At 40.4% G+C, this 487,587-nt stretch overlaps 1 protein-coding gene and 1 long non-coding RNA gene across 4 annotated transcripts; one reads left to right on the top strand and one right to left on the bottom strand.

Annotated features, from left to right (window-relative positions):
- Positions 1-4,463: 4,463 nt before the first annotated feature.
- LOC138757548 (Kv channel-interacting protein 4-like) lies at positions 4,464-295,765 on the bottom strand. 3 transcript variants are annotated; one of them, XR_011353670.1, is made up of 9 exons: positions 295,594-295,765; positions 57,116-57,240; positions 35,553-35,622; positions 22,532-22,602; positions 18,386-18,493; positions 9,153-9,257; positions 7,968-8,030; positions 5,153-5,345; positions 4,464-4,687 (listed from the first exon to the last, which is right to left on the bottom strand). XR_011353670.1 is itself a non-coding variant. In XM_069925072.1 (8 exons), exons 1-8 carry the CDS (start codon positions 295,691-295,693, stop codon positions 5,298-5,300), a joined length of 690 nt encoding a protein of 229 aa, XP_069781173.1. In that variant the 5' UTR covers positions 295,694-295,765; the 3' UTR covers positions 4,464-5,297. The 3 variants fall into 3 exon arrangements, 2 of the variants coding, with proteins under 2 accessions (XP_069781173.1, XP_069781174.1); XM_069925072.1 differs by having other exon boundaries at positions 4,464-5,345; XM_069925073.1 differs by lacking the exon at positions 295,594-295,765 and adding an exon at positions 150,838-150,970 and having other exon boundaries at positions 4,464-5,345.
- A 33,657-nt stretch (positions 295,766-329,422) lies between these two features.
- Positions 329,423-352,396, top strand: LOC138756226 (uncharacterized). The gene is made up of 2 exons (XR_011352883.1): positions 329,423-329,554; positions 352,214-352,396. It is a non-coding gene; the product is annotated as an uncharacterized lncRNA (long non-coding RNA).
- The last annotated feature ends 135,191 nt before the right edge of the window (positions 352,397-487,587 follow it).

Below are 487,587 nucleotides of genomic sequence, written 5' to 3'. Positions count from 1 at the left end.
TCTCACTCACAATGGTTTCACTACAAATCAACCAAAAAAATGTTGAATTAAATTGCAGCATCATTTTGAAAAATAACTTTATAATATTAGCGTTAAAGGTGAAATATATATTAATACTCGTGTCCCATGCATATGCCTGTGCCAATATTAAAGGAGCAGAACATTTAAAGGAATTATTGGTTAGATAATCATGTATTATGTTGGCCTATATTTTCAATTTTCCCTGTGGGATAACCCGTCATACCATGAAAAATGACTGCTCTCATTGACTTTTGGGTGAGTATAGCTGGTAAGTGTGGTACTTAAATAATAAAAATTATTTTTTCATGTTAAAATGTTTTTCTAAGTCATTTATTATTTATGTTCCTTTTACATTATTTCAATACATTTGACAATTTGTTATAAAAGTCTATGACATACATAAATCAGAAGTGTTACGGCTTCATAAGCAACATTCTATTGTCACTACAACCAAATGGGGCCTGACAGAATAATTCTATCAATATTAGCGCTGAGATGCTTTGTTTGGTTTGCATGAGATAAAACATTTTTTCTGTATTTTCTGTATTTAGGCCTAAAATCATTCAAGTGTGAAATGAAAAGAGCTCCTTCGAATCTCAATCTACTTCATTCTGGCGTCAGGGTCTGACCAGATTTCAGATTCAGGGTTTACTTATGCATGAGGAGAATATCTTCTGAAACATCTTCGTGATACATTGCCTTATCTTTTGGGAAGGCTTAACCAGGAATTTAGAGAATTAGCTGGGGTCAATATATGAAAAATCATAGAGAGGGCACACCTGAATTCCAAACTGTGAACAGATTAAACATATTTCAAACAATGTTTTATCAGTGCTTTGAAGCATCATAAATAACGGGGCAGTTGGTGCTGACCTTGTTCCATCCCTAATGGCATCGTGAAGAAAGTACGTCAGTGGCTCTACTTCCTCAGGAGTTGCAAAGGTTTGGTCTGACACCAGACACCAGATTAATGATGGAAAGTGTGCTGACTGACTGCATCATGGTCTGGTATGGGGACACCAATACCCTAAGCGTAAAGCCCTGCAGAAAGATAGTGGACAGAGCCCAGGACAACACAGGCGATACTCTTCCCACTATCGAGAACATTTCCTGCTGCCATCAGGAAAGAGGTGTAGGTGCCACAAGACTCACACCACCAGGTTTAGGAACAACTGCTACCCCTCCACCATCACACTCCTCAACAACAAACTCAATCAGGGACTCATTTAAGGACTCTTACTTGTGCACTTTGATTTTTAAAAAAATTCTCTCTGTATTGCACTGTCAGTTTGTTTACATTCGTTGTCTGTTTAGAGTTCTTTATTTGTTTACATATTTACACTGTGCTATTTTTTGCACTATCAATAACTGGTAATTCTGCCTCACCCACAGGAAAAAGAATCTCAGGGTTGTATGTGATGTTATGTATGCACTCTGACAATAAATTGAAAATCTGAATGCAATCCTCAATATCAGTAGCAATGGCCTCCTGTTGTTTATCACACCTGGACTAGATACAGAGGGCATCCACTGGCTATCCAAAAACTCCAGCAGAGGGGGTTGGACCTCAGGCAATGTGGCAAGGAGGCCGTACCTACAAAAATGGTTGTCATTCATTTCAGATAGATAAATGTAAAACAAAAGTACTTAAAATTGCTACAGTGCCAGCGATCAAGACCTGGGTTCAAATCCCACACTGCCTATAAAGAGTTTACACATTCTCCCCGTGTCTGTGTCAGTTTTGTCCAGGTGATTTGGTTTCCTCTCATTATTCAAAATGTATCAGGGGTTGAAGGTCAATAGGGTGTAACTGGGCAGCATGGGTTCATGGGCCAATCTGGCCTGGTACCGTGCTGTGTGTCTAAATTTAAGTAATAAAAATGATGACTTGGATGAAGATGTAGCGGGGTGGGTTAGTAAGTTTTCAGATGGTACAGAGCTAAAGATGTTGAGGATACTGCAAAAGTTTGTCGTAGGTTACAACTGAATATGGGCAGGATGCAGACTTGGTGAGAAATGGGTGATGGAGTTCAATCTGGATAAGTGTGAAGTAATGTACTTCAGAAGGTCAATCTTGAAAGTTGATTATGAGGTTAATGACAGGTTTCCTAATAGTTTGGAAGAATACATGTGGAGTGGGTGGCTTGAGATGCTGGAGCATGCAGACTGATGGGCGGAGAATGGTAGTCTCACAATCAAGGTTTGCCCCCTGCGGGGAATGACCTGACCTGCTGAGTGTTTCCTTCAATGATCTTACAACTGGCAGTGATGCTTGGGCTACAGAAAAGTACAACCTGTACTTTAATCCGCAGCAGAATAAAGAGCAAGAGAATGGCCACCCCTTCTGGCAATAACACCTGGTTTGTCAGTTCAAGCTCATTCCATCCTCAGTGCACCCAAGACGTCCTTTAACTGAGTATTTACATAAAAGCTATTCTGCAAAGAGTTAATTTGTAATAATCTGTAAGTTACCATGGCAGTGCCGATGTGTGTGACTTTGGAGCCAAGTCCTGCTGTATATTCTGTTGGAGAGGTCTCATTCATGTAATGATACATTCCAGGCATATTCTGTCCCCTAAATATTACCTTTTATTTCGCTCGGACGCTGCAGGACCTGCTGAGTTTCCGCAGTGTTACCCTTTACTTCCCATAGATGCTGCAGGACCTGCTGAGTTTCCACATTACTTTTCAGTATTGTCTCCTAAAGAAACTTGGTTTTGATACGTTGTATGCTGTGTACAGATTAAAGGCCACAATTACAATGCAGTCACCTTGTGATGATATTAATTGAGCCATGAATTCCAGAACTTGTATCCCGCTGTCTCTCTCTTCCTCGTACAATCTAAAGCCAATGCGATATCCATGGACACTCAGTGTTTCTGAAGGGATTCTCTATTGCTTCTCTTTCTCCTATAGATACGGGTTCCAGGCAATGCTTGTGGTACCCTTTGTTTGCCTTTCAGTTGTCAAAAGTTGAAATACATCATGTATATTACATTTTTAATGTATTATTACTTGACAATAAAAATGAATCTTTGACTTTTAACAGAGAGGCCTTGGGATTCAAGTCCATATTCCTCAAGATGTCGTGCAAGGTGTGTAAGAAGGCATATGGTGTGCTGGTGAGTTCGAGCTGTGAGGTAATGTAAAAATCTAGTTAGACCATACTTAGAGTACTGTGTTCAGTCTGGTCCCCTCATTACAGGAAAGATGCAAATAATTTAGAAAGGGTGCAGAGAAGATTTACCAAGATGCTGCTTGGATTGGTGAACATGAGACATGAAGCAAGGGTGACAGAACTAGGGTTTTTTTTTTCATGGGAGCAATGAAGAATGAGAGGTGACTTAACAGAGGTCTCCGCTCCATCCTCAACATTCATTGGAGCGCTTTCATCCCTAACGTCGAAGTACTCGAGATGGCAGAGGTCGACAGCATCGAGTCCACGCTGCTGAAGATCCAGCTGCGCTGGGTGGGTCACGTCTCCAGAATGGAGGACCATCGCCTTCCCAAGATCGTGTTATATGGCGAGCTCTCCACTGGCCACCGTGACAGAGGTGCACCAAAGAAGAGGTACAAGGACTGCCTAAAGAAATCTCTTGGTGCCTGCCCCATTGACCACCGCCAGTGGGCTGATCTCGCCTCAAACCGTGCATCTTGGCGCCCCACAGTTCGGCGGGCAGCAACCTCCTTTGAAGAAGACCGCAGAGCCCACCTCACTGACAAAAGACAAAGGAGGAAAAACCCAACACCCAACCCCAACCAACCAATTTTCCCCTGCAACCGCTGCAACCGTGTCTGCCTGTCCCGCATCGGACTTGTCAGCCACAAACGAGCCTGCAGCTGACGTGGACATTTACCCCCCTCCATAAGTCTTCTTTCGCGAAGCCAAGCCAAAGAGAAGATAAAAATATGAGGGGCTTAGGTAGGGCAGACAGCTAGCACTTTCTCCCAAGGCAACAATAGCAAATCCCAGAGGACACTATTTAAGGAGAATGGAGGAAGTTTTGGAGAGTGGTAAACTTGACACAGAGTGGTAGAGGTTGGTACAATAAGGACATTGTGCTCTTAGATAGGCACATGGATATTAGAAAAAAATAGAAGGTTATGGGCTCTGGGAGGGATTAGATTGTAGTTTACATAGGTTGGCACAACATTGTGGGTTGAAGGGCCTGTACTATGCTATAATGTTCTATTCTATTAATCTGAACAATCGAAATAGGAAAAAAATGCACTTCATCAAATATTAGTATTTTTCCCCAACTTAAATTTTAAAGGTAGGGAAATTAAGTATGTTCCATAGCCATTCAGCCCATTGGAAAACCCCAAGAAGGGAACATTAGTTATAAATTATTCTTACTATTTTTGTTGTGTGGTCAGAAAAGTCTTTCCTGGGTTGAAACAAAACAACACCAGAGGTTGTCCTTGATAAATTTACTCTCTTTATTTTTGAGGGCTGTTTTGTTACAAAATGTACACATGAATACACAAAGACATTATCATAAATTGAAGATGTAATGAGGCCACGCTGTTCCTCAACTGGAACATGGTAAATAAATCAGAGCAGGTCATCTTTTACATGTCTTTAGCATTCCGTCTATGTATCTGAAATAGTTGTGTGACTTCAACCTTGCCAATAAAAGGTTCTGTGATTACTCCAGTTAAGAAACTGTAATGTACAAATGGAAAGAATGTTACATTGCATTTGTCTTTTATTCTCTACATTGCTTTATTAAATTATACAATTAAATGGGCTCTTAAATCATGTTTGGTTCCAGTGCAGCTTAGTTCAGTTTGTCAACATTCTGCAGCAAAACAGAGGTGCACACCCTGTACATTTGAACCAGTCTCACACTCACACACACACACACACACACTCACTCACTCTCACACTCGCGCACACACACACTCACACACTCACACACACACACACACACACACACACACACACTCAAAAGTAGTAACATAACCATAATCATTATCAGAAGGAACTTTCATCAGATTTTGAAAGCAAGCATCTTACATGTGCAACTACTGTAACTCAAAAGTTGTTTCTAAAGAAGACTCCATTCTTAATGTTATGACATTGGCTATGTTCATATATCTAAAAATATTTAATAGTTGAAGGCTTTACATCTGAACAAAGCTGACTTGCATAATCCATGGTTTCAGCATTTTGCTGAGTTCTATTGTAGTGGTAGTTTCTCCACTGATCACAGTCACTCCTGTACTTTAGAATCTTTGAAGCTGTCCTTTAAAGTGCTTGATTGGTGCTGTCATTAGATAATATTTTCAAAGAGTTGCATGGATTTCATGATATTCTCATCCTATTTAAAGGAAACAAAAGACTCTGAATCTTGATATACTGTACAGCAAGTATAGTTAGTAGAAATGAAATCCTGCAAAATGACATGGCTAAGTTGAAATAAAAGTAATTTAAGACAAATAATTTTAGAAACCAAACTTTGTAGCATATTAAATAATTTGCTCTCTCAATCCTGCAAATGTTATGTTTGTAGCCACTGCATTGACAGATAATCAAGAATGATTGATTATACCTTTATACATCTGTAAATTTTAGAAACTTAGAAAATAGATTTATTAATGTACAAGAATGATTTGCAGTTATAACATACATTAGAAGCTAACAATGCTTTGGCTTCCAGTGTTCATCACTATAACTGCATAAGGGACAGAAACAATGTAATTCAGTTCATTATATAATGTAATAAACCAATAATTCACAATATGGTGTTTGATTTGTTGCATGATCACCAAATTTCATATCTATAGATGGAACTGATAAATTTCAAAAATAACATTAAAAATATAAATATTTTGAAGAATAACATTTCAGCTTTCAATATTCAACAGAAATGTGACCTAAAGGTTGAATTATAGTAGCTTTACACATTGGCTACCCCCTATCTCCACCCCACCACCACATTTCACTTCTAGACATTAATAAAAGAATCCTGGAAACCTTTGAGGTGGCAATCATTTTTTTGTCAAGTCCTATCGAATCCAAAGTTTCTATTCTGGAGTTTAGAGCTTGAGAAAAAAAGTAGTGAAAGTCAAAGGAGTCCCTTGGCACCTGCTCTCTCTTTTGCCAAGATCACGGCCAATTTACTACTTCAATACCATATCCCATAATTTCCACAATATACAAAAAATGTATCACTCTCAGTTATGAATAAAATCAATATCTGATTTCCACAGCTGTCTGTAGGTCAAATTTTAAAGAATAGTGCAGGATTAGTGGCTGTTGTGGTCTTGTTGGATTGAAGGATCTGCTTCAATACAGTATGACACTTAGACCTTGACTCTTCGGTCATTTGAAGCTTCCTGCGTTTTCCCACCCTCTTAATAATTTTGTGATTTCAAGAAGTTCATCTCTCATTTTTCTAAACTCAGCTCAACTTAGAGAATCTCTCCTTGTATGACAGATTTGAACAAAACAGATCTGCAATTCCAGGAACCAGGTGGGTAAAACTCCACTGCACTCCCTCTTTGGAAAGTATACCCTTTCTTACCACGGTCCTTTATATTTGTAGCAAGACATTCTGGTAGTTATATCCTCATTTGATTAAAGCAAATTGCCTTTCAATTTGCCTGTTGTATCTGTATATTAACTTTCAGGGACTTACCTTCAAGAACACCCTTTGCACATCAACATTTTCTAATCTTTTAAATTATTTTTTAAAATTAATTTAGACATACAGCACAGTTACAGGCCATTTCAGCCCATGAGTCTGTGGCATCCAATTTACACTAAATTAGCCTACACCCTGGTACGCTTGGAACGGTGGTAAGAAACTGGTGCCCCCGGAGGAAACTCCCACAGACACGGGGGAATGTACAAACTCCCTACAGATCACTTGTCCAGATCACTTGTCCAGATCACTGTAAAGGTGTTGCGCTAACCTCTACACCAACCGAACCATCCTAATCCTCTAAAAACACTCGTTTTTTTTCAACTGAAGTAGATAACTGCGCATTTTTCAACATTCAACTAGCATGTGGTTTTACACTCATCCAGCTTACTTATATCTCCTTGAAACTACTCATCTTCCCACTTCATATTTAGTTACCAGCATACTTGGGTTTGGTCCCTTCTGCTAAATTAATGATACAGATTGAGGACATGAAAAGTCAAAGTAATATAGAGAATTAATTTTAGGAATTGAAACTGGTTGTTAAGGGAGGGGCAAGTACAAGAGACTATATCAAAGAAAATCAAGAATGCAGGAATGAGAAAGATAGACTGGAGGGAAAGGTAAAGGCTGGAGAAATTGATGGATTAAAGTAACAGGAATTTATTGGCAAGGACAACTTTGAATGTATCCATATGCTGTTTAAAATAACCTTATTTTCAGAATTATTAGTGTACTTTATATTTCATTGAATTAAATATAACTTCTAAACCCATGTACTTAATGGTATAGTTGAAAAATGCCTTGAGGCTTTTGATTTCTAGGTTGTTAACATTAATTTTATAAACTCTGACATGTAGAAATTGCAGTGATGGGAGGAAATAAATATAGCAACCAACTTTTTTCTTATGGGATCCAAATCCTGCTTGAAATTGTTCCTAATGAGTATAATAATCCTAAATTTCACTAAATAAATTTATCACCAATTTCATTTTTCTTCTTTATCAAAGTTTAAAATAAAAGGAAAGATTTTCTAAACATGAACACTTTAAATAAGCCTGTCATGGTGCAGCGCTTAGAGATTGATCTATTTTTTTTCTACATCAATTGTTTTGTAATAATCCAGATATTTTACTGATTTCAATGCGCAACTGCAAAATATATCTCTAAACACAGGGTGGCTAAAGCAACAGTAGGTAAAACGTTGACACTTTGAACAGGGAAAGAGAAAGAGAAAATAAAGAAAAAGAAAAAAATAATATTGAGAATTATAAATAACACTGAAAAATCACTCACTTTTTGGCAGGTGTCAATGAATTCATCGATGGTCACTACCCCATCTTTATTCTTATCCATCTTCTGTTAAAAACAGAACATAAAAATAAAATAATTTAATTCTATTGTGATTTAAAAGACAGACAAAAATATATTAGTGTGGCGAATGATGTTTGTGATCATACGCCATCATGTTGAAATAACGAGACCACACCTGAAGTTGTCAGCTAGCGAGCAGAGCATTTATCAGGCTTAATATATACACACTACATGTGACGTGGCATTATGACATCTGAAGTGCGAAAGACCTCATGACATAGCTATATTGAGTAGGCCAGGGCTTCTCAGTCGACCTATAGGTGCTGCTGAGTCACTATGCCTCATGGCTGTAGAGGCTAGTTGTCAGTAGATAGGAGGCTGTTGTGTCTAGCTGTCACAAGACAGGAGCTGTTAGTGCTGGTTCTGCCCACTCCCTCCAAGCGTACTGCTACACAGCTCCCCCCAGCACCAGCGGTAAGTGACCAACTGGTTTAGCGGATCTGAATTAGTGCAGTCATTCTGCCATAGAACCAAGCAGGGAGAATGAAACCAACTTGCCATTTGTGGTGCCATGCCGGAGCATCGTGTATGAAAGCTGCTGGGAGATCCTAACAGGGCTCAATCAAGTGGAAAGCCGAGAAACAATTATTGACAACACAAATAAATACAGTAGGAATCATGTGAGACACTTAACATATGCAAAAGGGAATCACAGAAAGTTGCAAAAGGTCAGATAATTACAGTTAAGGCAATGAGAAATCCGGACAGTATCAAATATTTAAGACTGAAAGTCCATACTGTAAGCAGGTTGTTGGTAATTATGAGAGCCTATATAGTGCTAATCTCAAAGTCTGGTATGAAAGAGTTAACTGTAGAACAAAAATGTACAGGGTTTGTCATTTAATTGGTTAAATGGATGTATTTGGGTAGGATGACCCAGAAGTGCCTGTTACCGTGCTGTCTCTCAAAATTTAAAAAAATATTTTTTCTCTGATGCCTCTTTTCCAGACCTTTGTTTTTGTAATTTTTGGGATTTGTCAATTGTCAATATGAAACTGCAGAATTGGTTAGCTGATATTATTTAATTGTTAACAAATGAAAAATGCTATTAAAAGTTCTCAAAATAATTCTATTATATTTCTGTTCTGTTCAGCATGCACCATATACCTGAAAAAAATTTTCAACATGTTGTCTGGGCGTTTCGTCTCTAAGAACTGGATAAGTGTATTTTCCCATCATATCATAAATAGATTTCATAATGTCCAACATTTCCTGCAAACCATAATCAGAAGTCATATATTAAATCAGACTTAAATGTGCAAAAATATCTATTCAACATTGATTATACTAAACATAAATATTATTGTAGGTTTTTCAGGCAGAAGTTTTTATAGATCTCATTTCCTGAATCCTTCTGTTGTCTTTTCTTTTGTCTTGAGCCTTCAATAATCCTGCCCTGACTCTGATCCTTTCTCCTGGGTTGGTGCTTTTTTCAAATACATGTTTATCTCCTGGTGTGGTGCCAGTCCCAAGCAACTGCGACTGGGGGACAAAAATGCTTTTAGTGCCTGGATTGGGTGAGAGGAGGATTTTTAAAATATATATCTTAATGATATACTACATGGTAGGCAAACCTTTCAGCCTTTAAAACCAGTGTCACATAATTATCCTTTGGTCCGTGGGACAAAACCCATGCAGGTCACAGGGAGAACATACAAGCTTCTTATAGACAGCACCAGATTTGAACCCCAGTCACTGGTTGTGCCAACTGTGTGGTGATACACCACTAGCCTACTGCAGGGGTGACCACTGCACCTGCAGGAAGATCACTGGAGGGCAGACAGACCTGGCCGGCTGTCAATCAGTTGACCTCAATGGATCAAACCCCACCCGGTCAGCTGCCAATCATCCGTCTAGAATATAAGCCACATCCGGCCCATCTTGAGGTCAGGCACTCGGGAGTAGGGCACAGCTAGCCACAGCAGAGACTTTAAGCTGATAAAACCTGTTGTTCAGTCTTTGATTCTTGTGTCTGCTTACTGTCACGACGGTACATCATAATTTATTCAGCTGAAATTTAACCTGCTATGGAGAAGCACCTGAGCGCTGGGAGCCTCAAAATCGGCCCTCATCACCCGAAAGCGCAAGCATGCTTTGAAATCTGGAGGCACATGGTTGAGGCAATCATCAAGGCACACTCCAACATCCTAGACTCTGACAGGAGGAAGCTCATACTGCTCCACTCGAAGTTGGGTCCCTGAGCCTTTCAGGCACTCAAGGACTGCTCAGAATACTCAGAAGTGATGGACACCTTGGAGGCTAAGTACAAACCCCCAACGAACACTGTCTATGCTAGGTACCTCCTGAGTATTCGTGCCCAACAGCTAGGAGAGACAGCTGAATCCTACCTGGGAGACTTGCGTGAGCCTAACCGTGTCTGGCAGAACCTGGGGTAAGTGAAAAGGAGTTTGAGAGGTTGATCAAGGATACCTGTGTTCGAGGCCTGTGCTTGAGAACTGTCCGACAGAAGCTGCTAGAGGACAATATCTACTCCTTGGTCCGAACTGTGGAGGCAGCAGCCCTCCACACGGAAGATTTTGACTCCCAGCTCCTTCAGGCCTCTGTGTGGACAACCCAGACCACAGCTGTGACCAAAAACCAGCTGGTCGATGAAAGCATTGCAGCCACAGGCGCCCCATGCCCGTGTAAGTACTGTGGGTCCCAGTGTGGGTTAGATCAACGATTGCACCGAAACTGCCCAGCCAGGAATCAGTACTGCTCAAAGTGTGGCAAGAAAAGCCGACTGGTCAGTGGTCCTCGATGACCAATCCCCCTCCTACCCAGTCCCTGCTATGTGCGAATGCTGGGCGGAACCATTGTCCCCGCAGCTACTTCTGTACTCCCCAGCCTTGGCAGCACCACTTCCAGCCCCATTGGGAACAACCGCCGTCTGCTCACCACAAGCACCGCACCGCCCACGGTCATGCCAGCCCTGGACTACAATGACATCACTTCCACCTTCTAGAATGATGTCACGTCTGCCTCCCGGGACCACCACTACCAATGGCCAACGCGATGATGTTACCTCATTTGATGAACAATGTGATGATGTCACTTCCTCCTGCATGAATGGCTTGACCGACAAGGCAAAGCCAGCTGTGACACCACCACGCGCCCCTACATGGCACTGCCATCTTGTGCCAGGCGGGCGACGGTGCCACCGCCACCTCGGGCCACCCGGGCCTACTTTACCCACACCAATGACTCTACTTGCACTGATGATGATGGTGACAATGTGGTCAACATGGGCACTGACCAGACCACCCATGCCTTCAGACACTACGGATTGCCACTCACTGCACTCCACGCCTACAGAGGTTGCCACCGGCCCCCACTCACCTCAACCATCGGGGAGCCGCGACTCAGACCCCAAGATGGTCCTAGCGGCCACCACACTGATGAGAGACATGACCTGAGGCACTCCATGATGGATGTCGCTGTCAATAGTCAGGTAACAAAATGCCTACTCAACAGCACCAAGAGCTTCATACACCCAAATGTGGCCCAAACTTTGAGACTTAAAATCTACCCCACCGTGCTGTGCCACGCCGGCCACTCCAGCACCCACCTCACCCCCCCCCCCCCAGCTAGCCCCCACACACCCTTGCCAACCTTTGACCAGGAGCCAACCATGCAAAGGTCACAGAGACTCTGACAGTCACCGGACCATCTGAACTTGTAAATATGTAGGGTCCTGTGGAAGACTGTCATATAACCACCCCACCGGGACAATTTTAAAGAAGGGGTTGAATGTGGTAATACACCACTAGCCTACTGCATGGGGCAACCACTGTACCTGTAGGAAGATCACTGGAGGGCAGACAACACCTGCCCGGCTGTCAGTCAGTTGACATGAATGGACCAAACCCCACCCAGTCAGCTGCCAATCATCCGCCCGGGATATAAGCCACATCCGGCCCCTCTCAAGGTCAGTCACTCAGGAGCAGGGCACAGCTAGCCACAGCAGAGATTTTAAGCTGAATAAAGCCTGCTGTTCAGTCTTTGAATCTTGTGTCTGCTTACTGTCACTACAGTGGATCACAAACTGCTACACTAAATATGCTAGATTTCAGGCCTTCACTGTCATACATTTGGGGTGGAGCACTAAAAATCCAATCACCTTGCATCTCTACCACAGTACAAGGAGGAAAATTTTCAGTTAAGATGGGAGTACAACCTTCCTATCCGATTACCATAAATGTTCCGCCACTTCTAAATCTGAGCAGAATGTAATAATGCTTACTGACCAAACTATATGTTCTGAACAACTCACTGATTCTTTTCAAAACATAAGCAGAATTTTCCTCTCAAACTATTTCGTATTGTCTGTAAGGAGTTTGTACATTCTCCCCATGACCTCTTTTCTTTCCTTCAGGTGCTCCAGATTCCTCCCACATTACAAAAATGTTCAGGTTAGTAAGTTAATTGATTTGTATATATATAATTGGACAATGTGGGCTCATAGGCCAGAAGGGCCTGTTATCATGCTGTATCTCTAATTTTAAATTTAACTTCCCTTTCTCTTTCTCTTCAAAATTTGGCTGAGTCTTCTAAGTAACTCTGAGGGGTCTAACCTGTCATGGAATGTTGTATTGTTCTGTAGATGAGAAAAAACTTTATTTTAATACATTGAATATTTTTCTAAACCTTGCTTCTAAATGCTCCTTGCACATTCTGACCAATTTCTCTATCACATCATATGATTCTGTTGAAACAAGCTACTGCTTAATACCAGGGATTCATTTTTACTTCCTTAAACATTTAAATAAATATGAAGAAAACTTTGATTTTTGTCATTGTTCCTCAATGAACATGGGACTGGTCAAGGTTTGTGGCATACTGATTCTGCATTTAAATTTTTGTGAATATTAGCCTTGTTAAATTTGGTATTCTTGGAACACAGAATATAACAACACAGTACAGACCCTTCAGCCCTCATTGTTGTGCCAATCTATATATTCTTACCAAATAAAAGAAAAAAAGTACTAAACCCTTCCTACCTTGTAACCCTCTGTTTTTCTTTCATTGATATGCCTAAGAGTCCCTTAAATGCCTATCATGTTTCAGTCTCCACCACCATGCCTACAGGCATTCCAAGCATCCACAACTCTGTGTAAAAAAAAAAAAAACCCAATGTCTCCTTTAAACTTTCCTCCCTTTATTTTGTAACGATGTCACCTGGGCGGTGTGTCCTGGGAAAAAAAAATGCACTGAATCTCCACCTTATCCATATCTCTCAAAATCTTATAGACCTCTATTAAGTCTCCTCTCATCTTTCTTTGATCCAAAAAGAAAAGTCCCAGCACAGCTTACCTTGCCTCTTAAGACTTATTTTCCAATCCAGGCAACATTGTGGTAAATCTCCTATGCACCATCTCCATAACTCCACATCTTTCCTATAATGAGGTGACCAGAACTGAACTCAAGTCTGATCTCACCAGAAATTTTGTAGAGTTTCAACATGAGCTCTCTACTCTTGAATTCAAACCCCCCATTAATGAATGCCAACATCTCATAGGCCTTCTGAATTATCCTATCAACCTGTGTGGCAACTTTGAGAGAAGTATGGATTTGGACTCCGAGGTCCCTCTGTTCTTCCACACTGTTAACTATCTGACCATTAACCCTGTACTCAGCTTTATGGTTTGACCTTCCAAAATACATCACCTTACACTCATGCAGATTGATCTCCATCTGCCACTCTTCTGCCCAACTCTGCATCCTATTTATATCCTTTTTTAACCTATGACAAATTTCAGCACCATCCACAACTCCTCCACTTTCATATCATCCACAAAATTACTGACCCATCCTACTGCTGCTTCATCTAGGTCATTAATTTAAAAAATGACAATGAGCAGAGGACCAAGATCAGATCCCTGCAGAACTCCACTAGTTGCTAACCACCAGGCAGAATACTCTCTGTCCATTTCTACCCTCTGCTTTTTACATTCAAACCAAATTTTAATCCAAACAACCAAGGTTCCATGGATCCCATGCTTCATGACTTACTAAGGATTCTCTCATGGGGGACTTTGTCAAATGCCTTACTAAAATCTGTATAGGCTACATCTACTGCCCAACCTTCATCAATTTCTTTTGCTCCTTCATCAAAAAACTCAATTAATCTTGAGAGGCACAACCTTTTTTCCCACAAAGCCAAACTGACTATCCTTGAGTAGACTATAATTCATATGCTCATAGATCCTACCAAATTTCCCTTAAATGTTAAAATTGAGCCTGCATTCACCACTTCAGATGGCAGCTCATTCCATACTCCCACCACTCTCTGTGTGAGTAATTCCCCCTTAAATTCTCCGTAAATTTTCCCATTTCACTCTTAACCTATGTCCTCTGATTTGTATCTCACCTCCCCTCAATGTAAAAAGAAAGTCTACATTTACTCTGTTTATCTCCCTCATAATTATACATGCCTCTGTCAAATCTCCCCTCATTTTTCTATGCTCCAGGGAGTAAAGTCCTAACATGTTTAACCTTTCCCTGTAACTCAGTTTCTGAAATCCAGGTAGCATCCTAATAAATCTTATTTGCACTTTGTCTATCTTATTGATATCTTTCCTGTGGTTCTGTATCCAAAACTGTACACAATATTCCAAATTTAGCCTCACCAATGTCTTGTACAAGTTAACATAACATCCCAACTCCTGAAGACCAATATGCCAAAAGCTCTCTTTACAATCCTATCCATCTGTGTCACCACTTTCAGGGAATTATGTATCTGTCCCTCAGTTCTACCACACTCCTCAGTGCCCTATGATTTACTGTGTATGTCCTTTCTTGGTTTGTCCTTCCAACTGCCATTTTTTTCAGCCCATTTTTCCAGCTGGTAAAGATCCCTCTGCAAGCTTTGAAAACCTTCTTCAATATCCATAACACCTCCAAATTTTGTGTCATCTGCAAACTTGCTGATCCAATAAACCATATTATCATCCAGATCATTGATTTAGATGACAAACAACATGGTTCACCACCAATCCCTGAGGCACACCACTAGTCACAGGTCTCCAGTCTGAGAAGCAATCATCCACCACTTCTCTCTGACTTCTCCCATCCAGCCATTATCAAATCCAGTTTGCTACCTCACCATGAATACTGAATTACTGAACCTTCCTGGCTAACATCCCATTTGCGACCTTGTCAAAGGCCTTATTAAAGTCCATGTAGACAACATCCACATCCTTTTCATTACCAATGTTCCTGGTAACCTCCTCAAAAAAACGCTATGAGATTGGTTAAACATGGCCTACCATGCATAAAGCCATGTTATCTATCACTAATCAGTCCCTGGCTATCCAAATAAGTGTATGTCAGATCTCTTAGAACATCTTCCAATAATTTATCTACTAATGACATCAGGCTCACCAGTTTATAATTTCCAGGATTCATTTTAGAGCCATTTTTAAACAACAGAATAATGTGAGCTACTTTCCAATCCTCCGACACTACACCCATGCCTAAGGACATTTTAAATACTTCTGCCAGAGCCCCTGGAATTTCTACACTAGCTTCTCTCAAGGTGCAAGGGAATAGCTTGTCAGGCCTTGGGGATTTATCCACCCTCATTTGCGTTAAGACAGCAAGCACCTCCTCCTGTTTAATCTATGTAGGTTCCATGACCTCACTAGATTTCCTTACTTCCCTTGACACCCATTTAAGATCTTCCCCATCTTTTTTGGTTCCATACTCTGTTCTTCATGGGGACCAATTTTGTCCCTTACTATCCTTTTTTCTCTTGAAGAAACACATGATTTTCTTTCACATTGACTACCAAAGCTAACCTCATGTCATCTTTTAGCCTTCCTGATATGTTTCTTGAGGATTTTCTTGCATTTTGTATACTCAAGTACCTTATTTGCTCTGCTTTGCCTATTTCTACTACCCACCTCTCTCTTCTGAACTAGATCCACAGTATCCTTCAAAAACTAAGGTTCCCTAAGCCTGCTAACTTTTCTTTTAATCCTGACAGAAGCATACAAATGCTGTAGTCTCAAAATTTCACCTTTGATGGTCTCCCACTTACCTCACCCATCCTTGCCCAAAAACAACTTAACCTAATCCAGACATTCTTGATCCTTTCTCATTTCCTCAAAATTGGCCTTCATCTAATTTAGAATCTCAACCCAAGGCCCAGACCTATCCTTCTCCATAATTGTCTTGAAACTAATGGCATTATGATCACTGGACCCCTATGATGTTCCCCTACATTAATCAAAAAAGAACACTTTGCTCCAGTTTACCTACAATTTTCTGAATGATTCTTTTCACCTGGATTTACTCAAAAATCTTCAATACTTTTCCTGAAATTATTCTGTTCACTTTTCCACTGGTGGTGCATATATTTTGCATGCCCTATCTTTCATTATTCCCATCAATAACACAGTGCATGCTAAATCCAGGTATGAGGATAGATTACACTGGACAACAATTTATTTTTTCCAAAAGGTTTGCTTCCTGAAAATAATGGGGATTATGATAGGCAACTTTGAGGTGAACACAAAGATAATTTCAGATTTGCTGTTTCACTTAGGAAGTTGGAGAAACATTAAATTAAGTTTCATTGTATTCAGCATGTTTAATCACCTAATGTCTACTGAGCTAATCTCTCAGATTGATTGCAATGTTACCCAACAAATATGAGGAGCCCAGTGTTTTCTTCGTCATCAATTTTACAACTGAAGTAGAGCTCATAAGCTTTCTTAATAAGTGCAGTCATGCTGTGTTTTTGAGCCTTAAGTGTACACTTGCCACAAATGCAACAGAATGTATTGTAGCTGTTGCAACATTGATGAGGCATTTCTGCTGTATTGAATCTTCCTGAAGATAATAAATGCTATCATTAAGCACATTCACTATGCCTGAAGAACATGTATATCAATATGCATTCAATCTACCTCAGTCTAAGGAACAGGGTTTGGATATGTGAGCTGCTTTTATAGTCTTTCAGCATTTGTCCTGACGAAGCATACCCAGGCCTAAGATAACATTTGCATAGCACCTGCACTGCTTGCCCAGGCATGCTTGAACTAACTAAAACAGCTCGCTTTGTGGACAATATACTAGTAAACTTAAAATATGACAGGAAATCACCAAGTAGATTATATATTAAAAAAGGTACATGATAACAAAATTATAAGGGGATTTTTGTGATCAGCAAGTACATAGAATACACCCAAAAATGTTCAGGAAGCAAAATTTTAATTGTCCAGTGTTATCTGACCAGCGTTCCTGGGACAGCATAAACAAATCACAAAAAGCAAGAGGAAGCCAGAAAATGATTAACGATTGTATTTTGGAAGAACCCTCGAAAATAAACGTGAGTTTCTTTCTTCTTTGGCAAACTGGATTGGGAAATCCACTGTTGTATGGAACCATTTGATCCTGATGATATCTGACATGACCATTTCAAAGAGAGTTTGGGGATGAGGTAGTTGTTGGACAGGCATCATCCTATATGAAGCACCTTTATCCACTATCAACTTTAATGCCACATCAGTATGACTTATTTTAAAATTGTATATTTAATTTTCAGACTCCAGAAATCCTAATCTAAACACAAGATTTAAGTGAATATATTCTTGGCAAACTGGTTTGCACTAATTAATATTTACCTCTGATGTTTTCACTGGTTTTAGCAGACAAAATATTTATCTCCTCACAGACACTCTTTGAGTGAAGTTAATTTCAATGAAAAATGGTTGCAGAACACCGTAGTATAGTTAGGCGGTCACATTACTGGAAGGAGCAGGGATACATTGGGGCTTTTATTTTATTTTAAAAACACCATAATAAATTTGACTTAACGACCAAAGTAATAGGTTTAGTGAAACATCACAAATACTTTGTAATTTAGATTAGATTATTGTAATCAAAATATTGAGTTTGAATTTATTTTTCTAAACATGTAGCCAACATTGCATCCTTACCTATTTATTCATCATACACATCATTGTAGATACAACAATTAATGGTACGTGGTAGGAGATTTTACTGTGGTGAATGGAATCCAACTGTCTTATTGAATTTAATTTTAGTCAACAGAAAAGAAAGATTCAGGAGAATGAAAATCTCCACTCATTAATAAACATAGGGAATTGGTATCCAGTTCACAGCATGTTTCAGTATGTTAAGAAACCCAACACCCAACCAACCAATTTTCCCCTGCAACCGCTGCAACCGTGTCTGCCTGTCCCGCATCGGACTTGTCAGCCACAAACGAGCCTGCAGCTGACGTGGACTTTACCCCTCCATAAATCTTCGTCTGCGAAGCCAAGCCAAAGAAAAAGAAAAGAAAAGAAGAACATGTTTATGGAATATCTTACCTCCTTAGTGACATATCCATCCTTATTTATGTCATATAAATTGAAAGCCCATTTTAGTTTATCCTGTATTGTCCCACGAAGTAAAACAGAAAGACCCAGTACAAAATCCTGAAATTATGAAGAATTAGGGATTAAATGAATGCTCAGCCCAGTATTTCAACATTCTCCATCAACAGATGGCTCTGCGAGGGCACATCACACATATATGCCATAAGGCCATCAAAAATTTGGAATCAAACCAAATATCACCACAGGGAGGCATTGCACCAGAGCACTCCTGGAGAACAGAAATGTGAAACCCATTCCACAATACTCATCTCAGAGCACCTGACCCACCCCCCCCCCCCTCCAAATATTTTGGATAATTCTTGTCCTGCTGTGTGTTCCATTCCTAGGAACATTCTGCTTGCTAGGTCCCATCTTTTAGCAGTGTCATTGGTTGTTGCTGTTGCACCATTTTAATATCTTCAGTGTAATTAGATTGCTTCTCCCAGGCACCCGATATTTTGCCCACTCTTATCTGCCAATTGTTTGATTGAATCAAAGCTGGTCAGGCTGCACACTGATCGCTTTATTTCCATAATGCACAGAACCATGACAGTGCTTGCACCTGAGAGACATTTGAAACATTTCTCAGAGATTCGACATAAAGCAAGAAAAATGGCACCAATTAAACACATGTCCTTTCACAGGCATTTCATAATCTTTTCTCTCATGGAACCAACTAAATCCTATTTAAATCTTTAGCAATGCCACTCACCAACTTTTATTGTGTAATTTTATTCTCTTCAACTCAGTTTTACATTTAAACTGGCATGAAATGATGGGACATTAAAGCAGTTAAAAATGCAGTAATCTAGAGAATTTATAAGGAAAGCACAAAAGCTGCGGATGTTAACTTCTTCTGCAGACAAAGAATTGCTAGGAGAACTCTGCAGGTCAGACTCCATCCATGGATAGAAATGGTCAGTCAATGCTTTGGGTCTGAACTCATTTCAAGAAAAGTTGTTTTCTGCAGGAAACAAGATCATCCCAATAACCCTGTTCTCCTCCACAGTGACTCTACTTTTTGACTATCTGTGGAGTTTCCACAGCATCAACATTTTTCAAGATATTGATAGGCTTGGAATTCATTCTGATCAACACAACTATTTGGTGAATATAATTGACATGGGACAAGCTGGTTTAACCTGATAAATGATAAGGAATAAAGTGGACACAGAGGGACATGTACCAAGATTCAAGATTTGATTTAGCGTCATGTAATTTTAAAATGTGTCATATTATACAAAATTGCCTTTGCCTGAGGCAGACAGATTCACCATCAGCAGGAATTGCCTGAAGTGCCTCTTACTGTCAGAGAATGAAAAGAGAGCTCCCCGAGAGTCACCAGGTATCCATGGATTCACCTCCAGCACTCCCACAGCCCCTGCAGTCCAGTCCAAATAATTTGCAATCCGAGCTCCAGATCTGAATCTCTAACACGATCAGGAGCCCTTTAACACCTTCGGCCCCCCTCTTGCATCCCAGTTTCGATACCTGGTACCCCTTCAGCTAGGGTTGAGCCAGTCCACAGCCTGGTGCAAGTCCCTTAACTGCAATGTTCAGCATCCCACGGCCTCCGTGGGGCCCTCGCCTCAAGTCACCAGCAGCCCTTGGCCTGTGTGGGTCTTTCAGCCTTAGAACCCCTCACTGGACCACCGTCCCACGGGACATCTTCTCTGCTTCTCCTTCTTAGACAGGGGAAGATGCCCCCATTTTCTGGTGCCCTGCGCCAGTCCGCTGCTTCCCTGGAGTCTGTAACCCCTCATGACCTGCTGCTGATCATGGCCGCTGTCATCCTGGGTACAGACCACGCGGTCACAATACTTTAAATAAAAACCACTGTTAACTCCTTTAACGGGGTGTTCAAAGCCTGTACAGAGCTGATTGCAGTCAGACTGGGTGGTTGGACCTCACAGGACTGCTGTATCTCCATTCCTTGCTCTCCATGGGTCCATGCCAGAGGCAGTACTATTGTTGCAGCATCTCCAGCTGCTGTATTTTATTTTATTTTTTTAAAAAGGGAGTGGTTATATCAATAAATTGTCATTGGTGTGATTCTTTTGTGTTTTGAAAGGGAGGGGTTGGGGCAAATCTTTGTAGTTTACAAGGACAGGCCAGTACAATTAGTAGCTTGCTACATCATTTGATCAACATGATTGGTGCATCTAGAATTGGAGTGAAATATTATTATATGGGAGTTGGGACTACAGTTAACCTTAACCCTAAAAGTTAAAACTTGTGTAAGATTATTGAAATACAAAGGCTGTAGCACTGAATATTTTATTATAATGGTAACATTCCCTACCATATCATATATATCCTTTGTTGTCTACTGTAATATTTAATGTTATATAATTTGTAGGATATTATAGGATTTTACATTTACGTTAATTGTAATGTTATGTAGTAATAATAACCTTTTACAATATCATGATTCACTTGCTCGGTTAGTGTGAGTTAGTTTTACCTGACCTAATTGGGTTCAGGCTGAACACAAATAGAAGTTATTGGAAGGTCCCAAGGAATGGCAATTGAATAATAATCCAAGGAAAATAATTCTCTATCCATGATTGTGTTTGGATGTTCTCATGTAACTAAACTAACATGTTATGATATTCTGAGAGAATAACATTTCATTTTGATGATCTTTCAAATTCATTTATCTTGCTTCATCATTCAGATATATCTCCTTTAATTTTATTTTTTTTCCTTGATATGATCAATCATTCATTTTCTTTATAACTTTACCTGTCTCTTCCTGGTACATTTTGCTCAAAGTTATTGGTCAATACTAAAGGATTTCTGTTTAACTTGAGTGGAAGAAAGTTTAAGGTGATGACAAAGCTAAGTTTTTTTAAACAGAGGGTGATAGATACCTTGCATGCAAGGTATGGAATTTGGTGGAATTTGGAACAATGGGGACATTTAAAGGACTCTTAGATAAGCATAAGGATGTAAGAAAAGTAGAAGTTTATGGGCTGTGAGGTCGGGAAGGATTAGATTGATGATGGAATAGGTGTATATAGGTCAGCACAACACTGTGGGCTGAAGGTCCTGAATTGTGCTCCACTAAAACGATGTTCCACTTCTCTGAAAATTTAAATTTATCTCACTTGAACACCCCTCACCTTAGGTTAAAATCCTGTCTAGAGCCCTTTATTTAATTATTCAATTAATCCAGACACTGACTGTAATCTGACCTATGCAATGAAGCACCTCACACTTTCCCTGATAGTCAAGGCAACATTTCATGCTTTGAAACCTATACTTCCCACACCACTCTTTTTGTAATGTCTTTAATCTTGTATGCTCTTACAATCTTTGGCTTGGCTTCGCGGACGAAGATTTATGGAAGCAGTCCAAGGATTCTGAAGTCCTAAAGGATTCTGTTTTCTTCTTTGGACTTATAAAACAAAATTTTATTCCTGGTTCTAGCAATGGTTTTGGTTTCCATTTAATGACTGGATCTTTCACCCTCCTCCAAGTTCTTTTTCTGGTGATAACCTTAACTCTGGTGCTAACCAGACAATGATAGCCTTCACAACTCCTGTTTTATAGGGAATTGTTGCACTCCACTCTTCCACAATAGCTCCAATTATAACCTCTTTGTACTTGAATTATTATGTATTCCATGGTGCAGTGGTCACCTGTTCCATCATTCCAGAAGACTCAGTTCCCTTTCGAGTAGAGAGTAAATTGCTGAATATCTATTGGCTAAAGTGAAGGATGATCCTGCTTCAGCAGATGTATTTGTATCGTTGGTATAACAAGAGGCTTTGCATTTACTCCACTGTGCAGTGTGTTGGGGAGATGATGGGTCCAAACATTTCTTCCCTTGCATTGCTCTAGCTGGTTCTCGTCTGGAGTGAATACTCTTGTGACTGTGAACAGAATTGCAGCTACAGCCTGATGTTTGTTGGTTGAACAGCTTTTTGGGGATAAACACATGGGAAACTGACATGATATGTCTATTTGAGCGAACATAGTTTGAAAAGGAACATAAGTTATGGCACTTCCACTTTGCAAAGTTTTAAATCTTTAGGTTGATGAAAAGTTTGCAAATCTCAGATTCAGTAAGTTATACAAAAAAGCCACACTCACCTCAAAACTTACTGAACCATTGTGGTCTGTGTCAAAGGCATTAAACAGAAAGTGTGCATATGTGGATGCATCTGGAATAGATAACATTGTATTACTCAACAATATATTACATGCTCTTAAATTTTCAATTATAATTAACTTTACTTCACTAGATTTGACATCAAAGTGAACTGACACAATATCAGATCCATGAAAGAAAGAAATTGAAAAAGCCCTGACTGTCTAGTGAAATTTCACCCTGCAAAGTAAATAGCCCATCCTATTCATCATATTTTTGCTCACTGACATTTTCATTATCACCCAATGAGATTTTATCAGGAGGTTTTCAAGAGAGATGGAATTCTTTTCTTGTTGAGACATAATGTCTATCCAGCCAACAAAATAATGAATTGTTCCTCAATTAAAGATTGCCACATCTGTGTGATTTACTTATGATGCTATGTCAAATTAAATAGCTTTCTATTTTTGGGAACATCTTTAGAATTTTAAGATCCTAAGATACAGAAGCAGAAATAAACTATTCAGCCCCTTGAGTCTGCCCTGCCATTTAATCATGATCAGATCCATTTTCTCACAACCCCACTGCTTGGCTTCTCCAATCTCTGCCTTAAATAAACCCAATAACCTGACTTCCACAACCACCTTCAGCAACAAATTTACAGATTTACCACCTTCTGGCTGAAGAAATTCCTCTGCTTCTCTGTTCTAAATGGATGCCCTTCAATCCTGAATTTGTGCCATGTTGTCTCTCCAACCAGGGAGACAACCTTTCTACATCTACTCTGTATACACCTTTCAACATTTAAAATGTTTCAATGAGACCCCTCCTCATTCCAAGTACTGGCCAAGAGCTGACAAATGCTCCTCATATTATAGCACTTTCATTTCCTGATATCAACCTTATGGACCTTCTCTGAACCCTCTCCAATATTAGCACATCCTTTCTTTATTGAGGAGCCCAAAACCTCTCATATACTCCAAAGTGAGGTTTAACGACAGCCTCAACATCATATCCTTGCTCTTATATTCTATGCCAACATTGTCTTATTCACCACTGACTCAATATGCAAATTTACCTTCAGGCTATCCTATACAATTACTCTCAGGATCTTTTGTATCTGAGTATTTTCACTTCTCCCCATTTATAAAAAAGTTGTATGCTCATTTATTTTTTTCTACCAAAATGCTTGTCTGTACACTTTCCAATGTTGTATTTTATTTTCTACTTCTCCTAAATTTTCCACTTCTCCTATCCTGTCGAAGTATTTTGTAGCCTCTGTTTCGTCAACACTACCTACATCCTCCACCTACCTTTGTATTATCTCCAAACTTGGCCACAAAACAATCCAATTCATTAATATACAACATAAAAAGAAGGAAGCTAACCAGACTATGACCCCTGTATTCTGACTGTCTGCTTCCTGCCAATCAGCCAATACCCTACCAATGCTGGGATGTTTCCTGTTATTCAATGGGACCTTGTCTTGTTCAGCAGCCTCATGTATGGCACCTTGTCAAAGGCATCTGAAAATCCAAATAACAACATTCCCTGCATCTCCTTTATCTAGGTTGCTTGTCACTTCTTCATAGAATTCCAATAGGTTTGTCAAGCAAGGGAACCATCCATGCTGGCTTTGGCCTATCTTGTCATGTACCTCCAAGTACTTCATAACCTCATCCTTGACAATCAACCCCAACATCTTCCTAACCACTGATGCCATTCTAACTGGTTCTATAATTCCTGCTTCCCCTCCTTCCTGAATATTGAGGGTAACATAAGTGACTTTCCTGTTCTTCAAGGCCATAGAAGAAAAAATTGATTGCTGAAAGATCGTTGCCAATCTTTGTTACCTTTACTACCACTTCTAGGGTGAAATCTTTAAGAATTCTGGTTTTATAATTCTGAGGATATATTTCCTCATGTTTGGGAATTCAGGGATAATAAAAGGAAATGAAACCCCCAGACCATTAATTGGGTTCATCCTGTTTCAGAGAGAAAGGGAGCAAGGGCAGAATTTTCCAATTTGATGTCTTGAATAACCAGTCTGTGGTCATATGATATAAAATTCTATGATGATTGATTCCATGATTCTGGTCTATAATTTTCAACATACTGTGGAAATTAAAATTACAGAAATATGAGACATTGATGCCTTTGGCCATACAGTAAAATTCCCATTTTCCAGCCCTCAACCAACCATAAACACAAACAACTACCAAAATAAAAACGATGAGGAAATAAATAAATAGAAAATAAATAAATAAACTTTTTAAATTGTAGAAGTAAACTCCTTGGGAGTAAACATTCAGTCAGCAGGGCGCCTTGGTCATGCCCTGCCTGCAGCAGGTGATTGAATAAAGTTCCAATAAAGTTGTGTTTGAATAAAATGGCAGTGCCCAGGATGAAGAGCAGGCCGAAGCCACTTGCTGCTGGGCCAACTCTCCTAAAGCATCCTCCTAACCCTGCCTGGTAAGTCTTTATCTTTATTGGTATATTATTAAGTACATTAATAAGGCTTGGGGGATGGGTTTTAATTATAACATTACATTTTGCACTGACATTTGTGTATTCTTAATGCAGGTGTATTAGTTAGGCATTGTAAGAATGAGCTTCAGTCAACTCGAAAATTTGCATATCTGGCATCTGCGATCCATGTAGGTGACAGATAATGGGGATTTTACTGTACAAGGCTGCTATGACGTTCAACAGGTCCATCGCTGATATTTATTTGGTCCTCCTTCGGTTTAACAGGGTGGTAAACAAGGCTTTGACACACTTGCCTTCACTGCATGGGGTACTGAATATAAGAGTTAGGATCTCATAAGCAGCTTTAGAAGGCATTGGTGAGACCACATCTACAGAAACTACATCAATAAGTTGGAAGGGATGCAGAGGAGATTCATCAGGATGTTACTGGGACTGGAGAGTTTCAGCTACGGGGAGAGTTAGATAGGTTGGGTCTTTATTCCCTGGATCAAGGGAACCCAAGGGATGGACGTGTAGATGTTCTCATAAAATCATGAGGGGCATGAATAACATAAATGCACACAAGCCTTTTTATAGGATAGACCATTCTGGAATCTTTTAAGGTGAGAGGGGAGAAATTTAAGGCCAACCTTGGGGCCAAAATTTTTATTCAGAGGATTGTCTATATCTGGAATGATCTGCCAGAAAAAAATGATAGAAGATTTTTGGATGACTATGTGGATAGCAAATGGTGGAGAAAGATATGGACTAAGTGTAGACAAATAGGACTAACTCAGAATGCCAACTTGGATAGAATAAAAGAGTTGGGATGAAGGGCCTGTTTGATGCTGAATGACTATAATTTTATAATTCTCTCACCTAAGCCTCATATTTCTTGATCTTTTTCATGCCTTTAAATATATTTTCAGCTCTGAGATTTAATGATTGATTACCTAGAATCCTCTGTGAAAGGATTCTAAATATTTACATTCAAAACTGAAACAACGTCTCTTTACCTTTATCTGAACTGTCTCTCCTTATCCTGAAATTTGGATTTTCTAGTCTTTGCATCTGTCTTGTCAAATTCTCTCACAATCTTGTACATCTCAGTGTGATTACCCAAATCCTTCTAAGCACAACTGCCCATTGAGCAGTCTCACTCAATTACATCACAAGCCCCTACTGCCCTTTGGTCAACCCACTTCAATGATTGGTATCTCATGCTCAACAAATTCTAATTGTGGCAGCTACATGGGAAATTTTGCACACTGTCTCTCTTTGTCAGACAGCACAGAAATGCTGAAGGAACTCAGCCGCTCCCACAGTGTCCATAGGAGGTAAAGTTATATTACTGCTGTTTCGGGGCCTGAGCCCTTCCTCAAAGTATAAGTGACAAAAGACTGGTATCTGAATTCATGGCTGGAGAAAGGGGGAAGAATGGGAATGACAAACAGACAAAAGGTGTTCATGGAATATGATAAAAGGAAAAGTGAAAATTGATTTTGACTCCGTGAAAGGAGATAGAGGTAAAAAGAAAAAGAGAGAGAGAGACAGACAGAGCTAGAGGAAAGGAGACAGGGGCAGAAGAGTGGGGGGGGGGCAGGTTTTAATTGAAACCAGAGATCGATGTTAATGCTATCTGGTGCAGTGATCTCTATCTGGCTGAAGCCAGAAGACAACTCTCAGACACCTCCTCTCCTTACCCCATATAACAGGACTCCACTAAAACTCATATCACGGTATCACGCATTCTCTCTCAACTCATCATTTCCAGTCACCTCTCTAGCACAGCCAATCCCACACTGTCCATTTCAGTCTCCTACCCAAGATCCACTAAACTAATTGTCCCAGCAGACCAGTCCTTTCTGCATGCTCCTGCCATTCTGAACTGTTATCCGCTTACCTTCACTTCAACAGCTTCCAATTCCCTGGAATAAATTGCCTTATCTTTATCATGGACATCCAATAACTATACACCTCCATACCCCACTCTCAAAACCCTTAGTTTCTTTCTCACCAACAGGCACAATTAGTTTCCCTTCATTAGCACCCTTCTCCAGCTGGCAGAACTTGTCCTCACTCCCAAAAACTTCTCCTTGACTCTTTTCACTTTCTCCAAGTCAAAGGAGTAGCTATGGCTATCTGCATGGAACCCAGCCCTGACTACCTTTTTATTGGCTATATGGACCAATCGGTGCTGCAAGTACTCTGCTACATTAACAACTACTTTTGTGCTGCCCCATGCACCCATGGATGAGATGATGATCTCATTGACTTTATCCACTTTGCTGTTAACTTCCACCCTGACATTTAATTCACTTGGACCTAGCAACACTCTCTCTTTTCTTGATCTCTCTATTGTGACAGATTACGTTGGTTTTATATTGTATATAGATATTATTTTGGGAGATAAATTGGGGCAGTTTTTTTTTAGTGTAGGTCACATACAAACACTTCAAAACAGATCTCATTTAAAATATTGGAGCTCTGCTCTAGCCAGACAGGGCAGCTCCTTGGGGTCTCTGCAAAAACTTTGGGGAGTGCCAAGGGACTTGTTGTTTTGAAAAGCAACAGATGAAAGAGATCGGAGGAGTAGTTCTGAGCCACAGGCTGTCTGGGGTGCAGCTTGCTGTTCTAAGAGGGTCATGTGGTTTTGCAAGCAGAGAGAGAGAGAGAGAGAGAGAGAGAGAGAGAGAGAGTCAAACAGACTTTTTCTCTGAGAAAGAGAGAGAAAGAGAATTCAATTTTGCAGTTTTACAGTCAGCAGCAACATCTGGGACTGGAACAGGACAAGCTGGCAAGCTTGTGGAAAAACCCTATTTTGAAGATGGATTGTGAGTGCTTAGTTCAGCCTGGTCAAAGCCCTTGTGGTCCATACAAGAAGAGAGGACTAGCTGCCTAATGTTTCACTTGAAATAAGAGAAAATAAAGGAACTCTGTGGTGGCCAGAATTAAAGATTATTGTCAGCAAAACCCTGATGGGGCAAATTTCTTCGGCTAGACACTGAAGTAGCTGATCAGAAGGAATCAGTTTGTTTCCAGGAACAACAAATCTCTCTCAAAAAACCAACAAGAACCTTCCTGAGTGGTAACCATTTACCTTCCAAGCACCAAAGCCTGGTGAAATTCATAAATGTTAAATTCTGTGCACAGTTTAAGAATTGCCTGCAACGAGTGAACTTGGAGGATTGAGAAGTGAGATTGGACTGTGAATCAAATAACTTTTCTAAACTTACATACACATTACATACACGTGTGCTTAGAATTAGAAGAGGGTTAAGTTAGGTGAAGTAAATTAATAGTAATAAGTTAAAGTTTGATTCTATTTTCATGTTTAAAGATAATTAAAAACAACTTTTGTTTAAGTAACCATTTGTCTTGGTGAATTTCTATTGCTCCTGGATTTTGGGGTCTTCTGGGCTTGTAACACTATCTCCATTTTACCATAGACATCTTGTACAAACCCATCAAATCCAACAACTACATTGTGTAAGGAATCCATTCCTTTGTCACAAATCTCTGTGTCCGTCGTAACTCCATGAGGTCTTCCATGCTAGATCATTAGACATGTTCTCCTCCTTCAAACAATGTGGATTCCCCTCTATTATCATCAATTTTGTCTTCAACCGCATTTCCTCCATTACTCACATATCTGCGCTGGCCCCCTCCTCTCCCACAAGCAACAAGGGCCTTGTGCCATTGAGTGCTCATCTTTAGGCTCCTGTATTCTGGGAAAAAAAAGATTCTACCTGTTTACCCTTATCAATGGCTCTTATAATTTTATAAATCTCCATCTGGTCACTCATTGGCTTCTGATGCTCCAGAGAAAACACCTGGTCTGTCTAACTTCTCCTTTTAGCTCATAAACTCGAATCCAGAAAACAGTGATAAATAACTTCTGTACCATTTACAAAGCCTCCACATCCTTTCAGTAATTCTGCAACCAAAAATGCATCTGGTATTCTAAGTGTGGCTTAACCAAAATGTTAAATACTGTAGCTGTGTGGCTGTTAGCCAGAATCAGACACACGCAAAGATAAAGACTGCACCACAGACTTTAATCCACAAAGACTTCCACAGAGCCAGGCTGGCTGTGGCTGCAGCAACTCTGAGTGAGGCCTCGGGAGGCCGGCGCAGGCTTATAACCTGGAGGGTGATTGACACCCGACCGGGTGGGGCTTGATCCATTCAGGCCGAGTGATTGACAGCCAGCCAGGTGCTGTCCTGTCCCCTTACACTCTTGCAGGTACGGAGATTGCCCCCTGCAGTAGGCTGATGGTGTACCACTGCAAGCTGAAAAGTAAAACAGAGCAGTTTTCTTCCATATTAGAGCTAGGTTTACCCAGAAAGTCTATTGACTTTCAACAGGATAGGGTTGGCAAGTGTACAATGCTTTAGGGGGATTGCTTATCCCACCATGCACATGGACACGTGTTGGCAATATGGGCACAATTTCATGTACTATCTGCATAAAATATGTAACAACATTTAAAATTCACTCTGTGAGTTGAAGGATGGGTGGGGCAGGGATAAATAAGACAGGCAGTAAAGAAAAAAAAATAAAGTGAGAGATTAGTAGGGAGGCAATCCAAAGAACTTAACTAATGACAATAGGAGAGTTAGGATAAACCTGTTGTATGTTTGGTCCACCTTTATGATTTTTTGAAATGAATTGCTTTGTTCGCTACTGCCGCTGTGTTGATTGCTGCTACTATAGAATGTTTGGCCTGAAGTTTTGTTCTGTTTATTTGTTTTAATATACAGAAATATAGGGAAGAACCTAAAAATCTATGAATTGCAAATCTAAAATGATTCATGCTCCAGCCAAAATATAAACATCTGCAAATTAGGAACTTTGTTTACATGCTTTTAAAATTCATTATGTTCTGAACAACTATCATTATTTTGATTCAGAATGTCAAGATAGTCAGGCTACATAGTCAGGCCTACATTGTCAGGCTACATAGTCAGGCCTAATTGTCAGGCTATATAGTCAGGCTATATTGTCAGGCTACATAGTCAAGCCTACATTGTCAGGCTACATAGTCAGGCCTAATTGTCAGGCTACATAGTCAGGCTATATTGTCAGGCTACATAGTCAAGCCTACATTGTCAGGCTACATAGTCAGGCCTACATTGTCAGGCTACATAGTCAGGGTACATAGTCAGGCCTGCATTGTCCCCATGATTGGGTAGAACTGCTAAAATGTCTCCACTTTCATGATACAGAACTTAGCTGGGTTTGATACGGATGAAAGTTATCTCAAATCCTGTCAGAATCTTCAGGGCGAGAATTTAATCAAGTTCTTTCTGTTCTCATTTGATGTTTGCATAGATCAGTTTTTAGAAAATTTACACCAATGGTTTTCAGGACAAAGAATTGTTAGCTATTGTATTTTTCTTAAACCAGGTACATTATTCTGACCATGCAGTTGTGTTTTGAATAGTCGGGCACAGAAGAAGGGTCAGTCTTTATGCTTTCATAGTGTTTAGGAATTGATGCAAAAGCACATGTTGGAATTACCCACTAACTCATCATGCAGATAAAACATGAGTTCAATTTCATTCTGGTCGGTTCACAATGACAAATTTTGAGAAATATGGTACAATTTGTTTTGTGCTTTATTTTGAAACCTTTCCTTTATCTTTCTTGTTTGTCCTGATGCTGCTATCACTTTTCTTTGTCAAGTGACTATTCTTCAAACCCAAGACTGGTCAAAACAACTTTAACTACTTGAGATTTGAGTAGGACACCCCTTTAGAAGATTGGCAAACAGCAGAGCAACAATACCAATTTGCTATGGCAAAATAGTCTTCAATGACCTCTGATTTCAAATCCATTTGTAAATGGATAAGGATTCATTCATGTTCATTTTGATCCATAAGCTTGTGTTAGACAAGGGAAGAGTTATTTCATCAACTTATTGCAATTGGATAATGAGCATGTAGAAGCCTCAGTATGTAAATGTTTCTAGGCTGGATGAGTCTGAAACTAGAGGCCATAGGTTCTGGGCAAGGAGAGTAAATATTTGAAGGGGGAAAAAAGGGGCATTTTCTTAATGTTGGCTCTCGGAGTGAGGAGGGCATGAAGTTAGCTGATAGTTAGGAGGGAAGGGGTTGGTGGGGGGTTGAGTTGCAGGTGGGATAATTGAGGCCTTCAGAGGATATTTGGACGTGTGCATAATGGGGCAATTGAAAAGGTGTGAGCTGAATGTGATCAGATGGGAGTGATTTGGGTGGAACAGCATGGTTGAAGGGCTTGTTTCCCTGCTATTAAATGCTAATCCACCTCTGTTCAATTTATACTGTATATGGACACGTTAAGTACAGTTAGCCTTTCATAATGATAAATTATGATTTGACTTGCATAAAATATGCAATTTTAAATAGAATTTCTGAAATTCCTTTATCCATTTTGACCCATTAGTAAGGTTTCTTGGATATAGAAATTATCCATAAAACCTGACAGAGCAGTTCTCTCCTATCCAAAATTGCACCATCAAATAAAGTGACTAGTCCTGGATTTTGTTGCTACTTTAAAGTTTCCCATTGAGATGAAGTACGAGGAGTTGTCATTGAAATCTGATTGGCTACAGTAAGCCCAATCAAGTCAATGAGGGCCATTTGTGAAGGATCTGAAACTTTAACTCTGTATCTCTTTCCACAGATGCTGCAATCATTCAGCCGATCAGGCAGTAAAGTATCACTGATTGGCTGAGTGATTCTAATTTTTGCAGTTATTTCAGAATTCCAGCATCTGTAGCATATTTTTGGTTGATGAACTATGAAATGCATTTGCAGGTGATTTAGGTTTGAATTTGTTGATTAATTTATATCTTCCTTTCTATTTCAGGAACATCAAAGCCCACTTTTGTGCACTGCTCAAGATGCGATCATTTGGATATTTTTGACTGAATGTATCAGAATGAGACTACCTGGGGTGCCTATTGTGGAGAAGTGTAATGGACTGTCAAATTCACCTCCCAATTAAATTTTGCTTGGTTGCCTGTCAAAATATGCCACCTGTTACAGTGTACATCCTTGCTTTTGGTATAAATGCTCCTGAGCCAAGATCATCGGGCGACTGGGACAAAGGGACACAGGCAAGTCCAATGTGCCAGCAATTGATTCTATATGCTTCTCCTTGCATTATAGGGGAGACACAAAGAATTATTCATAACTGCGAACAGCAGAGTAATTGACTTTCACAATACTGAGTTTGTCCTCTTCTTAGTGTGAAGGTTACAGCAAGATCGGGAAAACAGCTGAGCTGAGAACGCCAACGAGTGGACTTAGAACTTTAGTCCCTGCCCCTCAGCAATCTTTTACCTTGCCAATTACTTAGCTAAAAAGACATTTGATTCAACTCAAGGACTGTATTTCATCATTGATGCGACTTATTAAAAAGTCATATATCCCATCTTCAATACACAAAATAATTGTCAAAAATCAACTCATAATTAGTTTCATTAACCAGTTGAAACCTGGCTGTTATAAAGACTGCAGGAGAGTCAACACCTCTTCCTTCACCTCATTGCTTCCCACCACTATCCGGGGACCCAAATGGACCTTCCAGCCACAACGGTGATTTAGCTGCATTTCTTCTCATCTTGTCCTACTGCATGCAGTGTTCACAATGTGGCCTCCTTTACACTGAAGAAACCAAGCACAGCTAGGGTGATCACTTTGCTGAGAACCGTTCTGTTTGCAGGAGCTATCCTGACACTCTAATTCACTCTCCTGCTCTTACTTTGCCCTCTTTGTGGCCTTCTGAACTGTTATAATGGGCCTAACTGGAAAATCAAGGAACAACATCTGATCTTCGTCCTTTTGCTCATCTCCAACATCGCTTCTCCTCTTAGCCATTCCCCTCCAGCCACCTACCTGGTCTTCATATTTTCTTCTCTAGTCAGGAATTTCATCGGTTATCTCCCTGCCTACAGGTTGAACTGGATAGCTCTCCAGCCTTATACCGCTCATTTCCATTTCCTATCTAAGATGCACAAACAGGATTGCCCTAACTGACCCACATTTTCTCTCTGTCCTTAACCTATTGAACAGATGTCTTCACACTTCATCACTTTGATTTGTACTTGTCCAGTCCATTCGCAACTACATCCATGACACCTCACTCCTCGCAACCAATTCCCTGGCCCCCACCAACCCCTTTATGCTACCGCTATCCAGAAGGAAAGTTTCAGGGCCCTTTGGTTTTTATTTCACAAATGCAGAACCATTCAGTCCTCCTCTACCAACATTTTGTCCATTTACTTATTCTTACCCTCAACAACTTCTCTTTTGACTCCTCCCATTTTCTGCAAATCCAGAGTGCATCCATGGACAGGAAGTGGGAGTACTCATCAATGATGAAGAGGAAGAATTTGTTCCCGTTTGTGGAGGGGAGAAGTAATTAAAAGCTATTTGGGATTTTCATGTCGTTTTCCAACCGCCACCCTCAGTCAATGAGTAGCGCAGCCGGCAAGCTCTGGCGAGTTGGGGGCTGAGGGAGATGGCTTGGGGCTGGAGTCGGAGTTGGGAGCTATGCAGGCAGTGGATTTCCTAGGGGTCCCCTTCACGTGGCAGACCTTCGACCAGTGTCCCCTCTTACAGCAGCTGGAGCAGACAGAGTCAATAGCTGGGCATTGAGAGCGAGGGTGCTGGCTTCTACCACAGAAGAAGCACTCCCTAGCATGGGAGGGCTCCCTATCTTGGGAAACGACTGACATTAGGGCCGGGGCAGTGGGAGTTGCCGGTCCTGGAAAGGGTTTGCTAGGGAGTGCTTTGTTGTTGGCCTTGAGGTCGTTGATCTCAAGCTGGGCTTGTTTAAGAGGCTTGGTCAGTTCAAAGTGGCTGGCCAAGTCTTTCTTACCCGATTCAAAGAGTTGCTGCCTCATGTATCTCGAGCGGACCCCTGTGACTAGGGTGCTCCAGATCTGCTCTTCCTTATAAATGTGGTAGCCGTTTCATACTGGCACTTCTTGGTGAGAGTCCACAAGTTGAGCAGGTAGACGTCGATAGTCTTTCTTGGCCACTGCTGACGCAGAGTGAGCTGATGCCTCACTAGGATCTCATTTTGCGGCTTCAGGTACTGAGCCTTCAGAGCCTCAATGGCGGCATCATAGCTTACACAGTCCCAAATGACAACATACCCTTTAGTCCCTTCTCTGGAATCGAGGGCTGAACTCCTGAGTTCATCTGTGTTGAACACGTCCTTGGTCACATTCAGGTAGGCCTGGAAGCAGTCTGGCCAGTAAGCAAACTCCTCGGACAGAGGGTCAATTAGGAGCATACTTGGCTTAGCAGCTCTTCCATCTTTTAGTTATTAAGCTAATAAAATTGTAGCGCAAATAGCAGTTCTCATGACCGGAGGGAGAACACATACTTTTATTAGCTTACAACAAGGAGTAGGTCTCACAGTAGTCTTTAGTAAGGATCAGGGTTTATGTGGGAAACCTGGGTTATATGTGGGTAGATAGGGGAGGAGCACAACCCATTACCAGTGAATCTCAGTTCACTGCACTAATATAACCAATGTTTCAGCCCTGAGCCTTTCTCATAACTTGATGAGCAAAAAGCAGGCAGATGCCTGAATAAAAAAAAGGCTGGGACAGGAGGGAGGAAAGGGCAGGGGGAGGAGCCACAAGTCCATTATTGAACATGGATAGGAGGACAAGAGAGGAAAGTTGAGAATGCAGAGCTGGAAGGAGGGAAAGTGAGAGAGACACACACAGAGAGGTAGAGGAAAGGAGACAGGGATGGGGGAAAGTGAGGGGTGGGGGGGGGGTGATGATGGAAATCAGAAAATTCGATGGTTGGAGGGTGCCCAGATGGAATATGAGGTATTATTGTTCCATTTATATTCCATCTGGGCACCCTCTAACCAGATATTTTAAGCCATTTTACTTCTACTTTAAAGGCACCACATAAATGCAAGCTGATGTTATTATTAATTGCACAAATTTGTAAGAACCTTTTTTGGGTGGACAGACACATTTTTCATTTATATCTAGAAAATAAATTTGATTTAGCTTCAGGAAATTAACATTTTAAATTTCTAATCTCTTCCTTATTGTTCAATTCCAGCATAAAGTTTCTAGAAGCAATTTTATATTGATTTAATTTCATTATAACTTTTATATATTCTGATGTTCTATTTTATGTTTGTGAGGTACTATTGAGTTGCCAGTGAATTCATAGAACAGTTAATTGCACAAGTAAATATATTCTTTTCTGAGCTACACTTTGGCCTTCACCTAGTCTTGGTTTCACTCCTGCAGTGTCAACAGAAGGATATTGTTGACAATCTGATACAGACTTATGCATGTAAAATACTATTAAACTTCAGCAGATTTTTAGCTTACTTGGCTATTATTCCATAATTATTTGTAAAACATTGTTGTGTGCAAAATACGGGTGTTATATTTTTTTCCATATTCCAGTAATTATTATTTTTCCAATTTTTTTTCACATTGGTATTGAGAAACATGAGAAACTGTGATATAAATGCATTGTTTTGCATTAATATAATTGTGGGTTAGCTCTATTAATACTCACCACCTTGGGGAAAGAACTGTGCATAAATCTCTTTGAATGTTTCTTCATTAACTATCCCACTGGGACACTCCTGTAGATAAGCATAAATAAAGTAAGTTTACTGAAAACATGTAATCTTAAATTAATCTCTATTAATGTAATAGTCACAGTAAATCAGTCAAATATGCATCAATATAATTGCTCCATATAAAATAATTGTTACATAGAACTGCAATAGGAATCATTTAATATTGTTGTGTTTTAAAATCAATTTAAATTTTGATTTGTTTCTGGTAAAAGGTGATTTTCAGGCTTATGATTCCAAACTAAGAGCAACAAATGATTTGTGGCATGACAATTGTGAAATTGCCAACCATGACAGCAAACAAGTGAAATATTTTCAATGTGCTTTGCAAATTGTGTAGAAAATCAGTTTTTCAGTGAATTAATTATTAAATGGGATTGATGTTCATTCATTGGACAACTGAATAGATCTTCTATCAAAGCAGAAATATGACTGATTATAGATTGTAGTAACATTTAAAATAAGCTCTTTTTTTTAAACATCCATTTTATCTACCTGAAAATGAATTTTTAAAAGGGCCAATTTCTATTCAGATTTTTCATGGGTCACAATGATCAATTTCTAATGAGAGCATTGACCTGAAATATTAACTCTGTTTCCTTCTCTAAAGATATTAACTCTGTTTCCTTCTCTAAAGATACGAGGAAGCTTGTTGAGTCTTCAGTCTTTTTATCTTCTCATTGAACAAGTTATTTTATACAATGGATACCATCATCAGGAATTAAATCTGCCTATTAATATTTGCCCTTTTTCCACCCAACAAATGGTCTAATTTACATATTGTGCATAATTTTGAGAGCAGCTTCACAGTGAAACTATGCAGTACATAATGTTACACATTTATAATCCTATTTTCATCTATTTAACACTAATTATTTCTCATTGATGGATCCATGAAGGATATCAAAAGCTAATCAGGTAGCACAGTTACTTTGACTCTATTCTTTTCCAACTTATTTCCTGTAAGGATTCAATTCCTTTCCACAGTTCCTCCGTCTCCACTATATCTGCTCCCAGGAGGAGGCTTTCCATTCCAGAACATCCAAGGTGTTGTCCTTGGAAAATATCCCTTCCTCCCTATTGTCATTAATGCCCTCATACACATCTCCTTCATTTCCTACACATCTGCTTTCACCTCATACCCTCTCAGACATAATAGGGATAGTATTCCCTTGCCCACACCTGCCACTCACCAGCCTCCATATCTAACATACCGTTCTCTGCAATTTCCGTCACCTTTAACAGGATCCTACCATCAGACACATCTTTCCCTCCCCTCCTCTTCCCATTTTCCTGAGGGATTCTTCTCTTTGTGATTTCCTTGTCTATCCTTTCCACTAATCACCTACGGCTCTTATCCATGTTACTGAAATAGAAAGCTGCACCTGCAGCTACCCTTCCTCCCTCAGTACCACTCAGGACCCTAAACAGTCCTTCTAAATGAGCCTACATTTCATCTGTGGATCTGTAAGGATGGTTTACTGCAGCTGATGCTCCCAGTATAGCCTCCTCTATACTAGAGAGACTGGACGCAGGTTGGGAGATCGGTTCATTGAATACCTTTGCTCTGTGTGCTATAAGGGCAAGGACCTACAATTAACCAACCACTTTAATTCCAAACTCCATTGCCCCACTGACAAGCCAGTCCACGACACGTGAACTGCCAGGTGGAAACCCTTATTAACTTGAAGGAACAGCACCTTGTATTCTTTCTCAGCAGGTCTCTAACCAGACAGCATCCATATCGACCTCTCCAATATCCAGACACTCCCTACCCTCAGTTTTCATTCCTCCCTTCTCTTTGCTTTCCCTTATCTCTCTGACTCATTTCCTACTTCTCTTTTCCTTCTCTTTCCCCTCCTCACCCACTTTATGTTTTGGACATACACTCCTTCCTTCCTTCCTCTGTGACCACTCCCTTCCCTTCCTTTCTTCTAACAGAGTGCATCTTTCTCAGCCCTGTGCCCCCTCCCACGTCACCTCTCAGTTCCTTTCCTTTCTCCCCTCTTACCTGAATTCACTTATCATATGTCACCCTGTGCTCTCCCTCCATCCCCACATCCTGTTATTCAGGCCACTGATTTTCCTGATGAAGGGTTCCAGCCTAAATTGGCGACTGTCAATTTCTTTCCACAAACGCTGCTGACCAGCTGAGTTCCTCCAGTACTTTGTTTACTGTTTCAGAAAGAACTCAATTTTAATCCTAGAAAAATTGAGCAGATGAAATTTTTGACTATGATATTGTAAACTGAGCAGCTTGAGTTTCACAAAAAAGGACAACTTTTTAAATAGAAAATGAAGCTGCTATGTAATTGACGTAGAAATATGTTGGGTTGCCATTGCTCATTGCTCCGTGGATCTGGGGCAGAAAGGCTTTTAAATGAGCTTCAGATAGTTTGTGTTACTGGTAAGTTTGTTTAATGTTTGTCTTCCAAGTCATTACAAAAAACAACTGAACCATAAAAAAATATTAATTTCATTTTCTTCAGTGGCGTGTGGGGCAGGTCAAGGGATTTTAAATCAAAACTAACTTTTATTCGATACTTTTCACGGTTAGTTGCAGTTGGATTTTTGAGAAAAGTGGAATGTTCTCTGGCATTTAAATAATTTTATATCAGTATTCTTGGAAGCAGGCTTCTACACTTGTTAGCATTTGGAAATTAAATTAGAGATTAAGCTAAAACCATGAGGAATTTCATGCAATTAAAAAAATAGGGAATTCCATTATTGATTATTTTATTATGTCATGTCATTGCGATTATTAATGCAGATAAGTGGACATTTCATTTGGTTTTAATATTCAGGAAAATTTGGTAACCCTGCTTTTTTGTTTACTTGGAGTCCCCAGTGCAGAAAGTGTGGAGAAAGCCAATATCATTTTCTGTTCGTTAATATGGAATCAGAGAAAATAAACCAGTTGTCACATCATGTTTTTGCTTGTTCTGAAGGAATCATGCAATCAACCCACAGTAGAAAAAAATGACCAATTCCTGCTCTTTCCCTCTAAGTAGCTATCTAACTCCCTTACAAAAGTTACCGTGCAGTTTCCTCACATCTTTTAAGTACCATATTCCAAAAAAAAATCAGTTTCTGTCCCATGGTTACATTATTCCAAATTTGACCCTGATGCCAATAGAAGTCGTTTCAGTTTGTCTTGTCCTATCCAAATCTTTCTGGCATGGCTAAATGTAACAGGGTATATATCAGAAGTCATAGGTATTGATCTTGTTGAAAGGGTGAACTAGAGACCAGACGGGAATCTGTGCTAAAATATCTCTTTGAATGTTAGATAAAATGTTGATTACACTGGACAATGAAGATTTTCCTTTCTGAACACTTTTGGGTATATTTTATGTATTTTGAGCTGGTGATCAAAAAAAATCACCTGAAAATTTTCCTTTCACATACCGTTTTTTAACTATAACCCATGCTTCAGGCATACAAAACTATGAAGTGCAAATGTCATTGAAAACTCAATTTTCTGCATTTGCACTTGAACTTCTTCACTACTGATCTATCAATAACGAACGTTGTGAAATATTTCACCAGGACATTGAAACTATGGAAAAGTGGAATCAGGGCAAGTAGAATTCACCAAAGCTGGCCGACTAGTGTTGAACATTGACACGAGAGGAAGTTGTCTATCATATCTCTATATTTTTTCAGGGAGCAAACCTTTTGAAAGAATTGTTGTCCAGTGTTACCATAATTTGAATATCCCCAATAATTAAACGGAGATGAGGGCGGCAAGATTGGCATAGCGTTAGCATAACGCCTTTGCAGTGCCAGTTCGAATCCCGTGCTGTCCGTTTGTATGTTCTTCCCATGTCTGTGTGGGTTTCCCTGTGGGCTTCAGTTTCCTACTACCATTCGAATTATACCGGGGGTGTAGGTTAATTGGGTGAAATTAAAGGATCAAATGCATCACTCTTGCTGCAACATGCAGGTGGTGACACAATTCCCTCCAAAGAATTGTCAAGTAGACTGAGGAAAACTGGGATCCCAACCATTTTACCCCAGGTGATTTCAAAATGAAATGGCCAGAAATGATGGAGGATATCTTTAAACAAGCAAGTAGATACATGTTCACCAGGTCAGAAATTAACGAAAAAACATGAGAAAACAATTGAATAAAGAGAGAGCATTAAAAACTTTCTATCTCTAGACAGCTCTGAATGTGGGAAGTATTCCTAAAAGTTTCATACAGTAATGCAACCAAGTCTCTGGGAAGTGTAGGCCAAGAATGAGTGCATACATCAATGGTGGAAGAGGGATGGTGACAGAGACTCCCACAGCCTACATGATACACTATCAATAATACCAAATGGCTGGAGTTGCAGGATGACAGGCTTTTAATTCCATAAGATGTGACCATGCTCCTGTTCTGGCCCAATCCCAGGACTCTTTCAGAAGGAGAGACTTGACTTAACTGCCTTTAATAGGGGATTCCAGGGGGTGGAGTCATCAAGGGAAGGCGGGCCAGCCATACATATGTACCATACATACAAAGTGTGCCAATAGCTAAGTAACAGTATACGGTGGTGTATCACCACATTCATCCCTCTTTTAAAAGAAATCCCCAGGGCAGAAAAATCCAGTGTCCATCACAAGTTCAGCCGGTCTGGTGGTCTTCTGTTACTTGTTGGCCATCATAGTGCTGGCTGTAGTGCAGCTGACGGTTCCTGGTCGGGTCGGAGTATATCAGCAATTGGTGTACAAGGAGGCGGGGGCAGGTGGATGGTACAGGAGTCAGGGTGGGGGTGGGGGGTGGCGATCGGCTGTGCTGGTCATAGCAGCTGGTGCCTGGATTGGGGTAGGGTGCCCGAGAGTGGGGGTGGTGGGGGGGGGGTCAGTGGGCATGGGAGGTTGTATTGGGTTAGTAGTTGTCTTGCGATCTCCTTCTCAGGGCAGGAACTGGACAGAAACTGTGTCTTCATGTCCGTCCAGGTATGCCACATAGGCATAGTGCGGGTTGGTGTGGAGGAGGTGGACCTTTGAGATCAATGGGTCAGTCTTGGCCCCGTACAAGCCTACTGAGCAGGACTGGGCCCAGGGACATCAGCCAGGATGTTAGCATTTTCCCTGAAGCTAATTCCCTAGAGAAGAAAAAAGTATTTTGTGAGGAGTGGCGTGGTACACAGGAGGGATCAATGTGTGTGGAGGGCATTGGGGAGGACTTCCTCCCACTGGGAGATGGGTAGGTCCCTGGACTTCAAAGCTAGGAGGACTGCCTTCCATACCGTGGCATTCTCCTGCTGCACCTGGCCTTTCCCCTAGCAGATATAGCTTGTGGTCCTGCTGCTGGCTATGCCCTGTGCCAAAAGGTACCGTTGCAGCTTGTTGCTCTTAAAAGAGGACCCTCTGATCACTCTGGATGTAGCTCGGGTACTCAAATAGGGTGAAGATATTGTGTAAAGCCTTTGTAACAGTGGCAGCGGATGGCAAAGGGGAATCAGGAGTACTCATCAACAATGTTGAGGAAGCACAGGTTCTGATTGGAAGAGGGCAGCAGTCCCTTGAAATCCATGGTCAGGCGCTCAAAAGATGGAGTGGCCTTCATCAGAAGGGCCTGTAGAAAAGTAGTTTGAATTCGGCACAAACCCAGCAGTTTCTAGTCAGGGCCCAGATGTCGTCGATGGAGTAAATGAGGTTTTTGGCCTTGACAAAATGAAGGAGCCTAATGACACCAGGGTGGCAGAGGTTGTTGTGGAGAGATTGGAGCCAGATGGACTACGAGCATGTCCCCAGGATAGGGCATCTGGGGGCTCGTTGAGCTTCTGGGGCCCATACAGGATGTCATAATTATAGGTGGAGGGTTCTATCCTTCACCTCAGGATTTTATCATTTTTGATTTTACCCCGCTGTTTGTTGTGGAACATGAATGCAACTGCATGTTGCTCAGTTGGCAGGATAAATTATTTACCGGCCAGGTAGCGCCTCCAATGATACATTGCCTCAACGTTTGCCTGGGCCTCCTTCTCAAAAAGGAGTTTCAGACCTCAGGGCCATGGACGGTTGGAAGAAGAAAGCCACCAGTAGCCTGCCTGCTTGGTTGAGGGTGGGTGCTAGGGGAAAATCAGAGGCATCACTCTTCACCTGGAAAGGGATAGACTTGTCCATGGCATGCACTGTTGCCTTGGCGATATCCCCTTTGATGCGGGTGAAGGTTTCCTCACCTTCTGCCAAGAGTGGGAAGGATGTGACTTTTACCAGAGTTTGGGCCTTGTTGGTGTAATTGGGAACCACGGCGCATAATAAGAGAAGAACCCAAGGTGCCTCTTCAGGGCCTTGAGGCTGCAAGGCAAAGGGAGTTCCATCAAGAGCCGTATACAGTCAGGGTCTTGGCTAATGACACCGTGTTCCACAACACAACTGAGAATGGCCAGGCGTGATTTTTGGAACACGTACTTTGCTTTGTTATAAGTGAGGTTGAGTGCCTTGGCTGACTGGAGGAATTTCTCCAGGTTTGCCTCAAAGTCCTGCATGTCATGACCACAAATGGTCACATTATCCAAGTATGGGAACGTGGCCTTGAGCCTGTGCTGGTCTACCATCCAGTCCATTTCCCAATGGAAAATGGAGACACCATTGGGGACCCCAAGAGGGACCCTTAGGAAGTGGTAGAGGCAACCGTCTGCCTCGAATGTGGTACACTGATGGTCCTCTGGGAAGATGGGGAGATGGTGATCCGCCGATTTTAAATTAATGATAGAGAACATTTTGTATTGGGCGATCTGATTCACCATGTCAGCAATGTGGAGAAGAGGGTACACATCCTGCTGTGTGAAACGGTTAATAGTTTGACTGTAGTCAACCACTATAAAGAGTTTTTCCCATTCTTGACCACCAGGGCCTGGGCCCTCCAGGGACTTGTGCTTGGTTCTATGATCCCATCAGCCAGAGCCATTGCACCTTTAACTTGATAAATTCCCTGTCCCCTGTACTGTATTTTCCGCTCTTGGTGGCGATTGGCTTGCAGCCAGGTGTGAGGTTACAGAACAAGGGTACCCAGAGGGTGGACAGCCCACAGGTTGGATGTTGTGGGGCCATGCGGGAAATTGTGTGCTGTGTGCCTCTGTGATTTTTTGCCAACGCAGCTTTCATGTCCACATGTGGATGGGGCATTGCATTGCACTGTGTCGTAAAATGCAGATTTTCACAGAGGGGACTGTGAATGCAGACACCTTCCTGTCAATCTCACCTAAATTGAATTGGCAGTTTAGATTCAGAAGGAGCTGACCCATTGAAGACAGAGGAGAGTGGCTGGAGCTCCATGACCTGTAATGTTCTGCAGGGGGAGCATGAGGACCCTTGTTGTTTGTGATACAAATAAATGACTTGAATGGAAAAGTGGGTGGGAGGGTTATTAAGTTTCAGATGACATAAAGTTTGGTGGAGTTTTAAACAGTGTAGATGTTTGGCCTGGAAGTCAGCCTGAAGAAAACTGAGGTCCTCCATCAGCCAGCTCCCCACCATGACTACCAGCCCCCCCACATCTCCATCGGGCACACAAAACTCAAAATGGTCAATCAGTTTACCTATCTCGGCTGCACCATTTCATCGGATGCAAGGAACGACAATGCGATTTGCAACAGACTCGCCAAGGCAAATAGCGCCTTTGGAAGACTACTCAAAAGAGTCTGGAAAAACAACCAACTGAAAAACCTCACAAAGATTAGCGTATACGGAGCCGTTGTCATACTCACACTCCTGTTCGGCTCCGAATCATGGGTCCTCTACCGGCATAACCTACGGCTCCTAGAACACTTCCACCAGCGTTGTCTCCACTCCATCCTCAACATTCATTGGAACGACTTCATCCCTAACATCGAATCCACGCTGCTGAAAATCCAACTGCACTGGGTAGGTCACGTCTCCAGAATGGAGGACCATCGCCTTCCCAAGATCGTGTTATATGGCGAGCTCTCCACTGGCCACCGTGACAGAGGTGCACCAAAGAAGAGGTACAAGGACTGCCTAAAGAAATCTCTTGGTGCCTGCCACATTGACCACCGCCAGTGGGCTGATATCGCCTCAAACCATGCATCTTGGTGCCTCACAGTTCGGTGGGCAGCAACCTCCTTTGAAGAAGACCGCAGAGCCCACCTCACTGACAAAAGACAAAGGAGGAAAAACCCAACACCCAACCCCAACCAACCAATTTTCCCCTGCAACCGCTGCAACCGTGTCTGCCTGCCCTGCATCGGACTTGTCAGCCACAAACGAGCCTGCAGCTGACGTGGACATTTACCCCTCCATAAATCTTCGTCTGCGAAGCCAAGCCAAAGAAGAAAGATGGGTGTCAAACAGTACAAAAGAATACATCAGTAACAGATAAGGGCAGAGAAATTGATCTTGGAGTTTAATCCAGACAAATGCAAAGTGTTGCACATTTGGGTGGTCATATGCAAGGGGAAAGTGTGTAGTTAATGGCAGAGCTGTTCAGAGCATTGATGTCCAAGGCTCCTTGAAAGTAGATATGGTGTTAATATGCCTTCATTGATTGGGTATTGAATGAGGAAGTGATGTTGCAGTGAGTGGCTGACTATTAGATATTATTTGTTTTGGGGAGAAATTGGACAAACTTGGTTTGTTTTCTCTGGTGTCAGAGACTGATGGGTGACCTGATTGATGTTTATAAAATTCTAAGAAGCATAGGGTAGACAGTCATAATCTTTTTCCTATGGTAAAATGGTCACATTCTATGGAACAGGCATTTACGGTGCGAGGCAATTACATTGGAAGGAAATGTCTGGGGTTTGTTTGTAGATTTTATCAGAATCAGAATCAAAATTTATTGTCATGAACATATCATAAAATTTGTTGTTTTGCAGTAATATTACAGGTGCAAATATTGCTATAAATTACATTAAAAAATAAATATTGCAAAAGAAGATAGACTGTGGTACATAAATTAGATGGCAGAGGGGAAGAAGCTGTTTGCCTTCAGGCTCCTGTACCTCTTTTCTAATGATATCAGTGTGAAGAGGGCATTGCCTGGATGAGGGTCCTTGAGGATAGAGACTGCTTTCTTAAGACACCACCTCTTGTGATGTCCTTGATGGAGTGAAAACTGATGCCCATGATGGCATTGGCTGGGCTCATAACTCTCTGTAATCTGCAGTAACACCTCCATACCTGACAGTGGTACAACCAGTCAGAATGCTTTCCACAATACACCTGTAGAAATTTGCAAGTCTTTGATGACATACCAAATCTTGTCAAACTCCTTTTATTTTCTTTTAAAAGGTTTTCTTTTTGTTTACCCATTTAAAAACAGAAATTGATAGATTCCTAATGCAGTATAGCCGCTGGTGAGCCTTCTTTGTGATTGCATCTATATGGAGGCTCCAGGATATATCTTCAGAGAAGTTAAAGTTCTTAACCCTTTCTGCTGTTAACCCCTCAATGAGAAAGGGTTTGTATCCTCCAGATTTCCCCCTCCTGAAGTCCACAATCTTTTCCTTAGTTTTGCTGATGTTGACTGATGTTTAAAGTTGATTAAAAATAAGTTTTGTTTTAAAAATCACTTGTCTTGGTGAATGTCTATTGCTGCTGGGTTTTGGGGTCCTTAGGGTTCGTAACATATATCTATGCTTCCTCGTTGCCATCTGTGATTCTGCCAAAGAACTTGGTGTCATCAGCAAATTTGTAGATGGCATTTGAATTGTGCCTAACCACATTGTCATGGGAATAGAGAGAGTAGAGCAGTGGGCTAAACGTGTATCCTTGAGGTGCTCTATGTTTACTGTCATTGAGGAGAAGACAATTCCAATTCATTCTGTCTGTGATATTCCGATGAGGAAGTCAAAGATTCAGTTGCAGAGGCCAGGATTTAGAGGTTTTGGACCAGAACTGAGGGTATGATGGTATTGAAAGCTGAGCTGTAGTTGATGAAAAGTAGCCTGATGCATGTGTGGCTGATGTCTAAGTGATCCAGGATTGAGTGCAGAGCCAAGGAGATTGCATCTGCTGTAGAGCAATTGTGACGGTAGATGAATTGCAGGGAGCACAGATCTTTACTTACAGTAGGTACATTCGTACCTAATTCTGGCCATGACCAACTGCTCAAAGCTTTTCATCAAAGCTTATACTTGTTTTTAAGAGGCTTCTCGATATACACATGACTATGCAGGGAAAAGAGGGTTACATAACATGTTCATGGTTTTTTGATTATTAGTTTAATATGAACATCACGTTTGGCTTAGACATTATGGCCTGAAGGTCCTGTCCCTCTGCTGGATTGTTTTGTGTTCTGTAAGTGCAGTTTTCAAGTTGGAACTTCCTCTCGTATTTCCCTTTTGGAAATATGCCATGCTTCCCAGCTGCTCCAGCTTCCACTCTGCCCATCATTCCTGCATGCCCTCAATGCCTGCAAACAGGAACCACTAATTGAAAGACTGATTGTGTTGATATGACCTCTATTGGCTACGTTCTCAGGTCAGAGCAGTGAGGAATTGTTCTACAAAATTTGACCATGAATGTCTTCTGTTCCTAAAACAGAGTTTTGCAGGTGGTGGTGGTGAAGTTTTCTTTTTAATTAACCCATTTAAAAACAGCATTTGATGGATTTTTAATGGAGTTGTAACAGCATAAAAATGACTCACATCAATTTCTGCTTCACTCTATTTAAATAAAAAGACCACAAATGATGTTGTTGAGACTTTATCACAACTTGGTCAGGGTTGCAAGGTCTGCTTTTGAGTGTCAAAAGTCTCTTTCAAACCTCCATGGGTACCAACCCAGACAGGTGATGACCTTAAAGTGGATTTGAATTATCCAGTTAGATAGTCATAAAATCATAGAATCTTAGAAAATAAGTGAAGGAGGAGGCCATTTCACCATCTGAGCCTGCACTATCATTCAATATGATCATGTCTGATCAAATGACTTCAGAAGCCTATTCTTCCTTTGGCCTGCATAGCCCTTGATCTCTTTAGCCATAAGGGACACATCCAACTCCTAGTGAACTGCCCCAACAACTTTCTTAGATAAGAAGTTCCACAAGTTCATGACTCTCTGAGTGAAGAAGTTTCTCCTCATCTAAGTACTAAATAACTTGCCCCTTATGCTTTGACAGTAATGTCTCATTCTGGACTTCCGCAACATTGGGAACATTCTTCCTGCATCTAACCTATTCAGTCATGGTTAGGACTCAGTACAGGTCAAAAGATTTTTACTAAAATGCATTTCAATATAAGAACATGAGAAGTAAGTGCAGTAGTCCTCTGCCTTCTTTCGCCCTTATTCAGCAAGATCATCACTGGCCTTTTACCTTTTATCTGAATATTCTCAGCAATTGAGCCTTTGCAGGTCCATGAGCAAATGACTTCCACAAATCCTCATTAATAAACACTAACTGGCAATGGGTGCTCATCTGAAAGCCACACCCAGCATCAACTTTAATCCCTTAAGCAAGATAGTATTTTGAGTCAGGTATGGTCTAAATCAGTGATAAAGATCCCATTTTGACAACTACATTCCACTGCTTGGTTTTAAATGGAGAGATTAACCAGTTTAGGCTAATACCTCCATTAAAATAATGGATATGGGAATGTCAAATCGGCCTTTTATGTATTCTTTTCATAGATGCAAACTGTGTCTTGTATTGTGGAGTTTGAAATCAGAAAGTATCTCAACTGCACAGTAGGCTGACTGACATTTCATAAAGGAAAAGGCAAGGCTAATGATGGATACGTACCTTCATCAGATCTTTGTTTTAATACTGAGTCACTCAACATAAAAAAGTAAACAGGCTGAATCTTTGGAGAAAAAAATAGTACCGTGGATGCAGTAAAATTGTTTATTAATACATAATTAGGCAGCCAAATTTGGGGAATTAAAAGTATACCATGAAATGTGAATCTCCAGAATTTATTGCTGGAAAATATGAATGTAAGAAACATTTCAAACAGGAACATAAGATTTGGACAACCCCTCAAATGATAAGACCATGACTTAGGAGCAGAATTAGACAGTTCAGTCCATCAGATCTGCTCAGCCATTTGGTCCGAGGCTGATGTACTTTTCCCCTCAACCCCATTGTCCTACCTTCCACCTGTAACCTTAGACACCCTGTAAATACGGAAGTCTGCAGACATAATGATTGAAGTAAAACACAATGCTGGAGAAACTCAGTTGATCAAACAATGTATTTTATCTAGCAAAGATAAAGATATATCCAACGTCTTGGGCTTGAGCCCTTCAACAAGGTATGAACAAAATGTAGGTATCAACTCCTGATTTAAATATGGTCAAAGATTACAGTTTCTTTTATCGTCACGTTATAATACATTAAAAATGTAACATACGTGATTAACTTTTGCCTGCCGTAAGGTGGACAAAGAGTCACCATTCATATTGCCCAGTTACCCTTGCATTATGAGAGAAAGACTCTCAAAAGACAGTCCCTTCAGAATCACTGAGTGTCTGTGGATTTACCTTCAGCACTCTTGCAGCCTCTACGTGATCCATCGGTAACCCGAGCTCCAGATCAGGATGTCTTCTGCATCTGAGGACCTTTGGGAGGCCTTCTTGGCCTCAGCACTCTCTCGAATCTTAGCTCCGATACCTAGTTCCCATGAGGTAGTGTCTAGCAACTAGCAGCCTGTGTATCCCCTGACCACAAGTCGCTCGCAACCTTTGTGGGTCTCTCAGTTACTGAGTCCATCGATGGTCTGCTGCCATGGTCACTTCCTGTTATCTGTTCTGCTTTTCCTTCTCAACAGGGGATGCTATCCTATTTCTGTTGCCCTGTGATAGTACAGAATGCTATCACCAATGCATATGTTTGTATATATTTACATATAGTAGTAGTGATTGGCTGAGAGCCGTAGCCACGCCTACTGGCAGGTCATAAAGTGCTGCTCCTAACCAGACCCAGGTCAGTCTGGTCTGGTTGACCTCGATGTAATACGCTCCAGCCTTTTGCTAATAAAAGCTTTTTGAGACAACAAGTCTTTGAGTCATTTGATGCGCTACAATTTTATTATCAAAAATTTCAACAAATGGAGCAAATGCTGCGACCAGAACGCCTCAGCGTCGACATGTAATCAGCTACTGCCCAGAGTGACATTAGGCACTGGGTGAGGTGCTTTGAGGCATACCTGGAGCAATCAGACCCCGTCGTGGAGGAAGACACAGATAAACTACTAGTCCTGATGTCCATGATATCCACGAGGGTCTATGAAAACATCCAGGACGTAACCTCCTACATGGCTGCCATGAATGTGCTGAGGGGACTCTACAAATAGCCTGTGAATAAGGACTATGCCAGATACATGCTAGCGACCAGGAGGCAGCAGCTCAGTGAATCCTGCAGAGCCTAACTCCAGGCACTGAGGTTACTGGGTAGAGCTTGTGCGTGCACCAACAAGACAGCGGCTGGGATCACCGACGACCTGATTTGGAACACTTATGTGGCAGGGGTCCGTTCCAATAAAATGAGGCAACGATTGCTGGAGCATGGGGGAGACAGCCTGACAGAGACCGTTCAAATCACTGAAACGATGGAGGCTGCAGCCCTAAGCATGGAAGCCTACACGCAGGGCTGGTGCCCCTACTACGATGTGAGTAGAACGCCTGCATTTAATCCAGTCTCCCCACACCCCGTCGATGGCCTCGCCACCGCCACCATATTACCCGATGCAGCCCCAAAGTGCTACTTCTGCGGGAGGGAGAAGCACAGTCAATCCCTGTGCCCTGCAAGGAAGGCCCAATGCCAGAAGTGTGGAAAGAATGGCCATTTTGCCACCGTCTGCTGGTCCAAAATGGCCTCTGCTATGTACGGTGGGTTGTGCAAGGCCCAACCGCCTTCCCCAAGTTCAAATCACTTTTCCTCAGACCTCTCATCAATGAGAGTGAGAAATCGATCGCGTGGCAATGCTTAACATCACGACACAAGCACCGAGCGCGGAAGATGCCGCCCTTGCAACGCTACATCCTCACCACCATAACACAATGCTCCACCCTCACTGCTGTGATGCTGATCCCCGATGTGGTACCCCCCCCGCCCAATGGGACTTTCAAGCCAGCAGTCCTCAAGGGACTGCCTACGCAGCAACGGCCGCCACCTCCACAGCCTGCTGCTGCTGCCGACTACGACCGGGTCCCGGCACTGGAAGACCCTGCCGACCTGCCTGAACCGTGAGTATCACAGCCTCCACTGCTTGCTACTGACTCCAGCGAACACTGCCACCTCTTCAACTCTCCGCCGATGGCCCGCCCTCGCTGATAATGTCACTGCGTGAGCATAGCACCACCACGCAGAGTCCCCACGATGCTCTGCCCCTGCTCCAGCAACACGAGGATCCACTGGACGGCCCACCCAGCGACGAGTGACGTCATCATGCCAGCCCTCACAGTCTCCACCACAAGCAGCAGCCTGACTCCCTGTATCGGTTGCTGCATCAGTGACATTAAACCAGGACCAGCCACACCCCCTAGCTAAGTCTATGGAATCGATTAAGGTGAACAATCAATATGCTAACTGTCTGTTTGATTCAGATTCAATGGAGAGCTTCATTCATCCAGACCTGGTCCAACGATGCACGCTAGCAGTTCACCCAACAGACCAGAAGATCTCGCTGGCCACAAGAGCCTACTCAACGGGCATCAAGGAGTATTGTGTGATGACCTTGAGAGTTCAGGGCATCAAATTTACAGGGTTTAAGTTGCTGGTCCTATCTCAATTATGTGCACCTGTGTTGTTGGGGTTGGATTTCCAATGTCATTTTAAATCGGTGTCACTGCACTATGGGGGGTTCCCACTCTCCACTCTCTGCCTGCCACCACTCTACCGTGGAGACCTCCTGCCAGCGACAGCCCATGCCAGTCCCCGTGCCCTGACGCTCCACTTGCAGCCTCTCCACTCTCCGGGTCGCTCCTCCAGCACTCTTCACCCACCTCATCCCTGGCTGGAAATTGATCGCCATTAAAAGCAGGCAGTACAGCTTCGGGGACAGGAAAGTTATTAAAAACAAGGTGCACAGACTGCTGAACGAGGGCATCATCAAGCCCAGAGCAAGTTCCTGGAGGGTGCAGGTGGTAGTGGTGAAGAATGGGGAGAAGCTGTGGATGGTGGTTGACTACAGCCAAACGGTCAACCGCTTCATGCTCTTGGACACTTACCCTCTTCCACAAATCATGGATGTGGTGAATCAGATTCAGATTGCCCAATACCATGTGTTTTCCACCATCGACCTCCTATCAGACTACCACCAGCTCCCAATCCACATGGAAGACTGCCCTTTCACGGCCTTTGAAGCAAACAGGCATTTGTATCAATTCCTCAGGGTCCCCTTTTGTGTCACAAATAGCGTCGCGGTCTTTCAGCGAGAGATGGACCGGATGATAGACCAGAACGGCCTAACAATTACAGTCTACAGCCTGTATCTGGACAATATTCACCATCTGTAGCCATGACCCGCAGGACCATGACGGCAACCTTGAGAAATTCTTCCAAACGGCGAAACGGCTGAATCTGACCTACAATTTCGATAAGTGTGTCTTCTGGACCACTCGCCTCACTATTCTAAGTTGTGTGGTGGAAAACAGGGTGGTAAAGGTGGATCCCGACCGCATGCGCCCTCTCATGGACCTTTTGCCACTCCAAACCCAGAAGGCACTCAAACGCTGCCTGGGGTTTTTTCTTATTATGCCCAATGAGTCCCACAGTACACTGACAAGGCATTGTCACTCATTAAGTCCACTTCCTTCCCCCTGTCAGCGGAAGCCAGAGCGGCCTTCAACTGCATCAAGTCGGACATTGCCGTGGCCACTCTGCACACCATTGATGAATTCATACCTTTCCAGGTGGAGAGCGATGCGTCCGACTTTGCACTGGCAGCCACCTTAAACCAGCCTGATAGGCCTGTTGCTTTCTTTTCTAGGACTCTCCAGGGCCCAGAGAGATGACACTCCTCTGTCGAGGAGACTGCCATATGTTGTTGGAGACACTACTTCTCTGGCAGGCGCTTTACACTGCTGACTGTCTCATTTATGTTTAGCGGCAACCAACGGGGTAAGATAAAAAATGTCAAGATTGCCAGGTGGAGAATCGAACTCTCTACCTTCAACTACGACATTCTGTATCGGCCTGGCAAACTCAACAACCCGCCCGACTCCCTTTCCCGTGGGACATGCACCAGTGTACAACTGGACAGGCTACAGAGACTCCATGATGAGCTCTGTCACCCAGTGGTCACCAGGTTCACCCACTTTGAAAGAGCCCACAACCTGCGCTATATGGTTGAAGAGATCTGCTCCATGACCCGAGCCTGCCCAGTATGGGCTGAGTGCAAACCCAATTTCTTCCGGCCCAAGAAAACCCACGTCATTAAAGTCCTTCTAATGTCTCAGTGTGGTCTTCAAGGGGCCCCTACCATCGATGAACCATAACATTTACATTCTCACGGTGATCGACGAGTACTCCCGCTTCCCATTCGCTATCCCCTGCTCAGACATGACTGCCTCCTCAGTCATAGACACACTGCACAGCATCTTCACTATTTTCGGGTACCCTAGTTACATCCACAGTGATTAGGGGTCCTCATTTATTAGTGCAGAGCTGAGGCAGTATCTTCTGGAGCACAGAATTGCTTTGAGCAGGACCACTAGCTACAACCTGCGCAGTAACGAGCAGGTCGAAAGGGAGAATGCCACCATCTGGAAAGCGGTCATGCTTTCCCTCTGGTCCAAAGGCCTCCCCACCACTTGCTGGCAGGACATCCTCCCAAACGGCCTACACTCCATCGGGTCCCTATAATGCACTGCCACCAACGCTACCCCACACGAACGTATGTTCTAATTCCCACGGAAGTAGGAATCGGGAACGACCACATCGGCTTGGCTGACAGTCCCTGGACCTGTCCTGCTGAGATGTCATGTCCGCTACTCGAAAAACAGCCCCCTAGTTGACCGGGTTACACGCGAAACTATGCCTATATCGAGTACCCGAATGGGCGGGAGGACACGGTTTCAGTAAGGGATCTGGCCCAAGCCGGGTCTAACTTTGTCACGTTCCAACCCCAACCTCCATCCAATCCTCCCCTAGGTTGCATGCCAGGACAACGGGACCAGCAGCACCTCGCGGATGAAAACAGCAGTAGATCGACGAACGGCACCTGCGGACTAGGCGAAACTGCACCCATACCCAAGGACCCCAGCGATGATACTCTGCCAGCTACCCCAATTCTGATGCCACACCAATCGCGTTAGACAATCAAGCCTCCTGACCGTTACAGCCCGTGAACTCTGCATGCTACACCCCCATTTTTTTCTCTTTCTCTCACTTTCTTTCCCTTTTCCTCACCCCGGGGTCAATTCAATTCCTAAAGAAGGGGTAAATGTGATAGTACAGGATACTATCACCAATGTATATATTTGTATATATTTACATATAGCAATAGTGATTGGCTGAGAGCCGAGGCCACGCCTACTGGCAGGTCATAAAGGGCTGCTCCTAACCAGACCCAGGTCAGTCTGGACTGGTCGACCTCGATGTAATACGCTCCAGTTTTTTGCTAATAAAAGCCTTGGTTTGAGTCAACGAGTCTGAGTCATTCGACGCGCTACATGCCCTACGATGGTCTGTTGCTTCCTCGACTCTGTAACCACTTGTTGTTGCTGCTGAACACAGTCATCGCCATCTTGGGCACAAATGTTGAAGTTCCAGCATTTTATTTATAAACAGCCTTGGCTCTTTTAACAGGCTGTTTGAAACCTGTACTGACATTAGGACTGGACAGTCGAAACTTTCTGAACTGTGCTGTGTCTCCGCTCTCCACTCTCACAGATCCATGTCAGTGGCGGTGCTACTATTACAGCAGCTCTGGCAGTGTTGTCGTTTAAAAAAAAAATGACTTGCTTGGCTTCCACAGCCGCCTGTGGCAATGGATACTTCCATTCTCTGGCTTAAAGCTTTTATCCACATCTCTTCTAAAGGGACATCATTTTATTCTGCTTTATGGTCCTAGACTCTCCCATTACTGGAAACATCATCTCCATGTCCAGTTGATAGAGTCCTTCAAGCTTGCGCCACCATTCAGGAAGATCTTGGCTGATCAAATCCTGGTCTCAACTCTGCCTTCCCACTTGCCTTCTCGCCCATCCCACCTACAGGGGTTTCCTGAAGTTTAAATGTCCGCTTATGCCACTCTATCATTTGCTTCCATTAGAACAGATCATTCCCATTATTTTTAAGAATTTGTTGTTAATTGTCTTGACTGTTAAATTCTCCACAGAATGTTGAGTCTGGCGACACAAAGCAGTGTTAATTGTTTTGTTGTGTTAATTGTAAAATAAGCTCTTATCCATTTTGCTGACAAAGATTTCATGAAGTCCTTATATCTCGGGTCTTCCTGCAGGTTAGAGTGTAAACATTTTGTCGAGGTGCAGAAAACAAGTCTAATTAAATGTACACATCTCAGCACAACACTGTACAATATTTCTTTAAAAAAATGAAATCAGTGTAGTCCAAGGTATCTGCATATGTCTCAGCATGGAACATAGAACAGGCACAAATGAAAGCAACACAAGTTTTGAACATATTGAATATTCTGCCAGTTGCACTTATTATTGGTGACTTGACAATTTTCAATTCATAAATTATTATGTTGCACATGGGATTAGATTCACAATGAAAGAATTTCAATTCTGTGAAATTGTATCAATGTATAACATTTATTTTATCTCAAAGTATATGTAATCTTTTCAGGAGAAATTTCCTGAGTTGTAAGATCAAAATGCTAGAAAATAGAATGCCAAAAAACTTTTTGGATTTTCAGTACACATACTCCTTCATGTATTTCCAAATTTACAATTACTGAATGCTTTAAGTTACAGGACTTATTATTTCCTAAATGCTTCTGCAATTCAGCAAAGAATATTTTCTCACTCTGGCTTTCCTGGTTTTTGATCATTCACGTTAAGCACTGATGAAAAGATTGACTGTTCATCTCAGCACATTGAGCTTCACAGATGTCAGTGCAACACCAAGTTAGTAATGCTGACGGTCAATATTCTCAAAGTTTTCATGATGGTGGGCATTTTCTTTCAACTCCTCTTTATATGCCTTAAGGATAACCTCCTTTGCTCATCTTATCCATTTTTTTGGGGAACATTTTATTTAATTTCACATATGCATTAAAAAACTTGTACATGAATTTCTTATTCAAAAATAATGAGAAAAAATTAATACAGTGATTTTTTTTTAAAATCCCCTCCCCCCCAACAACCCAATAGAAAAGAAAGAAAAAAGAAGAAAGAAAACATCTGGTAGCTGGTAACATAAATCTAGTAAAACTGGTGCCTCAAAGGAAAACTATAAGATCACAGGGGAATGCACAAACTCTATAAAGATAGGATTGGTGTTCAGAGTTGTACTCATTCCCCAGTAGCTGATGGAGAAGCTGTTCTTGCTGGGACTCAAGAGCACATTCTGCAACTGGATCTGGGCCCGTAGCAGAATGTTGAGCATTGTTACGCTGAGAAATGGTGCACCTCAAGTCTGTATGCTATGTCTGCTCTTGTTCATGCTACTGACCCACAACTGCATCACCAATCCAGCTCCAACAGTGTTATAATTTGCAGATGACACAACAGTAATTGGTCTCATCAGAAACGATGAGTCAAATGACAAAGAAGAGGTAGAAAATCTTGTGATAATACTGCGAGAGTAACAACCTGAGTCTCAACATGGACAAGACAAAGGAGATAATTGTGGACATCAGGGTGATCAGGAACGAATACCCTTCACAACACATCAATAACTCAGTAGTGGAGAGAGTGGAGAGCACCAAGATCCTTAAAGTCAATTTAACTAGTGATCTATGGTGGACACTCAACATCTCTTCACTTGTCAGGAATGCATGCCAATGACTACACTTTCTGAGAAGAATGAAGTAGACAAGGCTATCGGCCACCATCATGTCAACCATCTACTGGAGCTCTTCCAAGTGTGCATGGTTGTTGAAGAGCATTTGATTTGAGATCAATTCACTGAACTATAGTGGCAGAGAGGATCACTGGAGTCTCCCTCCCGCATTGACATGATCTACCGGGATTGTTGTCTGAAGAGTGAACGCATAATTGTTGAGGACCCCTTCCACCCTGCACACAGATTCTTTCAACTGCTTCCGATAGGAAAGAGATTCAGAAGTATCACAGCCAGCACCACCAGGCTGAGAAACAGCCAGGGTTGGCGCCAAGGGGGAAGCATCTGCAGGCATTTCCCCCCAAATGAGGTGCTGTGTCCCCTCATATGGTTGCGGCCATCCCTGGCCATCAGACTCACCTCCATACACTCCCGCATCAGTAGCATCGAGGTTGATGCATGCTTACGATTCTCCACCCACTCCTGGCTCCGTCACTAGTGTGCGTGAAGTGTCAGTAGTGTCTAGTGATGTTTGACACAATAAAATGAGCATCCTCATGTCCCACATCAGAAGGGTGGATGGCATTAATGACATAAAGTAGGTCCCAGCTACCCCCGCCCCCTGTTGAATGAGCCCCCCCAACTCACTAATGCCTAAAAACGTGTTTTGATGCCGACCCTGGAAACAGTTTCTTGCCGTTGGCAGTGAGACTGCTGAGCAACCAAAGAAAATGCCACACTAATCACCCTAGACTTTCATATTTACCAAATAGTATTTATTAATATATTTGTATATATGAATTTGTGTCCTGCATATGTCCTGCTTGTCTGTATGGACGTGTGTTATGTCTGGTTGTGTGTCTGCATGTTTTGCACCAAGGACCAGAGAACACTGTTTTGCATCAGATGATAATAAACTTGACTTGACTTGACACAGTAGTGCTACTAGCTGACCCATCCTAGAATTTATATCGATCTTCCAGCTGGTATTTGTGTAATGTTATGACTTGAGTTCAGGTTGATCTTTGTCAAATCAAAGATTTAAGGACAAAACATAACTCAAAAAGTTTGAAATAGAAGTCCTCAATGGCCAACAGAGAAACTGCTTTCCAAGATGATAAGATTCACTTTATATTGAAGACACATTCATCTTGTCATTGAGAAAGAACATGTACTGAGAGCACTAATCCACCAATTTCCCTTCTAAGTTATTTCAAAGTGGGAGAAAAACATGATGAGTCAAAGTTGAGGACTCTACATCAAATTGAAGAGCACAAATAATTATTGAAAAATGAACCAAGGCTCACAATCATAATGAAATACGATTTATACCATGCTTTCAACAAAATTATGGCCCTGCGTTTTCCCATTCTCAGAAGCTAATTAATATTTGAATATGATTAAAATACATACACTAGAAGAAGAGAAATGAATTGCTATGAAAACGAGCTTCATGTTCAAGAGTAATGAAAATGAGCTTCATCTTTCCATGGAGCACTCACATTAAGGATTAAGAAGGAAATTCATTATCCAACTCATTCAAAAACATACAAAAAAAAACTTTCTAACTAAGATTGCAAAGGAGGTAGATTTAGGTGCTATTCTGACATTTCAGTTATTACTTACATTTTTAAAACCCCTATAGAGGATCTGAAGTTCTTTTTTTGTGAATTTAGTTTGTGCCTCAAGCTGCTCCAGCCCCTCGGGACGATGGCAGATGGTAGCCATTTCCAAATCATCCTCAACACTATCTGTAAATAAGAAAAAGACACGTGAATTGATGGAAGGGCTGCATTTCAAAAAGGCTGGTGTCATATTGGCTAAAATATGGGTTGCAGGGTTGGGTTATACCAAATCAGTGGAAATTAATTGTAGGTAAGGATGCATTTAGCATAATTCTGAAGAGGAGGTCTTGCTTGATCGATGTCTCTTCCCTTTCCCTGGCTGTAAATAAAGGACAGGACCAGGAATATTTTTTGGACTCATCATCCTTTACAAGTCTCCTCCAGATCTTAAATGATGAAGAACTGGACATGCATTATCATTCCCATATTCCACAATTATTGTGGAATTTACAATCAAATGCAATGGTGTAGTAATGTCACTAGAAAGATGGCCAACTTCACTGAGACCATAATTAATTTTTCAGTGTGACTAGAGTTGGACAATATATGATAACAGAAAGCAGGCTCTTGAAATCTAAAATAAAATATAATTTTAAGAAAACGCTCAGCAGGTTGATGAAGAGTTAATGTTTCAAATCAATGATGTCCCTTTCTCCTTTTATAACGCTGACTGACTAAATCTCCTTTATTTGGGCAATATATGTGGTTTTATGATCATTACTTACAGCCTGGTTTTTTTTTTAAACTTTAGGTGAAGGCTAATGTAATTGTGCCTCGATCCACCCACTCTAACAAGACACTGGCAAAGTAAATGTATTCAGAATAAATTTGGTACTGTCAGATTTGCATCTCCATATTTTTGAACAGAAGTTTATCAAACTTTTCTAAGGAGTTACAGCACAACACTTTTTTTTCCTATTTCTGCATCTGTACATACTGACTCCCTCCTGCACTGAGAAAGTTTAGGAGAAACGATTGCATGTCCACACGACATAATTTTTCTCCATATGTAGCCAATGGAATTTTCCATTTTTCCGCACCAGGATGATTCTTTTATTAGTTTGCAAACATTCACTTTACATCTGAGGGATCCATTGTGAACAGGTCGAAAAACAGGAAACGCCCTAACCTTTGATTGCTGAACTACATGCAATGTTAATCTCATTGTCATAGATTAATATGGAATCAATATATGCAATCAAATACTGTCATAAACATAGTCAGCAAAGGATTTATTGATTTTCTTTGGTCTCTCTGTATTGCACAGTCAGTTTATTGACATTTGTTTTCTGTTTACAGTTCTTTTATTTGTTTACATGTTTAAGCTATGAATAGTTTATATTTTTGCATTACGGATTAATGGAAATTTTGTCGTGCCTGCAGGAAAAAAGGAATCCAGGGTTGTATGTGATGTCATGCGGAGTCTGAAAATAAATCTGAAATCTGAACCCAATCCTCAATATCAATACCATTGGCTGTTTGCTGTTTGCATGTTGTTCATTTTATATTGAATTTATTATGATGCACTCGTATGAAGAAGTTGGTGCAGTGAAGTGCTGTCGGGCATGATTTGATGTCCCATCTGTAAAACATTCCTGTGAATATCAGTGGCATGTGCTACTCATATGGTCTTTACCATAAAAGTGAAAGGGTGCTTCTGTGCCTTTTAAAAGGTCCAGTCTTACCTGGTACTGTCAAAATCCTCATGTCTGGGTTTCCTTTAAGATTTTTACTAATGCTCTTCTTCCACCCATCCCATCACTGTATTAGTTCTTAAGATCCATAGCCAATGGATCTTCGTTTTTGTTTACATTCCAATCATGGAAGTCACAAGCATCCTTCTGCACCTGTACCACATCTATGAAAAGACTCTCAATGTCCATTTAAATGGCTGAAAGTGTGACCTCTCCCATACCTGTAGACTATGAAAACCTCCATCATCGTCTCTACCTCCTCTTCATCCCTCACAGGCTGTCCTATCTGAATTCCAGAACTGAGTGAATGTAGGAGAGGACTTTGCATGCATTTTACTATTTGGCTGGCCTGAAATGCATGAATGCTTGATTCTTGTGTTCAGTGGGACATTACTGTCAGAAACTTATGGTTTAGATCCCTTAACCATGACATTAAACCCAAATTTTGAGGTGAGGAATAATTTTTAGACCATTCAAATTTCCTAGCTGTTTTTTGTAAAATGTTATGAAGAACTGGATAAATATTAAGGCACAAGCTTGAAATTAAAGCTGAAATATCATAAAAGTTAAAACAAAGAAAATATTATTTAAGACACGATGGAAATTTGAAAGAATTATATGAGGATACAGGCATCATACAAAGCACCAGTGAAGTTGTTAAGCAGTAATTACAGGCAAGTGCACCATCATAAATTTACAGTTCATTTAACAAAGTGCAATATCTTTAGGATTTTATACAGTCAGAATAATTCACAAATGGTTCTGGAGGATTGAAAGGTCATAAATGTAAGTGCATGGCATGGTAAGTCCAAACCAACATGGTTTCCATAAAAGTAAGATCCTGCCTTACCAACATAATGGATTTTTTTTGAGGAAATCTCGAGTAGGATGGATAAGGCTGTGGATGTTGTGTATTTGGATTTCCAAAAGGCCTTCGATAAGGTGCCGCACAAGAGGCTGCCTAATAAGATGAGAGTCCATGGAATTACAGGAACGATATTAGATTGGGTGGAGCATTGGCTGATAGGCAGAAAGCAAAGGGTAGGAATAAAGGGACCTTGTTCTGGTTGGTTGACGGTTACTAATGGCGTTCTGCAAGGGTCGGTGTTGGGGCAACTACTTTTTACAATGTATATTGATGATTTAGATCAGGGGTGTCAAACTCAAATTCACGGAGGGCCAAAATTAAAAACTTGGACTAAGTCGAGGGCCGAACTAAATATTTATTGAAAATTTTCAACAACATCTGCATGTTTTCTCTTCTTTCAACATATGTAATGTTAAACTTTTTCTTATTAAAATAAATGTTTAATAATAGTTTTGGATAAACTCTTTCCAGAAGCATTAACAAATGAGAAATAAAATATTCAATAAATAATATTTCTCTATAGAGGATTTGTCAAATGTTGCTAGTGTGCTGTTGAATAGTAAAATCTGAGGGCTATTGAGAATGTGGGAGAATAACATGATTCCTGAAACAATCAAATGGGTGACTGATTGTGGGCATGAACTCTAGCAGGGTTATTTGCCATGCCCTTTTTCCATTGGTTCAGATATCCTTTGATTTACACATTTTTCAAATTTTATGCCTAATGAGCTTGTATCCAGTTGCAGGACCATTTTTAACCAGGAATATATTTATCGCTGTGACATGAAACTATTGGAAGATTGTTTTATCCTGAGATTAAAGTTCATAATACTTACTCAGGCCTGTGTGCGGGAGGGCGGGGTATGCGGGTGATCGCGTTGGACAACGACAGTGCGGGGGCATCGGCTCTCGCTGCAAGGCGGCATCTCGGCGGATCAGCGGCCCCGTCACCGTGAGTCGCGGGTCGGCCTGCGGCAGGGAGGGGGAGTGGGCAATGGTCATGGCGAGGTCAGGCCCCCCTGAGTTTCTGCCGGACCCCCCTTGACCTGCTGAGTTTCTCCCGGACCTACCTTGACCTGCTGAGTTTCTCCCGGACCCCCCTTGACCTGCTGAGTTTCTCCCGGACCCCCTCCCCTTGACCTTCTGAGTTTCTCCCGGACCCCTCCCCCTTGACCTGCTGAGTTTATCTCGGACCCCCCCTTGACTTGCTGAGTTTCTCCCGGACCTCCCTTGACCTGCTGAGTTTCTCCCGGATCCCCCTTTGACCTGCTGAGTTTCTCCCGGACCCCCCCTTGACTTGCTGAGTTTCTCCCGGACCTCCCTTGACCTGCTGAGTTTCTCCCGGACCCCCCTTGACCTGCTGAGTTTCTCCCGGACCCCCTCCCCTTGACCTTCTGGGTTTCTCCCGGACCCCTGCCCCTTGACCTGCTGAGTTTATCTCGGACCCCCCTTTGACCAGCTGAGTTTTTCCCGGATCCCCCTTTGACCTGCTGAGTTTCTCCCGGATCCCCCTTTGACCTGCTGAGTTTCTCCCGGACCCCCCCTTGACTTGCTGAGTTTCTCCCGGACCCCCCCTTGACTTGCTGAGTTTCTCCCGGACCCCCCTTGACCTGCTGAGTTTATCTCGGACCCCCCTTTGACCAGCTGAGTTTTTCCCGGATCCCCCTTTGACCTGCTGAGTTTCTCCCGGATCCCCCTTTGACCTGCTGAGTTTCTCCTGGACACCCCCTTGACTTGCTGAGTTTCTCCCGGACCTCCCTTGACCTGCTGAGTTTCTCCTGGACCCCCCTTGACCTGCTGAGTTTCTCCCGGACCCACCTTTCTTTCCGTGCCGGTGTCCCAGGACCTTTCCAGGGCAGTCTCCGCGCTCAGGACCGCACTGGGATCCCGGTCAGCGGTGGAGGAGCAGGTGAGCGTGGCTAATCCCGATCCAGCCCACGCCACTCCCGAGATTGGCGGGGGGTTCCACCCTGCCTGCCCGACTAGCCTCGCTCTCCACGTGTACTCCGGGCACCCGCCACTGGTCCGGTGGGAAGGCGCAGGGCGGCCGGCGCTCCCATCGCCCGGCGGGAAACCCCAGTCTTCCCTCCGGCATCCCAACTCCATCTGCAGCTCCAAGAAACGCTGTGCCACTGGGGTTGCGGGCACTGGGAAGCGGTCTTGGCTTCCCCTGACACCGGCCAGGCCGCGCTACGGTGGAGGGGTGGGCGGGGGGACATGACAGCGTGTTTATAAAACCACCCACCACTACTTTTCAAGGACCAGGATTTTTCTCTCTCTCTCTCACCCTGGGACACAGCGGTTACTGTGCATGCGCAATACTGGTGCGGTGGCCAGCGGGCGGCCTCTAATACATTTTTGATATGATCTTGCGGGCCAAATATAATTACATCGCGGGCCAAATTTGGCCCGCGGGCCAGAGTTTGACATGTGTGATTTAGATGATTTGCATGCTCTTTTAGAAGTCAATGGGTTGCATATGGTGGAAGTGTTCTCAGTACAAGGAGTGTTGTAGGAAAGGCAGTCAAGTTTAGAATATAGATTGGCATGTGGAATTATGACATTGTGGTCATTAGTGAAACTTGGTTGGAGGAAGGGCAGGAATGTTCCGGGCTTCCCTGGCTTTAGATTTGATAGAAATGGGGAGGGGGGAGGGGCATTGTTCATCAGGGAAAATATCACAGCTGTGCTCAGGCAAAACAGACCAGAGGGATCATTCCCTGAGGCTCTATGGGTGGACCTGAGGAACGGGAAAGGTACAACTATACTTATGGGGTTGTATTATAGACCTCCCAATAGGCAACAAGATTTGGAGGAACAAATCTGCAGAGAGATAGCAGACAGCTGCAGGAAACATAAGGTTGTGATAGTCGGATATTTTATGTCTCAAATTCTGTAAAAGGGCTAGATGGCTTGGAGTTTATCAAATGTGATCAGGAAAGTTTTCTTAAACAATATATAGAGATACCAACTAGAGAGAATGCTATACTGGATCTCCTATTAGGGAACAAGTCAAGACAAGACATGACAGAAACATGTTTGTAGGAACATTTTGGGTCCAGTGATCATAATGCCATTAGTTTAAAGTGAATTAGGGAGAATGATATGTCTGGGCCTCGGGTTAAGATTCTAAATTGGAGAATGGCCAATTTTGAGGAATGAGAAAGGATCTAGAATGCGTGGATTGAGATAAGTTGTCTTCAGGCAAAGATGTGTGAAGTAAGTGGAAGACCTTCAAAGGTGAAATTTTGAGAGTTCAGGGTTTATATGTTCCTGTCAAGATTAAAGGCAAGGTTACCAGGCATAGGAAACCTTAGTTTTTGTGGGCTAATGGGGATCCCGTTTGGAAGAAGAAAGAGGTGTATAGCAGGTATAGACAACATGAAGCAAATGAGGTACTCAAGGAGTATAAAAAATGCAAGAAAAAACCTCAAGAAAGAAATCAGGAAGGCTAAAAGAAGACTTGAGGTTGCTTTGGCTGACAATGAATGTAATCCTAAGCGTTTCTACGGGTATATTAAGAGCAAAAGGATAGTAAGAAAGAAAATTTATCCCATTGAAGATCGGCTTTGTATGGAGCAAAAAAAGATGGGGGAGAGCTTGTAATTTTCTTTTACATTTCACTCAGTAAATGGGCACAGAGTCATGGGAAGTAAGGAAAATAAGCAGAGACCTCATGGAACCTATACAGATTAAAGCAAGGAAGTGCTTGATATATTAAAGTAAATAAGAATGGATAAATCCCCAGGGCCTGAGAAGATATTCCTTTGGACCTTGAGAGAGGCTAGTTAGAAATTGCAGGGGCTCTGGCAGAAATGTTTAAAATGCCCTTAGCCATGGGTGTGGTGCTGGAGGATTAGAGAGTAGCTCACATTGTTCTTTTGTTTTAAAAAAAGATCCAAAGTAACCCTGGAAATTATAAGCCAGTGAGCCTGATGTTAGTAGTAGTTATTATTGGTAATAGTATTTATTAGTAATAGTATTTATTGGTAGGTGTTCTAAGAGATCAAATATACAATTATTTGGATAGCCAGAAACTGATTAGGGATAGTCAACATAGCTTTGTGTGTGGTAGGTTGTGATTAACCAAACTTGTAGAGTTTTTTGAGGAGGTTATCAGGAAAGTTGATGAAGGAATATCTGTGGATGTTGTCTCTATGGACTTTACTAAGGCCTTTGACAAGGTCTCACATGGAATGTTCAGACGCTATATATTCATGGTGAAATAATGAACTGGATTTGACAATGGCTGGACAGGAGAAGCCAGAGAGTACTGGTGGATGATTTCTTCTCAGACTGGAGGCCTGGATGATAATGTGGTAAATGGATCGGCTTGTTTGCAGATGACACTAAGGTTGCAGGTGTTGTGGACAGCAGGGGGATCTGGACCAGCTGGAAAAATGGGCTGAAAAATGGCAGATGGAATTTAATGTAGGTAAGTGTGAGATGTTACATTTTGGAAGTACAAACCAGAGGGATCTGGGAATACAGATACATAATTCTCTGAAAGTGGCATCAGAGGTAGACAGGGTTGTAAAGAAAGCTTTTGGCATATTGGCTTTTATAAATCAAAGTATTGAAATCAGGAGTTGAGATGATATGGTAAAGTTGTACAAGACATTGGTGAGGCCAAATTTAGAGTATTGTGTGCAGTTTTGGTCACTTGACTACAGTAAAGATATCAATAAGATAGAAAGAGTGGAGAGAAGGTTTACTGGAATGTTTCCTCGACTTCAAGAATCGAGTTACAGGGAAAGGTTAAACAGGTTAGGACTTTATTCCCTGAAGCATAGAGAAATGAGGCGATATTTTTGATAGAGCTGTTTAAATTTATGAAGGAGATAGACTGAGTAAATGTAGAAAAGCTTTTTTCAGAGGGCCGATGAGATACAAAACCTAATGACATTGGTTAAGGGTGAAAGGGAAAAGGATACGGCAAACATGAGGGAGGGATCTTCTTCACACAGAGAGTGGTGGGAGAGTGCAATGAGCTGCCAGCTGAAGTGGTGAATGCAGGCTCAATTTTAACATTTAAAAAGAATTTGGACAGGTACATGGATGGGAGAGGTATGGAGGGCTATGGACTGTGTGCAGGTCATTGGCACTAAGCAAAAACAATGGTTTGGCACAGACTAGAAGGGCCAAAGGTGCCTGTTTCTGTGATGTAATGTTCTGTAGTTTTATGGTTCAAAGATGTCAGAGATAAATTTTTACACGGTGGTGGGTGCCTGGAATTCATTGCCAGGATAGTGATGGAGGCTGGTACACTTGGGATATTTAAAAGACTCAGATAGGCACAGGGATTTTTTAAAAAAAAAGAAGGCGCAGTGATTTCTTTTAAATGAGTGTTATGGGTGTGAGGGAGGGATGGATTAAGGCCTTTATTATACTGTAATGTTCTATCTCTTTAAAACTACCACTATTGTTCATGGACTGGAATGTTTAAGCAGTGATATCAAGGTATTGAGGGACATGATTGGTTATTTTGATGTGCTGGAGCATTTACTGTATGGATCCAGTCCCCTGAAGTTCTTTCTGATCACTGGAGCTGTCTGTGTCAAGTTGATCCACTGAGAACTAAAGTTGGAACCTCATCACAGGAGTAGGAGAATACAAGTTCAAGTGTTGAAATAAGTCTGGAACTTTAAAAAGTGCTAACTATGGGATTGCGGGACTGCCATTACTGCCCACATGAGTTGTTAATGTGCTTCAGGAGGTGAAAATGTCATCATTAATTTCTCTGGTCTATATGTAACTCGAGACCTCCACACACCACACCCCCTCTTTCAAAGTAGTTGTTTCTTAATTGCCACCTCAGTTCTGGTGCAGGGGTGGAAACAGATATCACAAGTAACCTTCAAATTCTTTGAATAAATAAAAGGAAAAACTCTAAGATTGAAATGAACTATTATTAGAACAACAGCAGGAAGGGCTCAATCAAATGTTCATCCACAAGGCCAGAAAGGCAGGCAGAACGACAGGCCATTTCCTCGGATCAAAGTTGTTAAACTCATTAAGATGACTTCACTGATATTTTTGGGAAGACAAAGCATCGTTGTTACAGAACACAAAGGCACTCTCAGTGGATCAGAATATTTTTGAAATGTTTAAATTGTGAAAGAAAAAAACAAGGCCATTAATTCAAATTCTGTTTTGCAAGGCTAGAATTTAAATCCCCACTTCTCTTCAAACAGAACAGCATCAAAAGACACCAGAGGCAAAGGTGCAATCTCAAACTCATTATTATCAGATTTAAGTAAAAGGAATTACATTATATCATGCTTTGTCATCATTTGAGATTTGACTTAATTATGTGCATCATTCTTTACCTGTAATCACTTGGAACAGCAAAAGTTTTGGGGATGAATGAGAAATAAGTACTTGTAGCCAACTGCTACAAAGAAACACACACACACTCACAGTGTGGGAGGTTAAGCTCTGAGATTTATTGAGGTTGGAAAAGCTCCTTTTACACAGTTGGAATTCCCGCCATTTGTTTGATTGGCTGACATCAGCTGCATGAATAACAATAGCGGGTGGGAACATTCTTGCATGAGAAAACCCTTCTTCCTCAGCCTGCACTGGATCTGTTAGCAGGGCGGATTGGCCAGCACCATATTAGGGCTGCTGGTCTTGTACTGCTCTGGCTTTCAACCACACCGGTTCGCTGTGTTAAGGGAATGTGTTACAGTGTGTTATACTTTTGTTTACTACTACACACACCACACAATATGCCGGCTCGATCTCTGTGGTGGAGGAGGGCCACCACATGATCCTCCAGAACTGGCGCTAGTCACCTGTGTCGAGGTGCTGGCATCTCCACGGGTTGTGTCAGATCCGTATGTGCCTGCTTGAGCTTGTCTGCAATGAAGACCTCAGGTTTGACACCAATGTCCAGTTCGAAGGTGGCCCCATTATTCCAGATGACTCGGAAGGGGCCTTCATAGGGCTTCTGCAGTGGTGGATGATGTGGCCCTCTGCGCACGAACACATACTCACAGTCTTGGAGTTCTTTAGGGATGTTAAACTTGGCTTGCCTATGTCTGGAGGGTGGGATTGGAGCCAGGTTGCTGACCTTTTCTGGCAGTTTGCCCAGGAAGGTGGTTGTATCCTCCTGTTGACCTCTGGCCAGAGGGACGAAATCCCCGGGGTCCATGAGTGGAGTCCCATAGACGAGCTTGGCGGAGGGTGTATGGAAGACCTCCAGTGCTGTACGAATAACCCAACAGTGCACATGGCAGTTTGTCCACCCAGTTGGGGCTCTTGAGGCTGGTCATAAGCGCAGCCTTGAGGTGCCCATGGAAGTGCTCAACCAGCCCGTTAGACTGCAGATGGTATGCTGTCATGTGATGTAGCTAAGCACCCCACAGGTTGGCAAAGTCAGTCCACAGGCTGGAGGTAAATTGAGTTCCTGTTGGAGGTTATGCGGCATGGTCGCCCGAGCCTTGCTACCCAGGATGAGACAAGTGCCTTGGCACAGGATGTTTTGACCAAGGTGATTGCTTTTGGCCACCGGGTGAAATGGTCAACCACCATGAACAGGTAGCGGAAGCCCTGTGAGACTAGTAACGGTCCCACTATGTCCACGTGAATGTGGTCAAACCTTTTTTCCATTGGCTTGAAAGGATGGGGGGGAACCTTTGTGTGCCACTGTACTTTGGCTGTTTGGCACAGCGTGCATGTCTTAGCCCACCCACTGACTTGTTTCTGCAATCCATGCCACGAGTACTTGGTAGCCACCAACCTGATTGAAGGATGTGCCAGCCCGTGGATGGAGTCGAAAACTTGTCGCCTCCATGCCATTGAGATAATAGGTCAAACCTGCCCAGTGGCCATGTCGCACAGGAGGATAAGGTTACCTGTGCCGACTGGGATGTCCTGAAGCTGCAGCCCTGTGACAGTGGTCCTGTACTGAGGAATCTCGTCGTCCTGCTGCTGTGCCTCTGGCAATGCCACGAAGTCTAGTCTGTTGGCTCTGTCTTGAAAGGCGACCACGACCATGTTGTCTTTTCCTGAGATGTGCCTCAAGTCAATTACGTACTCCGAGACGTAAGACAAGTGTCTTTGCTGACGGGCTGACCAGGGGTTGGAGATCTTGGCCAGGGCGAAAGTCAATGGCTTGTGGTCCATGAAAGCACTTCCCTTGAGGATGTACCAGAAGTGGTGGATGGCTAAGTGCAGTGTCAGTAGCTCTGTTGAAAGCACGTGGTAGTACTGTGTGGTCTCAGATGTGATTACCCGAATCTAGAACTGAGCCTCAGCCTGGTCGAACCACACTCCGGGTTGAACTGTCCAGAAGGTCGGGAGCTTGATGCCGATGGTGCTGATCACTGCTTTGCTATCCATTGCTGGATTTAGATACCATCTAAACTATCGGGGTCACCAATTATAGCCGACTGCTACAAGGAAACACACACACTCACAGTGTGCGAGGTTAAGATTTATTGAGGCTTGAAAGGCTCCTTTAATACAGTTGGAGTTCCCGCCATTTGTTTGATTGGCTGACATCAGCCGCATGAATAACAATAGCGGGCAGGAACATTCTTGCATGTGAATAGCCTTCTTCCCCAGCCTATTATTGATCTGTTAGCTGGCCAGCTTGGACAGTGCCATTTTAGAGCTGCTGGTCTTGCACTGCTCCAGCTTTCAACAGTGCCAGCTTGCTGTGTTAAGGGAGGTGTTACAGTATGTTATGCTGCTATTTACTACTCCATGTGCCGCACGATGTGCCAGCTTGAGATCCACGCTGGTGCACTGCCACATACTTAAGTTTTATTAGACTAACAATTGGCTTCTGGATCTCAGCAATTTTTAGTGATGGTAATGAGAAATGACAAAAGGCTTCCCTTTCTTTCAGCTTGGGAGTATAAAAAATGCAAACGACTATCAATTATAATACATTTGCATTGTTTAATTTAGCTAAATTCATCCAGAATAAGAGAGGGCAATGTGCACTACCAAGATGCTGAGAGTTAGAGCTGCAAGTCAAGTTGGCTTAAAAGGAATTTGATCTCAATCCTGAGAAATGCAATTTTTGAAAAATGTCCAAGCATCACACTTAACGTAGTAGTCAGTCCTAGGCTATTACAGCACCAGTGACATGGGTTTGAATCCAGCACTATTTGCAATGAGTTTGTACGTTCTCCCCGTGTCCCTGTGTCAGCGTGGGTTTCCTCTGTGTGCGCTAGTATCCTCCCACTCTTTGAAATTTAGTGCGGTCGTAGGTTAATTGGGGCATATAGTCTCATGGGCTGGAAGGGCCTGTTATTGTGTTGTATGTCTAAAATGAAACTGAAAATAAAAACAATCCGAATCTGAATATATTGTGGACTCTAGGATGAAATTCAGTGTCAGGAATTTGGGAAATACTAAAAACATCTTCCCAGCTACCTACAGTATCTCATGTCCTGATATAACTGTGCATAAAATTCTGTATCACAACTGGTTATATTTTTATGTTGAATTTCTCATTTTACATTTTGCAGTTATGCTGTACATTTAAATTTTGTGTGTCAACTTATAATACCCTGGTTTTAGAATATAAACTGAGTGAGAAAAATCAGGGGAAATCTCCAATGCAGAGGTACTCTGCTCTGCATCACTTAGGTAACCTTGACATTTCTCCACTTCCGCTGCATAATCCATGTTTCATTTTGATCAGAGTATCCTTTGTTCACTCCATTAACATTTTTGTAGTCTTGAGAGTTTCTTCAGTTGACAGATTTTCATATCTTCTAACTTTGATCATTTCAGCATCTCATCAATGAGCAATTCAAGTGCTGAATGCACAAAATTTAATCTGCCTCATCTTTTTCTCCCACGTAATTTAATTTTGCATAATGTATAACAGATCCACAGAGCTTAGATTGCATGGGTGTCATTTACATGCCTACTACATTAATTCCTTTTATTCTAGTGCAATAGAGACACTCTTTCCTCTGAATCAGAATGTTACACCTGCAAAGACTTTCCTTCACCTTTCACTTTCTCTGCCCTTGTCAGATGAATGCACTTCCTCATCTTCTCCGTGGATTGTTACCTTGTTGTGGTGAAGCTGAGATCCCGAGAGTGATGCTGTCTGGGGCTATGCTCCTGGTAGATCCACCCTTGGAACTAAGGTCGAGGGCAACTTTGAATTCTGACGGATAACCCAAACTCAGACCGACCAGAGAGAAGAACTGCCTTTGTTGCCCGGCAACTCCAGAAATTCAACTTGACATTGTTGCTCTGAGTGAGACTCACAGAGCTGGAGAAGGGCGACTAAAGGAAGAGAAAGGCCAATATAACTTTTTCTGGAAAAGTCTTGATTAACTGCGGATCCATGGAGTAGGTTTTGCCATCTAAAATAGCCTACTTCAGAAGCTGGCAGAGCAACCACTGGGAATTAATAAGCATCTCATGACTTTGTGAATCCAGTTCATCAAGAACCAACATGCCACCATCCTCAGCACCTATGCCCCAACTCTGAATGATGAAGATAAAGTCAAGATGAACTTCTATACCCAACTTGTTGACGTCCTTTCCTCTGAATGACAAATTCATTCTCTTGGAAGACTTCAATGCCAGAGATGGGAAAGATCATAGGCTCTGGACTAGAACAATATGCAAAGAAGGAGTTGGGAAAGTCAATGGCAATGTAACACCTCACTAAATGTGCTGAACATAACCTGGTGATTACAAAAACCCTATTTCACTAGAAAAAAAGGCAGAAAGTTTCCTGGCAGCATACATGCTCCAAACATTGGCACCTCATTGACTGTATCATCATACAATCTCAGGACTAACAAGATGTATTGGTATCAAGAGCTGTTACTGGTGCTGATGAGCACTGGACAGACTATCATCTCATCTCGTTCACCATGAGAATGAAGATTCGGCCAAAAAGGAAACATCAAAATCAGAACACTATTAAGAATTCAATGTTGACATCCTTCAAGACATCAACCATCTACAGAAGTTCTAACAATATCTCCAAGAACAGCTGCCTCAACAAATCCCATCATCTGTAGAGAACACTGGAATCGATTGAAGAATGCTATTATCATCTCATGGAAATAAATAATTGAGTTCAGGACAAAAAAGCCCATCAGAATTGGAACAGCTTTTGGACGTCTCCAAATAAGATCGCACAGATTGTGACATTTGAACATACACCAAAATGTTACTGTAGAAGGCAGTGGTGATCCAAATGTTTCTACATGCATTGGAAACCTGGACAACATACCGACAACAACTAAAGGCACTTGAAAAGTTTCATCAACGCTATCTTCGAAAAATCTTAAATATCAGCTGGGAAGATAGAAGAACTAATGAGAGTGTGCTAAATGAAGCAGAATCAACAAAAATTGAAGCCTACATTATTAAGAACCAACTAAGATGGAGCGGTCATGTTGTTCAGATGGAAGACGAACATCTGCCGAAACAAATCCTTTACTCCTACTTTAAAGAAGGCAGATGTAAAAAATATGGACAACAGAAGAGATACAAAGGTGTCTTAAAAGCCAACATGAAGAAATGTAACATCAACATCAATAATTAGGAAACCAATGCCAAGGACAGGAAACTCTGACAAACCATCATCCGAGAAGAAACAGCTACTTTTGAAGCCAACAGATGTGCAGAACTAGAAGGAAAGGAAAGTAAATGGAAAGAGGGGCAGCAAAAACCAAAGCCCAGTTTGCCAGCTGGAACTACCTGTCCAAAATGCAGAAGATCTTTCAAAGCCAAGATTGGACTCATAAGCAACTTGAGAGACCATAAATAGATCAACAGAATGAAGTCCATCATCTTCAACCTTGAAAGATTACCATGACAGTGACTTCCTCATACTTTTAGATTACAGCAGAAGTCCGAAAATCCACACTGATCAAATGTTTGGACTTCATGGATTCTTAGGCAGTGCTTTTAAAATTCTAATTTAAGGAGGAATAAATAAGAGATTAACAGGTAATTTTTGATAGTTTATTCATTAGCAAACACAGCATGCTTAATTTATAAAAAAACATGCAGATTTAATGAAATATGAAATTGCCGTGCATCCGTGGCACTTATGCATGCACACATGTACACAAAAGTGGGCTAGATTTTTTTTTAATTGAGAATTTTTCAAAAAGTTCAGATTTTAGAGTGGTCTAGATTTCTGACATCTGAATTTTTGGACTTGGATGTTAATACTTATCATCAAGCTTTGATGACTGCAGTCAATTTGTCCCTTGTCAGAAAGAGACAAAACACATTAAATTTACCTCAATATATCTTCTGGTATTTGTGGCCTTATTTTTTTCCAAAACGATTTGAATATTTCCTCTAGTGTGGAAAGAAAAGTGAATCAGTGGGGTTGACAGACTTTAACTGATGTAATCAGGGAAATTGCTGCACGTGCTCAGATGGTACAATTCAAATTTGCATTGCAATTTGAGGCAAAAACTTCAATTCTCAAGTGAAAACTCTACTAAAGATAGTGAAAGCCTCAAAGGGCTTTTAATAAATATACTTTAAAAATAAAATCTGAAATGTTTTGGATTATTTTTTGATCTAGATGTTAGAAATGTCAGAAGTGTATGAAAAAGATAATTTTTGAAAAAAAAACTAAAGAATTATGAACAAAATAGGAACCTGTTAAATACTTGCATTTTTCTAAACTGTGTACAAGAGATATGGGTATCATTGGTAAGCCCAGCCTTTATTACTCATCCTTTTTTTTTAATATATATATTTTTTCACACTGTGAACCATATCAACCAAATTACATACAAACATTTCCCTCTTAAATAAACAGTGGCATTTTCTCCCCCTTTCCCCCCCCTACCCTCCCTCCCTCCTTCCCACCCCACTCCAAACCCATTAAACGTTCAACATGTACAATACAATAAAATCATTAAACAATGTCATCACACAATGAAAATAAACAAGAAAAATGTGTCATCTACTTTTACACAGTGGATCAAGTTATTTTGTCTTCTTATCATTTTAGGGGGTGGAGGTCCGAGGCAAGCCTTCTCTGTTATGTTCCATGTACGGTTCCCAAATTTGTTCAAATAATGTGACTTTATTTTTTAAATTATATGTTATTTTTTCTAATGGAATACATTTATTCATTTCCATGTACCATTGCTGTACTCTCAGGCTCTCTTCCGATTTCCAAGTTGACATTATACATTTTTTTGCTACAGCTAAGGCTATCATAATAAATCTTGTTTGCGCTTCATCCAGTTTGAGGCCTAATTCTTTACTTCTTATATTACTTAGAAGAAAGATCTCTGGATTTTTTGGTATGTTGTTTTTTTTGTGATTTTATTTAATACCCGATTTAGATTTTCCCAAAATTTTTCACTTTCTCACATGCCCAAATTGAATGTACTGTTGTTCCCATTTCCTTCTTACAGTGAAAACATCTATCTGATAATGTTAGATCCCATTTTTTTTAACTTTTGTGGTGTGATATATAATTTGTGTAACCAATTATACTGTATCATGTGTAACCTTGTGTTTATTATATTCTTCATAGTTCCAGAACATAACTTTTCCCATGTTTCATTTTTTATCTTTATGTTTAAATTCTTATTCCCAATTTTGTTTGGGTTTATAGCTTATTTCATCATTTTCCTTCTCTTGCAGCTTGATGTACATGTTCATTATAAATCTTTTAATCATCATTGTGTCTGTAATCACATATTCAAAGCTGCTTCCTTCTGGTAACCTCAGTCTGTTTCACAATTTCACAATTTATCCTTTAAATAAGCTTTCAGTTGATGATATGCAAACATTGTACCATGAGTTATTCCATATTTGTACTTCATTTGTTCAAATGTTAATAAATTATTTCCCAAAAAACAATTTTCTATTCTTTTAATTCCTTTTCTCCTCCATTCTCTGAAGGAAAGGTGATCTATTGTAAAAAGGATTAGCTGATTTTGCGTCTATAATAATTTTGCTAATTTAACTGTAGTCTGATTAGAAACCAGCAGTTTTTTTTTCCTTTCTAAGTGAATCTTCTTCCATATATTGAGTAAATGATGCATTACAGGTGAGCTTTTATATTGCATCAGCTTTTCATCCCACTTATAAAGTATATGTTCCGGTACCTTCTCCCCTATTTTATCTAGCTCTATCTTAGTCCAATCTGATTTTTCCCTTGTCTGATAAAAATCTTAATTGTGCTGCTCTATAATAATTTTTAAAGTTTGGTAACTGCAAAACACCTTGTTTGTACCACTCTGTTAATTTATCTAACGCTATCCTTGGTTTCCCCCCCTTTCCATAAGAATTTCCTTATTATTCTCTTTAGTTCATTAAAGAATTTCTCTGTTAAGGGAATTGGTAATGATTGAAATAAGTATTGTATCCTTGGGAAGACATTCATTTTAAAGCAATTTACCCCCCCTATCAACGTTATCGGTAATTCTTTCCAATGTTCTAAGTCTTCCTGCAATTTCTTTATTAGTGGCTGATAATTTACTTTGCTCAAGTGGCTTAAATTATTATCTAACCTAATACCTAGGTATCAGATAGCTTGTGCTTGCCATTTAAATGGTGATTCTTTTTTAAATTCTGTAAAATCCGCATTACTCATTGGCATCACTTCATTTTTATTTGCGTTGATCTTGTACCCCGATATTTCTCCATATTCCTTCAATTTCTTATGTAGTTCTTTTATTGATATTTCTGGTTCTGTTATGTATACTATGATGTCATCTGCAAATAAACTGATTTTATACTCCTTCTCCTTTATTTTTATCCCTTTTATTTTATTTTCTGTTCTTATCAGTTCTGCCAATTGTTCTATTGCTAAAGCGAAAAGTGAGGGAGATAATGGACATCCCTGCCTAGTTAATCTACTTAATTTAAATTGGTTCGATACATATCCATTTACTGTTACCATCGCCAATGGTCCATTATATAATGCTTTAATCCAATTAATATATTTTTCTGGTAGATTGAACCTCTGTAATACTTTGAATAAATAATTCCATTCTACCCTGTCAAAGGCTTTTTCTGCGTCTAAAGCAATAGCCACTGTTGACTTCTTATTTCCTTGTACTGCATGAATTCGATTAATACATTTACAGACATTATCCGCTGTTCATCTTTTCTTAATAAATCCAGTTTGATCTTGTTTTACTATTTTTGGTTCACAGACGGCCAATCTGTTTGCTAATAATTTTGCTATTATCATATAATCTGAATTAAGTAGAGATATTAGTCCATAAGATGCTGGTGTTAGTGGATCCTTCCCCGTCTTTGGTATTACTGGAATTATTGCTGTCTTACATGAATCTGGCAAGTTTTGTGTTTCTTCTATCTGGTTCATTACTTCCAGGAGAGGAGGAATTAATAACTCTTAATTTTTTTTATAGAATTCTATTGGGAATCCATCCTCTCCAGGCGTTTTATTGTTCGGCAGCTTTTTTAATATATCCTGTACTTCCTCTATTTAAAATGGTTTTATCAGTTCGTTTTGTTCCTCTTCTTGTAAATTTTGGCAATTCAATTTTAGCTAAAAACTCTTCTATTTTATCATCTTGCCCTTCGTTCTCAGTTTGGTATAAATGTTTATAAAATTCCTTAAAATTCTCATTAACCTCCATTGGATTATATGTAATTTGTTTGTCCTTTTTCCCTGATGCCAATACAGTTCTTTTAGCTTGTTCTGTTTTAAGTTGCCAGGCTAATATTTTGTGTGTTTTTTCTCCTAGTTCATAATACTTTTGCTTTATTTTCATTATGTTCTTCTCCACATTTGTAATGTTTCATATTTTATTTTTTGTCCGCCAATTCTCTTCTTTTTGTTATATCGTCCCTTGTTGCTAGTTTTTTTTTCTGTACTTATTTATTTCCCTTTCCAGCTGTTCTATTTCCCAATTGTAGTCTTTTTTCATCTTAGTTACATAACTTATTATCTGCCCTCTGATGAAAGCTTTCATTGCATCCCATAATATAAATTTGTCTTTCACTGATTCCGTATTTATTTCAAAGTACGTTTTAATTTGGTGTTCAATAAACTCTCTAAATTCCTGCCTTTTAAGTAGCATGGAGTTTAACCTCCATCTATATGTTCTTGGTGGGATGTCCTCCAGTTCTATTGCTAATAACAGGGGTGAATGATCAGATAGCAATCTAGCTTTATATTCAGTTTTCCTAACTCTCCCTTGAATATGGGCTGGCAACAAAAACATATCAATCCTTGAGTATGTTTTATGCCTACTCGAATAATATGAGCATTCCTTCTCCCTTGGGTGCTGCTTCCTCCATATATCCATGTTTCATTTCCTGCATTGATGTAACCATAAATTTGGCCACTTTATCCATTTTGCTAGTCTTTTGTCCAGTTTTATCCAACATTGGATCCAAATTAAGGTTAAAATCCCCTTCTATCAATATATTCCCTTGTGTATCTACAATCTTCAAAAAAATAGCTTGCATAAACTTTTGAACCTCTTCATTAGGTGCATGTATATTGAGCAAATTCCAGAATTCTGAATATATCTGACACTTTATCATGACATATCTCCCTGCTGGATCTATTATTTCCTCCTCTATTTTGATTGGTGCATTTTTATTAATTAATATAGCTACACCTCTAGCTTTTGAATTATATGATGCTGCCGCTATGTGCCCTACCCAGTCTCTCATTAATTTATTATAACTTCAGTTAGATGCATTTTCTGCACAAATGCTATGTCTATTTTTTACTTTTTTCAGTAAATTTAATAGCCTCTTTCGTTTAATTTGGTTATTATGGTTATATAATTCAACATGGCCATCTCATACCCTGTTTACATCTCATTTCCGCTCCCTCACCACCACCATCCCTCTTCACCCCATTTTCATCTCTCAGTTTTCCCTTTTTAAACTCAATGTATGACAACACATTTAAAACATAAAATACTTCAACAACTCCCACATCCAATATTCCCTTAGCCCCAAATGTTCCCCCCCCCACTGAGTTGCCCCTTATCCCTTGCCGGGCAACCTCAACTCCCCTCTCCATTTGGATTACAAACTGACTCGCAAGCGTCAACTGATTTCGCAGTGACGGTTATTCTCTCCCACCCAACCCTCCCCAGAAAATACTTTTATTTTACACATATAACACAGCTCACCCTCTTTTTTTCCCCCTTACTTCCTTTCTTCCCTTCTCTTTCCCTTCTTTAGTTCTTACATATACATTATTTTTACATCTTTATATATATTTTATCATCGTTCTTCATTTTTGTTACATCTCTTCATCTCTCCTTCTGTCCTGCAGGCATTGTGAAAATTCTTGTGGTTCTTCTGGATCTGAGAACAGTCTGCTTTGCTCCCCAGGAATAAATGTTTTAAGCACAGCTGGATGTCTTAACGTAAATTTATAACCTTTTTTCCATAGGATTGATTTTGCTGTATTAAACTCCTTCCTCTTTTTTAAGAGTTCAAAACATGTCTGGGTTTAAAAAATATTTTTTGACTCTTGTATTCCAATGGTTTATTGTCTTCTCTAATTTTATTCCTTGCCTGCTCCAGCATATTTTCTCTTGTCGTATATCTCAAAAGTTTTACTAAAATGGATTTTGGTTTTTGATGTGTCTGTAATTTCGGAGCTAGTGTTCTGTGTGCCCTTTCTATTTTTATTCCTTCCTGTATTTCTCTCATTCCCAGGACCTCTGGGATCCATTCTTTTATAAATTCCTTCACATCTGTGCCTTCTTCATCTTCCTTTAGGCCCACTATTTTTATGTTGTTTTGCCTACTATAATTTTCAAACATCAATTTTCTGAGCTAACATCTCTTGTGACTCTAACTTTTTTTATCACTTCCTTCCAATTTTCTTCTTAAGTCATTCACTTCCATTTCTACAGCTGTTTCTCGTTCTTCCACATTTTCTAATCTTTTCCCTATTTCTGTCATGACCACCTCTATTCTATTCACTTTTTCTTCTGTACTTTTCATTTTACTTTTCATTTCACTAAATTCTAAAGTCAACCATTCTTTTAATGTTCTAATTTGTTCTTGAAAAAAAACTTTATCTATATTCTGTCCATCTGTTTTACCTTCTATTTCTCGGTGCAGATCTTGGTCTTCTTCTTCCTCTTCTTCTGTGTCTGCACCTGTGTTTATGTCTTCTTCTCTTCCTTGTATCTGTGCCTCTTCTGTCTTTCCTGATGAGTTGCTTGTCTCACTTTGCTGGGCTTCTTCTTGCTTGGTTTCTTGCTGTTGGTCCTCTTCTTCTGGACTACTTATCTGTTGGGCCTCCTGCGCTCCCTTCTTTCCTTTCACGCACTTTCCTGTTGCTTTCCTCTTCTTCCAGCTGAGAGCTCTGGTGTCAGGCATCCCTCAACTGGTTGTGTTGTGTTTGCCTGCTCCTCAGCTGAGTCCCCCACCCTGTTGGTGTTCTCGTTCTCCTTAGTATGTGCAGTTGCGCACTTTTGTTTGGCTCAGAGAGCCAATTTTTTCAGTCTAGCGGTTGGGGGGGTCACAACTCTGCAGGGTTGTCACCAACCTCGGAGAATGGGTTCTCTTCTCCACGATGGGTCCCTGTTTCTTCATGCTGGTAAGTCCTCCTCCTTTCTCTTCCGGCATCTTTTCTTCTTTTTTCCCCATTGTTTTTACTTTTTCCTTCTTGGGTGCCATTTTCTTTCTTTTCTCTACAACTTTATCTTTTATTTGTTATGTTTTGTGTCTCTTGAACTTTGTATTTTCTTCACTTTATTTCTTCTTTTCTGGAGTGACCTGGTATTCCCCTACCAGCCACTACTCCATCACCTAACTCTTCATTACCCATCCTTATTGAGATTCCAGTGGTGAGGTCTCTTTTTGAATCATTGCAGTGCTGTTCATGATTGAAGTCCCACAGTGCTATAGGATTCAGATCCAACAACTGTCCTTGTCCTCAAAGAAATTCTCCTTGTCTCCATGAGTTATCTTTACCTCATGGGAGGGGTTGCCATCTGCCCTGCATAGTACAGAACCTCCCCACATCTGAAAGGGCAAATTGTGTGCAATTCTGGCAATTTCCCCATAAAGCCCAAAGGCTGAATGGGTGGACCAGAAATTTTGAGGAAATTTACAAGATGGCTCACCACACCACATTCTTCTTAAAAGCAATTGGACATGAACATTTTACGCCAGTCTAGCCACCAAGCAGAAGTTCCACACCCCTCATCCCCCCTCCCCCACCCCGTTCCAAGGAAAGGGAAGCCGAAGGATTCTTTGCATTAATATGCATGCACAGATTTTCCTCTTCTTATAAGCAGGTATGTATACACAAATCTACGGGATTCCAAGATAATGTTAAAGCAATGAAGCTTTTATAAAGGACATGGGATTTTTTTTCATGGTTCTTGGCTAAGAAGGAAATGTTTGTCATTTGAACAGTTATGTGAGTAGATCACTTTTAGTAAAACATATTTTGTTATTTTTGACTTTATTCTTGGAGTAATGCTTGTAGAAAGTGCTTGTTTGGAAAACTGAAATTCAAAAAATAGTTATTTTAGGAGTGGATAACTGACAGATCTTGGTTATGTTTTCTTCCTTCTCTTTCTCTTGTTCAGTACTATAATCCCTTGTCCATGAAACAAATTATCCATTTGTCATGAAGCATGGCTTGTTGATTCCCCACCCACTACCAGCCATCCTCACTCCCTCCCATCTACCACCAATCCGAAATCATGACCTGCTAACAACCGTTGTGCCAGGAGCTGAGGGAGGAGAATATTGCAGACAGGCAGTCCAATTAGATGGGTGTCAGGATCCAGACCAGTTGGGCCAGAGGGCTTGGGAATCAATGGTTGAGACCATTTGTGAATGATGGAATTTAGGACTGGCCTTGCTTGGGGAATGTTGTCACCCCACATCTCTGTATCATGGAAATCACAGCAGGGTGCCAGGATAACATGCATCAGCATTTGTATGGTTGCATTTCTGAAGTGATATAAAACCTGCAAATAAAGTTATCTTATTCTGGATCACAATATCTATATTTAATTCATGGTACTGCCATAAAAAGTGTTATGCAGTTGAATTTCCAGACAGAGTCTAAAATGTGGAATAGTCAGTTCATGATTTTATTCTCAAGGCTTTTAAGGATATTTCCATAGAAATACCTCAGGAAACACATTTATCTGCCATGCTATTTTCAGAAAATGTAAATTCACTTTTCAGCTGCAGTTGCAAATGACTGAATATACTAAACAAAAAATGTTGAAGCCTCAGGGAAAGCAAAGCTATCAATATGAAATGCAATTTGAAGGATCAATTCCAAGGGACAAGAGATTAGTTATTTTTGAATTCAAGATTCAGGTTGTTAACGATAAAGCCTCAGTGAAATTCAAGCCTTGTGTTTAAAACCTCTCCAGGGTACACAGGAGTAAAGGTGCACAGGTGCAGTCCAAATTCAAAGGTAAATTCAATTTCTTGTAACAGGAGGTTGATATTATTCAAATAGTTTCTGAGCTCAATTTTATTTATATTTTCTGGGGAGCTTGGAAATTATTTAAATTCTCTCCCTTGTCCCACCTGGTCAGGGGTTTGGTTTCAGATAACAACATGTTTCTGAAACAACATAAATGAGATCTTGCTCCCCGGAAAAGGAAGTCTGCCCAACTCAAGGAATCACTCTAATTTAAACAGTGATTGCACCTCAGCAACGCTAATTTAACTGTAGTCTGATTAGAAACCAGCAGTTTTGTGAACAACGCAAAGATGACATGCTGTTCACAAAACTGAGCTTTTGAAATCCCACGCACCCAACCTGGTTGGGAACTTTGTCAATTACTTTCCAATGTCCCCAATGTCCCCTCTTCCCATAACCTTCGGCCCCCCTCCCCCACTCCATCCCTGAACCCCTGCCATTTTTCAGTCCCACCGGCAAGGGTTGATGTTATCCCTGACTACTTCTTCCTGTGATGGTCATTATTAGGACAGTGAAAAGAGCTAATGTCTTCTGGTTTTCACACTTTGGGGATGCAAAGGATGATAAAATGGAGTTATTATTTCCTACCTTGGCCATTGGATACTCAAGTTACAATTGAGAATCATAACACTGCTACCCTGAAACTAGAACATAACCAAAATTATGCTTCCAGATGTATATATAGCCAAAATTAAATATCAGAAATGACATACAGCACATTTTTCTAGCATAAATATTATTTATATTTATCCTCAGAGTGTTTAAAAATAAATATGCATTCCATTGACTTGAAGCAATTAAGGATATCCTCATTCTAAATGACAAGAACTTCATTTCCAAACATTAAATGGTGAATTGTTTGTCTAGAATAATGTAAGGACGTGTTGAAAGCACAACAAATGCCTAAGTATAATATAAGTGAGTAAAGTCCAATGGTGAAAGTTGAAGTTGGGATGTTTTTTCATGCAGATATTTTATTTATTTCTGTGTCTATGTGATGCTTCTTTGGAGATGAATGTCACCTCATTTTTAAAAAAATGTGAATAAAGCATTGATTCAGCTTCAATCATCTCACTTTGTTTATAACAAGCCTAATGTTCATCCACAGTGATGAGAAAGTATTCTAGCACATATTCAACTTTACTGCTTTAATTTCCTGTACCTAAACATTCCAATAATGTAAAGAATGAATACAGCCTACTACAAAAAAAACCTGAAAGAATAGTCAGCAGAAATAAAATAAAAGACACAGCTTGACACTGAAAAAATGTTTGATCTATCACCAGATTATGGACTTTGCACATGGAAGGAAAACTGGAATAAAGGGATGCTGTTCAATTTCCATCCCAAACTGTTGAGCCCATTCAAAGAAAAATGCCAGTGAATCAATTTAAATGTGGAATGTTTTTCTCATTTGAACGTTGTAATACATGTGTAATTGTGTTCATTTGACAGGTGGCAAATGAATACCTGCTCTCTGTTCTTGAGGTCTGAAAATACATTTAATTTCTCTCTGCCTTGTGATGCCTGCTAAAATATCCAATTTATTTTAGTGCAGTGGATTTACTAATCAGTGCAGCCCAGAATATTTGATCAATCCATTGTGTTTCATTAACCTTGTTAATCTTTAGTGGTCCCATGAAGTTGTTCAATCCCTGTGGTCGAGTGAATTTGGCCAATCCCTGGTGGGTTATTCAATGTATCTGTTCCATGAATTTGGGTATCATGTAGCACAGTGAACAAATCTACATGTATAGTTTTCATCAATTTTCTCTGTTGGGTGTGAGGACATTTGGTATAGAGATATACAGGTATGAATTCGTCATCCACAAAAACAAATGGTAAAACAATCTCTAAATCAGGATTAAAGATACCAGATGGATATTGTTGCTGTACTTCATCAAAATACAAAAAGGAAAACAAAATCACTGGGTGGAAAAAAAAAGAAATTCCATTGGGATGAAGGATCATTGATCTGAAATGTTGATTCTTTTTCTCTCTCCACAGATGGCCTGCTGAGTGGTCCTGGCATTTTCTGGTTTGGGATTGAATAAACACTTTAGGGGAGAATGAATACATAGGGTTTTCTGGATGTAGCATCAGATTTGAAGTATTCGTTTTCACCAGTCACACAAAGGTAAATGTCTGGGAATGGCAGCAGTCTCTGGCACAATTTTCAACACCATGAAGTTGGAGACCATATGTGTCCTAACACTTTGGTATGTATCACGATGTCTGAAAATGAATCATTTTTGGCTTCTCAATGAGATAAACTCAACCCATACCCATCCAAGATGAGGAGAGTGTCTTTGTTTACATCAATGCCTGAATAACTAAAGAGGTGCCATCTCCAAACTATATTATTTAATAGTGAAATGTCAAACATTAGGAAACCCAAAATTAATAAAGTGTTCATAAACAGCATCATAAAAACAAAAAAAAAAGGACTTGCTTTGAAAATTGGTAGATGGCTTTTTGGCAACAGAACAGGGGAAGAGCTTCCTGAGACGCTCTTTTATGCTGCACCTGGTACCATTCTGTGTGTAGATGAAACCTAGAAGATATATCATCATTATTTGTTAATTTTCGGGACGTCAAAAATAACTTTGTCCATGCATCATGCAGTGTGACATTGACAATGATTTGAAGCAACAGCATGCAATGATCAGAAATATCTTAAGATTGAGGATATCAGTTTTGGGGAGCAGGATGCCTTCAAATCTTCCATACCTACTTGCAAGAGCACAAAATCTTTGAAGCTCAAAACTTTCAAATGATGTGTTTTATTTACTACTTGGAAAAAACACACCAAACAGTTTGAAAATAGTAAAGCTCATTGAAAAATTGATCATTTTTATTTCTTTTTGAGTTTATGGTGAGATATCACTGGCAGACAAAATAATCCAGAAGCTGGCCTGGAGCATGTTTCCTGATACATAAAAAAATAAAGTCTGAAATTCTGTTGAGTGACATCAAAGAGCAACCTTAATAACTAAAGATTTATTTTTTCTTATGTAAACAAAGTCAAAATTACTTGAAAGTTAATACCATAATGATTTAGGGACAATTCCCTTTGTGTTTCTTACTCTGGCATTATATTACCAGTTGGAAATTTGTGCTCAAAATTCAATGATCAAGTGTCGTAAGTACCTTGTAAATCAGCGTGTATTCTTCATTGCAGTTTCTCCTTGTCAAGTACATCAATTTACAACATCAGGGGTGTGAGATAATGTAAAATGTTATGTTTACAGTAAATGCTAATATGCCCTGATGTTATATTTTATAGAAAAAAAAATGAACAAAATTTGGGAATTATATATCCATTTTAATTCTATTATATTATTCTGGAAAATTATGTTTTAGTTTTTCACAGAGGGTTTCAAAGCAGTAAATTTTCGATTCACATTTGTATATGGTGAAGCAAGCAATCCTGCTATTTGTGGGGAGAAGAAGAAATGGGTTAATGAGCGTCAATGGATGAAAACCATAGATGTGGAAGGTAATCGGAAGGTCCTGCTGAGCATAACAATCCCATGTTTTTCTTCTTCCATATCTTCCAGCTGGCAGCCAGTTACATTGAGTCAGTCTGTTGCCATTTGAGGATTACCCGTGCACCAAGCTGCATTTTTTGGCGGGGGAGCAGAGGGAAAAACAGGACAGGGATCAGTGAGACTGGGGGAAAAAAATATATATATAAAAAAGTCAAAAGACAAGAGAAATGGTGGGTGGCGACGAAATGTGGAAGATTGAGTGAAGCAGTTTAACTTGTGGCAGAGTTTTGTGGCCAGTGGGGGGGGGGGGGGGGGGGAGGAAAGCCCCTTCCTTATGGGCAAAAGAAAAGTTGCAAACGTATTCAAGTGATAAAAGTTTCTAAGATTATGAGAGGCATTGATAGGGAAGACAGTTAGAATCTTTTACCAAGGCGAAAAATGTTACTTATTGAGAACATGCAATGAGGATGGGTGAGACAAAATCTTGAAGGAGATATATAAGTTTAAAAAAATATATATACACAGAGTGGTAGGTGCCTGAAACAGCATTTTGAAGGTGGGGAAATACAAGGATACATATCCATATGTAAGCAGCAGACTTTTAACTTAATTTGGGCTGCATGTTTGGCATTGAAAAAAGGGCTGTGATATACTGTTTGATCTTTGATAGCACTGGCCATCATCACTTCCCTCCTGTTAGATTTTCCAGTGACAAACTACAAAGGAGGCAGGGGTATGGGGGAGCAGAAAAGTGGTGGTGCCATGATTCATTTAGTCATTATCTGAAACTGATTGGCTGACTCCTGTTCCTATTTTATATTTTCAACTTATATTTTTATTCTAAAATTATATCTATAAGGCTGTTAAAATTTGAGGTGCTCAACCTCTTTAAATCTTGTTAAATTAAACATGTGCCAATATAGAGTACATCGATCATCCACTCAGCAACTAAACTTTTTTGTACTGGCACATGACATGTTGGGAGGAGGTTAGGGTTAATTTTAGGAACAAACTCATCTTTACCTATCACATCCATCTTGCAAGTTTAAATTTTCATAGACTTCCAGGAGAAAATTAGATATGGTCAGATGTTTGGTAATATTAGATCTTGGCCTCATCATTTTAGCTGCTCAAAGTCATATGTTTTGAAACTTACTAAAATGCACATGCACATATGTGATCCACCTTTATTTGGAATCCATATACAGTACACATTTTCCAGATTAACACAGCATAACATTTTGGGCTCCGCACCAGTACTTTTGCCTTCCAGATCGCAGGTGCAGTTTCAAAAAAAAATTCAACCATCTACCAACCAATGCCTGCACATAGTCACCTGAACCTTTCACTTTGTCATCGATATTGCCAATATTTAATCAATTTACCTCATTACATTCATTGCTGCAATAAAACTACTTATTCGTAAAATGGCACATTGACAGACAACATTTCATTCTGTAGAACTCCAATGATATTATGTTTGGTAAGATATAAACGACAGTATTTATTCAATACATTTGGTTGAGACTAACCTGTGATGAAACTTTCTTTTGCTGAATGGCTACAACTTCCATTATACTTTCCAGTTTCAAGATATCATTCCTAGTGTTAGGTGTCCAGAAATGGTGCATAATACTCCAGGTGTGGTCTCATCATTATCTTGTAGAGTGATCACATGATGTCTCACCTCCTGTACTCAAAGTCCTGATTGATGAAGACATGTGTGCCAAATGACTTTTCACTAACTTGTCTTTCTGTGTCACCACTTCCATGGAACTATGTACCTGTACTGATCTGATCGGATCTGCCGTACTCTCAGGGCATTACCACTCATTGTGCGAATCATGCCCTGGTTTAACCTGCCAAAATGCAATGTCTCATGAGTCGGAATAACCATTCCTTGGCCCACTTTCCCCATTCATCTAACTTCAGCTGTCTTGATGACCATCTATCTATTATCACATGAAACTTTCTGCAATAATGGATCAAAATTTACTTTTACTAAATCCTCCAGTTGGGGGGAAAAATAATACCTCAATATCACATACCCTTCTTGGACCAATAAAATTGGCAGGGGAACAAAAGCAGATGCAGTCAGCAGTAATGCTTCTGATTTTGTCCAATCAACCTTATAACCTGAGAATCTAGAATAAGATTTTATAATATTCTAAAGATGTGGCACTGATGACTAGGGACCGACACAAATAATAAAATATCATTTGCATAAAGCATCAGTTTATGAACCTGTCCTCCCACAGAGCAAAATTCTCATGCTCTGTAATAGTTGCTGCCGGGGGCTCCACAGCTAGACAGAACAACATTGAGAAAAGTTTGAGAGAAATAAGGCAAAATGTAACCGCTAGTTTGAACCACTGCTTCAGGGTTATTATAACAATCTAATCCATTTTAAAAAGATGTGTCCAAATCCAAAAAAACAATGAAGTATCTTAAACAAATATCCCCATTCCACCTGATCAAATACTTTTTCATCATTGTTAAAGAGCTGCTGTAGGTGATAGTTTATTTGCTACTGACCACATAATATTCAAAAAACGTCTGATATTATCAGAAGAGGGAAGCAAATCAAATTGCAGAAGCTTCAGGGGTATCTCACTGCTGTCCATCACAGGCAAGGTTTTCGCCTGCGTCCTCCTGAACAGACTTGTCACCCTCTCGGAAAGAAATCTCCTGGAGGCACAGTATGGCTTTTGGCCAGAACAGAGTAGAGTGGATGTAATATTTGTCATGAGATAGGTTCAAGAGAAGTGCATCAACAGAACAAGCCTCTTTACCCTGTCTTCACTGACTTGACAAGGGCATTTGACACTGTAAACAGGGAGGCTCTCTGGATCATCCTGAGTCATTACGACGCCCAAGGAAATTTGTAAAAATGATTCAGCAGCTCAATGATCGAAAGACAGGACAGATCCTCTGCAGTGGTGACACATCAGCTGCATTTGCCATTTCTAATGGGGTGAGGCAGGGTTGTGTGCTAGCCCCGGTCTTGTTCAATCTGCTCTTCACTTGCATGTTGTCACGTGCATTCCAAGGTCTGGAGGAGGAAGTGTACATCAGGAATCGACTGGACAGCTCTCTCTTTGATCTTCACTGCTAGAATGTACAGACGAAGTGCCTCCACACGGTCATTCAAGAAACCCTTTTTTGCTAATAACTATACGCTCTTGGTGCACCAAGACAGTGATCTACAGTTAATGCTGAACAAATTCTCAGACACTGCTATGTTCTTTGGCCTGACCATCAACCTGAACAAGACTGAAGTACTCCATCAGTCTGTGCCAAACACCAACACCATAGAACCAAAAATCACTGTTGACAACACCCAGCTGACCAATGTAAACAGCTTTAGATACTTGGGGAGCATCATGTCAAGTGATGGGTCTTTGGACAAAGAAATTGACTCCATGTCAGCAAGGCCAGCAGGCTCTAGGGAGGTGCATACCAGAGTACTCAATCAACACAACGTCTGCACCTCCACGGAGCTGTGGTCATCCCTTCTCTCCTATAAGGATGTGAGACCTGAACTCTGCATTGACATCACATCAAACAACTGGAAAGATTTCACATGTGCGCCCTCCTTTCCATCCTTGGCATCCATTGGCAACCTGGTGGTCTTGGGTCGCAACAAGCTCCCCAGCATTCAGCCCAGATGCCATGGGTGGGACACGCCATCAGAATGGACCACAACCGTATGCCTCGCTAGATGCTCTATAGTGAACTGAAGACTAGAAGGAGACCTCAAGGTCATCCAGACAAGCACTATAAATATGCTGTGAAGGAAACCCTATACTACTGTGGGATCCTGCCAAGAGAACTAGAAGCTGTGGCTACTGATGGGTCGGGTTGTTGAGCCCTACGCGATGAAGTCTACACCAGTTTCGAAGACAGGCATCGTCAAAAGCTGGTGAAAGCAACAGCCACAGTTATTACAACAACAGACTTCCCGTGCCCCCATTGTGCTAGACTTTGTGCTTCCAGACCGGAACTGCAAAGTCACCTTCGTGGCCACAGATGTTTCTTCTTCGAACTGAAGGGCAACCAATATATCAGATGAGCTGTGGCCCCTTATTAATTCCACCTGATCACTGTGTATCAAGTAAGTTATTACTTCATTTAAATGTTTTGTAAGAATATTTGATAAGATTTTCACATCTATTGGAATTAGGGAAATTAGTCTAAAATTCTTACATTCACACAGGTCTTTACCCTCTTTTTGAATCAATGTAATTAGCATTTGTGATCAAGTAGGAGATAAATGACCCTATTATATAGACTCATTATAGACATTCACAGTAGTGGGTCTAGCTCCTCTGCATAGCATTTAAAAAATTCTGCAGTAAATCCATCTGGACCAGAAGCTTTTTCCTGTAGGTAACATCTTAATCACTGATATAATTTATTCCAATGTTATAGCGGAATCCACATATTGTTGCTGTTCTTTTGTCAATTTAGGTAATCCTAATGGTCTCAGAAAACTATCAATTTCATCCTCACAAGAGTTGGAGGTAGATGTATATAGGTCCTTATAAAACTCTTTTGGTATTGTCAAAATATTACCAGTTGCTGATCCAATAGCTGGGCTGATAGGCATTGATTCTCTCTGTTTTATACACCTTACCAGTGTTCAGTCTATGGATTTCTTAATACCATCTTCCACGAAATCTCTTTCACATTGCAGTAGAGCTTGGGAATTTTACAAAATATGGCCCGGTCGCATGTCTCAAGGTTCAAGCTCAGAAATAAGACACACACAATAAAGAGTGCAGTTGACGCTGATTTAATGGACTGGCTGCTCTCTTTTATATGGTCAGGGAGACCCTGGCTACCATGTGACTGATGGGTATAACCCATGCTCCCTCAGGCTCTGATTGGTGTCCTTATGACCTGCCATCGGCGATTGGCTGGATTGGCCTGTTTTACTGCAGCATTGTCGATGGGTGTGGTTTGTGTCACCCCAGGAGCCAAATGGCCCTTTTGCAATCTGTTGCTGGCAGTGAACTGGCGAAGCCCGTTTTGCAGCAGCCTATGGGAACAGGCCACTGATGCCTCGTACAGCTCGCTCGATTGGCGTCTTCTGTGTCAGCCTGAAGCGACGACTTTGGGCCGCTACAGCCTGATATTTTCTCCAAGTAGTGAGCCATGATACAGAATAATTGTTATATGAATTACTTTACTGTGTTAAGGGGCAGCATGGTTGGAATAGTGGCTAGCGTGCCTTTACAGCATCAGTAATAGGATTGGGGTTCAAATCCCACATTGTCTATAAGGAGTTTATATGTTCTCCCAGTGGCTGTGCAGGTTTTCCCCGGGGGCTTCAGTTTTCCCCCACCATTCAAAAAACATATGGCGGGGTGTAGGTTAATGGAGTGTAAGGTGGGTTGCATGGACTTGTGGGAACAAATGGCCTGTTTTGTGCAGTATAGCTAATGTATAATAAAAAAATAAATTATGGAATACAATTTGACAGAACATAGATGGCATAAATAAAAGCCATAAACTTCAGAAATATTCACTGCATCATTAAATTAACCAACTCTTTTTGAAATGGTCATCCTTTGTCCTTAATGAATAAGTAGACATTTGGAAATCACACCAGAAAGAAAATAAACAAATTTCAAACAGTTTTTTTAGTGTGTAAAAGTGTAGCAATGGTCTTGGACAAAATATTTTATCAAACACTGTCTATTTTCTATGCTGTTAGGTGTAATAATTCCATACTGTTTACATTTCAAGGTTGGCTTGTTGTTATTTTCCAAATATACGATTTTTACTTTTGGTTCAATCGTAACATTTGTCAGTAGCGTGTTCTGATTTTCTAAAAAATAACACCTGCTGTCCAGACCTCCACCACTTTGTGTTTATTCCACAAACCCATTACGCTGCCAGTTGCTGCTTTGGTAGTGTAATCAGCTAGTGAGGATAACCTTGTCTATAAACAGACTTTTTGTTTTTGTATAATGAAGCTGGCACCTACTCTGTTAAACTCGTATGTCTTCACACTGTGAGTCCTAATGACTTGTCTGCAGACTATCTCCAGCTTATATCCCTTGAATATTTGAACCACCTGCCCTCACAAAATGCTTTGTAGTTATGGCTGATTGTTTGCTCCCTCGGAACTCATCTCAATTCCATGCTGTAAATAGATTTCTTCATATTGCCGCTTATACAGTGATTGACAGATTCAGGTCAGTGACAGCAATTGGAGTCTATTTGTATCAGTTGGTTTCGTGTTATGTGAGATTGCTGGGATTTTTCCTTCCTTTCATTGCCATTGAAACATAGGAACACAGAAAGAGGGGTAGAAGTATACTGTTTAGTTCCTTGATTCCCCATTCAATTAGATCATAGCTGATCCATGACCTAACTCCACCCACCTGCCTTTTCCATTCATTATTCAATAACTTTTATTGATGACAATCTACGGTTCCAATATAAATTTACCATTTGACTTAAGATCAATTATGATATGTGGAAGAAAGTTTCAAATGTCCATTAAATTCAATGTACAAAAGTGTTTCCTAGCCTTCCTCCTGACAAATTTGGCTTCTAAATCAAGATTGTGCCATCAATCCCAGGCTAACCATTCACTGGAAATAATTTCTATTCATTATTTTAGCTTGATATCTTTAAAGCTTCAATCAAATCACCTCAATAACTTCTAAAATCAAGTGAATTCAACCATAGTTTATGCAATCTCTCCTCATAATCAAACTCTTGGTGTGCAGGTATCATTCTGGTCAATCTATGTTCCATTCTCAGCAAGGCCTATTGAGCATTAGTGCACCAAATAGCTCACTGCACGCAAGGTTTGTCTAACCAGGAGTTTTATATAACTTTAGTTTATCCTCTATATCCTTAAAAAGATGTGACCTCCTGCTGCAAAATACATTCCAAGATATCTATAATTGGGCTGAATTTTACAGTAATCAACCAGTAATTCTTGTGTAAGGTTTGGCGAGGATCAGATTCATGTGCCAAGAATGGTCCCTGCTATGAACAGTAAGGAATTTACATGGGGAAAAATAAAGCTCCAGTTTAAACCTGGCACGGGCCAGTATCTCCTTTCATTTGCATGGTGAGGATAGCAAGCTTTAGTTTCTACTTTTAAAACATATGGTCACAATGTATTAAAAAAAATATTGCCACACAACACTACAATACATTAAATTGGCCATTCAGCCCTTCTAGTCTGGGCCAAAACATCCATTCCACTAGTCCCACTGACCTGCACCCATTCATAATCCTCCAGATCTCTCTCATCCATGTTACAAACCAATATATTCTTAAAACTTAAGAGTGAGCCCACATTTACCACATCAGTTGGCAGCTCGTTCCACACTCCCACCACTTTGAGTGAAGAAGTTCCCCCTAACATTCCCACCTAAACCTTTCCCTTTTCACACTAAAGTCACATCCTCTCATATCTATCTCTCCAAATCTAAGTGGAAAGAGCCTATACCTCTCATAATTTTGTAATTGTCTATCAAATCTATCCTCATTCTTATACGCTCCAAGGTATAAAGTCCTAACCTGTTTAATCTTTCCCTGTAACAACTCCCGAAGACCCAGCTACATCCTAGTAAATCTTCTCTGCGCTCTTTCAATCTTACTGATATCCTTCCTGTAGTTAGGTGACCAGAACTGCACACGACTTCTCTGTGGATTGTCATCTTGTCCTGATGATGAAGCTTGTGTGGTCTTGAGATCCCAAGAGTAATGCTGTTTGGAGCTCTGCTCCTGGTAGGGCCACCCATGGTGGTAAAGTCAAGAGTGATTTCCCTGACAAAGAACAAACCAACCATAACCTCAATGGTGGAACAGGCAGACAAAGTTACTTTGAACTCAGCTGCTGTGAAGGCGGAAGAAGGCTGCAACAAATCCATAATCTCCAATCATGGTGGTTATCATGCCATTGGAATTAGTTGATTGATTTGTATTGTGTACTTCTTGGAAAGCAACAGTAAGTACGCGTTAAACAAATACATGCACAGGCGTCTTCACTCTGTGGATCAACAGAACGAAGGCCATCATCCTCGACCTCGAGTGATAGATGCGACTGCACACAATACTCCAAATTTGGCCTCACCAATGTCTTATATAACTTCAACATAACATCCCAGCTCCTGTACTCAATACTTTGATTTATGAAGGCCAAGATGCCAAAAGTTCTCTTTACAATCCTTTATACCTGTGATGCCATTTTCAGGGAATTATGTATCTGTATTCACAGATCCCTACGTTCCTCCGCACTCCTCAATGCCCTACAATTTACTGTGTATATCATACATTGGTTTGTCCTACCTTGGTTTGTCCTTCCAAAATGCAATACCTCACACTTGTCTGCATTAAACTCCATTTGCCATTTTCTGGCCCATTTTACCAGTTGTTCCAGATTCCTCTGGAAGCTTTAAAAGCCTTCTTCGCTGTCCACAATGCCTCCAAACTTAGTGTTATCTGAAAATGTGCTGATTCAGTTTACTACATTATCATCCAGATCATTGATATAGTCAACAAACAGCAATGGTCCCAGCACCAATCCCTGATGCTCACCACTAATCACAGGCCTCAGTCTGAGAAGGAATCATCTACTACCATTCTGTCTTCTCCCATTCATCCATTTTCAAATCCAGTTTGCAACCTTTCCATGGATACCTAATGCCTGAACCTTCTGAACTAATGTCCCATCTTGGACATTGTCAAAGGCCTTACTAAAATCTATGTAGAAAACATCTACAGGCCTTCCTTCATCTACTTTCTTGATAACTTCCTCAATAAACTCTAAGATTCATTAAACACAACCTATCACACACAAAGCCATGCTGACTATCCATAATCAGCCCTTGGTTGTCCTAATACTTGGATATCCAATCTCTCAGAACACTCTCCAATAATTTATCCACTACTGACATCAGGCTCACCAGACTATAATTTCCTCCTTAACTTTCATTTAAATCAACGAAACAACATGAGCTACCCTCCAGTCCTAAGGCACATCACCTTTTGCTTAGGACATTTTAAATAATTCTGTCAGGGCCCCTGCATTTTCTACACTCATGTCCCTCAAGGTCCTAGGGAATATCATGTCAGGCCCATGGGATTTATTGACCTTTATTTACTGTAAGGCAGCAAGCACCTCCTCCTCTTGCTCCATGCTATTACTGATTGTTTGCCTTCCTTCCTTATACACTATGCCAGTTTGCTGAGTATATTCTGATGCAAGAAAACTGTTTAAGATCTCCCTCATTACATGAGGCTCCACACATAGACAACCACTCTGATCTTCTAGGGGACCAATTTTGTCCCTTACTATCCTTTGACTCTTAACATATTTGTAGAAACCCTTTGAGTTTACCTTCACATTAACTTCTTTTTGCCTTCCTGATTTCCTCTTAAGTATTTTCTTTCATTCTCCATAATTTTCTAGTAACTCTTTTGCTCATTCTTGCCTGTACCTACTATACATCTCTCTCTTCTTCTTAACCAGATCGCCAACGTCCCTTGAAAATCAAGGTTCCCTATGCCTGTTAAATTTGCTTTTAATCATGACAGGAACATGTAAACTCTGCACTCTCAAAATTTCTCCTCTGAAGGTCTTCCATTTACTGAAGACATCCTTGCCAGACAACAACTTATCCCAATCCACTCTTCCTAGCTCCTCTCATTTCCACAAAATTGGCCTTTTTCCAATTTAGAAACTCAACTCGAGGAGCAGATCTATCCTTATCCATAGTTAACTTGAAGCTAATGACATTATGGTCACTGGATCCAAAATGTTCCTATAAACATGTTTCTAACATGTCCTGTCTTGACTTGTTCCCTAATAGGAGATCCAGTATTGCATGCTCTCTTGTTGCTACCTCTATATATTGATGTAGAAAACTTTCCAAAACACATTTGAAAAACATCATGCCATTCAGCCCTTTTGCGGTATGGGAGTCCCAGTCAATATGTGGAAAGTTAACATCTCCTACTATCACAACTTTATGTTTTCTGCAGCTGTTTACCATTTCTCTAGAAATTTGCTCCTCCAATTATGGTTGACTATTGGGTGGCCTATAATACAACCCCATAAGTATTGTCATACCTTTCCTATTTTTCAGCTCCACCCATATGGCCTCTTTAGACAAGCCTACTGGGGTGTCCTGTCTAAATATAGCTGTGATATTTTTTCCTGAGTAGCAATGCCACTCCTCTCCCTTTCATCCCTTCCTCTCCATCTGAAACTGCTCTCTCAGTCTATTCCCCTTCTCTCTTCTGATAGTCACCCAGCTACCTGCCTCTTGTCTTCCTGAAACTCCTCTCTATCACCCCCTCCACCTCCCGAATGATCCAGATTTCAACCAGCTCCAGTTCCAGTTCCCAAACTCAGTTTATCAGGAGCTGCAGCTGGATGTACCTTTTTCAGGTGTATCTTCAGGGACAATTATGCTGTCCTAGATTTCCCACATCCTGCAATCAGAGCAATCCACTAGCCCAGCTGACTCCATTAACTACTCCTAATTTAATTAAAGGATTAAAGCACCTCACCTCTCCTTACATCACTGGAAGCAAGCTCATCCTCAGCCTCTGCTCACAAAAGCCTCTTGAGCCAGAGCCTCAAAGCTCTACTAATACACTGAGCCACTCACACACTGGCCACTCCTCTTCAGCTTCCTCTCCTTTTATTTGTTCCTACTAATTATCTCAAGTACTCACTCCCACAAATCAACATTTTGTTTAATCCTTCAGTTGCCCTCTTTGCTCTTTTTAAAATTCACTCACCAAGGCTGGATCCCCCCCACCCCCACTCACTGCTCTCCCGAGTCCTTTGCTCCTTCATGTTTGCGATGGTCCCAAGATTGCAAACTATTCTGATTACCAATTATTTCTTAAAATATTTTAATAGTTTCTGAATATGTATTTTATGTTGGAAATATTTGTTGTGTTCCGAGGGCTTTTTCAGCTGGGTAAACAGGATTAGAGGACATTGCCTGGGAACTTATTAATATTCTTTTCAACAGTTTTACTAGATGGGCTAATTTCCACTTCCCTCAGATTCCTTTCCCAGATCCCAGTCACCAGTCCATGTAATGTGATTTTTAAGCAGAAGACACTGCACTACACAGAGCTTTCCTATGTAAGACAGAACCATATTTGCCAAGCAAGTACCCTTCCAGCGATCCACACAAGGTTTTAGTTTTGAGGGTAATCAGTGGACAACCCGCAGTTGACTGAATATTCAGTGCTACAATTTTCTGTTTTCTTCTACTTTTAGTCATTTAATTGAGGGGTGTTCATTCATTCCTCATACTCTTTAGATGTCCAGTTCTCCCTGCTTTTCACCATTTAGAAAATTATCCTAATTTATATTCTAAGCAGATAGTTTTACATGTTTTTAACCTTAACATCCTCTTAGTATAGTTAACCCCATTCATTCAATTAACTAATATCTTTGAAGATTAATGTTTCCATCTACCTTGCTTACTTAAGTGTAAGGACCACAAATAATTGCAGGAGTTCTTTGCACCATATGAAGTTGGCCTACATTAATCAATACTATATCTATCTTCTTAGAACACACTAACATATTGAATACCATCCTATTATCCATGTCCTTCATAAATATGAAGAATAGGCATAGTCCAGCACAGATGTAGGATACCACCATTTACATTCTGGTACTCTGACTGTCTGCCTTTTATCTCCACTCTCTGTCACTTTATTGCTCATCTTATTGACTAACCTTGTCAATAATACTGGACCACAAGGATTTTGCTTCCTGAACACTTTTTGATGCCAATCACAAAAATCACGTGTTTTTTTTTAAATATAACATTTTTTTTGTGATTTCCTATCATATTTTAAATCGACTTCAAGCATACAAATTCATGAAGCACAACATGTCATTGAAAATTCATTTTCTGCATTTGCATTTGGACTTCTTCCTGTTGATCTTGGTGTAGTCTGTGTTGAACATAGTGAAAGGTTTCACCAGGACATTGCAATCATGGAAAAGCGGTTTCAGGGCAACTGGAATCCATTAGTGCTGGCTGACTATTGTTGGTCGCTGACATGAGAGGCATCAGATTCTAAGTACAAATGGAAATCATCAGCAAAATATTCTTAAGTTAGTCGAACTAATGTAATGTGTCTGTATTTTTTTGCAATTAAACATGCTAAATTTAATAAAAGATCATTTAATTTTTGCACACTTCCTACGTGATACACCAAACCTGAAATTATCTTTGTGTTCATAGAACAGAGAGCATTGCTCCACAGTATAGGCCCTTCGGCCCTTGATGTTTTACCGTCCTATATATTCCTACCAAAAAGAAATGTACTAAACCCTTCCTACCTCATTACCATCTATTTTTCTGTCATCCATTTGGCTAAGAGTTTCTTAAATGCCCCAATTGTTTCAGTCTCCAGCACCATCCCTGGCAAGGCATTCCAGGCACCCATAACCATTTGTGTAAAAAAAATTTACCCCTGAGGTCTTCCCTAAACTTTCCTTCCTTCACTTTGCTGTCGTTGCCCTCGGAAAAAAAGGCCGTGACTGTCCACTTTATCTATGCTTCTCATAATCTTGTGAATCTCTATTAAGTCTCCTCTCATCCTTCTTTGCTCCAAAGTGGAAAGTCCCAATCTTGCCTCATAAGACTTATTCTCCAATCCAGTCAACATCCTGGTAAATTTCCTCTGCACCCTTTCCATAGCTTCCACATCCTTCCTATAAAAAGGTGACAAGAACTGAACACAATACTTACTCTAAGTGTGGTCTCACTAGAGATTTGTAGAGTTGTGACATGACCTCTTGACTCTTGAACTTAATCTCCCTATTAATGGAGCCCAACATCCCATAGGCATTCTTAACTATTCTATCAACCTGTACGGCAACCTTGAGCGATATATGGATTTGTATGCCAAGGTCCCTCTCTTCTTCCTCACTGTTAAGTATCTGACCATTAATACTATACTCAGTCTTCAGGTTTGACCTTCCAAAATGCATCACCTCTCATTTATCCAGATTGAACTCCATCTGCCACTTTTCTGCCCAACTCTGCATCCTGTTTATATCTTTCTGTAACCTACAATAACCTTCAGCACTATCCATATCTCCTCCAACCTTTGTATAATTTGCAAACTTGCTGACCCATCTTTCCACTGCTTCATCTAGGTCTTTTATAAAAATCACAAAGAGCAGGGGTTCCAGAACAGATCTCTCCCTGCAGAACTTGAAGCTAATTATCATAATCATTGTTCCCTCTAAGGTGTGCGCAAGTGCACGCTGACGCACATTTTGCAAGCTGCACACAAAGGAAATTAATGTGCGCATAAAAGGTTAGTTACCTAAAATAATGTAGTTCAAAGTATAGAATAAAGTCTTAACTAAATATGTTACTTCATACAATACAATCATACTTGTATTATATTAAAACATGCCAGTATAGTTTTATTAGCCATGAGAGAGAGGCGGTACCAAAATTATCTTGAAACTATTTCAAGTTTATATTTGCACAAACATTCAGGGCACACCTCATTTTGTCCAAGGAAAAATTTGCACAACATAAGATTTTTGTGCGCCCTAACCTCTAAAAATTAGAGGGAACATGGATCATAATGCCCAGTTTTATTTTGGCAAGCAAAAATTTTGAAAAACTATTGTCAAGTGTAATTTGCCTTCGGCGTTAGTTTATGAGAGACTTTACTGAATGCCTTCTGGAAGTCCATTTAACTTGCATCACTTCACTGAACTTCACAAAAAAAAACATGCCAGTAAGTTTCATTAGGTTTGACCTTCCCACTCCAAATCCATGTCAGCTTTCTCTCATCAACTTCAAAAAAAAGTTTAAAGGTATTTCATCACTCAAAAGATATTAGATGAAATGGTCCATAAATCCTGGTTTTACTCTATTATCTACTGTAAATTAGAATGTAAAATGCACATATATTGTCATAAAAGGCCAGTTTGTAAATCGAGAGCACTTTAAAAGATTATAATTCGGGGAAATGTAAAATTTTCACATAAATCCTTTCAAATCCTTGATTTCAACCAGCTGGTCCTGACAAACTCTTTCTCTCATGTTAAAATTTCATAAAGGTTCAGAGCACCTATTTAAACCAATCATATACATATATTCCCATATCTACTTCCCCATCTATTCCCAGTCATATTTTACCAGTCACCTGTACACTAGAGGCAATTTAGTGGTCAGTTAACTTACTGAGTCGCATATCATTCTTGCTATTGTGCTTACGATGATTTTGGTGTGTGCCCATTAGTAGTGAGCTGAGCTTGTAGTTGGTGGGCAATCTTCAATTACTTGGGTGTTGCAAACAGCTCCCATTTAACATTAAGAAAGCAAGTTTTAGCTGCCAAAATGTTCTTCTATCTAATTTCCCATTCAAAAGAAAGACACTTGTTTGTTTTTTCGATTTGTGTTAAATTCAAGCATAGACTTAATCTACTGTTGTTTCTCACTGGAAGAACAAGAGAAACATAATCACATAAGAAATAAGAGCAGAAATAGATCTTCTGACACATCAAATATGCTCTGCCATTAAATAAGATCGCAGCTGATCGGGCTGTGGATTCTGTTCCACTTATTTTCCTTTTCTCCATAATCCCTAATTTTCCTACTATACAAAAGTGTATTTAACCATGACTTTCATATATTTAATGAGACAGCCTCTACTCCTTCCTTAGGCAGATTCACCAGTGGGAAAAATCCATTTCTCTTCATCTTGATCCTAAATCTGCTCCCCCCAATCTTGAGGCTATAGTCCCTTTCCTGCCTCCATCTTAATAATTGACATAATTTTCTATGTTTTGATGAGATCCCCTCCCATTCAGTGAATACAATTAAAGGCAAACCCATTTCTTCTCACAGGCTAACGTCCTCATCTCTGGAATCAACCTGGTGAACCTCCTCTACCCTGGATCCACAGCCAGTATATCCCTTTTTCAACGGAGGAGACCAAAACTGCATATAGTACTCTAGGTGTATCCTCATCAACATAGTGTACAGTTGCAGCATAATCTCCCTGCCCTTAATTCCAATCCTTCTAGCAATAAAGGCTACCATTCCATTTGCATTCTTGAAAACCTGTTGCATCTGCAAGCCAACATTTGGGCATTTATCCACAATCAGTTCCAAGTCCCTCTGCACAACATCATGCCTGTCACCATTTTAAAAAAAACGGATCTATTTTCTCTTCCATTTGCCAGACTCTTTTCCCACTCCCTTATCCTATCTCTATCTTTCTGCATACTCTCCATTGCATATTTTACTTTTCCATTCAGGTGAGTATCAGCATAAACTTCTCTTCAAAATTATGAGTGTATATCAGTGCACATTTATGGGCTCAGCACCAATTTCTGTGACATGACTGTACCACTGATTGCCAGGCAGATAAAGACCAATTTATCCCAACTTCCTGCCTTCTGTTATTTAGCCAATCATCTATCCAGTCTAAGACACTATCACCAGCTCCAGGCATCTTTATCTTATTGGTCATTCTTTTATTCTTTGTTTCATATATGATCCACTTTAGAACATAGGAAAAACTGGAATTGAGGCAGGCCATCGTTATTCCCCAAGAACTGCATGTTAGGGGTGGCACGATTAGTGTAGTGGCTAGAGCAATACTGTGAGGCCAACATGGCCTGTTTCCGCTCCGTAAATGGTTATATGGTTATATGGTTATATGGTTAAAGCACCAGAGATCGGGACTAGGGTTTGAATGTTACACTGTCAGTAAGAAGTTTGTACGCTCTCCTTGTATCTGCATGGGTTTTCCCCAGGGGCTCCAGTTTCCTCCCAATGTTCGAAAGGTACCGGGGTTTGTAGGTTAATTGGATGTAATTGGGCGACATGGGGTCATGAGCCGAAATGGCCCATTACTGTGCTGTATGTCTAAATTTAAATTTTAATTTGGAAGAAGAAAAGGAATTCCAATTCTGTTTAAAATAATGATTGAACCTCTTTGGATTATGCAAGACACATTTGGTCACTCAATTAAATGGACATGTAGGGATGGTATGTGAGTTTAACTTTGGGAAGGGTTGGGCTTTGAGAGTTGGGAGAAAGACATTCATCAATAATTAGAGCCTGGTGTGGGAACTTTACTGAGAATCGAGGGTTTCAGCTATAGAGTAATTGACTTTAAATGATTTGGAAATGGTCAATACCACACTTCCCTCTGGCTCAATTTAATTTTGGACATGATGCAGAAAGAAGTGTTATTACTTGACATATGTATTAATAACATGATCTAAAATTCCATTTTCTTTTCAGCACAGAATTTATTGATTTTGTTAAGCCGTGGATGATTTATATTTCAATATGTAAAACTTTACTGTAATAAATGTGCTTGTAAAAGGTGGGCACAGCTCTTTAATAATAATGAAAGCAAAAAAAAAATCTGATGCTGGAAATCTGAGTCAAAAATGCAAAATGCAAGAAACATGCAGCAGGTTTGGCAACTTCGCCAGAAAGAGTTGTCTGTCTCTCCTACCACCAAATGTTGTTTTTTATTAAATATTCTTAAACTGAGTTTAAGGAAAAAAATAAATCTATGGCAGTGATTAGATGGGATGAAGGCATTCGAAAAACACTGTCCTTTACATACATGTCCCCAGCATTAATTAAGGCTCTGTTTGGGCCTTTCAAATATCCTAGATCATCAGAACAGTTCACATTCATAAAATGGTATTTGACACAACAAGCTAAACATAATAAAATGAACCTTTTCTGCCATTTCTTGACCAGCAGACTCATCAGTTCTAATTCTGGATCATCAGTTTAATAATGAAGATGGAGAGCTGTACTCTGCTATCTAATGATGTAAAACTTTATTGTGTTAAAATGGGCTACCATTTTTGGAAAAATTATAACGATGGCTGTCCCGGAGCACCGTAGGGCAGGGTTCTTAGCCCCTGTTCAACGCACTTTACATCTATGACTACATGTCTCAGTTTGACATCGTCTACAAATTTGCTGATAGTACCACAATATTGAATTATATTAGGGGGAGGGAGGGGAAATGATGATTCAGCATACAGGAATGAAATTAAAAACAGCTGAATTGTCACCAAAACCAAAGAACCGATTGTATATTTTAGGAGGGAAGAACAGGAGGTGTACAATCCAATGATCATTGGGGCATCAGAGATCGAGAGGGTGAGTAAACGTTAATTCCTGGGAGTACTATATCGGAGAACATTTCCTGAACCCAACACGCTAATGTCATCATGCAGAAGACACGTCATCAGTGCCTCTACTTTTTCAGGAGTTTGCGAAGGTTTGGTATGACTTTGAAAATCTTGACGAATTTCTACAGATATGTAGAAGAGACCGGATGCAATATGGCCTGGTGCAGGGGCATAGGTGGAAAGCCCTGCAAAAGGAAGTGGACATAGACCAGTACATCACAGGGAAAACTCTCCCTACCATCGCGAACATTTACAGGGAATGCTACCATTAGAGAGCAGCAGCAATCTTCCAGGATCTACACCACCCAGGACATGCTCTGTTCTCACTGCTGTGATTAGAAAAGAGATATAGGTGTCACAAGACTCACACTATGAGCTTCCAATGCTACCCCTCCACCATCAGAGTCTTAAACAATAAACATTATCAGAGATTCATTTAAGGACTCTGTGTTAAACGACTGTATGTATTTTTTTTTTGTTTGGGCACACCTATTGGCCGGCTGTGCCTGTGGCTCATCCCACAGGCTCAGTGTTCCACAGCCCCCTGCCCAGTGCAAAACAGTCGAGCAGCATAGATTTGCTTTTATTCTAAAGCTAATAAAAGCCTATCAGTTTGTTCAACTTCAGTCATTGATGGTGCACCAGACTTTTAATTTGCATATTATTTATTATTGAACATTAATTTTCTGTATTTGCACAGTTTGTTGGCACATCTTTGTTTACATTTCTTCCCTTTGTCTACGTATCTTTTCTAGAGTAGTTTTTTTTGCACTACTGATAAGTAGAAATTCTGCCTGTCCCACGGGAAAAAATATGTGATGTCAGTATGTGCTCTCACAACAAATATGAACTTTGAACTTTGATATTTAATTGAGCAAGACCCAGTTATATTTGAGGGATTTTTTTTTGTATCCTGCTGGTTGTTACAGGCAGGCTTTTCCTCTTTCATTACTTTATAGTACCAATTAAAGTTCAATGATTTTTCTGTCATTGTTTATATTAACCATGGCATTTTTTTCCCATATACTTTGTTATGTCATTTTAGATGCCAAATTGATATGCCTTTCTCTCTGCTAAAAAATGTTGCTCACTTCGAAAACAACAGATTCAATTTGGAGAGTGAATACTGTGCTACTTTCCTTAAACATATTTTAGTTTAGATCGTTAGACAGTTTTAATGCTTAGTCTCAATGCAAAAGTACAATAAGATAGTACCACACAGAAGGCCACCACATTTGTCCAGTGCTACTTATGTAAAATTTTCATGAAAAGATCATACATTTAAGCAGAACAAATGGTAAAGTTCTGCCAGCCATAACCATAAGCATTGGGTGTATTTGACGGAGAGATTGATAGGTTCATGGTCAGCCAGCACATCATATGCTATGGGGAGAAGACCAGGCAGTGGGATTGAGTGGGAAAATGGATCAGCTCATGATCAAATGGCAGGGCAGACTCAATAGGCTAAATAACCTATTTCTGGTTATGGTCAAAGTTCATGCAATTGAAACTAACCTGGACCAACAAAAGTCTGGCTGTACTTCCTCAACAACGTTGACCATTGCAGGTTGGGATGAACTGTTCTGAATTGCAAGGAGAAAGCCCTCAGCTTCTCTCGGGCTGATATTGCTGAAAATATGAATAACTGGGAGAGGCAGATTTCTGCCCAGAAAGCCCTCATGGGTAAAAATTCAGAGGTGAAGGGAGGTGACCAGGAAAGTTACTGCGCATATAGCAATACCTATTGTGTCATATACTGTAGTTTAATGCTCTCACGTGTGTGATATCCTGTACATAAACAATTTACCAGCAAATGCAGTCCTGTTCTTGCACCCTTCTCTTTGACGCACACTTACCATTTGCTAACAATCAACACATATTTCTAATCTTCATGTAAAAACATCACTGTTCTTACCAAATCTTGAATTTTATCTACAGTTCAATCTATTAAATTATGACAGATATTTTATACTGCAATTCACATAATAAGTCTATTTTCACTTGCAGAAGAGATGATACAAAAAAAATGCAGCTGACCATATATGTTTGCTTGGTTTAAAAAAGTCAGCGGCTACATTATGTTGAGGAGAGATCATGATTTCTCTGTCTGTTTAAATACTGTTGAGCAAAGACGAGATTTCACACTTGCATAAAGAATTCAAAAGTGTAGGAAATATGAAAGTTTACACTTCCACACAAATACCATGCAAAAAAGAATGCTGGCCCCATTTATGATTTGCTAACAGAGTGGATAAATATGATTATAAATCTGTATGCTCACTGATTTAATTACAGTATACTAATGCACGTTATTCAATTCTTGTATAGAAACTTTCTGTCAGCATTGAAAAGCAACATAGATTGATTGGGCCATAGAATCTTCTACTGTCTTGCAACTTTTATTCAAATTAAGCACATCCTTCTGATCAATGAATCAGGAAAATTCCTATTCTTCCTTTCCCTCTTTCCAGTCTAAAAATATGGTCGGTCTATTGAAGAGAACTGAAAAGACAAATTAACCTGAATTTTAATACCATAAAGTTTCTTTTCATAATATTGGTCTCAATTAATCTGCAATCAAACAAAGAATTATCACCATTTTTGAATGGAATTATTTATAGTGTTATTCCAAGAAGATCCTTGGTTAACTCTGGACGATATGTTGAAATGGTAATCAAGAACAATGCTCTTATCATAGGCAATGGAATGAGTAACACTGAAATTAGCAATAAAGATGGACCTCTTAAGACTGAAATAAAGCTTATTTCATTCAGAGAGGTACAATTACTTAAAATCTAGGTTGTAGCCTGTGATGGCATGCTGAGCTAACTCCAGACTATAATCAATCTATCAAAGGATGTAATGTAATTACCCCCAGGTATGATCTCTGTCTGCATATATTAGCATTCACTTTTTCACAGTTGCAGTAACATCAGGGATTTTGTTACATCAATCACGTTTTGTTGATCTGTTTCATTCATCATTTACTATGCTTCATCCTTTAACGTTTTGCCGAGCAAGAAATTAAAGTCGTATTGAGCAATCTATAATTTTCTTGGGTGAGATTAAAAAAACACAATGCTGAATATTACTCTTACCTCTATTGATGTGAATTATAACTTGTGGTTTTTCATGTTGCAGGATGGATGCAATCACATTAATAATGCAACTATAATTTCTGCACTTTTATTAGAGAGACAATGATTACGCCATTTAAGAAATATTGTTATATCCTTTATAGATAAGAGAGCTGCAAAAAATATTTTCATAAGACTTATGGTAATTTGTTACTGGAATATATTAATGGTGACAACTAATGTTCTTTCATCACACACTGCACCTATATTCCCTGATAATGCAGTTCTTCTTCACTGTCCTCTGCAATCTGCTTGGATTTGTGGCCTTTAAACAATCTATAGAAAAAGGAAGTTCTATTAGCAGGGTTGGATCAGTATTTCTTTTCCTGTAGAACACAAAAGGGGGTCTTTAAAAAAAAGCAATTACATTAATGGAGATATTAGACCTGTCACTTTTTATGTTATCTTGAGGGGACGAAGCAGTCTTCAGTTGTTTCATTAAATTCAGTATTCACTATGATGGGGAAATGAAAAAGTAAGCCTGTAAACTATTGTAACTTCAGATGAGTTGATTTGAATAAGATCAGTACAATACATTTCAGCCATGTGGAGTTGTCCTCATGAGTACAAAGGGTTAAATGGACAAAAAACATGGATACTTTTCAGCAGCTGTGAAGAATTATTAAAAAATAATCTTGCTTGATATATTTCTGTGTTATATTAAAAAATGGCTTAAGGACAGTGTGAAATTGAGAGGTGCAAAGATTGATATAAGATCGAAGGTTTCCGACAAGCTAGCAACCTTGGCTAACTTGACAAGACAACAAACTACAGACTAGGCATCTGTAGCGGCATTATGGTGGGACCACAAGTCCCAGGAGGCATTGAACCGGCCAGGTGATGTCAGTGCCTGATGACGTCAGCGTGTGTCGAGCGTGTGATTCTGGCTTTTAAAATGTTGCACGGGTGATGAAGAGTAAATCTGTTTGATTCACTCTAAAAACTCCTTGGGTGGTTATTTTGTTGTGACCCCGATGAGTCCAAACATGTATTTTTGGACAAACATGGACTCTACAGGCATTGCTGTAAATCTACCATCTTTCTGGATAGCTGAATCTGAACTGTGGTTCTAACAGGCTGAAGCACAATTTCAAATTTTCAAAGTAGAATTGGACACCCCTCGTTATTGCCATCTTGTCAGCGCCCTGGACCAGGCCATTGCTAAGAGGGTAAGCGACTTCCTACAGGATCCACCACATATCAGCAAGTATGACGCTTTAAAGCACTTTTATTATGTGAATATGGTATGTCTCATAGGGAAAGGGCAGCCAAACTACTACATCTTGATGGGTTGGGAGACTGCACCCCTTCAGAACTAATGGATGAAATGCTGTTCCTTGCAGCTGGTGAGAAGCCCAATATATTAGTCGAGCAGCTCTTTTTAGAGCAAATGCCAGATGATATTAGGCTCTTGTTATCCAAGTGTTCATTTGAAGACCCAAGGGCTGTAGTGGCAGACGCAGACATTCTATGGCTGGCTAAAAAGCTCAGCAAGGAAAGACAAGTCTGCACAACCAACCCCTCCGATATTGACCCCGTGTCACACTCTAGTGCTCTTAGCACATCACTCCCTAAGAGCAGGCAATGCCCTAAGACAAGCAAGAAGCCTGTAGACACCTTGTCTTGGTGTTATTAACACAGCCGCATGTGCTTCCACCCTGCCCGAATGCGGGAAACACACAAGCCAACCACCAGCAAGGGCTACGGCAGTTGGAGAGACAACTTTAAGCCAACTGTATGTATGGGACCAGTTGTTCCAGTGAAAATTTCTAGTGGACGTGGGTTCAAAATTTAGTGTATTTCCACCCACCGGTTTTGACAGACCCTGGACCTGCAACTACGAGCAGTTGACAGTTCCAATATTCCAACTTTTGGCACCAGGAAGATGAATGTCAAGTTTGAGAATCATCTCTACACTTGGCCATTTACTATAGAAGCAGTATCCCTTCCTTTGCTTGGTGCAGATTTTCTTTGGGCTCTTTCATTCCTTGTTGACTTAAAAGAGCATCAGCTAATAGAAGGAACTATTTTTCTGACTATCCCTCTGGCAGATGTCTATACCCTGCTGTGCGCCTTCAAACATAAATTAAACCAGTAGATGAATTCTCCAAGCTGTTGGAAGATTTCCTGAGATTACTACTCTACAATTTTCTGCCTCCACTGCAAAGCACAGTGTTATTCACCACATTTGTACTAAAGCCCCTCCTATCCATGCTAAAGCACGTCACTTGCCTCCAGAGAAGCTGCACTAATCTAAGGAAGAGTTTGCCAAGATGGAGGAACCAGGCATAATTCATAGGTCCAACAGTCCCTGTAATATAGTGATTGCTGGATGTGTGGCCATTGGAATCGCAATGGACGTGACAAAATAACTACACAAGGCATTTCTAGAGTGAATCAAACGGATTTACTCTTCATCACCTGCACAACCTTTTAAAAGCCACAATCATGCACTCAACACGTGCTGACATCATCATGCATTTTTGTCACATGGCCGGTTCGATGCCCTCCCCCCCTCTATTACATATGTTCTTGAAATAGAATGGAGCTTGGCAACCTTTTGGCGATTACAGACAGCTTAACAACGACACCATCCCGGATCGTTATCCGATATCTCATATTCAGGATTTCTCAGCTAATTTGCATGGATCAAAGACCTTCTCCAAAATAGATGGTGCATAGCTATCACCACATGCCAGTAGAGCTAGAAGACATTCCAAAAACAGTAATAATTACTGTTGGTTGTTCAAATTTTTATGAATCCTATTCAGATTAAAGAATGCTGCTCAATCATTGCATTGTGTGATGGATGCTTTAGGATGTGGTATGACCACTGTCTTCATTTACCTCGATGACATTTTAGTGGCCAGTGGGACAAAGGAAGAACATTTGGAACATCTTCGTACACTTTTTATTCATCTTCAAAAGTTTAGGCTGACCATCAATCTGGATAAATGCATTTTTGGACAAGCAATTATTGATTTCTTAGGGCATAGGATTACTCAGGAAGGTGTGACTCCACTGCCATCAAAGGTTGAGCCCATTACCAAGTACGTAAGACCTGCTATGGTTAAAAGCCAGTAGGAATTCTTGGGAATGGCAAATTTTTACTGTTGGTTTCTTCCAGGAGCAGCTCATATTATGAAGCCCCAGTTAGAGGGCCTGAACTGGGCTGATAAGCTGCCCTGGGTATTACTGGGCATTAGAAGAACTCCAAAGGAGGACCTTCAAGCTTCCTCTGTGGAGCTCATGTATGGCGCACCTTTGGTGGTTCCAGGGGAGTTTGTCCCCTAACATTCCAACTCCAGAGATAATCCTAAGGAACTGTTGAGCAGACTATAATACAACCACTGTCACATGGAGAACACTCTTCTTTTGTGCCCAAGACCTCAAAAACTGTGAATATACCATTGTCCAAAGGGGAAAACTTAGTTAACCTTTACAGACACCTACGAATGACCTTATAGGATACTGAGACAAACTAAGTTGACCTGTTCTTTTGGACATTGGAGGGAAGCCACAGTCTTTCACTATTGACAGGCTTAAATCAACTCAGGCGGACAAATCTTGCCCACTGCAGCAGCCAACAGTCTGTCGCAGAGGTTGACAACCTAAAAGACAGACAAACCTTTCTGCTGGTTCGGGAGTGGGGGGAGGGTGACTTCAATGCATGATGACGTCAGCACGTGTTGAGTGTGTGATTTTGGCTTTTAAAAGGTTGTATGGGTGATGAAAAGTAAATCCATTTGATTCACTCTAGAAATGCCTTGTGTGGTTATTTTGTTGTGCCCACTACGATTCCAGTGGCAACTCGTCCAGCAATCACTGTATCACAAAGCTGAGGAACTAAACAACTGCTCATGTGGTTGATTGTTCCCAAACAGCAGGATAAAAAGTGGGTTCTGTTATGGTCAGCAGAAGTCAGAACTACAGCCAGAGGCAATGGGATGAGACTGATTAGCCTAGGAACAGTCATGCACATCAACTCTCCACCAAGTTGCAATTTTTGGAAGTACAATAGTTCAATTGCTTTCAAAGTGGAAAATAGATTTGCAATTGTGATAACAACAGTGGATGAATTTTTAATCTTTGTAAAAATGAAGTGGTAGAATATTTTCCAAATGGTGGGCAGACATTAGGAAGTTTATGGACGTTGACACAAATAATGATTTGTAATTCTTGTGTAAGTCGGGAGCAATCTGCAAGAAAGGTTTTATATTTGAATAAATGCAAAGTACTCATAAATGTTTGACAGGGATCTCAGAAGGCAATATTATACCATTTTTGAGGAGATTAGAAAAACATTAGATAAGGAAACTGTAGTCTATGTAATGAACATAGACTTTCAGAATACTTTTGAAAAGGTGCCAGACTAGACAGTGGTGAAGATGTATGGATTTAATTGAAATGGAAGTTAGTTGGAGGGAAGAGACATTATGGAGTTACAGTAGTTTTTCTGACTGAATGGAAGGAGGCAGGTGTGCCTGTTATATTTTGGCTATATCATTGACTTCTACATTTGGATAGAGTAAGTTGTGGTAACATTTAAAAACTAGATGAGTATATTATTTATTTTTAATAAGTAGAGTCTGCTGGAAAATATTATTAAAAATTAAATGGCTAAAACATGGCAGATGGAACATAATGTTATTCCCTGTGAGTGTAAAGATTTTGATTAACAAATAGATAAATGTGAATGATGGGAGAACAGTGGGAATTAGAATTTAATTTCCACCATATTAAAAATAGCAACTGAAGTGGAAAAGGTTATAAAAGGGCACATTAAATATTGAATTTTTTGGCAAAGATGAAATAATTAAAAAGACTGCATGAATCCATATAAAACTTTAATGAACCTGTTGATGAAATATTGGTCCAAACTTGCCAGAGAAATACCATAAGCCTCATGTAAAATTAATAGCATTTCTGCCTGTAGTTTTCAGAATTATTGAAACTCCTGGGCAAGTGTGTACAGGCACAAGGGTCCAAACTCTGATTGGTGGTTACTGGGAATTTTCTGACTGTGTTTTTATATTGGAGTTGGACTCCACAGTTGGTGCAAATTTCCTGAAATACTACAGGAAGAATTTGCCCACAGCAACTGCATTTGTTCAGCAAAGAACAATTATTCCAATTATTTAAGTTAACTTTAAGTATTCTACATTGATGCAAGTGTTACATTGTTTAAATGTTAAAATATTTTAATAGCCTAATTAAGAGATGGGAAAGCAAGTTCCTGTTCGAGTGAAAGACAAGACTGGCTGGGGTAAGGAACCCTGGTCGATGAGGGATATTGAGGCACTGGTTAGGAAAAAGAAGGAGGTGTATGCCATGTAGAGCTAGATGGAATTATGAGGGTCCCTTGAGGAGTAGAAGGCTTGAGATATTCACTTAAGAGAAAAATTAGGAGGGCAAAAAAAAAAGGACATGATATGGCTTTAGTTGATAAGGTAAATGAAAATCCTAAAACATTCTAGAAGTATAACAAGAGCAACCGGGTAACTAGGGAGATAGTAGATTTTCTTGAGGAACAATGTGGTCATCTATCCACAAGAGATGAATGTAGTATTGAATGAATATTTCACATCTGTGTTTACTGTGCAGAAGGTCATGGAAACTAAAAATGCTAATGTTGTACAACATTGTGGTGAAAGTTACCGATCTATGTTCTAAGGAATTAAGGGAAATAATAGCCAGGCCTAAGAACAGATCCATATAACAAAAGAGGTACTGGAGGTCTTAAAGCTGATAAAGGCTGATGTCTCCAAGGCCTGATTGAGTGGATCCAAGGACATTGTGGAAAGGTAGGGAATAAGGTGATCTGAGGTTACAACAGGATCTGAATGAACTGGGAAATTAGGCCAAGGAATAGTTAGCGGAATTTAACTCATAAATGCAAAATGTTGTCATAGAGAAAGCAGATATGATTGTTCTTTATTGCAAAAAAGGTTTGAGTATAGAAGCAAGGAATTCTTACTGCAGTTGTATGGGGCCTGGGTGAGGCCACATCTTAAATATCGTGTGCAGGTTGGTCTCCTAATCTGAAGAAGGACATACTTACTATTGAGGAAGTGCATCTACATCTCTTGGTAAAACAGCCAACATACTAAAGGACTTGCCCCATCCCAGATACATTCTCTTCTCCCTCCTCCTGTAAGTAAAAATATTCAAGAGTGTGAAATCATGCACGACCAGAAAATAATTTTCCTACAACTCTCAGACCACTGAACAAACCTCACACCAGTAAAATATTGTTGCCTTTACTCGGTTTGACCTGATTGTTCAAAGTAATTCTACTCACAGTACTGTGTTTTATTTTGTTATATGGATAGACATGCTGGATAGAGTACAAACCTTTTTACTGTACCTCAGCACAAGTAATAATAAACATAAACTTGAACTTGCATTTGAACAGGGTCATGAAGAAAGCCTTTAGCAAGCTTGCTTTTGTCAATCAAAGCACTGATCACTAGAGATGGAGCATCATGTTACAATTGTACAAGATTTTGATGAGACTAGAGTTGGAGTATTCAATCCAACTGGAAGGAAAATATCATTAAGGTGGAAATGATGCAGAAAAAGATTCACAAGTACGCTAACTCAAAAAAAAAATAGAAGGAAAGGCTGAATAGGCTGGGAGTTTTCTCCCTGAAGTTAATGAGAGTGAAAGGTGACCTTATAGCGATTTAAAAATATCATGAGGGGCCAAGGTAAGGAATATGGTCATAAGGTCAAGGTAAGGATAGGGGACTCTAAAATTTGAAGCCATAAATTTGAGGTGAATGAGAAAAGATTTGTAAGTGATCTGAGCTCCCTTTATTTCCACAGTATGTGGAAGGCATGTACAGCAAACCACCAGAAGAAGGGCTAGAGGTAGGTACAATTGCAAGGTACCTACAATTTAGTCAGGTACATGGATAGGGAAGGTAGAGAGGGGTGTAATACAGTCAGATGGGACAAGCTTTGATAGATACCTTAGCTGGTATGGACACAGGACATGGACACATCTGATTCTTATCTTTTATATTCCAGACTGTTGAACTGGTGGGGTGACAGGTATGAATGGGAATGATCCCTGACATTTTGGAGAGATCAGGACTCAGTTGTTCAGTTGAAGGGGTGATGCTGGAAATGACAGCCATCATATTTGGAAACAGTAGAAGGGAATGTAATGGCTTGTGAGAGGAGTTGGGAGAGGATCCCTGCTGTTCCAAGTCCACAAATAGAACCAATTCACTCTCTATACCAGCTACTCTCAGCTGCTGCATCCCCAAGACTTTGGAATCCTTCACAACTTCTCTCAGATTCAAAATGACCATGTACCTGTGCTCAAATATGGTTAAATATTGTAATGTGCCTCTCCTCATTGATACAAATAATACTTTGTGCAAACTTGGAGGCAGTGTGAATGTGGTGAACTGGGGAGTTCCCTGATTTCTCATGTTTAGCCACAACAAAGACTTTCACAATTCTCAGAAGTGAGGAGGTAATGGTTAATATTGGTTATTATGCATAGCTTTATTTTGCTTTTCTTATTTTCTTCAATCCCAACTTCCTGGTTAGTTGGAGAAGTCTTTCACCAAAAGCATTTCCATAGCAACATAGATCCAGTTCACATCACCAGATTTCACAAATTTTAAAAGACAAAGGCAGCAAATTATTGTTTTAAAACTTATTAGTTCTGATAGTTTGTGGTTTGATGAGTTAACGCCTGGCTGAAGTTAAATGAATGTCTCTCTGAACAAACATACATTGCAAAGGCAAAAATTCATTTGCAGCATGAATGAAAGTCTGCATCAGCTGATAAAAAGGAGCAGAGAAGGAAAAGAGACTACCTACAATTTTTTGATCCTCTACCTGTGGGAATATTGCCAGAGGATGCTAATGTTGTGCTGTTGTTTAAAAAGAAAGAAAGGTATAAATCAGGTAATTATAAAGCAATTAGTTTAACCTCAGTGCTCAACCTCAGAATAAACTTTGGTTTATGAAGGTACAGATTAATTAAGAGTAGTCAACATAGATTTGTTATGGGTATGTTGTGTCTGATTAATTTGAACAAATTCTCCACAGGAGATCACACAGAAGTTTGATAAAGGCAGTTCATTTCATGTGGTCTAAATGGAATTTCAGATTTCAGATTTATTGTCAGAGTACATGCATGACATCACATATAACCTTGAGATTCCTTTTTCCTGCAGGCAGGGCAGAATCACCAGTAATTGGTAGTGTAAAAAATAAAATGCACACAGCAAAACATGTAACCAAATAAAGAACTGTAAACAGATAATGAATGTAAACAAACTGACTGTGCAATAGAGAGAGAACAAAAAGAGAATCAATAAAGTGCTTAAATGAGTCTCTGAGTTTATCACTGAGGAACAAGGCTTGACTGATCAAAAAGTAAAAGGTTCTAGGGTAGTGTCGTAATGTCATGGTCATATAACACAGAAAGAGGACTATTGGCTGACCACCTTCATGTCATGTATCTATTTACACAAATCTCATTGACCCATTTTAAGACTGTGGCTTTCTCTGCAAAGAAGGGTGTCAAATTGGATCCCAAGTTGCCTCTATACAGGAAGCAGAATGTAACAGGTAAGTCAGTGACTGGAAGGCAAGTATAGCTGGAGTTCCATGGACTCAGATGTTAGTTCCTTGTTTGTTGTGACATATTTTAACGTTTTGAATCTAATAATGTCGGAGAATAATAAAAAAGTTTGCAGACGATATGAATAGTGATTGTAAGACTAGGAATGGACAGCGAGACAACATGGTTGGTTTAGTTGGTTGGTTAGAAAAAAAATGATTCAGAGGGGTGTGAGGCAATGCATTTGAGGAAATGCAAAAAAAAAATTGGCAATAAATGAGAGCTATTGAATGCTGAGGAAAAATAGACCTTGGAGCATATGATCTCAGATTTCTAAAGATTGTAGATGAGCAAGAAGGTGGTTAAAAATATCCTTCCATTAATTATATGAAGCAGAGAAGATAAGAGGAATAGTAGCTAGGTAGTATGTGCTAGAGGTGAATACAACAATAATTAGATCAGTACCTAAGTATTTCATTCAATACAGGTGAAGGAAAGATCTTATTTGACAGAAGGTAAAAGAGATTTATAATAAGGACAAGAAAATCACATCTACAAAGAAAAATTGGGATAAATATGATTTTTTTCTTTGGCACAAGAAGGATGAAGGTACACAAAATTATGATATGTACATATGGAATATAAATCCAACAAACACACAAGTAAAGCTCATGATGGAGGGATGACAGGGGAGATAAAGTGAATATTTTTTCACTCAAAGAGTGGCCAAAGTTCTCTATTTGTAAGGGTGGGTAAGGAGGATAACTCACATCACATTTAAAAATTACTCAGATTTCAAAATTACAAAGAGCATTGACCTACATAGTTACCGACCTATTGCAGGACAGGTTGGTAAATATTCAACGTCAGAATGGCTGGCATATTTTTGACAGGCATCAATGTAATGAACCAAATGGCCTTCTTCCATGTGCTAATTTTCCCATAATTCTGTTTTTTTTCCATCATTTTAAAAGATTCTAAAATTCTTTCATTGAATTGACCTGAAATTGACACGACAGTCGGGAAAGCACATGAAGCCTTGATTTTCTTGGAAGACTAAGGAAGTTCAGCTGATCCACTATGTCCCTTAACAACTCTACAAGTGCACCATTGAAAGTATCCTAGCTGCATGCATCACAGTGTGGTATGGGAGCTGCTCTTTCCTAGATCGGAAGCTGCAGAAGGTGGTGAATGCAGCCCAGCTCAACACACAACCCTCCTCACCATGGACTCTTCTATACCTCCCACTGTCTGGTTAAGGCAGTCAACATACTGAAGGGCACATTCTGCCCTGGACACATGCTCTTCTTCCTTTTCCCTCCTCCCTCCTCCCATAGGAGTGAAAGTACAAGAGTCCCAACAGGTTTCAAGACAGTTTCTTCCTTGCAGTCATAATGCTACTGAGTGCATCCCATGACAGTTCTCTCATGCTGTTCTTGCTATGCGCTAATTGATCTTTGATTACTATTTTTTCAATGTAACTGTATGCTCTATAATTGTTCTCTTGTCGTCCTACTTTGTAGAGCTTCATGGTCGCAGTAGAATGCTTATAACTGTACCAGGTATGTTGTAATCACAAACTTGAACTCGAATTTGCAATGATCTCTTCCTTTGAAGGTGACACACTGGTAAGGCTTTTGTCTTTCCTCAAAAGTAGTCAACTCAGGGTTATAGTACATATCAATTACTGGTCAAGGTGAGCAATCATGTGCACCCTCATTAAATAAATATTATGAGAGGCCTTGCACACACCATCAATCAATCTTCTGAACCTCAATCATTAGGTGTTGGCATAGTATAGGCTCCTTCAACAAGAATAAATCATCACAGATTCCTTTCAGGATTGGTTGAATTGGTTCATGGCAAATGGATTAACTCATAAATTATGCTGAAAGAATTGTTTTTATTTCAATTGTAATGACTATTAAAATGGAAATAAGGAAGAATATATTTTCTCCGATCTGATTATGAAGTTGGGGAGTTGAGGAATGCACTGATCATATTAAGTAGCAAAATAGTTTGCGATAGCTCAGAAATGTTGGCATTGGTTTGGGTAAGGACAACCTTTCCCTAAAATTTTCAAAGATGTACAATAGTGTGGTCCTCTCTTCATCTGAATTGATAGAAACCAGAATTAGGTCATATTGTGGGTGAATAGGCATCAAAGTTTCAGGCACATTGAATATCAGAGGGAAAAAAAACCTCCGTTTTTTGAAGAAGTGACAAAATAGATTGATGAAGTAAAGTGATAGATGTAGTGTATATAGATTTTAGTTAGGCATTTTACGAATTTTCCCATAGTAGGCTTATCCAGAAAGCCATGATGCATGGAATCCATAGAAATATATCAGCATGGATTTGGAATTTGCTGGCCAACAGAAAGCAAGGGTGGTAGTAGATGGAGCGTGTTCTTTCTGGAGATTGGTGTATTGTAATCTGTTCTGAGACCCCTGCGTTTTGTAATCTTTATCAATAAATTAGATAAGGAAGTGAAGGGGTGGGTCAGTAAGTTTTCAGATGACAGGAAAGTTAAGGTGTTGTTGATGGTGTAAAGGGTTGTTGATAATTACACCCACATATAGGCAGGATGCAAAGTTGGGCAGAGAAATGGCAGATGGAGTTCAATCCAGGAAAGTTATGCAGTTTGGAAGATCAAAGCTGAAGGTAGAGTACAGGGTTAATCCACACACCCCTCAAGTTTATAGAATGGCTAAGAAGGTGTATGGTGTGCTGGGCTTCAATTGTCAAGGGATTGAGACAAAAGCCACAGGTAATGTTGCAGCTCTATAAACTCTGGTTAGACCACACAGACTATTGGATTCAATTTTCGTTGCATCATTATAGAAAGATTTGGAAGCTTTGAAAATAGTGCAGAGGATATTTACAAGATACTGCCTGGATTAGAAAATATGTCTTATGTTGAACAATAAAATATGAGAAGAGGCTTAATAGAGGTTATAAGATTATGAGAGGCATAGAATGGGTGAACAGCCTGCACCTTATTCCTAGGGCAGCAATGACCAATACCAGAGGTCAACTGTTGAAGGTGAGTGGAAAAAAGTTTTGAGAAGATGTCAGTGGTGGGTGCCTAGAAATTACTGCCAGGGGAAGTAGTGGAAGGTGATACATAAAACAAATTTAAAAGATAGGCACATAAATATAAGCAAAATAGTGTGGGGGCGGGGTGTAGAATGTGAGGGAGGTAATGTGGAACAGGTTTATATTGTGTTCTAAGTGACCCTTTCTCACATTCTTGACAATAAGATTGCCTATATTAATGATTGCACGAATACTTCAGAATATTTAGATCCAGTATGAATTTCCTATTCTATTTTTAGTTAGATATTTAAACATTACCTTTGGGAGAAAAGACTTTCCTTCTCATGGCATAGATGTTCAATGTATCTCCTTACAACTTAATTGGGCTCCATGTAGCTTTCTGCTCAGAGGGAGTCTGATAATCATTACATAGGAAACTACAGTTTTTAGCTTGGTATTCCCACATTGATAAGGTCATCTTTATATAACCTACCAATCATTATAGTTTGCAGAAGACAAAGGGATATAAAAAGCAAAGAACTCATGTCAAGAAAAACATGATTTTCAGTTAACCTTTTTAATGTCAACATTTTCTTAAAATTGCATGATGACACCAAGATATAATAAAGATAAAATTGCATAACAATATGCAGTATTTCTTGATATATGAGTGTAGAGCTCGTCGAAAGAACCAAAGACTTGTTGATCCAAACCAAGGCTTTTATTAGCAAAAGACCGGAGCTCTTCACAGGTGGCCGACCAGTCCGGAATGATCCGACCTGGCTAGGGACACAACCCTTTAAGGCCCAAACAATAGGTGTGGCTTAGCTCTCAGCCAATCGCTGTAAGCACAGTCTAGATACAGTAACTATATACACTATGTACATTGGTGATAGATCTGTACTATCACAATGAGTGAATCAGTGTTCTGTAAGTACCTTAGTTTATATTTATCCATATTTAAATTTTCTAAAAATTCAGACATGCAGCACAGTAATGGGTTCTTTCAGTCCAAGAGCCCTTGCTGCCCAAATCACCAATTAACCTACAAACCTCATACATGTTTGCAGAATGGGAGGAAACCAGAGCACCCAGAGGAAATTCATGCAGTCACGGGAAGAGTATATAAACTCCTGATGGACAGCACCAGATTCGAACCCAGGTTTCTGGCACTGTAATAGCACTGCACTAATCGCTACACCAACCCTGCATTGTGCACACTGTGTAAATGATGGTACTAATCCTTTAAGGTGAGAAGCACTATGAACACAATTTTTGGTGTCTAGTGGATGATACTTTCAGCATGGCCCAGAATCTCTGTGCATCTTCTTCTGTAGGTGACTGGTCAAGAACACTATGCCAGACAGGACACAGTATGGTTAGGTACATCAGAAACTAATAAACTCTTCCAGTGCCCTGATAAACAGAACAGAATCTTTGCAAAAGCCATTTGTTGGGAGTAATTGTAAGGATGCAAAGGTATTTATTTAAGTTTCTAACTTGATAATAAAAGTAAAAATTACTTTTACTTAACCTTTATAATTTCCTCTCACAAATCATAATTTTGCCATGGAAATTCCATGTTAACTCCATTTCTTCCTCAGAACCACCCACAATAATCTGGTGAACAGTGGGCCTGTGACAATTACAAAAGAATCTGCAATCAACCAACCTCATTGAGTCGCAAGACTATGAATTCAAATCCCTCTTGGAGTTCCTGAGCACAGAGTCACCTAACGCTCCAGTAAAGGAGAGATGCGCCATCTGAAGACCAACCTTTTGAAAGACATTGAAGTAGGACCTGTAACCCTCATAAATGGCTGTAAGTAATCTCATATCACTATCAGTAAATTGATATCTCGTACTAAAACTGCTCTGCCTTAGTTTGCATCATTGCCCAGAGCTAGTTGTTCTCCAATTCCTAGCCATGAATGATGTCCAGTGATTTAAATATGTGCAGTTTTGGTCACCTAACTGCAGGAAAAATATCAATAAGATAGAAAGAGTGCAGAGATGATTTACTAGGATGTTGCCCAGACTTCAGGAACTGAGTTACAGGGAAAGATTAAACAGATTAGGACTTTATTCCCTGGAGTGTAGAAGAATGAGGGGTGATTTGATAGAGGTATTTATATTTATGAGGGGGATAGACAGAGTAAATGTAGAAAGGCATTTTTTTCCACTGACATATTAACTAGAGGACATGGGTTAAGAGTGAAAGTGGAAAAGTTTAGGGGGAACATGACAGAGGAACTTCTTCACACAGAGAGACAGAGAGTGGTGGGTGTATCCAGCTGAGGCGGTGAATGCGGGCTCAGTTTTAACATTTACGAGGAATTTGAACAGGTACATAGATGGGAGAGCTATGGACTGGGTGCAGGTCAGTTGGACTAGGAAAAGAAAATGATTTAGTACAGACTAGAAGGGCCAAAGAGTCCTGTTCTTGTGCCATAATGTTCTATGGTTTTATGGTTCTAAATGATCTCAACTTCATGACATGGTGATTGTGACTCATTGAAGGAAAGATATAGTTGGATTGAACTCACCTTTTTAGACCTCAAGTAGGTGGGGCAGAGCAAGCCTCTAAACATACATATGCAGAAATTCAGGTCCATCCACTCGATGGTACAGCAGAGAGACACCAGTAACCAATTCAGCTGCTGGTCTTCCACAGAAAATTTTATTCAACCCAAGGCTCAAAACATGTGGTGCAAATGATCTGACATGGCAGATTATTGAAAATACGACATGTTACTTTCTATTCTGCCCTGAGATTTGGGCTGGGAGTTGGGAAAGAGGTGTGGCTTGTTGTGAATCAATGTTCAAGGTTCTTCTTATTGTCATGTAATAATACATTAAAAAATAACATATGTGATATAGTCTGCCATAAGGCAAACAATGAGTCAACATGAGCATCGCTCAGCACCCCTAACAATAGACTAATAAATTAACAACTGGACCAACTTTAGTTGACAATGCATGATTGGAGGGCTGGATTCAAACCATCTTAGTCTGAAGTATTTGGGAGATCAAAACAAGCATTATTAATAATGGGGGTAAATTTGGGAATATATGAAAGAGTCCTTTCAAAATTTGGTCACAGCGAAATGGGATTGGAAATTTCAGAAACAGAATTTATTGTCATGAACAAGTCATGAAATTCAGTGTTTTGTGGCAGTGAGAGGAGTGCAAGCATTTATTTATTTTATAGCCATCTTACAACATTACTAGCAAAAATAAAAATAATAGTACACAAAAGGGCAGTATCTTTGGTTCATTCATTATTCAAGAATCTGATGACAGTGGGGAGGAAGCTGTCATTTTGCCATCAAGTGCTTGTCTTTAGGCACCTGTACCTTTTTCCTGATGGCAGCAGAGTGAAGAGGGCATGGCCTTGGTGGTGGGGATCATTGAGGGTCCTCGATAGAGTGAAGTCTGGTGCCTGTGATGTCGCAGGTAGAGTTAACAACCTCTGGAGTTTACTTGTCCTGAGAGTTGGTGCCTTCATATCAGGCAGCGATGCAACAAATTGAATACTCTCCACGGTAACCTTAGAAGTTTACTAACGTCTTCGGTGGGATACAGGATCTCCTCAGACACCTCACAAAGTATAGCCATGGTGAGCCTTCTTTGTGATTGTGTCAATGTGAAGGCTCCAGGACAGATCCTCAGAGATGTTCACACCCATGAATTTGAAGTTCTTGACCCTCTCCACTACTGAGCCCTTAATGAGAACTGGGTCGTGTTCCCATGATTTTCTCCTTAAGTCCACAATTATCTCCTTGGTTTTGCTGATGTTGAGAGCAAGGTTGTTGTTGTTACACCATTCAACAAGCTGATCTCTCTCCCTCCTGTGGACTACCTCGCTGCCGTTTTGATTCTGCCGACAACTGTGATGTCATCGGCAAACTTGTCGATAGCACTGGAATTATGCTTGACCACAGAGTCATGGGTGTATAATGAGTAGAGCAGTGGGCTAAGCACACGTCCTTAGGGTGCGCCTGTTTTGATAATCAGTGAGGAGGAGGTGTTATTTCCAATTCATACTGACTGTGGTCTTCTGATGAGAAAGTCAAGGATTCAGTTGCAGATGGGGATACAGTGGAGTAGTTTGCATAATTGTATGTGTTCAGATGGGCGACGCGCGAATCTGGCCTTGGTATCCCTCTCACCCATGGAAAGTGTACATATAATACATCATCTTTCCTTTCTCAGTGTAGTGATCACTGTGTGGCCACTGTCTGGCTTGCCAGGCAGGAGGTCACTGCAAATGGCCTCTCCTACATTACTACATCCATAGCAACATCTCAATGTCCTCCGTTTTTACTGAGTTTACTACATCATGGTGCAACCGAGTGTCCGATGGTATAACTGAATAAATAGGCTGGGTTCATTAGTCTTGGTTGGCAGCCAGCCAACTCTGATTTCAAACCCAGGCACATGGGACTCTTTAGACTCGTCAGGCCATCCATCTAGGAGAAGGACAGTCAGACGTAACACCTACGATCTGAGGAGCTGGTTGCCACTGTCCTAGCTTGCTAGGCTGTGGCAGATAAACCCCGGGTGTAAAAGGTGGGGCCAGTACTGTGCACACTGCACTCCACCTAAAAAATACATTGTGCAAGCTCGAAGGACATGCCTATGACTACGATCATCCCTAAATCTTCATTAATGAAGCCAAGCCATGAATATGAATATGTGGGGATGGGCTGGAGATCAAGGAAGGGGTGGTGGCTTGATTAGTAAGTTAGATAGTGGGTTGCAGTGGTGAAAATTTAGGATGAAAATAGGTAATTTATAGGTAATTTATTTCCCCACTGCACTGATAATGACAAATGATGGTCCTCCTGGGGAAACTAAATTGAACTCTCCTGCCATGTTGTTGAATGAACATTGTACTAGTTGAATTTCCAGACTAATTTCAATAAAATTGGAAATGGAGGTTATCACATTTCACTAGAGAATAACAATACCTTTCAGAATATTTGTTGAAAAAATTTGGGTTTCACCTATGGCTGTGTGGCTTGGTACGACAACAACACCATTTACAAATTTGTTGTCAGTGCCACAGTAGTGGGTTGGAAAAAAAATGATGAGGTGTGAAATTGAAAACTGGCTGAATGATGTACAAACAACAACCTCTCACCCAATGTCACCAAAACCAAGGAGCTGATTTAGAATATGTTAATATTTTGGATTGCAAAATAGAAAGTGATTCGTCAGCCATGCCAACCTTAAGTTATCTTTAAGCCAGGTAAATATTACCTCCAAGATGAGAATAATGGGTGCCACACCAGCAGGAGTCATTGTACTGAACTCTATTGACCTGGATGTCTGTTTTTCCAGGTGTAAAGGATTGGATGAGCTGACCATCTGAACCAAGAATCTATCCCCTGATACAGGGCAGACTTCAAGTAGTACCATAGCTTCAGCCAATGTACCACTAATTTTAGATGCCTCTGACAATCAGAGACAAGTAAAAACTATCCAAATGGTTGTAAAAAAGTAAAACAAAAAAATGGACAAATAACATCTTAAAATACTACATTGCGATTAAAGTAAATGAATAAAGAATAAAATAAAGTAAAGAATAGAATAAAGTAAATGAAAATACTTCAGGTTTTCTGCAATCAAAAGCTTTATAACAGAGTCCCATCTTAACTCTTAGAAGCTCTGCATTTCCAGTGTTATTTTTTAATATATTTTTCCGATATTGCAGAATACTTTTGTTTAATCAATCAAAGTCTAATCCACTTGGTTGGGTAGACTGGAGCTGTATACTTCTCTATTTTTAGATTTTCAACATTTCCTAAGCAGGTACAAGCTTATTGAAGCTGATCGTGATCTGTTGCGACAGTGTTATTAATGTTTAAATAAGGAAATGTTCTTGTTGGAAATGAACCTGTAACATTCAGCAGAAGTATTTAAGAGCTACAGTCAACCACCTCCCCTGTCGTTTTAAGCAATCCGTTGAAAGACACTTTGCTCTTTTGTCTTGATCTTAATTGCTCTATAATTTCTATCACACCAGGTAGTTGGCATCATAATGAGTGAGGTGTGCAAGGCATATAAATAAAGTTGAGGAGGTGGAAATTTTGTAGAAATATATAAATTCAGAAAGCACAAGATTTTTCTGTTCTATCACAGTGAAATGTCACCTGTATCGCTTTTAGTCATTGGTGCTTGGGTTCAGATTTTGTGCGAATAGGAAGCAGGAAATGAGCATCAACAAAGCTGCAAACAACATTCATAAAAATGTCATCCAAAGGAAATGATGACTTTGCAAAGGGAGAGAGAAGATTCGAGATGGATCATTTGCTCATGAGTTAAAATATGTTACTAGGACAGTTTAAACAACAGGATTATCTTAACCTGATCATCAGTTTTCTGAGATATTTGCAGGAGTCTTTTGGTAATATTTAATAAGTATTAGAAATGATGTCATTAGTCATTTTTCTTAATCATATACAGCAAGTGCACATTTCTGATAGATATTGGCTAATAGTCAAAAGTGAAATTAAACCAGTACAAAGATTAGAATGCAGTTGACACAATCAGTGTATATGAGTTAAGATGGCAATAAACTATTGATAAATCTTTAATTTAAAAAAAATTAGACATACAGCATGTAAAATGCCCTTCCTGCAAATGAGCACATGCTGCTCAAGTACCACAATTAAACTAAAAGCCCCATGTTTTGATGGGTGGAAGGAAACCAGAGGACCTGGAGGAAATCCAGACAGACATGGGGAGAATGTACAAATGATGTATAGACAGTACTGGATTCGAACCCAGGTTTCTGGCTCTATAATAGCATTCAGCCAACCACTAAACTAACCATACTGCCTGCAACTCTATGAGTAAGAAATTGAAGTAACTTTCAACTATGATATAGTTAATGAAATTAGCTTCTGACCTTGGCCCTTAGGAAAAGAAGTAAACACACCAAAAGGCTGGAGGAACTCAATTGGTCTTTTTAGCATTGAAAGGAGACAAAGGACACCCCGAATGGTGCTGAGGGAGGAGGTATGGGTGCAACTGAGCAAATTTGCGGTCACAGGGGGTATGTCCCAAGGGGGACGATTGCTGGGGCGGAAGGAGTGGACAAAGGAGTCCCTCAGCATCATTCGAGGCTCCAAACAGTCATTTCAAGTGAAGCAACTTTTCACTTGTGAATCTGCAAGGGTCATCTACTGCATCCGGTGCTCCCGCTTTGGTCTCCTCTACATCAGAGAGACTGGATGCAGACTGGTAGATCACTTTGTTCAGCACCTCGGTTCTGTCAAGTGTGGATGTCCCAGTAGCCACACATTTCAATTCCCCATCTTTTCACTTGCTGACATGTCTGTCCGTGGTCTCATGTACTGCCATTCTGACACCACCCATAAATTGGAGGAACGACACCTCATCTTCTGACTTGGAACCCTCCAACTGGGTGGCATTAATATCATCTTCTCTGGCTTTTCTTTACCCTCCCCACCTCCTTTTTCCCCTGTTGTCTTTCCATTCCCTGTCTTCTTCGCACAGACATATAAATTCTACTTAGTCCTTATCATATCCAATTAACACCTTTTGTTGGTCTGGATTCTTCTCCCATTGTTTGAATTCTGAGACTTTCTGATATCTCCTGCTTCTACCTTTTCTGATTTTTCCTTGAAGAAGGGCTCAGGCCCGTTATGTCAGCAATGTATCTTTGTCTCCTACAGATGCTGAAAAACCAGCTGAGGTCCTCCAGCATTTTGGTGTGTTTACTATAATCATGGCATTTGCAGCCTATTGTATTTCCCTTTTCCCTTACAAAAGGAAATATGTTGCACTTAATCCTCATGTGATTTCAGCACAATGTTGTTGACTCTTCTCAGGCCCAAGGCAGCATGAACCAATGCTCCGAAAAGAGTGTGATGCAAATACAGTAGTAACATCCTCATTGGTAGCTTTATACACAACTCACATTGGAATCAGAAAAATCAATCACAAGAGGAAGTGTCATGTATAATTTTTAGAGTGATGCAAATGAAGCTGAAAATGATGGTATCTGTCATGCAGCCAGGATAAAACTGATCTGCAATTCCCAAATGAGCAAAAATACTGCGTTATGCAATTGACTTTCCAGATTTTCATCTGGACTTAGGTTTTTATCAAGTTTTTTTCTTTGGTAAGATATAAGGAATTAATCTCTCCTCTCATCATTTCTGTGGTTAGGTACAGTTGAGTTCAGGAGCTCTAATTCGGATCAATCACTGGCTCTGAGAATGTTTAAGCTGTGAGACCCATTTATTTCATCCTGACTTGTAACTTGAGTCTTGTATTCCTTTTCTGTGTGGAGTCAATCGAAAAACCACTCGATACTTCGAGGTATTTCTTCGGAGCACACCGACATTAATAACAAATAACCTCTGAAGTTAGATAGCGCTCTATGAAATGTGGAAGCCTTGAATACAGAAAAACAGTATCTTGCTTCACTTTGCATTGTACATTCATAAAAGAATGTAAATTCACTAATGACAAATTTAAACTGTTCTCTGATTATACCAAAAAATGTATTTAAAAATTGGCATCCATAATATCTTCATATTGATGACTCCGGTTCTAAAATAAAGTGGAAATTATACAAAATGAAATTGTGTTGCCCGATAATAAATAGTTACCTGACTAAGTATTGATAAATTAGTTGTGGACTGACAGCAATTAGGGTGAAATAAATGCAGCCTTAAACTCTGGTTCATCAAAGTTAATACTGCATAAATATCACTAGTTCAAAGGCTGTTGAATTACTTCATGGATCATGAACTGAAAAGAAATTGGTCATTCACTTCTTAAATTACATTTGGATCTAACAAGGATAAATATTTGATTGTTTGGCTGCAGACAAAAGTGTTGGTAAATGGGATGAGTATAATATTTAATAGGCAGCATGAACATAAGGGGCAGAAGGGCCTGTTTCTGTGCTGAATGACTCTGTGGCCCTTCAAATAGTAAATATAGGAACATAGGAACATAGGAAGTAGGAACAGGAGTAGGCCAAAAATGGCCCATCGAGCCTGCTCCGCCATTCAATACAATCATGGCTGATCTAATTTATGACCTAATTCCACCTACCTGCCTTCTCCCCATATCCCCTAATTCCTATATCATGTAAAAATTTATCTAACCGAATTTTAAATATGTTTAATGAGGCAGCCTCAACCACTTAACACTTAGTAATCTAATGAAGATTCAAGGTAAAGGTAAAAGTGCTTGGAAATGGCAAGCAATGGCAAGGAAAGATCTGACCTTATTATCCATATCATTATTCACTGGAGTTGAGCCACTGAGACAGATTGCCTGTAGGAAGGGGTGAAATAACAGCTGACTACAGGAAGATCTGAATAGAAGGGGGTCAAACAGGATGCGTGCTGGAAAGAATACCTCTGCAAATCCAAGACAAAATCTGATGGAAATCATCGAAGTATCCTCAGAACAATTGGTTGACAGTTTCTTGATGCTCTTTTAGGACCTTCAGACACAAACATCTGGACTTTAGATTAATGCTGATTTCTCTGCTGGGGAAGGTGGGGGGGAGGAAGGGAATGGGGGCTAACTGGGAAATGGAACAAGAATGACAAGTGGAAGAAATGGTTCCTGAAAAGGCTCCAAATTTTTACTGCAGAGCTATTTTAGGATAGGTTCTTCCACTGACTGTTGGCCTTTTGATGAGGATGGTTCATGAGGTCAAATCCAACAAGCGTAGTTAGGTAGAAGAAAGAGAGGTCAGGGAAGAGGAACAGAGCAGTTCAAATTGAGCAAGGAATTTAGTAGCTCTGGATTGTGGTGGGAGGGTCAGTGGTGGGGAGGGTCAGTGGTTGGGAGGGTCAGTGGTCGAGATGGTCAGTGATCAGGAGCCTCAGTGGTCTTTGGGTCATGGTGCAGAACATCAGTGGTGTTTGGGTTGTGATGAGGAGGATCAGTTATGTTCTGGGTTGTGGTGCAGAGCGTCAGTGGTGGAAAGGGTCAGTGTTGTGCTGGTTGAGGAGAGGATGGTCAATGATGGGATGGTCAGTGGTTTCTGGGTTGTGATGGGGAGGTCAGTGGAACTTGAGTTGTGCTAGCGAGTGTTAGGGGTCTTTGGGTTGTCGAGAGGAACGTCAGTGATGGGGAGAGTCAGTGGTTTCTGGGTTGTGATGGGGAGGATCAGTGGAGCTCAGGTACTGCTGGGGAGCATCAATGGTCTTTGGGTTGTGGGGGCTATAAGGCAACTAAGTGCCTATTGCTCTTTTACACACCTCATAGGAAGGTTATTGACTATTATTTTGCATTAATATGCAAAACAAGATCTTGAAAGTATGACAAAACATAACACCACACTTCCACTGAAGTTCAACTGATTAATCCACAATTAAGCAGCTGAAGCAAGCAATGAGATAATCCATTGGGGGGCTTTACTGATCTTGGGAAGAAATGGTTAAAAAATGACCTGCTTTTAGTTATAATGTTCCACTTTTACACACAGGAATGTGTCCTATGGGAATCATAATGTCCTGAATCCTTGTTTAGAGAAGTCTCGGTTCAGTTTGATAAGATGCCTCTGTACCACAAATGCATGTGACACTCACTGCCAAGCACTAGAAACAGAGAATAGAAACCTAGGAGGAACTCCATGGAAAATAGTGCAGCAAAAAGATGATACTTCAAGATATAGAGAGAGTAAAATATCTCACATGGCTTAATACTATCAAACAAAATTCTGCAGAAATGAAATAGGTGCAAACTCAATAACTTGAAATGTAGAAAATTAGATATTTTCTAAAATAAATCTTCATTTGCATGTTTTAGCTTTTTCACTATTCACAAGTTAATCCAAACAATATAAATAATTTTCATTTTCTGATTGAACAGTTTTGATTTATGCTCATAATTAAAATTCAGTTAAATATAATAAAGCTGATTGCTAGTTTCATTTGTCTCTGAAGTAAAAACACAATGCTAGAGAAACCTAGCAGGTCAAACAGTGTACTTTACATAGCAAAGATAAAGAAACATAACCAATGTTTCAGGCTTGAGCCCTTCGTCAAGATGTGAGCAAAACGTGTGCAGGCACTTGAATAAAATGGGTGTGGGGGAGAAAGGGCAGGGGAAGGAGCACTGGCCACAGGCAAGAGATAATAGGTGGATAAGGGATGGAGGGCACTTCAGTTAACAGGAGGGAGGGGGGATAGCTCTGTAAATGGAGAGGGAAGGGGATGGAGAGTTGAAGGAAAGGAAAGAGGGATAGGGAAGAGAAGGAGAATGGGGAGTGGTGTAGCAGAAACCAGAGAAATCAATATTAATGCCACCCTGTTGGAGAGTTGCTAGATGGAATATTATGTGTTGCTCCTCCAATTTACGGGTGTGGGTGTGGGAGTGGAGCACAGAATTGAAATGATTAGCCACTGGGAGATCTCAGTCATTGATGCAGACTGAGTGAATGTGCTCAGCGAAGTGATCTCCTAGTCTGCGTCCACTCTCTCTGATGTAGAGTAGACCACAATGGAAGCACCAGATGCAGTAGATGACTCCTGCAGAGTCATAAGTGTTTCTTCATTTATAAAGGTTATTTGGAGCCCTGAATAGTGGTGAGGACAAAAGTGCAGCACTTCTTATGGTTACAGGGGAAGGGGGCTATTGGTGGGAAGGGATGTGTGCACAAGGGAATCACTGAGGGAGCATTCCCTATGGTAGGCAGAGGGGGGAAGATGAGTCTGGTGCTGAGATCATCTTGTACATGAGGGAAATTGTGGAGGTAATATGTTGAATGTGGAGCTTTCTGCTCGTTGCTTATGTATCTTTATCTTTGCTGTATAAAGTTTGCTGTTTGACCTGCTGAGTTACATTCTTACTTCATTCACTGCATCTGCAGACTTTCGTATTTTACTCAGGTAGTAAAGTTATGGATGGCCATTTCTTAACCCCACCAATAACTCCAAATAAAAATCCAATGGGAGCCTGAAGGGTTATTTTTTTTTTATTTTGATGAGTTTTTTGTAGTTAGTTTTATAAGGAGCCAATTGTATAAGATTTGATGCCATTTGGTAAGTTGCAATGAATAGTTTAAATTTTGCAACTTTTAATGTTAAGGGGTTAAATCATCCGATTAAAAGGAAGCGTGTTTTAGATTATATTAAGAAGTTAAAGGTAGATATTGCTTTTTTGCAAGAAACTCATTTGACAGAAAAAGAACATTTGAAATCTATTATCTCTCATGTCCAAAAATATCTTACAGCAAATTAATTTTTACTTGCAGAACAAGCATCGTTGTAGTTTTGGAAACACTGCAAGTTCTCACAAAGAAATAATGACCAGTGATCCCAGTTTTAGTTTTTAAGGTAAATATTGAAAAGGAATCTACATACAAGCTCTTCTAGGTTGATTATAGCTCAGGGGTGGGCAACCTTTTAATTTTTAATTTAAAGATGTACACTATAGTAACAGACCATTTCAGCTTATGAATCTGTGCTGTCCAATTAACCTATACCCCCCAATATGTACTCATGGGCCAAAATACTCTGTTTACATGCTGTATGTCTAAATTTAAAAAAATTAAAAATTAAAAGGTTGGCTATCCCCTGTTATAGCTGATTGCCCAAATTCAGCACGAGGTTCCAGCTCTCTTCCCAAAAGCCCTCGATCTCTGTAGTCTTACAAACAACATATAACTCGTTTTTGAATACTTTTATTAAATTCTCTAGCTCTCAGCAGGTTCAATATTCTCTAGAAGAAGAACATTTTCCTTATCTCAATCTTCAATGCTTTGCCCCTTATTGTGAGATTGCAACTCTTGGTCCTGACTCACCCTATCATCAGGAATATTTTTACTGTATGTGAACAGCAAAACTGTTTGAATTTTGTTGGTTTCTTTGACATTCTCTCCCAATAGGCTAAACTGACTCAATCTCACCACATACCATTCTCATATTCCTCCACTTTCTCTTTCTATATTCATGCCATCACCTTGTTCACTCAGGTAACTGTTGTTTTGTTTTTCCATTCCCACATAGTTTGTGTTGGGTTTTCATTCTTCCAGCGCCTTGGCACATATAGGAGTTTCCAGGTGATTTTCATTAATCCTCATGCCATCATCTTGACTCTCAGTAATGAGAGGACATTCACAACAGTGGAGGGAGCAGCAAGTCTCAGGTACAATATGTGGTTTCTTTGCAAGGCATGAAAACAATGGCATGAAGTAAACTACTGCAGGTCCTGGAAATCTGAAATAAGCATTTAATCAGGCTGTATATGCGAAGAGAGTAAAAGAGTTGAAGTTTCAAGTGGGTGATTTTTCATGACAAAGGCCTGAATCATTAACTCTGCTTCTGTTTTCACAAATAGGGCATAGATATTAATTCATATTATTACCATTTTATTATCTTCAATTATTACTCAGTGCCTAATATCCAGAGTACAGTAAAACTTTGATCATCTATCACACATGGGGACCTTGGCTGACTAGCAGATTTTCTCAGTAATTGAATGCTCATCCAATTAATACCTGACACACACTTTCACTTCAGGAAATATACAAGCAGTCTGAACCTGATCTCTGAATCAGATGCCAGATTATCAGACTTTTCTGTTATTTTTTGAACAGTTAAAAAAATCTTTAAATGGAATTAATATGTCTGAATTGGAATAAATTAATAATTATGTAAACATGCATAAGCAGGATTCTAATCTTTTAAAAATATACTTCTGATATATTTTCCAGATATTCATCATCCTTCTTTGAATATTTATTTGTCTATTTATTTAATATTTATTATCTCTTTTTTCTGTCTCATGGTATATTGTGATAATTTAATTAATACTATTGTTGTTGATTAAACAATACTCATGCCATCATCTTGGTACAATTTTCTGAAGAAAAGTGTACAGAAATTTGGTAAATCTGTACATTATGCTTTTTATTTGGTAATAAACTCTCACACCCATATTCCTTTGTTAGACAAAACTAGACTGCATTTTTACTATGGGGAAAATCCTTGGTTGAAATGAGACTAGATTTCCTTTCACTGACGACACATGCAGACAGACACATCTACTCAGAATAAACAACTAAACTTGACATTGAAGGTCACCAAGCACTGGATGCTGCAAAATAGGTAAACTTGATGTTAAAGTTGAGCAGAGACCTAATGTAGTGAATGAGTTTGAGGTGATTTCTAAATTATTGATATAAAAATCCATGGTATCACCACAGGAACTGAATCAGATTGAAGAGCAACCTAATAGTGAGGATTATTGGATCACAAAATGATCAGGGTTGACCTGTGAATTGATAAGGTGATATCAGCAGCCAGGTGGTAGATTGAGTCTGCAAAGGAGATGGGCTGGCAGTGCAGTTCTTGCATCGCCTTTATAGCGCCATTGATCGGGACCTGGGTTCGAATCCTGAGCTATCTGTAAGGAGTTTGTGCATTCTCCTTGTGTCTGTGTGGGATTTCCCTGGGGGTTTCGATTTCCTCCCATCATTCAAAATATACCACGGGTGTAGGGTAATTGGGTGTAAATTGGGCGGCACACATTTGTGGGCCGAAATGCCCTGTCACCATGCTGTATATCTAAATATATCTTTTTTTTTAATGTCAGTGACCTGAAATATTAGCTTGTTTTCTTTTTCACAGACCTTGCTTGGCCTACTGTGTCCTTCACAGAAATGGTGTAAGACTCAACCATCATTTTGTGACTGGGCACTTCTTTATATCTCCTATGGACACTGCGAGACCCTTTGAGTTCCTCCAGCATTATTGTACTTTTACAGCAATCAGAGCATCTGTATACTTTTATGTTGCACTGCTGTGTGACTTCAATGTTTTCTGGCTTTATTTTGAAAGAAACAAAAGTGGTTTGTGTAATGATAGTGATGATGGTTGCAATGCAACTAGCCATGCCTTACCATTTGATTATACTTGACTGCCACCAGGGGCTGACACAGAGCAGGGTAACAGAATGCTTTATCTGTAATGGAAGTTTGCAGCCTCATGGCATGTCTCATGTGCTATTTACATCAACTTTAAAGTAAATAACCTTTTCCTTCATCCACATGATGTCTTAAGAACTCACACATGTGAATACAAGATGAAACATGATGTCAGAAGTGGGATGTAGGAAATTAAAAGGAAATACTTTTAAAGGAAATATCTAAAGTCAGCAACTGATCAGTGAAGAGAATCTAACACAGTGAAACATGAAGGATTACATCCACCAGCGAAACTTCAACTGACAGGTAATGTGGCTGAAAAATGGAACAGATTTTAAACAACATTTTTGATTGTATTTAGTGGCAGTAGGAGCTGATGAGAAAAGTGATAAAGTGAAAGCATATGTTTTCTTACATGTCATGGGTGGTGAAGCCCTGGAGGTGTATAATAACTTCACGTTTGCTGCTGAAGGTGATTAAATGAACTGGAAAAAAATAATGGAACAGTTGGAGGCATATTGCATACCTAAACATAATGTGACATTTGAGAGGCACAGATTTTTCATGTGTACAGAAAAAGAAAGGAAGTAATGATCAGTATGTGACTGAATTGAGAAACATATGCAAAACGTGTGAATTTAGTAGACTGACCGACTCATAAAAGACAGACTTTTGTGTGGTATTCCAGATAAGAGTCTAAGGGAAAGACTGCTAAGAAAGCAAAATCTAGACCTGGAAAAAGCCATAGCACTCCGTAGGGCTACAGAGACTGTAAAATTGCAGACAAAAAAGCAGTTCAGTGAAACTAGCTGCAATGTGGATGCAGTGAGCAAGAACAGACATAAACCGTTTAACAAAAAGTGTGCCAAATTGCAAAAAGAGGCATAGCCAGTGAATATAAAATGAAAGGGACAATCAAAAGCCATATCGTTGATATGAAGGAACACAACACCTACCAAAAAAGTATCCAGCATGTGGTAAAACATGCTACATGTGCCACAAGAGCAACCATTATGCCCATTGGGAACCAAGTGCAACAAACCAAGTTTCATGCAGTAGATGGAAGGGAGATAGAGGAATTCTATGTGGATGTTGTGATTGAAAACAAGAAAGTAAACAGAGACTGGATGTTGAGATTAAAAGTGAATGACATACACATTTCAGTTAAATTGAATACTGGAGCACAAATTAATGTAATATTAGAGACTGATTTTAAGAAGATTTTACAGAGACCAAAGATGTATGGAACAAAAGTGAAGTTGACAGGATATTCAGGTACCGATATGCCAGTGCAAAGAGAATGCATGGCCAAAGTGAAACACAAGAACAAAGAGCATATGCTACCATTCATTGTGGTACCAAAGGATGTACAGACCATATTAGGATTAACAGCCTGTGAGAAATTGAACCTGGTAAAAAAGAGTCCTTGTTGTGGAAAGAGGAGGGGAGACAATCTATGATGAACTCATGAAAGTGTATAATGACCTGTTTCAGGGTCTAGGCTGTCTTCCTGGAGAACACAGAATTAGAGTGTATAAACCTTTAACACCAATAATAGATACATGCAGAAAAGTTCCATTTGCGCTTCAAAAACAACTAAAAGCAGAGTTGGACAAGATGAAAAGCCTGAACGTGATTCAGAAGATAGATGAGACAACAGAGTAGGTGAGTTCACTCATTGTTGTGGACGGAAAGAAAGGAAAGCTTGATCCAAGCTAAACAGAGAAATAAAGAAAGAACACTTTAAGCTTCCGACGTGAAGAAATTATGTCAGTTTTCAAATACAAAGTTTTTCATCAAGTTAGATGCATCATCAGGATTTTGGCAGTTAAAATTGGATGAAGCAATTTCAAGACTTTGCACATTCAAGAGTCCATTTGGCAGATACAGAACCATGAGAATGGAGCATGATGAGAGATGAAGATGAAGGAAAGTGCAGGAAGTAACAAGGAAAGTAAACCTGAATAGAGAAATGTCAGCTCAGGATGACAGAACTAACATTTGTAAGAGATATGATTGGCAGTGAGGGCATCAGACCATATCCGAGAAAGATGTCTGCCATTGAGAACATGCTAAGGACATAATGCAAGAAGGACGTACAGAGGTTTAATGGAATGGTCAACAAAATGGGTAAATTCTATCCAACCTCTCAGAAAAGATGGCTCCATTGAGAAGATGAACAGAAAAGAACATTGAATGGGAGTTGGAATCATGAGCATGAAAAGTCATGGAGGGAACTAAAGAAACTGCTCGCAAAAGAACCAGTTCTGAGGTTTTACTACCCAGTGAAACCAATCAAGATATCATCAGATGCATCACCTAGTGAGCTTTGTGCAGTTCTTCTGCAAAAATATGATGATTTGCAAACCATTGCGTATGCATCACGTTCAATGACAGACGTGGAGATGTGTTACGCTCAAATTGAAAAGGAGCTGCTTAGCATCACATACGCATGTTAAAGGTTTCATCAGTTTGTGTCAGGACAAGCAATCAGTGTAGAGACTGACCATAAGCCCTTGATTGCATTGTACCAAAAACCATTGTTCCAATGAATGTCCACTTAGAATACAAAGAATAATGATTAGGCTGCAACGCTATAAATTTGAACATAGCTATGCACTCTGGGAAAGCTAATGTACACAGCAGACACATTGTCTAAAGCTGTTGACATGAGAGAGCCTGCAAACACCAAAATGGATGTAGACGTGACACTTTCATGGACATGATCACAAATACACCGCCCATATCAGATGCAAAAATGGAGTTCATAAAGTCAGAGACAACAAAGATGAAACACTGAAACAACTGATATAAAACATCTTGGATGGATGGCCCAAAATGAAGCAGGACTGCTCACCTGACATTTCAGAGTACTGGGCTTGCAGTGTGGAACTATCAGTGGTGAAAGACATCATCTGCAAAGGAAGAAAAATCTTTATCCCAAAGAGTCTGCGAAAAGAGATGTAAAAAGAATCCATGGAGGACATCTCGGAATCAAAAAGTGTAAGAAAAGAGCACAAGAGGTGATGTACTAGCTAAGAATCAACAATGATATAACAAATGAAGTATCAAACTGTACAATATGCCGGAAATATCAAGCAAGCAATCCTGCAGAACTACTAAAGTCACGCCCAGCACCATACAGACCTTACCAGAAGGTAGGTGCTGACCTATTCGAATGTCAAGGGAAGGACTATCATGTAGTCACAGACTATTACTCCCTGTATCCAGGGTTGTGTAGACTGAACACCACCACTGCAGATACTGTAATAATAGGTATGAAAGTCATATTGTCCAGACATGGCATGGCAAGCGAGATCTTCACAGACAATGGACCCCAGATTTGCAATTTAAAGTTCTGACAGTTTGCCAAAGAGTGGGACTTTGTACACACCACATCATGTCCTCATTTTGCACAATCCAATGGTCTAGTGGAAAAATCAGTACAGACAGCGAAAAGACTGATGAACAAGACAAAGGACAGCGGAACAGACTTCTACCAGAGCATGCTAATATACCTCACAACATCATTTGAGTGTGGTATGTCACCAGCACAACTCCTTATGGGTCTAGGCTAAGATCAAACCTGCCCATTCAGGAGGACCTCCTAAAATCAAAAAAGGGAGAGAAGGTAAGGAAGTTCAAAGAACAACAGAAAGAAAAGTAAAAGTATTATTTTGACAGAGGAGCATAAAACCTACCAGAACTCCACAATGGTGACCAAGTAAAGCTAAAAGACAAAACAAACTTATGGACTCATAAGGGAACTATCCTTAGTGAAGTCCAACCAAGATCATACACCATTCAGACAGATGAAGGTGCTGCTCTGTGAAGAAATCATCGAGACCTTCAAATGGGACCAGCCACAGTAGGTGGAAAGATGGATACTGTTGAACTACCTGAATGCACATCTGAGAAGACATCATTTGAGGCAACAACTCAGATTCAAGGACAGTCAATCCAGAGATCGTCAAGGTACGTGAATCCTCCTAAGAGACTCATTGAGCAAATTTAAAGACTCCTGTTATAGAATGAAGTAGTGATATCCTATTCGCTCTTCAAGGTTTAGTGTTTGCAAATGTGAATGCACAAAACAAGTTTTTTAAATGTTAACAATGTTGATAATAATGAAAATGTAAGTTATTGATGTTAAAGTTAAAATTGCAGAGTTATACAAAGAAAATGTTAGTTAAAAGTAAGCTACTTTTGTTTTAAGAAAGGGAGATGTAATTATAGAGATTGTGGTTGTAATGCAACTAGCAATGCCTTACCGCTTGATTATACTTGGCTCCCACCAAGGGCTGACACTGAGAAAGATACATAGTATGCTCTATCTGTAATGGAGATTTGAAGCTTCATGACGTGCCTCTTGTGTTTTTTTCATCAACTTTAAAGTAAAGAACCTTTTCCTTCATTCATGTGTTGCTTTAAGAACTCCCACATACATTTTAATATTTTGGAAATATGGGTCAAAATCCCAAAATCTCTGCCATGCCCTGCCTCAATTGGACCACCACCCAAATATGTCTCCACAACACCTTCCCTTCCACTGATGAATAGTTCACTGACTCAGTGCTCCAAACTCTCCCCTGCAACCCTGCCTCCCCATCCTTTGGCCTCATCTACTCACCTCAATTATCTTATTTTCCCCTTCTCCCATCCTAGCCCTTTCTATATTGATGGCATATTTTCCTGTTCTTGCTCTTCCACATGAACAAAGCCTTTGAGCTAGACATACCTGCAAACACATTCTTTATTTTTTACAATGCTTTGTTAATAGGACTTTCAGATTTATTGACTTTCTAGGTCTTTTGATTTGCTTTAAGAAACTGGCATAAATGTATGATTTGAACTGTAATTTTGACAAATCACTTCTAACTCTGCTCTCTTGAAGCAGCATTAATGCAACTGAAGAACTGGAAAGATAGTTCAATGCATTACACTTCATCTCAAATAGATTTTAACATAATTTTCTTTCTGTTAATTGATCACTTCTGCAAAGTGCATATGTCCTTCTGGATTGATAGCTAAGTAATATCAATGTCTTGATAATTCTGGCACCTTGTCAGCAGGACTACAGTTTTTACCCCTGCAATATGGACTCATGCCTCTCTCTTTCAGATATTAATCTTTCGCCACTCCTCCATTCATTCCTATCCCCAGCATCTTGGTCAGCTTTTTTTCCAATCGTATTGTTTCAGATCACCATAGCAGGACACCATAATCCGCTAATCCTAGATTGTGACCCCCCAACCCCGTACCCTCTGCTTCATAATTAAAGATTGTTTTTCATCCATTGTGTCCTTTCGAACAAAGTTCCCAAGTAGTTCACTGACTCTTTGCTCGTTTACTTCAAATTCTTCTTGAAAACTAATAAAGCATAAGTTATGAATGTGCCATATATGACCAGAGCGATAATAAATTTGCGATAATAAATTTGAATACTTTCCTGATTCTGATTTAATTTGAAGTCAGGAGGAGGAAGAACTGAAAGAGATTTAAAGTAGAGTGTTGACCTGAACTCACCAATGTTTCACTCACACATAATTACTCTGTTCAAATTTCTTCTTCTTTGCTGTTCAGTTCCTCTTCTGTTTTTGCCAAGTATTCCCGATGAATAACATGTAACAACTTTGAAGAAGGTAGCTGATATGTGGCTTAATTGTGGAATTTGTACGCTCTTTCTCAGTTGCAGCAACAAAATATGAGCAGTGTTAAGAATAGGAAATACAGTTGTAATATACTCTGATCCGTTTGCTATTTGCCATTGTCATTCAAAACCAGTGGACTGTCAAGGTAACTGTCAAATTATTCATTATTCTCCACAGGATATAAGGGAAATGAAAAATTGTCCTGTATAATAAAAAGCTCTAAAGATAAACTATCACTTTTCAATATAAAAAAAATGTTGATGTAATGAATACGTCTCATTTTGATTGAAAACTGTCATTTTCCCTTTGATTGCATGGGCAAAAGGAAATAAAACTACGATGAAATTCAAAAAAAAATACAAGTACTAGGAAAGAGAAAATATCACTGAAACATTAAGTGACAGAAGATCATTACTTATGGATTGATAATGGAAGAAAGTACACAGAAAATGTTGCTGCCACAATTTTAGAAATAAATTTCACTTTAGTCCCTTCAGTTAAATGATGAGCATTGTGAAAATTTAACGTACCCTCTTGTACGTTATCCTAAAATTCAACTCCTTTCTTTGTGCAACTCAACTAATCAGATTATGAGGCACCAGCCCAAAGAGATTGGTTTTAGAGAGGCGAGAAGAAAGATGTAAAAGCAGAGACAAAATTCCAAGTGGCTGGAAATAAATGGCTGAATTAACAGCTTCCAATGAAGACGTGAAACTTATTTCAAAATATGGCCAAACTAAAGTAGAACAGATAAAACTGTAAAGATTGCGACCAAGGTGAAGAGCATTGAGGTATTGAAATGCAAATATGACAATTAATGTTAGGCTTTCTGGGAACAGGAGTCAAAATTAATCAGCCACTGCTGATCCCATGGATAGATTTAACATTGCTAGACTAAGATACAGCTGGCAGGATTTTAGATGAACTGATGGAACACAGAAACTGAAGAAGGCTAATGAGCACCATGAGTCTATACACCTCTGGTTATCAACAATTGATCAGCATTCTGCTGGAGTGATAGGTAATTCTTGCACCATTCTGAAGATCTGGTAAGTCTTGAATCAAGTAAATGCTTGGAGACACAGAGAGTTTCAGAACATGTATTGTATGAATTATGGACTCATGCAACACAAAGCAGGCTTTCACACCACCCTGTTCATGCCAACCTTCAAATGCCTGTCTATACTAATACTGTTTACCAGGTTTTGGTCTGCACCTTCTATGTCTGACTCAGATACATCTCAAATATTGTGAGAGTCTTTGTCTCCACCATTCTCAGGCCGTTTATTCCAAACTCCAACCACCCTCTGGGTGAAAATGTTTTTGCAATATTCCCTCTTTTTCTTTTTGCCATTCCTGGATAGCATACAAAAGTAAGATTTTCACTGTATCTCAGGACACATGACAATAAAATAATCAGTATTTTACTCCTTACCTTAACCTTCTGTCTCTGGTAATAGACACCTCTGTTGTCTATGGCTCTTATCATTTTGAATACCTCTTTCACCCCTATACTGTGCTGACCAAAACAGCACAAAATATCCTTTGATGAAAAATAACACTACATGAGCTTGTATGACATTATTACATTATTATTACATCTATTGTATCAATGACATTATTATCTTGCAAGGACATATTTCATTTACATAGGGTCATTGACCCATTCTGTATGGAAACAGGGCCTTTGGTCCTCTGAAGGCAAACTATCAAGCAGCTATTTATGGTACATACTGATCACACTTGATTCTCCTCACATTCCCAGCAACTCCCCTCAGATTCAATGACTCGAGGACACACTGGCAACATTCTGAAATGGCAAAGAGACTGACTGTCTTGCATATTGTAGTGCAATACCAGTAACCACAAAGACTAGGCTGAGGGAATGATAGGCTTTAATAAACAGAAGAACCTTGCTGGCCCGAATCCAGGTATAGGAATGGAGGGAAGGGAGAGGTGGCTCAACCTTTATGGCCAAGACCACAGGGGAGTACGAGTCATCAGTGGGAGGGCCAGCTCCCTATATACAGTAGTCAACAATAATTATATACAATGGAGGAAAATGTTGGACTCTGGCTTTAATTTATTTACTCTTAATTTAGTCTATGTGTGAGCTGAGTCCAGCGCGTTCGTTGAATGAAGTGATAGGAGAAGGTATTCGGTTCAACAGTCAGTTTATTACACCACACAGCACAGCACAGCACAAGAATAAAACTTAACAGAGCTCTGGGTCAGTCTGTTAGTTCATAGGTCACCTGCCAGTGAGCTACTCCCCGAGACTGACCCCTATTGTCCAGTTGGCACAGTTTATATAGGTCAATCTTATCACACAGAACAAAAGTTGTTTTCCCTGCTAGATCTTTTTGCATAAGGGTTATCACAAGTCATCTCCTGTTTTGCAGATTTCTGGGGTGTAGCATTCCCATGTTAATCCTCCAGGCCAGACTATCCTGTTGTTTAGATCTGAAATTAATTCATCCCCAGATATTTCTAATCACCATTCGGTCCCTGTCTGGCCAATTTCTGCTGTTCTCTTTAACACCTCCTCGTGCCTTAATCTTCCTCCTAGACTGGTTTTCCATTCCCTTTGATTCTTGCGGGCCATTCTTTGTTCTGATCTGGCCTGTGTCTCCTGTGCTACTTCCCACCTCCTTCAGTTGAGCATTCCTCCTAAATCGTTTTATGCATATCCTCTCCCTGTATCTTGGGAGCAGCCAATTTTGTTCAGCCAACTTTGCTCCATGCTGTGACAGCCACTTAGCCACATTCCTCTTTTCCTGACTCATGCAGTCCAAATAAACTTATTGATTAATCATTTATTTCATACTGTTTTAACCCCTAGATTCCAACAAAACATACCACCGCACACATTTTTTTGGATATGGAAAACAGATGCATCCAATCAGAATAAGCAGCTGAACTTTATATTGAAGGTCACCAAGCACTAAATACTGCAAAATACTTAAACTTGATGTTAAAGTTGGGCAGAAGACCTAATGTAGTGAATGAGTGTGGGCTGACTGCTAAATTAATGATATAAAAATTCATGGTATCACCACAGGAATCAGAGTGAAGAGCAACCAAATAGTGAGGATTATTGGGTCACAAAATTGTTAGGAATTAAAGTACCTTTAAAGAAATTGCTCGAGACAAAAATTGAGAACAAAGAACATTTATTACTACAACAATGCAAAGTTGGGTGCTTCCCCTTACCCTGGGAATACACACACACACTGGGGCTCACCCAACTTTTATACAGTTGATTTCAGTGTAGGAATACCCTCCCCCTTACATTCTTCTGCCTCCTGCTGGAGAGGTTTGGCATTAGGCAATCCTGCCTGCCTACGTGCAATTTCAGTATACTTGGAGAACCAGGGGGGGGTATCCTGTCGGTGTCCCTTCATGTCATTGTCCTTATTCACACCTTCCTGATTCTCGGGGCTACAGTCTCTTGATATGCAGAGTTGACTCATTCTATCTAGGGTTGGCTAATTTCATATGTATAAATCTGTGTATGGTTAGCTAATTAGAAATGTATGACTTGGTACTTCTGTCCAGGGCTAGGAGACCCTTATCTGATCCAGACTACCTCAACTTCCTACATTCTATTGTACCTTACCATTCCTTATCTTAGTCCTATGGTCTTGTCACAAAGACTAGAAGATTCTTATGTTAATCGTGCTGACTCTGCTTTCCTGCATCCTAAGCCCCAAGCTTATCCTGTTTGAACTGGTTACAGCCATTTTACTGATGAACTTCAGTTTCTTCCATGTTCATAATTTTAGATCAATTTTCCCATCTCTCACAATCCTCACTTTTCTTTTAGATCAGTAATACTGATCTTTCACCATGATCAGTGTTACTGATCTTTGGCTACTAGTGTCAGTGTGACTGATCCCCCCCCCCCCTTCCTCACTTTTCTTTTAGATCAGTAATACTGATCTTTCAAGTGTAAGGTGTAGTTTTACCCAGCTGGTCAATAACCGAATTGTAACACCTGTGTAAAGTCTTTAGGTAGGGGAGCACCATGAAGGTCAGGGGAGTGAGTCCAGCTGCTTATTAGGGTTTGGAGTATCAGGCTCCAGTTCTCAGTAAAGAGTCTAGTCCATCCCATACGTTGAAATATTGAAGCAGTGTCTTTGAAGCACACGACCTTTGTAAGTGTTGTCCCGACGAAGTCTGTGAGAGGCGCTGCCTTCAGCAGCGAACAAGTAGCAGTCTATGAGAAGCGCTGCCTTCAGCAGCGAACGAGTAGCAGTCTGTGAGAAGCGCTGCCTTCAGCAGCGAACGAGTAGCAGTAGTCAGGCGGTTCCGTTTGATTGTGGCTCGTATCTGATGTCCTCTTCAGCCCCGAACCCTAGGGCCACCGATCTCCGAAGGCTGTTTGGAGCCTGATATTAAAGTGTCAAGCAGCTCACGTTGTTGGAAACTGGTGCTCCCTCTCATGGGGTGATGAAAAGTGACCAAGCAGGGGGGGGATTGTTTCTTGTGATTTAACTGTGTGTTGCAGCTTGTCTGCTAACATTAGCATATGTATCATTGAACTTGTGAGTTGCAGCCTGTCTGTGTACATTAGCATATGTATTAACTCTCTCTCTCTCTGTTACATGTACAATCCTGACTACCATTCTGTCTGTCTTTGTCCCACCATGTCCTTTGTGCTATCGCTTCAAAACTCCTGTCTTTAATACCTGTGTAGGCTATGATACAAATTAGATGTACTCCACTAAAGCTGTTTAATTCCCCTGGTCCGTATTGGGATCCCTTATATCCCATTATGACTATACATTAAATCTATGCCCTGTCTACATTCTAAAGGAGCTGAATTGTAACCTCTGCTGCCCCTATTCCAGGGGGCTTAAAACATTAACGAACAATATTCCAAAGAAATTAGTAAACAACAATGAACAATACATGTAAAGCTCATTAAAAACAGCATTAAAATACAATAAGAACTGAATAAAGCACAATAAATGTAAAGCTCATTGAAAACTGCAATAAAATACAATAAGAACTGAATAATCAAAAGACAAGTAAAATACAACAATAACTGAATAAACCATTAAAGAAACGAAAAAAAATGTTAAATTACGGCACTTTGTAACAATCTGACTTTCCTTTGTGTTAGTGTAAAAATTGTAAAATGAAACACAAACCATATTTGCATGGGTTTTGAATATGTTAGACCTTATTAAAATGCAGTTGGAGCTGCTTGTCTGTATGGGGCACAACCCTCCAATTTGTTAGAGTGAGTACATAACAGACATTGCAGCACAAGAGCCCCTGCAAGAGAACTTGAAACATATTCAACCTTTAGTTCTGCCTTAAGTAAAATGCCTTGTGCCACAGCTCACAGGAGCTGGCCTTATTTAAAACAGTCTGTAAAACAGGCACCAAAAAAAAGTTAAAAGATGTTCTTATGAAGATTGCACACACAATAATTTAAGTACAGGCTAGTTTCTATTATATTCCACTTAAAAGTTCTGCTGCATGAATCCTGGAGCTTGTGGAGTCATTATTGAATCAAGAAATATTGGTGCCATGCCAATCTCATTCTAACATGCCAATTTCTCCAGTCCTTAAGTCAAGATGTACTGAATAGCATCTGGTACAAGATCTGTGAGTTCTCAATGATATTATTATTCTTATGCACCCAATTGTTCTGAACTATGCCACCAATTTAAATCATATTCCACCTATTGCAATACTCACACAGCACCATAGACCAGTTCGCAGGTTTATTTCTCCATTAAGTTGAATCCAGTTGCGCAGGGTTTACCTCCGTGATTATTTACAATGTAACTTCTGCACTACCGGATTTAAATATAAACCTGATGAATGGGGAAAGTTATCATGAATTAAATAACAGCGGCAATACAGAGAAATTGTGCTGAGGCATTAATTTCACTCCAGAGGAAAATGCACCAGAGAAATTAATGATTAAACTTATAGGAATCCCCATAGGAATCCCCAGAGGTATCTTTATTCTCCAGAGGTGGGTGATTTTTAAACTCACGGACCTTGACTGCTGAATGTGTAGAAGAAATGTATTAAATGTGTTGATAGGGCTCCATACCTCTAACTGCAAGACAAGAGCCTGAAGCCTCAATTTCAAGTGCCACAGTGCACTTAAAGGGACATGCACACTCCCCCTTCAACTGGCTGATCCAGCCACTTTACACATCAGATCCTTTCTTTATCTCACATACACTTAAAGTTAAGATGTATAGAACTCACCCTATTTGCGCAAACATTTCTCCCTGCAAATGTTATAACATCACTCAACTCTCAGGTACTCCCTGTGCAAAATCACATTTAAATACAATTTATTTCATAAATTGGAATTAACTGGTAGTTAAATTCGCTAATTCTACAGTATTGAAAAACGATCATTTATGACATTTAATTTTTAGCATGAATTTTAATCAATATTGGTCAGTGACTGAAGTGGGAAGTCGTGATTTATGAAATTATCTCTGGTCTCTACTCTCCCACTCCCTGCACTTCTCCCAACATTCAGGAGCTGGCACACAGTCCCTGCCTTTTTTTTTCATGTTACTCATCTACTATTCCTTTAACTGCTTGCATCAGAATGTTAGCCTTTGCTTTCTGCTTATCCTCAGATGTCTGGACAAATGCTTTTTGTGTGATCTGTAGAAGCTGGGTTATTCCCTGCTCATGCCAATTTTCTGTCTTTTGTAATTTTCTCTTAATGTCTGGGGCTGAGTTGGTAACAAAACCTGTTAGTACCAATTGTTCCCCTGCTGGGGATTCTATGTCGAGACCCCCATATTGTATATATATTTGGTCCCAAAAATTGGTCTAACTGTTCGGCACATCCCTGGGGATCTTCTATCAGGGAGGTCAGTTCTTTCTTAAAATTTCGTACTTCAGTGCTGGTCAGGGGCACATTTACGAACCCAAGACCTTCTCCTACGGGAACCTCCCGTAGGGGTCGCATCCAGCTAATTTCTGGTTTCTTTGATTTGTTTTCCTGTTCCCTGAGGAATACATCGCAAGGTTCTGCCACTTCTTCCTGAGGGGTCTCACGCTGTTCGGAGTAACAATGCTCTACCTCTACTGTTAACGGGGGTGGTAATCGAGCGCTTTGTGAGCGAGTCACCATACCACTCCGGTTCTCCTCTCTCTTCTCTAGTGGTATGGGAGGAGGAGGGGGAGGTGCAGAAGGGTAGGCAATAGGAGGGGAAGGAAAGATAGGAGCCGGCATAGGAGGAACATAAGGTGGAGGGAGGGAATGTAACACATCCCAACCCTGTGGTTCAGGGACAAGAGGTTCCTCCTCTCTCTTATTCCTGAATTCTTTCTCATTCAAAACCAGCTGTTCAATGGATCCCTTGAGCCAGCAGGCTGCATATTCCCTGCTCTCAACATTGTCTGGCTGGTTTTGATAGAGCCATAAGTTCAAAGCTTCACACATCCATTCATCCTCGGATCCGAATTTTGGCCAGTACACGGAGCTCCCTTTAACCGGGTATCCCACCCATTCATTACAACAATACCTGACCGTCGTCAGTTTGTCTTTACCGCGGGTCTTTCCTGTGCCCCACTCAGATAACATCATCCCAAGCGGGCTGTACGTAGCTATCTGGTGGTCACGTCCTGTGTCAGGACTCTCATCTCTACTGCCCGCTATTCCCATACTTAGGAACAAGTAAAATACTCTTACCGAGTTCTGGCAGTACTGCTGTAGCGCGCGTCCTTCCGCCGTTTGTTCTCAATGCCTCTTCTCGGATATCACTTGCTTCTTCCACTGACCAGCCACCCGTCGCCCGTGAGTCCAGCTGAATCAGCCGGGGTGCACCTACTCTCGTCGTCGGGGTACTCTGTCAGTGGAGGGAGTGTGATCCCGGACGAGCCCCCATTTGTTAGGAATTAAAGTACCTTTAAAGAAATTGCTCGAGACAAAAATTGAGAACAAAGAACATTTATTACTACAACAATGCAAAGTTGGGTGCTTCCCCTTACCCTGGGAATACACACACACACTGGGGCTCACCCAACTTTTATACAGTTGATTTCAGTGTAGGAATACCCTCCCCCTTACATTCTTCTGCCTCCTGCTGGAGAGGTTTGGCATTAGGCAATCCTGCCTGCCTACGTGCAATTTCAGTATACTTGGAGAACCAGGTGTCCCTTCATGTCATTGTCCTTATTCACACCTTCCTGATTCTCGGGGCTACAGTCTCTTGATATGCAGAGTTGACTCATTCTATCTAGGGTTGGCTAATTTCATATGTATAAATCTGTGTATGGTTAGCTAATTAGAAATGTATGACTTGGTACTTCTGTCCAGGGCTAGGAGACCCTTATCTGATCCAGACTACCTCAACTTCCTACATTCTATTGTACCTTACCATTCCTTATCTTAGTCCTATGGTCTTGTCACAAAGACTAGAAGATTCTTATGTTAATCGTGCTGACTCTGCTTTCCTGCATCCTAAGCCCCAAGCTTATCCTGTTTGAACTGGTTACAGCCATTTTACTGATGAACTTCAGTTTCTTCCATGTTCATAATTTTAGATCAATTTTCCCATCTCTCACAAAATGATCAGGGTTGACCTGTGAATTGAATTGTGTGAATGAGAATTGTGAATGTCAGCAGCCAAGTGGTAGAATGAGTCTGCAAAAGAGGTGAGGAAAAATTGTCAGTGGCCTGAAATATTAGCTTGTTTTCCTTTCCACAGATCTTGCCTGGCCTGCTGTGTCATTTCGCCATTGAAATGGTCTAAGAACTCAACAGGTCTTGAAGTGTCCATAGGTGATAAAGATATATAACCAATGATTTTAGGTTAAGCCCTTTTTCATACCTCCTATGGGCACTACAAGACCTGCTGAGTTCCTCCAAAATTTCTGTGTTTTTGCTGCAATCACAGCATCTGCAAACTTTCATATTTCCATGCTGTGTGATTCAAATGTTCTTTAGTTTTATTTTGAAAATAACAAAAGTGGTTTGATCTTTTGGAAATTTAGATCGAAATCCCCAAATCTCTGCCATGCGCTGTCTCAATTGCAGCACAGATCCCCTTCCTAACACCCAACTGTATCTCCACACGCCCTCCCTTCCACTGATGAATGATTTACTGACTGCTCCTTGCTGAACTACTTCCTGAATAACTTACTGAACTACTGTGCAGCGTGATACTATCGACATTCAAATGCAGTGTAAATTCAGATGTAAGATGACCAGATGACCTAGGGTTGGTTGTCATTCTGAAGTGAACTTTCAACAACTACTACTTGATGTTTCCTATTTTCAACTCAGAAAGATCTGGCTCTAAATTCTGACTCTAAAATCCAGGCTCCCCAGGCCTGGACCATTTAGCCAGAATAAAAAGTTTCTTTCTCTTATTTGCTCCTGATAGCCTGTAATTGTCAGGAAAATCAGGACTCCATGAAAATATACATGACTTCTGAAACTGACCATTGTCAGCTTTCTGTCTGCATTGTGGAATCCAGGGGAGGAGCATTAATGTTCTGCACTTTCCTCCCAAAATATTTCCATGCACGGAGCACTTCTAGATATGATCCCACAACAACTGCTGAGACTGGAAGGATTGGTCCATGCAGAAGATTCCTGAGCTCGCTTTGTGGGCAAAGTTGCTACTCAAAGTTCTTCACAAAATAGCAGATTTGAGAGTGTGATTTTCTGGATTAAAAATTTCTGTTAAAACTTTCAAAATGATGATCAAATAACCTCATGTTACATGATTTCTCTTCACTATTTAATTGCAGACATCATTCTCACAAATCTATATTGTTGTTATTCCTTCCTAAGTTTGAGGGCTCAATTCGTTTGTAAGTTTGAGGGCTCAGTTTGTTTGCAGCATTCTTGATGTGTTGTAAACAGGCTTGGTGTAGTTGCTATGTAATTTCCCAATGTATTTAATTCCTCTGGATATATTTCATTACATTATATCCCATACTTATCCATGACTTATTAATTACCTGTTTACACATAGCTACCCAATCTCTTGGGGTCCACTTCCTCTAGTGTTTCACCATTTAGTAAGTTCTTGATATCCATTCACCTAGTTTATTAATATTTCACATTTTTAATATTTCTGTTTATATCTCCATCAATCATTGTATCACAAGCAAATTTGGAATTGTGACTTTCTTTTATTAAATGGGCATGTTTAAGGCTCTGATGCACAGTGTCCCAAAACAAGTGGAATGCGACCTGTTGTACAGGTCTCCACTTGTCACATTAATTCGCTTTTTCTTTCCACAGATTTGATCTGCTGAGTATTCCCAATGTTCTCTTTTATTGCAGATTTTCAGTATCTGCATGTCACAACTTTAATATTGTTTTGTTTCTTCTCTGCTGCCCTCATTCATCTTCCTCCCCAAATGTCTCCAGAGAGACAAGGTGAGATTAACGAGAGAAGCTGGAGATATTCAACAGGTCAGGCAGCATCCATGGAGGGAAACTGGGCCATCACCATTTTGAGTTTGGACCTTTTCTCTCTCTGTGAATTCTGCCCAATCTGATGAGTTCTGCTAGCATCTTAATGTTTGCTCAAGATTCCAGCATCGATGGTTTTTGTTTCTCTGTGATTAACAAGCATTCCTTCTCCTCTCTTAGATGACACAACAATGGGTTCCTGAACAACTTTGTTCTCCACCACATCAGACACTGACGACGTTCCCTTTCCTCTTTTCTGCTATTTAAAACTTTCTTGATCTCCATAAAGAAGATGAAATGGTTCAGATGATTTTTTTAAATGGTAAAAAAAAAACACAAATCCTGCGTTACCCTCTGACTGTTTCCAGAAATTCCCATTTTCATTTAATGCTGAGCAAGGATGTTCACAGATGCTTAAAAGTAACCTTTTTTGAGGGTAAAAAACATACATAATAGGTGTCCTTACTGGGCATCACCATTATAAAAGACTGGGTCACAGTTCCTGCTCACTCCAGTGGTAAAGGATGTATTTGTAACACCATCATAATTAAAATTCCATGCCTTAACTTCAAGTTTCCTTCCCCTTTGCTCATTCTGGTCTATTAGCTGCATTAGTTGATGGTTGAACAAGATTTAAAATATTATTTAAAATTTCTCATGGCCTTGCTCCCTGACTTTATAACCTCCTCCAGCCCTACAAGTCCCTTAGATTCTGCCCTTCTCTAATTCTGGGCTCTTGATTGGAATCATTGCACTACTGACAGGCATGTTTGCAGCTGATGGGCCCTTATGGATGGGTTTATCACCTATGGACACTGCAAGACCTGTTGAGTTCTTAAAAATAATAATTTTATTTGATTTAATTTAATATTTAGATCCATTTCATCTTCTTTATGGAGATCAGGAATTCAGTAATCTTCACTTTTAAATGTTTTATTTAATTAACTGCAAATTAAACCACACAACAAAGATATTTTACCTTAAGTGCCCCACAATTTGCTAATCCATTGGCATTTACCCCAGGTTCGACATTAACCACTGATGTTGGAAGTGTAAACCAAAAACAGGAAAAGCTGAAAATACTCAGCAGCTCAGACAGCAAACTGCTGAGAGAGAGGAACAAAAAGGATGTTTCATCTCAGTGCTCTTTCTCTCTTTGGCTTGGCTTCGCGGACGAAGATTTATGGAGGGGGTAAAAAGTCCACGTCAGCTGCAGGCTCGTTTGTGGCTGACAAGTCCGATGCGGGACAGGCAGACACGATTGCAGCGGTTGCAGGGGAAAATTGGTTGGTTGGGGTTGGGCGCCGGGCCCTTCCTCCTTTGCCATTTGTCAGTGAGGTGGGCTCTGCGGTCTTCTTCAAAGGAGGTTGCTGCCCGCCAAACTGTGAGGCACCAAGATGCACGGTTTGAGGCGTTATCAGCCCACTGGCGGTGGTCAATGTGGCAGGCACCAAGAGATTTCTTTAGACTCTTTATAATGCTGGTTAAACTGTCTTCTCAGTGATTCCTGAAGTTTCTGTTTAATTTTGGAACTAATAATCCCCTCTAAGGAGATAGTGTTCAGGACAGGAGATACTGCATATTTGCCAACAAAAGGAGAAAGTTCAGGATTCTAATCTAACTCATGTTTGAAGCAGAATTTGAATAAAGTGATTCCATCAACGTGATTAAGAAATGCAGCCCTTTATAATACATGATGGTATATTGTCCCATCCTCATTTTATCCCTTTTTATGTATTTTTTGATGACTCATCAAACATTTGTCTTTATTTTCTGTGTGGCATGGGATCTAGGCAGGCGATTTATCAAATAAAGTGAACTTTTACAAATCTCTCTCTGATCTACCAATAAATATCACTGGATAGAATTGTGGAGAAGGAGTGTAAGCCCATGTAACTTCCCTTTCTCCAAAGGCATTGAATGCAAGTCTATCCCACTCAGTGCAGTTGGTGAGCAAACCTCCAATATTCCTGATATGTAGCTGAGCTGGTATGAGTGACTATTCCTGGTTATGTTTTACATTTATTTCTTCCATTGGCTTTATCACTCTGAAGCTCATGACAGTACACATTTATATGATTACAAAATCTTCCATCTGCATTTATCAGATATTAAACAAAGCAACTATTCTCCTCTGTAATCCTGTTTCACTTGCAGATTATATTTTGTCTCAACTCCCTGGATACAACAGAATGGCAATGACTTCATAATTTACATCAGCACATGTTCCTCACCTGCCAAACCTTATCCATTGACAATTTCTTGGGTCATTTTTATCCATTATAAATTTCTACATTGACACATATGGAGATATGCATCAATCTGTCATTACATAATCCCACTAGGGAGCTTCACATTTCTCAGCTCCTCCCTTCAGTGCAAAAAAAATCTAGGTGACAAAAGGTGTGTGAATTACTATATATATATCACAAATTAATAATATACAAGATAACATCAAATCTATTACTGTGTTAGGTAGCAACCTAACATTCAATCCTTGGGCTATTGCAAACTCATTTTATAATTAAAGTTAGAATTCCTTTCCAAACAGTGTTGCACAAACAACACAAAGTTATTAATCTAACCAAAGATCCCACTTCATTAAACAAAATGTTTTCAGTGAATGTTGTTCACTCATACCCTTGAATTCATGACTCCAAAGTTATATTTTTTCACTTGTTCTACCACCTGTTACAATGGAAGATGTAATATCAAGCTTCCATTTTTCTTGCTTAACAATGGATATCAATCAGATGTTCTATTTAGATGTAGCTTTGGTATACAAGAGTTGCAATCTGATCTACTTAAAACCCTTTATGCTTCTCCCCTGGCATTTCATTCACTATATTTATGATGTTATGCTTGAAGCACACTTCAATTTATTATTCAAATCCATCCTTTCAATAACATGACCAGTCATCTGCAAACACAGTTCAGAGGATGTACAAATTCTTAATCTCACAGTTTTGGTCACTTGAGGTGTTGTGCAAAAAGAGCACACGATGAAGGATTGCAGAATATAATTGAGTAATTCTCAAAATGGCTATTTAAAATGCTATTTTTCACCATTTTAAAGGAGTCAGTGATATATATAAATGAAGTGGAAAATAATTTAATGGGGAAATTCAATAACTTACACAAAAATGCCAACTATAGTAACTTCTAGGGGCTGCTTTTCCATTTGTATTTGACCAAGACTTTTAAAGTTCACCTGTGATTTGGGATGTACTAATGACAGGGTACATTTGTTTGTAAAGAAACTAGAACATTGTCAGACAGTAAACATATATTCACATAAATGCTTTTATCACATTAGCATAAATGCTGCTAGCCATTCATCAACACAGAGCTCTTTGCCAACTTTATCTATTCTTGGTCAAACTCTCAATATTTAACAATATTTGGATGGTAATATCAAGTCAACAATAAACCAATCCATTTCTCTTCAAGTAAAGTGAAGGGAATCACAAATGAGTGAAGATTCTTTCTCATAATATCTTTTCTATTTGTACTTCTTCACTTTCCACTGCAACCATTCCCTAAACCTCATATTACAAGCACTGCAATCATTTGCCTTGGGACAAGAGCAGTCATGCTGCAGAAACTCCCGAGAGGATTGACGTTTTCAGTAATAATTTCAATACCAAACTATTTATTTATAAATAACAAAATCAACAACTGCTTGCAAGCTTTCCCTAGTATAAAACAGTCTAATGCAATAATTTTTAGTTCTTTTGGTAATTCATTTTCATCTTAGAATTTTACTTTACTTTGTGATAGCTGGAAACCTGTATTTAACATTGTTTACAGAAAGGCAAAACGTAATTGAAAGGAGCAATTATGTATCAAACATGAAAAAATTAAAAATGCTTTTTTTGGAACATTATATTTTTATATTCATAACATAATTTACAAATATTCCACATAGGAATAAGAGCAGGATCTCAGGAGCTAAAGGATAAAATCTGAATATCAATGCAGATGCATTCACAACTCTCCCTGTGGTGTTAAAGCAAAGACCATCTAAAAGGAAATGAGATATTGACTCCAATGACAGTGAGCATATCGCATCCAAAGAAATAAGCTGCTTCAAGATCAGGAACTAAATTTAGCACCACTAAATCCAACATTGGAACATAAAACTATTATTTCAGGTTCCATAACACTAATATTAAAAAAAAACCCCAAGCAGTAGTCAAGGAGTTAAAGATGACTGCTAGTGTAAATAGGGAGACTGAAGGCTGGCAGTTCAAGCCTGTATACTGAATTTTATGGATGGAAACAGCAATTTCCTTACCTTCAGAAAAATCGACCAGACCCAGGAAATGGAACAGTTTGAGGGATGCGCAGATAATTACAACAATGGCAACAGTTTGTAGACCTTCTGACTCCCATTCCACACTCAACATTTTCCAACTAAACCAATCATGCCACTGCTGCTTTTACAAGACCCGAGTGATCCAGTGCTTCTGGTAAAAATAGTTAAAATGCAAACAGAACAATCATGAAGTGGAGACTACCTTTCCATTGCTGATCCAAGAATAATTAACCACAACGTTTGCTCTGAAATGTCATCAGAACTATGCATAATTATGCTTTCACCAGCAGTTAATTTTATTAGCATTGAGTGAGTTCTCTTGTGACCAGTAACCCCATTACACAACATTGCATCCAGCAGTTTCCTACCTCCCTGCTATTGGAAACATCTGTTAAGTGGAATTAGCAAGAAATATTGGTGTGTCAATTTGAGAAAATGGACAAATAAGTAAACCTTCCTCTGGGCAACATCCAGCAACTTGCTTTAAGATTTAAAAAAATTGTTCAAACAAAATAAAACATAATCTCTTTTACCCTTGAAATGCCATCAGGTTTGATAAGCTTTCGTGGTTGATTTCTGACAGTTTGAAAGACGGCAGATTTGGTTCAGTCCACCAGCAATCTCAACAAACTGCTTCTCATGGAACATTACATTCACATACATCTGTTGTTTGATCATTAAATGCTGTGGTTGCATCTTGCTTCGCTTTACAGTAATAACATTAAAAACCTCAGATGGGTTCCCAGGTAAAATAGGATTCAAATGTGCAAATTGCCAAGGTCTATTAAATCATTAAATGCTTTGTAAACCAATATACGAACAGCATGTGCTGTCACAAGCTCTGAAAAATAACTTTATATATTCACACATGAGATTACTGGTAACTCCTCTGAGTTTATAGTCTTGGAGCACAATTGTATTTATTTTTTGTACATCTTGCCTGGTTTTCTGCATATTAAAATCCACTTTTTAATCCGCTGATTTTAAATGAGACATTGAAACAGTTTAATTCATTGAACCTCCTGTGATTTACATGTAGAATATTGTAACTCTCAATAAGATGCAAGTGCAAAACTACAGTTACCATAAAATGAACACAGATGTTGACAATATGAAATTCACTGCCAAACTGAGAGATAAACAATTAAAAAAATAGTTCCCTGCTTTTCTCATTTATTCGACACTGATCTGCATTTAATGGGCATACTACGAAGAGGAATGCTAAATAGAAAAATACACAAATAAATCCAGGCTGATTCTACCACTTTCTTCAATGAATAAATAGAACTAAAATATATTCACAGAATTGTAAACAGATGCACTAATTATCAATGAACATGAACACTACCTATTGGCAGTGACCAGGAAAGTCAAAATAACTTTTATTTTCAGATAATTCTTTGAGGAGCAGAAAGAACTGAAGAACTCTTACTGAATCATCTATTCCATCCTACTCTTCTATCTACATTTCAGCATACATTTGGAACCCTGAACTAACACCAGGGCATACATTGAGTCTGTTATTTTGCCTTGTTCCCACCCATGTTCCAAAACCTGTCTGCCTGTCTTGACGACCTTCCTACTGTCTTGTGAGAGGTGAAAAATGAATTTGAGGACTGGCAGTTAACATGTGGTAAGCTTTCGTCCTTTCTGACCCTTGAGAGATGCTTACCCATTTATCAATCCTGTCAAAACTGAAAAATAACTTGTGAATATATGTTTACAAGTTTTCCATGTTTTCCAGTTTTCCATGTTTTCCAGTATAAGTTCATCAAGGAGGTAAAATGCTGCCACTCTTTAGAAAAGATAACAGAAAAAAAAACTAAGTTGCTAGGTTTTAGACCCAATAGATAGGTAATAAATTCAAAATGAAGTTGTTTGTGTGATTATGGCCCAACATCACTTGCCCCTAAAAGCCTCAAATCTGTAAGCTTGATGGTCTTGAATCTTAAGTTATCCAAAGGATAATGTCCAATGCATCACCAAATTTTCATTGCAGTTATATCAGTCAAACTGTGTTCCAAAAGATTATGGAGTTAAACAAGAAAATCTGCAGATGCTTGGGTCAAGTGCAATGCACAAATGTGTGCTGGATAAGCACAGCATCTGTAGGACATAAAGGATAACCAGCATTAAAAATTATAGATTCCCCAATATAACACAAATGAATCACCTCTGCCACCCTCTGCCTGACAGATCTGCTATGGACCTGCAATCCAATTGATTCCCAATGGTTTCTACTTCTGCAGATTAAAAGCAATGCTGGGAAGGAATTAATGTGTATGTTTATTTTGCCTTATTTTAACAGTTTAAACAATTTCTAAGTGCAAGATTTGTTTTTATTTAATTTTATCTCGCTAATGATGTTTCTTCTTAGAATTATTTTCTCCAGTTTTAATAGTTTTCATATATTGGTGAATCTTTGGCTTGGCTTCGCGGGCGAAGATTTATGGAGGGGGTAAAAAGTCCACGTCAGCTGCAGGCTCGTTTGTGGCTGACCAGTCCGATGCGGGACAGGCAGACACGATTGCAGCGGTTGCAAGGGAAAATTGGTTGGTTGGGGTTGGGTGTTGGGTTTTTCCTCCTTTGCCTTTTGTCAGTGAGGTGGGCTCTGCGGTCTTCTTCAAAGGAGGCTGCTGCCCGCCAAACTGTGAGGCGCCAAGATGCACGGTTTGAGGCGTTATCAGCCCACTGGCGGAGGTCAATGTGGCAGGCACCAAGAGATTTCTTTAGGCAGTCCTTGTACCTTTTCATTGGTGCACCTCTGTCACGGTGGCCAGTGGAGAGCTCGCCATATAATACGATCTTGGGAAGCCGATGGTCCTCCATTCTGGAGACGTGACCCATCCAGCGCAGCTGGATCTTCAGCAGCGTGGACTCGATGCTGTCGACCTCTGCCATCTCGAGTACCTCGACGTTAGGGGTGTGAGCACTCCAATGGATGTTGAGGATGGAGCGGAGACAACGCTGGTGGAAGCGTTCTAGGAGCCGTAGGTGGTGCCGGTAGAGGACCCATGATTCGGAGCCGAACAGGAGTGTGGGTATGACAACGGCTCTGTATACGCTTATCTTTGTGAGGTTTTTCAGTTGGTTGTTTTTCCAGACTCTTTTGTGTAGTCTTCCAAAGGCGCTATTTGCCTTGGCGAGTCTGTTGTCTATCTCATTGTCGATCCTTGCATCTGATGAAATGGTGCAGCCGAGATAGGTAAACTGGTTGACCGTTTTGAGTTTTGTGTGCCCGATGGAGATGTGGGGGGGCTGGTAGTCATGGTGGGGAGCTGGCTGATGGAGGACCTCAGTTTTCTTCAGGCTGACTTCCAGGCCAAACATTTTGGCAGTTTCCGCAAAGCAGGACGTCAAGCGCTGAAGAGCTGGCTCTGAATGGGCAACTAAAGCGGCATCATCTGCAAAGAGTAGTTCACGGACAAGTTTCTCTTGTGTCTTGGTGTGAGCTTGCAGGCGCCTCAGATTGAAGAGACTGCCATCCGTGCGGTACCGGATGTAAACAGCGTCTTCATTGTTGGGGTCTTTCATGGCTTGGTTCAGCATCATGCTGAAGAAGATTGAAAAGAGGGTTGGTGCGAGAACACAGCCTTGCTTCACGCCATTGTTAATGGAGAAGGGTTCAGAGAGCTCATTGCTGTATCTGACCCGACCTTGTTGGTTTTCGTGCAGTTGGATAATCATGTTGAGGAACTTTGGGGGACATCCGATGCGCTCTAGTATTTGAACAGTTAAAAACAGTTCAAATCCATGACAGCTTTGAGAGGAGGCAAAGCTCAGCATCCAGTTTAACCATCTGTCAGGGGATTGTCAGGTATGTTCCAAAGGCAGAGTCTCATCAATGTGCCTGTCAAGGTCTAATGGCTGCTTCACTTGATGATGCAGAGATCTAAAGAGATTGGCCTCCCTCACATCAAGGATCTCAGGTGCATTTCCGGCTGGCAGGCAGGTCTAGAAAGATCCTCACTGATAATTGCAGCCAAGAGAGCTTGGGTTGAAAGCCACTTTCCCTCAAGATAGATTCTTTAAAGTTGCCAGAACCAAGCCCTCTTATACAGATGACTTATAAAGAAATAAAATATATTAAGAAATGCACACACAAGAAAAAAATAATAAGCCCAAGTGAAGTAAGCATATAAATGATATTATGTACTGGTGAAGCTGTGATCCATTTTGAAATATGTATTCTTGTTCAAAGAATACATGATCATTGATATCCAAAGTTCTAAACTGTTCTATGTGCAAGGCATACTTAATTGAACCTTAGGAGCACTTATGGTCTTTTTCTTTGGAAAACATTTTGGGATTAATGATGATTAGCTCAAACTCCAGTTCTGTGATGCGGAAAATGCCTGCACATGAATCAGTGCACAAGTCGCAACATGAACTTGGCAGAGTGAGAAATTAGGAATTATTGATAATGATGTCCCAATGAATGGAAGCTCTGTTTCACAAATTAAGCACACGCATATGTGCATGCCCACAATCAGATGGACAGATAGGTGCGTGCATGCACACACACACACACACACACACACACACACACACACACACACACACACACACACACACACACACACACACACACACACACACACACACACACAATCATTGCTATCTTGCACAATATCATCCTGTCTTTACTCCTCTCTGAGACCTTCCACCTTTGTCCTGCTCCCTTTTCCAACAACTTTCCTCTTAACACATCATCCTTTCCATCCCTCTCAATTCTACTGCTGTCTCCCCCACCCCTCCCTCTCTTGGTTCCTGATTTTCCCCACCATCCAACTGTTGGATATTTGATCTCTTCAGAATGAGGCCACTCCTCTGATCAGCACCTGCTCTCTTTTCCGAGGCTGCTCCTAGATTGGTCCCTACCTTAGTGGGAATGCACTGAAATGCTGGAGGAACTCAACCGGTCTTTCAGGGTCCATAGAAGACAAAGATTAAAAAAAAGGAAATATCAGAATACAGATAGTGCTGGCTGGGGGATAAGTCTAGACCAACAAATTGGATAAGGGGAGAGGCCACCCATTTCAATTCTTCATCTCATTCTCTCACTGACATGCCTGTCCATGCTCTCATGCACTGCCAAACTGAGAGCACCAGTAAATTGGAAGAACAACACCTCATCTTCTGACTAGGCAACCTCTAATTGGCTAGCATTAAAATCGACTTCCCTGGCTTTTGTTAACCCAGCCTGCCCTCACTTCTTCCCCATTGCCTTGCGCCCAGTTGTGTCTCTCTCCCTTTTCCCTGTTTTCTTTCGCCTAGACATAATCAATTCTCACCTCTCCCCTTATCCTAGCCAATAAACACCTTGTGTTGGTCTGGACTCCTCCCCCAGCCAGCGTTAACTGTATTCTGAGATTTCCTGTTTTTTTGCTCATTCTGCTTATTCATTGAGGATGGGTTCAGGCCTGAAACATTGCCAATATATCTTTGTCTCTTATGGATGCTGAAAGACCGGCTGAGTTCCTCCAGCATTTTGATGTGTTTTTAACTACATTCACAGCATCTGCAAACTTTTGTGTTTCATCCCCTGCTATGGTGGGGACCATACTCATCAAGCCTGACTGAGAAAACTTCAGAACAGTGCTTTTCAAACTTTTTCTTTCCAATCACATACCACTTTAAATAGTCCCTTAGTAAACACAAAGCATCTATGGCATAGAGATTAGTTAAAGTGGTATATGAGTGGAAACAAGTTTGAAAACCATTGCTCTAGAAGAATCACAGTCATCCAAACTCCCAACTACCATTGTTCAATGTCAATAGACCACAGCCCTCCTCAGCTGTAAGGACACATTGCCAAAGATTGATGGCCTACAGTGCCACATGGTTATATGCCATTAAACCTTTTGCACTATACTCAATTTATCTGAAATGAACAAATAAACAAATAAAGTTCAGTCCACTTGATGCACTCAATGACACTGAGACAATCTAAGAATAAACCATCGAAAACAAAAAGAGTCAAAAGTGAGATGAAACAAAAGTTGTTCCTTGGACCTAAACAGGTTTAACAAACACAGAAAGGCAACTTGATGTGTGGCAGCAAAGGGAGAAATATCAGAAAGAAAAGGAAATGCAATAAAGTGCAAAAGGTATTTATAGTGTACTTAGATGTTTGGATGTATCTTATTATGGCTAACAATATTGTTCAAGCAACAAAGAGGCTGCAGATGCTAGGATCTTTACTAAAAAAATGTGTTGCTGGAGGTCAGACAGCATTTGGGGAAGGAAATGGGGAGTCGATGAGACCCTTCATCAACATTACATGCAGAGAGGGAAGACTGAAATATAAAGAGGAAGGACTGCAGAAATGAGATAGGGGCCAATAGGTCAACTGAGTCAGGATGAATGGTGATGGACTGAAGGAGTGAGGTGGGGAAGAGGAAGGCTTGTCATGGAGTTGGGAGACAGGTGGAGGTGAGCCATTGGGTAGCAGACAAACAGAAAAATAAATAACACCAAAGGGGAAGCAGAGCCAGGTTGTAGGGAGCCAGAAGGGTGAATGTAGAGTTTCTCCTGGAGGGGGATAAGCACAAATGATAACAATGTTAAAGAGTGATATTAAGTGATCATTTTACAGTTAATAGGCATGTGCGGACTAAAGGCAGACTGACAGTAATGCAACTCCTGCAAACTTTGGCATCATAGAATGCAACAGATGTCCCAATTAATGAGATGGGTGAAAAGCTAAAAGCACACTTCAACTCAGCAGTGTGTTGAATCTTTCAGAAATACAAGATTGAAACGTGTAACCAGATGGTAAAGGAGGTAATTGGGGATTTGTTTGTCAGTCTGAGGAACTTGGCAAGAGGATCATTGTTAGATGGAGAATTGAGGGATATTCATGTGCAGCTGTGACCAAACATTACAGGCCAATATCTTTAACACCTAAGATCTCATTTTGAGGAGGAAGAATTAGTTTCTGCAAATGGCACTGAAAGAAGGAGAGTTTTGGTCAGCTCAAGGTGCAGATTTGAGCTAATTGAGCAAAACAACAAGGGCAGGGATGTGGCAGCATCTTCCATATCAGGTCTTGAAGAAAGGTTGTGTACTGAAAAATTGATTCTGCTCGACTCACTGATTTCCTCCTGTATGCCTTCTGCATCAAAGCCTGGTCATGTGGATGTCTGATGGGAAAACTGCGGGTCACATGATTACACAAGGTGGAGTCTCCGTGATTGATATCAGGGAAACCCAGCAGTTTCTATCACCTTATTTAAAGCAGCTCACTGTGATAACTATTATAAAAAGAAACTGGACACCGGCATCCTTTTGTAGAAGCAACTAAAATACAGCTGACGCACAGGGGATCCTAGTCCAGTTTGTCCAGATACAAGAAAAACCATACACAAAACACAGCTGGAATTTACTCTGAACAGGATTGAAGCCAATACTGATATCAAGGAATGCACATTCCTTCATGCTGTCAACTGGGACAGTGAAATGACCATGAGAACATCTGGTCAGGGCATCAGAATAAAGGTGGTCACTGTAGCAGACAGTAGATGCAAAATATCTATGGACATTATTTTGGATGCCATGCTTATAAATAGCAGGGACCTTTCATACATATAGGCAGAAGAAGTGTTGCAGAGACCGAGAGAAATGAAGTCACTGTGACCACAGAAAATCAACAAATGTTGCTGGTGTTAATTATCGGAGAGAGGGTTGCAATTGGATCAGATTAAGGATCTCAGTGAGTATATTTTCCAGCTACTCACAGTGGAAAATAGAGCAGAAGTACACAGGTCACCATCACTTGGACAATTACAGCCTTCACCCTTAATTCTTCCTGTTGAGGTGGCCCAGTGATGTTTCAGGCAGTCTGGCACTGCCAGATACAGTGTTAGCCTAAGAAGCAATAGAGGGAGCTTAATCAGACTAATCTAAGATCATGACAGAGCTGACCATGTATAGTAATGTGTGTTGATAGGACGCCATCACACTTAAGGTAGATGACATCGGCTGACAGTTTGCCACCATGGATGTTGTCCCACCTGTTGAGTTCCTCCAGTCGTTTGTTGTTTCTTGCTGGATCAATCTGGTATTCTCCCTTCCTCTCTTCTGCTGAACTCAGCAGCTTTCCCACCTGCTCTCTCCCCTGCTCCGTTTGGTTGCATTAGATCCTTGATCTAATATGGTGTCCCAATAATTGATTATTATAAATTACAGATGAAAAAGTACAGGGATTGCAGATGACACCAAGGTTGGAGGTTCTGTTGATGGTGTTGTCTCTTCCTAGACTCCCCTATGTTGAAAGGCCTGGACAGAGTAGATGTGGAAAAGTTGTTTCCCATAGTAAGGGAGCCAATATGTGAAAAGTTAAAATACCCTACTTGCACAACCATATGTTTTCTTTAACTGTCTGCTCTCTCTTCATATTTGCTCCTCCAATTCTGACTATTGGGTGATCTACAATATAATCCCATTAAAGTGGTCAATCCTCCCTCATTCCTAATTTCTACCCATAGAGCCTCAGTAGATGACCCCTATAGTCTGTCGTGACTGAGCACTTCAGTGAGATTTTCACTGAATAGCACTGCTACCCCTCCCCTTTTAATCCCTCCCCCTCTATTATGACTGAAATAATGGAACTGCAGAACATTGATTTGCCAGTCTTGTTCCTTCTGCAACCAAGTCCCATTAATGGCCACAACATGAAAATTCCAAGTGCTTATCCAAGCTCTAATCTTATCTGCCTTTCCTACAATAATTCATACATTGAAATAGATGCAACACAGAATATTATTCCTGTGGTGATACACCACCAGCCTACTGCAGGGGGCAACATCTGTACCTGCAGGAGTGTAAGGGGACAGGACAACACCTGGCCGGCTGCCAATCAGTCGGCCTGAATGGATCAAGCCCCACCCGGTTGGGTGTCAATCACCCTCCGGGATATAAGTCTGCGCCAGCCTCCAGAGGCCTCACACTGAGTTGCTGCAGCCACAGCCAGCCTGGCTCTGTGGATTAAAGCCTGTTGTTCAGTCTTCACCTTGTGTGTGTCTGATTCTGTCTAACAGCACACCATAATTTAATCCACAAAATTTTCCCACAGCTGCCATAGAAAAACTCCTGAGCGCAGGGAGCCTCGAGGTCAACCCACGCCACCCGGAAGCCCAGACACGCTTCGAGATCTGGCACCACGTGGTCCAGGCAATAATCGAGGCACACAAGGGTGACATCCTGGACTCCAATCGGAAGAGGTTGGTCCTACTCCAGTCAAAGCTGGGTCCCCGTGCCTTCAAGGTAACCAAAGGCTGCTCCACGTACAAGAGGACAATGGACACTCTCGAGAACTTGTACCACCCCCCCATGAATGTGGTCTGTGCATGATACCTCCTCAACACCCAGCAACCCAGGGAGACGCGGCTGAGTTTTACCTGGGACACTTGTGAGAGTTGGCCCGACCGTGTCTGGCTGAACCCGGGGTAGGTGTAGAGGAGGTCGAGAGGCTCATCCTGGAAGCCTTCATCCGAGGGCTACGCTCGAGGGCCATCCGGCAGAAGCTGTTGAAAGACAACATCTATGCCCTAACCAGGACTGTGAAAGTGGTCCAAACCCTGGAAGCAGTAGCGCTGCACATCGAAGCCTTAGATTCCAGGTTCCCCCAGGCTCCTTCATGGCCCTTTCACACTGCAGCTGCAGCCCCAGGCCGAGCTGGGGAGGAGAACATTGCTGTGGCAGGTGCCTGGCAACCCTATAAGTACTGTGGGTCCTGCTGTGGGTCAGATCAACAATTGCGCCAAAACTGCCCAGCTAGGAATCAGTATTGTACCCGATGTGGCAAATAAGGCCACTTTGCAAAAATATGCCTCTCTAAACCTGCTGGCAGCTCAGCGGCCCTCTATGACCTTCCTACCTCCCCCGTGGACTCTCCCACGAGCATGTGCTGGGCAGCACCATTGTCCCCGCGACGACTTCCGCCTTCCCCGATTTTGACCATGCAATATTCGGCCCCGCCAGCAACCGTCGCAGCGTGTGTCCCAGGCATCTGCACCAGCCCTCGCCCTCGCTGAGAACTACAGCGACGGCATTTCCGGCTCACAGCGTGATATCACTTCCGGTTGACGGTGTGACGCCACTTCTGGCTGACGTAATGACGTCACTGTAGCCGACTGTGACGATATCACTTCCCCCTGTGCAGCGGACACAGCTGGGGAAGGAGGCCAGCCACTCAGCGACTTCCCACATGCCGTTGCCATCTTGGGCCAGGCAGCACCCGACACGGGGGCCCCCGATGACGTTGAGAATGACGTGGTCAACACGGGTGATGACCAGGCTGCCCTACCGACACTCCCCACGCCTCTGGAGGCCATTGGCTACCGCATGCTGCACCTCACGACCGATGTTGACGTGGTCAACACGGGTGATGACCAGGCTGCCCTATCGACACTCCCCATCCCTCCAGATAGCGACGACTCCAACTCCAAGATGGTCTTGGCTGCCACCACGCTGACCAGGGACATTCCCCACGATCTCGGGCACTCAATGATGGACGTGCGAGTCAACAGGCAGGTAACAAAGTGCCTGTTGGACAGTGACAGCACCGAGAGCTTCATTCACCTGAGCATGGCTCACTCCCTAAGGTTAAAAGTCCACCCCACCACCTGCTCGAGCGCCCTCGCCACCAAGGTTAAGACTCTTGGTACCCTCGGGCGCTGCTCAGTCAATATAACGGTGGGAGGGGAGACTTACACAGGATTCAGACTCCTGGTCATGCCCAAACTCTGTGCTGCACTCCTCCTGTGCCTGGATTTCCAGTGCCACCTGCAGAGTGTCACCCTTCCCTTCGGGGGTGGGGGGGCAACCTCCACTCACATTGTACAACACGCCAACTTACCAGCCCTGCCCAACTTGCGGCCTCTCCCCACTGCGCATCATCCCACAGGCGATCTTTCCATACCTTGCACTAGGCTGCAAGCCGATCGCCTCCAGAAGTAGGTGCTATTGGGCTGCAGACTGGGACTTCATCTAGGCGGAGGTGTGGTGACTCCTGGCAGAAGGCATTATAGAGCCCAGTAACAGCCCTTGGAGAGCCCAAGTCCTGTTGGTCAAAGGGGGAAGTAAGCCAAGGATGGTTGTGGATTACAGTCAGACCATTAATTGGTACACCCAGCTGGATGCCTACCCCCTGCCAAAGATTGCCAACATGGTCAATGAGATTGCCCGCTACTGGGTTTTCTCCACGATTGACCTGAAATCGGCGTATCACCAAATTCCTATCCACCTGAAAGACAAGCTCCACACCACCTTTGAGGCGGACGGACACCTGTACCAGTTCTGCCGGATTCCTTTTGGGGTCACAAATGGGGTTTCCGTCTTCCAGTGGGAGATGGATTGCATGGTAGACTGGCATAAGCTGAAGGTGAAGTTCCCATATCTGGATAACGTCACTATCTGCGGCTGTGACCAGCAGGACCACGATGCTAACCTGGAAAAATTCCTCCAGACTGCCGCAACAACAAAGAGAAGTGTGTGTTCAGCACCACCCGCCTCCCCATCCTGGGGTACATCGTGGTCCATGGAGTTGTCGGCCCAGATCCGGAAAGGATACGCCCATTAATGGAGTTACCCCTCCCCCCACATGCTAAAGGCCCTATGCAGGTGCCTGGGGCTGTTCTCTTATTACTCGCAGTGGGTCCCTCACTTCTCGGACAAGGTCCACCCACTAGCCCAAGCCACAACTTTTCCCCTCCCACCTGAGGGGCAGACAGCCTTCACCCACATCAGGCAAAACATCGTGGACACCACGGTGCAGGCTGCGGATGAGGACACCCCCTTCCAGGTGGAGAGCGATGCCTCCGAGGTGGCCCTCGCTGCTACCCTCAACCAAGGAAGGGTGCCCCGTCGCCTTCTTCTCCAGGGCCCTCCACGGCTCCGAGCTAGGGCATTCCGCCATTGTAAAGGAGGCCCAGGTGATTGTGAAGCGGTCCGCCACTGGCGCCACTACCTAGCCGGCAGGAGATTCACGCTCTTCATGGACCAGCGGGCCATGGCATTCATGTTTAACACTACCCACAAGAGCAAGATAAAGAACAACAAGATCCTGCGCTGGAGAGTTGAGTTGGCAACCTACAGCTTTGACAAGTTTAACGACTCCCCTGATGCTCTCTCTCGCACCAGTGTGTCTATGCATGACGACAGGCTGCAGGCATTGCATGAGTCCCTCTGCCATCTGGGTGTCACCAGGTTGTACCATTTCATTAAGTCCCAAATCTGCCGTCCACCATCAGGGATGTCAGGGACATGACCGAGCCCTGTCGGGTCTGTGCAGAGTGTAAACCCCGTTTCTTCCACCCCCCCCCCTCCCAGGCCCACATTGTAAATGTAACTAGGCCTTTCGAGCATCTCAGCGTCGACTTCAAAGGGCCCCTGCCTTCCATGAACCGAAACGTCTACTTCCTCATGATAGTGGACGAGTACTCATGCTTCCCTTTCGCCATCCCTTGTCCGGATACCTCCATGGCCAGCAGCATCAGGGCTTTGGGGCAGATTTTCACCATGTTTGGTTACCCCGCCTTCTTCCACAGCAACCGGGGGTCCAGTTTCATGAGCGACGACCTGCGCCAGTACCTGACGGAGATGGGTATTGCGACCAGTCGCACGACAAGCTACAACCCAAGAGGCAACAGACAAGTGGAACGCGAGAATGGGGTGGTCTGGAAGGCAGCACTCCTGGCTCTCAGGTCAAAAGGGTGGGCCATTGAATTCTGGCAGGACGTCCTGCCCGAAGCGCTCCATGCCATTTGTTCACTGCTGTGCACGGCTACCAACGAGACCCCTCACGAAAGTCTGTTCTCATTTCCCAGGAGGTCGGCGACTGGAAGTCACACCCAGCATGGCTCATGTCCCCGGGACCAGTGCTTCTGCGTAAGCATGTAAGGACACACAAGGCCAAAGCCCCGGTGGAGCAGGTTTTCCTCCTTCATGCAAACCATAACTACGCTTACGTTCGGCAGTGGCAGGGAGGACACCGTCTCAACCAGGGACTTGGCACCAGCAGGAGCGCCCACCACACCAAGCCACCCTCCAATGCAGGATGGCACTGACCCGGCATACAACCCCGTCCCTATACAGCTATGGGGCATGCAGGGCCTCCTTGACAACTAGGGGCCCGCTTCAGCCTTAGGAGATGAACCTGCCTCCCCACCCATCCAATATGACCTGCATACGACAACCCCGTCCCCCCAGCCACCCCTCTGCGCAGCTCCACACCAGCCACACACACCCCTGCCGCCAGCCCTACCCCCCCCCCAACTTCCCCTCTGACCAGTGACCAGGAGCCAGTCCTATGACAGTCACAGAGACCCCGGCAGCCGCCGAATTATCTCAACCTGTAAATATTGTATGTACATAGTCAGTGTGATTCTTTGTTACTGCCCCCCCACCTCCGGGATAATTTTAAAGGGGGTGAATGTGGTGGTACACCACCGGCCTACTCCAGGGGTCAACCTCTGTACCTACAGGAGTGTAAGGGGACAGGACAACACCTGGCGAAATGCCAATCAGTCGGCCTGAATGGATCAAGCCCTACCCGGTCGGGTGTCAATCACCCTCTTGGATATAAGCCTGCGCCGGCCTCCCAAGGCCTCACATAGAGTTGCTGCAGCCACAGCCAGCCTGGCTCTGTGGAAGTCTTTGTGGATTAAAGCCTGTTGTTCAGTCTTTACTTTGTGTGTGTCTGATTCTGTCTAACAGCACACCACAATTCCCACTATACACAACCTTTTGTTTCCTGTCTGACTGTAGGCTTAATTTTTTTTTTATCACAACCACCTCACTATTTGCTCTGGTGCATTGGTTCCCTGTCCAATTCAGTTTGGACAGATGCATGGATGGTAGGGATATGGAGAGACTTGGATTGGGTCAGTGTAACTAGGCAGTGAGACTAGGCAGAATGGCAGAGACTACATAAGGGGGCCTAATGATTTACATCAGTAGACCTTTTCACACTGCAGGCGAGCAGTGATCCGACTTGGACCTAAGTGAAATTCCAGAGAAGGCAGGACCTTGCTGGTCTTTCACACCGCAGTCCAAATTCCATGTAATTTGCCATCCCCAGCAATTTGGTGGGGGGGACTGGAAATTTTAATTGTTTTTTTTCACACTCAGCCCTGGATCATCTGAACAACAAGGACAGCTACTCAAGCCACTACTTATCGAAGACAGCTCTGCTTTTAACACAATAGCACTGAATAAGCTACAGCACCAATCTTTGCAATTGGATCCATGACTGTCTAACTCACAGGCAACAAGCAGTGAGGATTGGTGACAGCACTTTCTTCACGGTTGTCATCAATGCCTGAGCACCACAAACCTGTGTGCTCTGTCCTCTACTTCAGACTTCCAAATGAACCCATAATAAGAAATCCTCAGCATCCACCCCACCTGCCTCCATATCCATAATTTCCATTTCCTACAACATGATCCCACCACTCTCCTCCCCTCTCTGTCTTCTGTAGAGACCACTTATTCCATGACTCTCTTATCCACATCCCTTCCTATTAATCACTCCCTTGGCACCTTCCTCAGCAGCCGCCGGAAGTGCCACACATGCGCCCACATCCTCACTCACCGCCCTTCGGGGTCTCAAACAATCCTCAGAATGAGGCAACACTTCATTTTTGAATCTGCGGGTATCATCTACTGCATCCGGTGCTCCTGTGTAGGCTTCCCTACATTAGAAAGACTGGATGCATACCAGGAGATCTTTACTTAGTATCTTACACTCCACACATTGTTCTGGTGATTGATTCCATGCATTCAGGTTCAGTACAAAGTAATGTTATCTCATCTCTTTCATACATTGCATCATTACCACTCATGTGACAAACTCTTCCATTGTTTGAGGGTCTTTCCCACCAGACTCAGCCCCTCAATGTCCAGAAGCAGAGAGATCATGGACTGTGGTCCTTGAACAAAAAAGCCTTTGACTTGGCTGCACCAAGCTCCAGTGCCTCACCATGCATTCCCACAGTCTTGGAATCATGCACCAGGATTTAATATTGTTTCTTATTGCCCCTAAACTAAATCATTGATCCTAAAATAAATACCATTTTGGAGAACATTTATACTTCAAATTAAAATGTTCCTGGAATCATGTTGGCCAGTTTGAATTCCTTAAAAATGTAATTGATCATTTGTCAACATGATTAATTTTATGCCATATTAATTCAAGCTCCCGAACTTATATTTCCTATCTGCCATTGTGAAATGTCTACATTAGGAGTAATTGCTCTATCACTCTGTTCAAACCACCTTGCTCCCCTCTGAACTGAGACCCATAGAAGTCTTTTTTCTCCTCTCACCACATGGCAATGATGGCTTGAAGACAGGACTGAACTTTTTGAGTATATCCTTTCTACCTGGTTCTCTTAACTCTATGACACTTGGCCTCATCCCTGAACATATTTCACAAAATAATGCATTCAGATTTCTTTAGTACATGAGGACTTGAGTTTTCAACGGAAGATCTTTTGCAGTCTTCTTTCTCTTTAAGAATCCTTTCGTACCTTCAGGTGAGGCAACAAGGTCCACTTGCAGACAAAGATCCCTGCAGGAGCCAGTAATTGTTTGGGCTTTCGTTTTGATATGAAGATAGTTGTACGATATTAAAAATGCTTTTCCAATTTTTTTTTCAGTGCTATGTTGGTTACACCTTTTTATATGTAATTTAAAAACTCTGAGTGCTGACTTTGTTCAAAATCTGATTCGTTCGTAAAGGGCAATGTACAAATACCAAATAGACTTGTTTCAGAAATCTGTTCCCAGGTCTGTGAATTGAATTAATCTCTATCTGGCCTGTGCTACACAAAAAATAATTTTCAATTCAACTGGATTTGAATTTAATGCTTTTATGAGCTGAGAAGGTTTGTCCTGCTATTATACACATTTGCTCTTTCAAATTATAGAAACCAGGAAAAGGAACATTTTCAGGAATTGTTTTCATGAATTCATGGTTCCAGTTGGACCTTCACTGATAATTCAAAGGAGATCTCAGGAAGCCCACGGGCACCTTCAGGTAATGGCTTCGTGAGAGGGGTGCAAATTTGTGAGATTACCCTTCCTGAATCAATAAAATAAATCACTGTCTGAAACAAGTCATGATTCTTTTGCACTATTTTTGTGCTCCAGGATAGGTGATATCAGCTATGGAATATTTATTTGAGGAACAGCAGAAGCCAGAAAGAATATCATATTGTGACAGAATATATAGAAATATTTTTGGGAGATGAATTGGGAAAAGTTAGAGAAGGTTACATACACACACACTTTAAAACAGATCTTATTTGAAATACTGGAGAATTCATGTTATGTGTGATTTTACAGAAACTGAAGAATGCCTATGGAAACTTCACAAGTTGGTGTTAATTGTTGAATGAATGGACTATTGTCTTTAAAGCAACAGCAAGAGACATACTACTGTCTCCTAATATCTTTTTTGCAAGGCTTTTGAAGAGTGCTCATTACATACACGTGCACTTAGAATTAGAAAGGGTTAAGTTAGCTAAGTTAAAAATAGAGATAAATTAAAGTTTGATTCTGTTTTCTTATTTAAAGATAATTAAAAGCAAATTTTGTTTAAGTAATCATTTGTCATGGTGAATATCTATTGCTGCTGAGTTTTGGGGTCCTTTGGGCTCGTAACAATATTGTCTGCAATAGAATTTCACGCAGATATATGCTAGAAAGGTCACTAATGGGTTCTTGTTTATCTAAAAACAACAGAAGTACCAGAAGACTGACTTCTGTTGTTTGCTGGAGAAGATGATGTTGTTTTGCAGGCACAGGGGGCCAGTCAAACAAGCTGGCAATCTCTAACTGTATGAGTCAGAGCAAGAGAGAGAAAGTGGTCTCGGTCAGTGTGTGGGACACTGAAAGCTGTAACAAGCAGAAAAGCTTGCTGAAACTGAAGCAAAAGCTGTTGGAACTGAGACAGAAGCTCCAGAATGGCAGTTGGCTGAAAATATCAGCTGTCTCATGTTTCTCTTGGAATAAGTGGAACAGAAAGGAACTCTGTGATAACCTGAAAGAAAGAGGTTATCATCTGGAGAACCCTGATGGAGCAAGTTTCATCAGCAAGACATGGAGGGGACTAATAGTTTTGCCTCAGTTGTGGAAATCCTGGAACAACACATCTCTCTCTCCACAAAGCCTACAAAAACTTTCCTGAGTGGTAAACATTTAACTTTCGAGCACCAAAGCCTGGTGAACTTTGTACATGTTAAATTCTGTGCACAGTATAAGAATTGCCTGCAACCAGTGAACTTGGAAGAATGAGAAGTGAGATTGGACTGTGAACCAAAGAACTTTCATAAATTTACACACACATTACATACATGTGCACTTAGAATTAGAAAGGGTTAAGTTGGGTTAAGTTAAGTAAGTTAAAAATAGAGATAAATTAAAGTTTGATTCTGTTTTCTTGTTTAAAGATAATTAAAAGGACATTTTGTTTAAGTAACCATTTGTCGTGGTGAATATCTATTTCTGCTGAGTTTTGGGGTCCTTTGGGCTCATAACAATATTGTCTGCAGTAGAATTTCATGCACAGAAGTATGCCATTTGGTTCATCCATGCAAGAGTTTACCTTTCAATTAAACCTTTTCATTATCCCTATCAGTGTATACTTTTTCCCTACTGCACTCCCTAATCTCCATCCATACTTTTGACTTCAATCACATGCAGAGGAGCATTCACCACAGTCTCACTAAGTTCCTTCTAAATTCCCTCCCACAATGTAATAATGACCACCTCTCCTTTTTCCCCAGAAGTGGAAACATTCCCTTTATATCCACTAAAATTCGTCATATTTTGAATGACCTGTACAGAATTGCCTTTCATTTTTTTTCTTACGTAATGTCACCCAGTCTGTTCATTCTCTCCTGACACATTTCTTCATCATTCCTGTAAATATTCTGTGCACCCACTCCAATTTCCTGTCATTCTTTTTACAAGATGACTAAAACTGTCGAAGTGTGAACTAACCAAGGTGAATACAGATTTAGCATAAATTACCTATTTTCAATTTTATTCATCTTTGACTAGTTCCTTTTAGCCTCCCTTGTGCTGTTGTTTATTTTGTTTTTGTCCTCTGAACTGTGCAGTCTGAGATCCCTTTGTTCATTGATTTTACCTAATTACTCACAGCTTCTAAATAATGTATTATGTATTATGAGATCCCTCTTCTTCCAATCAAGATGTCTTGTCTTGCATTAAAAGTTACAATTTTATACAGCAAAGTTAGCCCTTCAGCCCAACTCATCTATGCCGACCAAGATGCCTTCCTAAATTAGTGCCATTATCCCTCTCAACCTTCCCTCCAAATGTCGTTTAAACATTGTAATTGTACTTAACTCTACTGTATCAAATGGCAGCTCTTCCTTCAGGAACCCTTTAAATCCTTTTCCTCTCATCTTAAAGCTATGGCCTCTAGTTTATGAATCCCTGATATTGGGGATAGAAGACTATGACCATCACCCTTATCTATGCTGCTCGTGATTTTATAAACCTCACCCCTTGGTCTCCTTTGCTCTAGAAAAAGCAATCCAGCCTATATATAAAAAAAATGGTGGTGCTGCTGGAGTGGCCATTACTGATGAAGGTGTAAACCTGAAAGAATGGAGACACAGTTCTGCCTCAAGAAGTTCAACTGCCAGCGGCTAGGTTACGGGCATTAAGCGGTCTGTTCGAGGAGACTCAACTGCCAGCGGCTAGGTTACGGGCATTAAGCGGTCTGTTCGAGGAGACTCAACTGCCAGCGGCTAGGTTACGGGCATTAATCAAACTGTTAGAGGAGACTCAACTGCCAGCGGCTAGGTTACGGGCATTAAGTGGCCTGTTCGAGGAGACTCAACTGCCAGCGGTTAGGTTATGGGCATTAATCAGCCTGTTAGAGGAGACAGCAGTTTGTTTTTAAACTAAAAACCTACTGCCAAGGGTCTATTCCCAAGATGGGTGCTGAGGGCAAGAAGGGTTTCCTAAGGACCTCAGCCTTTGAAGGCTTCCTAATCATGCCGTAGGTATGGATGTGGAGCTCTGGTGGCCTATGGAGCAAAGAGGAGTCTGTGCAGCTGCAGAGGCAGCAGGAGCGCTGGAGGCAAATCACAGATACTCAATTACCCTGAAGGGACTCTCTTTTGCTTCTCTTTCTCTCATATTGTAAGGGGCACCAGGTGACAGTCGCAGTTGCCTACTTACCTTCGTTGGGAGGAAGAGAATGAGCGTCAGGATCACCATGTGGCAGTGAGCCATTGAGAAGGTCAGAGGAGTTTAGCTGGGTGGTGTTTGGGGAATTGAAGAATGCAATGTTGTGTCTAGTGAAGAATAAAAAAGAAAGTCGACTTTATTGAGTGCTGAAAGAAACAAGTGAGCATATTATTTGTTTGTAAGCTGTGTTAAATCAGTGCCGTTACAACACTAATGGTGACAGGCAGAAAGCAATTTTCTGTAATATTACATTGTGTTCTATTATATAAAAATAAAGGATTCTTGAATCTCTAATTTCTCCAGTCCTGGCAACACCCTTTATGCAACCCCTCCAGCTCAATCACATTCTTCATAACAATTAGAACTATAACTGTATGCAATATTCTAGGTGCAATCTCACCAGCTGTAACATCATGTCCTAATTCTTATACTTAATGTCCTGCCCGATGATCACATGCATGCCATATGCCTTCTTCATCACTTTGTCTACAGGTGTTGTCATTTTTTCAGAGACTAAGCACTTGTACCCTTGGTATCTCTATTCTACCACACTGTGCAGAGCTGTTTCATGTGCTTTAACTTCCCAAAATCCAACATTTTACACTTGTCTCAGTTAAATTCCATCTTCCACCCCTTTGCTCACTTCCCCAGTTGCTCTACATCTTTTTATAACCTTTGACAATCTTCATTATCCACCACACCACCAATTATGGTGTAATCTGCAACTTACTAAGGAAAATCCTTACATTCTTATGCAAAATTACAATGTGAATGATAAACAGGGGATTCAGCATTGATCCCTGTGGAACATCACTGTTCAAAGACACAATCTGAAAAATAACCTTTTGACTCCTTCCACCAACCCAATTTTGTATTTCTTTTGGGACCTTATCAAATGCCTTGGTAAGGCTAACAAGAAGGCAAATAGAATGTCGCATTATACATGAATATTTACGGTACTCTCTGGCGTATAATTCCTCAATTTGTTCCTGCAGCGATTCTAAAATGAAGACACAGTATTAGCCACCTTCCAGGCTTCCATTAACTCATTTGTGGATAAAGAAGACATATAAATCCCACTCACAGCCCAGCAATTTCTTTCCCTGCTCCCGCACCATCCTAGGATGTGCTTGATCAGGCCCTTGGGTTTCATCCACCTTTATATATCACTAGTACCTCCTCTTTTGTAATATCGATGTTCAACACATCATTATTCTCTTTCCTGAATTCTCTAACTTCCATGAGTTTTTCCATGTCAATTCAGATGATGTCTTCACATAAAGCCTCATCCATCTCCGGTTGCTCCACACAGAGCTGACCAGGCTGAATCTAAAAAGGATCTCTTCCTTCCCTTGCTACTCTTTTGCTTTTAATATTTTCACAGAATCTCTTTGATTTCTCCTTTATCTCATATGCAAGATTCCTCATTTCCCTTTTTGACACTCCTGATTTCCTTCTTTAGTGTACTTTTACATTCCTTACACTGCCCAAGGGATTTGCTTGATCCCAGCTACCACATGCCTGCTTTGTCCTGACCAGATAATGTTTCATCCTGTATTCATATGTGTGAGTTCTTAGAAAACACATGGATGAAGGAAACAGTTCTTTACTTTAAAGTTGTTGTAAACAGCACCATGAGGCATGCCATGAGACTGCAAGTCTCCATTTCAGATCTTGCATGCTGTCGGTCAGCTGCCTGCTGGCAGTCAAGTGTAATCAAATGGGAGATATAATCCTTAAGGCATTGCTAGTTGCATTGGAACCACAATCACTATCATTATATCTTCCTTTCTTAAAACAGAAGTAGCTTACTTTTAACTATCTTGTTTTCTTTGTATAACTCGGCAATTTTAACTTTAACTCCAGGAACTTGCATTTTCATTATTATCAACTTTGCTAACACTTTTTAAACTTGTTTGTGTGTTCACATTTACAAACACTAAAACCTGAAGAGTGAATAAGATAGCACTACTTCATTCTATAACAGGAGTCTTTAAATTTGTTCAATGAGTCCCTTAGGAGGATTCACGTGTCTTGATGATCTCCTGATTGATTAACCTTGATTCTGAGTTGCTGCCTCAGACAATATCTTTCAGATGTGTATTCAGGTTGTTCAACAGTATCCGTCTTTCCATTTACTGTGGCTAGACCCATTTGAAGATCTCGACAATTTATTTGCAGAATAGCACCTTCAGCTGCTTGAATGGTGTATGATCTTGGTTGGACTTCACTAAGTACAGTTTCCTTGTTTTGTCTTTTGGCCTTAATTGATCACCAGTGTGGAGTTCCAGTAGGTATTTTTTTGTTCCTCTGTCAAAGTAATACTTTTGCTTTTCTTTCTGCTGTTCTTTGAACTTCCTCATTTTCTCCCCCTCTTTTGTTTTTAGGAAGATCTCCTGAATAGGTAGGTTTGATCTCCTCCCATAAGGAGTTGTGCTGGTGACATACCACACTCGAGCAGCATTGTGCAGTATATTAGCATGCTCTGGTAGAAGTCTGTTCCACTGTCTTTTGCCTTGTTCACCAGTCTTTTTACTGTCTATATTGATTTTTCCACTAGATCATTGGACTGTGGAAAATGAGGACTTGAAGTGGTGTGTACAAAGTCCCACTATTTGGCAAACTGTTGGAAGTTTAAATTGCAAAATTGGGGTGCATTGTCTGTAAAGTCCTCACTTGCAAAGCCTTGCCTGGAGAATATGGTTTTCATACCTGTTATTACAGCATCTGCAGTGGTGGTGTTAACTTTGCACATCTCTAGATACAGAAAGTAATAGTCTGTGACTACAAGATTGCCCTTCCCTTGACATTCGAATAGGTCAGTGCCTACCTTCTGGTAAGGTCTGAATGGTGCTGGGTGTGGCTTTAGTTGTTCTGCAGGATTGCTTGCTTGATATTTCCACACATTGTAGTTTGACAGTTCATTTGATATATCATTGATGAATCTTGGCAAGTTCATCACCTCTCGTGCTCTTTTCATACACTTTTTAATTCCGAGATGTCCTCCATGGATCCTTTTTAGCATCTCTTTTCTCAGAATCTTTGGTGTAAGGATTTTTCTTCTTTTGTCGATGATGTCTTCAACCACTGACAGTTCCACACTGCAGTTCCAGTATGTTAGGTGAGCAGTTCTGCTTCATGTTGGGCCATCCATCCAAGATGTTTTTACTCAGTTGTCTCAGTGTTACATCTTTGCTTGTCTCTGACTTCACGAGCTCCATTTTTTAATCTGATATGTGCAGTGCACTTGTGATCATGTCCACAAAGGTATTTATGTCTTCATCCATTTTGGTGTTTGCGGGCTCTCTCGTGTCAACAGCTCTGGACATTGTGACTGCTGTGTACATTAACTTAGCCAATCCTATGCCACATTCAGTGTATAGTGTTGCAGCTTAATCATCATTCTTTGTATTCTAAATGGACATTCATTTTGGAACAATGCAATCAAGGGCTTATGGTCCATCTCTACACTGATTGCTTGTCCTGACACAAAACTGATGAAATCTTTCACATGCGTATGTGATGCTGAGCAGCTCCTTTTCAATTTGAGTGTATTGCGTCTCCGTGTCTGTCATTGAGCGTGATGCAATGCAATGGTTGCCAGTCATCATATTTTTGCAGAAGAACTACACCGAGCCCACTATGTGATGCATCTGATGATATCTTGATGGGTCTCACTGGGTCGTAAACACTCAGAACTGGTTCCACTGTGAGCAGTTTCTTTAGTTCGTTCCATGATTTTTCATGCTTATGATCCTACTCCCATTCAATATTTTTTCTGTTTGTCTTTTCAATGGAGCCATCTTTTCTGAGAGGTTGGATATGAATTTAGCCATAAAGTTGACCATTCCATTAAACCTCTGTTCGTCCTTTTTGTATTGTAGCCTTGGCATCTTCCCAATGGTGGACACCTTTCTGGGATCTGGTCTGAAGCCCTAACTCCAATAATATCTCCTATAAATGTTAGTTCTGTCACCCCGAGCTGGCATTTCTCTCTATTCAGCTTCAGGTTTGTTTTCCTTGTTGCTTCCAGCACTTTCTTTAGTCTCTCATCATGTTCCATTCTTGTGGTTTCCCCATACTATGATGTCATCCATTGAGGTATCAATTCTGTCCAGGTGCTCATAGACCATATGGATAGTTTCGTGATACACTTCAGGAGCTGAGACAATTCCGAATGGTAACCTTAGGAATCTGTATCTGCCAAATAGACTATTGAACATGCACAGTCTTGAACTTGCTTCATCCAATTTCAACTGCCAGAATCCTGATGATGCATCTAACTTGCTGAAAAACTTTGCATTTGCAAACTGTGACATGATTTTTACACACAAAGTGTTCTCTCTTTAATTGCTCTGCTTTTGAAGTGGAAGTTGAAATTTTCTGCATGGATGTATTATGAGTGGCACACCTTTATCCACTCTGATCATGTGTTCTCCTGGAAGGCTGCCTAGACCCTGAAATAGGTCATTATACTCTTTTATGAGTTCATCATAGACTGTCTCTCCTTCACTTTCCACAATGAGGAATCTATTTACCAGGTTCAGTTTTTCACAGGCTGTTAAACCTAGTTTTGCCTGTACATCCTTTGGTACCATGATGAATGGTAGCATATGCTCTTTGACCTTGTGTTTCACTTCGACCTTGCATTCTCCTTGCACGGGTATATCGGTTCCTGAATATCCTGTCACCTTCACTTTTGTTCCAGACATGTTTAGACTCAGTCTAATTTTCTTAAAATCAGTCTCTGATATTACATTAATTTGTGCTCCAGTATCCAATTTAACTGAAATGTATATGTCATTCACTTTTAATATTAACATCCAGTCTCTGTTTTCTTTCTTGTTTTCAGTCACAATGTCTACATAGAATTTCTCTATCTCCCTTACATCTACTGCAGGAGCCTTGCTTTGTTGCACATGTTTCCTACAGCAACGGGCATAATGGCTACTTTTGTTGCACCTAGAGTATGTTTTACCATATGCTGGACACTTTTTTGGTAGGTATTGTATACTGCTTCGATGACATGGCTTTCGATTGTCCCTTTCATTTTTTGTTCACTAGCCACCCCTCTCTTTGCACTTTGCTGTGCTTTTTATTAAACAGTTTAGGTCTGTTCTTGTTCACTGCATCCATGTTGCAGCTAGTTTCACTGAACAGCTTTTTTGCCTGCATTTTTACAGTTTCTGTAGCCCTACGGAGTGCTATGGCTTTTTACAGCTCTAGATTTTGCTCTCTTAGCAGTCGTTCCTTTAGACTATTATCTGGAATACTACACACAAGTCTGTCTTTTATCAGCAAGCCAGTCAGTCCACCAAATTTACATGTTTTGCCTCTGTTTCTCAATTCAGTCATATACTGATCAATACTTTCTTCCATTTTCTGTATACCTGTGAAAAATCTCTGCCTTTCAAATGTCATGTTATGTTTAGGTATGCAGTATGGCTCAAACTGTTCCATTATTTTTTCCAGTTTCATTTTGTCACCTTCAGCCGCAAATGTGAAGTTATTTTACACATCCAGGGCTTTACCACTTATGACAGATGACAGGTAAGAAAACTGATGCTTTTCCTTTATCACTTTTCTCGTCAGCTCCGACTGCCACTAAATACAATCCAAAATGCTGCTTAAATGTATTCCAATTTTCAGCCACATTACCTGTCAGTTGAAGTTTCACTGGTGGATGTAATCCTTCCATTTTTCTCTGTGTTAGCATTTCTTCACTGATCAGTTGCTGACTTTAGATTTTACCTTTTAAAATATTTCCTTCATCTCACTTCTGATATTATGTTTCTTCTTGTATTGGTATGTGTGAGTTCTTATACAAAACATGGATGAAGGAAAAGATTCTTTACTTTAAAGTTGTTGTAAACAGCACTATGAGGCATGTCATAAGGCTGCAAGCCTCCATTATAGATCTTGCATGCTGTATGTCAGCCCCCTGCTGGTAGCCAAGTGTAATCAAAAGGGAGCTGTAATCTGTAAGGCATTGCTAGTTGCATTGGAACCATGATCACTATCATTGCAGACCCCCAATCTCGATAAAGGTTGCATCTTGAAATGTTGACTATCTGTTTTCTCCTACTGATGCTACTTGACCTGCTGAGTCTTTCCAGTAGTTTGTGTTTATCCTCAATAACCCTTGTGGGTCGGGGTTCTCTAAATTGGACAACATTGCCCTTTGCTCCAACAGAAACATGGTGACCCTGAACTTTACCTATCTCACATTTTTAAGACTTAAATGTGTTGAACTTTATTTTCATTCTCTGCATTGTCCTCCTATCATTTGTTGCAGGCTTCCTCCAGGTTGACGGCTGCCAGCCCAATTTGGTATCAACAGTGAACTTGGGATGCATTTTTTTTCTTTTTATACCAAAATATGAATTGTTATTGTAAACTGTGGGGAGCAATGGTCCCATCCTTAATTTTTGTAGTGTGTTATATTTTCTGTTTTGAATGGTTCCCCTTATTCCCTTTCTTGGCTTTTAGTCTTAAAGAATAGACAGTAATCTATTCTATGAATTGTCCTCAGCCTCTGCATTCTCTAACCTTGTACTTTTCTCTATTAATGGAAATTCTATCAAAGGCCTTTTGAAGGTCTTGACAAATGACATCTACTCATCATTATTAACTATTCTCTCTGTAACCTCTTTAAAAATTAATCAGAGTGGTCAAGCAAGATTTTCACTTGTGAAATCTATGATTGCAGTCATTATAACACATTTTGCTTCCAGGTATCCTTCTTTCCTTTGGCAGGAATTTCATTATTTTTCCTATCACTGATAAGATGACCTCTATAATTCATTGGACATTTTTTAATATATCCACATAATTTTACCTCTGTTTATTTCCTAATGCTTCTATTATATATGTTTTCTCCAGATTCTTGTAAAATACATTGATGGAATGAATCCAGATTAGGACATATATCTCCTTAGAGTTTGATTAGTTTATGTAATACATTCTATTTCACGATTTTAAATGATTTTTTCCCCTTTAATAAACTCATCATCCAATACTTTGTCTACCTGTTCAATATCCTTGGTAAATATCAAAGTGAAATAATGATTTCATACTTCTGCCATCTTTCTTTTGTTTTCTACAGTCATGGTCTTCCCTAAACAACCCCCAATTTTTAATTGATACATAATATATTTTGCCATTTCCTTTTATGCTCCATTATAGCTTAAATTTATTGTTCTTCTTTGCCTTCCAGTTTTGGTTTTTCTTAACTTCTCTCCTAATCCCTTCACATTTTTCCAATCACTCCTGTGCTGTCTGCATTTAATGTGTGTTACTTCCTTTAACCTCGATTACCTTCTTGTATCTTTTCTCGCCAACAGTGTCTTCTTGGTGTTTAACTTGTTCTTTCATTTTAGAATTATATATTTTTCATGCATTCTGTTGCATTTTAATTTAAAATGTTTCCTATTTTTGTCCTGCATCATTCGGCCATTTGTGCTGATCATTTTAATTTCCTCAGGCTTGTTCTTAGCTTTTCAAAATCAGATTTTATCAATCAAAATCTATTGATCCCTTTTTAACCCTATCTGTCTCCATATACTGTACTGAAAAACAAATTTTCATGTCTATGTCTTTTGAAAATCTCAACCCTTTCTGTTAAGTTTTAATATTGGCTGCTGACTTAGGATGGTTGTAATTCAATTGTTCAGAAATATTTTACCCCAGCTGTCCAGGTAGATATGGAATTAAGAGAAAACCTGGTATTCCATTAGCACCTGCTTCCAATGTGCCATTTTTTTCCCCACAGGCATCTTTAATGTGTGCTCAACTTGCTGTTAAATCTGGCGGAAGGTGTCCTGCTGTGTAAGCGATGAACCTCATATCCTCATAGTTGACCTTCAGTGAAATGGGTTCTAGGACTCTTTGTATTCTTCAGAGGCTTGGGTAGAGATCAAAGAATTTTTTAATGTATTTGTTTTAATTTTATAGAGCTGGGAGGAACATTTTCCTTAAATATTCCCTTGAGGTTAAGGATCATTTGCTTCCACTCTAAGCAGGCCCCGAGGTAGCTAATGAAACCAAGGTGGAACTTATAGGCTCTGCCGTAGGTGAGGTAGGAGGATGAGTTAGTAGTATGGAAGTCGACATACTCCTACTCTTTCACACCCTTACTCCACTAATCCTCTCTTACATCTACCATGTATCTCCCTCTTTCCTTCTTAGTTTATTTGCCTCTCTCTCTCGTTTCCTTAGGCTCTTGGTTCTTCCCCTTCTTGATCCCTGTCTTCTCACTGCCTCTTGCATTCCTCCCCACACCAACTTGTGAACTGACCTAGAAAGTTGTTCACTCAGATGAGAGGGATATTCAGTGGAATGATCATTAATGCAGATCCAAGAAATATATTTACCATGGATGCCAGAAATGTTGATATTTGATTTTCCTAATGATGAAAAGTATATTTCTTGTATTTGCATCAGTATCCCTCTGTCCATTTGAATAACAACAAAATACTGGGCTCCCCTGTGACTAAATTTATATCAAATAAGGTTTTTTTTTGCTATTTAAAATTACTTACTTGAAATTAGCTTGATTCTACCTTAAGTTATTGAAAGTATAACATGAATCCATAAGTTTATCCAAAGCTAAACTTTGGAGGTAAATAGATAGTACGTGTTAGATGAATCTAAAACTTGAGTAGAATAATGTAAAAATTATTCAAAGAGACCTGGGCAAAATGAACAGCAACTGATAGAAAAGTAAGTTTCAATTCTAATCAGACAAGTAATTAACGTTACTTTTTTTTGTTAGTAATGAACATAAGGACAGGCTATGACCCATAACATTGTTTAATTTGACAAGTTAAAATGTAAATAGCTCTGATATGTATCTTTAATGGAAGGAAATTTATTTATTCAGACAGTCACCATAACACTACTATTTTGCTGTCAAAGAAGGTTATGATTACTGAATAGGATTGGCCAGGGAACAATTGCTGCATATTGCAAATGACAATGACATGAAGCTGAATGCTAAACTTTATGAATGTCTTTGAAAATGCTTTTACTTCACTGAATACTGTGATTCTGTGATGACTTTGTCAGACAATCAGTGCAAATTCTACAAGTTGCTCCCAGAAATTCACTTAAGGGTTATCTATCTCTGCAACTGTAAGGCAAAATTCAAGTCTAGAGGTGTTCATATTTGATGGTACATGTCAGTAAATCTTCCTTCCCCCCTCACCCGCTCACTTCCACCCCCCGCCCCCCACTTCATAAGTTTTCAATGAAATAAAATGGTAATCAATTTAGTTTTTAATTATTCTGAACAAGATGAAGAAGTGGAAGGGTGGGTTAGTAGGTTTGCAGATGACACAAAGATTGGTGGTATTTTGGATCAACTGGAGGGTTGTCAGGGGTTACAAACAGACATTGATAGGTTGCAAAATTGGGCTGAAAAGTGGGAGATGGAGTTTAACCCAGAAAAGAGTGAAGTGGTTAATTTCAGTTGGTCAAATTTAAAGACAGTGATATACAATAGTTAATGGGAGGAACTGAGAGATCTTGAGGTCCATGTCCATAGGATTCTCAAAGCCGCTGCATAGGTTGATATTGTTTTTATGGTGTATGGTGTGCTGGCCTTCATTAACTATGGGATCAAGTTCAGGATCCATGAGGTAATGCTGCAGCTATACAAGACCTTAGACTTCACATCGAATATTATGTTCAATTCTGGTCACATCATTACAGGAAGGATGTGGCTGATATAGAGAGGGTATGAGGTTGCTGCTTGGATTGGAGAGCATGTCTTATGAGAATAGATTGAGTGAACTTGGTCTTTATTTTTCCTCCTTGGAGTGACAGAGGATAAGGGGTGACATGGTAGAGGTGTATATCATGATGAGAGGCATTGATCATGTTGATGTTCAAAGACTTTTTCCCAGGCTGAAATGGCTAATAACTGGGGACATAGCTTTAAGGTGCTTGGAGTAATTAGAGGGGGGATGTAAGTTTTTTTTCCACACAGGACTGGTGGGTGCATGGAATACACTGCCAGCAATAGTGGTGGAGTCAGGTACAACAGGATCTTTTAAGAGACTATTAGAGGCACATGGAGCTGAGGAAAATGGAGGCATATGCAGGATGGAAATTCAAGACGGTTGTTCGAGTACATTACAGTGATTTCTATGTTTTATGTTCTATGTAAATTCAGATGCTCAGCTTAATTATGTTTCAAAGATGAACCATTTTAGATTATATCATTTAGGATAGATGAATAAAGTGACAATTGAAGTTTGCAAGAATAAAATAAAATTGAATCAGACAGTAAGGTTGTACATTTTGGAAGAGGAAATAAACATGCAGATTATTACTGGATGAGGAGAAAAGTACAAAGGGTGTGTTCATGCAGGATAACCTAAAGGTTGACCACCAGGTAGGATCAGCAGAAAAGAAGGCAAATGCCATTTTTGCATTCATTTCAAGAGGAATAGTGTATAAGAATAAAGAGATGTTGATGAGGCTGTATGGGGCACTGGTGAGAACTCATTTGGAGTATTGTGTGCAGATTTGGACCCCATATCTTCGAAGGGGTGTAATGATATTGGAGAGAGTATAGAGAAGATTTACCAGGATGATTCCTGGAATGCAGGGGCTAATATATGAGTATAGAAGAATGAGAGGGGATCTCATAGGGACATTTCAAATGCTGAAAGAATTGAACAGAGTAGATGTGAATAAGATGTTTCCCTTGGTGGGTGAATCCAGGACAAGAGGACACAGTCTTAGAATTAGAAGTTACCCTTTTAAAACAGGGATGAGGAGAAATTTCTTCAGCTAGAGGGTTGTGAATTTGTGGAATTCGTTGCCACATACAGCTGTGGAGGCAGGATCATTGGGGAGTTTAAGGGGGAGATTGATAGGTATCTAATTAGTTGGGTATCAAGAGATATAAGGAAAAGCCTGGAATTTGGTACTAGATGAGAGAACGGTTTAGCTCAGGGTGGATTTGCGGAGCAGACTCAATGGGCCGAATGACCTACTTGTGTTCCTTTATCTTGTGATCTTGTGAATCTATTCTGCAACAATAACATTTGGTGTTTTATACATGTAATAATAAATTTTGAGGAATTTCAAGTTAAAGGCTAGTGAAAGATTCAATTGTATATGGAATTAACCTAAAATCTGGAGTACTGCTACTTCAATTAAATTGCTTTATAAATTCACTGTTTTTTATCAAATTATTTTCGTAATGAAGTTTAGTACTAGCCAAGTTGAATAATATCAGAATTTGGGAATTCTGAAAACTATATTATACTGATCTCAGATTAGATTTTTTTTTTAAACTGTGTTTTCAGAAGCAAAAGGGCACCAAAGCAATCAAAAGATACACTTAAACCAATGATTCTGAAATGCTTTAGTTTCCTTGACAGACAGGTAAGCATCTTCATGTAATCTGGTATCTCAACTTATTGATTTGTCCTGAACATAGGGGTTACTGGGTTGAACATAGGAATATAGGAAGTAGGAACAGGAGTAGGCCAAAAATGGCCCATCGAGCCTGCTCCGCCATTCAATATGATCATGGCTGATCTAATTTATGACCTAACTCCACCTACCTGCCTTCTCCCCATATCCCCTAATTCCTCTAATTCCTCTATTGTTGCACAGGATAATCCTGTCAATTTGCTGAAAACAAGACCTCTCTGGCTGGGCATAAGGTTTGGATTTTAAATATTTAATGCCACCAGTCATTCGTCCCATTCTCATGCCAACTCCCTATTGTTTATCAACATAAATTGAATTGTTTAACATTTGCCATGACTCAATAAGATAAATATCCACCAACATTTCCAGTTTGCTATCTCCTCTCATCTTTGCCCAGTTCGTTGCCACCTAATACTGTTATATGCCATCTTTGTTTCACTTCTCTCTTCTCTGTTTTCTGGGCACCAGAAAATGTCTTTGAAAATGAAATTTTGTTTAAAGGACCAAGTTACTTTATAGTTTAATCAAATGCTATCTTAATTGTAAATCTATTGATGCAGACTTAAGGCTTAATTGAGACAAGCAATGCAATAATATTATTCTTTCAAAGCTGTATGCCCAATACACTAATTAGATTATATGGAACAAATCATTTAAAATGTTTTAAAATTAAATAATGTTTAAAACAAGCAAGGGAATGTGATAAATGCCCAATCACCACAGGGATATTAAATTAAGCAAATGATTTTTCTCCTTGTCACACAATAATTAGCATTTATTTACAATGTTATGCAGTGAGAAAAGCCTTAAGGCTGGGGCAGGAAGTAGAGAACTTCTTTAATAATTCCGAATAGAAAATAACCTCAAACCAGATTTCCTGGTCATTAATTATTGCAGGTAAGGCAGTTTAAATAAACATCTCTTGAAACAGATCTATTATAATCAATAGAGAAAATAATTCAATGAAATGCAATATTTCTTCACGCAGAAAAGAAAGATTTTTCTGGACTATTAGGCTCTTTCAGGTAGCCAGAATTCTCTGATGTAAAGCCGCATACTCTACCCCTTTGTGGCTGTCAGGGTACCCACCTGAAAGAACCTGACGTGCCTCTGAGGCGCACTCACTAACCTTCCTCCAGGAGAGATAATCTGCAGATCTGCAAAGTCGAAGTCGACACACCTGAGAGCGGCTGCTAAGGTCGGGCTGATGACACTATCAGCCGGCGACCCACTGCCTGCTGCCTGACAGCCCCCCGCCACACGACTTGACAGCCCCCCTCACCACCTTCCCTGCTCCAACATTCCCCGCCTGCCGCCCCTGCCCCGATGTACTGTCGACCACCCCCCCCTTCCCCAGTAAGGCAGAGTCTGTCAGGCAGTAGGGAGGGGGGCTGTTGGGCAGCGGGGAGGGGGGTGACTGTCAGGCAGCGCGGAGTGGGGGGCTTCAGGTAACCGGGCGGGGGTGGCCAGCAGGGGCCATCAGGGCAGGGGAGACTGGCAGGGGACGTTAGGGCAGGAACGGCTGGCGGGGGATGTTGAGAGGCGGCTGGTGCGGGCTGTCAAAGCCCATCTGGTCACTCCTGCACCGGGGCCACTCTCTGCCACTGAAAATGCGGAATAGTAATGGTGGTCTTCCATACCCATAAACCCCCACACAGCTGGAACTGTGTGGGAAACACAGAGCAGTTCCACCTGCATGGGAGATTATGGGTAGGGAAGACGGTCATTGCTATGCTGCATATTTATGACAGGTGGCACGAGCGCCCTGCCTCCTTCAGCTGCGGCGGCACTACGAGACATCTGTAAACACAGGCCCTTTCAGGTGGGCTGTAGCAGCCTTTTAGGGCTGCCACCTAAAAGGTGAGTCTTTAGGGTGGGATCCGCTCCTGCAAGGTGGAGGATGCCCCTGAAAGCGGCTATTGTTCACAACATATGCTTTAATGGAGTGATATGTAGGCAGGTGGTATGCATTTTGTCCGACACCCAGGCTCTAACATTCGTAGAGCATGAGTTCTACATAGTAGAATAGATCTTACCAATCTGCTGGTGGAATTCAACTGGTTGATTAGCAGCAGTGGGAAAGCTGTTCATCAAGACTGAGAGTGCAGAGGGAAGATATTGAGTATAATGAGGACAGGGTGTAAGAGGTTATATAGTTGATGCTTAGTGAATCAGGGAGGGGTGAAGGATGACAGACAGAAGCAGTTGATTAGCAGGTTCCAGACACAGAGACAAGATGCAAAAACGTGGAGCAAGATGATTAAAACAGTATGGAGAAGGGTGATGTGGAAACAAGGGCTGCTGGTGTTTCGGAGGGTGACAATATTGGTTTAAAGAGAGCTATAAGGACAGTGGGGGGGGGGGGGGGGCGGGGAGAACAGATGGAAGCAGATGAAACCAAAGAGGGGGAAGAGACAGAAGAAAACTATGGGGGAAATGTGTGTGGAAGAGTATGGAACCAGAGGGGGGTGGGGGGATGAGAATGAATGGGGGGGGGAGGTGTAAATGGGGTTGTTGAAAAGGCAAAGGAAAAGGGGGGATGGGGAAGGGTGAAGAATTGAAGTGGAGGAACAGAAGAAAAAGAGATGAGTGGGCAAAGGATTCATGGGGCATTTGCTGCAGAAGATGGAAGGGTTGGGAGCCATTTGCATCATGTAAGTCAGCTATATAGTTGGATTGTTTAATCACTGTTCTTGAATTTGCATTTCAGCCTTTTGCAATGTGATTAAAACATTGTCCCTTCTTTCTGCCTGTGACAATTACATTTTTTTAAAGTCTCTGCTTCTGATGGGATCTATGTCTTATAGATTTATTTGAAACTGTAGCACTCCATCACCACAAACTGTTCTCAAACTTCTTTGTTTCATTGCCACCAATGTTTCAATCTGAATCAATCTTACCACTGAGTCAGAACGTTATGGGTACAAGTCTTACTCCCAAGTATTTCAGCTGTGAAAACCGGGTACCGTACTAAACAATACCACACCATTGAATAAATCTTGAATGAAACATCAAATACATTTGCTCCCTTAGATGGATCTAAAATATACCATGGTGCCATTTTGAAGAAGATCAGGGAAAATCTTCATCCAACCTTGACCAATATTTATCCTCAACTGATATCATGAGAAACAGTATCCAGTGGTTATCACATTACTGTCTATGAGATCTTTCTGTGCACTGATTGGCTGCTCATTTCCTATGTTAATCAGCGGTTATATTACAAAATGACTTTATTGATTGTTCATTAATTTTAGCTGTCCTGAGACTATTAAAGATTTTATCTAAATAATTTACTTCTAATTAACTTTTGTTTCATGAAAAGGAACCAGAAATTTATTTGTGAATGCATAATTCTTGGATTTCTATAAGTTCAACAGTGCTATTCGGATGCAGCACTTGTCGTCACGGTCAATCGATATCATAAGTATTACATTAAAATCATAATACAAAAGTCATGCCAAATGATTTAGATTTTAAAAATCTTGTAATATTTCTTGATGTAAAACACCAGAGATAGCCAGCAGTGATCCTAAAGCAAGCTTTCAAGCTACTTTTCAAGTCACAAAAGATTGTGCCCATTTGATCAATTTCATTTCAGTCATAGTCAATCCATGATGAATTTAGTGCAATTAGTATGAGATATAGGTTCATAGCTTAAGGAATCCTTGTGGAGATTATTAGAAGAACAGCATTTATAAGGACTAATGCCAGACCTGATCAGAACACTTACATTTCTAATAAGTCTACTGTTCATTTCCAATTGTTTCATAATCCCCTGTCAAGTTGATCTATAGGCAGGAAATAACAATTGGGCTTTTACACTACCACAAAGACCTTATTGGAGGTTAAAGCACATGAGTTGAATGATTGAATTTAGGACAAAGACTCTGATTGAAAATTATAATTACATTGTTAGATAAACCATTAGTTCAAAGATGCTGCTAAAAGAATGAGGCTCATTCAAATTGAAATTGTGAAAGTTGAGCATTAGATAGTCCGCATCACATGTACTCATTGGTAATAATGCATTGTTCATCCCTGACAAAAGCAAGGCAGAAATGCTCCCCATCTGATCTCTCACAAGATTATGGACATAAATATTTTCCATTTTTCATTTTCTAATTATTACAATCCAATAGTTGAAATATAATAAGAAAAAAATATGAATACTACGTTTTAAAAATCTCTTCAGTGTTTATGGTTTAATAGTCCGTAAAAGTTAAAGAAACATAGTAGAGTCCACTTGTTCGTTATGTGCAACAAGAACAAATTAAGTTTTAACAGCACTAGTAATGGAACAAAATGTCCAAGAGCAAACTGAAGATGAAAAACCTGGCTGATCTGAGGCAGAGCTAATAGAGATGCTACCACACCAATCCACCAACCCATGATCAATCCTTACCTCTGGTTTAAACAAATGAATTGTCTTTGAGTGATAATTCTTCTCACAAGTGTTCTCTTCTCTTGATTGGCGAGTTTGTAATCTGCATTTGACATGACGAATCTGCCCTCTATCTTAAAGAGACAGTCAGAAGTGGCCTTATTTTAAAGCCACTTATTTTTGTGTTCCCCTTTTCCAGGAGTGACATACAACAGTACCTTTTCTGGTTACTGTATCTTCAATTCCAAAATAGTCCTCTTTATTCAAAGAGACAGTGAAGTGAATCTTCTTTATGGCCATTGATTTTGTATATCTCCTATGATAAGGATCATACAATCCAGAGACTACTGTTTTACCCCTGTGTCTTTCACAGGGAGGGTCAATTTCTCCTTCTGGTTTCAAAATGTCTCTCTGCTTTCAGTATATAGTAGTCCAACATCATGTGAAGTGACATCACTATGGTTTTAGTTACGTTTCTGTAAAACCTCCTGCTTTCCATCCAAACCACTCACTATCCATAACAACCTCTGACCTCATCTCTGTGCTATAGAGCGCGTCGAAAGAACCAAAGACTTGTTGATCCAAACCAAGGCTTTTATTAACTAAAAGACTGGAGCATATCACAAGTAGGTCGACCAGTCCAGAATGACCTGGTCTGGCTAGTAGCAATCCTTTAAGACCTGCCAGTAGGTGTGGCTATGCTCTCAGCCAATCACAGTCATCCTACTACAATCTGTACATATACACATTGGTGATAGAATCTGTACTATGTGTACATGTGCCAAGAGGTTTATGATGCTGGAAAATCTGATGACCACAGCAAAAACCTGTTTTTGTTTAAACATATGGCCTCCTTCAGCAGTTCTTCTGAAGTAATTGAATATTTCAGTTTATAATAAACACTCCATTTTTCTAGAATCAATCAAAACCCACTTCAGTTCCACTAGCTCTGCCTTTCCAAGACATGTTGACTCCAAAAATGACATAATTTCTTAGTGCAAAGGTGTATCTCTCTGTAAATGTGTGACCTGTGTGTGACCCTGTACCAGCCCACAAACTAGCTTACTTTATTAAGAAATATATATTTTATAACTGAAGATTTTAACTTTAAAGATTAACACAAATCTGTTAGTGTGTTTATATCTATGTGTGTGTGTGTGCATGCAGATGTATGTGCACTCTTGTGCACATGTATGCATGCATGTAGGTGTGTGTGTAAGCATGAGTCCATGTTCACATGCATGTATGTGTGTGTATGTGTGCAGGCGTGTCAGTTTGTGTGTGTGTGCATGCATGCAGGTGTATGTAAGTGTGTATTCACACGTGTGTGTTTGCACGTGCAAGGATGTGCATGGTAGGAGGTGAAATGCCCATTGCAATTTAGTCCCAATGTATGGATTATTTGAATCTGGGAAGAGAGGTAATGGGAAAGTGGAGAGAATAAAACAACTTGAGTGCAGAATTCGGGCAAAAATGGAAGCTTGAGGATGGGGAAGAATTGAAGAGTGAGAGGACTAATTTCCATGCTGCATCTCCCCATGTTTATTTAATGCATCAAGGACAAACGAGGTTTTAACAATACCATTAATTAAACAAAATTTCCAAGAGCAAATATAAGAATGAAAGTAAAAATGAGCATTTACATAAATTCCTATATTACTGCAGTCGCAAAGATATTGCAAATAAATTTTAACCACTACATAAAATGTGACAGGCATCAATTAAATGAAAAATTTATTGACAAAGTGGTCTCAACTTGATATTTTCATAACTTCTAAAAATCCCATGGAGCTCATTAACTGAATATTTGAGGTGGAATTGGGTTGCAGAGAAAATCTATATAGAAATCCCTTTGAGAAAATCCACATTTGACACTGAAGGAAAATGTTTAAAGCCCATTTTGAAGTGAGGTAAGGTACTTTCCCATCTCTAACACCACAGTAATAGCTCTGTATTCACTTTCACTCTGACATTGTTTATGTTTGCACCAAAATGTAAGGTCATTTCAATTTATTTTCATTGTTAATTCTTTGGCTTGGCTTCGCGGACGAAGATTTATGGAGGGGGTAAAAAGTCCACGTCAGCTGCAGGCTCGTTTGTGGCTGACAAATCCGATGCGGGACAGGCAGACACGATTGCAGCGGTTGCAAGGGAAAATTGGTTGGTTGGGGTTGGGTGTTGGGTTTTTCCTCCTTTGCCTTTTGTCAGTGAGGTGGGCTCTGCGGTCTTCTTCAAAGGAGGTTGCTGCCCGCCAAACTGTGAGGCGCCAAGATGCACGGTTTGAGGCGATATCAGCCCACTGGCGGTGGTCAATGTGGCAGGCACCAAGAGATTTCTTTAGGCAGTCCTTGTACCTTTTCTTTGGTGCACCTCTGTCACGGTGGCCAGTGGAGAGCTCGCCATATAACACGATCTTGGGAAGGCGATGGTCCTCCATTCTGGAGACGTGACCCATCCAGCGCAGCTGGATCTTCAGCAGCGTGGACTCGATGCTGTCGACCTCTGCCATCTCGAGTACTTCGACGTTAGGGGTGTGAGCGCTCCAATGGATGTTGAGGATGGAGCGGAGACAACGCTGGTGGAAGCGTTCTAGGAGCCGTAGGTGGTGCCGGTAGAGGACCCATGATTCGGAGCCGAACAGGAGTGTGGGTATGACAACGGCTCTGTATACGCTTATCTTTGTGAGGTTTTTCAGTTGGTTGTTTTTCCAGACTCTTTTGTGTAGTCTTCCAAAGGCGCTATTTGCCTTGGCGAGTCTGTTGTCTATCTCATTGTCGATCCTTGCATCTGATGAAATGGTGCAGCCGAGATAGGTTTCATTGTTAATTAAGACAATGCAAATTACATTCATGCAATCATAATGTAGATCAAACTGTAGGACACAAAATATATCATCCTTAATGTATGATTCCTTTTCCCTGCCAAGATAAGCATTAAAATATTTCCTGAGTACATTTGATGAACAGCCTGCAGAATATGGGGAGAATGAAATGCGATTAATGTCAGTGGGTATTTGATAACTGCTATGGAATTAGTGAGTATTTTTCTGTGTTGTCTGACTCTGATTCTGTGACAAATGTGCACAGAAACTTCATGGAGGCATCAGAAAGAAAAGTAGATTATCAAAGGAAACAACATTAGGAGGAATGAATGAATGTTTGGCTCACAAGATGAGTTCTAGACGAAAGTGAAGAGAGGAAAGCTCAGCTTTGATCCTAGGCAGTTGATATTACAGCTGTCAACGATGAGAAAAATTTTGTTGGTAGCAGTTGCATTTGAGGTGCCAGAGGAAACAGCAGAAGATAATTGTGAAGGAGAAGATATCAGGGTCCATAGCACCATTTTAAATGGATGCACCAGTCAGATTTATTCTGCACCACTGAGTGGAAGGAATGCTTTGAGGTTTGAAATTAACAGGAAGCTGTGTTTGTGTTGGGGATTGAAACAATGTCTTTAGTAATGTTAATATTTAAACCGAGAACTCCATGTCCCATTAAAAACTTGATTTTTTGGCACAAAAAATGGATGCAGTACAAATGTGCAAAATTGAAGACTATTTAAAAAAATCAGAAACTATGTTACAGATAATAATATGTAAATCTTACGGGAACAAAAATTAGATGTGCTGAAAATTTGAATTGTGATTTTGTTATTTTCTACAGGTCTGTGACTCAGTGCTTCCCTCTAACAACTTACGAACATCTCCCATACACAGATGTTAAGTGTTACAATCCAATATCAAGGGTTCAACTCACAGATTAAGTTCAAATTATGATAAATGGACCCAAACACAAAATGTGCTAAGGACATTAGTATTTAAGATTTTGGCTTCCCATTAATGGACCATTTTTCAGAAAGTTGGTGTACAAGATGGTAAAAGTGTTTCCGATTTTTATTTAACATTAGCATATGAAGATTATAAAAGAATAGTACTATATTCCTCTGGAAAAAAGAGAGCAATCTTACTAGCAATAGAAGATAAATCCCATGGTAACATTTATTTGTATTATCTCTTTTTAGTTGGCACTATGACATACCTCAATTATTTAACAGATAATAAACAGCCTCTGTAAACTTTTAACACATGTTTAAAATTTAATGGTTTAATTAGTATATTTTTACCCTGAGCTTTGATTCAGTTTCAGATAGGTTTACGAGTGTCAAATTAACAGGCTGCTACATAGGACATCAACAGTGTGCCATGTGTAATTTCTGCTGCTCCAGTAGTTCAGGTGATATTGAATCAACTTTAGTGTGGTTTCTGGTGCTGAGTGTGCAAAGGAACCACCTAATATTGGGCTACAGCCAGGCCTAAGGGTAATTGGATGGAGGTTTCATGGTTGGAAATTGGATGAAAGATCAGATGATGGTGAATAGTGCTTCAGGAGTTGTGATTGGAAATGTGTTCTGCAGATTCTGGTGAAATGGGGCCCTTGATAACTGTCGAGGGAGTGGGGAATACCTTGGGTTAATGAACAGTTGGATATGGTATGCTGTTCTCATTGCCAACACCAAGATCTGAAAAACAGGTATTCCACTCCATGTTCTGCTATAGAAAGGGAATACCAGATGGACAAAGGAAAGGAATGAAGGGTGTGCTTAAGGTCTCTTGGAAAAATGCAGTACACCCCTTGGGAATTTCTGGCTCAGTCATGCTAGAGAAGGAACATTTCGGATGGTATTGAAAACCTGACAGGGAACACACAGTAGCTATGTGTGGATGGCAAAAGCTTTGCATCATCTCACAAACTTCCCACCCACTGCAAGCACCCCCTGTCCTATTTGTGGAAGAGTCATGGTTCTCATAAAGATGAGGGAAAACAGGGATTAAAAATTGGGAAATCTCTGAAATTCATATATTTTAATGCCAGGTGTATTGTAAAAAAGGTGGATGAGCTGAAGGTGTGGATTGATACTTGGAAGTATGATGTGGTAGCGATTAGTGAGACATGGTTGCAGGAGGGATGTGATTGGCAACTGAATATCCCTGGGTTTCGTTGTTTTAGGTGTGATAGAGTCTGAGGGGCAAGAGGAGGTGGGGTTGCATTGCTTGTCAGGGAAAATATTACAGCGGTGCCTAGGAAGGATAGATTAGAGGGCATATCCACGGAGGCTATTTGGGTGGAACTGAGGAGTAGGAAAGGAGAGGTTACACTTGTAGGGGTGTATTATAGACCACCCGGAGGGGACCGAGACCTAGAGGAGCAAATCTGTAGGGAGATAGTAGATATTTGTGATAAGCACAGGGTTGTAATTATGGGAGATTTTAATTTTCCACATATAGATTGGGAAACACATTCTGTGAAAGGACTGGATGGGTTAGAGTTTGTGAAATGTGTGCAAGATAGTTTTTTACAACAATATGTAGAGGTGCCGACCAGAGAAGGAGCAGTGTTAGATCTACTGTTGGCAAATGGGATGGGTCAAGTGACGGAGGTTAGTGTTGGCGAGCACTTCGGGTCCAGTGATCATAATGTCATCAGCTTCAATGTCATTATGGAAAGAGAGAAATCAGGGCCAAGGATTGAGGTTTTTGATTGGGGAAAAGCTAGATTTGAGGAGATGCGAAAGGACTTGCAGGGTGTGCATTGGGACAATTTGTTTTATGGGCAGGATGTAGTAGAGAGATGGAAGTCTTTTAAAGATCAGATTTTGAGAGTGCAAAAGCTTTATGTTCCTGTTAGGTTAAAAGGAGGGGCAAAAGGTTTGAGAGAGCCGTGGTTTTCAAGGAATATTGGAAACTTGGTTCGAAGAAAAAGGGAGGCGTACATTAGATATAAGAAGCATGGAGTTAAGGAGATGTTTGAAAGATACATTGAATGTAAGAGGAATCTTAAGAGAGGAATTAAGAAAGCTAAAAGAAGGTACGAGAAAACTATGGCAAGCAGGGTGAAAACTAATCCAAAAGAGTTCTACAAATATGTTAATGGTAAGAGGAAAGCTAGAGACAAAATTGGTCCCTTAGAAAATCAGAGTGGAAAACTGTGTGTGGAGCCTAGAGAAATGGGGAAGATATTGAACAGTTTCTTTCCTTCGGTATTCACTAAGGAGAAGGATATTGGGAGATGTGAGATAAAAAAGGCAAATTGGGTAAATATGGGGAATATAGAGATTACAAAAGGTGTAGTTTTAAGGCTTTTGAAGAATATAAAGGTGGATAAGTCTCCGGGACCAGACGGGATCTTCCCCAGGACATTGAGAGAAGTGAAGGAGGAAATAGCAGAGGCTCTGGCGGTAATTTTCCAAATGTCATTAGATATGGGGATAGTGCCGGAGGATTGGCGCATTGCGCATGTGGTTCCGTTATTTAAAAAGGGTTCAAGGAGGAAGCCTGGCAACTATCGGCCTGTAAGTTTGACGTCTGTGGTAGGTAAATTAATGGAGAAAATTCTTAGAGATAGTACTTATAAACATCTGGATAGACAGGGTCTGATCAGGAGCACTCAACATGGATTTGTGGGAGGAAGGTCATGTTTGACCAATCTGATTGAATTTTTTGAAGAGGTGACTAGGAATGTGGATGAGGGTAGCGCAGTAGATGTTGTCTATATGGACTTCAGTAAGGCCTTCGATAAGGTACCACATGGAAGGTTAGTTAGGAAGGTGCAGTCTTTAGGTATAAATTTTAAGATAGTCAAATGGATTGAACATTGGCTGAAAGGGAGAGGCCAAAGAGTGGTAGTGGATAATTGTCTGTCAGGTTGGAGGCCGGTGACCAGTGGTGTGCCTCAAGGATCTGTATTGGGCCCATTGTTGTTCGTTATATACATTAATGATCTAGATGATGGGGTGGTGAATTGGATTAGTAAATATGCAGACGATACTAAGATAGGTGGAATAGTGGATAATGAAGAAGGTTTTCAAGGATTGCAGAGGGATTTGGGCTGCTTAGAAAAGTGGGCTGAAAAATAGCAGATGGAATTTAATGCTGATAAGTGTGAGGTGCTTCATTTTGGTAAGAAGAATCAGAATAGGACATACGTGGTAAATGGGAGAGCATTGAGGAATACAGAAGAGCAGAAAGATTTAGGAGTAACGGTTCATCGTTCCCTGAAGGTAGAAACTCACGTGAATAGGGTGGTGAAGAAGGCTTTTAGTATGCTGGCCTTTATCAATCATTGCATGGAATATAGGAGTTGGGAGGTGATGTTGAGATTGTATAAGACGTTGGTGCGGCCTAATTTGGAGTTCTGTGTGCAGTTCTGGTCGCCTAATTATAGGAAGGATATAAACAGAGTGGAGAGAGTGCAGAGAAGGTTTACCAGAATGTTGCCTGGGTTTAAGCATCTGGAGTATGGGGAGAGATTGGACAGATTGGGTCTTTATTCTTTGGAGCGTAGAAGGTTGAGAGGGGATTTGATAGAAGTATTTAAGATTATGAAAGGGATAGACAGAATGGATGTGGATAGACTATTTCCGTTAAGAGGAAGAAAGATTAAAACAAGAGGACATGAGTTAAGAATTAAGGGGCAGAGGTTTAGAGGTAACATGAGGGGGAACTTCTTTACTCAGAGAGTGGTAGCCGTGTGGAATGATCTTCCGGGAGAAATAGTGGCGGTGGAGTCAATTGTATTATTTAAGAAAAGGTTGGACAGGTATATGGATGAGAAGAAGATGGAGGGTTATGGGCATTGTGCAGGGAGGTGGGACTAGAAAGGGGTGTTTGGTTCGGTGCGGACTAGAAGGGCCTAATGGCCTGTTTCCGTGCTGTAATTGTTATGTTATGTTATGTTATGTTATGAATATTTCAGTCTTTTCAGAACTTGGAAAGTGGAGTGGGAGCAAGTCATCTTCAGTACAGAGGGAATTCAAAAGAAGAAGAGTACACTATAAATGTGGGGGTAATAGAGGTGTGACAGATTAAATAAATGTTATGGGGAGATAAATTGGGGCAAGGTTTGTTAGTGTAGGTCACATAAAAACACTTCAAATCAAATCTTACTTAAAATACTGGAGCTCTGCTAATGCCGGGGTCTCAGAGACTTTGCAAAAGATTTGGAGAGTGCTCAAGAGGCTTCACTAATGAAGTGTTGTTTACAAAAAGGCAACAGAAGAAAGAGCTTGTTGGAGCCACATATTGTCTGGAAGAGAACTTACTGTTCTAAGAGGGTCATGTAGTTTTCCAAGCGGAGAGAGCAAACAGGTTTTTTTTCTCTCTGTGTGAGAGAAAGAGAGAGAGAGAGAGAGAGCGAGAGAGAGAGATCAGTTCTACAGTGATATAGTCAGTAAAAGCAGCTGGGACTGGAACAGGAAAAGATTACAAGCTTATAGAACCCCATTTGGAAGATGGGTTGTGTGTTTTTAGTTCAGCTTGGTTAAAGTCCTTGTGGTTCATGCAAGAAGAGAGGACTGGCTATCTAATGTTTCACTTGGAATAAGAGAAACAAAAAAGAACTCTGTAGTGACCTGAAAGAACAGGTTATCATCTAGAGAACCCTGAGGGGACACGTTTCATCAGCAAGGCACTGAAGTGGCTGACAGAAGTAAATCAGTTGTGGATGTCCTGAAACAACATATCTCTCTCTGAAAACCGACAGGAACCTTCCTGAGTGGTAACCATTTACCTTTCAAGACCAAAGCCTGGTGAACTTTATAAATGTTAAATTATGTGCACAGTATAAGAATTGCTTGAAACCAGTGAACTTGGAGGAATGAGAAATGAGATTGGACTGTGAACCAAAGAACTTTTCTGAACTTACACACATTACATACACGGATGCATAGAATTAGAAGGGAGTTAAGTTAGGTTAGTTAAGTCAATAGTGATAAGTTATAGCGTGATTCTGTTTTCATGTTTAAAGATAATTAAAAACAAGTTCTGTTTAAGTAACCATTTGTCTTGGTGAATATCTATTGTTGCAGGGTTTTGGGGTCCTCCAGGCTTGTAACAGAGGACTCAGTGGTCATAAAGGTGGACAAACACTCCGGGCCTGAATAGATTTGACCTGGGTTACAAATGAGAACCAAGAAGATGTTTGTTGGGGCTTTGGAAAAAAATCTGATCATTTCTGACAACAGAAGTGTCAGAAGCTGGAGGAAAGTGAATGTGAGACATTTATTCAAGGAGAGGAGTAGGGATAAACATGGTAATTACAGGCCAATGGATCTAAAGTCTTGATTGGGAAATTAGTGAACATATGGATTCCTGAAGCCAGCAGCATATGTAGAGAAAGTGGTTCAGAATGCATGTGAAATATTTGTCTTCATTTATCAGGGGACAGAATAAAAGCAGGGAGGTTATAATACACCAAGATACATTATTAGCAAGGCCACAACTGGAATGTGTGTGCAGTTCTGGCCATCACATGAGTTTCACCAGGGAAGGAGTGTTTCAGTTATGCAGGCTGATTGGATGGACTGGGCTTGCTTTCTTTCATCTAGAGAAGGTTAAGGGGTGACCTTACTGAGATATACAAAGTACAAGCAACTTTCTTGCTTATAGGAAATGTATATAATCGGAGGGGATTGTTTTGAAGGTAAGGGTAGGTGGATTTGAAAGAATATGAAGACTTTTTATTTCATCCGGAGGATTCTTAAAATCTGAAAGAAATTGAGCGGCTGGTGGAAATAATATTTAAGAAGACACTTGAAACTTCATGCCTTAGAGAACATTGAGCTAAGTGTTAGGTAATGGGATAATTGTGCACAAATACAGTGGGCAGAAGGGCCTGTATGCATGTTGTGAAGGTGGCATTTGCTTAGGCCTGGTCCATCCTGTGATAACTCCTACAATACTGCTATGAACTGATGCACTACAACAAATTAATTTGTGTGGATGCATCTATAGATATGTACCTCAAATTAGTTAACTCGTCATCTGCTGCACACCCAGTCTGGGTGTCATTTCCTTCAGAGGATTGCCATCTGTTAATGATGGTGCTATTGGACTGCATTTGGTGATGGAGACAGATGTTCTAGAGTTTTCTGTGCTTCTTCATCATGGTGTTCAACATACAGCAATGTTAATTCAAAATCTGAGGGGGGGTGGGGGGGAAGCAATAATCATTAAGAAGTCTCCTTGCCTGTAATTGAACTAGATTTGATTGGGGTGGCATAGCTCCAGTGACCCAAGATTGATCCTAACCTCAGGTGCTGTCTGACTGGAGTTTGCAAGTTTGCCTTGTGACTGCGTGTTTCCTTGGATGCTCAGGTTTCCTCTCATGTCCCAAGGCATGCTGGAAGGTTCCTTGACTATTGTAAATTACCTCAATTTAAAGGGTTCAGCAAGAGATCTGAGGGAGCTTATGGGTATGTGAGAGAGATTGGTTTGAAGGGAAGGGAGTCAACAAATAAGTGTGATGGGTTCTGTGAGAGTCAGCCTGGACTGGATGGGCCAAATAGCTTTCTTTTCTTAGTTCAATGTAGAGCTCGTCGAAAGAACCAAAGACTTGTTGATCCAAACCAAGGCTTTTATTAGCAAAAGACAGGAGCTCTTCACAGGTGGCCGACCAGTCCGGAATGATCCGACCTGGCTAGGGACACAACCCTTTAAGGCCCAGACAGTAGGCGTGGCTTAGCTCTCAGCCAATCGTTGTAAGCACAGTCTAGATACTGTCACTATATACACTATATACATTGGTGATAGATCTGTACTATCACATTCAACAAGTCTAAAAAAAAATGAACATGAAAGAATGGCATAGACAGTTTCAATTTTCCTCCTCAAATCAAGTTATGACTTTCCAAATAAATGATGACAGCAGCTCCAGAGAAGAGCCAAGGGTATTAAAGGTTACGGAGGGAAGGCGGGGACGGGGTACTGAACTTTAAGATCAGCCATGATCTCATTGAATGGCGGAGCAGGCTCGAAGGGCCGAATGACCTACTCCTGCTCCTATCTTCTATGTTTCTATGTTTCTATGAGTACTAAATTTTCATCCCTTGTAATGTGGTACCAGGAGCAGAGCATATGCAAGGTAAAATGAATAGATACATTTGCAAGAAAAGTGATTGCCACAAAATATTTAGGTTGAAAAAATAGTGAATGCATAGCAAGTTAAAATGTTTCTAGAACATATTCCTTGAACAATTTATTAATTCATTGAGGATTTTTGATGAAATGACATTTACAGAGCACATTTTTTTCTGTGCTCAGCCATTAAGTTCATCTATCTATTTCAGAGAATGTAATGATATTGATTTGCAGACATATTCATCCTTCTGCAAATAAACTGAACAAAGACTATTGACCTGCATAGTTGACATTCCAGACCAGACACCTCTGCTGAAAGAACTTATTTTCAAGTTACACAAATTCAAAATTGTATTGCCACCCAGTAAGACAGTCATTGGGTAAGATTTTCAGATACTTTTTGCAACAACAATCCATGGTCTAAATCCTGAACACTCTGCCCAGCTCCACTGTGGCAGCACCACCACCAAACACCTCAAGAAGGGTTTGACCATCGGGTTCTCCTGGGAGAATAGGGATGGGATCAATTGCTGACCTTGTGTGTGCCTGCAGGTCAGGCAACAACTATGCTATTTTAGAACATAAAACATTGCAGCCCTTCAGCAGACAATGTTGTGCTGACCTATGCAAACTGTTGGAAATAACAGAATAACTTGGTCTCAGGCGTGCATTTCCATCCTCCACCTATCTGTTATCCATCATGCAGAATCTCCTCTGAGATTTCAGTTCTGCACAGCAGAATCTTCTGGACTTGGAATGGCAGTAAGTCTTTGCTACTTGTTGTCCAGCCACTGTCATATTCAGCCAAAGAACCAAACCACTGGAATAACGGAAGATTCATCTATACATTTTTCCTCAGAGCAGAGGGGGTTATTAAAAAGGCATGGTGGCAGAAGACAGGGTTTGAAGCTTCAGCTTAATACATATTCACCAGGCAAGCTGCCGAACATCAAACAGGCATCCTGACGCAATGCACCAAGTCAATGTTTGAAAACTGGGCTGGAGTGGCACCAGCAAGCTTTGATGCAGAGTGTGGAGATCACAAGATGGTCACAGTCTAGATTTTGTTTTGTTCAATCCTTATCCTCAAAGCACAATATATCCATAAAACTGATCAAAGCTTGCACAGTACAGATCACATCCAATTCCCAGCTGAAATTCGACCAAAGTATTACCCCATTACATCACAGAGCCGTGGCAGCATATGATAGTGAGTTAACCTGGGGCTTCTCTGATTATCAAATTCACTCAGGACAGAGCTGAACATGTATGGTCAGACGGGCACTGCACTAGAAAAGACTTTGATGATTACCTGGAAAGTGGCTTTCTGTTGAAAGATTGACCCCAGGACAACCCTGGTGAAACATTAATTCTTCAGATTATTTTGGTCATTGGGAGATCCAGCCCAGTTATCTTATTGTTTACTGCTAGGCTATCTTTTTACTAGATTATTAACAGTGATATTACACTACATTCTGCACCTTGGTTCCTCTATGCTAAGATAACAGTCTTGATATTTTTGTGTTTTTAATTATAAATGGAAAAGGTAAATGGTGCCATTGATGCTTACATCTATGGATGTAACTGTGCTGGAGCTTGGTGAGATACTAGAGAAGGATGCTTCCTTCAGAGAATAAAAACCTCGCAATAAAGAGAATGGGTTTGTATTGAACACAGCACTGCTGCTCTCTCCTGGTCATCAGTAAGTAAAGTACCACAATTCTTTCAAATATCAGATTATAATAATTCTCCAGTTATTTTGTGATAAATTAAATATGTCACAATGTAAAGAAAGAAATAATCAATCCTTGCAATCCTGGCAAGGCATTCCAGGCATTCACAACTCTGTGTGTGTAAAAGAAAATAGTCCCTGATGTTTCCGCTAAACTTCCCTCCCTCAACTTTGTACATATGTCCACTGGTGTTTGCTATTCCTGCCCTGGGAAACAGATGCTGGCTGTCCACCCTATCTATGCCTTGTAGACCTCTATCAAAACTCCTCTCATTCTTACAGAGACAAGTCCCAGCTCTGCTAACCTTGCCTCAAAATACTTGTTATCCAATCCAGACAATATCCTGGTAAATCTCCTCTGCACACTTTCCATAGCTTACACATCCTTCCTGTAATGAGGTGACCAGAACTGAACGCAATACTCTAACTGTGGTCTTACCAGAGATTTGTAGAGTTGCAACATGACCTCTCTACTCCTGAACTCAATCCCTCAGTATCACTAGGGCCTTCTCAACTATCCTATCAACATGTGCAGTGACCTGGAGGGATGTACGAATTTGAACCCCAAGGTCCCTCTAGTCATCCACAATCTTAAGTATGGATAAGGATGTTGTAAATATTTCTGCCAAGGCCCCTGCATTTCTTCCTCTTTAATCTCTATATGTTTCATGTCACTACTGCTTGTTTCCCTTCCTTCCTCATGCATTATGCAAGTTTCCTGAGCAAATACTGATGTAAAAAAACAGTTTAATATCTTCCCCATCTTGTTAGGCTTCACACAAGGATGACGACTCTGATCTTGTAAAGGATCAGTTTTGTCCTTTACTATCATTTTACTTTTAACATCCTTGTAGAAACCCTTCAGGTTTACCTTCACATTATCATCAGTATTTGCTCAGGAAACTTGCATAATGCATGAGGAAGGAAGGGAAACAAGCAGTAGTGACATGAAACATATAGAGATTAAAGAGGAAGAAATGCAGGGGCCTTGGCAGAAATATTTACAACATCCTTATCCATACTTAAGATTGTGGATGACTAGAGGGACCTTAGGGTTGAGTGTCATCATTTTGTCCTCCTAATTTCCTTCTATTACCTCATTTGTTCCTTGTTGCCTATACTTGCTCTACGCCTCTCTTCTTCTTAACCTAGATTGCCAATAACCTTTGAAAACCAAGGTTCCTCATGCCTGCTAACTTTGCCTTTAAACTCTGCACTCTCAAAATTTTGCTTTTGAAGGCCTTCCACTTGCTTGGTTAATTAATTAATGGACAGCTATTGGAAGTGTTCACAATGTGAATGGATAGACTTCTAGCATGAGAGTACACATTACAATATTTACAGACTGTCTCAGTGTCTCATGCAAGTAGATTTTCAATATTTACCTATTTGCTGGAAAGATATTACAGTGGAAACGTTGATGTCTGCAACGCAAAGGTCAACTATTGGCTCATCATGTCCACGTTGGATATTTTTAAGTACATTCTAATTTAAATCTTAATGTTCCACTCTGTCCTGAAGGTTAAAATCTCATTATACTTAGAAAATCTGCTGTCCAGATGTGAGGTGTCCTTTCATTTCATAAATTAATAGCATTATGGCTCATTAACAAAATAAATCTGACGTCACTATTTTCCTGAATTCCCCTTGCTTTGTTATGTCACTCTTGAATCCTATTCCTGATGGGAGGTGGATGAAGTGGGTGTGGCCAGAGTGGCATGACTCTTCCAGTGTGTTGACTGCTTTTCTGAGGCATCAGGAGCTTTATGTCGAGTCAATGGAGAGAAGGGAGGTTTGCCTGATGGTCTAAGCTAATTTCAGAACTCTCTGCAGCTTCTTGCAGCATTGGCCTCCCATAACATTAGTCCCCCTCCAGTTCATATGCGACCGCCCCACCATTACAAGTCCCACCTTTCCTAGAAGAGAGCCAAATGTTTTCCCAAAGTCCATGACTCACTCCTTATTTTTACTAACATCATGGGAGAAGTTGGTGACCTTAACAATAAGCCATGTGTCCCTTAATCTCCTTTCGCTATTCCATCTGGAGCTCGTTTGAGATCTGACCTTCAAAGGTGGTGCCTTCTCCAAATTTATAAATGGAATGATGGCAGTACAGGGAGTATATTAGGGGCGGAGCACGCAGCCTTGGAGGGCATCAATGGTGAGGGTGATCGAAGAGGAGATGCTTTTCTGTAATCCTCACTGCTTGCAGTCTATTAGGCAGGAAGTTGATTTCCACACTTACAGGGCAAGATGAAACTCAAGCTGAAGGTTGAGGGAAAATTAGTATGCTGCTATAAAATACTCTATTCCCAGACTCTGACTTATACAAAAGAGGTTCAACAATGAGCCTGACATACAAGATTTCAAATTCGAATGTTAAAAACACTCAGCAAGTTAAGGCAAAATTTGTGGAAAAGAGAAAGTCTTTCCAACTCTATGTCTGAGTTGGAAAGCTCTTCATCACAGCTGGGAAGGAGAGAAAAAAAAGTATGAAGAAGTTTCAGGGAAGATGGAGGAGGATGGACACACTTCTGAGAAGGTCTTAAACATGTGATATGGGCTGGAATAGTTATAAATATTCAGAACAGGAGGTTTGCAGCAGGAAGAAATATTTCTTTGAAACAAAGGTCCTGCAGAGTTCAGAAGGATATTATTTTCATCTTATGAAGCACCTTTCCCATGCTGACTATTCAGAAAAGATCTCAGCAGCCTGGTGGCTTGGTAGGGAGTATTGAGAAGTGTGGCTATGCTTTGGGGGAGGGTTGGTAGTTGGGAGGTACACAGGTGGGAGGTTGAAGGGATAGCTGGTAGACTGTGGCCTTGACTTGACCTTGAGAATGGAGATGAGGGTTGGATGTAGAATTGGCAGAATGTCCGCAGGAAGAATTGAGAAGTCCTTGCTACTATGGAATGTCATGGAATATCCTGATAAGCTCTCAGAGACTCTTCTCCCTTTCTTCTTGCACAGTTGAGCCTCTCAATTTATATTAAAAATTTAAGCCATACTTTCCAAGCTGCTCACCACAAAAGCGACTGTCTTAATAATGACCATCAGTAGGTGGGAAGTGGGTTGAGTATATAATTTCATTTGGGTGGATTAAAATCTGTCTTGTCCAAGTCAATGATATGGTGTCACTGACAGGTGCAATATAGTTAGCTAAACCTTTCATAACTGGTATTAATATGTGGAACATACCACTCTATCCTGAATCTAGACCTTGGAATGTAGCTCAGTCTTCTTTATCTTATTTCTGATATTCCTTCTCTGTTCCACAACAGTCTTCCTGTTATTTTTACAACATCAGTCCACCCTTTCCCTCCTGCAATATTTTCACATACCTTATTTCACATCCTTAACAGCACTTTTAAAACCATTGTGCCCCTTCTTAAACTCCAGCCTAGTATTTCTCCATCTTCCTATAACATTGATCCAAGTTTAGTAAGTAGGATAATATTAAGATTTTGAAGCTCACTTATTCTATGGAGTAGATCTGATAGCGACATCCAGCGGTATGTTTCATTTGGTCATGATATTTAATTGATCTTGAATGAAGAAGTCAATTAGGAGTAAATCTGGGTCATATCTTGGCCACACAAGGTACAGACATCAGTGAGCCAGATGGCTTGTCTGATGATCATCTGGATGTTTCATTATTATGATACTGGTTATAGTTTTTCATGTTCTTGAATTAAATCGACCATCTGCTGTGGTGAGATTTAAACTCAGGACTGCTGTTCAGTGGGCAGTTCCAGCAACATAATGATTACAGCATGCAGAAGTGTAGCGATCAGAAGTTTTGTGTATGTGGTCCTACTTCACCAGCACCTGCACTTCACTGAGAATTTCAACATGTATCTCTCACCCACCTGAAGAAGCAGAATGAGAATGCTTTCAGGTGTAAGTGCATAATTAAGGGGAAATCATTTTAAATTTTAATCCAAAACTCATTCTTACCCAAAAGCAAAACTTCATGATTACAAGGTATATTTTTCTGCTAGAGTTAAAGAAATAACATTTAAGATTTTGTTACTTTTTCTTTCTGTCTCTTTAATATTTCTATTACCAAATTGTTAGCAAGAGCAGACCACTAAGTACCTTAAGCCTGCTTTACCTTCTAATAACAACATGCCTAATCTGATTGTAACCCCACGTCCACATTCCCATCAATCTACAATTACCTTTCAATCCATTGATTACAAGTTATAAATCCACCTATCTAAACCATTTGATCATTGATTTCCAGTTTTCTATCTCTCTCCTTTTTTGATTTAGTATTACATCCACAATTTTCTGATTCTTCTCGTATTTCCTTCCTTATTCAGATGAAAATTGCTTGAGATGAAATTGGATAAATGGGATGAACTATGGAGGGATTGGGTGCAGGGAGGATGGTGGTTGCAGTGGTTAGGATACCCAAAGAGAAGCCAATTCAATAGGTATGCTTTTAAATGAAACTAAGCTTATCAGTTGTGGGTTCCAAGTGCCAATCTCTATGGCCCTTATGTTGATGTGGGCCTCCAATGTAGTAAAGTTCTTCTGAACAAATGACATGTGGATGTGTGCATAAACATCACGTATGTGGTGCTCAGCTGGGTGTTGGACAGAACTACATGTGTCCAGACAACTTTGCATATTACCATGTCAAACACACCGGTAATATGCGAGGGAGACACTCTTTGAGGAGTGGGTGATGTTGCAGTCTGAGCTTCACAAATGATTCCACGAAAAGAGATCATGCTAAACATTTGTGACATGCCTCTGGGGAGGCAGAAGAGTGGCTTCGTAACTGTCTGAAGTCAGTAGACTGGGCCATGTTCAAGGACTCTGCAGGAGATCTGAGTAAATAGTATAGTTGTTACTGACTTCATCAGAAAATGAATACATTCCTACCAAGATTTCCAGACAGTATCCCACCCAGAAAGCAAGGATGAACCAAGAGATCTGTAACCTGCTGAAGACCAGATGTGCTGTGTTCCGATCAGGAGATTCAAAGACATACAGGAAGTGCAGGTACAAACTCCAGAAGGCCATAACCAATGCAGAGACAATTCTGGACCAAGCTTTAATCTCACTCAGATGCTCAACAGCTATGGCAGGGCTTGAACGATATCCTACAAAGTAAAACAAAGCAGTATCCTCTCCTTCAGATGGGCTCAATGCCCTCTATGCTCACTATGAAAGGGAAAACAATGATGTGCCTCACAAGTTCCCACAGCACATGGCAACTCTGTGCTCCTAGACTCTGAGGCTGAATTAAAAATTAACTTCAGGAGGGTAAATCCTCAGAAAGCATCCAGTCCAGATGATGTTACCTTAAAACGTGCGGACCACGTGGCTGGAATCTTTGCAGACACTTTCAACCTCTCACTATTATCACCTGCTTCAGTAAGATATCCATTAAATTTGTTTGTTATTGTGTGCTGAATAACAAGACGTCTACTGAGATTGATGTTAAACAAACTGTTTTACTATGTATTCAGAGGAGTGGGAGCTTCTTACATGGCGTACATTCTGTGCAGAAGCTCTATTTTTTTTTACTGCCACGCCTTCACAGAGCTCGTGCATGTGCAGTGCACTGTTGTGAGTACGATGACTGCAACACAATTGCAGCGGGTACAGAGCAGCTGATGGCAGCAGCTGTCTACGTCCCTTTTCTTGAGCAACCCCCCCCCCCAATGTACCACTGTTTAAGCTAATATTATACATTACATTGATTACATTCAAGTAACAAAACAGCCAACCCAACTCTGTCTCTGTACTCAGGTTAGGTTTACAGATATGCCAGAACTGTGTACTGTAGTAGGATGTGGAGGCTTGGGGTGTCTCCTCCTGAGAGTATGTGTTGCCTTTTGTCTCATTGTGGTCTCTGAGGGAGTCCCACCAATCTCAGGCTCATGTTCCAAACCATGGAAAATGATCTCATTAGGATTAATTTGGGATGGGGGTGGCTCCCTTACTCGTTGGTTTCTACTGTACACCCTCCCTTCTGATCAATGCATCAGAAGTCACTAAGGATCACGAGACCATTGGACAGGCTGAACCTATGATGAACACTATGAACTATAGTTACGAGCCCAAAGGACTCCAAAACCCAGCAGAAATAGATATTCACCATGACAAATGTTTACTTAAACAAAAGTTGTTTTTAATTATCTTTAAACATGAAACAGAATCGAATTTGAACTTATCTCTTTTTAACTTACTTAACTCTTCTAAATCTAAGTGCACGTGTATGTAATGTGTATGTAAATTTAAGAAAGTTGTTTGGTTCACTGTTCAATCTCACTTCTCATTCTTCCAAGTTCTCTGGTTGCAGGCACATCTTATACTGTGCACAAAATTTAGCATATATAAAGTTCACCAGGCTTTGGTGCTCGAAAGGTAAATGGTTACCACTCAGAAAGGTTCTTGTAGGTTTGCTGAAAGTGTCATGTAGTTCCAGGATTTCCACAACTGATGTGCTTCCCTCAGTCACCTCAATGCCTTGCTGACAAAACTTGCCTCATCAGGGTTCTCCAGATGATAACCTCTTTCTTTCAGGTTATCACAGAGTTTCTTCCTGTTCCACTTATTCCAAGAGAAACACTAGACAGCTCATTTTCTCCTCTTGCGTGACACACAAGAGTAGGCCATTCTCCACTCTGGAGCTGCTGCTTCAGTTCCAACAGGCTTCTCCTGGCTGACACTGTTCAGTCTCCCTCTCTCTCTGAGACACTGACTGAGAGAAGTTGTTTCACTCCTTCTCTCTCTCTCACACACACACACACACACACACACACACACACACACACACACACACACACACACACACACACACACACACACACACACACACACACACACACACACACACACACACACACACACACGCAGACCGAGACTGCTTGCAAAGAACACCTAACCGTCTCCATCAAACAATAGAAGTCAGACTTTTGGTTCATCTGTCTTTAGGTAAACAAGAACCCATCAGTGACCTTTATATGCACTCTTCAAAAGCCTTGCAAAAAGGTAACAACAGATTGCATGTCTGTGCTTTTGCTTTAAAAGACAATCGTTCATTCTTCAGTTCAATTAACACCTACTTGTGAAGTTTCCATAAGTTCTTCACAATGTCTGTAAAGTCACTGTGGATATGAATTCTTCAGTATTTCAAATAAGATCTGTTTTAAAGTTTTTTTTCCAATTTATCTCCCAAAAATATTCCTAAATATTCTGTCACACTATGTATATATGTAACAAAGTACAGTATGTGCTCTGTGTCACCATATCACCCTGCCAGGTTTTATCTCAAAGAAGAGGTCAATGTGGTGAAAGGCATTTGTATGGACTGGCCAGTCCGAACCTCGTTGACCTTCCCTAACCCCTCCCTTGGCTCTTCCCTGAATTTACCAATAAAGGCTGGCATGGCCAGACTTGCCCTTTCTTGCTCCTGTACCTGGAACCTGGCCAAGTAGTGTATCAGTAGCAGAGTGTGAGGTGCCCCATGCAGCGAAAAGTGTCACTTTAGCTTGGTTATAATCTCTGATGAGGTAGTGTCTATTTTGAACCACCGCGAATACGAATCGATTAGTACAAGTATAGCTGACTTCACTATTTGAAAACATCCATTGCCATGGTCGACCAGGGTAGGACTGGCACTGGGTGAAGCTACAGTGGTTTCCTCTGCTGGTGTGGCTTAGTGCTGTTGCACGCAGAGCAAGTTTGCACTTCGTGATCAATGTTTTTGGTCATTTCTGGCCAAACAAACTGTCTCTCGGCCTTTGTTTTGTTGCTTCTGTACCCGGATGCTCTCTGTGCAGGATGCCAATGTATATGTTTTGCTGTGAATTCTTGATTACTGCTCTCTAGCCCTTCATTACGATTCCTTAATTCATAAGTTGCTCATCACAAAATAGGAAGTAGGTTTACACTTCTGGAGGCAGATTGCGCTGCTTGTCCAGCCAACCACACCTGATAAAAGTGCCTAGTGTCCTTAAAGTGGTGCCTTCAGCTGTGTGTCTTCTTAGCTGCTCCAACTGGGATGAGGAAATGTACATGACAGTCATTATGTCAAAAATGTCCTCTTCCTTGACCTTTTGGACTGTGTATTTTTTTGGAAGCACAGGATAGCACGTTGGCTAGGTGCATCTCTTTTCCACACAAAGTGAAGTTCTACTTCTAAAGTCTGAGCATCATTCTTTGTAACTTCGCTGTATTGACTTCTTCAATATTGTGACCAATATTGTGGTCGGTCTCTATGGCTACTGGTCTACCAAAGACATTGTCGTTGAACTTGGAACAGGCAAAAACCACTGCCAATAGTTCCTTTTTGATTTGCGCATACCTGGTTTCCACGTCAGTGATTGACCATGATGCATAGGCCACAGGTGTCCTGTCTTGCAGGCATCCTGCACCTGGGCAATACTGCGATGCGTCACAGGTCAGTACTACTGGTCTTCATACATCGAAGTACAATAAAACTGGTGGCCATGACATATGCCTCTTTAAAGCAATGAATGTGTTCCGTTGCTGCTTGTGCCGTGTCCACTCCACATCTTTCTGAGCCAGCTGTCACAGTCGAGGTGTGAGTTTGCTTGAGTTTAGGATGAACTTGCCCAGGTTGTTAACCAAACAAAGGAATATTTGTAGGGCTGTCACGTCCACCGGCACTGGCATCTCGCTGATTACCTTGGTTTTTGAGGGGTCTGCCTTCAGGCCTCTGCTAATAAACACATGGCCTACTTAGTTGACCTGATTCAGCTGGAATTTTCACTTCCGGGGGTTGAGCCTAGGTTCACCTTCCTGGCTTGGTCAAGTATCTTCTTTAAATTTGCATTTTGTTCTTCTAAATTCCTGCCATCAACAAGTATGTTGTCAACTATGATGGGACAGGGGTACCCAGCAAAAACTTGCTCCATGGATCTCTGGAAAGCTTCACTGGTAGAAATGATCCTGAATGGCATCTGCAGAAATCTGTATTGACTGAACCCAGTGCTGAATGTGGTAAGTAGTGAGGATATGAGCTTGATCTGCCAGAATGAGTTTTTCACATATGGAACTGAGAACACAGTTGTGCCGGCCATTTGTGTGGCAACTTTGTCCATGGTGCTCATCAGATGGTGCAGTCTCTTCTGGGCTGTATTGAGGTCTCGCTGGTTTATACATACCCGGATCTCTTGCCCATCTTTCTTCTTGGCAGCTACCATGGAGGATACCCATTCAGATGGCAGGGAAACTAGGGTAATCACAGCCAGCTCTTGCATTCTGTGCAGCTCCACCTTGACCTTGTCTTTCATCACCACCAATATATGGTGCGCTGGATGAACCATGGCCTCACTTCTGGGTCAAGCCACATGGAGTACATTATTGGCAACTTCCCCAGCTCACCTGCGAAAATGTCACTGTATTCTGAAAAAAAAACTCTCTGGGACAAATGATCTTCGGAGAAGCTTATTTGGTGTACTTCTGACAAATGAGACAAGTTCCATGTCCATGCATACGCTTAGGCACAACAGAGGTCTGACATCTTCGTGGACTACAAAGAACATTAGTATGTGTAACTGTCTCTGTATGTAGCCACACTGTACCATTGGCTTTGATCTTACTGTCTCCATACATCACTAGACTTGTTGACCTGATGCATGGCTTAATGTGTTCCATTTTCTTCAGCCAACTGAATGTCTTCTGTTACATGATGTTGCATCGATGTAGTACTCATCATCTGGGTTGCTTTCCCCTTGCTCCATCTCCACCTGGTCAATTGTCCTCCTAGTACTGGGTCTAGTGTTGGACTGCTGCCTGGCTCTGCAGCATCTGCTGAAACAGTTCCATTTTCAGCAGGCTCTACACTGCTGGTCGAATGCCAGGCATATTTCTCATCCTGCCACGTGGTCGCCTCCGCAGTTGTTGCACTCTGCCCTGGACAAGAGTGTGGCATGGCCTGGATTGCTTTTCCTCCTGACCTCCAGCCATTGTCTTTTCACAAGTCCCATCTGGACTGAGTCAACGCTTGTGGCACATTGCTGTGGAGGAGCTAGCTTCTTGCTATTCTCCTCCATGGTTTCATAACCCAAGCAGGTAGAGATGGCCTTTGCTAGTGTTAAGTCATTGACGCACAAAAGTGTCTTCCTCATACTGTCATCACAAATGCCACAGACCATCCTATCTTTAATTAATTCTTCACAGACCATTTCAAAGTTTCAGGTCTTTGCCCTGATTTTCAAATCACTGACGTATGAATTAATTGACTCGCCAGGGTTTTGGTTTCTAGTATTAAACTTGTGTCTCTCCATCGTTACATTTCTCCGTGGGTTGCACATTTCCCTATATTTTTGATTTAGTCACTCTGGACCCTTTCTTGACACAGCCAGGCTGGTTACAAGTTCCCCTTTGCACACTTCGTCTATGTGCATGAATGACCTTTCCCTTTCAATGACTTCCAGGCCTGCTCAATTCAATAAAATATCAGTTCTGGTGTGGGCAGGCTTGTCACTATGTGCTGCCTCGTTAAATATGTTGTACTCTTGCTAAAAAATATGCTATTTCTTAACTACATTGCCCTTGAACATGAGTGGGTTGGGCCGTCTAAATCTGTCCACCATTTTGGCGAATGCTTCAATGTGGTGTCGGTTACTAACTTTTCGCCAGTTGGAAGGATTCACGATCTCACTTCTGACACCATATTTGTTATTGTGTCTGAAGTACAAGACGGCTACTGAGAGTAAAGTCAAGCAAACAGTTTTGCTATGTACACAAAGAAAAGGGAGCTTCTTACATGCCGTACACTCCATGCATATGCTCAGTTTTCTTTCACCACCATGCCTTCACAAAGCTCGCATATGCACACAGCGCTGTTGCGAGTACAGTAGCTCAATACAATTGCAGCGGGTACAGATATCGACTGTGAAGAAGTGCTCGTGACGTTGGTTATGGATAAAATCAATTTTTGTCTCAGGAAGGAACTGAACCCATTTTATTCATCTATCGTGACAACAGGTCAACAGCTGATGTCATCTCCATTCTGTGTTAGACACCTACTTCATTGACTACAGCTTGGCAGTCAATATCATCATACCAGTAGAACATGATCATACTAAAGAATCTGGGATCTGCACATGGATGTTCATTGACAGACAACCATCCATGAAGATCAGCAGCAATCATCCCCTCCTCACTCACCAAAACAACGGGCTTAATTCCCCTTCTCTCTTCCCTATATCCCCAAAACTGCATAGCAAAGTTGGCTCTAACGTGATCTATAAAGTCACGGACAATACCACAGATGGAAAGTGTTAGAACTCTCAAATTCCAGGTGATGGATTTCTCCTGGAGCCAGCACATTGAGGCATCTGTGACAAAGACTCACTAAGGGGTCTGAGGAGGTTTGGCCATGTTGTTAAATATCTATTAAACTTCAGCAGGTGTACTGTCGAATGTTTATTGACTGGTCGGATCATGGCCTGGTTGGATAATTCAAGTGCCCAGGAATGCAGAAGGCTGCTGAAAGCAGCAGACATAGCCATTTCCATCACCGGGTCTGACCTCACAGCCATTGAAAACATCAGTCTGAAACACTGCCTCAAGAGGTCAGCCAAAACCATAAAGAAGGACCCACATCACTCTGGTCACAACCTCTTCTCGCATACGGTGTGAAGTTTGAAAACCAGCATTTTTAGTTTCAAGAACGGTTTCTTTTCAATGGTTATCAGGCTCTTGAACTTCCTCTTACTGCCCTATTCACAAACTACTCGGACACGATAGAAATGATCTCTCTGCACTGATGAAATGCTAGTTTTCTTTTCTTGCACTACGGTAACTGTGAATATTTATTATCTACACTAACTTTTATATTTATTAGCCCTTTCCATTCTGGGGGAATTTAATGTATACTACTAGAGATGCTTTTTGAGTAGGTACCTGTTTAGTTGCAATGAATAAGGATTTTAGGCATATGTACATTGTACTTAAGCATATGACAATAAACCCCCTCTCATCATATTTTCATTCTCTTGCTTCCCCCAGATAGACTAAAGGTGCATTTTATATGCTACACAGTTAATTAGAATTAGAATTAGAATTAGAATTTCTCTAGGCATCAAAATTTGAAAACCCATTTTATACAAGTATTCTAAATTTCCTTATCCTGAAAGCCAATTTCTTTTTTATTGACAACATTTGAACTGGATTTAATTAAGTTAGTTTATTATTTCAATAAAGGTCGCTTTGTCAATGGTGGATTTCAGATATCACTCTACATAACAGAATACAAATAGGTCACACAACCCTCTTTACCGTCTGTTCACAGTACATGCAAAGGACTACTGAGGGTTGAGTTTTCTTTTGTAATGGAGTGGGAAAGGTTGCTAGAGCTACTGTTGACCAAACCGCACCAACTGAGTCTTGCCATTCAGTGCATTTAGCTCAATGTTTTGGGCAGTATTTCTGGCCTGAGAATCAAGTTATGGTTAAATATTGTGTGGAAACATGGAATGAATATTTTATTCAAGTGAATTTTTAAAATGAATCAGTTCCAACGGTGTACCATATAAAATGCACCTTTAGTCTATCTGGGGGAAGCAAGAGAATGATAATATGATGAGGGGGGGTTTATTATCATATGCTTAAGTACAATGACCATAATAATAGGAAAAATATGCACCTAAAATAGTTATAAAACCTTCAGAACCAGTAGCCCTTCCCCAGTGGCTATTTCATCGATTACTCTCTCTACATAGATCATAAATGTATTGTTTCATTCAAACTGGCACTGAACATGGATTAGGAAAGGGTTCATTCCCATGCACAAATCTATATGATGGAACAGCAAAAAAAAAACTGCAAAGAGGAAGTCCAATGAAATGAATTGTTTTTAAGAAAAATTCCATGAGTTTTACCATCTAACATCAAAAAGAGTTTTGAATGGTTGAGTCTACTGAACTCATAGACTGTGAGGAAATGGTTGTTTAACATATTATTCTGGTGATTATTATACTTTTCTCAATTTTTTTTTACACATGTCATCTTCATATTTAACCATATCTTACCCACTGGGATATTGAGACTCAGACCCAATTTTCAAAATTGCTCAGCTCAACGGTGCTGATTGTGTTAATGCCATCATTCTGAGTGACGAGTGCAGAAGTATTAACTTTTCTCTCATGACTAATGCCGTTGCTGAAGCCAGTCAGTGAGATGCTGTTGAGCAGCACCCTTGCTTCAAAAGCAGGATCACAAGACTCGACCCTAGATAACTTTGATGCCGCCAATGGCAATTTGTGATGTCAAGGACCACTCCAGCTATTCTCATCTTTTAGCTGTCTGTACCCCATTTAGTAATCCAACAGGAGAGACATATGCACTCCTATGGCCTGACCCTGGCTAACTTGGTCCACTACTGTGGTTTCTTTTCTCCGTGGGGATCTCCAGTGCTCCATCTTGAGGTGGGGAATGTTCTCTTGCTCTGATCCACTGCTTCAATCCACCGCATCTTCTGCGCCACAATCCTTGATGTTTGAGTGCCTTGAATACAGGCCTCCAAAATCTTCAATAGCATTGGACCTATTCTACAGGCAACTAAACTGCACCAGGGACTATCATGCAAGACAATCAGGAAGTAGAACCCTGCAAAGAAGCTCCTCCTGCATCCAAAACAACAGCTGCACTGCTACCGTTACAGTAGCAGCAGTGTGCTGCCATTATAGATATTGGGGGAATAAACTATGATTTAGGGAAGTTAAAGGTTCTAAGTTCCATGATAAATTTTAAGATTATTTTCAAGTAAATTCCAGATAATATCATGAAAGATGAATTAGGAGCTGTATTACAAACTATAAGCAATCATTAATGCAGGACATCTACGTGAGGCACTGCCTCAAGAGGGCAGCCAATGTCATGAAGGAATCCATTACCCTGGTCACTGCTACCATCAGGCAGAAGGTACAGAAACCTAAAATTCAGCATCTCTAGGGTCAGGAAGAGTTTATTTTCACACCACTATAAATCTTTTGAACTTCCCATCCACATTAACTCTAACCATAAATTGTTCTGAGGTTGCCAACAGATCTGTCTTCACTGTTGACGTGTTAATTTTATTCTTGCATTAATTGCAACAGTGAATATTTATTGATCTCTCCTTTTATAGTTACCATGTATTGTCTATTTTGGCATATTGTAGAATTTTAATGTTTGATATTGTAGTTGGTGAACCTAATGCCACAAAAAAATCTCTGGCTCAGTATTTAAATAATGAAAATAGACCCTCACTTCAATGACATGGGGAAGAAGGGCCATTGATCTTACTGCTGCGCTACTCTAGTGAAAGATCTGAATCTGCTGACAGACCATACTGAGAATTCAGCCAGAAGCTGCTCTCATTAACCCAAGAGCACCCACCTGTGAAGAGAATGGATGCAGGTTCCTATTTCATTAAATGAAAATCCAGTTATGAACAATACCCAGCAATTTTATTGTATGGGAACTGATTATCATGCAGTGAGCACTTGTTATTCTGACACGAAAGAGGAGAAATTAATAACTGCATGACGAATATCCCTTGGTAAATGCTGGCTTTAAAAACCATAGGGTAGCAACTTGAAATCTTATCATCTCCAGTCTCTGAAGATCTCCACAACCAGAATTTGGAACCAGTTCATTGGAAGTTAAAATGACAGGCAGGATGTCAATTCTTTTGCATTCCACATGGTAAGGGCACAAAATAAATTTTATTATGGTTATCAAGAGATTCGTCTACCAGGAGATAAATCATTGAAATTAAAGTTTAAATGTACACTATTTGGAACAGAGTTCAGGCTCAACTAAGTTTATGAATAATGTAACAGGGCATTGGAGAGAGTGCAGAGAAGATTCGGTTGATGGAATTTGGGAGACTTTTTGTTTGAAGGAGAGATTGGATTCGGTAGGCTTGTTTTGCATGGAGCAAAGGAGGGTGAGTTGTGACTTGAAAGTGCTATACAAAATTATTAGAGGTTTTGAAAGGGCAGATAGTCAAAGTATTTTTTCCCATTGTAGTAGTGTAAAAGCAAGAAGGTACAAGATTAAGGTGAGAGGAAGAAGTTTCAATGGAGACCTGACATAAAGAGTGTTTGATATCTGGAACAGACTGTCGGATTTGGAAGGGGATGGAGTCAAATACAGTGACTCTGCTGAAGAGGCACTTAGACAGACACTTGAATAGGCAAGGCAGAGAAGTATATTTCCACATTATTTTTTCTAAATCAATTCTTGACATCTTACTTTTCGAAAGATATTCACGTATTATTTTATTCAAGTTTTGAAAAAAAATTTTGGTATTTGAATGGGCAATGATTGAAACAAATATTGTATTCTTGGAAAAATATTCATTTTAATACAATTCACTCATCCTATTAACATTATTGGTAAATCTTTCCATCTTTTCAAATCCTCTTCGAATTTTTTAACAATGACAAATAATTTAGCTTAAACAAATTACTTCTATTAATTTTAATTCCTAAATATTTAATTGCTTCATTTTGCTATTTAAATTTTGTCAATCTTTTACATTGAGAGTAATCTATACCCACCATAGGCATTACTTCACTTTTTTCAACTTTATAATGTGATACTAACCCATACTCTCTCATTCAACTTATTTAAATATACTTCTGGTTTCATTAAATATACTATGACATCATCTGCAAATAAATTAATTTTATGTTCTTTATTAACTACCTCAAATCCTTTAATTTTATTATCAATTCTAATTAATTCTGCTAATTTTTCAATCATTAATGCAAACAAAAAAGTAATAATTGACAACCTTTTGTAGAAGACCTTTTAAGCAAAAAGGGCTGTGAGATTTGTTTATTCGTAATCACTTTTGCTTTTTGTTGATCATACAGTGCCTTTATCTAATTTATAAAAGTATTTGGAATCCCAAAAACATTAAGTGTCTCAAATAAAAAAATCCCACTCCAATTGATCAAATGCTTTCTCTGCATCTAAGGTTATTGCTGTGGTGGGAATCTTCCTATTTTGTGCTAAATAGATCAAACTTAAAAATTTAACTATACTATCTGCTGCTTTTCTATTTTTAATAATACCAGTTTGATTTTCATCTTATATTCCCTCATAATTTCCTGTTATTTGGCCAACAACAATATCTTTAGTCAATCACAAAAATATGTGAATGCCCACTAAGTTCAATATTTTATGCTTATATCTTGTGATTCTGGAACTTTTAAGAATAGTATTTTAAAGAAAATAAATTTCATTGTTAAACTTCTGGATTCACTGGTAAGAAATCAGGAAGATCAACATGAAGAGACTTTTGCAGCTATGCAATTTCAAAATTAAAATGCTTTGAAGGTCAACATTAAAAGCATTTTTTGGAAAACTGAAAATAATTAAGTTTCTGCCTGCTTAGCATATCCCAAGATTGCAAAATGTCTCCAGACACATACGTGAACAAAAAGCAAATATCTTATGTAAAGTTCAATTATTTGAAGAATACTTTCGAAAAGGTATATTCTAAGTCTGTCAGTCTTTGTGACATTACAAAGAAATATTTGCAAAAGAGTGGAGAAATCTCAAAATGATTTACATCTCAAAGGTTTTATGGGTCATCAAATTATAAATACTTTTGGTGGTCTCCTGGGCAAGAAATTATACATCAGAGATCACTGAAGTTAATCTGGATTCATTATAATACACCAACCTTTGGCTCTCTGAGATGTGGTTGTATATTGTAATAACAACTGGTCTGCTGCAGGCATATGGAACATCACATTTCAAAGTTTGCTGATGAATAAACTGAAACCCTTAATGAAATGCTTCATCAACAGATTATAACAGTCCACAACTGTTTTGACAACAATATTTCAAAAAATACTCTACCTTGACTTCTTTGGGACTATGATATCTGAACTAGACAATGTTGAATAATGGTAGAACAAATAGGTTTTTTGAAGTCATTTGAATTGAATTGTTACACACTATTTTGCCTAAGAATTATAAAGAAGTTTTTTTTTGTGTGGGCCATATTAATGGAAAAACACTACAATTATTGTAATTTCCATGTTATAACATGATATTATGTAGTGAATATATAATAAATAATGTATGAAGATTTATAAGACTTGCACTGACTGTATTACAAGATTTGCTATCATTGCAATTCAGTTGTTATGCAGTTTGCAGTTTGAATTCTGGTAAATAATGAAATATTACACCACTAAGCAAATTATAAAATTACTCTAGTCACTTGAATGATTAAAAACATTAAAAAATGTTTCCTACTGCCAAAGAACAACTTGAGAAGCTTTTGATTACCACTGAATTGAACTCCCTGTCTGCATGAGAGTTGTCACCTTTCCTGGCACAGCATAATACAATCTGGCAATATAACTTGAGCACATTAGCTCTATATTGCTGCAGATATGAAGCTCAAACATGTGACATCACAATGCCATTACATAGCATTACTAATAACAATTTAGATTTAACCAGATTCATTAACATAATAGTACATTCCAAAGGGATTCAGAGGAATATTAGCAGAGAAAATTAGACACAGTGATAACTTACAAAAATCTTCGCTGTAAACATAGTTTTGAAGTAGAAGAGTGAGATTATGAAGTTTATTGAGGAAATCCCAGGAATGTAAGGTCTTGACAAACATAGGGAAAGCCACCAATAAGGTTGCCAGGGAGTTCTTGGTGCTGCAAACAAATTTCTAATGGCTCTGCGTCTTAAGACATGGAAACTTGTACCAGTAGGTTTTAACTACTTTTTTTAATCCATGAACGGGTCAGATCCCAAGGTATCCATTAGTTTAGGTGGGGTATTTCAATTGCATTTTCATTTTTGTCAGAATAGCTAGTTTTGATGAAAGGTCATCACATTTAAATATTAACTTTCCCTCTCCATAGATGCCGAATGGTCTGCTGATTTTCTCAAACACTTTCTGTTTTATTATTTCAAATTTCTTGCACTTTTTTTAAAAAGTCTCTGAGATATGTGCATCCATCAGGCATACCTTTCATGACATGGTCATTTTCCAGGTTGAGTAACTTTGGCTACAATCCCTTCCTGCTCCATCTCCAACAGTTCTATTTCAAATTTTCCTTTCAAATATATTGGTACTTCTCATGAGGAAGGTGGCAGATCTGTGCATTACTAAGGGATTGAGATATTCAAAATCCTCAAAGGATCCAATAATTTAATCTAATCATTATAGGGGAATTTTGTGTTATAGATACAACATTCACATCCTACGCAATGTTTTATGCCCCAGTGATTTTGCACAATTAGCAGAAATAGCATTCTTGCTCTTATAGAAATGTTGATCATTATCTATTCCTGAAATAATTAAAAAAGATGCTTACTGAAGTGAATCTTTTGGAATAGCTCACCAAGCGGCCTATCTTCTTGGTCAACATGGCCTTTGAGCATCTTATTTTCCAGATGTATTCATGAGTGATACCATCTTTTCCTTGTGCTTTCTTTACATGATGGTTCCATTTTCTGTAAGTGACACCTGCTGCAATTCCCCATGTTTTTACTCATCCACCTTTACTTACCACTGTCAGTCCACTGACCATATATACCACAGACAAGTCAGTAGCCTCTCTGTGATTCTGACAATCAGATCCTTCATTTTCATATTCTTTAAAACTGAAACATTCAAGTCATGAGATGCACTGAGTTAAAGATTCAAGATTTCTTTATTGTCATGTAATAAAAACAGTATAATATTACACAAAATTGCCTTTTGTCTGCTGTAAGGCAGATGGTTTCGCCAACTGCAGAAATCGCTGGGTGCCTCTTATAGTCAGAGAAAGAGAACCAAAAGAGAGATCCTCTCAGAGGCACCGAGTGACCATGGATTCACCTTAAGTGCTCCCACAGTGTCCGCAGCCACACAGACTCCAGTTCAAAGGATCGGCAACCTGAGTCCCAGATCCGAACATCCAACATGATTAGGAATCCTTTCGCACCCTCAGTACCCAATTGCTTCCCAGTTCCAATACCTGGTACACCTTCAGCCTGTCTCGAGCCTATCTCCAGCAGTCCTCAAACCGGTGTGAATCATTTGACTGCAGTCTCCAGCCTGTGTATGTTCCTCACCCCGAGTTGCCAACAGCCCACCACTTGTGTGTTCCTCATCCACAGAACCCATTGCTGGTCTTCCACCATGGTCACTGTGCTGTGGGTCATCTCCTCTGCTTTTTCTTCTCAAACAGGGGATTCTCCCCATTTTCTGGTGTCCTCTGCTTCTTCAGTGCCTGCATCCCTTCATGGCCTTGCTGCTGATAATGGGCACCACCATATTGGGTCTAAACCCCCGTGGTGGCAGAATTTTAAATATATACCATATCTAATATTTTCTCCTTCTAATTAATTGCTCCTGAAGTTCACATTGACTGAAGAATCAAAAATGTAGCTTTGATGAATTCATAGGAGTGTTCTTGATAGTCACATAAATATGGCTGCCCATGGGCCCCATTTCCTGCTACTGCTTCTCTTTCATTTGTTCAGCATCTTAAATAATAACAATGGTATTAAAAATGAGCTGACAAACCACTTGAAAAGCATACTCACATATGCAAAATGACACATCTTGTATCTAACCTCACGGACACTGGAGAATGCCTGTCGCTAATTCTGTTTCGTTCTTCATCCCTTTGCTGCTTGTCTTTCTCTTGTCTAACATCAATAAATCTGTATTGTTTTAGCCTTTTCCAAACATGTTATGATCCGTATCTTGTTTCTACCTCCAGGGAATAACCAGTCTCAATCATCAACTTGTCCATTAAGCATTTCCTGCTATTGTCACCACTAGTTCAACAGAATGCGCTGTTTTTCTGCTTCCATTTGAAGTGACATTAGTTTCACACTCTTCTTTTCATAAACTCTGATGCCACTCAGTGGACTTATCCATCCCAATCTCTTAACTTGGCTGAGTTTGGTATGGGATGTGAATGGCAAGAGTGAAGCTCAGGAGGCTTAACTGTAGCCATATCTCTAAATTTAACTCCATTGTGCCATTTCCAGTTGTCAGAACGCTTCCTACCTTATCATGACTTGAATTAAAAACTAATTGATGGACACAGAAATAAATTGGGCATCAGTTTGGCTATAGCGGAGAATATAGAACACACAAAACACAGTATACTTCCACATATTCCGAACAGATCCATCACCCCATGTGTCTGCATCAAATATGATGCCCAACTTAAACTAAGGCTCCAAGGTACATGATCCAAATCCCTCTTTACCTTGCATATTCCCATGTCTATCTAGAAGTCTTTTAAATACCAGTGCCATCTGCTTCCACATTCCGCCAAGACACCTCGCAGCCCATGTATATATATATATATCTTTCTTCTTCTTCTTTGGCTTGGCTTCGCGGACGAAGAGTTATGCAAAGAAACTTCCCCCACATATCTCCCTTAAACTTCCCTCCATATTAAATTCATGTTGTCTCGTTTACCTTTGGAGAATGATTCTGAATGTCTATCCAGTCATAATACTGCATTACAAACTTCTGTCAGATCTCCCCTCAGCCTCCAATGCTTGAGAGAAAACAATTCAAGTTTGTTCAACCTCCCCTTACAATTCATACCCTCTCATTCAAAGAACATCATGGGAAATCTCTTCTCTCCAAAGCCTCCACATTTTTGTAATGGAATGACCAGAATTGCACACAATATTCCGAACCAAAGTTTTATGTAACTGCAGCATAACTTCCATTTCTTCTGCACTCACTGTCCTGACAAGTGAAAGCAAGCATTCCTTACAAGTTTTTTTTAACCATCTACTTGCATAGCCACATTCCAGGATTTATAGAGCTGAACTTTCAGATCCCTCTTCTTCTAAGAATCCTGTCATTAAGTATACATGGTCCCTTTTCATTTGACCTCCCAAAGTGCAACACATCAGACTTGTATAGATTAAACTCTATCTGACATTTCTCTATCCATAACTGCGATTGATCCATATGATTTTGTATTCTTAGATAGTCCTCTACACTGTCCACACCTCCATTAATTTTTGTGTCATATGAAAACTTACTAACCCACTGACCCACCTTTTCATACAAGTCATTTATGCACATCAGAATCAACCCTCTGGATCACTATTAGTCATGGGCCTCCACCCTTCCACCACTACCCTCTATCTTCTTTGGACCAGCCAATTCTGAATCAAATCTGTCAACATCAATTGCCCTACCCTGAAAGCCACCTTTGTCACTTACGCAAAAAAAAACTCATTCAGTTTTAAGACACAACCTGTTCTGCACTAATCCATGCTCACCTCCTTAATTCCACCGTGATTTTATAAAGCCACGTTACACTCACTTCCAAACTAATTCCATTCTTCCTCCTTTCCCTTATCCTTCCCCCATCATTTTTATTCCCTTTCTAATCCATCCCCACCAAACCCACTGCCCATTCTCACCCCTTTCCCTTGATGAGTCCTTGCTCTTTTACTCTTATCTCCCCATTGGAATAATCCCTTCTACCCCTCTCCCTTTGATCTCTCATTATACTACTATTGTCATTTTCTCTTATTATCAGACTCAAGCTCTGGCAGCTTTTGTCCCTCCCTATCACCCACACGGCCCTGTATGACTCAACTCCATTCACCTCACCCCTTGGCATCTCTTTCTTCTTTCTCTCTCTGTCCAGCACCTGCCATTCCTCTGTCTAGGAGTTCACCTCTCCCTGATTCACCAGACTCCAACTGGCCCAGGTCCAACCCCTCCCTCTCTGATTTCATCATACCAGCTCTCTCTCCTCCACACTAATTGCCGATGAAGGGTTCCAGCCTGCAAGTCTGACATTTTATTTCACTCAGGTCAACCCAATGAGTTCCTCCAGCAGATTGTTTATTGCTCCAGATTGTGTGTCTCTTGTGCATCTCCAATAAACTTTGTCTCTCTGTATATACAGATAAGTAATAACATGTACAACTAACACACTGATAAAATCCAGACCCTGTATTATTTTAAGAAATATGCCAACATTCCATCATGTTAATTGATATCATTAAAACTAATGTCGAAAGATTACCAAAGTTCTGATATCATCAGCTGACTGAACATTTTTGCAAGAAACTCACAACATAACTTGGCTTACACCACTGTGACCACCACATGCTCGATATACCTTCAGAAAAGTACAAAGTAAATTCAAATTTAAGCATTGGTCTTCAATGTTTATCCAATTAGGGCTGTAATTTTTAAGGGTCATTCTTAACTGATGCCACGGTATTTAAAATTGATTATTGGAATTTATCTGAACAACTAAAATATCTTTCTGCATGCTGACCCATATTCCTTAGGGACTGAAACATGTGTATTGAAAACAGCTGAGCTATATTTATCTTTATTATGCACACTGGAAATTGCATGGGGCTCTGCTACCATTTTCCTTCCCCTTGTAGGAAAAAAAATTGAATTGCTTAATTTAAATCAGTGGTTCTCCACCTTTTTCTTTCCACTCACATACCACTGTAAGTAATTCCTATGCCATCAATACTCTGTGATTAGTAAGGGATTTCTTACACAAAGATCAGCGTGTACAGAGCCGTTGTGATACCCACGCTCCTGTTGGGCTCTGAATCATGGGTCCTCTACCAGCATCACCTACGGCTCCTAGAACGCTTCCATCAGTGCTATCCCCGCTCCATCCTCAACATTCATTGGAATGACTTCATCACCAACATCGAAGTACTCGAGCTGGCAGAATCCGCAAGCATCGAATCCACGCTGCTGAAGACTCAACTGCGCTGGGTGGGTCACGTCTCTAGAATGGAGGACCATCGTCTTTCCAAGATCGTGTTATATGGCGAGCTCTCCACTGACCACTGAGACAGAGGTGCACCAAAGAAGAGGTATAAGGACTGCTTAAAGAAATCTCTTGATGCCTGCCACATTGACCACCGCCAGTGGGCTGATATCACCTCCAACCGTGCATCTTGGTGCCTCACAGTTTGGCGGGCTGCGACCACCTTTGAAGAAGACCGCAGAGCCCTCTCTTTGGCTTGGCTTCGCGGACGAAGATTTATGGAGGGGTAATGTCCACAACAGGTGCAGGATCATTTGTGGCTGACAAGTCCGATGCGGGACAGGCAGACACAGTTGCAGCGGTTGCAAGGGGAAATTGGTTGGTTGGGGTTGGGTGTTGGGTTTATCCTCCTTTGTCTTTTGTCAGTGAGGTGGGCTCTGCGGTCTTCTTCAAAGGAGGTTGCTGCCTGCCGAACTGTGAGGCACCAAGATGGACGGTTTGAGGTGATATCAGCCCACTGGCGGTGGTCAATGTGGCAGGCACCAAGAGATTTCTTTAGGCAGTCCTTGTACCTCTTATTTTGTGCACCTCTGTCACGGTGGCCAGTGGAGAGCTCGGCATATAACACGATCTTGGGAAGGCGATGGTCCTCCATTCTGGAGACGTGACCTACCCAGCGCAGTTGGATCTTCAGCAGCGTGGATTCGATGCTGTCGGCCTCTGCCATCTCGAGTACTTCGATGTTAGGGATGAAGTCGCTCCAATGAATCTTGAGGATGGAGCGGAGACGGAAGCGTTTTAGGAGCCGTAGGTGATGCCGGTAGAGGACCCATGAATTGGAGCCGAACAGGAGTGTGGTTATGACAACGGCTCTGTATATGCTAATCTTTGTGAGGTTTTTCAGTTGGTTGTTTTTCCAGACTCTTTTGTGTAGTCTTCCAAAGGCGCTATTTGCCTTGGCGAGTCTGTTGTCTATCTCTTTGTCGATCCTTGCATCCGATGAAATGATGCAGCTGAGATAGGTAAACTGGTTGACTGTTTTGAGTTTTGTATGCCCGATGGAGATCTGGGGGGGCTGGTAGTCATGGTGGGGAGCTGGCTGATGGAGGACCTCAGTTTTCTTCAGGCTGACTTCCAGGCCAAACATTTTGGCAGTTTCCGCAAAACAGGACATCAAGCGCTGAAGAGCTGGCTCTGAATGGGCAACTAAAGCGGCATCGTCTGCAAAGAGTAGTTCACGGACAAGTTGCTCTTGTGTCTTGGTGTGAGCTTGCAGGCGCCTCAGATTGAAGAGACTGGCATCCATGCGGTACTGGATGTAAACAGCGTCTTCATTTTTGAGGTCTTTCATGGCTTGTTTCAGCATCATGCTGAAGAAGACTGAATAGAGGATTGGTGCGAGAACGCAGCCTTGCTTCACGCCATTGTTAATGGAGAAGGGTTCAGAGAGCTCATTGCTGTATCTGACCCGACCTTGTTGGTTTTCATGCAGTTGGATAACCATGTTGAGGAATTTTGGGGGGCATCTGAGGTGCTCTAGTATTTGCCAAAGCCCTTTCCTGCTCACGGTGTCGAAGGCTTTGGTGAAGTCAACAAAGGTGATGTAGAGTCCTTTGTTTTGTTCTCTGCACTTTTCTTGGAGCTGTCTGAGGGCAAAGACCATGTCAGTAGTTCCTCTGTTTTCACAAAAGCCGCACTGATATTCTGGGAGAAGATTCTTGGCAACACTAGGTATTATTCTATTTAGGATAATCCTAGAGAAGATTTTGCCTGCAATGGAGAGCAGCGAGATTCCCCTGTAGTTTGAGCAGTCTGATTTCTCCCCTTTGTTTTTGTACAGGGTGATGATGATGGCATCACGAAGCTCCTGAGGCAGCTTGCCTTGGTCCCAGCAGAGCTTGAAAAACTCATGCAGTTTGGCATGCAGAGTTTTGCTGACAGCCTTCCAGACCTCTGGGGGGGATTCCATCCATACCTGCTGCTTTGCCACTTTTCAGTTGTTCAATTGCCTTATATGTCTCTTCCCGGGTGAGGACCTCATCCAGCTCTAGCCTTAGGGGCTGTTGAGGGAGCTGGAGCAGGGTGGATACTTGGACTGAGCGGTTGGCACTGAAAAGAGATTGGAATTGTTCTGCCCATCGGTTGAAGATGGAGATCTTGTCGCTGAGGAGGACTTTGCCGTCTGAGCTGCGCAGCGGGCTTTGGACCTGGGGTGAGGGGTTGTACACAGCCTTTAGAGCCTCGTAAAAACCCCTGAAGTCGCCAATGTCCGCGCTGAGCTGGGTTCATTTGGCGAGGCTAGTCCACCACTCATTTTGGATCTCCCGGAGTTTGCGCTGAAGATGGCTGCGTGCGTGATGGAAGGCTTGTTTCTTCTCTGGCCAGGATGGCTTTGCAAGCTGAGCCTGGTGGGCAGCTCACTTCTTTGCCAGCAGCTCCTGGATTACCTGGTTGTTTTCGTCGAACCAGTCCTTGTTTTTCCTGGAGGAGAAGCCCAGTACCTCTTCAGAGCCCACCTCAATGACAAAAGACAAAGGAGGAAAAACCCAACACGCAATCCCAACCAACCAATTTTCCCTTGCAACCGCTGCAACTGTGCCTGCCTGTCCCGCAATGGACTTGTCAGTCACCAATGAGCCTGCGGCAGACGTGGACATACCCCTCCATAAATCTTCATCCGTGAAGCCAAGCCAAAGATGTGAGTGGGAAGGGAAGATTGAGAATCACTGCTCTAGACCCAATTGTTACGGAAATATTTTGCTTGAGAAAAATTGTCATTGGCCCATTTCCTTTCGAGTTATGAAACCATGCACATAACAAGTCATCAGGCAGGATTAAAACAGTGGTTTTCAAACTTTTTCTTTCTGCCCACATACCACCTTAAGCAATCCCATACTAATCACAGAGCACCTATGGCATAGGGAATACTTAAAGTGGTATGTGAGTGGACCACTGATTTAAATATAGGATTAATTATGAATTATGTTTGAATTTATTTAAAAGTCATTACTCAGGATCAAAAGAAAAGAGGAAGTGACAAAACAATGCTCAACCTACAACTGTTCATCCATTCCAAACAAAAGTAATGCCTTTTTTAATGTTTTTTCCCTCCTAAATCTTTTTGCTGAGTCTCCAAGAATGTATTAAATGTGTTCCTAGCTGGTTGAATAGTAAGACAGTCACTTGAGTGCTCCATGATGGAAAGGAAGATGAAATATTAAACTGATTTTTTTTTGTACTAGTTAGACTGACACAATAATTCTGAACACACCAACTTACATTTTGCCATTATGTCTCCTGCACCACTAGGGTGATCAAACATCCTAGTGTCCTGCTGTACTACCATCGAGAACATCTACTGCTCCATTCCTCACCAGCATGTTGGAAAGTTGGACCACCTGCTGTGCTTCCTCCTGCAGACCAGCAGAAATTGAAAGGCACTGTATCGGTGGAGAAGACAGTACAGAGATAATCTGGGGAGGCAGGAGAGGAGCCTCATCACTGACTGGAGTTGAGGGACTGGGCCATGTTCGAGGACTTGGAAGCAGACGTGAAAGACCAGGTAATAGTTGTTATCAAGTTTATTAGGAAATGTGAGGATAAGTGTATTCCTACCAAGACTAACTAACCAGAATCCATGGATGAATAAAAGGATCCACAACTCATTGATGACCAGATGTGTGGTACTCAGGTCAACTGATTCGAAGACATGCAGAAAGTTCAGGGATAACCTCCAGCAGGCTAATACCAATGTAAGAAGGAATTGTGGACTGGATTCTCAGATGGATGCTTGACAGCCATGGGAGGGCATGCACACCATTACATCCTACAAGCCAACATGAGGCAATGTAATTAATTGTAAAACAGCCCTCCTGGATGGGCCAAATGCCTTCTATGGGAAAACAATGATGCAGCCTGAATAGCCCTCGCGGCCCCTAGTGACCCTGTGCTCATAGTTTCTAAGGCTAATGTAAAAAGAACTTTCAAGAGGGTGACTCCTCTATCTGACCCAATCAATGTAACTGACAGTGTCCTCAAAACCTCCATTGTGGGCCCTATTCTCTTCTCCTCATACATTCTTCCTTTTGGCCAAATCATCCAAAAATACGGCATCACCTTCCACTTCTACGCTGATGATACTCATCTCTATCTCCCCCTGAAACCCAATGATCAAGCAAAGATAACTAAGTTCAGCCACTGTCTGGAGGACATAAAGTGCTGCATGGCTCAAAACTCCCTGCAGCTAAACGAAGGCAAATCCAAGATTGTCCTATTGCACCCCCAAACTCCACCAAAAGTATCCAATTCTCTTGGTAACATAACTTATCTACTCTCATCAAACTACATGTCAAATCACTTGTTTTATTGATCTTATGGTGTTTAATGTGGAGATGTAGCCAGTGAACAATGGTCTTATGAAGATGATCCTGTAATCCAGGTGATCTAGCACAGAGTGGAGGTTCAATTCCACCTTCAAGTTTCACAAATAAGCCAATGCAGTAGTAAAAGTTATCTTTTCCCAGCTCCATACTATTGCCAAAATCAAATCATTCCTGCCACTGAAAGTCCTCGATGAAGTTATGCATGTCCTCATTTTCTCCCATTTAGATTACTACAATTCTCTATATATGGGAATTAGTCATTATCCCGTCTGCAACTTGTGTGCAGAATGCTGTAGCAAGGCTCCTGACAGGAGCTAAGAAGAGGGACCTTATTCTTGCCTCCCTTCACTGGCTGCCAGTATGGCTCAGAATAGATTTTAAAGTTTTTCTGTTTGTTTACAAAGCCATCAATGGACTAGCCCCCTCGTCCATCACCGATCTCCTACTTCCCAATTCCACTTCAAGACCCCTCAGATCAGCCAATTTAGGGTGCTTGGTTGTTCTGCATTCAAATTGCAAACTAGGGGGAGATCGCGCCTTCACTTTTGCAGCCCCCAAATTGTGGAACAACATTCCACCCTCCATAAATTCAGCCCCTTCCTTTATCTCTTTTAAATCCAGGCTGAAGTTGTATTTTCACTCACAAACATTTTGAGGTGATTGTTGATTACTACCATGTACAATTCTGAACCTCAGGTACCCATTTTATACTGCACTTTAAATAGCTGCTTAAGTTAAGATGTAATTTATGATCTGTACAGTACTTTGGTCAATGTCAGTGGTTTAAATGTACCATATAAATAAACTAAACTAAGTGGAAGGTTGTGTAAAATATATGGATGAAGTTGGGTTTTATTTCTTTTTTTTTACTGATTTACTCATTCACAATCTGGACATTGCTAACAAGGACCAAATTTATTGTCTGTGCCTAATTTCCTATCATCATATTGGTGTCTCATGAAGGCCTAACCATGTAATAAAGTGCCTTATGGAACAATGTGTTTTTCTTCAATATATTCACCAATGATGAGAAAAGCATAATTATTTTCAGTTAATTTAGTAAACTGCATTGAAATTTTCCACATGCTGTGGTGGCATTTTTACTTTAAAATATGTAAAATTTGACATGATAAATATCAGTTTGGCCTTTCTTCTAAATAAAATGTTCTCTTGTCATTTTGCACTTCATTACGTGCACTTTAGAAATCGTACAATTTTCTTTTACACAGCTGAAGCTGTTTAGGTGACATTTTCAATTCTCCACCTGACAGCTTGTATCTAAAAATACATGAATTGCTCAGATGTTGTCTTTTTCTCATGGGGTGGACATACTTCAAACAGTTTGTATCAAAGTACAGAAATAAAGCTGACATAAAAAAAGAAAAAGATTGAATGTAAAATTGTGAAGGGATAGTTATTGCACAGATTTAACCCAATGAATCTCAGCATCTTCTTCTTCATTCCCAATGTGAATAGCAGAACACAATTATGAAATGACTATTATCAGTCATTTTAGTTCAAATATGTAACTTGCATGATATATCTCAACTGAAAGATGAAAACCACTTCAAGTATGATTAGACTGCACATAAACAGCATTGCTCCTTAGATCGTAAATAACATTCTTATTTCACTGACAATGACAGCTCAGTCTCAGAATGATGTGGTGAATTTCAGGAAATAAAACTTTTCATCTCAATGGGAGATGCAAGGTCCAAACCAAATGAGACAGTCAGACCGTAGATCTTTGATGATAAAGGCCCATTGTCTTTCAAAAGTCAGTAAATTCTGTCTTCAGCTGCCTTTGATCAGGTAAGTAAAATTTATTATTAAGTTAATGCAAACTAACTGAAGAGGCTCATATTAGGAATGTCCTCAATTATTTTCTTGACTAATTGCCATAACTTAGACAAAAGCTCAGAACACGTTCTGGGCCCCAAAACTCTGTAAGATATGAATCATCTGCAGATTATATTAAACTACAAGTATATGAATGAAAAAAATGACTTTTTTTCAACTACAAGAAGCTCATTAGAACTGATATGAAGCATCGCACAAATCAACCATAAAACAAATAGATGCATTCCTCAGCAATCATAACATGAATATCCACCATTCCACATCAAACAGTTGGAAATGAAGAACTTCAGCAGCAGATGTTTGATTCTTTGCATGGCACTGTAAGTGAGCCCTGAATCAATGAGCATATGTTGTTACAACCAGCCTCCTTGTAAATGCCATTGAGCTAATTCTCAAAATCTCAACGGCTTTATAGCAGAGCCATTTCAGCACACTGTAAGAATCTATTCAGGCAGTTAGCATCATGTTCACCACAATAATATTCCAGATATTCCCAGTGCTGCAAGCCATCAATCTATCTTCTGTTGCATGTCACGGTCCCTTGAGTCTTGGAAAATAATTGCCTGCGTACTGCTTAATAACTTAACCAGTTTGAGAAAATGTTGTCATAATTCTTCTTTACCTGTTCTTATCATGGTACTGGCATATCTGGTTACATTTTAAATTATAAGGCACTGAGTAAGTTGAATAATTGCTCTTGGTAACTATTCATTAATATTTTGTCAAGGGCCAGAAAATTCATAGCACAGCACACATCACCTGATCCCACTAATTAGCATTTGCTAATGGTTTGATTGTAAAATTCCCATTATGCCTGGAAAAGACTCTTCATATCTCTACTTTTTGAAGAAATTTATCTGTTTTTCCCTATCATATTCAATGAAGACATTGAATATGATAGGGAAAAACAGATAAATTTCTTCCTTCCTCTGTAGACTGAAGCTTGCTGGGAGAGGCTTCCATTACTTTGCAAGCATCTGTTCATCCAATTGCATATTCTGAATAAAATCCGCAGCCTGTAGATTCTTCATATTTTGTTAAAATCTAATAAAATAAGAGTGAACATTATATGTGTCAAGAGTGAAACACCCAAATCTGCAGACACAGTGATTGAAGTAAAACACCAAAAAAATGCTGGGGGAACTTAGTAGGTCTTGTAGCATCCATATAAGGTAAAGATATTTTATTACCAAAACTACACTTTATTGACATAGATCATTTTACAAAAGGAAATTGTTCAAAGTCTCTTCCCACCTTTACATCACTCTATATTATTACATTTATTCTTGTTGTTACTCCCCACCTTTGTTGTTTGAGCAGCTTCCCTTTGATTATAGCCCCTGAATACCTAGAAATGGAAAGACTATAGGTGGAGCCATCCCCATCCCCTGATCAATTCTCACCTTTCCTTTTCTGTCCTCCTGTCCAGGTTTGATTATCACCTCTTGCCTGTTGGACTGCACTCCTCCTCCCTCAGCCTTGTTATTTAGGCACCTGCTGATTTTTGCTCATACCTTGATGAAGGGCTCAGGCCTGAAATGTTGGTAATAAATCTTTACCTCCCATGGATTCTGTGAGACCTGCTGAGTTCCTCCAGTATTTTTGTATTTTTAATTATTATGTATGTCCATTTTTCTTTGAGTTTTTGGTTGGTCTGCAATGTAAAATTATGTTACCACCTAATCTACAAAATCCTCAAAAGAACAAAAAGTAGAGAATTGCTGCTACATTTAAAAATGATTAAAGATGCAAAGAAGAATCTTAAAATGATACGTTTTAGGAGAAAACTTTGAAAAAAATTGTTTTGACAGCTGTTCTGAAAGAACAGTCTTGGCTGACTCCTTCGTGTCTGACAAACTGTCTTATTTCCTTTGCTCTAATCTACCTAATGGATTTCTCATCAAAATGTAAAGTATTTTAATGGCAATAATTCAAGATTGCTGTCGTGTACTTTGACTAAATTTTGAAATATTCATTTATGACTCAGTTGGTTTATTGTTGGTTTTCAAATGCACATTCTTAACTTGTTCTCCCATTCCTAACATCATCAATAATATAGTCGGTTACGGGGAATTTATTAAATAGATTTTAACCAACAGCAGTAGAATTATTTTCACAAAAATCAGGTTATCAATAAACAGAACTAATATATTTGACCTCTTTTTAATGGATGTAATGTTTTTAATTGAATATTTATCTATATAATACATTACAAACACAACAGAATGTTGCTCTGAAGTGCTGTACACCAATTAATAAAAGAATGGACAAAGCACAAAAATCAACAAACACGAAAGGCTAGACACTGGACAAAAGAGTCATCTCGCGGAATAATAATGGGTTGGATAAACACGTGGGTGGCGACAGGCTGTCTAAACACACTGGCGCGGCCGATTCAGCATCATGTCCTACAAGCCCAAACTATCTGGGCGGGTGTTGCAGCTCCCTAGACAACTAGGACAAAAGTGAGGCCAAGACTTTTATCTGAGGTCAAGGGAATCAATACAAATTCGAAGCTGCGGAAGTTATAATGAGCAGCTGTAAAAAAAGAGATAACACTCTTGGAGACTGGTGCATCATTAGGGTAAACCACAACAAGACATTTTAGACTAAACACAATTTAAACTTTAGACTCAAAACATTACATAAAATTACCTAAATTACAAGCTAAACTTATTATGCACAAAGCACTCAGTTGCCACTATATAAAAAAAATGAAAAATCTGTGCCACCAATACTTTGACTAGAAACCAACACTAGCACCATAGGGTTGAAAGATTGCAGCAGCCCTCAAGTAAGGTGTTTCAAGTAAGGTGTCTTTCCATTCATGTTTTCTGGCGCCTGGGGTTATAATATAGGCACCTCTATGCCCCACAGGCACTCACATTGCCACCAATCCCCACAATCTGGCCCCCTGGAAGGCCCCACCAGAGTGGAGAAGTCCCAGCCCTGGTGAGGCATCCCCTCAAGCTTGTCTGCTAACTTCACCAAGTGACAAACCCTGGGCTCCACCTTGGTCGCCTCTGCTCCTCATTGGTCATCCTAACCCCAGGCTGGGTCGCCCCGGCATCCACACCGGTCGACGTAACCATTTCTATATCAGTGCTTTTAAACTTATTTACTATAATTTACCAATTCTCTCTATTTTTTGGAGCTTCATTAAATCAAATTAAAAAAGAAGTCTAGATGGGAAAATATTTCAAGAAAAAGATTGCAGTTAAAATCTGCAGCTTCATTTTCAGGTAAGGAAAGATATTTCTTTATCCATTTAAATTCCACCAGAGTAGACATATTAAATGTGGCTTTTTGTAACAAATAATGAATCTCAGTTTCATTTAACCTTATAGGGAATTATTTCAAGATAATGCGCTTTTCACATTTTATAAGAAAATTGAATTCTTCAACAGCGATTTAGACATATATAAAAGATTGAGTACAGTCATTTTGAAATCAGCCTGTAAAAGAAAAATAAGAAAAAACTATATACAGGCTTGCAAATTTTAAGAACATCACAGAATTGCATTCCAAAGCTGGCACTTCGTCGTGATAGCATGAGAGAGTAAAGAAGAGAAAGGCAGCCTACTTGGGCTGGAATGGATCTGAAGTCAACAACATTCTTTGGTAACATTTTAAAAAAAATTGTTGCTGACCAAGTTGACATTCTGGGTGCATCTCATTTGCCTGCATTTGGTCCCTATCTTTTTAAACCCTTATCTACGTAAACGTCAAAATATCTATTCTAATTATACCCATTTCTGTAGCTTCCTCTGGAAGCTGGTTCCAGATATGGACCATCCTCTGAGTGAAAATAATTGTCCCTTTGGTCCCACTTAAATCTTTCCCTTAATCCTAAATCCATTAGTTTGAGCATCATGTTGCTTGGGAAATAGATGGAGAGCATTCATGTTACCCATACCCTTCACAATTTTATAAACCTCTCAGGTTCTTATCCTCTGGGGAATAAGTAATAGGTTATCCAATCTCTCCCTCCAGTCCCAGCAAAATGCTGCTTCAAAATTAATATATTTCCAATAGCTGGGTGAACAGAATTGTACACAGTACTCCAAGTGTCGCCTCACCAATACTGCTTACACCTGTACTACAAGGTTGCATCTTCTGTATTCATTACTCTGCTCAATGAAAGCAAGAGTGCCATACACATTCTTCATCACCCGGTCCACCTAAGTCATCAATTCCATGGAACTATACACCTGTCCTCCAAGCTCTCTCTGCCCTACAACAGTAACCCAGGCTTGTTGTTTACCATACAAGTCCTACCTTGGTTTGATTTACCAAATCGCAGTTCTTCACACTTGTCAGTTAAGTTCCACTTGACCCACTTTCCCAGCTGATCTAGACCTTTTGCTGTCATTCCTCACAATCCATACACCACTAATTTTTATGACATCTGCAAATTTTCTAATTGTATTAACTATATTGCCATCTAAATCAGTAATATTAAATACAAACAAAACTGTAAGGCTGCAAAGGTGCTGGTGGTGAATCCATGGACACTCAATGTTTCTGGAAAGATTCTCTTGCTTCTATTTCTCCTATTATTGGGGAATAAAAGGATAGTAAGTGACATAATTGGTCTCCTAGAGGATCAGACTGGTCAACAATGTGTGGAGCCTCACGTAATGGGGAGATTTTAAACAGTTTTTTATTAAATCAGTATTTATTTAGGAAACCAGCATAGTGTATTAGGAAGGAAAGGAAACAAACAGAAGTGTCATGGAACATATAGAGATTAAGGAGATGGAGGAGGTGATTGCTGCCTTTCAGCACATAAAGGTAGATAAATACCCTGGGCTGGATATGATATTCCCTCAGACTAGTGTAGAAATTGCAGGGGCCCTGGCAGATACATTCAAATGTCCTTAGCCATGGATGAGGTGCCAGAGAATTGAAGGGTGGCTCATGTTGTCCTGTTGTTTAAAAAAAGGCTCCAAAAAGAAAACAGCTAATTATAGGCCAATGAGACTGATGTCAGGTAAATTATTGGAGGGAGTTCTGAGTGATAGGCATTTGGACTACCATGAGCTGATTAAGGAAAGTCAGCTTTATGAGTTGCTAGTCATGTTTAATGAATCTTGTAGAGTTATTTTGAGGAGGTTACCAAGACAGTAGATGAAGGAAAGGCTGTGGATGTTGACAAGGTCCCACATGGCAGGTTAGTTCAGAAGATTAAGACATGGGTATCCACAGAGAGGTTGTAAACTGGATTTGAAATTGGCTGTGTGGGAGAAAACAGAGAGTGGTAGTTGATGGTTGCTTTTCAGTCTGGAGGCCTGTGAATAGTGGTGATCTGTGTGGGACAATTGTTGTTTGTTGTCTATATCAATGATCAATGTGGACAATTGGATCAGCAGGTTTGCTGGTGACACAAAGATAGGAGGCATTGTGAACACTGAGGAAGATTTTCAAAGCTTACAGAGGAATTTGGACCAAATGGGAGAATGGGCCAAAAAAAATGACAGATGGAGTTTAATGCAGACAAGGGTGTGAAGTGTTGCATTTTGGAAGGGAAAACCAAGGTAGGTCTTATACAGTAAATGGTAGGGCACTGTGGAATGTGGAGAGCAAAGAAATCTTGGAATACAGGTACATAATTCTCCAAAGGTTGTGTCACAGGTGGACTGGATTGTAAAGATTCGCATCTTAGTCTTTATAAATAAAGTATTAAGTATAGGAGTTGGGATGTTATGTTGAAGTTTAAGACATTGGTGAGGCCAAATGTGGAATATTATGTGCAGTACTGGTCACCTAATAAGTTTGAAAAAATGCAGAGAAGATTTACAAGGGTGTTTCTGAATCTTCAGGAGTTGAGTAACAAGGAAACATTAAGCAGGTTAGGACTTTATTCCTTGGAGCGAAGAAAAATAAGAGGAGATTTGATACAAATTTACAAGATTATGAGAGGTATAGGCAGAGTGGATGTGAGTAGGCATTTTCCACAGATTAGGGAAATAAATATGAGAGGTTTAGGGGGAACATTGGGGAAAGTAGTGGGAGTGTGGAATCAGCTGTCATCTGATGTGGTGAATGCAGGCTCAATCATAAGTTTTAATAATAAATTGTATAAATACATGAATGGGAGAGCACTGAAAGGTTGTGGAATGGGAGCAGGTCAATGGGACTGGCGGCATGATGGTCAGTGAAGACTAGAAGGGTTAAATGGCCTGTTTTCTGTGTGCTGGCGTTCTATGGTTCTAACACTTAATATTCCATCTGGGCACTCTCCAACAAATGGCATTAACATTGACTTCTCTTGTTTCTCTTTGGCCTTTCCCCTATCTTTCTCTCTTTCCCTATATCTCTATCTCCTTTCCTCCAGCTCGCCAGCCCCTTTCCTCTTCATTCAGGGAGCTACCCCATCCCCCTATCACTTCTTAGCTTATTTTTTCTCTTCTGTCCTCTCACCCATATCCACCTATTGCTTATTGGCATGTACTCCTGCCCCTCTTCCTTCTTCTCTCTTAACCCCACCTTTGTATTTAGGCATTTGCCAGCTCTTTGCTCATACCTTGACAAGGGTTCATGCCTGAAATGTTGTTCATATCTCTTTGCTTCCTACTGATGCTGGATGATCAGCTGAGTTTCTCCAGCACTTTTGTGTAATACTCTATAATCACAGGGTCTGTAGACTTTCCTGTTTAGTAACATCCTCTCTCAATCAAATTCCTGCCTAATGCCTCCAAAATTGCCTTTGCTCCAATTCAGGACTTTAACATTAACCTGTCCTTTTTTTCTTCATAACTATTTTAAAACTATTGGAAGTAAGGTCACTGGTCTGAAAGTACTCCACTGACATATCAGCCGCTTGCCCTTTATCATTTCCCAAGAGGAGATCAATCATTGACCCTTTTTTGTAGGGCCCTCAATATATTGATATAGGAAATTTTTCTGGACACAATTAACACATTCCACCACATGTAAGGAATCTTTGACCAGTATTACCCTATTAATTTTGATAGCTATCTGAAATCACCCTGCACATCTGCTGGTCTAATTCCCATTGACCATTGGGAAGCCTAGAGCCTATTTGTTTCTAACTTCAACTAATATAGCCTCATAGGATAATCCTCCTGAAATATCCTGTCTAATCACTGCAGTTTCATGTTCTCTCACTAAAAAGACAAGTTCCCTTTCTCTCCTAACTGCTCCTCCATTAACCTTGTTGTACCTGTACCCTGCAACAGTGAAGTACCAGTCTTTCCCTTCTCTCAGCCATGTTTCTGTTATGGCAATAAAGTTATAGCATTTAGCATGACACTATTACAGCATTAGCTGTAAGGCTAGAGCTGGATGAGGTCCTCACCCAGGATGAGACATATAAGGCAATCGAACAACTGAAAAGTGGCAAAGCAGCAGGTATGGATGGAATCCCCCCAGAGGTCTGGAAGGCTGGCGGCAAAACTCTGCATGTCAAACTGCATGAGTTTTTCAAGCTTTGTTGGGATCAAGAAAAACTTCCTGAGGACCTTCGTGATGCCACCATCATCACCCTGTACAAAAACAAAGGCGAGAAATCAGACTGCTCAAACTACAGGGGAATCACGCTGCTCTCCATTGCAGGCCAAATCTTCGCTAGGATTCTCCTAAATAGAATAATACCTAGTGTCGCCGAGAATATTCTCCCAGAATCACAGTGCGGCTTTCGCGCAAACAGAGGAACTACTGACATGGTCTTTGCCCTCAGACAGCTCCAAGAAAAGTGCAGAGAACAAAACAAAGGACTCTACATCACCTTTGTTGACCTCACCAAAGCCTTCGACACCGTGAGCAGGAAAGGGCTTTGGCAAATACTAGAGCACATCGGATGCCCCCTAAAGTTCCTCAACATGATTATCCAACTGCACGAAAACCAACAAGGTCGGGTCAGATACAGCAATGAGCTCTCTGAACCCTTCTCCATTAACAATGGCGTGAAGCAAGGCTGTGTTCTCGCACCAACCCTCTTTTCAATCTTCTTCAGCATGATGCTGAACCAAGCCATGAAAGACCTCAACAATGAAGACGCTGTTAACATCTGGTACCGCACGGATGGCAGTCTGAGGCGCCTGCAAGCTCACACCAAGACACAAGAGAAAGTTGTCCGTGAACTACTCTTTGCAGACGATGCCGCTTTAGTTGCACATTCAGAGCCAGCTCTTCAGTGCTTGACGTCCTGTTTTGCCGAAACTGCCAAAATGTTTGGCCTGGAAGTCAGCCTGAAGAAAACTGAGGTCCTCCATCAGCCAGCTCCCCACCATGACTACCAGCCCCCCCACATCTCCATTGGGCACACAAAACTCAAAACGGTCAACCAGTTTACCTATCTCAGCTGCACCATTTCATCAGATGCAAGGATCGACAACGAGATAGACAACAGACTCGCCAAGGCAAATAGCACCTTTGGAAGACTACACAAAAGAGTCTGGAAAAACAACCAACTGAAAAACCTCACAAAGATAAGCGTATACAGAGCCGTTGTCATACCCACACTCCTGTTCGGCTCCGAATCATGGGTCCTCTACCGGCATCACCTACGGCTCCTAGAACGCTTCCACTAGCGTTGTCTCCCTCTATCCTCAACATTCATTGGAGCGCTTTCATCCCTAACGTCGAAGTACTCGAGATGGCAGAGGTCGACAGCATCGAGTCCACGCTGCTGAAGATCCAGCTGCGCTGGGTGGGTCACGTCTCCAGAATAGAGGACCATCGCCTTCCCAAGATCGTGTTATATGGCGAGCTCTCCACTGGCCACCGTGACAGAGGTGCACCAAAGAAAAGGTACAAGGACTGCCTAAAGAAATCTCTTGGTGCCTGCCACATTGACCACCGCCAGTGGGCTGATATCGCCTCAAACCGTGCATCTTGGCGCCTCACAGTTTGGTGGGCAGCAACCTCCTTTGAAGAAGACCGCAGAGCCCACCTCACTGACAAAAGGCAAAGGAGGAAAAACCCAACACCCAACCCCAACCAACCAATTTTCCCCTGCAACCGCTGCAACCGTGTTTGCCTGTCCCGCATCGGACTTGTCAGCCACAAACGAGCCTGCAGCTGACGTGGACATTTACCCCCTCCATAAATCTTCGTCCGCGAAGCCAAGCCAAAGAAAAATAAAGATTACAGCATTAGCAAAATGGGTTCGAATCCAGCGCTGCCTGTAAAAGTTTGTATGTTCTCTCTGCTTGTGTTCCTCTGGTTTCCTACCACCCTTCAAAAACATATGGGGTTGTAGGTTAATTGTTGTATTCGGGGATCATGAGCTTATGCTGTTATCGTGCTGAATGTCTAAATTTTTAAAAAATTTAAATATCCCAGAAACCAAATTACAGCTACTTCCGTGATTAAAATATCCTCGTTCTCAATATATGACTATGTGGGCCATACTTAACCTGAACTATGTAGAGTTGGAAGGCAAAATAAAAAGTGAGTTGGCAGCAATATTTAAAACAATAAAAAGTGTTTGATATTTGATTTGTATTTTAGAAACTTTTGGGAAATTTGTTCTAAAACTTTAATCCTCTTTCAAAAGAAAAACAATTGGGTGCCAACTCAATCATCAAATACGTTATGCCTAATCTTGCAATAGAACAGCAGATGGGGTGGGGGGGCAGTAATAAACTAGTATAATCATGGTTGGAATTAATTATAGACAAATTATAAGTAAATTAAAGCTTATTCAATCAATCATTTATTCAGTTAAACAGGATAATACTATTATGTTTTATGATGAAGGATAAGCTGAACTGAACTAACTTGTCAGCTTCCTGACAAATATACTGCTTCATTGTCATTGAAGACAAATATTTAAGAGGGTTTATGTGAAATATCACATTAGAATGAAATGAAACGAATGATTTGGAAAAATTGTTGAGAGGCTACAAAAGGCCAATTTCAGATAAATTCACCACTATGTTCAAAGAGGTGCCCACTTTTTTGTGGAAGCAGCAGTGGGGTGAATGAAGCCCCAGTGAAGGTTCCATAATTGCTTTTGGATAATGTGTCTTAAATATTAACAAAACACATTCATATAAACATGCTTATAAATAATAATAGAGGTGCTCAAATGAAGCAGATAATCTTGACCTTTGCCGACTGAATTTTTCAAAATATAGGGTGTTATACATTCAAATAATACCTCGGTAACTTGGCTGATATTATGTTGCATGAGAGGATAATGCTAATAACTACCACATACAAAACAACTCAAACCCATAAATCTTCATATTCCAATAGACATTATCAAAATGTAATTATGTAGACAAGAGCTAGGTACCAGGCTTGAAAACTGAGTTATGAATTCATCCAAAGGACAGTGTTAACTTATTGATTTAATCAAGCCTCTCCAATGTACATATGGTGTAAATTAGACATCGTAAAGTAATTGGAAGCATAATCTATCAACAGATACTCAATAGTTTCTATCTACAATTTTTTTTGTGCTTTGGAAATGTTAATTATTTGAGTGCATCATTGTTCCACTGTTTGCACTTTATTTATTACTCGAGCACTCAGCTACTTAATCTCATTGTGCTGTCAATATTACTGCTTCACCAGACATTTTGCTGAACTTCATTTTGGGAAATGACAGCCTGAACAGGCCATTGTCAAGCAACATGTCTCACTTAAATGGATATTTGGAAGGTTCAATTTAAAGCTTTCAACTATCAGGACAAAAAAATAATTGGATTCCTTTGGTAAGATATGTAACTTGGAGCAATGAGCAAGAAAGCAAGGTGTAATCTTTTTGTGGAGCCTTTTGGTGATCAAACCATCCAAATATATATTGGCATATCCCCCTATGGTATTCATCGGATATAGTTAGGAGCCAGTCTAGTTGAAGAAGTGACCATGAGGGCAGGAACAGGTTTCAGGGTGTGATTGCAGACTGGGGAAGAGATTGAAGGTAGATTGAAGGTGGAGTGACCAGTAAGTTAGGGCCAGGATATGGATGTGATGGCAATGACGGGATTGGTGTCTTCAAGAAATAATTTTTAGGGATGGGTTTGCATTTGCAAATTAATATTGTAGCAGGGGCTGCAAGTGTATTTTTAGTCCCTTAGCTGCAGAATCAAAGAGCCTAATACCTATTTTGGGTATGGCAAAAGAATGGTCCACTTGGCCCTCATCCAATGTAGCAAGCATATTCAGCTTAACAATGAACAAAATCTTGACTCATGTTTGCTTTTTTACTGTTAATCAATTACTCATTAACATTTTGATTTAATGTGCTTCTTATACTTTACGTACATTGTATAATATGGACATTTTCCAACACCTGGGCATCATTGTAGTATATAGGAGATAGTGCTAGTACTTCACAGCTCAAGCATCCTCGGGTCAGTCATGATTTCTGGTGCTCTCTCTGTGTATTTTATATATTCTCTCCATGATGATGTGGTTAGGGTTAGACATCAGGCCTGATGCACACAAATGCATCTTCCCATATATCTGCAATGGGACAGGACTATCTGGAGATTATCAGAATGTGTCAGAATCTGAAATCTCAGACTTTTGTGTCTCCAGGATTCCCAGTAAGTGCAATGAACAATAGCATTAAACAGACTCAGCTGCTTTAAAGGCAAATTGAATTTGGAGATAAAACCAGAAAATTCTGGAAACAATGGTAACAGCAGTGGAAAGAGAAACAGAGTTAATATTTCAACTCAGAATGTAGACCTTTGAACTGAAACATTAACTCCATAGATATTGCCAGACCCTGGTGAGTATTTCCATATAACCATTTATAGCACAGAAATAGGCCAGTTTAGCCCTTCTAGTCCATGCTGAACATTTTCTCCCACCTAGTTCCACTGACCCACATTTGGCCCATAACCCTCCACATCTCTCCCGTTCATATACCTATCCAACTTTTCCTTGAATATTAACATCTGACACATACACCTGACACACTCTGCGTGAAGAAATTCCCCCTTATGTTTCCCTTAAACTTTTCCTCTTTTACTCTCAATCTATGCCCTCTTGTTTGAATCTCCCCCACTCTCAGTGGAAAAATCCTATCCACATTGACTCTATCCATCCCCCTTATAATTTTGAATACCTCTATCAAATTACCCCTCAACCTACTACGCTCCAGAGAATAAAGTCCCAGCCTGCTCAACCTTTCCCTGTAACTCAAACCCTGAAACCCTGGAAACATTCTCATAAACCTCTGCACTCTACACTGTTTATATCCTTCCTGTAATTCGGCAACCAATACTGCAAACAATATTCCATATTTGGCCTTACCAATGCCTTATAAAATTATTTTATACTCTGATTTATGAAAGCCTAAATGCCTTCTTTACCACCCTATTCACGTGATTCAACTTTCAGAGAATTATGTACCAAGACTCCTAAATCCCTTTGTTCCACTGTACTCCTCAATTGTCTACTATTTAACATATATGTCCTATTTTGATTAGTCCTACCAATATGTAATACCTCACATTTATCAGTATTAAACTCCATCTGCCATCTTTCAGTCCACTCTTCTAACTGTCCTATATCACCCTGTATGCTTTGATAATCTTCCTCACTGTCCACAACACTGCTAACCTTTGTATGATCTTCAAATTTACTAATTAAATTTACCACCCTTTCATTTAGATCATTAATATATATGACAAATAGCAGTGGACCCAGTACCAATCCCTGAGGCACTCCACTCATCACCTACCTCCAATTCAACAATTTTCCATCACTACTATTTGGTATCTCCCATCCAACCATTGCTGAATCCATTTCACTACTTTAATCCTTCCACATTCTTTACTAATCTCTTGTGGGGATCCTTATCAAAAGCCTTACTAAAGTCCAAATGGACAACATCCATCGCTTTCCCCATATCAACCTTTTTAGTAACCTCATCGAAAAACTCTATAAGGTTTGTTAAACATAATCTATCATGTACAAAACCATGCTGACTACTCCAAATCAATCCCTGTCTTTCCAAATAGTTGTATATACCATCTCTAAGAACACATTCCATTAATTTACCCACCACTGACGTCAGACTTACAGGCCTATAATTACCAGGTTTATGTTTGGATATTTTTTTGAACAGCAGAACAACATAAGCCACCCTCTAATCCTTTGGCACTTCCCCCATGGCCAGTGACATTTTAAATATTTCTGTCAACATCCCCACTTTTTTTTCATCAACCACCCTCAAGGTTCTAAGGAATATTTTGTCAGGACCTGGAAATTTATCCACCTTGATCTTTTTCAATATAGCCAACACTACCTCCTCATTAATCCTTATATTATCCATGAGCTTCCTACCATATTTCTTCACTTCACCTGGCTCAATATTCTTTTCCTTAGTGTTTTTATTTCAGTGATATGACATCTGCAGTTTGTTTCTACATTTTCATTGACTGTTGAATTTGAAATGTTTGGGATGTGAGTTGGGCATAGAGCATGGGTAGCTTCTGGACTTAATTAAGTCTGCTGACATTATTGCTGCACAGGTAGACGAAGAGGATGAGGAAGAGGTGAGCTGAAGAAGGATGGTATGAGGGGGAGGGGGGCAGTGGTGGAAAGATGGAGAGACACATATTACCATAGGAAAATGAAGAAATCTGCTGCTCTCTCCAAGTGGCATTGGTTAAGGGGGTTAATGCAGGGTGCAGGATTGTGGTGTTCAGAGCATGAATACAACATGAAAAATAATCGAGCAAGGGAGGAAATTGATATCTTTGCTGATTTAATCCTCCAGTCATTAAAGTGTAACCCCACTTTTCTGCATCAGTCAAAAAAATTTCAGCTGCATCAAGCCTTTATTTTATGCTCCTTTTGTCTTTTGATTAACTCTGTCAAATTTGTTGGATATGTGGAGGTAAATAATTACTGTCTCTCACTCTTTTAACCCCTACTGGGAGAAGATGGCGCAAAATGTAATACTGAGGAGAAGTCTAAAAATGGACAGCACATATTCCAGCTACTTATCAATGAAGGAAGCCCTGGAGGCATTGGGCACATCTGCAGCCTAATGGATTGGAGATGGAAATACAGGGAACTCACTGATTGCTTGTCACAGAATTACAAATATTACTGACAACATTTCATCCATGACAAATTATAAGAAGAGCGTATACTTCGGTGTACAAGTTGAGTCGTAAAACCCAAAAATATACTCAAAAGATGTGGTGGGGTGGGGGGGGGGGGGGTCGACTTATTCGCCAGATATACTTTTGAGACCTTAAATTCACGGAAAAAAAAACAGATTGACATCGATGCTGGAAGCTCCTCCCTACTGCTGGCACTACATAACCACTTCTACCTGGGACCCTGAGGTCATCGTCTCTGGTCCTGCTTCTGCTCCTGCCTGGAGCACGATGTCACCACTCCAGCTCTGTGGGCCATTGCCATTGCTGTCTGGTAGGCCAAGGTTTTTTTTTTAACTTACTTAATTTACAGCTTTGCTACTTGCAATTGGGGTGTTTAAAAAAAAAAAATTGGATTGTTCCTGGGAGGCCCAGACAGCCTGAAAAATGGGGATTGAATTATACTTGTATGCCAAAATGGATGGGTAAGTTTTAGTTTCAAGTTTATTCTCACATTATGGGTAGTACAGTGAGAAGGGTTAATTAGCTGTCCAGCAGGTAAATTCTAACTTACATGCAGAAATATAAAGTAGAAGATAAGAAGTGTCCAATTAGTACATGGCAAGGGCAGTATTGAAGACCTATTGTGAGGTTCAGTCAGGAGCCTAATGACTTCAGGGAAGAAACTGTCCTTCTTCACTTCAGCACCATGGAGGAGAGTGGAGTGGGTTCTTCCCCTCCTCCTGAAGTCTATGATCAGTTCCTTTGCTAATATAAATCAGATTTTTTTTCTTTTGGCTTCCAGAGCCTTCAGACACATAGCATTGGAGCTGAACATGATAGAGGATGATTCCTCAGAGGATTTAATTTCTTCTCAGGGTGCTGTCACATGACCTACTGCTATGCACCAGCACACTTCATTGGATTGAGTTAAAGAGCCAGATTGTTTTTTTTTAACCTGATGATTCACAACACATAAATGAGCAGGAGCTGACACTGATGGCAGGACAGCTGCGCGGAGTTTTAATCAGGTGACACAATTATCTTTAAACTTTGCATAGTTAGAGACAGATGCTGAATACTGGAGAATATGGTTAAGAATAAGTCTGCTAGTTGTGCATCAGCTGCTTAGTCAAGTGTCACAGACATCCTACATGCATCCTTTCTCATTTGTGTTTAAGAATATAACTATCACCAGTGATTGGTGGCACATGCAGAGCTTACCTATTTATTACAGCATCGGGTTTATGCTATTTCTCAACAGAGTTACTCTATCAATCCCATACCCTCTCTTTTTATTTTTCTTCAATCTTGCAATGTATTCATCCTCACATGCCCTTCAACTCCTCTTTGATTCTGTTTCCCTCATTCTGACAAAATTCTGTCATTCTGACAGTCGTCATATAACCTGCCAGCAAATATTTGAGATCTGGGAGAAAACTATAGCACCTGGTGGAACCCATGGCGAGAATGTGCAAATTCTCACAAGCATCAGTGAAGGTCTGGCTCAAAACTCTGAGGCATCAAATCTAACCACTGCCCTGTCCTTCTGATCAAAATTATGAGATGATCTGCAAAGGAGAGAGAGCTTCTTCACCATCCTGTCTGCTTGTGTCATCACTTTCATGAACCATGTAATTGTACCCCCAAGTCTCTTTGTTCTGCTACACTCCCCAGGGCCCTACTACACACCATGCAAATCCTGACCTGGTCTAACCTACCAAAGTGGTTAGAGGGAAGATATTTGGTTGGAATTTGGGTTGTGGTGATTTTCTTTTTACACAGATTTGTTGAAGTCTGGAATGTGTTGCCTGAGGAGATGGTGAAGGCATAAAATTTAACAAGCATGTAAGCAAACGTTCAAGTCGCCTCAACATTGTAGGCTAAAGACCAAATTAGGGAAAATGGAATTGTCTTCTTTGGCTTGGCTTCGCGGACGAAGATTTATGGAGGGGGTAAAAAGTCCACGTCAGCTGCAGGCTCGTTTGTGGCTGACCAGTCCGATGCGGGACAGGCAGACACGATTGCAGCGGTTGCAAGGGAAAATTGGTTGGTTGGGGTTGGGTGTTGGGTTTTTCCTCCTTTGCCTTTTGTCAGTGAGGTGGGCTCTGCGGTCTTCTTCAAAGGAGGCTGCTGCCCGCCAAACTGTGAGGCGCCAAGATGCACGGTTTGAGGCGTTATCAGCCCACTGGCAGTGGTCAATGTGGCAGGCACCAAGAGATTTCTTTAGGCAGTCCTTGTACATTTTCTTTGGTGCACCTCTGTCACGATGGCCAGTGGAGAGCTCGCCATATAATACGATCTTGGGAAGGCGATGGTCCTCCATTCTGGAGACGTGACCCATCCAGCGCAGCTGGATCTTCAGCAGCGTGGACTCGATGCTGTCGACCTCTGCCATCTCGAGTACCTCGACGTTAGGGGTGTGAGCGCTCCAATGGATGTTGAGGATGGAGCGGAGACAACGCTGGTGGAAGCGTTCTAGGAGCCGTAGGTGGTGCCGGTAGAGGACCCATGATTCGGAGCCGAACAGGAGTGTGGGTATGACAACGGCTCTGTATACGCTTATCTTTGTGAGGTTTTTCAGTTGGTTGCTTTTCCAGACTCTTTTGTGTAGTCTTCCAAAGGCGCTATTTGCCTTGGCGAGTCTGTTGTCTATCTCATTGTCGATCCTTGCATCTGATGAAATGGTGCAGCCGAGATAGGTAAACTGGTTGACCGTTTTGAGTTTTGTGTGCCCGATGGAGATGTGGGGGGGCTGGTAGTCATGGTGGGGAGCTGGCTGATGGAGGATCTCAGTTTTCTTCAGGCTGACTTCCAGGCCAAACATTTTGGCAGTTTCCGCAAAGCAGGACGTCAAGCGCTGAAGAGCTGGCTCTGAATGGGAATTGTATGGATTGGTCAAATAGTGGACGTATTTCTGTGCTGTACTCCATGATATCCTTTGCTGTAAAGGTTCAACATCAGATCTTCTTATAACCTTTTAGCTCTTGTCCTAAACCTATGATGCCAAGTTCAGATATGTCTGCCAAGGAGAAAAGGTTCTTACCATCAACCCCATCCATGTGCACACTCATTTCCCATCTCCATCTGATTCTGTTTCTCTCTTTCTGTGCTAGACCAACAAAGACTAATTATTATTTTACATTCATTTATTAAAAGAAATTGTTACCATGGAAATATTAAGGCGGGCTATCTCTATTGTTGCAAAGGAAAAAAAAAGGAGAAATAATTAGTTTTATTTTAAGAAGCTGAATTTTCTGTTCTCTTGCCTGGCAAACACAATTGTGTTTGTAGGGATAGCTTGTCTTTCCACATTGAGCCATGGTAACTTTGGAAGGGCACTCGACACTGACGACCACAGCTACCTAGTTGATTGCAATAATATGACATCAAAAGCAGTCTGATATTGTTTATGGGGTATGCATTCTGATCAGCTCCCAGAGCAATCTAGTTGAAGAAGGACACAATTTGGATTTCTCTTTGTTGTTTGTGCATCTGGGAGGGTTAGGGGCAGGGTTAAGGTTATCCTAACCCTAACCCTTACTCTATCCCTAATCTGTTCCTCCATGTCCCACTCATTTAGCTTAGGATACTCATACTCTGGCTTCTCTCTTTCTCCACTCTAGATTATGGACCTCCCAGGAACTGATCTTCTTTCTACACAAAGGGAAGTGGTGGTTTATATCAAATGGTCTACCTGGGTCATGAATTCCAGCCATAGCTGAGTAGCCTGAGATAATCAGGCCTGTCCTAAAAAAAGGTGTTCTCCCAGATAAGTGTTTGGTTTGGGGTTATGGTCAGTTCTCATTCCTTTATTATCAATATGCACAGGACTGGAAAATACTGCTTCACTTGTCCTAATAACAAGGAAGTATATATTACAAATCCTGAAGCAATGTGAGTCCCAATATTTTCCGCAGTTCTTGGCCTAGAAATTCATTTGCATAGCAGAATTATTGAATACAATTGATAACTGAATGTGAACAGGCCCTAAGTGCACCTGGCATTCATTGAACTATGATTATACATTCTGTGCATGAAAGACACAGGACACACTTGTGGTGACAGAACACTCTTGCGGCGATATTAATTGTCATGCTCTATTGAAGTCACATTGGATTATGCATGAACTGTAAAGTAACTGTGGAGGGGGGGGGTGGGTTGCAAACACACACCTAACTAGGAACCTAGATTGCTCAGTCAAAAAGAAAATTAATACACCAATCTCTGGATCTTTGTTTAGAAGTCCATTACAGGTGGCCTCAAGCTGTCAGCTAGGCATTCCATCTTTAAACATACTGATGAAAATAGTTCTCTAGATCCTGAACAAGATGGCTTGCCTCTCTTCCCTGTGATATTTTGGCACACATATTTTAAACAAATAAATAAGACTGTTAGGCCTGTACTTTTTATTCTCTTTAATGAAGTGTAAGAAAGATTTGTATTTATAAAGTGCTCTTTGATATCTTTCAGCATGCCTGACAGTGTGCAACAACAAATGAAGTACTTTTGAAGTGGTATCCCTGACATAACAACCATTACAACGCTGTAATACAGACCTGAAACTTAGTTTAAAGAATATTAGTTGAATGATAAATACTGGGCAACAAAACAGGAATAACTCCACGGACCTTTTTTTCAACTTGTGCGATGAAATATTTTACATCCATTTGAGAGAGCAAATATTGCCTTCATTTAACATCTCATCCAAAAAGCAACACCTCTGAGAATGCAGTGCTCATACAGTGATCATAGAGGTAGGATCATTTATTAACTCTTTAACTTTGATGCGGATGTACAACTACATTCAGGATCACAATCCAAGCATAATTTAGGCATAGGTTTTTCTAAATCTGTTGTTTTGTAAATTTTCCTTCAGCTTTTTTTTCTAATTTTAAGTTTATTCCCTTTCCATTTGCTTTGGTTGGTTGTCACATTATTTTTCCTTAACATTTATTCGTTTCAACCCTTTGTGCATTTTTTTTTCCTCTCACTTCTCTCCTCAGGGTTATTTTCATAGCCACTAAAATGTTATCAGATTTATTGCAGAAGAAATGATTCCTAAGGCAAAAGATCAGTATCAGCAAACCTTCTGAGGAACGCAGTCTTGTTGCACATTCCCACAACCTTTTAGACAGGAACTGTTTTTGACATCTAACCATTTGCTAAGTTACAGGATTTGTTGTTGAAAATATAAAATTACAGCTACCTGTTGCAGCAGTTCAAAAACACCAATAAGTTTCCATTTTTAACCAACTGTCTGAGCTTGCAATGGATTGGTACAAATGACACCTAATAAGTGGCGATGAATCTTAATACTTTTTCATAATAATCCATGAATGCCATTTTCGATTATGCGACTACAATTTGATTTTAACAATTGTCAAGTGAGGAGATACAAAGCTGGTAAGTTCCATCTTATTATAAGTCTCATCTAAATAAATGACAGCATGTAGAATGAACAATGTAGTCACTGAAGGTTCTATTAATAACCTCACAATAAGTGAAGCAGTTCCTCATTGAGCTAACTGACAATCCAATTCAATTTTTTTTTCTCAAGCAACAGACTCACGGGATATTAATTTTACTTGAACAATTGCTTCTGATACTTTGAAAAGCAGATGTGGTAGCTAGAAATCCATTTTTTAAATGTGACAATAAAACATAAATGTAAATAGAACCTTTTAGACTATGCACTGATTGAAATAACCGAACTTATATATTGCTAAAAGATGTCAGGAGACATTTTTGAGAACGACAAGTTTAACCTATCAACCGAAAATAAATCCTCTCCATAAAAGTTTAAATGTATGTTTAACCCCATATATTATAAATACCACTTACTTAATCATATAATCCTCATGTAATTATGAGGAAATCTCCTAGCAGCAAACTTAAAAAATTCGCAGAGTAAATTGTTTTCTGAAATTCACTGCATTGTGGCAACATTTTTGATCAAGGAAACCACTTCCAAGGTAGAATGATGAAGGTTAGTGTTCACTCATTTGAGAACTACCTCATGAATTTACAGATATGATCAGCAGCAGGAACTTCTGGGGTCTGACACGTTAGTGACACCAAGAGCATAGTAGCACTCATTGGAAGGTGAGAGAAATACTTATTTTGTGTATTTTTTAAAAATGATAATTTATGCAAAGGAGGAAAAAATGTAAACATTTTTTGATAAATGCTACTCTCCCCACAAACACATGTAATTATATTTAGAAAGCACTGGGACAAAATGGCAAAAAAAATCTGGGGGATGAATACTGGATTTGGTTCTCTGTCGTCTCCACACCCTTCCCTATGTGTTTATGGAGCCTGCTAACATTGAATTGGCTAGAATTATCTGACCAATACTGATGGTTCCAATCAGCTGTCAGTGATTTGCTGATGGATTGGAAAGACTTAATCCATCATCTTGTTCTGCTCTTGATTCCCTGTAGAATCCAGCAGGGGAGCTAATTATGATAAGATTCCCCAGCATTGTGCTGCATTAGAGCTGGATTAAATCTGATACCCAACCATTTTCAATAAGGATTACACCACAAAGACTAAGAAAATGAAGGGAGTTGTTCATGTTATTAAATTATTTATTTTCACTTTAGCTTGTTTAAGTTAACAATTTTTTAATGTCTTAATTTTAAAAAGATATACTTAACTCAAATATAATGATTCTTAAATGCTCTAATCTCAGGGCTGTCAAAGATTACTGAAGGTTAGGAGAGCTCCACAGAGATGAGCAAGAATGGTCCTCTTCATTTGATCTAGAGGAGGCACCTGCAGACTGTTGGGAGACAAAACTAAAGAGATCTGATCTTTAGCCCCGGTTTTGTTTTTAATCACTCTGGGAAAGAAGTTCATATGCTATTTGATAAACTGTGTCAAAATGTTAACATTTGGAATGCTGATATGCACAACACTTTGCACATCAACGATGGACAGATACTCTTCTGCTGACACCTGACAGCACGACATTCGAGGTAAGTAAGCATATCTACATCATTCCTTCATCATTTCACAACTCTAAAGACAAGTTTTATACTCTGATTCTACATAGATTAGCCTCTTACTGTTAATTGGTACTGTATATGCAGCAAAATGTCCACAAAGTGTGGGAAATACAAAGAGAAAAACCTAAATGGATAATTCCTCACATAATGAAGTCACCCGTATCCCCATCCAATAGGTCAGCACAGTTTCTCTTTTTAGGCTGACAGGTATGTACTACATGTCCTAAGCAACAATTTCAGAAAATGGATTTAACTACTTCATCCTGACAACCAAAGGTATTTACATCACCATATTCCCCATCGCCTTCATCCTAAATTCATAATTGACTTGAAAAGTCAATTGGATCAGCAACAAAAATGTTCTGCCTGATGGAACAGATTACAAACAATGTATCTTACAGGAATATTTAATCTCCTGATACCCCAAAGTCTCTTCACCACCTGAAAAGTTCAAACATGTGATACAAGAACTCTCAGCATTTGCAAACACAGGTGAAACAAGAGTGTTTCATAGAAAGTTCAAAAAACAAACTGCTAGAGCATCCTGACAAGCAGGTCAAAACTCTGCTTCAGGACTGAGCAGAATTTTGACTTGAAACATCAACTGTCTATCTCTCTCTATGGATGCTGCCTGGTTGTTGAGTTCCTCCAGCTGTTTGTTTTCAGCTCTGGATTCTAGCATCCGCAGTCTCTTGTATCATCGAAGTTCAATATTATCCAGTGTAAAATAGTCACCTGTCATGTTAAATATCCACCCTCTCAATCCCAGCAAATTTGTGGCTGCAGTGATGAAATGCTACAACTCACACATTTCCTTAGCAGCTTTAGCTTCTGAAGTTGCACCTTTCCCCATCCAAAGGGTAGAGGGTAGCTGAAATGAGGAAACTGCTTCTTCATAACTTGGATTTCAGCTCTAAAAGGCAGTTCACCATCACTGCCTCAGTGGAAACCAAGTTAATGCTAGTCTTGTTAGTGGCACTCCAAACTTGATGAATGTAGAACTAATTAAACTGCACCACCACCCTGTTACTATAATTTGTAGCTCTTTCCCTAGGTTTACTTCTTCACGTTTATTAATATGGTTCATTGTCTTCACCTTGCATTTTAAAGAATTGATTTGGTATCAGATCTCTCAAGTGCTAACGAGATCAAAGAAATATTGTGAAAGTGACTGGTACTAAAAATATCACTCCCTTTTCCATTTTCATGAAAGTTGAAATGTAATTATATCTTAATAAATGCGCAAAACAAACATTTGGTTCAAACATAGATGAGTCAACAAGAAATCCAAATGGCAGATGGTCCATTTGGAAATAAGCCCAGTTTTTATCTTGGTTTATTAATTTTAACTCAGCACTTAATCTGATTGGTTTAGTTTTGGCTTCTGTCCAAAGGCTTATGGTCGGATAGAGGGAATCAAGCATGAAAATATGAACAACATTTTTTCTACTCTTTACAAATGCCTTACACTTAATATTTATTTCTAACATGAATTAATGATCAATATAATTTTTCATTAACTCATATTTTGACTGCACAATGTGTAAACCACAAAATAGTTCAGGCAGATAAATAAGAAATCTGCAGATGCTGGGGTCTCATGCTGCCCACAAACGTGCTGGAGAAACTCGGCATCCAAAGAAAGCAAAGCATTGGCTGCCAAAATATTTTGTGCATTATCTTTCACACAAACGATCAGTCAGACCAGATATGAAAGCTCTGGTGATATTTATCCTTTCCCTACCCCCCACACTCCTTTCTCTCTCTCCTCCAAATCAATTTGCTGAGAGGCACAATAGCAAGTAGTTAAATATTGTTCTGGAAATGGCAACTCAGTGAATCATGAGCATTTATTCTCTGGATGGATTAGTACAACATCACCACATCTACTTATCCATTCATTTTAATGTTTTTGTCACATTCAGCTGACTCATTTTTTCATGCTACACATGTTTGGGTTAACTTTACTTTGTTTGGCTGTTCTATTGCAAGATCGAGCTGAAACTGTGATGTAATCTACATTGTGACCATGTCATGCTGCTGCCGGAGAACAGCAGCAATCATGAAGGATCCACACCACCCAGGACATGTTGTGTTTTCTGTTCTCTGTTTACTTTACTCTCTTTTCCTTGAGTACAGTCAACACTAACAATGCACTTTGCATCCTGAACACTTTTGTATGCATTTTATGGATTTTGGGCTAATCACGAAAATCACCTAAAAATGTTCCTATCTCGTATCGCTTTTAGATACTGTATAACCTCTTGTTGTGATCTCCTTTTAAATTAAGTCAACTAGTATATTGACCACAAAGCAATCTATTTTGGTCAGTCCAAGCATGCCTGGGCATGCACTCAGTGAAGGTGCTAGCCAAATGTTTTCTTTGGCGTGGGCATGCTTGGAAGGCATTTAAAGGTGCTGTTGTGAATTTTCTTGGCTACTACAGAGCACCAAACTACATCCAGCTGATTGACAACATGCTTCAAGCAGGCAAAACCATGAAGTACAACACATCTTTGAAAATTCACACTTGGATTTCTTCCCTGCTGATTGAAATAAAAATTAAACAAGCAGCACGGTAACAGATCATTTCGACTCATGTGTTCATGCTGCCCAATTTACACCCAATTAACCTACACCCCAACTATGTTTTAAGTGATCTTGGTTCAGTCAGTGATGAACATGGTTAAAAGTTTCACCAGAACATTGCGACCATGGAAAAGTAGTATCAGAGCAACTGGAATCCATCAATACTGGCCAACTATTATTGAACACTGACACAAGAGGCATCAGATGCTGAGAGAAAATGAAAATCGGTGGCAAAACATTTTTAGGTCAGTTGAACTAACATAATGTGTCAACATCATTATGTGATCAAATATGCTAAATTCAATTAAAGTTTATTTACTGTTTCTCCAGCATCTTACATGAATCAAAAAAATCTGAAATTATATTTGTTGTTGTCTATCATAATCTTTGATTTTTTTTTCAAGAAGCAAACCTTTTGAAAAAATGTTTTGGCCAGTGTAAGTTGGTATTCTGTCTATCCACAAGAAAAAGAATCTCGGGATTGTAGGAGATGTCATGCATGTACTCTAACAATAAATTTGAACTTTGAACTTGAACTTCTCAGTTTGTTCAATAAAAAGTATGGTGCCATGGAAGAATGTAATCATATAGCACAGAAATAGACCCTTTGGCCCTTCATGTTCATGTTAATCATCAAATACCATTCTACAGTAATCCTATTTACTAGTTGTCCACTCCTTAGCAATTCAAGTTCTGTCTAAATGCCTCTTAAATATTGTGAGGGTACAGACCTCCACCATCCACTCAGGCCATGCGCTCCAAATACTGAGTTAAAAAAAAACAATCTTAGCCAAATCCCCTCTCAACCCATTACCTCTTATCTTAAACCCATTCCCTCAGCTTTACTATTGAAAAAGTTTTCCTACTCTCTGTCTTATCACTTCTTCTCAAAATTTACCCCACCGTCTGGTACCCTCTTTCACTCCAAGGGACACAAATCAAGCCTTGCCAGCCTTGGTTCAAAACTGAAATGCTCCATAGCAAGCAACATCCTGGTGAATCTCTACTGCATCCTTGACAGAGGAATCAAGTCTGTTTTACAGTATGCCAACCAAAATTGTATCCAGTACACCATCTATGGTCAAACTTATATTTAAAATTGTTTTAGCATAACCTATCTGCTCTTATATGCTCTACCCAGGCTAATGAAGGCAAGTACCATCGATTACTTCTTCACCATCTTATCTATCAATGGTGTCACCTTCAGGAATCCTTAGATTTATACACCGATGTCCCGCTGTTCCTCAATACTCTTAAAGTCCTTACCATTCATTGTGTATACCCTCTGCATATTATTAAAATCCACAACTTCACATTTACGGCGATTAAATTCCATCTCCAATTGCTATACCCACCTTACCAGCAGATCAATATCATCCTGTAACTATCCACATTAGCAACCATATGACCTATTTTCATGTCATCTGGAGAATTACTAATCATACCACCTACTATTAATGCATATGACAAACAGTAAGTGTACCAGCACCATTCTCTATGAAACATCACTGGTCATAGACTTCACAAAAACAATTCTCCACCATAACCAATGAATCCAATCCTTTATGAATATAGAATAAAGCGGAGAAATATTCATCCAAGACCTCACTTATGCCTTCCATATGTATGCACACATTACTATTTTGGACCCTAATGGGTTCTATTGTTTCCCAAGTTATCTTCATTCCCTTAATATAGCTACAAATGCATTGGGATTTTCCCTAATCTTACCTGGTCATATTATTTCATGCACCTCTTTGTCCTCCTGATTTCTTTTCAAAGTACCCTTTTACATTGTCTGAACTCTTGCTGGCCTCCCCTATGTTCAATTCCCCATTCCTGCATTTTTATTTTCTTTCTTTGTCTTACCCTTGATAATCTTCAACAGCCAAGATCCCCTGAACAGATTTAATCTTTCTGGGGTACACATTGGTTTGAACTTTTCTTTCACTTTTTAATGCTTCCCACTTGTGCCCGGTGCAGACCCATCAACTCCCAGTCCACTTTTGCCAAGTTCTATCTTGTGAGATTTGGCCTCTGCCCAATTCAGGATGGTAATTTCCCCACCATCCTTGAATTTACAGAGTAAAGGTTCACTATATCTGAAACGCTCTCCCACTGGCACTGTAACCATTGCCTACCCTCATTTCTGATTATTAGTTCCAGTACTGCTCCTTTTCAATCAGAACTATCTATGTACTATACATGTCTTAGATGTGCTTTATAAATTCCATCTCCTCCCCTATCTGGAAAACCTCTACCATCTTCTGTTTTTTTTTTTCACAATGTTCTTCTTATTCAACTACAGACATACTTTAAATATGCTGCCTTATTTTTGAACCTTGTCATAAGGAAAATATAGTTTTCCTATTAACTGTTGAAATCCTTTATAATGACATAATAATTTGTCTTGTGACGGAATATAGATATGATTTTGGGAGGTAAAGTGTGGCAGAGATTTTTAGTGTAGGTCACATAGAAACACTTCAAAACAATCTCATTTAAAATACTGATGCTCTGGTCAAGCTAGACAGTCCAGGCACCGAATACCTTTGCAAAAGCTTTGGGGAGTGCCCAAGGGACTTCACTAATGGATTGTTGTTTTGAAAAGCAACAGATGAAAGAACTTGGAGGATTAGGTTCAGAGCCACATGCTGTCTGAGGGGAGGTTGCTGTTCTAAGGAGGTCATGTGGTTTTACAAGCAGAGAGAGTAAAATAGGCTTTTTCTCAGAGAGAGAGAGAGAGAGAGAGAAAGAGAGAATTCAGTTCAGCAGCAGCAGCTAAGACTGGAACAGGACAAGCTGGCAAGCTTGTGGATAAACCCCATTTTGAAGACAGGTTGTGAGTGCTTAGTTCATCCTGGTCAAAGCCCTTGTTGTTCATACAAGAGGAGAGGACAAGCTGCCTAATGTTTTACTTGAAATAAGTGTTGACCTGAAAGAAAGAGGCTATCAACTGGAAAACCCTGATGTGGCAAGTTTCTTCAGCAAAACACTGACGTGGCTGATTAAAAGGGATGTGGGTATCCAGGAACAACAATTGTCTCTCTGAAAACCAACAAGAACCTTCCTTAGTGGTAACAATTTACCTTTCAAACACCAAAGCCTGGTGAAATTCATAAACATTAAATTCTGTGCACAGTATAAGAATTGCCTGCAACCAGTGAACTTGGAGGAGTGAGAAGTGAGATTGGACTGTGAATCAAATAACTTTTCTAAACTTACACACATATTACATACATGTGCGCTTAGAATTAGAAGGGAGTTTAGTTAGGTTAAGTAGGTTAATAGTGATAAATTAAAGTTTGATCCTGTTTTCATGTTTAAAGACAATTAAAAGCAACTTTTGTTTAAGTAACCATTTGTCTTGGGGAATATCTATTGCTGCTGGGTTTTGGGGTCCTCTGGGCTCCTAACAGTCCCTTTGACTCTTTTTATTCCCAAGAGTTATTGCTTATCTAATTAGATTACAACTTTAATCAGTTAGAATCTTTCAAAATTCTTTTGATTTAGACATTTCCCTTTCAGATTGGGAACAAGGAAATCTATTCTTGTTGTAAGAAACTTGGAAATTATAGGCATGTCAATTTATTATCTCCCATAATTTTTTTGTGTGATTTATATCAAGTAATTGAGCACCTAGAGTAATTAGAGTTCATTGTAAAAAGTCAACATTCTGTTGTAATGGATAGATCATGTGTAATAAATCAGTTGGAGATTTTTGAACGAGCAACTGAAGTTATAGGAATGAAAATTTCTATGTAAATAGGTGGATTTGCAAGTCAACATGACTTGGTTAAGAAATTACGAGTCAGTGTTGAACAACTCCATTATTCACAACATTTTACTGATAGGTCAGTCTATAGATTGAAGACAAAAGTCCTGATTTGGAAGGAAGTAAGCAGATATGTGGCCCCAATCAAAAGTTTCTCTCCTGTCTCCTTCGTCCCACAGAGGCATTTGTACTGGTGCTTCGGCCATTCACCACTAACTTTAATTTGGACAATGTAGTGTGACAGAGTATATAGAAATGTTTTGGGGAAATAAATTGGGAAAGGTTTGTTAGAGTAGGTCACATGCAAACACTTTAAAACTGATCTTATTTGAAATACTGGAGACATAGTGGTTCCTCACAACTTTTTGTAAGAGTTTTGAAGAGTGCTCTAGAGATGTCACTAATGGATTATTGTTTATCAAAGGCAACAGATGCAAGAGCAGGCTGGAACTGCTATTGTCTGCAGGAGAGTTTTGCTGTTGTAAGAAGGTCATGTGGTTTTACAAGCAGAGAGAGTCAAACAGGCTTTCTTTCAGTCTCAGTGTGTGTGTGTGTGTGTGTGTGTGTGTGTGTGTGTGTGTGTGTGTGTGTGTGTGTGTGAGAGAGAGAGAGAGAGAGAGAAGGAGAGATCACTTGACTGTGTTTCAGCCAGCAAGTGCAGCTGGAACTGAAACAGGAAAAGCTGGCAAGAAGTCCCAATGTGGAAGATGGCCTAGTTACAAATAGTCCATCATCAATTGCCATTGATTCAAACATTGATTGAAGCATTGTAACTAGTGACCATAAAAATGCTGTGAGACATTGGAAGATTAAGAAACCAGGCAAACTGTTGAAATAGATTTCAATGTAAGGATGTGTTGTGACTGATGAAGGACAGAAATAGACACTCTCTTCCATGTTGTAAAGGTGGAATCAACATGGAAAGAAAGAGAGTTTAAGATTCATGAACACAGATCACAGGAATCTGATCTATCCCATTACACTGTCACCTCTCAGCTTCTTCCTCTTCTAAGTGTTGGATCTTCTTAAAATAAACATCAAGATTGATAATCACCCAGGGCTAGATGCGATATACCCCAGGCTGCTGTGGGAAGTGAGAGGAGAGATAGCTGGGTCAGTATCTATAATCTTTGAATCCTCTTTGGCCACAGGGGAGATGCCAGAGAAATGGAGAATAACAATTGTTTAAAAAAAGAAAATAGGAAGAAACCTGAGAATTATAGACCAGTGAGTTTTATATCAGTGGTGTGTAAATTATTGGAGAGGATTCTTAAGGATGGGATCTATGAGCATTTAGAGAAGTACAGGCTACTCAAGGATAGTCAGCGTGGCTTTGTGAAGGGAAGGTCATGCCTTGAGATTTTTGAGGAGGTAACAAAATAAATTGATGAGGGTAGGGTGGTTGATATGATCTACATGGATTTTAGCAAAGCATTTGACAAGGTCCCGCATGAGAGACTCATCCAGACAGTCATGACTCTTGGGATCAGTGGAAAATTAGCTGTGTGGGTAAAAAAATGGCTTGTAGGAAGAAAGTAGAGAGTAGTAATGGAAGGAAAGTATTCTGCCTGGAGGTCAGTGATGAATAGATTTTTGTGATTTTTATAAATGACCTGGATGAAGAGGCAGAAGGATGAGTCAGTAAGTAAGTGGATGACACAAATGTTGGAGGAGTTGTGGATGTAGCTGATGGTTATCGAAGGTTACAAGAGGATATAGACAGGATGCAGGGTTGGGCAGAAAAGTGGTAGATGGAGTTCAATTCAGATAAGTGTGAGGTGATGCATTTGGAAGGACAAACCAGAAGGCTGAGTACAGGTTTAATGGTCGGTTACTTAAGAGTACAGATGAACAGAGGTACCTTTGGGCCAAAATCCATACATCCCTCAAGGTCGCCACACAGGTTGATAGGATAGTTAAGAAGGCCTATGGGATGCTGGTAAGACCACACTTAGAGTATTATATTTAGTTCTTGTCACCTCATTATAGGAATGATGTGGAAGCAATGGAGAGGTGTGAATGTTAGTGAGTGCCTTACATTTTTGCTAACATTAACTAACTGGTGTTTTTTATCCAAGATTAATTTCAATCTTTAGATTTCTTTACATCACCCATGTTCCTGGCCCTTGCTGTCATGTTATGGATCTCTGAAACAAAATTAATAGATTTGAAATAAACAAAAATGTCTTTAGGTTATTGAAACCAGTTTTTCAATTTCCTGTTTCATAGTACCATACTGACAGAATCTGGGCTGCTTTGTCACCATATCAATATACAGTATTGTATTTCTTAAAAATTTGGATCATTCTTAATCACCTTGTTTTTTTTAATCTACTGAATTATATATTTTTATCTTCAATTATTTTGAAAATAGTTTCCATTTTTTTAACTATCTGCATAGTTTGCCAATATTACCTTGAATTTGCTACATAAATATTGTGTGAAACACAAAATTCTGCAGGCGGCCTGATTGTAGTAAAATCACAGAAATGCTGGAGGTACTATAGGAGGTAAAGATATATAACCAATGTGTTGGGCCTGAGCCCTTCTTGAAGGTATGAGTAAAATGCAGACAGGCCTGAAATGTTGGTTATATGTGACCTCCTGTGGATGCTGTGAGACCTGTTGAGTTCCTGTGTTCCTGGGTTCCTGGCATTTCTGTGTTTTTACACAGTTTCTGTTACCTAGATTATGACCAGTAAATAGCAAAATTTATCTTAGCAGCAATGAGTAACCGTTTCCTTATTTTTTTCCCCTTCTGTACTGTCCATTTGATGTTTCTTGGGCTTTGATATTCACCTTTTCACAAACTGATCTTTAAAAGTAACAGTTTATGTATCATGATACCCCAATCAATAGAATAAATATCTGGGACTGAATTGAAGACTACACATTGATATTCGTAGATGACTTCTCAAGAACTATATTGATTTCAGGAAAAAAAAACTGCAAATTTTTGACAAAACTTTTCAGGAACATAATATGCAAGATGATTAGTTTATTTTAATTTGCATTTATTCCCATTTTATCCTATTATGTAAATGCTTATTATGTGTATATAACATTAATTATGTTGGAATAGCTATTAATTTTGAAGATCTAGTTTTCCCTTATGAACAATTAAATAGATTTTCAAGTCATCGGCAGTGTACCAAAATAGATCTGTTGACAGTACCCCAGTGCTGATCTAAAGAAAAGTTAGGAATAAATATTTTTGTTAAGCCAAAGAACCTAAATACATATTGAAAAATACATTTTATTCCCAGCTGAATTTTTTGATATTTCAGCAAAACATTACAGCTTTTCATCCAGCTTTATTAATAAATGTTTAATAAGACATCACTAAAAAGGAAACACTTCTGCACATCTATGACAAATGTCTCATTTGCACAAAGGAATAAATAGTTTTGATTTCCACAGACCCAACCTATCCTCTCAATTCTTATGCTTTCAACATGCAGTCCTACATAACTTTTCCTATTAAGGTTCAAATTATAGAGGGAACTAAACTGGATAATTCATATAAAAAGTGGATATATGGATCACAAAAGGGCAATCAACTTTTGCCACATGTGTGAAAAATAAACAGTGAGTTGATGATTGGTTGTATACAGGAATTATGTGAATTGATTGCCTCTAACCACATTTGGTCAGTCTTGCCTAAATGTAGTCTGAAGCTCTTGCAGGGGAGGAACACTGAGGTGACATCAGATGACAGCAGACAGGGAGTTGTGCAAGAAATGAAAACACAGAAATGTTGAAAGAACTCCGCTAGTTTTGCAGTATCCACAGGAGGTAAAGGTATATTAAGTGAACTTGAGAAAGCAAAAGTGAAAAGAAATGGGTCAAATATTTTAGACACTCCAATATGCTGCAAGACTTCGTACAGGAAGTAGACATTAGCAGATAAAATCTCATTTCATAGGAGTGCCAGGAGCTCACATCAGATAGTCTTCAAAGTCAATGGTTGGGGTCTGGTCCTGAGAAAATGGATGAAGTGTCACAAAAAGATCCAGAGTCTTGCATGTGTGGATTAAGCAAATGGAAGCTTCTTCCAATACGCTATTGTACCAACTGCACTACACATCTCAAGTACCAATCAGTTCATCAGATACCACAATTTGCGTTTCCACAATTACTATCAACCAGGACTTATGGCCAATAGCCATTGTGTTAGCAGATATTAAGACAATCAGAGCTTCCAGAATAATTACATCAATTCACACAAAATCCCATTGATCCAATGATGACAGCCACATAGTTGTTCAATCACAAACTTCAATGTTCATTGGCTCATTTTCCAGTCCATTTTAGATTTTAAAAAAAGTGAAACATAAAAGGGTTGTTAATTGGGATGAGATTTGAGAAGAAGGATGAATATAAGAAGACCATCATTTCTTCTGGACTTCATCGCAATGCTAGCCATGGCATCAGCTTGACAAATACAGAAAAGTCCCCATTATCTGGCATTCAATCAACCAGAAACTCAAACAACCGACAAAAAAAAAAGAGGAAATAAATAAATAAGTAGACTAAAATAAATAAAGTTTTAAATAAAAGTTTAAAATTGTAATATTAAATGTTCTCTGAAGTAACACACAACACTTGGAAGCAAACATTCAGCCAGTGGACACCCTGGTCATACCCTGCCTGCAACAGCTGTTTAAATAATGTTTCAATAACATTTTGTTTGAATAAAATTGTAGCACTAAGATAAAGAGCCAGCAAATATCGCTCTCTGCGGGGCAAGTCTCTCAAAGTGTTTCCCTATCCTTGCCTGGTAAGAGTCTTTAACTTTATCAGTATTTTATTAAGTTTATTAGTGCGGATCTATCTGTAAATGTGGGGAGGAGAAATTAATTATGACGGTGGTTCAGTTAGCGTAATGCAGATACAGCGCTTGCAAATGGGGTTTGAATTTAAAGGAAGGTGCGAAAAGGACACAGGAGTGGAGGTGAGACAGGTTGTGCCAAGGAACTGAGCAGGACATTTGGAGGTGAGTCAGGTAGTCAGCACAAGAGGAGGTGGGTTTAATTATGATGGCAGCACAGTTAAAGTATTGGCTGGCATAACACTGTTGCAGCACCAACGACAAGGATTCATTTTTTTTTCTTTTATTTGCTTTATTGTAATAAAGAAACTTGTGTTCTTTTAAAACAACTATATTTATTCACTATAGATCTCATGACCATGTGGAGGCATCCATCTGGAATCCAACCAAGCTGAAACAAACTTATCTCTGACTCCCTCTAGTGGTCAGGAGTATCACTAGCGCTCTATCACTACCTTTCCTTGAGATGTTTAATCTAACAACATGACACACTTTTACAGTATTCATTTAAATTTGTAGTTCTACATAAATGTAAACACAAACATCAGCAGCACAAATTTTTTTTTAGAGATTGTCGATCAAGTGCTTTGATAACGCATGTGGATCTTCGTAACACAGGTTCTTGTGTCCGCTCTGCTGGTCCATTACTGTCTAGCACTGGTGGTGTTTCCTCTGTTGTTGTGCAGGCTGGATCTTCTGCATGTTTCGATTCCTGCAGTGTTTTTTTTTGCATTTTCAGCAGGCTCCTTCGATTCCTCCTCAGTATTTGATCATCCTCTGTTCTGACAGTGTAGGATCTTGGATTTACTTCTACTAGAACAATAGCCTTTTTGTCTAATGTATTGATTGTCTGAGTCTCACTATGTCATGTTGTGCCAATGGCTCTAAGTTTCTTGCTGACTTATCATAGTTTGCTTTTTGTCTCCTTTGCAGATGCTTTTGTTTCCGCTCGATAACTTTGACATTACTGATCACTGTTCTTGTTTGGGTCTGCAGAGTAAGGGAGTGCAGTGCATAATCTATGTCCCACCAGAAGCTCAATGGGTGACATGCCATATTCAAGTGGCAAAGCTCTGTAACTCAATAGAGCTAGATAAGGAACTGAGCCATAGTCTAATGCTTTCTTGAGAAAATGTTTAACTATGTGAACTCCTTTCTCTGCTTTACTGTTTGACTGTGGATGCAGGAGACTTGAAGTCATGTGTCAAAAATCATACTCTTCTGCAAAATTCTGGAATTCTCTACAATTGTAGTATGGTCCTTTGTCACTGTAGATAATTTGAGGAATTCCATGCCTTGCAAAGATTGATTTCATATATTTGATCACACAAGCAGCAGACATATGAGGAAACAGCGCAATTTCTGGATAATTTAATGGATAATCATTAACCAGCAAGTAATTCTTTCCATTCATGTGGAAGAGATCAGTCCAACTTTCTACCATGGTTCTGATGGTAAGTTAGTTATTATCATGGGTTCCTCTGCCTGCTTTGCATGATGTTTCAAACAGGTCTCACAGCTGGAAACCATCCTGTCAATGTCAGCATTTATCCCTGCCCAATAAACAGCAGTTCTGCACTTTTCCATTCCAAAGTGTCCATCTTGCACCCTTTTCAACATCTCTTGTCCCAGGGATTAAAGAATGACAATTCTGGTCTATCTGTGTAGAAACCCATTGACAACACTCAGCTCAAATGTTGTAGTATGGCTGACATACTTCATTCAGATTCTCGATGACCATCTGTAGAAACTGTGTCCTTTTCTGATTCAGCTGTGATCTGTTTGGATTTCACATTGGATAAAGGAAGAGTTTCAGTGATCAGATTCACGTGGAGATTCATATCTGACTCTGTGGAACTCTCATTCTGTGCTTCACTGTGTTGTTGCCTTGGATAATGCATCAGCTAATACAATAGGTTTCCCTGGTGTGTACACCCTCTTGACTAGGCTTAAGTTTTCACATGCTTTGTCACCAAACAGTGATTCATGTCCATCTGGGACTACTGCGAACCTGAGGTGGTGCTCTTTATCTTTAACTTTCACCTTGAGTTTACATGTACCTTTCATGTCTATGCTCTGTCCATCAGAGGCATTGAGCTGTACAGGATTTGCATGGATGTATGACTTTATCTTCATTCCCCTGATGTCTTGCTTACAGATCAAATTGACCTTTGCTCCTATGTCCAGCTTGAAAGGAATATTTGCTCCATTTGTATGCAATGATACAGTCCACCTGTCCTGCTTGGCTCCGTTCACAATTGGCTGTTAGTTTATAGTCTTTCTGAACTACCATGCCAATGAAAAGTGCATCACTGAGAGCAGTTTCTTCTATGTGTATACAGTGCCTATGCTTTCACTTCTGTTTTGTTTCCCTTTGGAAAAACATTGTTTTGCACTTTTTGCAGACTTTGCCATTGGCACGGCATTGTTTTGGTACATGTTGAGGGTCACATCATTTGCAATTAAATGTCTCTCCATATTTTTCTTGCTTCTTATATCTTATTTTTTTGTTTATATATGTGACGAGACACTGTGGCTATGGCTATGCCTTCATTTTCACTGATTTTGAACTCTACTGATCTTTTTTCATGTGCTGCAGAGCTAATTCACTGGTGCAGCATATCTTCACAGGTCCAGCTAAGGTAAGCGCTCTCTCTCGCAGCAACCTCTCTCTCACTTTCTTATCAATAATCCTGAACCCAATTTGATCACAGACCATTGAATCTTGCAGCGATCCAAAATTGCATGTTCATGCTTGTAATTTCAAAAGTATCAAAGCTCTCTCCTTGCAGCTGCATCCACATGTGAAACACATACCTCTTGAACGTTTCATTTTTCTTTGGTGAACAGTTTTCTTCTGGCTCAGCAAAAACAAATCCCAGCACGCTATGTAACAGTGCAATCTTCTGTGCACCAGGTTTGCTATTGAGTCCAATGGCTTGCAGGTGCAGTATGAATGTTTGCTTGAACAACCTCCACTCATGGTCCACATTACCAGTCCAATTTACAGTGTCAAAATTTTTTATACTCTCCATATTTTCTGCCATTATCAATTGATTCTCACTCCTGGTACCATGTGATATTTCTTTTATTGTAATAAAGAAACAGGTTATTTAAAAAAAAAATTTTATTAGCTTTTATGAACTCGTAACCATGTGGAGACATCCATCTTGAATCCAACTAAGCTGCACAAACTAGTCTCCAACTCTCTAGAGTGGTTAGGAGTATCACTATACATTATGGTAATTACCTGATTAAAGTGAACTTTATATAATTACTGATTTTTTTAAATTACTTTACATTTCTCACTATCTTTTGTCTGTTAAACCTTGTATTTTTAATGCAGGTGTATTAGTTAGGCATTAGAAGAGTGAGTCTCAGTCAATTGGAAAATTCAGATATTCGACATCCCCGAACTCTGTACGTGCCACGGACAATGTGGATTTTACTGTAGTTGCCACTACTATTACCTTCATGTGAGGCAGTGCATGAAGATTTACCTGGTTCCTTCAGTTAAATTTAAATTTTAAATTTAGTCATACAGCATACTTTCCACCCATGATCCTGTGCCACTCAATTACACCCAATTAACTTAAAAACCCCAATATGTTTGGAATGCTGGGAGGAAATTGGAGCCTCTGGGAAAATCCATGCAGACATGGGGAGTACATACAAATCCTTACAGACAATGCAAGATTCATACCCAAGTCCCGATCATTGGTGCTGTAACATCGTTGCGCTAACCGCTATGCCAACCACGCCACAATCATTCATTACATCACATCTCATCATAATTGAAATTCCATAAGCTAGGATCTGACTAAAATTGAAAATGAGCATATCTAATTGCACCATAACATTATATTTCCTTGACATCAATTTATTTCCTCAACCTCTTCCACAGATATGATACAGGGCTTTTTAGGTTCACTCAGTTTCAACTGTTGGTTCATCACAATGTACTACCAATACAAATAATTCTCTTTGACATCTTCAGACATTCCCTGAGGAGAACAAGTCTGTGGCACTTGTTCTCCTGAATTGTTTTTTTTTTAAAGCTGGTTTGTTATTATGATTTTTCTATCAGTTGCTTCTAGATTGAATAGTTTATATTGGCATTTTGAATGGAATATTTTCTAGATTTGCACAGACAGACAAATTGATGCTTTGGGTTTGTTCCTTTTTTTATCAAAAGGTGTAAAATATGAGGTACCCTTGTGCTGAATTGTGCAAACTTTTGCTTTTTACAATGAGATATAAATGATTTGGATTTTGGAAAGAAAATGTCAAAAACAACAAATAGATAGGATTATGTGCATCATTTCCTGTTCAGTTCCAATATGGTTTTCTAAGTGGAAACTAAAATGGTGCAACAATAAATAACCAGACATATTACATTTGCATACTATTAGTTTTTCTTGGTGTCTCGGCTGGCTGAGGATGAACCTGGTTAATGTGCTTGTGTGAGACTGTAGAAGGTCTCATATTAGAAACACAATCAGTATCCTTTCCTGAAGGTTTCGGTTCATTGGATTGAGCAGAATCTAATCTCTTATTTTCTGGTGAAGGAGTAATAGAATTGCAGGCATCCCTGTGGGACATATAATTCCCAACATGAACTGTTTATTTTATGTCTCTTTTTAGTTAAATGGAAAAACCCAATAAATCAAAATGAATTCTAAAGAAAATTCTATTTTCTTTCTGGGTCTAATGGATTCTTTGATTTATTGCTGTCCAAATAAGGTTCCTAAAGAACAGTTCTATTTTGCACACGTTTGATTTTTTTTTCATAAATGTTATACAATATCTTCAAATCTCATTTTAAATTGTTACTTCTGATTTGCTGAAAGATGCATCATGAATATAGTCTATTTTTTAAATTATATGTTTTCTTTCCAATGGAACACATTTATTTATTTCTATGTACCATTGCTGTACTCTCAGGTTCTCTTCTGATTTCCAGGTAGACATTATACATTTTTTTGCTACAGCTCACAGTATTCGAACAAATTTGGGAACCATACATGGAACACAACAGAGAGGGCCTACCGCGGACCTCCACCACCTAAAATAATAGAATGAGAAGAAGACGAAATGAACTGACCCAGTCTGTAACAGTAGATGACACAATTTTCTTGTTTATTTTCATTGTGTGATGACATTGTTTAATGGGTTTATTGTATTGTATATGTTGAACTTTTAATGGGTTTGGAGGGGGGTGGGAGGGAGGGAGGGAAGGGAGGGGGAAAAAGGGGAGAAAATGACACTGTATATTCAAGAGGGAAATGTTTGTGTATATTTTGGTTAATATGGTTCATAGTGTGAAAAATAATTTTTTTTTAATAAAGAATATAGTCTATTTACTGTAGGTACGACAAACAGCAGTTCTGTAACCACAGTAGTTTCACAAATGTAAAATAGATTTTTTTCTACATGTACGATAACATAAATTAATAACAACATAAAGTATGTTGGAATTGTTTTCATTAAGGATGGAAAGGCTGATAGATGTATGACTGGATTAGTGAATTGGCTCTACCTTTTCAAGTTTGAGACTCAGGTTCAAATTTTAGGCTGAATAATGAAGATTTCCTTTCTTGAGGAGCTGTTGAAAATCAACCATGAAATGGTTTCCAATGAACATTAAACTCTGGGATCAAGTGACAAAGTATGATACTGGATAATTAGGACTGAATTGGCAATCTCATCAGGAACGCATTGTAGATGGTGAGCATGCTAAATGAGAATGTCACAGAGCATTGCACAGCAAGGAATTTTTTTCTTTGGAATTCTTAAAAGTTCTGATTGGATTTGGGAAGCATGTGTGAGTGGACTTTTTAAAACTCAAGTTGAGTTGCATTTTTGAGTTCCAAATTTTGAGTTCCAAATTTTCTGCATATCTGTATTAGGCATGCTCGATGAGGCCTGTAAATATGTGGCACCCAGAAACCAATGTGGTTATTGTGTATATTAATGATCTGCTCAAAGTTGTGCATCCATGATTATCACCTGAATAACACAAATCATCAGATTGGTGAGTCAATAGAGAAGGGATGACTATGCTATTGCTCCATTTCTTTGACTTATCGTATATGCCAGTGTATAAGATGACTGTGTAAGGAAATACCCAGAATTTCTTCTTAAAATATAGGTTTTGAGCTCTATTCGCTGTATAAGACTACCCCAAGTTAGGCACTAACTCTGACCAGCTGATCCTAATGCTTGGTTTATAAGAAGTGATTTTCCTCACCCCCAACTCCGGACCAGACAGCAGTATTGTAAGATTCATACACGGTGTTGCTCAGCGCCCTGCGTTGTGTTGGCAGAGGGAATCTGCCGTGATCTATTGAGATGTTTCCTGTTCATCAATTAATTGGATTTATCCAATGATTCAAATACCCAGCTGATAAACAACAAACGTGAATATTGCAGTGAGAAAGGTGATGCATTATCAAACTGTCATAGCAAGAACTTCACTAAGTTCCATGGTTAAAGGATACAACTCTCAGTCTTCCGTGCCCAGCGTGCTTGTCGAGGTTCGGTATGTCACTGAACACTCTCAAAAAATTCTACACATGTACTGTGGAGATCATTCTGGCTGGTTGCATTGCAGCATGCCCTCTTCACTCTGCTACCATCGGGAAGGAGGCAGAGGGGCCCAAAGGCAAACACTCAGCAGCACAGGGACAGCTTCCTGCTATCAGATTCCTGGATGATCAATGAACCAAAGACACTGCCTTACTTTTCGTGCACCTATTTTTATTGTTGTAAGATGGTTCATAATATAAACGTTTACACTTGGATGCTGCTGGAAAGCACCAAATTTCGTGACTTGTTCATGGCAATAAATCCTGATTCTGATTTGGATGGATTTAATTCAGTTAATTTTATCCAGCAAAGTGATGAGGAATTTTGTTTTGAGTATCCAGGATTAAAATGTTGGATGTGCACAGAGATCAATCAAATTGGACAGGTTTGCTGAGACTCCGATGTCGAGATTCAAATTGTATACTTGCCGTGGTGGAGCGCTGAGCATTTGCTGTCAAGATTCGGATTTTATATTCAACGTATAAGATGATCCCTCATTTTGAGGTGACATTTTTTATGGTTTGCATTATCCTCTACATTGATATATTTAGCATATGATATGAACCCTCTTGGAAATTCAAAATGTCAATATAAACTATTCAATCTAGAAGCAATGGTCAAAACATTCTTAATACACACAGGCTGGAAGAAAAAAGATCCAAAATAAATTCCTAAACAATTGTTAATCTCCTCCTTCTTCAATCCCTCAAAACTGAACTGTTTATTGTTTTTTAAAAGGCAACTCTCCTTTCAAGTAGATAGGGAAAGAAATAACAGAGATGAAGCAGGCTAATTAAAAATCTTCTACTGAAATTGATGATGTTCGGTGTTATTAAGTGGATAGAGCTCTCATTTGAATGTTTCTATTCCAGCAGAAGCCAGCAACCCTTTACAATTCTCCATCCCATTCCCTTGCTGACATGTCTGACCATTGTCTCATGCATTGCCAGACTGAGACCACCTGTAAATTGGAAGAATAACACCTCATCTTTTGACTGGGCACCCTGCAACCGGATGGCATTAATTTCAACTTCTCTGCTTTCATAAAACAACCCCCCCTTCCCCTGTCACTTTTCCTTATCTCTATATCTCCATTCTGTCACATGATAAATTCTTACCTTGGCCCTTATCACATCCAATTAACATCTTTTGTTGGTCTGGATTCCTCCCCCATTGTTTGAATTCTGAGACTTTCTGAGAGTTCCTGCTTCTAGCTTATTCCACTTATTCCTTGAAGAAGGGCTCAGGCCCGAAACATCAGCAATGTATCTTTGCCTCCTATGGACACTGAAAAGACCGGCTGAGTTCCTCCAGCATTTCTGTATTTTTACTACAATCTACAGCATCTTCTGACTTTCATGTTTCACGCCTTTGAATTTTCTTATGTTTCTTTTTTCAATGTTTTATTATTATTGAAAATTTAATTAAACAAGTAAAAGTCATTAAAATGGAGTAAGCACATAAAAAGGGAATATACAGGTGTATTAATTATATTTTAAAAGACTATTATATAAACAAAGTTCTTGAACCAACAGACTAAAAGAAAGACCAAAAAGTATATTATGCACGTAAACAAATATAAAATGGCTAATTGAAAAAAAGACTCCTTTGAATTTTCAACCACTAGGCCTCACAGATCTTCAGAAGCCAATGGGGAGGCGGGGGGGGGGGGGTGGGGGGGAGGGGGGTGGGAACTTTTTGCTAAATTTTGTTTTGAATGGCTGGTGTTTTTTTTGAGTTAAAAAAGGTCCAGCAGTAATTAAGAATCTCAGAACTGGTGGTGGGGGTGGGGGGGAGAGGGCTTTCACAGAATTAATCAGAAGAATGTTGTTTGTTCAGATAAAGGTTGAAGAGGAGATGAAGAAAACTGAATTTTGTGCAATGAGTAGTATTGTTCTGGTGCTCAATGCTTTAAAATGGGGTCGTGACAAAAATCTTCAACACATTTTAAAACTCCCTGGACGTGTACCTGAAGAGATGTGAAGTGCAGTCTCTAAAACTAGTCCTGGAAAATTAGATCAGGACATGTTGCTCTTGCTTTGATGCATCGATATGAAGGGTGGAATTCTCTCTACTCTGCAAGAAATATCTATAATTACTTGAGATTTATTCAGCTGAACGATCATTTTTAAAAAAATTGCAGCAGGATAGAAGCCGATTCCGTCCATTTAAACACGTGGCGCTCAATTACACCCAAATTAACCTGCAACCCAGTACGTTTTAGAAGGTGTGAGGAAGCCAGGGCACCCAAGGAAAACCAACATAGACACAGGGAAAATGCACAAACTCATTATGGACAGTGCTGGATTCGAACCCAGTTTGCTGGCTCTGTAATAGTTTCATGCTAACCACTTTGCTGATATGGTCCTGTGTTGTTCTCTACTTCTGTGCTGTGCTGTCCTTAGATTCTGTACTAACCTGAAGCAATGAGAATTGAGACCACATACTCTGGATTCCACATCCCTTTTCTCCATCTATTGGCAAGAAATGTGATGCTGGGTGGAATTGTGAAAAGCGAAAAGGACACCACAAGTTAAGTGTGAAGCTAAAAACTTTAGTAGGAAAAAATAGCAAAGTATGTGTTACTTGAAAGGTTGTGGATTAGGAATTGTTAATGTACAAAGAGAGCCAAGTATCATTGAACATCAAAAGCAAACAGATTGGTGAAGCAAGCAGTTAAGATACATTGCCTTACATTGTGGAGGGAATTGTGGACATGAATAAGGGCATCTTATTCTAGTTCTATTGGATCTTAGTGGTACCATATCTGGAGTTTGTCTACAATTTATTCCCCTCACCAAAGAAAGGGCGTACTCACCTCAGAGGATGTGCAGTGAAGAAGCACTTGATTGATTGTTATGATTGCAGCACTCTTATGTGAGGAGAGATCGGTTTGGTTAGATCTGTATTCACTAGAGTTTATAAGTATGGGGAGGGGCATCTCATTGAAACATGCAAAGTTCTAATGGGATTGGATAGCATGGATGCAAGTAAGGATCTTTTTCCTGGCTGGTGGAGGGCTGTCTTGAATGAGGGAGTTAGAGACTCAGGAAGTGGGATAAGAAATTAAGGACTGCAATGAGGGGAAAGTTCTTAACTTGAAGCGTGGTGGTGAGCCTACACAATTCTCTACCACGTAAGCCACCAAATGCAATTGATAAAGAAGTAGCTAGATTCTGAGACTTAGAAGGTGTCAGGAGGTCCGAGTATAAATATGATATCGAGATAGAAAATCAGCCATGATGGTATTAGAGTGAAGTATGCTTGAAAGGCCAAAGTGGACTGCTCCTGGTCCCAGTTATTAGGTTTCAAAATAACACAGTTTGTAGGAAAAAACAGGAAAAGAGCCAAGAGGTTGAAATCTCGGGTAAATATGTTGAAATAAAACTTTTATTTCACTCTGGTTAATCTGTGATATGGACAATATCAAGAAAGTGCTCGAGATAAAGCCCTCATCAAAAGAGGACTGTCAGCAACATTGCTATGTAAAGTAACATTCAGAATAGACTGCAATAAATATTGAGATAAACTGGAGACTCTCAGATGATGCCAATCTGCAAGAGAGAAGCTTGAGTGGCCTGCAGTCATTATCATTACTCTAAAGTAGTGTGGAGAGGCTTTGTTAGGATTTATAATTGTAGCATTGAATGCAATCCCCTACCTGCAAGTGGCCCCCCACCACAATAATGGGAGAATTTATTTGATGCCATGTGGTGGACAACATTAGCTGAAGTACATGTGTGAAATATATCCACAATATAATTGAATCACAACATCAAATGGCATCAAAGCCTCATTGCAAAAATAGCCTGACAGACTGGAAAATTTCCATTCATCTGATGCTGGAAAACTACATCACAATCATCTGAAACCATCAATATTTCTATTTGATATTGTCAACAGCTATATCTACATATAGCTAGATAAAATATTTCAATGCTTCATATGTTTTTGAAAAGATATGCAAAAAGACTGAACATATGCAAAATTAATTCACTAAAAAGAACAATAAATATTTATATTGTCTGAGTTGAGCATGTTTATTCTTCGATAGAAATAAATGGATAGGTTTCAAAAGATTTACTGAGTGGGCCAGATTTAAAATTAAAATTATGAATGATGGACATATTGATTATTTTCTTAAGAATGTAAAGAAAATGGAAATGTACACTTCGAAAATGATTTTGAAGTTTTACTGTTTTGACCTCCTCATTTGGTGAACAGTCTTGCTTACACGTTCTGACTTAAATCAACAACTTATGTTGTCTGGGATCAAAACTGACAACTGTGTAGCTAGCAGTCGTTATACATTATAAAGACATTTGCTCACAATGATAGGATACGCAGCACAAACTCATTTAAATTTGGTATTAATTTCTAAAAAAATGACAAGAAGCCAATACAACTCTGCTAGTATAATCTGGGACCAGATGCCTGAAAAGGCATGTGAGGATTTAATAATAAAGAAAGAGAAAAACCTGTGCAAAGGTTCACATCAATGTCTCAGACTAAATGTTGCAATTACAGTAGAACTACGATTCTCCTGTGTCGGATAAACTGTTGTTTTTTCGGACAACTGGTCATTTTTAGCAACAACAAACCACTTCTATCAATGTTTAAACAACAAACAACAAGGGAAGGCTTTTTAAGCATTAAAATAATGTTTAATTCTCACCAATAAAATTGCTGGGCACAGCGGCGCTGCCAATCACCGAGACCTCCCAACCACCACCACTGCTACTGATTCCAGGAAGGCTTCCTGGGCCAGTGGAACACTCACTGGTGGGCTCCTGTCTCCCTTGTCACCGGAGCTCCCGATGCCCGAGTCCCGACTTTGAATCCTACACTAGGCTTACTGTACACGCACACTGGGGAGTTCGATGGGGAGTCCTCCCGAGGGAGGATTCGGAGTCAGCGTTGGGAGCTCCAGTGTGCCAAGGAGGGAAGAAGGGAAGGGGATAGGAGGGAAGGTGTTGGGGGTAAGGGAACGCCACTGAGCCCAAGGTCCCACTCCTGCCCGGGAGGCTGCTCTCCTTGATGACGCAGGGAAGTGATCCTTCCGACTGCTTTCAGCTGGGAGAAACTGGTGCACAGTTTGAGATGGAGAGTATGAGAGAAAAGTCAATAGGGGAAGGTAAAGAAGAAATGGAAAGAGAGAGGGGAGGGAGTTACCTGAAACAAGGACAATTGTCATTCTAATTTCATGATGAGTGATTTTTTTTTCAATCTGTGAGGTCATTTTGGCTCCAAAAATATTTCAGAGAAAATTAGGATTTCCAAAACAAATCAGAAATCCTCATATATCTGAAATTTTAAAAAACATTTTGGATAAATGAAGATTTCGGAGAATTCGCTTGCAGATAATTGGAGTTGTACTATACTAATACACCTCCTTATCTCACCATAGGAAAATGGAGAGATACAGGAAGGAAGCAGTCCCTTTAGCTATCAGGTTCAATCCAACTGTCAACCACCCATTGTTATTAATCTTCTCATCTCCTAGAGTCAATCACTCATCTATACACCAGGGGCAATGTTCAGCAGCCAACTAATTAAATATATTAAACCTATGCAATGTGCTTTAGTTTTGCAAACTACCAAGACATTTACTGGGAGTGTTGTTTAAAGAAATATTGAGGATCCTTTCCATCCAGCATACAGTAGCTTTGACCTACTAACATGGAGAAAGAGGTACTGTACAGACACATCAAAATCAGGATGGCCAAGCTGGGATATAGCTTCTTCTCGCCGGCTGTGGGATTAATAAACAATATCCAGTCACCGAGTAAATCTTCCCAAAATATTTGTGTGTGTGTGTATTTTTTAAAATTAGATCCTTATGTATATGTGTTATCATCATGTGCTGTGATTTGTGAGTGTACATGTGTGCACTGTGGTCCAGAGAAATGCTGTTTCATCTGGGTGTATATGATCATAAACATGAACTTAACCTCTTATGTAGGACTTCATTAAAGCCTTCTCAAAATGGCATCACCCCCCCCCTGGGTTTTGTTCCTCAACTTAGTCCTGGCATCCCAGTAATGTCTAGTAAATTTACATTCACAAAAATCTCTAGAAGATTTGTAATATATGATTTCCCTTTCATAACTATGTTGACATTAACCAAATGTTTTTTAAATGTTCTGTTCTTGCATCTTTCCAAGGATTTCAGTATTTTCTTTTAGTTAGGCTTATAGGTGTGCAATTCCCTGCTATTTCTCTTATTCCTTTTTTAATTTGTAGTGTTACATTTCCCACCTTCCAAACTCTAGGCACTGTGCCAAAAACATGTTGGGAAACGATCTTCAATGCATCCATTATTTCCAGGGCCATTGACTTTTAGACTCCAGAAAATCAATGATCAGGTCAAGGATTGGTGCTGTTAGCGTAGCGGTTAGCGTGATGGTTTTACAACACCAGTGACTCAGGTTCAAATTCAGCGCTGCCTGTAAGTAGTTTGTCCATTCTCCCTGTGACCTATGTGGATTTTCACCTAATGCTCCGGTATCCTCCTACCACTCACCCCCACCCCTTAAACATATGGGTTTGTAGGTTAATTGGGTATAATTGAAATCAGCTTATACTATGTTGTAAATAAATAAAATAAAAGTTATTTATTGGCCTTTAGCCCCATTAATTTTCCTCATACTATTCTATAATATATTTACAACATGCTTTTCTTGCCTTCATTGGTCCTTATGTCAGGAAGTCATGTTGTAGCTATATAAAACTTTAGTTATGCCACCTTTGAAGTTTTGTGTGCAGTTCTGATCACTATAGTACGGGAAGGATGTGGGGGATTTGGAGAGAGCGCAGAAAAGATTCTTCAGAATGCTGTCTGGATCAGAAAGTATGAGTTATAAGGAAAAGATGGATAATTTGGATAGTTTTCTCTGGAGCATTTTAGGGTGATCTGAAATCAGTGTATAAAATTTAGAGGCATTCAGTAGATAAGGGTATATATTCAGACTCCTTTTCCGAGAGGGAAAATGGCACATACTAAAAGACATAGCTTCAAGCTGAGAGGCTGAATGTTTAAAGGAGATTTACAAGGTAAGTGTTTTTTTTTAGTACAAAGAATGGGAGAGGCCTAGAGCACGCAGCCAGGGAAGTCGTGGAAATAGATATGGTAGCAATGTTTAAAGGGTATTTAGACTTTCATATGGACTAGCAGGAAAAGGGGAGATAGAGTATGTGCAGGTAGATATGGAGTTTAAATTGGCATCATGGTTGGGTCAGACACTGTATGCTGTACTTTTCTATGTTCTACTTCATTACAACACTGATTTATTTCCATTCCTCTCTCTCTCGCTAGACCTGCTAATATCTGGGAGGGTGTTTGTGTCAACCTTTGTGAAGAACCAAAATATTTTTCTTTTCTCAGTTGTGTCTTTGTTCCCAATTACAATTTGCCTTTTTTCTGTATGTAAACAACCTATATTTGTTTTCACCAAACTATTTCTCTTCGCAGTTTAATAGATGCTTTTTAGCTCAGTGCTTGTGTTTCCTGCAAGGTCTCTCTTCAGCCTCCCTTAATCATTCATTTTCCATCCTTTGCTAAATTCCAAGCTGCTCTCAGTTCTCAGGCCTGTTTTTTTTTCTCTGACAGTTTTAAATGTGTCTCTTGAAATTTAATGCTGCCCTTAATTTCTTTCATATGCCACAGCTGACTACATTTTTCCCAACTAAGTTTTTGTAACAGACAGGAATGAATCTTTTTTTTTTGTAATTTGTGAACACTTTCTTTAAATATTATCAATGACCTGTGCATCATCAGAAAAAAAAAATGAGGGACTGTAGATGTTGGAATTTGGAGCAAAAGCCAATCAGCTGGAGGAACTCAGCAGGTCGAGTAGCATCTCTGGGAGATAATGAATTGTGGATGTTTCAGGTCAGAATCCTTCCCACCCAAAACATCAACAATTCATCGTCCTCCACTGTTGCTGCTCGTCCCTTTGGTTCCTCCAGCTGATTAGTTTTTGTGAACCTATGCACCATCAACCCATCTAGTGTAATTCCCTAATCCATAGCAACCCAATTGGTCATTTATTCCCTCTTTAAAAAAAAAGGATGGTGTTTGTAGATTGATTTGTGTATTTGGGCAACATGGGCTTGTTTCAGATTCCGTTACTTTACCCTCCACCTCACTGAAAAATTCGCAGTTAGTGTAGGGTGGCATGGTTAGTGTGGGGCAGTATAGTTAGTATAGGGCTGCACGGTTAGTGTAGAGTGGCACGGTCAGTGTGGGGCAGCACGGTTAGTGTGGGGTGGCATTGTCAGTGTGGGGTGGCACGGTCAGTGTCGGGTGGCATGGTTGGTGTAGTGCGGCACGGTCAGTGTGGGGTGGCACGGTCAGTGTGGGGTGGCATGGTTAGTGTAGTGCAGCATGGTTAGTGTGGGATGGCACGGTTAGTGTGGAGCAGCACGATTAATGTAGGGTGGCACAGTTAGTGTATCAGTTTGCACAACACTATTACAGAGACAGTGATCTGGATTTGAACCTGCTGCTCTCTGTAGGAAGTTTTTACATTCTTCCCATGTCTGCCTGAGTTTCCTCCAGGTTTTTCACTTTCTTTCCAAGACTTATGGGTATTGTTGATTAATTTAGTCATTTGGGTGACATGGGTTTGTGGGTTGGAAGGCCCTGTTTAAAAACAATTCAAACATTCTATGGTTGTTCATCCCTAAAGGACCACACAGAGAAAGATAGTTAATTACAGTAGTCTCCTCTTATCCATGGGGGAAATGTTCCATGACGCCTGAAACCATGGATAGTACCAAACCCTACTTAATGTCCACAATACATTCTGTAAAATTGGGCCTTATGAGATTTGGACATTATGCAAACACCATATTATATACTTAGCAAAGCTATATGGGATGCTGTAGTGTTCCTGTAAACTTTTTATTTGTAAGTAGGAATCAGTATGGGGATGACACAGGCCTGTAGGGAGAGCGTAGGACAGTGGGATTAGTGTGGGGCCAACACGAGGATCTGGAGAAAACACAGGGCAGTTGGATCAGTGTGAAGACCAACGCAGGCCTACGGGGAGAGTGCGGGGCAGTGGGATCAGTGTGGAGATCGACAAGGGACAGTGGAGAGAGAGCAGGGCAATCGGATCAATTTCGGAGCACGGTGGACCGCAAGTAACTGAAACCACAGAAAGCGAAACCACAGATAAAGGGAGACCACTGTATTCCTTTCTCACTGAACAACATCTAGAGCTTGTTTTATTTCAAAATTAAACTTTAGTCTCAATAAAAGAAATACTTAAAATGAAAACACTAAAAAATCTTTTTTATATTTTTTGTGCCATATCCGTACATACATTTTGTTACAATATAATGTAGTGTTGTCCTTTAATTTCACTACAAAGCACCTTTCTCTCTAAAGTGTCTCCTGGGGTTACTTCCCTCACTGGTCTCAGCCCTTCAGTAGCAGAAGGACCCTAGATGATGATCCTTCCCCACAAAGCCCTTCGGCTGGCTGCACCAAGCCTCACCACGTCCCTCAGCATGTAGTCCTGCACCCAAGAACATGCTAGTCAGCAGCATTCCCTCACTGACATCTCACTGTGATGGAAGACGAACAGGTTACAAAGCCATGTACTACAATTCCTTCATATATTGATCTATAAAATCTTAATGTTTCCCAGGAATCCCTCCTCCACAGGATGATTGGATGACCTTTGACTGCTTTAAGTTAATGCCAACTTCTTACTAACCATTGATTTCTATATTTTGTCCTTAACACACCTTTTATAATGTTAGTCAGATCACTATTTAGGCTTCATTGCATGTGAAAATTTATTACTTTTTTAAAATCTATCTTCATAACTGTCACACCTATCTAATGAAAATGTTCCGTAAAATTTCATTGGTTTTACACCCTTTCTATAACTATTATTTTATCCTTTCTCCATGTTGTTATCTGTTTTGCTCCCCCTGGTACTCTTTACATCACTTTTTTTTCATCCTTGGTTGATCTTCATGACATTGTTGTGTTTTTAGATTGATGAGGTGTTTAGATGACTAAGGGGTGATCTCACAACAATGTATAAAATAGTTAAAATATTTGCTGTGAGGCTGTCCACCTGGCTGTAAAAGTTCAAACTAACTGATTGTCCAGTATCTTAATGAATTAACAAGGAGATCAGACTAAACTGGCACTCCCCTAATCCTCACCTTCCACCTCAACAGCCTCTAAAATCAATCTCTTGCCATGACCTTACAGATAAATTCTATTTCTAGACACACTTGCCCTTCTCTTCTATTTCAGCACTGCACTTTATTCTAACTCCACCAATATCTATTTCCATCATTCCCTTTTCTCAACATCAGTTTTCCATGCAACTGCTGGATTTGCAACATTTTCCAACTTATGTCTTTCTTTCCCATCATTCAGAAAAGCAAACGTTACTTTTGGTGAAGTAATCATTTATTTGTACTTCTTCCAATTTAGTACATTGCTTTTGTTTCTCACAAATGGTCTCCTCTACTTCTGGGAAACCTCATGTAAATTGGGTGAGATTTAGCAGAATATTGGGATTCAGTTTATATGGGTGACTGTGTTTCCAGTTCCCTGACTTTCTGTTCCCACCCACTCTGACCATTCTTCATTTGGCCTCCTACACTATTTCAATAAAAATGAACGTTCAATTCTATTGTTTCATAAAATCAATCAATTCTGTCATAACTCAAATTTCCAGCTTTCAGGGGTTATTTCCCTTGCTCTCTTACTGTTTCAGAAAAAATGGTTGTAAAATTACAGTTGATAAATAGATAGGTACAGTAGTAGAGTTGTTTACTCATAATTCATGTAACCTGAGTCCATTTCTGATCATTAATGCTATCTATGTGGAGTTTGCACATCTCCCTGTAACCACATGGGTTTACTTTGGGCACTCCAATTTCTTCCCAACTCCCAAAGACATCCAGGTGTGCAGCCATTGGAAATTGCTCCTGGTGCATAGATGAGCAGTATTACTGGTGAGGGTGGAGTTGATCGAAATGTGGGGATATCAAAATAGCATCAGTATAAAGGTATGATATAATTAAAGTTAAATCAGGAAGGGAATCTATTTGTGCTTTGTACTCTATTTGATTCAGTTTCAGCTTGATTTTGGTGTTAATGAGGACTTGATGATTGGTGTGGACTCTGGATCAAAAACCTTATTTCTCTGCTGCATGGTTCTCTGATGAATAGAGGGGAAGGATGACTCCAGTAAATATAGCCAATGGAAGGAGGACACAAAAAAAAGCACAGGATAAGCATGAACTAATAAGCCCAGAAGACAGGAGCAGAATTAGACCATTTGGCACATCAAATCTGTGCTGCCATTCAAATCATGGTTGCTGTATTTTTTCCTTTAAATGTATTCAGTGAAGGCTCCACAGCTGTCTGCCAATTCATGATCTTCTGGCTGAAGATATTTCTCCTTATCTCTGTTCTAAAGGTCATCCTTTTATTTCATAGCTGTGTCCTCTGGTCCTAGATTCTCTCACTACTGGAACCAATAACCCCTTTTCCACTGGCACCTTATCTCAGGAATTAACTGGTTAAGGGTCCAGTGGAAAAGGAAAACAATCGGCACACTGGCGTCATTTGATGTCAAATCACGTCAGGGATTGACAGCCTCTACCCATACTCATATCCCTGGCGTCAGCTGACGTCGGCCTGCTGATTAAACCATTTCTGGTTTAAGGTCGACTCTCTTATCCCTGTGGATGGGTTGTGTTCAGTGGAAAAGCAGTTAGTGTCCCAGTTAAAAGCAGCCCAGTGGAAATGGTTTCCTATTCTGGGACACTGCATGGCCAATTAACTGGGATGGCAGTGGAAAAGGGCTATCTTCTCCATTTCCATGCTATCTAGTATTTCTATCTATCTATCCAATCATTGCAATAAGGCAAAAGTCTGATCATAAACTTTGGTTACATTTTCACGTCCAGGTGATGATCAATCTATGGAGGATTTCCAGTAATGTTCGAATTTTTATTTTACTTTTATTCATTCTACTTTCAGTTTATGACTTTTTCTTCAGTTTGTCCATTCCTACAATCCTTTTTACTTTGTCTATGGATGCATTATAAAAGTAAACTAGCTTGGTCTGTTAAGATTAACTTGTTTAACACAACCCAAATATCTCAGCCACAAATCTAATGTTATTTGAGTAGTTCCCCAGGTATTTGATTCTGCCATCCCAACTAGAAGAAATTCTATGAATAAATGTTTCCTGGGGCCTGGTTCCTGAGTTTTTACTGATATGTCTAAGTCAAGTCGGCCTGTTTAATTTGAAGTAATGTTTTATTGATAAAAATCTTGACCCATTTTTCTCTATAAAGCAAAGGACATGGAGTCTTCTCATACCACCACCCAGTTATCTTCTGCATGAAATTTTGTACATTCTTCTTGTGACCCCATTGATCTCCTGTTTTCCTCGCACATTCCAAAGACGTACATGATTGTTTGTTAATTAGCCACTGAAAATTGCCCCGAGTGCGCGGGGGCGAATGGTAGAATTTGCAGGAGGTGTGACTGGAAAAGATTTGATAATAATGTGGTGAGCATAAAAGTAGCAAAAGGTGCACACTTCCTGTGTTAAAGTCGGTGAGGCAATAGGCCAGTTTCTATGCTGTATGGTTCTCTGACTCTTGTTGGAGAATCCGTTCAGTAGTGAGCACAGCTGAGCTTGTTTTTTTTTCTTGGAGGACATCTTCAAGGGGCTTAATGGTTGTCAGTAGTAAAAATCCTAATCCAATTTTCCACTGCAAACCTGTGGAGATCAATTCTTACATAATAACTTCTATCATTGCTAACTCACTGGTTATGACAGAAACCTTGAAAGGCTGACAGCAACATTATAGTAAGGCATGGGTGCAAAACAGACAAGAGCAGGCATTAAGGACCCTCTTGAAATCTTCACTTCTCTTTTTTTTTAATTCAAATGCTGCTTGCGGTATATTCGGTTCACATTAATAATTGTCAATGGCAACATGAGTATGGTAATGCAAATCCTCTGCAGAATTCACTGTGGAATTCATATTGGCGTCACTTCTGTTGGAAGAGGAAATAACCTTAATATTGATTAAATATTGGAAATTGGCAATCTACTGGATTTTTGTTGTATGAGCTGGTCTTTCCTTAAAAACGTACAACAATAATGTGGCATGACGATTATTGCAACGGAGTCATTGATTGAAACAGTAGATCTTATGAAATTCATTGTGTTATCCTTTACTGCTAAGATGTAATAAACAGATGGACAACCTAATGACTTGCTAATTAAAAGAAATAAGCCTCCAGTACCTACCGCTATTCAGAAGAGCAATGCCAAAATCAAGTTGAAACTGATTCAAAGTGGAGCACCAAAGCACAAATAGATTCCTTCCCTGCTTTAAGATACAAGAATAACTTTCTTTAATTATATCATAAATTTAGAGGAACTGTAGATGGTAATACAAGCCTGTACACTCAATGTCCTGTGTTATCAAACTGCATTAAAGTTAACTTGGCCAGTAATACTGGGCTATTGAACAATGACATCAACTAGTGCTGACAACTGGTTACTTTCCATGCCATGAAAACAGATCAATAAAGTCTGATCAAACTATTTACACCCACATTTACTGACATGCAAATTTACACCAGTAGTTTTTTATATTGCAAAGATTAATTTAAATGATTGTCCTGTTCCAGCTGACAATTAATTGATAGATAATAATTTCCCATAATCAGTGCCCAGTGAAGGGTGGTGAAGACCAAGCAATGGAGTACATACTTCTATGGTCAACTGAACAATAATCTTCAGGCACTCAATGTCTATTACTTCAGACAAAAGATATAATGGCAATATAGACAAGGTATCTTGACAAAGGGCTCAGACCCAAAATTTTGGTTATACCTGTACATCATTGCCTTTTGTGGACTCTACAGGTCCTGCTGAGGTTCTCCAGCATTTTTGTGTATTGTTTACAGTGAGTACTTTGTTAATGGACTAATACTGTTCACTGGATGCTCTTATTATTGTACTATCAATCAACTACAATCAGACAGAGAATCGTGATTCATAGGTTTTAATCACCTTAAAGTGTTGGCGCCACTTATTATAAAATCACAAGCCCAGAAAAACATATTGGCAATATGCAATCTTTGTAAACAATAATCACAAAGTACTTCCAAGATTTTTCCATCAAATGACCCCTCAGATTTTTCCCTGTAAAGCATGTGACTACTTTCAAATCTGCTTAGATGGCCTAACCTACACAATCACCCCAGTTTATGTGGGGCACCTAAGGCATGTTGAACTTGACTTTAAAGAAGCTCTGTGCTCATAAATCTATTTTGCCATTTCACTTGGAGGAGTATGCATCATAACAGTGCAAAGGGAAGCAGTTTAACCCTGCACTAGTGTGGTCACATTATCAATATCGCTCTACATATAATGGTTGCAAGTTCAGCATCATATTATCTTGAGCAAGAAAATCTGCAGATGCTGATTTTCCTGATGAAGGGCCCAGGCCTGAAACGTTGGTTGCCTTTTACTTCCTATGGATGCTGCATGAGTTTCTCCAGCACATTTATGTGTGGCACCATTCGGTAGCTTTTTGATCTTAATGCCATATTGAGTGGCTCCATGGTTTTTTTTCTCCATTAGTCTTTTGAAGGTATTTCCAGCTTTTACCATGTAATCCTTGAGAAGATTAGTTTGATGGTCAGACATGGAACCTAAGTCGCCAAACTTTTGATTGACTTCTAACTGGGTGAATCAAGTAGTGAAACTTTCCTTTCTCATGAAACAATTTTCTTTATGTTGACATTGAAAACAAACATCTAATAAGTTTTTGGAGTTGATCGTCAATCTGGGGTCAAAGGACAAGATAATTAGAAATCTTAGTGATATATCTTTTTTAATTTTAAAAGCAAAACACTGCTGAAACTGGAAATCTGAAATAAAAATATGAAATGCCAAAATACTCAGTTCAGGCTCCATCGATCAAGAAAGAATAGTTTCTGTCTTTATTCTCTTTTTCATAAAGTTTAGAGTTAGAGAATTTCCTATTTATTGTTATAGGTAGCTCCACTTGACCTTCCTGATTTTTAATTGCACATTCAGGAACAACAAACAGATGAAAATCAGTGTAAGCATGAGGCACATTCTTTTTTCACACTATTTTCACTTTGAAGCCATCCAAAGTAGACCCAAGAATGAAACAGTGGCCTTAATGATATCAAGTAAAGAACATATAAGGGTCAAAAGGATTTATGGCTTTGGAAAAACAGCAAAAATATGAAAAGACTCATCCCACTCCAGCCTCTGTCTTCTTAACCCTCCAATGCACCATTGAGAAGGTTCATGAATGTGAGATCACACATGCAAATGCAAAAAAAAATTCCCACTATTGACAGACACTTGAATGAACCTCACGCCAGTAAAATAAAGTTTCCTTTGCTCCATATGAACTGATCTCTCTGTAAATCTTCACTTCTGTAGTGTGTTTAATTTGACTGTTGGACTGTTCACAAAATACATTTTCTCACTGCACCTTGGTACGTTTGACAGCACACTTGAAGTAGAACTGTAACTAAAACAAATAGTCCAGTTCTGCTGATGAGGTCAAAAGTATTAGCTAAATTTATGAAGGAGAATTAAAGTCATATATTTCACTCTCGACATTTTTCTTGAAGCTGATACAGAGAAAATATTATGTATAGAGTTGTGCATTAAGATTCAGGTTGCATGTAATGTGCCAGTTATTGCAAATATGTCATGATGAGTCAAATGAACCTCCAACAGTGTTTCAATGGTTTTCTCATATTATGTCCTGTTTTCATTTAGAAAGAAAATAGATATCATGTATTTGATTCATCGGTGAAATTTGAAGATATATGGTGACCTTTTGTCTTATTTTCATTTGATGTCAATATTTTTAATGCGATTAGATGTACTCACTCTTCCAGATGAGATATAGTCTTACCTTCCTTTTTTGATTCATGGTACGAATTGAAAGCTATAAAATACATGTAACCTTCAGGACAAGCTGTGCAGATATTTTTTTTTTGTTAGTTTTCTTTTTTTTTAAATAGAGTAGATTAGGTGGGTTTTAAATCTATCTTTCTATATCGATAGATAAATAGATATCTTTTCTGACTTCATCCAGTACAGTGGAGGGGGGACTGAGTTTATACTGTTTGAAGCTATATCTTGATATATATATATATATATATATATATATATTTATATATTTATATATTATTGTATTTTCAGTTTCATTCCATTTTCTTCATTGTACTGTATTTATTACAAAAATCAATAAAAAGTTTGAAAAAGAAAGAGTCATGTGAAGCTTCTCCATCCTTAGAGGCAAGATATCTCTGCAATTTGGGCCTGTGGGTCTGTTTCTATGCAGTAATACTCGATGACTCAATTTCCATACAATGATAATGTTTGCATCACTTATATATCTTTAAGAAACAGTTGATGAACATTGAGGATTTCTTGTGCAATTCATTCTTTTGGTTGAGCTTTGCCCAAAAATATGTGCCAATAGCCTTACTTAGCTGTTCTCAGGTGGATTACACATGAGTTGAAGAGCTGATGTTTGACTTTGGAGTTCACTATTGATATTTCTTTGTTTTGAGTATAGTTCAGTGTAGTGTTCGACTCAAAGGGGCATTGTGTAGTAGCTTCATTCCTGTGTGAATTGGAAAGCGTCTTGTCAATATGGTCTACAATTTTCATCATCTCTTTGTATATGATGAACTCCCATTAATGCCAATGGACCCTATTAATCATACTAATGAGGAAACTGTCTAAACCTTGTGAGAATGAAATGGGAACAAGGAACAAAATCTTGGCATTGTTCCATTTTATGTGTGCCATGGGACATGGTATAGTCAAACATCATTTTGATATATTTTTAAAATGCAAATTTATAATATTTTCCTATATATTTGCTGCACAAGATCATCTGGATGAGATACTGACCTTTGCTGCTATCAATGTAGGATATGCATATTGTCCCTGTGACTCCATGGACCAATAGCCTTCCTGGGTCTTCGGTTTCCTCCTACTAAAGGCAAGCTTGTTGATTGGCTATAGTGAATTACCCTTGTGTGGGATGGTTGTATAAAAATGTGGATGGAGTTAATGAACATGTGAGAGAGAGAGAATAGATTACATGGAAACAAGTAGGGAATGGCAATTGTAGTAATGCTTTGAGAGCTGAGGATGGCTGGGGGTGTGCCATATAATCCACATCTAAATGAATAATTGATGTCAGTGACCCTATGATGAATGATGTCAGAATTATCAATTATATTTTAATAATTGATTTAACTGTTAGAAATGTGTGGCTTCAATTATAAAAACCAAATCAGTTGATCACTGTATTCATAGAGTGTTCTTTTCTTAACCATGTTTTACTTATTTATATTATGCTATTACAGTCGATCAGATTTCTGGCAACTTACATCAATAACACTTTTTATTAAAAATGTTACATTAACATAGGAAAATTTATCACAATACTTTCATAATAGGAGAGTAATCAGTCAAAATACTGAGACCAAAGAAGCAGCCATTATGGTAACTAATCAAATGTTTTGGATAAAGAGGCAGGCTTTTAAGAAGGGCTTCAGAGCAAGAGAGACATTGCGAAGAAGCTGTTACATGCCCTGCAACGGATTTGGAAACTTTTCATTGTAACTGCATGTTCAATCACAATTTTGTAAGAAAAAGCGATCACAGTTAGTTCCCCCAAGGTGCTTTATACACACCTGATCTGGCCTGAATGTAACTCCTGTCCCACACCAGTGAAGAACTACAGGCATCCAAGACATCAGTCATACCCGTGCCCAAGAAGATCATGGTGAGCTGCCTCAATGACTAGTACTCACATCTACTGTAAGGAAATGCTTTGATAGGTTGGTCATGACTATAATTAGCTTGTATCTAAGCAAGAACACTCTACAATTTGCCTACCACCACAATCGTTCCACAACAGAGGCAATCTCAGAGTCCTCACTCAGCATTGGATCACCTGGACAACAGTAATACATACATCAGGCTGCTTTTTCATTGATTATAGCTCAGCATTCAGCACCACCATCCCCTCAGTACTGGTCAGTAAACTTCAAATCTTGGACCTCTGAACCTCCCTCTGCAAATGGATCTTTAGCATTTTCACTGGAAAATCACAGTCAGCGCATATTGGTAACAACATCTCCTCCTCACTGACAATCAACACAAGTACACTTCAAGGATATGTGCTTACCCCACTGCTCTCCTCTCTCTATAGCCTTGAATGTGCTACAATTATATGCCGTCCACAAATTTGCCAAAAACACCACAGTTGTTGGCAGAATCACATATGAAAATGAGGAAGCGTATAGGAGTGAGATAGATCAGCTAGTTGAGTTGTGCCACAACAACAACCTTGCAGACAACATCAGCAAAACTAAGGATTGATTGTGAACTTCGGGAGAAGTCAGGAGAACACAATCCATTCCTCATGGAAGGGTCAGCAGTGGAGAGGGTAAGAAACTTCAAATTCCTGGGTGTCAACATCGCTAAAGACCTATCCTGGAGCCATCATATTTAATTTATGCAAACGTGAAGAAGGCACACCAGCAGCTTTATTTCCTCAGAAGTATGAAGAGGTTTGGTACATCACCAAAGACTTTTGTCATCAAATACTTGCAAATTTCTACAGGTGTAGTGTGGAGAGTATTCTGGATGCTGGTATCACTCTCTGTATGGAGGTGTCAATGCACAGGACAGAAACAAGTTACAGAGGGTTGCAAACGTGGCCAGTGCCATCATGGGCATTAGTCTTTCCTCTATTAAGGACATCTTTAAGAGGTGGTGCCTCAAGAAAGCAGCTTCTATCATCAAGGACACTCACCACCCAGGCCATGTCCTTTTCTAACTGTTACCATCAGGAAGGAGGTACAGGAGCCTGAATGCACACACTCAATATTACAAAAAGAGCTTCTTCCCCTCTGCCATCAGGTTTCTTTATGAACTTATGGACACTACCTCACTTTTTTCTCTATTTTGTACTAGTTACTTTTTAAAAAATCTTATATGTACGGAATTATAACTTATAGCAATTTAGCACCTTGTGCTGCACAATACTGCTGCAGCAAAACAACAAATTTTGCACCGCATGTTCATTCTAATTCCAACAAGCAGCAATGGGAAATGAAAACTATCTTATCAATGTGATTGACATTCTATGGACAATTGGAACAAAGGAAAAGGAAAATAACTGTCACCTTTTAGCAATATTGAGTGGACGGTTGTGGCTAAAAATAGTGGGAATGTGATTCTGCCCAAATTTTGAAAAGGCCATCTCCTCAGCCTATTTGGATGAAGTGCTGAATTGAAAATTTATGATCAATTATTACAACTGAGTAATGCTTTTGAAGGTTTAATTTAAACATGTTGTCAAATAAATAGTTATGCTTTGAGGAATTTTCATTCACATACCTGTCATGAGCTTGTGGCAAAAAGAATTTTAAATCAGAGCGTGGTTTCATTTGAAAAGTACTTGTGGAAATGTAATTGATATGCTTGCCTTCGTAGGGCAAGATATCGAGTGTGAAAGTTGGAATATCATATTGCAGCTGTATAGAACACTGGTTAGACCACATGAGAGTATTTTGCACAATACTGGTCATCACATGAGAGGAAGCCAGAGACAGATGAAGTAGGATGTTACCTGGAATGGGGTACTGTTGTTATAAGGAAAGTTTGAATAGTCTAGGGATCTTCTCACTAGAAATGAGGGGAGACTTCAGATTTTCACAAACTTATAAGGGCCATATATTGGGTAGATTGTCCGATATTCCCCTCCCCCACCCCCCCCCCCCCCCCCCAGAGCACAAGAGTCTAGAATTTAAAGGAGATCAGGGAGTTTTTTTTTACACAGAGGTTGGTAAATCTTTGGAAGAAGCTTTCAGAGGACACAGTAGAAGCATGTATAATTACAGCCCTTAAAGGGCATTTGTCAATCACCCAGATAAGAAAGGAGGGTAGGGAAATGGGCCCAATGCAGGTAAATGTAAATATGTTGTGGAGCCCAGTTCTTGCTGTATATTTATACGATTCTATCTTTCTATGCAGTTCTTTGGAAATATACTTACATTCTTTCTTTGCAATTGCATTTGTATTCACACACATTAGGCATCATACAGTACATTAAAGAAAATGATAGCTAAATAAAATATACTTGTTATATTGAACACAATAGTCAGCATTTTCCTAGCATATTAAAGAAGTCAGAACCTTTCTGATATCTTAGAATATTTTTGCACTTCAAAGTAACAACTTATTTTTTAGCCTCTCTACTGAGGCCTGTAAACAAACACTGATGGTGATATCTCATACTAGTACTTAACTCATCTTTGAGCATGACTATTTGGGTGTTGAGATGTTTTTATTAATCCGGCACAACAAATCACAGATGCTGAATCTGGGCCAAATTTAATTTGAAGTTAAATTAATGCTACCTTTAACATTGTCAGTGGAGTCAGATGCATAAAATTAACCTCATGATCATAAATTTCAAGTAAGAAAGAGGAAACCTTTTAGCAAGAGACACATCGGAGACAGCAAATTCTGGAATCTGAAGCTAAACGCAAACTGCTGGAGGAACTCGGTGGGTCTCGCAGTATCAGAGGGAGGAAATGAACGATCAACACTTTGGGCTGGAACATTCCTGATGTCAGATTTAGATCAATTCTAATTTAATGGGCCTGAAAATTTAACTGCAAATTAACATATGAAGCATAATCTGGGAGAGTTCAGGGGCAGCACAGTTGGCGTAACAGTTAGCGCAATGCCTTTACATCACCAGCAATTAGAATGGACCAGGGTTCGAATCCCGTGCTGACGATAAGGAGTTTGTACGTTCTTCCTGTGTCTGCATGGGTTTTCTCCGGGGGGATCTAGTTTCCTCCCACTGTTCAAAAATGTGCGGGGATTGATGGTTATTGGAGAGTAAATTGGATGGCACGGACGTGAGCTAAAATGGCCTCTTACCATTGGACAACTTTTTCTGGCCAAAAAAGGGGGTTAACATTTACATGGTCAAACCTTTGACCTAATGAAGTACAAGGTATCGGGAGTTCGCATGGTGGGCAATCAGGGCCAAAAATAGAGGGGTCAACTTTTACATGGGTTATAGAAAACACCAGATTTTTGGCCATAAATGGGGTGGGGAGGGTCAGCTTTTACATGGTGTGGAGACCAAGTCATTGGGTATATTTAAAACAGAGGTGGATTAGTTCTTGATCAGGAAGGGAATCAAGGGTTAAGGAGAGAAGGCAGAAGAATGGGGCTGAAAAGGATAGTAAATCAGTCATGGCAAAATGGTGGGAGGACTCAATGGGCTGACTGACCTAATTCCACTCCTATGTCTTATGGTTTTATGGAGAGTCAATGAAACAAAGTAAGAGATTATGGTCTGGATGTGTTACAGCTCCTAAAAGGTAAACTGGATGAAGATGCCAAGAGGCACAAGTAAAGAGATATTTGGGATCACCAGTGTCCAGCCCAGTACTCTGCATTGAGGCTCGATTCTAGAGTAGACTTTTCCAGGCTGGTTCAGGATTGATTCCCCGTTCCAGTATGAAGGCAGCCTGATTCTGGCCAGCTTGACAGTAGATAAGAGAGATTCCTTTTGTTCTGCATTTGCACTCCTCTTAGTTTTAGCAGGAATGAATTAAAGATGATTTATTGTCAGAGTACATGCATGACATCACATATAACCATGACATTCTTTTTCCTGGGCAAGGCAGAATTACCACTTCCTGGCAGTGCAAAAAAAAACTGACAGAACTGTGGTGGAACCACAGCACCGTCTGTACTAATGCACTGTATAGGCTGGTCCACCCCTTGCACCTGTGACTCCTCCCCTTAGAAATCCCCGTAAAGGCTGTTATGCCTGCCTTGGAACTGGGCCAGCAACATGTGACATGTGTTGATGTCTTAAGGTAATTAAACCCTATTAATCACAACTCTCAGTCTAATGTAGGTGATCGATACCGTTGCAACTTAATCACCTTAATTTTGGGTCATGGACAAGGCAATACAGGTAGATAAAATGGACATGAGAAGCAATGACACACAGAATAAGGAAGACAAATTAGATCTACTCTTCACTCAGGTCGGCCACTGCGTTTTTCAGATGATAAGGGACTGCACTACTTATTCAGCTGCAACGGAGCTCCTGCAGAAACAGTATCGGACCCTAACAAATGTTATTTATGTCAGCTACCTTCAGGGCGGTTGTAGTCAAGTGCCTCGTGAGTCAGTGGATGAGTATATGTGGGTCCTGTGGGAGATGGGGCTAGCCTGCAGCTGCAGAGATGTCTCTGCTGCTGTCCACTTAGAGGAACTGATACATGTTGCATGTGTGGCTGGATTCAAGTTTGATCACATCAGACAGAGACCCTTGGAAAAGGGCAATCAAAGCCTGCAGGAAGTTGTTGACCTTGCATAAACACTTGAGATAGCGCAGCTGAAGGTAGAGGTCTTCTCCTTGGGAAATGCAGCTGCCACGTGGGGAGCACGGGTATCGCCATCTTGGGGCATGGGTCCCAGGTCATGGCCATCGAGCACCCAAAATGCTACTTCTGCAGCTACACGAAACACCCCATAATAGCTGCCCTGCCCAAAACATTACATGCTCCACCTGAGGGAAGAAGGGACACTATGAGAAGGTATGTAGGTCCCAACCTTTCTCCACCAGTGCTGTGTGCATCCGGCACCTGCCGCCATCATGGATTGCATCACTTCTAGCTCCACTTCCGGTCACAGGGAATAGCTCAGTGGGACCATGGAGACAGCAAACTGGGATGGCATCACATCTGGCAGCAAGGAGCAAGACTGCATGTGCAGCATGTAGGCAGCCATCTTGGGGGTGCCCCTGAAACAGTACAACAGTGATTCAGATAGTGACCAGATGTTGGCCTCGATTACCTTGGATCAGGACATCCCTCATCAACTAGCCAGGACCATAATGAACATTGAGGTAAACAGTTATGTCACGAACTATCTATTTGATACTGGGAGCATGGAGCGCTTCATTCACCCGGGCACTGTGTATCGCTACTCCCTCACAAAGTGTAAAGTCTCCCTGGGCTCCAAATCCCACTCAGCTGAGATCCACGGCAGGCAGCTGCACTGTGACGTTGGCTATGAGGGTCACTAAGTACAAGAACTTTAAGCTCCTTATCATGCCACATATTTGCGCACCAGTCATACTTGGACTGGACTTCCAGTGCCAGCACAAGAGTGTCCAATTGCAGTTTGACGGCCTATACCTTCCCCCCAAACTGCGCAACCCACAATCCTATTAACCCCCCCTCAGCCACTGGAGGCACGCCCTGTCACACATAATACCACCTAGGAGCCAGCAGCTGAGCTACCGCAAACTCTATGACCGTTGCAACAACAGGTGAGACCACAAGACAGGCTGAACACGTAATGGACATTGACTCACGTCACCCTGTCAGACTTTGTTTTAAAAGAAGGGTTTTATGTGGTGGAACCACTGTATAGTTATTAGTGCTGACTGTATGAATATACGGTATGGGCTGGCCCACCCCTGCACCTGTGACTCCTCCCCTCAGAAATCTTCGTAAAGGCTGTTTCACCCAAACTTTTCCCTTAGTACCTGCCTTGAAACTGGGCCAGCAATATATGAGATGTGTTGATGTCTTAAGGTGATTAAAGCCTATTAATCACAACTCTCTGTCTGATGTGGTTGATCAATAGTGCTACATGAATCAAATAAAGAAATGGAAACAAACTGACTGAATTACACAGAAATAAACCCAATAAAGTGCAAAAGTAAGAGTTCTAAAATAAGTCCCTGTTTGAGTTTGTTATTGAGGAGTCTGATGGTGGAGGGGTAGCAGCAGTTCCTGAACCTAGTGGTACGAGTCTTGTGGTATCTATACCTCTTTCCTGATGGTAGCAGCATGAACAGAGTGTGTGCTGGTTGGTGTAAATCCTTGAGTAGTTCTGCAGAATGAAGTGTCATGCTCCCCAGAGGACCTCTAATCGGCTCTCAATATTTGGTAGAAATGGATAAAGTAAGATGATCTCTCCTCAATTGTACTTGAAAATTGATTTCAGTCCATGATTTGCAATTTTAAATCACCTATTTATCAATCACTGACAGCTGAAGACTGTTTTCAAAGTCCTGAGACAGAACGACATAGACCAAAATAGGGTGGCACGGTTGGCGTAGTGGTTAGTGCACTGCCTTTACAGCTCCAGCTGTCTGTCAGGAGTCTGTATGTTCTCCTCTGTCTGTTTGGGTTTTCTCCAAGGCTCCAAATCTTTGCACTGTTCAAAACGTCCTGGATGTGTAGGTTAATGAGGTGTAAATTGGGTGGTCCAGACTATGGGTCGATATGGCCTGTTACTGTGCCGTATGCCTAAATTTTAAAAGAATGTAAAAATGCCCCACCTTTCCTTTTTGGCAAGGGAAAAAACACCAGTGATTGAAACCTTCATTGCAGTAGGGGGGTGCACATTGGTCATTCCTGATGCTACTATACTCACCTCTGCACATTTAGCTCTTCTGAAGTTTGTGATAACGCATGGATATGATGATAATTGGCAGCAGACACTCGAATATGCACTTGACATTACCAATATATTCCTTTCCCCCAAGGTACATTAAAATAATTTTGGTCTAAAGAGCTGAAACAGATTAAAGAATGGTTGTATAAATGCAGTTTGCATCTGATGGAATTCTGAAGATTAAGAATCACTTTAACTAAATATTCAATTATCCAATCACACACAGAATTGGAAGACTTTAATCTGGTTTAGAATTTAAAAATATCCTCTCAGAAATAAGGTTAAAGTTCACCCCACATGCTTTCATAATGTGAAACTTACATTGAGGCTCTGCAGTTGATATTGAAGTTTTTATCATGTTTTATTATTGAAGAAACATGATTAAAAACTGTGCGGTATCTTACTCGGGAACATGGGAGTGCTTGGCGAATTATGTTAACTTAAGATTAAATAAAATTACATAATTTGCACTTGCATTAGTGGTTAAAGGCAAATTGCCTCCTTGAAAGAGGAATTTTCTATATTTGTCCTGTTAGAAGAGCAATAACAGATAATGCTCATCGATGTGTTTGTAAACAGGTGGAGAAATCCTTCCAAGCATTTTTTTCAGGAGAAAGTGATTCTCAAAGACAAAGCAACATTTTTTTAATAATTGATCAGGATATTACTTATCAATATGAAATGTTAGCTTGTTATATTTGGCATGGATTGGAATTTAATCGGCAAAGTGCCAAATTATATGTTTTAATAAATATACAGAAGTGCTAGAGATAGACAACAGGTCCTGCAGCGTCTAGAGGAGGCAAAGAAATATAGCCAATATTTTGGGCCTGAGCACAGCATCTGCAGATTTGCCGGTTTCATAATTATATGTTGTGCCCCAAAACAAGGAGACCACTTTTACCTTCAATTACAAGATGACCACCATATTATGATGACATGAGATTAATATTTAAAATGCAAATTGTTCCATAATATAAACATTTAGCACAGTATAGACCTCACTTGAATGACAGCAAATTTTTTTGGACTGAAATTCAATTTTCATAAAATTTCATAAAATAAACAAGAAAATTGTGTCATCTACTTTTACACACTGGATCAGATCATTTTGTCTTCTCATTTTATCATTTTAGGGGGTGGAGGTCCGAGGCAACCCCTCTCTGTTATGTTCCATGTACGGTTCCCAAATTTATTCAAATAATGTGACTTTATTTTTTAAATTATATGTTATTTTTTCCAATGGAATACATTTATTCATTTCCATGTACAATTGCTGTACTCTCAGGCTCTCTTCTGATTCCAAGTTGACATTATACATTTTTTTGCTACAGCTATCCTAATAAATCTTTTTTGTGCTTCATCCAGTTTGAGGCCTAAATCTTTACTTCTTATATTACTTAGAAGAAAGATCTCTGGATTTTTGGGTATGTTGCTTTTTGTGATTTTATTTAATACCTGATTTAGATCTTCCCAAAACTTTTTCACTTCCTCACATGCCCAAATTGCATGTATTGTTGTTCCAGTTTCCTTCTTACAGCGAAAACATCTATCTGATACTGTTGGATCCCATTTTTTAAACTTTTGGGGCATGATATATAACCTGTGTAATCAGTTATACTGTATCATGCGTATCCTTGGGTTTATTATATTCTTCATAGTTCCAGAGAATAACTTTTCCCATGTTTCATTTTTTATCTTTATGTTTAAATCTTTTTCCCACTTTTGTTTGGGTTTATAGCTTATTTCATCATTTCAATTTCTCAGTGATTTTTTTTTTCTGGAAAGGTTTTACTGCCTTTCAGACCACAATTAACAGCTACCAATAAGCAAAAGAATTACATAAGAATAGATATAAAATTACACTGCTCATTACCATTTCATATCGTATACTTTGAATCCAGTACTTTAAGTTGCAGGGTGCTGTCAAATAAGCTTTACTTAATGACTGTCAGTGAATTAATTTTGCTTATTAAATCTGGAAAAACATAACAAGTTAATAGAAACATAGAAACATAGAAGATAGGAGCAGGAGTAGGTCATTCGACCCTTCGAGCCTGCTCCGCCATTCAATGAGATCATGGTTGATCTTAAAGTTCAGTACCCCGTCCCCGCCTTCTCTCTGTAACCTTTAATACCCTTATACTGAAGAAATATATCTAATTCCCTCTTAAATATATTTAATGAACCTGCCTCTACTGCCCTTTGTGGCAATGAATTCCACAGATTCAGCACCCTCTGGGTCAAGAAATTCCTCCTCATCTCGGTCCTAAATGGTTTGCCTATTATCCTCAAACCATGGCCCCGGGTTCTGGATTTTCCCATCATTGGAAACATCCCATCTGCATCCATTCCGTCCAGTCCTGCCAGAATTTTATATGTGTCTATGAGATCCCCTCTCAATCTTCTAAACTCCAGCGAGTACAATCCCAATTTGCGCAATCTTTCCTCATAAGTCATTCCTGCCATTCCAGGTATCAGCCTGGTGAATCGCCTCTCCACTCCCTCCATTGCAAGAACATCCTTCCTTAGATAAGGTGACCAAAACTGCACATAACACTCCAGATGGGGTCTCATCAAGGCCCTGTACAGCTGCAGTAAGGTATCCTTGTTCCTATACTCAAACCCTCTTGATATGAAGGCCAACATACCATTTGCCTTTTTAACCGCCTGCTGTACCTGCATGCTCGCCTTCAGAGACTGGTGTACAAGTACCCCTAGGTCTCTCTGCACTTCCCCATCTCTTAATCTATTGCCATTCAAATAGTAATCTGCCCTCCGGTTTGTATTACCAAAGTGGATAACCTCACATTTATCCACATTGTAGTGCATTTGCCATGTATCTGCCCAGTCCCTCAATTTATTCAAATCACACTGGAGCTTCCTGACCCCCTCTTCCATGCACACAACCCCTCCTAGCTTAGTGGCATTTGCAAATTTGGAGATATTACATCCAATCCCCTCATCCAGATCATTAATGTAAATTGTGAACAGCTGGGGTCCCAGTACAGATCCCTGTGGCACCCCACTGGTCACCGCCTGCCACTCAGAAAATGAGCCATTTATCCCAACTCTCTGTCTTCTACCTGCCAGCCAGTTCTCAATCCACATCAATACTTTGCCCCCAATCCCATGAGCCTTAATTCAAAGTGGAAACATGGTTTGTTCGCTTGCCCTTCAGTTTATCATTTGTGATTCATTTCATATTCTGAGGAAGTTTTGGTGACACAGCAACATGATTGCTACACACTGCTGCTGGCATGAAGTGGTGATTACAATTTTTCAACCCTGCATTATATCGTGATGTCTGAGCAGACTTAGATTCGCCTTAGGGTGTGCTTTCCAGCTGCAAACTGCCAAGAATCGCTGGGCAGAAAGTGAAGTTATCATAATTCCAGAAAAAAGCAAAACAATAGGGGCTAAGCACAATTGATCTGAAGGCACATGATTTGGCCAAACAGCCCCTTGTCCAGAAATATTCAAGCGGCATGCAGCTTTCTCCGATAAGGTGATGGGGGCCAGAGCAAACTATGAAATCAATTATATGCTTAATGACTGACTAATAGGTAATGTTATTTAAAAATAAACAGATCAGCATATTACAGCTTAACTTGTTGAAATTGAGTAAAGATTTATTTGAATTTACATAAATTTTAGTAACTTTATACATCTTTGTCATATCTGGAGTTTTTCTTCCAAATTAATACTAATTTTGTGCTCACTTCAGAAGAGTAGCAAAATAAATCTTTTGAGAACAAGCAAAGTATAAGTCCACCAGGTGAATGCTCTTTGTCCACTGACAGATTATATAGCTCATTTTGCCAGATTAACAATAACCAGATGTCTAAAATTCACAATGCAAACCCTGTACAGACTTCAACTAAATATATCCACATATCATTCAAATGAGACATTTCTGTAAATAATGGACACATCTGAACAAAACATTTTCCACATAAATAACACTAACATAAAAATGGAATATTTATCATTGATATAATAAGTCTCCTTTGTAGGAAACCATTTTTTTTAAATCAATTTCCTTATAGACTGGCATGGAGACTTTAAGTAATTATAACATACAATACGGTAATAAGTAATATTTTTAATTATTTGACTTTAATGATACTGGAACACAACAAAGAACTTGAAGACAGTGTCCGAGGTAGCAGTAGCTTTAGAATAGGATGATCATATCTAAGAAAAACACTCTATGTAAATCAATCTTTATTTGGTCAATGTTTGCAATTTGCTTTCAAATAACCATTTAGCAGGTGTCAGAGAGAAGATAGAAAAGCAGGTTTTGTTTCACAGCTGATTACTTTGCAAAATACAGATCAGTTTAAATAAAACTGATTGATAAGGCACACCTATTTTTTCTTTACCTTCTCAGTCACGAAACGAAGAAAATATACAAAGCAAAGTATCACAAAAGTTGACTCAGTTAAATTTTCACTGCGTCAGTTATCACAACAAAACTGATCTAACACTGGATTCAGAGGAATTAAATTTTCTCAAAGAACAGCCACACATTCACTGTAAAGTTTGCTGCAGCATCTTCTCAAATAAACGTAGCAATTCCGAGACAAGATGTCCCTTACCTTCAACAGTTGCTTCCAGCAGACCAAACTGTTCCAACACTTTAACAAATAATACAATGACCACTAAAACTGCTATCATCTCAAGCCCTTCCAAATTCATGGTGATCAGGTCATTGTCTCACTGGAGCTGTTAAGAACTGATTTTTTTTTCAGCTGGGCTCTGTTTGTGTGGCCATCAAACTATGTCAAAGCTACAGTTCAGAGAGTGAACAAATCCTGTATATACCAAGTCAGACCAGGAGTGGCAGACAGATAACTCAGGCCTGCCAGGATTATCTACTCCCTCGTTATCTCTGTAACACAGAAAAAGAGCTGTGCATGAACAAATGCATGGATCACCTAAAGATTTAAGAGGTCATCCACTAAAATGCCCTGGAACGACTGCGAAGCAGCTGTGATAGCTACATTTCTGGGGTTTCACGTCTTTTTTATGCCAATGCTGCTGGGTGGCATTGTTGTGGATGATCAGTTGCCTTGGTAACAGGAGAGAGCAATTGAGTGTGGATTCACATTGGATGCCGAGTAAAAATATGACTGAGTATCCAAAGAAAAGTGAGCTGGAACACAGCGACATTTATTTTGCATTGATTTTGCTCATTGCATTACAGCACCTTTATAGAGGATTTTTTTTAACAGATGAAGCTTACCTTTCTGGAATATCCATATTCTGTCTGTATGAGAGCCTGTTGAATGTTACTGCATCCAGAATTTGAAAGATAAATGCATAACAGAGCAATGCCAAATTAATTCATTAACTGCAAATTATCACGGTATGGATATTTAATAAATTTGGTAAACAAAAGAGTTTTGTGTGTTTCCTTGTAAAATCAATTGCATGAATATCAGACGGATGTTATGCATAGTCAGAAATAATAAATGGTAATTGTACATGTTAGCTCGAGGAAGCAGAAAATTTATAATGCCATCAGTGCATTTAAAATCTTTCGATGTGATGATGAACTAAAGCAAGGAGAAGCGGCAAAAGCTGATGTTTGAAATCATGGCATGGATAGAAAGCAAAAAGACAACAACATGATCATCAGTTTGTTATTGACTTAGATGGATGTATGATGGCTATATTCCTCAATACAAATAAAAAAATTAACAGAAATTTTAATAAAATGTTCATATTCCTGTAAGGTTAAGAATACGTGAAATTGCTCAAAGCAATTCCCATGTTCAAGATTTTAAGTCCATCCATTTATTTTTTTTTTGAAAATGTGGTATCAAGCTGAAGTTCACTTTTACAGCATCTTTATTATTCAGAATGGTAATAAGATCAACTATTTCAGGAAAATATTTTAAATACATTTTGCTTGATTGTGCCTATTTGTAGATAATCAGAATTCAACATCATGCAAATTTTATACTAATTATTTTTATAGTTTCTATGCAATTTCAAGAATGCAATGAAATCCACGAATACTAATGAAATTACTTTAATCATACATTGATTAAGTATAAATACAAGTTATAATTACGCTGCAGTATATCCACTCTATAAATGGAAGCTGATACGAGGAAATAGAAAAAAAAAGAATATCAAACTACAAAAAAAGCATTGTGAAAGGAAAGCCCTGCAAAACGATCCGACGATCTGCACCATAGCAAATCCAAATGTAATATAGACTGTATTGATGAGGTTAGCTATTTAATTTAGACCTTGGGCCATGGAGTGGGGACCTTTTTCTCTTACCACTTCATGGAAGATTGAGCATTGCAGCTACATCATGACAGCCAGCTATTGGAAATCCCAGTTCATGGCCTTGGCACCAGTTCATCATATTTCTGCCCTTCTAAAGAATGAGCAAACACTTGGCTCCCGATAGGTTTGCCAGAAATGTCACCATCCAGGTGAATCTCAGAATATCTGGGTGTGAATGGGTTTCACTATCAAACTTGGTGAGAATACAGTGCCATTGAAGGGATGAAGCCCTTTAGCATACAAATCTTCACAGAATATCGATCAGATTTCGTATTAAAAATTTCTCATTTTTGTCAGAGTACATACATGACATCACATACCACTCTGAGATTCCTTTATGCTTGCGAGTGTGGCAGTATTACCACTAACTGATAGTGCAAAAAAAATGTACACAGTGTGAACGTGTAAACAATCAAAAGAACTGTAAACAGATAATAAATGTAAGCACATTGACTGTGCAATACAGGGAGAACGAATAAAATCAATAAATTGCCAAGTAAGAGGCCTTAAATGAGCCCGTGATTGAGTTTGTTGTTGAGGAGTCTGATGGTGGAGGGGTAGCAGCTGTTCCTGATGGTGTGAGTCTTGTGGCACCTATACCTCTTTCCTGATGGCAGCAGCAAGAACAGAGCATGTGCTGGGTGGTGAGTGTCTTTGATCATTGCTGCTGCCCTCTGCCGGCAGCTTTCTCTATAGATGTATGCAATATCAGGGAGGGGTTTGCCTGTAATGTCCTGGGCTATGTCCACTACCTTTGGAGTGCTTTATGCTCAGGGGTATTGGTGTTCCCATACCAGACCATGATTCAACCAATCAGCACACATTCCACCACACCTCTGTAGAAATTTGCTGGAGTTTCTGATGTCATACCAAACCTCCACAAACTCCTGAAGAAGTATAGGCGCTATCGTTCTTTCTTCATGATGCTGTTTGTGTGTTGGATCCAGGAAACACCTTCTGAGATAGTGACTCCCAAGATGCGATCTCTGATTCCCCCCCATGCTCATTGGATTCCTTTCACAATGCTTTCCTTTTCCGAAGTCAAAATTCAGCTCCTTAGCTTTGACAACAGTGAGATTAAAGTTATTGTTGGTGCACCATTCAGCCAAATTTTCAATCTCCATCCTGTATGCTGACTCATTCCCTTCCTTTATACAACCCACTACCTTGATATCGTCATCAAATTTACAGATGGTGTTATTGTCATACACTGTATTGTCATACAGTCGTAGGTATAAAGTGAGTAGAGCAGGGGGCTAAGAACATGGCCTGTGGTGCTCCAGTATTGATGGAGATTGTGGAGGAGAATTTTTTACCAATCTTCACTGATTGTAGTCGACAGGTGAGGAAATCCATGTTCCAATTACCCACTGGGGTATTAACTCCCAAGTCGAAGTTTGCTGATCGGTTTTGAGGGAATGATGGTGTTAAATGCCAAACTGTAGTGGATAAAGAGCATACTGATGTATGCATCTTTACTGTCCAGATGTTCCAGCACTTTGTGTAGGGCCAGTGAGATGTCATCCACCATAGACCTGCTGCCACTATAGGTCAACTGGAATGTATCCATGTCATCGCTCAGACTGGAGCTGATCTGCTTCATCACCAGCCTTTCAAAACACTTCATCACTGTTGATGTAAGTGCTACTGGTCGATAGTCATTAAGGCAGGTTACTACGCTTTTCTTGGGCAATGGTATGACTGACGCCTGTTTGAAACAGTGTGTACCACGCCCTGCTGGAGTGAGATATTAAAGATATCTGTGAATACCTTTGTGAGTTGATCAGCACAGATCTTTAGTTCTCAGCCAGATACTCCATCCAGGCCAGATGATTACCTTGGATTCACTCTCATAAAGGCAGCACGTACATCATCCTCAGATATGGAGAGAGTGCATTCGACATGGGGTTTTGGGTGTGAGGGGATGGTTCTTCCCTGTTACTCTTGTCAAATTGGGTGTAGAAGGTGTTGAGTTCCTCTGGGAGAGAAGCTTTGCTGTCAGCTATTTTACCAGATTTGGGTTTGTAACAGGTTATGGCATTCAGGCCCTGCCACAGCTGTCGGGTGTCCTTTGTTGTTTCCATTTTCATCTGAAATCTCCACTTTGCCCAGGAGTTAGCTTGTCACAGGTCATAACTGCTCCTGCTGTACTAATCTGGATCTCTGGACTTAAATGCCTGCGATCTGGCTCTCAGTAGGTCCTAGATTACAGTAATCTTATATTACTATAATTCCTATTACAGTGTGGTAAAACCATTGTATATTTATCTGTCTGAGCACACTCATTGGCCAACTGTACATCTGGTTCCTCCCCACAGATTCCAGAATAAAGGTGACTGTTTCTTAGCCCCCTCCTCAGTTCGGGACTGTCGACCAGCATGGATGGGGTCTGTTGCAAGTAAAAGCCTATAAGTTTTGCTCAACTGCAGTCTTTTGGAGTTATTGATGGTACATCCAGTACTTTTGTTCTCCCTACATTCTATTAACTTCCCAGATTCTACCATTCACTGTCACACTAAGGACAATTAACCGATAAACTACCATGTCTTCAGGATGTTGGAGGAAACCCACATGGTCACGGGTAGAACTCCACACACTCAGCAATGGAGGCTAGGATTGAACCCAGTGCTGCTGTGAGGCAGTAACTCTACAACTTAAGCCACTGTATGACCAAAATATGACAATCGGTCGTAGCTTTTCCAAGCTAGAAACTCTTCAGGCATGTAAATGTGCTCTGTGTGAGGACACTCCACCAGTTTTTGTCAAGGTTGTGATATTCAAATATATCATATCAAAAGTGTTTATATGCTCATAAATTGCATAATCAGCTTTGCCTCTGCAATTCACCACTGTGGTTCAAGAAACAAAGAATTGGAGAGAATGGTAAGAAACTTTTTAAGAAGATCAGAGAGTGTGAGACAATCCTGGTGTGGGAAAATTAGAATGCCATTGGAAGATAACTTTCAGGCATAAGATAGCATGGAGGTTGGAAAGGGAACTGAGGAAGGTTAGAAAAGGTGTCAGGAAGACGGTTTAGGTAAGAGATCAATGCACAACTATCAGGAGCAAATAAAAATCAAGCACATTTGTGTGCGACACTTGACCCCAACATCTGCAGACATTCTTATTGAACTGGGGAAGAGATCAGTTTTACATGAGGTACTCCCACTTCAATTTGAATCCATTGTTTCCATCTCTTTATTTTTGCATTTATTATTATTGTTACCTTTTATTTTCTAGGATGTACCATGACTTGCTGAGTTTCTCCACCAATTTTGTCTTTTGCACTTGACTCCAGCTTCTGCAGATTTTCTTGTTTAACCTGTGTACTTATTCTCTCTCTCTCTCTCACACACTGTTGTGATACACCACTAGCCTACCACAGGGGGCGACCTGTGTGCCCGCAGGAAGAGCACTGGAGGACAAGACATCATCTGGCCGGCTGTCAATCAGCTGACCTGAAAGGACCAAGCCCCACCCGATTGGCTGCCAATCATCTGCCGGTATATAAGCCACATCCGGCCCCTCAAGGTCAGTCACTCAGAGCTACAGCTAACTGCAGCAGGGACTTTAAGTGGAATAAAGCCTGTTGATCAGTCTTTAAGTTTTGCGTCTGCTTTTCTGTACGACAGCGCACCTCACACACACACACACACACACACACACACACACACACACACACACACACACACACACACACACACACACACACACACACATACACACACACACACACACACACACACACACACCTTTCTTTCTCAATCCTCCTCCTCATGGTTTCTCTCCTACCCTGTCTCTGCACCTCTGTCATCTTCTATCCTATTACCTTTGGGCACCATCCTTAGCTTTCCTACCCCCTTTCTACTATATACAATTTTAACTCCTCTATCTCTGTCTCAATTAAGGGTTTTAAACCAAAATGTTTTTTTTTTCAATATTTGTATTAACATTGAAATTTCACATTAAAAATACAGAATACACAAGGATATATGTTAAAAGTTAAGAAGATACATTACTCTTAAATCATATAATTTCATCCAATGTACCCCACATTATAATCAAACAGATTATATTGTGTGATATTTTATTATTAAAAAATAGAAGATCTAAACTCACTACCAAGAAAGAAGTTGTTTGGCCAAAGAAAAGATGTCAGAATTCTTATCAGAGAGATAAATTACCTCATGAGTCAACAGTTCTACCTTCATAACAAATCAATTATAAAAGTAATTCAAAAAGGGCCCCCAAAGTGTTTAAAAATTTGAATTCAAATCGGAAATTGAGCATCTAATCTTCGCTAAATTTAAACATAACATGAGGTCACATAGTCATTGAGCATGAGTAGGTGGGGTAATGTCCCTCCATCTGAGCAACACCACCTTAAGAGCCATAAGAGAAATAAAAGCTAATACATGCATATCAGATGCCATTAAAATTACGTCACTCTCTCCAACAATACCAATTAAGGCAGTTAAGGGATTAGATTTAAAATTAACTTTAAGAAGGGCAGAGAAAGTTTGAAATACTTCATTCCAGTATTTCTCAAGACTCAGACATGTCCCAAACATATGAATTAATGAAGCATATCCATTGTTGCATTTATCACGACGAGGAGATACATCTGCATAAAAACCAAAACGGTGACTAATCATTTTCTACACATGCTGAGTCCCTCCAGCAACCATTTTGCGGTATTTTTTTGTGCTTCTCAATTCTTTCATGAGTTTCTTTTAACATTTTACAAACAACCCTCTAAACCCATTTGCAACACTCAGTCTCTCAATGTTTTTTTTTGCTATACTGATGACTGCATAAGTGTTACTTTCTGTACTCATACAGAACTCAATGTATTTTATTATTTTCCCTGCTATTTTTCACTTTGCTTTCAACTTCACTTGGTCAGTATCTGGCCCTTCCCTTTCTTTTCTGGATCTGTTTGTCTACACTTGAGGAGATACTAAACATCCATTGGACATTATAACACTCAGCTCCTCTGCCTGCCTTTAATATCTTACATCCCCTTAGAGATGTCTTGAAGCAGACCCATTGTTTCTTGGCTCAGTACAACAAAATGGCCACTGAGTTTTTCTAACTTATTCGTTCATTGAACCTTCCGGTAAAATGAGGTAACTTGCCAGTTTATAGTTGCCATTTAGTGAAATTGAGGGGATGTAACATTGGGTATTATTCCTTATCTTACATTGGTCTAGTTCTGCCTGCATTTATGCTTATTTCACAGTCTTAATTACCTCTAATGGCTTCTCAAAACATTAAGAATCCTGTGATCAATCAATGCTGGATGTTCGCCCCTTTATTTAAGTCATTATCAATCTCCTTGCATGTATTTTCTTAATATTCACATACTATTAACCATCCATGTTTAAGGCAACCCTGAAGTCTGTTAAAGCTGAAGAAAAGCTTCTTCTACACTTTGTGATAGTTATTTTAACCCTTTGCACCGTACACATCATAATCCCTCTGTTTCTCAAGTCAAGTTTATTGTCATCTGATTGCCCAAGTACAACTCAAGTAAACAATATTTTCAAGTCCTCAGTTCAAAACACTCAGACAGAACCAGACATAACATACAGAAAGACAAGTATTTACATGTACAAATAAATAAATAAATAAACTTTGTTTTGTACAAATGAGAGTCTCAGGTGGTTAGTGTGAGCAGTTACTTAGGTCGTTCACCATTCTCACTGCCCGTGGGAAGAAGCTGTTCCTCAGCCTGGTGGTGCTGGCTCTGATACTCCTGTATCTCTTTCCTGATGGAAACAGGTGAAAGATGCTATGTGCAGGGTGGAAGGGGTTCTCAATGATTTTGCACTCCTTCTTCAGACAACGATCCCTATAGATCACGTTGAATAAGGGGGGGCGGGGGCGGGAAGTTTATCCAGTCATCCTCTCTGCCACTCTTTTGGCCTTGAGGATTGACCACAGTCCTCTCCCATCCATGTATCTATCCAATTTATTCTTAATACTTGAGTGAGCGCACATTTACCATGCCAGATGGTAGCTCGTTCCACACACCTACCACTCTGAGTAAAGGTTCCTCCTAAATCTTTATCCTTTCCCCTTAAAGCTATGTCCTCTTTTATTTCTCTCTTCTAATCTAAGTGGAAAGAAACTACTTGAATGTTCTCTGTCTATACCTCTCATCATTTTGTAAACCTTTATCAAATCACCCCTCATTCTTCTATGCTCCAAGGAATAGTCTTAACGTGTTTAATCTTTCCCTATAACTCAACTCCTGAAGACCTGGCTACATCCAGGTAAATCATCATGTGGCGGTGCACATTGAGATGCAGGCAAACTGGTTCCGCTCTGTTACGGCCACGGTAGCAGAGCAGCTGCGTCAAGATGGCACCACTGGGGGCATCTTCTCCCATGGTCAAACAGGCTGTGCACAAAAAGGAGAATATGGAGATACAGATAGAGACGGAGAACCCAATATTGCCTACAAGAATCCCTGCAAAGGCTGAGGACCCTGTGATATCTGCCTCTGAGGTCAGCTCAGAACATCATTCAAGTGAGTGAACCTCATAAGGAATCAATGTACTTGACAGTGTACCTGGCAGGGTACCTAAAATCTGTCCCAACCAATTAGCCAGAGTATTCAAAGGCATTTTCAATCCCTCATTGCTGCAGTCAGAGGTTCCCATCTGCTTCAAAAAAGCATTAATCAACCCAGAGCCCAAGAAGAGTAGAATGAGTTGCCTCAATGACTATTGTCAGCAGCACTAATTTCTACTGTGATGAAATGTTTTAGAGGCCGGTCATGGCCAGAATTAACACATGTCTAAGCAAAGAATTGGACCCACTGTAATTCACTTATTGTCACAATCGCTCCAAAGCAGACATCACTGGCTCTCTGCTCAGCTCTGGATCACTTAGAAAGCAGTTGCTCTTCATCAACTACAGCTCAGACTTTAACACCATTATTTCCTCAGTGTTGGTCAACAAGATCCAAACCCTGGGCCTCTGCACCCCTCTGCCACTGGATCCTTTGACTTCTTCATCAGAAGAAAACAATCAGTACGAAGTGGAAATAACATCTCCTTCTCTTTGGCTATCATCACAGGAGCACCTTAAGGTTGCGTGTTTAGCCCACCACTCTACTCATAAATGTGTGGCCAGGCATAATTCCCATGCTATCTACAAATCTGCCAATTACACCACAGTTATTGGCAGAATCACAAATGGCAATGAGGAAGTGCACAGGAGGAAGATACATCAGCTCGCTAAGTGATGTCATACCAACAACCTTGCACACAGCATTAGCAATATCAATGAGATTAAGGTGGACTTCAGGAGGAAGTCAGGAGAACACAAAACCAGTCCTCATCAAGGGCTCAATAGTGGCAAGGGTCAAGGACTTCAAATTCCTGGTTGTCAACATCTCTGAGGATCTGTCCTAGAACCTCCATGACAATGCAATCACGAAGAAGGATCTCTAGGAGCTATACTTTGTGATGCATTTAAAGAGATTCGGTATGTCACTGAAGACTCTCGTAAACTTCTGCAGGTACACTGTGGAGAGCATTCTGGCTGGTTGCATCACTGTCTACTAGGTAGGTACCAATGCTCAGGACAATAAAAAAAAACTCGACCTGCGACATCACGGGCATCAGACCTCAGTCTATCGAGGACATCTGCATGAGGCGGTATCTTAAGAATGCAGACTCTATCCATAAGTACTCCCACCACCCAGGCCATGCCCTATTCACTCTGCTATCATTGGGAATAAAGTGGAGGAGCCTAAAGACGAGTAATCAACGACACAAGGACAGCTTCTTCCTCGCTGCCATCAGATTCTTGAATGATCAAAGAACCAAAGACACTGCCTCACTTTCACTTTTCAACCACTATTTTTATTTATTTTTTGTAAGGTTGCTTATATAAATGTTGTGATGCTGTCACAAGTCAATGAATTTCATGATTTGTTCATGACAATAAATTCTGTTTCTGATTCAGAGTGTGGGGAAGTTGCCAGGAAAAGGCAAAGACGAATGAGCAGTGCAGATCTGCCCAGAAGTTCCATAGTGAAAAATTATTAAAGACCATTGGAAGAAAGCACAAGTATTGTTCTTAACAAATAAGCTCTGACAATTATTGAAATGAACAAGGCACACAAGAGGCTTCAGATAATGTAATCTAAAGCTAAACACAATCTGCTGAAGGAACTTTTGGGTTGCACTGAGCTGCTAATTCCCTCCAGCAGAGTGGTTTTGGTACTGAGCAGTATTTCTTGAATGTCTGTGAGGAAATTCTTTTGAAATATTATAATGCACTAATTTTTCACTCTTCTTTGACCTATCTTGACTTGTATTTACAATATGTAGATAATCTCTTCTTTCTTTGGCTTGGCTTCGTGGACGAAGATTTATGGAGGGGGTAAAAGTCCACGTCTGCTGCAGGCTCATTTGTGGCTGAAAAGTCCGATGCGGGACAGGCAGACACGGTTGCAGCGGCTGCAGGGGAAAATTGGTTGGTTGGGGTTGGGTGTTGGGTTTTTCCTCCTTTGCCTTTTGTCAGTGAGGTGGGCTCTGCGGTCTTCTTCAAAGGAGGTTGCTGCCCGCCAAACTGTGAGGCGCCAAGATGCACGGTTTGAGGCGATATCAGCCCACTGGCGGTGGTCAATGTGGCAGGCACCAAGAGATTTCTTTAGGCAGTCCTTGTACCCTTTCTTTGGTGCACCTCTGTCACGGTGGCCATAATCTAAACCTATTATAAAGGAACAAAACTGTTTTCCCACAGGTCAAGAAGGTAAGAACAAAAGAAATAGGAGTAAGAGGAGGCCATCCGGCCCATTGAGCCTGCTCTACTATTCAATTAGAACATGGCTCGTGTCCACCTATCTTCTTTTATTCCTCATATCCTTTCATTCCCCGTGTTTGTATAAATGTATCCAACCTTGTCTTAAATATATTCACCGAGGTAGCCTCCATTGCTTCAATGGGCAGTAAATTCCATAGATTCATCACTCTCTGGGAAAAGCAGTTCCCCCTCATTGCCATCCTAAATCTACAACCTAAATTTTGAGGCTATGTCTCCTAATTCTCATCTCCCCTACCAATGGGAACAATTTACTTACCTCTATGTTATCTGTTCCTTCCATGATTTTATATACAAATTTCCAATGTGTAAACTACAGCTACACGGAGTTCAGTGCAGATGCTGATGGGGTACAGGCCCAAGTCAAGATTGGACCTGTTAACAAACATTTCTACGACTGATTCCACCTGCATTAAATTCGTCCATCGTTACTGAATGAAGATCTACCGGGACCAATGCCTGAAGAGGGCGCACAAAATCAGTGAACCGGTGCGGACTCGAAAGGCCAACATGGCCTGTTTCCACTCCGTAAATGGTTATATGGTTATATGTTTCTATATGATTCGCTCTCATTCTTCTAAATTAAGGCTAGTACAGCCTCAGATGAGTCAATCTCTCATAATCATCCATGGGCAAAGTCAAAAATATGCTCATAGTGTAGTGACCATCTTCCTTAATAGTCACCTGTAAAGTCTGGAATTCTTTTATTTATGACTCGCTCTTCATGAACAGCCCATGACAAAGTTGGATACAGTATTTTCAAGGTTTATTATTAGTTTTTAACTTTGATACATGATTAACATGGTGTTTAGTAGATACTTAATACATTGCTTGAAACGTTACGTGAAGCATGTGATTGATGCAGTCACTCGAGATTTCATGTCTAACTCTAAACTCTATGTCTCAGAACAAAGAACCTTTCAAAACTGACTTACTTATCTCGAAACCGCACAGAAAAAAGTCCTTGGTTTTACAGATTACATTCAAAAGAATGCAAAACAAACCTGAAGATTGCTCCATTATGGGCAGCCCTAGCTATACAAGTGATTTTAACCCCTACACATAGTATGCAGTTTTCATCCCCTTCTTATAGCTATTTTAGGGTAACTGCAGCTTTCTCCCATGAGACAGAATCATTCATATTCCAGTATTTGGCAGAGCCCATAAATGAGGTGGGTGGATGTGATAGCCAATTCTGCTTTGCCATTCTGTGAAGTGTATCCAGAAATGGAGTACCAGAAGAAACCGATGATGAGGTCTATCAATGAGTCTTGTCAGATTAGATCTAAAAAGATGAATAGCATTGCTTTTATTGCAGGCCATGTTGCAAGCTTGATTCAGATATTCAAATGCAGTAAGCCTTTTGCTGCTATCTAGAAGTCTCTGTGACCAGCAGCTACATGTCTAAGTGGATTTCCATGTATTAATTCCCTCAAGGAAGTGAATCACTCTGGATTAAACTTACAAGAAATAAAACACAAATACTTCTTGTTGATCCTCAAAGGTAATCACTTTCAAAATGATGTACAATTGATTAATATTTTTACATGTCTAAGTATCAGGCATGTATTGAAACTATTAGAAAACCCTTACAGCTTTCAGATCTGACAAAACTAAGGCAGCCATTAGAGGACCTAATTAGATCTGCCTAAAGCTTCCAGGCAGCCTTAGAGGTGAAGTCTCTGGGTGTTCTTACATGAAAAATCCTTTGGAAGGCTAATAAAGTGTTGCCCTTTGTAGCAAGAGGAATAGGCTACACTGGAAAGTATCACTACAACTGTATAGCACATCTGGAGAAGTGTGTACAGTTTTCATCTCCTAATTTAAGAAGGGATATATTTACAGGAGCTCTTCTCAGAGGGTTCAATAGGTTGATTTTTGGTTTGATGGGATTGTCTTAAGAGGAACTATTGAGGAGCTTAGCTTGTGGTTATTGGAGTTCAAAAGACAGAGGGAGGTTTTATTGACATGTTAAGGTTTCTTAAGGGGTTTGACAAGTTAAATTATATGAGGATATTTCCCTCCTTGATAGAATGGTAAGCTCTATTACAGGTAAAACACTGCCACCATTGAGAATATCTCCAGAGAATATTGCTGTTAATAACCATATAAACATATTACAGTTTATGGCATGGAAACGGGCCAGCTCGGCCCTTCAAGTCCACACTGGTTCACTCAAACAACTCCGCTAGATCCCCCGCCTATCCAGCTCGGCCCTTCAAGTCCACACTGGTTCACTCAAACAACTCTGCTAGATTCCCCCGCCTATTCTCTGCCCATAACTCTCCAACCACCTCTTATCCATGTATATATCCAGTCTCCTCTTAAATTAAACAATTGATTCTGCCTCAACTATTTCCCCTGGAATATTATTCCATTCAGCCACCACTCTCTGAGAGAAGAAGCATCCTCTAATGTTTCTCCTAAATTATTTCCCCCTTACCCTCAACTTGTGTCCTCTTGTTTCAACCTCCCCTGCTCTCAGGGGGAAGAGTCTACTTGCATCTAGTCTATCTATTCCCTTCATAATTTTAAACACCTCTATCAAATCCCCTCTCAAGTGTCTATGTTCCAATGAATAAAGTCCTAACCTCTTCAATCTTTCTATGTACTCTAGGTATTTTAAGCCAGGAAACATCCTTGTAAATCTTCTCTGCACCCTCTCCACCTTATCTATATTCTTCTTATAATTTGGAGACCAGAACTGAATACAAAACTCCAAACCTGGCCTCACCAACGCATTAAACAGTCGCAGTATCACTTCCCAGCTCCTATACTCTATGCTATGATTTATGAAGGCTAGCATACCAAATGCCTTCTTAACCACCCTGTCAACATGGGAATCCACCATCAAGGAACCCTGCACCATAACTTCAAGATTTCTTTGTCCTTGTGCATTCCCCAATGTCCTCCCCTTTACTACATATGTCCTATTTTGATTATTTTTTTCTGAAATGAAGCACCTCACACTTCTCTACATTAAATTCCATCTGCCATCTTTCAGCCCAATTTTCCAGACAAACCAAATCCCTCTGTAATCCCTGAAAACCTTCCTCACTATCGACCACTCCCCCTATTTTTGTATTGTCTGCGTATTTACTTACCCAGTTAACCACCCCATCATCCAAATCATTAATATAAATTATGAACAACAGGGGACCTAGAACTGATCCTTGAGGCACGCCACTCGTCACAGGCTTCCATCCTGACAGACAGTTGTCTACCATGACCCTCTGCTGTCTATCCTCCAGCCACCTCTGAACCCGTCTTTCTATTTCTCTATTAATCCCTAGTGATGGAACCTTCCTTACTAACCTTTCTTGTGGAACCTTATCAAAAGTTTTACTAAAATCCAAATAGACCTGCATCCAGCTTTCTTGTCACTTCTTCGAAAAACTCAACAAGGTTCGTCAAACATGACTTCCCCTTCACAAACCCATGCTGGGTGCTCCTGATCAATCCCTGCTTATCTAGATATTTATACGCACCATCTCTAAAAATACCCTCCATAACTTTCCCTACCACCAAAGTCAAGCTTACAGGCTTATAATTGCTTGTCTGACACCTCGTGCCTTTTTTAAACAACGGAACTGCATTCGCAACCCTGCAATCCCGCGGCACCACACCCTCCTCCAGTGATCATTGAAAAATCACTGACAGTGCCTTTACTATTTGCTCCCTGACCTTCCTTAATATCCTGGAGAAAATCCCATCAGGACTAGGAGATTTAACTACTTTTACTGACCCTAGAAGCTCCAAAACCCTCTTTTTACTAATCCCTATCTTTTCCATTAATAAGCCATTTGCCTCACTTATCTCACATAGTCCAATGTCCTTTTCCTTCATGAACACAGATGAGAAAAAAAATCGTTTAATATCTCTCCCATCTGATACGGTTCCTCACACAGTTCACCAGTCTCATTTTCCAGTGGTCCTATTCTATCCTCAACCCTCCTTTTACTATTCACATATCTGTAAAAACCCTTAGGATTCACTTTTACCTTATCAGCTATTGACACTTCATACCTTCTTTTTGCCTTTCTAATTTCTTTCTTAAGGTTTTTTTCTTCAATCTATGTAATAATGATACATCTTATCCATTTTTTGCTTCTTAAATTTAGTAAATGTCCTTCTCTTATCCTGAACCAACTTTCTAATTTTTCCAGAAAACCACGGTTCCCTTAAACTTTTGGCCTTGCATTTCGATCTGACTGGCATGAAAATATCCTGTTCTCTCAATATCTCTTCTTTATATACCTTCCAAATCTCCTCTACATCCTTTCCAGAAAAAAGATCAGCCCATATAATTTTCTGCAAATCCCTTCTCATTTCTACAAATCTAGCCTTCCTCCACTTGAAAACCTTCAATCTCGGATCTGACCTATCCCTTTCCATATTTAAGTTGAAGCTAATGGACCCATGATCACTGGATCCTAAGTTCTCACCAACGCACACTTCTGTCACCTGCCCTATTCCGTTCCCTAACAATAGATCTAACACTGTCTCCCCTCTAGTAGGCACCTCAACATACTGCTGTAAAAAGCAATCCTGAACACATTGTACAAAGTCTAAGCCACCCTGCCCTCTCACTGATTGTGTTTCCCAATCAATGTTGGGAAAATTGAAATCCCCAACTATCACAACCCTATTTCTACTACACATCTCAGCTATTTCCCTGCACATTTGCTCTTCCAGTTCCCTATCCTCTTTTAGCGGCCTATAATATACCCCTATATTTGTAGCCTCACCTTTCTTATTTTTTAGTTCAACCCACAGAGCCTCGCGCAATGAGTCCTCCAGTCTATCTTGCCTCAGCACCACTATAATATCTTCCCTGACAAGCAACACCACCCCTCCCCTTCATACCCCGCCAATTCTGTCACATCTAAAGTAGCAAAATCCCAAAATATTTAGCTGCCAGTCACAACCTTCCTTCAACCATGTCTCACTAATTGCTATCACATCATAACGCCACGTGTCAATCCACACCATTAGTTCATCCACCTTGTTTAGCACACTCCTTGCATTGAAATAATTGCATCTCAAAGATCTTCCACATTTAACTTTCTGCCTCTCATCCTCTCTATAATTGTTTCTTTCTTTGAGTTCAGTTTATGGTTACTGGTGTAGAAATTCTGCCTGGTCTGCAGAAAAAGAATCTTAGTCACCTAATTACCGAGTCACCCAATTAAGATTGAGAGTGTCTTGAATCTCTGATATTTCTACCCCAGAATGTTATGAAATTAGCTTGAGCATCTGAATTTAATTTAAGTCTTGTATCTGCATAAGGCTGAAGTAGACAAATTAATCAATCATAGAGGAATCAAAGTTATGGATACAGTCAGGAAAATTGAGACTGTCATCAGATTAGCCATAACATTGTGGAACATGGGGGAGCCTTGAGAAATTATATGATCACTTCATGCTCTTTTTCCATGTGTTCTTATTCAATTTTATTAAATGTATTACATTTTTATGACTATTTTTAACATTTAGACATATAGCACAGTAACAGGCCATTTCGGCCCATGAGTCCATGCCGTCTAATTTACACCCAATTAACCTACACCACCACCCCTGAGGAAAATCCATGCAGACATGGAGAGAATGTACCACTCCTTATAGACAGCATGGTATTCAGACCCTGGTCCTGGTCACTGGTGCTTTAAAAGTGATGTGCTAACTGTTATACAAACTGCGTTCCACATCCTAGACAGGACATGTACAGGAAGGGAGAGATTACACAAGCAATTCTGGGCAGATTGGGGTACACATGGTGAGAATATTTGGGAGTCTCTTGCAGACTACTATTTGAATAAACGGTTATTCTTAATTTTTCTGTACTACTTCAGAATGTTCTGGTTCCACCATTTGCAAGATATTGGTATTTGCTGCATTTTTAATCTATTGGCTTCAGGGAAGAGTTGTCAGTGTAAAACAGGAAAAGGATCAAGAATAAGTAGAAGATTTTTGAAAATCAAAGATGTTATAATCACATGTAGATACCACATTAAGTCTTGATCCTTCCCATAATCTGAATGACCTCTAAGAAATATACATTTGGTACAATTTTTGTTTCAAAACGGTGTACCTTAAAGAAACAATGTGATAAATTCATAATAAAACACTTTTCCCATCTTGTCATCATTGCCAATGCATAAGTAAAAATCAGATTCAGCCTTAAAATGGTTCCAAAGTTTTGGTTTAAACTATTGCTAATTAGTCACACTGACAGAACTGAATTCTGAAAATGATGATTAAGTGAGCATGTGAGGCTTCAACAATCAGAGCAATGTGACAAGCAATCAGTCACAGGTTCCGCAGTGATAAAATTCCACCAAAACAAAAGCTTGAGTAGTTGATGTTTCACCACCCCAATGAGTTTTACTGGAGTTTCAAACTGCAGGGAATTGTATGACTCATGTTGGGGGGGAAGGACGTCAGACAAAAAGGTGCACCTTTTTGAATTTGCGTAAGAATCCATAATGTTCTTTCAAGCAATTTACAGCAATGGTTGCATTGTACTAATTTTTTTGAATTACACCACCAACTTCAATCTCCTATGATTAAATATCCAGCCTTACATATATTCAGTTGAATACATGGTCGGGATACTCTTGTTCACTTTTCTTTTACACAGAAACAAAGCAATATTTTTGATCATTTTTATAAATGGTGGCATGGTTGGTGCATTGCCGTTACAGAGCCAGCGACAAGGGTTCAAATCCGGCACTGTCTGTCAGGAGTTTGTACATTCTCTCCATGCCTGCATGGGTTTCCTCTGGTGCTCTGGTTTCCTCCCACCTTTCAAAACGTACCAGGTTGTAGGTCAATTGGGTGTAATTAGGTGGCTTGGGCTCATGGGGCCAAATGGCCTCATATTGTGCTGTATGTCTAAATATTCTTAAAAATGTAAAATTTGAAAATTTAACACTTTGAAAAAATTAATTTAAATTTAAATATTTTTAGACATACTTGGAGGGGAGACTGCCAGGTGCTGTAGGTTCGTGTGAGGGGACAAAGTGATGAATTCTAAATGTAGTACAGGTACACAATCCTTTGTCTAGACATCTAAAATCCAGAAAGGTGCAAAAACTGACATTTTGTTCCTGGTGCAGGTACAGTGGAGGGAAAGAGAGAGAGAGAAAGTAGCACGACTAGGTTGGGTGGGGTAGAGATGGCAGCGTGACTCGGGTGGGCGAGGGGGGAGAGAGACAGCCACGTGACTCAGGTGGGCAGGGGGGAGATAGACGCCAGCACAACTGGAAGGGGGTGGATCTGGCAGCACAATTCAGGTGGGCTTATATCTGGGACAGCTGGCTTTTGTTCTAAAATCCGGAAAAGTCCAAAATTTGGAACACACTGTCCCCCAAGGGTTCTGGATAAAGAATTGTGTACCTGTATTATGTGACAATAATGGAACCTTTACCTTTTTACTTTTATGTTTCCTCCACTTTATTTGGAAGAAATCGCTTGAAATTTTCCATGAAGCTTGCTGAAAGTTTTCAGAATATTTCTTGATCATTTATACAATTTATATTTTCTTTACACTTTCTACTCCTATCATTCTGCATTCTGAATATCATCTCAATCTATACTTGAATTTGTGCTAACCATTGAAAATGAGGTACAATTGAAAGAAAAATTCAATTTGAGCCAATCTATAGCCACCACAATCAATTTGAATCTAAAGTATAATGAAGCATGTTGGATCTCCAGTCTGGAATTTGTATTACTTTTTCTATTTCAAAATAAAGCAACGATACAGGTGGAAGTAAAGTGCTTTCATAATGTGAGGTAGAAAAGCCTGCAGTGAAAATCATGAGAGCTGCTGTATTCTGAAACAGAATGCACAGCAGCCTGAGACCAATTTTTTCTTATACTTAAATGTACAACAGAAAGAACAAAAAATAAAGAGGAAATGACAAAGAACAACAAGCATCTGTATAGAAATAAATAAAAGAAAAATTCTGGAATACTCAGCAGGCAGGTCAGCAACTGTGGAGAGAGAAACAGACTCAACTCAATAGTTTTTAACTGAACAATAAACAAACAATTTCAGCTCTCCTTATACACACACTATAGCCTGAAGATTAATAATAACATAAGTGTGTTTTCTTTTGGTTCATTAGCAATAATAAACTTTTCCCATTAATTTTTACAGTTTATAGAAAAATAGCTGCAGCTTGGAAATATTCATTGGATTATTTTAATATTCAATATTTCATTACTAAAGTATTTTCCACTTTATATCAGATTTCTGAATCTGCATCTTTTTTTGTTTGTTTCTCATTGCTTTTGCACAAGGACTTTGATGTGTCTCAAAGTTTCAAGCTATTTTAAATCAGATATTGGGTCAACCAGCAATAGAAAGAAAAGATTCTATAAATTTACTAATTGTTTGGCAGGGTTGTCTGTTATGGTGTTGGATGCAACAGCTGGAGTTCTATATGAATAAAAATATTCTTATACATTTCAGATGCTTGCTGAACTGAATAGCATTTGAACCTTTCCTTCCAAGCAAGAAAATGAATTGAAAAATTTCATATTTTTTTTCCTTGTGTTAACTGATCACCAATGGGAGGCATCAATGGAAGTGTTACAATTGACTTTGATATGTAGGAAAAATAAAATCAACTTGGAGTCTTGTTCAAATTATATCATGCAGTGGAATATAAAAACAGACTCAGACTCAGGTATGGAGTTGGAGAGGTACTTATTAGTGCTTGGATGCCAAGCTTAACAGAAAAAAAAATGAAGGAGAACTGCTTTGACTGTAAGCAATTTAAAGCGATTTCAAAAGAGTCCATCAGCGTTGGTTGCTTCAGGCAAGAAGAGGAAATAAGTAATGAGCATATACTATGTGATGCTTATCAAATCCATACCTTGGTGTTATTGTATCGAATGTAACTGCATTTTCAAATATGATCTATAGTATTGACCTGCAAAAGGAAATGGACACAGCTCAGGAAATGACAGGCAAAAAAACATCCCTTCACATCATCGAGAACATCTACAGGAAACACTGTCGTTGGAGAGCAGCAGAAATTACACCACTCAGCAAATGCTCTGTCCTTACTGCTAACACCAAGAAAGAAATATAGGCGCCACAAAACTCACACCACCTGCTTCAGGAACACCTGCTATCCCTCCACCATCAGACTTCTCAACAACAAACTCGGAAACTTATTTAATGGCCATTATTTTTGTATTTTCTTGATGTTTTTTCTATCTGTTTTGCACAGTCAGATTGTTTACATTTCTTTACCCGTTTACATGTATATATATCTTCTTGAATACAGTTTTTTTTCACTACAAGTAAGTTGTAACTCTGCCATGCCCACAGGAAAAAGAATCTCCAGGTTGTATGCAATGTCATGTATATATAGTACCCATTAAATCTGAAATCTCACCAAAAATATCAGTTGCTGAAATGAAATCTAAATCTTCAGACTAATTAAATGTGCAGAGCACAGCACTTGGACATAAAAAAATTACGAGTATAAAATATGAAATCTCCACTATCTTTTGTGATATAAAATGTGAAATTTCATCAGAACATGAATGAAGATCTTAAGGTGTGAAAAGGGTTGACTGATTTTAACATTATTCCTGCTGATAGAGTAAACAACAAAAAATTAGTTCTGCAAAGTAAATATTTTGCACTTTAATGTCTTTATATATCACATTATCTTCTTGAATCAATATTTTATCAAAGTCCCATTATAACCTTGGTACGTTCTAATGAAATATTGAATATTAAAATAATCCAATGAATATTTGCAAGCTGCAGCTGTTTTTCTATAAACTGTAAAAACTAATAGGAAAAGTTTATTATTGCTTATGAACCAAAAGAAAACAGACTTAATCCAAATCTTCAAGCTATTGTGTGTGTATGATATATGAGGAGAGCTGAAGTAGTTTGCTTATTGTTCAGTTAAAAACTATAAAACCAGAGTTATTGCTCAATTGGGAAAATGAAACCAAACATAGCCAGAACTCAGTTTCTCCAAAAGAAGGAAAAAATGTGAAACTTCCCTGCCTCCCTCACAACCAGTTCTTTTCTGTCTGAATGGAATGAATCAAACAGTCTGAGGTCCAATCTGTTCCAAAGTCTACAAGGACCCAAGAACAGAGGATTGACTGAAGGAATTCATTACAGATAAACATGAAGTATTGCATTTTGGGAAGATCTGGGGAGGGTAGTAGAACAGGAGTACAGATACTGTACATGCTACCTTGAAAATGGCATCATAGGCAGGTGCAATGGTCAAATAAGGATTTCAACATATTGGCCTTTATCAGCTAGAGTACTAAGTAAAGAAGTTGGGAGGTCATATTGATGTTGGTGAGGCCCTATTGTGTTTAGCTTTAGTCACCATGGTACAGGAAAGCTATTGTCAAAGGTACAGAGAAGATTTATGAGGATGTTGCCAGAATTCAGGGCCTGATTTATAGAGAGGTTAAACAGATCAACTTTTATTCCTTGGAGCACAGGAGGATGAGGGGTGGTCTTATAGAGGTGTACAAAATCATGAGAGAATAGATGGGGTGAAAGCAATCTATTTCTCTAATGGTTTATACCCAGAGAACACAGCATTAAAATGTAGGGAGGAAAAAAATAGGAACCTGAGTGATAACATTCTTTTTTACAGGGTGTGGAGAATGTATGGAACAGGTTGCCAGAAGAGTTGGTTGAGAAACTATTGTAACATCTAAGAAATATTTGGATGGATTCATGGAGCGGATAGGTTTAGATTGATAGAGACCAACACAGGACTAGTATGTGTGAGACATTTTGATTGGAGTGGGCAAGATGGGCTAAAATTCCCATTTCTATGCTGTATGACAGTATGGCTCTAGAAGGGAATGAAATGATATTAGTGGATTGTCTTACAGTAACTACACAGTAGACTGAATGGCTTCACTGGTGCAGGTTAAACACCGGTTCATAGGCAGGTTCACTGTTGGGAAATTACAGTGTGTCCATGCCTGAATTTTTGATGTGCAGTTAAGAAGAACAACAGAAAGAACTTGTCAGGAAGTTTAAGGTATCTGTCTTCAGAAATTTGGATCATTAAAACCAGTCAAAAAAAGGTTATCAGAATCCAAAGGGAACTTTTTTTTGGAAACTTATTTATTTAAGAAAATCGTGAATAGAAAAACAATATACAATCCAGTATAAGTAATTTTATTTAATTATTTATATTAAAAATTAAAAATGTAAACACAAAAAAAGAGGAAAGAGAAACCTCCCACCCCATCGGCTAAGGAGAACTAAAAAAGAGGAAAACTATATAATACATCAAAGTACATCTAAATGCATATATTCCAAATAAGGTAACCACTTATTGACAAAAAAAGAATAATTATCATGCAAATTGTATGTAATTTTTTTCCATAACAATACAAGCTTTCAATTCATTCTGCCACCGCGTTATATTAATCACTGTGTTATCTTTCCAAGTACTTGCTATACATTTTTGAGCTACAGACCGTACTAAACGTACAAATACAATTTGAAATTTATCCAGCCCTAATCCCTTTAAAGGAACCATGTAACCCATTAAAAAAAATAGATGGATCTGATGGTAACTTAATGTTATATAATTTTTCCAAAATGAACCTAATTTCTTCCCAAAATGGTTTGTCATAAACACAAGACCAGACAGCATGTAAAAAACAAGAATCCGAGTTACTAAAACCATATTTTTTCAATTTCTCAGGAGTTAAATATAACTGATGTAAAAAATTATAATTAACCATTCCATACCGTACATTCATCAATTTAGTTACACTGTAATGGTGCCTGCCACATTGACCACCGCCAGTGGGCTGATAACGCCTCAAACCGTGCATCTTGGCGCCTCACAGTTTGGCGGGCAGCAACCTCCTTTGAAGAAGAGCGCAGAGCCCACCTCACTGACAAAAGGCAATGGAGGAAAAACCCAACACCCAACCCCAACCAACCAATTTTCCCCTGCAACCGTGTCTGCCTGTCCCTCATCGGACTTGTCAGCCACAAACGAGCCTGCAGCTGACGTGGACTTTTTACCCCCTCCATAAATCTTCGTCCGCGAAGCCAAGCCAAAGAAGAAGAATAGCACATATCTGCCCAATAATCTTCAGGATAAACAAAAGCTAAATCATTTTCCCACTTAAGCTTAGACATCTCCTATTCCGGTTTATCCATATTGTCTTGTAACACTTGATACATAACAGAAATATATCCCTTTCTTGGATTAGAAGAAATCAAAGATTCAAATTCCGTCAATACAGGTAAAGTCATCTCTCTACCATACATGTCTTTCACCAAAGCTTGAAGTTGATAATAAACAAACAAATAATTCAATTGGAACTTAAATAATTCTGAACTGCACATATATATATAGGCATAGTTCAGAGCACTGACAGCAATCACATTACCTGTTTGGACTGTGCATGCTAAGTGTTTGTATATGATAAGAAAAAATATTACCTTATCAGGGCCATAAAAAGTGATATTAGATACCTTGAAGATAAGTTTTGGATATGGGAGAAAAATTATGTTTACTCCAATTAAGTTCAAAGAAATGAGCCAAACATTCTCCTCAATAACAGCTTCCCAAAGGATTACTGTGGGCTTTTGAGTGGAGTGAAACACTAAAGTCTGCGATTATCAGAGATGCTTAGGAACTCAGCAAGTCTCGCAGCATCATTTACAGGTAAAGGTATATTACTGACATTTCAGGCTTGAGCCCTTCCTCAAGGTATGAGTAAAAAAGAGAGACAGGCATCTGTATTCAAAGGCTGGGAAAAAAAAGGAACAATTAGGAGGGGGGGGGGCAGAGTGCAGACCACAGACAAAAGATGTTACATGGATAAGATAGACAGGAGAGGGGAAAGGTGAGAATCGATTTTGTGAATGAAGACAGAGGGAAAAGGGAAGGTGGGGGGGAGAGAGAGCGAGCTGGAGGGACGGGAGACATAGGAAAAGATGTGGGGGGGTTGGGGAAGATGTGGCAGATTGGGTGGATCCAACAGAAACTAGAGAAGTTGATGTTAATATAATCCGGGCGGAGGGTGCCCAGACAAAATATGAGGTGACCTCAGACTGGCAGTGCATGAGAACATGGCAGACATGTCAGCAAGTGTAGTGTGGAATGTGGAGGGTCATGTTGCCTCTCCATCTAGAACCTAGTGGGAGTATTGATTATGAGGATAATGTGGCCTCTCTGTCTGGAATCAGGTGGGAATGTAGATTATGGAGAGTCATGTGACCTCTCTGGCTGGAGCTAGTAGGAAATCACCTCACCTGCCAACCAAGAGTTACATCTGCCCACAGGTGAGGCTGATGGACAGATTAGTCCTCTCAGGTCATGCATTAAAGAAGGCAAGCTTGTGCACACTCTCTCATTCTCTCTCTCTTTCTAGAACAGTTTGCCACTTTAGGTGCAATGCATAATGTATTCATTTATTTCAGTACTTATGTCATTGTGGATTGGGAACATGAGGTGTTTAACCCTCATGTTCTCAATCGGGAGTTGAGAATGTTTAGCAGTGATTTATTTGCAACTGATATGTAGTTATTTGTGTATTATTGCTATGTATGGGCCCATTAGTTGTGACCATTGCTGGACTCCTGGCTGTGAGCCATGCGTAGCTCTGGAGGGCTGACTCCATGGGCCCTCCTGGACCACAAGCAGTGGCAACACTGGAGATAAGGTTCATGTGCATGAACTTGTTAGTTATACCTGTGGATGATGGCTGCTGATGAAGTGAAACCCTTGTTTATGAGTATAATGTGCCTGCAGGTGGTAGATGATGAAGAAGTTAAACCCTTACAGTGAACTAGGATTCACTAGTAGGGCGTTGTGTTGATGGCTGGCCCCGTCTTCCAGCTCTGCCCCCATCTGCTCACATATAACCCTGGTTTCCTGCCTAAACCCAGAACTCTTCTGAAGACGACTGTGAAACCCTACTCATAAGTTATAAGCTAATAAAAGTGTTTGTTCTCCTTCCAGTCATGAGAGCTTTTATTCATGCTACAAATTTATTAGCTTGTACCTTAAACAAGCCAGGGATGGTGCTGATAGGCCCTCTGTCCCTCAAAATGGCTGAGAAGTTCACGTACTGGCTAGACTGCTTCCAGGCCTACCAGAGATGTCTTCCGCACTGATGAACTCAGGAGGTCCGCACTCGTTTTAAGGGTAGGAACGAAAGGGTATGCAGTCATCAGGGACTGCCCTACATATGACGCTGCCATCAGAGAATTGAAGGCTTGGAACCTGAAGTCGCGAAATGAGGCCCTCATGAGGCACCAACTCACTGTACGTCGCCAGCGGCCAGGAGAGACCATTGATGACTACCTGCTGGATCTGTTGACACTTGTCAAGAAGTGCAGGTATGAAGCGGCTATGGGCCATGTTCGTGAGGAAGAACAGATGCGGGAGACTCTAGTTTCTGGGGTCCGCTCAAAGTATATGAAGCAGCGACTGCTCGAGTCGAGTAAGAAGGACCTGGCTAGCCACATTGAACTGCCCAAATCATTGGAACAGGCCAAGCTCGAGAACAACGACCTCAAAGCAAGCAAGTTTGCTCACCCAGGGGACCACTTCCAAGGACCAGCTTCCCATCTAAAGACTTAGTGTGTTCCAGCTGAGGCAAAAAAGGGCATTGGGTGAGGGTTTGCTGCATGAGGGGAAGCCTGGGTAAGTCCGCAGCCCTCACCGCTCCCGGATCGATTCCAGCTCCAAGCCGCCTGCCCCCAATTCATCCAAACCCACTTGCTGCGCTATATGCTGACAGAGGGTGGCAGTGAGGAAATTGCACGAAAAGTCTTGGTGGCCATCTTGCTGTGCCACAAGGTTGACGCCATCTTACCCATGCAGGGCAACCCAGGATGGTAGGGGCCACTTGAGTCTCCAGGGACCTAGCCTAAATCAAGACAGACCTTGCCAGCTCAGCAATTCCATAGTGACTGTGAAGGTAAACAAACATTCCACTAAATGCCTAATCGACACAGGTTCTACTCATGGACTCACGGACTGTTCAAAAATACAAACTAAAGATGTATCCTTCCAATTACTGCATATTCTTCATGTCTCATTTGCATTCTATGCGTGTTCAACATTGTATAGAACATCTGTCATTTGAGGGGGGGGCAATTCTGTAAATTTTCCACACTCAATATCGGCATATCTGTCCTTGGACTGCAAACCTATTGCTACCAAGAGCAGGAGGTACAGTAAAGCAGACCAAGATTTTATGAAGTCTGAGACACAATGTCTGCTTGACGAAGGTATCATCGAACCTAGCACTAGCCCGTGGAGAGCACAGGTGGTAGTGGTAAAAGGGGAAAACAAATCCATGATAGTAATTGACTATAGCCAAACTATTAATTGGTACACACTCCTGGATACATATGCCCTCCTTTGAATTTTGGACATGGTGAATGATATTGTGCAGTATCGGGTCTATTCAACCATCGACCTGAAAAGTGCTTATCACCAGCTACCAATCCATTCTGAGGACCGTTCATATAAGGCATTTGAGGTGAATGGTCGTCTCTATCAATTCCAAAGGGACCCTTTCAATATCATCAATGGGGTTTCTATCTTCCGGAGGCAGATGGACAAAATGGTGGACGAGCATGGGTTGAAGGCTATCTTCCCCATCTGTGTCACCATCTGTCACACCTTGGAAGACCATGACGCCAACCTCGAGTTTTCTCCACGCGGCCAAAGCCCTGAACCTCACTTACAGCTCTGACAAAAGTGTGTTTAGGACTAAATGTCTGGCTATCCTTGGCTACATGATGAAGAATGGCATTATTGGCCCTGATCCCAATAGGATGCACCCTCCTGCTAGAGCTCCCCTCAACCAGAACCCAACCCTCAACCAGGACCCAACACTCAACCAGACAGGCAAGCCAATTGCATTATTTTCTTCGACATTACAAGGCCACGAGTTCCAGAACCCTTCAGTGGAAAAGGAGGCTCAAGCTATTATAGAAGCTGTGAGGCACTGGACTAGCTGACTAGTAGGAAATTTATGCTCCTCAGTGACCAGCACTCCATTGCATTTATGTTCAATAATGTCAAGTAGGGAAAATTCAAAAATGACAAGATTGCTAGGTGGAGGATCGAGCTCTCTACCGACAATTATGACATTGTCTATTGGCCAGGAGCTCTTAATGACCCTCCAGATGCCTAATCCAGAAATAGCTGTACCTCTGCACTCACCAGCCAACTACGGTCTATACATAATGAGCTCTGCCATCAAGGGGTCACCCACATAGCTCATTTTGACAAGGCGCGCCATCTGCCCTACTTCATGGAAGATGTCAGGGAAATGACCAGGTCTTGCCAGGTCTGAATGCACTGCAAGCTGCACTTCTACCACCCCACAAAGGCACACCTGATAAAGTCATCCAGGCCCTTCAAATGGCTCAGTGTCAATTTTAAGGGACCTCTCCCCTCCATGAATAGGAACACCTTCTTCCTCTCTATCGTTAATGAGTACTCCCGCATCCCGTTCACCATCCAATGTCCAGACACATCACTTTGTCAGTCACAAAGGCCCTAGATTCCATTTTCACCCAGTTCTGGAATCCCAGCTATATTCATAGCAACTAGGGCTCAGCCTTTTAGAGTGACAATCTACATCAGTACCTGTTGGTGAGGGGTATCGCGTCCAGCAGGACTACGGGGAAACGGGCAGGTTGAAAAGGAGAATGCCACAGTCTGGAAGGCTGTCAAACTGGCCCTGAAGTCAAAAGGCCTTCCAGACTCATGGTGGCAGTAAGTCTTCCCCATGGCGCTCCATTCTATCCGGTCGCTACTATGTACCACGACCAACACTACTCCTCACAAGCTCCTACTCAATTTTGAAAGAATGTAGGCATCGGGAACTACACTCCCAATCTCCAGTCCTTCTTAGGAAGCACGTGAGGAGAAGCAAGACTGAACCCCTGGTGGAAATGGTGAAACTGCTCCACGCCAATCCCGCAAACACCTATGTGGAATACCCGAATGGCAGGCAGGATACAGTCTCCATCATGGATCTTTCACCTTCCAGAACAGAGGGTCTATTGCCTTAGGTGCCCTGAGAGCCATAGAGCTCATTCTTGCCACCCACAGTTAGGGCTTCAGATAATCCAATTCAGGAATAAAGTGCATCCCCCTCCACCTTTGAGCCGGAGACCCAGCCCGCCTATTCTCTCTCACAAGGGGATCAGAAGACCCAAGGTGTCCAAGGCCCCCCGGTGCTAAGGTGCTCCATCAGGATCTCCAGACCATAAGACAACTTCAATTTGTAAATAACTGTATTTTGAACTTTTTTTTTCTGAACCCATGTTCTGTCTTCATTCACAGACCCTAAATTCTACAGGAAGGGGTGAATTCAATCAACTGGAATTCACTGGTAATGTGTTGTGCTGATGGCTGGCCCCTTAGTTATAATCTAATAAAACCATTTGTTCTCCCTGCAGTCATGAGAGCTTTTATTCACGCTACAACCCTTGTTTCTCGGCATACTGTTTTTGTGGGTGGTGGGTGCTGAAGAAGGTAAACCCTTGTTTCTCAGTATGCCGTACTTGTGTGCTGTGTACATTAGTCTGTGTGAATGTGTGTCCTTTTGTGAATTACGCTGTGGATGAATAAAGCCCATTGTTTGTTGATAACGTGTCCAGCTATAATTCACTTTGAACACATCAAACCTGTTCTTGAACACAAAGATAATGGGGCAGGGAATTGAAATGGATAGCCTCTGGGAGATCCACACTATCGCTTTGTACCAAGCAGAGGTGCTCAATTAAACAATCTCCTAGTCTGTGTCGAGTCTCTCTGATGTAGAAGAGACCACGAAGGGAGTACCAGATGCAGTAGATGACCTCTGCAGATTCATAAGTACTGCTTCACTTGCAATGACTGTTTTGGACCCCGAACGGTGGTGAGGGAGGAGGTGTGGGTGCAAGTGGTGCATCTCCTGAAGTCACAGGGGTAGGTACCAATGGGGAAATTGGTAGGGAGGGAGGAGTGGACAAGGAAATCACAGTCCCTGTGGGACGTGGGGAGGGGAGGGGTATATGTGTTTGGTGGTGGGATCACATAGTAGGTGGTGGAAATGGTGGAGGGTGGAGGGATGGTAGGTAGGACAAGGAGAATCCTGTCCTTGTTATGTGTGGAGTGGAAGAAACCAGGGTATTGGAGGATATGTGGGTGAAGGCCAAGTTGATGTGGTAGAGGGAACCCAGATTGTTTGAAGAAGGAGGACATCACTAATGATCTAACATGGAAGTCCTCATCCTGTGAACAGATGCAATGGAAAAAGATAAATCGAGAGAAAAGAATGGAATCCTTATGGGGACAGAGTGGAAGTTGGTGGGTTTGTAAAAGATGTCTGTCGAAATGGAGACAGGAGATTGTGAAAAGGGAGAGTTTTGGTAATGATTCAACAAGAGACTTACTCCAGTTTGGCATCTGATCCTGCTCAATGCCATCTACAGGGCACATGCAAAGAGAGAAGCAACCAACTGTAAAATCTACATTGAGTCACACTAGCATAAAATTGTGATTCTCAACATGAGCATGAGTGACAAAATTGTGTTTGTGGTGTGAGTCGTGTTAAAAACCTACACGTATAAGTGTTGGCAAATGTGCTCAATAAAGGACTACTGGAATGTATACACCAAGTAGAATGCAGCATCAGTCAGCAAAGAACACTGATTTGATGCAAATGCAACCATTCTCAAGCTCATTGGTTGAGGTATCGTCCTCCCTCAAGACAGCTGCAAGTGCGTTCAGCATCAGAAAGAAACCACTACCTGGACAATTTAAAGTGGTTATCAAGGTGCCAGTTTGATATTTTTCTAGCTGTACAATTATGCTAAAAGTGCCTTAAAGTGCCTTGTAATTTGTATAGTTGTTTCTATGGATACTGTCACCTTTGACTGCCCTAGTGCCACTCTGAGGCATGACCTAAACAATGCTTGTCCTTGTGATGAGCAGCCCTGATTCCTCAGTGGAAGATAAGGCAGGCAGTAAGAGTTATTCCTTCTACTTAGGTCCTGCTGCCTCCTGAACCACCTTATCCTCCAAATGAAGGCAAGCAAATGTCTCAATTCAATCTCTACAAATCTTCATCTCCCATAATGAAGGACTCAAAGTCCTTTGTTTCATTCTCAATAACAATCCCAACAAGTTCCCCTCCACCACCAACCTCCTTCCCTGGCAGAACTTGTTCTCACCCACAATTACATCTCATTTGACTTATTCCAGATTCTCCAAGTTAAAGGGGTAGCCATGCATACCCATAAGATCTTAAGATACAGGAGCAGAAGTAGGTCATTTGGCCCATCAAATCTGCTCCACATTTCCATCATGAGCTGATCCATTCTCCCACTTTCCCCACACCCCTGCTTTCTCCCCATAATCTTTGAAGCCCTGACTATTTATATACTGATCAATCTCTGCCTTAAATACACCCAATGACTTGGCCTTGACAGTTGCCCATGGTAGCAAATTCCAGAGGTTCACTATTCTCTGGCGAAAGAAATTCCTCCACATCTCTGTTTTATATGAGCACCTTTCAGTCCTGAAGTCATGCTTTCTTGTCCTAGGCTCTGCTACCATAGGACACAACTTTGTGACATCTATTCAGTCTAGCCCTTTCAACATTCAAAATGCTTTGGTAAGATTTCTCCCTTTTCTGAACTCCAAGGAATACAGTCCAAGAGCAGTCAGAATTTCCTCTTCTGCTAATCACTTCATTCCAGAAATCATTCTTATTCTCTGAATCTTCTCCAATGCATCACATCCTTTCTTAAATAAAGAGCCCAAAACTGTACCCAATACTCCAAGGGAGGCCTCACCAATGCCTCATAAAGCCTCACTATCACATCTTTGCTTTTATATCCTAATTGTCCAGAAATGAATGGCAACATTATATTCATCTTCTTCACTACTGAGTCAACCTGAAGGATAACCCTCATGAGGCTCCCAAGTCCCTCTGCTCCTCTGAATTTTAAATTGCCTCCCCATCTAAAGTCTGTCCTTTTATTCCTTCTACCAAAGTGCATGACCATACACATTCCAACATTGTATTTTATTTCCCATTTCTTTGCTCATTCTCCTAATCTAAGTCCGTCTGTAGCTTTTGTGTTTCCTCCTCACCACCTGCCCCTCCACCTATATTTGTATCATCTACAAACTCAGCCATGTGGTGGTACACCACTGGCCTACTGCAGGGTGCAACCTCTGTACCTGCTAAAGAGCACGGGGGACAAGACAACACCTGGCTGGCTGGCTGTCAATCAGCCGACCAGAATAGACCAAGCCCCACCCAGTCGGGTGTCAATCACCCTCTGGGATATAAGCCTGAGCTGGCCCTTTAAAGACACGCTCAGAGTTTATAGCAACTCTCCTCACAGCTGGCTCTGTAGAAGTTTATGTCGAATAAAGCCTGTAGTAGTCTTTTGGTTTTGTGTGTTTGCTTCTGACTGACAGCGCACCACAAGCCATAAAGCCATTTATTCCACAATCCATCTTATTAAAATACAATGTTAAAGAAGTGGCCCCAACACCGACCCCTGCGGAACACCACCGGTAACCGGTAGCCAACCAGAAGTAGATCTTTTTAGTAAGGCTGGTTAAGAGGGTCAATCTAGCAGTATTTTCTCCAGGTGTCTGAGGCTATATTTATAAAATTATGAGAGGTTTTAATAGGTTTTCATGATTTTCAGGTTAAGTGTGTGGAGGAGGGGATGAGCAGTTTAAAGGAGATATGTGCGGCAAAGTTTTTTATTTCCACAGAGATGGGTATGTTCCTGCAATGAGTTGCCAGGGGTAGTGATGAAAGCAGATAAATTAGAAGCATTTAACAGCCTTCTATATAGACTCATAAATGGGGATGGAGGAATATCTATTAAATGCAAGCAGCAGAGTTTTAGTTTGATTTGGACATCATGTTCTGCACAGATTGTGGGCTGAACGGCATACACTGGTCAGCCCAAGCCCATAAGAAACTGCAGAGGGTAGTGAATGTAGCTCATAAATCCCCTCTCATCTATTGACTTCTTGTTGTCTTGAAAAAGCAGTCAACAAGTTTAAAGACTCACCCAATCTCCTCTCTCTGCCTATTGAGAAGAAGATTCACAAGTGTGAGATTATGCACCATCAGAATGAGGGACAGATTCTTGCCCACCATTAACAAGACCCCCATCATTATTTGCTTCCACTAACTTCTAGATCAAATGTTTCTCCTGTATCCTACCTCTCCAGTGAGAGTATCTCTGTTCTTTTTTATCATTCGTCCAATTGTAATTGTTGGTGTGCTGCTTAGAAACCATAGTACTTCAGCCATGCCACAAACTTTACAAGCCAGACTGGCCTGAGAAAACTGCCATTGCTTCCTGCAACCATAAAACACTTCCCCTTTAAAAAGTGCCAACATCCTTTAAATAACATTAACCATTTGCTGAAGTATGAAGCTATAAAATAGAGTGGAGACCAAATAGTTAAGGGAATAAGCAGCACTAATCTATGAGACCAAAGAAAGAATTCCTGGAGGAATGCAGCAGGTCAGACAACATCCATGGGTAGAAATAGTCAATCAATATTTCTAGTCTGGTTCTGTATCGAGATTAAAGAGAAAATAGGGTGCTATAGGTACGAATTTTTTTAAAATCTGAAATACTGAAAACTTCAAAACCAAAACATTTTTTCCATGGGTGATATATACACACCAAATCATGACCCAATGCTACCCATGCTCAATTCTCGCTTGAATATTCTGTGTTGGTAATTAGTGGAACACTAGGTGACAGAGGGAAAAAATAGAGTCCAGCAGCTCCAATTTGCCATATATGGATACCCGATTTGTCATATACAGCTTGACACCTGGACGACTCCCCCATCCAACACCGCTGCCATCCACCATCCCATCCAACATCACATCTCAGTGCCCCTTCCAGTCAGACATGCCTCTGCTGATCACTGACTTTGAAGACTGTGAAAATGTCAAAAAGAGCTGCAGAGCCGCTGCCACTCGCCCCCCCCCCACCCCATCCAGCACCACTTCCATCCCGCCATTCAGTGCTGTACCACAGTTCCCTCCCCCCACCATCCAGAAACCCATCTAGTTGGAGTGTGTCTTTGTTTTGCACAAATCTGAAATCAGCGCAATGACTTAACTATTATTATGGCCGTTACTATTCTATTGTCTGAAAATTTCTGAATTCCGAAAAATGTCTGGTCCCAGGGGTTTTGGATAAAAGATTCTGTACCCATATTACATATGGGTGTACCCATATTATATAGAAGGGTAAAATAACACAGGGTGCAGCCAAAAAATGATAGCAAATCAGACAGAAGGTGAGAGAGGTAGACTAAGAGGCCACGAGGAAGTAAAGCTTGGGAGTCGAGGTGAGGGGGGGGTGGGGAGAAATAAACGTAGAGGAATAGTTTTAAAAAATGAAAACATTGGGACCAGATGGAGGCTGATAATCTAAAATTGTAAAGAAATGATGTTCATGCCTTTCGGTTTAAGGTGATCCACGAGGAATACGATGTGGTTGTTCCTCATGTTTGTTGGCCCTTATCCTAACAATGGATGAGGTTAAGGACAAATATATTATTGAAGGAATGACTGGGGAGTTGAATAGTTGGCTGCAAGAATCTCAAGCTTCAACCCAGAAATGGAATGTCAGTGTTCGGTAAATCAGTCACTCGATCTGCGTTTGGTCGCAGCAATGTAGGGGAGGCAACACTGAGTATGCCAAATGCAGTTGATGAGGTTGGATGCCAAGCATAAGGTGTTACACGACTTCATTCTTCTGTCTTCACTGTACAGAATGATCCAAACACCCCACTCTGATTTAGTGGTTAGGTAACTTCTCCACCACAATATCTGACTATTTATCTTGCTGAATGCTTGTTTAATTTTTGAAGTGGTTGATTTCACAGTGTAACTACTTTAAAACAAAAGTAAAACAAGCACATTTTTCTTTCATGGTATTATAGCCTACATTGGTACAAGTCAGTCTCTTATTCCCCTGATTTTATCAGACTGTACTGAGAGAGCAAATGCCAGGAATTCAGGGATTTTAAGGGAGCAGGTGGCAATTTGTTTCAAATTCATTGACTATCAAGCAATGCAAATGACTGAGTGCAAATAATTCCTAATTAATTAGTAGAAGGAAAGAACGTCTCCCCTCCCCTTGCTTCCAAAGCCTGATCAAGCCCAGTGTGATGTCATAATCAATGTGCATCACCAAATTTGTTATGTCTGGAATCCATGGCAACGCGAGGCAGGGACTGTCAGTCAAAAGCTTGTTGCTATTTTTAGCAATGCACTCAGCTGCTGCAAATCCCACCTGAAAGTGATACCACATAAGCAGACAGAGGCGCTGCTCCATTCAGCAAGATGGTTTCCATGGTGAGCAACAAACACCTTGGCCTCACATTCTTCATCCCATCCCATCAGTCTCTCTAACCCTGACCTTTATATTCTAAAGGAATTTCGGCTTAACTTGCAATAGAAGCAATTGTTTAAAACAGCTATGACTAATAATCCATGTGCATGTCTTCATTTGAGATATTTAGCTGAAGGGTTGTTCTGTTTTCTGGATTCACCACAGCCTCTAACCTCAAGGACCCTCCACCACCCAGGCCACACCCTCTTCACTCTGCTACCATTGGCAAAAAGGTAGCACGTGGACAGCTTCTTCCCTTCTGCCAGCAGATTCCTGAATGAAAAATGAACCATAGACACTACATTACTTTGTCATTTCCTTGCACTATATTTTTTTATTTTGTAAGGAGGTTTATATAAATGTTTGCAGTGTGATACTCCCGAAAAACAATGAACTTTGTGATACATTCATAGCAATAACTTCTGATTCTGAACATATTCTTAATATAATTACACAAGTAAAATATGAAAGTCTGAATACACTGTGATTGAAAGTGCTGGAGAAACTCAACTGGTCAAACAGTGTATTTTATGTAGCAAATATACACTTGCAGCAGCCAACATTTTTTCATACCTCGATGAAGGGCTCAAGCCCAAAATGTTGGTTACGTAACTTTATCTTTGCTACATAAGGAACAGTTAGACCAGCAGAAGGACTCCTCAAACTGACAGCCCCAACAACCATTTCACATGGCAAGGACAATTCCTGGGTATAATTCTGGTTACGATGTGGCTCTAAAAGTGATCACATTTAAATTGTGTCTGCTGCTCTAGGCATTTTATTGTGAGGAGATTTATTGGGAGATGGCAGTTAACAGAGTTCTTTTGCCTTTCATGTTAACAGAGATCACTGTGAAAGGATATTGTGTTAAAATTTATCTGACATGTTGCCACCACACTTCCTGTTGATGTTATATTTACTCTCTTGGTGATAAGGATATGTATCAGAATTATAGATACAAATGATATTGAAACAGGCCCAATGGCCCACACTATCTGGTGATCAAGATCCTTAATCAACACACTAGGATGATTCTAACCCCATTTTCAAGCATTTATAAAAATATGTAGACTTACAACCCAGTAACAGGCCTGTCTGGCCCTCAAACCCATGGCGCCCAAATACACCAATTAACCTACAAACTCTGTACGGTTTTGAAAGGTGTGAGGAAACTGGAACACATGGAGGAAACCCACAAAAACACAGGGAGAACATACAAACTCCTTACAGACAGTGCCAGATTTGAACCCAGGTCGTTGTCACGGTAATCTTCTTCTTCTTTGGCTTGGCTTCGCGGACGAAGATTTATGGAGGGGGTAAAAAGTCCACGTCAGCTGCAGGCTTGTTTGTGGCTGACAAGTCCGATGCGGGACAGGCAGACACGATTGCAGCGGTTGCAAGGGAAAATTGGTTGGTTGGGGTTGGGTGTTGGGTTTTTCCTCCTTTGCCTTTTGTTCGTGAGGTGGGCTCTGCGGTCTTCTTCAAAGGAGGTTGCTGCCCGCCAAACTGTGAGGCGCCAAGATGCACGGTTTGAGGCGTTATCAGCCCACTGGCGGTGGTCAATGTGGCAGGCACCAAGAGATTTCTTTAGGCAGTCCTTGTACCTTTTCTTTGGTGCACCTCTGTCACGGTGGCCAGTGGAGAGCTCGCCATATAACAGGATCTTGGGAAGGCGATGGTCCTCCATTCTGGAGACGTGACCCATCCAGCGCAGCTGGATCTTCAGCAGCGTGGACTCGATGCTGTCGACCTCTGCCATCTCGAGTACTTCGACGTTAGGGGTGTAAGCGCTCCAATGGATGTTGAGGATGGAGCGGAGACAACGCTGGTGGAAGCGTTCTAGGAGCCGTAGGTGGTGCCGGTAGAGGACCCATGATTCGGAGCCGAACAGGAGAGTGGGTATGACAACGGCTCTGTATACGCTTATCTTTGTGAGGTTTTTCAGTTGGTTGTTTTTCCAGACTCTTTTGTGTAGTCTTCCAAAGGCGCTATTTGCCTTGGCGAGTCTGTTGTCTATCTCATTGTCGATCCTTGCATCTGATGAAATGGTGCAGCCGAGATAGGTAAACTGGTTGACCGTTTTGAGTTTTGTGTGCCCGATGGAGATGTGGGGGGGCTGGTAGTCATGGTGGGGAGCTGGCTGATGGAGGACCTCAGTTTTCTTCAGGCTGACTTCCAGGCCAAACATTTTGGCAGTTTCCGTAAAGCAGGACGTCAAGCGCTGAAGAGCTGGCTCTGAATGGGCAACTAAAGCGGCATCATCTGCAAAGAGTAGTTCACGGACAAGTTTCTCTTGTGTCTTGTGTCTTGGTGTGAGCTTGCAGGCGCCTCAGATTGAAGAGACTGCCATCCGGTACCGCACGGATGACAGTCTCTTCAATCTGTCACGGTAATAGTGTTGCGCTAACTGCTGCACTAACTATGCTGCCACTTTAATCTGTAGCTTTCAATGTCATGTCCCTGCAAATGGTCATTTTATTATATCTTAATGTTATGAGAATATCTTCCTTCACTGTCCCCTGAGGCAGCTATGCCCAAGATTTCAACCCTCTGAGTGAAGAAAAAAAAATCTTCATCAAATTCTCTCCAGCTCTCCTGCCCTTACTTAACCAGTCCTCTAACGCAGGCAACATTCAATGCATCTGCTGTGCATCTCCTCCAGTGTAATCATATCCCTCTTCCAGTAATGAAACCAAAACTCCATACAGTACTATGTGAAACACAAAAGTTTGCACATGCTGTGATTATAATAAAAACACAGAAATGCTGTAGCAACTTAGCCACTCTTTCAGCATCCATAAAAGACAAAGATATATTGCTGATGTTTCGAGCCTGGGCCCTTCTTCAGGCAATAAGAAGAATGAGCCAGAGGCAGGAAATCTCAGAAAGTCTCAGAATTCAGACAATGCCGGCTGGGGGAGGAATCCAGGCCAACACAAGGTGTTAATTGGATATGATAAGGGGCGAGGTAGGAATTTATAATGTTTGTGCTAAAGGAGACAGGGAAAAGGGAGAGTGGCAGAGCTAGAGAAAGGCAATGGGAGGAGGAGGATTTAATGAAAGCCAGAGAAGTCGTTATTAATGCCATTCAGTTAGAAGGTGTCCACTTAGAAGATGAGGTGTCTGGCGGCACATGAGATCGTGGATAAACATGTCAGCAAGGGAATGGGATAGAGAATTAAAATGGGTGGCCACTGGGAGATCCATGCTATTGTGACAGACAGAGCAGAGGTGTTCAACAAAGCAATCTCCCAGTCTCCGTCCAGTTCTCCAATGTAGAGAAGACCACAACAGGAGCACCGGATGCAGTAGATGACCCCTGCAGATTCACAAGCAAAATGTTGCTTCACCTTGAAGGACTGTTTGGGGCCCCAAATGGTGGTGAGGGAGGAAGTGTGTGCACAAGTGGAGCATCTCCTGCGATCACAGGGGTAAGTCTCCAATAGGAAAATTAGTGGGAAGGGATGAGTGGACGAGGGAGTCATGGAGGGAGCATTGCAGTGAGGTCATGGAATCTATACAGGTTAAAGAGGAGGATGTGCTTGCTGTCTTAAAGCAAATGAGGGTGGGGAAATCCCAAGGCCTGACAAGTTATTCCCTTGGATCTTGAGGGAGGCTAGATGTGAAATTGCAGGGACTCTGGAAGAAATATTAAAATGTCCTTAGGCATGGGTGCAATGCCGGAGGATTGGAGGGTAGCTCATGTTGTTCTGTTGTTTAAAAAAGGCTCCAAAAGTAACCCTAGAAATTATAGGCTGCTGAGCCTGACGTCAGTAGTAGGTAAATTATTGGAATGTGCTCTAAGAAATCGGAAATACAATTATTTGGATAATCAGGAACTGATTAAGGATAGTCAACATGGCTTTGTGTGTGGTAGGTCACATTTAACCAATCTTATAGTTTATTGAGGAAGTTAACAGGAAAGTTGATGAAGCAAAGGCTATGGATGTTGTCTGCATGGACCTTAGTAAGGCCTTTGTCAAGGTCCCCATGGGAAGTTAGTCAGGAAGGTTCAGATGCTTGGTATTCATGGTGAAGTAGTAAATTGGATTCGACAATGGCTGGACAGGAGAAACCAGAGAGTAGTAGTGGATGAATGTTTCACAGATTGGAGGCCTGTGACTAGCGGTGTGCCTTAGTGATTGGTGTTGGGACCATTGTTGTTTGTCATCTATATCAATAATCTGGATGATAATGTGGTAAATTGGATCAGCAAATTTGCAAATGATACTAAGATTAGAGGCATTGTGGACAACAAAGAAGGTTTTTAAAGCTTGCAGAGGGATTTGGACCAGCTGGAAAAATAGGCTAAAAAATGGCATATGGAATTTAATGCTGAAAAGTGTGAGGTATTGCATTTTGGAAGGTCAACCAAAGAAAGGACATACACAGTAAATGATAGGGCACCGAGGACTGTGGTAAAACAGAGGAATCAGGGTATACAGATACATAATTCCCTGAATGTAGTGTCACAGATGGATTGGGTAGTAAAGAGAGCTTTGGACATATTGGCCTTCATAAATCAAAGTATTGAGTATAGGAGTTGAGATGTTATGGTAAAGTTGTATAAGACCTTGGTGAGGCCAAATTTAGAATATTATGTGCAGTTTTGGACACCGAACTAAAGGAAAGATTTTAATAAGATAGAAAGAGTGTAGCAAGATTTACTAAGATGTTGCCCAGACTTCAGGAATTGAGTTACAAGGAAAGATTAAACAGGTGAGGACTTAATTCCCTGGAGCAAAGAAGAAAGAGGGAAGATTTGATAGAGGTATTTAAAATTATGAGGGGTATAGACAGAGAAAATGTAGATAGGCTTTTTCCATTGAGGGTAGGTGAGATACAAATCAGAGGACATGGGTAACATGAAAGGGGAAAAGTTTAGGGGAATATGAGGATGAACGTTTTCACACCAAGAGTGGCGGGAGTATGGAATGAGCTGCCAGCTGAGAATGCAGACTCAATTTTAACACATAAGAAGAATTTAGACAGGTACATGGATGGGAGAGGTACAGAGGATTATGGACTAAGTGCAGGCCAATGGGAGTAGGCAAAAAAAAATGTTTTAGCACAGACTAGAAGCAGTGTAAGGCCTGTTTCTGTGCTGTTATGCTCTCTGGTTCTATGGTTCAAAAGTGTGACATATAGGAAAATTTGAGAAACCAAAATTGTCTTGATGACTGGAGAGTCATTTCAGAATACTTTCTCAGATGGGATCTTTTGAAAGGCCTTACTGAAGTCCATGAAAGCCACATCTATGGCACTTAGCTTTATCAACATGCTTAGATATCCCTTTAAAAAAAGTCAAATTAGACAGGATCTCTACCAAGCCATCCTGAAAATACTTGAGTGATACCTGCCCTTGCAAGTCCAGATTAGTCCTGTCACTCGATTTCTTTCTAATAATTTCTCTACTACTGATGGTTCAGGTTGAAGGATTTCAATCAGGTGAACTTCTCTTTCCCAGTCACATTGAGCAATTTCTTCTACTCTAAAAAGGTTTTTGATCTGCAACCCTTTCCACTGATATTGTTGGATTGAGCGTATCCAACATTTATTTTTTCGTTTTTATTCCCGGTTCCCTGCATCTGTGGTTCTTTTAAAATTTTCATTACCTGGTTGATGGTGTAAAAATAGCTTTGGATTATGCTTATCCATAAAACTCATTTCGGAGGCTGGCAGCAATTATATTCAACCGGATCTTGCTGGTCAGTCATACATGATGGAACCACCAGCATTTTGCTGTTTAAATGATATAGTCATCCTATGACCTGTGCATGGGTTATCAAGTGCAAAAGTACTAGAAGTTAGAATCTACCACCTTGTTTTATCGTGTTCCATGGTGGAGACTAGTCTGGCTGAAACACCCTGAATTGAGCTGAAGGAATTGCCTCACTACTCCTGTGGTATGAAACAAAACCAAGACCATGTGGATTTTAAGTAAAACACAAAAGACTGCGGACACTGTGGTTCAATGGTTGAAGTAAAAACACCATGCTGGAGAAACTCAGCAGGTCAGTGTCCTTTATATAAAGATAAAATTACATAACCAATACATCAATAATGTTTTTAAATTACATTTGAGTTTTGGTAAATTATGGTCGTAGAGTTGTATAACACAGAAATAGGCCACTCGGCCCACCAAGTCCAGACAACATTTTTTCCCATCTCCACAATTGCATTTGGCTACATTAGGTGCACACCTTTCTATGTTTTGCCTATTTAAGTGCAATCTTTTCCATAAGGATCACTTCCTCTGCAATTCCTTTGGTCACTCATCGCTTCCCATTAATCATATCACTGGTACTTACCCCTGTGACCACAACAAGAGCTACACTTGCACTTACACCTCCTCCCTCACTGCCGTTATAGACCCCAAACAGTCCCTCCACACATTACCTGTGAATGTGTAGTGATCATTAACTGTATCTAATGGTTCTGGCATTGCTTCTTCCTCATTGGCGAGTCTGGGCAAAGACTGGGGATCACTTTGTTGAGTACTTCCAATCCATCTACTGCACCATCTGGGATCTCATAATGGCCAGTCACTTTAATTCCAATTCCCATTCCCATACTGAACCTGTCTGCCTCAGGTACCGCCAGATTGAGGCCAATGGCAAATTGGAGGAGCAACATCTTGTATAACACCTTGGATTTCTCCAACCAGATGGCATCAACATTGAATTCTCCAACTTCCGGTAACCTGCTCCCTTATTTACTCAACCAACCCTCCCTGAAAAATATGAATAATCTGTGAAAGTAATCACTTACATTCAAATATGATTAACTCAAGTACATGCAACTTCATGGAGCTTCTATTGTGCACAATGTTTCCATGTGAACAAATAAATATTCCCTCAAGTACAAACTTTTCAAAGTTCTTCCCCCTCACAAAAAACTCATTTGCAAAAATTAATGACAAGGACAAAATAAATCAAGAAATTCATGGACCTAAATTGAAAAAAAAAACAGCAATGCTAGATACATAAAACAAATGACAAATGCTAGAAATATTCAGCAACTATGCAGAGAGAAACAGAGCAAATTTTTCAGTATGATGACCTGTGATCTCCCACATAGATACTGCCTGTGTTAACAAACCCCTCCATCAATGTGTGGGCTAAATGGGACGCAAATATCATTATCAAATGAGGAGCATCTGTACCAATTGATGATGTTGGAGCAAACCTTTAACAATACACAGTGTTCACAGACAGGACATAAATACGTGTATTTATAGGCAGGGTTGCATTCAGAATCACGCACAAATTGAGTTACAAGTCAGAGTTAAAGATAATTAGAGTACAGAAGCTTTTTCAGTGCATATTTTTTATAGTTTGGTATTCTTTATAATATTTTTGTTACACAGAATTATATTGTACAATTCTTTCCTATTTTCATGTAACACATTATTTGCAGACATTATTACATAATGTAGTGTTTAGTTAATTTAAATAATTTTAGAAGTGATTGTATGAATCCTAACTAGTTTTGCCCCAGCTGATAATTTCAGACAAAACTCAGAGCAGGTATAAGCAAAAATTACTGATTTTTATTGATTCAAATAGCTGGTCAGTGTCCACTGCCTTGTCTCCCTAGGAGTGGAATGACATGGGTGTTGGATAATTTAAGAAACTCCCTGATTTACAAACAATTTTCAGGTAGAGAGGCGCCTACAAAATAAAATTTCCAGATGCAAACTAAATGACTCTCCACACCAGAATCTGTTACACAGGCATTACCGTACCATTAATCACCCAGGAGAGCCCATATAATGCATTTAATCTACTTATATCCTGCTCAGGACATAGCACTCTCATGTGCAAATCCCTGCTCCAATTATTTTAATGGATTGTTGCAGGATCTCTGGTATATCTGCTGAGTGGTGCCTCCCTTACAACCATAATAAAAAAGGCTTTTTCAGTGAGGAAACTGTAGCATGTTGATCACCTTGACATATTTTGTGAGAGTAGGAAATTTTGCTCAGCTGTATTGGAATTTACATTCACTGTAGCCAGCAATAACTATTGTGGATCTGGCAGCTTCCTGGATTTCCTATTATACAGGATCTTCCTCCTGGCATGCATGCCACTGACCAGGATTTGCCCGTCCCATTAGACCCTTTCAAACTGCCATGTAAAATGGGATTAACTGGGCAATTTGCCTGGTTAGCACCCCACTTAGACAGCAATCAGAAAAGGTCCGAACTGATCAACCTCGTCAGAATCCAACCGGGTCCCTGACCTACCTCAGAAGTAGTCAGTGAACCCAGATAAACTATCTTAGTTGTTGTCCACAGGTAATTTGAATAGGAAAATGGCTGACCCGTTTATTCCGGTGACTTCAGCGCTTGCGTGTGCACGTCACTGGGTAGCCAGCATCTGAACATATAGCAGTACTTCTGGTGAGAGCGTAACACGTCATTGCAGGGGCAGGATCCCCCTTAAATTGCTAGGTTGGTGATTTCATGGGTCTATCCCCTGCAATTTGAATGGTGCTTCCAGCACCTTTGCCCCAGTAATTTCACGTGGGTCCTAGGAGGGCTCCCTGGGTGCTGCAATTTATAATGGGCTATTGAATGAATGTGGGAACTACCTCATTCATTAGGAATTCTGATTCTCTTTCTCTACACCTAGTATCACCCACTGTCTCCATCACAGCCTCTTTCTCCTCCACCACAGTCAAAGTGTCCATTGCTGTCACAGGTGATTGCTCCATCACCATTGTGAAAAGTGAAGAATTAGCGACGATCCCACTGAAACTTCTTCAGGTCCTATTTAAGTCTTCCTAATTATAAACCTCATTAATGCCAGTTCATTCTATATTTTGGAAAATTTTGTAATTGATTGAGGAGGGAGTTGAATGGCTGTTAAAAGCAGTCATCTATAGTGTACCAAAATTCTACAATACAATTTGAGGTTGAGATTGCTTAGCAATATTTTATCCATGAGAGTTCCTTGGGCAGAATGCATTTCTTCTAATTCTCGGGCATGAAATTAATCCAGATTAATTGTTATACATAATTAAAATGAACAAATGGTGTGAACATTGTTGATTAAACACTTGAATTAAAAATAAAAAATATTTTCTTTGCATGAATCAATATTGTATTCCACAAAAATGTTGAAGGGAAACTAAATTCTGTAAATAATAGAACACACATACATATAAACAGTGAATGGTAGCAATGTTTTCTTCACTCATACAGTGAAATTGTTCTTACCTTCAGTTTACCTGCCACATGACCCCATCACAATGTTGGACCTTCTGATAATTATTGTTGACAGCTCCTCAGAAATGCAAGAGCATATCATTATGGGACTATTATCACTCTAGGTATTTTCAAATTGAGATCTTTCTCCAAGTGCCTTGTCATTCTGCAGTTCCCAACGTTTGATATTTATCTTATCAAAGATTTTTTTTTGAAATATAATCTTTAAAGCTTTATATTATGCATGTGTCACATCTGTTCCAAAATTACACATGGGAATGGACAATTTGCATTTATAAAGTACCTCGTTCAGTGTCAAGTCATGTCAACATCATTTCATCTGATATACAATGTCATATTTATGTTACATAATATAGGAAGGGCAGATTGCACTAAGGACAATGCAATCATAGTGTTATGTCTCTGGAGTTACTTGGGAGGCTTCTTAAATAACTTAAAGATGCAAGATTCAAATAAGAAAAGAGACTGCTTACTGATGCCTTCCACCATCTCAGGAAACTGTTTCCTCACACTCGTATACATATACATATGCCCAACAGTGGTGCACTACAGTTACTACAGTGAGAAGGGTGTATTCTTATGTGGTTACAAAATAGTTCACATTATCCTAACTATATAACTCATAGATTGATCATTTGTTTTTACGAGTAAGGGGAAAAAAAAATAATCAAAGAAATTAAGTTTTGTTTGAATGGTATTCTAGGATCCTTCATGGCTAACAGAGTTAGACAGGGTTGTAAAGAATATTTCATCTGAAAGGTGTGCTGACAATGGTCTTTCATTAAGACATTGTAGAACTAGCCTCAAGTATGTGCTTCTGTTTATGTAGCTGGAGATGAATCCACAGTTTTCTGGCTAGAGAACTACAACTGATAAAGTTACTGTGGAGGCACATTAAACTCAGAGACATCCAAGCAGTACAGATATATTTAAGATTAAAGAGCTACAAGTGACATTGCTGGAAGAGCAGTTGCCTCATAACTGCAGTGACCCAGGTCCAATCCTCAACTCAGATGCTGTTTGTGTGGAGTTCACATGTTCTCCCAGTAACCATGTTGGTTTCAATAGACAATAAGTGCTGGAGTAGGCCAATTGGTCCATCGAGCCAGCACCACCATTTATCAGATCATGGCTGATCTTTCTCTTTCAGTAACTAATCCCAGTTATATCCCCATAACCCATGACTCCCCTGCCCACAGGAGCCTTATCCAACTCTCTCTTAAATCTATCCAGTGCATTCCACAGATCCACAACTTTCTGGGTAAAAAAAACTCCTCATTTCTGTCTTAAATGGCCTTCCCTGTATTCTTAAACTATGCCCTCTAGTCCTAGTCTCACCCATTATTGGGAACATGTACTCTGATTTCACCCTGTCAAGGCCTTTGATAATCCTAAATACCTCAATCATGTCTCCCCTCATCCTTCTAAACACTATCACTAAATAATCCCTGTCTTTCTAACCTATCCGTGTTATGTTAACCCTGCCATCCCAGGAACTAACCTTGTAAATCTGCGTGGCACTTCGCCTATAGCAAGTATCCCCTTTCTTAAATATGGGGACCAGAATTGGATGCAATACTCCAGGTGAAGACTCACCAGGGCCCTGTACAACTGCAGGAGGGCTTCTCTACTCCTATACTCCAATCCCCTCTAGATGAGTGTTCACCTTCTTCACCGCTTGCTGAACCTGCATGCTAGTTTTCAATGACTGGTGAAAAATTACGTCCAGATCCCTTTGCATTACCCCACTCCCTAGCTTAACTCCATTTAAATAATACTCTGCTCTCTTATTTCTGCCTCCAAACTGGACAACCTCACATTTGCTCATGTTAAACTTCATCTGCCACTTCTCCGCCCACTCCCTTAACCTGTCCATGTCCCCCTGCAATTTCCTGACATCCTCCTCTCACTTCACACTACCACCCAGTTTAGTGCCATCTGCGAATTTGCATATGTAGTTATTGATCCCCTTATCCAAATCATTTACATAAATGATAAACAACTGAGGACCCAACACTGATCCCCATGGGACCCTACTCATCACATTCTGCCATCCAGAAAATGACCCATTTATCCCAACACTTTGTTTCCTATTTCTCAACCAAATATCTATCCATGACAGCACCCTACCCCCAGTACCATGCTCCTTGATTTTGCTAACTAGCCTCCTGTGTGGGACCTTATCAAAGGCTTTCTGGAAGTCGAAGTACACCACATCCACTGGCTCTCCTGAGTCCACCCTCCTTGTTACGTCCTCTAAGAATTCCAGGAGATTAGTCAATCAAGATGTTCCTTTAAGGAACCCATGCTGACTAGCACCGATACTATAATTCCTTCCTAAGTGTTCTGCTATTTCTCCTTTAATGATGGATTCCAATATCTTCCCCACCATCGATGTCAGGCTGACCGGTCTATAATTTCCTGTATTCTCTCTCCCTCCCTTCTTAAAAAGTGGTACTACATCAGCCACTCTGATGCAGGCACTTCCCCCAAATCTAAAGAACTTTGGAACTTTGGAAAATGTCGACCAGTGCTTCCACAATTTCCAGAGCAACCACTCTAAGCTCCCTGGGATGCAGCCCATCAGGCCCAGGAGACTTATCAGGCCTCAGTTCTAACAATATGCTCACAACCACCTGCTTCTGGATCTGGATGTCCATCAGATTCTCTGTTTCCCTAGGTAATTTCACCGTCCCTAGATAGTGCTTGACCCCTACCCCTTATCTGATCATAACCTATATCCTCCTTGGTGAAAACAGATGCAAAATATTTGTTAAATTCCTCAGCCATCTCCATGTTCCCATTGATAATTTCACCTTTCTCCGTTTTTAAGGGCCCAATTTTGGCCCTAACCAATTCCTTCCTTTTTTACATAACTGAAGAAGCTTTGGCTATCCCATTTTATATTACTCTCGTACTTCATTTTCCCCTCCCGAATGACTTTCTTAGTTTCTCACTGTTGTTTTTTTAAAGGTTTCCTAATCCTCTAACCTCCCACTCTGCTTTGCCATCTTATACTTATTTCTTTTGGACCTGATACTGCACTTGATTTCCTTTGTCAACCACAGCTGCCATTTTCTTTTCTTAGAGCCTTTCCTCCTCTTTGGAATGAATATATTCTGAATCCTGTGAAAAATGTATAGAAATACCTGGCATTTTTGCCCTGGGTGCTTAGGTGTTCTCCACCATCCCAATTCCTTGCAGGTTAATTTCTCCTAATATGGTATAAATTGGGAGGTACTGTTGTGACTATGAGAAGAATTAAATGGAAGTATTGCTGGATTAATTAAAATAGATGCTTGATGATTTGGTGCAGACTGAATAGATGAAGAGGTTTGTTTCTTTGTTCTATAAACCTATAACTTTAACTCAAGAAGATGAGCTATCCAAACTAAAGGAGGGAATAGAAACCTTGATCTCATTAATTTTATGAAGTAGGGCAGTCATTCTCTACCTTTTTTCCTGCACTCACATGCTACCATGTAGAGCAGAGGGTCACGTGACCACTTCATTTCATCACCTCACCTGCCAATCGAGGTTTAGATCTGCCCACCTCTGAGGGTGAAGTGTGATTGGTCCTAGTACATGAAGTCTCGCTCTCTCTCTTTTGATACTGCCTCAAGATCATCACTGAAGTCCAAGCTGCCAGCCAACTGTGGGCACTGGAAGGTCAACTTCAATGGGCCAGTCCCAGATCTTGAGCCATGGTCAATGCAGGAAATACCGTTCATTTGATAAGTCCTAGTTGTAATTAATTAATAACTGTTTGTTAGTGTGCAGTGCCTGTGGGTGGATGGACATTGTGTATTCCCAATTGAGGGTTGAGAATGTTTATCAGCAATTTATTTGTACCCAATATGTAATTATTTGTGTATTATTCTGAGTTAGTCTGTGAATGTGTGCCCTTTTGTGACTCTGCGTAAATAAAGACCACTGTTGGTTGTCAACATGTCTATCAAATCTATTTTGAGCACAAGACATCTCAGGTTCTCTGTGATTAGTGAGGGATTACTTATGGCAAAGATAAGCGTATACAGAGCCGTTGTCATACCTACACTCCTGTTCGGCTCCGAATCATGGGTCCTCTACCGGCATCACCTACGGCTCCTAGAACGCTTCCACCAGCGTTGTCTCCGCTCCATCCTCAACATCCATTGGAGCGCTTTCATCCCTAACGTCGAAGTACTCGAGATGGCAGAGGTCGACAGCATCGAGTCCACACTGCTGAAGATCCAGCTGCGCTGGATGGGTCACGCCTCCAGAATGGAGGACCATCGCCTTCCCAAGATCGTGTTATATGGCGAGCTCTCCACTGGCCACCGTGACAGAGGTGCACCAAAGAAAAGGTACAAGGACTGCCTAAAGAAATCTCTTGGTGCCTGCCACATTGACCACCGCCAGTGGGCTGATATCGCCTCAAACCGTGCATCTTGGCGCCTCACAGTTTGGCGGGCAGCAACCTCCTTTGAAGAAGACCGCAGAGCCCACCTCACTGACAAAAGGCAAAGGAGGAAAAACCCAACACCCAACCCCAACCAACCAATTTTCCCCTGCAGCCGCTGCAACCGTGTCTGCCTGTCCCGCATCGGACTTGTCAGCCACAAACGAGCCTGCAGCTGACGTGGACTTTTACCCCCTCCATAAATATTCGTCCGCGAAGCCAAGCCAAAGAAGAAGACTTATGGCATAGGTGCTCTGTGATTAAAAAGGAATTAGTTAAGGTGGTATGTGAATGGGGAAAAAAAAGTTGGAGCAATACTGACCAGGATTTGTCTGTTTCTTTGAATGAATGTTGATTAGTTTTAAATAGAAACTGGTAATGTAAAACACATGATTGTTGATTTGTAACACCCTTTTCTTTAAACTGAGTGCCAAACATAAAACCCCCTTCCCTCTCCATTCACAGAGCCCTTCCCCTCTCCCTTTATTAGCTACCTATTACCTTCTGCTTATGGGACTGTTCGGTCAACTGCTTACATTTTGCTCATACCTTGATGAAGGGCTCAAGCCCAAAATATCTTTACCTTTGCTATGTAAAGTACATCATTTGACCCACTGAGTTTCTCCAGCTTTGTGTTTTTACATCAATCACAGTGTCTGCAAACCTTTGTGTTTTACTTCTGCTAAATATTATCTTTTGGGTTCTGAAGTCAGATTCAGTTATTTAAATATCAGGTGCAACCCTGAGAAATAGGCACAGATTTGCAAATCCAAGTCACTGATACAAATGAGAAAAAGTCAAAATTCCATATCAGTTCATTTTTATTGGTTAAGAGTCCAGACAAACTATAGGAGAAAATTTTCATTCTGAGTTGATGTAATATGGAAGTTATTACTTCAGAAATGAACTGAGGGAAATTAAGTGAAATCTTGAGGTTCATATCTTGGAATATTCATGAATAATTTATGAGAAATGTATTACTAATTCAGAATTAATTATATATTCAACCAAATTATCATCACACAATGAAGTCTATTTTAAAGAAAAATATCATAATTATTTCTACAAGCAGTGGTTTAGCTCAGAGCCTTTAAAATTATAATTACGAAGACAGATTAATTCCTTTAAATTTTAAACTAAAAATCAGAGAGTAATATAATGCGCTGCCTAAACTGTAGATAAAGTGACACCTTTAAATCTGGCTTGAATCATGTTTGTTTCAGAAAAAGTCCATTGTTCAATTTCATTTGTTTCCAATTAAATTAGGAGTGCCATACAAACTAAAATTATGTCAGTGCAATCGTTAGAGATAAAAAGGAATTTAAACAAATATCAGATATGAACACTAACTAAAGTTGTTTTGGACCATCAACATAATTTGCTCCTCCTCAACATTTTTTTCCAGTCAAGGTTTTAATTTAATTTTTATTTTCCCAAACTGATGTTTTAAATAATATTTTGACATGATTCCAAACTATAGGATGCATGTATTAAAATAGTAAACATGAGTACCAAGGAAATTCCTTCAGTCAAAATAAAAGAAGAGAATGCAACTTGGACCATTGATTTTCAATAAAAATCATTTTTACTTAAGTTCATTAACAGGGAAAAAAAAAGAAAATTCCCTCTAGCTGGTACTGGTATTGTTTATATTTAGTTTGATTTTTGTGTTCACCATTTATCAGTAGAAAAAATATTCATGAGGACTAAAGTTTTATGTAGCCTGCCACATGAAATCCTTAATCTTGTACTCAATACCCTGGTCAATGGAGGCAAGCATTTCAGACACTTTCTTAACAGCTCTACCTACTTACATGCCAATTTTCAGGAAGCTATGGATTTGAATGCTCAGCATAACAATGTTCTTAAGATCCTGCCATTAACCATTGACTTCCGAAAATGCAACACACTCAGTTGACTGCATTAACCTCTGTCTGCCATTTCTCTGCCCATATCTGTAACTGAAACATTTCCAATGATCCTTGTGAGGGTTATAGTTTGTCTGTGTTGTGTATTGGCCTATGTGTTGTGTGGTTTTATGTTGAAAAGTGACAGTTTGTCTTAGAGAGCCAAGATGAAGGTGGACTGCTGAGAGAGTGGGTGATGGACTGAGCATGTGCAGAAAATGATCTAAAAATATCTGGACTTGGACGATAAACCATCACTGGGTGGTGCTGTGGAGTGGAAGAAGACCCGGAGCATGAGTCATGGTCTGGAGGATAGTTTAGAATGTTGGGATTTTAAAAGGGATGAACATTCCGAAGGTAGCTAGAAGGATCCAGACCAAGCCGTTTTTCCTTTCTCTGCAAGCAACACAAGACAACTTTGAATTTTGTGCTCTCTCTCTCTCTCTCTCCCTCAAAGATCTTTTGGCTTCAGTTCACTAAACAAACTGAATTTTGTTTATGATCTTTACTTCGATCGTAATCAAAGTTTTGTGAGTCTTATGTGTTTTGAGTTTGTTTTGTGGCTAAGTATCTTTCTGTGGGCTGGTTGGAAATATAACTTAGACTTTAATTACATATGTTATATTTAGGCTGGGGAATTTATTAGTTTTACACTGTTATAGAAATTTGCAGAGTAACCAGTGGGCATTGTTATAAAAGAGTTGGGGGGGGGGGGATTTTGAATTAAAGTTTGAAAGTGAATTTTTGTTAATAAAGTAATTGTTCATATTTACCCCTGTGTGATATGCCTTCTTTGTGGTTGGTGGTTTGATCTTGTAACATAATTTGGGGTTTTTGTCCAGGATCAAACCAATTTTGAAGCTTTAGGGGTGATGACTTGTGCTTAGTTATCAGTCATCTGAGTTTTGTCAGAAGTACAAATTCTCACACATGAATCTCTTTAAAGTCGGTGACACGACAAGCTTTATTTACAAGTCTGCAGAGTTGGACTCAACTGGCTTCTCGCCAAGTCAAGCCCCGATACATACAGTGCATTGATTTTTATACCTTTTTTGCTTGTCCTTCCCCTCCTCTTTAACACTGTTTTAATTGGTTAGTTTTTGCAAAATCATTCTAAGTACACTTGCATTTGTAATTATCATGTTAGTCACGTACACTACGAACTCTGCACACACTAAATTCTGTTTTTCACTCTTTTATCAATCTTTGGCTCCTACATGTCTCTTTGTGACCATGAAAGATCTCTGTTTGTTATATCATTGTCCAGCTAAACTTTTATGGTAAGCTCCCTGTCTATTCTGGCTTCCCCTTTTATGATTAATCATCACATTTTAACTTAAGCCCTTTTTAACCTAAATTCTCTATCTATAACAGTTTGATTCAGCCTCCAGCTTGAAATTAAAAATAAACGATGAGTGTATAAATCACCAGCAGAAAAACCAGCAACTATGAATATTGACCAGTTTATAGCGAACCCTTCATTGGTTAATTTAAAAATGGCGAAAAAAATCAGAACTGATGGTTATAGTTGGCAAGTTAAAACTTCTTACAGTAAGAACTGGGATGAAAAAAAAGGAAATTGCCCAAAAGATTGTTAAGCACTCTGTAGGAAAGGGGATATTTGAAGAAGCTGCATTAGAACAATTTCCAAAGGAGAAAACTTCAGAGGAAATAAAGTTGGCTTTGAGAAAACTAGAGTTAGAGGAAAAAAGAGAGGCAGAAAGGAAAGCTGAAGGGGAAGCAGTAAGACAGGCAGAAATGGAGGAGAGAGAGGAAAAAAAGAGGCAGAAAGGAAAGTCAAACGGGAAGCAGTAAGGCAGGCAGAAATGGAGGAGAGAGAGAGAAAGTTAAATTAAAGCTGACCATAACGCAAGGAGAGGGAGAAGCCCAAAACTCACTTGCTGGTCAGGAGGAGAGGTTTCTGATCAGTAGAGAAATGAGATTAATTCCTCCATTTGAGGAAGCTGAAATAGACCAATATTTTCAGCATTTTGAGAAAGTAGCTGTAAATTTAAAATGGCCACCAGACCAGTGGTCACTCCTGCTACAAAGTGTTCTTAAAGGGAAAGCCCAACAGGTGTATTCGTGTCTCATGGTACAACGAGCAGCTGATTACGAATTTGTAAAGCAGGCTATACTCCGATCTTATGAACTAGTCCCAGAGGCTTATAGACAAAAGTTCAGGAGTTTAAAAAAAGCAGCAACCCAATCTTACCTGGATTTTGCTTATAGGAAAGTTGTGGGTTTTGATCGGTGCTGTGCCGCAATTAAAGTAGAAAATAACTGATTTATTGAGGGAAATCATTCTGATTGAGGAGATAAAAAATTGTGTTCCTGACGATATTCAAGTTTACTTGGAAGAGAAAAATATAAAAACTTGGCAATAATTGGCTATATTCGCAGAGGAATATGCTTTAACCCACAAGTCTAAGTGGACAGCAGGGAAAACCTTTCAAAGGTATACTGCTGATAATCCAAGTCGAGTCTAAAGAAAATCTAGGTGAGGTTAAAGGAAGAGAGGAAGAGAAATGGGTGAAGGAAAGATTTTTGAGTTAGAAGCCAGGACACATAATAGCAAATTGTCCTGTACTGAAAAGGAAGAAAGAGAAAGGGGTGGTACCAACTGCCTGTGTTCAGAGTGAGAAAGTTAGGGATATTTTCAAACCATCCATGACTGAAGGTTTCATTTCGGTTAAAGAAAGAACCAATCAAGTGCCAGTTAAAATCCTGCGGGATACTGGAGCAGCCCAATCGCTTGTATTAAGCAAAATTTTGAATTTTGGTGAGGAGACCGATACTGGAGATGTGAATTTAATTAAAAGCATTGGTGTGAAGCAGAGCCTATACCTTTGCATAGAATAGTGATGAAATCAGATTTAGTTAACGGCCCAGTTACAGTAGGGTAAAGTCAAACCTGCGGTGAAACTCATAAGTAAGCCATTGGTTTATGAGTCTGAAAAGGATTTGGAAATCTACCCTGTGTGTGCCATTACTAGAGCCATGTCTAGAAAAAAGGTAGAGGTAGAGAAAGTTTGTAGTGGAGGCAAGCATTGAGGACAAACCTAAGGATCCAGCTTTGCTGTTGTCAAGAGAAAAATTAATAGCCAGACAAAAGCATGATCCTAATCTTGCTGGGACAAGAGATAAGATTCTGTCTAACCAGGAAATTGAAACTGCACCAGTAGATTACTTTTTTCAAGATGGAATATTGATGAGAAGGTGGAGAGCACAAGTGATACCTGCCAGTTGTAGTAAGGCAAGTTGTAATGCCCAAAACTTACAGGAATGAAATATTAAAGTTGACTCATAGTACACCTCTAGGAGGTCATCTTGGAGTGAAGAAGATGGTAGAAAAGATAAGGAAACAGTTTTATTGGCCAAAATTAAGAAAGGATGCTGTGAACTTTTGTAGAATCTGTCACACTTGTCAACTGGTGGGAAAGCTTAATCAAGGACCACCAGTAGCACCTTTACAACCCATCCCTGCTTTCGAGGAGCCCTTCTCAAAAGTGATAGTGGATTGTGTTGGCCCATTGAAAAAAAACCAAAGCAGGAAATGAATATTTTTTAATACTCATGTGCACAGCTTCAAGGTTTCCAGAGGCTATTCCCCTGAGAAACATTAAAGCAAAGACGATTGTGAAGGCTGTGCTAAAATTTTTCACAGTGTTTGGCCTACCAACAGAAATTCAGTCGGACCAAGGGAGTAATTTTATGACTGGAATATTTCAACACGAGATGTATGAATTGGGATCCCATCAAATTGTGTCATCTGCCTATCATCCTGAAAGTCAAGGGGCCTTGGAAAGGTTCCATTTAACTGTGAAAAATATGATGAGGGCTTATTGCATGGAAAATAATAAGGATTGGGATGAAGGAATCCATTTGTTATCATTTGCTGTTAGAGAGGCAACTCAGGAGTCTCTTGGTTTTAGTCCATTTGAGTTGGTGTTTGGTCATGAAGGCAGGAGTCCATTACTATTGTTGAAAGAACAGTGGAATCATAATAATATACAATCAAATCTGTTGAATTATGTTTTCAAATTTAAAAACAGATTACATCAGGCTTTTAGATGGCAAGGAAAAAATTAAAAACTGTTCAGGGAAATATGAAAATTCGGTATGATCAAAAAGCAAAGTTTTGGGACATTAAACCTGGCGACAAAATATTGGTTTTGTTTCCAATGCAGTCAAACCCTTTGAGAGCTCAGTTTTCAGGACCATATAAGGTGAAATAAAAAATTAACCAGGTCACCTATGTCACTGAGATGCCTGATCATCGAAGAGAGACACAGGTCTGTCACGTGAACATGACTTTGAGAAAATGACTGAGGAGGAGACTAGGATTCCAACCAAGGTGCTATTTATAGAGGAAAGTAAGGAGGAGATAAGTTTCTTGGAAGGTCATGGAGCACAGAAAGTGATAAGCCTTCTTTGTGGTTGCTGGTTTGATCTTGTAACACTTGTAGCAATGTTACACCTGACCTCCAACAAGTTCCCATAGGACTGTAGCTAATCTTGAGAACTAACAGGAAATTGTTCAAGTGATTACACTGCAGAACCAAGGTATGGGTCTTCTTTTGTTTTGCGACACTCAACTCATGTGCATTTTACAGTTTTCACCTGACTTTCAATTAATGCATGACATATGGGGTAGTATGGGAATGATGTAGTGAAACAAACCCATACTCTGTTGCCAACTCTCTGCATTCTTGTAAAGTAACTGTGTTCCATTTGTCACATATTACTTGCTCAAGTATTCCTTGTTCAGCAAGGAGGTGATAATTGACACTCTCAGGTCTTTCACCCTTTTGACAAATAGTAGCAACAGGCTACTATTAAATACCACTCTTGATTCTTGGTGAACAAGTCTGCTCCCACTGTGAACCATGGCCTGGCAGGTACTTCTGTGGACATCATTTCCTCTTTTTGTTGTATATTTCTGTTGATGCAGTGCAGCGATCAGTTGTAATCCAAATTTAAAGCAAATGATGTGTCTTTGATCAACTTATACAAAAAATATCTTCTTCTGGATCTCATAATTGACAGAGATTAACTGCAACTCCCGGCAGTTATCCAGACCTAGAGTTGCTGGTCCGTCTGCATCTACCACATAGAATTTACAGAGGATGTTCTTTCCCTTATGGCAGCCATTAGTCTTAGCTCTTCATAGCTGCTTCATCATGGATCCGCGATAGGTCATTAATGTGACATTTGTTGTTTTCAATGCACTGTCTTTTGGATACCCTTTATGCAGATGATGCTTGCTTTTCCTTTTGTGCTTGATTACTGAGCTCTATACCATTGTTGATTTGTTCTCTGAAGCATACAAAATTTAACCTATACAAGACCACAGAACAATGTAGTACAGAAACAGGCTTTTAACCCTTCAAGTCTGTGCCAATCCAGATTTCTGTCTAGTTCAGGGGTGGGCAATGCACTGCCTGTGATCCAAATTTATTTGGGCTGCAACCCAATGAAAAAGTATCATGTGCTCCTGGCCTCCCAATACAAGTAGTGCAAAAAAAAAGACAAAATGGAAACATTTGTTATATGTCAAATATAGATGTGAAACCAAAAGGGACTGACCGTATCGTTAAAAAAAAAGTAAACTGCAAACACCCAAAAAGTTAATAGAGTCACGCTGAGGCAATCACATAGTCATGGCTGTGCCCAATAGTTAGTTTCAGTGAAGAAAGCACAGATTTAGAAGACACAGCTCAACTTGCAGTATTTGTTCGAGGAATAAGGTCAAGTTTTGATATTGTTGAGGAATTTGTTCAGTCAATCCCTTTAAAGGACACCATCACAGGAGCAGACATTTTGGAAGTATTGCAGAAGATGATGGGAGACATGAAGCTAAATCTGTCAAAGCTAGTGGGGATAACAATGGACGGAGTACCAGCAATGGTTGGAGAGAGAAAAAAACACCTTTGTTTTGCTTCAAAGACACATGAATGACCTTGGAATTTCACATAATGTAAAAAAAAATTCATTGCATCATCCATCAAGAGGCTGTGTGTGCTAAGTCTCTCAAATTAAAGAAAGTAAGGGCCATTGTAGTGAAGGAAGTTAACCTAATTCTGTCTCGTGGTTGGAATAATCATCAATTCCAACAATTTTTATTGGAAGCACATGCTGAATATGGTGACTTTGCCAACTTTTGCAATGTTCGCTGGCTTAGTTGTGGAACACTGCTGGAAAAAGTATTTGCCCTGCATGAAGAAGTAGCAACATTTCTTGAAAGCAAACACGAGATGCCTACCATTTTTGTGATCCTGATTGGCTTTCAAGTGGATGTTATGTCTTATCTGAACAACCTGAACTTCCAACTTCAAGGAAAAATCAGCTGATCCATGAGATGTATGTGCACATTGAGGCCTTTGAAACAAAACTTCAATTGTGGGAAAGCCATCATAAAAAAATTGAATTTTGTGCATTATCCCAATCTCAAAAAATGTTAACCAACTAATGTGGATAATTTTGTAACATTTCTCCAGGAATTGAAAAAAATAAGTATTTATCTTGTATTGTTGATTTTCATTTGCATGCAAGCCACTTCAAGCCATTTGCAACTCCATTCAGTGTGGATGTGGAAACAGTACCAGAAAATTTTCAGATGGAACTTATTGAGATTCAGTGCAGCGATCAGTTGAAATCCAAATTTAATGCAGATGATTTGTCTTTGATCAACTTATGCAAAAAATATCTTCTTCCATTATGGGAATTATAAAAAATAGGTGTAGCACGCAAAAAAAGATGTCATCACTGTTTGGCAGGGCATACATGTGTGCATAACTATTCTCAAAAATGAAGTAAACCAAGAACCACTTAAGAACAAATGCTTATTTAGATGATGTCTTGCTATTGGCGATAGCAACTTGGTCACCCAATTTGAAAGAAAATCAAGTTTCTCACTGATTGCGATGCAATCTGTTTTGGGGTTACTTATTTTGTTTTCATTGGAACTAATTTTTATTCTTTTTGACTTTTTTATTGTTTCATTTTAGTGACTAACTCATGATTTTTGGTGCATTTCCAGATTTGAAGATACTTTTCCTGACCTGACATGCATCAGCGTAGTTTTTCAGAAGGAATATGGTTGATCTTGTTGTTTGAACTTTTCTGTGGATTGTTTTTTGATAAATGATCATCAGTTATGTTCATATATTGAACATTACGTACTTTGGGCAGAGACCATTGAAAATTTCAATTAAATAATGTCTGTGCTTCAGTATTATTTCAATTATGATAGCATCAGTGCCCACCATTCAACCACAGACACACCATCCGGCCAATGCATGGTAAAAGGTTGCCTGCCCCTGGTCTAGTACAACAGTCCATAGCTCTCCATACCTCTCTCATCCATGTACCTGCCCATATTCTTATTGAATTGAGCTTGCATTCACTTCTTCAACTGGCAGCTTGTTCCACAACTCTATGTGAAGAGGTTCCCCCTAAAATTCTTCTACTCTCTAGGGAATAAAGTTCTAACCTGATTAGCCTTTCACGGTAACTCAGTTCCTGAAGTTGGAGCAACTTCTTAGTAAATCTTCTCTGCGCTCTTTAAATCTTATTGATATCTTTCCTGAAGTCAGGTGAGCTAAATTGTACACAAAGCTCCAAATATGACCTCACCAATGTCTTATCCAACTTTACCATAACATCCCTACTCCTATACTCAATAATTAGATTCAAGAAGGCCAAAATTCCAAAAGCTGTCTTTCCAACCCTATCCACGTGATGCCACCTTCAGGGAATTATGTATTTGTATTCCTAAATCCCTCTGTTCTACTGCACTCCTCAGTGCCCTATCATTTACCATGCATGTCCTTTTTTGGTTTGTCCTTCCAAAATGCAACACCTCACACCTGTCTACATTAAGTTCCATCTGTCATTTTTCAGCCGATTTTTTTCCAGCTGGTCCAGATCCCTCTGTAAGCTTTGAAAATTTTCCTCAATGTCAACAATGCCTCCATTCTTTGTGTATCTCCAATTTACGACATTATCATCCAACTCATTGATATCGATGACAAACAATAATGGTCCCAGCTCCAATCCCTGGGGAACACCACTAATCACAGGCCTCTAGTCTGAAAAGCAATCATCCACCACCAATCTCTGGCTTCTCCTGTGTAGCCAATGTAAAATCTAGTTTAATTCCTCATCATGAATAATGAGCATCTGAACCTTCCTGACCTCCCGTGCGAGACCTTGTCAAAGGCCTTAATAAAGTCCATGTAGACCACATACACAGCCTTCCCCACATCAACCTTCTTAGTACCCTCCTCAAACAACTTTATAAGATTTGATAAACATGATCTACCATGTACATAACCATGTTATCTAATCCTAATCAATCCCTGTCTTTTCAAATAATTATATATACCATCTCTAAGAACACTCTCCATTAATTTACCCATCACCAACATCAGACTCACAGACCTATAATTACCAGGCTTACTTGTGATGATTTCTTTAAACAGCAGAACCATATGAGCTACCCTCCAATCCTCTGGCACTTCCCGTAGCCAGTGATATTTTAAATATTTCAGTCAGAGCCCTCACTATTTGTACACTAGCCTCTCTCAGGGTCCTAGGAAATATCTAGTCAGGAACCAGAGATATAGCCACCTTTATTCTTTTTAAAATAGGCAATACTACCTCCTCATTAATCTGTATATTTTCCATGACTTCACTACCAGATTTCCTTACTTAACTTGGCTCAATATTCCTTTCTTTAGTAAATACTGAAGAAGAAAAAAACATTTCAATTTCCCCCATCTCCTCTGACTTCTCACATCGCCTACCCCTCTGATCCTCAAGGGGCCAAATTTTATCCTTCACTATTCTTTTACTTTGAATGTATCTGCAGAAAATCTTTGGAATTTTTTTTTTACCTTGCCTGCCAAAATAGTCTCATATCTCCTTTCTAATCTCATTCATGTTTTTTTTATACATTCCTTATATTCCTCAGCACCTCATGTATTCCCAGCTGTCTATACCTGTTGTACATATCCCTCTTCCTCTGAACCAAATTCCTAAAACCAAGGCTCCCTATATTTTCTAACCTTTCCTTTATCCTCACAGGGACATACCAACTCTATACTCTCAGAATTTTTCCATGAATACTGTTATATCCTTCCCAGGAAATAAATTGTTCCAATCCACACCCTCGAAATCCTTGAGCATCTCCTTGAAATTAGCCTTATTCTAATCAAGAATCTCAACCTGAGGTCCAGCCCTATCCTTCTCCATTATTAACCTAAAACTAATAGTGTTATGATCACTGGACCCAAAGTGTTCCCCAACACAAACCTCTGTTACCTGACCTATCTTATTCCCTAATAGGAGATCCAATATTGCCCCATCTCTAGTCAGTTCTTCTATGTATTGATTTAGAAAACATTCCTGAACACATCTGACAAACTCCAACCCATCTGGGCCTTTTACAGTATGGGTGTCCCAGTCAATGTGTAGAAAGTTAAAATCTCCTAATATCACCACCTCATGTTTATTACACATATATGCTATCTCTTTACAAATTTGCTCCAATAATTCCCTCAGCCCATTAGGGAGTCTTCAATACACTCCCATTAGTGTTTTCTTGCCTTTTCCATTCCTAAATTCCACCCAAATAGCCTCACTGGATGCACCCTCCAATCTATCCTCCCATAGCGCCAGCTGTAATATTTTCTCTAACAAGCAGTGCAACTCCTCCATCTTTTTTCTCCCCTGTTCTATCACACCTAAAACAATGGAATCCTGGAATATTTAGCTGCCAATCATAACTTTCCTGCAACCCAGTTTCACTAATGGCTACAATATCATATTTCCATGTGTCAATCCATGCTCTAAGCTCATCTATCTTCCTTACAATGCTCCTTGCATTGAAATATATACACTTGAGACAATGTCCCCAACATACACTGCTTTGATTACCATCTACCTTTACCACCCACCCCCACTTTATTAACTTTAACATTCTGGTTCATCTCTCCCTTCAAATCTAGGAGTTGTTCTAATCTAATCTCCGCACTCTAATTCTGATTCTTACCTCCCTACGAAACTAGTTTAAACCTTTCCCAATAGATCTAGCACACCTGCCCACCAGGATATTGGTTCCTCTCCAGTTCAAATGCAGGCCATCCCTTTCGTACAGGTCAGAACTTCCATGGAGAGATCCCAATGATTCACAAATGTGAACCTCTGGCCCTGCACCAACTCTTTAGCCATGCATTAGTCCAGCACATTTTCCTATTCTTATCCTCCCTAGCATGTGGTACAGGCAGCAATCCCAAGATTATCACCCTTGAGTCTTGCTTTTTAACTTATTTCCTAACTCCATATATTCCCACATAGCCTCAGTAGATGAGCCCTCTGCCCTGCCCTGCCTGAGCACAATTGAGATATTTCCCATGATGAGCAATGCCACTCCTCCTTCTTTCACCCCCCCATCCCCCACAACTGCTCTATCGCATCTGAAGCAAAAGAAGCCTGGAACATTGAGCTGCCAGTCCTGATCATACTGCAAGCAAGTTTCACTAATGCCACAATGTCATAATTCCATGTTGCAATCTATGCTCCAAGCTCATCTGCCTTTCCTACAATACTCCTAGCATTGAAATAGATCAGAAGGAGCAGACAGAAACACATGTAAACATTGGAAGGTCTGCACCATCTTACAAATTACTGTCCCATCTACCCCATCAATCTTGGCAATTTCATGTCAACCTCAATTTACATTTAAAAATGCAAATATTTTGCTTAGACTCTAAGCCATTAATAATTTTTTAAAGATGTACAGTAAAACCCCTAATATCTGGGATTCAAGCAACTGGCAAATAAATTGAGGAAAATAAATAAAAATATTAAAATAAATAAGAATAAAATAATGGAAAAGAATTATACAAGTTTAAAATTGTAAAATAAATGTTCTGTGAAGTAACACATAAACCTTTGGTGAAGATGGGAGCAAATTTTCAGCCAGCAGAGTGAATTGGTCGTGCTTTGCTTGTAGCAGCTGTTTGAATAAAACTGTGTGAAACAGCAATGGCATCAGCCAAGATAAAGAAATCGCCACTGGGATGACTCTCTTAAACTGTTTACTTATCCCTGCTTAGTAAGAGACACCCCAGTCAGAGGCTTTATTTGTGAATTATCTGTACGTTATTAATCATCTTTCAGACAGGTCTGTGGAGGGAAGGAATCTGCAGATGCAATGACGGTTAAAAGTGTTCAAAGAATGAAACTGAAAATAAAGTAAAATGCTTTAAGGTTTATATATTCCTGCAAATAAAGTTTGTTCAGTGTAAGTGCAATATAGTATTTTTTATCTTTTAATCTATTTATTCTTAATGCAGGTGTATTAGGCATTCAAAAGTGAGTATCAAGCAACTGGAAAATACACTTATCTGGCATCTACCAATCCCACAGGTGTTTTACTGTATAATAGAATATGTGAAAGGAACTGGGGGAAAAAGCAAAATGAATAAAGAAGCTGGCATTAACGGGCAAATCTCAACATCCAAGTTTTATATATTGTCACTATCTACTCAATTGCAAGTTAAGATGGAAACTGAAAGTTGATGTATTTACCTAAAGTTCTAATTTAATCATTAAAGATATTCAATTACAACAAAACTAAATAAAAATCTTCTGAAATGAAACTAATAAAAGAGCCCAAATAATTCAAACTTACTTAGGTAACTTGAAGTGAAAATGAACTGATCATTTGTATTTTACTGAACTGTAAATAGCAGTGAAGGTTAAGCATGCCATCACGCATTTTCTGTAATCAAGAGCCATGTTTCTTTGTATTTTAAATCATCTTTTAAACGGTACCCAAATTAATTTACTCTGGTGGTCAATTTTAAATAATTGGAAAATGCTGTAACTAAATGCCAAGCATCTTAGTTCATTTCTAGATTATCCAATACAGATATAGTTAGATCCTTGCTAATGAGCTCCCACATATATGCCAACCTCGAAAAGTTACATAAGGCAACCTGCATAAGATAATGAACAATTTCAACAAATGTTATCACCCCTCAAAAAAGCAAGACCTCAAGAATGACCTAATTATAAGTCTCTGATATGAAAGAAAGGATGAAACATCAATTCATTAAAGTTTGAAATTCTGTAGCCTAAATTTTTTTTCAAAATTTATTTGAAGATAAAAAAATAACACAATCCAATAATCAAAAATTGATTTTACAAAATAAATCCCAAATCCACCCTCCCACCCCATTCAGCCCACTCCCTTAAGGGGAGCCAAAAATATAAATGATATATATAATTTTTTTTAATTATAAATGTTGAAAACAATGCAAAGTATATCTAAATGCATATATTTCAAATATGGGGACCATTTACTAACAAAAAGGTAATAATTATCATGTAAATTATGTGATTTTTTCCATAAAAATACAAGCTTTCAATTCATTGTGCCAACATAGTATATTAATCTCTGTATTATCTTTCCAAGTACTCGCAACACATTTACGCGCTACTGATAACACCAAACGTACAAAAGCAATTTGAATTTTATCCAAACCTAATCCCCTCATGAAAGCAAATTACCCAACAAAAAAATCTTGGATCTAATGGTAATGTAAAGTTATACAATTTTTCCAAAACTACTTTAATTCCTTGCCAAATTTGTTGAACTTTAACACAAGTCCAAACAGCATGTAGAAAAGTTCCAATACATGAATCACATCTAAAACATAAATCTGAATTACTAAACCCATATTTTTTCAATTTCTCAGGAGTCAAATATAATTGATGTAAAACATTATAATTAACCATTCCATATCTTACATTTGTCAATTTGATGACATTATCCTGACACATATCCGCCCAATCATCTTCAGGAAAAATAAACACTAAATCACTCTCCCATTTAAGTTTAGATTTTTCCCTGTCCGGTTTATCCATATTATCTTGTAACAACTTATACATAACTGAAATATAACCCTTCTTTGGTACAGAGGATATCAAAGACTCAAATCTCGACAAAGTGGATAAATTCATCTCTCTACCATAATTATCCTTTACCAAAGCTCTAAGTTGATAATACACAAACAAAGAATTTACAGATATATCAAATCTTTCTCTCAATTGATTAAAAGAAAGAAATTGTCCCTCTTCAAAACAATCCTGTATAGTCATTATACCCTTAAAATCTCAACTCTTTAAATAATTATTAAACATTGAAAAAGGAATAAACTGATTATTATACAATGGAATTAAAATTTATAATTTATCTTTTGATCCCAAAACCCTATTTTTTTTAAAATCCAGATCTTTAACAAATGTTTATTATATTCCTGTAACAAATTCAAATTCCAACAAAATATAAATTCATTTACCTTAACCTCAGAAATACATGCCATTTCCACCTTAGCCCAGCTAGGAGGATAATCTAAATCCATTAACCTGCTAATAAACTTCAACTGGGCCGCTTCATAATAATTTTGAAAATGTGGTAACTGAAGTCCACCTAACGCATATTTCCATGTAAGTTTATACAATGCCACTCGAGCTAATTTACCTTTCCATAAAAGCTCCCAAACTACCTTATTTAAATCCTGAAAAAAAACTTTTTAAAGTAAACAAGGTATTGACTTAAATAAATATGAATTCAAGGAAAAATATTCATTTTAATACAATTGACCCTTCCAATCAAAGTTAATGGAACATCTTTCCACTTAATCAAATCTGCTTTAATCTGTTTTACCCAACTGCTAAAATTTCACTTTTATCCCATTAACTTTATATCCTGAGAGTTCTCCAAATTTTGACAAACACTCTTGTAACTGCTTCAACGACCTTTCCGGTTCCGTCAAATATATCAATATATCATCTGCAAATAAATTAATCTTATATTCTTCATTCATTGCCTTCATCCCTCTAATTTCATAATTTTGCCTAATAGCCTGAGCTATTGGTTCAATAGCCAATGCAAATAAGGCAGGTGACAATGGGTAGCCCTGCCGAGTTGAACGAGTCAACCTAAATGGTAAAGAAATCCGACCATTTGTCACCACTCTAGTAATCAGGTTCGTATATAAAGTTTTAACCCAACCAATAAAAAAAGGCTGAATTTAAACTTTTCTAACACCTTAAATAAAAAATCTCATTCAACAAAGATTTTACAATTTACCCGTAAAACTCTACCTACATTTCCCTCTGAAGATTCCAATTCAAATGATAAATTTTTATGAATCAAAATCGCCACCCCTCTTGCCTTAGAATTAAAAGAAGAAAAAAACACATGTCTAACCCAATCTCTTTTCCATTTCAAATGTTCCTTTTCAGTCAAATGTGTTTCCTGTGAAAAGGCAATATTAATTTTCACTTTTTTAATATCAGCCAATACCCTCTTTCACTTAATTTGATTATTTAATCCCTGAACATTAAAAGTTGCAAAATTCAAAGTAGACATTTTTACTAACTACTAATATATTTACACTTTATAAAATAATGCTCCCCTTTATAATTCTTCAAAAACACAAAAAAAATAAAGAAAACACAAAATCTACCCCTCAATAAACAAAATTTTTTTTAAAAAACCCCAAAAAATAAAAACCACCCAAAAGGTAGTAACATCCTAAAAAAACTGGGTGTGGAAAACCCACTAGTGGTAGATAACAGTTAAAACGTTCAGTGTCATCCATTCTCCCCCCCTCCCCAGTCAGATACATACTCATTATGTAATTAAAAACAATCAAATATAGTAAATATATTCAGCCCAATGATTCCAAGCCCAATGATTGTTCTGGATCTTCAATGTCAAGAAGCCTTCATGTCAGCTCTTTTTTCTTTCCATTCTTTCCAAACCCATTCCCATTTCCATTTCCATTCACCCTCCTCTTAGGAGACAATGGTGAAGACCGCCCATTTCTTCGCAATTCTGGCAATGAATTAATAAAAACCAAGGCATCGTGATCGTTCTCAAAAAATTGAGGTTGAAAGTTTCCATAAAAAACCTTCAAAATTGTAGGATAACAAAAAGCAAACTTATAGCCTTTTCGACATAAGACATCTTTAGCCGAATTAAATTCCTGTCGTCTTCTAATAACCTCTTGACTCCAATTAGCATAAAAAACACTCCATTGTTTTGTATCATCAGTGGGGATTGACTCTGCCGCGCTTTCTGTACCGCCATTCGTAAAATAATTTCTCTATCTTGATACTTCAAACAACGCATCAAGACAGGCCTTGGTGTTTGTCCAGAAAGTGTTTTTTTCCTCAATGCTCTATGGGCCTGATCCAGTTCCAAACCTTCAGGAAAAAACTCTTTACCCAATACTTTGGGATCCAATGTTTAAAAAAAATTATTGGGTCAGAACCTTCAAAGTCCTCTGGAAGACCAACTATTTTCACGTTATTTCTCTGGCTTTGATTTTCCAAAGAATCAATCTTCTTCAATAAATCCCTTCTTTGAATCCCCCAATCTACAAAAGAATTTTCCATTTTTTCTTTATTACGTTCCACTTGATTTTGACATTCAGAAAAAGCTGTTACAATTTTTAAAAATTATCTTGTACAATATCAACAGATTTTATACATCTGTTAACATCACTCTTAAGTACAATCATTTCTTGTTTCATAGTTGATATTTCTTCACACAAAGTATTCATTTTTATTTTCATATCCATAAATCCTTGGGTTATTTGAGTTGACATTTGTTTTGACATATTATCCATTTGAAAAGCAATCCCTTCCAAAACAGTGAACATTGAGTCCAATCAGATTCCATAAACACTTTTTGAGGTCTACCTTCTAGAAGTATAGACTCCTCCTCCTGGGCAAATTCCAATAAGTTAAGTTCCTCTTCCCCTTCAGTCACCATAGGTCCTCTGACTGTGCGGCTGTGGGTCCGGACACCCGATGCTGGCACCCCGGTCTCATTGGGGAACCGGCACTCGGGCTCCCCCACATCCCACACTTTTTCCAAAAGGTCCCATGCCCAGGATGCTCCGCAGAACCACCAGACGTGTGGGGCATCCTCCGACGCTACACCATGCGTCCCTGGGCCACCCAGCAAAGTCGTGGGCTCATGAGCCCGATTGTTGGTTGGGCCATCCGTGCGCACGGCCTCACGTGCACGTGGGTCGGCTAAGGCTGAACTCACCGAAGTGCCGGTGCCATCTTGCGTCTGCAGGATTGGCGCCGAAGTCAAACTTGAACAGGCAGGAATCCTCTGGGGTTTGAAGACTCCCAACAATGACTCCATGGATTCAACTGTGCAGGTAGGCCTCAGATCATCTATACTTTTATATGGTAATTTCTTCTGAAGTTGAGTTTTAGATTTCTTCACATTAGTAGCCAAGATGAATCACTGTTATTCAAGGAACTATAAATACTATTTTTAACCACTTTTATACTTTTTAAAGTTGGGTATTTAATAATCCAGCTGGGGAAAGGTGGAACACACGTCTTTCTTCTATGCCATCTTGCCACGCACCCTAGCCTAAACTTGAAGGAACAATATTAGAGGTACACTTTGAATATGAGCTTCACCTTGAACAGTTTTGTGGACACCTCCAATCTATTGAACTCTTCCCTCCTGTAACCATAATAATAAACTACTTATAGTCCAGAGGCCTCAGTTGACAACTGTGAAGAAGGAGCCTTTGTATGATCATGTGCGTAAATATCTTTGGACGATTGGATAGTCAACCTGAAAGTTGGGGTGAAGGATTCAGTTCCCAACTTTGTAAGGTACCTGAAATCTATTATTTTGTGTGGAGGCAGAGGGAGGCACCATGTCAACATTGGGGATTAGGGTGATGGTGGGGGAGATGGGTGGTAGCGGTGGGGCAATCGCCGTGCTGTACCTAGTGACAAGTACACAACTTCCGTTGCTAAATTATCAGTGTTGCTCTGGAAATTCCATAATCGTCATTGTAACTCTGGATTCCACTGAAGGCCTCTTACAAAAATGGGCTTTCATATATGTGCATATCAAACTCTTCCTAATTGTACATAACAAAGGCTTCTTGTATATAATCACTTTTAGAGCTATGTAGGTGTGACCTTGCCATACTATTATTGAAAATTATTTTTTTCCCTTTTAATGCCAATTGTTTTCCATTTTTTTTAAAGTTGCTTGTTAATTCCCTTAAAATTATCTCTCAACCAAATCAAAATAAAATCTTTCACTCCAATGTTCCAGTGCGAGCAATGTAGTTTCAAACCTTTCTAAACAATATTTATGGAAATTGACATTGAAAAATACCTGCTTGAATTTAAATGGTGTGACAGTGCCTTCAAGAATTTTGTTCAAATTAATTCATTACTTTGCTTTGATTATTGCACACTTGATCACAACAACCCTCTATCATAATACATCATTCTCACAGAGATTATTTTTTGAACTATGCTTACAATTCATTTAATTGCAGCCATGTCTTCTAGCCTTGATGCTGTCCTGAATTAAATCTTTTATAAATGTATAGCTGTTTTCAAGCCATTCATTGCACTAAAATAACATTAAGTAAAGAAACAGAATAAAGAGATGATGCTAAATGTAGCATTACATCTTTTAATTAATATGTGGTGTAACTACATTTCAAATCAACAAAGAATTTGAAGATAGAATGAAAACCAACAGATGTTAATTGAGATGGCAAAATGATTATCTGATGTATTTCTAGGCAAAGTTGCAATTCACATTCACATGGCCTTCAGGCTCATTGTTCCCAATTCTGCATATCAAACTCTTCCTAATTGTATATAACAAAGGCTTCTTGTATATAATCACTTTTAGAGCTATGTAGGTGTGACCTTGCCATACTATTATTGAAAATTATTTTTTTCCCTTTTAATGCCAATTGTTTTCCATTTTTTTAAAAGTTGCTTGTTAATTCCCTTAAAATTATCTCTCAACCAAATCAAAATAAAATCTTTCACTCCAATGTTCCAGTGCGAGCAATGTAGTTTCAAACCTTTATAAACAATATTTTAGAAAGGTTTCGACCTACTACCCAAGATCCACAAACCCAATTTCCCTGGTAGACCCACAGTTTCTGCATGCTCCTTCCCCACTGAATAAGTATTTCACTTTGAATTTTTATTATCACAGACCACTCCTGGATCTCCCTTCATGCAAACCATAGATCCGACTATTTTTGAAGCCTATCCCCACAATATCACTGATTAGTTCCCTATGTCCTTCAATTGAAACCTTCACAAAAAAGAGCTCCAACTTCATACCTTTATCCACAATGTGCAAAGACACTCCCAGCTCAAGCACTGCACCACCTACCCCCCCCCCCCCCCACCACCCCCACCTCCCCCACACACCACACAGATGTTACTTCCTCATCATGATCTCTACCCGAGCACTACTACAAATGGTCTGGACCTTTATATTTCAAAGACATCACCAATCCCCTCACTCATTCCAATCTCACCCCCTTGGAACTCCTCGACCTCCTCTCTCTCCACACCAATCACAACCTCACTAACAAACCCACTGTTGGCATCTGGAGCACTGACCTCCATCTCAGTGAAGCCTCATGAAAACTGTCAAACAGCTCCTCTTCATTACCCCTTCAACACGACCCCGCCAAAATTCATCAAACTCTCTCTAAATTCATCCCTTCCAAGACCTCCAACCTCATTGTTTTCCAACTCCACACTACCTGGTTCTACCTCCTACCCAAAATCCAGAAACCCACTTGCCCTGGTAGTCCCATAGTTTCCAAACTAGTATCAACTTACTTCAACACTGTTTTCTACCCCTGGTCCAGTCCCTCTCCACCTACCCTACATTCACGATATTTCAACAATTTCAAGTTCTCTGAACTGCTCACACTAACCAACTCACATACTTCTGAAACAATATTTATTTATTTACTTGTATATATGAATACTTGTCCTGCATCTGTATTTGCCGGTATATGTGTTAAGTCTGGTTGTGTGTCTGCATGTTTTGCACTGACAACCCTATTTCAGTGGGTTGTATTTGTACAATCAGATGACAATAAACTTGACTTTATTTGACTCAACTTGAACGCAACCATCTCATGTTCACAATGGATATCCAATCGCTACACACCTCCATCCACCATAACAAAGGCTTCAAAGCCTTTTGTTTCTTCCTTGACATCAGTCCCAACCAGTCCCTTTCCAACACTTCCCTCCTCCATCTATCAGAACTTGTCTTCACCCTCAATAAGTTCTTATTTGACCCATCCCACATTCCCTAGATCAAATGGGCTACCAAGGGTATCTGCATAGGCCCCAGCTATGCTTTGCTTCATTAACTGCTACATTTGTGCTGCCTCGTGTACCCAAGATGAGATCATCAACTTTATCCACTTTTCTGCCAACTTCCAACCTAACCTCAAATGCAACTGGTCCATCTCTAGCAGCACTCTCCCCTTTTTCGATCTTTCTCTCCATCTCAGGACGCAAACTCTCAACAGACATTTTCTACAAACCCATCAACTCCCACAGCTACTACGATTACACCTCGTCACCCCTGTAACGATTCGATTCTTTTCTTGCCATTCCTCCGTCTCCATCGTATCTGTACTCAGGACAAAGTTTTCCATCCTAGATCATCAGAGATGCCCTCCTTCTTCAAAATGTTTGGCTTCCCCTCCACCACCATCAATTTGCCCCTCTCCCAAATACCTTTCAGCATGTTTCTGTTTTTCCTTATGAAAAGGGGAAAAAAAAATCATGTTTGAAAAAGTACTGTAGTTTTCTGAATTTGTAACTGGCAGAAATATCAGGAAAAATCAATAGACATCATGTATTTGAACTTTTTAAATAACCATGGAATAAGATGTCCTGCAAGATATTGTGCTTTTATTACATTAAATACAGCTTTAGTCATAATAAACTAGGAACAGAGATTCAGTATAAATAGTCAAGTTCACGCGAACGACAGCAATGCATGCACAGTGTTTGGTGCAGGGCCTCAGTTCTTTACAATCTACTTCAATAATATGAAAAGTGCAATATACGAGGAATCCGGATGAGACAAAGCTACGTGGAAGTTCCGTGGATACTGCTAGTTTACGTGAAGGAGCAACGATCTAGAAGGTCCTATATAATGTGGAAAATGTAAGATAATCTATTTTTACAGCAAAAAAAAGGAAAGTGGTTTTCGACATATACCTGTAGAGCCATAGAGTCATACAGCATGAAAACAGGCACTTGAGCTCAACTTGCTCATGCCAGCTGAAATATCTCATCCACAGTAGTCCCACCTGCCTGTGTTTGGCCCCTATCCCTCAAAACCAATTCTATCCATGCAGTTCTCCAAGTTTATCTTAATGCAATAGTACTTGCCTTAACCACCTCCTCCGGCTGCCCATTCCATGCACCTGCCATCCTCTGTGTAAAAATAAAATCCCTCAAGTTCCTCCTCCGATACCAGACTATAGAGAATCCTTAGTAATGTTTTTTTTTACTAATGTTACTTGTAAATCTTAATTCCTGTATATCACTGAATGTAACGGCAAAGGCAGTGAGATAAACAACTAGCAACATTAAAATTACATCTTTAAATTGTAATATCATTCTCACAGCCTAATTGTATTTACATTTACATAGCTTCATGTGGATAAAGTGAAAATTCGGTAAGAAAACATTATTAGTTACAACATTATTAGTAACTGAGTGGAAGCCCATTTTTGATTTTTCTCCTTCTTTTCCTTTAATTACTACTTCATTCTCAAAAAAAATCTTAATATAGGTTCACAAATACTAATTGCCATAATATTGTAGCTAAAACACCAGAAAATTTGAGCAAAGCAGTGACTATAAAATCACCAGCAGCAACAAAAACAACAGTGCATGCTTGTAGCCAGTGGAGACAAAACCATGTCATTGTAATTGGGTAAAAGTGGCAGCTCTGATGAGTGCATTAGAAGTTTCAAAAAGTAAAGTAGCATAGAGTTTTATTCTTGTAGGCGCATTGATACATGTAAGATGGGATTACGAAAAATATTTTTGTTGTTATAACGAACTACAGGGGTAATTTATTTTAAAAAATCAATTTCTGCTGAAATATTGCACAAAAATTTTATAGACAGTCATTTTGGTATCACCCCCTCTGATTGTGTCACCCGGTGTGGTCCACAAATGCACCCCCCCTCTCATCCCGGAACTCCCAGTGGCTCCAGTGGATGTCCTGTTTCTGATGTACAGATAGGACAAGTGAGTGGTGCTGAGGTGGAAGATTACCACGAACTTACTGAAAGGTAAAGCATGCTGAATATTCTTACTCTTTATTCTATTTATTAGGATTTAATTTTAAGTTTAATTGTTTCATTCCTCTATTTTTACCTTCACTGGTAAATATTCAGTCAGTTTGCCTTTTAAAACTCATATGCAGAGATGATATTTTCATTCCATTTTCAATCAGATTCAGTGACGAAGTTATGACTGTGTGATTTGGAATATCACTCATCTTTTGATAATTTAAGTCTATACGGTATTCAATTAAGGTTCATTTCAATTTTCATTTTACACAGAAGTCACAGTGATCGCAGCAACATCTGGCAGAGAAAAGTTATTCTTTTACCATCTTAACTCTTCAAGTGGGAAATGAACTGCAGATGACACCAATATGCACAAATAGTCAATCCTTACATCAGTCATGAGAAAGTACTGATAGTACTGTGATATGAAGTACTGTATCTTTCTGTTTGACATTTATTTTGTGCAACATACCCATCATTAACGCAAATAAAAGAAATGTTAAACAAACCCCTCACTGCTTGAATGGAAGACATTTACAGATTAACACATGGCAATTAGTCTAAAATTGCATCATCGGAACAAATTGAAGCAATTAGCAGCAGGGCTCGTTTCACACTGCAATGTTTAGTCTGAGGTTCTAATGTCATTATCAGATGTGTGTCACTTCAATGGTACCTTCACAGACAAAAAGCCTGTTCCAGTTAAACTGTGATAAGTGAAACTATTGCAAATGCGTCACCACTACTTCATTTATATTATTATAAACTGAAGCACATTTTAAGGGGATTCGGATAATTAAAGATATGAAAAAGCACAAGAGCCAAGGTAATCAAATCATGAAAGAATGAAACAGCTTAGGATTTTCAATTTCATGTTTGAATTTAGTCTCAAAGACAAATTCAAATGATTAAACAAAAAAAGTGATAATACTATTGCAAAAAAACACACTTCAAACCTGGAAAAATTATAGTCATAAATTTTCATATCACTTCACAGGATTCATAGAAAATATACAGTAGTTTTCAAGGTTTTCCTTTGAGAAATATATTGCTTGTGAAATATCTATTTATATCTTATCACATTATATTGTAATAAGTGCACAAAACAGAAACAACTCATTTGGCTCATTGATTTTTAGTAGACTTTATGCTTTACATGGGCCTCCTTCTTTCAATTAACAATGTTAAAATGCCTACATGTGTATGCCTCCTATCTCCACCCTTCCATTCCTGTGGTTCCTCCAGCTACCTTATTTCTTCCCCTCCTAATTTACTTTTGACCACCACATCTGCATACTTTCAGAACTCCCACTTCTTTTACACTCCTCATCTGATATTGCATACTTATTTCACTAATGCAACCACATTTTCTTGCCTTTACCTTCTTCCTTCAGTCCTCAGCCTCCAACTTCCAGATTTCATTATCTTTTTCAGCCACTGCACTATAATCTCATTTGCTTTTACAGACCACTGGTTTCTTTGTTTGCAGGCAATGACAAAATGAAACTCATGAAGAAGAACACAACTCTTTATCACTTCTTGACCTTAAACTGATTTGCTGTAAAATGAATTTTCCATAAATATGTGAGAGATGGGAAAATTGATCTAAAATTATGAACATGGAAGAAACTAAAGTTCATCAGTAAATGGCTGTAACCAGTTCAAACAGGATAAGCTTGGGGCTTAGGATGCAGGAAAGCAGAGTCAGCACGATTAACATAGAATCTTCTAGTCTTTGTGACAAGACCATAAGACTAAGATAAAGAATGGTAAGGTACAATAGAATGTAGGAAGTTGAGGTAGTCTGGATCAGATAAGGGTCTCCTAGCCCTGGACAGAAGTACCAAGTCCTGCATATCTAATTAGCTAACCTTACACAGATTTATACATATTAAATTAGCCAACCCTAGACAGGATGAGCCAACTCTGCATATCAAGAGACTGTAGCCCAGAGAATCAGGAAGGTGTGAATAAGGACAATAACATGAAGGGACACCGACAGGATACCCCCTGGTTCTCCAAGTATACTGAAATTGCACGTAGGCAGGCAGGATTGCCTAATGCCAAACCTCTCCAGCAGGAGGCAGAAGAATGTAAGGGGGAGGGTATTCCTATACTGAAATCAACTGTATAAAAGTTGGGTGAGCCCCAGTGTATGTGTGTATTCCCAGGGTAAGGGGAAGCACCCAACTTTGCATTGTTGTAGTAATAAATGTTCTTTGTTCTCAATTTTTGTCTCGAGCAATTTCTTTAAAGGTACTTTAATGTCTAACAAATAGAATTCCAAATCTTGATAAAATCACTGAATGACTTTGATATATTTTAGTTCAAAGATATTTAAAATTCTGTGGCAAGAACAAAATTAATTAATCGAAATGCTTTTCCATTCATCAGATTAATTGTACTGAAAAGCTTTCATGTCTGTTTCTATATAAGTATTGGCATGACAACACAATTAGTTGGGTAATTCATTTCTTTCACATGCCAGAGAGACACCACTGAGTATTTCAATAGACAAAAGTTAAAAAAAAAAATTCAGAGATCCACAGTGCATAAATTTGGGTGAATTCTGACGCATACCCAATGCAAATGCAGCAAATCTTCTGAAGATTCAATGTCCTTTGTTTGATCTCATATGTCTTGGTAACTGTTTGAAGGATGCTATTTGAAAACTGCATTTTCATGTGATATCGACTTCACTTAACAGTCTGCAAAGTCTCTCTGCTGTGATTGTTATTCACTTCACTTGCAGCAAACTGGGAAAATGACATACCAATCAAACAATTTGGACTGTATGAGATTCAAAAAAAAATCAATGCTCATTTCTGCAAAATAAATTGAGCATTTATTCGTGATGCCGTTTTAAAAATACATTTTCACTACCCAGATAACCGTCACCAAGCTGTCTCATAAGAGTTCGCATTGAATTGGTTCCAGTTGTCTTCTAGAGATGAAATCAGTTTACATTATATTTGATTGCACAACATGGAACATTGAAGTCTTTTCATACAAACTTTTTTTAGTAGATTAAGGTAAAATGATAAGTTGATGCTTGATTTGTTGCAACTTGCTAAACCTTGTTTGTCAGCAATTCCCAAACCATAACCTCATGCATATCAAAAAACAAGGACAGCAGGTCACAATTTTCCTCTCCCATTCCCATGAACTACCCACTTCACTAATTCTTCTACCACCCACCAACATTATGGAAAATTTACAGTAATCTATTGAAGTGCCAGTGAATGAAGAAACCGAAGGCTATGTAGTGTTGGAATCTAGGGGTTAAAACAGTATGAAATAAATGATTAATTAATAAGTGTATATTTACTGCATGGTTCAGGGAAAAAGGAATGTGATTAAGTGGCAATCACAGCATGGAGCAAAGTTGGCTGAGCAAAATTGTCTGCTCCCAAATACAGGGAGAGGAAATGCATAAAACGATTTAGGAGGAATGCTCAAACTAAAGGAGGTGGTGAGTAGCACAGGAGACACAGGCCAGATCAGAACAAAGAATGGCCTGCAAGAAGCAAAGGGAATGGAAAACCAGTCTAGGAGGAAGATTAAGGCAGGAGGAGGTGTTAAAGAGAACAGCAGAAATTGGCCAGACAAGAACAGAATGGTGATTAGAAATATCTGGGGATGAATTAATTTCTGATCAACTCAACAGGATAGTCTGGCCTGGAGGATTAAGATGGGAGTGCTACACCCCAGATATCTGCAAAACAGGAGATGACTTGTGATAACCCTTATGCAAAAAGATCTAGCAAAGGAAGACAACTTTTGTTCTGTATGATAATGAAATCTAGCAAAGGAAGCCAACTTTTGTTCTGTATGATAAGGTTGACCTATATAAACTGAGCCAACTGGACAATAGGGGTCAGTCTTGGGGAGTAGCTCACTGTGCAGGTGACCTATGAACTAATGACTGACCCAGAGCTCTGTTAAGTTTTATTCTTGTGCTGTGTAATAAATTGACTGTTGAACCGAATACCTTCTCCTATCACTTCATTCAAAGAACACGCTGGACTCAGACTACACATAGACTAAATTAAGAGTAAGGTAAAGCCAGAGTCCGACAGTAGTCAACCAGAAGTCATAGCTTTTATTAGTAGAAAATAGTAATACAATAATGAATGATAATGGGTGTGCACACACAGTTATAACCAAAGGGAGTTTCTTTAATGGTAGAGATAATACATGTTCAATGTCAGGAGAGCAGACGAAGCACAGTGAAAGACTGACAGCAAAACACAGATTCATTACAGTCTCCCCCCGGCAGAAGTTGGGTTAATATTAAAAGAACAACATCTAAGGTAACAATGAAGCGAACAAGCAATTCTACTGTAAGCATAACATAAAACGGTTGAATAAATGGCATTGAGAATTTACTGACATAGCCAAAACAAGGGTAGCAACTATCAGTGCAATCAGAATATAATGAGATGTTTATGAATAGTGGAGCCTCTTGGGTTGTTTTTGAATGCAAAAAGACCTCCTTATCGGAGCAGGTGGAGGTTTTGCAGGAGTGACGACCTTGGGAACTGGCACTGTTGATACAGTTCCCTGGTCCGCAGTGTGAGATGGCAGGACATCTGGACCCTCTCCAGAATCACCTGCGTGAGGCTGTGGGGCCTCAGCATAACCATCTGAATGCTTACTAGGGGTTGCCGCATGGGGTGGTGCATCCAACCTCTCAGGATCACTCTGAGTGGGGGCGTGTGGAAGGGGTGAGCCAGTCGGGACTAGGATTCTTAGGGGTACTGTGTCTGTGCTCCCGTATGGAAATTTAACATGGGCATAATTGGGATTAGTATGCAGCAGTTGAATTGACTGGACTAGAGGGTCTGTTTTGCGCATCCGAGCGTGTCTCTTCAGCAGCACAATTCCAGGTTCAGATAGACAGATTGGCCAGTCCATCACAGTCCCTGATTTCCTAGGATAAGTTCATGAGGTGTTTGATTTGTTGCTGTACATAATAGGGACCGAATAGAGTGTAACACGTCATGCAGCACGTCCTGCCACCGAGTAACAGGGTAACCATGTGTCTTTAACGCGAGGTTAACAGTCTTCCAGACTGTGCCATTAGTCCTTTCAACCTACCCATTGCCCTGTGGGTTATAGCTCGTGGTGCGGCTGTTGGCAATCCCCTTGCATAACAGAGCTTGACGGAGCTCTGCACTCATAAATGCTGAGCCTCTGTCTGTATGAATCCAGCTGGGAAAACCAAAAATATTGAAAATTCTGTCAAGTGCCTTAATGACAGATGTCATTGAGATGTCAGGGCAGGGTATCGCAAAGGGAAACCTTGAATTATTGTAAGGAAAAATACATTTTTGTTGTTAGAAGTGTTAGAAATTAAAGTACCTTTAAAGAAATTGCTCGAGACAAAAATTGAGAACAAAGAACATTTATTACTACAACAATGCAAAGTTGGGTGCTTCCCCTTACCCTGGGAATACACACACATACTGGGGCTCACCCAACTTTTATACAGTCAATTTCAGTATCAGAATGCCCTCCCCCTTACATTCTTCTGCCCCCCTGGATGGGTTTGGCATAGGTAATCCTTCCTGCCTACGTGCAGTTTCAGTACACTTGGAGGACCAGGGGGTATCCTGTGGGTGCCCCATCATGTCATTGTCCTTATTCACACCTTCCTGATTCTCTGGGCTACAGTCTCTTGATATGCAGAGTTGACTCATTCTATCTAGGGTTGGCTAATTTCATATGTATAAATCTGTGTATGGTTAGCTAATTAGAAATGTATGACTTGGTACTTCTGTCCAGGGCTAGGAGACACTTATCTGATCCAGACTACCTCAACTTCCTACATTCTATTGTACCTTACCATTCCTTATCTTAGTCCTATGGTCTTGTCACAAAGACTAGAAGATTCTTATGTTAATCGTGCTGACTCTGCTTTCCTGCATCCTAAGCCCCAAGCTTATCCTGTTTGAACTGGTTACAGCCATTTTACTGATGAACTTTAGTTTCTTCCATGTTCATAATTTTAGATCAATTTTCCCATCTCTCACAATAGGCAAAGGCCCTTTAAAATCTAAACTGATCCTTTCAAAAGGTTGGGTCGCTTTGATGAGAGTGGCCCCCAGAGCTTTAAAATACTGCGGTTTGCATTCCGTGCAAACAGGGCAGCTTTTAGTCAGTTTTCTGACTTCTTCGAGGGAGTAAGGAAGATTGTTATCCCTTATATAGTGGAAGAATATTGTGACCCCCGGGTGGCACAGACTGCTATGGATCTCCTTTAGTCCTTCAAGCTGAGCACCGGCAGCAGCTTGTGGCAATGTGTCAGAGGGATCATTTAACTTGCCAGCTCTGTACAGGATCTCATAATTATAAGTTGAGAGTTCTATTCACCAGCGTGCCATCTTGTCATTTTTAATTTTACTTTTGTGTTTAGTATTAAACATGTAAGCGACAGATTTCTGATCAGTGACCAGGGTGAATTTTCTACTGGCTAGAAAGTGTCTCCAGTAGCGAACAGCTTCAATGATAGCCTGGGCTTCTTTTTCAATAGTCGGATGTTTAAGTTCAGGTCCATGTAGCGTGCGGGAGAAAAATGCCATTGGTCTGCCCTTTTGATTAAGAATTCCTGCTAAAGCACAATCTGAGGCATCGGTTTCCAAGTGGAACGGGACATCCTCGGAGAGAGAGGGAAAGATTTTGTGTCAAACAGGGGGTGTGCCTTTGTAGCGTAGTCATGTACCCATTTGTAGTAGAAGGAAAACAATCCCATACACCTCTTAAGGGTTTTTGCGAAGTCTGGGGGTGCCAACTTCTTAAGGGGTGCCATTCTTTCAGCTTTGGGGCAGATTTCACCCTTGTGAACAATGTAGCCCAGAACGGGTAGTTCTGTTGCATTGAAAACACATTTACCCTCTTTAAATGTAAGGTTGAGTTCTTTGGCCATTGCTAGAAATATTTTAGGTTGTCAGCATGTTCGGTCTGGATCTTACCACAGAGAGTGACATTATCCAGATAGAGGAACGTACCCTGTAACTTGTACGTGCTAACAATTTTATCCATCTCCCCCTGAAACACTGACACACCATTAGTGACCCCAAAAGGTACCCTCCTAAACTGGTATAGCCCCCCATCAGCCTCGAATGTCATATAGGGTCGTTCACATTTTTTAATGGGAATTTGGTGGTAAGCTTCCTTAAGGTCGATAGTCGAGTACACTTCATATTGTGCTATCTTATTAACCATTTCGTTAATGTGAGGCAGGGGGATAGGCGTCCAAGTTAGTACAACTGTTAATAGTCTGGCTGTAGTCAATAGCCAGTCGTTTCTCAGTGTGATTTTTCACCACTACCAACTGGGCTCACCACAGACTCCTGCTGGTTTCAATCACCCCCTCTTTAAGTAATCTCTGAGTCTCAGCCTTAATAAACTCACAGTCCTCTTTGCTGTAAGAACGGCTCTTAGATGCAATCGGTCGACACTCGGGAGATAGATTGCTGAACAGGGAGGGAGCTTTAATCTTTAATGTGGACAGACCGCAGTAACCAGTGTGGGGGATAGTAAGTGTGGGTATTTAACACTACACTTTCCATCTGAGATTGAACATCCAACTCCAGTAACACGGGAGCGCAGAGATTAGGCATTTTGAAGAGCCAAACATCAGCAAGACAATGTCCCTGCAAATTCAGAGTAATCTTGTCCCATATAGACTTTTTAAGTTTGCTACAAGCCATCGATATTCGTCGGTTCATTGGATATCTCCGCAAATTTAAGGCTTTAGCAACCTTTTCATGAATGTAGCTGTCAGTGCTGCCGGAGTCTATTAAGCAATCGACAGTCTCACCATTCACCTCTCCCTTCATAGTTGACCATTCAAGTCCGTAACAATCCCCAAGCTTCACAATCAGTTGAGCTATCACAGGGGAACTTTGTGTTGATCTCACCTCGCCGTCACTTGAAGTCGATTCAGCGGGCTCATCTGAAGATCCCTCCATTCGCAGACATCTTCCATTCCATCAGCTCTAGGATGAGTTTTCTTGGTGCTTTCCTTCTTCTTCTTATCGGTGGGAGTATTTTTCACCCTACATGCTTTAGCGAAGTGGCCATGTTCCCACAGTAGCTGCAAGTAGCGAATCGAGCTGGACACTTCTGTCTGAGGTGCCAGCTCTTATTACAGAAGTAACATTTGCCAGGTGTTTGTCCCTTCATGCCCCTCAGGGTTACAGCTCTCCTGGGTGTTTCATTTTCAGTTTCCAGTATTTTGCTTGACCGCATAGCACTTCTCAGTGTTCTGGCTAGGGTGACTGCTTGGCCATAGGTCAGAGGTTGGGTCTCTAATAGCTTCTGATGGATGCAACTGGAGTTGATTCCGTTAACAAAAGCATCCAGCTTCAAAGCATTGCGGTGTTGTTCCACATTGACTGCCTCAACATTCCATTCTTTTGCCAGCGAGTTGAGAGCCAGTGCATAGGCAGCATCACTTTCCCCAGGTTACTGGCATCTAGTCAGCAACTGGTGCAGTGCTAATACCACATTCTGTGGCACCGCATAGTATGCACTCAGTCATTCCTGGGCTATAGCAGTTCCTCGAATTACACCCAGTAAGGAATTCAGGTGGCCCCACTGTATGCTCTCATCAACCATGTTGTGCCGAGCCATGTAGTAATTGAAACAAATAATCCAGTGGTTGAAGATTTCTCTGGCCTACGGGGCAGACTGGTCGATAATCAGCCGCTTTGGCTTGAGTGCTGCATCCATTTCTGCTAATAAAATTAGTGCCAGTTGATGAAGTAGACAAAGATGATGTGGTCAAACAATAATCATGGCTTTTATTAGCAGAAACTTAGTAATACAATAATGAATGCTAATGGGTGCATACACAGTTATAGCCAAGGGGTAGAGATGGTAAGGTTGTAGAGATAGAGATGGTAGAGATAATACACGTTCAATGTCAGGAGAGCAGACTAAACACAATGAAAGACTGACAGCATGACACAGATTCATCACATCTATTATCCTATCAATCGCCATGTCTTTGGCATGTGAGAGGAAACCTAAACACTAGGGCAAAACCTGTGTGGTCACAGGGAGAATATGTAAACTGCACACAAACAGTATTCAAAATTGGTTTTGAACTCAAGTCAATGGAGCTGTGAGGTAGCACACTAACTGTTGCACTTGCGCACCATCCTCACAAGCCATAGGTTTTCATTGGGGAAAGGGTTTGCTCACCCACATTACCACATCCCAAAAGAATAGCTTGCCAAATCTTCATCATATGGCTGGGAGGAGAAACTTAAATGTACATTGCTCTGATGAATTGATGAATTTGTGGTTAACTTTGTATTTTATGCTTCAATTTATTTTTGTAATCATGTACAGCAGCATTTTGCTGTTCCTGTTTGAATGATTTCAGAAGCCTCCGTTGATGTAAAGCTGGAAAAGTAGACATTCTTTTAAGCAATAAACCAGAGACATATAAATCGCATAGCACAAGGCTTCTAAAATTAGTCATTTGAATCATATTAAATTCAATTCAGTTAAGATTAAGTACCCTTGGAACACAGCATGACACTTGGACAGAAGGAACAAAAAGCAATTATTTCTTTTACACTGTAACATCTAGGAAATGAAGCTATATCCGTACTATACTTGCTTTTGAACAGAATAATTACAACATGAGGTGGCAAGGGATAGAAGTTGAACATACTACAGATTTGCTTTCTTGCAGTTTTTGTTATTTAAGATGTACAAGTTCGTGTTAGTCTTTTTAAGAGTCCAATATTGACGAGATCGGGCGTTTTCAGGCAAGCTTGGCTGTAGGCAGCTGTACCAGAGGCATTTTGGTGGGCAGATATGATTTATACCCCCCCTTAAGAAATGAATTCAGATATAAACCATCCTCACAGATAAATAAAGAGACTGAATTAAGGTTGAGGTACAGACGATGTGTTTTAATATTTAGTTTTTAGTTATAATTTTTAGGTTTTTTTTTCCTTTGCCTTTTATGGGTTTTTTTAATATCTGGGGAAGGGGGAAATACTGGACTCTATTATATTTTGTGATAAGAAAATGGCTTATATTGTTTGTATATATTTTGCTTGAGTCTTTTAAAATAAAATATTCAAAAAAAGTACAATATTGACATATAACCATATAACCATATAACCACTTACAGCACAGAACAGGCCAGTTTGGCCCCACTAGTCCATGCCGTAGCAAATCCCCACCCTCCTAGTCCCACTGACCAGCACCCGGTCCATACCCCTCTAGTCCCCTCCTATCCATGTAATGATCCAGTCTTTCCTTAAATGTAACCAATGATCCCGCCTCGACCACGTCTGCCGGAAGCTCATTCCACATCCCCACCACCCTCTGCATAAAGAAATCTCCCCTCATGTTCCCCTTATAATTTTCCCCCTTCAATCTTAAACCATGTCCTCTAGTTTGAATCTCCCCCTTTCTTAATTGAAATAGCCTATCCACATTTACTCTGTCTGTCCCTTTTAAAATCTTAAACACCTCTATCAAGTCCCCTCTCAATCTTCTACGCTCCAGAGAAAAAAGCCCCAGTCTGCACAACCTTTCCCTGTAACTCAGACCCTGAAATCCTGTCAACATTCTCGTGAACCTTCTTTATTAGTAGAAATGGGTGCAGCACTCAAGCCAGAGCGGCTGATTATCGACCAGTCTGCCCCATAGGCCAGAGAAATCTTCAACCACTGGATATGAATAAATTTATGTTAAGCTTATTTTAGAAGACTTTTTTTTTGTACACTGGAACAATTTCAGTGTTAATACTGTACTGTAATTGGTTTCCATGTCACAGGCACACACCTTCAGTGATCATTGATTGGGAAATTTATTGGATGACCCTGACAATAGTCTCCTCTTGATATGTTTTTCTAAAAATCTTCTCAACCATTCATGAGTAGTACAAATTGAGAAGACACATTTATTAAAGGGAATACACACTTACTCTCATCTAATGTATAGTATACTGTGGGACACAATTCTCATTTGCTTTTCTTTTGTTACTTGGCTTGGAAGAATTTGTAATGGCTACAAAATAGCCATAAAATGCCAAAGGATTTCTACCTTTGTAATTTATTTTCCATGGACACATTCAGCCATTTCCAAAGAGGTCAAAGATCTGCAGCAGCAAATATAAAGGGGAAACATATATTAACTGAGAGCAAACAGGGATGGTTATGTTCTTCACTGTGTGGATTAAATTGTGGTGCGCTGTGGTGCTCAAAACTCAAGGAGCCCTTAACATTTTTATTTTGTCTAGAGCAACTGCCATGGGTTATCAGCAAAGTACTTGGACCAAGTGAGTGAATCGTTGCTTGTTAGTACTGTAGCGGCCCGCACACAGAGACACAGACTAGCCCACAAAATGACCAACTAATGCGGACATGCTGGTGTCATCGGCTGTTGTCCCAAGCTACCTCTGCAAGGCGGGAAGATGGGGAACTCTGGCAGGAATGCCAGCCAATCCCAGGCCGGCGCTCTGATCATGTGGGGCCCTGATGTCAGCACCTGGGGCCCATATAAGCGAGATAGCCAGAGCAATAAACCAGTCAGGTTTTCCAAGGCTTTGGTGTGCGCGTCATTCTTCTCCACGCTCACATAGCGTGAATGCTACAATAGTGACCCCGACAAGTCCAACCAGCAGTTGGACCTGAAGATTATGGATCAAGTGGAGCCAGCGACCATCGACATGGTCTCAATCAGGCTGATAACATTTTGGGTGTCGCAGCCACACATGTGGTTCGAGCAGGCCGAGGCTCAAATCCAGCTTTGACACATCACCGCTGCCGACACCTGCTACTTCTATGTGGTGAGTGCCCTCAATCAGGACACAGTGGCAAGGGTCGTGGACTTCCTATGGCAGCCTCCAGAGCAAGGCAAATACTCAGCCCTCAAAGAGCTATTAACCTGCATTTTCAGGCTCTCTCGGCGTGAGCGTGCCACCCAATTGCTGCACATGTACAGACAGGGGAACATGGTCCTGTCTGCCCTAATGAGTGAGATGCTCACTCTAACTGAGGGCCACAAGCATTGCCTATTCTTTGAGCAGATCTTTCTGGCATAGCTGCCCAAGTAAATCCGACTCTTGCTCACAGACAATGACTTCAGTGACCTTCGGAGGGTCATTGCCTGGGCAGACATGCTCTGGAGAGCAAAGAAATATACCAGCGCCATCGTAGATCACATCAGCAAGTCCCACGGACAGCCACCTGTGAGATCAAGGCCAGCGGAGAGACAACTGAACACCCCGCAGCAACTATGCTACTACATACTATGGGGTGCGGAGGCCCATCAAGGCTGCCCACCCTGCAGTATCCCTGGCCAACTGTCATTGATGGTTGCAGCAGTTGGCCCATGTAATAGCCTCCTGTACATTTGGGACACCTTATGGGACAGGTGTTTCCTGATCGACTCTGGCGTCAAGATAAGCGTCCTACCCCACCCCCTCAGAAAGCCTCAACACCCATAATGCAGGGCCCAGCACTGAGGGTAGCCAACCTCAGCTCCTCCATTTGGACTATTGGGACCCACACCATTCCCCTTCATTTCAGCAACTGCCTCTTTACATGGACACTTACCCTCGCGGCAGTGACACAACCATTCCTGGGGGCCAACTTCATTTGGGCCCACTGCTTGCTTGTCAACCTCAAGGGACAGCAGCCGCAAAGACCACGCCACCCACCTGAGAAAACTGTGTACCCACATGAGTGAGTTTGGGCCGACGATCTACCACTCAAAGTGGCAATATGGACCGGACACCATTGATTTCTTGGGGCACAGGATAAACAGTCATGGGGCTACACCACTCCCCAAGAAGATTGAGGTGGTCCGGCACTTCACTAAGCCACGCACAGTAAAAGGGCTCAGGAATTTGTTGGAATAATAAACTTTTACTACAGGTTCATATCGATGCACGCCAGAACCTTTCAGACTCTGCCTCTGGGGGAAGCCAAGTTGCCTGACCCCATCTGAACTCTATAAAACTTTCAGACAATGAATTCACCCACATCCTAGCAGAGTTCTCCTCGATAGGGGCACCACAGTTCTCCACAGCTGAGCCAAAGCATTCTGACCAAGGGCCCTATTCTCCATGCCAGAATGCGCTGACTCTTTCCCGAAAAGCTCAGCCTGGCGAAAATGGAGGAGCTGGGCATTGTACAGCAAACTGACAGTCCCTGGGCCTTCCTTCTCCACATGGTGCCCAAATCAGCAGGGGGTTGGAGACCATGTGGTGACTACTGTCATCTCAATGAGGCCACCATGCCTAACAGATATTCTACTGCCCACATCCAAGATGTTGCCGCAAACCTGCATGAGGCACAGGTGTTCTCCAAGGTGGATCTCATCCGGGGTTACCACCAAATCCCAGTTTATCCCCTGGACATTCCAAAGACTGCAATCATAAGCCCCTTTGGCTTGTTTGAATTTCTCCGCATGCCTTTCCGTCTAAAGAATGTGGCACAAACTGTCCAGCGGCTGATGGATATAGTAGGTCAGGACCTCCCATTTGTATTCATCTATTTAGACTATATCCTCATTGCCAGCTGTAGCTGCAAAGACCATGCCATCCACCTGAGACAACTGAACAACTGCCTGAGTGAGTTCTGTTACAGAGTTCTGTGTTGTGTATTGGCCTATGTGTTGTGTGGTTTAATGTTAAAAAGTGACAGTTTGCCTTTAAGAGCAAAGGTGAAGGTGGACTGCTGAGAGAGTGGGAGATGGACTGGGCATGTGCAGAAAATGATCTAAAAATTTCTGCACTTGGACAATAAACCACCACTGGGTGGTGCTGTGGAGTGGAAGAAGGCCCAGAGCATGAGTCATGGTCTGGAGGACAGTTTAGAATGTTGGGATTTCAAAAAGGGATGAACATTCCGAAGGCAGCCAGAAGGATTTGGACCAAGCAGGTATGATATGCCTTCTTTGTAGTTGCTGGTTTGTTCTTGTAACAGTTCTGACTGATGATCAATCCCACAAAATGCAGTTCAGTCTAGACACCATTGACTTCCTGGGCAACAGGATAAATAGTCACAGGGCTACACCCCTCCATGGAGAAGGTTGAGGCACTTCAATGAGGTAAAAGTACTACAGGAATTCACTGATATGATCAATTTTAACTAGAGGTCATACCAGCAGTGGCACCACTCAAAATCTCACCTTTAAAAGACCTCCAATTCTCCTCTACAACCTTCCCATAAAATAAATCAGCCTAAACCATTCCTTGCAAATCCTTTCTCATCTCTTCAAATCTGGCTTTACCCCCACTCAAAAATCTCAATCTTTGGACCTTTCCATAATTCTTCTTCTTTGGCTTGGCTTCACGGACGAAGATTTATGGAGGGGTAAATGTCCACGTCAGCTGCAGGCTCGTTTGTGGCTGACAAGTCCGATGCGGGACATGCAGACATGGTTGCAGTGGTTGCAGGGGAAAATTGGTTGGTTGGGGTTGGGTGTTGGGTTTTTCCTCCTTTGTCTTTTGTCAGTGAGGTGGGCTCTGCGGTCTTCTTCAAAGGAGGTTGCTGCCCACCGAACTGTGAGGCGCCAAGATGCATGGTTTGAGGTGATATCAGCCCACTGGTGGTGGTCAGTGTGGCAGGCACCAAGAGATTTCTTTAAGCAGTCCTTGTACCTCTTCTTTGGTGCACCTCTTTCACGGTGGCCAGTGGAGAGCTCGCCATAATTATATTGAAACTAAAGATGCTATGATCAGTGGATCCAAAGTTCTCCCCAACACATACCTCCATCACCTGCTCTATCTCATTCCCCATCAGTAGATCCAACACTGTCCCTTCTCTAGTTGATACCTTAAAGTATTGCTGCAAAAAAAACTATCCTGCACACATTTTACAAATTCTAATCCATCCAGCCCCTTCACAGAATGTGGTTCCCAACCTATTTTAGGAAAATTAAAATCTCCCACTAACACAGCCCCCTTCTTATTACAAATATCTGCTAATTCCTTATAACCTGAAACCCAACCCCAAACTATTGCAATTATATCTATCTCTGGTTTAATGGATATAAACCTACTAAATTATTTCAAAATTATGTTACATCACCCAGAAGTAATTGAAGAACTTCCCTGAATTAACAATTATGTCCAACATTTCTTCCTGTATTTTCGCCCTTGAATAAATTGACACCACCCCCCCCCCAAATATAAACACTGTTATTCATGTCAACTCAGAATACAGATCACCAACCATCATAGGGACATCACTCACATAAAAATATTTTATTGTGGTTATTTGTTTTATTGGTTAATATTAATTAATATGTAGTTCATTACCAAGCAGTGACACTTTGTAGCTGATCTATTCTAGTGCGCTCAAAATAGATTATGTAGGGGACACTTCAACCTTTGTGCACAAATTAAGTTCTCACAGTACTTATGGTTGATGAATTCAGTAAACTTCAGTATATCTGGGTATTTCTTGATGACTGTTGGGACAGACGGATCCACTTTCTTTCTATAATTCAGGTACAAATTGGTTGAGGGAATGGTGAAAATAAAATAACCCTGAAATGGGACTACATAATACATGTCCATCACATGATAACTCTTGCTAGCTGGCTGCAGTTTAGCTGTTTCAGTGACTAACACAAGATTCAACAATTTTACAAACCTGCTTGGGATTATTGTGATAGAAAACAGTGCAATGATAAAGTGCTAGTGATCCTCCTGACCATTAGAGGGAATCAGAGACTAGTTGGTTGCAGCTTCGGTTGGATTCAAGATGGATGCCTCCACACAGTATTGTGTGTACTTTGGCTAATAAAGTATAATTGTTTTTAAAAGAACCCAAGTTTCCTTTATACCACATAAAAGAAATACCACATGGCATCAGTGAGAATCAGTCGATATCAGCAGAAAATATGGAAACTATAAAGGCTATTGTAAATTGGACTGGAAATGTTGACCATGAGTGAAGGTTATTTAAACAATGATTCATGCTGTACCTGCAAGCCATTGGACTTGATAGCAAACCTGATGCACGGAGGATTACACAGCTACTTACCATGGTGGGACCTGAAGCACTAGAAGTTTTCAATATATTTGTCTTTTTCCAAGGCAGAACACCAGAGCAAGTATGACCAAGTTATTGAGATGTTTGATGAACACTGTTCACCAAAGAATAATGAAACATTTGAGAGGTACTTGTTTTGCTTGCGCACTCAGCTGCAGGAAGAGAGCTTTGATATGTATGTTATGGACATGAAATTACAAGCCTGCAATTTTGGATGCTGCAAGATTTAATGATCTGTGATCAAATTGTGTTCAGCATTATTGATAAGAAAGTGAGAGAGAAGTTGCTGTGAGAGACAGACCTTACCTTAGCTGGAGCTGTGAAGATATGCCACACCAGTGATATAGCTCTGCAGCGTGCAAAAATGTTCGGTAAGAGTGAAAAAGCCAGTGAAAATGAAGGTTTGGCCATAGCTACTGTGTGTCCACAGACATAAACAAAAAATGAGATATAGGAAACAACAAGAAGAAGAAATATTCAATTGGAAATGATGTGGCACTCAACATGTACCAAAACAATGCCCCACCTATGGAAATGTCTTTAATAAGTGCGAAGGGCAGAATCACGATTCAATGAAAATGTTTTTTCCAAAGGGAAACAAAACAGAACTGTGCACTCTGTACACACTATAGAAGAAACTGCCCTCAGTGATACCCTTATTTTAGAGATGGTAGTGCAGGAAGACTATAAACCAACAGACACTGAACAGCCAAGCATGAATAGAGTCGAGTAGGACAAATGGACTGTGTCATTGCATACAAATGGAACAATTATTCCTTTCAAGCCAGACACAGGGGCAAAGGTCAATTTGATCTGTGAGCACAACATCAGGGCAATGAAAATCAAGCCAGATATCCATGCAAATCCTATACAGCTCAAAGCCTAAAATGGACATTGTATCGACATGAAGGATACATGTAAACTCAAGGTGAAAATTAAAGATAAAGAGCACCACCTCAGGTTCGCAGTAGTCCCAGATGGACATGAATAACTGCTTAATGACAAAGTATGTGAAAATTTAAGCCTAGTCAAAAGGGTGTGCACAGCAGGGAAAGCTATTGTGACAACTGATGCATTATCTTGGACAACGACACAGAGTGAAGGATACACTGAAAGTTCCACAGTGACAGATGTGAATCTCCACATGAATCTGATCACTGAATTGCTTCCCATATCTGACATGAAATCCAAATGGATCACAGCTGAAACAGAAAAGGACACACTTCTACAGAAGGTCATCAAGAATCTGAACGAAGGATGGCCTAGAGGTGAATGTCAGCCATAGTACAACATCAGAGCTGAGCTGAATGTTGTCAATGGGCTTCTACTCAGACAGAGCAGAATTATCATTCCTCAATCACTACGACAAGAGATGCTGAAAAGGGTGCACGAGGGGCACCTTGGAATGGAAAAATACATGAGGAGGGTTAAAACTGCTGTTTATTGGCCAGGGATAAATGCTAACATTGATGGTTTCAAGCTGCAAGACCTATTTGAAACATCATGCAAAGCAGACAAAGGAACCCATGATCATAGCTGACTTACCAGCAAAACCATGGTAGAAATTTGAGACTGTTCCACATGCATGAAAGGAATTACTTGCTGGTTAATGATTATCTATCAAATTATTTGGATATTGCACTGTTTCCTCATATGTTTGCTGCTTGTGTGATCAAATATAAGAAATTGATCTTTGCAAGACATGGAATTCCTCAAATATGTCTACAATGACAATGGACCATGTTACAGCTGTAGATAATTCCAGAATTTTGCAGAAGAGTGTAATTTTTGACATGTGATTTCAAGTCCTCTGCAGCTACAGTCAAACAATAAAGCAGAGAAAAGAGATCACATAGTTAAACAGTTGCTCAAGAAAACACTAGACAAGACAATGGCTGAGACCTTTATCTACCTCTTTTAAGTTACAGTGGTTCACCATTTAAACATGGCATGCCACCCACTTAGATTCTGATGGGACGTAGACTATGCATCCTACTCTGCAGACTCAAACAAGAACAGAGATGTCAAATGGAAAAAAGTGTCTGCAATGAAGACAAAAAGCAAACTATGACAAATCAGCAAGAAGCTTGGGGCCACTGGCATAACATGACCCAGTGAGACCCAGAGATTCCAACACTTGGGACAAAAAGGCTACTGCTCTGGAGGAAGCAAATCCAAGATCCTACACTGTCAGAACAGAGGATGGTCAAATACTGAGAAGGAATCGAAAGAGCCTGCTGAAAACATGAAGCACTACAGGAACAGATAAATGCAGAAGATCCAGCCTGCACAACAACAGAGGAAACACCACCAGTGCTAGACAGTAGTGGACCAGCAGAGTGGACACAAGCACCTGTGTTTAGAGATCCACGTGCGTTACAAAAATGCCTGACAGACTGAATCTCTAAAAGAAAAAGAACTGCACACTTAAAAGTTTTTGCTGCTGATGTTGGGTTTATATTTGTGTTGAACTTTAAATTGAAATGAATACTCCATTAGTGGGTCATGTTAGATTAAAAATCTCAAGGAAAGTGGGTGATAGGGTGCTAATGACTCTTCTGGTCACTAGAGGGAACTGGAGACTAGTCAGTTGCTTCTTTGTGATGGATTCAAGATTGATGCCCCCACATGGTTGTGTGTGTGTACTTTAGCTAATAATGTATAGTTGTTTAAAAAAAAACAAGTTTCTTTATTAGAATAACAAAAACATCATAAACAGCATTTATATAGTCTATAAATAAAATATAATTCAAAGAGGATGCTAGTATATCTGAATCTGCAAGAAGGGCCTACTGCAACATCCATTGAGACACCCAGGTAATCTGTAGCATTTTGATGTGCAGTCTTTTCATGAAATTTTAAATGAATTATGTGTTGCTTTATTCAAGAAAAGAGTGAAAATTGAATGATCTGCATTGCTTTATAAAAATTGAAGATACTTTAAGGAGCTAAGCAAAGCAGGAATTAGTTTAATGTCAGAGGGTTAGAAAAAAACTGTATGTTTTACCTGAGAATGAACTTAACAAAAGGATATTGGAAAATTATAATATTAAAAAGCAGCAAAAAATTAAGGATTGTGCAAACTTTGAGTTGAAGAAGGTGAAAAAAATATAGCAACTTATTGCTATAAGTTTAGGGAAATTGTTCATGTAATAGAATGCTGGGAAATAAATAAAGGAGCTTGAAATTGGTGGGAGGATCATAATTGTTACTAAGAGAAGAGAAATTTTCCGTGAACATTCATTATTACATGACAATCATAAAGTTGAAGCATTGATTCAATTTTTGAACCATTCTGTTCCCTCCATTACATCAATGATTTAGAGATAGGTGAGGAAGAGGCAGCACGGTTGGTGTAGCCGTTAGTGCAACACTCTTACAGCGCCAGGTGATCGGGAACAGAGTTCAAATCCCACATTCTGGAAGGAGTTTGTACATTCTCCCTGTGGTTGCATGGGTTTTCCCTGGGGATTCTGGTTTCCTCCTTCTGTTCAAAACCTCCTGGGGTTGTAGGTTAATTGGGTGCAATTGGGTGGGATGGGCTTGTGAGCCAAAAGGCTCTGTTACCATGCTGTGTGTCTAAACTAAAAATACATTTTCACCTAACCTATATAGGAAGATGATGTTAAGTGTTTGAAAAATCAAAACATGCTGCAGTGGAGAGTGTCATTGGCAAAAACAGGAAGATTGATTGAGAAATGGCAGCTGAAATCCAATTGTGAAAACAACAGGAGTAATAACAATTAGAATTGGATACCAACTAGAATTTTTAAGATGAGAGCAGAGAGAATTCTGAGATATAAATCCACATACACTAATTTTGGGAAACTCTGAACAAGCCAATATGATTTTAAAGGCATGAGGGATTTCTGCCCAGTATGCAGAAGGCTGCAGAAAGCAGAAATCTTAGCCAGGTCATTCTGGGCCCCCACCTCCCACCCAATGAGGCCCAAATGAGAGACTGATCTAAATCTGGATCCAAAATTATGAGAGATATAGATAGGCTAATTAGTAATAAACTTTTTTTCCTCCCTTGGCAGAGATGTCTCAGACAAGAAGTTTAGTTTGATCATGAAGAATAAGTTTAGAAGAGATCTGATGAAGAACCTTGTCATCCAGAAGGTGGCTGCAAGGTGAAACTCACTATCTATATGGTGGTGGAAGCACATACTCCAACAACACCTAAGAAACAAATGGATGAGGATTTGAATTGCCAAGTCCTAGTGGCCTACAGAAAAGTGTTGATAAGTGAGATGAGTGCATCTAGCTCCTTAAAAGTTGGCATGGACATGGTGGACCAAAGGAACTGTTTCTGTGCAATATTACTCCATAACATTGGCAGATTGGTAACGGGAAGCAGAGGGCGAATGCATGAATGCATATGAAAATTAGTGCTGTCGATAATGAGGAGAGTGGTCTTATGGCACAGGATGATATTGATAAGATGAGCGGAGCAATGGCAGACGGAATTTAATCATTTAATTATAAGGTAATGCTTTCTGAGAGAACTAATAAAATTAGGATATATATATGACAATAAAAACACAGAGTAAGTGCCGGAGGAACTCAGCCGGTCTCACAGCATCCAGGGGAGGTAAAAATATATTATCGACATTTCTGGGACTCAGGCCTGAAACGTCAGTAATATTCCTTTACCTCCTACAGAGGCATGGAGACTGGATGAATTCCTCCAGCATCTCTGTGTTTTTACTGCGATCACAGTGACTGCAAAGTTTTGTGTTTCATTCAGTAATGAATGGCAGCCCTTAGAGAGATTAAGGAACAGATCTCCCTTGGCGCACAAGTCCAAGGATCTCTGAACGTGACATCTTAGGTACATAAGGCAGTGAAGTGCAAGGTACCTTGATTTATTAGAGGAACAGAGGATACAAGAGCAGGGAGATTATGATATCATATCATATACAGTAGTTGGGCCATCGCTGAGATAATGTAAGCAGTGTGGTTAACACTATAAAAATAACATGACTGCACTAGAGACAGTAGACTTGTTAGGATATTGACTGGTATGGAGCATTTCAGCTGTGTGGAGAAGTGAGTAGGAGGGGCTATCCCCTGCATGAAAAGCTGAAGGACAGAAGGAGCTGAATCTGATTGAATTATACACAATTCTGTGGGGCCATAGATGGACAATAAGAAACATGTGTCCATGGTGGAGGTGGAGAAAATCAGAGGATGTAGGGTATCAGAGGAAGAACTATTTCACCTCAAGTGTGGTTGGTATCTGCAGGGAGGGGTGGAGGCAGACATTCTAGTAACATTTAAGAAGAATCTGAATCACCAGGACTCATCCAGGCTTAAAAGACTCTAGGCCAAGTGCCAGTAAATGGGATTAGTAGAGATAGTAGCTCAAAGATCAGGTGCAATATGTCCAGCAGGGTGATCAGCCACAAAGGAAGGTCAGAGTAGCAAAATTAATTGAATTAGAGTTAATAGTAAAGGTGCTACAATTTCAAATTCTGCTGCCCACAAATTAGCAATTATAAATAGATTGTTTTTATTTTTAAACTACAATTCAAACTCAGCCATAGTTTTGCTACCCACCAGTGCAAGCTAGAGACATAAAGGAGCAAGACATTTTTTTTTAAATTTTTTATTTTTCACACCATAAATCACATTAGCCATGATATACACTTTTTCTTTTTCACACATTTACAGTGACTTTTTCTCCCCCACCCCCCTCCCTCCTCCCAAGCCACCCCCCACCCCCCCCCCCTCATCCATTTTAGGTATACAATCTAGGTTGCATTAATTCAGTCAGACAGTGTTGTCATTCAACAAAAATACACCAGAAATTCTACAGAGTCCATTCTTTTATTTCCTTCTCCTTCCATCAACTTAGGTAATGTTTGTCCCCGGTAGGTTTTCGCTATTGTATTTAATGTAAGGCTCCCATACTTGTTCGAATATTTCAATATTATTTCTTAAACTATATGTTATTTTTTCTAATGGAATACATTTATTCATTTCTATATACCATTGTTGTATTTTCAAATTATCTTCCAATTTCCAGGTTGACATAATACATTTTTTTGCTACGGCTAGGGCTATCTTAACAAATCTTTTTTGTGCATCCTCCAAATCAATTCCAAATTCTTTGTTTTTTATGTTACTTAGGAGAAAGATCTCTGGATTCTTTGGTATATTGTTTTCTGTTATTTTATTTAATATCTGATTGAGATCATCCCAAAATTTTTCTACTCTCTCACATGTCCAGATTGCATGAATTGTTGTTCCCATTTCTTTTTTACATCGAAAACATCTATCAGATACTGTTGGGTCCCATTTATTTAACTTTTGCGGTGTAATGTATAGTCTGTGTAACCAATTATATTGTATCATACGTAGCCTCGTATTTATTGTATTTCTCATCGTTCCAGAACATAATTTCTCCCATGTTTCCTTTTTTATCTTTATATTTAAATCTTGTTCCCATTTTTGTTTAGTTTTACCATTTGTTTCCTCCTTCTCCTTTTCTTGCAGTTTAATATACATATTTGTTATAAATCTTTTGATTAACATTGTATCTGTAATCACATATTCAAGGTTACTTCCCTCTGGTAAACTCAAATTGCTTCCTAATTTATCCTTCAAGTAGGATCTCAGTTGCTAATATGCCAGCGCTGTATCTCCAGTTATATTGTACTTATCTCTCATTTGTTCAAAGGATAAGAATCTACTTCCTGAAAAACAATTTTCTATTCTTTTAATCCCTTTTTTTTCCCATTCTCTAAAGGAAAGGTTGTCTATTGTAAAAGGGAGTAGCTTATTTTGCGTCAATATTAGTTTTGGTAATTGATAATTTGTTTTATTTCTTTCTACATGGATCTTCTTCCAAATATTGAGGAGATGATGTAATACTGGAGAAGTTCTATGTTGTACCAATTTTTCGTCCCAGGAGATGATGTAATACTGGAGAAGTTCTATGTTGTACCAATTTTTCGTCCCATTTTGATGCAATCCCTTGCAATTCTCTACTGCTAGCATTCTTACAAAACCACCTTTTGAACGCCAAACTCACAGCTTCTGTTGCGCAAAGAGCAAAACATTCCATTTACTCACTCACAGCCTGCCTTCTCAGCCTCTCGAATAGACCATGGTCACATTTCCTGATGCAAATATCATCCCACCATATTCATAAAACTTGACCAATTTCTGGGTACCAATGGGCAAAGCTCCATCAGCGTAATTTAAAACTTTAGTACTCATAAGCAAAATTTGCACATGTAAGTGATGGAAAGTATTATATTGGCTTCGAGCATTGAACAGTTACCATATTTAATCGGCCTGATATCCACCATTAATCAAGATCTGATGTTATGTAACATTTTGCAGTGTCTTCACAAAGGTATTTATATCTTAGAAAAAAAAAATCAAGAGAGTATTCTTAAATTATTTATATATTGAGTACTCAAGTTATTTTTGAAACTTGAATGTTTCCAATAATGTTATGTTATATTGCTGCAGAGCAGGTACATTAAATCACTTTCCTCTCCAGTGGGATCACAAAAAATACAAGAATTTTCCAGGAAAATAATTCACATCATAAGAATATTATCCTGCTGCTTAAAATATATTAAAAAAAATAAAAACAACAAATATTTTACAGTATCTAGTAGTTGGAAAGGAAGGAGAAAGACATGGGAACATGAGGATACCTGATTCAAGGTTCATACCTATTGGTTGTAGACTATCCTGGTAGAGAAGTGTTGAGCCTCCACCTGGCAGGAATGGGAAGGTATGGAAATAGAAAGGGCAATGAGAAGTTTGGAATGGCTGCTGCAGGCAGAATGCAGGCACTCTTTAGATCGGTGACCTTCCTGACTCTCGGTATCACTGAGGAAACCACATTGGGAGTTTTGAACATAGTAAACAAGGTTGAAGGAGGTACACATGAATCTTTGCCTCACCTAGAAAGGCTGTTTTGGTCTCTGGATGGTGGTGAGAAAGTAGGTGTACAAATGTCCTGCAGATGCAGGGAAAAGTGCCAAGAGTCTCGGCGGGTTAAATAGTATCAACCTTCATCATTTTTACCAGATGAAATAGAATCTCACTACCAAGCACATCTTCCCTGCCCCCAACCCTTTCCGACTTCTGCAGGGATAACTCCCTCTATGACCTCTGGCACATAAGAATATTCTGTTCCATATATAAAATTAGTAAAAAGTTTTGTGTCTTTCAGGGATAATAAATAATTCATCCAACATTATTTTATTATAGGTAATTCCCAAAATTCCCATTGATCATGACAGTTCCTATCAGTTACTTGAATATATGCCACCCTTTCTCTGGACAAATACATTTAGCTGTTAATTACCTTGCTTCACAAACTGGCAGCTTAGTACTTTTCTGGTAGGGGTCTCAAGGTGGTAGAGACAAGTCCTATATGCTTATATCCAACTGCAAGTGTATTATTGAGAACTGAACATAAGTGACACATTTTCCATATAGTGCTCTCAGGTTATTCCATATTTTAAAATGATCAGAAATATACCATTGAAAGCATTAGTTTAACAACAGCTCTGCTGTGTACGAATGTGTCTCCAGTGGAGATTTGCGCAGCTGTAAGTAACCTTCAGCTATCTACAAATAAAGACACGAGAGCACATCATCACTTCTATTCCAGGGATCAGTTCAGTGTGTGCATGACCATATGCTTCTCTTTCCTGAAGATTTCAGAGTATATACAGTACATGACGTCACATACTACCCTGAGATTCTTTTTCCTGTGGCTGAAGCAGAATTACCACTTAATGGTTAGTGCAAAAAAGAACTGTACACAGCGTATACATGTAAACAAATAAAGAACTGTAAACAGATAACAAATGTAAACAAACTGTACAGAGAGAATTTAAAAAAAATCAATGAAGTGCACAAATAAGAAATCTTAAATGAGTCCCTGTTTGAATTTGTTGTTGAGAAGTCTTATAATGGAAGGGTAGTAGCTGTTCCTGAACCTGATGGTACAAGTCTAGTGGAACCTATACCTCTTTCCTAAGGGCACAGTGAAAACAGAGTTTGTGCTGGGTGGTGTGGATCTTTGATGATTGCTGCTGCCCTCCGATGACAGCATTCCCTTTAGATGCACTCAATAGTGATTTTCCTGTAATGTCCTGGGTTGTGTCCACTACCTTTTGGAGGGCTTTACACTCAGGGGTATTGGTGTCCCCATACCAGACCGTGATCCAGCAATCAGCACACTTTCCACCACACCTCTGTAGAAATTTGCCAGAGTTTCTGGTGAAATACCAAACTTCCGCAAACTCCTGAGTTAAATGATCCAAAAACCAGAATTTCCAAATTTCCTTTTATTTGGGACCTGCAAATAAAGTGATGTCATAAATTCAATGCTACCAGTTTGGCCAGTGGTCAAAATTCATGATGCTCTGGCTTCTTCACCCTGAGGTATTGTCAATTTCACCTAAAGCGTTCATCTTTTAAATGAACACTCAAGTTACTAACTAGTAGAAATAAGAATCCAATTGTGAGCATTTGCCCATAAAATACAAAGAAAATTGTATCCATAAATGTATTGGATGGGCTAAGGAAAATTTAATCGTTGTAACAAATTTATTCCAAACACAAAGGCAAAAATGGAATCAATTGTGCATTACCATCAGAAGAGTTTCTATCTCTTTCATGTATTTGGACTCCCTATTTACCTTTTGCAGAAAAAATAATGTGGAAATATCATTATAAACTTTACAAAGGCAATGTCTTCTTGGGCCTGGCTGGTTTTGGAGTAGTTAGCTATAATTGTTTTGAACATTAATAAGAAATCCAAAATAAGTTGAAAGGGAGTTTTGGTGAGAGTTATTGATAAACCATGAACTACTATGGGAATTGTAAACTTTCCTTCGATTAATTAGTTTGACTTCAGCAACTATTGTTCTTTCTTTGGCTTGGCTTCGCGGACGAAGATTTATGGAGGGGAAATGTCCACATCAATATTCACTAAAAAAAAACCTTTCAGACAGCATCAGTTTCCAACATGAACTAGGCGGTGTGCTAGATGATATACTCACAAATGCTGAAATACATCCATTTATGTTGCACTTTACACATATCTTTCAGAATTGTTCTAGGTGCTCTTTAATCAATGAAATACCTTTCAAATGTAGTCAATGTTATGAGGCAGACAATATGTACATAGCAAGCTTCCATAAACAGAATTTTGATAATGATGAGATAATCCATTAAATACATATGTATACATACATATGTATCTGTATATACACATATGTATACACACACACACACACACACACACACACACGCACATACACGTGCGCATACACACAATGCTAGGAGTATTAGGAATAAAGGAAATGAACTTAGAGCATGGATAAGTATATAGAATAATGAAGTTGTGGCCATAAACGGAGACTTGGCTGGTAGAAGGACAGGATTGGCTGATGCAGGTACCAGAATTTAGGTGTTTTAAAAGGAATAGGAAGTGAGGTCAGAGAGGGAGGGGGTGGGAGTAGCATTATTGGTCATGGATTGTATCACAGCTGTAGGAAGTTTGGATGTTATAGAGGGAGTGTCTACTGAGTCAGTGTGGGTAGAAGTCAGAAATAGGAAGGGAGCAATCACTGTACTGGGAGTAGTCTATTGGCCCCCAAATAGCCTTTGAGACACCGACGAACAGATAAGCTGGCAGATTTTGGAATGGTGCAGAAGTTACAGCATCGTTCTTATGGGAGGCTTTAAGTTCCTGACTGCAAGAGGGAAAGATGGGGCAGAATTTGTCAGGTGTGCCCGAGAAGGACTCCTGACACACGATGTGGAATATCCAACGAGAGGAGGGGCCATACTGGAGCCAGTACTGGGTAATGAACCTGGTCAAATGGCAGACCTCTCATGGGGAGAGCATTTCGGTGATAGTGACCACAACTTCCTGAGCTTTAGTATATCTATGGACAAGGATAAAAGCAGACAAAATGGAAGTATTCAATTAGGGAAGGCCAAAATATGATAGGATGAGGCAGGAACAAGGGAGAGTAAATTGTGAACAGATGTTCATGGGAGAAAGCACAGAAATACTGTGGAGGATGTTTAGGACCACTTGCACCAGGAGGGTAGGAAAAGAGAACTGTAGTTGACAAAACAGTTGAGGCAGCTAGAGGAAGAGGAAGAAGGAAGCATATCTTAGATTTAGGAAGCAGGAAATAGGAAGGGCTCAGTAGCTAGGAAAAAACTTAAGAAAGGTCTTAGGAGAGCTCAAAGGGGGTAGGAGAAGGTCTTGGCATCTGAGATTAAGGACAACCCCAAGACTTTCTATACATATTGAAAACAGAAGGATGATGATAATGAAGGTAGGGTCATTAAAGGATAAAGGAGCCAATATGTACCTGCAGACAGAGGAGGCTGGAGATGTCTTAAATGAATACATTGCTTTAGTATCACTAGAGAAAAAGACATTGATCAGGGTGAGGTCAGAAGAGAACAAACCTTTATGCTAGATGATGTTGAGATTAAGGAAGAGGAAGTATTAAATCTATTTAAAATCATTAAGATTGATGTCCCCAGGACCAGACACGAATACCCCAGATTGCTATGGGAAAGGGTGGAGGGGGTGGGGGGGTGAAGAGATAACTTGGGCATTGGCTATGTTCTTTGAATCCTCTTTAGCCACAAGGGAGGTGCCATGATTGGAGAATGGCAAATGTGGTCCCCCTTGTTTATAAAAGGTAATAGGGAGAATACTGAGAATTATAGACCAGTGAGTCTTATATCAGTGGTGTGCAAACTATTGGAGACAATTTTTAAAGATAGGATTTATGAGCATTTGGAGAAGTACAGTCTACTCAAGGATAGTTAGCATGGTTTTGTGAAGGGTGGGTCATGCCTCAATATCCAAATTAAGTTTATTGAGGAGGTACCAAATGAAATTGATGAGGGTAGGGCAGCAGATGTAGTCTACATGGATTTTAGTAAGGTATTTCACAAGGTCCCCCATACTAACACCATAATTAAATTCTTTGAGTGTCCGGTGATGGAACACATCAAAACATATCTCCCAGAGACACGGGAACCATTTTGATTTACCTATGGAAAAAACTGTTCCATAGGTGATGCTGTAGCCTTCTCGCTTCACTCCGTTTTGACCTAACTGGAGAACAATGTCTCATATGCCAGGCTGCTGTGAGCACTGGCGCACCTCAGGGCTGAGTACTCAGACCGCTCCTATTCACACTATTGACTACAATAGTGTAATCAAGTTTGCAGATGACACAACAGTAATTGATCTCATCAACATCAATAATGAGTCAAACTATAGAGAAGAGGTGAAAAATTTTGTGAAATGATGTGAGAGTAGCAACCTGAGCCTCAATGTGGACAAGACAAAGGAGATGATCTTAGACATCAGGAGGACCAGGAAAAAATACCCTCTATTATAAATCAACAATTCCGTGGTGGAGAGAAGGAAAGCAGTTCCTTGGAGTTCAGTTAACCAGTGATCTCCTCACTTGTCAGAAAGGCACAACAGTGACTGCACATCCTGGAAAAAACTGAAGTAGTCAAGCATTCCGACCACCATTACGTCAACCTTCTATAGGAGCCCTATCAAAAGTGTCTTGCACGGTTACATCAGAATCTGTTATGGTTGCTGCAGAGAAATGGATCAGAGGTCAATCAACAGGACCATAAAAGTGGTAGAGAGGATCACTGAAGTCTGCCTATAGCAAAGATAAAGATACTAACCAACGTTTCAAGTTTGTGCCCTTCATCAAGGTAAAATGTCAGCTGATGCCCGAACAAGATGGTGGGTGGGGAAGGGGAGGGGAGTATCATGGACCCAAAGGTAGGATGTAATATGTGGATAAGGGAGGGAGGACACAGCAGCAAGCAGGGAGAGGAGGTGTGGTTCTGTGTATAGAGAGGGAGAGCAAAGGGAAAGACGACAGGGAAAGGGAAGAGAGAAAGAATGGAGTCTAGGTGAGCAGAAACAAGAGAAGTTGATGTTAATGCCATCCTGTTGGAGAGTGCCCAGATGGAAAATCAAGTGTTGTTCCTCAAATTTATGGGTGGTCTTGCTGGGATTGTACACAAGATCATGGACAGACATGTGAGTATGGAATGGGATGTAGAATTGAAATGGTTGGCCACTGGGAGATCCTTGTAATTGATGTGGTGCTCAGCGAAGCAATCTGTGTCCAATCTCTCCTGTGTAGAGAAAGCCACAAATGGAATACTGGATGTCGTCGATCATTCCCAGGGATACATAAACTAAGTGTCCCATTACTTAATTAGACTGTTTATAGCCCCAAATTGTTGTGGGGGAGGATGTGTGAGTATGTGTGGCACTTTCTGAGGCCTCATGAGAAGGTGATGCAAATGTGGACAAGGGAGTCATGGAGGAAGTGATCCCTACGGAAGACAGAGAGGGGAGGGAAGGAGAGGGGAAGAAGTGTTTATTAGTGGGATCACATAGTAGGTGGTGGAAATTATGGAGGGTAATGTGTTGGATGTGAAGGCTGGTGGGGTGGTAGATAAGGATAAGGGAAATCCTATGTTAGTTACGTCTAGAGGCAGAGGGGACCAAGGCAGATCAGCAAGAAATGGAGGAGATACGTGTGAGGGCTGAGTTAAAGGTGATGGAGGGGAAACTGTGTTTGTGGAGAAAGGTGGACACTTCAGATGATCTGGACTGGAAGATGTCATCTTGGGAACAGATGCGGCAGAGATGGAAAATTTCTGAGAAGGGAATAGATTCCTTGCAGAGCACTGGGTGTGAGGAAGTGTCATTGAGGTAGTTGTGGGAGTTAGTGGGTTTGTAAAATGTGTCTTTGGAAAACTTGTCTACTGAGATGGAGACAGAGAGATCAAGAAAAGTTAGAGTGTTGTCGGAGATGAACTTGAGATCTGGGTGGACGTTGGCAGTGACGTGAATGAAGATGATGAGCTCATCACAGGTGCATGAGGCAGCTCTGATGCAGTCATCACTATAGAGGAGGAAGAGTTGAGTGGATTTGCCTGTGTAGGCTTGCAGCATGGATTGCTCCACAAAGCCTACAACAGGAAGAAGTAGCTGGGACCCATACCAGTACCCATGGCTACTCCTTTGATTTGAAGGAAGTGAGACGAGTCAAAAGAGATGCTATTAAGAGTGAGAATGTTTTTTTCCAGGTGGAGAAGGGTCGAGGTGGAGGCTTAGAACTAAGATGGCTTAGTTCTATCATTATACATCCACGACTGTGTGGCCAAGCACAATTCCAATCCTATCTACAAGTTTACTGATTACACTACAGTTGTTGACAGAATCACAAATGGCAATGAGGAAGCATATAGAAGGGAGATAGTGCAGCTGTTTGAGTGGTGTCACAACAACAACTTTGAGCTTAATGTTAGCAAAACCAAAGTGAAGAGTGTGGACTTTCGGAGGAAGTCAGGGGAATACTCATCTAGGAATCAGTAGTGGAAAGGGTCAAGAACTTCAAATTCTGGTTTGTCAACATCTCCAAGGATCTGTCCTGGAGCCAGCAACTTTACTTTGTGAGGTGCTTGAGATTTGGTACATCACCAAATACTTCTACAGGTCTCCCATGGAGAGCATTCTGGGTGGTTGCATCACTGCCTGATATGGAGGCACCAAATCTCAGGTCAAGAATAAACTCCAGAGAGTTAACTCAGCCTGGAACATCACAGGCACCAGACTTTACTGCATTCAGGATATCTACATGAGGTGGTGTTTTAAAAAAGCAGCCTCTATCCTCAAAGGACCCCCCCCACCCACCCCCCACCCCCCACCCAGGCCATACCCTCTTCACTGAAATACAAGAGCCTAAAGATGAGCACTCAACAGCACAAGGTCAGCTTCATCCCCCCTGCCATCAGATTCCTGAATAATCAATGAACAATGAACAAAAGACAATGCACTATTATTTTAATTATTTTATTTTGTATATCATTGTTGTTAAATGGTTCATAATCTGAATGTTTGCAAACACAGCTGTTTGCACTGACAATATAAAGGGGGCAAAACACTGAATTTTGCGATTTGGTCATGACAATAAATTTAGATTCTTGAAAAAAATGAGATGATCCAGTTCAGGGAATCTGAAGTCATTAAAGAGATGGAGGGTACACGAGGTGTTGCAGATGTTCGTGGGGAAGATTGGACCAAGGAAGATAAGATAGTGTTGAGGTAAGATGATACTCTCTTGCAAGAGAGGGGGAAATACCATGCAGGAAATGTAAGAAACTGAACATCTTCATAAGTAGATGTTTGGACAAAAGAACACACCTCTCTTCTTCAGATCCAGGGATAGATCCCCTTCATCAACAATGCAGTCCTGCTCATGTACCAGAGAACATAAAGCATGCATGAACCAATACTTGTGAATCTGGGCAAACAATAAGCAACTCTACAGGTCAAGCAGTATCCAGCGGCAGAAGTGGTCAGTCAACATGTCTGATTGGAACCTTTTATTGAACAAAGTAAAAAGGGGGTGATATATGTTTAAGAAGGGCAGTAACTGAGAAGGGAACTAAGAGGTAATGGGACTTTGAACGGAAGGTGGAAGAAGCTTCTGTCAACTGGCTCGACTCCAGGTCTCGAGTTTGAAACCAATGGTAGTGTAGTCGAGGTTCTGGACGATTATTGCAACAGAGTTTGCTGTTGTTGGTTGGCTAGAATGCATGTATAGTTATCAAGTCTTGCCACCTGCTGGACATTTACTGTCAGGGACCTCCTTGACATACTGCAGTGAAATCTCATTTTTAAGAAGTCCACATTATCCAAGTCACAATTCAGCCACTAAAATTCACTTGAATTGACCTGATGTTTATTAACACTTTCATGTTAATTAGTACCTTCAATAATCTATTTTAGAAGTTGAGTTGATATTAGTATTTTTATTACAAATGCACATTTTCAATGTTATAGACAGTCAGATCATACCAACCTTATCCATCATTGTGAATAGATAATTGTCACAGCCTTCAAATAAAAAAAATTCTTCCTCCACCCCTTCAAAAATTATAAACTTCATTCTTTGCTCACACTCCTGTCAATCAACAGATTATCAACTGAAATTAAGCCAGGAAATTGGATAAATTTGCATCGGTTTTTACAATCAAAAGGTATAGAAAATTGGTTTGGTCAATGTTATTTTGATGATTATGTCCAACGAATGTTGCACGTGATGAGGGATTGATCTGGGCGATCCCACATACTGTTCCTCTTAGTATGTCTGATGCTTCTCAAGTGTCAGGTGTACAACTAGTCACAACATTGTTTATAAAACACAAATGTTAGGCCTTAACAACATGAATTGAAACATCAGGTGAAAAGCTATATTTGCCATTCCACAGTCATGGTAGCACAATGGGCTATTTTGTTCATTGTTAATTAAAAGGGGTACTCTGATCATTCTGTAGGCAGTTTCTGAGCTTGCTGCACACAGCTTAAACATACTTTGGTGTTTATAAAATGTGCTTTAGACTTCTAGAGAGCAATTTCACCATCACTGAACTGTGGAGAGAACAGAGGGTTGGCTCAGTGATGTCACTGCAGGCAACAAACAATGGCTGAAGATGTTGGTATGGCAGTGATGGGTCACCAAAGGTAGCTGGGGATTAGGAGCATGAAGAAAAGTCATGCCAAGGTCATAATAGCCTACTTCCACATGAATTTAGATAGACCATGCCCATCTGGAGCTCTCCAATAAATAATATATTTTCAGGCCTAAGTTTTCTAAGGCTCCTATCACTGAGCTATGTGAAATGCAGGACCTTTGGTCACTTATGCCTTGGCTCCTTCTTTAAGGAGATCAAGGTAATAGTGATTCACCAATCCTCCGGATGATCTGTGGATCTTACTATCAATGTGAGGAGAAGGATGCAAGGGCCTTTGTCATGGTTCATCCCCAGCAGCAGCGCAACAGAGGATTCCCCAATTCCTGGCTGTTCCCGGGAATGCACACAGAGAAAGACATTTGGTGTTATTGGCAGAGTGAAATATGCTCTTTGGTGTGCCCCAAAACTTATGGAGTGAGGTGTTGGTGAGGGAATGCTGCCAACTAGCATGTTCCAGATTCCAGAGATATGTGCAAAGGGACACACTGAGGCTTGGTGGAGCCAACATAAGAGCTCTGTTGCAAAGAACCACATCGAGGATCTTTCTGCCATTAGGCATTGAGAGACTAAGAACGTGAGAAGAGAAAGTAACCATGGGGAGAAGGGTGGGGGGGGGGGGGGGTCACATTTGTGTCAATTGTTCTATAAATTGTTGATGCTAAAATGTACAGTAACAAAATGTAACTATGAATATCACACTATCAATGTTAAAACACTTTATACTGTTTACCTTTGTGTGTATTCAAATATGACACCACGAGCTGTATATTTTTTTAAAATTGTGAATAAAGTCTATTTTAAAATTAAAACAAAGCATCTTCACCATAATCTTACCAAGCTTTTATAAAGGTCTTTGCAATGTTGTGGAATTTGTTGCTCATTGCTGCATTATTGAAGTCACTGAGAGATTAGTTCAGTGACATTCAGGTTTTGTGCCCAGAATCGATCTGAGTAAATCTTTTGTAGCCTGAGGAGTTAATACCTCCCCTCTCCTTTCTGCTAGGAGATGAGACCGTTGGTGTTTTGCTGGAGTCTTCCTTGCCCTCTCTTGCTGTTCACCATTCTATACCTCACTTCACTGAGAAGCCAGGTCTATGAGCTGGTCTTTCTCCAGCTCAGGTTGCTGGTTTTAGATTCTAGTGCAGCAAGTAGTGCAAAGCAATGAAGACTCCTCTGTTGCCAGCATTATGGGTATCTTACAAACACAGGCAATCATTTATGGTACTAATTTGTCCTTGAGGGCTCCAATTAATAACCCATGCTTTTTCCTCAGAAGATAAGGTACCCACTCCACCAATATTAATGGATGTGGTTGTTCAATAGGAAGCACATATCATTCTTCAGGAAGACCCATCCTCATGTGGACTGAATCACCAGATATTTTCCATAGTCAGCACAGCATGGAGGACACAAGACTATCCTTCACTGCCCTGGCTCCTCAGACTAATTTTCAGTCCTGAGGGCATGAACAACACAATTTCCAGAATCACTGTGAAAATTGTAATCAATGTTCTAAAAAAAAGATAATGGAGGTGTTTGCATTGGTCCAGGGTACCCTGAAGCCTGGGACTCTTCGTAACTTTGTTCTGGGTGCTGCAGTTCAATGCCCTATGCTTGAGGAAGAGTGGAAGACTGATTCAGATCTTGAGGGGCATAAGGGATAGGTTAAACAGTAAGAACAAGAGAGCAAGGGAGGCTCCAGCAAATTACCAACAGTCTCAATTCCAAGCAGAGTGGAGAGGGGTGGAACTGACTGTACTGTTGATAAAGGTTTCTCTCACAAGTGCTCATCATAAAGAGCCTGTCAGTTATAGGTGACAATGCAGACAAACAAGAACAAAAAAGATTGCCAAGAGATCTCAAATCTCTTCAACCTTCCTTTGCAGGACCACGTGTACAGATCATAATCAGTCACTGAAGTAACTTCCAGTAGTGGTATGCAGCTCATCTTGACATACAGATGTTATTTGAGCATTGATGATATAAGTGGGGATTCTCACACCTGAAGCCACATCCTGCTGTGCTCATCCTACAATGGTCTCTTCTCACCTCTAACTACAGGCAGCAGGTACAGAAGACTGAAGTCCAGCACATTTAGATTCAATAGCACTTTTTTTCCTCCAACAGCTATCAAGGACTTACCCTCCTAACACACAAACCCCAACACTACTACAAGACCTCCAAAGCTATGTCTGCACTACTGACTTTATTTTCCACTCAAATAATTGCTAGAGGAACTCAGCAGGTCAGACAGCAGACATGGGTAGAAATAGTCTTTAAATGTTTCAGGTCTACCATCTTTTCTGAGTTGAGAATGGGGTGATACTATGTATATAAAGGGGGAAATAAATCTGGGGGAGTGGCCCAGAAGTGATAGGACAGAGGGGTGAGAGATGGAGAGCAGGGAGAGGGTGAAATCATGAGGAAGGTTGGGGGCAGGAAGAAAAGTTAGAGAGAGGGGGAGTTTTTTTTTTACACTACTAGCTAAATGTGAGCATTTATTGTGTTTTATTTTCTTTATTTTCTTTTTGTGGAGTCTTGTGTATCAATTATATTTCATTTGTTTTTCCTTGTTAGCCCTTTTTTAAATGTTACTGGGAAGCTGTACCAGGTAACATTCAATGCATCAGCACATTGTGCTTATGTGTAAGACAATGAATTTTCATTCATTCGGTAGCCTTGGCTGATGTTAGCTTGGCATACATCTCTGATGACAGCATTCATATACCTTTGAACAAAGCTGGGAGCTTACTCAAAGGCATCTGCAGTTCCTAATGTTACTGTTTGGTTGCCAAACTGTGTGTACCTTTAAGGACTGAACCCCTTCTCATTTGGGTATGCAGCAAGTTTTTGGAAGTTATGTTTAACTGCTTATGGTTCTGTTAAGGACTATATAGGCCCTATTTTACTGCACGATTCTTGGTGCAAGCATTCTGGTAATAATATAAAATGATATTATACCATAATATAACAATACAAGTATAATCCTTGTATAATATTATTTATTCACCCTTGTATAAATGAAGTTAAATTGACAATTGTCAAGGACCCAAACTTTGTAATGTCAATGAAAATACTGTAAGTGTTTGTGCAGCTGAAATAATTTATTCCTTGTAGCCCATCTAAGAACAGTGGCCATTTCTGGGCTGATTTTGAGAAAATATGAACCTTTGGTGCAAGATCTTTTTTTAAAATTTCATTTGAGGGTTGAGCCAGCTGTTAATTGTCTGCTTCAAACTGGCCTTGAAAAGGAGGTGGTAAGATCTAAATCAGGTATTAAATTAAATCACAAAAAGCAACATACCAAAAAATCCCGAGATCTTTCTTCTAAGTAATATAAGGCCTTGATTTGGATGAAGCACAAAAAAGATTTATTACATTCACAAAGTTGATATTGGGATTTTGCTATTAAGGCCAAAATCACTTTGATTCCCTCCCTGAATCTCATAACCTCTTTCCACTTAAAATAGTTTTTAAGATCCACCTCTATTCCCAGGTGTCTATAGCCATTAGTAATTATTTCTCCTCAGGTGGCTAACTGTCTTTTTTTTCCGCCTTTGGTTTGATGTTTTTACAGCATGCCTGTGAGTTTTACTATTTCAAACGCACCATATTGTCTTAACATTTAAAATGTTTCTAATCTAAAGTCACATTTCATGCAAGTCGCAAAATATAAAGAAAACATAACAGTACAATGTATTATTATAATGGGTTAATAATGTTCCAAACTGCCCATGGCAAATCAGTTCAATTCATTACACCGATTTCTACTGGTTTTCTGACCGGTAATGTAAGGGTTAATTTATCGCAAAATCCATACTTTCAGAAAGCAGGATGGAGATCAAGAATCTGGTTGTGTGGTGCCAGGACAACAATCTTGCTTTCAATTTCAATAAGATTCCCCCTGCATTGAATTCACCCATCGTTACTGAATGAAGATCTACCGGGACCAATGCCTGAAGTGGGCGCACAAAATCAGTGAACCGGTGTGGACTCGAAAGGCCAAGATGGCCTGTTTCCGCTCCGTAAATGGTTATATGGTGAGCTGTAGCAAAAAAATGTATAATGTCAACCTAGAAATCAGAAGAGAGCCTGAGAGTACAGCAATGGCACATAGAAATGAATAAATGTATTCCATTGGAAAAAATAACATATAATTTAAGAAATAATGTCACAGTATTCAAACAAATTTGGGAACCGTACATGGAACACAACAGAGAGCGCCTACCGTTGACCTCCACCCCCTAAAATGATAGAATGAGAAGAAGACGAAATGAACTGACCCAGTGTGTAAAAGTAGATGACACAATTTTCTTGTTTATTTTCATTGTGTGATGACATTGTTTAATGGTTTTATTGTATTGTATATGTTGAACGTTTAATGGGTTTGGAGGGGGGTGGGAAGGAGGGAGGGAAGGTTAAAAAGGGAAGAAAATGACACTGTGTATATTCAAGAGGGAAATGTTGGTGTGTATTTTGATTAATATGGTTCATAGTGTGAAAAATTTTAAAAAAATTAAAACAAAAAGGAAAGGAGGTGGTGAGTTGTCTTTTGAACTGCTGTGGTCCTTGAGATGTATTCATATTGACAATGCTGTTCTGGAGGGAATTCCAGGACCAGGGCCAGCTTTAAGTCAATTAGACCAATTGCTTGCAATTGGGCCCCATGCCTAAGGGAACCCTGCACTATGGTAATATCTACTCTAGTCTCGTCAAGTACACGCAACAACACATTGCAAAATACACCTAACAACATATTGCAAGTTTTCTAGAGAAAAGCTCCAATTTGAATTTTCTTCTGAATTCTTAAAAAGTCAGTAGTGCTTGTTTTTACAGTTTACATTTTGATTTTTTTGCTTTAAAAACTGTACAAATAATGACCTCAAAATACTGGATCACCCAAAATAACAAACTTTTAATAACAGTCAAAATTTGGATTTAGTGCCAGAATTTAGATTTACTTACATTTTGATTTTTTTTCCCCAAAAATGTATAGTTTTATTATATAATTTTACAGTCACTAAAACAAATGGTTTTGTAACTATTTACTTTTCCACAGTAATCTACACATTTTGTTTGTTTACTTGTAGGCTTACATGTATTCAATTTTATATAGGTACTCGATCCTTTATCTGAACCTCTGAAATTCAGAAAGCTTCAAATTCCATCAAGTGGGGGGAGAGACCGGCAGCGCGAGTCGGGTGGGCTTAAATCTGGCTTTCCGAAATCCAGAAAAATCCAAAATTTGGAACACTCTGTCCCTCAAGGATTCCGGATAAAGGATGGTATACCTGCTTAGATCCATTTGGTCCATTAACACACATGCACTTTTAAAGTGCACATTTTGATTCTACCATGGAGATATAAAGTCTATTGTAAATTTTATTTATATCTCTATGGATTCTACTGACTTTGGCTGTTGTGGGGCACAACTGCTAAGGCCAGCCCTGTCCAGGACAAATTTCAGAAGGATGTTCTAAATACTTGCTTGGAATAATCATTCTAGAATCTTAAGCCAGTTTATCAATTGCAATTCCTTAGCATTTCTAATTTAGGTTTAATGCAACATGTTAAAGTAATTTTGCTGTGTATTTCTAAACTGAGTTATTTATTGCAATGAATCATTTGAACACAATTTTTATTGTCCTGTTTATGTTTAAGTAGTTTGGTCAAAGAAAATGAGATGAAAAGGAACAACATTTTTTTTTATGGGCCTATATCAAATACTTATAACATTGGACAATTTTTTTTCAAAAGATTTGCTTCCTAAAAAAAATGGGACCATGATAGGCACTTCGAGCTGAACATGAAAATAATGTCAGATTTACTGTATCACATTGGAAGTTGGAGAAACATTAAATCAACTTTTATTGAATTTAGCATGCTTAATCTCATAATGATCCTGACACATTACATTAGCTCAACTGAACTCCAAATATTTTACCACTGATATTCCTTTGTATTCAGCATTTGATGCCTCTTATATCTAACATTAGTCAGCCATCACTGATGGGATTCCAGTTGCCCTGATTGCTCACAGTGTCCTTGTGAAACCTTCCCCCATGTTCATCATTGACTGTACCAAGATCAGCATGGAAGTAGTCCAAGCATGAAAGCAGAAAATGAATTTTCAATGACACATTCAGCTTGCATTGTGGGCAGTATACGAGTAGATTCAAAATACGACAGGAAATCACAAAAATATGACTCATTGACATTAAACTAGCTGACTGTGAAAGCAGGCAGGCTCCTCTGCTCCCCTATACTTCCAGCTCCCTTTTGAATGTTGCAGTTGAAATTTACTGAACCAATACCTTCATCAATCACTGTTTAAAAAATCCTCGTACAATCACTTTTACCAAACATCTCCACTAACACTGCCACATCTATTTCTTTTTAGATTCTTCATGAGTTTAATATTTTTTCAGATCCTTTTGCAATATTATCTGTTTCTAGACAACCAACTCTCTCCATATAGCCAATGCCCCTCATCCCTGCCTTCATTATATTATTTTTCTTGATAACTTCTTTAAACTCTTTCCCTTGCCTGGAATAATACCTTTAGTTGAACTCAAACACTCCATTTGTGGACAATCAATGTTTCGACAGGTTCCTAACGACTTAATTCATCCAGTAATTCTAACCACTTTGTATCAAGTTCAGATTCCCAGATACTTTCTTAAGTAATTTTTCAGCTGGCCATGCCACATTCAGTAGAATATCACATCCCCAGATCTTTTCATTTTTGTAGGCCTTTCAGAATTACTCCCTTAAGTTTAATATTGTGTGCCTTCTTATTCTACTGATTAAAATGTAGAATTTCATGTCTCCATCTGCCACCCATCCACCCATTCTACCAGCCTAAGCAGAATAAATCATGGGTAGGAGCAGGTAAAGAATACATGGAAACAGTGGAATCAGATGGCGTGTGGGCTACCAGAAATTAGAAAAAGAAATGTTCATGCCATTAGGTTTCGGAATATGATACATTGTTGCTCAAGTTCAGCCTCACCCTGACCATGGATAAGGCTGAGGACAGACCTGTCACTGTTAGAATGGTTGACAAGAGGAGGCTCAAGTTTACAACCCAAATTTTATGTTTTTCAAAGTGGCAACCCAGCATTCGTTTGGTTTCACCAGTGTATGGGAGGCTGCACAGGGTACACCGAATATAGTAAATTAGGTTACATAATGTGCATGTCACCCTCAGCCTCACCTGGAAGGTCTGTTTGCGACCCTGGTTGGTGATGAGAGAGGAGATGTGGAAGCACATTACAACAGGAAGTGCCTAAGAGAGTGGAAGGATGGCTGGTGGTGGGGTCACACTGAAGTTGGTCCGAGGAAAATGTGCCATATGCAGAGGCTGGTGGGATGGAATATGAAGACTGGAGAGACTGTGCCCTTGTTCTGCCTGGGGGAGGTGAAGTAAGGGCAGAAATACAAGAAATAAAGGAGATATCTACAGATTTTAGGTTTTTTTAACATTCTACTAGCCTGCCTAGTTCTCATTAATAGCCATCTCAAAGTTTACCCAGAAAATATAGTAACAAACATGGCCTATCATTAAGGCAGTGCTCCTATAACTGTCCCCTGGGATATCCACCATGTTTCCTTCCAGTCTGAAAAAGCTTTCATTGCAACTCCCTGTTTTCTGTTCCCTTGTCCATTTTCCACCCATGCTCCCCTATTATTTCATGGCCTTCAAAGAAAATTCATCAGAACTTACTGGTGACTTTTAATTAAAAAATGTTTTCTTATGTGTATGTATGTATGTATATATATATATATATATATATAGATATCTATATATATATAGATATATATATAGATATACATCTATATAGATATATATAGATATACATATATCTATATAGATATATATAGATATATAGATCTATATAGATATATATAGATATATATAGATATATATCTATATATATCTATATATAGATATATATATAGATATATATATATATATCTATATATATCTATATCTGGTTTAATTGTTTCAGAATCAATGAGCAAATATTCTGTTAAAGATTACTGTTGGAAGAAAATGTCACTGGTCAATATAGAAGTCAAATCTGTTTCTTAGTTTATATGCATTCTGATAAACAGAAAATTAAAATTGAAAATAAATGCAAATGCTGGAAATTCCTGCAGTTCGGGGCGCATCTCTTGAAAGACAAACAGGATTACCATTTCAATTTACAAAGCCTGTGTATGAGTCTTCAACCTGAAATATTAACTCAGTTTTACTTTCTAGGCAGGCTGCCTGACATTGAATTGAACTAGCAAAAATAGTCTTCCTCTCATTATTTCATGAAGATCCATCACAATTTTGAGATCTCTACTCTGAACGTCTATAAAAAGTAAAAAAAAATAATTGGATAGAATTACATAAACTTCACAAAGAGGGCCATCCCAATAATTTTCTGTCAATGTCTAAATGCCACACATCTCTTCCCACCCCTATTGTCATCTCTGCCTTTCATCACAAGATTCTATTCCCATCTTCACATGTACCTGCCTGGTTTTCTTCCAAAACTCCTTTTATTTTAGCTTTGATCAGTTTGTGTGCTGGTAAATTGGATTTAGTTCATCGTAAATGGGCTGTTCATTCGCATTTCAGAAACATGGACCTTGAAAGAATGATATTTGAATTTATTTCACTTCAGGGAAATTTATTTTGTGCAAAATTACTGAGTAATGTTCTCATTATTTCGATGTTTTCAGTGAATTCTTTCTTTCTAAAGTAGTAAGATTATTTGAGGTGCTCCCAGGAGACATGTGGAAAGAATCCACGATCCCATTAGCATGGAAAGCGTAATGAAATTCATTAGCTGTAAAATTAAAGTCCTACCTCATTATATATTTTGATTCACATCATAAACTACTCATTAAAAATGGTTTATCTTATTTAAACTAAAGCATTCACTATATTCTGAAATGGTAAAAGCTTTGGCGCCACACTGTGGCCAGTCTATACCGATATTCAAGAGAAGCACAAGCACTGCATATATTGCAATCTATGAGCAAACAATGACAAGCTGGCAGGACTCTACGGGTCATTCAGCAATCATGGATATAAATAGTCAATGTTTCTGGTTGGGACCCTTTGGACAATAAAAGTCCCAACACGAAATGTTAACAGACCATTTCTCTTAATGGATGATACCTGACCCACTGAATCCTCAAGCTCTTTTTGCTTTCTGCACTGAAATTCACCTTGGAAGAGCAACCCATTGAAATAAGACAAAAGTACATAGTTACTTTCAATGTTATTTCAGCCCTGAGCTAGAAATGCAACTTTCAGAGCAACCTGCAGATGTCACGTCACAAACATTGCCTTCAATGTGTTTTAACTATAACAATTGAAGGTCCTTACTGTGTAGGCAGTACAACATTTACACAAAATTCAATTGTTCATTCCCTTCCAATTGAATGTACTTTACTTCACAACTATCCAATTGCCAGCTGCAAATACTTGTAAGTTTGGTGCAGTGAAATATTATAAGGTTTCCTGCTCTCTGACCAGCAGAGTATCTTTTCAATTTCAAGCTCCACCAATTACAGGAATAGAAAATGGTTGCTGTGAACAAGCTGTTTCTAAAGACATCTAAAAGTGTCCAGGCTAAAAAAAAATTATCCTCCTCAATTTGCTGACATTAACAGCCTCTGCTATCAGCCTGAGGATTCTGCCCTGAGATTCAGAAACTTAGGGAAGTAGTTGGAACTTATTTTGTCCTCTATTAACAGTCTGCTATTGATCAAGAATGAAGTCATTAGTTTTTTTTCTGACTCATTAGCAATAATGATGTGCCTGCCCAACCATCTTGAAAGCAGATGAGCACATCACTGAGCAATTGAAAGCATGTTGGTTTTGGGTAGAAATTAATTTCCCTACACAATTCAAGGCCCTGGGACATCATTTTTATTTAGGCCCATATTGTGCAAAGACCTCGCCAACATATAAATAACGTGCAGCCATAGGACATTCATGCCTGCTTCTCCATTTGTAACAATCATGGGCATGTTGGGCACTACCAGTTGCCCCAATAATACAGACAAAGACTGAGGGGAACGATAGGCTTTATTACATTAGAGATTACTGGCTCGGGTTAAGGCTAGGGAAATGAGGAGAGGAAGAGGGGACTCGACCTTTATGGCCTGGGTCACATGGGAGGAGTCTAGGAAAGGATGTCATCAGGAGGGTGGGCCAGCTGGTACATACAACCATATCATTACATTCACCCCCTTTTAAAATAGAAACCACAGGTAACAAACATGAGCAAGAGAGAAGAAATCTGGGGGGGGTGGGGGTGGGAGGAGAAAGCTCCTTCAGACAAGAGGTTTAGTTGCACGGGCAACCTCCTCCTCCTCCTACCAGACTGCTGAGGGCCTGGTGTGTCCAAATGCTGCTCCTCCGGAGGGGGAGCGAGTGATCTGTTTCCACACTGGGAGTAGGCTCCTGGGGGTCCGGCAGAGAGATAGGCAGCTTGGACTCCAGGACTGTGCTCCTGTACGGTGTGATCATGTCCACAGTCTGCTCCGTGGCTGGCAAGGCTATTTTGGGGTCTCAGGCCCTCGCCAGGTCTCGGATCAGTACAGTGTCCTCATGACCATTAGGGTACCTAATGAACGGATATTGGGGGTTTGCGTGAATGAGGTGCACCGCTTCCATCAGTGGCTCCGTCTTATGGCCCCTGATGTGCTTCCAAAGCAGGACCGGCCCTGGTATTGCCAACCATGGAGGGATGGATCTCCTAGGGAAAGCAAAGAAGCGTTCATGCAGGGTGGTGTTAGTGGCGGTGCAGAGCAACAACCGGATGGTGTGGAGAGCTTCGGGCAACATGTTCTGCCAGCAGCACACTTGAATGTTCTTTGACCTGAGGACTGGGAGAACCACTTTCTAGACAGTGGCATTCTCCCTTTCCGCCTGGCCATTACCCCTGGAGTTATAGCTGGTGGTCCTGCTGGTGGCTATGCCTCCGGCTAGGAAGTACTGTTGCAGCTCCTCACTCATGAATGAAGACCCCCGGATAATGATGGAGGGACCACCCACAGGGTGGTGAGACTGCAGGACAGTGCAGGAGACTGGATCCTGGTGGGGAGTGGGGTCCGAGAGCTGGGGGTTGTGAACAGTCAGTGGCTGTTGGGGGCCCTCGAATGTCATCGGCACACTCCTGAATGGACTCTGGAAGTCAAGGCCCAGGAGGATCAGCACGCAGAGCTGGGGCATAATCAACTGTACAAAGTCATTGTTACATTTCCCCACCCCACCCCCCCCCCCCCCTCGCCACTGTTATAGACGCTACACATTACCCCCGGATACAAGTTTGTTGATCCTTCGCCACCATCGATACCAATCTGGTCATCAGCCTGACGGGAAGGGAAAGTCTACAGACCATGTCGGGATGGACAAAGCTTTCGGTACTGCCGTTGTCAAAGAGGCAGTCCGTCTTGTGCCCATTCACCTCGATCCGCATCATGGAGTTCATGATCGGGTGGGGGCTGGCTTGATCCAGGATGATGGATGCCAATACAAACATCTCATCACTGTTGTCAACAATGGGAGGCCCGCCCAAGATGGCGACCTCCATGTTGACCACGCTGCCCTCATCGAAGGAGGAGGAAGTGGAGTTGTGGCGGCGGAAGTGACATCATCGTAGGGGTAAGCCGCGGAATAGAGGTTGGGAGTGAGTAAGATGGCTACCCCACTACCGCGCACATGGTTGGCACCGGAAGCTCCTTGGGCACACACGTCATGCTGCTCCTGGACAGAGTTCTGGACCTGCAGACTTTCTGGTAATGGCCCTTCTTCCCGCAGCCCGAGCAGGTGGCTCCTCTTGTGGGGCAGAGGCGTCTCGTGTGCCTAGCCTGCCCGCAGAAGTTACATCATGGTGATGCTGATGTCACCGCAGCAGTGGTTGGGTCAGTAACCCCCGACACCGTGTCCTAGGATGGTGGTCCCCATGACAGAACGTACGCAGTAGGCCCACTTCTTCCCGCAATCGATATCGCGTGGTGCTGGGCTGACTCTAGCATTCTGACCAGGTTGATGGCCTTTTTTAGTGGGAGTTGATTCACTTCGAGGAGACGCTGTTGGATATAGTCCGACCTCAACCCCGACACACAAGCATCACAGTTCAGGTCCTCTCCGCACTGGGTCCACGATATCATGGCCGTGGGGTTTCCAAGACAGTTTTTCCAAGTGTGACCAAGGATCGGATGAACTCCTCAGCGGACTCACCAGGCTGTTGCTGTTTGGATGCCAGCAGGTAATGGGAGTAAACTTTGTTTACCCTTGGCTTGTAGTGTCCGTAGCTCAGCCATGGCCTCGAGGTAGGTCGCGCTGCTCTGGATGACCTGGTAGGCCCTCTGGCTGACTCGTGCCTGTAGGATCTTCAACTTCTTTTCAACAGAATCGACCACTTCAGTGGCACCGTTGAGGAAATTATTTAAAAAGTTCACCCACTGTTCGAAGAGTACCAATGCATCTGAGACTTAGGGATCTACTTCTAGCTATTCAGGGTGCTGCAATTTCTTCATTACCAGAGACTTTCAAAATCTAGTGTAATAAATTGTTGGACACTACCAGTTGCCCAAATATTACAGACAAAGACAAAGGGAAACAATATTATTACACTAGAGATTGCTGGCCCAGGTTAAGGCTAGGGAAATGAGGAGAGGAAGAGGGGTCTTTACCTTTATGGCCTGGGTCACATGGGAAGAGTCTAGGAAAGAATGTCATCAGGAGGGTGGGCCAGCTTGTACATACAACTATATCATTACAGGCCGTCACCCTGGTCCCATCCTTAGCTCTACACTCTTTTCTCCTTGTGAGCACTGCTGTGTGAAGAATTCAGACACCAAGTCGACAGACTGTTCCACAGACTTTAATAAGCTTAAACCTGTACACACCAAGTCTCTGTACCTTCCTGGCTCCATGTGCTCAACTGACTCCCAAATGGGCTGGCTCAAGTCTTTATACAGACCGGTGATTGACAGCTGGCATCTGGGGCCAGTGTCCCAGGATTTGCCTCCTGCAGTAGGCCGGTAGTAGTGCAGCCAGTGTAGTGGTTGTATCACTACACACCCTGTCATAGTTTTTCACCCTTCAGCTTACCAAGACCCTATCTACTTTTGCCTTAAAAATATTCAAAGTTTCTGCTATCAGCACCCTGAAGAGAAGAATTCCTCAAACTCAATACTTTGGGGAAAAAAAGTATTATCAAGAATTCAAACAACTGGCAAAAACTTTGTGGAAGAAAAATAGGTATAAAATACAAAAGTTTAAAATTGGTGTTGTGATTGAATATTTGGGAATATATTTGGGAGATAAATTGGTAAACTTAAAGTAGGTTACATACACACACACACACTTTAAAACTGATCTTATTTGAAATACTGAAGAATTCATATTCAAAGAGTTTACAGAAACTATGGAAAATGCTATGCACATTTCAAAAGTAGGTGCTAATTGAAATGATGTCATAAATGAATAAGCTATTGTCTTGGAAGAGTCAGGTTGAGTGTATGAACCTTTTTGCAAGGCTTTTGAGCTCTCTACAAAGTGCTCACTCAGAGGTCATTGAGAGGTTTGTTTACCTACAACAACAGATGGACTAGAAGACAGACTCCTATTGTTTGCTGGAGAAGGAAGGGGTTTTGCAACTGAGAGAGAGAAGGACATGTGGCTGGTAGTTGGAATCTCAGAGAGAGGGAGAGGCTGAACAATGTCAGCCAGGAGAAGCTTGTTGGAGCTGAAACAGAAGCTCCAGAGTGGCAGATGGCTGGAAGTGCTATCTGTATGATGTTTCTCTTGGAATAAGTGGAACAGAAAGGAACTCTGTGTAGCCTGAAAGAAAGAGGTTATCATCTGGAGAACCCTGATCGGGCAAGTTTAATCAGCAAAACATTGAGGTGACTAATGGTGGTACCTCAGTTTTGGAAATCCTGGAACTACACATCTCTCTCTGCAAACCTACAAAAACATTCCTGAGTGGTAAACATTTACCTTTCAAGCACCAAAGCCTGGTGAACTTTATACATGTTACATACTGTGCACAGTATAAGAACTGCCTGCAACCAGAGAACTTGGAAGAATAAAAAGTGAGATTGAACAGTGAACCAAAGAACTTTTCTTAAATTTACATAGACATTACATACACGTGCACTTAGAATTAGAAAGGGGTTAAGTTAGGTTAGTTAAGTTAATAAGTTTGATAAGTTAATGTTTGATTCAGTTTTCATGTTTAAATATAATTTAAAAAAAAACAACTTTTGTTTAAGTAACCATTTGTCATGGTGAATATCTATTGCTGCTGGGTTTTGGGGTCCTTTGGGCTCGTAACAGTATTCCTTCGTGATTAGTTCGCCAATCACGCCACACACAATCTCAAACAAAAGGAAAATTCACTTGTCCACCATCCACTAATCTCCATACCTGCCGAATATTGGTGGGTTTTACTGTATCTCTATCTTGAATGGGATACAAGCCTGGACAGTCCAATCTTTTTTTTAAATTAGACTACCCACCTAGACCAGACTTTAGCCAAATAAACATTCTCTAAAATGCCTCCAATGCATTCACTTCTTTCCTTAATAGTTCTTAAGATTCCTTAAACCCATGTTTCCCAAAATGGGTTCCACGGAAGAAATAGGTAGCAATAACTAAAACTTGTAAAAACTGCTTTTTATTTAATGTAGATTTGAATTTGAATTACATTTCACATGTGTTTCTAATTTAAGCAGTTGCCTCAATGCTAACAAAACAAACTGACGTCTTGAGACCTGATGTCAGCAATGCAGATGTCAGTGCAGACATCAGGCTTCAAGATGCCATTTTCATCCAATGAGATTCTGATTTCTTTTGGCATGAGGCTAGCCACATTTTTAAAATTTAAACTGCCCCCCCCCACTCGCTCGCTCCCTCACTCTCCCACTTGCTCACTCCCTTCACACCCTCTTGCTCACTCACCCCCCCCCCACCCCACACTCACCTGCTCGCTTCGTTACACCACCCTCTCACTCCCTAAGTGGGGAGCAAGGTGCAGCATAGGCTGCCTAGGCTGTGGCGAGGAGCGAAGTGTGGTGTACACAGCCTGGGCCATGGCAGGGAGCGATGGGCAGCAGAGGTGACCTGGGCCACAGCAGGAAGTGAGTGTGGCGGAGGCAGCCTGGGCTACAGTGCGGAAGGGGAGTGGTGGGGTTAGCCAGGCCTATGGTGGGGCAAGGCCAGGGAGGGAAGCATTGGCCTTGGGCCCAGTTGGAAGTTAATTTACTTTAAAAAATATATGCTTATATATGCTTTATATTTACTTATTTCTATGCTTGTGTGTGTATATCGATATAGATATCTATATATCTCAAAATATATGATATATATATATATATATATATCTTCTTCTTTGGCTTGGCTTCACGGACGAAGATTTATGGAGGGGGTAAATGTTCACGTCAGCTGCAGGCTCGATTGTGGCTGACAAGTCCGATGCGGGACAGGCAGACACGGTTGCAGCGGTTGCAGGGGAAAATTGGTTGGTTGGGGTTGGGTGTTGGGTTTTTCCTCCTTTGTCTTTTGTCAGTGAGGTGGGCTCTGCGGTCTTCTTCAAAGGAGGTTGCTGCCCGCCGAACTGTGAGGCGCCAAGATGCACGGTTTGAGGTGATATCAGCCCACTGGCGGTGGTCAATATATATATATATATATATATATATATATATCATGTCTTTTAAACTGTAAATAACAATTGGGGTTCCACGATTTCCAATTGGTCCCCAAAAGGGTTTTCGGAGTTAAAAAGTTTGGGAAGCTCTACCATAATCACATTTGTGGAACCTGTAATGATAGTGATCATGGTTACAAGGCAACTAGCAATGCCTTACTGTTTCATTATACTTGGCAGCCACAGAGCAGGAGACACATAGTATGCTGGATCTGTAATGGAGACTTGCAGTCTCATTATGCTGTTAACAACAACTTTAAAGTAAAGAACCTTTTCCTTCATCCATGTGTTGTCTAAGAACTCACACAAAAGAATACAAGATGAAACAGAGCCAAATCCCAATCCTAATGTAATCTTATCTTGGGGTTGTTCTCCATTTTATCTATTTGATATCAGTATTACCTCAGCTTTTAGCATCACACATGTAACATTCTCTTCCCAAGTCAAACAAGCAAAATAGTAATCTGGTTTGTAGCCAACCTCGTTGCTACTGAAAAAAATAGGTGTCACTTACTCAAAGGTGTACCATGGGATATGTTATTTGTTTATCATTTATCTCAACATACTACAATAATATTATTTGCTTTGTACTGAATGTGCAAAGTCCATCTGATGTTGGCTTAAATGTGACAATGTGGAACTTGGCAGTTATACCAATTCAAGACCATTAAAATGGGCAAGTAATTCTGAATATGAGAGAAAAGCTAGTTTATATTCTTCAATATTACTGATCTACTGATGTCCAAATAATATTATAAAACTGAAGCTGAATTGTAATATGGAGTAATATAGATCTTGCATCTCACAATACAAAAATAGGGGGAGTTGTGGATAGTGAGGAGGTTTTCGTGGACTGCAGAAGGATTTGGACTGTTCAGAACAGCTGGCTGAAAGGTGGTAGATGCAGTTTAATGTAGAGAAGAGTGAGGTGCTTCATTTTGGGAAGAATAACCAAAATAGAATGTATGCAGTGAAAGGGAGGGCAATGAGGAATTTAGAGGAACAGAGGGATCTTGGAATAATGGTTCAGTGTTCCTTGAAGGTGGATTCCCATGTAGGTGGTGAAGAAGGCTTTTGGTATGCTGGCCTTTATAAATCATAGCATAGAATATAGGAGCTTGGAGGTGATATTGAGACCATTTAAGACATTGGTGAGGCCAAGTTTGGAGTATTGTGTGCAGTTCTGGTCTCCAAATTATAGGAAGGATATAAATAATGTAGAGAGGGTGCAAAGAAGGTTTACAAAAATGTTGACTGGATTGCAGTATCTTGAATACGGAGAAAGATTGAGTAGACTGGGTTGAGAAGGGATTTGATAGAGGTATTTAAAATTATGAAGGGAATAGATAGAGTAGGTATGAATAGGCTCTTTCCCCTGAGGATAGGAGAAATTGAAACAAGGGGTCATAAGTTAAGGGTTAGGGGGGAAAACTTTAGGAGTAATATAAGAGGATGCTTCTTCACTCAGAGAGTGCTGGCTGAGTGGAATGATCTTCCAGAAGAGGTAGTGGCAGCAAAGCCAATTCTGTCATTTAAGAGGAGGTTAGATGAGTACATGGATGTGAGGGGGTTGGAGGGTTATGGGCAGGGAGTGGGTAAGTGGAACCAGTGGAGTTTCACATAAATCGGTGCAGACTAGAAGGGCCTGTTTCCGTACTGTAAATAGCTATATGGTTATATGTTGGTTGATAATACAATATAGATTTGTAAATGACAATTGCAGTATAGTGAAAGAAGCATGATTCACAGATCCACACGACAAATCTGCACAAGGGTTCAGCATCACTGACAAATGATATTGATCAGAATTTACTGAGAAAATAGGGCAGGTTTATTGAAAACACATTCTTAATTGCATTCTCATTGCAGTTACAAGGAAGAGGACAGCCTTTTCTTTACTGCATACCTAATACCTGACGGACACCAGTTCAATACCAGCAATGTAACAACATGGGGAGCTATGAGTCACATGGTAAAATTTCTGAAAGGGGTGCACACTCAATATGACATAATCTTCATATGTTATGCTTTAAATTGCTGGAGAGGTTCATTGATGTTATTGAGATCAGTGGGACTTCTTTCAAACAGTGTGAATCCTTTATGAACATGAATTAAGCTTAGAAACTGAGGCATATTGATGATATTGCCATTAACATAATTTTCAGACTAGTAATTAATCAGTCCCAGTGTTTTTTTGTGATAATTTGGAGGGAATTCTCAGTGATTGCTGAGAAGTATAAAGCTTTCAGAAGTTTGTGTTGATTCACATGTCCCGTAGGATCTAATAAAAACAAAATGCTGGAGAAACTCAGCAGGTCATACAGTGTATTTATAGAGAAAATATGAAGATACACATCCCACATTTCAGGCTTGAGCCCTTCATCAAGGTATGAACAAAATTGGAAAGCCATCCAAACAAAATGGTGGGAGAGAAGGGGCAGGGGGAGAAGCACAGTCCCATGTGAAGGAGGTAATATGTGGATAAGGGAGGGAGGACACACCACCAAGCATGGGGAAGGAGGAATGCTCTGTGAATGGAGAGGGAAGGGGGAGGAGAGCTGGAGAAAAGAAGACAATTGGAAAGGGAAGAGAGGAAGAACAAAGAGCAGGTTATCAGAAAGCAGAGAAGTTGATGCTAATGCCATCTGGTTGGAAAATGCTCAGATGGAAAATTAAGTGTTGCTCCTCCAAGTCATGGATAGACATAAGCATTGGAGTGCGGCGCGGAATTGAAGTGGTTAGCCACTGGGAGATCCCTGTCGCTGATGTGGACAGAGCAAAGAACATAGATTTCCAAAGAGATAAGGACAGCACCATGGTTAAAAGCCGGTCATCTCTCGCATGATTGGAATGCTGCAGGAAATTACAAATTGAAAGCCTTGGTGACGTGAAACCAATTGCTTTGAAGGACTGTTCTAAAAGACATTAGTTTGGAACTTGTTAAATAAGAACAGCAAGAAAACTAGGATAACCTAAAGAACTATTCCCTCTTTTGGAGGAAATCTTGAACTCTTAGACCAGTCATCCTATTAACCATGACAGCTTGTCACAAAGTCATATTGGATTGCTTTCTTCACTCAACATTTACATTGAAACACCCCAAAAGTCATAGTGATATCAAGGCTCATTATTAATGCCAGATCAACTTGGCAAAAGCCAGTGAATTCTGAAATGATTATAACGTCCACAGGGGCACTGAAAACATTGCAGACTCTTGAGATGAATGATGTGCAGCAAAGCGTATAAATCTGATGCGTCAACAGCTTCAAACGATTTGATGGCATCGCTCACAAAGCTCAACATCTTAACCATTGAAAATGGCTTTGAAGAAATAAAGGAGGATGCTGTGGGTGGAATGGTTGACGTCCCACAGAGAGGAAATGTCAGATGTCAATTTTGAGCAGCATTTTATACAAAGAGTTGAAGACGAGAAGCACCAACCCTCAATGGCTAACAGTAAACAACTGAAGGAACAATGTTGTAAACCTTAATTAGGGTTGATCTAAACAGAGAAGCCAGAAATCCTGAATGGGTCAATAAATATGACATTATTTTTACAAAAATGTTTAGCAACAAAGAAAATCCACTAATCATGGATGGCCCCAACACCACAAAAAGAACTGCCTGCATTACTGCAACTCTGCTTTTTTTTCTTGCACTATGGTAACCATGATTGTTTAATATCCATCAATCTTTTGTATTGATTATCTCTTTTTAATTTTGCCCAATGTATGCTACTGTAGGCTAGGTGATATTTCCTTTCTGAAATACCTGTTTAGTTGAAGAATGTGCAATGTACGTAACAATAAACTGGTTGTTGAACAGAGACTGAACAGTCAGTGTGGGTGAATGAGGAGACACACACTCCTCTTCTCCTACCCTATCAACATCATCACTCACCCCATCTCCTAAAACAAACTCCACAACTTTCTCTGGCATTCTTTTATTTAAATTTATATTTCTTTTCTTAAAAGTTATTTTGTTTAGGAATGTACTGTTGCACACATGGCAGCATTTCAATTTACAATGTTTATCTGATTAAAAAACAGATTTTAAAAACTGAACTGCAGCTCATGCTGTAAAAATTGGATTGTTTAACTTGTAGTAGCCCAGGCATAAGGACGCAAACCATGACATGAACACCACCCCCCCCAAACTGGTGATTGGGTCATTGTCCGTTGACTTGGGTGGTCAGCCCCTGCATTTTGGGTAAGGAGTGGAGACCGGCTGGTTACAGTCTAGATATGCCAGCTTCAGGATGGTAAAGGTATCTTCCTTATTGCTGATGTCAAGGATAAAGGTGGAGCTGTTGTCTCTGATGACCCAGTAGGACCCCTCATAGGGTTGTTTTAGGGGCGGCTGGTGTGCCCCCTTCTCATGAATACCTACTGGCAAATCTTTAAGTCCCTGCTGGTAACCCTGTTTTCAATTAATTCCACGTCCAAATAATAGATCTTAATATGATGAAATTGATCAAATCTCTTCTAATAAGCTTACAACAGATAGGATGGTTTGGGTCTACTAAGGTAGTAACAGGCCCCTCTGGCCCACAATACTTGCCGCCCAATCACACCCAATTAACCTACAACCCCCATATGTTTTCAAGGGTGTAAGGAAACTGGAGCATATGGAGGAAATCTACATGGATATGGGGAGAACATACAAACTCCTTACTGACAGTGCTAGATTCGAACCAGGGTAGTTGACACTGTAACAGCATTGCACTAACCTCTACACTAATCATGCCACCCCATATTCAGCTTATTTCTGAAGCCTGAATTTTAAAGCTACTGTCAACTCCATATTCTTAACAAATATTGAAAACCTTTTTCTATTACAGTCTTCCAGTATGGCTAATCACCAATGGGATCACCATTTATTAACCAATGAAAATACAGAACAAAAATCTTTCTATTTGCCTTCATGAGCATGGCCTAAAGACAGTCAATAATGCATCCATTTTGTCTCAATGTGGAAAGCCCTGAAAACATGAAGCAACACTCATGAAGGAAATGAGACCAATGCTAGACTTCTGAACAGAAAATGTTGGCGAACTTTGCAGGTCAAGCAGAATCTGGGAGGAGAAATCCAGTCAGTGTCTCAAGTCTGCATTGCACTTGACTTATCTTCATGAGAACAGTTCGAAGGACACTAAACAATGTCCTAGCTTAGTTCAACATAAAGGAGCCCAATGAATTCCCAAACCCTTGAATCAGCCTGATTTTGATGCTTTAATTTTTTTTATTTTAGAGATACAGCTCGGTAACAGGCCTTTCCAGCCCACAAGCCCACTTTGCCCAAATAAACCCATGTGACCAATTAACTGACTAACCCCATATATCTTTAAAACATGGGAGGAAACCGGAGCACCCAGAAGAAACCCACGCAGACATGGGGAAGATATACAAACTCCTTACAGACAGTACGGGAATGGTGCTGTAATAATGTTGCGCTCACTGCCATTAACCTTATGTCGGCTAACATTAAATCAATGCATACAATGTCTAATATTCCCCAAAGGCTTTTAAGAAAACTGTCCAAGATTCCTTTTACTCAACAGAATGGCTATTATGTTCAACTCCAAGAAAGGCAAAACCATGTGTTGTTTGGTTACCTTAGTGACATGTAAAGACATACAAAACTGCTGGAGGAACTCAGCGAGTCTCACAGCATCCATAGGAAATTAAAATATATTACTGACACTTTGGGGCCGAGCCCTTCCTCAAGGTAGCTTTTACCTTGAGGAAGCGCTCAGGCTGGAAACATTGGTGGACGCAGCGAACCAACCGAGTTCCTCCAGCATTTGTGTATTTTTACCTCATTCTCAGCATCTGGAGACTTTTGTTTTTCACTTAGTGTCTGCTCACCCATTAACAATGTTGCAAATGCCTCCATTGACAACAACATAAGGATTATATCAACACAGGCACTGTGGCAATCAGGAAGAACCTCCCATCTTCAGTAGCAAACTGAGATGAGACTAATATGCTGACTGCTGGCACAAGTAATTCTTTCTTTGGCTTGGCTTTGCGGACGAAGATTTATGGAGGGGGTAAATGTCCACGTCTGCTGCAGGCTTGTTGGTGACTGACAAGTCTGATGCGGGGCAGGCAGGCACAGTTGCAGCGGTTGCAAGGGAAAATTGGTTGGTGTTGGGTTTTTCCTCCTTTGTCTTTTGTCATTGAGGTGGGCTCTGCCATCTTCTTCAAAGGAGGTTGCTGCCCGCCAAACTGTGAGGCGCCAAGATGCACGGTTTGAGGCGATATCAGCCCACTGGCGGTGGTCAATGTGGCAGGCACCAAGAGATTTCTTTAGGCAGTCCTTGTACCTCTTCTTTCGTGCACCTCTGTCTCGGTGGCCAGTGGAGAGCTCGCCATAGAACACGATCTTGGGAAGGCGATGGTCCTCCATTCTGGAGACATGACCCACCCAGTGCAGTTGGGTTTTCAGCAGCATGGATTTGATGCTTGTGGACTCTGCCAGCTCAAGTACTTCGATGTTGGTGATGAAGTAATTCCAATGAATGTCGAGGATGGAGTGGAGACAGCGCTGATGGAAGCGTTCTAGGAGCCGTAGGTGATGCCAGTAGCAGACCCATGATTCGGAGCCAAACAGGAGCGTGGGTTTCACAACGGCTCTGTACACGCTGATCTTTGTGTGTTTTTTCAGGTGGTTGTTTTTCCAGACTCTTTGGTATAGTCTTCTAAAGGCGCTATTTGCCTTGGCGAGTCTGTTGTCTATCTCTTTGTCGATCCTTGCATCAGATGAAATGGTGCAGCCGAGGTAGGTAAACTGGTTGACCGTTTTGAGTTCTGTGTGCCCGATGGAGATGTGGGGGAGCTGGCTGATGGAGGACCTCAATTTTCTTCAAGCTGACTTCCAGGGGGAGGAGTCACGTGATGGAGTAGTGGCCGGACGGTGAACTCCAGCCCTCTCCAGAAAAGTCGGGAAAAACAAGAGAAAACACAAAGGCACAGAAATAAAAGTTACAGAAAAGTGAGTATAAAGGTGGAAAGAAGATGGCGACAAAAAAAGAAAAATCGAAAGCAACGGTAAGAAGAGAGGAAGAGAAGACAAAGGAGGAAAAAGGTGAAGGCCTTACCTGTCCGAAGAGGCCCGCTGCGGAGAGAGAAACCCGCTTCCTCAGGTCGGTAAATAATGGAATACAAAAATGGCTCGCAGAGCCGAGTAAAAGTGCGCAACCGCGCATGCGCGAAGTATCGCGCATGCGCGATGCGAATGAAAAAAAACACACCGACGGGAGGGGGGACCAGCTGGGGAGTCGATCTCCACAGCCGGCAACGACAGCTGCAGAACACCTGCAGCAAGAAGAGACCACAGAAGACAATAGAAACAAGAAAGAAGAGGAGGAAAGGGCAACAAAGAAACAACAGATGGCCAACCCAGAGGAAGAAGAAGAGGAAGAGTATGGTGAAATAGAAGAAGAAAAGAAAGGCAAGGTAAAGGATATACTTGCTCTTATTAAAGGATACATGGAGTCATTTAAAGAATGGCAAACACAGGAATTTAAGGATTTAAGAAAAAGAATAAACAACACAGAAGAGAAAATAAATAAAATGGAGATGACCTTAACAGAAATGGGAAAAAAAATGGACAAGATGGAAGAGCGGGCAGTAGCAGCAGAAGTGGAGGTAGAAGACTTAAAAAAGAAATTGGAGAAATCTAATAAAAAAACTAAAGAGACACAAGAACTACTAGCTCAAAAAATAGATACAATGGAAAACCATAACAGAAGAAATAACATAAAGATAGTGGGCCTTAAGGAAGATGAAGAAGGCAAGAATATGAGGGAGTTTATAAAAGAGTGGATCCCTAAGACCCTAGGATGTCCAGAACTACAGCAAGAATTGGAAATAGAAAGGGCACATAGAGTATTGGCCTCTAAACCACAACCACAACAAAAACCAAGATCTATTGTAGTAAAATTCCTAAGATATACTACAAGAGAAAAGGTACTGGAGAAGACAATGGAAAAAGTAAGAGAGGGAAACAAACCACTGGAGTATAAAGGGCAAAAAATCTTCATTTATCCAGATATAAGTTTTGAACTCCTAAAGAAGAGAAAAGAGTTCAATACAGCAAAGGCGATTTTATGGAAGAAAGGGTATAAATTTATACTAAAGCATCCAGCGGTATTGAAAATATTTATTCCAGGACAACAAAACAGACTATTCTCGGATCCAGAAGAAGCACGAAAATTTGCAGAACAATTACAAAAATAGACTGAGGGAGGAAGAGGGGTAACGAGAGTTAAAATGATCACGATTGATATGTATGTGGGTAAAGACAAAAATAGACTGAGGGATGAAGACGGGTAATGAGAGTAAAAATGATCACAATTGATATGTATGCGGGTAAAGAGGTATAAGAGGGAATAGAGACAATGAGCATACATGAATGTATCTGTACTTAGAGGAAAATATAGATAGTATAGACAAGAATTAATAAGGGAAGGTAATGGAATAGAGAGAATAAGGAGGGAATTAAAAGAGTGACCTTTGTGACATATGAAAAGTGAAATCTTTTCTGGGGGAGGCGGGGTGGGGGGAAATAGCGGTCACTGCAAAATCAGTTGACGCTTGCGAGTGGATTCGCAAATCCAAATGGAGAGGGGAGATGTGGTTGTCCGACAAGGGATAAAGGACAACTCAGGAGGTGAAGGGGAGATTGGGGATAAATAAGATAGAAATAGGAGAATAAGGAAAATGTTGGATGTTGTAGGAATGTTGTCTTATAAAGAGTTGAAAATAAGAAAACAGAAATGGAAAAGGAGGAAAGGTAATGATGGAAAAACGGAAAGAGAAGATAAACAAAATATAAAAGGGCTACGCTGAACTATATGTCTTTAAATATTAATGGAATACATAACCAAATTAAAAGGAAGAAACTACCAAATTTAAATGAATAAATGTATTCCATTAGAAAAAATAACATATTGGTTAAGAAATAATATTGAAATATTCGAACAAGTATAGGAGCCTTACATTAAATACAATAGCGAAAACCTACCGGGGACAAACATTACCTAAGTTGATGGAAGGAGAAGGAAAGAAAAGAATGGACTCAGTAGAATTTCTGGTGTAATTTTGTTGAATGACAACATTGTCTGACTGGCTTAATGCAACCTAGATTGTATACCTAAAATGGATGAGAGGGGGGGTGGGGGGGGTGGTTTGGGAGGAAAGGGGGGGGAGAAAAAGTCACTGTATATGTGTGAAAAAGAAATAGTGTATATCATGGCTAATGTGATTTATGGTGTGAAAAATAAAAAAAATTAAAAAAAAAAAAAAAAGCTGACTTCCAGGGCAAACATTCTGGCAGTTTCCGCAAAACAGGACGTCGTGCGCTCGAGAGCTGGCTCTGAATGGGCAACTAAAGCCGCGTCATCTGCAAAGAGTAGTTCACGGACAAGTTGCTCTTGTGTCTTGGTGTGAGCTTGCAGGCACCTCAGATTGAAGAGACTGCCATCCGTGCGGTACCAGATGTAAACACCATCTTCATTGTTGAGGTCTTTCATGACTTGTTTCAGCATCATGCTGAAGAAGATAGTAAAGAGGGTTGGTGCGAGGACCCAGCCTTGCTTCACGCTGTTGTCAATGGAGAAGGGTTTGGAGAGCTCATTGCTGTATCTGAGTTGGATAACCATGTTGAGGACAGCTCCAAGAAAAGTGCAGAGAACAAAACAAAGGACTCAACATCACCTTTGTTGACCTCACCAAAGCCTTTGACACCGTGAGCAGGAAAGGGCTCTGACAAATACTAGAGCGCCTTGGATGCCCCCCCCCACCAAGTTCCTCAACATGGTTATCCAAGTTCCTCAACAAGTAATAACAACTAAAGAAAAACCCAACCCCCCCCCCCCCCCCATAGTGATGGAGTCATCAAGTTGCCATCCCTTCTTGTGATCATTCCGCAATCCCCTATTGCACAGATCCTGAAAGCCAGAACCCAACATTTCAACATGGCAAACATTTGTAAACCTCCAAATCAAAGAGAACAAATATAATCAGTTAGGCAAGAATTCAATGGCAATCCTCTTGTGTATCTTTGCTCACTCTACTCTTGTCTATACAGTGCTCCTGTTGTTGCTGCGACCATGCTGAAAAAGGATTACTCTCCTGGATTGAGAAAGATCTGGGGGGGGGGGGATGATGTATAATGGTGCCCTAAATGCCCAGGTTTGGACTTTATAGTCTCCCATGAGCCATGGCAGTCTTGGCTAGAGGGCTGGTGAACAACTAGTAGGTATTGTTATTGTAACAGCTCTAGAGCACAGACATCCTGAAGAAGAACAGCAGATATGTATTTCACAGAACCACAACTTGCTTCCTAAAGCAGCACATCAGTTGGAGTGAAATTTTGCCTGAGGTTATATCACCCAAATGCCACCGAAACTTAAAGGAGAAGCACTGCATGATTCCTCTCTGGTTCCTTTTGAAAGCAAATTACAAAAGTAAAATTGTAAGAAGGGAAACCTGATGAATGAACTGACTAAAAAGATAGGACGTTGGATGAGGTAAAGACTTTGAGGGATTTTCTGTGCTGGATGAGAGCCTGTGTCAATTGGCAAGACTGTCATGGATTTAGTCTAAATACAAATTTAGTTAGTACATGTGGTGCACTGTTAACAAGAATAAGACACACACAAAGATAAAAACTATACAACAGGCTTTAATCCACAAAGAATTCCACAGAGCCAGGCTAGCTGTGGCTGTAGCAACTCTGAGTGAGGCCTCGGGAGGCCAGCGCAGGCTTATATACCGGAGGGTGATTGACACCCGACCGGGTGGGCCTCGATCCATTCAGGCCAACTGATTAACAGCCGGCCAGGTGTTGTCCTGTCCCCTTAAACTCCTGCAGGTACAGAGGTTGCTCCCTGCAGTAGGCCGGTGGTGTACCATCACATTCACCCCCTTCTTTAAAATTGTCCTGGGTGCGGGCAGTAACAAGGAATCGCACCCACTATGTACACACATTATTTACAGGTTAAGACTATTCGGCGGCCACCAGGGACTCAGTGATCGTCGTAGGATTGGCTCCTGGTCACTGGTCAGAGGGGAAGTTGGGGGCTGGCGGCAGGGGTGTGTGTGGCTGGTGTGGTGCCGCGCAGAGAGGTGGCCAGGGGGGCCGGGGTCGACGTATGCGGGTCATATTGGATGGGTGGGGGGGGAGGGTTCATATCAAGCGGGCCCCTGGTGGTCAAGGAGGCCCTGCATGCCCCATAGCTACCTGGAGACGGGGATGTATGCCCACTCAGAGTCGGCCTGGGTTGAATGGTGGCATGGTGTGGTGGGTGCTCTTGCTGGTGCCAGGTCCCTGGTTGAGATGGTGTCCTCCCTGCCACTGCCGAACCTTACGTAAGCATAGTAATGGTTTGCATGAAGGAGGAAAACCTGCTCCACCAGGGCTTTGGCCTTGTGTGTCCTTACATGCTTACGCAGAAGCACCAGTCCTGGGGACGTGAGACATGCTGGGAGTAACATTGCAATTGCCGACCTCTGGGGGAATGAGAACAGACGTTCATGAGCCATGTACAGCAGTGACCAAATGGCATGGAGCGCCTCGGGCAGGGCGTCCTACCAGTACTCAACGGCCCACCCTTTTGACCTGTCCAGGAGGACTGCCTTCCAAACGACCCCATTCTCGCGTTCCATTTACCCGTTGCCTCTCGGGTTATAGCTTGCCGTGCGACTCGCCGTCTGGTACTGTCGCAGCTTGGCGCTCATGAAACTAGATCCCCGGTCGCTGTGGATGAAGGTGGGGTAGCCAAACATGGTAAAAATCTGCCCCAAGGCCCTGATGAAAGTGGCCAAGGAGGTGTCCAGACAAGGGATGGCGAAAGGGAAATGTGAGGACTCGTCATGAAAGGCAGGGGCCCTTTGAAGTCTATACCAAGACGCTCGAAAGGCCAAGTAGCCTTTACAACGTGGGCCTGATGGGGGTGGGGGGTTGGCGGAAGAAGTGGCATTTACACTCCACACAGACTCGATAGGCCTTGGTCATGTCCCCGACGGTGTACGGCAGAATTCGGGACTTAACAAAATGGTACAACCGGGTGATGCCCGGATGGCAGAGGGACTCATGCAATGCCTGCAACCTGTTATCATTCATAGATGCGCAGGTGCAAGAGAGGGCATCAGGGGAGTCGTTAAACTTCCCGGGGCGGTACTGGATGTCGTAGCTGTAGGTTGCCAGCTCAACACTCCATGCAGAAACTTGTCATTCTTGATCTTGCTCTTGTGGGTAGTGTTAAACATGAATGCCACAGCGCACTGTTCTGTGAGGAGCATGAATCTCCTGCCGGCCAGGTAGTGGCACCAGTGGCGGACCACTTCCACAATCGCCTGGGCCTCCTTTTCAATGGCGGAGTTCCCTAGCTCAGAGCTGTGGAGGGTCCTGGAGAAGAAGGCAACGGGGCGACCCCTCCCCCCTTCATTGAGGGTAGCAGAGAGGTCCACCTCGGAGGCATCGCTCTCCACCTGGAAGGGGGTGTCCTCATCCACAGCCTGCATCATGGCGTCCGCGATGTCTTGCCTAATGCGGGTGAAGGCTGCCTGTGCTTCAGGTATGAGGGGAAAAGTTGTGGCTTGTGCCAGTGGGTGGATCTTGTCTGAGAAGCGAGAGATCCACTGTGAATAATTAGAGAACAGGCCCAGGCACCTGCGGAGGGCCTTTAGCGTGGGTTGGGGGGGGGGGGGTGGGGGTAGGGGTAACTCCAGTAATGGGCGTATCTTTTCCGGATCTGGGCTGACGACTCCATGGGCCACGATGTATCTCAGGATGGGGAGGCAGATGGTGCTGAACACACTCTTCTCCTTGTTGTAAGTGAGGTTCAGCTCCACGGCCGTTTAGAGGAATTTTCCAAGTTAGCATCGTGGTCCTGCTGGTCACGGCTGCAGATAATGACGTTGTCCAGATATGGGAACGTCACCTTCATCTTGTGCCAGTCCACTATGCAATCCATCACCTGCTGGAAGACGGAGACCCTGTTCATGACCCCAAAAGGAACCTGGCGGAACTGGTACAGGCACCAGTCTGCCTCAAAGGAGGTATAGGGCTTGACCTTCAGGTGGATAGGGATTTGGTGATACGCCGACTTCAGGTCAATCGTGGAGAAAACCCGGTAGTGGGCTATCTCATTGACCATGTCGATGATCCTCGACAGAGGGTAGGCATCAAGGGATCCTCGGCTTACTTCCCCCTTTGACCACCAGGATTTGGGCACTCTAAGGGCTGTTACTGGGCTCTATAATGCCTTCTGCCAGGAGTCACCATTCCTCCGCCTTGATGAAGTCCCTGTCTGCAGCGCAATAGTGCCTACTTCTGGCGGCGATCGGCTTGCAGCCTAGCGCAAGATGTGGAAAGAGCACTGGTGGGGTGATGCGCAGTGTGGACAGGCCGCAGGATGGCCGGGCTGGTAGGTTGGCATTCTGCGCATTTTAAGTGGAGGTTGGGGCCCCCCAAAGGTAAGGGTGCCACTCTGCAGGTGGCACTGAAAATCCAGGCCCAGAAGGAGTGATGCGCAGAGTTTGGGGATGACCAGGAGCCTGAATCCTGTGCAAGTCTCCCCTCCCACCATAATATCGACTGAGCAGCACCCAAAGGTACCAACGGCGACGAGGGCAATCGAGCAGGTGGTGGGGTGGACCTTTAACCTTAGGGAGTGGGCCACATTCAAGTGAATGAAGCTCTCAGTGCTGCCACTGTCCAACAGGCACTTTGTTACTTGCCCATTGACTCGCACATCCATCATCAAGCACCCGAGATTGTGGGGAATGTCCCTGATCAGCATGGAGGCAGCCAGGACCATCTCAGAGTCGGAGTTGTCGCTATCTGGAGGGATGGGGAGCATCAATAGGGTGGCTTGGTCATTGCCTGTGTTGACCATGTCATTCTTAACGTTGTCAGGGGCCCTCCGTGTCGGGTGCTGCCTGGTCCAAGATGGCGGCAGCACGTGGGGGGCTGCTGTGTGGCTGGCCTCATTCCCCAGCCATGTCCACTGTGTTGGGTGTAGTGATATCATCACGGCCAGCAGCAGTGATGTCGTTACATCATCCGGAAGTGATCTCTTCCCTTGAGCCAGAAGTGACGTTGCTGTAGTTCTCAGTGAGTGGCGCCGGCGAGGGTGGTGGCTGGTGCAGATGCTCGGGGCACACGCTGTGATGATCACTGGCAGGGCCGGATGTTATGCGGTCGAAGTCGGGGAACGGGAAGTTGTTGCGGGGACAATGGCGCTGCCTGGCACGCACACGTGGGGGGGGTCCACGGGGGAAGTGGGGAGGTCATAGAGGGCCGCTGAGCTGCCAACGGGTTTAGAGAGGCACAATCTTGCAAAGTGTCCTTTCTTGCCACATTGGGAACAACACTGCTTCCTAGCTGGGCAGTTCTGGCGCGATCGTTGATCTGACTAAATCAGGACCCACAGTACTCACAGGGGTGCTGGACGCCTGCCGCAGTGACGTTCTCCTCCCCAGTTCAGCTTGGGGCTGCAGCTGCAGTGTGAGAGGGCCATGAGGGAGCCTGGGGGAACCTGGAATTTAAGGCTTCGACATGCAGGGCTGCTGCTTCCAGGGTTTGGACCACTTCCACAGTCCTGGTAAGGGAATAGATGTTGTCTTCCAGCAGCTTCTGCTGGACGGCCCTCGTGTGTAGCCCTTGGATGAAGGCATCCAGGATCAGACTCTTGACCTCCTCTACACCTACCCAGGGTTCAACCAGACACTGTTGGGCCAACTCTCGCAAGTGTCCCAGGTGAGACTCAGCCGTTTAACCGGGTTGCTGGGCTCGGGTGTTGAGGAGATTCCTTGCACAGACCACATTCATGGGGGGCTTATACAAGTTCAAGAGTGTTCATTGCGCTCTTGTACATGGAGCAGCTTTTGGTTACCTAGAAGGCACGGGAACCCAGCTTTGACCAGAGTAGGACCAACCTCTTCCGATCGGAGTCCAGGATGTCACCCTCATGTGCCCCAATGATTGCCTCGACCACACACTGCCAGATCTCGAAGCGTGTCTGGGATTCCGGGTGGCGTGGGTTAACCTCGAGGCTCCCTACGCAGAGGAGTTTTTCCATAGCCGCTGTGGGAAAATTTTGTGGATTAAATTGTGGTGCATTGTTAGCCAGAATCAGACACACACAAAGATAAAGACTGTACAATAGGCTTTAATCCACAAAGACTTCAACAGAGTCAGGCTGGCTGTGGCTCCAGCAACTGAGTGAGGCCTCAGGAGGCCGGCACAGGCTTATATTGCGGAGGGTGATTGACACCCAACCAGGTTGGGCTTGATCCATTCAGGCCGACTGATTGACAGCCAGCCAGGTGTGGTCCTGTCCCCTTACACTCCTGCAGGTACAGAAGTTGCCTCCTGAAGTAGGCCAGTGGTGTACCACCACAGTACAATTGTGGATTGGCAAACAATGATGAGCTGGAGTGATTCAACAGGTCAGACAGGATCCATGATGAAATGGTCAGTCAACATTTTAGGTCAGGTTGACTGACTGTTTCTCTTCATGGATGTTGCCTGAGCCACTGAGTTCCTCCAGCATCGACAGTCGTTTTGTTTCTCTAGAACTGTGGTGATTTATATTGACACAGGCCTCGTTTCCCCACTGACAACATAAAAGGCTTATTCAATTACTGAACACAGTTGCTGTGGACATGATAGAGGGCCAACGATATTTGTGCTTTAGTGCTGATGACCTCTACTCTGGAATGAGTTGAGCCTCGAGTCAAACTGTTCCAGCAACACTTGCATTTCCCGGAGTTTGTGAAAAGTGGTCCAGAAATGTTCAATTTATGCAAAGCACCAAAATAAATTAGACTAACTACCATTCCAATCAGTCTGTTCTCAATCATCAGAAAGAATCTTTGAAATCTGACAAAGAGTTCATGCTGCATAATAACCTATTCTTATGTTGTTTACATGCTCCAATCCAGTCACCGCCTGACTTTATTACACCTTTTGTTCAAACATCAGGAGATATTTCAGTAAGTTTAGTTAATCTTCATTTTGGTAATTGTTGCGTATCAGTTGATTTACATATTTAGTGATGTGAAGGTTTCATTATTGTCACAAAAAAAAAACTACATTTTGAATGTAACATACATGAAATTCTTTAACTTTGTCTCTGTAAGAAAGACAGAGTTGCCACTTTGACAAGTGCCCCTCACAGTAATGAGGCCCCAGTGAGGATCAAAAACATGACCCCTGGTTTACAAGACCAGTGCTCTAATCACTGAGCTATCATAGGAAATCTATAGCTATTTCTACTCATGGCAAATGTCTGAAAACAGAAATGATATGCCCAAGGCACATGGCTTTTCCAGGACTTGCTCAATCACAATTACCATCATTTTTCTCACCCGCCACACACCCTCTCGGTCCAATTCTCACCCGCCACACACCCTCTCGGTCCAATTCTCACCCGCCACACACCCTCTCGGTCCAATTCTCACCCGCCACACACCCTCTCGGTCCAATTCTCACCCGCCACACACCCTCTCGGTCCAATTCTCACCCGCCACACACCCTCTCGGTCCAATTCTCACCCGCCACACACCCTCTCGGTCCAATTCTCACCCGCCACACACCCTCTCGGTCCAATTCTCACCCGCCACACACCCTCTCGGTCCAATTCTCACCCGCCACACACCCTCTCGGTCCAATTCTCACCCGCCACACACCCTCTCGGTCCAATTCTCACCCGCCACACACCCTCTCGGTCCAATTCTCACCCGCCACACACCCTCTCGGTCCAATTCTCACCCGCCACACACCCTCTCGGTCCAATTCTCACCCGCCACACACCCTCTCGGTCCAATTCTCTCCCGCCACACACCCTCTCGGTCCAATTCTCTCCCGCCACACACCCTCTCGGTCCAATTCTCTCCCGCCACACACCCTCTCGGTCCAATTCTCTCCCGCCACACACCCTCTCGGTCCAATTCTCTCCCGCCACACACCCTCTCGGTCCAATTCTCACCCGCCACACACCCTCTCGGTCCAATTCTCACCCGCCACACACCCTCTCGGTCCAATTCTCTCCCGCCACACACCCTCTCGGTCCAATTCTCTCCCGCCACACACCCTCTCGGTCCAATTCTCTCCCGCCACACACCCTCTCGGTCCAATTCTCTCCCGCCACACACCCTCTCGGTCCAATTCTCTCCCGCCACACACCCTCTCGGTCCAATTCTCTCCCGCCACACACCCTCTCGGTCCAATTCTCTCCCGCCACACACCCTCTCGGTCCAATTCTCTCCCGCCACACACCCTCTCGGTCCAATTCTCTCCCGCCACACACCCTCTCGGTCCAATTCTCTCCCGCCACACACCCTCTCGGTCCAATTCACTCCCGCCACACACCCTCTCGGTCCAATTCTCTCCCGCCACACACCCTCTCGGTCCAATTCTCTCCCGCCACACACCCTCTCGGTCCAATTCTCTCCCGCCACACACCCTCTCGGTCCAATTCTCTCCCGCCACACACCCTCTCGGTCCAATTCTCACCCGCCACACACCCTCTCGGTCCAATTCTCACCCGCCACACACCCTCTCGGTCCAATTCTCTCCCGCCACACACCCTCTCGGTCCAATTCTCTCCCGCCACACACCCTCTCGGTCCAATTCTCTCCCGCCACACACCCTCTCGGTCCAATTCTCTCCCGCCACACACCCTCTCGGTCCAATTCTCTCCCGCCACACACCCTCTCGGTCCAATTCTCTCCCGCCACACACCCTCTCGGTCCAATTCTCTCCCGCCACACACCCTCTCGGTCCAATTCTCTCCCGCCACACACCCTCTCGGTCCAATTCTCTCCCACCACACACCCTCTCGGTCCAATTCTCTCCCGCCTCACACCCTCTCGGTCCAATTCTCTCCCGCCACACACCCTCTCGGTCCAATTCACTCCCGCCACACACCCTCTCGGTCCAATTCTCTCCCGCCACACACCCTCTCGGTCCAATTCTCTCCCGCCACACACCCTCTCGGTCCAATTCTCTCCCGCCACACACCCTCTCGGTCCAATTCTCTCCCGCCACACACCCTCTCGGTCCAATTCTCTCCCGCCACACACCCTCTCTGTCCAATTCTTTAGGGTTTAAGGATTTTCTCTGAATATACTTTGCATTTTCTTTTTATTAAACTTCCTTCTCTTCCTTTCTCTTAATCCCCATTTTATTTTATTTCTCTTTGATTTGCTTTCTGGCATTGAATTAAATATTTTTACATGATACTCTTGGTAAAGACTGCATGACTTAGGAACCATTCTCCCCTCCGATTGATGAAGAAACATTCTTGCCCTGTTCACACAGGTCATAGATTCCCTGTGAGACATGGCATCCTGTTTTGGCTTTTGTCACTGAGAAACAAATGCCACCCAATGACACTGAGACACCGAGAACCAATTTCTTATTGTTGTTAGGGATGAATAGTAGATCAAAATAGTTCAATACTTATGGGCCTGTTTCTCTACTGTAGGACTTTATGCTTTTAAAGATTAGTATGCCTCTTTCTCAGGCATAGACACCTGATGAAGGGCCCAGGGCTGAATATTAGTTACCCTTTACTTCCTATGGATATTGTGTGACCTGCTGAGTTTCTCCAGCAAGTTTGTGTATAGCACAGAAAATGTTTAATCTTTTTAAAACTTACATCAATCTCTGCATTTGTGATGGTGTTCCCTCATTGGCATGAAGATGAACAGCCTGAAGACTCCGCTCTCAAACAAATTTACCATAGCCCGCTTGATAATGTCTGTAAATCAACTGGAGAACTTTATTTTTTTTTAATTCACTTTGGTACTAAATTATATATTACAGTCTACTTGATAAAATAGCTGTAAGATATATTTACCGTGTAGTATAATCTAATAACTTGCAGGGACATCAAGAGCTCAACAAATAATTATATTCATCTCACAATAACTATGCCCCTGCATACATCCCTGGAAGCAAACCAGATTAGGTTACCAGAAGTGGCAAGTATGGCCAGCATTACATTAGTTTTCCACACGTGCATTATTATTCTTCAACCAATAGACCAGTCTGCAGACCAGTCTGTGTTTGGAAATATGGAATGAAACACAATTAGCTTTATTTGATGTTGGATATCATTGAAAATATTATCAACATTAAATATTATTGTGTCTAGATGTTGGTGAATAATAACACACTATTAATTTCTGCTAGTTTCATACTTGTTCGGCTAATAAAGTTTGGGCTAGACATGGTTAATGGGCATAGATTGTTGTGTCAATAACCAGTAAAGTTAATGTGAAGAGAAGTATTCCTGAAGAAAGATTCTTTCAGGTTTTATACCATTGGATGATAATTATTCATATTAATCATTCAAAATGATGTTTGCCCAACACTGAAGTGTTACATTGTGTGCTTAACACATTTGCTGAAGGTACAAGAATTCACAAGTTTCCATCTTTCCAGAGCAAAGAAAGCGACTCCTGATCAGTGCAACATCACTGACTCTTAGCTGTGTTTTGAAATGGCTCAGCAATCATCTCAAGGAGCAATTAGCGATAGAGTGTAAATCCTCAACTTGCCAGTGAAATCCACCACCTGAAAGTAGCCACATTTCAAAAAAACCCTGTGTGTAACACACTTTCACATCCTTCATCTGTTGTGTTGAAGATGTGGGATAGAAAAGTCATGGAGGTGGAACTCTTAAAGCCAGATTTACAATACTATTTAAAGAGGTCCCCGGCTGCTTGGCCGCAAAGGCTCCGATTAGGATAATTGCCAAGTCACATATCAACTGCAACTTTTATGTTTGCATGAATAAATATCCATATTTGCTTTTCAATCTGATAATGGGCTCCAGTCGCCTTAATTGGAGCAGCTGGCTCCACAGACAAAATTGTACACATGAATGGAGTACAGGATACAAGCCTTCTCTTATTGGGTTCCTTTCTTGCTCCAAATTGTATACAGCAAAACCTCGTTATCCAGAATTAAAGCAACAGGCAACCTTAAGCAAATATTTTAAAACCCATAAAATAAATACCAGTAGGTGCAAAATACGGAAGTTTAGAATTGGCATGTCTCGCCATTAGTTTGCCAATCACGCACACGAAAATCTTAAGCAACCAGAGCATTTACTTATCCAGCATCTACCAATCTCCATAGGTGTCAGATACCAAGGATTTTACTGTATTACGGTAAATAATAAACAGAATTGACCATTGTAGAATTGGCAATGATAAATCTTGAGTAAAATCCACCCATAAATTCTAAACTACAAAATTTAACTGTCCCAAACATTAAATAAAATGTTGTTGTCAATGCTTTAATAAGACCCATCTTCAAAATCTGATAGCAGGATAGGCAAATCAATGTAGGCTTCCTCTCCAAGGCCAAGCACTCCAGTATAAAGGTTCTGAACACATTGAACCAGTTCTCATGGCTGGGTGGGCCATACCGCATATGTGTCTTAAACCAATCGCCCAAGAAAATAATTTTATTTCATGTTCCTACATACAAAAATGGCCCATGGATGTTTTCAAATTCTCTTTGAAATAATTTAATACCCTCACCAACTCATTATAACCCTTCCCTGTGATTGCTCAAAATGGAAAAGGAGCATCCTCAAAGAAGGAAGAACCTGGAGTCATTACAGCAGATGGAGATTATGCTCAAAAGAGCACAAGGTGGACACTGCATCCCAAATATCCCAAACCTACTTGCCATAAATCTATTAGGACCAAGGCACAATTTCCTCAGTTCATTATCCATGTGAGAACACATTTTTAAACATTTTTATTTCTCAAAATGTTTGAAATTGAAGGTCCAGGTTTGGCAAATATTTTTTTTTAATTAGATAAAAAATAATGCATTGCTTAAATTTGGCCTGAGAAGCTCTGATCTCACACCTGCATTAACTTTCTTTAAACAACTTTAATAAAATTCTGTAAATTGTGATGATTCTTTTATTGTAATAATGAAGCTTGGCTCTTCAAAAGAACTATATTTTATTAGCTATATAACTAATTCACATCTGTGTGGAAGCATCCATCTTGAATCCAACCAAAGCTGCTACAAACTAGTTTCTGACTCCCAAGAGGATCACTACATCCCCTTTCCTCGAGATGTTTAAACTAACTTTAACACACTAATACAATATTAATTTCTATTTAAACTTCAACACAAATGTAAACACAACATCAGGAGCACAAACTTTTCAAGTCTACAGTTCTTATTCTTTTAGAGATTCAGTCTGTCAGGTGCTTTGATAACACATGTGGATCTTAATACAGGTGCTTGTGTCGGCTCTGCTGGTCCACTACTGTCTAGCACAAGTGGTGTTTCCTCTGCTGCTGTGCAGGCTGAATCTTCTGCATTTGTCTGTTCCTGCAGTGTCTTTTGCTTTTTCAGCAGGCTCTTTTGATTCCTCTTCAGTATTTGACCATCCCTCTGTTCTAATAGTATGTGATCTTGGATTTACTTCCTTCAGAACAGCATTTTTGTCCCAAGTGTTGGAGTCTCTGAATCTCATTGTGTCATGCTGTGCCAGTGGCCTCAAGCTTCTTGCGGACTTGTCATAATTAGCTTTTTGTCTCCATTGCAGGCACTTTTGTTTCCAGACAACATTTTTGACATCTTTGTTCTTGTTTGCGTCTGCAAAGTAGGGAAGTGTGATGCATAGTCTACGTCCTATCAGAAGCTCAGCAGGTGACATGACATGTTCATGTGGCAATGATCTGTAACTTAATAGATCTAGATAAGGGTCTGTGCCACTGTCTAATGCTTTCTTGAGCATCTGTTTAACTATGTGAACTCCTTTCCCATTTGACTGTAGATGCAGAGGGCTTGAAATCACATGTTGAAAATCATACTCTTTGGCAAATTTCTGGAATTCACTACAGCTGTAGCATGGTATATTGTCACTCTAGACAATTTGAGGAATTCTATGACTTGCAAAGATCGATTTCATAGGTTTGATCACACAAGCAGTAGACATATTAGGAAGCAGTGCAATCTCTGGATAATTTGATAGATAACCATTAACCAGCAAGTATTTTTTTCCATCCATGTGGAATAGACCAGTTATTATCAGAGTTCCTTTATCTGCTTTGCATGATGTTTCAAACAATTGCAAATGACGTGGCACTCAACATGCACCAAAACAATGCCCCACATATAGAAAAATCAGTAATAATTGTAAAGGACAAAATCACTAGGCAAAGCAATATTTTTCCCAAAAGGAAGCAAAACAGAAGTGAAAGCGTCCACACTGTACACACTTGAAACCATCCTGTCAATGTCAGCATTTAATCCCTGCCCAATAACAGCATATCTGGCCCTCCTCTTGCATTTTTCCATACCAAGATGCCCCTCTTGCACCCTTTTCAGCAACTCTTGTTGCAGTGATTGAGGAATGACAATTCTGCTCTGAGTAGAAGCCTATTGACATTATTCAGCTCAGCTCCGATGTTATAGTGTGGCTAACATTCGTTTAGATTCTTGAAGACCTTCTGTAGAACTGTGTCCTTTTCTGTTTCACCTGCTATCTGCTTGGATTTCATGTCACACAAGGGAGATTCTATGATCAGGTTCACGTGGAGATTCACGTCTGTCTCTGTGGAACTCGCTGCATTGTTGCTCTGGATAATGCATCAGTAAAAACAACGGGTTTCCCTTTTGACTAGGCTTAAGTTTTCAAATGCTTTGTCACCTAGCAGTGATTCATGTCTATCTGGGACTACTGCAAACCTGAGGTGGTGCTCTTTATCTTCAACTTTCACCTCGAGTTTACATATAACTTTTGTGTCAATGCTCTGTTCATTGTAGGCTTTGAGCTGTACAAGATTTGCATGGATATATGGCTTTATTTTCATTGCTCTGATGCCACACTCACAGATCAAATTGATGTTTGCCAGTGTCCAGTTTGAAAGGAATATTTGCTCCATTTCTATGCAATGACACAGTCCATTCATCCTGCTCGACTCTGTTCATGCTTGGCTGTTCAGTGTCAAATGGTTTATACTCTTCTATAATGTGTACAATGTGCACACTTTCACTTCTGTTTTGCTTCCATTTGAAAAATATTGCTTTGCTTAGTGATTTTGCCCTTCACACTTATTACTGACTTTTCCATACATTGGGCATTGCTTTGGTTCATGTTGAGTGCCACATCATTTGCAATTAAATGTCTCTCCATCTTGTTGTTTCCTGTATCTTACTTTTTGTTTGTGTCTATGGACACACACTGTGGCTAAGGCTGTGCCTTCATTTTTACTGGCTCTTGAACTATCACTGAACATTTTCATGAGCTGCAGAGCTATTTCACTGGCGTGGCATATCTCTACAGCTCCAGCTAAGGTAAGGTCTGTCTCTCACAGCAATCTCTTTCTCACTTTCTTATTAATAATGCTGAACACAATTTGATAACAGATCATTGAATCTTGCAGCATCCAAAATTGCTTGTTCTTCCTTTTAATTTCAAGTCCATTAAAAAAACACAATTTATCAAAACTCTCTCCCTGCAGCTGTATGCATATGTGAACCAAGTACCTCTCAAACATTTAATTTTTCTTTGGTGAACACTGTTTATCGAACATCTCAATAACCGTGTTGAATATGCCCTGGTCTTCTGCCTCAGAAAAAGCAAACATTTTGAAAACCTCTAATGCTTTAGGTCCTACCACATAGCAGTGTAATCTTCTATATATCAGTTTTGCTATGGAGTCCAATGGCTTGCAAAAATAGCATAACTCTTTATTTGAATAGCCTCCACTTGTGCTCGACATTTCCAGTCCAATTTACATCATCAGGAATCTTTATACTCTCCATATCTCTACTGCTATTGACTGATACAAACTCTGCACACTCCTGGTCTTTCTTCCACTCTTGTGCACACCTCACACTCCTAGTGCCATGTTGTGTGTGTGTGTTTTTTAAGTTTGTTCTAAAGAAACTGGGTTCTTTCAAAACAACTGTTTTTAATTAGCTAAAGCACACACAGACAACCTCATGGAGGCATCCATTTTGAATCTACCCAAGATGCAACAGCTCTTCTCCCGACTCCCTCTCGTGGTCAGGATCAACATTAGCATTTTCACTATCAGTACAGTTTTGGGTTTGGAAGTGAACACATTTTATTTCAGTCTTCATGATATTGAGCGGATTACACTGATGGCTTTCTATTGTTTCTGTAGAGAATTGCCAACCAGCTGCAATGTGCTTGTTTTAGTGTAATTTGGCCTTTTACTCCTATGCACAACAGATTTCTCAGCCCATTCTGATACATCAGGATTAAACACTTGAATACAATTGAATAACATTCAATCACAGACAAATTTGAGGTCCATTTTACAGCATATATTTGAATTTTCGTCATCACTACAAGCTTGCTTTATCGGTCACTCCAATTAACATAAATGTCATCATGGAATAATGTAAAAACACACGTTGTTAATAGTTCTAATTCTATTATTATGCATGCCAATAAATTACATAGGAGTGCAAAGTTATTTCAGGTGCAGTGGTTGAAAAAAATGATAATAATTTCAAAGTCATTTTAGCAATACAAATGATTCTGAAACAGCTTGTTGAATCACTGATAATTTAAATGATTCACAGATGATTCAAGACTGGAAGTGACAAAAATGCAGTTTTTGTAATGAATGTAGTGATTTGATTATCTCTACAAATGAGGTACTTCAATAGTTAGAATAATTCTCACTGACACATGCTTACTTCGAAATGTTCCTGTTTACTTATGCACAAGTCCTACATTGAAAGTACTTTGCACCTGTTTTGAAGAGTTTGAGCTCATTTGCTATTGAATCACGATCAATGAGGAAATTGGACCATGTCACTCACCCAAGCTGGGTGTTAGTTCTCAGTTATATTTTCCACGTGTGAATTAAATTGACCACCCATTTCCTACCCTGGGACATTATTTTTAAAAGTGGAGAAGGCATCCCTGTATTTTGTCATATACAATTTCCACCAAGTCCTCTGTAAAGTGCTTCCTGCCACTCAGTTTCCATTGACTAGCCTAGTTGTTCCAACCTTTTCCAAGCAACTCATTTCAAGTGAGTGTCCAATAAGCCCTCTCCAAACTGTCTCTAATGCATTACATCATTATCTAATTAAACAAACCAATATTGTACAGATTTAATCCCACTGTTGTCTTTTATAAATGAAGTACAACACTGAACAATGAAGTCTTTGCTTTATGAAGATTTTTAGGTGCATTTTATGGATTTGGGGCTGTAGATCACCATAAAATATTATTGTCACATACCTTTTTTTTTTAAAGATATAACTGATTATTGTGATTTCCTGTCATATTTTAAGGCTCCTTCAAAAATACAAAACCATAAACTGCAATGTGTCATTGAAAATTCATTTTCTGTATTTGCACTTGAATTTCTTCCCTGCTGATCTTCACAAGATATAGGAGCAGAAGTAGGTCCATTGGCCAATCAAGTCTGCTCCACCATTCTATTATGAGCTGATCCATCGTCCCACTCAGCCCCAATCCCCAGCTTTATCGCTGTAACTATTGATTCCTTCACTAATCAAATAGCTGTCAATCTTTGCCTTAAATACACCTAATGACCTTGCTATAAAAAGCCACCTGAGGCAGCAAGTTCCACAGATTCATGGCCCTCTGACAGAAGACATTTTACCACATTTCTATTTTAAACTGACACCCTTTTATTCTGAAATTATATACTCTTGTCTAAGAATCTCTTACCATGGGAAACAGCCTTGCCACATCTTGGAGGTGTCAGTGATGAACATGGTGAAAGGTTTCACCAGGACATTGTAACCATGGAAAAGTGGTATCAGGGCAATTGGAATCCATCAACACTGGCACAAGAGTCATCAGATGCTGAGTACAAATGAAAATCAACGACAAAACATTTTTGATTAGTTGAACTGATGCAATACATCAGCATCATTATGTGATTAAACATGATGAAATGAATAAATATTAATTTAATGTTTTTCCAACATGATACTTACCCATGTACCCAAGCAAAGATCACAATACCTCCACTCAGCCCTGGACCACCTCGAAAACAATAATTCATATATATGGTTACTCTTCATTGACTACAGCTCAGCTTTCAATACCATTATTCCTCAGTGCTGGTTGAGAGGCTACAAACTCTAGGCCCCTGTACCCAGATCTGCAAACTGGATCATTGACTTTCTCATCAGTAGACCACAGTCAGAAAGAATTGGAAACAATGTCTCCCCCTCATTTATTATCAACACAGGTGCACCCCAAGGATGCATGCTTAGCCCACTGCTCTACTCATTATTCACCCATGACTGTGCAGCCAGACACAATTCCAATCCCATCTACAAGTTTGTTGTTGGTAGAATCACAGACGGCAATGAGGAGGCATGCAGGAAGGAGAAAGATCAGCTCGTTGAATGGTGCAAAGATAACAACCTTGCACTCAACATCAACAAAACTAAGGAGATGATTGTGGCCTTCAGGGAGAAGTCAGGTGAACATGACCCAGTCCTCATCAAGGACTCAGTAGTGGAGAGGGTCAAGAGCTTCAATTTTCTGGGTGTCATCATCTCCGAGGATCTGTCCTCGAGCCAACACATGGATGCAATCATAAAGAAGGCTCACCAGCAGCTATACTTTGTTAGGTGTTTGAGGAGATTTGGCATGTCACTGGACACTCTTGTAAACTTCCACAAATGTACCATGGAGACCATTCTGTCCGGTTGCATCATAGCCCGGTAGGAGGCGCTAACTCTCAAGACAAGAATAAACTGCAGAGGGTTGTTAACTCAGCCCGTCACATCACAGGCACCAGACTTCACTCCATCGAGGACATCTACACGAGGCATCTTAAGAAAGCAGCCTCTATCCTTAAAGACCCCCACCACCCAAGCCATTCACTCTTCAATTTGCTGCCATTGGGTAAAAAGTACAAGACCCTAAAGATGCGCACTCAATAGCACAAGATCAGCCTCTTTCCCACTGCCATCAGATTCCTGAACAGTCAATAAATTTTATGAACCCAAGACTGTCTTACTTCTCGTGCACTAATATTATTATCTTACAGTGATGTCATACGACCGTATGAAATGAATGTACATCTGTGACGCTGCTGCAAAGCACTGAATTTCATGACTTGTTCATGACAGTAAATTCTAATTCAATGAATCTGAAATGATCTTTATGATCAGCCTGAAGTTGTCCATCAATCTCCAACTTTTTTTTTTAAAAGGAAGCAAACCTTTAGAAAAGATTCATTGTTCAGTGCAACCTCCCTACATTTTTTATTCAATTTCCCTAGCATAGATGAGAGCATTCTGTTAACATTCCTCATTTTTTTGCCTTAGCTTTTGCCAAACCATGCACCAGCGCACTGAGCCCCGAGATCTCAGAACTCATTTGACTTAAAGAAATACAAGAAAAAATACATTATGCTTTAATGATTTAATTCAAAATCTGCCTCATTGATTTTCTGAAAGCACTAGGCTTGCAGATGTGTAGACTTAATGTTTCAAAGCCAGAGATGCTATTCAGTGGTAATTATACCATTAAAGCCTCTTGATTACATGAAAACTAACATACTCACTGGGATGTGGCCATCATCTGTGGTTGAGCATATAAACATAAGTCGTCTGACAAACATCTCCATGCACACAAAATCATCTTGGAAATGTGCACTTGTACACTCAAAGTTAGAGGCTTGATATGCATGTACTTGTTGGAAGCGTGACATCCATCAGGGTGAATCATTAACACCATCCCCATCTATAGGACAGTTCAATGACAAGCAGCAACATATTATTCCCAGTGCACAATGCAACTTAATAGTTGCTTTCTGGTTCATGTTAGCTTGTCTTGGTTTTAGTAATTGGAAATCCTCTTCACACTGCTTGGTATTTGCATGTACCACTATTATGCACTCCTCATTAACATTTATCAGCCCTCTTCTGACATCTGTGTTGACCTCTCAGTGAGGAACAACCCTTTTTAATATTATAGGTGTGTTCTGCAGCTTAGTAATTAGAGTGCAGAATATAGTGAAGACATGTTTGAATAGGTCATCAAGGCTCAATGAATGCAGCACTCAAATTACCAATGAGTGAAAAAGATCAGCTGACCAGGTAAAAGACATTTTCCAACAGGCTGTTTTTCAACTCACCAGAAAATACTTTTCCAAATCAAGAAGAATAAATGTTTTTTTGCATAATAAAAAGCACTTAGCAGCCACAAATTTTCTCCTCAATTCCAGCAGGACCCATTATCAAAGGACAATGAATCAATTGCATTGGAATCATATACATTGTGAGTTCCCAATCTTCTTTGTAAGGGATTCTACCTTTGCCTGTCTCTTACAAGGCCAGCAATGCCAAGGCTTGGGTGAGGAGATGGCCCTCTATTTTCAGGTTCAATATCAATTCTTACCTCTTCTCTTATCATATCCAATTAACACCTTTTATTGGTCTGGATTCTCTCTCCCCCCCCCCCCCCCACCCCCCCCCCCCCACCCCCAGCCAACTTTGTCTTTATTCTGAGCCTTCCTGTTTTCTGCTTGTTATTTGCTTGTTCATTGAAGAAAGGCTCAGGGCGAAATATTGGTAATATATCTTTTACCTCCTGTGAGCACTGCAAGATTGGCTGAGTTCCGCCAGCATTTCTGTATTTTTACTCTATTTTCAGGTTTCCGATTCTAGGGAGCTAATGACTTTAGGGAGTATTAAAAGACAATTAGACTCAAATAAGCCAAACTTTTCAAAATATATTTATTCCATCTTTCCATGTGTTCAGAATCTCAGGAAGCCCATACGCTGCATTTTAACAAACCTTACCTGTTAAATCTCGAGATATAATCTTTATTCGAATTAAAAATAGACTAACGAGCTGTGATCAATAATAATTAAACCTTTTGACAATAGACAATAGGAGCTGGAGTAGGCCCTTCGGCCCGTCGAGCCAGCACCGCCATTTTACAGATCATGGCTGATCACTACTATCAGTACCCATTTCCAGCCTTATCCCCATAATCCCTTAACTCCTTTGCCACACAGAACAATGTGCCCAAATCTTTTGTTTATTTCCTGCATGATTCTGAATATTTCCCTGAATTCCCTAAAGCCTCTTCTTTGCTAAGCAACCCTTAGGCCTGAATCGCCATGCCTGAATGTAGCAGATGAGGAGCAAAACAACAATCTGTTGGAGGAACTCAGCAGTTCAAGCTGCATCAGTTGGGGAATAAAAAGAAAGTTCAATGCTTAGAGTTGGAACCCTTCATCAAGAAGTCATGAGTCAAGCTTTCGGCATTAGCCAGTGAATACCAGTCCAGAACTAAAAACCCTTAAGCATGTTACTTTCGCTGCTGCTGAGATGTTAAAAGTATTTGGTGCTGGCATTAATGAAAAGGTCAAAATGGTTACACCTCAGCAAGGAAGGAGGAATGGAATTTTGCAAACTATTGGGCCTGAGCAAATACAATAGCCAAGCAAATGAATACATCACCAATGGGAGGGGTGATACACCAGCTGACAAATAGCCAAGGACCCATGGAACTATTAAACAGCAGAAAGTGATTAATTTGAAGAGAAAGCAAGTGTTTCACATTAGAACTTGCAAACTAAACCAAACAATAATTTTGCACTTAATTTTTTTCTTGAGAAGGAAAATTATTAATAATTTATAAAAACTGAAGAAAATTCCAGTATTTAACTAATAAAACTAAGTTTTAGCAGCTTCAAAAAGAGGGATATGTTAAAAATCCCTCAATTATGTACTGTTAAGTTGTTTATCACTTTTGTCTGTGATGGTTTAGTGAAGGGGTGTGTGGGGGCAGTGGGGGGAAAGTTGTTTATTATTGCCACTTGGTTCAAGTGCACTACATTTCCATTTTGCAGGCCGCAGTGAATATTGAAAGAACATTGAACCAAGTTTGCTGGGCCTGAGAATACAAACCTTTTTAAAACATTATTTTTCCAATTAAAAATAAATACAAATCCATGGATTCCTGTTATACATCTCAAAATTACATCTCTTTGGAGATGCTACTGTACCCATAAAATTGCCAGGTTTCCCTGTACCTGACAGATTGTTTGAGGCTGCTTTCAATATCCATACTTCCATAAATTGTAGCAATATCAGATTTTCCTTTACAAACACCTTCCTCCTTTTATCGAAAATGTGACAAAGGACCTAATGGTCAGAAAATTCAAAGCAGTAATCTAAATATGAATATCATTAAACAGAATCAGAAGCTTAATCAGAATTTATTGTCATGAACAAGTCATAAAATTCGATGTTTTGCAGCAGCGTCGTAGTGTAAACATTCATATTATAACCATCTTACGACAATAATATAAAAAAAGGTAAAAATAATAGAGCACAAAAAGGCAGTGTCTTTAGTTCATTAATTATATAGGAATCTAATGGCAGTGGAGAAGAAGCTGACCTTGTGCCATTGAGTGCTCGTCTTTAGGCTTCTGTAATCTTCCCCCCCCCCCACCCCCATGGTAACAGAGTGAAGAGGGCATGGCCTGGGTAGTGGGGTCTTTGAGGCTGGAGGCTGTTTTTTTTTAAAACACCACATCATGTAGATGTCCTCAATGGAGTGAAGTCTGGCACCTGTGATATCTGGAGTTTATTCTTGTCCTGAGAGTTGGCACCTTCATACCAGACAGTGATGCAAACAGTCAGAATGCTCTTCACGGTACATCTGCAGAAGTTTATGAGAGTCTTTGGTGGCATACTGAATCTCCTCAGACACCTCACAAAGTATAGCTACTGGTGAGCCTTCTTTGTGATTGCATCAATGTTGAGAGTCCAGGACAGATCCTCTGAGCTTTTGTCACCCAGGAAATTGAAGTTCCTGAGGCTCTTCACTTCTATGGCCTTGATGAGGACCGAGTCATATTCCCCTGACTTCCTCCTGAAGTCCACAATCATCTCCTCATTTTTGTTGATGTTGACCACAAGGTAGTATAATGAGTAGAGCAGTGGGCTGAGCACGCATCTCTGGGGTGTGCCTGTGTTGATGATCAGTGAGGAGACATTTCCAATTCGTACTGACTATGGTCTTACATTTAAAAAGTCAAGGATCCTGTTGCAGAGATGGGTACAGAGGCCAAGAGTTTGTAAATTCTTGACCTGCACTGAAGGCCAAACGGCAGTCGATGAAGAGCACGTATGAATTGCTGTTTTTGAGGTGATCCAGAGCTGAGTGGAGAACCAGCGATGTTTCATTTGCTGTGGAGTGATTATGATGATAGATGAATTAGTGGTTGGCTGGACCTTGGCACTTTTGCCATCAGGTAGTAAAGAACTGAACAGAACAGAGAGACACAAGAGGCTGCACCTACAGGAATCTGGAGCTAAAAGTGTAGAGAAGGGACAGAGACTATGATGCTAATAAAGATAACAGGTTATGGAATCTGGTAAGAAAGGAAGATGAAGAGAGAAACCAGATGCAGGAGGGATGGTGCCTACATGGGAACAATAAAACAGAATAGACCAACCAGTATGAGGAGTATGTGGATGATGTGCAGAATGGACATAATTGGCCTAAGGGTCTGTCTCTCTGTTGCTTGATTCAATATTCTACGAAGATAAAACGAGAGCAAAAAAAAAAAATCACAAAGCCACCACAATTAGTGAATAAAACAATATTTTGCCATTCACATCATCCAGGTTAAATAAAAGAATGAGATTTCAGGTGCTCCTCATTCTGATGAAAGTTGCAGACAATATATATATATTTTTTTTAAAATCACATGGTACCTACCAGGAATGTGTGGTGTGCATGGAAGTGGAAGAAAGATCAGGACTGTGCAGAGTGTGTATCATTCAATAGCAGTAGAGATGTAGAGAGTATAAAGATTCCTGATGCTGTAAATTGGACTGGAAATGACGAACACAAATGGAAGCTATTCAAATAAAGGGTTATGCCATTTCTGTAAGGACTCTATAGCAAACTGATGTATGGAAGATTGCACTACTACTTACCGTGGCAGACCCCAAACACTAGAGGTTTACAATACATTTGTTTTTGCCAAGCCAAAACACCAGGGTTATTGAGCTGTTTGATAAAAACCATTCCCCAAAGAAAAATGAAACATTTGAGAGATGTGTGTTTCACTCATCAAAGCTCTCTCCCTGCAGCTGCATACATAACTATTTTTTTTTTTTAAATACTTGAAATTACAAGGAAGAACATGCAATTTTGGATGCTACAAGATTTTATGATCTGTGATGAAATGGTGTTCAGCATTATTGATAAGAAAGTGAGAGAGAGATTGTTATGAGAGACAGAACTTGCCTTAGCTGGAGCAGAGAAGATATGCCACGTCAGTGAATTAGCTCTGCAGCAGAAGAAAAAAGTTCATTGAGAGTGCAAAAGCCAAAGAAAATAAAGGCATAGTTACACACACACACACACACACACACACACACACACACACACACACACACACACACACACACACACACACACACACACACACACACACACACACACACACACACACACACACACACACACACACACACACACACACACAGACACAAACAGTAAATGAGACATTCTTGGCTTGGCTTCGCGGATGAAGATTTATGGAGGGGTCATGTCCACGTCAGCTGCAGACTCGTTTGTGGCTGACAAGTCTGATGCGGGACAGGCAGACACATGAGACATAGGAAACAACAAAAAGGAGAGACATTCAATTGCAAATGATATGGCACTCAGCATGCACCAAAACAATGCCCCACCTATGGAAAAGTCTGTAAAAAGTGCAAAGCACAGAATCGCTATGCAAAACAACAATTTTCCCAAAGGGAAACAAAACAGAAGAGAAACTGTACACACTATAGAAAAAAATTGCTCTTAAAAACTCAAACTTTGGAATTATTCCAACAAAAATAAGCAACAAAAATAAGCTCTGGTGTGTTGCGATGTGGTCATTTACTTTTAGGGCACTTTTACACAATCTTTCAGTGTTGTGGAGTATGTCAGAGGGGGATTGTCATATTCGGTTTCTTACAGCGTGGCTGTTGTCACTTTACGCTGTGTAAATGTGTAGGGGTACGAGTGGAAAAATACGGGATGGAACTTGCATTAAAAATCTGTCCCGACATTTTTATACTGCCGTAGCAGTAGCATAAATTTTCCTTAAATTTTCTGCGGTTCAGTGGCTGTGTTCATGATACACCTTTCATTGTTATAGTAGTGCAGACAGATTATAAACCAACATACACTGAACAGCCAAGAGTGAACAGAGTCAAGCAGAATAAGTGAACTGTAATATTGCATACAAACGGAACAAATACCTCAGGTTCACAGTAGTCCCAGATGCACATGAATCATTGTTGGGTGACAAAGCACATGAAATCTTAAGCCTAGTCAAGATAGTGAACACAGCAGGGAAACCAATCGAGTTAGCTGATGTGATATCCAGGACAAGGACACAGAGAGAAGCACACATTGAGAGTTCCACAGAGAAATGTGAATCTCCACGTCTCTTCCAGTATCTGACATGAAACCCAAGCAGATTGCAACCAAAATTGAAAAGGACACTTCTACAGGAGGTCATCAAGAATCTGAATAGAGGATGGCTTAGAGGTAAATGTCAGCCTTGCTACATCAGAGCTGTGAATGTGAATCAGAGTGTTGTGAAGGGGCTTCTACTCAGACAGAGCAGAATTAACGTTCCTCAATCACTGCAATAAGAGTTGCTGAAAGGAGGGCATGATGGGCAACTTGGAATGGAAAAATACAAGAGGAGGGCCAGAACTGCTGTTTATTAGCCAAGGATAAATGCTGATATTGACAGAATAGTTTGAAGCTGTTAGACCTGTTTGAAACATCACACAAAGCAGATAAAGGAACCATGATAATAATGGACTTACCAGCAGAATCATGGCAGAAAGGTGGGACTGATCTGTTCCACATAGATAGAAAGAATTACTGCTGGTTATTGATTATCCATCAAACTATCCAGAGATTGTGCTGCTTCCCAATATCCTGCTCCTTGTGTGATCAAATATATGAGATCGATCTTTGCAAGACACAGAATTCCTCAAATTGGCTAGAGTGACAAAGGGCCATGCTACAACTGAAGAAAATTCCAGAGCTTTGCAGAACATTTATGATTTTTGACATGTGACTTCAAATCCTCTGCATCCACAGTCAAACAGTAAAACAAAGAAAGGATTTCACATAAACAGTTGCTCATGAAAGCACTGGTCAGTAGCTCAGAACTGCATCTTGCTCTATTGAGTTAGAGAGCATTGCTACTTGAACATGGCATGTTACTTCATTGAGCTTCTGATGGGACATAGACTATGTACCACACTTCCCTACTCTGCAGACCTAAACAAGAACAGAGATGTCAAATGGAAAAGCATCTGCAATGGAGGCAAAAATGTAAACTATGAAAAGTCAGCAAGAAGCTTGGGGCCACTGGCATATGATACAGTGAGACTCAACGATTCCTACAGTTGGGACAAGAAGACTACTGTTCTGGAGGAAGTAAATCCAAGATCATATACTGTCTGAACAGAGGATGGTGAAATACTGAAGACGAATCAAAATAGCCTGCTGAAAACGCAAGAGACACTACAAGAACAGATAAATACAGAAGATCCAGCCTGTACAGCAATAGAGGAAGCACCACCAGTGATAAACAGTAGTGGACCAGCAGAGCCAACACAAACATGTGTTATGGAAGATCCACATGCATTATGAAGGCACCTGACAGACTGTATCTCAAAGTAAAAGAACTGCTGTTTCAAGTGAAGCAACGCAGGACTGAATCTGGTGCTCCCTTTATGGCCTTCTCTACAAAAGAGAGACCTATTGCAAATTGGGAGTTCACTTCACTGAGAATCTCCACTACAACAGAGACCTCCCAGAGACCTCCCAGTGGCCAACCATTTCAATTCTGAGTCACACCCAACACTCACACTCAGGAGATTGGAACAATAGCACTCCAACAGGGCACTCTCCAGCCAGATGGCATTAACATCGACTTCTCTGAGTTTCTCCTAACCTACTTACTTTTTTTTAACCTCCCCCTGTGGTGGAACTTGGTACTGCAGGAATGACCTCACTGGACTGGGCAGGCTCGTCCACCTTCAGTATCTCTAGCTCCTCCCCATGATATCCCTAATAAAGGCTGATAGCCCTCATCTCCTCCCTCATACCTGCCTTGGAATTGCAAGCCAGCAGCATGTAGAGGAATGCCAATGTTTCCTGATTAATAAAGCCTTTGACTACTTGCTTCATGTCTGTGGGTAGTCATTGATTGTACCACACCTTCTTTCTAGTTATTCCATTTCTCCCCCTTCCTTGCCCCCTCCACCCAGCCAATGCTCCTCCCCAATCTCTGGCACTGTAAAGTCATTGCACTAATTGCTATTCCAACTGTACCACTCCTGTATGGAGTTTGTACATCATCCCCATGTCTGCACCCAGTTTCCCCAAGGTGCTCTGGTTTCCTCCCATATTTCAACCTTATATAGGGTTAGAAGTTCACACAAGGATGTTTTTTGAGCTGCGCAAGCTCCTGGGGCAGAGGGCCTGTTACAGTGCTGTATCTCTAAATTTAAAAATAAATTAAGTCAGCAGGTTTATAACTTTTATGCCCCCTCTTTCGAACCAAAATTTATCTTATCAATTTCATAATTGTTTTCTTGTACTTATCATGAAGAAGTGATAACTGTTTCACTTCAATGACAGGTCACCTTCATAAATCTACTTGGATAAAACATCAGCCACAAAGGAAGGTCAAGAAAGTGCAATTAATCGGATTAGAACTGGTAGTAAAAGTGTCAAGTTTACAATTCTGCTGCCAATAAATTAGCAATTATAAGTAGCTTGCTTTTATTGTTAAAGTATAATTCAAATTCAATTAAAATGCTAAAGCCCAGAAGAAGAACCCAGAGACAAAAAAACAAAACAATCTGATGCAATCCTTTTAAGCATCTGCTGCTATAATTTTTTCAAAACTCCACTTTGCAGGTCAAAACTCACAGCTTATGTTGTGTGAGAAGGAAAAATGCAATGTTGAACATTCTGTTCTGCTCATTCGAAACTTGGCTCAACACCTTTTCAACCTTATGGTTCAGAAGTGAGCTTTTAAAATATAGGAGCTACAGAGTCATGCAGCATGGGACCAGGTCCTTCAGCCCAACTTCCCACCCCAATCAAAATGCCTCACTCATACTTGTCCCACATTCTTCTAATCATCTATCTTTATATCCATCCAAAACCTGCTATAGTACACACCTTCATCATCAACTGTAGCACTATCTCTGTGGGATTGCAAATATTCCGTTACAATTTGTTGAGGGAGATGACCGGACAGAAGATGGCCATGGGTACCAGGTCAATGGCAATGAGCTTGGCAGAGTGGTGCAAAAGAAAAGGAAAAGGAGAAATGCAGCAGTTATTGGGGACTCCATTGTCAGGGGTACAGACAGGAGGTTCTGTGAGCCAGATAAGTATACCCGCATGGTGTGCTGCCTCCCTGGTGCAAGGGTACGAGATATCACAAATCGGGTCCAAAATATTCTGAGAGGAGAGGGAGAGCAGCCTGATGTCTTGGTACATGTGGGTACAAACGACATTGACAAGAAAATGGAGGAGGTAATGAAAAGGGATTACAGTGAGCTGGGACGAAAGCTGAAAGACAGGAACGCTAGGGTGGTGATCTCGGGATTACTACCTGTTCCAAATGCAAGTGATGAAAAGAATGTAAGGATAAGAAAAATGAATGTGTGGCAGAGGTGCTGGTGTATAAGGCAAGGATTTGGCTTCTTGGATCATTGGGATCACTTTTGGGGAAGGCATAATCTTTACAAGAGGGATGGGTTGCACCTAAATCCAAAATATGTCAACATTTTGGGAAGTATGTTTGGTACAGCAGTGGGGCAAGGATTAAACTAATTTGGCAGGGGTATGGGAACCAGAATGATAGGGAAAAGGGTAGGGAAGATAAAATAATGGCCAGGAAAAGTAAGATAGGAAAAGTAATATTGGGAGGAGAAAGTAAAAAATCAGATGGTGCAGTGAGTTTTCGGGTCAATGATAGTCTTAAGAAAATTACAAAGAAAAATAGTTGGCAGAAAAATCAAAAGAAAAGGTTACAGAAGTCACTAGATATTAAAAGGACAAAGAGCAGAAGGGCACTTTATCTGAATGCCCGCAGTATTAGAAGGTTAGTGAACTTGAGGTGCAAATCGGTACACATGCCTATGATTTGGTAGTCATCACGGAAACATAGCTACAAGGTGACCCTAAATGGGAATTAAACTTTCAAGGGTATCAGGTGGTGCAAAGAGATAGACAGGATGGTAAGGGAGGTGGAGTTGCACTCTTAATCAAAGATGAGCTCCAGGCAGTAGTGAGGGATGATACAAGATCTAAAGAGCATAATGTTGAGTCTATTTGGGTAGAGATAAAGAATAACAAAGGGAAAAAATTATTGGTGGGTGTTATCTATCGCCCACCATATAACAATAGCTTAGTGGCACAGGAAATAAATAGAGAGACAAGTGAGGCATGTAATAATGATACGGCAGTCGTCATGGGGGAATTTAACTTCCACATAGATTGGGAAAATCAAGTTGGTCGTGGGAGTCTGGAAGAGGACTTCATAGAATGCATCCGCGATAGCTTTCTTGAGCAGCATGTTAAGGAACCCACAAGAGAAAATGCTCTCCTGGATCCAGTGATGTGCAATGAGATGGGTAGAGTAAATGATGTATTAGTCAGAGACCAGCTGGGAAATAGCGATCATAGTATGATTGAATTTCTCATTCAGATGGAAGGGGAAATAGTTAGATCTAAAATTAATATATTATGCTTAAACAGGGGTGACTACCATAGGATGAGGGAGGAATTGGGCAGAGTGGACTGGGAGCACAGGCTAATTGATGAAACATTTGAGGAACAGTGGAAGATTTTCAAAGAAATATTTTGTAATGCTCAACAAAAATATATTCCGGACAGGAAAAAGGGCAGCAAGAAAGGGAAAAGTCAACAGTGGTTAACAAAGGAAATAAAGGAGAGTATAAAATCGAAGGTGCAGGTGTACAAAGCTGCAAAGAGCAGTGGGAAACTGGAAGATTGGGAAAGCTTTAAGAGACAACAAGGGGTTACAAAGCAGGTAATAAGAAATGGGAAAAAGGATTATGAAAGTAAATTGGCACAAAATAAAAAAACAGAAAGCAAACAATTTTATAAATATATAAAACGGAAGAGGGTGACCAGAGTTAACATAGGACCCTTGGAGGATGAGAAAGGAAAACTGGTAGCAAAAATGAGGAAATGTCCGAGGCATTAAACAAATATTTTGTGTCAGTCTTCACAGTGGAAGACACGTCCAGCATGCCCAAGTGCGGAGTTAAGGATGCGAATGTTGGGGAGGGCCTTGATAAAATAGTTGTTACAAAGGAAGTAGTGATGGAGAAACTAATGGGACTAAAGCAGACAAATCACCTGGGCCTGATGATATGCATCCACGGGTTCTGAAGGAAATGGCAGAAGTTATAGTTGATGCATTGGTGGTCATATACCAAAATTCCTTGGATTCTGGGCAGGTCCTGGCAGACTGGAAGACAGCAAATGTCACGCCACTTTTTAAGAAGGGATGTAGGCAGAAGACTGGAAATTATCGGTCAATTAGCTTGACGTCTGTGGTTGGAAAAATGCTTAAAGCCGTCATTAAAGATGAAATAGTGAAACTTTTGGAACATAAGGGTTCAATCAGGCAGACGCAGCATGGTTTTAGAAAGGGAAGATCTTGTTTGACAAACTTGTTAGGATTCTTTGAGGATATAATGGGTGCGGTGGGTAGAGGGAAATAGGTTGATGCTGTATATTTGGATTTCCAGAAAGTGTTTGATAAGGTGCCGCACAAGAGACTTATCAGTAAGTTACAGGAAAGTGGAGTCCGGGGAAGTACATTGACCTGGATTGAAAATTGGTTGTCTGACAGGAGGCAGAGTGTCAGGATAAATGGGAGTTTTTCAGATTGGCAGAAAGTGAAGTGGGGTGCCGCAGGGGTCAGTGTTAGGCCCACAACTCTTCATCGTTTGCATTGATGACTTGGAGGAGGGGACAAAATGTGGTGTAGCCAAGTTTGCAGATGACACCAAATTGAGTGGAAGAGCAAAATGTAATGAGGATGTGGAGAGTCTGCAGAGGGATATAGTTAAGCTGGATGAGTGGGCAAAGGTCTGGCAGATGGAGTACAATGTTAGTAAATGTGAGGTTATCCACTTTGGCAAGAAAAATAAAAGAGCTGAATATTATTTAAAGGGTGAAAAACTACAGCATGCTGTTGTGCAGAGGGACTTGGGAGTGCTTGTGAATGAATCGCAAAAAGTTAGGTTGCAGGTGCAGCAGGTTATTAAGAAGGCAAATGGAATGTTGGCCTTCATCGCTTGAGGAATTGAATTCAGGAGTAGGGAGGTAATGTTGCAATTGTACAAGGTACTGGTGAGACCGCACCTGGAGTACTGTGTCCAGTTCTGGTCTCCATATTTGAGGAAGGATATACTGGCTTTGGAGATGGTCCAGAGGAGGTTTACTAGGTTGATCCCTGGGATGAAAGGGTTGACTTATGATGAAAGATTAAATCGTCTAGGATTGTATTCGCTCGAGTTCAGAAGAATGAGAGATCTTATAGAAACATATAGGATTATGAAGGGTATGGATAGGATAGATGTAGGAAGGTTTTTTGAGCTGGCTGGGGAAACTAAAACAAGAGGACACAATCTCAAGTTTCGGAGGAGTAGAATTAGGACAGAGATGAGGAAAAATAGTTTTTCCCCAGAGAGTAGTGAATGTTTGGAATTCTCTAACCAGGGAAGTGGTTGAGGCTGCCCCATTAAACATATTTAAAATTCGGTTAGATAAATTTTTACATGTTAGAGGAATTAGGGGATATGGGGAGAAGGCAGGTAGGTGGAGTTAGGTCATCAATTAGATCAGCCATGATCGTATTGAATGGCGGAGCAGGCTCGATGGGCCATTTTTGGCCTACTCTGTTCCTACTTCTTATGTTCCTATGTTCCTATGTTCCTAATTTGCAGAAGGCAGAAGGTAGAAGGCACAAGGCTGTATTTAATAACTTTTTTTATAGAAGCCCTGAACCTTCTGCCTGATTATGAACAGTACTTAACCAACATTTTCAGCAGTGGTATACTCTTTGGTATCAGGTACCGAGAGAGGTCCTTCAGTCCAGCAAACAGGTTAAATCTAAGTCACACAGCATAGAAACAGGCCTCTCATCGACTGAATCTTGTCTGACCTATCAAGGGCTTTATCCTACACTGATCCCATCAACTCCCACAGATTGTACCCATCATCTACACACTGAAGAAGCAGGCTTTAAACTCAATATTGACCTCTACATCTCTCAATGGATGCTGCCTGACTCTCTCCGTTCATTTAAAAAAAACAGTATAATAATGATCTGACTTAAATACAGAATCAATAAATCTACGTGTTTTTCTGAGGTAACAAACTTTCACCCAACATTATTTTATTTCAGCCACATCCTAACCCAGTCATACTTGCTTCCATCAGCTGATTAAATGTGTAGCATCCCACTTGCTGTTAATCATCTAGCTTTTCAAGATGAGTGCTTAGGAATTTTTCACTGTCCTATAGTGATCCAGAATCTTCTTTCTTTGGCTTGGCTTCGCAGACAAAGATTTATGGAGGGGGTAAAAGTCCACGTCAGCTGCAGGCTCGATTGTGGCTGACAAGTCCGATGTGGGACAGGCAGACACGGTTGCAGCGGTTGCAGGGGAAAATTGGTTGGTTGGGGTTGGGTGTTGGGTTTTTCCTCCTTTGTCTTTTGTCAGTGAGGTGGGCTCTGCGGTCTTCTTCAAACGAGGTTGCTGCCCGCCGAACTGTGAGGCGCCAAGATGCACGGTTTGAGGCGATATCAGCCCACTGGCGGTGGTCAATGTGGCAGTCACCAAGAGATTTCCTTAGGCAGTCCTTGTACCTCTTCTTTGGTGCACCTCTGTCAAGGTGGCCAGTGGAGAGCTCACCATATAACACGATCTTGGGAAGGTGATGGTCCTCCATTCTGGAGACGTGACCCACCCAGCGCAGCTGGATCTTCAACAGTGTGGACTCGATGCTGTCGGCCTCTGCCATCTCGAGTACTCGATGTTCGGGATGAAGTCGCTCCAATGAATGTTGAGAATGGAGCGGAGACAATGCTGGTGGAAGCGTTCTAGGAGCCGTAGGTGATGCCGGTAGAGGACCCATGATTCGGAGCCGAACAGGAGTGTGGGTATGACAACGGCTCTGTATACGCTTATCTTTGTGAGGTTTTTCAGTTGGTTGTTTTTCCAGACTCTTTTGTGTAGTCTCCCAAAGGCGCTATTTGCCTTGGAGAGTCTGTTGTCTATCTCGTTGTCGATCCTTGCATCTGATGAAATGGTGCAGCCGAGATAGGTAAACTGTTTGACCGTTTTGAGTTTTGTGTGCCCGATGGAGATGTGGGGGGGCTGGTAGTCATGGTGGGGAGCTGGCTGATGGAGGACCTCCGTTTTCTTCAGGCTGACTTCCAGGCCAAACATTTTGGCAGTTTCCGCAAAACAGGACGTCAAGCGTTGAAGAGCTGGCTCTGAATGGGCAACTAAAGCGGCATCGTCTGAATAATCCTGTTAGAAACCTCAAGGTGGTAGAGACAACACACTAAGCACCCCCCCTCCTTACACTTACAAGTAACTGTAGATGTATTGTTGAGAACATTTTCTATGCCACATGATTCCCTCAGTTTATTCCATAATTTAAAATGATCAGAGGTGCACCATTGAAAGCATTTGTTGTACAATAGCTCAGCTGTGTATGAATGTGTCATCACCAAAGATTACTACAGTTGTAAGTCACAAATAGAGATAGGAGAGAACATTATTTCTATTCCAAGGACCAGTTTGGTGTCTATATGCTTCTCTTTTATGAAGCTTCTTTCTTTTATCCAGTTTAAACTTGAGGGCATTTTAAAATGGACTTACAATTGACTTCATCAAACCACTGGAGATTAGCCAAACAACTCAATCCATTGATGTATTTTACAGGCATTTAAAATATGACAATTTTGTTTGTAAACAACATACCTAATTTTTAAAATTAAGTTATAGCAGTAGAATTTCAAAGGTTAAATACCTTTCCACTCATTACGTGCAAATCCCCTTAACATATTTTCAGCAATCTGATAAAATAATTAAGGCTTTTATTTGGAATAGTAAATGCCCACGCTTTAAACTTGATACATTACAATTGCCAGTTGAAAGAGGAGACTTAAGTTTGCCAAAGTTACTGCACAATTATTATGCTTTTACTCTAAAGCATTTGGCACATTGGTCTCTCTCCCTCCGGAGAGAGCGCCTCCTTGCTGTTCTGAACTTCCTAGTCTCTCTCCATTGCAATGATTGTCTATCAAGTTACCTCCTGAGGCAGGATCTCACCCAATTACATCACATATGCATACATTCTAGAATAAATTAGCAAGATTATTTAAAATTTAATTCACATTTGAATGAAGCCTCAAGTATTTGAATGAATCCAAAGTTGTGTATTGACAAGTCCCCTTTTTGTCCTGAAGGGAATGGCAGGGGAAAGGCATAATTAAATTGGGAGACCTTCATAATGATGACAGTTTAAAATCTTTTGATTAGTTAATCCAACAGTATGATATCTCTATGTCACAATTTTGGAGATATCTTCAATTGCATCATGTGCTACACACAACTTTAGGTTTGACACAGCAACCCCCACAAGTTGCCATGATATTGTTTAACTGTACTGGCTGCATATGGTAAAGGTCAAAAAGCATCATTATTCAGCTTTAAACACAAATCTCAGAGGATAAACTTCTGTTGGATCTTGAAGTAGCATGGGAAATAGACCAGTGTGTGGTTTTTGAGACAAAAGAATGTGACAAAATTTGTAAAATTATCAAAATAATGTCAAGAGACGCGAGATTGCATCTAATTCAATTTAACATTCTGCATATTTTTTATTGGACTCAAGCAAGGTTATATAGAATAGGGTTGAAAAAAAAAACCACAAATGCTGGTGCCGTGAGGCAGATAAAGGGGACTTGGTGCATGCACTTTGGTCTTGTCCCAGAATTCAAGAATTTTGGATTATGATACAGAAGTATATTGGTGAAGTTTCAGCTATTCAAATTCCTTTCTCCATCCCCCCCCTCGCCACCCGCCCCCTGCCCCCTGCCGCCCCACCCCCTCCCACTCAGACTCTGTCTTTGGAGACACACTTGGGTTATTTGGGGATAAATACTCTCAAAAGTGGATTCAGACAAGAATAATGGTAGGAAGAGAAATACTTAAGAGGTTGGAAGAATTTCGGGGGGGTGGGGGGGGAACATTCATTTCAGGAGTTGGCCTTCAAAATGGCCTAAATGGCAGCATTTGAATGTATATCATATAAACAGTTTGATAAATTGTACATCTATACACAAAAATGGAGAAAATATGAAGATTTCCTGGAAGGGAAATAGTGGTGCATGTTGTAGTGAAGCATATTAAGAAACAACAGGATTTTTCCCCTGTTATTAGAGGTCTAAATAGACACATATGGTTATTATATTAATTTTTTTGCTGGCATGTTTATTTCTATTTTAGGGATATTTATGTTTTGAAACTTACGATTTACATAACTTTTACAGTGACTCAAGAGTTTGTGAAACATTTTTTTAAAGAACTCAATAAAATTGAAGTAATTACTATATTTACACCTTATCCTTTATTTTTAAAAATCAGATAATTGTACAATTGCTGCAATTACAGTTGTCGCCACAGATGAACAGTGAAAAAGAAATCTTATCTCAAATGAAATATTGTAGGATAATCTTGAAAATGCAGCTTTTTACATAAAATGACTATAACCTAGAAGTTCCTTCTAAAAAAAAATCTTTATTTACAATCATAATATGTGGCTTTAGAGGAGGAGGAACTTAGGAGAAAACCATTAACAGTAGTACGAATGGTAACTGAGGGATAGACTGTTTGGCTTAATTATAGAAATTTAAACAGTTTGTAAACTTTTTTTTAAATTTTTTATTTTTCACACCATAAATCACATTAGCCATGATATACACTTTTTCTTTTTCACACATTTACAGTGACTTTTTCTCTCCCCCCCCTCCCTCCTCCCAAGCCACCTCCCCACCCCCCCCCCCCTCTCATCCATTTTAGGTATACAATCTAGGTTGCATTAATTCAGTCAGACAATGTTGTCATTCAACAAACATACACCAGAAATTCTACAGAGTCCATTCTTTTCTTTCCTTCTCCTTCCATCAACTTAGGTAATGTTTGTCCCCGGTAGGTTTTCGCTATTGTATTTAATGTAAGGCTCCCATACTTGTTCGAATATTTCAATATTATTTCTTAAACTATATGTTATTTTTTCTAATGGAATACATTTATTCATTTCTATATACCATTATTGTATTTTCAAATTATCTTCCAATTTCCAGGTTGACATAATACATTTTTTTGCTACAGCTAGGGCTATCTTAACAAATCTTTTTTGTGCATCCTCCAAATCAATTCCAAATTCTTTGTTTTTTATGTTACTTAGGAGAAAGATCTCTGGATTCTTTGGTATATTGTTTTCTGTAATTTTATTTAATATTTGGTTTAGATCTTCCCAAAATTTTTCTACTCTCTCACATGTCCAGATTGCATGAATTGTTGTTCCCATTTCTTTTTTACATCGAAAACATCTATCAGATACTGTTGGGTCCCATTTATTTAACTTTTGCGGTGTAATGTATAGTCTGTGTAACCAATTATATTGTATCATACGTAGCCTCGTATTTGAGGGTGAGTCATACCATTTAGGCACCCTCAGCACTCTCTTGCATCCAGTTCTGATACTTGATACCCCTTCAGCCAGTCTCCAGCAGTCTGCTGTCTGGTGCAAGTCCATTGACTGCAGTATCTTGCAATCCTCAGCCTTTGTGGGTTCCTCAACTCGAGTCACCAGCAGCCTGCTTCCTATATAGGTCCTTCAGCCCCAGAACCCCTCACTAGTCTGCTACAGTGGTCACCATCCTTTGAGTTACCTCCTCAGCTTCTCCTCAGACGAGAGGTAGTCTTGGTGTTTTCTGGTGCCCTGCGCCAGTCCTACACTTCCCTGGAGTCTGCAATCGCTCATGGCTGCTGCCAATCATAAATGCCACCATCTTGGGCTCAGACCCAGTGTTCACCAGATTTTATATAAAATTACCATCTGCTCCTTTAATGGGCTGTGTAAAGCCTATACAATGTTAACGGCAGTCAGAACAGAGCCCTGTGTCTCTGCTCCATGGTCTCCATGAGTCCTTTTTCAATATTTTGATTAGTTTCATCCTATAAATGTTACATAGGTACATGAGAATAAAATAGAATATTAACAAACCTTATAAAATAATCCAGATGGTATAGTTACATGTTACCCTTTAGAGGCTATTGGCGTAACACAGACAGAACACTATTGATACCCCAAAGGGGTAATAAACCAGAAAATAGTTATTTTTTTACAATTAAAAAAAAAATTAAAAACCCATAAAGAATCAAAATTAAGATTCAATCCAATAGTGGAACATCAATTTCTTCCCCCCCTCCCCAAAGTCAGACATGCCATCATATCAGACAACCATTGAGTATGAATGGGAGGGACAGCATCTCTTCATCTTATCAATATGGCTCTTCTAGCGCGAAGGGAGGTGAGGGAAACTACATGGGATTATGAAGCAATTTCACATCTACTGGCCCACTTATTCCAAAGAGAGTGAGAAAAGTATTTGAAGTCAAATTAATATTAACTAAAGACAAGGTACAAAATACCACTTCCCAAAAATTGGAAGGAGAAAAACTAACTAGAACATATGATACAGTGTACCTTAGTTATATTTACAAGAAAGATTAGAATAAAATTCAGCCAATTGAACTTTGGGCACAGTGTTCTACCTTAAACTGTATTAATGAGTGTCTATCTCAAAGATAAATATACTCACCTTAAAATAGAGTCCCATGTAGTTTCAGAAAATGGCTGTTGAAACTCCTGTCCCCATTGTGTTTTTTTAAAAATTCTGTCCAGGGAACTAAACCTAAAATTTAGAAGTAATTCATAAAGGCCAGATAACCACCCCTTTATAATAAGGTTGAAAATGATAAATCATCCCCATCATATTAGGTTCTAGATCTTCAAAATTAAAGAATTTTAAAAAAAGCTTTTAATCTAAGTAATGAAAGAAGGGGGTCTAAGTATTGTAAATTTGGTGGATAATTGTTCAGGAGGCAAGATTTTGGTCAGTAAAAATATCCAAAAATGATTGGATGCTGTGACAAATTATGTTGTATTTTCTATTGTATATAGATATGTTCTAAAGGAGATAAAGTGTGGCAGGTTTTTAGTGAAAGTCATATACAAACACTTCAAAACATCTCATTTAAAATATTGGAGCTCTGTTCAAGCCAGACAGGCAGCTCTGAGTGCTTTGCAAAAGCTTTGGGGAATGGCCTATAGAGACTTCAATAAATAATTGTTGTTTTGAAAAGCAACAGATGAAAGAACTCAAAGGATTAGGTTCGGTACTGCAGGCCGTCTGAGGGCAGTTTGCTGTTCTAAGAGGGTCATGTGGTTTGGCAAGCAGAGCAAGAGGAAAAAAACAGGCTTTTCTCTTGGGGGAGGGAGAGGGAGAGAAAGAGAGAGAGAAGAATTCAGTTCTACAGTTCAGCAGCAGCAGCTGGGACTGGAACAGGACAAGCTGGCAAACTTGTGGAAAAACCCCATATGGAAGATGGGTTGTGAATTCTTAGTTTAGCCCTTGTGGTCCATACAAGAAGAGAGGACTGGCTGTTTCATGTTTCACTTGAAATAAGAGAAACAAAGAGGAACACTGTGGTGACATGAAAGAAAGAAGTTATCATCTGTAAAACCCTGATGGGGCAAGTTTCTTCAGCAAAACCATGATGCAGCTGATTAGGAAGAGTCAGTTTGTGTCTAACAAACAACAAATCTCTCTCTGAAAACTGACAAAAACCTTTCTGAGCAGTAACCATTTACCTTTCAAGCACCAAAGCTTGGTGAACTTCATAAATGTTAAATTCTGTGCACAGTATAACAATTGCCTGCAATCTGTGAACTTGGAGGAGTGAGAAGTGAGATTGGACTGTGAATCAAAGAGCTTAGAATTAGAAGGGGGTTAATTTAGTTAATAGTAATAATTTAGAGTTTGATTCTGTTTCAATGTTTAAAGATAACTAAATCAAGGTTTGTTTAAGTAACCATTTGTCTTGGTGAATATCTATTGCTACGGGGTTTTGGGGTCCTCTGGGCTCATAACAATACCTAAATTTGACTAATGTTGGAAACTGATATCTTGAACCGACAGTTAAAAAAATTAGTTAAAATAAGACTAATTAATATGAATCTATGGTACCTAAAATGTTTCCTAAATTGAAACCAGATTCTTAATATATGACTAACAACAAATTTATCAGTTAATTTGGAAGCCAGAAAAAGGTAAAGGTGCTCCAAGTATTGAAAGAAGAGAACATTAATTAATTTCTAAATAAATCCATCTTGAAGCATCTAGATTTTACTTCGAATGAATCCAAGAAATGTCTAACATTAGCTTCTCAATAATAAAACCTGAAGTTAGGTAATGCTAAGCCCATGTTCTTTTTAGTGTTTTGAAGAAAGCCATTTTTGAGGTGGCGGTCTGGTTTTTCCATATAAAAGAAGATATGATAGAACCCAAAGAATCTAAAAAGGATTTGCGAACAAAAACGTACATCTTGAAAAAAAAATTAAAAATTAGGAAGAATATCATCTAATCAATGCATTGAAAGAAGGGGCACTGTGTCAAGGACTTCTTAACAAGACTCATTAAGGCAAGAATTTTTTCTTGAAACAAATTAATTAATATCTTAGTAATAATGATTCCTAGATAGTTAAACAGATTTTAAGCTATTTTAAAAGGAATAGAGGAATCTAAGGAACAGGAAGAACCCAAAATGAACATCTCACTCTTCTGCAAATTCAATTTATATCCTGAAAATGTCCCATATTGTTGAAGAAGAGATAAAATGGATAGAATTGATCAGTCAGGATCAATGCAACAAAATATCATCTGCATAGAGAGACACACCATATGAACTCTTCCTGCTCTTGATTCCTGAAATATCAACCAACGCCTGACAAACCACAGCCAGAGATTCTAAAGCCAAATTAAATAATAATGGACATCCCTGTCTGGTACCTTGTTACATATTAAAAGGTTTAGATTTAATTGAGTTAATGAAGATTGAAACTGTAGGAAATAAATACAACAGTTTAATCCAGTTTATGAAATGGGGACCAAAATTGAATTTCTCCAGTACACTGAATAAATATTCCCATTCAACTCTATCAAAAGCCTTTTCATTGTCCAATTAAGTCATATTCAGAGGACAAAACTGTGGGAAAGTAAAGAATGTTTAACAAACAACAAATATTAAATTGTAAGTGATGTCCCTTAATAAACCAAGTTTATTCCTCAGAGATTATTAAAGTCTGATATTCTTTAATCTATGAGCTGAAATCTTAAGACAATATCTTGGCATTGATAAGTAAGAGGGAGATTGGTTGATAGGAGGAATAATCTAGTGGGTCTTTATACTTTTTAGCAACAAGGGAAATTGAGGCTTCATAGAGAGTTTTGCTCTCTGTGAGTTCGCACCAGTGTCAGTGCTGACGTTACAGCAGCTCCTCCAAAATGATCAAATGGAATGGCCGAACAGATTTAAGTGCTGAATGGAACCATCTTGTTTCTTTAAAAGGGGCTTTAAAATGTATTAAGACACTCAGAATAGAAATGGTTAGGGAGCAATGTTGTGTCCAAAAAGGATGCTTCTCTGAGAATAGATAATAAGAAGGAAATTGAAAAATACACATTTTTGCCAAACACTTTCTTCATCATCCTATCTACCTGTGTCACCCCTTTCAGAAACTATGTCCCTGTTACCTCAAGGTGTCCCTATTCTCCAACATTCTCCAGGGCCCTATCATTTACTATGCTAGATCTGCCTTGGCTTGACTTACCAAAATATAACATCACATATTTGCATGAATTAAATGCTAACTGTCATTCAACTCATTTACCCAGTTGATCAAGAACCCAATGTACTTTTATAAAATCTCTTTCACTGTCAAACATACCATCAATTTTAGTAACTTCTGCAAACTTAATAACCATGTCACCTACATTCCATCTAACTTGTTTATAAAAATGGTGAATAACTGGATTCAGCACCCATCTTTATGGCACACCACTGGCCACAGTGGCAAAAACAATGCTCCACTATTGCATTCAGTCTCCTTCCACTAAGCCAATTGGCTAACTCACCCCAAGTTATTCAGGCTTCCCAACTAGCCTGTCATATGGCATCTTGTCAGAGACTGTACTTAATTTTAAATGGATTTCATTTTTTCAAAATAAATAAAATGTTGCACATTCACAAATTTGTTCTCAGTTAATAGGAATAAAGAAAGCATATTTAGTGGAACCAACTGCAGCATTAACTAAATATATTTTTCAGCATAAGTGATTTGAAATAAATAATTTTATTCAATGTCCTGTGAACACTGCTAAGCTTAACAATTGCATGATAATTAGTTCCTGCAATCAATTAAGAATTTAATTTAAAATCACTGTTGCAAAACTCAAAATTCAAATTAATATTATACAATTGATCTGTACTAAATGAAGATAATTGTTCCTTGTAGATCTAGAAATGCAGCAATGATGCCACCAGAGATATCAGTATTAATTAAAGATTTCTCAATGAATTGAACAAATTTTTCTTACACCTATGCGCCAATCTAAGTCTTTTGAAGACCCCTTTTCTATCAGCCTCCACCATCACCCCAGGCAATAATTTCTCTGAGTAAAAAAAATGTACTTTTGACATCTCCCCTTGTCTACATTGATTTCCTCCGAGTTCTCTGGTTTCCTCCCACTATTCAAAATGTTTGGGGGTTGTAAGTTAATTGGGGTATTTGGACTGCACAGGCTCATGACCTGGAAGTGCCTGTTACTGTGCTAATGTCTTAAAAATATTAAAAAAGTAATATTTGCCTAGGAATGGAGAAGGTAACAACACAACCAGATCTGTCTTTGGTTCTGACATCCCATGCAATATGAAGGATTCTATCAAGAAGGCAGCCAACAGCATATTAGTCATAACCTCTTCTCACTGCTATCTTCTGGCATAAGGTACAGAAGCCTGAGGAGCAGCACCTCCAAATTTCAGAAAAGTTTCTTTCCAACAGCATTCAGGCTCTTGAACTTCCCCTTGTTACTATTTCTGTAGTAGTTTATGTAACTTGTTCAGTGGCAGTAAATTAAGGATTTGGGTACCAGTGTACATTGTACAATAAAAATGACAATAAATTTCTATAATATTAACAAATATTTGATAGAATGCTCAAATAAATATCATGTTGATATTTATCCCATTCTTTTGGAGTATTACATTCATAAATCTATAACTGGATTTTTAGAGACTATTCTACAAATGAATTTGACGCAATTCAAATAGATGATAACAGGAAAAAAAGAATTCTAAGAACATGAGAGTTAATTTCACTGATGAAAAGGAAACCAATATTGTTTGTAATGGAGAATTTTTGGAAGAGATACTCCCTAAAAATTTAGTGCTGATGAATGAGGATTTATATATCTATAGGAATCAAAATTTCAAAAATGACAAGTTCCAACAAAATGATTCAAGGGTGACTTTGACAATCTTATTCTGCTTATTTCCAAACTGTGCCTGCTCCCTTATATGGTGGGCAGAACTCTTGATTGCATTTCATCTGTTTTCTGCAGTTCTGCACTCATTCTCTGCCCCCTGAGCAGACCAAGGCCACTCTTCTTCTAGTCATTACCTTCCACCCCACTAGAAACAACATTCAATGAATCATCTGCAATTTCCACCTAATTCTCAACAAAATTCCATTACCAGACACAGTTTCTTATCCCTTAAAAAAAAAATCATTTTGTAGGGATCACCCCCTTTGCCACTCCAACTCTTCTACTCATAGCAACCAATCCTCATCTCACAGCACATCCCCATGCAACTGCAGAGGATGAAACACCTCTCCTTTAATCTTTTCCCCAGCTTCCATGAAACTGAACAGTCTTTCAGGTTAACAACGATTTACTTGCATTTTTTCCAATCTAGTCAAATGTATATGATGTTCACAATGTGGTCTCCTCGACAGAGGAGAAAACAATTGCCTATTGGGTAACAGCTCTGCAGGACACCTGTACTCTGTCTGCAGGAGTGACCATGTGCCCAGTTGTTACTTTAGTTCACCATCCCACTATGATACTAATCTTTCTGTCTGTGGTCTCCCTCATTATTACTCAAGTGTAATGCAAACTTAAGGAACAGAACTCCACCTTCCTTTTAGGCAAGTTGCAGCTTTCTGGTCTGAGTATCAGATCCTGCAACTAAGTTTCTCATTCTTTCTCTGCATCGGTATTGAATTGGCCAGTTCTGCCAGTCATGGTGTTGCGTTGTTTTTTTAAAAATTATTTTTGTATTATTCAGCATGCTGGGGCAGAGGTAAATACCAGTGTTGCAATTTATCACAAATTATACAGACAAAAAAGCTTAATGTGCTGGTAACTGCTCCCATTTACTATTTGGTCTCCGATATATTCCCTTTGCTTTCTACATCCTATGCCTCCCCACCGCCCCCTGTCTTCTCTCCTACTGAAGACACAAGCTTGTATTTCTCACTTTTTCAGTTCTGGTGCACAGCCCTAGACCTGAAAGATTAACTGTTTTTATTTTGCTCCCAATGTCCACTGACCTGCTGTGTTGTTTCTGCAACTCCGTTTTATTCCAAATTACCAACATCTAGAGCTTTTGTTGCTGGTGCAATTTAATGTGGATAATTGCAAAGGAAAACATTTGGGAGGAAAAACAAATGGAAAATGTGGAAGGGTATGAATAGACAGAGTCACTCACCATTCAACTCCACTGAAAGCCCAAAAGATCCAAAACGTGTGGGGTTTGATGAATAAAGACGTAGAGCATGACTTTAAATAAAACATGCATCTGTAGTCTATGGCGGTGCAGTCTCTCGTGGCAAATCGGCCTTGCTTGTAACACCACATGGTGGGGCAGCCATGAGAAGATGGCACCGTTGGGGTTCCCCCGCCTCATGTTTCCAGCCCAGCATGCACCCAGGGCAGCAGTTATGTTGTCATCACGCATGCAGTAACCGAGCTCACGCTGCCCTTAAAGGGGCGCGCGCTAGATTTGAATAAAAGTCGTTAATGACATCCAACGTGGTGGCTGTGTTTCTTAGCTGAAGCTCACACTAAATTGGTGACCCCAATGTGATTGAATACACAGCTTGGGATGAACAGACTTCCTAAGGGTACATGGCCTGCTAGTCGACATGAAAGGCAAAAGGCTGGTCAACACTTGCAAGTTCCACTCGGTTTGTCTAGACGCCACAGACACCTGCAAGCATGAAATTGCCACCATCGCCGCTCCCAGAGATGAGTATTCAAGCATACTTGAGTTCCCCACCATCCTGCAGTCCCCATTCAGCACCACCTTGCCTCAGCATGGGGTATACCACCACATCTCCAGCCAAGGCTCGCTGCTTCACCTCAAGGCCTGACGATTTCCACCTGAGATGCTGCAGCTGGTCAAAGAGGAGTTCTCTCGCCTGCAGGAGTTGGGTATCGTCTGCCGCTCGGACAGCACCCTCTCCAAGTGGTCCCCAAATCCTCTGGGGGCTGGAGGCAATGTGGGGATTATTGCCGCCTGAATGATCCAACCATGCCAGGGTACCCAATCCCCCACATCCAAGACTTTACGGCTAATCTCCACAGCGCCAAAGTTTTCTCCAAGGTCGATCTAGTGTGGGGCCATCATCAGATTCCATTCTGTCCCGAGGACATTGGTAAGACAGTGATCATTACACCCTTTGGCCTTTTTGAATTCCTGCACATGCCCTTCGGGCTCAAGAACACAGCTCAGACTTTTCAGCACCTTATGGATGCAGTGGGTAGGGACTTGGACTTTGTGTTTATTTACCTTGACGATATCCTCATCACCAGCCGTGACCATGAGGAGCACAAGGCCTACCTCCGCAACTAGTTTTCCCGCCTGGCAGAATTCGGCCTCACAGTCAACGTGGCCAAGTGCCAGTTAGGTAAGCAGATGCTGCAGTTCCTGGGGCACACCATCTCGGCTGCAAGGGCTGCCCCAGCACCAGAAAAGGTGGCTGTCCAGCAGTTCCTCAAACTCACCACCCTCAAGTGCCTGTAGGGATAGTAAACTTTTATCATTGGTTCATCCCAGGCGCCGCCCGTATCATGCAGCCATGGTTCGCTTCGATCGCCACTAAGGATAAGATCCTGGCCTGGTCAGAGGAGGCAGAGCGCACTTTTATGGCAATGATAGATGCCCTAGCAATGCCACCCTATTGGTTCACCCACGCCCGGAGGCACACTACACTCTCGGTGGACACCCGAGTCACGGCTGTAGGGGGCGTACTTGAACAGTGGTTTAGTGGACAGTGGTTCCCGCTGGCCTTTTTTAACAAACCACTTCGTCCACCAAAGCTCAAGTACAGCACTTTCAACCGGGAGCTCCTGGCACTGTACCTGGCCATCCGGCACTTCTGGTATTTTCTGGAGGGCAGGCTATTCACGGTGTTTGCAGACCATAAACCCCTCACCCAGGCATTCGCGATGGCCAAGGATCTGTGGTCGGCTCACCAGCAATGCCATCTCTCCTTCGTGTCAGAGTTCACAACCGACATCCTGCACAGAGCAGGTAGAGAATGTCGTGGCAAACGTGCTCTCTCGAACTACAATCAACACCCTTTCCCCCGGTCTCGACTACATCCAGCCTGGACTTCCAGGACATTCAGTTGCCCAATAGCCTGGACACACTGCTCTGTGACATTTCCACCGGCTCACCACACCTGGTAGTCCCACTGCAGTGGAGGTCGGAAGCCTTCAGCTTGGTCCATGACCTAGCTCATCCCTCAGTGAAGACAATGGTGCATATGGTGGCAGAGTGATTCGCATGGCATGGGCTTTAAAAGGTGACCAAGATGGCAAGGAGCTGCACCAAGTGCCAGGCCTCCAAGGTCCACTGGCAAACACAGGACCTGATCCCACGGTTCAAACCAGCAGTGTGGAGGTTCCAGCATATCCATGTCGACATCATAGGCCCCCTGCTGATGTGCGCCAGGACTTTAGTCAGCCACTGGATCGCTAGATTCAGAGTCCCAGTTCATATCACGAGTGATAGAGGTGCCCAGTTCACCTCTGCACTCTGGTCGCAACTGGTGAGCCTTCTGGAGGTTAAACTTCACCATACCACAGCCTACCTTTTGTGTAGTCTTCCAAAGGCGCTATTTGCCTTCGCGAGTCTGTTGTCTATCTCATTGTCGATCCTTGCATCTGATGAAATGGTGCAGCCGAGATAGGTAAACTGGTTGACCGTTTTGAGTTTTGTGTGCCCGATGGAGATGTGGGGGGGCTGGTAATCATGGTGGGGAGCTGGCTGATGGAGGACCTCAGTTTTCTTCAGGCTGACTTCCAGGCCAAACATTTTGGCAGTTTCCGCAAAGCAGGACGTCAAGCGCTGAAGAGCTGGCTATGAATGGGCAACTAAAGCAGCATCGTCTGCAAAAAGTAGTTCACGGACAAGTTTCTCTTGTGTCTTGGTGTGAGCTTGCAGGCGCCTCAGATTGAAGAGACTGCCATCCGTGCGGTACCGGATGTAAACAGCGTCTTCATTGTTGGGGTCTTTCATGGCTTGGTTCAGCATCATGCTGAAGAAGATTGAAAAGAGGGTTGGTGCCAGAACACAGCCTTGCTTCACGCCATTGTTAATGGAGAAGGGTTCAGAGAGCTCATTGCTGTATCTGACCCGACCTTGAAAAACCTCAAAAAGATAAGCGTATACAGAGCCGTTGTCATACCATCACTCCTGTTCGGCTCCGAATCATGGGTCCTCTACCGGCACCACCTACGGCTCCTAGAACACTTCCACCAGCGTTGTCTCCGCTCCATCCTCAACATCCATTGGAGCGCTTACATCCCTAACGTCGAAGTACTCGAGATGGCAGAGGTCGACAGCATCGAGTCCACGCTGCTGAAGATCCAGCTGCACTGGATGGGTCACGTCTCCAGAATGGAGGACCATCGCCTTCCCAAGATCGTGTTATATGGCGAGCTCTCCACTGGCCACCGTGACAGAGGTGCACCAAAGAAAAGGTACAAGGACTGCCTAAAGAAATCTCTTGGTGCCTGCCACATTGACCACCGCCTGTGGGCTGATATCGCCTCAAACCGTGCATCTTGGCGCCTCACAGTTTGGCGGGCAGCAACCTCCTTTGAAGAAGACCGCAGAGCCTACCTCACTGACAAAAGGCAAAGGAGTAAAAACCCAACACCCATCCCCAACCAACCAATTTTCCCCTGCAACCGCTGCAATCGTGTCTGCCTGTCCCGCATCGGACTTGTCAGCCACAAACGAGTCTGCAGCTGACGTGGACTTTTTACCCCCTCCATAAATCTTCGTCCGCGAAGCCAAGCCAAAGAAAAAAAACCACAGCCTACCACCCGCAGGCAAATGGTCTGGTGGAGAGATTCCATGACCACCTGAAATCAGCTCTCATGGCTTGTCACACAGACACTGGTTGGGCAGACAAAGTGCCCTGGGTCCTCCTCGGCATCAGAACAGCACCTAAGGAGGATCTACAGGCATCTTCTGCAGAGCTGGTGTTTAGTGTACCTCTCTCATTGCCCGGGGAGATTTTTGGCCTGCATCCCAGAGCCACGTCTGAGCACATGAACTTTTTGGCAGACCTCCATAGCAAATTCTCCTCACTAGCCCCCCCCGCCACCCACGCATCATGACACTCATTCGACCCATCTTCCCAAGGAGCTGGATGTGGTGGAATGTGTTTTTTCCATGCAGACTGCACCCGGCACCGTTGCAGTGCCCGTACAAGGGCCCATACAAGGTCCTCCAGTGGTCCGGTAAGACTTTTACTTTGGACATAGGGGGAAAGCAAACTTTTCACAGAAGACCACCTTAATGGAGAAATTGGACCTATCACGGCCAGTTCAAATGGCCAGGCGCAAACGCCGGAGCAGCCCACCCAAGCAGCGGGATGCATTGCCATTTCTGCAGGGGATTGTGTGGCGGCGCATTCTCTTGTGGTGAACCGGCCCCTCTTGTAACGCCATGTGGCAGGGCAGCCATGAGAAGATGGTGCCATCGGGGGTTCCCCCTGCCTGGTTTCCAGCCCAGCACTTGCCCGGGGCAGCAGTTATGACATCATCACACAAACGGTGACTGAGCTCATGCTGCCCTTAAAGGGGCACACGCAAGATTTGAATAAAACAGTCATTAACGACATCCAACATGGTGGCTGTGTTTCTTAGCTGTAGCTCATGCTACACACTATGTCAGTAAGGGCATACTTCAAACAGAGTATTGCATTTGATTGTCTCTTTGCAGAAAGACATTTGATCCACAAGAGAATATACTTACAATTATAATACCAGGGATGGCAATCAATACAGTAATAAATTACTAAGATTATGATCAACATAAAGGAGAATCAATAGAGATTTTAAAAATTGTGTAAGTATTGATTTATAGAGAATAGAGTATAGAAAGAAGATTTTTTAATTCAGTAACATGGAACATTACAGCACAATAAAATTGCCCTACTCAACCAGCTAAACCTACGCTATCTCACACCATTTCCACTCTATTTTTCTTGCATCCATGTCCTTGTCAAAGAGTCTTAAATACCGCTATTGTACTAGCCTCCACCATCACCTCTGGCAATGCGTAAAAAAATGTATCCCTGACATCTCCCATAAATTTTCCTCTCCTCACCTTTCATAGATATCCTCTAATATTTGCTCTTAAGGGATGTGAATTAACTTAATTACCATTCCCTAAATTATTGTTGGGGTATAGTGTTCCAAATCTGGATAGAATATAATTGGGAGGTGAACTGCAGGTGGTACATTCTGACCCATTTTGTAAATACCTTAGAATGGAAGTTGTTTTCAATAGTATTCACATCATTCACCAAGCATCAATGGAAAATCAGTACAGTGCCAATCACGTTGTTTTGTCTTCATGAGTATTTCAGCCAGGCAAATAACAATATTCTGCCACACTCCTACCTTGCAACATAGGGAAAGAAATGTTTGAGGAAGTCAGTCTTTCATTGAAGACTCCCAGAAGAGATAGGTAATTCGATTTGAACCTGTTCCAAAGTTAAGACTTTTTGGATACAAGTTAAATTATTTTTGGAGCAAGTATTAAAAGTTAGTCTTCTGTTTGATGTTTTTATTAAGGAATATTAAGTCAATTGCTTTAGGATTAAGATTGACTATATCAAATTGAACTTCTACGTTTAGTTTTGGCTGCTAATAAAAAATGTTTGGCCATTACTTGGAAATCTGATTTAGTTTTAGGAATGCAAAGATGGCATACTGAAATTAAATCCTATATTCCTTTGAAAAGATAATGTATAATTTGAGGGATAAATACCTTTTTTTGGTAAAAGTATGGAGCCCATACCCAAAAGTTATTGGTTTGAAGATGTAATCTCTCACTCCGTTGAGTGTCTCGGTTTCCACAACTAAATAGATGAATCTTTTTTTAAATGATGGTTTCTTTTCTTCTTTCTTAGTGGGTAGAGGGGGAGGAGGGTGGGTGTTAGTGGGGAGGATGAGGGAGGTTGGGGAGGGGTTTATCCAATTATAAAACATCAATTATATACTCATACATTAAGTATATGATTTAAAATTTATAAATAAAAAATTCAAAAGACTCTCCCGCACCTGACTTACTTATGCAGTTAGTGCTGGATTCGGACAACCTTAATGTAGAAGTGCAATGGTTATATTCTCTTTTGTTGGGAGATAGTTAGATGGGGATGATATTACTTGCAACTCATCTGCTCATCCCTAAATGTTATCCATATCTGGTGGCAGATGTATTTAAAGAGATAGACATTAAACTTAACACCATCCAACAAGAATTCCTTTTTCAGTACAAGAGGCAAGATAGGTAATTGATGAAGCAGTTGAGATTTGACTGTGGCAATAGACCTACAGCTAGGATCTGGGACAGAAATAACACTGGACAAAGTTTTTCAAAGGTTGCTTCCTGAAAATAAATTGGGGATTATGATAGACAAGTCTAAGCTGAACAAAAAGCTAATTTCACATTTGCTGTATCACTTAAGAAGTTGGAGAAACATTATATTCACTTCTATTGAATTTAGCATGCTTAATCACTTAATGATGCTGACATACTGTGTTAGTTCAACTGATCTATAAATGTTTTGCCACTAATTTTCATTTGTACTCAGCATCTGATACCTCTTGTGTCAATTACCAACAATAGTCTGCCGGCTTTGATGGATTCTCATTGCCCTGATACCATTTTTCCATGGTTGCAATGTCCTGGTGAAACCTTTTACTATGTTTGTCACTGACTGCATCAAGACCAGGAGGGAAGAAGTCCAAGTGTGAATGCAGAAAATGAATTTTCATCAACATATTGCATTTCATGGTTTTATATGCTTGAAGTTCGGCTGGGAGTCGGAGGAGGAGCTTGGAGAGAGTCGGGCTGTGAGTCAGAGGAGGAGGAGCTTGCTGAAAGTGAGTCAGAGGAGGAGGAGCTTGCTGAAAATGAGTCAGAGGAGGAGGAGCTTGCTGAAAGTGAGTCAGAGGAGGAGGAGCTTGCTGAAAGTGAGTCAGAGGAGGAGGAGCTTGCTGACAGTGAGTCAGAGGAGGAGGAGCTTGCTGACAGTGAGTCACAGGAGGAGGAGCTTGCTGACAGTGAGTCAGAGGAGGAGGAGCTCGCTGAAAGTGAGTCAGAGGAGGAGGAGCTCGCTGAAAGTGAGTCAGAGGAGGAGGAGCTCGCTGAAAGTGAGTCAGAGGAGGAGGAGTTCGCTGAAAGTGAGTCAGAGGAGGAGGAGTTCGCTGAAAGTGAGTCAGAGGAGGAGGAGCTCGCTGAAAGTGAGTCAGAGGAGGAGGAGCTTGCTGAAAGTGAGTCAGAGGAGGAGGAGCTTGCTGAAAGTGAGGAGAAGGTAAGCTATTAAAGTCGGGGGCTTACCGGGACTTGGGCCTACTTGGTATGGCTGGGAGTTGGAGGAGGAGCTTGGAGAGAGTTGGGCTGTGAATCCGAGGAGGAGGAGGAGCTTGCCGAAAGTGACAGGGTTAATTGGTCAAGGGGCCAATAAAAGGAGTGAACGGAGAGGGAGCGGCTAGTGAGGAGTGGCTCAGTGAGTGAGTGGGGCAGTGAAGGAGTGAGACTTCCTGGCTTTGGCTTACCAGGCTTCAGTGAAAGCAGGCAAGGAGAAAAGGAAAGCTGAGTTATTTGCCTTCGTATTCAGAGTCATGCCAATAGGGTTAGTGCTCTGAACTGGGTGTCAGATGTGGGAACAATGGGTGACCTCCACCCTCCCAAATGGCCACATCTGCACCAGGTGTATCGAGATGCACTTACTAAGGGAACAAATTAGGGATATGGAGTTGCAGATTGATGACCTGCGGCTTGTAAGGGAGAGTGAGGAGTTAATCGACACAACTTTCAGGCTGATAAATACTCCAGAACTCGTGTTAGTTAAGCAGGAAACCATCGGGGGGGGGAAGAAAAAAAGCGAGAAAAACGGAGAGAACACCAGTGACTATCCCACCCAGCAACAGATATGTTTTGTTGGATTCTATTGAGGGAGATGACCGGAGAGAAGATGGCCACGGGCACCTGGTCAATGGCAATGATTCTGACAGAGTGGTGCAAAAGAAAAGGAAAAGGAGAAATGCAGTAGTTATTGGGGACTCCATTGTCAGGGGTACGGACAGGAGGTTCTGTGAGCCAGATAAGTATACCAGCATGGTGTGCTGCCTCCCTGGTGCAAGGGTACGAATTATCACAAATCGGGTCCAAAATATTCTGAGAGGAGAGGGAGAGCAGCCTGATGTCTTGGTACATGTAGGTACAAATGAAATTGACAAGAAAAGGAAGGAGGTAATGAAAAGGGATTACAGTGAGCTGGGACAAAAGCTGAAAGACAGGAACGCTAGGGTGGTGATCTCGGGATTACTACCTGTTCCAAATGCAAGTGATGAAAAGAATGTAAGGATAAGGAAAATGCACGTGTGGCTGAGGTGTACAGGGCAAGGATTTGGCTTCTTGGATCATTGGGATCTCTTTTGGGGAAGGCATGATCTTTACAAGAGGGATGGGTTGCACCTAAATACAAAAGGTGTCAACATTTTGGCAAGTATGTTTGGTATAGCAGTGGGGCAAGGTTTAAACTAATTTGCTGGGGTATGGGAACCAGAGTGACAGGAAAAAGGGTAGGGAAGATAAAGTAATGGCCAGGAAAAGTAAAATAGGAAAAGTAATGTTGGGATGAGAAAGCACAAAATAAATAAATAAATAGATAGATAAATAAATAAATAAACAAATAGATAAATCTGATGATGCAGTGAGTTTTAGGTCAATGATAGTGTTAAGAAAATTACAAAGAAAAATAGTGGGAAAAAAAATCAAAAGAAAAGGTTACAGAAGTCACTAGTTATTAAAAGGACAAAGAGCATAAGGGCACTTTATATGAATGCCCACAGTATTAGAAATAAGGTTAGTGAACTTGAAGCACAAATCGGTACCCACGCCTATGATTTGGTAGTCATCACGGAAACATGGCTACAAGGTCACCCTAAATGGAAATTAAACTTTCAAGGGTATCAGGTGGTGCAAAGAGTTAGACAGGATGGTAAGGGAGGTGGAGATGCACTCTTAATCAAAGATGAGCTCCAGGCAGTAGTGAGGGATGATATAAGATCTAAAGAGCATAATGTTGAGTCCATTTGGGTAGAGATAAAGAATAACAAAGGGAAAAAATTATTGGTGGGTGTTATCTATCGCCCACCAAATAACAATAGTTTAGTGGCACAGGAAATAAATAGAGAGACAAGTGAGGCATGTAATAGGGATACGGCGGTAGTCATGGGGGAATTTAACTTCCACATAGATTGGGAAAATCAAGTTGGTCGTGGGAGTCTGGAAGAGGACTTCATGGAATGCATCCGCGATAGCTTTCTTGAGCAGCATGTTAAGGAACCCACAAGAGAAAATGCTCTCCTGGATCTAGTGATGTGCAATGAGATAGGTAGAGTAAATCATGTGATAGTCAGAGACCATCTGGGAAATAGCGATCATAGTATGATTGAATTTCTCATTCAGATAGAAGGGGAAATAGTTAGATCTAAAACTAATATATTATGCTTAAACAGGGGTGACTACCATAAGATGAGGGAGGAATTGGGCAGAGTGGACTGGGAGCACAGGCTAATTGATGAAACAGTTGAGGAACAGTGGAAGATTTTCAAAGAAATATTTTGTAATGCTCAACAAAAATATATTCCGGACAGGAAAAAGGGCAGCAAGAGAGGGAAAAGTCAACCGTGGTTAACAAAGGAAATAAAGGAGAGTATAAAATCGAAGGTGCAGGTGTACAAAGCTGCAAAGAGCAGTGGGAAACTGGAAGATTGGGAAAACTTTAAGAGACAACAAGGGGTTACAAAGTGGGTAATAAGAAATGGGAAAAAGGATTATGAAAGTAGATTGGCACAAAATATAAAAACAGAAAGTAAAAAATTTTATAAATATATAAAGCCCTTGTAGGGGTTTATATGAGAAAGAAAAACTGGTAGCAAAAAATGAGGAAATGGCTGAGGCATTAAACAAATATTTTGTGTCAGTCTTCACAGTGGAAGACACGTCCAGCATGCCCAAGTGCGGAGTTAAGGATGCAAATGTTGGGGAGAGCCTTGATAAAATAGTTGTTACAAAGGAAGTAGTGATGGAGAAACTAATGGGACTAAAGCCAGACAAATCACCTGGTCCTGATGATATGCATCCAAGGGTTCTGAAGGAAATGGCAGAAGTTATAGTTGATGCATTGGTGGTCATATACCAAAATTCCTTGGATTCTGGGCAGGTCCCGGCAGACTGGAAGATAGCAAATGTCACATCAATTTTTACGAAGGGATGTAGGCAGAAGACTGGAAATTATCGGCCAATTAGCTTGACGTCTGTGGTTGGAAAAATGCTTGAAGCTGTCATTAAAGATGAAATAGTGAAACTTTTGGAACATAAGGGTTCAATCAGGCAGACGCAGCATGGTTTTAGAAAGGGAAGATCTTGTTTGACAAACTTGTTAGGATTCTTTGAGTATATAATTGGTGCGGTGGGTAGAGGGAAACAGGTTGATGCTGTATATTTGGATTTCCAGAAAGCGTTTGATAATGTGCCGCACAAGAGACTTATCAGTAAGTTACAGGAAAGTGGAGTCCGGGGAAGTATATTGGCCTGGATTGAAAATTGGTTGTCTGACAGGAGGCAGAGAGTCAGGATAAATGGGAGTTTTTCCAGATTGGCAGAAAGTGAAGTGAGAGAGTAGTGAATGTTTGGAATTCTCCAACCAGGGATGTGGTTGAGGCTGCCTCATTAAACATATTTAAAATTCAGTTAGATTAATTTTTACATGATAGAGGAATTAGGGGATATGGGGAGAAGGCAGGTGGGTGGAGTTAGGTCATAAATTATATCAGCCATGATCGTATTGAATGGCGGAGCAGGCTCAATGGGCCATTTTTGGCCTACTTCCTATGTTCCTACTTCCTATGTTCCTACTTCCTATGTTCCTACTTCCTATGTTCCTACTTCCTATGTTCCTACTTCCTATGTTCCTACTTCCTATGTTCCTACTTCCTATGTTCCTACTTCCTATGTTCCTACTTCCTATGTTCCTACTTCCTATGTTCCTACTTCCTATGTTCCTACTTCCTATGTTCCTACTTCCTATGTTCCTCTGTAAGTAGACTTAAAATATGACAATAGGAAATCACAAAAGTAAGATGTATCTAAAAAAGGAACATGATAGAAAATATTAATGTGATTTTCATGATTAGCACCCCAAAAATCAAATACACTCAAAAATGTTCAAGAAGCAAAATCTTCATTATCCAGTGTAATTGGTGCCTAATAGTTTCAACTATTTTTCTCTTTTGCTTGGTGGATTCTAAGTATTGAAAAGTTTTTTTCTTATGATTTCATTCAATTAATTTACTATTTTAAGATTTTTACAGAAGCCTACTAACCTGTATACGCCTGAGATTGTCTGATCTTGGAAGCTAGGCAGACTCAGAACTGGTCATTACTTGGAGGGGAGACGTCCCAGGAACACAAGGTGCTGGATAAAGTGGTGACTCTCTGTCTGCTTTATGTTTATGGTGGACAAAAGTCAAAGAATTTCATGTATGTTACATTCTAAATGTAGTATTATGTGACAATAATGGAAGCTTTACATTTAACATTTACCTTTAAAGGTTGAGAACCATACTCAATTATATTTAAGCTTGTATTTGTGAACAACATATTCCATTATTAGGATTGGTTGGAGACCATTGAAAAACTTTTTTAAAAATAGATACAATTTGAAATTAGAGAAAGAAATCAAGAGAGCAAATGAAAATAAAAGGCTGTGGACATAAAGTTAGATAGTAGGATTCTCTTATGGTCGCTTGAGCACATTCCACCTTAAGCAATCCCTGTGTCATAGGTGCTCTGGGATTGCTTAAGGTGGTATGTGAATGGAAAGGGAGGGTTGAGATTACTGCTCTCGACCCAATTGTCACTGAAATATTTTGCTTGAGAAAAATGGTCATTGGCCCATTTCCTTTTGAGCTATGAAACGGTGCACATAACAAATCAATTCGGTCCATGGGGGAAGTTTGAAAACCACTGCTCGAGCCAATTATTAGGCCTTCATCTCTGCAGTTCCATCGATTCAGACATTTGTAGAAAACTCATCATGACACGTCCAACTTCATTGTCATCTCGTGCAGAAGCATTACTGAGTCACCAGAAATTTCAGGGCCAATCTGTCATTTGAGCGCAAGACCTTTGTTATTTTGCTCCAGTTACTTCCAACATCTTATGCCTTTAGGATTTTTCATAGTTCCCTCCTTCAAAGACTGAACCAGAGGTGTCACTTCATTATTAAATAATTTAAGTTCAGTTACATTTCAAGAGAATTTGAAGTAATAGCATTTTGTAGAAGTTAATTGAACCGAATGCAAAAAAAATTCCACACTGACTTAATAACTATCTAAAGTAATTGAGTTAGATTATAAATATTAAATCAGATAAATATAATTAATACACAGCAGTAAAATGGCAATAGTAGATCTTGGGAACTAATTATATTCTTTTATAATTACTTCCTCTATAGAGAATACACTAATTGATCTGGTTATGGAAATGATTGCTTAATTAGTTCAAGAAAACAGTTCTGAATATCTTACTGCAAAGATAATATGTGGAAATGTTTCATTAAACCAATTTCAGATGGAAACCATAACAGATCAAAGTGTACTTATGTTTCTGAATTAATGGACAACATTTTCTCCTTTCTCATTCTTACTTGCCTCAAGCAATAAAAGTGCAATTTATTATTCTAATAAATGAATAGCTTTAAAAATCCAGCAAAGGATATGCGGTGTTATATATCAAGAAAAATTACAATATGATCATTTTTTTCGATTGGATTCATTGCCATGTGAACAGATAGTACTCTAATGTAGCAGGCAGGTCTTAAATGTAGTCTGACTACACAATGAGGAGTTGTTTTCCTGAATCATTGCATTCTAATCATAGCCTTTTCTAATTCACATTTTTATCTGGAAATATTATTCTTCTGAATGCCTCGCCAATCAATTCTACTTTAAACCAAGGAAGCAAATTGTCACAATGAGCAAATTACTTCTTAATTATTCAACTGCAGGCTGTGGATTTCTCGGAGCTTCTCCAAACACCTGCCTTAAATTTGGCTGCAGCTTAGCACAACAGTATTGAGAGTAATTTTTAACCATTTATCCCCTGCTTTGCAGCTGGATAAGAACCCCGGAATCAGAATTTATAGTCAAGAACAAGTCATAAAATTCATTGTTTTCATCAAAACATCCACTAGAATTCCAGGCACTTCCTTTTTTAAAAAAAGTCGCTTCAAAGCCCACACCTGAATTTGATGTGAAAGAGGTAACTTATTTGACTAATTACATATTGCAAATAAAGCTTGGAGGGGAAGGTTACAAAATACATTTGTAAAATGCAAATAATTCAAATGGTTTTGAGCAAGAATGAAGAATGTTAATTACATCTCTGCTTTGAGTTCCACAGTAATATCTAAGAGAGAAAAAAATAAATTTATTGGCCCAGATTTCCCACCCACACCCTGCTGATTAATTACCATACCCAACACAGGGGTGAAAAATTGCTTAGCAACACAGGCCAGTGCTTTCTTGCCTCCCTGTATATTTCTTTCATTTCCTGCTGCCCAGCCATGGTGGTCCTTTATGTAAACACGTATCTGAATGTATAGGAACGCTGGGCCTCCAAATTAGTTATGCCCTTTGCTGCAATTTGAATATGAATGCAAGTGACATCTTTACAGCCCAAATATTTCAGGTTTTCATTGTGTACTGAATTTATTTTATAGTTGATTGGCTCATGTAACTATTACGCAGAGAACACAGGTCCAGCAGGGAAAAAATAATTTCAGGATTAATTGGTCAAGGTTTTGAAAATGAGAGTGGAGATTGCCTTAAGCCAAAACAAACCTTGGCTGTATGCTAAAACAAAACTTTCTCCGCGCTAAAAATTCAAACCTCAGGCCATATGGCAGGTATCTAACTTTCAACATTCAAATCACTTGAGATTGGAAGATTAGATGATGCCTGGGATACATAGCTGTGGTAAATAACACTTCTAGCCTGTGATGTGTCAGGCTTTTTTGCAGGATTCTAAAATGTACACTTTTATTTTTTTTCCAATCTGATTTTTTTAAATATCACAATTAAAAATAAAATAGGTGCAGGGACAGACAATCCCAATTTCCAGCCAGCTCTACCATTTAATAAGATCTTGAAATTGTATCATCTAATGGTTTTAGATCAGCCTTGATCTGAGCTTTCAACCTGATTGGGTAAGAGATTTTTTTTTTTTAAAACAACTAGATATGCTAAGAATCAAAGTACTACAGATGCTGGACTCTGGAGCAACAAACAATCTGTTGGAGGAACTCAGCAGTTTGAACAGAATCAATGGCAGTCTAAGTCTCCATTGTACATTGCCTGGGCAGTTTTCAGCCTCGTGATATGTGCCTGAGCAGCCTATAGTCCCATGCTATATTGACTGAGCAGCCCACAGCTCCACTGAATTTTCCAAGTTCTAGCAATGAATCGTCTCTCCATTTGTGCCAGCTACTTCCATTCCTTCCCCTCCCTCCCCTCTTTGGGTCCATCTGCTCCAACCTGACCTTCCCTAACACCTCTTCCCAGCAGCTTTCATTGTACCTCTATTACAGTATTAACTTCTATCAGCTTGCAGTGCTGGCAGCTTCCACTCCACCCTGAAAGACTCATTTTTTCCATATAACTTTATTTTTTTGCTCCTCTCTCCTTTTGTCTGGTACCTGCCAATCAACTGGTTCTGTTGGTCATTCTTCAGCCATCCCTGGTTCACCAATCCCCACTGTCCCTTGTCCAAACCCTCCTATCAGCTATCTCTCCTCTACACTCTCAGTTCAGTTCAGATGAAGAGCTAGGAGCTGAAACATCAGTAATTTTTTCTTTCCTCCTGATACTCCTTGACCTGCTGAGCAGAGTAGGTGTAACAGAGTAACACCTTAACAGTACCAGCAATCAGGACCAAGGTTAGTATCCCACACTGTCTGTAAGGAGTTTGTGCATTCTCCCAGTGTCTGCTTGGGTTTTCTACGGGGGCTCCGGTTTCTTCCCACCGTTCGAAACGTACCAGGGGTGTAGGTTAATTGGGTGTAAATTGGGAGCACAGATTCATGGGCCAAAATGGCCTTTTTCTATGCTGCATTTAAATTTAAAAGTCTTTTAGATGGCAGGCATTTTGCAAGTTGGAATGCAGTAGATTTTGCCAAATTTAGTGGCAGCTTCCATTACTCGATGTATTCCGGCACAGCAGAAAAGGCAAATACTCTCCTGATGCATGTAGGTTTCAAAATTTGAATGCATTTCAATAAGAGGCTAGCATTTTCTGCTGATCTAGAGTTAGGGCAAGCACAGAAATTATATATTGGAAATCACATTCAAAATTCTTAACCATCCACCAACCCTATGAAATTCACTCAGAGGTTGTTCCCTCTCACATGCTCATTGAACCTACCTCAAATAAATATTGGAAGATGCCAGAGCTGAGAACAAGAATTGATGCCCTTTACAGCACAACCTGAGCAGAATGAGAATAAACCTGTATCCACAAATGGCCCTGGCTCATCAATAATATTATGAAACAGCAGTTCTGTAAATATTAAAATGTTTATTTACATCAGTGCTTATATTAATATTGGTAAAATTTCTCCAAAAGCTACCACATGGTTTGATTTCATGTGGAACCATGCTTGAGATCCACAAATTATATTGCAAACATAAATTCTAGATATCATATTTTTTGGATAAAATAAAAGAATATTAGTTCACCTTAAGAAGTAACAAAATATCCCCATATGATGCATTACTCAGGCACACAGTTTAGTTCTCATTTATTTTGGTTTAATATTACCTAAACAACATTTTCACATAAAAATCACAATTAATTATTTTGAATCCATGCATCTGTCAATTCTTAAGAGGTCTATAAATATAAAGGCAAGTTTCTGAATCACATTCATGTTGGGATTGTGAATGTATTAAACCCACCTAAGAACTGGAAAAATATTGCACAGTAATTGGACAATGTGCTTAAACTGTGAATGCAATACTAATGCATTTGACATTTTAAAAAAGTTCAATATTTACAATTTACATTAATGGTCTAGATGAGGGGATTGGTTATAATATCTCCAAATTTGCAGATGACACTAAGCTAGGAGGGGTTCTGTGCACTGAAGAGGGGGCAAGGAAGCTCCAGTGTGATTTGGATAAATTGGGGGGACTGGGCAGATACATGGCAAATGCACTACAATGTAGATAAATGTGAGGTTATCCACTTTGGTAATTCAAACCAGAGGGCAGATTACTATTTGAATGGCAGTAGGTTGGGAGATGGTGAAGTACAGAGAGACCTAGGGGTTCTTGTGCACCAGTCACTGAAGGCGAGCATTCAGGTACAGCAGGCAGTTAAAAAGGCAAATGGTATGTTGGCCTTAAAATCAAGAGGGTTTGAGTATAGGAATAAGGATACCTTACTGCAGCTGTACAGAGCCTTGGTGAGACCACACTTGGAGTATTGTCTGCAATTTTGGTCGCCTTATCTGAGGAAGGATGTTCTTGCAATGGATGGAATGCAAAGGCGATTCACCAGGCTGATATCTGGAATGGCAAGAATAACTTATGAGGAAAGATTGTGCAATTTGGGATTGTACTCGCTGGAGTTTAGAAGATTGAGAGGGGATCTCATAGAGACATATAAAATTCTGGCAGGACTGGACAGAATGGATGCAGAAGGGATGTTTCCAATGGTAGGGGAGTCCAGAACCCAGGGCCATGGTTGGAGGATAATAGGCAAACCATTTAGGACTGAGATGAGGAGGAATTTCTTTACCCAGAGGGTGGTGAATCTGTGGAATTCATTGCCACAGAGGGCAGTAGAGGCAGGTTCATTCAATATATTTAAGAGGGAATTAGATATATTTCTTCAGTATAAGGGAATTAAGGGTTACGGAGAGAAGGCGGGGACGGGGTACTGAACTTTAAGATCAGCCGTGATCTCAGTGAATTGTGGAGCAGGCTTGAAGAGCCGAATGACCTACTCCTGCTCCTATCTTCTATGTTTCTATATTTAATATGACTTTTACCCCCTCCATAACTCTTTGTCCGCGAAGCCAAGCCAAAGAATGTTTAATCTAATAATTAAGTTGGTTGTCTCAAATCATGAGCAGATTTTTTTTCTTTGTTAAATACTTCAAACATATAAATATTATTGGATATCAGAAAGATGTTGGAATCTGGAGCAAAAAAAAAACTGCTGGAGTAATTCAATGAGTTGAGGAGCATCTGTGGGGGGAAAGAAATTGTTGACTTTTCAGGTCAAGGCCCTGCATATGTCCTGATGCAGGGTCTCGACCTGAAACATCAATAATTCTTCCCACAGATGTTGCTTGACCCGTTGTGTTCCTCCAGCAGATTAAAACTTGAACTGCTTAGCACATTGATGTGACATATCATTATCTATCTGCTTAACTATTCCAGTTGCAAATGTCAAAGATATAAAGTCTGCTTTCACTGATACAATCTGATTAGACCGTATGACAAAGAAAAGTCCTGCTGGCCTTTTTTGGGCTGATTTAGAAAGAACTAATGACTAACAATTAATCTCTAATTGATCTTCCTAGACAATCATCAATTCTAATTGATCATTGTGACCATTTGTAGCAAAGGAATGGCTTGCTTCAAATAGAGGCACCAAATAAATACTGATCAATATTATCAGTAAATAATATCTTGCATCATCCTGCATTGATGTAAAGCAACATAACCAATAATCAGGAGGCCAATGGAAACCTCGCCATTAATGTTAGGTTTGGTTCATTTTTCACAGATGGTGCCTGATCTGCCCAGTATTCTCATAAATATATAATGAAGGATTATTTAATTAATTAGTTACATCTCATATGCATTGCTCTGAAGGATTTGCATCTCTATTATTAGATAAGGAATGAAACTGCAACCTAGCTCACGAGCATACCTGGCCAGTTTACAATCAAATTTTTGAATATTTCATATTTTAGGATTCTCTGATATCCTCTGTGAACAGGTAGTTAATGCTGCTTCAAGATTGATGGCAGAGAAGCAAGAAAAATCTGTCTGGGTTAATTCCCTTATGTTCTCTCTCCTCTGGAGAAATAACTTTTTTCTGCTTGACACATTCATCATTGTCCCCAGCCAAGCATGATCCAAGTTTGAAGTTAAGTTCTTGATATTATTTAAGGCAAAGTTAATATGTGCTTAATATAATATTTTAATATTCTACATACATTTTTTATTTGTATGTGTAGAGTTTGTTTATTTTTTTAAAAAATCTGTATGTGTTAGAGAATAAAATAAAGTGAAAATCCGCACATGAATAAACATCGGATCTGGACCAGAGGTTAAAAATGGAAATGTGTGTTCAGTATTGTTTAAGATATGTGTATGTGAGAGAGGGGAGAGAAAGAGAAAATGTAAATAAGGAAATAAACAATTTCTGAAATACTAGCCGCAACATTATGGTATTTAGTGGATCGATGTAATATTTATGTTCCTCAAACCTGAGCCAATCTAACCCATCACCTTTGATACTTGCTGACATCTCCAACCGAACTCATAGATAACACAATTTTTTCAAGTTATAAGCCATGACAGATGCATCACAATTACATTGGTTTGTGTCTTGCTGTTGATAAATTCATGTTGGATAGACTGACACATTCATTTGATTGACTACCCCTAAATACAGTCAAAAATCAAAACTACAGTCAAATCACTATTTTATCACAACCACAAAGAATGTCCATGTATTTTCAGTTTCAGTCAGTCACCTGCAAGCGCAATGAAATATTGAGTAGGGGAACAATGTTTACGTGGAGACCAAAAATGATGACTTTGAGATCTGTCAGTTTGAAGTTGGAAGACATTTCTTCTGACCCTGCACTGAACAGATAGATCCAAGGATAGATCCTGGACTGACTTGAGGTAACAGAAAAGAAGCTATTATTGCATAATCTGGTTACAGTGAATGCATAAGGATACAACTCCCTGTTTAGGCAATATTCAAGGATATTGGAAGAGCTGGAGTATAGTCAATCACATGAGAGGCTGCAGACAGTTAAAGAAGATGAAGAAAGGAATGAATTAATCCTAGCTCTTTCACTTTTGTGCCATAGAACAGAAATTCAGAGTCATTTAGCATTGAAACAAGCTCTTTGGCCTATCTAGTACTATACCAATTCCATTTTATTTTTCCCATTTTCCTATCAGATCTTATCATTCACTTTCACACTTGGGGCAATTTACAATGGCTGTTTAATCAACCAACCCAGTGTAAACCTACCAAGTCAAAGTGAGAATATGCAAACTCCATGTAGACAGTATTGCAGGTTAGGATCGAACCTATGTCGCTGGAGCAGTGGGACAGCAACTTTACCAGTTGCTCCAATGCACAACCCAAACTGATGGGAGTCAAACGAGGTATTCTGAGAATGATTAGAATAGCTGTGATGTTCAATAACAGGTTGGCAGCAGAATGGGTTCAGTCAAGAATGTGTCATAACTCCAACATCTTTTTTTCAATCTTTCTTCCTCTGGGATTAATCTAATTTACAAGGCAAACAGGAAACTGATCAAACTGTCTCCACTACAGAAGCAAGATCACTGCAAATCTGAGCTGAAGAATATCCACAGCATTTTGATTGTTCAAAGACTGACCTCTAAGTCATTATCAACTCCTATTTAAAAACAAATAAACAAACTCTACAGCTACCTCCTTCAGAGCCCGAGGGTGTATTCCATCTGGTCTAGGAGACATATCTACCCTAATACCATTTAGCTTCCCATGTACTTTCTTTCTCTTGAACTTGACTACACACACTTCTCTTCCATGAGAGTCTTGTTTGCTATTAATGTATTCCATAGTGAAGTCTGATCCAAAATATTCATTCAGTTCTCCATCTTCTTGTCACCCATCACCCAGCTATTATTTAGATGGGGGGAAAAAAATGAAAATTCCGAGGTGCAAAGGGATTTGGGAGTCTTCGTGCAAGATACTCTAAAGGTTGACCTCCAGGTTGAGTCAGTAGTGAAGAAGGCAAATGCAATGTTGGCATTCATTTCCAGAGGAACAGCATAAAAGAGCAGGAATGTAATGTTGAGACTCTATAAAGCATTGGTGAGATCTCACTTGGAATACTATGTACAGTTTTGGTCACCTTATCGAGAAAAGACATGCTGGTGTTGGAGAAGCTGAAGAGAAAATTTGCTCGAATGATACCGAAATGAAAGGGTTAGCATATGAGGAACAATTCTTTGCTCTTGTACTCATTGGTGTCCAGAAGGATGAAGGGGAACCTCATAAGAGGCATTTTGAATGCTGAGAGGTCTGGACAGAGTAGATGTGGCAAAGATGTTTCCCATGCTAGAAGATTCTAGGACAAAAGGGCACAACTTCAAGATTAAAGGCATCAATTTAAAACAAATATGGAAAAAATTTCTTTAGTCAGTGGTTTGTGAGTTTGTGGAACTTGTTGCCACAGGTAGCAGTGGAACCAAGGTCACTGGGGTACATAAGGGAGAAACAGACGGGTATTTTATTAGTCAGGGCATCATGGGTTATGGGGAGAAAGCCAGGGAGTGGGACTGAGAGGGAGGATGAATTAGATCATGGCGGAGCAGTCTCGATGGGCCAATGGGCCTACTTCTGCTCCTCTATCTTGTGATACAAGAGAATGGACCTTACATTTAACATCCCTGAAGGCTTGCTGTACAGTATGGTTTATCTGAGATGCTGGAAATAATGAACTGTTTCCCAAAACTCTGGGCCCCTCTTAAAGGTACAAACCAATATTTTCAGTGCATAAGCACTTCCTCTACCACAGGAGATCAATCCTGGCACATGGGGACATGGGATAC

This window comes from Narcine bancroftii, chromosome 3 (assembly GCF_036971445.1).
Source record: "Narcine bancroftii isolate sNarBan1 chromosome 3, sNarBan1.hap1, whole genome shotgun sequence".
Lineage (NCBI taxonomy): Eukaryota > Metazoa > Chordata > Chondrichthyes > Torpediniformes > Narcinidae > Narcine > Narcine bancroftii.
Note: the sequence above shows the minus strand (reverse complement) of the source record. Positions and strands in the feature narration are given on the sequence as shown.

What these genes read in the sequence shown, in the direction of transcription:
- LOC138757548 (XM_069925073.1), bottom strand. Translation starts at nt 150,949, where the DNA reads ATGTTGAGTGTGGAATGGGAGTCAGAAGGTCTACAAACTGTTGCCATT. An exon ending in ACAGTTCTTTCCCCAAGGTG is followed by an intron (nt 22,603 to 35,552) that starts GTGAGTATTAAT and finishes TATCTATTCCAG; the next exon opens with ATGCATCCACATATGCACAC. An exon ending in ATGTTGAAAATTTTTTTCAG is followed by an intron (nt 8,031 to 9,152) that starts GTATATGGTGCA and finishes TGTTTTTAACAG; the next exon opens with AAGATGGATAAGAATAAAGA.